The sequence below is a fragment of the Sylvia atricapilla genome, chromosome 7 (assembly GCF_009819655.1).
Source record: "Sylvia atricapilla isolate bSylAtr1 chromosome 7, bSylAtr1.pri, whole genome shotgun sequence".
NCBI classification, from domain to species: Eukaryota; Metazoa; Chordata; class Aves; order Passeriformes; family Sylviidae; genus Sylvia; species Sylvia atricapilla.
The window spans coordinates 11,887,871-12,416,524 of record NC_089146.1 but is presented as its reverse complement, the minus strand read 5'-3'; the positions used below and the strand labels follow the sequence as shown (position 1 = coordinate 12,416,524).

Here is a 528,654-nt window from a genome sequence, read left to right as displayed (position 1 = left end):
GGATGCTTAGTGGGGACCCACCAGGGAAGGCTGATTTTCAGGGGACTTTTGGATGTTGATTTTGTGTTTCTTTGCTTTGGCTTGTGCAGAGACAAGATGCCATAAACCAATCGGGGAGTATATCCATTCATACTGTAAGCATTTCACTGAATACACCTCATTTGGTATCAGTGATGTTTCAACAGCTACACTGAATTACCCACAGCTCATGATGCAATTATAAGCCCTATGGCCTCCTGCACAGTCAACAGAAGTGCTAAAGCACTTTCTCCAGCTAGGACAGGTTGGTCCAAGTGTCCAGACTACCATTTTCTTCTACCATCACATTTGCATTTAGGCTGCCAGCTGCATCTCTTCCTCTCCTCCATTTTAGACTGAGATAATACAGCTTCGCTGTGCTGAGAGCCTGTGATAGGGTCATTCAGAGGTGTTGATTCTTCAGGCTGTGTCCCTCCTGGAGGGCAAGAGGTTGTGCCTGCAGGTTGGTAGGTTTAAGGTTGCCATTAGTTGTAAAGCCTTGCAAAGATCAAAGAGGGGGGAAAGCACTGATTAATGCACGGGAGCATGCTTGGATTTGTAGTTCAGCCTCTCCAGAAGTGGATGCAGAAAGCTGCTACCAGGGAAGTGGAGGGTTTGTGGTGGTGGTTTATGGCCAGTTGGCTGTCAGAGGCACAGTGGAAGAGCTCAGAGGTGACCCTGCTGTTCAGCATTGCCACTTCCCAATACTCCAATGTCTGTGTATCTGTATCCATGTCCACATCTGTTGAGAAACAAAATTCTAACAAGCACAAAGCAGCAAAAAAGAGAGATAATTTGCTGTCCTGCAATGAAGCACTTCTCTGTAGGCCCCAGAAATTCCCCATTCCTCCTCCAGCTGGATACCTCACTTCCCAACCTCTCATGTCCCTCAGACCTCATGTTCCTGGAAAAAGGTCAATGCTGTTGGTCCCATGCCTGCACAGCAACGTTTCAGTGACATGGAGGACTGTTCAGTATTTCATGCTTCCTTCTGGCAGATGCAGCCCAAGACACAGGGAACAGAGGTTGTTTCCCTTCCCGTCTCCATGCTGAGGAGCAGTATGCCTGTAGCTTGCAGGCATCAGTGGCACTTGAGTCTGTGCCTCTGGGCGGGACACACTGAAGCAGGGTGGTGGCATCTCTGTGCTGGGCATGAGTGGGTGGAGGTGCCTTGGTGCCTCCTGGCCTCCAGTGAGTCACAAGCTGTTCCTCAGATCTTCAGCAACAAAAGGGGATAGAAGAGTATGGCCCAGCAGGTTCCTGTGCCTCCCCTCCTTCTGGAAAACATGCACCTTCTCTTTTCAAATCAGTGCCCTGTGGACATTGCAATTGGCTTAATTGCAGGGAAGATAATAAGCACTCTCCAGGATTAGAGATGGAATGGGTCTAACCCAAAATCATAGCTTAGGGCACCCAAAAGTCTCAGTGGACTTTGCAAGTTAATCACTGGCCAGACACAGAAGATGCTTGATGGGAAAACACAACATGCCATCCTGAAGCATAAACATTATCCAGCTGAGTTCTCTGGGCTGAGGAAAACAAAACAAAACAAAAAAGCCTGATGCTTCAAGGGAAGTTTAGAAATCATAATTGAATGGGTCTGATCCACATCTGTCATGGATTTTTTTGGCCCCCTGTCCTGAAAAGGCAACGAGCATGCTCAGCATGTAACAGGATTGAGTTTCCACTGTAGGGAAGGAGTCTTCATCTGCTATGGTTTGTTCACGTGCTCTAGGCTTTTTGTATTTCTTGTAATAATTTTTACCTTATGGCTGTGGCTGTTTCCATTAGAATCAGCCTCTGTTTCCTAGTTTTAGAAGCCAGGACACAAAGTCATCCTGAAGAAGAGCACTGTGGTTGTGTATGTATGATGGTGGGGCATAGATTTCAGAGGTAGAGAGGTGGAACTCCAGTGGGAAATGTGATTTCCTTTGGGTCCCATAAGAACTCAGAACCCATCTGGATCTAGCAACTCTCACTGCTGTCTTTCAAGTCCTCCCTTCTGCCCAAAGTGATCTGTATGTTTCTGAACCTCTTGGCAAGGGCAGTTATCATTGCTATTCTATTGGTGTTCAGCATCTGACATAAACAGTCTCTGATCATATTAGTAAGCTCTCAGGTGCTTCTACAGTACAAATAATAAATAATAATGAGCTGCAAGGAAGCCCTCTGAGTCTCAAGTTCAGGCTGGACTCCTACAGCTTCCACGTGAGATGTCCACTCTAGACCTTCTGGGCTGCTGTTGCACTGCAGTGCTGCTGCTGCAGTGCAGTGCTGGTGCTGAAGAGTGGCCTGGGCTGGAGGTCCCAGCACCCTTGGGAGATGCTGTGCAGCTGTCAGCAGACACCCTTGTGTGCTGCATCTCTGAGCTGGTGCCCTTTTAATGAATGGGTCGCATCACACTTTGGTAGTTTACAGGAGCTGAAATGCTTACAATAAAATATGAGAACATTGGCATGGTTCAGTGGATGGTAACTGGGGACTGGCTTGTGTTATTACACACATTACTCTGGACAAATGTTGGTTTGACTTGACTTTAGCCAGCAAGAGCCCTGTTAAGAAGAGCTGAAATCACAGCAGAGGTAGCATACACAGCAAGAGAGGCTTGTGGGAAGAAGAGGGTTCTCTGGAAACAAGCTTAGAGCAGCATCACTCAGGGTTTCTCCCTAGATTTTTTGCAGAGGAAGATGCAATGCAATTAAGAGCAAAGCCTGTCTTTGTCTGGAAGCTGCAAGACTCACGGTTCTGTTTTCACATCCTCTTGGGGTTTCCCTTTAGTCATGTTCCTTACAAGAAGCTGCTGAAGGTGTGGCTCTCACAGTCAAGTGCGGATGTGTGAATTAATAAGGAAATGCTGATGTGCAGGGAAGCAAGCCTGTGCTGCTCACCTGCTGGCCAGCTTGTCATGTTCCCCAACAGGTGCATGAAGAGCAAAGTACCTGGCTTGGCACAGCAGTGGCCAGGATTCGTACAAAGATACTGCAGTCAAACTGTGCTCTGGTTTTTGAGCTGGGCTTTGCTGGCTCTGCTGGCATGACACAGGAGCATCACCTGGGTACCACAACATTTCCCCCCCTAAAGAGCATCTCACTGGGGACTCCTGTTATGAAAAAAGATGGAAACATCTTTTCCCTTGGGCAGCCTTTCCCATCCCAACAGCAGCTGCATCATCAGGGTTTCTCCCTCTCTGCACTCCCATCCTGCTTTAAGAGGAACCTTTGAACAAGGCCTTGCAACACATAACCTGTGGAAAAAAAAAAAAAATCCTCACAAATTAACTCTTCTAAGGGCTCAGTCCTTGTCTGCTGGCCAGGTGTGAACTGCTGAAAGGAAAACAGATATTGTTCAAGAAGGATAGCCAGTCTTTGGGCTTCTCTCCCACCACAATCTTTGTTTCTTGGCTTTGATTTCCCTTGAGGGTCTACATGGTTCTGTCTATAGCATGAGCAGCACTTGGCAGATCATCTCATACTCATTCAGCCTGTGGCATACTGCATTGCTGGGTGAGACAGATACCTGTCTGCTGGAAAAAAGGCAGTAACTCCAAGAGCACTCCATTATTCCTAGGCTGTTGGTACCAGAACACAAGAGTTTGTGGGTTAAACATGAGAAAGACAAAGCTTAGTCCAAAGTGACAAATCGTCAGAACCCAGAAAGAAACTCATATCCTCTCAAATTGCAGACTAATGCACAGCAGCTATCATACCTGATTCCCTCTGAGCTCTCTCTGTCTGGAGAAGATTCCTGGCTGCCCCACTTGATTTGGTAGTTGAGGAAGCTTGTTGGCCTGTCCTTTCTTCTGGGGCAGTACTCAGCAGGGAGCCAGCAGTTTGTCATCCCTGCCCTTTGTACCCATAGCAATTCCTGCTGCCAGTGCCTAACTGTTATTACTGGTAAAGCCACAGGGAATGTTATGAGATTATTTTATAAGGAGTGGGGGAAATAATTTTATAAAGCGGAAGTTGCCTGCAGAAGCTGAGCTGAGAAGTTGTTCTGAGGAAAGAAATTAAGAGGTTATACAGGTGATAAAGTGGTAGCCAAGAAGCTCTGAGTCTTGTTCTGCAATACTCTGCCTGGTTTGGGGGTGGCCAAGCATAGGGATGCTGGGTCTCATAATTCCTGCCAAGCAGAAGACAGGTGCCTTTCATGCCAGATGGATCCCTGCTGATTTCCAAATCCAGGAATTGAGAGACAGAGATACAGAGCTTTGGATGAGCAAAGGCTGAGGGAGACATGTCTCTCCAGAAACTCTTACACATTCCTGGAAGCAGGCAAGCCGGCTCAGTGGCTGCCTCAGTCTCTGACATCACTTTTTCTCTGAGGTAACACACAAAGACATCACTGAGTTTTTGACAGGGGTGTCTCAAGCGCTTTCATGGCCTGGATGGGTGACATACAATGCTACCATGCCCTTGCTGTTAGTATCGCTCTGTTGGCAAATGACCCCTCTCCTATTCAGATAAGAAGGAAAAGGGCTGGCCACTAACTTTCCACTCTTTGGCTCCTCTACCCTCCAGTTCACCAGGGGCCACCCAAGGAGACCAACTGTAGGGGCTGAACCACTGCCCTCTTGCATTTTTCAAGCATGCAGTTCTGCTGCACAGGGTGTCCTGAGAAACCATGACAAATCCTTTTCTAGGCAAAGTCATTACAGCATACATATATACACTTTTTAATAATTTTTATTAACCTATTTGCTGAAATCTGCACAAATTCAGGAGTAGTTTTCATTAAGTTGCCATGATGAAGGTTAGCAGAGTATTCCTGAAATGACTTTCACCCAGCACTTGTGGTGTTAAGTGTGATTTTATAAGCCAGCAGGATCGCTCATGCCTTGCCAAAACTGGGGATGCACGGCCCTTCTCCTTAAGAAGGGCAACTGCTGCAGGAGCTCGCTCTGGGTCCCTTTGAAGTCAATGGCAAACTTCCCATTGGCTTAAGTGGGAACATGTGTTTCAAGAAATGAATAATGTGAAACTTGAAAAGCAAGGGGTGGTGTGATCAAGACATGGCCTGGTTTGACCTGGAGACTTAACTTGTATTTTGCTGCTATGTCTGCCTCCATCTCTCAGCAATACATTAAGCATTAAAAGTTTGATTTGTGTCAAAGAGAGCTATGTGCTATTATTAGTAACCTGTATTATTAGCATTAATGGGATTAGGACTGATAAACTATGGAGGTTTCTTTGTTTTCCACCGGTAATTTCCACTTTTAACTAGACTTGGACAGAGTGTGTGTCAGGGCTTATGGCCTCTGTATTTGTCATGCATGTTTTGTTCCTGCTTTTGACAAGCTGGTAGAAAAGCCTAAGAGTACAAATTAAAGAAGTCTTTGGAAAGAAATCCCTTAATAGAGACTTGTTGAAGCCACTGCTATTTTCTTCTACAGAGCAGAGTAAACAGTTAATAAAATTACGTTGCTGTTGCTGTGATGAGTTGATCCTTAGGGCTGACATGGTGCTTGTCCCCAGATTCAATTCTTGCTTGCTGCGGAGAAATGGGTGAAGACTCCCCATGCCCCCAGAGAAGCTGGCACTGTGGGAGGGTTTCAGTGCAACTATGATCCCCAGCCTAGCCCACATGATCACCCCGTGTGTCTTTGCAGGAGCTGGGCAGACCTTGGCTGCTGCAGCACCAGAAGGCAGTGCTGGGAGCTCTAGCCAGACCTAAATTGTTTTAGTAAAAGGCACTGGTCATAACACCAGGGATTTATAAAACAGCACAGTCTGTGGTGTGGGGCTGTGCAGGGTGTGCAGGGTGTGGGGCAGCTCAGCAGTGCTTTGCAGAGCACGTTGGTGGAGGGCTGTCCATGCAGGACTGCAGAAGGGACGTTCCCTTGGCCAGCAGCTACAGCTGCCCAGTCTCATAAGGATACCAGCCACCACGGGTCCAGCTGCATGGAAAGCCCTGCAAGGTGAGACCCACCTGTGCAACAGGCACTGGCACAGTCCTCGCTGGCCAGAGCATCCTGAGGGGCCAGGGGCTCCTGTCCCCTCAGAACCCGCTGCCCCAGAGGCCATGTCCTCTCCACCAGACCTGCAGGGAGGCTGGACAGGCATGGCCATGTGTCTTGCCATTCACTGCAGGACAAATGCTTATTGAAATAATTGCCTCTAACAGCTTGGGGGAGGCCATTAGGGTCTGCCCGGGCAGTGATCTACAGATAACGACTCCCTCCGAGATTTTCTCACTCCTGCAATCCTCATACCAGGTGCATTAAAGCTGACCTATGAAGAAAAATGTTTTTGTCTCTCGCCTTTGTCTTTTTTTATTATTTTTTAAAATCCCTTGTAGGGTTTTATGAAATACTGCTGTTATTGGTGCATTGCTCATTGCTTCTTAGAGTTGCATCAAAGGGTGAGCTTTGCTTTTTACAGAGTGGGAGACAAACTTGCTGATATTTTACCTTAGAAACAGGAGGACTGTTGAGATGAGCCTCCACTGAGCAGAGGGACTGCATGGGTCTCAGGATGGGGATGCAGACCCTTAACTGGAGGGACAAAGGTGCCAGGTGTGAGGAAAGATACCTGTTCTCCAGCTGCAAAGGTCCACAGCAGAAGGGAATTTTCATCTGAAGAACATACAGGGTTGTTGTTTTTTTTTAATTGAAGCATTTTGTGAGAATGTGCCCATCTGGATTTTCCACAGGAAAGTCAAAGTGAATTATTTGGGTTTCTGTCTTGTTTTGATAATGGTGAAATGTCTTGTTTTGATTTCCATGATGAAAAAAATGTTTTACTCCCACCTTCTCATTTTACTATGTTTTCTGCTAACTATAGACACACTGTTCAAAACAGTTAGTAATTTATTGTTATCTTTTCCTAAATATTATTTAGTATTATATCTATTTTTTTATATGTGCTGTCAAGTTTTGACATCTAAGCCAAGTGTCTTTTTATTTTAGTCAAATGAAACAAAATTAAGGTTAAATGCCAAGGCAAAACAATTCAGTGTTTTTTGAAACTAAATATTTTCTTAGGTTTTGAGGAGGGGTCAGTTTTTCTCACCTTTTGTTGTTGTTCTTGGGTTTCTTCAGAGGGGGGTTGTTTTGTAGGTTTTGGGGGTTTTTGTTCATTTGGGTTTTTTTGGTTTTACTTTGAGAGGTTTTTTTTAGTTTTCCACTTTCTGGTGGGAAACTATATTCCAGGTGTGAGGCTGTGGAAATCGCCTCTTTTCAGTCACTGTGCTCTTGGGCACTCAAATCAGAGCTAGCAATTAAAAAGCAAGCAAGCAGGTTAAAAAGTGTATGAGAAAAAAAATCATTTCCCTTTTCAGTTAATGAGGCTTCACATGGAAGAAGAAAGAGAGGATGAAAGGCTCTGGTGTGACCTGTTGTGTAGCAGTGCTTAGGAAATGACTGTAGGATGTCCGTGCTCGCAGTCACCTTCTGATCAGCTCCAGGGCTGGAGTTTATCAAGTTGTGCCCAGAAGCAATGGAGAAGGTGGTGTAGATTCCTGAGGTAGAGGGCAGTGCCTCTGCCTGGCACAGACATCTGGCTTTGGGTGCTGGGGTTTCAGTTATCAGTGTTGCTAACTTGTTGTATGATGCTTTCACATTGGGCTGTGGTAATGGCATGTATACATCACACTTCGGAGATGCTTTTTATTGACTTAATGTGAATATTATTGTCATTGTTTATTACAGGGAAGTATCTTATAGTAATTGAAATACAATATGGCGCCATTAATCACTCTGAGTATGAAATGCTAACTTTAAACTGTTCATAGTATATTAAATGCTCCTCTAACCATAAAACAATTTGACTTGCAGTCGGATAGTTTACAAATGGCCAATGTTTAGGATTCACAGTGATTGACATTTATGTGGCACTGTTCATGTGCTCGAGTTCCTGAACAAAGTACTTTCTTTGGGATTTCTGTGAAGGTATTGGGACTTGCTGCTTTCCAGTTCCCTGATGCAGAGATGTAAAGGGATGCAAACTGCAGGCATGACCATTGTGTTTTACAGCATGTCCACTGCAAACCTGAGAGATGTGTGACAGTCTGGATTGCCCAGTGGGCAGTGTGCTGTAAACATCACTGGCCTTTCCTCGAGACTCCAGGTGAAGGAAAGCAGTAAAGAAGGGACAGAAACTCAAATAGTGAGGTTTTATGCAGGCAGTGCTGAAATGAAACCCATTTGCTTTCATGGGATGCTTTTCTAAATTCTCTCTCTTGTATTAAGTAGAAAGGAAAGAAATGCTTTTAAAAATAATTTTTAATTAAAACTTAATCTACCTACCAAAAAGGAAACAATAATTTAAACTGATATCATTGTAAAACAATAACAGTGCCATCCACAGTGCCTTGGTCAGATGTGATAATTCACCTCTACATCTGCCCAGATTCTGACCTCTCCTCACCACTGGCACCTCGAGAGGTGGGAGAGGCCCTCAGGAGCAGCTCCAGCCCAGCTCCTGTCTGCCAAGGACAGCAAAGCCCTCTGTGCTCAGTGTCCTGGCATTTCAGTGAGAAGCACCAGGCGCTGGAGCCAGGCCATGCCCATTCCTGCTGCCTGTGGCACAAGCCCTGTGTGTGTGCCCAGAGCACCGGGGAGGGGTCAGGGGCTGTGTGCTGTGCAGAGGTGTGCATGATGGGCTGGCATGGCACAGCACGGCCTGGCCTGCACAAAATACAGTATTTCAGAAAGCTCAGACATTTGCTGCTGCTGCTGCGGCTGTGCGAAACACGGCCATTAAACCACTTACAGAAGCCTCACTTTTTACTGCCTGGTTTAAAAGAGGTACTTCAGTGGCATTCACAGGAGGGGAGAAGATGTGTAAGGTCATTTCACAGAGCACATGTTTAAAGATTTTCCAAGAAGAGCAGAGCAAGGTCTTTCTTCTGGGGAGGGAGGGGCTTTTTTTTTTTTTAGCCAGAGCTTTTATTGTCAATATGTATTTTTAATAGAAGGGAAGTGATAGAAGCAGTAGCAGGTGACAGAGCCCACTGCTGTTCAGCTGCTGACATTTATAAAACAATGCCAACATCTCTTCAAAACAGACGCTTGCTTTCCACTACTGTATTGATGTACACATTTATTTTATGGCCAACAGCAGCAAGATGAAAATGATAATGCATGAAGAAATCCCAGAGGCACAGCCCAGTGGTTTTGCAAGGCAACCTCTTTGCCTTTGGCATCATCTGGATCCTAACGGTCCCGGCTGAGTCAGTATGAAGCAGCACAGGCTGCTCTCTCATACACACTGAATGCTCACTCTTTTTTCCTGTTTCTGGTGACACCCGTGTATATCTTAATCATCCTGACACATTTACATTTATTTCTCAATTATGTACAAACAAACCTGGGCAGTTCAATGGCAGGTGTTGGCTGGAGAGCACTGATCAACTGTGAGGTTGTGTAACCTGGTGGGCACCAGAGAGGTGAAAAATAAGTATACTACAGGCTATAAAACAGGAGAGGGAACCTTCCAAGTAGCATACTGGAGCAGAATAAATTTAGTGTGCGGCATCAGTATAGGCTGGGGGACACAAGAATGGTGGTGCTGATCTGCAGGCTCAGCCCCTGTGAGACCAGCTCAGACCCCAGGTGTTTGCTGGGGGAGCACTGAAGTGCCATGGGACTCACACTGAAAGCCCCATGTCCAAAGGCTTCCTATATCTGGCACTGAGGTTCCTCCTGCACTGAGGAGGAGGAAGAAGGGTGGTCACACTAGATTAGAACCCAGCCTTGCAAACCAAGCATTTTTGGTCATGTAAGAACAGTCCTCATGGCAGCAGGCTGACCTTCAATCCAGGAGGAAAGCTTATCACGTCTCGTAGGATGATTCTTACCGCAAGGAAATCAATAGAGCAATAAGCTTTTATTTCTGGATGAAAAGTTAAAATAAAGAATACGCCATATTTATTGATTCTTTGAATTTACATATTTGGATATATATATATTTGATGTCTGCCTTCTGTGTGCAGCTGTTTGCCAAATGTGACAGGATTTGTTTTTTAAACCTGGGGGTGAGTTCTGCCCTGTGCATTTAAAATAAGATTTCTCTAAATTATTGAATATGTCAATAAATAAAGCAGAGGAAGCAGGCAAGGAAAAACCCAGAGGTCCTTGGTGAAAGGAAGTTGTAGATGCTGGTAATAGGCTCTTACAGCAGTAAAAGAGAAATAAAAAGGGCAACTAGAAAAAAAATGGAAGGGACAAAGAGTGGAACTGGGTATCTCTGCTCTGATTTTCTGTGGGTTTCATGGTGTTTATTTTCTTGTCCGTGGACTGCCCTTTTTCTTTTCTGTGAATTTAATTCTGCCTCATAGTGGAAGGTGAGGGATAAGAGAAATATTTAAATAAATGCTTCAGCAAAGGGAGGAGAGAAGTCTGAGATGTGTGAGTGTTGCAGATGTGCCCGGGATGGGGGAGACAGGCACCAGCATGAGGGAGCCCCAGAGGAGCTGCCAGTGCTCAGGCATAAGGAAGGACAGTGCTGGGGAAACCCGGGGCACCAGTGTGGCCAGTGGCAGGGCTGGGGGCTGCCTGCAAGTGCCTCGGCCCTGACCCCACTGCCCCACCAGCTCTTGGGGGAGCTGATGAATAAAACATCACGTTTTACAGAACATGTGTCATCCCAGCCCCAACATTATCGAGGCCCTTACTCTCCTCTCAAGAGATATTGCAAGAGCAACCATTTAAATGAGCGTTACATTATTTACAAGTTTCACTATTATTAAATTAATGTTACATTCATCAGAGCTTTTGTTTTGTTTTGTTTTCAAGGCAGAGCTGTAATTTGAGCAACATATTCATCAAGTCTGAAATGGTGGCTCCAATTATTTTAACATTCATTTGCCCATTCAGCTTCCTTTGCATCTGCTGGTTTCCTCCCCGTGACAGTATGTCGAAGCTGGGACACATTTGTGCTGCTCAGCTGCAAAGCTGCCACGAGGAATGTGATGGAGCACATCCAATCCCAACATGGTCAAGGCCAGAGGGGTTCTTCTGCAGGGGCAGAAAGATGCTGCTTTCAAAGGCAGCACGTGCCCAGGTGTGGATCTCCTTTCTCCACTGGCAAACCCTTCCTGGTGTCACACATGTAAAGATGGAGCTATCAGCTTCCTAAGGGTAACAAAAAAAGGTTCCATTGATTTGCTGGCACAGGAGCTTGAGTACAGCAGTCGTGTGCCTGTGTTGTAACAGTGCTTGTCAAGGTGAGTGTGGGCTAATTGGTCCAAATCTGAAAGGATGCTCTTCAGTGCTGGGTAAGCAACCATAAGAAAGCATCAGCCATTCAGCAAGTGCTGAAAATAAGCCAGAATAGCTAAAAAAAAAAAAAAAAAAAAAAGTTTCAATATTTATTTTAATGCTGGAAGTGTAAGCTTTCCTGTCATGATCGTAAAATCTGATCATTTATTAATGCTCCTTGCTTTGAGGCTACGTCATGTACCATCCCCAGCCTTCTGCCATTCCTAGTGTCTTCAGCCTGGTCCCACAGCTGTGCCCTGCTGTCTACCCACGCTGCTGCCCACCCCACAGCAGATGCCAGGACCCCCCTCTTCCCAGCCACAGGCTCTCGTAAGGCAGCGGTGGGGAAAGAGTGGACTTTTAGAAATAAAAATCAATAACCACGATCTGTTTTCCCTTTGTCTGCTTTCTCAGCCTGGGAGATTCACTTGAGCTTTTCCCTGCAACCACAAGAGCTAATGATATGCTTTAGGTTTTGTATTTTTTTTTTTTCTTTCCCAGATGAGACAGGCGGATCTTGTCTGATTGTTTACCCACAAAAGCTAGAGCCTCTGGGGTAGACACAACCCAAACATCAAGGGGCTCTGTGCAAGGAGATGGCCCTGATATGCAAGCACCCTTATAGGGCCACGCTGATGTCTGTGGGATTGAGCCCTGGCGGCTGTCTCGGACCCTGATTTTGTGCCTCCGCTGGCACATCCCCTGGGATCTCTCCACTGCTGTGGCGGTGCAGGAGTTGTGGGGCCACATCTCTCAGGGACCAGCTGGAGCATCAATAGGATGCACTGCTGGGGGGGCAGTGTGGGAGACAGGATAGCAACATTCAGAAAAATAATGAAATGCGACCCCAGAAAGACCCTCAGCGACAGCTCCTCGGATGTGCCTGCGCTCTGTTCATTAATCTGTGATAATTAGACTTATTTGCAGAGGTTAACAGCAGTGGCACATGGTAATTAACCACTTGTTCCTGCCGAACAACTCATGAAGCTTCTCAGATCCACAGGTCCGGCTCCGGGTAGTTTTGGTGCTGATGAGACCCAGTGCTGGGAGGTCAGGGACACTCAACTATGGGGACAGGTCTCCAAGACCTCTTGTTTGTCCCACACCTGCTTCAGGGACAAGCTGCAGGAGAGGTAGAAGGAAAACAAATTGATATGCCTCTGTTCTTTGCCCCTCTCTCCTTCTATCCTGCCTTGATGGCCAGCTGGGGGCTGTAATTTCCCCAGAGCAGAGGGAATATCACCCCAGCACCCGCAGGGCTGCTGCGGGCAGGTATTTTGGCAGGGTGGGTGGAAAGGGACCAATATACCTGCCCAGTTTTGCAGGCCACTGGATATATGGCATTAGAGCTACCGAGCGCTGCAGTGGGTCCTGATGGACAGTATTGGCAGAGCTGTGCACAGCTTGACCAGTGTAGGGGTTAGGGAAGATGGAGCAGAAGGGTGGATTTTGGACAAGACTTCCCCTCCCCTTTCATCTCTTCTCCCCCTCTCTACCCCCCCAGCCCCCGCCAGCGAAACCAAGCTAATTAGTCAAATAGATGAGGATAGGCCAGGCAGGGAGAAGCCCCGTTGCGTGTCCTATATTAGTAACTCACGTGGGAGTAGCCAGATTGGAAGGAGATTGAAAGGGAAAATTGTAGGTGTACATCGGAAGATAAGTGGGCTAAGCCTTTCCCCCGGCCCCGCGTGCCTGGCTCCCGACACCAAAATGATGTCACCCTTCTCGGTGGCCGGCCAGCCGCCCCACATCAGCCCCCCGCCGGGTGACGGCCAGCGGGACGCCGCTCGGGGGCTTCAGCCCCTGAACAGAGGATGAGCCGCGGCCGGGAGAGAGGCGGCGCGGGCGCTCTGACCGGCGTTACAGCGATTAGCCAGGAGCGGCGAGGGAGCGACGCTGGGTTTGGCCCCCAAAAACTTGCACAGGCAGTTCCAGGGAGGGGGCAGCCCGCAACGGGGCTTTCTGTAGGCACTGACTGCAGCCGTCTTTCTTGAGCTGCCTGCCGCTGCCACCCTCACCTCGGGCAGAAGGGCCCTGCTTGCCAAAATACAGCCATTGTGTCTGCACGGAGCTGCTTTGGAGATCGCAAGGCCTGAATCTTCTCTGCCTTGTGCGGGGTGTATCACAGGGAACCTGGCTTCTCAGGAAGTTGCTGTGTTCTAACACCATCCCGTCTGTCCCAGTGATTAGAAATCCTCTCTGCTGCCCTGACCCGCACAGTCCGTGCCCAGAGCCCGGTGTAGTGGGGTCCCCAAATGTTCAGAGGACCTTTGGAGTGGACATCACAGAAACACATGTGGTGATTGCAGCACACTCATTAGAAAGTGTGTTAAACAAAAAGCACACCTTCTAAAGCAGCAGGCAGCAGCGTGGTGGGTGATTTTCTGACTCACTAATGGGGCAAATTTCAGTATTGGGGGCCTCATGCAGTGATTTCTGTTCTCCTGTCAGTGACCAGCAGCAGACCCTTCCCTTGAGCAGTGACACACCAGCCTGCCGAGTGCTGTCCTGCCACTCTGAGGGAAGCAGTGGGTATTTGCAATTAGCACCTTCTGCCTGGGTTCAGGAGTTTGTTTCAATTATCAGTCAGACAAGTGCAGCACAGAGATGCTCATCCTTTGTTGGAGGCAGGTCGGCAGTGGGGCTGCATGCAGTGCCGTGCTCTGGGGCTCCCCGCTCTGCCCGGCATCCCGGGTGCTTCCTGTTCCCTCCCTGGCTGGCACTGGCACTTCTCAATTCCCACGCCAATGGCAACTGAGGTGACAAGTCCAGTTCTTGGCTCTGTCAAACCTACTTTCCTGACCTACTTTTCTTCACTCCGCAGTGGTGGAGCAATGCCCAGTGTGTGCCTTGTGCTGGTGGCACTGTTGTGTGCAGTGAGAGGGCATCTCAGCAGCAAAAGTTTCCAGGAAAAAAAAAAAAAAAAAAAGCCAAACAAACATGGAAATGCAAAAATCAAGAGGAAAGAGAACATCTCCTGCTGACACCCTGCAGCCAGCAGTGCCCATCTCACCCTGTGAGATCCCCCAGCCCTGCTGTTAAGGGCACAGCCAGCTGTGGGCCCTGCTGAGGGGACTGAGGGATGGCAGGCCCAGGAAGGGCTGTCCTGTTGTTCCTATCGCTGTATTCACTGCCACTGCTTTCATCTGCAGGGTGAAAGCCAGGCAAAGATGCTGTCACTATTACCAAGAGTTTTTTCCTTCCAGGGTTTTTTACCTTCTGGGCCAAAACCACCTTTAGTCGGGTGGTTCAGTGAACCATGGCTTCAATGAAGTCAGAGTCATTTTATGTATGCCTGCCTTTCTTTGGTGATGGTGGGGAACAGAAGAGGCAGTGCAGTGCCTGGCAAGCTCTGGGCCTTGGAAAGGGAAAACAATGGTGAGAGGAAGCACTTCTGCCATCCTCTACCTTCCCCAAAAAATATTTCTTTGCACCTGGGAAAAATCACGTGGGGAAAAATGTCTTTGCTCACAACTCCAGGGCTGGTTTTACGGGTGTGTGGTCCTGCACCTCTCCCTCTCTTCTGTCTTCAGACTCCTTTGCCAGCTTGCTCTTGCACTTCCTCGAAGTCATTCCTCACAGCTTTCCTGTCTGCCTGCTCTTCTTGCCCCAGGGCATCTTCGTAGTCACAGCCAAGCACCTTCGTTGCACCAGCTTCCACTGACTCTCTCAGGCAGCATAGGTTTTCCTGGTGTGTCTGTGCTGTGCATATTTTGCTTATTGTTTCAGCTGTTTGGGGTATCAGATGAGTTCACCAACTTCTTTATCCCAAGTGACAGGACACAGGAACCTCTACAAGATCTAATACAGAGTTTTGCTGGTACAAAAGCTTTACAGTTCACAGGATGTGCCACTGTATCCAGAAATTAAAAGCAAAAATTCTTTCTGAATTAGACAGAAACATAAAAACTAGCTAGACTACCCCCAGCTGGAAGAATGTCATAAGTGAATTTGGGAAACTCTCAAATCCTGGCTCTGGACAGGCCTACCAGGAGTGCAAGCATGTCCTTGTGAATTTTATTTTTTTTTTCAGTGACAGTTCATTGAACAGGAGATGAAACATTTCAGGCTGGCATTTGTCAGTGCATTTCTAACTAGCTGCAAAAATGAGTGCTTGCATCTGAAGGATAAAGATAGATAGGCACGTGTGCAGTAATGGCAATAATCATTTGGTCAGGGGGACAGTTCTCTCCCAGCTTGCTGGCAATGCTCGTGGTTTCTGTGGTTCAGGATCTCCTCTTACCACCCGTCTCAGCAAAAAACCAAGTGCAGATCCCAGCACATGCAGCCCAAATACAAGACCAAAATCCTGTGCTAGTGCTGGCTCGTCAGAAGGGGTCACGTGCTGACATTTTATCTGCAAGCCCCCAGCCTGTGAGCCCCCATCTGAAGGCTGGCCCTCTATGGCAGGGCTCTGTCCATGGGCTCTCAGGGGCTGTGTTGGGGCTGCAGCTCTGCTGCTGGTGCTGCACAGCTCTGCCACTGCTGTAATGCTTTAATGGTCACTCACATGGCACTGTGAGACAACCTTATAGCAGCAAGCAGTTTGCAGAAGGACTCTGGAAATTATGCCAAATGATAGAAATACAGTTTGAGGGTTAACTGGAGACCTTCCTTTAAGCCACACTTCACCCCCTTCCTGGAGCCTATCTGTGCATCCATCTGGGTGTGCTCAGCAGGCACAGGGGGCAATCTTCTTTCTGGAAATGCTACTGGTGGTCTCAGTTTTCTGAAGTCTGAACGCATAACATAATATTTGCATTTTTTTTTTCTTCTGCCTCTTGTTCCTTTTCCTTTTCGTGGTCCCCGAGTGGACCACGAGAGCAGTAATAACTACCCCAACACAGCAAAGGAAATGTCTGTTGGTGTATGTACTGACAACACAAACCCGTCTACCCGTCCACAGTTCTAAAGAGGATTTTCTGTAAAAAGATAAAAATAATGCAAAAAAACCCTGCTGCTCCTTGATGAGATCCACAGAATGAAAATTAGTCTGGTGATGCAATTTTTATTTCACTTAAAATGTTTCCCAGTTTTCTAACCAGCTATTGCAAAAGGATTTGCCATTAGTAACTGAAGAAGCTTCACATCTGGTCGGGGTTTCACCGTCAGACAAAGGGGAGGACTTTAGTGAGGCATTAAATGTAGATAATGGATTATCAACAGGGAGAACAGACCTTGGGAGGCTGGGTGTGGGGAGGGACGAGGGGACGACAGGCACCAAGGGGCACAAAGGCAGCAAAGTCAGACATCTGGGAGGGCTGCAAATAGCTCTAGGGGAGCTGCTGCTCCCTCCTTGGGTGTCTGTGCTGATCCCCTGATGCCTCCCAGACATGGCAGTCAAGAGGGGAAATCAAATATTAACTGGTTGCTGCTCCCAACCTGCATGAAGAAAAAGATGAGTGAAGCAGGAGGGAGACTGGTGGAGCCAGAAGAACAGTAGGAAGCCATGCAGAAGCCAAACACTAAATTATTAGTGAGCATGAGTAGCAAAGCTTTCAAAGGCAGCTTTGACAGAGACACTAACAAAATCCCCAGGGTAAACAAGAGCCTTTGTTAAAATTAGTGTAAGACCTATGTAGCAGCTTTGGTGGATTCAAAGAGCAGCCCTGGGATGGAAGGTGAGCAGGAAGAAGCCAGGAGAAAATGAAGTGCCTGGAAACAGCAGCAGGGCGACCTAGCAGAGCTGAACAAATCTGGGGAGGAGGAAGATTTGCAGTTAATTACACTCCATCCTGCCCAGCAACCCGCAGCCTGGAACAGGACCCCAGGCACGTGGCAGGCCCAGAGCCAAAGGCAGCAGCCAGGGCAGCAGGTGCTGGGAAGCCGTGCCCAGAGGAGCGCCAGCATTGGCAGACACCCGTTCATCCGGAGCACCTGGAGCAGCAGCAAAGGCTCTGTGCGCCTGTCTCCTGGCCATGTGGAGCCTGAAGCTCTGCGTCTGTGCTGGATGAATCCTGACAGTCCCACTGCATCCTGCTTTCCCCTTCCTTTGTGCCTTCTATGTCAGGACCGTCCCCAGACAGCCGCTGCCCCTCTGGCAGCCCAGGGAAATGCGCTGGTGGCTTTGCAGCCCCAGGAGCCTCGGGGTGTGGGAGGGCCCAGAGAGGGCCCGTATAGACCAAAAACGGGAGGGCAGGAGCCGGAGCCAGGAGCCTCCGGGCATGGGAAGGGCAAGGTGGGGAGGAGATGCCATGGGCAATAGATTGCTTTCTGTCTGCAGACCTTCCCCTTGTCTCTGACACTGTAATGAGCACTCAGAGTGGGAGAGAGACGTTTAGATATCCAGCGGGAAGGGAAGGCCCTCTGGAACAGCCTGAACTGCTGGTTATTTGGCATTTGCAGTATTGCCTTACAGACATCTTTGGGATCATGGCACCTTGCAATTTGTCTCTCCAGTGTCTCCCACAGTGTGAACACCAAGCAGAGCTGGTCCTGTAGATTCTCAGCCCACCAGATGTCAGCAGAGTTTGGTGGCAGTAACCTTGTCCCCTCAGGAAACCTTGCTGGAAAGGAAGACATGGAGGGTTGATGATGGGTGATGCTTGAGGAACTGGGTAGACGAAGCAGCATCTGCCTAAGAAACAGCAGGGGCTCTCAGGGCAGGGACTGTGCCAGGTCTGCTGCCCACACCAGAAGCCTCAGGGTCTTGGGGGCAAGTTGGTGAGAAGGGTCAGCCAGCTAAAGTGAGAGGATTTGGTCCAGCTCCATCCCTGGAGGATCCTGCCATGGCCACGGCGTGGGCCTGCGCCCCGCACTGTCCTCTCTGCTGTCAGCAGAAGCAGCACAATTTAAAAGCAGCTTTGGCTTCACCTCCTCTGAAAGACGGGCCTGGGTCCAAAACCTACTGACGTCAAGAGCAGCCTGGCCCCGGCAGAGTCTGCTCGAGATGGTTTTGGTCTGATGAGAGCTCATCAGTCATAGCACAGCTCCAGAAACGCCAAACAAAGGGTGGCTCAGCCCGAAGTGTTTGTATGGCCATGTTGCTATAGTGCCCAGGAACCTCGGCTTTTAACACAGCCATCGTTACTGCAGCCTGAGAGGGAGGGATATGCTTGTCTGGGTCCCAGGCAAGGAAATGGAGGCCCAGAGCCATAAATCACTTGCCTGTGGCTGAAGGAAAAGAGGGCTCTTGGGCTGTGAGCCTTCTGGGGTGCAGGCCAGTCCCTCCCAGCCGCCCCTGTGCTTGCAAGGGTTGACAAAAGGCCAGCCTCCCAGTCTCTGGTGTTGCTGAAGTTCTCTTTGGTGTCTGTTTGGTCCTTGCACAGATGTAGAGAAGCCCACGGTTAGGCAGTACCATGGGATGGAGCAAAAAGGCAGGAGTCATCACTGTGCTGGGGGGCAGGAGCATGGGAGGGAGAACAGCGGTCTGTAACTAAGCTATGGCAGCAGCTGACCGAGTCTGTGGGCTTTCTTTGGAGAAGACCCAAGCATGTTACTTTGAACATCAGGCACTCAGCAGACACCAGAGGCAGGATGCCTGACCTGGCCAGGACGGATGGCTGGAGGACACAGGGCAGGGAGCCATGGGCTGTAACAGGAGCTACCGCAACGATCAGGCTGTCTTATTTTGCAGCGATTGGGCTTGCAATGCTAATGCTCTTGGTACCTTTCCAGCAGGGATATGCAGGAGCGTCCGGTGGGTGTGACTCAGCAGAGGCAGAGCTGCAGCGCGTCCCCAGCCCTGCACCACTGCCCTCATCCCGCCTGCCGGCGTGCCTGGCATTGCTCCGCCCGGGGCAGGCACTCCCGGGCTGGCAGCAGCCTTGGCCCAGCAGCAAGGACTGGAAAAGGTGGGGCTGTGGCAAGGAAAACCTCAATGCATCTAAGAGCGGTGTCAGCCCCATGGGAACTGGGTTTTCTGTGAGCGATTACATTCCGTAAGTGCTTTTGCTGTAAGCTGTATAGGCGTACACCGGGGTCAGAAGTGACCCCAGCTCTATACGGTGGCTCTGGAAATAAGAGAAAGGTGAGAGGAGGGCAGTGGGGGTGTCCGTGCAGGAGTGACAGGGACACAGCTCCCAAGGACACACAAACAGATCAAGACAAAAGCCTGCATGAAGTGGTACGGGCTTCACATGAGCAGTCTCTGATGGCAGAACAGCCATAAATTCTGCCTCAAAATGAGGTGCAGGGGGTGGCTGTGCTGTGCTCATGGAAGGACAGCACTCTCCTTTGCCTGCGGCTCATGGAAGAGCAAAGAGCCCTGCACAGCCAGGGCAGCCCTGGGGGCCCTGGGGCCTGAGACTGGGTTTTTCTTATTTGGGTTTCTGTCTTGTAGGTATCTTCTCTGTATGACAAAAGTCCTGGAGGGAAAAGGTTATTAACAATGTTTCCTGTTTGCTGGTTTAGCTGATGGAACTGACAGTAAGTTTTGCTGAAGCAGATGGAGTATGAGCCCATGGAAAATGTACCATAAGAGGAGGCAGGATGCTGAGGCTTCAACAAAGGCTTTTTATCCAAAATGTCAGCTGGTCATTGAAATTAGGTGATGCTAATTACAAAACAAACAGAAACACTGGACACCAAGCAGCATGCTCTAGTCACATCACAGCAGCTCAGCTCACATCATTATAATTCTGTAACCACACCACAGGCAAGGCTTTTTGCCTCCCCAGGGTATTGAGGTAAAGCAAAGATCCACATTCCTAGTGCCGAAAAGTAGCTGTATAAAAATACCTACTTCCAGGTCTTTTTATTCAGCACAGGGAAGCAAACACTGGGCATGGGCCCAAATTGTACTTTCCTTTGTGGGTCACCTTTAAGAATTGAACAAATGGAGGATCTCAACATTAAAATAGAATATGACTGGAAACTTCATCAGGGATTGAACTCCTCCTGGCATGCCTCCGACCCTCCCTGCTGGCTCTGCTCCCTGGGACCTGGAGCTTCACGGAGCAACATTGTCTGGGAATCCACAGTGGCCACTGGGAGCAGGGTCCAGGCATCCGCTCACCGTGCCGGATGCACTGCGCTGCTGAGATACGCCCTGACCTTTACAGTGACGGCCCTTGGAGGGTTAGGAAATCCTGGCCTGGCTGGGGGAAAACCCTTGTGCACAAATAAGCCTTGCAAAGCCCCCAACCTGGTGGCAAGGTTCCTGCACCGACCAGCGCCCCTATGGTGGGCACTGTCATTGGGGGAAAGTGAGGATGGGGAGAGGGCTCTGGGGAAGGACTGTGGCAAGAGAGTAGCCTTCCCACACCACCTACCCCTTTTTCTATCAGTGATGGGGAAAAGTGTGCTGGAGACTTCTGGGGCTGCTGTGTACCTGCTGGGCACCTGTGCTTGCCAGTGGCTCAGAGAGCAGGGAGCAGGCAGCTCCCTCCTGTGCTGTCCTCTCCCTGGTAACGGGAACTCTGCTGAAACAGGTCATGATGGTGTCTCTCCGGGGACTGGAGAGTGAGCTCAGGCTGAGCAGCTGCTGGGAAACCCAAGCCACCCCCATGGGGCTGGAGGGGCTTCCTGGGCATCCTCTGGCTGGTGCCAGATGTGGTCCCTTCCTGGTGCCATGTTTTATCCCTTCGTGTCAATTACATGGTTTTTCCCTGCAATATTTCAAGACACACCATTACAAATAAGGATGGGAAGTGCTGTTTCCTGCAGCAGGAATTGTGAAGAACAGTCTTTTCCCTCCCAGGTGACAGCGGTGGGAAATGGTCTATCGGCAATGGCTCTTTAGGAACCTGTGGGAAGGGGCTTGGTGGCCTGCACCCCCAACTCAGCTTTTTCTTCATCTGTGCTGCAATAGCAACAAAAGCCCTTAGCTTAAATTCCAGCAGGTAGGACTATACCGTCCTGAAGTTGGGGAAAGCAGGGCAGTGAGAGGGGAGAGACCTGCCTGGAGCCCCAGCTCGGTTGACATCTGTCCTTCTGCCATCCCCCACTGCCATGCACTCCCACGTCCCCTTGCAGGCTGTGCAGGGATGCCTTTCCTTGATTTCCTCACCACCTTCTGCCAACACCAGCCAACTGACTTCTCACTGCCTTCTGCCAACTTCTGTACCCCCAACAGCAGCTCCTCTCCTCCTTGGCCTTCCCTCCTCCTCCCATCCTCTCTGACTCTCATTCTGGGGCTGGACAAGCCACACACCTCCTGCTCTCGCTTGCAGCTGTGGCTTCAGCGTGCTTACATCCAGAGAGCATGGTAAATAAATCCTGGACGTATCCAGATTTATAACTTAATGGTCTGGCTGTAAAAAGTTATTTCCCTTTTCAGCCCTTTTGCAATAGGCTTGCCCCTCCCCTCCTCGTTTATTTGTTACTATGAATATTTGATGGCTGACTGTAACAAGACATTTAAATACCTAAATTCATTCTCTGGTACAGGCACACTGGCTGCCCTGCAGTTGCCAGGGAGTTGTGTGACAGCCTGGGACTTGGGAGGTCTGAGGAGGCTGTGCAGGCCCTTGGAGGTTCAAGGAGAGCTCACATGCCAGCATGGGCTGTGGGGTGAGACCTCGCAAAGGCTCGGGCAGTGACTGGGCTTTAGGAAGGCTTGGTGAGGACAGGAGGTGGCACTGCTCCCACGGTCATCCCTGTTGATGCCTTCACCCCTTGGTGACTCTTCCTTTCTTTCCTCAGCTCCCCTGTCCTCCCTGTGCCCCAGCCTCTGTGGGGAGCACGCTTCACACCTATCACCCTGTGAGGGCACACGGGGCTTCATCCTTGTACCAGAGGTCAGCCGACAGAAAGAAAACGCATCCTGGCAATGTTTGCACAGAGGATATTAGTCTGTGGGAGGAAGGGAAGAGTTGCCTTATTTCTCACGCAGGCTAGCTGCCAGCTCTGCAGAGAGATGGTCAGGGCTATGGCCTTGCATTGGGGCTGGCTGGCTCTGAAACCCACTGTGAGCCATAAGAACAAAAGACCCGCAGTCCGTGTTCCTCGCTGGCTTGGCAGCTTGCGTGCCCAGGTTTGCACAGATGTTTTCTCCTAGCAGGTCTAGCCTGCTCAGGCATGGCCTGTGCAACACATTTCTCAGCAGTTCCACCACGTTTTCTCCCCCTCCTGGCCAGGCACATGGCAAGCCCAGACAGCCCCTGCAGAGCACCACGAGCCCATCCTGAATTCAGCCACGCGCTGAACATGGAGGCAGGTTTCAATGAGACCTACGAGCACCCAGCTGACTCCATCCAGATTCAGTGTCAGCACCTAGGAAAAAAAATACCACATCAGATTGGTGGGAATTCAGCTTATTTTTTTCCTCCTACATCTACCAGGGGTGTGGAGCAAAGCCACCCAGCCCGTCCTGCCCAAACAAACCTGCCCTCTCTCTTGCACCAGTCCACAAAGACTTGGTGCAGGCACGAGGAGTGTGGTGACGCTGACAACCATCCCTCACACCATTACTGGGAAAACAGAGCTCGTGGCCAAAACAAGGGAGGAAAACGCCCTCTGGAATGGCGGCTCCCGCACACCTCATAGCACCCTGCGTTGCCATAATTTGTCAGAGGTCAGGAGGATCTGCAGTAGCCCAGCCTGTCCCTCTGCAAGGGGACTTGCAGCTCGTCGCTGCTGCCTGCCCTGAGCATGGCATGGAGGCTTCCAGGGCATAAATAATTCAAGAGCAGTGAAGAGGATTTCTTCCCCCCTTCCTCCCTTGCCTGGCTTATAACAAATGTTAATTTAATCAATCGGCAGTAAATCTGGCTGGTTGCTGACTCACGACAGATGGTGCCCCTGCGGGCTGTAGCAGCAGCTTCCCTCCCTCCTTCGGAGATGAACAATGCGGGAGCCGTTTCCTTGCTTTTCACCTTTTCCCTCTTCGCCTTCAGTTGGAACCAAACAGACACGGCTGCAAAATATGTCTGAGGCTGCCGGCAGAGATGCTGAGCTGGCAACAGGAAGCCCTGGCTGCTGGACATTGGCTTGTACATGGCCCTGGGTGGACATAATTTGGGGCTAATGAGGCCACAAGGTGCGCGGGGCTCAAAGGTGCGGTGCGGTATTTGCCAGCACCAAGGGGCTGTTGCAATATTCAGAAGCCCAGCAGAAGATATTCACCAGGTGAAGAGGGGTTCACCACGCTTGTGACCTTGTGCTTCTGAGACAGTGGGAGCAGGGCCCTGACAGGGATCTACCCCCAAAGCCCCTCACCCCACTCTTCATCCCCCACAACCCCAGATGGGAAGTGAGAGCAGGGAAAGGTTTCCACAGGCACCAAGGCTTTTGGGAGTGTGGGACAGGCAGTGTTTCAGCACAGGGATTGATTTTAACAGAGAAATTAATTACTTTCTGGTCATCACGTGTGCTGGTATGCTGGTGGTGTTGGTGTCTGCTCACCTGAGTACAGGTCATACTCCATTGTCTGGTTGAGGAGGCTATTTAGAAATGGGAGAGAAACAAATCTCCTCATCATGGGCCTGGCATCAACACACAGCTACCGGAGGGTGTTATTCTCTTGGGCTGACTGAAAAAGAGGAAAGCAGCTAGACAAAACTGTCGGGAAACAAATATAAAAGTACCAATTACCGCTAAAACAAGCTCACATTTTTGCACTTTTATCAATCTCTCGTAATGTTTTGACCTGCGTAACAGCAGGACAAGGAGGATGTGACGAGACCAAATTGGAAATTGTATGTTGAAATGTTCCCCTAAATGAAAATTGGCTTACAATGAAATGGATTTTTTTTCTGCTTCAACATGTCCATTTTTGCTTACAAAAAATCAATGACAGCCTAAAAAAATTAAAACATTTCTTCGAAAGTTTAATGGGGAAGAAAAAAAAGAAAAGTCTTTCCATGATGAATGTACCATTTTCATCAGATAAAACCTATTAAGATGAGCTAGAAAGCTTTTACTTAGTGGGTTAAAGAAAAAATTACTCCAGTGGCCTTTTTTTGCTGAGATCAAGAGCAGTATGTTTAATATCTGTTACAGCCTCTGTCAGGAGACTACCTGCTGCCTTGGCAGGGGATGCAGTCAATTATCTAATAGGTCCTTCCCGCGGCGGAGTGTCAGGTTGCCTCAGTGCTGCCAGGGTTGGGGGGGACGAAAACAAGGGTTCTGGTGTAGCCTCCCCAGGTGTGATGGAAAGGGGGGGCTCTGTGGGGGTGCTGCAGGGTGCTGCTCCCCCCAGCACTGCTGTTTCCCTCAAGGAGGACCAAGATGTAGTTTTGAAAGGAGCACCGGGAGCCAGCTGCAGGCGGGAGCACCTGACATTGGGGTTTCCTGAAAAACAAGCGGCAAGCGACCAGCGACCAGCGAGGGGTTTGGCTTTGACTGGTTTTAGAGTCCTCATACAGTTTTGGTTAGAGGAAAAGACCTTTATTCTTCATCTGTTGTTCTGTGTTTCCTCTCCTCGTCGTGCCAGACACCTGCTCACCCTTTTTTGCAGACTTCTTCCTAACATGCATTTGCTGCTTCAGCCTGGGTCGGGTGTCTCCCACAGATGCGCAGCAGAAACCTCCACTCCTGGCCTTGATTTCCCTCTGCATTGGTTCTCGTCTCCCTGGGAAAATGATGGTGGCTTTCACGTCTCGAATGCCATCCAGACCAGGACCAGCAGATAATTAATAATGGAAAACAACACCACAGCCGTTCCTTGGATGTCACTTAGCCTGAAATGGGAAGCAGATGAGGGCTGTGAATCAGCAGCCCTTGCTGTGGAGAGTGCAGTTTCAATACATTGATTTTGTGTTGCACAGCTCCCTAAAGAGTGCGCGGGGTTTGCTCACAAAGCTTTGATTTGGCTAATCAGCAGGATTATCTGCTGTGGTGTGTCTCGGGGCTCTTGGAAATGAAAGGAATTATAAAAGTATATTAATATATTACAACGTCTACTTGCCAGCGGCTCCTGCCCAGCACGGGCCCTGGCACTTGCCACAGGGGGAGCTGGCAGAGCTCCCAGCACCTCCAGCATCTCCCTCCTTCCCTGAAGAGTCCCTGTCCACACTTTGCCCTGGGGTGAGATTGCTGCTGCAATCCCATTTATTATCACTCTTAGGGCTACCTGGAGTGTTTGTATTCACAGCTAAAGGAGGAGTGAATGTCCCTTCCTTGAAGAGCGCCATGTCAATGCCGGCAAACAATAGGATAATCCAGGTAATAAGAAGGAATATCCGGACTTTTTTTTTCTTTCAAATGTGACTTGAACTTCTGCAGCACCACCATAGGGCACATCAGAACACCACCATCCCAGTTTGCATAACACTGACACCAATGGGTTTTTCCTGTCCCTGTCCAGCTGATAATCACTATCAGCCAGTGTTTTGGTTTTTTTTTTTAAGGAAGCTCCAGTCAGGGCTCCAGTGCATGGTTTAATGCATTTTAAATTGCCTGGTACTTGCAGCTGGTGTCCCTGTCCTCCAGCAAGAATGTTTCCAGGGTACATGTCACCCTCTGAAGCCACGTGTCTTTTCTACCCCAATGTGTTGCCCTGGTGTTGTGGAGTAACTAATCCCTTCCCCAAGGAGTCAAATGGCTCTTGAGGCAAAACACACATGACATGGTTTCTGCATGATTTTTAAAACCTGCTTTTAAACCTGCTTGTGGAAACCTTGAATTTCTACTAGACCACGATGCTCTGGAGGGGAGCTGCATGGCAATTAAAATGCTGCCGTTGTTCTATTTCAATTAGAGGTCCTCTTAATTGCCAAGTCTTCAAGGTTTTTAAACTAGCCTCTGGTGAAAGACTGCAGCAGCGTGTGGAGATAGATTGTGTTCACATGTCATCTCACGCCAGCAGCCATCAGAACAGCTACTCCACTGCAACCACATTGGGCTATCACGGCTTGCTTCTTTATTTCTTTTGTCACTGTTGTTCATTACCAAAGAGCTCGGCTGCTGTTCAACAAAGCACTTAAGGCCTTGCTTCATTTGCAGTGAAGTCAATTCCCTTTTGCGGTGCTGCAGCTTGTCTACATCAAGGGTTTGCGTGGAAACAACTCTGGATCGCCGCTCTGTCACTCCTCCCAGTCCCGGCAAGCTGGAAGTGATGCTTTACCTCCCAAAGCACTGCAGACAGTGGGACTGCTTTAAAAAAAAGCGTGCATATTCCACACACATATTCTCCAAAATACACTTACTTATTTGAATTTGTTCCTATTCAGAATTAGGATGAGGGTTCCCAAACAGATTCTTATGTTCACTTGACTGGGTAAGGAACAGTATTGTAGTCTCTTCCCAAAATTTTGTTAAACTGTTGTCCTTCCTTTTTTGGGCATTCCTGCTGCCCTCAGTGCACTATTTCTAAAGGAGCATGAATCTTCAGGGATGCACAGTGGGATGAAAGGGAGCTGGACTGCTATGGCTGATTAAAGGAAAATTATTTCCACGTGCACAGAGGTTACTGCTTGCCTGGGAAGGGGATATGGAAAGGAATCAGTGCAAAGATCCTTAAAGCTTACGGCATGCAGAGAGAAACAGTGTGGGAGGAAGAGGAAGGAAGCTTGCAGAGATGAATCTGGGGAGGCTGATTTAAATAAATCCCACAGAAGGGTTTTCTCACAGGAAATATATTTATTGGACCAAGAAGGCAATAAACCAAGCAGATGATCCTTATCGAGGCTTCTGTGCTTGGGGGAAGCAGGGCCAAAGGCAGCCATGATGATAACACGGATGACCTCAGTGATGATTTGCTGTGAGTAACACGCTGAAGTTTTACATGCTTCTCAGAAGCCCTGTCATTCAGCCACTCTCCTTGCTATAAAAAAGGTTAATTGATGCAAACCACATTTTTTCCACCAGCATGTGCCAAAGCAGCCAGTGTATTGTATACACACAAAACAACAACCAGGCTTTCACATGGCTTGAATTAGATGGATGACAAGAGCTACCAGGGGGAGTCAATTAAGCTGCAACCTTGGAGTCAAACTTGCAGATTTTATAACAGTGCCTAGTAAATAATGGGTACTTGCACATCTCCTTTCACTAAGAGGCACTAGCATATGTCTTTGAATATGTTCTCCTGGTAATTGCACAGGGAGCATACACATTTGGTCCTGTTGTCTACCATGAATAATGCATAGTGAAGAGGGGGGAGCCGAAAGTGCCGAGCTGCTCGGTTTTAGATGGACTTTTTTATCATTGTTATTTAGATGTCACAGCCGTTCTCCTAAAGAATTGTTCGCCTCTTTTGTCACTGCAAAAGTGGGCTTATTTAGGGGAGAAACAAAAACGTGAACCATGGACTAAAGCTAATCTGAGATTATCCATGCAAATTGGCAGCTGAGATTCAGATGTGAAAAATCTACCCCCGATAAAAATGACTAAGAGGATTTCTGCTGAATTTTGTTTTTCTCCTGACTCACTAATCCATGCTGGGGGAAAATCCTCCTGTCCGGCCTTGTTTAGGTTAAACAACATTAACAATGTTGAGCTGAGGACGGCAGGCATCAGGATCCATTTTAAGCACGTGCTGCACTGCTGTTGCGCTGCTCACAAAGCACAGGCTTTGCTTCTCCCCTCAGTATTCCCCACATTTGCCTTAAATCAAAAAGGTTAGTCAGCACAGCCGGCTCCTTTGCTTTCAACCTGCTGGGGTTTTTTTTTTCTTAAAACTCCCACTCAAAAGGCAGAGTCAATTCAAAACCCAGGAAGCCTAAAGCCTAAGCAAGCTGCCCGGGTTAAATAGAAAGAGTATGTGTTTGCAGGCTGAGGTTTGAATATCTTGTAGGAGCCAGGGCTCCAGCTGTGTCTGGATTGTACCTTCACAGTATTAGCACGCAACGGGAGCTTCTTTTGGAGACGTCGCCATGCTGGCTCTGCCTGGCGCCAGCAGCCATGGCAGTGAGAAAGCAGCAATGCTCCCAGCCATGCAGGCAGTTTGGGTTGCCATTTCCAAGGAAAATTTATTTAAAATCCAGCTTGCCAGTTTGGTCTTTACTGTAAAATAGTTTCCATCGTTCACAATGCAATATGAGAGTTACCTCCCGCAGCGGTGGCTAAACCTGTGTGAATGCATTTACAGCAGCTGAGGTGCAGGCTGCACGTGCCGATGCTCCTGCATGCAGTGTGTGATTGCTTATCCCTTGTAACCACCTTTAACTGCTTTGTTACAGCACATGCCATGCAAATTGCTTGCTTCAGTTCAGCTAGGCTAAAGTAGGCTGTTATTTTTTAATATCAAGAGCTATCTTTTTTTCCCTGTGACAAACACGCTTGAAGCCCTCTGGGGATCCTGAGCAGCGTGTGCAAGGTGCAGCTCCCAGTGGGGTTTCACTCAGGGCTTAGGATAAATACACACCAGCAGCTATAACTCCTGAAATGTTGCTTAAGCCAGCTCAGCACGCAGGGGTGCTGGACCTTCCCTCGGAACACGATTGAGGATGCCATACACTTCTTGGTGTGGGCAGGACTGTCACGTTAATAGTCCTCCTCACAGGACCTGGTGGCAGAGCATGGAGGGAGAGAAAGATGCTCTCACCAAACACTGCATGATGACCCAAGCAGGGTGGGCATGCAGTGCTCCAGGACAGCTGTCCTGGTGTGGGGCTGGGAGCAAGGGCCAGAGCAGCCTCCCTAGATCACCACCAAACCTCCTTTGATATTCATCCCAATCTTGTGGTATGGGGGCTGGAGAGGAAGGAAACAGAAATTTGTGTATGGTTTGTTGTATTTTTCTAGGGAATTTGGGTCGGCTTGCTTTTAATTTCATTAAAATCCCAGATATTTGGACACGTTCCATGGCTGACTGAAAAATGAGGGGGCTGGAAAGGATTATGTGAAAAAGTTGTCAACATATTCCTCTTCCCACACTCTACGCTTCCCCAAAGTGCCCCAAAAACTCCAAAAATGTCAATCAATAATAATTAGCCCATCAGACACAAGTGAGAAAATTCAGGCCCGTGAGCCGGCACGTCCCCCTCCCCGCGGGCGCGCCGCGAAGCCGCCGGGTACCGTGCCAGCCTCGCCGGGGGCGTGGGAGGATTTGGACGCGGCAGCAGCCTCGGTGCCAGCTCTGGGCACCAGCAGCTCTGGCAATGACAGCCATTTCTTCAGATTCCCGTGGCCCGCAGGGATGCAGAGGCTGAAGGGCACACGAACTCGGCCCCAGGGACCCGGGCTCTCAGGGGACCCACAGGAGTGGCCTTGTGGCCAGATGGCTGGAGGAGGGTGACAACTCCCCACCCTGCAGCTTATTTCCCTGCCTGCCTGGGGGATCCAGGGGATGTGGCCTGGCAGCCAACGTTAGCATCCAGGCAAAGCTACAGTCAGGAACTATCTTGCTTGGGTAACCTCGAAATGTCACTGCTGTATCTCACCTGCTCCCATAAGCACAGCTATTGATGCAGCAGCATTTTTTAATCCCACAAGTGAGGTAGATTTCAGGAAAAGCATAGAAAGAGTTGCTGAGGCTTGTGCCAAAGACATTTAGGAAGAGCTTTCTATTTCCCCACATCCCCCTGCTCGGCTGACGAGCACAGACCCCACCACTTGCTATTAATCACACGTTGCAAGCACCTGGCTCCAGTACAGGGTTTTTTCCTCTAAAGAAATTCCTGTGATCTAATGAATGCCATTTAGCTGGAGTGTGTCAGAGGCCTGAATTTGCCCAGGAAGGCTCCCTGGGCAGAGGGGTTTTCTTTCAGGGCTCAAAGTCTGCTTGATATGTTTTAACGCTTAGATGCCTGGAAAAAAGGTCCATGTTTTCTGTTGGAAAACTGCCATTTTATTGTCATTATTAGATTTCTGAACACATAGAAAAGGCCCCATGTTACAAGTTCAGCAGCTAGAATGGTCACTTTTTACCTGGTAGTAAACAGGTTAAATGCCTCTGTCATGGTGGGATTTCACTTTGCACTTTCACAGTGACTCTGTTCAGGTCTGGCAGGGGGCTTCACTCAGCTGCAAGGGGACCCAGAGCTTGCAGTTTCTGGTAGATGTAAGCAGCTAAAACCACCCTGTTTCCCAAAGAAAAGCTGGCATGCACACACATGAGCACATCCCCGCACACAGGCACGCTGCAAATGATGCAACCACTGCTGGAAATGCATCAGGGCCCCGGAGGGAGACGCGGGCAACTGGGGCTCCTGGAGGCTAACAGCTCCTGCTCTCCATAGCAGCAAGAAACTGTGGTCAGATCACCATGTGAGGGGGATGTCACAAAATCAGGACAAGCAGTGTAGCTAGTGGAAACACTGATTTATTTGACTTTGAGGACCCAGAGAAGGTTTTTATGAGATTTTAATTATCCCGTGTTTTAATTATTGATTGATCGGTCCCCCAGTGAAGCGAGATTGCCAAAAAAAGAGGTTTCAGGACAGAGTAAAGCCCATCTGTGTCTCTCTGGGTGTTAGTTGCTCGAGGCACATTCAGTAGGGCTGTTCCCTGTGCACAAAAATACGGGCAGTATGGAAAGGAGCCTGGTTCTTTACTAAATACACTGCAGGCATCAGTCCCTCAGGAGCGATGCCTTTAGCCTTCATCCGATCTTACATCTTTTAGGACCACCGGTCGTGACAGAGGTTGTTGCCTCTGACCCAGGGCTGGCAGTGCCCTCTCCTTCGGGGAGCTCTCACCGAGCCCCAGCGCTGGCGCACAGACCTCTCTCTCCACGTCGCTCCCTTCCTGCTGCCGCCGCCCGCTGCTCCCCCGGTATCTCGTCCCTCCCGCCCGTGGCCCCTTCGCTGCCCCTCTGCCCTCGGAGCCCCGTCCCCCGGCCGTGCCACTGCCGCAGCCGTGCGCAGGTGCTGCTTCCCCGGGGATCATCCCGGCTTGTCCGCACGGGTGCGCCGAGGGGGAGGCAAAAAGCCCATCGCCTGCAGGAGCGCCAGTGGTACCAGCCCCGACAACGTGCCGTGGGCAGCTCTGCCCTGCCCCTGGGGACACGGCCACGGCTGTGCCGGGGGCTGCTGGAGGGGCTGGGCACCACGTGCAGCTCCACGCCTGCACTCGGGATGCTGCACAAAGCAGAGGAGCGGCACGCACCTGTGCCCGCCTTACAGTGCTCCGGACAGATGGATGCTCGGGCGCAGCATCCCAAAATCTCTTTGTGCTGCAGCAGGAGAAACAGCGGCGGGGCTGTGCTCTGGCAGGAGAAAGATTGTCCTATAACAGCCCGTTTTGGCCATCATGTGGAAAGGTGGGGGGCACTGGTTTATTTATTCCAAATCCCCTCAAATACCCGCAGCCTTCCCTCCTTTGGGGGCAGCACTGCCCGGCAGTCTGCACCGCCAGGTTCACCCCATACCCTGAGGGTGCTGGGCCACCCCCTGCCCTGCAGCTCTTCCCTACAAACAGGGAGGCATGTGCTTCATTTTAGTGGCACGAGGAGTCCCACAGGGGCTAATTATAACTCCTAGGATTTTATCAACAATTAGCTCAGCACGGATGGTCACATATCTGCACAGCGCCAGCTGTTATTATCAGCTGAGCTGGTAATAATGCTGGCTCCTAATTTTCCCAAGTATGCCCCGTCTTGAAGCCTTGCTTTTGGTTACTCACAAGGTTGCCAAACTCTTAACCATTTAGACAGACATTCTCCATCCCAAGAATCTGCCTCCAAGGAGGCAGAAAGATCTAGAAAGATTTCATTCAGGCTAAGACAAAGAAATGGCTTTGCTCATGTAAAGCACTCTGTAGTTTTAGGCAGCTCTGGGTTTTCCCTACTTTGGGAAGTGGATACTTTGCAAATGTGATTTTTAGAGTACATAACCCGATGTAACTCACTGCTGAGCAATCTCAGGAGTCAGAGGAACTTTGTGACAGGGCAGGAGGTAGTCACAGCATTGTGGCTTCTGGCTTGCTGCCTCTCTCTGAAGCCACCAGGACTGGGGGTTTGCTGCCAATAATCTCTAACGTCTGGCTGGTTTTTTTCCAGCCCACTCTCTACTGAGAGAAACGCTGCCCAGCAGTTCAGTGTTCATCTCTTGGGGGTCTAATGCAGGAGGAAATGCTGGCAAGGAAGCAGTGAGGCACATGGGCACCACAGGAGATACTCTGCAAACCCAGCACTGTTGGGACAGAGTGGCTCCAGCTGAGGGGTCTGCAGAGATCCCTGGGCATTTGGACTGGACAGACCATGAGGATGAGGGGAGCTTGGGCAGGGATGGCAGATTGAGTATCCCTAGGGAAACTGCCTCCCCTGAAAGGTGTCAGGACTGAGCAGAGATGAAGGACAGTGCATTTCTTGGCACCACATCACTGCAAGCACCTCCAGGGAGCAAAGGGCTGAAGATGCAGACAAAATTGGGAAAGAAAGGAGAAGAACTGATGGGGAGAGCTAGCAAGGAATGAAAGGACAGGGTGGAGACATAGGGCTGGCAGGATGATTAGCACCAGATGGCAGGTATCAATTATTTACCATTCATGTACAATAAAAAAATACAATTTAACGATGGGAAGAGCATGAAACAAGCTCAATAGCAATTCAAAAGCATATGGAAATAAAATGCGGCAAATTAAGGGGTTGTAATAAATGTGCATCGCTGGTTGTAATGCCCCCTGAAAGAATTATAAATGTGAAGCCTTTGTGAATTACACTTAAAAATAAATGTAACATAAAAAAGAAATTAGGTATACAAATAACTTTACATTCAGGCATTTATAAAATAAAATCTGTTTGCAGCAGCTAATTAGGAAAAGGGCTCTAATGAGCCTCACTTTTCTTTACCTTAGAGACAACGCTGAAATGCGGATAAAAATGGATATAGGTATGGTGGGTGCCATTAAAAACTCAACTTCCCTAACTTTCCAGTCATTTCAGAGATGAGATATCTCTTTTCCAAAGACGGGAGCTGAAATAGCGGTGCCGTTAAACCTCTGCTGTGTCTGGAGAGGCCATCTGTACCTCCCTGTGGATACTCTGATGCTGGCACTGCCTGCCTTTAGTATTGCCACTATTACTCAATTGCTGGATCAATAAATTAACATTGACTAGTGGGAAAAGACATGACTACGCTGAGCTTGAAATGTGCAACTCCCAGTGAAGATCCTGTGTTGCTGTAAGTGGTATTTTTTGGTTTACCACAGGATGGGTACTGCTGGAGCTGGCAGAATAATTTTAGTGCAGTGGTCGGGGCCAGTGCTACCTGAGCCACGCACTTTGTGTAAAACAGTATGTCAGAAACAAAACAAGGTGAAAGCACATTACTCCTTTCTAGTGGATTAGAAATTTTCCATCAAAATATCATTAAACCGATCACTTCCCACAGAGCATTCGCTTTTCACTAGCCGGTGCTTTCCAACAGCTGTCCAACGAAGGCAAATCAGCTGTGTTCTTTGCTTTGCTCCTCTCCCACCCCAAATTATTAGCAACCGCTTTGAAGTTCTCCACAAATGATGTTTCACTGGGCAGAAGCCTGGGAAAGGCTTGTTCAGCACTTAAATTGCATTTTCCATCTTTCTTTTCTAAAGAGCACTGGTAGCAAAAGAAGCAGCTGCCAAAAGGGGCTGACCTCATGTCCTGAAGTTTTTGGTGTGGAAAATCATTTGGAGAGGGGAGTTGTCCCACAGAGGCTGTGAGCAGCAATGCTGATGGGCAGGATGATGGGCAGAGTGGCTGCTCCCAGTCTGGAGAAGCCTTGCCAGGTGAGATGGCAGCGACCGGGCTGCAGGACAGTGGTGTGGGCCACAACTCATCCACGTGCATGGAACAGAGAGACACCACTTGCCCTAAAGTTCTTGCATTCGCCTCGCACACCAGCATCACTTCCATATTTTTAAATATTTAGTCTATTCAGCCTGGTTGCCATGGGAACCCTCATGTAGAAATCTGGACTTTGGGTTAATCAGAAGAATCCTTCCCACGGCTGGGCAGGAGCTGGGCCTCCCCCTCGTGCAGTGCCAGCCAAGGGGTTCCTTGTGATGGCATTCGCTCTGCCCTGCTTGAGGGTATGTTAGTATCATCCTCTAATACAATGTCACCTAAGCTTTGGGAAATCCTCTCCCTAACACTCAGGTAATCCCTACTGGAAGTCCTGGACTGCCCCAGAGTACTCACTGTGGAGAAAGCTCTTTTTAACACGCAGTCTAGGAAATGTCTGTGCCACCTGGTCGGACACCACAGAACACCTCTGGTTCCCACTGCACACAGTGCCAAGCAAGAGAACAGACACCATGAAGCAGCCTGCTGGGAGAAAAGGGCTCTGAATTCTCATGATGGGCTGAAGACAATCATTCCCTTGCTCATTTCAATACCTCTGTAAGCAGCAGGAACTTGGGCTGAGAACACAGAATAAAGTACACAGGTTATCAGCAGAGCTCAGCCTCTCCAATTTGGCCAATATACACTAATGTGTGAGAAAGGACAAGCCCACTTAGGAATTTCATAATCCTTTCACAGATCACCTTTTTGACTTTCTTTTTTGTCTGGTTTGTGGTGTAAAGTGCTCAGCATGCTGTGCAGCACAAGCAGCTGCACCTCCTGCACAATGGCAGTGAGATGCTGCCCTCAACGTGGGTCCCCTCCAGAAGACTCCTGCTCCCACAGGACTCCCACAATTCATCCTCCAGCCAAGCTACTGGGAACCACGGTCTGACCAAAGTACAGACTTTTCATCCCGTACTGTGGTCCCAGTTACCCCCTAAAAGGTCCATCAGTCACAGGAGGTGTGTCCAAGAGTGGAAGATGCTGGTGGAAACCCAGCACTGACCATGGCCAGAGTGCCTGGGCACAGGGATTCACAGAACAGAAACCAACGGTACAATCTGCTTTAGTCCTCATAATGACCAGGATGTGTTAGCCAGGTCATCCTTATGGCCTCATCCAAAGCTTTTCATCTGGCATGGAGGATTTTACATTACTAGCCTTTAAGTGGGAGCAATTTGGTAGCTCTTGGTCTGCCTTCCTGGCCACTTTTCCCTTGTGTCACCCAGGGAAGACAAGGTGTGACTGGTCACCCCTGTGCCCAAGCCCTGATAGTGGTAAGAAGGAGGAGAGGGGTCCCTCTACACAGTCAGCACTGGTCTTCCTTCCCTTCTATTTTTAGATGTCTCCACCCGCTCTTGTTTAAATATATTACCCAGATCCCTAACATTTGCCAGCTGGGGGTAGTAACACTGGCTCCTGAGGTGCCTGCGGCATTTACATGAAATTAGGCAATGGAGGAAAACTGTCCCAGCAATTACGTGAGACATGATGTGGAGCCAAAAAGAAAAATGTATGCAAAAGGTCTGCTCTCCTGCCAACAAATTAGGGTTAAGTTACAGAGTCCAAGGGCCTTCCAATAACTTAAATGTTGTATTACAAATTTAGTTTCGATTAACGAATTAAATAGGAAAACAAGCTTATTGCCTAGCAGCTACCATAGGAGGTAAACAGCAGTGACCTTCTCTCCTGTCACCAAATGACTCAATTAATAAAAAACCTAAATTAAGAACATTTCCTCAGTGCTTGCACTCTGCAGCCCTCCTCTGCTCTGAATGGGCCCAGGTGCTGGGGCCGGGCAGCAGCGGGTGGATGCCACACAAGCCCCTCCCAGCTCCTCTGCGACCCTGCCTGGGCTTGGCACAAGCTAATGGTTATTCTGTAACCTCTGTGCCTCCTCAACAGGGCCAAGACCCTCCTCTGCTGTGGTCACTTGCAAGCACGGTGGCTGCAGAGAACGTGGCCAGGGCCCAGAGCATCCCCCAGCGTGGGTGCTGTGACCAGAGGGAGCAGGTCTGCCCCGCCACATCCCTGATGACAGTGTTTCAGCAAACAACTCGCTGCCGACTGCCCTTTTTTATTACTTTACAGCACAGTTTTTCCTCAAATTTTATGGCATTTCATTAGAGCCGCCAGAAGGTGATACTGCCCCCTTTCCAGAAGTGAAATAAATTCCAGTTTTATCGCTTCTGGAAATGCTGGAACAGCTGTCAGGACATTTGATGGATTTTCTCAATTACAAGACTTGTGGAGCATTTTATACTTACATCCGCACCCAAGTCTAATATACTGTACTAGATGTTTGTTCCCCCCGTTATCTCTTTGCATCTGCCTCCCTAATAATGGTCAACTTGTTATCTTTCTCTTAATTCCTTTCTTTACTGTAACCTTTTCTTCTCCGCAGTAATAATCTAGCCTTTTCCTTTTTTACTTCCTAATAATATTTAACTACTCTATGCAAGCAGGCAGTGACCCCACAGCTGGCAAGTGCTCCCGTGGCAGCTTAATGAAAAGAGCACATCCCCTCAGTCCCAGCAGCTTTCGGGTTGGATGTCATGGGGACAGACTGAGCAAGGAGGAGTCGCTCCTCTGTCTGCCTGGTGCCTTCTAGGCACAATTTCCTTGGAAATAAAGCCCCTCTCTACCTCCTCACTGATTTTGGAGCTTCTCAGTGCAGGCGACATCCCACATGCAGGGACCCGTCACCATCCACAGGCCCCTCTGTCTGGGCCAGGGAGCGCAGGAGGAGGCCCACAGCCATCTCCACCCCCTGAACACATCCCTGACAGATGAATGCTCATTTCCCAGTGCTCCCAAGGGAGCCCTTCTCATCTGGGCTGCTCCCGGGACTGTTTTCCAAGTGATCCATAAGAAATAATTTCTCAGGCTCTTCTCCACCCTGTCATGTACCTGACAGGCTGTATCAGCTCACATGCCACCGTGAACAGATTCTGTACTGATGGAGGAATAGTCTCCTTGTTGCATCTTTCAGTCAACAAAGTCATCTTTCCCACCAAAGTCAAGGCATTGATGGAGATACATATTTTTGTCAGGGTAAAATTATCTCAGCTCACCAACAAAATGCACAAGGATGCCAAATTACACCTTTCCATTCTTTCTGTCCGTGATCCAAAGTGGAGTGACAGCTCAAGGTCTGCAGCTTCCTGAGGCAATGAGCAGCACAGGGGTTCAGACAGGAATGTCCCCTATGAGCATCCTCCCTCCAAAATGAGGAGAGTGCTGGGGGCACCAGAGCTAAGCACTGTGAAAAAAGGCCAGTACTGCTTTGTGTCACTTAAAATAGGCACTTTTAATCCATGCCTTCCTCTGAGGCACAGGGAGAGGAAATCCTGCAGAAATGAGTACCCCACCACTGCATATACTGCTAGAAGAAGTTGCAACAGTAAAAAAAAAAGCACGTGCGTTTTGAGGTTTGCCAAATTTAACCCAAAACTTCATCTCTTTGAGAAGATGGGGGCAGCCAGGGAGCAGGATGAGGTCTCCACTTGCTGTAGGAGCAGGAGTGAAATAGAGTTGAGATGAAGATGCAGCCCACCCTAGAGGAGCACTTGTACCTTCTCACTGCCAAGATCAGGCACTACCTGAGTTTTCCACCTTCCCCCATCCCCTGCCATCCCACCCAAGAGAGCTGACAGAAAAACATGAAGGAGTGGCTGCATGCAGAACACTGCAGATCTGCAGGAAATTTCCACTAGTCAAGGTGTGATCCCAGATTTATTCAAATTAGAACAATTAAGGCAATTAAAGGCAAAAAAGTGCTTGGGGAAGGGGGGGATCTACTACCAAACAGACTTGCTATTAGAGTCTATCAAACTGACACAAAAATATTAAAAAGCTGATTTACATTAAGAAAAAAAAAAAAAGAGAATAACAGAAAGACTAACATTCCCTAAAATAGATAACACATCCTGCTGAGAAAATCACTCCACACATAAAAGAGAAGCAAAGGTGATTACATATAACAAAACTAATCTTTTCTATTGCTTTAATCACCGCAGACCATTTCACCTGCTTATTTGGAAACTGTTAACCCAAGGAAAAAATTATTGTGAGGATGTCCTCATTTCCAGAGCTATGCTCAAATGGGCTTGTTTTCCTAGACATCCATCCCTGGTGTCTTTAACAACAGCCATTAATCTGCAAGATAAATGTTTGCTTAAGACTATTCTGTAGTTAATACATATATTCATGACTCAAGCATAATGCAGGCAGGAAAGAGGGTACCAGGAAGTCATGAATGACCCACCAGGGTCATGGCAGGAGCCTGTCTGTCCTACTGCTGCACAGCCAGCAGTAAATTTTGCCCAGATTTTACAGGTGTATAGTGTGGGGGCCTGGTGGGTGGCCTGGGCACAGGGTGCACAACAGTAGCCTTGATTGTTTCCTTCCTAAAATCCTTACTGGCAAGGTCAGGACGGTGCTTACCTGGGCTTGTTCACAGAGCTAGTGACATGAGTGTCTGTGGGATGAGCAAAGATGAGAGATGATCATCTCTCCTTTCACAGGGTGCCTTCCACCCCAGCAGCTCCAGAGCTCCTTGTGTGCCAAGACTAACATTGCTGGGACCCACAGCTGGTCAGCAGCTCATACCCACACCCTGTCACAGCACAAGAGGGAAAGCCCTGCATGTGATGAGCAGGAAGAGAGGTTTTAGACTGGCAGCACAGATTTACCCTGCCAGTGCTGGGGTCAGTTTGGAGGAGCGGTGCTTGCACACACCCGTGTACACACAAGTAGGTGTGTGCGGCACACAGCAGTGCCCAGGTGAGTGCAGAGCCCTGTGTGCCCGTGGTTGGCCCCTGCCCTGCACACCACACCAACACACAGCCTGCAAGCAGCTGTGGCACAGCTGGTGCTGACCTGGCAGCTGAGAGCCAGGGGCTCGCTGCTGCTCTCCACGGGGTGGGAAATTGCAGTTGCCAGCACGGGCACAGGGGAAGAGGTGATGTTAAAGCAAATGGATTTCACACATTGATGCTCTGGCCTCTAGTCGGGGTGAGCAGCAAAGAGCCCCAGCTTTCAGGTGCATGTGGTGTATCAAAGCTGTAGCCTCTGCACTGGCAGCGAGAACAGGAGCGCCTCAGCTGGCTGCAGGGACCTTAACACACTGTGTCCACAAAGGTGAATGTGTTGAACCTCTGCTCTATGTGCATGATTATCTCGAATTTAATTGTATTTGATACTGGGATGCAACACCTCTTGCTAAATCAGCAATGATTCTTTCTTCACCAAGTAGCAGCTTGTGAGATTTTACAGATGGTTTATTGTTGTATGTCACAGCTTTGATCCCACTGAAACCCACAGAAACTCACCGACCTGGCAGGTTTTGTCAGAGCTAAGTGAGTAAATAAACATGCAGAGGAGACTTCCAAGCAGCAGCAGCCTGAAGTGGCACCAGGCACCACTGCTGTCACTGGCACCTCTGTGTTGTGGCAGTAAATTCTTGTAGCCCAAACACCTCACTCATTTTTCTTACAAATGCAGTTTCGCCATAATCTCCAAATTCAGGGCTGGCATGAGTGATACATGTTATCCTGCCATGTCAGGAAGGACAAGTAAAAGATTCCCTCTCCCAGTTACTGCTTTAAAACTCAGTTCAGGCAGGAAATACGTGCACTACCCTTTCAGACACTCATTACTTCCAAAAGCCAGGTTATTCACAAGAGGAGAAGACATCAGGCCTGGGTGCATGGAGGGAATGGGGAACAGCAAGCATCCTCCTCTCAGCCATAAATCACAGAAATCGAATTAAATCATGTCAAATTGAGGGACAAAAAGCCAGTTATAGATCCATTTTGCAATGCCAGCCGACATGGCTTCCATTTGTGATTCGTTGAGTGACATTACTTATCCTGAGTGCTCCTCTGACAATATAAGCTCTTAATGTGAAGACGTGTGTAAAATTACAGTAAAATGAATGAAACCCAGGAAATTATGTAAAGTTCACAGGGTTGCTATCTTCTTTTCTTTTTTTTTTTTTCTTTTTTCTTCTTTTTTTTTCCCCTTCGTTTTTTGAGGCCTCCTCTCGATTTCTGCCTTCTAAATGAGGATCTGGGCAATGCGTCAGCTGACAGTGCCTGCCTGGAGCAATGGGCTCTTCTGCTTTTGATGCATCTGAGCAACTTGAAACTAATACCAGCATGCACTGTACAGTGAATAGACCTTCATGTTGATGAGGCAAATCCTGCAGCACTTAAAAGCAATCTATGCTGAAGTGTCCCATGTATCTTCGTCTTCCAAGTGCAACACACTTATGAAAATTGCAGATGCTGTGGAGCTATTTGTCTGCGAGGAGACATTACAGGTGACATATGAACCTGATTCCTCAAACAGATGAGGTCTGTGAGAGGATTAAGGAAACATCAGTAAATTAAGATGTAGAATAAAGTTCCTGCTGTTTTCCTTGGCCTCTCTCTTGTTGGCTTGAGAGTCAAGTGCTCACGCCTGCAAACTTGGCAGAGCACCAGGCATCTCTCCTTTGCCTACTGCTATTAATACAAGCAGATCTTGTGCTGTGATTCCCCCTTAGTAGAGAAAGCAAAGCCCCAATACCCCTGGCAGTGCCCCCTCCCCAGCCACCTGCTGCCAGCCCCTCAGCCATCAGCCCTGTGGGAGTGCAAGGCATCCAGCCTGCAAATGCTGATTTGTCTTGAATTGGGTTTTTTTTTTTTTTGATAGCTGTGCACTGCAAACCCAAGTGGTGGCCATTCCTGAGGTCGATCAGAAATAGGTCAGTCTGTCTGGGAGCACAGGCATGCAGGCAGCTCCTGGGTCTGGGGTTACAGCCTGTGTCCCCAGAGCAAATGCAGGATCCCTATAGAAAGCAGTCACCTTAGTTCAAGACCCACGTGGAAATTTCTGGGTTTCTTCAGTGTCCTTTGTGCATGAAATGGAGTTAAATGCAAGGGGAGAAAAGTTTCTTTCTCTGCAGTGACCTCAGGAACAATGTCATTAAACCCATATCACAGCCCCATTTGCAGCAGCCCTGCGCTGCACTGCGCTTCCCAAGGAGACAAAACACAGGAAGAGAAACCAAATTCCTGCTGCCATCTTCAGCTCTGCCCTGATAATGCATTGCAGCAGCGCTGTGCAGGAGCAGCACGCTGGGTAACCTACAGCCCCCAAAACTCTCACAGGCAGACCCCTGTCCTGGCTGCTCATAGGAAGAGTACCTGGTGATGTAGGGGGTGGGTCCTGGCTGCTGAGCCAGGGAGCTGCAGCAGATGGACACACCCCAAAATCAACACTCAAGAGATAAAGAGTTTGAAATCCCAAGTATGTCTCTCATAAAGCGTTCTCAGTGACAGAGCAAGGCATCAAAATGTTTTGCTTTCTCTTCAAAATAGAATTTTTGCTGTTGAATTGTATATAATTGGAATGTTTTAGAAGGGGTGAAATAAGTCTATGAGGGTCTGTACCAGCTAAACAATCTAGACTGATCTGAACTATATCTTTTTTCTGACTTGGTTAGAAATTGCATGACTCTACAGACTGTGTGGAGAAAAACCACACAGTAAGAAATGACTGGTTTTTTATGATGAGCACAAATCCAGGCGGAGACGGTCAAAGACAGGAAAAGGGAACAGATATGACCTAGTCTGGCCAAGGTTACAGCAGATGCTATCACCAACACCCACATTCGGTTGAAGGAGTTGGCCAGTGTTATCCCCTTGGGACAGAACTGTCCACCCAAGGAATTAGGAAGGAGCAAGGGGTGAAGGAGCTTGGCTCTGTCTTTCCTGGCTGCCATGGGAGGAGGGCAGCAGAATCCAAGCCCCAGAGAGCAGTCTGGGAACATGCAGGCTGCACTAGCAGCATGACTCCCACACTGAAGCCAGCTACCAGCCATTCTCCTTTTTGTCAGCACAGTCTGCTTCACGGGAACAAGGGAAATCTCCAAACCTGGGACATAAAAAAGGCATCAAGTAAAGACAAAGAAGTCTTTCTATTTGTTTCATTGCAGATAATAGGTGGTAGCTACCACTCTGAGATCAAGTCTTCCACTGCTGAAGACCTCCAGCTGAAATATCACCAGTCATTTACAACCTGCCATTAAACATATATGGTCATTATAGCTCCTTTCTCTGCTATTTGCAGCCTCAGGACTTTTTGCTTAGGCTGCACATAAGTTCTCGTTCAGAAGATTTAAAAGGAGGGAAAAAAATAACAATCTTGATCTCCCAGAAGCTGTCTCAGGCTGGGGAAAGAAATCATGCTGGTGTCCCAGCAGGGTGGCACACTCAAAGAGAATTATCAGAGTAACTCAAGGTACACATATAGCTTCTCATGGTAGTGTTCCATACCCCAGATATCTATGTCATCCTACACACTTCTGGGCATGGCACTCCAATATTTCTTGTATTAAGCCCATCTTAAACAGGACCCCAAGAGTTTGATTTTACTTGCAGGTAGTCGCAGGAAAATCTAATGATTAACCAAACCTTTTTCCATAGCAGTTTTTCTTCCCTGTAGCAGTAACACCTGTGTCTCTGTGGCTATTAAATATGTGATCCCAGAGGCACTACCAGCCTTTGTTGATGGGCTTAGCTTTGGCCAGAGGCACATCCATCTTGGAACCAACTGGGATTGTCTCCATGGGACATAAGGAAAACTTCTGGCAGCTTCTCAGAGGAGTCACCCTTGTAGCTCCCCACTACCAAGACTTTGCTATGCAAACCCAGTTTCCCATCTAAAAAGCAAGACCAGATCTGCAGGGAAAGGTGATATCCTCTGTTAGTCCCTCTGCTATGGCAAAAGCTGATGGAGGAGTTTTGGAACCACTGGTATCCCACAGGCCACTCAGCAGCCACCCCTGTCCCACACTGCAGGAGGGCTTCATCAAAGCCTGCCTGGTTTTTCCAACTGTATTCTTTATTCAGATCAGAAAAAACGCCTCTCCCTACAAACCTTTTATCACCTGAGGTACCTCCCCACAGAGATGACATGAGAGAAATGATGGGGAAAGGAATGATCAAAGAACACTGTTATCAGGATTTTTGGCAGCTGTGCTATCATTCCAAATGTAGGCATGGCAGACACTGCTCTGGAGCACTGATGGGCCCATGGCTGCATAGCAGCCCATGCTAAGTGAGATGTCCTTAACAAGCAGGAATCCTGCACAAAGAAATCAGTGCTGGGAAAAACCAGACTTCCTCTCCAAAGGTGTCTGACCTGGAGTTGCTCATGTGAGCTTGCCTAACAGAGCAGATATCATCACCCAAATTTTAACTTGGTTAAGTAACTGGCACCCAGCTCACTGCCCATTGCAGATGAAGCCAACCCCAAGTTATCTGGCCTGTGCTAGCTGTTTAACCTGAAGTTATTCCTTGTGGACTGTAGTTGGCACACTCTAATAGAGCTTTGGCATTGTGCTTACAGAAACAGCTTGTTTCTGTTCACTAGGAGTTAGTGCTGTGGTGTGGGGCTTTCTCTTGCATTTTCAGGTTCCTGTGTCTACCACGCTTCTGCCTTGCTGAAATGTGTCAGCCAACTCATGGAAATTTGGCACTGAAATGGTACTGTATTGCATCGTTTTCTCACTCTGCAGTTCATGATCCCTCCTGTTCCTCCCAAGTCACAGTTACAATAAGGGCTGCCAAGCCTCAAAGACAAAAGCAGCTTTGGGATATTTATCCCACCTTCTTCTTGGACATGTAGTTGATGTAGCCATGATGGAAGTGACAGTGACAACAAGTCCAGAGAATGAGAGGAGGATGAAATTCAGAGCTTAGAAACAGAAAACCTGCTGTAACTCGGGGCAGGTCTCATGTCCACCATGGAAATCAGTGGCAGGAGACATTAGGAGCAAGGTCAGACCTGACTACAGCTTTGCAAACTACAAAGCTCCTACTGCATTTCCATTTTGCAGAAATCAAGACTCATCTAGATGAGGTTCAGCAGAAACTCCAAATTGAGGCAAGAAATCTGGATAGGTAGTGTCCAATTTGTTCCTTCTCTGCTAAAAGTGTCTATGAATGAAACCAAACTGGATCTTTAAATTGGTTTTACTTGCATACTTACGCTTCCAAAAGAGCTAAATGTGTTTGGCAGATTGAGACATGTATGCTGGGCATAGGGATAGAGATTACCCATGCCCCTGAGCAAAATAAAAGTGAGGAAATGTTCTCTGCTAAGGAACATCAGCTCTCCATGTGCTGCATCCAGATACAGCAGCATCCTTCCACTGTTCTTACTCTCTTTCTACTGATAAAAATGGGCAGGAGAGTTCCTCTCCCAGAATAACTTACACTCTGTTCAGAGCAGGGTCTTTCCAAGGTGAAGCTATTCAAATTAAACCACAAATCTTCTCATCCAGGGATAACAGTCTGCTGCCTTCCCAATCCTGTTCTCATTTTCTTTTGCCATTTTGACACCATTAGCCTTCCACAAGCACTAGCACACACAGAGATAATTCTGTTAATTTTATTGTGCTTGGAAAGGCACAGAACAGCCTAAACTCAGCCAAATGCTTGGCTTTGCCTTTTCCCCATCGTATAATATCCTGTTGTATATAGCTCTGCATGGCAACTCATTTATATCAAACCTTACCAGTTAAGGGAGGGGGAAAGGGGGGCAATCAATAGTTATCTTGCCAAGGGGATCTGCAGTCAGTAGCCTCCACTTTTCCTGCACGCAGAGCCAGCTCTCACTTGCTGCTCCCCAGCCAGGCTGGTGCTGTGAATCCCATGGCTCCACACCCACAGTGGAGCAGCAGGTACAACCCATGGCTGGACATCCACGAGCACCTCACAGCCAGCCAGGTTGCGGCTGGGGCTTGGAAACACAAAACCTTTGTACCCTTGGGGTTTGGGGAAACCACAGAAGAGGAAGGAAACAAGAATTTCCACAGCTGTATGATCTGAGCAGGGGCTGTCAAAAAAAAAAAAAAAAAAAAAAAAAAAGCTTTGAATATCAGTTGAGGATGTGCTTTTCAGGTACTGATTTCTCATGCAGATTTTCACGCAGACATCCCAGGGCCATTTCCCAGCTCTCAGCAGCAGCTCACCGGGGCTGCCTGGGAGCAGCAGACAAGGCAGGTGCAGCATTCAGAGTCCCCAGGCAGTGCTGAAAATGCTGCTGACCGTGTGTCCCAGCAGTGGCATGTGAGGGTCACTTCAGTGGGACTGAGGGTCATCATCCCAAAGAGGAGACACCAGGTCAGACAGGGTCCCTGGGGAGGGCTAGAGGCCACTTCCCACCACAGCCCTCACCTATGCCCCAGGGAGATCCACCCCAGAGTGAGAGAGAGAGGGAAAAAGCAAACATTTGTACCCCAATTAACTGACTAGGATTTTCTAATTTAGTAGATTCCCCTCTACACACAGTTTTTGCTTCAAGCACAGTGTAGAAAAAAAATCGATTTGCTTCTCTCAGTCCAATTCCCTTTTGTCTAATAGGGCTGTTGTAAATGCCAATTTTACTGTCATTTACACTGTGCCCATCTGAGCTATTTTATCAGTAGTTAAATAAGAATACTTTAAAGTAATGTGATTTTTTATTTGAATTCCAATTTATGTTCAGATGCTTTGACACAAATCTTGTAAAGAAGGCTCACTATTTTCATAGAACAAATTAAATTGTATGTTATATAGCCACACAAGTAAATATGTTACATCATTGGATAAATAAATACTTGTGATTAGATACAGTATCTCATTCTTACCTACACATAATAGCAAGGCTAATGGAAGTGTTGTACAAATCACTGTACTTTAATAGTTAGCAGTCCATAAAAATCAACCTGAAAGACAATAGGCAAGAACTAGCACACACACACAAAGGCTAAACCCAGTTATCTGGACCAAGACTTCCTGCTTGCCTGTTTCCAATTCAAAGCAGCTTAGACTCATTTTCACTTAAGCCAGTGCCTCTGGGCAGAGAGGTCAAAGCGTAATTAGTTCTGCAGAAGATGTGGGAGGTGGATAAAAGGTGATGATGGACCCTTGCTGGTGGGATGGATGATGGGGATGGACAATGGTGATGGGCTGCCAGGAACAGGGCAGAGTTAAAGCTGCAGAGCCAGAATCAGTATCCGGACAATCCAATAGCCAAAACTATTGCAGGGAGTTTGGGAAGAGCACTGATGTTGGTTCATGTTGTCAGACAACGCTTTCCTTCTGACTGTGGAAGAGAGAATCAGTTCTTTTTAAGCTGATAAACACATCCCAGCTGGGACCCAATTTGTTGTTTGGATATTACAGGCTGAGAGACAGACTGGAGTCCTGGCATGTTTTAAAGAAACTGTGGCTCTCTCATCAGCTAAATTAGTAATAGATAGCACATGCCTGGTATAGAAACCAAAGAGGGCTAATGATAATCACTATTTGCTTCCACCCACCCTCTCTTTTGCCTGCATTTTGTTCCAGATCAACCTGCACTACTTTTTAAATGCTTTCACTATATATTTCTTTTTTTAAAAAGCCTCTCCGACCTTTCCCTAACTCCTGCAACCTGAGTTGGTGCTAAGCGGACTTGCTAAGAAATGGAGCTGCTGAATGTACATGGACTGACTGTGAGATAGTGATACTGAAACCAAACACCACACACAGGCTCTTCTCTTTCTTCCAGAACCACAATTTTTCACCAAATTAGTGTTTGCTAGCTTCTTGAGAGGTAAGATTTATTTTTTTAATTTTTTAAAGTTTTCTTTTTTTTAATTGTACACTTGGTCTAAATAATGCTTTCTATATTATAGGAACTGGCTCAAAACCAGCAGGCTAGCAGATAGAAATGAGGTATTAAACATCATAGTGATATAGCATTTGCCACCTTAACCATCCATGTCTGAGTTAGGATGTAGGCACACAAGACCACAGCTGAGGGTATTTCCGGGAATTATTCCCTAATTTCCCCTTCTCTTCCTTTTTCACTCTGATAGAATTTACTGTGTTTGGTTTCGTTTATCATTTTGGCTTTCACTTCCACTGTGTCTCATCCAACAGCTTTTCCCTCCATGTCCAGCAGATGAAATCCCATTCCCCTTTGAAAGGAAAAGCTCTCCTAATGGTGTGTTAGCTCTCCTAATGGTGGTGCTGAGAAGCCCCAACTCCCCCTCCCTCATGTGTAGGGCCAGTGTAGCCTCATGATAGCAATTGCTTCATGGCATGCAGGGTCCCAGGTACATTGCAGTGCCAGCTCAGTATCCCATTAATACTATTTTGCCGTGCTTAACCATGCCCACAAGCCATGAAGTATGTCATAAAAGGGCCTAATAGATAAGAAAACAGTCACCATTGTTTGGAGAGGTACCTGGTATTTACAGCATGTCTAAGCCCCTCCCTGGCCACCAATTCATTTCAATTCTCCCTTCTGTGTGACAATCTGTCACATGAAAACACAAGATGCTCTTTAAAGCTTATGTGACCTTTAGAGGTTCAGCCCAAAGCAGTTTTGCTGACATCTGGCACATGAGGGACTTGCCATAAGATGGGATAACAACAACAACCGCACTTCTGTAGAGCCAGCATCTGTCGATCCTAAGGCAGGGAAAGCAGCACAGAAGACAGAGGCCGACAGGTTGTACCTGGGCTGGCCCTGCAGTGCTGAGGCTGTCACACCTTCAGTAAGTCAGAGGGGACAGAGATAGGGGCTAAGGCTGGTGAGAAGGGGGTTTAGTGAAAACACAAGTCATCATTTATCCTTGTATAAGGAGGGGGGATCCCCGGAGGCTTGCGATAAATAAGTCTCCGCTGTATGAAGAATCTGGTCTAAATTCTCAGAACAAAGTAACCAAAATGAGAAATCGTTACACAGGCCTCAAGCAAAATGAGAAGAAATTCAGCTTAATGAGGAAGACAGAGAAAAGTGAAGCTACAATGGGAAGAAAATATTCAGGAGGCATTTTTCATGTATTGAAGGGAAAGCCTAGACTTCTTCCTAGTCTGCATGACGTTCAGACAGTGGGCTGGGCTGGGCTTTCTGCAGCATGCTCAAAAAGCCAGAAAATTTCTTTTTCTGGCTACCCTTAGAAAACACAGCACATTGTCAAACTGTCAAAAAAAAGCTGCTTGTGCTTGTCTGTTCCCACACTCCTGCCCTTGAAACATCTCCTCTGCTTTTGGGAGAGGAGATATTTGATAATTCCAAAATGGGCTGTTATTTAGCACAGAATGTAACCAAAGTACTCAGAGCTCCCTAAGTAATGGCTATACTGACAGAGCCGGCAAACCCTGCTGCAGCAGCCTGTGAGCTGGGAAGGTCCTCTGCTCCATACAAGGAGATGTGTGGTAGGAAACAGCTGAATCCTTCACTGAGGGCAGAGGGTTTCCCCTCCCCGGCTGCTCCATTGCTGGAAGAGACATGATGCTGCTCCAGCAGGATGGTGCAGCAGTGAGACTCCATATTTCAAACAGCAGGGGTTAGGCAAAGTGACCAATTTCCTTGGGCTAATTGAGCATGCAATCTGCCTGCTTGTAGAGCCTGTATTTGGCCAGGAAGATTTATTCCTATTAGCAATGATGAATGTCCAAGAGCAGTAAGGGCAGACCTGAGCTGCAGATCATTAACTTTAAGTGGGATGAATTTGAAAAACCGTTTCTATTATTGGTTACTTTGTTCCAAGTTAACTGTGAATTTAGACCTAGTTCTGTAATAAAGTGCTCAGGGAGGCCAGTGAATCTTGTTCTCTGTGTCAGATACTAAACCTGTAGGGTTTTGTTCATATCCTGATGAGTAAGCAGTTCTAGCTGATCCTGAGAGGCTATGAAATGATAGAAGACTGCTCTGTATGAGAGTTGGAAGTTAAGCCTCCATCCATCTCAGAAGCAGAGGCCAAAATGGAGGACTGGGATGCCTTTGTCATTGGATTTCAGAATAACACCTCTTTATGATCTTCATCACCCTCAGAAAGTCAGCACTAGTTCAGAGCTTTGTCTGTGCTAATGAATGGCTATGTCAGGGGTATGGATGCACCCCTGCCTTCTCTTACATCTACTTTAAAATCAGTTGCTCAGTTTGTATAGGCTGGAAATTGCAATGCGATATTCTGTACAGTGAAAAGTGCTGGATGCTTTACTGTCTAATGTATTATCTGTCACTCTCCACATTCATTTTTTGCAAATATTCTCCACTTTCTTGGGAAAATATCCATTAGTGTATGCAGCTGCAAAGCCCCGGAGCACACCCCGCCTTCGTTGCCTTCTTTCCTCCCCAGCGATGCTTGTGCTTAATGTCATATTTGTACAAAACACACTCTCTCTGTTTCTGCACTGGCAGAGCACATTGGTCCTCTAGAAACTGTCAGTGAGTGTTTGATGCTGAAAGACTATTTCGTAATAAATCATTCCCAGAGATCGCTGTGGCCTGCAAAAAATACTTTTGTGTTGCTGCCTTTAGAGTTGTACATAGACGGAAAATGCATGTGCTTCTGTGTTTCCACAATAAATATTGTCTTTCATGCTACCCAGTGCAGCAGCAGTGACTGCTCCAGACGACATCGTGTGCATTGTGACTCTGCCACAGCACACAGCCAAGTGCAAACCTTTCTTGATCTACATGTCATTCCTTAGCCCCTATGGACCCTGGGCCATAGGCAATCAATTACAATGCTGCGTGCAAGGGGTCCACTGCCCAGGGTAACCAACCTGGGTGCTGAAAATTAATGAATTTGCCTCTGAGGCTTAATTGTAAGAGAAGTAATTAATCTTGCTGGGTTTCACTCATCGTAAAGCAAACTTCTGCTGATGAAGAAGAAAACTGCTGAGCATTCCAATTCACTCTCCAAGTCAGCCTCTCCCTGTTGGACTTTGTGGGTAATTGTCACATCGTTGCTATCCTATTTTCTACAGATTCCCCAAGAGGCATCTTGGGGATGATGGAAAGGAAGGTGTTGATGTCAGTGAGAAGGAGGTTTTGCAACTCGGACTCTCAGACTTTTGCTTCCTCTCCCAAAGAAGTTCCAAGTTTGCTTAATGCCCCAGTTTTGTTCAGAAGGGAAGGAAGAATGCGTACAACAGCTTCCGCAGGTTCCACAGCAGTTGTACATGAGATGTCCATACAGTCCTGCCACTGAGCCAGTATGAGGTAAGCATGAATCCAGCTCACATCCATCCCATGGTTTAAGCCTCTGTGATGGTGCAAGAGATGGAGATACACAACACTGGGTGTGATCTCAACGCCCTTCAGGCATCTGAGCTGCCGGAGGCTTTTGTTTTAGTTTGAGATCAATTGCTCTCTTGAGCTGTCTGTTACATGGGGTGCCTACACTGGCTCACAGAGAAGTAGCCACTGCTCAAGGTGCCCTGTGCAAACTCATCAGTGGGCTGAGACTCTCAGAGAAGTGCTGAGGAGCCGCCGGGGAGCTGTGAGTGAGAGCAGGACTGGCAGAGTCAGCAGGGTGTCAGGGCATCGGCTCCAAAGGGGCAGCAGGATCAGAGCCGTGCAAGGAGCTGTAGCTGCATAAAGGCGGTCCTGCCTAGTCTGGAGGACACCAGTGGCACTCTCATCACTCAGGCTGGGAGTGTTGCCCAGGTTTCTGATGGGAGCCATACGCTGAGATCTGATTATTACAATTTATTTGCCTTTCAAGGACCAGAATTTATTCCCTTAAATTCTGATTGGGGTGATTCTTTAGGCTTGCTGCACAGGGGCAAGCAATTTAGTTCTGGGAAACATGTATGGGTGGTAAATGTATGTGATTTTTGTCACTCATGTGAGCAGAAAACCCCTGATGAAACACAAATATTAACATAAAGGGCAAAGAGAAGGATGAGAAAATAGTTAAAGAAATCCATGAGTCAAATAAGAGACTCAGATGGTTACATTTGTTCTGCTCATTGTAAATATTTTCTCACACAAAGTACTTTACTACTAAAAGGAGCACAAAGGCTGAATCTTTATATTTTGATCTTGGAATCACTTCTGGAAATGCAGGAATTCTAGCAAAATATAAAAATGTCCATGTTTTAGATAAATTAAAACATATTTTGAATTACCTAATTTGATTTACATCTGTATATGACAACAAAATGCAGAGAAGACACTTTATTAAACACACATTAAAATATTAAAACTAAGCAGTGAGGCTAGAATTCAAATGTCAAAACACTATCAGAAAAAACCCTCTACCTCAGAATCCTGTGAAATGTGAAGTATGTGATGGACAGACAGGCCTTTTGCACCTCTATTGGTGATTTGAAGTGAGAAGCATTTCCATTCACCGCCAATGAATGGACCAAATCAAGCACATTGAGTTTAGATTTCTTGCTTGTCTCAAAAACTTTAAGTGGAAGAAACATTCTGCTCCCAAAAGGAGCTATAAAAGACCTATTTAGTGCATGAAGATTTTCATACTCTAGCAGACTCTAAAAAGGAAAAAATAATTTCCAAAAGCTATGTCAGCCGTACACTGCAGACAGGAACAGGTAAGAGCCAAAGCACAGCAGAGGTCCCCAATGGCTGGGGCAAAAACGGGTGGTAGCCAAGGCTATGCTGTCCTGCAACCTTGGAGCTCCTGTCTGCAGGCAGGGCAGGGGGAAAAAGTGCAGCAGAAGCAGAAAACGAGCTGTGGCCCAAACCATAGTACACGTTGGCAACGAAACAATGTTTTCGCTGTTTAATCTGAGCTACCCTTTTTTCTTTTTAAATATAAAAGGTTTATTTTAGAATAACTGTAATCAAAAAAATCTAAGGCAAAGTACAGCTGTAATCGTTCCTTGCACCATCTCTTGCAATTTTGGGGGGAATTAGATGAAACTCAGTGTAAGTAAAATTAATTCAACCTTTTTGAGAAAACAAGACTTGAGATGAACTGAACTAAATAGCACACCAGTGCCATGTCATGCAGTGCACCTGGCAGCGGTGTCGTGTCAGGCCAGCTGCAAAAATGAACCGGCTTTGGAGCTTCAAATCTTGTTATGTAGTGCCATCTTGAGGTCTTGGGAAATGCAAAGCAGCTTTTCTGAGTACCGATGGCTTTTATCTGGTTGTAGTTGGAGCAGTCTCTTCTTCAGGGTGTATGATCGAGTGTATTCAGCTGGGTATGTGATCAGAAGACAAGGATGGACTCACCTGGCTAGGGCACCACTGGCTCTTTCCCTTCTCCCTGGTGGCACCAGCTCTTTGAAACACCTTTTCCAGAGACAGTTCACCTATCCAGCATTTAAAATCCCCAGCGACAGACGTCGTGCTGGCACTGCAGAGGAGATTGAGGACCATAGCACATGGCTGCTCCTCTTTGACAAGGCACAAACACATAGCTGGTCCTCTGCCCTGTGGTGCCAACTTTTGTCCCTCCTCAGAGATGGCAAAGCAGGGAGCTGGTGCCATGTGTGCAAACCCCCACCTTGCCCCCAGCTACTCTAAACAGGGTGGTTTGATAGCTTAGGTGCCTGGTGGCCACACCTCTGTCACCTCCAGCACTGGTGGGGGCAGTGGCTCAGGGCTGGGGTTTTCCATGGGGATATTGTCATGATGGAGCACTAGTCACTCTGTGCCTGGTTTTGGGCTGCAAGGGCTGGCCACAGGGCCAGAGAGGGCAGGCAGCAGGATGAGACCCAGGCTGGAGCAAAAACAAGGCAGCAGAGGAAAGTTTAGAGGAATAACCTGAAGGACCACGTGGGGAGGGCACAGTAGGGATACCAGGAAGCTGGGGTGCATTGAGGGGTGGCATGGCCTGGCCATGGCACTTCACCTGCCATACTGTGCCTGCAAAGGGAAGAAGTGATTGAGTATTGGGGTGACACTTGGGGCTGAGGAAGGGGATCTGGGCAGCGGCCCCAGCAGTGGGACACACAGGGAGGCAGTGCCCATGGAGGGATACAGCTCTGAACAGCTGAGGGTAGCAGGTACCCCATGGCACCAGTGTGTTTGCAGAGACATGCTGGGTCCTTTGATACCATCTCTCACTAAATACTCCTGGAATAGCTGGCAGCCCATGATGTGGACAGGTCCACTGGGCTAAGAACTGGCAGGATAGGTGGGCCCAGAGAGTGGTGGTGAATGCTGCTGCATCCAGTTGCTATCCAGTCACTAGTGGTGTCCCCCAAGGATTGCATAGGGCATAGTATGATTTAATATCCTTATTGTGATCTGGGTGAGGGGTTGAGTCTATCATTAGCAAATTAGCAGACAACACCAAGTTGGATGAGAGTGCTGATCTGCTGGAGGACAGGAAGGCTATACAGAGTAATCTGGACAGGCTGGATCAATGGTGAGACAAGTGGCAACAAGACCGAGTGCCAGGTCCTGCACTTGGATCACAACAACCCCATGCAGCTCCACACGCTGCGGCAGAGCATCTGGAAAGCAGCTCAGCAGGAGAGTACCTGGGGGTCGGCAGCTGCTGAACATGAGCCAGAGTGTGCCCAGGTGGCCAGGGAGGCCAGCGGCATCCTGGCCTGTATCTGGAACAGTGTGGCCAGCAGGATCAGGGCAGTGATTGTCCCCCTGTACTTGGCACTGATGGGGCCACTCCTTGAATGCTGGATCCAGTTCTGGACCCTTCTACTCAGGAAAGGTTTTGAGGTGCTGGAGTGTGTCCAGAGAAGGAAAATGGAACTGGAGAACAGGGTAGAGCACAAGTCCTATCTGTGAGGAGTGGCTGAGGGAGCTGGGGTCTAGCCTGGAGAAAAGGGGGCTCAGGGGGAACCTTCTGGTTCTCAACAGCCTGAAAAGGACGGTGTAGCCAGATGAGGGTCGGTTTCTTTCTCAGGCAACCAGCAACAGGACAAGAGGACAGAGTTTTAAGCCGAGCCTAGGGAGATTTAGGTTGGACATCAGGGAGTAGTTCTTCATAGAGAGTGATTAGATACTGGAATGGACTGCCCAGGGAGGCGGTGGAGCCATGGTCCCTGGAGGCGTTTAAAGAACGTAAACGTTTAGCGGTATGATCTCGTTGACATGGCGGTGTTCAGTCACAGGTGAGGCTCGATGATCTCACAGGTCTTTTCCGAGCTAATCGATTCCGTGTCTCTGTGGCGAAACAGGGGCGCGGGCGGCTGAAGGGAGCCGCGCGCTCGGGCTCCTCTCCGCCGCTTCCGTGAGCGCTCACGAGTTTCCGGCCGCCTCGGCCGCGCGCTCGGCGGGGGCGGGGGGAGCGGGGGGGCGAGCGCGCGCCCCCCTCCCCTCCGCAGCCCCGCTCGGTGCTTCCCGCGCGGGCCGCCCCGGGGCGGAAGCGCCACTCGCGCCTTCCCGCCGCCCTCTCGGCTCTTTCCGCCTCCCCCTCCGGGGCGCTTCGTTCGTTTCCGCGGCCGCTCGGCTCTTTCCGAGGGGGCCGGCGGCGCGCTCGGCCGTTCCCGCCGCCTGGCGGGCGCTCGGCGCTTTCCGTGAGCGCTCGGCGGTTTCCGTGCGGGGCCGGGCGCGCTCGGCGCTTGCTCCCTGGCTGGCGCTCCTCAGTCGGCCGCTGCCTGCCTGTCGCCGGGCTGGGAGCGCCTGTGTGTGTGAGTGACGCGGCGGAGGTGTAGTTTGACGCGGTGTGTTACGTGGGGGAGAGAATAAAACTGCGGCGAGATCCCAGGCGCGAACGAAAGCAGTGACGGAGCAGCCTGGTAACCGGTAAGAGGAGGACGGCGCCCAGCAAACAGGGGCGGGGGGGAGGGAAGGAAATGGAGCCCGGCGGGGACCAGGGGAGCCGCCGGGCGGCAGGACGCGGGGGCCCGGCCGCGCACCGCCCGCGGGAGGGGCGCCCGCCTTAAAGATGGAGCCGAGCCCTGCAACATCCCCGCCGCCGCCGCGCCGCGAACAAAGGATAATGGCGGATGGGAGCCGGCCCGGCGGCGGCCGCCACGGCCGGGCGGCGGCGGCTCTGTCGGCAGCCGGCGGCGGCGCTCAGCGCGGCGGGGAAGGGGCACCGCGCCCCCCGGCTCCCGGAGGAGGCGGCGGAGGACGACGACGAGGGGGAGCGGCGGCGGGGGGCGGCCGCGCTCCCGCCCGCGCCCCCTCCCCGCCCCGCCGTGTGCGCTCCGGCTCTCGCTCTCCCGCGGCCGCCCCCGGCCCCGCCGGGCTCCGGGGACCCTCCCGCGGGGCCGCCGCCGCCCCCCGCGCCCGCCGGAGTTCCGCTTCCCCGGCGCCCCGGGCGGCTGTACGGATAAACAAACAGACTCCCGCCGTGATGGACACGAGTGCGTGGGGCGCTCCCCGGCTCTGTATCGAGAAGCTTTTAATAAAATCTGTGCTCGGAAGCCGGGGCAGCGCTTGGTGTGGTGGCTCCCTGTTCCTCGGTCTCCGGGAGGCCGCGCCGGGCAGTGGTGCCGGTCACCCAACACCGCGCTCCGGGCGGGAGCCGCGGGCAGAGCCCGAGCCCGGGCGCAGGTCACGTAACAGGGACACGGCTCCCTCTTGCCGCGCGGCTTCTCCCCGCTAGTATTTTTAACCCAAAGCGAACTTGAGCCAGGCTGCGGCTGGTAAATCTCGGTTTGGGATTTGCTTTTGCCAGTTTTCCACAGACTTGGGTGCTGCACAGCGAGCAGGATATGACCTCTATCCCAGCTTTAATAGCAAATGTCAGCTCAGATGCCTTTTTCTGCCTTACACCAGCCTTGCCTTGCTGCAGCTGGGGGGCTTTTTTTTTTTTTTTTTCCTCTCTTCTTGCCTAGAATAGAAGACAGTGTTTTGACTTTGTTCTACTTTCAAATCCTGGATATCTGCAATTTCGTGTTACAGTAGTAAGCAAAAAACAACGTGGCAGACTTAAAAAACTTTTAAAGCAAAGATTATTACGCCTCTTAACTGTGTACAAGGATAAAAAAGTTATAAATAATGGCCATATGATTTTTCTTCATGAAACACTTCTAAAATTTTTGGATTTTCCTCCTAAATATTGGAATGCCTGCTCACAGTCTGCTTCTGGAATAACACCTGACTGGTTGTTTTTTTTTTTCCCCTGGGGTTAGAAACATGTTTCCTATTTCTTAAATAAACGACCAGAGACTTCTTAGAAATATCGTGTATCTCTGTTTAGTCCCACTCTAACCACCACTAAACACTATTTTTGAGTACAGGAATTTTGGGACTCTACTTGCATCCTTTCTTCCTTGTATCAGCAAATGTGGATTTATACAGTAAAATACGAAGTCACTGAAATAGGTTTTGTTCAAAATGGATATTTGAGTTACCTGTATACTTCCTTGTATGTGAATTTCTGTTTTCTGACACTTCCACCACTTCTTTTGAAACGAATGCCAAAGATGCTCTACATCACTTCACTGTATAATACCAGCATAAAAAGAGGGTTCTAAACTTCTAATTGATTAATAGACATACAAGGACTTGAATAAGCAATGTAGCTATTGATAGCAATTAAAGAAAGTGTGTTTGTTGGTGTATTTCATTCATTCTTGGTTTGATGGAACAGGCACTACATTTTTAAATACAAAAATGGGACAGAAAATCCTTGTTTGTTGTTTTTTGTAGTTTCAAAAAACATTTTATTTTTTCATGATAGAGTGGAAGACTCAGATCCGTATTTTCAAACACAGATACCTTCATTTCCTCACCAGCTTTCTTCCCTCACAGGTCAGGGAGAAAAGGCAGTAGAGAGGTGGTTGAGTATTGGCTAAGCATCACTTACAGGTGATCTAAAATGAAATTGTTGCATGTAGTAAAGAAGAGTGTAATCATTTTTAATGCCTTCATTTAATTGAGAGAACACCAATATTCAGATTTGTACTCTCAGTATAGTGTTTGGATCTGCACTGAACGGTCTGCCTCTAATTTATTTTTTTCTTGTAGGTTTGGTAATAGGTGTGTCTGCTACTCTGGATTAAAAAAGTAAAGAACCAAACCAAACAAAACCAACACAAAAAAAAAAAAAAAAAAAAAAAAACACACCAAAGGCCTAAAAGGGGGAGAAGGGTTTGCTGCTACAGAAAATTTAGAAACATCTCATTTAGACTGTCAAGTCATCAGTCTGGCTGTTTCTTGGAAACCTGCACCAGCACAGCTATTGCTATACAGAATCTGCTGTAGATCTTGCTCTGCAGAGTAGCTGTTCTGCTGCAGTAAGTAGCAGCCTCTTCCTGCCTAAGTGCAGCTACAGCTCTGTAGGTGCATATTTTGATAGGAGGCAAGGCCTCAGCTCAGAATTTCTGTTGGCACCATTTTGAAACAAATGGGATATTCACACTTCATCTCTATTTTTGGATCTCTGGAAGCAAGTGGAGATCAGTTACTCATGCCACACTTCTCAAGGCTTTTGTGTGGTGAGAAGGCCGTGTTAGCTTTCTCCTTCTAATCTTAACTAAAGTTAGTTTCATAGGACGTGTCAGCAGTCCTCATCTACAGAAACAACCCTACCCAGTTTAGTTTGAGCTCTCTGGTACCCTACCTCCATGCAGCTGAAGTTCACGACAAGGCAATGATTTTATTTATTTTTTACTGAATCAAAAATGGTGTTGCCTCATCTGCAGTCTGTGAGGTCGTATTTCATAGTGATTATGAAAACTCGAATAGCCTACCATTAATGATCTATGTACATCTCCCAGCATGAAGGCATTGATACTTATTTTGTTCTTCAGAGCTTTTAGATCACTTGATTGTACTGACATTAAAAAAGGTGAGTGAGAACAAATACAACACTTTCTAGCTTTCCATATTTCTAAAACAGCCTTGTCAGCTGCGCAGGAGGTGAAAATGTGCCAGGCTCTAGTTGGCCTTTCAGGTAAAAAAAGTGCTTGAAAACAGCCAAGAATTCTCTGCTGCTGCTTTTGTCTGGCAGTGCTGGATTTATAGTATTATGTGTCAAGTGGAAGGAATAGAAAACACATTGTTGGAAGAGCCACTTTAAGGTGAGAGGATGAAGAATTTGGAGGAAGCATGTTCCTGTTTGGATGCATTTATATGGTTTACCTAGCATATGTACATACACACAAGTTTAAACCAGCACTGATAGTTGTTAGTTACTTGCAGTGATTTTTGAGTAGAGTGCAGAGAGGTACAGGATATTATCCTAAGATAACAAGCATTCCTATTTGTGTCCTGAGAATATTGTGAGAGCTGATATTTGTAAAAAAGAGTTGCTGTTTTGTAAAAAAAAAATGGCCATTAGATGAAAGATGGAAAAATAGTTCTGAAGATAGAAGAGTCCTGCCAATTGCTCTTCTGGATTTTTTTACTTTTCAGTTGTTTTCTGACAGGAGACTACACTGGCTACTTGAGACACAGATGCAGAAGCCTTACAGTGAACTATTTTGAAGCTACCTTATTGCAGGAAACTGAAATAAAAATCGCTATCCTTGATGCTTTCACACTTTCTGGAAGGGAGAGTTAAAGTGATCTGTAAAAATCTCTGATCTAAGCATTCAGTGATAGCCTATTTAGTCAGTGAGGTTGTCAGGAAAACTCCTTTTCCCTGCACGTAGCAGAACTAAAGCTGAGTTGTATATTCTTCTTTAGGCAGAAACTTTTTCAGATAGATTTCAAAACTTACAAAAGAGCAGGGATCCTAAGAAATTCAGGAATTTTTGGAGCTTCTCTACTGGCTGATGAACTGAAACCGTAGTTCCTCATAGCATTTTTTGGTAGTAATAGTGGCCAAGGCATTTTGCACGTCTTTTCCATTGCACTCACACAAATGTTTGGGCTGCTGGATGAGGAAATGATCCAGCGGTTTGAGAGGTGTGGAGCTTGGTTCATTTTCGCCTGGATCATTCCCTCCCTTGATTGCTGCAGGGTTGCACAGGAGCTGTACCAGCATAATCAGGGAAGGGATGGGGCTGGAATGAGCAGGGAGATAAGGGCAGCCCAAGCAGTTACACTGCTAAATGAGAAATGCAGCCTATGTAAAAATTTTTAAATTATAGCTGTGTTTATAACTAAGCTGGATGACGTAGATCCTGCTGGGGTTCTTCTTGCCACAGAGCTGGATCATTCAGTTAAATCTAAGTTCTTACATGTGCTAACCATGAGCAAATGAGCATGAGCAACAGCTGTTCCCAAACTTCAATATCATGTATTAAACTGATTTGTTGTGCTGCTTATTTACTTGTCTTAAATGCCTTTTGTGTGGTTTTTTTAGCAAGTTCCGTGTTCGCTTCCTTTATTTCCTTTTTTTATTCCTTCACATTTTTAGTTTGCCTGTTGCTGTTCACTGCAGCTCTTTGCTTCAATATTTTAATCATCTTTTCAGAAACTGCAACCTCCTGTGACATTTAGGGTCCAATATTATATGCACTTTTCTTGTAGGTGCTACCCTAAATCTCTCATTTTCTATGCTGTTCCAATATCAATTGGATTTTAGTTTATTTTAGACCTTTCTTGGGCCTTAAATGTCAAAATCTCTTCTCATGTGTAAAATTTCTCTCATCATCTTTTATACCCCATTAAATAATGGATGGGAGGCATTATTTTCTTGCCTTTTTTTTCTGATGACACATCATCTGGCTGTGTGTAGCTGGCCTGGCCTCAAAACTCACTAGTGCCTGTCCATTGCTCCAAGTAGCATACAGTATCAGCAGGATTTGCAAATTTACACATTTCTGGATTGTAGTGAGCTCTTTCTCTTGGGGAAAAAAAAAAGCCTAGGGTGTTACTGTAGGTGTAGGAACCCTGCCCTCTTTGTGAAACTCATCCAAATTTTCCTTGTGCTGATAGGAAAATTCAGGGAGATAAAAAGGGAGGGAAGGTGTAAAAAAGGGTAATGTGCACTAATGTCACAGTAAAACCAACAAAAGTAATCTGTTGCTGGGGTTTTGTCTGAGCTGATACAATTGTATGTGGCTCTCGGGAGACAGAGGTCTTGCTTGCTCCCTCATTCTCCTGGTTATGTGGTGTTGAACCATCCCTTTACATTGTAGTGTTGATTGTATATAAAACATTATAACCCAGTTCAGATTACTAACCCAGGAGAGAACTGTGCTTTTTTAGTAGGTAATTTTCTCCTGCCTGAGTGAGTTGAATTGGTTGGTGATTGAGATGCTGTTAGCACAAACGCAGTGCAGATTTGCAGTGATGGTAGGGGAAGGAAGTAGGGGGACACAATTTTGTCCATTCAGCAACAGAGAGCTGTGTCAGCAGACCCATCTTGGGGAATGGCAGCATGTCCATGACTTGGAGTGAAAGAAGGAAGAATTGGACTGTCTCTAGTGACCAGAGCCACATGAGTTTGTCTTTGCAGCTAAGCAAGCTAAGAACACAGTAAGTCAAAAAATAAACAACAGCGAGAGAAAAAACAAGGAAAGTTTCCTTGTTTTAAAAGCCTGGTGATACCTGTGTGATTGAACTAACTGCTCCTTATCAGAGGCAGATTTCAGTCTTCTCAAGAGGTTAGATCAGTGTACCTCTTAGGTGTTTTTCATTATGAGTCAGCAGGGGAGAATTATATATAGCCTATTTTTAATGAAGCCCAAGTTGAAGTATGAAGCTCCAGAAGGGTCCCGGTCCAGCACTTGGGTGCACATCCTGTCAGTAGGCCCAAGGCACCTGGGCAGTCAGCTCACTGTACTCTCACTGTTGCTACAAACTGATAAATGCCTTGGCCTGGCTTCCAGATTGTAAAATAATTAATGGTGGCTAAAACTACTGGCCCGGAGGTCGTAGTGTAAAGTCAGTGTGGCATGTGTAACCAGTGCACATTACCCTGGACTGGGGAGAGGAAGAAGTGTGTTACCTGCTGCAAATAGCTGCTTTGTCAGCAATGTAGCTGTTTGAAAAATGCATCTCTGCCCAATCCTCAGAAAGCTAATGCTGATTGTATAAAAACCACTATTCCTCTTTCTAGCCTCCCACTCTTAAACAGAGTTATCACAACAGTAATCAAATTACAAAATAGAGATGTTTTTTTTAGGATCTTTGTTGGCTTCCCACAGTCTTGTGATACCTATACCCATGATTTGATCTACTTATTGACAGGCCTGGCTGCAGCAGGATAGACTTTCCTCCAACTTCCCTGTTCCTGCACCGGTAGCACCAGTATGACTGCCTGTGAACTGGATCAGAGAACTGGTCCAGGCTAGAAATTAGTTGTGTTTCCTTGTCTGTAGTGCAAATTGGTTGCCCAGTCCCATTTACTAGGCAGCTTCACAGACAAGTGTAAAGGTGTAAATAAGAAAGAATTTAGAGGAAACCAGAGCCTGGACTGGCAGTGCTGCCAGCAGAAATGCTTGCAAGACTGTAGTTGCAGAAAGCAAAACGGACATTTTCTTTTGTGTGCAACACATTGATGTAAAACATGGATTCTTCTTCCTGCCCTTTCTGGTTCATCAGTGGCTCCTGTTGCTTACCCTGGGTCATTGCAGACCTTCAGCATTGCCAGCAAATCACACCCCTGTTCCATGGAGACAGTCCTGTTGCTCACAGGTAATTGAGGCCTTAAACTCCAGTTAAATATTTGAGAAACATTATTCTTTCTTTGGAGATGATGCTTTTGCAGAGTAGATCTGCCTGGCAGGCATGAGTGGCCTTTCTCCTTTAAAAGGCTCTCCTGCACTGCTCAGGCAAATTTTAAAAATACATAAAAAATAAACTAGAATCCACTTGATTGTTAACGTTAGTCAGAGTTATTTTACTGCAAAGTTTGGTCACTGTTGCATTTCATTTGGTTTTTAAGAGAGAGGCTGGGTCATAGATTTAATTTTGGTGCATTAAGCAGCATAGTCAGATGATGTTTCAAAACTAGTGCTAATCGACCAAGCGATGATGTTTTCAATAAAACTAGTAAAGCCAAAGCAATTTTAGGATTTAAAAGTATTTCCAAGTCTAAGCTGTGGTTTAAGACCTAGATCTCTTGGTTTTAATATTGCAGTTAGTTTTGTGAATAGGATGCATTCAGAAATTAAACAAGGCCAAGGTTTGTAAGGAAGTGCTGTTTTTCTTGGGCATACTCTACTCTAGCGCTTCAACCTCAGGAAGAATTCAAAGGTTTTCACTTCCTGGAGGGCATTGAAGCAATAACTGTTTTACACTGCCTGTTAAAAATGAAACAAAGCTATTAAATCATAAAAAACCCCTGAAACTATGTTGCTTTTAAAGATCACAGGTTGTTTTTGGATGATTATTTTTTTTCAGAGATTGGACTTGATATTTGGGAATTGTCAGCTTTGTATGAATAATTCAGTCTTACTTTCAGGTGACCATTTCTAAAGATACTTAACAATAAAACAGTGAAAGCATTGGTCTGAAACATCCATTTTGTTGTGTTTTCTTTCTGAACTCATTAGAAGTGTTCTGGGATTTTTTTAAACAAGACTTTCCAATATTTACCAAGTTATATAACTTCATGCTTTTATACTATGGGCTGAACTCTAGAAATACCACATACGTTCCAAGCATCAATCAGAATGAGTACAGCTTGTTTAAATAGTTCATGTCTGTCAAGCTTGAAGCATAAATATCTGAAGTGACACATTTTTTATGAATTGATGCTTTAGCCACTGACATTCAGAAGTGGGTTAGAAACATTAGCCACGGAGCTGTCCCTTCTCACCAACAGACAAAATCTCAGGAGACACAAATCCTACCTAAAATTCTTATGTCAAGTTTAACTGTGCAGCTTATAAATATCTGAAACTCCATGCTTGCCCGAAATTCCGCAGCTGATTTGATAGTTCTCTGCAACAGAGGAATGATGGGAAAACACGTGTGATACATGTCACTTTGGGATTCCAGTATCTGCCCCTTTTCGGCGTACAGTATTTTGCTGAGGTGACCTACATTATTTAAACCTCAGGATTATTATTATTATTATTATTATTATTATTATTATTATTATTATTACAAATGGATTATAAAATTCAGGTCTCTAATTTAACATTTGAGACCATACAAAGATCTTAAAATACTGAGGACAGTTGCTCTCCTTCATTATAGGGTGGAGAGGGAAACATCTACTTTATTAATGGGAAAGTCCCCTGAATATCGGGGGAGATTTGAGTTTCAGAATATAAATTTACATTCAAATTACTTTAGAATGGCATGTTTAATCAGTGTGATCTCTAAGAGCCTTTGGTCCAGTCTTACAGTACTAAGTTCTGATAAATTACATGTGTCTATTTATATTTTCACACTGTAAAATTAACAAAGACTCTAAAAACATTTCTTTGGAATAAAAATATTTCAGGTAATAATAAACATGTTTATGTGGTTCTCTGGCTTTATTACATTATTCCATTAAATCATACCTAGCATGTAATTTTAATTAATACAATTAAGGAAACACCTAGATGGAGGTAATTTCTTTTTCTATTACAGGTCTGAGATTACTACGTGTTGTATTTTTAGCCATTGGGCTTGGAGCACTCAGGTTAACCACCGATGTAGGCCTTTGTAATGCTCTGGTCTTTATTTGTATCTTTTTTTTAAGTTGATTTGCTCAGAGCACCAAAAGAGAGCTAGATGATTTGTAGTTTCAAAATAGCTTTAGCTTTGGTCACATAAGCGTTTGTCACAGCCCCAGTGACTGAGCCCTAGCACATCTATGGAGTGCAGTCTGTGCGGGAGGCAGTCATATATTTACATGCCCTTGTCCTAACAACATCAGCTTAGTTCTTCCTCACTTTAGAAGAGTGACTCTGCTGAGCAGTCAGTCGTTGTTCCTGTAGTTGTTTGCTGAGAACAAGTTCCAATACTTCCCTCACCTCAGAGATAACCCTTTATTTAATAAAAATGTGTAGAGGCTCTCCCTACAGAGTTGCAGGCTGCCCCAGGGTTGGAATTGCAACAGTTCTTCCAGCTGATGCCTCAGACCTGGAATGTTTAAAGGTTGTTTGGCAAGTGGACAAAGATCCTTGCAACATATAAGAAGGTTGTCAAAATATGTCACGCAGTGTTTAGGTGGTTCTTAAAGATCTGCAAGAATGAATGGTGAGGCAGTAAAAGACCATAAAACAGAATTGCATATGGAGGAGAACAAATATAATATTCATCTGAATGACTCTGGCAGGTCAGGTGGTGGAAATCTCAAGTACCGACAGCTCTATCCAGTGGAAAAAAGGAACACATGCACCTTCTTTCAGATGGATCTTACCCTTGCTAACTTGGCATCATTTTCTGCTCTTAATACTCCATTAATTATTGTAGTGACAGTCCCCTTTTCCCCCTGTCAGTGGGAAAGGAGATGGTCTCTGACCGCTAGCAGAATTAGCTCTCCGCTCTATCACTCTGGGCAGCCTTAGATCTTCTGCTGGAACACCTTCACATGCCAGTGTTTGCTGTGAAAGGAAGTGGCTCAAAATGTTCTGCTGGTTGACCAGTACAGCAGGGTAAATTATTTATTTGGCATATCTAGATATCTGGATGATAGAAGAGAACTATTTCCAAATTGCTCACTGTGTCAGCCAGGTACAACCTGCCTCCTTATGAGGAGTTGTAGAGCAGCTTCAGTGTAGTGCTGAGCCCAAGCTGTCAGCCCGTGCTAAGAGCAGGGTGTGCCAGCTCAGGCACAGGACCTCCTTAGCAGAAAAGGTGTTAGTTTATTTTACCCACCTCTGTACTCCTGTTGCCTGGGGTCAGGCTGCATTAATAGGCTCTTAGATGGGTGCTGTTTCCATCCAGCAAGCTTTCACCCTGGACTGAGCAGAACTCCCTAACTTGTCATAGTACAGATGTAATCATATCATCCTTCTTAAATAAAAACTGCCATCAGACTGGTGTGCAGTCACAGTTCAGCACTGGAGTGAGAAGGGCAAATATGAGAAGTGGCTGGTGTCAGGTAGCTGCCCTCATTGGGCTGAGGTCAGCTTCAAATCCCATGGAATCATGGATCCCTCACTTCTCCTGCCACAGCTGTTTCAGTCAAAGGTAAAATGAGAATTTGAATAGGGACAGAAATTGATGCTTGTCACAAGTGGCTGTGCTCATTATTGACTTGCTGGGCATGTACCAATTGCAAAGAGCCTCTTTCTGGAGTTGTGGTGTGTTCAGCAGGAGCCTTAGCTCACCAACAGTGTGATAAATCATTTGATGCCTGTATTTTGTATTGCATTAAAGATGCCTACAAATGATAATGTTCAGATACAATGTTGTGCTGGATTTTATTAAGTAACCAGCTACATGTGATGAGGTGAGCCACTACTTTCAGCAGTCACAGGGAGAAAAGAGGCATGTATTTTGGCAATTTCATGTGGTATCATTTTTGAAAAAGGAAAGCTTTTACAGTTGGTAGGAATTGCAAGAGATCTGCATAGATTGAAAATTAGGTGAGTTTTCTGTCCTACAAATAATGTCAGAGAACAGATGCTAAGCTGTAGTAAAGTGCAGTCAGTTTGTAAGTAACTGAAGCATAAATATGATTTTGGCAGTGAGTGTGTTAAGAATGACAAAATGGGCAGAGTTCTTGGAAGTCTCTGTGAATACATTGAATATGTTGCCCAGGACGTTCTTAAAAATGTATTGCTTCTCTAAAATTCAGTTTGCAGATATCTTCTGGTGGGTTTGGGGTTTTTTTACTACACTAATAAAGGTGCTTATAAATAGCTATCACAATTCTGTTCTGCATGTTGAGGATCACAAACTTGAAGCATATGAATTCATCATTTAATACCCTAAGTGCCTTCAATAGGAACACGGAGCATTTATAAATAGAACATATTTATGGATTATGTTTTCAATAATAATAATAATAGTTACCTAATGACTTTGTAACCTTCCTGGGATTTGCTTTGACGTTTTGTCTAAGTGACATCTGGCAGTATTTTGGGAGCATTTCTAAACAGGGAGGGGATAAGACAGTGGAGAGTAATTTGTTTGCTTTTCACTGTTAATGCCTTAAGAAATGCTTGCTCTGGTGTCTCCTCTTGGGTGCTTCTACTGGGCTCTGCTCAAGACCTATAGACAAGATCAGTAAAAAGGGGTGGGGGGGTTATTTATTTATTTATAATTTCTATTGAAGAAAAGCATTATAGGTTAGATTTGAATTAAATTATGTGTGGGTGCCAAATACTTGCTGGATGCTTTTGTATTTATTCTTGTAATTTGTGATACAAGAACCAAATTGCTGAATAATAGTTAATAGCTGTCAGAGCCTTTTTTCCTTTTAAAAAGCTTGAAGGCAGAAACACTGGATACTAGTACAATGCCTGGAGTACAAAGTCAAATCAGGAGGATACAGCAGTGAAGAGTGTTTAAGCAACTTTCACTCATACCCCTTACCTGGGCCTACTCATTCACCATCTGCCTGGTAAATGTCAGCTTGCTTGAGTGATGCTAGCAGAGAACAAAATCTAGAGGGGATTGCTGGTTTGGGTGCTTAGCACTGTAGCTGTGAGATTACATTTTTGTTCTTCTGCCCTGGATTTAAAATCTACCACCATATTTTCTTTAGTGTAACAGAGATTGAGCATGCAACACAAATAATTTCAATACTTTTTATCATTCATGTGTCTAAATCTGGTAAGTGTGAGAAATTTTCACTGAGTTTTGAGGTGTAACAAAAGTTTTGTTAAAAAAGTCATGAGCCAGAGAAGTTTAATTCTAATTAAGAGTCCTGGTTGCATTTCTTCTATGTCCTGTATGAAAATACTACCTTGTTCACATCTCTTGCAGTGGCTGTTACAGGCTGTATTCAGTCAGCAGAGAGTTTTTAGACACTGCTCTGAGAGTCACATTGATTGAGACAGAGGGTGGGACTACAGATGTTACATTCTTTTGATAGAATGATTCTGCTTTGTGCGAGATATTTTTACAGTGAGATTAAATTTTTCTTGTATCTTCAAGATGAACTACTTTAACTTCAGTGACAAGAAGAATTTTCCCAGCTTTTTCTTCAGTTTGCCTGACTGATTGCTTTATTGCAGATTATTTGCAGAACATAGTCTGAAGACTTCTTCATTTTTGGCATTTTTAGTGGTGTTGGTTGTTGTGGCCATTCTTTTATTTTCACTTCCACTTGGTTTGCCTGGCCTTTGGGCTTCCCTGGCCCAGAAGCTGGTGTGATCATCAAATGGCTTTGTGGAGAACCCATTCTGTGGAGCAGTAAAAGGCAAATTTCAGATGAAGGAGCAAACGTAGGTTCTGTTCACATCATGACACATAGAGGCTGATCACCCAAGGGAGAGGACACAGGGAGCAAATACCCAGGAGCAGTGGCACTGTCAGATTGGGATGACAAAGAAGCTGTGGTATAAATTGCAATTCTTGTGCCAACCCACTATAGTCATTAGTGACAAAGAGAGATAATTATGGGTCTGTCTTGTCCTGTTAAGCATTTATTACTGGTTGTTTGAAGTCCCATGTGTTAGCTGTAAATAAAATTATTTTCCTCTGAACATTTTCAGTCTGGCAGCTGCAGAATGAAGTTCATAAAGTGGCTGTTGAGCTGTGGCTGAAAGGGGTGCCACTCTGCATGGTGACAGTAGAAATGTTTACAGATTGCAGGTCGATATTCTCAGTGCTTATGCTGGAAATGTGAAAACAATTGTGTACCAGAGTGGTGTTTGATGATCATCTCAGTGCTTTCATGGTGGATCTGTGGCTTTATAAAGCCACGTGCATTAGATATGGAATGAGTCAAATTCCTGAACTTTGGATACTGGAGCTGTGCTTGCTTCCTGAACAGTTGTACTGGCACTGCTGTGAATACAGGGCTTGAGAAACAGGCACTGCCTCAATTTCCCTTCCCTCAGCTGCTCTGGTCCTTCACTGCCTTGAGCAGCTGGGTGACTGTCTAATGCCCTGAATCAGGAGCCTCATGTGGCAGTAGAGTGACCTCTGAAGGTGCTGGGTGAGCAGGTGACTGGGTGTGGTACAAGTCAGGCTCAGAATGGGCATGAGCGTTGGGTTTCTGCTCTGCACTGTTTTTGGAGACAGTTGTTTTTCTTCTAAATCTGTGTGTATACTTCAATAAAATAAATCCAGAAGTCAGAGGAGGGTTCCTCACAGTGTGTCACTTGGTGAAGCTGTGCTTGCTGGGGAGCAGGTGGGATGGTTCCTCTGTGGCATAAAGCAAACTGTTTCCTGGAGGTGCAGTTACATCGTATGGGCAGTAACTGTCAGTGTAAGCTTGAACTTCTGACAGTGAATTACCACCACTATGCTAATAACGAGAGGAAAAAAAGGCTTGTGGGGAGAGGTGCTGTGTTTTACTGTGTCAGCTGTCCAGCTGAAAAACACAGAAAGCTGTGGGGTATTAAGGACTTTTGCATGTAAAAGTGGATGGAAAGTTTTATCTGTTCTAACAGCCACAGTGTGGTACTTTGGTTCTTGGATTTCACAATGATTGGGAAAGGATCTCCATCTTTTTTTCTCCAGACTGCCTTGGGAGACCAAAAGCAGCCTGTCTGCAGAGTAGGAAAGCTCCACGGCTTGTGTGGGCAAGGGGAAACCAAAGAGCAGTGCCTAATCTTTAGGAGATGTGCTAAAATTCGTGGGGGTAAATCAGGCAGGAGATAGAAAAAGATGTAAGGAAGCAAAATAGAGCAGGCAGACCACTTTAGTATCAAGGGAGGATACTAAAGAGTGAAGAAGATGGAATGAGAGCTGTTGGAAGACAATTATATTTTATTCTGACTCTAGGCAGGTGGGAGGGAAGGTAACCTACAGCTCATGCTCTGAATACACAGCATTCATGTTCACTTTAATTAACAGGGATTACAGGAGTTAGCATTACTGTAGCATCTTGTTCAGAATCCTATCTTCAAGATAGTGAAGATCAGTAGGTACCTCAAAAGACTACTGGAACCAGCAAAAGTTACATGGAATATAATCTTCCCTCCTCATAAAAGCATTTATTTGAATTTTTAAAGATTAGAAATCAGTTTAAATCCTGACTCATTAGGTTTTTATCTTCCTTTTGGTTCAACACTTTTTTGGCATGAAGATACTGTACTAATTCAACATACTCTTGGATATTCTTTTTACCCAGGTGCATGTTTAACCCATGGTTAAGTCCTAATAAATGTATTGTCATCAGTAGCATCATTGCTCTGTTTATGCAATACATGAAGCATCAACTTTAATATTTTCAATAGTTTTTTTGATTTTTCATTTTATACTCAAAAATTTGACATCTTTAAGCTTTGCTGGTTTGATAATCAGACAGTGCATGTTTCTAATTTACTTACCATGTTAATAATTTAAATATATTTTTTGAGGTTTTTAAGCATTTTTCACCTTTCTGGGATAAATAATAAAAATCTGTCTAGTCTCTTCGTAAAACAGGTTTTCTTTGCCCGAAATACTTGCTTTCTCTGAATACCCAAATTCCACAGAACCCATTTTTAATACAGGCTCCCAACCTCTGCACTATAATCCAGCTGATCTATAGCGTCCAGCTACACAAATATAGTAATTAAATATTACCCTGTTTCTTTTTATTGCAGTCTAACTCTCTAGCTTTTCTTTTCATAAATGCATGTCAAGGAGAAATCTGATCTCTCTGCAGTAGTCCTTAGCTAAGTGTCCCTTCCAGGTTTATGCAACTAAGGAGACAGGTTTATTTGGATTTTTCTGCAGTGTGTATAGTTCATTTGCATTCTGCAACTGTTTGTTTTTAGTAGCATCTGTCTTCTGTAGTCATAGTGTAAATTCAGCTGGGATACTTAGTTATCCTCTGCTGAGCTTCTTTCTCTCCATCTTGATTTAGCTAAAATAAATGCCTATCTATCAGCTGAATGTTTCACTGTTGGGCTCTTTGCTTCCAGAGTTTGAGATCATTAGTAAGTAAGTAATCAATAAAAAGCTTTAGTACATATAATAGTGCTTCCACTTTTGAACTAATGGAGAAAGCTGTGTACTACAAAAATCACAATTTAAACCATCTCTAACCGGATAGTCCCAGCTTTCTGGTGTTCAGAGTTCATACCCAGGATGCGTTAGGCAAGCAGTCTCAGGTTTTCCAGCTCTGATTGTTAATAGCTGTTGTCTTCAGTTACTTTCATTTAGAACACTTGGTTCAATACTGCAATTACTAATCTTTTCTCAAAGTGTATGTGTGTGGGTGACAAGTTGGAAAGTAGCCTGGAAGCAGGGAAAAATGAGAAGTGTGCTCCCTTGGCTCTCATATGCTGTCTGTGCCCTGGAGACTTGTTCCCCACTAGGATACTTTTCAGATCCCTGTCTTCAGTTGAGAAGTCCTGGTGTGGTGCCTGCCAGGGAAATCAGTGTCAGGGAGCAGGGTGGGTCGCTGTGGACAGGACAGGAGGAATGAAAGTAGGGGGTGGTATCCACAAGAAGAGAAAGATGCTGGGATACACATCAGCAAAGCTTGTCTAGACTAGGGGTACAAAAGCTTAGAAAGGAGATGTACAGGTTGGCATTCATTTATGTGTGTTGGGAGGTTAAGGTTTCGAACCAAACATATTTTCATCTGTTACACTGTAAATTGCGAGAATAGGAACTGACAACCTTGATTTCAGCCATTATGGCTTTACCCAAACAGGCAACTTAGTGTTCATGTTGTGCATGCATGGTCCTGTACATCTTGGCAATCTTGATCATACACAAATGTTAAACAATGTAGTTACCAGTGTCTCTGGAATATGATGCCTTGATGCTCAAAAATCTGATTCCTCTTTTTTTCTCACAAATTACTGTGAAAGGTAGTAGTGAAACTGTTTAGAGTTCAAGTACTGTGATGTATAACTGCAAGCTAAATCGAACTAGAGTCCTTAGAACCTGTAAAGACCATGAGACTGAGAGCCTGTCAAAAAACTACAGGTCATAGGAAACTCACTTAAACTGCATGTGTCAAGATGTGAATCTTGCAGGCAGTTTCCTCCATTGCGTAGTTCTTACATTATGAAATTAGCAAGTTCCTTTTAGGTGTTTGCAATTCATGTTAAGAATTTGATTTCTGAAATGTTGGTGTTGTAGAAGAGGGAGTGTCTCAAACAGTTAATCCTTTTGCTGATTACATATGCAAAAGATGATGTAAGTGTGGAAGCCATGCCTGTAAAGCCAGAGGACCTTTGCTGAATAGTGTATGAGAGGATTGGAAATTCTTCCTAGGAGAATGTTGCATTTATCAGCAGGAATTTGGCAACACATTTACCTTTGTGAACATTGCTAAATACCTGATACTTGCACATTTCATCCATTTCTAATCCAAATTGATTCCATGCTGGAGTCACGATTTCTGTCAGCAAACAAAAGCATTATCAGTTTTGCAGTTTACTTGGATTTGTAGCTGGGAAGTTGTGTTTTGAAGTTCTTTGGAGAGACTTGGCTGGGAGATGCTGCTCATGTAAAAGATCTGCTTCTGAAATGGCTCCAATGAGGTCATCTTTGAGCTGTAGTCACCATGATACATGCATAGAATTGGGAAAAAGTTGTTGATTTGCTTATCTTGGACAAATAGTAAAATGGTAATGGAAATGGTAAAAATCAGAGGGAAACCTATGGTAGTCTGGGTTGGAGTTCTCAAAATGTAGTTCTGAATACTCAGAAAAATGAGCATATAGCATGGAGGACTGAGTGTTAAAATATGACTTATGTGTTAAACTTGGTATGGAAAAACATTTAAACTCTTGTAATTAAGTATTTTAAGGCTGTTTGGTACCATGTATTGCCAATGCTTATAGTGCATGGGTTTTCTTGTGTGCTTTTTGAAATATGAAATGCAACATGGGAAAGACTTGGTTTGTAGCAGAGAAATCTTGGCTAGAGAGAGGCATAACAAAATTCCACTGCTTAGAATAATTTAATTTGCTTTAAAAAAAATTGTATGTTTTCTTTTATTGTTAATTTTCAAGGAAAATCAGGTTTAATTCTTTTCCTTCTTTACTGATGTTAGAACTAAATATTTGATACTTTACATTTCAGCTTTGACAGACACACAAGCTCATTTCAATGGTCACTTTCAATAGCAAATATACAGATTCTGATTTATATACACTGACTTGCTTTCTTTAGATGTAGGATGTAGTTACCACTGTGAAAAGCTGTTTTATATTTCTTGATTATCAATCACTTACTGTAAGACATTTCATATTCAGGGTTGAAGTGTGACTCTGCTGTTTTAGGCAGTATAAAAGGTATTCTCATTCCAGTAACACTGGGGTATAGTTTGCATTGAAATGGAAGTTTCCCTGACTCTGTGTTTAAAATGAAATGTCTGGAGTGTGGACATGGTACCACCACCTGTATTGGTGCTTCTAAGTCTTTTCCTCAGGGGGTGGGGAAGGAGAGGGCATTTCTGCTTCTTTCCACCTTTCTTCTGCTCTGAGCACCTCTGCCTCCAGGCTCCTTCCCAAAGCAGAAATGCTCTGGTGGTTGTTTTGAACCAGCTCTGATGAGAGGTGTGCTGTCTGAGGGTAACCAGAGGCCTGAATAGATTGGGCAGCACAGGGTGGCACACAGAGTAAGTGTTGTAGCTATGGAGGTAATACCCATTCTTAATATTTGTTATTTGGAGCTCTTTATAATACAGCAGCATTGCTATATAGTTTCCTTGTATTTTTGAAGTTCTTTTTTGTATCAAATACTTTCATATCAGTACTTAAAGAAGAACTGAAAAGTGATTTTCTCAGATCAGTGCAGAATTTAACAGGCATTGCACTCTGCCTACGTTCATGGGTTTGGAAGTTATGCAACCTCTTTTTATAGAGTTATGTGTTCTGGTGATCTGGGTTTGCTCAGTTACTATTTAGAAAAATCAATGTATTAGGAGCTGTATATGATAAAAAACTTAGGTCATGGCAAACTAATGTGCACCTCTAAATATAAAAACAGTTGTGGTAAAGTTCAAGTAGAAATGGCTTCCATCATTTTGTATACTGGCTTTAAAATTTACTGAATGGAACAGGCGACATTGCTCTGACATGGAGCCATACACACTGTGGTGATGGAAAGAACTTGCATGGAGATGTTGCATATTTAGTTCAGGCAAGGATGGCTGAGAACTGAGTGCCCAGCACAGAAACAATTGCTCTTGGATATCTGCAGACTGCAGCTGGGGGGAGAGGGTGAGCTGTAACAGGGCATGCTGTCACCTTGGCACTGAGGGAGTACCCTTCCTGACAGGTCTTTATTTCGAATTGCAGAGGTGCTAGGTCATCAGAGTGCAGTTGCTCAGTTTTTTTAGGATGAGCAAAAAGCATTTTTTCTGTTCTCATAGTTGGAGGAGACTGGACTTGTTTTTCAGAAACATTACACGCAGAAAAATCAACCTGAGGCAAACACCTGGCATGAAAAGAATTTGCCTGAATACTAATAGTTTGGCAACATTTAATAAGCAAATTAAAACAGTATGTAGTAATGGGAATTCAGCTGCAGTGATTACTGCCAGATCCACCAAGAGTAATGGACTTGCATACCAACCCAGACTTACGACAAATATTGTGATTGTAGGTAACTAAATGACCATGGAATCTGGAGCAGAGAACCAGCAGAGTGGAGATGCAGCCGGTACAGAGGCAGAAACCCAACAGATGACAGTACAGGCACAACCACAGATTGCAACGTTAGCCCAGGTATAAAAATCATACGGTGTAATAGTTTTACTTATGGTTAATATTTCTAAGAGGAATAATGTCTGCTGATGGGCCTGAGAGAAGATTATGTTGATACCATTCTGAAACACATGTGATGTATCGTTCTTTTAATATTTGTCTTCACATTTTTAAAGCAGCAGAGATTTTTGACTTCCCATCCCATTAGGCTGTGTTAGTTCTGAAGAACCGTATGTGTGTAAATTGTGTAATGTTAACACAGTAATGGATGAAAATATTTCTAGCATTCTTTACCACAACCATACCACTGAAAGGTATTCATTTCAATATGTGTAATCTGCTGTCTTTTCTATATTGACTGGATTGTCTTGTAACTGTGTTTTCTGTTAAAAACTTGTCTGTAGTAAGTTTAATTCTGAAGAAAACAATCTGAATATATAGATAAATATGCAGCAAATACAACATTTTATCTAATGGGATTAATATTATGAGCATTATAATCAAGTGGAACAATCTGGCACTTGACAGCTTGTGTTACCCTGTTGTCTCCAGAGTTTCACAGAATTGTTGGCGAGTTAGAGAGACAGAAGTAGATTATTTGTTGTCCCCAAATTATTTTGGAGAGACAAGAAACACAATCCCAGCTGCATCTCTGATTTTGGAACTGGGTTTCATTTTCAAATACACTGATGGTTGGCAGAAGCAACCCCATTGTATAAATGACTATTTGTTTGCCTCTCTTCTGTTTGCCTCTCTTCCATAACCATTTAATTTGAAAGCTAATTGTTTAGTTTAGTCTACAAAGAACAAACAGGTGTTTTTGATCTCATAGTTTATGGAATTGAGTGTCTTTCAAGTGGCACAAATGTTAAATCACTTAACATTTTATAAATTATTAGTGTCTTTTTAAAGTCATTGCACCTTTTGGTAGTCCAGAGACTTCCAAACAAGTCCTACACTCTGTAGTCCGTACACTTCCATTCAAGTGATAGTGTAGGGATTGGAGCTGTTTAAATGCATAGGATGATTTTGTTGGGTGAAGCTGTCTTGTGAATTTACAAGCCACCGGCTGCCCTGCACCAGCTTGCCTCTTTGGGGCAGTTTTCTCACTGTCTAATTTAGGCACAGGATGTAGGTGGTGTGAATAACACTTCATTGTGAACTGAGTGGAAGTAGTTTATTTCTCTTTCAAAACCATTTAACTGCTGCTCACTTGATGTGCTTTAAGGTTTAGTCCAGAGAATCAAGAATGTTTTACATTTTTGTGCTAACATATTAACCTCCAGGGAGCTGAACTTACAAGTCTGTAGTGTGTAGAATGCACTTTATTCAGACGTAATTACCCCAGTGCTTGAATGAGACTTTTTTCCAAGTAAGAAAACAGTATACTGGTATGGTTAAAATCCACATGAGCCACCCTGTTGTCATTCACTGTATTATTTGCACCTTGGTTTTTCCCCAGCCTGTACAGAGTTTGTGGAGGTGATAAAACAGTCCAAATGTAATTCCTTGTGTTGTTCATATCAGTGTTATGTTACTATGATACTTTCAATAAGTGAAGTGGTAGTGTTTGGCATTAGGGAGTGCCCTCAGAGGCATAGCCAAATCTATATAATAATATCAATTTAATTCTTCCATTCTCTCTTGCATTATCTCTTGTAAGGTCACCCTTCTTGCAAGCTTAGTTTAACTGCTGCGTTTTTAGTGAGCTCAGGGTAGTTTTCAGAGTCAAAAGGAAGCTCGTCCCAGTTCCACAAGGTATGAGTCAGAGACATGTGCGGAAGTTACACTCTGCTGTGGGCTTAATCCAGCCACAGTGGCCTCCAGTTGATCAGCTTTGCTGTCATTGCCAAGGACTGTTTAGTCAGACATGCATTATTAAGAAAGGTCGCTTGGTTAAGGAATATAATTTACCAGAGGAAAGTGCTCTCATGTTAATCTCAGCCCCAGTTTCTCTCAGATGTGAGTTAAGTAGCACCGTGTAGTGCTGCAGCTGCTTTCCTGAAAAAGGAAGGTGAAAGCAAATGCAAATTGGTGGATTAGGGAGAGACATCTGTGGAGGAGAGAGGTCTACATGTAATTCCCTTTAATTTTGTTGTTAAGCAAGATTTCATTGTACGTGGTGGATGTTCATGGAAATTCAGAGATCAGCTGTTGCAGCTTTTTGAGAACCACATGTTCACAGAGACAGCAGAGGATTTCCTTCTGTATCCAGTACCTGGCAGCCCTTTGAGGTTACATAGGACAGCAGTGCAGCCCTTTCTTGCACTGCAGCTCTGTGGATCAAATTTTTTTTAAATGCTGTTGAGCCCTGGAGAATTGTTAGGTTTTCCAAATTTGGGTGACTAGAAGAAAGCTGGCGAGTCAGTGACCCATGACCTGGCTGAGGTCTGCCAGAGCAGCTCGTGCTGCCTGCAGTCCTTCCCTGCGGGCCAAGCCGTGTGCGAGGGACACGCACTGCGGGCAGGGTGTGCTGCCACGGCAGCCCTGGCACCCTGCAGCCTTTCCTGAGCCCCCAGCCCCAAACTCAGGGGAGGTGTCAGCGAGCAGTTGGGAATTCTGGATGTGCACTGGGCATTGGCCCAGCCATGAAGCAGCCTTGGTACATGGCGCTTCAGGTGCCCAGAGTAGTTCCTGTGGCCGCCAGGGTGAGACTGCCCCGCGTGGCCTGAGCAGCTTTGTGTGGCTACCGCTGTCCCCAAAGCCATAATGTGCCGTGCTGAGATCATCAGCATATCCCTGTTGGCAGAGCTGCCATGCCTGCAGGTCTGTCCTGGAGAAACACAGTTGTGTTTAAAACATGGGTCATTTTTCCTCACAGAAATGACTCCTGAAACTAGGGTTTGTGTTGACCTGTTACACAATAATCACGACTGCCGACAAAATACTTACTTCCACTGCAAACTCATGGGGTTTTTCTATCTGAACACATGGTCAGTTTTCTTCATTTACATGCACTTTGCCAGCTACTCACACATGTAGCTTAATCTGTAGAAAGTGAAAGGTATGATTCCCTAAAAGTGTTAAGTTCTTACATCTGGCAAACTCTTTGCATTTTCCTGAGTGAGAGCAAAAATAGCTCCACTCCCATATGTTTCTGCCTCTGACTCAGCAGTGTCTGTAGGAGTACACCCTAGTCTGAGCAGTATCCAAGTGAAGTAAGTGAAAGGTAATGATGTGTTTTTGTATCAGGTTACCTCAAAATAGAGGCAATTGTGTTTTTCTTAGTATTGTCAGAGATTTTACAAATTATGTTTGAACCTGCAGAAATTCTGCTTTAGGTTATTTTGTGAAGTAGGTCAGGTTGGTTAGGTCTTGGGCTCATGCAGTTCAGGGGGTTTTATATTATGCTGAAACATTTGGGTCATCTGACTGGGGCCTAGAAGAGACATAGTTCTTTCACCAAAACAAATACTGAACTGAGGAGATTTTGCAATAACCTAATTTATTCTCACTGTTTCTTCTTTGCAGGTATCTATGCCAGCAGCTCATGCAACATCTTCTGCACCCACGGTGACCTTAGTTCAGCTGCCCAATGGGCAGACGGTTCAAGTGCATGGAGTAATTCAGGCTGCCCAGCCATCAGTTATTCAATCTCCACAGGTCCAGACAGTACAGGTACTGACTGAAGAAATTCCTAATATGTGAATTGGGCCTTTGAAATAGGCCCATCATTGCACTGGTTTTAATGTACTTGTGTCCTGAACTGTGTTTTTGCAAATCTGTACATTATTTGCTACTCTGGCTTCTTTTCTGTTCTGGCTTAACCACTTTTCATTTTCAAACATTGCTTAGTTTCATTTCCCTCTAGAGTTTGTTTGGTGAGTTTAACAGCTTTATGGTTTTTCTTACAGTATTATTTACTTTTTCTCTCTACTGTATTTCCATAGATTTTTGAGTAAGAGTTCATACTATTCTGAAGCAAACAAAAGGATGATTTTTTTTTAATAATGTAATTTTTAATAATTAATGAGGCTGTTATTCTAGAATGAGAGTCTTTGCTCCATAAGAAATATTTGCATTGGTTTACAAAAAAGGTCTCCGTATGTTACTGGTTCTTAGAATAAACCTATCAGTCCTTCCATAGAAATGGTTTTAAAATGTGCCAGTTGAGTGCTGTGTGCTTTGTAAAGCCTTAGCATTTTCTTTTCTGTAAAGCAAGACAGGTAATGCAATACGGTGAGGCAGCCTGAAGATGGAGGAGACAAGTAGTCTGAAATTTTTAAAAGCTTTAACTTGTTTTTTATTCACTTGAAGTTCAGTGTTACTGAATGCAGGAATTGTCTGGTGTACAGAAGCTACACGGGGCAAGGACTGTACATTATTCATTTGCTGTTAGAACAATGAGCTCAAAAATGTTTACTTTCAAAAAGCAGGTATTGTGACTTTTTGATACAGATATTCAACTGGATATTACTTTAAAAAATAAGGTATGCAAAGTTTAAAACTAGGCCATTCTGTTAATAATCTTTATTTTTTCCTTCTCAGCTTCAGTGCTGAGTTTGTGGCAGGCTGTACCATCCTCACCCATTTTAGTAAAAAGTTCAGAGTTTTCATCTGACAGAGGTGAGCAGTTTTGAGATAAGTGCACAAGTTGCTACCCTGGAGGTAGAAGATAAGAGACTGACAAGGAAGCCATGCTTGGAATTCACCTGGTTTGGTGCAGATCCATCAGGTTTTGATTTTCAGAGCCCAACAGTTCATAGTCAGCCTTGTACATGTTCAGGCCTTCTGTCTGATGATTGTGAGATGTGGGTGCCAGCAAGATTTTTGAGCCTTTAGGCATCTTCTCTACAGTGCATAAATTGTCAGGATGTGAGCTCTGTTTCTCACATAAGCATCATTAGCTTTTTTATATTTTGTCATGCACATTTTGATTTTAAAATTATCTAAATTATTTTAATATTGTTTTTATCTTAGCTTTCCTGCATAAACGTTTTGCTTTTTTTAGTGCAGATATTCAGAATTGCAGCACTACGTTATATCTTAATATCTTCATGTATCACATTTTCCTGGTAATGTCCCCCATAAAAGGCAGCCTCTCTTTATCATATCTGCCTCATTATTTATAAATTCATGTTTTTCAGTGTTTTATTCTTTGTTTCCAAATGTTTCTGCTACCTTAATTTGGTTTACTTATTCTCTCCCTATGTTTTACTAAAAAAATCTTTGTTTCTGTGCAATGGATGAAAACTAAATATCGTGGAAGGCAAAAACTATATGCCATTAATGTTTATGTTTTCTTATTGGAATATTTAAATTATAAAGAACATTCTGATGGGTAGATCACTGACCATGGTCATTCTTTCCTGGATCTATTACTAAGCAGTAACTTTCTGTTCATTGTCTAGATAGAATACTTGCATTGTGGCGTTTTTCACAGGATGTCAACATTTCCTTAAAATAAAGGCATTGGAAGTGTCTTGTTAAATTTGATTGCTGTTCTTATTACAATTCTTCTTATTATTATCTGTTCTTACAGATCTCCACTATAGCAGAAAGTGAAGATTCACAGGAATCAGTAGACAGTGTCACAGACTCACAGAAACGAAGAGAAATTCTGTCCAGACGACCCTCCTACAGGTATGGAGGTTAAAGCAAGAGCATCTTGCCTGATGGATGAGTGCATTCCCATGGAGATACAAACAATGGAATTGTATTTTTATTCTTTTCAGATTTACCTTTTAACCTTTTACCTTTAAGAGAGATTTAAGAGAAATACCTCTTCTATAATGTCTTGGAATTGGAACATGGAATATGTTTGTGGAATAGGATGTAAAGAGATAAGCAAATAGGAGGAGGAGGAAGAAACCTCAGCAGTTGCACTCACTTAAGACAAAAGTGAGCTGAGAACGTATTAATTGCTACATTTCGGAAAATTGAGGTATCATTGTGATAGATGCCCTAGAAATAGCTGTAATTAATACTTAACACACAAAACACACTGAAGCTTTGCCAAAAGCAACTTCTGTGTAATCTGTAGCCTGCAAAAAATCAACTCTACTGGTTTTCATTATTGTTGAAATGCTAGCAGCAATCTAACTTAATTCCTTTTTCCCATGAGACGTAAGGAAGTTGTGATGTTCCACAGCTCTGAGAGAATTTCTGCTTGAGCAGAATAGTTTGTGTTTAAAGTTTAAGTCAGTGTATGAGTTGAATATAGTGAAAGGCATCTAGTCTCTCTATTTCTCATGGTAAATACCTCTGGCAGTACCAGCTGAGGTTCTCCTTCACATGGTGTGTTGTGTTTTTATTAATTAAGCCTTTGTACAGCTTTTTGTGTCTGTACTAAATCCCATTTTCATTCTTAAAATATGCTAAATAGCATTCAGGAACAGCTCTGGGGTTCAGTAGGTTTTAAGTGACCTGTTAGTTCCTGCTGCTTTATAAAATTCAGATCCTCCTTTTTGCTTTATGAGCTAGCCTTGGAAATAGAAGCTGGGCTGTAGTCTTGAGCATATCTCAACTGTGATAAGTTTTTAGCACTTGGGAGATTATTGTCTGCCTTGTCCAGCAGCGTTCAAGACTGTTCTGTCAAAGATGGTGAAAATCATTGCTGGAGGTTCCTAGCCATAATAGATCTGGGAAAATATTTTTATTTGTGAGGAGCAGTGTTAATTTAAAGGCTGCCACAAATTCCCTTTAGTCTGCTTCTGCAGCAAGACACTTGATTTTACTATATATGGAAGAGTGGCTGTATATGGTGAGAAAACAGAGCTAAGTAAACAAGCAGCAAAACTGAGAAGAGAGTGCTTGTGCATGCTAACTTCTTATTGAGATGGACTTCTTTGCATGCACGGTGCCACAACACAGCCTCTGTCTTCAAACCAAATCATGTAATGCAGCAACACTTGGTAGCTGTAGAACTTCTCTATGCAGCTCAGACTCTGGGCTGGTGTTGGTTAGGTCAGAATGGTTGAGCCAGACCAGTGCTGTCTTTCGTGACTTCCCAGCTGGTGTTATTCAACCTGCTTTAACTGGCCTCAGAAACAGGATAGGTGCAGGTGTGTTCACAGAATTGAAAGCTATACACCTCTTTCACAAAAACTCCTCTGTAATTCTGCTACTAAAATACATGTCAGTTCATAGCTCCTACATTTGTAAAGTTGCCACCTTATCCTTTACCTTAAATCCATCTTTATGATGGCAAAGGTACGTTTTTACCGCGATGTCATAGTGACATGAGGTAAAAAAGGGATTTTTTTATCTCCTTGGATTTTGTTCTTCATCATCCTTGCTCTCTCCATATTTTTTCATCTCTTTCATTCACTAGTGTCTGGTCTAACACCTAGACTGCAAACTCTTTGGATGGGAATTTTTGATTTGTCCAGGTGGTTCTTCACACAGTGTTGTGCAGTGCTGGGGTTTCTTGCATGTGCACAAAGTCAAAACAGCAACAGCAAAGCTCTGTTGGTCAAGCTGCTGAGCAGAATGACTGCCCTCCCCAGATAGCTTCATGCAGGTGTTCTGGCTCCCACAGCCTTAGGAGGCTTGTATAAGTAGTGTAGTCTTGGAACTTGGGGTCTACAGCTGTGTTTGCTTCATCCCACTGAGTTCCAGTGCCAATCCACTGGAAAACATAGGAGGAGAATTACAAAAAATATTGCCCATTACCTAAGGGCATTACATTCACCCAAGGGCATTTACTGTATTTTGCAGTGACATGATAGAATATGCCAGCAGTGGAAAGGGCTTGACAGTCGTCTGAGGAAGGACAGCGTTTGATCTCAGTGATGCAAATTGCAGTGACCACTGTGGTCAGTCTACAGTCATATTCAGTGGGACCTGTAGCAGTGATGTTTTAGAAGTTTTGACTTTGGATAATTAGCTCATGGAAATAATGAAACAATCTGTTCTTTTCTTTACCCGTGAATTTTCTCAGGCAGGGCACCTGTGAACATAACTGTGAGACTGTTCTCAGACACTGGGTATTGTCTCCCAGGCAGGTGTTAAATTATGAACTGCTGCAAGCATTCCTGCTAACTCCCTTGGTACTCAGCTCCATGGCTGAGGTGTTTATAGTCTCTGAAATGGAGCAGTTCCCCCAATGTGAGGAGACAGGTTCTGACTTTTTTTTTCAAATGTTTATGCAGCTAAAAGCAGGAAACAAATAAAAATGGATAAGAGAAGCATGCTCTGAAGAAAAAGGGAAGGTTGTAATAGCTGTATCGTGGGTTTTGACAAGCACAACTGTTCTGTGCTGGCTCTCTTGCCCATCAGTGCTTGGCATTTTGAACAATCCTCTCCAATAAGAGTTTGAAGATAGTGTGTGGTTTCGTTCTCCACTCATATTTTCCTTGCTGACTTGCTGCACATCACAGTTTTCCCCAGCACTGTGTATCAGATAGACTATTTTTCTCCCCCTATTTTTATTAAAATCTCTACAACACACTGTCTTTGCCAGAAAAATTTTGAATGACTTGTCCTCAGACGCCCCAGGAGTGCCAAGGATCGAAGAAGAAAAGTCTGAAGAGGAAACAGCAGCACCTGCCATCGCCACTGTTACGGTGCCAACTCCCATTTACCAAACCAGCAGTGGGCAGTACAGTATGTAGTCTGAATTTCTCAGTGGTGCTAGTAAGTGGGGATGAGAAGATGAAGAACTATTACTTCTATAACTGTTGTTTGGATTAGGACAAAGCAGGAGGTGAAAAAAAGATGACTTTATTTTGACTGTTAACCAGGCCTTTTAAACACATTTGTATTATAAGTGTTTGAAAGGTGCAATTAACATTCTGGGACCACTTGCCATTTGGTGCAGCTAATGCATCCTGAGACAAAACCATAATGCTGTTATAATCTTCTTCACTTCAGGAGCTAGATGGGGAAATTCAGAAGTTTCTTTTTTTTCTTGGCAGATCGTTAACACTTGTTCACAAAATTGTAACCTCACCATTAGAAAAGACCATTACAGTCTGCAATTACATTTTTAGAAAGTCCTGAAAAAATTAATGACGTCAACAGCCTTAATATATGTCATAGGTATATGTTTCTATGTTTTCTTTATTGGTTAGATTTTATAGATACAGTGTTTTGACTTGAAGAATGATTGAGGATACAGCCGTAAAGATAAGACACGTGCTGTCTCACACTAACACCTACAGTAGGAAACATACACAACACATACAAGAGGGAGAAAGAACTACTTGTTTACATCTGTCTCTTAAAATCTCTTTGAAATTTTGTATCTCTCTTTAGTCCTTAATGCCTCTGCCTTTTATCCTGCTTAATTTTATTGAAATAGATGTGGTTAATTCTGATTTCTGTTATAACTGTAAAATAACTGTGTGCAGACACTTGAGATTTTGGTGTGTCTGTATATAGGAACATTGTGAAATTCTGTGAGTCACAAAAGGGGCAATGTCCCAATATACCTGCATGACAGGACTGAGGGAAAGAAAGGAAAAAAAAAAACCAAAGTTAAGACTGCCTGAACCAAACTGTACCTTTATGAATGAAAAAACAGTAGAAAGGATCTGAGGAAGTTGCAGAGAAGAGGGGACACAATCAGAAGGAAAAAAAACTGAATCAACACAAGATGGATAGCACTAGCAGCAGAGGGGACTGAAGGGCATAAAGCACAGGTCAGATAAGGAATTTCAGATAAGGAGAAAAAGTAAGGACTGAGAAACATACCTAAACCAACCAAGAAGAAAATCTTAACAAATTAAAAATATTCCCTGGGGGTGGGTTGTAGCTCTTCTGTGTGATTCTGTATTTCTTTCATGTATGTTGAAACCATGTGTTTGATTTTGGGAGTGTGTAAGGGTTCAAAGGTTTTAGCTTAGATCAGTATTCTTCCATATATAGGTTTAATACTGTAAGTTAATGAGTGAATTAGTGTCTAAAATGCTGGGTTGATTTTTTTTTTTTTGTCTGCAGTTGCCATCACCCAAGGAGGAGCAATACAGTTGTCTAACAATGGCACAGATGGAGTACAAGGTCTCCAGACGTTGACAATGACCAATGCAGCTGCAACCCAGCCTGGCACCACCATTTTACAATATGCACAGACCACAGATGGACAGCAGATACTTGTACCCAGCAACCAAGTTGTTGTACAAGGTAAGAAACTTCACAGTCAGTCATTCTGTGTCACATTTTCTCTATGCAGATACAAGTTGCCAGCCTGACTGTGTCAGGAAACAGAATTAACAGCTTTAGCACAGATAAGCTCGTAAAATAACTGAAACTCTGGACAAAGCTATTTATCATATTTTCTTGATCCTTTCCCTTTACATTGGTAAAATTCTGGATATTTGAGGTTTAATATATTTATTTTTGATTTTCCATGCTGTACTTTCTGCATTTTGTCCACACAATTTTTTTTATATGTTCTGCAAAAACTAATACCACTTTAGAGTTCTGAGTTCTCCCCTATGTGCAGCAATAGGACATTAAAAGCAGGCATTAAAGATAGGAGAGAAGGATGTTTGATTCTTTCTAAAGGCACACTTTAATTCATTAGTAATTTTTCCCCTTTTTCAATTGCAAGTCATAATTTCTTCCTGCTGTGACTTCTGTAACTAGTCATTGAGTGAGTGACTCAATCAGCGAGTCTTGGAATCATAGAACGATTTAGGAGAGTGCCTTAAGTGATCATTTCATCTAGCCCTCAACTTGGCAGAGCTGCTTTCATGTTGTGTGTTTAGAATTAGTTGTGGGCACATGTTTTGGTTTACTAAAAATTGAGGAGTATTACAAAATTGTTATTGAAAATAATGGAAGGGTACCCCTACTTCTATGACTGTAAAGTAGTTGATTTGAAAGTTAACCAGTGAAGAGTTTACCAGGCATCAGTAAAAATGCATAGCAGAGAAGAGTACTGTTGTTGCACTGATTTTGAGTTTTTGTGTTCTTACAGATTTATGATTTCTTTAGGTGGTATTGTGGTTTTTTATGAGCTGAGGCAAAATTAACACACTCCTAAGATTACAATAAATAAAATAAAGGAAAGCCAAGACTTTGCTCATCCTAGAGAAGCAATAGAGTGCGTTGTCCATCTCTTCTGGGAGTAAATGCTACATTTTTAGACCTTTTTTCCTATGCTAGATACTTACACGTGCAGTTCCTCCTTTTCTGGACAGACATTTGGATCATAGCTAGAAATAGTGACCCCATCCTTCTCTAGAAATGCTACAACTGCCCAAAAACCTGAGAAGTACAAAGAAATACAATAAGGGAGAAAGAAGCGCAACTATACCCAAGGCAAATCAAGTTACCAAGCACAAGTGAGGATTCTTCAGCAGGAATGCCCAAACCCTTGTGTATATTAATAAACTAAGCCTGAGGTAGCAGTGATGACCCAGATGATGGCCGTCCCTCCTGAGCTGTGGCCCAGGGTGCACGATTAGAGACATGACTGGGTCAGAGAGGTGACCTTGTTAGAGATGACAGGTTAGAGAGATGGGTAGGTGCTCTCCACAGCACGTGTGACAGCGCTGTCACCAGACTGATGCCATGTTCCCATGTGTCCCTGCAGCTGCCTCAGGAGACGTGCAGACCTACCAGATCCGCACCGCCCCGACCAGCACCATTGCACCAGGAGTAGTCATGGCATCCTCCCCAGCACTTCCCACCCAGCCGGCAGAAGAGGCTGCGCGGAAGAGAGAAGTGCGTCTAATGAAGAACAGGCACGTACATTCACATCTCTTATTTTCCCAGCCAGCTCTGCACAGGCCTAGAGTGTCAAGCATTAAGAGTCCTGATCTTTCCTAGTCATGTTATTAAATGCTTTCGGAAGAATTTGCCTTTGTTTAAAGATGCAAAGCAAGAATGCACATCTACTAATGCTGTGTGTTGCGAGTGTGAAACCTTGAGTAAAGTCAGACTTACTCTTGGGAGGTGTGTGAATTTGCTTATTGCAGTAAGGAGAAAAGTTATTGTGAGATACTTGTATGACTGCAGATACATTCTTACAGCAAGATGAGTTGCTTTTTTTGAGTTACTACATTCATATGGTTTACTTTCCTGGATTCTTTCCCTTAGCCTTCTGTATGCATTCTCCTTGCTGCTGGCCACGTGTTGCTCTTCATGAGTAGTTTCTTGATTGTCTGACTTGTTCTTTTAGCTGCTTTAGTTTTTCTCCTCCAAAGACAGAAAGGCTCAAGCAAAGGCTATATGAGCTGCTATTCCTTTTGATTGAAGTCCTGTGGAGCCAGTAGTGGCAGGAGAAAGTGGCTAGAAGAAAAGTAAAGACTTGGTCCTGTAGGATTCAGTGTGTGAGGAGGAACAGCTAAGTTTGGAGGTGGGAGTGGGTGGAGGTAGCAAAGGAAGGGAGCAGTAAGGAGAAGCTGAGCAGGATGCTCCTTAAGTCTGTTGCTGTGGGAGCGGGCAAAAGGGGTGGGTGTGAGCTGGCCACACCCAGCTCGAATGCTTACCCACAGGCCACAGATTGCAGCCTGTGTGTCACACTGTGACACTGAGAGCCCAGTGCTTCCAGCCCTTCTGAGCAGGGCATCCCCTGAAAGCCTTGTTAACTTCATCTGTCAGACTGAAAAAACTGATCTTTTACAGGTTCATTTATCTTCTGTAGGTTGCTGTACTGAGAACACAATAGAAACTTACTTGAGCAGACCCAGTGCTTATATGAGGGGCTTTAATGAAGTAAATAATGCTGAATAGCAGAGTTCACTTTTTTAAAAGGTTTTTGTACAGAATGTCATCCATCTCCCTTTTTATATAGTTTTCTCAATACCAGTGAATAGTAGATATCACCCTTTCAGGCTCTGCATTAGGAAAAAAAATTAATTAGAATCACAGAATACCCTATTTAGTCATCAGTCTTATTCCAGTAAAAGAAAGCTTTTGTGTGTGTGAAAGCCAAGAAAAACAATGGGGAATTACCCCACTTGAGTTAAATTGACAGCTTTTGCAACAGTATCATGTTGCATGTGGTGCTTTTAGCCTGTCTGCTTAATAGATATTTGCAAATCTAAGCTCCATAGCAAAGTGGGGAAAAAGGATAGAGAGGCAGATGGTAAGGTGGTACTTACTGGAGGATTATAGTGTAAATATTCATAGATATTATTGTGCAAATTTTCTGTATAAATTTTACATTTTTAAAGCTCCGTTGTAATTCAGCAAAACTCTGGTTGTTCATAATGAAAAACTAGCACACACAGACTTGAGGTGGCTTAATATATACAGTCTAAGCTGGAAAAAAATTACAGAAAGAAAATGTTGTTGCCCAAGGAGATATGTTAGTAGTTTGCACTGGGAGGCACTTCCTGATTCACTAGTACTTAATCTTTTGGTAACAGCCCAAAATTACTTAAATTCTAAATGTTACACATGGTTTACTAAGCACTGCAGGCATGTGAAATCGTATTAGTGGGAGTGACAAATGGATACCTGAGTCCTTTCAGGGCTTACAGACTATGTTTTCTTCATCCTGTCTCATTTGTGGAGCTGAATTTTTCAAGATTACTTAAGAGGCTTCTTATCAGTTAGGTCCTTGCATGCATTCTCTTTTTATGGCTACTATTTACCTAGTATGGGGAGAAACTGGGTTCTGATTTGTCCTCTCATTTCCCAGAACCCTGTCTCCCCAGTCTATGTAGTGTTTGCAATGGAGGGGCACACAAACTCTTATTTTTGAAGCTGTTCTGCTTTGCACCTGAAGGTTCAGGGCAAATAAGTGTTTATTTCCATGTGTCTGCATAGTGTTGCTTGGACAAGTTGCACTGCAGGAGGAGAGCCTGCTGCCTGGGCTCCCATCTGCCCGTGGCATTTAGCCTTGTGCTTGCTTTGCACGTTGGTGCCATTATATTGCTGTGCAGAGTAGTTCCTGCCTTGGTGTTTCTGCCTTCAGGATGCTCAGCAGCACATTAATACCTTCTGGTACTTTTCACTGGTTCTTGGTATGTTACCAAGTTACCTACAGGCAGTTCACTCTTTACAAGCAAGACTTAGATGTTTGACTATACTGAAGTCTGGTTTTCGTCTAGCTGACAGGGACTAAAGAATTACATGGTTCCTACTGCTTATTTAGTAATTTTTTAAAAATTATTTTTATTTGAGTCATTAATAGTATCATTGCAGTGATGCAGACATTATTAAAATGAAAGCATTGCTCAATACATGAATGCTCTAAATACAGCACCTTTTTACACCAGTTGATCATTTTGTTGGACTGCAGCAAAGGGAAAAGTTAAAGACTGTAAAAAGAATAATAGATGATAATAAAGTCACATAATTGCAGCAGCATTTGACTCAGCCTGAAGGCTCCAATGTAAATCCTGAAGCAGAATTTTATCATTGAGTAGGATCCTTTGCTTACAGAAATAATAATAACAATAACTTTATTGGTGCTGTCTTACTGGGATCTGTATACTGAAATGATGTGTGGATCTTGAGTGTGTGTGATTTGTGAGGAGCAGTTGTAATGAAGTCAGTGTTTTTTCCTCACTTGCATTTCTTAACAATAGCTCCATATTCTGAAAATGGCAGTACTAGTAAAGGTTTGATGGCCTTTTTTGCTTTGCAGAGAGGCAGCACGTGAATGTCGCAGGAAGAAAAAGGAGTATGTGAAATGTCTAGAAAATCGAGTGGCTGTGCTTGAAAACCAAAACAAGACACTGATTGAGGAGTTGAAAGCACTTAAGGACCTTTACTGCCACAAATCAGATTAATTTTGGATTCTCACTTTCACTTGTCCAGGTGGGATAAAGACTGGTTCTGGCTATACCCAGAAAGACAAAGTAAACTTTTTATTTTCTAAACATTTCTTTTTTTCTATGCGCAAAACTGCCTGAAGCAACTACAGGATATACTTCATCTGTGCTTTGCATCAAACTGTGAATGTTCAAGTACTTGCCTCCACTTCTCCCCTTACAAGATGAATTTCATCATCAATCTCAGCGTGAAGAAGAACAGGCTTCTTATTCGTCTCCCTCTTCAAGGAATAACAGTGGTCATTTGGGAAGTTACTGTGGGGAGGGTCCTTTTGTAAAGATGTCAAGAATTTGTGCTGAGCTCTTTCCATTGCCTTAGAGACAGAACCACCCCAGCCTCTAGGTCCAGAGAACTGTGGGCCTCATAGGTGGAGCATGCATGGTACAATGAAGAAGCAATGGTTGCCAAATCGGTTTCACACACTCATGCTGAACTGTACAAACACACGGCTGAGCAGCATGCCAGACGAAGGGCGCTTCACTGTCATGTTCTTGGTGTGGAGATAACAGACCTTCAAACTAGCCCAGGAGGGAGTTTGATTTGCAATCTGTATTAAGCCCTCCTGGACTAGTAAAACCTTCTCCATACTTCAGAAACAAATGCATTGAAATGAGCTTCACTGGTCAGTTGTTGCTTCTCATAGCTTATGTGTGCAAGTGCGTTCAGCATTCTGAATGCACAGAAAACAGACACCAACTTCATAGGATATACGCTAGGAAATGATATTTGGATGGGAAAGAAAATTCTAAAAAAAGATGCAATCGTGATGTTCTGAAAACAGTCACATAGTAAACAGGAGTAACACATGAAAGCACTACCTATTTGTATGCAGAACAACTAGTAGTTGAGGCATGGCCAACTCCACCTAAGTACTCCCTGATGAAGTATGGTCTGTGTCCCAAGTCCTCTCAAGCAATGAGGTTGTTTTTATTTCCCTACCACTGTCTTATGCAATGGAAATTGTTGTACTCAATTGAAATATCAGCCTGGTTGGCTAAATTATTTTTCAAACTTTGAGGCTGCCTTCTATACATAAATTAAGTTGCAGTATGACAACTACTACGACAACCTCAAATATTAAAGAGGACTTCAAACACAAATAATCCAACTCCTGCTTCATAAGGGCCAATACTGATTATTTGAGCCTGGCCAGGTTAACTAAACTCTTCATTTATTTGGGGTATTTTTTCATGGAAAGGGTCAGATTAACTGAGTAATCTATTCCTGCAACTAAAATTACTCATGTGCCTCAGATGTTTGCAAGATGAGGGTTTTTTTCTGTGCACTGAGGAACTGTGATCTTTCCCAGATTTATGGTGTTAAAAAAGGTAGTTAATATTTTTTTTAAAACTGTACTAAGCATTAGGACTTAAAAAGAATCATGCTCAAAAGGAACCAAAAAAGAAAGTCAAGAAGTTGTCAAAAAGAATGTGTCCAAAAGAATCATGAGTAGTTTGTGCACTGGCCCTCTGAAGCCAGTCTCTCACTGTGTTAACTTGGGTCATTTGATGGAGTAAGTTTACTTTGGGCTTCTGGTCAAACTTTTACATATAAAAACATATGGATAAGGCTCTGGTCTATAGTAATGCCTTGCCTAGCAGAGTATTAGCTAATATTTTTTCCCATTCACTCTGTCTCTTCTTAGAATAAATTTCACACACAAGCTTCTAAAAGGTTGTACAATCAATGTGACGTTACAAGAAAAACACTTGGAAGACGCTGGGCAGTTGAGTCTCAAACACCTAAGCAGTATTAGAAGTTCTAGATTTCTCATTTGAGAGGGCATTCAGTTTCCAAGAGACTTAATTTAAAAGGAGCAGGATTAAACTTACAGCATTATTGTTAAATCTAGAGTTATCAAGAATTTCAAATTACACTTGTATTTCAAGAAGAGAACATAAATATCAGAAATGTGAAATAATTGACAAGGTTTGTGGGTGTTTATAAATGGTCTATTTTTATCTGCCATAGAGAGTTAATTTTTGTGTTTTTATTTAATGGGAGATGAATCTATTAGTTTAGCAATGCAAATTTAAATAAGACCCTAAGTTCTCAGCAGTGCTTTTATAAAAATTATCTGATTCTTGAAATCAGCGAATACAAATACATGTAACGGTTACACTTTACAGAACAAGTACAGAAGTAGAAATGTTGACAGTACAGGAGTCATTCTTGTAAAACGTGAAGCTCATGGTGGCCTCATTTGCAATTACATGAAATGGTTTGTCCAGCTTTGAGAAACTCGGAAAAGGCTGTATATGCCCACATTAAGGCTGTTTCTTTTGTAGAACATCTGTCTGCAAAAGGTGAGGTTTTGCTGTGAACCTGAGCAAGGCGAGCAGGCGCTGAGAGCTGTGTCTAGTGGGTAATGAACACTGTCCAGAGCTTGCTGATAATCACTGGGCACAAAGCCTGGGGGCTGAATGGGCGTGGGATCCTAAAACAGTGCCCAGGCGAGGTTCTCCTTATACACAGTTTGTGCAAATTTGTGTGGCAGTGAGAGGAGAACTGTGTTACCCGTTTGTCTGTGTGTGGTCTGCAAGTGGCCTGTAGTGGTTTTAGCCTAGGCTTCATGAGCAAATAAAGTTTCACTAAGAAAAGGAATGTAATTCAAAGTACATAGGGGTCGGCAAGAATCTTTATTTTTATTTATGCTGCACTGAGGATTTAGGGACATAAATTTATTTAATGAAAATTATAGATTACAATAATAAAAATGTATTAGACCAAGTACGGGGCTGGCTAGGCTACCCATACATGCTTTACTATTCATATTGACCCAAAAAGGGAAAGAATGTGACACAGGAATCCATTCCTATGTTATTTACCAAGTAGTGAGGTTGGGGTAATAAGTTTCTATAAACTAAGGCCATTTGGAAGTAGGATGGAAATTATGCTGACGAGGGGGAGGGAGGATTAGTTTTATATCTCACGGTTGTGAGTTTTCAAGAACTGATAGACTGTTTTACCTGAAGAGAGGGTTAGAAAGGGCTAGATCCGTTATGTTCATAATAAACAAGAATTGGTTTGAAATATAATTTTTGTAATGTCATTATTTTGCAAAACAACAGCACCAATCAGGCAGTTAAGATATTGTCAAAGGTGCTCTTTTAATTTAGATATTCTTGGAAAATACATATGTATAATATATGTACATATATATATATATACACACAGTATATAATCTACAGCTCTGAGAGCTTTTAAGTCAGGAATGCTGAGTATTATAGTATATGGAGGTCAGGAAAAGAATTTTTACTTTTCTGTGTGTCTGAGTGTGTGTGGATGTGTGTGTGTGTGTGTGTGTGAAAGCTTCCCCTCACCCCAGTAGCTCTGGGCTGCGTTATTTTAGCGCTTATTATTGATTTGTTTTGTGCTGTCTCTCAGTTATCCATTTTCAAGAATTTTATTTCATCTTTCGTGGCTTTTGTGAAGTTTGTTTTTTTATTGATGAAGATTTTTGAAATTATGTAAACCGTTGTTTTACTACCACCACCACCACCCAGAGTAATTCACTTTTGTGCTTTTTCTCTTTGGCAGCTATATATCAAAGGCAAAACATTTGGAAAGGTTGTTAAGGTGTTATTTTCTAAAGGAACCACTGGTAAGATTTCTGTTTTCCTCCTGGGGTAGTGGCAATGCATTCTTCCTTAGGCAGCAATTTCACCAGGGGTAGTTGCCAGCACCGTTGCTTGTATCTGAAAGCACAATTTTAGCCTGTTGTGCTTGTCAGGACTGCTCAGACACCTGTAGTTCTGGCTAGTCTAGAGTTGGCATTTGCATTATAGATCACTGTCTTCTCTGGTACTTGTATGTTGGTCAGAAAATTTGGTGGGGTGTTTAGAATCATTAAGAGGCTCAGGAAAAAAAAAAAAAAAGATTTAATAAGGAAAAAACAGCCCTGATAGTTTCTGACCTAAATTTGTACCACAGGTTGCTTTTTTAAAATCTGGGCTTCCAGTAAACTGCAGCAGCAAGTAGTTTCATCTGTTAGTGAAAACTGGCACCTGCTTTTTCATTTTGTTTTTTTTCCATTTATGGCAGACAGTGCTTTTTGTAGTTTAAAGACAAGTCCACCCATCAAAGCAAGTTTGGTATCAGTGGTTGCAAATCTATGACAGTTCATGAAGGATATAATTGATTTTCTAAGACCTTGATTTTACTGTAATTTTTTTCACCCTGGAGCCTGGTTAGTGATGTAACATTTGCCAATGATCCTACCAAAAGGTCATGTATTTATTTTTGTTACACTATGTTCTTTGTAAATGTTTAATTAAAATGTGCACTTTTAAAATAAAATCAAAAAAAAAAAAAAGAAAACACAGAGGACAAAAAAAAATTAAGATAAATTTGATTTGCTTGAGAAGATTTCTGGCATAATCGTTGTGATCCTGCTGCCTGCACACAAATCACTCCTCCGCAGCAGTTGACTCCTTCACTAATTGAACTTGCAGATCAGCACCTGGTGCCCAGCAGGCACTGCTTCAGAAGGGCAGGAGAACTGAAGGGGCAACAATCAAGCGTGTGGTGTCTCAGAGCAGTACATAAAGGATGGATGTGAAATTATTTTTAGAGTAGAACTAGTTCAGTGATCCCATGTGGGAAAGGGAGGTTAATTTGGAAGGAAAGCTAAACCATTTGTCAGCCACTTTATTCCCCTTTTCTTAATTCGAGATTTGTCTGCGGATTTTACAATCTGCGTTCCAAGAAAATAAATGGTAAAGGCTTTCCAATAATTTGACACCAGGAAGTAAAGGTACATTGAGAATGTGTCACCCTGCTTGAAAAGAAAAGAAAAGCACAGCCATCTTTCTTTTGCAGGAATGATGATAATTTAACTATAACCCTGAAGTCTGTCACTGTGAGCAGGTTTTAAAAAGCATACAGTACATTGATGGTTCTCTGTCGGCTGCTTCAGAACTCATTTTTCTGAGCTGTGTAATTTGTTAGCTGTAAAAGACACTGATTTTACAAAAGCCTGAATGTATCCTGAAGCTCAGTTGTTCTGGAAGGAGCCAGAGTGGTGAAGAGAGGGTGCTGAAATCCACCTGCTGTGTGCTTGTGACAGGTTCAGGTCTGTGGATAGGTAGACCTTAAGTGTGTGAATCTTTGGGGAAAAGGGACCACAGATCCAGGTGGTGTAAAGAGGGTTTGCATTTCAAGTGTTTTGCCTTGGAATGTGTTCTTAAAATGTATTTGAGCTGTGGCCTGCAAAGAGATGTGCTTGGGCTAGTTGGCGTAGCACAGATTGAAGAGAGTGACCTGTTTGCTCTCAGGCACTGCAAGTGCAGGTTTGTGACTTGCTCTGTGGTGAGTTCAGGGCTCGCTTTCAGCAGGAAAGGCAGGAGCAGTCAGCTGTCCTCAGGAGCTGTGTGCTGGCAGGGAAAGGGCCAGAGACAGGCTGGACTGACCCATGGCTGGCACACTCCGTAAGCTGAGCAGTCACTGCACTATAGGACTCAGCAGTTCACTCAGCCTCGGCTGCGTATTTCTCTAAATTAGGGGATAGCTGAATGACAGCACGGGGACAGCAGGCCTTGAGTCAGTCACTTATCTGGAAATGGTCATTCTTAAGAACTGAGGATGTTTGGGTGCTCTCCACAAGTTGTGTTTTATCCAGGTGCCACTCCATTTTTTGTGTGTTTAATTGCATTTATTTATATTAAAACATTAATTTTAAAAAAGTTCTACAACTTCAAGTTTCTATGAGATTTGAAACTGTGCTGCTTACAATGGACTTCTTGGGATGGGAACAGGGCAAGAAGAGGTGCTAGTTGGCAGCCAACCCTTCCACAGACTTTTGTCCACAATTGGTTGTTCACTTCAGAAATTAGTTGTTTCTACTCTGGATTTATAATTTGAAATTGTTTTGAAACAATGTTTTTCAGGGAAGCTTCCAGAGCGAGGGTTATTATTCCCCTTTGTAGTGTAAGCTGGAAAGAGTATGTCCACCTCATCTGCATTTCTGATTCTTTACCCAAACCATGTCAGCACAGAACAGGGTATTTGAGCTTGACTCCCACATACTTGTGGAAGTTAAAAGACTAAATGAAAATCTATCACTGGGGGAAATAAATGCTTTTTTACATCTCCCAAAAAATCTAGAAACATCCCTGTTGTGTTCTGTTTTGTTTTGGTTTTGTTGTTTTTGATTTTTTGTTTTGTTTTTTTTTTTTAAGTTTGGTGTTTTTTTTCTGCTTTATCTGTGTTTTTAAAAATTGTACTGGGTTATAATGCATTTTATTAACACTATGTACATATTAGCTGCTTTGTGTTTCAGAATGGTAGTAATTGCTTTGTATATTAAAGTGATTCTTGTGAATTTGTGAATTATTGTCATAAAGAAGTGCTTTTTCTTACTGTAACCTTTGTGGTATAAACTGTCATAACTCCCTTTTTACACGAACATTTATGTGCAGTCACATAAACATGCTTTAAAAAACTCTACGAAGTCTCTTTTTTGAGCAGGGTGTTCCATTTACACTAATTTAATTTAGTGGCAAATGGTAGCTGGAGGAATATGGGAAAAGGCATATTTTGAGCAGTCTATGGTGTCCTCTCAATCTGTGCCCAGCCGTAGGTATTCTCAAAGAGAAGGTGTTTGTAATCTTAATTGAATTAGGTTAGTCAGAGGTTAAGTCCTGAAAAACAAAGTTTCTCTTCCTTCTGATATTTTTAAACCTGCTTTCTAGTATCCGTTCTGGTGGCAGTTCTGTTGTTTAATAATGTTTGAAAGGCTTATGCCTTTCACAGTTAAAATATGATGCATGTCTCACTTTCAAGCATTCTTGTAAGCCATGTACTACTGGTCTTTAGAACAGAACAGAAACAGAAGGCAGCAAACACTGCAAGGATCACAACCCTATTATATAATCTGCAAGGCTGGATCCAAACACTGGGATGGAAGCCAGGAGAACAAATTCAGCACTGGGGTAAACACACCTCCAGTGAAATCAAGGGGAAGCACTAAGGTCAGCTCATTACAGCTGGGATTTTCTAGTTTTTATAATGCCATTCACGTTCTTGCTCAGAAAAATCTACAGTAATGAGAGAGAATCCCAAACAGGGGTTAGTCCCTGAGATAAAAATGCAGTTTGGCTTGAATTTTGTACTAAAAGGAACTGGGTAACAGATCCCTGTGTTGTCAGCTCTGTATCTTGATAGCAATCAAACATTACCTTGGTTGCAATGACATTTCAGAAAAATTCTCTTGCATATGTTTCAGGGATGGTTTCTCAGTATCACAGCATGGTTGTGTCTTACCTGGTCACTTTCATGTGGCTGGGACCCACTCCCTAGAGTGAGTGAATTTCTCAGAAGACTGAGTGCGTTGCCCCACTACTCAGAGACATATACCAAACACATCCTTCCACAGATGAGCTCAGATCACCTGTTACATAACAGGATCAGTGCAATGGAACCACCCAAAGGAGAGCAGGATTCTCTAGTGCAGGGATGAACAGGGTGACAGAAAGTGCTTGGGCAGGGTGTTGGTGTAATTGCCAAACAGCTGCTGGCAACAGCTGTTGTCATGCATCATTTCCTACTAGAGCAGGAGCTCCCGTGGGACCCGTGGGTTGGGACACCCGAGTTTGCAGGTGTCACTGCAAAGGGCTGCTCCCTGTGCTCACTCCCCAGCAGTTACACCTCTGCTATTTGTCCTGCACACCTGGCATGATTCACTCAGCCTGACTCACTTCTGACCTCTCCCTGAAGGTAAGTGTGACAAAACACTTGTGGAGCCCAACCTGGGACAATGGAAGGCGGAGCTCAGTGCCTGGTGCACGTGTCAGCACTGCCCAGGGGAGATGGACTGCTGGTTTAAGCTGAGTTACTACATTCTCACTGTTGATGCCTGCCCCTAAACACTATCTTTAAATGCAACCACAGTTGACATGCATATAGTTGTGGCCTAACTGTAGTATTCCTGGATTTGGTCTCCTAAATCTAACAGGACGTGCCCCCCAGTAGCAGTCAGAGCAGAAGGTGTCCCCTTGGAGGGTGCTACTTGCCTGGGCTGGGGAGGGGCCACCAAGAGCTCCACAGGTCAGAGGCAAGACACTTACCTGAACTGCCAGTGCCATCTCATGCTCTTCTCCACAATTATTTACAGGCAGCAGCATCGCTTCAGCCTTCAGACGTCCTCCCTTGGATGTGCACAGAGCTGCTGTGTAACAGCAGCACAGTGAAAGAAGCCAAGCCTGGTCTCTGCTGGCACATTCCTGCACTGGCAGGATGGCTGTGGGCTGTAACAGCAGCAATGGGAGATCTGACACTGAAAACTTTAATAAGCAATTAGAAAGAGATGGAATTAAACTGATTTGTTTTAAAAGTACAGAACTGTTCCTATTGTCAAAGCAAGACCTAAGGTAAAAACCCCTTCTTAGAAGTGTGCAGGTTGCTGCACCAGCCTTTATTCTGTGCTTTATTCTGTGCTATTTAGGCAGGCTTTTTAGCATGTTTCTGCTATGGCAACAGTGCAAGCTGCTATGGCTGTCAGTGCTGCAAGCTCCAGCCTCTTGCGAGGGCCCAGCACTGCCAGGCTTTTCCCACAGGAAAGTTCCCTTGAGCACTCACAAGCCCAGGCATCAGCACACTGCTTTCTGCCAGCTCCAGCCCAAGGGGAGCCTGAGCTACACGAGCCTAATCCCAGATGAGCTTGGAGACAAGGAAACACCAGTGGGGAGGAAAAGGAAGAGGAAAGGTGAGAACTTAAAGCCACATTCAGAAAACTAGAGCCAGAGAGAGGGGGGAGATAATTCTTTTCAACCACTGCTCACCCAGTTGATAGGACAGAAGAAGCTACACCTGACACATGAGAGCTCGTCTCATGATCTGTTTTCAGTTAAAAGTGTTGTCTTCCCCCAAACTGACTCCAACTCCAGTTTCAGGCTGCGAATTCCAAGCCAGCTGCCTAAGTACTGTTTTAGTGACACCATGTGGCTTCTGAGGATACTGTTACAGCAAGTGTTCCAGAGCAGCAACTCTGAGACGGGGTCCGAAGCCAAGCAAGGAACTTCGCTGAAAACATGCAAGAGATGAAGCACAAACCTTAATGTCACTGCAGTCACACATTACAGTCAGCACAGCACTTCTGGACCACCCACCAGGAAGTATGATGGGAGCAAAACTGACAAAAAAGTTCCAAAATGTCCATGGTCCAAAGCAGCTGCTGCTTTGTTCTGCAAAGCTGCTTGCTGTTGCCGGTGCCAAACACATGTACATGCTCGAAGTCTGAGCCTGACCTGAGGCTTTTTGAGTTTAAAGCAAAAAATGTTCCACATCCACACAAAAACCCAAAAGGTAGTAAAGCAATTCCTGCATTTAAAGGTGTAGCTGTCTTCTGTTAGCCCATTGTTTTCATCAGTTTCACTCTTCAACTACTAGAAAGAGAAGTTTGCTCCTGGTGCGAGCTGGACTCCCAGATCTTGTGGAATAAACACACAGATGTGTTTTACAAGCTCAAGGTATGAAATCTCTTACTTAGTGTCTACCGTTGTGCACTGAAAGCACACTGAAACCTAGACACTGCCCCAAGGTCCCAAGTAATGCAAGTGTAAGTACTCCTCTGCTACAAAGACTTCACAGAGCACCCTCCTTTCCTAAATAACAGCCTCAGAGACAGAGGGAGGACAAAGGCACAAAGTAGGACATTATCTAGCGGTACTTTTGAGAGTCAAGGGCTGATTTGATGTTTTAAGACCAGCTCGAGTCTCCTTGTTGCACGTTCCCGGCAGCACATGTGCATGTGTATCTCCTCCTAGGAGCCTTGATCTGTGTGAGGCAGACTTGTTAGGGACAACTCAGAAACCACAACTGCTTCAGTACTGCAGGCATAGCCCACTCGCTTGCAAGTCAGGTAAAAATACCTCTGATTTCTAAGCTGACTTACTTGGCAATCCCTGTTTCCAGTGCCCCTCCAGTTCTTGTTCTTTATTTCACTGTGCCTCTTCAACACAGAAGTGAACAACAGTGAAGCAACAGAACAACTTCATAGCATCTGCCTTTGGTTCTTTTTGCCTTTTAAGTGGTTTCTTTTGCCACAACTTCTAAGATGTAGAAGTTCTGAAGAGTTAAAGCATTTAGAGCTACTGCATTAGTTTTTATTTCACCTACTCTTACTTTTCTAGAGTTAAAGAAGCAATAAAAGGGGGAAAACCCTGCTGTAATCTCTTTAAGTTTCCCCCAGAAGTTAAATGTGGTTTGATTTCAGACAACAAACCTTTTGCTATAACAATTTTGATACTGGAGATTTCTGCAACTTGAATGAGTTTGAAAAACTACGTTTGATAAAAGGACAGTGGAATATCCTATATAACTATTCAGAGATGAAGAAGAAGTTCAATATGCAGAACAGAAGTACAATCCTTGCTGTATCAGGCCCGGTGATAAGACCAGCAGAACAAGAAGCCAGTGAAATAACACAACTGCAACTTCATGCTTAAGAACAAGTGTATTGAGTAGAAACAAAGGCGAGAATTGAACAGCATTAGTGGCTCATTAACAAAGCAGAGAGTCAAAAGTCATCCTTGCGACTGCCCCTCTGCGCTTTGTAGATATGAACATCCTTACTGGAATCATAATGGACCTCGGATACAGAGAAACGCTCTCTCAGCATCTTCAGGAACTTGAGATCCCGCTCATAGCGGATCCGACAGGAAAGAAGGATCACCGTTCGCTCTGAGCACAGGTGCTCCAGTGTCTGAAGCAGTTCTACGAATGTTTCTTCCAGATAGACGATGTCTGCACCCAGGATGAAGTCAAATGCTCCTGGAGGGAAGTTATGCAGGTCTTTTCCCCACGTCAGCTCCTTCACCACAGCTCTGGGGCGTAGTTCAGGGGGTAAGTTCGCCTGCACATTTGACTCCAGGAACTCCAGTGCTGCCGCCCTGTCTGTGATGGTAACACGGGCACCTAAGGGGACAGCAGGACACGGCTCACACTCACAGTCCATGTCCCTCCGGACAGCACATGGAATACAATGCTCTAACTCCAGCAGGCTTCTTACTTCCCGTTAAACATCAACAGCTTCCCCTGAGCTGCCTAATTAAAAACAAACAAATACAAGAACAAAACAAGCAAAACCCCTCTGTCCACAGACATCCTACCCTTCATCAGTCACTTAAGAATATAAAGAGTATTCTACGTGAAGATTAAGTCGTGTAGGGGGAAAAACATGTTTTCTGGTGCTTTTTCTAATACATCAGACTCAAGGAGTTACTTTTGGCCTTTCCATTTGTTACAAAAGAACAAATTACAGGAGGTGTTGAAATTAACCTGCTCCAATTCCATATTTTTCTGTAGGAGAAAGGAAGGTAGACAGCCTCTTTCACAGGTTAAAAAAAAAAAAAAAAAAAAGATGCCTGTGTGGTTTTGCATGGCATGACTGTATGTTGTCAAACTGTTTTGTTTCTGTTATTTCAATAGGCACATTTCACAGCCACTACAGAGCTTTGAATTACAAAGTTAACCTGGGAAAGATAACACAAATTTAACATTGTACCCATTCCCACTTCAGCCACAGATCAGCAGCAAATCACTTCATTTCTCCATCCCCTGTCTGCAAGACAGGCTAATCAAAGGCTTACGCAAGCTCCAAGAGTAGTTTCTGTCTGTAGCTTTATCTGCATCGGAGGACAAGTGGAAGGCAGGAAGCACAGCTCTTGTTCCCTGGGGGGGAATAGCTGCAGAGCTCAGCGCTGCTGAGCTGCCTGCCATGGCAACAGGCCTCAGCCTCAACAGGGTCCCGCCACAGAGTAAACTGCAGTGGCACCACCACTACAACAAATATCGCAGCAGGCTCTCACGTCTAACAAGGAAGGAAGATGACTCAGAGAAGAACCATCACAGTTAACACATGCAGCTTTGGTGCTCACTTCTATACCAGGCATGTACATGTAAAAAAGGTCGTTTTACTACAGGTGTGAGTTGCTTTAAGGGAGACAACAAAAAATCCCTTACCTAGTAAGGTGACCACTATTCCCAGCAATCCAGTTCCAGCTCCCAGCTCAATCACAGAGCGATCCCTGAGATCAATGCCTTGCATCTCCAGATAAGCACACAGGACAACAGCCTAAGCCAAGAGACAAGGGCGATTAAGCACAGGTATTCAGTCACACTGAGAGAGAAGGTTATGGGAAGGGTCAGGTGCTTCAGGTCTGCAGCAAGACTGTGTTCAGCCCTTCTCTGCCTCCTGCGTGCACATGTAGTCTTTCTATGCTTTATGGAAATTTTTTATAAAGTTATATGGAAGACTCCTACTGGCAAAAAGAAAAAAAACACACAGATGTTACAACTTGGATGTGGTAACTGCTCCATGAATCCCCAAACATAACAGGAGATAGAAAGAGTTGTATTTGGAGGGGCTGTCAAACACTACCGAATGAACACAGTATTGCAGAAGTCCACAATAAGGTTTCGTGGTATCTTGTATGGTACTTCAAAAGGTTTCTGCACAACATTGGTATGCCCTCGGGAAGGATACAGGGAAAGTAAACTAATGACACTTCTAGCTGTTTGTATCTAGTGTGTTATATGTTATATAGATCTTGATAAAGACCTCTCCCACAGCAAGTTCTGTCAAAGTTGATCTCCAAAAAGACCAGCAGCCCTGTACACCAATTCATTTGAGAAGTTTGCTAAAAATGCCACACTTCTTTTAAACTAGAGGTGAAAGTGCAATCTGTGTGTGGACTGAGCTCCAACCCGACGGGAAGCCCTTGGATTCCTACAATGATGCTGTAAGCGACTGCCCTGTGGCCTTGGACCCACCACAAACCCCTCTGCTTTGGACAGTTCTTATCCCCAAGATAAAACCTATCAGCAGTCCTGCTTGAGGCTACAAGCAGTGGGATCCATGCTGTGCTCTGAAGGGTGCCAAGCTAATAACACCAGCCACTAAAGAAAGACGTGAGAGTTATCTGGAATACTTCCTGGCCGTGCAGGTTTTTGGTGGCGTGTCTCCCTTGTGTTCCTGCAGGATCTCTTATAGGGGAAGAGGGGAAAGTAAAGCACGGTTTAACATTTTCTTTCATAAAATAAAATAAGACAAAACAAAACAAAACAAAATAAAAGCCTTCTCTTTACAATTTTACGGTAAATATTTTTCTACGGTGAATCTGAAAGCTCGGCAGGAGCCACAGGAAGCCACCGAGTGCGGAAAAGCTGCGCCTGCCGTGAACACCTACCGCGTCCCAGACCACGGCCGCCACCCCCAGGCGCCGCCAGTCCTGCTGGAGGCGGATGGTGCGGCTGGCGAAGCGGAAGGTGGCCGAGGGGCTGTGCAGCTGTCGCGCTGCCCAGCCGCCTCCCTCCTCGTAGGGCACCAAGGCCATCCCGCCGCCGGCCACCGCAGCCCCGTTCCCGGCTCACCGCGGCCGCCGGCTGGGCCCCGCCCGAGCGCGGGCAGGGGAAGGCCCGGGGCCGCGGCGGGGACAGACCCGGCCCCCCGCCGGTGCCCGGCCCCTCGCCGCTGCCCGGCCCCTCGCCGGTGCCCGGCCCCCCGCCGCCGCCCGGCCCCCCGCCGCCGCCCGGCCCCCCGCCGCTGCCCGCTCCGCCCGCGCCGCAGCCCCGCGCCCGGCCCCCGGCGGCCTCTCCTGTCCGCGGCGCCCGGGCGGGAAGGGCGGTGTTCAGCGGCCGAGGCGGGGCCGTCACCTCCCGGGTACGCAGGGCTGGGCTGGGCCGGTCCGGAGGTGCCCGGAGCGCTCCTGCCCCTGGCCGCGGCGGGAGCGGGGGCAATGAGGCTGTGCCGGGGCGGCCCGAGGGAGAAGCGCCGCGCTGCCTCCTGCGGGAGGCCGGGCCCGGAGGGGCTCCTCGCCCTGCTCGCAGCCGCTGCCACGCCGAAAGGTACGGGGGGAAAGGTCCCAGTCCCTGTGGGACATTGTCGGCCGTCCCCGCAGCCTCCCCGTGGCGCCAGGCTCTGGCTTTTGCTTCGGGGGCTTTGAAGTCAGTGCCCGGGAAAGGCATTTGTGCAGCCCGGCAAGCCTCGTCCTCCATTGCTGGCACGGAGAGCATTTTCCCTGCAAGTATCATCACAGGCTGGAAGCGCTCCGCCAGTCGCTGGGTAAGCAGCGCAGAAACACCGCCGTTCTGCATCGCAGCGCAGCGCTGGCCAAGGCAGCACAGCCAAGGCTGCTCTCGGCTGGCGGGGTGAAACGCTCCCCGGCGCTGTTCGTGCATGGGCCTCTCTTCACCTTTGGCTCCATTTCATCTCTTGTTTGGCAAAACAACACAGTCCTCCTCTCCTGTGTTACTTGAACTAGCTCCAAAGACTGCTAAAAGCCATGGGAGAGCCGGGGAAGTCTTGTGGCAGCACTCATACTCTGGTTGGCCGGAGGCGGTGCTGCGGGTCCCCCGCAGAAGGGCGCAGTGCCCGCAGCTCCTCAGCCCCTGAGAGGCGCCTGGGGCAGCAGGGGACGCATCTTCTCTGGCCCATCTCTAGTGGCTCTGTGCCCTGACAGCTCCCGGTGACACCACCAATGGGGCTGGGCCGGCCCCTCGAAGTTGGGGACCATTACCAGCTCCAGAAAACATCCCCTCTCTTTCCCACAGGGACCAGCAAAGCTGTCTGGCAGACAAATGCAAATGTGGTTACATCTAAAAGATGTCAATATCAACAGAGTGGCTCAAGATTCATGAGAACCGCTGTGGAGGATCATTACAGCTTGCACAGGGGTAGCAGAAAGTAAAGCTTGTTTTTAGGGTTCTGCTGCTGTAAGAGAATGGAACCCAAAATTTCACTTGCCCCAAACCAGTCCATACTTGTCTTATGACAACTTCAACTTCTTCCTATAAACATGCCAGAACAAGTGTGATGATTCAGTTTTCTGTGGTTTTATGTCCTAAAGTGCTGGTCCCTTGCCACTATTCCTGCTTTTGAGAGTTTGAAATTGCTTGTGCTATTGTCTCAATTATTTTTTAAATTATTTATATAGGCAGTGTGGGAAAAGCAATGAGAGTCATTACATTTGAAATGAGAACTCTGTTTGAATGACTTTTTGAGTCACCTATACTCTGCCTAAACTACACCAGCAGGCAAATAGAGGGAAACTCCCAAGCGGCACAGAGCTTTCACCTCCACCTCCTGCCCCACATGCCAGCCCTGGGATCTCCAGCGGAATATGGAGGAGTGTGGCAGGGCTCCAGTGCTCCCAACTGCCTCCTTTCTGTCCCCAGATGAGTTTTCTTGCCCTGCAGTATTTCATAAGACCAAGTGTCTGGCTGAATAGCAACTAGACTAAAAAAAAAGGCTGCATGTGAAAATGTATTGTTCCCAAAGATGATAATGCAGTGAGTGCTTTTATCCCAATAATGTGATTTTGTTACTCAGATATCCCTGAATATCTCTGGAGCGCAGCAGGTTCTCTACCAATCCTGCCCTGCTTCCCAGACGTATTTCCATTTCTTCCCTGATAAATTTGCTCTGGCACTGACTTCCATGAGCCTTAGACAGAAGATCAGAAATTACTTTCTGGATCATAACTGGATAGTGAAGCTATTAGGAGAGAAGCAAGTCCACTAGTTTAGTAGGCCCCATATTCATTCAGAGCCCGTATTTACCTTCTCTTCACCTTTCCACATCCATTTTCTAAGGAAATGGAGTACCTGGATATTACAGTGGCAGAGAGACACCCTCGGTTCTTTCTACCTTTCCTGACACTAGAAGGATAAGGAAAACACAATAACACAGAATTATTGCTAAAACAGATGCCCAGAGCTGAAATGCTTTTCTCCCAGCAGGGCTAGAGCTCAGCACAGCAGTGAAGTGGTGAGAACATAGCCTTAGGCTTTTGAGCACTGCAGAGGGCTGTAAAGGACACCTAAGCTGCAGGTAATCTTGCAAAGTAGGCAACAGCTGATTTTAAGGTAAGCAAAAATGATTTAAAGTATGAAGAAGCACCAATTCAAGTCCATTCTTACCTCATTCAGCTGCTTGATAAAGCAGGCATAATGTAGCAATTATGAGTAAATCCCACCACCTCGGACTTGGGTAAGCTGCTCGGGGTAATTAAGAAAAAGTGTTTAAGCGTAATGGTCCTTGAAGTACTTAAAAGATCAAAGTAGATAAGATAGAAATGAGTACAAATTATTTTGAATCTATACTAATATAACTCTCTTTCTGCAGTCTTCTCTTTGCTGTTTAGTATGTAAAATCCTCTCTTAGAACTGAATGTGACAGTTCTTGCGATAGCTCTGCAGACACTGGGTGCACTGCGTGTCTGCGCATGGGTTCTGGAGACATCCATGATGGGAAAATACTGCATCCCTCACACAGTCTCTGGTTACCAAGGCAAAGGCAGGTATAAATAGAAACAATCTGATTTTTTTAAACTCTATCTAGAAACCTGTGTTGTTGATAACCCTCTGACAGCAACGCCTTATTCCAAATGGTTCTGTTCTACATTTGTATGGAAACTTCTGGTTTAATCCTTTCCTCCCGAAATAAACAGCAGCTACTTCTGGTTGTCATTCCACTGAAATAGGAAAATTGTCTTGGAAGTAAAGTTTGGACAAATATCTGTTTTGCTAAGAGCTTTCATCAACCAAATGAACAAGAGCTAACACAAAGCTTGGATGAACACCCAGAGAAGAAAGCAGTCTTTCTCCCTATGTATCACTGTAAGTGGCCATTCAAATGACTAGCACTGAAATGATTTAACAAGTTTTGCATTTTCATCTTCACCAGCAGAAGAATCTTCCAGATTCTCCCCACCAATAAAATAGATGGGGTGGTGAATCACTTGCTGTTAAATACAAAGGGAATAAAGCAGAGATTAATTTGGTTGATGACAGCTTGCAGTTGCAGAATCAAGACAGCTTGAAGTGATTTGGATCATCTTTGAAACTGATGGGATGAATTAAAAATAAAACCTTATATTTCTGCAGAAACCGGTGGTTTATCAGTACACCTTAGAACTTGCTGTTTCTACAAGATCCTTGCAAAAAAAGTGAAATATTGAAATAAATTTACAAAAAGTGAAATATTGAAATAAATGTACAATCCAATCTAGCATTTCATTTCCTTTATACACAGAGTTACATTAAACAGTGGAAGTAATGATCAAAAAAATGAAGATGTATAATTTCATAAGTGCTTGAGCTGAAATACAGGAAGTTTCTGGAACCTCTGAAGAGGGAATTGTTCCCATCAGTAATATTACATTCATGCCTTGCATCTTGATAAACTGCCACATATAATCACATTTATTAAAGTGTCTTGTTACAGAAAGATCACTTAGCTTTTAGTAGAATTATGTGAGTGAGCTCTCAAAGGCCTTGCAGGTCTGAAAGCTGACATTGTTCCTAAGTTTTAGTCAAGGAACAAAAAGCAAATTGAGTAAACTCTTCTTCACAACCAAACACTGGATTTCCAGTACTTCATTTGCTGGAAGCCTCTCTCCTCTTTCAGATGTCCACAGACCTACAGCCTTATCCACGTCTCCAGCTGCCGAACTTGCAGGCTGTGAGATGCCAGTGCTGGGTCTTGGGAGGGGAGAGTCCATGATCCAGGGAGCAAGAGTGACACGTGAGCAGATGTGGGTGCACGCAGGGAAAGGCTGCTCCAGCAGCGCTCCCGAGAGCACAGGGCTGTGGTGGGGAAGTGGAACAGACACGGGACAGGGAAAATGCTACAAAAAACTTCCTTTTGTGGAGACTGGATCTAGACACTTAACATTAGGTGGAGAAATTTATTATATGCTCTATAGGTTCAGTTTTTGCAATTGGAGAAGAAATTACAGTGTAAGTAATGCACTGTATTAATTTAAAACTAGTTAACAACAACTAATTTTAAAACCATTTAAAAACAATTATATAGACAGGCAGACAACAGCCATAGCATTCATATAGATGCAAAGGCATTTCCCTCAGTGCAGATGTGTTACCCTTTTAAAAGAAGGAATAATCCAAGCATATGAAAAATGTGGGGGATTTAGTGTTATTTCTAATGGTATTGTCAGTGCTTCTCTTCTTGAATCCTTAGGAAAAAAAATCCATCAGATGACAGAGAAGATGGAAAAATCTAAGCAATTTCACGTACCTTAAAGCTAACAGGCAAGGCCCCTTAGCACCACTGTCCAGGCTTTGGTCGCCCAGAGTTGGAATTAGAACTGCAGAAGTTACCCTAAATAAACTTGCTGCAGGACATAGACTTTCACAATTATGCTTTCCTGAAAAAACTCACTATTCATGTTAATGTTTGTGTTAAAATACTGAAAAGCATTTTCCTTTTCCACATAAGAAATCTGTATCCCTGACTGGCAGTAACAGCTATTTCTAAGACTATTTGTAAGAAGTGGTGGTTCTGGCAGCCCAAGGTACAGCTTTGCAGGCCTCTGTCCTGGCTCCAGTACATCTTGAATTTTCTTCTCAGGTACTAAGCCTCCATTAACTCTGACTTAGTCTTCGGTAATTGTCAAGCTGGTTTTATTTTACCTGAAGACAAAATGAAGGTAGGAGCAGAAGAGAGAAGCTAAGATAAAGGTTTACTCCCACATGCCTGTGCTGTTGGTATCCCTGCAGCAATCCAGATGCTCACATGCTAGCCAAGCAGCTTCTGCATTGCCTGTAATGACATCTTAGATTGCAGCAAAGGCAAAAGGAGGGATTTAATCAATGACAGCAGCACTGCAGTCTGTCCTTATGCTGTCAAACACAGGCTCCCCAGCCCTGGTCGGCTTGTATTCACTGCTAGCCAAGGTAGTACAGGAGATTTAATAGTGTGTGAAACTTAAGGGCTACTAAACATCCACCTTGGGTGTTCTGAATAACCTCCCTGGTTACTTTTCTCCCCCAAACATTGGAATATTCTATTTCCCTAACCACTGCATTGCTCAGGGATTTTTTCCCTTAAATGGCTGTAGTCTTAGATTACTTGTCAGCTTCAAAAGAGATCACACATGCAACATTTTTGTCCTGTCAGCTGGTAGTGGTTTTCAAAACAGGATGCCTATTTTTCCCCCAATTATTTCCAAGTGAGACACAGAAGTCTGAGCTTTTGTTTTCAGTTGGTTATACAGGTTCAACCTGGTGATTCATTCTTCCTGCAGTTACATTTCCAGGAAAAGACAAAGCCCTGGCTCTTCTCCAAGGTATCCAAGTAAGATCAGAAAGCACTCCTCCTCCAGCAGTGACACTTTCTAAGAAGGGAGAAACTGAACAAAACACATCCCAGAGTTGGTGTCATCACCCTGCAGAGAGGCAAGGAGGTGCATGACCTTGGAAAGGCATGTGCAGTACCAAGTCAGGGTGAAGATAACATCAGAGTTTACTCGATTTAAGATTCTTGGCCCTGTGAAGCACAACCAAGTGTGTGCAATGAGCCATTCTCCATTTCTGGGACTGATGGTGACTGTGAAGCTGGATTGCTTACACAAAATCCTGCAGTTTCATTTCAAGCCTTTTAGAAGACTCATCTTCTTGTTGCAGCTGGTGTGGGCAAGAACATATGCTTGGAGTTGGGAATTTTTCAAGAGTTATTACTCATAAAGAAGCTGGTAATTTGGGTTTCAGACATCTCCTCCTAGGGATAGTGCTGCTGGCAGATGAAGGGAAGCCTCGTTTTGCATCATGAGGCAAAGAATGACAGGATTGTGTGGCTGTGAATACAAGTGCTGAGATTTCAGAGAGGGAGTCAAATAAAAACCTGCACAACTCTGCCTACAAGGAACCATCACAGGAAACAGAAAGACTTGTCTGAGAAGTGGGGTTCCTTTGAACACAAGCAGACAGTGGCTCACATACTCAGCAAATAGGCCAAGTTGAAGAGACAGAATTACCTCCCCCTGTAAGCCCACAAGCCAAAACACAGCTGGTAGCACTAATATTAGTCCTGTCAAGCCTGGTAGTCTTAATTTATTATGCATCCTGCAAATAATTATACATATAGTTAAGTTTATAGCTCAGAAGCTGCATTTAGTGGTTGGCAGGGTGTTGCTCCTCTGTCCTCATTGGACTAACATGAGGAGCAAGTCTGGTTCTTTGTATATTCAGAATAAGCCACAGGTCTTTCTAATCTCTGCATATTAGGAGCAGAGGTCACTACTCCTTTGGCTGCCATCACAATCTGATTTAGGGTTTGTTTCAAGATGCTGTCTGGCCTTCCTTAAAGGCTGTGTGGAGTTCTCCTGAAGTTTGCAGCAACTTCCTCAGAAGGCTTAAATTAGGATTTGTTTCCCATATTTTTGAAAGTTACTTTGGTTTCCCTTTTGTGAAAATTAAAGCATAGGAGGGTTGCCGCCCACTGGGTGCCCTGCTCAGAGACCACTGGGGTGGTTATTGAGAGTCCCATGGCACACACCTCTCTTTCTGGAGCAGGAGGAAAAGAGGTTGGATCCCAACAGTCCGTAGTAAGCTATTTTCAGCTCAGGCATTCATTATTGCCACAATCCAAAATGCCTGCTTATGCAAAATGTGGAACTAGATACATGCTGCCCATTGTACATCAAAGTAATTGATTTTTTTAAATAATGGAAACTGTCTGATGATTCACTGGAGTAAATCAAGCAGAACAGCAGAAAGATGAGGCAGAAAATAGGAAAAGGACCAGGATCAGTAATAAATCATGATAGAGGGTATTCAGTGTATTGCTATAGCAGTAAGTGAATAGAATGTTAAGCTGCATAAATAAAAGATAATGTGTTTCATTTCTGCAGGGTGTTGCTCAGACTACACCTATTAACAAGATCGCCTGGTTCTGCAGAAAATACACACAGCAACAGGTTTTGTCACAATATCCAGATAAATCATATCTGAAATAAGATTTTAAGAGTTATTTTGCCAAAGTGGGGCAGGAAATGAATATTCCTCATCACTGCAGCTAAAGGAAAACATGCAGAGATATGGAAAATTACTCTTTACTGGTGTACTGAGGTATGTGGAAGCGGAAGCTTAACTTCTCCTGGAATGACAAGGAGGTGGGACAGTTTGCTGTTTCTGTGACTTCCAGGGATTGAAGTCAGCTTCTTCTTGCTTAAGACCTACATGAATAAGTCCTCACAGGAAAACAGACTACTGATTTCTTTCCTCCCTCTGAATGTCTGTATAAATCTCAATACTCTACAACAGCACTAGTGCAGGAGAAGAGCAGCCTTCATCTCTTCCCACTTTGCAGAATTACACACTGAGACCAAGTATGAAACCCATGGGAAACTTCAGGCAGAGGAACCAAAACCTTCACACCCAGATTGCAGTGAGGCATGTCACATACTCCAGCCACTCCAAGTTCCCAGCATTTTTCACCTATCGGCGCAAGCACATGGGGTTTTGGCTGTTGGCCCCGATGGCTGGGTCCTGGTGCTCAGCTGCCTGGTGAGCCACTCTTGCTCCCTTCCTCACCCTTGAACGAGGATTTTTCACTGCCCAAAACCACAGCTTTCACAAAAGATTCCCTTGAGGCTGCTCCAAAGCTGAGCTGACAGAGGTCGCAGCTAGCTGCTGGGATCCCCTGAGGCACTTGCTGCAGCTGCACCTCCCTTTGCCGAAGCCAGGCAGCCCCACAGCACACGCTGGCACGGCTGCAAGGAACAGACAGGCTTGGCTTTAGACACGGACACGGCATGGCTGCTGTCTGGCTGAGGTGTGCAGATTTGCCTGTGGCTCCTACCACTGCTCTGCATGGAGCAGCTCACCTCCTTCGGTGTGGAGCCACTGGAAGGGGCCCAGAAAGTGCAGCAGGAGTGCAGCTTGCTCAGCTGCTCCAGCTTCTGAAAATAGTCAGCCAGGTACAAAGAGTGAGGGAAGGTATTGCTTTTCTCGTGCAAGAGTAAATGATGCCAGTTTTCATATTAAATAGTGCAGATGCAAGCCAACTCTTACTCTTGCTCGAGAATTAATTACTTCAGTAAGCCACGCCAAGCCTCTAGCTTCTCTTTCACCACCATCCTCACAAAAAATCAGTGGGTGCAATGCCAGAGGGAAGAAAACTCCAATCTCTGCATGGCTGTCTTGCATGAAGCACCTTTTTCCCCTCCCTGGCTCAAGTCAGTCTCCTCTTCCACCCAATGGTTAACCCCTGGTCCTTCCTAGCACCGGGAGCAGGACCGGCTGGCCTACAGCTTTCCAAGCAGAGTGCAGAGGCTGCAGAGGGACTTCAGTTGGCCTGAAGTGGTTCAAGAAGTGCTGAAAGCAAATCTCCCACAAGGCCCTCGTGTAATCCACAGCAAGGTCAGACTCCTCTGGAGTAACAAGGCTTTGCAAACTGTCAATAGCATGTAGACAGGCTTAGCCAACACAGTTTAGAGAAACTGCTGGTAAGTGAAAAGGTATCATTCATCAGTCTAAGGGAATAATCCTCATGTAAGACTATAAATCAGTTGGTTTGTCCCTTTACTGTGTCTGGGATTAAGCTGTAGAAATTCTGGAAACACAGCATCTACGACTTCCTCTCTTCAAAGAAACGACACATGGTTTACCCAAAACCTCCATGTTTGTCATCACGTGGAGGAGCCAACATTAGGATTTTTCCTACAAAATGGAGTAAAACCCTGAGCCTGCTTATCTTTGGAATAACTGCCAGCACGATAGCAGTTTTGTAATACTTTCGTGTGTTCCTAAGTCTTCTGCAAAGCCATTCTTCTTATCAGGGGCCAGAGTTAAATTTTTGTAGCGATAGTGGGTTGTTTCATTGCAGAACAACGCGTGTTTGTGTTTATCAGGGCCGGTATCTCGCCCTCTAATCCATATTCCCTGGAGTGTATTTGAAGATTCCAGTCCTCTGAGGAGTTCTCAGGTGGCTGAAACTCAGCAAGCAAATACGCAGCTGCTGCAGACTTTCAGTGTTCCCTGGGGATGCCGGCGGCCCCGTGCAGTGTCCCTTTCCCGGAGCGCTGGCAGGTACTGCGTTGAGCAGCCAACTGAGCGAGGAGCGGGACGCGGCACTGCTCAAGTTCTGCTGCCCCTGGGGCGGGAGCCCTTCAGCCCTTTAACGGGCGAGGAGAAGCTGGCCACGAGGTGCTGCAGCCGGCAGGAGCGGCGTTGAGGCGGGCGTTGCGGCAGCGCTGGCGTTGCGGCTCGCGTTCCTGCGCGGTGCGGCGCCGGCCGCTGCGCCCCGCCTGTCCGGCATTCCCTCACGGCCGCTCCCGCAGCACGTGCGCGCCCGGCCGGCGCGAGCCCCCCGGGGGCGGGGCCGAGCGCGCGGCGCCAGGGGGCGTGGCCATGGGGGCGCGTCTGAGGCCTCGCGGCCGGCGGCGCGTGCGCGCGGGGAAGGCGAGGGGGAGGCGGGGGGACGCGGGCCAGGGGAGGGAGCGGCGGCGGCCGCGCGATGAGCCCCGCGCCCATTGGCGGAGCGGCCGTCACGCGGCGCCACGGCGGGAGGCGATTGGGCGGTGGCGGGGCGGGGCCCGGGCTCCCCCCGGCGGCCGCTCGCGCGAGGCCTGCGCTCGCCGCGCGCAGGAGGCGGCGGGGCGGTCGCGCGGCCGTGGGGGCGGGCGGGGCCGCGCGCGGCCGGGGCGGGGGCGGCGGCGTTGAGCCCGCCCCGCGCTCCGACCCGCCCTGCGCCCGCCTCCCCTCCCCCGGCCCAGCCCGGAGCCGCGCAGCCGGGGCCCGGCGGGGGAGCTCCGAGCTCCATGGGCAACACCGTCACCTGCTGCGTATCCCCGGACGCCAGCCCCAAGCTCAGCCGGGCCCGCGGCGGCGGCGGCGGGGCAGCGCCGGGGCCCGATCGCTGGGCGGACGCGTACCAGGCGGCGGCGGCGGCAGCGGCAGCGGGCGGCGGCGGCGGCTCGGGGTCGGCGGAGGCCGAGTCCGGGGACTCAGATCCCGGCGGCGGCGGCGGCCCCCACCTCCAGCACATCAGCGACCGGGAGTTCCCGGATGGTGAGCGGCGGGCGGGCGGGGAGCGCCGGGCGCCTCATCCCCGTCCCCTCGGCGCCCCCGCTCCGCCCCGGGGGGCAGCCGAGGGGCACCGGCGGCCCGAGGCGCGGCCCCTTTGTCCGGCGGCGGGGGCAGCGCGGTCCCGCCGGCCCCGCGGGGCTCGGCCCGCGCCGCGCCCCAGGCAAAGTTCCCCGTGGCTGTCACGGCGCCGGCACAGCCCCGGCGGGTCCGGGTTCGGGCCGGGACCTCCGCCCGTGGGACGAGCCGGCGGTCGCTCGGCAAGTCCCCGCCCGGGCCGGGAGCGCCTCCCCTGCCCGGCAGCGCCCGGCCCTGCCCGGGTCCCCGAGAGGGGCTCGGGGAACGAGAGCAGAACGTGGCAGAGCCCCCGGGTGCTCCTGGCTGAGGTGGAGAAGTCTGGCTGCTCTTTTCTCCTCTGCTATGGAGTCGTGACTCCGTCGCAGTGTTCGGGCAGATCGCAAAAGCTGCTGCATTTCCAGTCTCTGTTGAAAGGGAGGAAGGAAGAGGGTGTGTGGGGAATAAGAGAATTAAGAATTACAAAGATCGTATGCATATGACATCACCGTGGCTGGACGTGGGTAATTTATACGCTGGCTGTGCAGGGTTGTAACTGGGTACTCATGACACCGGCGTTCCTTGTCGCGTAGCTCTCGCTGTTCCAAATTCGCTTTCCTTGGGCTCATGGGAAAGTACGTGTGTGCTGCTCAGGTTCCTCGCAGTTACACCCGGAGCGCTGGTAGCTCACAGAGTCGCTCTGTAAGGCATCTCCTGGGTCGGGAGAGCTGCAGGGCTGTGCTGCGGGAATTCCCGAGACATGTAACAGGTTCGGGGTGCTCCTGTCTGGCCGGGCGCTCACGTGGTGCTGCTGCAGCCGCGCGGCGCAGTCTGGCACCTCATGATATTCAAAACTTAGTTTAATTAACAAACATCTTGCTATTCCTCTTTGCAGTCATAACCACACCTATGCCAAATTTATTCACTTGGAAAAAGGGAGCCTGCCAGACATCTTTCATGTATGGTACATACAATAACAATAGTCGCTGTAATCCATACTCTTCTTGAACTTAAGAAAATTCTTTTTGCTGTCAGACTCGCTGCAGAAGAGTGTGAGGAGACCTTCAGAAATGGAGTTATTAAACTTAGAGTGTTCTGCACAGCACCATATGGTGCAGCTGTTCCAGAAATGAGATGGAACAGCCAGCCCCTTGGATCTCCTCTGAGACAGCTGTGCAGTAGTAGAAATTGTGTTTGCTGCCTAGGAGAAATAAACCTTTATTTTTGCAGGAAGATTATTACAGAACTCTCTCTACTCATTAGAGGAGGAGGAGCTAAACTCTCTAAAGATTCTAATAAGCCAAGCAAAAATGCCTAAGCTGAACAAATCTCCTCAGGAATAAGGGTTATATTTGTTTGAATATTTAGTATGTGATCATGTCAGCTGTGCTAAATAACAGATTTAATTGTGAATTCATTCATGTTTCAGGACTGGCCTTGAAGTAGAGAAGTATTTAATTTTTTTGAAATTGCAAGCCTGAATAAGAGTGTATAGCCCAGGAATAAGGCAGTAACTGTCTATCACAAATTTTACTTTTGTGGCTATGGAAACTTTCGTTTTGAGGAGGAGATAATCCTAAAATTAGAACTGCATAAGTAGTGTATGTGTTTAAGATGATTTTAAAGATCGCTTTTACAGTGCTTTGTGGATCACTATTGGCCTCTGAAGTTGATCTGATGCAAGTGATAGATGATATTTGAAGTTTTCTGATTGATATAACCCTTTAGGGGTGCAGAAAGTATTGAAATTTGGTACCTTTATTAAGATAAAATTCTGGATAGTCAGTTTTAAAAGTAAAACTTCCTGTGTTGATTTTTGAATATTACAAAGCACTCCCTGGATAGAATTGAAGCATTTAACTTCAAAATGTAAAACAGTATTTGTGAAGCCTCAAATCAAGTGTTATGATACAGGCTTTATGAAGAAGTTAGAAGTGAGACATCAATTTAATTTAATACCTCCTATGAAATAATAAATCTATAATAGACCAGATAGCTATGCTTACTCGTCATAAACTCTAGGATGTAAAAGCTGTTGGCATACCCAGGCCATGCAAACAGCCTGTATGTTTCTGTGCTGTTGACTGTTAGTTTCATTTGGGAGATAAAATGTATTTCTGTAATTGATTATTGTACAGTATCATAGGCTAGCTAAGATGCAAACTTAGTCTGTAATGGGAGGCTGAGAACCTACTGACTGCCCTTTTCTTGAATCTTTTGGCAGGGAGAAAGGAGAAAGCTGCAAGGAAAAAAGTCAAGATCATTTTGGCTATTTTTGTTCCATGCTGCTCAGTTCTAGGAGTTTCTAAGAAAACAGCTAAATATATCAGAAAGCTAGCATCCAAATGGGATGGAGACGCTTCATTCCTTAAATTTCTACCTCTGTGTTGTTCGTTGTTCTAAAATCTGTCTTAAGTACTTTTGCACTTGTTTTGCTAAAATTGAATGTTTTAGTTGTATCAGGAATGCAGAAGTTACCAACTGAGCTTTGGACTTCTTGTTTTGTGTTGTTTCATAGCTTTGTCTTGCTCTTTCATAGCAAGTGGAATGTGTTCCTTGCAGGTCTGTGCTCTTACTTGAGGATTATTCTGTAGCTTCTCTAGCACTCTCCTTAACAGGCACTGCTTTCCAGTTAGCACTGCTTAGATTATCTGTATCAGATCAGAATGAAACAAGAACATTCTCACTTTCTTAAAATGGACAGATTATGATGTGGTATTTAGGTATGACAAAAAAGCAGTGATAGGTGGAATGGAGGTAAAACACGCAGTGAAACTGAAAGTTTAATTTTTCAGCAAAAGTTAATTCAAACAGGAAAGGTTTGTCAGATCCTCTCCTAAGAGAATTTAAAGCATGACCCTGTATTTTATGGCTCTCAAGATCCTGAGCCATAACCTGTTTGGTGCACACTTCTCTGAACGAGAAATAAGCCTGTATTTGTGATTTGATATGCTAACCCAAGCTGGATTAAGTAAATGGGAATAAACATAACTTTGAAAACAGTAGTTCTTCCAAATAGGTTCATGCTACTGCTAATAGTCAATATCAAAGTCTGCCATGAATCTAAAGCAGCTAGTTGACTTCTCAGCTGAGCTTTAAATGTTCCTTAAATCAGCAGTTCAACACAGTTTGAATTGATCAAAAAGGCTTTCCTATCTAGTTTTAGTAATGGTAGCTCCTTGATCTTAGTGTGCCATTTGGGCTGTGGTGATTGGTTTGATGTATGTTTGGTTGTTTGGGTTTTCTCACCCAACATGAGGGCCTGCTAATCTTTGTTTTGGGCTTCCTTTTCTTTTCCTGAGATTTTTTTTTTCTGGTTATTTGGGGGAAGAACTTCTTACGGCTGGCTGACACTTTCTTGCTAGATCCCTGTGTTTAAACACAGATCTACTTCTTCAAAGACTCCTTGATCCTTGGATAAAACTAGAACGAGACCTTCTCACTTGTACTTGAAAACATCTCCCTGCACTGCTGCTGTTCACTGAGTTTGAGCAGAGATTTGCCTGATTCCCTCGAACCAAGGGGAAGAGTTTTAGCCTACTGAAGTGGTGGGACAAAGCCACCTGGTACCCTCACCTGAATAAAACTGGGGGATGGAGAATGACGAGGGAAAAAACAGTCAGGGATAAGAGGGAACAACAAATGGCATCAGGAGAGGAGCTGAGTAGGATGTGACCATCACACGTAGGTTAGATGGGAAAGCAAATGGAAGGGGACTTTGAAGAGGAGAGTTAATAGAGATATAGTAAGTGAGGTTTACCTGGCTAGTGCCTAGAATGACTCTTGAAAGCTTCAGGTTGCCTGCATGCTGCAGTTATTAAACAGTGTTGAAGATGAACAGATACTTGGATATATTGATTGTCTGTGATCTGGTTATCTATAACAGCTTGTCTATAAACCTCCTTGAAGAAGGTCTAAATACTGTTCATTTGTTTCTCTTATATAATTTCAGCTTATTTCAGGCATGTGGGTGTAGGTTTTTTCCTGGGTTTTTTTTAGTTCAGGGTTTTTTTTCGTTGTTGGGGTTTTTTTAAATCCTAGTTAAAATGTTAGTTGAAGTTAAAACTCTTCGGTGCAAAGAATCAGCTTTTTGATGCCAGCAGTTTTCATCACAGGGAAGCTTAAACCATCTTGTGTTGGTTTTTGTGCCTCTCTATTTGAAAATCTGTAACTGCAAAGGTTGACAAATACCGCTGTATGTTTGGACAAACATGAAGCCAGAGCTAAAAACCAAATGATGCTCTAGTACCTTTTCTTAGTGTTGCCTCTCCTTTTTTCCTTGTAGTTACCGAGGTTTTCACCTAATTTAAGACTCACTCTTGATTCCCCATCACTGTCATCCCCTTTCCTGATAGGACATTGAGCAGACATTCATTACAAAGGTGTTTGTAGCAGTTGCAGATAGTCTGTGATCTTGACAAATATGAAGTACTGGACTTTCTGTATGCTTGAAACACCTTCTATGTTGTTGTCTTAAGAAGCTTGATGCCATGGCCTCTAGAAACCATCTGTGAAGTACCTGTAGTGGAAATTACTGAATCACAAAGTCATCCAGAAACAGTGATGAAATTGATCTACAAATCTGGGAATTGGAAATAAAATAATTCATCGCTGCAGTACAGTATTTGTGTTTCTGTTCTTATGCTTGGATGCTGCTGGCAACTAAAGAATCCTCTATCATTTTTTCTCTTCAGTAAGTCTTGGAGACTTTTGCAGCAAGCAAGTAAAAAGCTTTAGGTTTTTAAGAGTAGTTGTTATGGAACATACATACATAAAGCTCACGTGAAGGGAGACTGATTTGTGTTTCTCATGCATGTCTTCAGGCTTTTCAGCATAACAGGTATTGAAAGGAAATAAATAATCAGAGGGGTTTGATGAAACTTACAGAACTAAGGAAACTGAATTAATTTTAATCTTTACTTTTTTTTAAACTGGTTCTGTGTGACTTACCTCTAGCATCCTTATCTTCTGCTGGGATTCTTTAGGAGATTTGCTGTTTTCCCTCCTATCTGCAGGGTAGATGTTGTAGAACAACAGAAGTATGTATTCTCTCAAGTGTGATCATTGTGGTGAGGTCATACCAAAAAGCTGACTAACAGGGGAATGAACTCTTGCACAGCCAACAAAACACAAAAACCTACTCCTCCCAGAATTCATATTGTACATGGAATTAGCATTTCTAACAATGTTTCTTCCAAATACAGGGAGAAGGAAAGAGTTTCTGTGGGAGGCAGGAGGGAAATTCTACCAGACATTAAGAACCCAGACCTTGCATCTGTAGATCCTTGCCAGCTAGTCTTATGTTGAGATTTTTAAACCTATCTGGTTTTTTCTGCATTACATCTAGAGTTTGAATGTGCACTTCTATTTCACTCACTAGAAAAAGAATGCTTTCAGAAGAAAACTCTGAATGTTTTGATTTCAAGAGATAAGTGAAGATGGTACTGACTTTAAAAAAAACCCTTGGTGATATTTATTAAAATGTGTGGTAAAGCCAGATGAATAAAATTGAAGATCCTCCTTGTAGGTGATGTATTATGTATTTTAACTGCTTACACAAAAATCCCCCTGTCAGCCAGGTAGCATTCAGCAATGTGTGATGAGCTGTGTGTGTATAGCACAGCTTTGCTTCTGTTTGGAGTTCTGAAAAGGTCTTGAATCATTGCAGTAATCAAACACTGTTGATGTTTTTTTCCAGTGTAAAAACTAACACTGCCTTGTTATGAAAGGTGTCAGTCAGGCTCAGATAATAAGCTGCTGAATGCCAGTATATTTCAAAGACTAAAAAAAGTTTTTCTGCCAAGCTCTTGGACATGTTTTGTTACATGGATAGTTATTTTGTTTTTTTACAGAACAAACTGCAGGTAAGATCCAGTCTTCATTTGAAGTTTGCAAATGTGAGCAATTGGAAGAGGTGAAAAATGTACCATGTGCCAGCAGGTGGTATGTGACACCAGCAAACACTGCAGTGTGTCTTGCTTTGGTCACCTGCAGACACTACCTGAGACTGGAATTTCTGGTACTCACCTGTTCTGCTTTCTGAACCGTGGCTTGGAAGTAAGGCAGAGAACATGTGAGGAGTTGGTATGGGAAGGCTTTCTTCACGATTGCTGTGGTCAGCATGGATGTAAGATTCTAAAATTTGGGTACTCTTTAATGTGTTCAAGAATTTTTGGTTTGATTTGGTGTTTGTTTGGTTTTGTTTGTTGTTTTGTTTTAGCTTATCAGTTAGAAAACTGGAGCTATGGACTTTGACTTTAGCCTCTGGTGATAGTGAATTGTGTTATGTGTGAAGGTCGGTGTGGGGACTAAAAAGTGACACCATAGAACTAATTCTTTCTCTTTGTCCTTTAAATGGTCCTAAATTAAATGTGGTACAGGAACACATCCCTAACAAAATGTTAGTTACCTCCACAATCTACCTTGTGAGCTACTGTTTTCCTTCTAGTTCAAAGATAAAATCTTAGGAGCATCTTGTTTACCACTGTTTTAACTTGTCCTGCTTTTGCTGTGGAATTTGGGGCACTCCTGATACTCTGCCTTGGCTAAAAGCTGTAGAAGTGCTTATAACCCTGGCAGGTACATCAGGAAATGTGTGGAAGCCTCCTGGGCTCCATTTGGTCCCAGAAAGGATGGGTGTTGTGGTGTGTTGAACAGATCTCTTGGTAGTGTTTCCCCAGCAGGGGCTGTGAACAGGGTGCAATAGGATCATTTTGGGATGTCCTGTGGAGGCTGTAGAGAGTAGTGTGGATCCTCCTGTGCACTTTGAGAAATGAAAAAACAGTGAAAAAACACATATTAATATGGTATTGATTTTTTTTAAGACACAGAAATTAATAAATTACTTAAACCCTAGGTAGTCTCCAGTATTTAATATATATTCTGCACTTTTGCTTTCTAAATTCTTCAGATTTTAGTAGAAAATTTGAATTGTTTACTGTGTCAGTTTCTCCAGCCCAACTCTGGAGTGTAGTGTAAAAAGCAAATAATTCCTTTCTAATTATGAGAGCTTGTTGTATATTGAAGTAATTTCTACATTCTTCCAAAGCATCAGTGTGTACTTAGATATGTGCTGGGTATTGGTAATGATATTACTGTTTCTGTAGTAGTGCCATAAAGATTAACTGACACCTTTTAAATAGCTTTAAAGCATCCTTCTGTGTCTATTGTGTAAATTCACAATATTTAGAAATAATCTTTTAACAATCTTTCAACAATGAGAGTTGCAGATGGAAAGCAGCCTATGCATCCTGGGCTCTCAGGTGCATTTGCAGTGGCTGGGACAAATAAACAAAGCAGATTAAATTTAGAAACCAGAGTTGTAACTTTCCTAAAAGGTTTTGGGAAAAGAATTAGAGTAATATCATTTGAAGGAGAAATAATTTTATATGAAATTATTGTTAGGAATAACAGATTCTCTGAAATGGATTGGCAGACTTGCTCATCTAATTTGTTATAATTTTTACATCTTTACTGGGAGTGTTAAGTGGCTTGCATCTTTACAGCATAAGGTAATGAAATACAAGGGAAACTCAAGCATTAGTCACAGCTAGTAAGTCATTGAGCAAGTGACAAAATGCAATTTACAGCAAAGAGATTATTGTATCATTTAATGCTTTAAATATGCGCTGTATCAAAATGTTACTGCTGTCTACTAAAGCAAAGGATGGGGCTAAAACTCTTAAAGGAAATGCAATAGTTTATTGTTCTGAAGTAGTGAAATTATCAAAGGGCTGCTACTTAGTGACATCTTTGACTGTCAGCTTTATTCACGGGATAATACATGTAGCACGACGCAATGTGTGAAATGTTTTTGTAACAATTAGAAGTCACTCCTGGAGGTGTGTAAACCATAGATAAGTAGCTAACATTATAAATTCCTAAAACCTACACACATTCTTACATGGCATGGATAAAAGTCAAGTCTTCATGTGGATTTTGTGTTGTGGAAAGGATGTGAGCTCTTGAGCTAGGACAGAGGATTGCTTTTAAAATTGATGTGATGTGCCCTTTGGGGGACTGTGTGTGCCCAGCAGCAGCAGAGGTGGCTGAGATTGTCTGAAGTGCCAGCAAGCTGCGAGGGATTCCTCAAAGGGGAACGGTGGCAGAGGGAAGTTCAGGCTTCTCTGCTCCACTTGGAGGCAGGATTGATCTGACAAGCTTGGTAGTACACATGAATAAATGGCTCTGAGATGCAGAGAAATAAGGGAGAAGGTTCTCAGACAGGTGAAGGGCCCTTGTGTAGCAGCATTATCCTGTTCTCATTGACCTAATTTCTGGTGGGAACCTTCCCTTCTCACCTCTTTATCACTAAGCGTGAGGGTCTGATAGAAAGTGTTTTGATTTCTATTGAGTTAATAGCCTCTAAAACAAAAACGTTCTGGAGCTGTTTTCTTGCTTTTTATATCCTGTTGTTCCTCTTTATTTCTCTCATTCTTGTTTCTGCATATTTTAATTCCTATTATTCCTGTTCATCCTGTGGCATACATGCTTTCTTTTTCTGTTACCTTTCTGTGAAGCTTGAGTTTTCTGTCATACAAATTCTGATGCTGTTCTTACTCAAAACTTTCCCTTACCTTCAGGGCTAGTATCTTGGCTTTGGACTCAGAAGTGCTACCAGGATGATGTATTTGGAGTTACACTTGGTTGTGAGTCAAATTGTTTGCAGACAGATTTATTTCTTCCTCTGCCTTTTCTTTTGCTGTTTCCCATTACATTTTACCTCTGCTCATGCCCTTATCTGCTTCTTGCCTTGTGTTTCCTTCATCAGCTGTATTGCTGTTGCATTTTGGTATTTTGTGAGCAACACTGGCAGTTTAGGACAAGCAAATCACATGACTACTTTTTCCATTGCTTAGAAAAAAGCATTGTCCAGGGAAAATGGCACAGGCAGGATGGTTAAAATTCTCTGGCAGCTTACAAGTGGAAAGCTACAGGAAGGTGGTCTGTTAAATGCATCTCTTGCTAGACCAAAGCAGGTACACTGTCTCTGCTCACACCATGTTATCCTGGAATAACAAACCCAGTTACTTTTCACCCAGCTTGGTCTTGATTATTTCTGGTGGGATTTCCTAGTGGGAGCCGTGTGATGTGTCTTGGACTTCAATAGTACCTTAGCTCTGGTTGTATAATCTGTATTGTTGGTTTAATGTGCCGTGGGTGCTGATAACCTGGCGTCATCCAGCAGAAAGCTCCTTGTGTCTGGCAGAGCCATCATGGAACTGGAGCCAGTGAAGCCTATGATCCTTTCAGTTCTGTTCCTCTCCTTAAATGTGTGGGTCTGCTTTCTTCAGGGGGTTGACTCATGTGGCCTTGTCAGTTTTGTGTCACTCAGTGCATGCAGCAATGCTGTGGATCTTCTTGCCTGGAATGACAAGAAGACATGGTAGACATTTCTTGTCTGGGATGAAAGTTGGTTATATTCATTGTGCTTTTAGTCCTAGACCTGATTTCTAACTTGTAAGAGGCATGGATATAGGGACTGGCAGAGCACAAGAAGAGGCAGAAACAATGTAAGAAGTGAGCATTAACAAGTCACTTGCTTTCAAAGCAAATCAAAACCATAGGGAAGTCAAGATAGTAGTGTATTTTTTTAAGGAGGTGAGGGAGGATGGGTGTTATCCTCTGCTGTCTCTTCCCTGAGGAAAAAAAGCATCTGCCCTGTTTAACATTTATCAATGACCTGGAGGAGGTGATGGAAGATGCCCAAATTGCAGATGACAGCCAACAGTCAGTGTGCTGGAGGCTGCTTATTCAGAGGGACCTGGACAGCACTGAGCCAACACCAACCCAAAGGAGAAACATGGAGCCCTGTATTAGGAGTTACTGACTTCAGTAGCCCTTTTCCTTCAGTTTTCCTGTGCTTTTTCCTCCCCATTTTTCTTTGCTGCATTTCCCTAAATGTGACCCAAGACCTGTACAATCCTACAGACTCTTCCCTACCATTCCATAGTGAGTCTCATAGCCCTGTAGGCATTAGTTCCCCTAAAAGGAAACGTGATCTAGGCTCTGTGAACCCTCACTGCAAGTTTTCAAGGCTCAGCATGGCAAAGTCTTGAACAGCCTCATGTTCTACCAAAAGCTGATTCTGTTTTCAGGAAGAAGTTGAACTGAAGACCTCTGAGATCTGCTGTAACCTGACTTACCCAGTTATTCTAAAAGTTGCTGCTGAATTGTAAATAAATAAGTTCTGAGTTGTTTGCTCTATTTGCATCATAACTTGCTGATAATAATCTGCATTTTAAGTCTGCATATTGCAGTCTTGTTTGACCTGTTGATGATACTTCAGTTACTTGTAGGCTGGCAAAATACTTCCACTTCTGAATCACTGTTTGTGTTTGGTTTGTTTGTTAATGCAGTGCTAGCACTAGAAGCTGTACACTGTCTCTTAAAAGCGTTTTTGTTAAATCAGTGTTAGAAAACTTGCCAGACTTTCGACAGGTTTTAAACAAGTTATACAAATGGTACTTAAAATGTGGCAGTATGGTATGCCATTGCATGCTGGATTTTTTATTTTTTCAGAGAATCAACTGTGTATCAGAATATCCTTTTTGAGAGGAGGGGGGAATTCCCTTTTGAACAGTCTTGGTCTCCCTAAACAGATGTTGGCTACACTACTTAAACAGTAGAGATTCAAAATCACAGTGGTCCACATCCTGGACCAGTGCCAGAGCAACACAGTTGGACCAAGATCAGCGGTGTTGTAAAGTCCAGCACTTGGAAAACATGGAGGTGTGGACAGCAGTGTTGTGCACCAGTGGGAATCTGCAGTGAGAAGTTCTGGGGACTCTGTACTTGTGCAGTTACGTTCCCTTGCTGATGCATGGGGGCCGTGGCTGTGTTGTGGGGCGGTGCAGTAGCACAAACATTCACACAGTTCAGCAGCCAGGCAGTTTGTGGTTTGGCAGAGTTCTGTTGGTTGAGTGCATAAAAGATTATGGGGGTTTTTTAATTAAAAGTTGATGGCAATTTATAGATGGCTTTGTTTTTTAGGGGTGTGGGAGCTGTGTTGGTGTCCCACCTTGAACACTTAGAGTGCAAGTGCTCATGCCTGAGTGTGTGTGCGTGTATGGCTGGCATGGCATAAGAATGACAACTGTAAATGGATGCAAAATTGCTCTTTCCAGGATTCAGAGGATCACAGTCCTAGATTATTCTGTTCATGTGTTCACATAAGTCACTATGTCTGTGGCATGACTTCCTTGGAACAGCTGTTTCTTCAGTCAAAGCTAAGGCAGCTCAGACTTTCATCATGATGGACACAGTTTCATCGACAAACTTTTGTGATCACTTACAACTTAATCTAAGGGAGTAATATATCCTCTTCTAATGCCATCACTGCTCTGTTGTGGCAAAGGATTAAAGCAGTAATTTTGTTCTTCAATAACTCTATTTTAGCTTTACATGGTTTTATTTGAAGTTCCAAAAGAACTGAGTAGTGTAAGCTCCATGTTTTGATATTTATCAGCACTGTAAATGTTACTTATTAGGTTCTTCTGTAATACCACAGAGATTGTTTCCTGCTGCATTTGGTGCATAATGCATAGAGGGAAAAGATCACAGAGGGAAAGATCAGCAGTGATAATTTTCTGTTGTTTTGGTATTTTTTTTAATTATTCTCTTTATATAAAGTTCTAGCTTTCTGCTTACTACTGAGCACATGCCCCATACCCAGCAACCCTAGTATGCAGAGGCACAGATTGACTTCTGAAGATAAATGGGGTTTTTTGAGATCTCCCTGTTTTTCTCAGAGGGAAAAATGCAAAATTTTTATTCATTTTGGCAAAAGTACAGTTTTGTTTCAGAGAGAGAGCCCATTCTATGTGGGTTTGATCTTGTTTCCATCACTGTGCTTGAACACTTTGAGGCTGGGTGGGAATTGCTGCAGTTATCATCTTTTGTTAAAGGTATCTCCTTTTTTTTGTCCTTCCTGTTTCAGATTTGGCCTTGGAATCTAATCCATCTGATCATCCCAGAGCAAGCACAATTTTCCTGAGCAAGTCACAAACAGATGGTAAGCTAAGGCTTTTTCCAATTTAACAAAAAACAGAGGAAAATTGGAAAAAATAACAAAGGTAACAGCTCAAGAACAGTGCTTCAATTCTTTCAAGTGTTGGGATTAGTAATTTATGTATTTACACAGAAATGTATTTGTAGAGCATTTTACTTAACACTTAAAATCACTTGATCTTTAAAAGGCTTCGGTATCGGATTTCGGAGTGCAGAACCTAGTAGTCTGAAGGAGCAAGGCTCTCGTCATTAGTGTAATTCAAGTTTCAAGCAATGGTGGGTTTTTAATGACCAAGGACTGTTTGAAAAATTGTTTAGAAGTAAAAAACTTGTAGTTAAAAAATTGAAGTTTTCTGTAATAAGGAATAAGCCTAAACCATTAGTCTCTATCAGTTGCTTTTGAATATGTTGTTTTAAACTGTTAGAGTAGTTTCAGAGGGTAAATACTCTCCAATCCTGGTTTTAAGTATATAGATGTATTGGGATTTTCAATTTCTTTGCAGATCCTGTATTTACATAATAACACAAATTTGAAACAATTGCTAGCTTGTGCATTCCAAAAGACTGTTAAAAAGTGGAGGCTTTTCTATATTGCACAAATAAAAGCAAATTCTGACAACAAGACATTTTGAAGTTGCAACTAAAAAAAAGTTTAGGATAATCTTTTAAAAATGCTTTTGTTTCTTTTATAGTTGGTTCTTGTTTGAAGCACTGTTTTGCTGAGAAAGTGATGCACTTGAGGTTGGATGTGTTGATGGAAAGCTGCAGTGTGTCTTAACTTGGCACAGCTTTGTCACAGAAAAGAATTATTTTGACAGGTCTGTCAGTTGCTGTCCTGCTATTCAGTCTTGTGGCAAGTGGTAGAGTTGTCAGTTGTATCAGCTTTGCAGTGCTCAGATAGTCTGTGAGCAGTGGGAGCAAGCACTCGCCTGGCTCTCCAAAAGAGATGATACCAAGGAAAGGTAAAGCCCTTTTTTCCTGGGGCCTTTAGGGTCAGTGTTCAAACAGCCAGAGGGTCTGACCTGCTCATTTCAGACACCTCTGAGATGAGCAGTGCTGAAGGTGCAGCTCACATGCTGACAGAGGTCATGAACACTGTCACTGTGCAGCCTTGCTGCAGATAATGTTCAAACTACATGAACAGGCGTGGTGGGGTAGCATTGCTTTTAAACGTCATTTGGTTTTCTTCAAGTGAAATGTATTGAATTGTGTGACTTGTGTTTGCGGAGAAAAAGGCTCCTCTAGGTGAGATAGTAACTATTAAACTGTTCTCTGAAGTTTGTATTAAATGAATTGATTTTTATGGAGAAGTCAGGCAGAATAATTTATTTTCTAATCTCCCTTGTTCTTCTTTAGTTGACCTTCCATAGAATTAGTAGAATTAATATCCATAAGTTCTCTCTCGGTGAGATATTATCAGGATTATGAGCTCAGATTTATGCAAAAAGACTAAAAAATGTGGATATTCATTTCCAATTGTCAGTTTTTCTAAATATGTAAGAGAATGTGTCCTGCTAAAGAGTGGTACTGATCTGAGGTTAGAACTGTGGAGAGGTGCCTGTCCATGCTGGTCACATTTGGATATTTTGTGCATGTGTGCAGCTCTCAGCTCTCCCTGATGCTGTTGTGTTGGTGCTGTCACAGCTGGAAGTTTAACCTTGCAGTCTTGTTTGAAAGACTAACACAGGTGAATATGATCAAATGATATAGCTGCAGTTATATGATCAATAGGTGCACAGCTTGTGCCAGCATCTTCTGTATAGTGAAGTACCCTTTTACCTTCTGCTGTTCTAGTAGGAGGAGAGAGAACACAGAAATAATGCTGGGCACCTCCCTTCCTCCATGTGTGCCTTGGGCAGGCTCAGGGTGTGCTGGTTCTGCTTCTGTTTGCTCTTGGATATTGGACATTGTCTGGTTGAACTATCTGAAATCATCCTGGTTTTCATGATACACAGCATCTTTTCAAAGCTGAGACCTTTTTCCCCTTAGGAAAGTGATTGTTCCTAAATGTACATGTGGATAGACATGAGTATATAGCTTACTAGCTTGATAAAACTTAGTAGTTTTTCCTCAAACTACTTTTCCAGACACCTAAAGTAAAATTTGAAACTTTTAACACTCCCATACTTTAGAAAAGTAGGTTGATAGAATGACTTCATTGAATGTAAACTGGGAAACCTTTCAGTTCATATTCTTTTTCCCTCTTTCTAGTGCGAGAGAAGAGGAAGAGTAACCACATAAACCATGTAAGTAAACCGAATTCTGTGTAAATAATATTAGGTATTGGGCCAAAGACAAATTGAAGGAAACAACTGTAGTAGTTCTAGGTATATTGTCTTACACACATTCCAGATCCTCCTTAGAAAGGTGAAACTGAATTGTCTTTGCCCATCTCTAAGCAATAAACAGGCACAATACCACAGAGCAGAGAATGGCTGATGTCAAAAGAATAAATTTGTTGTTGTTGTTGTCAGTCTTAAGCTTTTCAAAACAGTAAAGAAGAAAATATAAGCCAACCTGTCTGTATATTTTTTTGAACAGAAATAAAACTCCATTAATTTCTCAGTCAAGATGGCAAGTCTTGAATGACTTGCTGATGGAGTATTGCTACAGGACTTATTTTAAGAAGTGTATCCAGTATGAAAAGAGAATAATGAACAAGTGTCATCAGTATGATAAACAATTGATAGTCCATTCTTTTTAAAATCTGAATATATGCTCTGAGCTTCTTCCACAAATATTAGTTGTTTTGGACACTTTATTTACCAAAACAACAAAGATGCAATGTCATTAATAAGTGGAAAAAAATCATCTACTATTAAAAGTAAGAAGGGAAGTTAGTAACATAAAACTTAAAAACATCAAAAGTGTTTACTGATAAAATACTGGTAAGATAATGGTATTTCAGGTCTCTTATTTTGCATGATTATGCAAGGAGTGGGAGTGATTCTGATTCTTTTCCCTTTTTTCCTCTCTTTTTTTTTTTTGTTACAATTCCAGCTTTGGTCTGCCAGTACCTAGGTGAAGTGTGATTGGAGTGTTTTTGCAGGCAAACTTTGTATTCCCAGGCAGCTGTTGAGTTTTGCAGGGTGTCAACATTTTCATATGGAAGACTTTCAAGTTTTAGACAAGGCATTTTAAAAAATTCTGGTGAAAACAAATGAATCTTGAATTGTCTGATTAAAATTTCTCCCTCAATTATGATGTCCTATCTCTAGTGCAAGGCATTCTCTGAGAGTGCTCCGGGAAGCCTGGGTAGGGTTATATTGGAAGATTTACAGTACAGAATGGCCAGGATTGGGATGGATGATGGAGCATATTGCTAGCTCTAAATAAGAATAGTAAAAGCAAGGGTAATAGCAGTACTCTGTTTCCAAATTCCAGATGCTAAACGGGACACGTGCGAAGGGAGCCATGTAAGGAAAAGGTTTATTTCGTTATGAAACTGTATCATGACAAAAACCCAAATGTTAAACTGGATAACCAGAAACTGTAAAGGTGTAGGATGTAGAAGAAGGGAGATGGTGATTATAGAGTCACAGGGGAATCTTATAGAGTACATCACAGAGAAGGAAGACTGCGACACAAACTGACAAGAATGGAATGGGAGAGAACTGAGAAAATCAGGACTTGCTGTTTTAGCTCAGCTATTTCTGCTGTAAATTATCTAAAATTATGTTGTGTATTACAAGGGATGGTTTATAAATGTATCTTACACAAGGGAACTAGATGGCTACAGGGTAGCTTACATTGCAGCAGCAACCATCCACAGTCATCTCCTGTGCAGTAACCACTTGAGGTGTAAAGCCAGTATTCAGTGTGCTAAACAAACTTACAGAATCCCTCTTCTTGAATGTATTTCAGTTCTTTTCTTCTTCTTTTTTTTTCTTTTTTTCCCCAAGGTTTCTCCTGGGCAGCTTACGAAAAAATACAGCTCATGCTCAACAATATTTATAGATGACAGCACCGTCAGTCAGCCTAACCTCAGAAGCACAATAAAGTGGTAAGGACCCTTGTCATTAACAAGGGCTTGAGTGGCATTGTAAGGGTTATTTGGGATTTTCTGGGAGTCTTGTCTGTTCCAAAGCCAACTGCACCCTGGAATGAGAAGCACAGCCCTGTTTCTGAGGTTGGTGATGGAAGGGGTGTGGAGGTCTGGCTAACAGACTGCTGGAAGGAGCTCTTGTTTCAGGCACAGAGCTCACGGACTGTCCTAGTTCAAAGCCGTTCTCATTGGCAGTGCAGAAGTGTGTCAGCATTGTGGGTTTGAAAGTATGTGTTGAGCTGGGGAGTTCAGTTCACACTGAAAGCCAAAGCACGAAATTCTTGACCTGGGAAAACTTGAAATGGATTTAGCATGGAGTTGCAGGAAAAGTTACAGGACTGTGTTTGGTACTTTCCAGTGATATTAGTCTGCCCTCTAGTTGTGGAAAACCACCATGTTGCTGACTTGGGGTTTAGTTCAGGCATTTCTGCCTTTTCTTCACGTAGTTGTTATTTTAGGTAGTGATAATTATGTTCTCCAGTGTAAATGGCTGCTGGAGCTAGTTTTCTGGGTGCCACAAAGGCAGTTAGATGATACCAGCTGACAACTGAGAAGAAAGTTTTATTGTGCTTGAGGGGAAAGAAAGGCTGAGTAGATCGAGTCCGAGAAGGCTTTACTGATTTGATAGTGTTGTAGAGTTTGGAAATGTCTAAGTTCATTTGTTACTTTAAAATTTGGTTTCAGACAAAAGTATGCAGCATGTTGCTTCTCCTTTTCTAGAGAAACAAAAACCTATAACGCATGCTTGTGCTATTTTGAAGTGCTGTACCACTGACAGCAGATCAGAACTTTCCATGATAGGTTCCTGTGATGGCAGCAGTCCAGTTATCACCATGAGTAAAGAATCTGAAATTTGGCCACAGTAGATGAGCATTAATATATGAAACCTATTGCCTCACTTAGCAGAGACTGAAATCTCTTCTTGTCCACTTCTTGGATTATGCTGGCATAACCATCTTTATTATTCTCTTTTTTAGACAGTTCCTAAATTAGACAACCAGACAGGATTAAAGCATCTGCAGAATTTCTGCAATGGTATATGTAACATCAAGGAGAACTTACATTTTAGTTGGGAATAGTCCACATTTTCACTAAATACCACTTAATCAGGAAATGAAGGGAGATATTGAAAATGTTACTTAACACCTATTTTGTTGCACGAATGTCTGTACAATGAACATAAAAGTTTGGCTGGCAGATTTGATTTGGCCAATTTCTGTCCAGTTAAACATCAGAAATGAGATGTGTAGTACTTGGGGATGTGAGAGGAGGTCACTGCAAAATGGATCTGTAACATTTTGCACTGAATGACAGCTTTTACAGTGGAATAGTGAATATGCTTTGTTAAATCTTTTTTCCCTTTCTGTTTTTTAGTGTAACATTAGCAATATTCTACCATATAAAGAACAGGTGAGTGAACTCTTCCTTTGCTGGAATATGACCTTCTTTTTAGCCAGGGATATAAAATCATAGAATCATTAAGACTGGGGAAAAAACTTAAGATCACAGAGTCAAATATGGTCTTGGTCACTTCAGTGACAGCTGGGGAAACTCAAAGGAAGTGAAAAATCTGGCACTTCATGCTGTATCTGTTTTCTCTTTATACCCTCTCTTGAGCAGCTGTGGAAGGGTCAGTATGCACCCATCCAATGGCACATGAAACTCCAAAACAGGGAGAGAGGAAAACACAATTAACTCACCACAAATCAGCCCTTGGACTTTGTTTAGCTTTTCCTGAATACAGAGGTACAGATTAGTTTTGATGGGTGAAGGAACACTCTGTCCATGTACAAATCATTCTTGTCATTACAGCAAGTTCCAACATATGCTTCTGAATTACAGCTGACTTTTTGAAGTAAATGCTATTAATGAATTTTATCTAGTTTCACATTTTGAGGGAGAACTTCAGTAAGCATAATACAAGAACATGGAAAGCTATTCATTGTTTAGCATCTTAAATATTTAATTGTAAGGACTCATCATCAAATGCTCTGCAAAAATACGAGTTAGCTCCATACCATATTCTAGGAAAAGCTTAACAATAATATATGTCTCTTGATCCTCTTTAATGAACATTGACTTTTATTAGAGCATAGCATTACCAACTAACTCTTATTGCTAAACCAGATACTTTTGTTTTGTAGAGATTCTGACAGATCATTGGATATTTTTGATGAAAAATCTCATCCTCTCACAGTAAGTGTAATTTTTTTATCCCCTGACTGTGTATCAATAGCATCTTGATTTATATGGTATAAGTCATAAAAATGTATTAGCACCAGGCCACAGTCAAACTGATCTTAAATTGCCTCTTTATATCTAATACAAAGGGCAAACAGAGACTTTTGAGATCAGCTAGATCATTAACAGAGCTCAGTCTTTCTGAATGTTAGAAACTATGTTTGATTTTCATGCTTTGACTCTAGAAACAAGCATGTGCCCAATTCTTTTGTATTCCATGTCTGAAGTTTCTTGTCTGTCTCTTTTCTTCCCCCCCCCGCCCCTGCCCTTTAATACTGCTTTATTAGAAGTTTTTCCTGTTTCTTTAGAAAGACATGGTTAGTAGGTGTGTGCCTAACCTTTTAAATGACTGCAGATAGGAGAATATAGTACATGAAGCATCACACAAAGTAGGTAACAGTGAGTTTGGACTTCAGGAAACAGTAAAGGCAATATAAAGCAAATAAGCTTAAGACTGCCTGCAGTAACAGCAAGGAGCATTCAGTGTGATTTTAACGTGACTTGTCCTGGTACACCTTATTAGACACTTGAAGATGCAAAACCCCATAGTACAGGGAAGCTCAAGAGTGGAGCGTGTGTTTTTCACATCCGGTTTGTGCTCTCCTATCCTAATGCCTGTCCTGCAGAAACACTTCCTTTGTTTTTCATGTGAAATTAACTTAGCAAAGATTGAGTGGCTTTAAAATTGGAATTTGCTCTGGGACTTACCTGAGTGAATGCAGTACAACCTATTTCACAGATTTTGCTTGTTAACAAACCGATTTCAATAAACAAATTAATATTTATGTTTGAGTTTTATCCCTAAATATGACCCATTGTGCTAGGAATTGTACAATACAATATAAACAAATACAACCCTTTACTCAATTAAAAAAAAAAAGAACTTCAGGACAAGAGCGATATTAGCCAAGATTTCTTGTATTAACTGTAGCATTTCAGAGCAAAAAGTGTGGATCAAAACTATTCTAAATGCCTGAATCTGTTGTTTCGCATTCAAAATTATTTATGTAAGACTCCATCAGACAATTTCTTTATTTAACAACCTGACATCCTTTGATCCTTTCAGATAGCCTACCTCCTGTTTAATGAGAAGAAAGTCATTGTGTCCTCTGGGGAACACTTAAACGTCTCTTCTCTCTTACTGCAGCATACAGACAGAAATAGAGTTATGGCTGATTGTCACACTTCTAAGGGAAAGGCACACACAGCTTGTCAGTTTCTATAGCAATGGTGTTTTGCCTGGGTACCTAGTGTTCCTTCAGAAAGGTTAATTAGCAGGAAGAAATCTCTGAACACCTTGTCTTCTAAAGATGCAGTCACAAGGAGTCCACACCAGGCTCTGTTGACCCTAATGGGACCCTGTTACTGATACCATGGATTTAGTCACAAATACCAGTCTTGGTGCTTCCTTTCACAGTTCCAGTGTCTTGGTTTAAGACAATGTAAAAGGAGAATGCTCTGGAATAAGTGGCTCCCCTGTATAGGTTCAGCCAATCCCTGTCCACCAATAAGGAATGAGTGCAAGTAGATGTAAGTGAAAAAATAAGTTTACTAACAAAACGAGCAACAGGCAAAAGCTAACAGTAAATAACTGCTACATACCCAACTGCTGAATCTCACCACCCTGTGGGAACAAGGAGAGACCCAAAATGCCAGAAATACTCTTCCCAAGATGAGAAAGCCACTAACTACAGTCTCTCTGAGACCAGGAAAAAAACCCACTAAAAAGAGAACCAAAAAGGGCAAAGCCTATGCTTAAGGCAAGACCAAGCAGCGAGCAAAACCAGGACTCCTCAGCAGCAGGGCCCAGCTGCCTTCCAGAGCCGAGTTTAAAAGCACCTGGCATAGCACCCACCCATCCCCAGCTTCCTGCAGCAGCATCCTAAAGGGACCATGACAGTTTTTGGGCAGAGCTAGATGGGGAATACAATACAACTTTGGGTTGCCTCAGGACATCCAGTCAGCAAAAACATACTGCCAGATGTGCTTTTGTACCATGTGTAGCACAGGAATGATGAGTGCTCCTGCTCCTGCTATTCCTAATGTTGCATATCCCCCTTGCAGAGATAACTTACCTCTGATGGTTAGTGGTGTATTAGAAGGCTGTGTGGGCAAAGTTAACTTACCTCTCTGCATTTTACTTGACAGTCTCCTCGGCTATTTTAAACTACGAAACCACAGGAAAATGCTGCTTTGCTTAACCTTACACCTGCTAACTTAGTATCAAGCAGGTATGCTCTTCTTAGCTGCTGTCCTGACCATTCTGTAGGTCTGACTTGGACTGTAGACAGAAATCTATTCAGTATCAGTCTTGCAGTACCAGTGTGCGGAGTTGGAGCTCTTGAAGTTTCATTCCTCCAGCAAAAGTGCTGAATATCAGAATGTATCTCAAACACTTACTTTTACAGGATTGCTTTCACAGACTGTTTATTTCTGAGCTTTTCTTATCCCCTGTGTTTCGAAACAGTTTAGTTAAATCTAGTTGTTCATTAGCTTTGTTGTCTTTCTGGAGTCTCTCAAGAATGAGTCCTATGAAGACAGTGTAAATTACCTTCTAGTTCTACCTGTGACAGAATTATTGCCACATGTTCTTCAGCACTTCCTCAGCTGGAAGAAGAATCTCAAGAAGTCTGTTAATTCTGCCTTTTGAGGGGCCATTGTTTCCCTGGTGTGTAATATACCTGTGATTTTCTTGCAGGGAAAAGCATTTCTTTTCACATCTCTTTCAGTCTGAAAAATGTTCCCTCGACAATAGTTAGCATCTGCAGTGATGATGGTAGTTCGTGCTCTTTCCTGTTGGCCCCACAGCTCAAACAAGTTTTCTGAAGAGAGATACCAGCTAAAGCTACTGTGTTTTGTTTGGAATGTTTGCAATATTGCAAGGCTGCTTCTTTCAGTGTATAATTCTGTTCTGCCTCTGTGACAGGAAATGAGTGTATACACCTCAGTGAGAAGAAAGAACCTGTTCTTTAGAGTCAGTGTTAAGTGAGACAGATTTTCAGTAACCCCAAGAACTCTCTTTCAGCGGGAAGAAGTCCCAGATGACTACTACAAGCATGACCCTGACCACAAGCACATCTACCGGTTTGTCCGGACGCTCTTCAGCGCCGCACAGCTGACAGCAGAGTGTGCAATAGTCACACTGGTAAGAGGTGCCCCAGGGCTGCAGCTCAGGCTTTTGGGGAGACCTTCCCCTCTCCTCTTTAACTGACATGTAAATAGTTAAGAGTATCTCATGAAACCCTGTTAATGAAGGCACAGTACAAGTGAGTTCAGTAGAGACTTCTAAGTGGTCACAGAAGTGATTAAATAAAAGGGCAATTTCCTTTTCTGTATATAAATATGTAATGCTTAATTACTTGTTTAATTACTTGTAAAACCCTGTTTGTTTCATAATACATAACTGGCTGAAGAATCTTGAGAAGAGCAGAACAGTGGGATGCTGTAAACAGTGGGGTGTGATGAGAACATACACAAAGATGTTTTTTATTTCAGCTATGTGGAGGGGAAGGTGTGAGTTTAGAGTTCATATTAACCAGAACAAGTAAAACTGCCTCAAGGGATCAAGAGTCAATCCTATAGGAACTCTAGGAGAGGATCTTTCTCATTTAAGTCCTTCAATCATTGCCACCTTTCTACCAAACGTTTTTTTTCTAATTAAGGCAAAGAGGCTATAACTTTTTTCCCCAGGTGACATGGAGGTACTTAGAATATAAGAACAATATTGAGATAATAATCTCATTACAATTTGTTGTTTGATTTCAGAAAGCATGATGGATTTAAAAATTTATCAGTGACAATGATTTTTTATTTATATATATGTGTGTGTGCATATATATATGAAAGGAAATTTATGTATATGAAAACCACAACAGGTATAATTGCTACTTTAGACTGTCTCTCAAACTGCACTTTGTTGCACACTAAACTTCAGTTTTCATTGTGTCTTTTTTCTGAAAAATGGCGTGAAAGGAGAACAGAACCATCACCAAAAGACAATATAGCAATTAAGCAAACTTAGCTTGGAGGACTCTCTTTAATAAGGAAATGAGTAATTAAAAGGCTGAATATTTAAGAGGTATTGAAACACTGAAAGTAGTTGGAGGTTTTTGCTTTTTCAGACAGGGAAGCAATTTTGACAGAACAAGATGACAGCTAACCCTGGACAAACTATGTGAAGTGTTTACAAAACATGGAGTTGGCTTTTAAAATTAATTTTACCACTAGATGGCCCTGTTTTTATAGGAACATCTTTAGACTATTTGAAGGCTACAAGCCAAGGACGGGAAGAAGGCATGGGGAGACCTCAGTGACAAAGATTACTCCCCCCTTATGCCTTAATAGATGGAACTTCCTTACCCACTAATTTATCTGGAGCTACATTAGAAACTTAGATTTAGATGAGAGAATAGAAAATTAAAAACAATTTATATTCAGATTTGAAAGTGCATATTACTTAGTACAATGGATCATTAAAGGAGTGTGAATAGTAGAGAACTTTCAAGGAAGAGATAGATTCAGCATCCTAGAGCTGGTTTGAGATCTCACAGGAGGAAAAGACCAAGGCACATCTTTGGAGTAGAGTATATCTCACTGCCTAAGCAGTTGGTGGTGGACATGAAGGGATTGAAGTCTGTTCTGTACAGGGTAAAACAAAAATAACACTAAAGGCCTTTCATTGTGGAAAGACAGCAATTAACACATCTTTGTCCCATCACTAGGGGTGGAAATGCAGGTTTTAGTACTTCCTGTTAAGCTACAAGTGCTGAACCTTAACCATGACAGGCTAATGTGATGTTGAGTGATTTGCTATCCAGGTAGGCCCTAATGAGAACCTGCCAGTGAAGTGTGACTTGGTGACAGAGCTGTAGCAGTGTCTCCCTGAAGGAGCAGTGCTCATTGCTCACAACTCACACCTCACTAGCTGTTGTGTACCCTGGTGGTCCAGCTCTTGTGGGATAATAAAAAATGGAACCTGTAACCCCAGAAAATTTTGTTTCTTAAGTGTGAGTAGTAATCACTGATACTTATGTTGACCCACTTAACAGTAATAGTCATACTGGACTGGCATATTTGCTGCTCAGCTCTGCTCCCAGCCTTAATTACACACAAACAATTGCAGGGTTTTGTTGTTTGGTTTTTTTCCTTCTTTCTATAGGTTTATTTGGAAAGGCTTTTAACCTATGCAGAGATTGACATATGCCCTAGTAACTGGAAGAGGATAGTCCTAGGAGCTATTCTGCTGGCTTCTAAAGTTTGGGATGATCAAGCTGTGTGGAATGTGGATTATTGCCAAATACTCAAGGACATTACTGTTGAGGACATGTAAGTTGCAAGGTTTGGGTAATCTACAGTGGTGGGGTTTTTGGTTTTTCTTTGTGTGTGATGCTTTAGCTTGTTTGTGGTTTTTTAAATAGCAATTTTTGTGATCATGATGAAAAAATATCTCTCTATTGCTATGATGTATATATAAGGTGTATATTTAGTGTCTGGCCTCAATTCTCCTTTTTACCTCAAGAAACTTTGGATAATTACCCTACTTTGAGACAAATCTGTAATAATAATTTTAATGACTTGTGTGAGACTTCGAAGTTAGTGACTTTACCTTCTTTATCTCAGTGATGAGCCATGGAACAAAACTGTCCAATTTCTAGTCTTATCAAAAAGGTTTTTAGAAGGGGGAAAAAAAAAAGTGAACTAAATTTGTACCATGCCTTTTCTGTTTTAGAATTTGAAGAATTGCAAGGTGAACCATAACTTGTGACTTTCATGTGTGCTTGTGTATCCAGTTAAGGCCTAAACATCTCAAGGTCTGAACTCCAGTGCTGCTGCTGGCAGCTGTTTGTGTGGGTAGCTATGGTTGCCTGTGTTACACAGAGCTATTGCTACAGCTTTTCCTCCCTGGGTAGGTTCTCACATGTGCCTCCAGTGCTGGAAACAAAGTCCTCAGTCTTACTACTGCTTGTTTTTGTAAGGCTGTTCCTTAGATGTATTTTTGTCTTAGATGTCAATTTCAGTTTTTCAGAATTTTTGAATCTGCTGTCTTTTTTTGGCTGCACTCAGCTTTAAGCCAGATTCTGCAGTATGGGAAGATATTCATCCTCATGCTATGGGCTGGAGGTGTGTTTATGTAGATTGTAGTTGGCCCGTTAGGTTTTCTGTTAAATTCCTCCTCACAAAGTTCTATTTCAGAGCTTTGAAACATCAACATTTTTGTTTTAATTCTATTTGCCAGCTTGTTCTCCTTTTTCTCTTGTTATCACAGGTAGAAAAGTCCAGCTTAAAACACCAGGCTTTCTGGCCTTGCTTTCATGGCATGCTTTGTGTGTGTTGGAGTTCAATCACAGTGCTGTGCCCTGAGCATGTGTCCACGCCTATGCAGTGACAGCAGTCTTAGCACAGGAGCAGACTGAGCTGGCAGAGCTCTGCACTGGGAGGCTGCCTGTGTCATGGGGCAGTGTTCTTGCCCCAAGCTCTCTTCCCTGGATTCAGCCCAAACTAATGTTTAAAATACAGTAATTATTAACTTGGGACTCTCTAGGAAGAGGGATATCTAGTTTTCTTCCTTTTAGGTGGGGGGCTGTATTTCTAAAAATGAGGGAGTTTTCTGCACCAAACATTTTTATTATTCAAATGATTTCACATCTCAAACAGCAACCACTGTTACTTGTTTTATACATACCCCTTGCCTGGGAGTTCTTTGTCTCAAAATGCAGGACTGTGCCAGCCCTGCTTTCGGGAAAGCATAATTAGTGATTTTATACAATGTGCATCTTCACTCAGCCTGGCCCTGAGTGCTCCTCTATCTGAGGAACGTACTTGAAGTGTTGCTGCAGATAATTCTGAGATGGCTGAAGTGGGGTCAGCCAAGCCAGGAGTGCTGGAGTGTACATCTTGCTCTTTTTGATGTCTCTTCTTCTAGCCCTATTTGGGACAAATCAAATTGATAGCACTGAAAATATCAGTAACAAGCAGGATATTTATGCTCCATTGCCGATGCTGGGTCTCCTGAAATTGTCAGTACTTGTATTTTCAAAGCAGTGGTAGTGGTAAGGAAAATAGATGGAATTTAGGCATATTTTTTTCCTCCAATTTGAGGATGGGATTTTTGTAATCCCATCTCATCTGAGATGGTCTGGACCTTTGAATTTAGGTATGGGCAGACACTGTACTGCTCCCTTCCCGATAGTGGCACAGGATGTTCATCCCGGGCACTGCACCTGGGCAGACTTCACCACTCCTTGGCTGGATAACATCACCATTATAGGGGCCTTGGAAAAAAATGGTTTTAAGCTTACAAGTCTACTTGCAATTCATGGTTGGTACTATAGTTATTGTCAGTTTTAGTAGTTGCAGTATTTTTTAAACCAGTCATTTGATAGTGAGTATTCCAAATACAAGAGTTAGTGAGAGAAAATAATTGGCAAAGGATTTCAGTCGCAGTTGGATTCTGATGTTGGAGATGGCTGGTGATGCTGCCGAAAAACCCACCCAAAATCCCAGCGGCTCCCCAGCTAAAGACTGCTTGGCAGGACTCAGCCAGGTATGGCTCCCTGGGTGGGCCATTCCTGTGCAGGAACAGCCTATCTATAAGAACTGGTGGCAAGTTTTGTTTGTGAACTCTATTCTAGATACAGAGACCCAAGAGAATTCAATCTCAGTAATCTGACAGATACTCTTATTGAACCAGTGCAAGCCAAGCACAGGGGCTGCACCACTCTGGAACTGGCAAAAGGTATTATATCTGGTTTAGTTCACCCAGTTTGCAAATCTGTGTGTGTGTGTGCTTACAAGCCAGGCACCCCTTGTGAAGGCAGCACAGGGGCACCTCCTGCCCACCAAAGTCTGGCTGGCAGTGCCCCCAGCAGCTTTGTTAGGGCAGGAGCTGGGAGCTCTCAGGTTCTGGAGGGATACAAGATTCAGGCCTGGCTACTGCCACATGTGATCATTTGTGAGCCTTTGCCTCATTGTACTCAACATAGCTGAAGTGTTCATCTTAGCTTTTCTGTCACAAGCCCTTTTCTATTTGACCAAGGCAAAGGTGGGGTTTTTTAATGAAAAACGTTTTTCTTTTGGGTTTTGGGAGATAGATTGTTTTGTTTTGTTTTACTTATTTCTGATGGGGGAAAAATGAAAGGAAATTCAGTTGGCATTTGGAAGTCATCCTTTGTCAGAACTTGCTAGCTTTGATGAGACCAAATCTATAATTGCTGAAAAATTAACAGTACAGCTGCTAATCTTGCCATCATTGTTTGTAAGGGGACACATGCTGTTCATTCTTTAGGCTACATATATTTGTAAAAAAGGCACAGAAAAAACATGGGCATTATCCTTTCCCAGGTTTTAAACCACTCTTAATAGACTTGTTAATCCAATGAAGAATTGTATTTTTACAGAATTAAAATGTATTAGCCTAGTGAATACAAAAGGGGCAGTGAAGAGCATTTACTCACAGGGTAAATCAAGCTCTGATCAGCTGATCATCAAAACATTATCTGATTTACATTTCTATAGGCTTATGACCATATGAACAGGAAATTAATTTTGGCACTAGGTTCAATGATACTCAAGTCTGCTATGCTAGAAAGAAGCACAAAGCTGCTATTCATATTGAGACCCACCACCCAATACAGGACAATATGGATGATTCCTTGATTTATTTGCCCCTACACTGATAGGTAAAGCATCCATTTTAAAAGCTCTCAAAAAAGCAGTAACAACCTTGGCACTGACTTGGTGTAACTCACCTTCTGGTGTATTCACAGTTGGCCTATACAGCTGCTAAATTCTGTTGGAACAGATCTGCTGCCTGTAGGAACTGTTAAGTTGTCGTTGAACTGCTCAGTTTGGGTACCACCAATTTCTTTCTAGATTAATTTGTAAAACATTGTTTTTCCTCTGTGGAATATCTCTGCTTTAGCTGAAACCACATTACAGTAGCTGAAGCAGTTTATTTCATGTCATGGCACTCTCCACACTTTCCTCCAAGTATTCTGCCCGGTGAAAACAGACAAGAGAGTAAAAACTGGACAGTGCCCTTTGACATAGTACTTTGTTATCCTGCCTAATGCTATTGAGGAGAAAATTCCTTCTCCCACCTAATGCTGCTTATTTATTTATTTATTGGAGATGAATCCATGTTGCTTCAAGAGGCTTTTTTCTGTGAGATAATAGCAGCAGCTCTTCATAGATCCATTTGTTGCCGTGGTGATCTGCCTACTCCTTTTGTTAGTCCGCCTCTACTTCAATAAACCCCCTTCCTGTTATCAGCCTGGTGAAAATGTCTGCAAGTTCTTCAGAGCTAATAAACAGCATACATCATTCCTTTCATCTGATCACTATAGTGTGGGGCCGTATGAGAGTGAGAATGGCGCATGAATTGTACAGCTGCACTAATGGAACTCCGAAGAATGAACCTCCCGGCTCAGCCGAGCGAGTGCACGACAGGGCACTGCCTTCCGAGCCGAGCCGGAGGTGCCAGGACTCAAAAGCTGCACCTTGTTTGGAGCACCAGGGAATGACCTGTCTCTCGAAACTAATAATGCAGAGCTCTCGGTGACCTGTTTCAAAGCTGCTGGGTTTAAAACAAGCTTGAGGTCTCTTCAGTGTTTTCAGCCAGCTAAAACAATCTTTTTTCTCCTTTGTCTCCTGTCCCTTACGCCTCCTAGGAACGAGATGGAAAGACACTTCTTGGAGCTACTGCAGTTTAATATCAATGTTCCTGCCAGTGTTTACGCCAAATACTACTTTGATCTTCGCTCCCTAGCAGATGACAATAACCTGAGCTTTCTGCTGGAGCCTCTCAGTAAAGAGAGAGCACAGAAGCTGGAGGTAAATGGTCTGAGAGTGGCTGATTAGGGAACTCCTCTGTCTTGGATGAGTAGTAAGAGCATCTGTTGCTAGTCATGTTAAGTGGCAGTTAGAAAAACTAAAAAGCTTTTAAATTAGTGTATTACAGGGTAATTTAACCCCTTTATAAATACAGTTGGCACTTCTAAAACCATGCCTAGGTTAAGCTAGAATTCTGAGGAAAGGAAGGGTTTTGGAAGAGATTACAAAAGTCTAGCAGATAGCAAAATAAAATGGATATTATTTTGGAACCATAGTTCAGCTAGCCTACTTAAAATTGAAAGGATTAGTGTCATATGTAATGGATTGTCTGTCCCTCCCTAGTCACAGTCTGTATTCCAAGCACCTAGAGACAGTCACACTCAGACCCATCTAAATACTACCAGCTGAAGGTTTCCCACTGCCTCCCACTGCACAGCTGCTTTTAGATTTAGAGGGAGCACTCTTAATGCTCTCACGGTTTGATAAACAGTTTGTCTGAGGGCAGCTGCAGAAATAAGTTGTGGCTTCTCACCTTTCCAGAGAAATGTTGCCTGAAGATAAACTTTCAGAATAGCCTCTTCTTGGGAATCCTTCAGAATGCCCAGAGGAGTGTAAATGCAGATTACTGTCCCCTTCTGCTCCATGGAAAAGGCTGCCCTTGTGGGAAGGCCCTGCAGCCTTCTTGGTGTGAAGGCTCATGTTAAAAAGCTTTAACTTTTGCAGAGTCAGTCTTCCTAGTTGCTGGAGATACGTACGACATCTTGAAAATACACAATTACCTGGGTTCCCAGGGAAATTTCTTGTTGGATCAATGCAACCTTTCATCTGTCCAGGTTTAATTGATGACTCTGCATGTTGTTTTGTTGACCTTTCAACAAAAGCATTACCACAGGCCCTGTGTACACTGATACCATGGTCCCTTTCAGAGAGGGGTGTGCTGCGGATTCTTGGCTTATATTGTTCCGTCGTCCACCCCCAATAATTCTGCCAAGGACTAGGGATTTTATTTTGTCCCATAAGTACCTGAATTTCAGGACCAAGTGTGATCCCTCCTGGTCCTTTGGAATGATAAGTATGATACGCCTATGAATTCCTGTATTTAAAGTTAAGCAGTGCAGCTCTTCTGCTTTGTCTCACCCTTGTTACTTGCACTTTAAGCTAACACTGTCACTAATTGTAAATGTGGTTGTAGGGCAGTTCATAGTCCACAGGAAATTGTTTACTGAACTGCTCAGTGCCAGGGCATAAGTGGATGATTTACAGATTGTGAGCCTGTTTTGTTTCTTCTTTCTTAATATTTGGGGGCTTGGCATTTAAAACCAGAGTAATTTTCAGTATTGTATGTAATTTGCTATCATGCACTTACTAATGCATGTACATTGGACATTTTGGGGTTTAATTCTAAAATGTGATAAATATTTAGACTATTTGGTAAAATTTTTAATTCTACCTTTTGGTTAGAAGCACATAAACAGCTGATAGGAGCGTGTATAAAGGAGTGAATTAGTGAATTCCAGAAACTGAAAACTGATTTACACCATATGGGCAACTGGGGCTAAATATGTCAACACAGGTTGCTGTGTGATTGATGTGCTAGCATTAAAGCAGGATGGAGAGTCTGTCTGGTCTTGCACCAGGAGCTCATACCGCCAGTGTCTCAAAGAATGCCACTCTTGAGCCAAATGCATGCCTCCAGAAGGTCGGCAGAAATAAATGTAAATAATTATTTTAAAATACACTTAGAACTTTATTCATGCTCAGAGTGCTTTTCACCTTTTGAACTTGCAGAACACTGGGCTGTGCTGAATGGCTGCTGCCTTAAAGGGAAGGTGTAGGCTTGTAGCTGATCACAGGACTCTGAAAGTTCATCTGGTGATAGGTGGTAAATTATTAATGGAAGTAAATGTTCAGGGCTGAAATTCAGTTCGACTTTTTTATTACAAGTATCCTTATTAATTTGCATTGATAATGCCTGAAAGCTCCAATCAGAAACAGGCCTTGCAGGGGAGGAGACACAGCATTTTTTTTACAATTGTGTTATTAGGATTTAAATAATTAGGGTTGTTACTAGAACAGCCAGATAAAGCAGGGCAGAGGCAAGCCAATAAATGGATGAAAAAGCAATTCAACACTAGATTGTCTACACATGCTAGTATTTAATTGCCATAATAAAGTACCATGGCTGCCCTCCCTTCTCAGATCATGGGCGTGATCCTGGTAAGAAAGAATATGTTGGGAGTGAGAGGGCGTAGAGAAGGTAAAGGCAAACCAGACACCCTAGTAGAAATCCATTTGCTTGCCCTGAGAGGCCAAGGGTAAGATGTCCAAGGGAGTGCAGAAACCTTTTCAGTTTGAACCTGTTCTCTCAAAGAAATGCCTGTGTGAGTTTCAACACTGTTAAAATAAATTTTTTTGCTGCCATGGGCACCAGACCCAGCTACTGGGGGTGATTTTCAATATAACTTCCACAAACTCAAGTCTGAAATGGATCCAAGTTTTTCATTAGATAGTGAGACTAGAAATTAAAAAAAATACTTGCATATGGAAACTATTCACCTTTTTTAGGTCTGCCTTTCTGAGGGCTAGGGTTCATGTTGCCCTGGGGACAGACCCCATTACTATTTTCCCTCCTGAGTAGTCCTTATTTATTGTCATTCTGGGTAAAAGCCAGGAGTGTCACTGCTGCAGAGCACCTGTGCTGCTGGTATTGCTCTTGTAAAACCTGCCTTGGAATATTCCAGCTTCCCTAATGCGCACTTTTCACTTTGTGTCTGTCTGTGGTGCCCAGGCAATCTCCCGGCTGTGTGAAGACAAATACAAAGACTTGTCAAAAGCTGCTATGAGACGATCGTTCAGTGCTGATAACTTAGTTGGTATCCGCCGTTCTAATGCCATCCTCTCCTGAGGAGAGAGCAAGGTGCAGCACCAGGAACCAGCATCCACAGCAAGCGGAGGAATCCACCACTCCATGCACACAGGCCAGCGGTGATGGTGTCTTCCAGCGAGAGGAAGCGAGGAGAGTCCATCAGCCAAGGGAGCCCAGAGCTTGAGGAACATACTTGGTGCAAAAGACAAGGCCTTTGTCAAATCAACTCTCTCCTCCTCCTAATGTATCCAGAGGTGCAAAAACAAACTTATCTCCTTCTCTCCCCCACAGATGTTTGCTTACTATGTAGGCCTATAGCTGTGAACTCTTGAGGTTTTTAATAATAAGTAGTTTTAAATTTTAGAGTTTAAACACTAACCACATGACTATAGTTACTATGTTCTTCCCTCTTCTCCTCTGTCATCCAGAGTCTCACTGCATTTGTATTTCAGGTCAATGCAGTGTTAACAAAAACAACACATGGGACTCTTAAAGTATAAAGCCGCTCTGGAGCTGAAAACAGTAGCATAGACACGTGTTGATGGCTTTTCCCTGGTTTGGCTACTAAAAGCTGCTATTATTGGTGATGTGTTCATACCAAGAAGCTGCCCAGCAGGAAGGAATTCCATCTCTGCACCCACAACTTCACTCCAGTAAAGATTGTCAAAAGACTTTGAATGTTTTGACTGGGGGCAGAGATATGGTTTTATGTATTGTTAAAATGTATAGGGTCCATGCTGCATTTCTTGTGAATTATGGTGCTTCTCTCATTTTCTAATACTTATATTGCTCTGGAAGAGATGTAATCTGTGTATTTTTCTGAGGCATTGAATGAAAAAGTTGGTCTGGAAACATCATCACCATCCCAAACAGTGTAGCAATCCAGTGGTGAATGGCGTGTGTGCAACACTGCTTCTCTGAGTTCTACTGCAGATCTCTTGTGCTGTATACAGTGAGCTCCTAAAGCTGACATTGTGCATCCATCTGGCTCTCCCTGGGTTTCAGTTTCCTGGGAGGAAGTTACATTCATAATGAGACAATAATGAGTTTGAGAATCCTGGACTACCTGTCAAGGTAGATGGAAAAATACTGTGTTCATCTGAGAATTATCAAAAAGCTTTCTATAAACCTTTTTTTCCCCCAAACTGAATTTTATCTTGTGCAACCGCTCTAGAGGCTTGGGGTTTGCTCTTTCTAAGATTTTGAAACAGAGCTTACTTTCAAGCTCTGAAACTGAACTCTAAACAGGATAAGTATTATTAGACTCTTCCTGTTACAAGTCTTTGTAGTATTTTCCCTTCTTGGATCCAAATAGATTCTAGGCAGTGTCCTAGGAGCAGATCTCCCTCTGAATGACACGGGTTTTGTGCACTTCCTCTTACAGCCAAGGCCCAGAAACTTACACTGAACAACAAGTCCATCTGCCTTTGGGAGTGGGGCTGTGTGAGTGCCATCAGCAGTGTGGCTGCACTCAGCTGTTCAAATGATGCATACAGCCTTTTGCAGTATGCAAACGTGCCAGCCCCTGGCTCCCAAACCCACGGAACTTGGCACTTCAGGTATTGATCACAATTCAATATTGAAAATAACACTACATCTTCAGGTGGTTTTCCTTTCTCATGTTTGTATTAAAAGAAAAGCTAATAAACTCTATTTTAATTAAAGGTGAAGGGTGTGTTCTGTACAGCTACAGGAATCCACTGCCCCTCAAAAAAGGAAAAAAAAACCACAAGACCCAGAAACCCCAGTGGTGTGTGTGTGTTAAGGCCTCTCCATTCCCCACACCAGGCTCTCACCTTCATTTGGTCCCCATGGGCTGGCAATGTCTGGCAGCAAGCAGCAGAGTCCTGGGGGGATGCAGCCCTACATGGCTGCCCAGATCTTCCCACATGGTCTTTGGGTTTAGAACTTGACCTGGGCTGCTCAAATAAACCATTCACTGACAGTTTCTTTGCACCTTATTGGTCTTTTAAGTAGGGCCAGTCTCTGGAGGCAATTTGATGGTTTTCAAGTCCTCCCTTGAGGAGCACTAAATTGGAAGGTACAAGTGACCAGCTCCTGGACTGACTTGTGACCTAATTTCTAACGAGCTTTACTTCCCTCAGCACCACCAGGTGCTGTGTGGGATGGGCCTGGTGCACTCTGCTGTGGGGCTGCTCCAAAAGCAGCCACTCACTGTGAGCTGCTCAGCAGAGACTGGGAGCACTCCTTTCTTTCTTGCCAGATGAGATGGAGACTCTTCCTGCTGATCTGGATGGCAGGTGAACGACATCTCAAGCTGATGATGGCTGCTTCTGCAATACATCCTGCAGGAGACAGCTGCTATGAACCTCGTTTTGCTTTGAATATTACCTGGTTTTAGTTTTACTGTAGCCCAGAGCACATCATCAATGGGATTTTGATCTGTTCAGCAGATACTAAGCAGGCCTGAACTCCAACTCGGCTTCTTAAGAGGGAAAAAATAGCAATTCCATTTACCATTCTGGTACTCCTAAAAGAGTTAAATTCTGGAAAACACAGCTAGCGTATTTCTTAGCTAAACAATAACATGTAAACCATAAAGCTCCCTTTTGAGGTGCTGGGCAGTAATAGTGTTTCAGAAGGGAATTTGCATTTCGGTGGTTCTGCTGGACAATGAACTGTGAAGGGGAAATACCCTCCAATTTGCACTATTCTATATGCTGGCAACACTTTTCTCAAAGAGACAGAAGAAAAATTACAATCATGGTCAGAATACTGGAATTACAGAGACTGTCACCTACCTCTGCTCCCAGGGAAGAGCAACTGCCTATAGGATCAATGTACCTTGTTTTTCTTAATCCAACAGCTGAATAATATTTAATCTATGTTGAGGAGATCTGCTTTCAGTTCCAGGGTAGCACTCCCCATTTGGCAGTAAATGCTGTTTGCAGAGACAACAGCTGTGTTACGGCCCAGCAACAGTGATGTGAGCTATAGCAGGAGCAGTGTGTGTTAGCAGTCAGCAGGGGCAGGAGGCCACGGAGGTGCTTGTGGGCTCCAGGATGCCCTTGGGCTCCAGCAGCCCCTTCCCTTTGTGTACAGGGACTGTGTATTCTGTTTCCAAGGGAATTTTACGAGAACTACTTCAGTTTGGGTTTGGCAGTTAAGAGGACAGGCACTTGAGGGATGGAATAAATGTCAAGACCACTGCTCCTGGATAAGAGTATAGGTGTCAAGCATACCCTGAGCAAGCAGAATTGGACAGAAGGGCCATTGAGGCAAGAGCTTGCACAGGAGGTTGGCAAGAGTGCTCAGGGCAGGGTGAGCCACTCCATTCAGAGCTCAGCACTGGGCAGGCAGCCCCCATCCTGTCCTGGGATTTCCCATAGTGCAGGACAATGACCTAGAACAGTTACCTGGAAAAACTATCCTTGCACCAGTTAAGCTGTTTTCCAACTCAGAGTGAATTTCAGGGTGCTGCCAAAGTGACTGTAGTTGCCCTTACCAACACCCACCCCTCAATGGACTGGCAAAAGAGCACTTAAATAGCAGAGCATGGGCCTGTTTGTCTTAGGATTGGGAAAGTCTCAGGCCGCCTTCACAGACAAGGCATTTTCTAGGTGAAATAACCACTTTGGCTTCTGATCTATTATATTAAAACCTATTTGAAGAGTGACACGGTCCCCATGCCATCAGACACTGTCATTCCCCACACCACCCCGCCTGAACTTGTGCTGCACTTGCACCGTTCAGCCCCAGGGAAGCCGGTGACCGCCTCGAGGGTGGCTGAAGTTGACCAAGTGGAACGTGGAGAGCGCAGGAGCACGAGCATTGGGCCAGCTGTGCAGAGCACGTGTGTGCTCACGGGGACGGAATCCTGCAGTTGATTCATCACTGCCTTCAGGAAAGGCCCTTCCCTCGCTCAGAAACGGTGGCTTGAGGTAGGCGGTGGATGGCAGTGCTGCCAAACTCCTGTTTACTGAGGAGCTGAGGACACATCAGCTTCCTGGCAGCCAAGAATGACAAGAAGGCTGCCAGCAAGGTGCTGGAGTTACTTCCGGGAGCAGGCAGTGAGTGTCCACAGCTCCTTGAGAAGAACCTGTTGCTGAAATGGTTCATGTCCCCTCCACACCCCAGAACTGCTGCCCTTCAAGCAACAGGATCAGCTCCAGTGGTGTGTTTTGTCTGTACTTGAGCATGGTGGAGGCAGATCCCTGCAGAATCAGGTGAGTCAGGCTGTGGGACTGTCAGGTTTATCACTGGGTGCTGGAATGCTGTTTCCAGGTAAGAGATCCTATCTGGTGGGACCTGGTGTGTGCCTACACACCTAACTAGATAGCAGAGTCCTGCACCATTAGTCACCACCGAGCCAGCCTTAACCCCTTGCTGTCCCTCCCCAAGCGCTCCTCGCATCAGGAGAGGTCGCACAGCAGATGGCAACACAGCCACCCGAATGGGCCGGCGTGCAGCAACCTGCTGGGTACGGAGCTGTCATCTGCTTGGCCTCAGGAGTATCAAAGGGCACCTCTTCAGGGCCTGATCTCGGCACAGGGCAAGGGACACGTACTGTGCAAACTGCAGAAAGCCAATAAAAGTTGATAGTTAACCTTCTTTTAGCAGCGAGGCGTGACCTTGGCCCGTCACGGAGAGCGCTGTCAGCGCGGTCACGGCCACAGCCGGCACGGCCGCCCCCGAGCACAGAACCCAGCTCGGGGCAGAGCCCGGCTGCACCACCCAGCCCGGGCACGCTGGCGCTGAGGGCACGGATGTGTGGCATCCTCTGTGCCAAGGGCAGCTCTGCGTGGGGTTTGTGCACATGGAACATGCTATTCCTGTGCCACACAATGTAGTTGCCTCACCCGTTCCCCACCATCCCCAGCACACGCCTCCCCCTGACAGGTAAGCTTTTAAGGCAATAAACACTCCAACAGAAGCAGAAGTAAAGAAAACAATACACACTATTTTTTTTTATCCTCATAAATAACTAATGTTCATACTTCTCTTTGAATAAAATTTCTTCAGCTTTTCACATAATATAGTACAGTTATTTAAGCAACATTGAACAGCATCGGTAACGGAGGAGGCAAAACCCAACACGTAAATGGCTACAGCAGACAGGGCACACGGCAACGGCTCCTTCCCCCCTCCTGCCACTTGTTGCTGAGAAGCCAGGCTCAAACACGAGTTGATTGTATTACCCTACCATCAGATCAAAGCTGAAAACGCTCTTGCATTTTTCAATAGGCAACGGTTTGTAGCTAATCTTGGATTTCTTTGCACAGTCAGTTGCACTTTGGAAAAAAACAAAAACAGCAAAATACTACCCTTGACATGGTTTTGTTCATTGTATTGCATGATGTATGTTTAGCTGTATCTACAAAAGGCACTATAGAGAGAGAGGAGTCCAGCAAGGTGCAGACTGAAGGAGGTTGGAATCATTTAATGCCCTGGATTACAGCACGAGACTACCCACAGTGTCTCTGCGCTGACCTGCCTCACTGCTGAGAACACACCTGTCCCTAACCTGTATCAAAGGTCACTACGGCTCTTGTATGTACAAATTAGGCTATAATACAACTATTTACAGTTTGTAACACAATATGGTGCAATTCTGTCCACAATTAAGCACTCCAAAATGCTGGAGGGGGTGAGCCCTATTGCAAGAGTGTGGATGGGTGCAGCTGAACAGCCCCTGGTGAGCCCTTCATCCTTGCACCTCTGTCTCCTCTATCCAGGACACCCCAGAGACACTCATGCAGTACCGTTATCCGGAGACGTGCCACTGGAGTGTTCCCTCACTTCCCAGGTTTTCATTTTAAAATGAGGTGGAAACCTTTTGACTGAAGTGGTCCACAGGTGTCAAGAACAACCTCAGATCCTTGCAGTCCTGCAGGAGCAAAGCCAGCAGTTGTTCTCCAGTGCTTGAGCAGCTGGGTCACAGTGCCATGTTTGAAGAAGGGCAAAAAGGACTCCAGGAATGGCTGGGTAGTTACATACATCACCACTGCTTAAGGCAGGAAAAAAACATTAAAACACAGGTGCTTTCACAAGTGGCCTGAAGCCAGAGGCAGCCAACCTCATCCTGTGCCACAGCTTGGAGCCCCTTGCCCTGGCTGCATTTAGTGACTTTGACAACAGAGCCCCTCACCATTATTCTGCTCACTGAAACCCAGCTGTCACCACTGCTTAATGCCAGGCAATGGTTCTGTCAGTGCTCAGCTGCTGTCTGAACCAGGGAAGTGAAAAAGGCCTGGGAAGCTGGAGGAAAAGAGATACGACCACTCTGCTAAGTTTTCCTCAACTAACTGCTCCTTCTCAAACCTGGTACTCTCTCTAGGAGAGGCACAGCTTTGAAAAAAGCAGCAACAATATTGAAGCTGACTGACTGCAAAACCCAGCTGCTGCTCCAGAGAGACAGCGTGCCGCCTGGCTGGGACATTGCCGTGCAGTCACTGCTCACTGCAGGGGTACAACCACCCTTTTAGGGCTGGTTGTGCCATGCTCAGCTGCTGTGCCACATGCCACAGCTGGCAGGCAGGACACAGGGCCTGCCTCCCTCGCCCCAGGTAATTCACATGGGACAGGGGAGGAGGAGGAACTCACCCTGCTGCAGAGGCGAGAGGCACGAGCAGCACCGACCCTTCCAAGGGCAGCCCAGGAGAGCCCCATTCCCAGTCCAGAGCCAGCAGTGCCAGGGCTCCTTGCAAACCCCGTGCTGGGCCGGCAGCCTCAGCACCCACACGGCCCCTTGTGCAGCCCCTCAGCTCCCCGGGCTGTGGCTCCATTGGCAGTGGAGCTGGCTGCCCATCGCAGAGCAAGGAGTCAGTGCAACCCAGCTGAGCCTCCCCGAGCCAGCTCCTGCCCGGTCCTGAGCCCCTGGCTGAAGGGGGCCAGATGTGCTTGCCCAGGGCAGAAGGGACCACCACAGACAGATGGGACCCTGCTCCCTGTGGCAGATGCTCTCCACGGCCCCTTCCTCCGGCACTGCCACCACGCGTGAAGCCCCCGGCCCGTCCTGCTCCAGCCCTCCTGCTCGGTGTGCTGCTGCCTGAGCAGGGCCGGTGGCTGCCTCACACCAGGGCCCCCAGCCTTCTCCTCCTCAATATGCAGCTGTGCCTGGTGGCCTGGGGGCACTGAGGGCAGTCTTCAGCTCTGCCCAGGGCACCCAGGGAAGCAGCACCCCCTGCCAGCTCTCCCTGACCGGCTCTCTGGGCTTTAGTGAGGGGCTCAGTGCCAGCCCTCACCTGGGGTGGGGGCCACCAACTGCCCTGTCTGCTACAGCTCTGCCTTTCACTCCAGCACCAGCAAGACCTGCCCAGAGGCTTGCTGTGGGACACAAATCAGTGCTTGAGGGCTACTGCCACCTTACTGGCCCACAGGCAGCAGCATCCCAGGTTGCCAGCCAGGATGTGGGATCCTAAATGGGGCATACATGGCAGTGCCAGGCTCCAGGCCTCCCTGTCCCTCTGCCCCCACACAGCTGGCAGCACCTCCCCCTGCCCTGCCCGGGGCTGCAGCTGCTTCATGCCCGTGGTCCCAGACAGCACCACCATGGTGGGGCTGAAGATGCCAGGGGTGGCCCAGCCGTCACCCCCTCTTCTGTGGCCCAGGGTCTTCGCAACCCTCTTCTCCCTGTGGCTGGGGTCACCGAGGCTCCCTCTGGTCACACATGGGACAGTGGGACCTGCTTGTGGTAGGAGGCCATACTGGGCAGTACCGTCCTGCCCACCAGCGCCGGGCTGGCCTCACCGTACACAGAGGCGCCCGCAGGCTTCCTGGCCCGGCAGCAGCGGGTGCTGAAGCGCCTCCAGGACTCGAGTGTCTTGCCAGACCAGATCCAAACGCCAGAGGTGATCCCCACCACAAGGCACATGAAGTACTTGAGCATGAAGACAGCATAGTCGGGCTTGGGGCGGTGAGGGTCCCCTGGGCAGGAGCAGTTCTGTGCCTGCTCCCAGGCCTCCCGGTTGTGCTGCTCGTAGATGTAGCAGGCAATGACAATGGTGGCAGGCACAGTGTAAAGCACGGTGAAGATGCCGATGCGGATCATCAGCTTCTCCAGCTTGTCAGTTTTGGTGCCGCCCTGCTTGATCACGCTGCGGATGCGAAACAGCGAGACGAAGCCAGCGAGCAGGAAGAGGCTGCCGGTGAAGAGATAAACCACTAGTGGTGCCAGCACAAAGCCACGCAGATTCTCCAGGCTCTGGTTGCCCACATAGCAAACCCCGGCCACTGGGTCACCGTCCACAGAGCTCAGTGCCAGTACAGCGATGGATTTGGCACTGGGGATAAGCCAGGCAGCCAGGTGGAAGTACTGCGAGTAGCTAGCGATGGCCTCATTGCCCCACTTCATGCCAGCCGCCAGGAACCAAGTGAGGGACAGGATGACCCACCAGATGGAGCTGGCCATGCCAAAGAAGTAGAGGAGAAGGAAAACCACGGTGCAGAGAGCAGGGCCTGTGGTCTCGTAATGGATGTGGTGGTGCTCCGGGTTGCAAGCCACATTGGCATGCCCTGCCACCAGGCGCACAATGTAGCCCATGGAGACGAAGAGGTAGCAGGCAGACAGGAAGATGATGGGGCGCTCGGGGTACTTGAAGCGCTCCATGTCAATGAGAAAGGTGGCCACGGTGGTTGAGGTGGAGAGGAAGCAGAGGATGGACCAGAGGCCGATCCAGAAGGTAGCGAAGGTCTTCTCATCCTGGGTAAAGTAGGGCTGGTAGCACGGGATGGCACAGTTGAGCACCTTCCCTGTCCTGATGCGGTTGTACAGCGGGTGGGACTCCTTGGAGATGGGGACCAGGGGCGCTTTGCACTTGCAAGTCTGACCACAGTCCAGCCCTGAGAGGCGCTGCCCATCGAGTGGCGTCAGGTTTTTGGCCATGTCCTTGGCAGGGCGCGTGGGCTTCCCAAAGAAAGGCGGCAGGGTGGTGGCTTCCGTGTGGTTGTATCCCATGCAAAGCACCTCGGTGTCCCCCAGCACCGGCAGTCTGTCGCAGCTCATCCTCTCTGGCCAGGCAAAGCCGTACTGCTGCATGATGGGCGAGCAGCCGGCTTTGGCCCGCTCGCAGACGGAGCGGCAGGGGGGCAGCGGCTTCGTGTAGTCGGACAGGCAGATGGGGGTGTACATGCTGCAGAGGAAGAAGCGCAGGTCCGGGGAGCACTGGATCTCCACCAGCGGCCAGAACTGGTGCACCTCCAGCCCGGCCTCGTCCTGCGTGTCGTGGTTGAACTGGTTGGGCATGTAGGTGAGGTTGTAGCCGATGCCCTTGCACATCGGCACCGTGATCTCCTGGCACACCAGCGCCTTGGAGGCGGCGCGCCCCGCCGCCGGCAGCCCCAGCAGCAGCGGCAGCCCCAGCAGCGGCAGCCCCAGCAGCAGCGGCACCGGCAGCCCCCGGCCGCCCATCGCCGCCGCGCGTCCTACCGCCGCCGCATGTCCTGGGCACCTGCCGCCTCCGCTCCGGGAGCGGGGCCCCGCCGGGAGCGAGAGCGGGATCCGGACCGCCGCCGCCGCCGCCGCCACCTGCGCTCTGGGGCGGGCGGGCGCCCCCGCTCCGCGCCGCGCCCTGGCCCCGCCCCGGCCCCGCCCCCGCCATGGCCCCGCCCCCGGGGCTCCCCGCGGCCCCGCCCCCGCCGTGGCCCCGCCCCCCGGGGCTCCCCGCGGCCGCCCCCGCGCCGGGCACCGAGCCCCGAGCCCCGCGCTGCGTGTCCCCGTCCGCCGGCGCTCGGGGTCCTGCCGCGGCCCCGGGGCAGGCGGCGAAGTGAGCACATGACGGTGCTGCCAAACCGCTGCTGCTCCACATCTGTGCATCCCACTCCCCTCTTACCCGCCGGGCCCCTCCCGAGACCTGGGACCCCCCGCCCCCGCAGTGCCGCCCGGCTTCCTCGGCACGGCGCGGAGAGCCGAGCGGCTGGAGGAGAGCAGGCGGTGCCCGCGGCGCTGCCGCCGCTTCGCCCCTTCCTCCTCGGGCCCTTCAGCCCCTCTTCGCGGGAAGGGCCCGGGGCCTCGCCCGCCGTCAGGGGATTAACGAGGCGGAAGGACAAACGAGGCGAAACCCTGGATAGGAGAAGGGAAGACGTGAAAGGGTCCTGGCCGGATTTGCCTTGCTCCGGCCATGGCACATCAGCCCCGGTACAAGGCGCCCTGTAGCATCTACCGGCGCTGCCCGCGCCCAACCTGCCCGGCGGGGCAGCGCTCCCGACCCCCGGAACGCTGAACCTCGGCCGCAAGGGAAACCGCTCCTGCCCGGGTGCAGGCAGCGGCGCTACCACATTTCTGCCCGGATTCCGGTGGCCATCCGCCCTGGCAGCCCCCTTCTCCCCTCCCAGGCGGGTGGCCGGCGCTGGAGCGCAGCGCGAACCGACGAGACCGCACCGGGGAAGAGGGCTCTGCCCAGCGCCCTGGGACCGCAGGCTCCTGCCAGGGCCACCGAGCTGGTCTCGCTCAGCTGCCAGGAATTCCAGTCCTCCAGTCCATGCATTCGTAAACACCGAAATTGCCAGCCTGATTTTCAAGCGCTTCCCTGAAGCCCACTAAATGTTCGGGGCACACAGGCGATCAGACCTGCTTCAGAAGCCAGATTCGGGGTCACAGACTGCAGCTGCTATGGCACAAGGCTGCTCCCAAGCCCTTACACAGGAGCTACTCACTCCACCTCAGTGGATGCAGAGGGAAGGGCAATTTGGACCAGAGCACACTTGCATCCAGCCCTGGATCTAACTAGTTAAGACATACCCACAGCACATCACAGGCAGCTTGCATTCAAGGCCTGGTGCCGGGGAACACCAGCACCCAAAATACCCCTAATTGCACCCAGAGCTGGCAAAGCAAAGACTCAAAGCATGGCTTAGCTCCTGCTTTCCTCCCAGAAGTAAAACCTGGCTTGTTTATTGCTCTGAGACCAGTGGCTGATGTACCCACAGGCAGAGCACTGACTGCTGGTGACCAAAGTCATTGGGGATTTTAAGGCCGGAGACCGCACAACCACCCCTGAGATCCACATTCACCCAGCCTAGGCATGCATATTACTTGGCACTGTCAACTTTGATACTTAACAACATTTTGTTTAAAAAATGAAAAAAAAAAAAAATCTGACATCCCAATACCTCTTTGCTTTATGCTCGATGTATTCCCAATAATAGCTATACAGAAGAAAATTACAAATCATATATTCCTTTGGAAGACAGTGGCATATCCTTGTAGCAGGAGTCATAACTTTTAATTCTCCCCAACAATGAGTTTCTGTGAACTAGCAGCCCAGCAGAAAGCAATCACAGACAGTTTCATTATGGCTGTCAGTTGATTATCCAAATTATAGCTGAGAGCAGAGGGCAGCCTTTTTATTATCATCATTGCTGTACAATTAGAAAATGCTGATGAAGCTCCATAAGAGCACAAATTCTCTTTTTTGTTGGCATTTTTCATTTTTATAAGCATTCTCTTGGGCAATATCTTAGTTTGATTTGACACACAATGGGGAGCGGGTACATAAGTGGGAAGGGAGAAGATAAGAAGGGGAAAATAGGGCAGCTCTTCATTTCAGTTAATCTATCAACTCTTGTAGCCTGGTTCAGGTTTTGCCACTCCTCCAGATATATCTAATTCTTAGAGCCTGGCTGTAAATAATGCTATATTTGCTACACTGGGGACACATAAAATCCAATTAAGAGCCAGGTAGACATCTGTTGGCTTGCTCTGTGCTTCTGTTTCCCTTTTGTTTTTTATGAATATGTAGCAGAACAACCAGAGCAGGATTAAATATGGTGTAAGTGCAAGTGCAGTTGATAGTTTGTTACTCATCTCTTCAGTACAAGAGTACAGTGCTTTATGTGCATCCAGCACTATTGGTAACAGAAGATGTGTCTGCACAAAATTTACTGTGTCAAACCCTCCAGACAAAAAAGGAAGTGTTTCCTGGCCCAAAGAAAATGCTTTTGTAGTTAAATAAACTCTTAAATTATTAAAAATTGCTTTACCTTTTATCCATGTGCAGGAGGGTCCATGAAGCTCCACCATGCTAAACAGGTCTGCTTGGGAGTTCATCTAATGCCTGCTCCTGGCTCCAGCCCAGAGGACACAGGCATGGACTGACAATATGTGCCCTCACAGACATGCTTTCCACCCACTGAGGCATTTTCATCTGGGATGCAATGGTTCCTAGTAGAAGCAGAAAGTAAAAAGGTGATGAATATTTCTGTGTGTGGTTCTTGCACTGTTGATTGTCAGCGTACACAGTTCACCTGGACAAATTGCTTTTGTGAAGGTTACCATGACTTTTAAAAGACTTTAGAAAAGCACTAAGCGAGTTTCCTTTGTAAAGACTGGCTACTGCCCTTGCCCTTGTTAGAGGACTCAGCAGACTTTCGCAAAGAGCTTTTCAGCTCAGGCTTTGGGCAGGGACAAAGCCAGAGAGCACTGATCTCACTCTTGGCTTTGCTGGTACCAAAGCAGGGCAGGAACCTCCTGCCCCTCTTGTCATAGGATCAGCACACCACCTCTTGGCCCTCGACCCTTCTTGCTTGAAGCAGCAAATCCTGGTTTTGTCTGCACTGCTGACAAGACTGCAGCTCCCAGGAAGGGAGCGGCGGGGGCCCAGCGCAGGTGACTCCGGTCTCCCGGGGCTGGTGGGCAGCCTGCCAGTCACCCCAGCTGGAGGCTCTGCTGCCTCAGGCATTGCTCGAATTAGCAGTGACCCCTGCCAACAAACTGCTTGAGTGAGGGGGTGCTGGGGACCATAAGGTGGTTTGCAGCAGCACAAGACTGTGCCTTACTGCCTGTCACAAAGTGCAGGAACAGACATCCCTTTTGGCCTCCCGGTGCAGCCCCCAGGCAGCTCCAGCACAGCAGACCACTGTGTACTGGTACAAAAGGGTATCAGTGTTTGTCCCACACTGAGGACACGGCTGCATGCTGCACTGAGGCGTGCTTCTGCTTCCACCTGTGGCAAGTGTTTGCCTTCCCACCTGGGAGCTGCAGCTCCAGGCTGCCTGTGCTGCAACCACCAAGACTGACCTCGTGTAACAGCACCTGCAGCAGGGGGCTCCTAAATAAGACCAAGGTTCTTGCTGCACTGCAGGCAGGAGGGACCTGACAGGCAGGGAGACACAGGGACTCTTGGCCCTTTGCAAGCAGGCAGAGCAGAGTGAGAATCACTGCTGGCATTTGCACAGGGACCCTGGCACCCAAATCCTACTGAAGTGCAACAGCAGCAGAGGTGAGCATTTCTCATGTGCCCAGATGAATTGAAGGCTGTGTCATGGGAACAGGAATTCAGATTTAAATCATTTGAATGCTTTTCACCATGCCTTGCCGAAATTCTCTTAAAAATCCTAGCTTACATCAATACAGTTTGTTTTTATGTACACCTGTGCAATCACACACCTTAACTTATTGCAGGAAAACAAAACCATGCCAACCTGTAGCCATATCCAAAAAGTTACATGGAACTTAAAACTTCTAATTGTATTAATCCAAAACTTGATTTCTAACAATGACACAGACTTTAGCAACACCTAACACAAGTGCTGCAGTTTGTAAAATGCCCCCAAAAGTTCAGGTGAGTAAGACCAAAGTAAAATCAGAAAGAGTGGCTGCACATAAAACTAATTTTGCAAAACTCATCACTTATTAATTAACTATACTTATACGTATAAGTGCTCATAAAATGTATGTAATAAGTTTTCTTTGGTCTCCCCAGGCACTGGAAACCTTCCCATGAGCCACTGTTGGAATACTGAAGGGATGTTCCTGTCCTGAGATGCCACGACCACAGCATGCAGAGGCAGGATCAGGCCCTGGCCCAGAGGGGCAGGAGGGTTGGTGGTGAATGAGGTTGGGCCTCTGCCATGCCACAGCCATGACTGGTCTTCAAATCTCCTTGCTGTGACTCACACAGCACTGAGATAAAGAGGAAGTGAAGTTCCTTACATCTAATTTTTTTGGGGGGATATAGTGCAGCCTGAAACATCTGAAACTTTTCAGATATGTAGTTTTTGAAACACATCATGTTATGCTTTTTTTTTTTTTTTTCTTTTCTTTTTCTCTCATGGGCCCTTGAAAAGAAAACAGTCCCCATAGTGAAGTTGACATGATAAATTAGTATGGCCCTGGCAAAGCCCTCACTCTTCATTTGGCAAATACTTATTTATGGACTTTCAATTTGTGGCTTATGTAACAACAGGGTGAGTGACTTTCAAAAAAGCTCCGCCATGTATTGACCTGATACAGCCTAATGGGTCCTTCAGAGCAATTAGGATTTATTGTGTTAGCGTCTATTGTGTATTGAGACCATTCTAAAAACATGTGTTATTTACCCAGAAAGCAGTAATGACTGTTTAAATACAGCGAGATTGTTTTTTTAACTCTTGCTGCTCTATACATTGCAAAGAAGTTGCTCCAAATATTTTTCAGCGTTAAATACTTTGCTCCAGTCCGGATTATTGTGTGGCACATATATTTGTATGCCTATAGCTGTAAGTGAACCAAGCTCTCAGGAAAGCTGCAAAATCAGCAGCTGCGACTTTTTTTCTCAACCAAGGGGCCAGTGCTTGCCACTCCAGTGGTCTGAGCAGCTCAGGCCTCTTCCCAACTTAGAGCACTGGGCATTCCCCATGAACCACCTGAGTTTTGCCCTGTCTGATCTGAAAGTCCAGCAAAAGTGACCTTAAGAGCCACGAAGCTGTGGTTTGCATCACAGCACCTCTAACCCTCTACATGCACATGAGGTGGGGCCATCACCACTTCCCTGTAACCAAGAACACCAGTGTTGGCTTCTGAAGACCAGTGCAGTGTGAGAAGCCAAAGCCCTGGGCAGGCTCCTCAGCAGGCCTGAAGGAGCACAGCTTTGCAGCCCAGCAAAGATGAGCACGGGCTTACACCAGCCCTGACTCTGACCACAGAGTAAAACAAACTCATGCATGGGAGCCATCAAGTGCCTCTACGAAACAATAACAATATAGACTAATTACTGCTTGACTTACCTTCAGACCAATGCTGGTTTGATCAGCGCTATCCCAAAAATACTTCTGTCCTTTTCTGCCTTTTTCCTGCCCTCTCCTTTGCTGTGTGAGACCTTCAGGGTGAAACTGCTCAAAGCAATTCTCCTTTGGCAAAATGCTTTTCCTGCCCTGCTTCAGATCACAGCCTTTGGAGACTCATTTCTATCTGCTTGTTTTACACCAAAATTTAAATATTATTTGCTATAGATGCAGAGACAGAAGTACTAAGCAATTTTTTATTCCAGCAAAAAGAGGGACAGGTTAGAGGACCCTCTGGCTGAAAAATTTGTGGCAAGTATTTCAGAGATAGGAATGCAAGTTTGTAATGGCCAATCCTCTGGAGAGCAGTCAGGCAGCCTAGACTGAAGCTGGCTATAACTTACAATTTCTGTTTTCTGGAAAATTCTAACATTAAAAAACAATGTAAAACACATCAGTTTGTTCCAAACAGGGCAAGCTGCCCATACTTCTGAGCAATCCTGCAGCATCAGGAAAAGCTAGGTTTCCTCTCAAAACACGGAGAATTCCTAGAAGCCCCCTGTCCAGGAAGGCCTTAGGAGCACAGGAATGGGGAGGACTTGGAGCAGGACCTGGAAATCCTGGAGTGATGGATCTTGCTGGCAAACTCGGCAGACTTCAGGCAGGAATCTGCCTGGTGAGCAGTTGTCTCTTAGGTCCTGCCTAATTTTCAGAGAAAGTTGGTCATTCAAAACAAACATTTCCAAAAAATTTTCTGTCTCTGCTGAACTGACACTTTACAAAGAAACTGCTCTCAGTATGAACATTTGCAGTTATGGGTGGTCTCTCCTGGCCTTAAAATTCTATGAATTGGTGTAAAACATATGATAACAACTGTTGCTGTTAAAAGCAAGTTCAGTCTGTGTTCAGAATTGTTTGAGTTCAGTCTGTCTTTTCCTGAAAATACTGAGTGTATTTAAAATAGGTTTCAAACAAGTAAGCCAGTTTGACTACATTTCTTCACTAGCCTCTCAAGATGCTGTGACCAAGACCTTCCAGATGCAGTGATTCCAGACTCTCTTGAGGCAACCTTAAGGGAACTTTATTTCCAGAAACTGGACTTCTTTGCAACATGCCATATTGCTCACTTAAGATCAGAAGTAATCAAAAATAATGCATTTGAAAGCTTTATCCTGTATGTGTACTTATGTACCTTACCCTAGAAGGAGAACATTCACATAACAATACACACATGCCATGTTTTCGTGTTCCTATGAACCAGAAAGTATCAAAGCCAGAGACCTCCTGAAACAATGTCCTCTACCTGACCTTTTAGGCATTCTTGCTAAGATCAGGCACTTCAGATTTTCCCTATCTGCTTCTGACATCCTTGAAGTGCTTGACACAGAGCTAGAGGAATATTTGGAACTAAGATTTAGTGAATCATGTCATTCAAATCACGTGAATGAAACTATGTTGAAATACAGATTTAAATCCCTGCATAATCAACATTTATTGGACACAATAAAAAGAGCCAGAAACAGATGAAAAGGCAATTAGCACTAGCGAGAACTATACACATTTTGATTACTTCCTTCTGCAGGTCATTCACGGTATAATAGAATACACAGGTCAAAGTGATTTTTGGAAAGGATGTTGCTAGCAACCTTTCCATTCAGGTACTAGTCAGATGTGAAGGATTAACACGTGCAAGTGACCCTTATGTGCTGCAGTGGAATGGAAACAAGGAGCAGAGTCTGCAGAAGGAGGCAGAATGGTCTTTTTCCAGCTCAAGGCTGACTGGTTGATTTCCTGGCTCTCTGTGGCCATAAGGGCAGGGACTAATGTTAACAGAATTGGAGCAAATCAGGAAATTTGCAGGGCAAAAGAAGGAATCTGTTCTCTAAATCTTGTACCTCACTGCCACGTACAGCAACACTGAGCACACAATTATGGTAACCTGCTTGGGATATGACCTGGTGATGCAAGAAAGTGCTCCAAAATACTCCACAAGTGCTAGCATAGAGTTGCCAAAAATACTGATGACAAGGTCATGTACTTACTCTTACGGTATATTTTTTACCAAACTGATACAATCAAACTGATTTTGTATAAGCAAGAAGCTGACACAAAAGGCAGCACAATTTCTGCAAAGATGGGGCTCACGTAGGTCACCATCCTAATGGCATGAAAATGCTGAAGTAGTTTGTTTCAGCTTTTTGCTCAGAAAAGTCTGTCCAACTACAGGAAAATTCATGCTGGATACAAATTTTCCTTATGCTGGTGAATTAACTGTCCCACTATTTGGGACAAAGGAGAAGTTGAGCCCTTCTCCATGTCTCCCAGAGACTAGCACTGCCAGATCCCCAACCATTACACCACCTCGAGGCAGACAGGATTCTAATGGGTGCACTCACAGAAATTCCTGTGCAAGCTTCCACCTGTGCCAGGTGCTGAATGTACCTGCAGTTCAAACTGCTCTTGAGCTGAGCAGACAGGGAACACAAAAAAACAGGAGAAAAAAAAAAAAGGTAATTCTCCTTGTTTCTGCAGATACAAAAGGTCTGTGGTTTGTCTCTATGGCCAGACAGAGCTGTGAAATCAACCCCACAGTCCTAAAGCTGGAAAAATACTATTCTGGCTCCTGCTGCAGATGCTGTTCCCTGTCTCTGTTCCACTAGAGCACACGAGACTGACAACCTCTGGCTCTAATGCAGGAAGGCAAGGCTGCACGTCCCTTCAGTCAGGGCCAGACTTACTGTCCTGAAGACAAAATCCATCTTCTGGTAGATGAGCAGTCTGGAAGGAAACAAGGCAGTTTCCCTACCTGGGCCAGCCAGGCTGCATCCTGACAGGACTAAACATCCCTCTTTGGGGGAGGAAGGGATAGAGCAAGGTGAGAAGACAGTGTAATCCTTTCAGCTGAGACTTTGCCAAGGATGTTGCTAATTAGCAGATAGAGGATGTACTGTGGCTGGTGAGAGACAGACACGTTCTGTGTTGTGAGACAGTGCCTTCAACCAGCTCTATCTGTGAGACACTGTGAGCTCCCTGATTGTGTTTGTATTGCAGGAGCCATCCCAGCAACACCAGCTGAGCCCTTGATGCCCGCTGTGCTGCCCACAGCCTCATATGAAACCCTTGATGGGATTCCAGACAGACAAAATTCTTGGTTGTAAATCTTATTTTCACTGTTCTAATACAACCAAACCTATTTTGTATAGACACACAGAGTGGCTGTGGATTCCAGGTAATGGAAAAAGACTGGTATTGGAACAACATCTGTATTTCCTAGGCTTGCTTGGATATCTAGGAGATAGAGTGTTGTACTTGTAGCTACCAGAGGAAACAGGGAGGCATTTTCAACTTCTGCCAGCAGTGAGATGGTGGTCCAGAACCGTGTGTGTGTATCTCATATGCTGCAATTTAGAAACATTTCCAGCTGAGACTACTAAATCTGGTCAGTTGGTGTCTGATCTAACCACAGTGTCTAACCATGCTGAGCTTAATCTGCAAGAGCCCAGTTTAAATTTGTGGGACTATGAGTGGTTGTGCTTGAGACGAGCACCTGTTCCAGGAGCCTTGTATTCAAGGATAGCTAAAACATACATCCATTAGCTAAGAAAAGCCAACAAACTAACCATCAGACCCCACAACTTTCTTCCAGAGAGTTTATGTAGGTTCCCTGACAACATAAAAGGAATGATTCTTAATTTTGTGTCCCTGTGTACTTTCCATCAGGGCTAAGATGCCCTGAATTTCTCCTCAGTACTTAACCACCTTTATGTAAGGTCAAACCTGCCTCGTGGCTCTTTAAACTTGGCACATTACCAAGACACAGCTACCTCTGTTGGACACAGGCTCCTGACTAAACCTAGTGCAAGAAGTTCAGGAGATGAGCTGACACTGATAACAGCAGCAACCTGATCTCTACAGAAGTAGGGATTAAACATACTGCACCCGAATGCAGCTGCCTAAGACACTCCCAAGGTGTGCTGGGCCAAAATGTTCTTTAAGAGCTTCTGTATGTACCGATGAAGGCCTTAGTGTGACTGAGAGCCAGCAGAGATATGAGAGATATGAGGGGAGAGAGGTGGAGGCAAGTGCTGCTTGCACTGTGCAGACTTTTGGAAGGATGGGCAAGATTGGGTCTTCGGCCTGAGCGGATTCCTCACCTTTACTAAGCTGACTGAGGTGCCGTCAGGCCTTTCCCTAAATAAATCATAAAACTCGTGCAGGTGATTATTTTATGAACAAAGGGGGAAACAGAAGCAAAACAACAGCAGTGGCCTCCAAGTCTCTGCTGGGGAAAGAGGGACACAGACAAACAGCCCAGCCTCGGGGTGTGCCGTGCCAGGCTGCAAGAAGGGACGGGGCTCTTTAAAGGTCCTTGAGGCGGACATGGTGCTGACTCTGACACCATCCCCCTGCCCTGGCTGCAGAGTGCCTCCTGTAACTGGCTACGAGCTTTCGAGAACGAAATCCAGTTTACCTGGCACAAAGAAGGGGCGGTGGGTGGAGGAGGGCTGCCCGTTCCCACCGGAGCCGCTCCGGTCGCAGCCGGCCGCGGGGAGGGGGAAGGGGAGCCGCGGCAGTAAGTGCAGGCACAATTCACTGGAGAGCCGCGGTGCGCTTTGCAGTTTGCCCACTAATTACTATTAAGCCCCGGTTCCTTTTTGTGTTCCAAGGGGCGTCTTCGATGTGGCACTGCTTCTTGGGCCTTTCATGCGGCTGGGCTAACCTCTGAATAGCGGGCTCCCCCCTCCCGCTCCTCGCTACCTCTCCCTTTTTCTTTCCCCTCTTTTGCTTTTCTGATAGTATTTTCTGTCCATGTTGTGTAAGGCCCTAAATGAATCTTGACTGCCCCTACAGCCGACTGGAGACGCACAAAAGCGGCCCATTCCAGTGGCCACAGCGCCATTGTGTGCCCTAACAATGCACTAATTGGCGGTGACAATTGTGCGGCTGGGGAAGAAGCGGGGGCCGGGCGGGGGTGGGGGTGGAACACGGGACATGGGTCCTTTCCAATCGCTGAGGCGGGTCAATGGAAAAAGAAAAGTGTGAGGAGCGAGAAACACGTTCTGCTCGGCGTCTCTCCCGCGGGCACGTCCGTGCCCGTCCCAGGCAGCTTCCTGCAAGCCCCCCCTATTCCTGCATGGAAGTGTAATGCGAAAAAATTCAACGCGTGGCTGTGCAGAGCAAGAGCTGTGCAAGCCAAAAGGGTCACCTCAATCTCCCAGGCTGTCTCACCACGCCAGAGGCTGAAGAGCTCCTGTGACGAGGACACCACTGACATATTCATGGGAAAAGGTCACACCCAGAGCCAAGAAGATGCTGGTGCTGGGGCACTCTGCTCTGGGTACACATGGGAGACTGCTCACCTCTTTCTAAACTGAGGTTAACATATCTGTATTTTGTACCAGGACAGTGGGATGCAAGGACAGCACTCTGCTGGGGTAGCTGCCTGTCCTGTGGAGTAGGAGCCTCTGGTGCTGTTGGGAGTAGGGGAATGAATCTGGGCCACATTTCCAGCACCAGCAAAGCTGAGGGCTGCAGGGATGAAAGGGACAAACAGGTGCCACGGGACTGAAGCTGTTTGTTGCCACTGTGACACCACCCAGGACTCAGGGAGGTGGTGAGGAGGGGGGGACTATCTCACACTGAAATACGGCAGGAATGAACCTATGGCCTTTGAAAGCTGTCCCAATATGAAGTTAACCCTGGAGTTTGAAAGCTGATGTAGCTGACAGGTGAGGGACAGAGTTCAGCTCAGTTCATTACCTTTTAAGATAAAATATGGGACAGGAAATAGCATGGACAATGCTTTTGAGAAAGAACTATGGAAGGCTCATCCAGTTGCTTTAGTTCAAAATTAATTCAGACTAATTAATTGATGCTGAAATGCTCAACACTTACCCATCTCTTTTCCAAACAGCTCCTATCAGCTCCCTCAGAGAACAGTGAAGACTAGCGAGTGTGGAGCACTCTGGTTCCTGACTGAGAAAGCAATGCAAGCCAGGCTGGCAGCAATACTCAAGTTTATGAAGGGCTCTGAAATGTCCTCTGGACAAAGATGTTTCTCTTATTTGAAGCTGACTGATCTTTGACAAGCATTGTCCAGAGCAGGGTCAGGAAGCAGATAATTCTCCTACTCCTCTCAGGACAGCTGTGGGGCTGCTGTGGTGGGGAGGACTTCTACTAAATGTTTTGATAAAGAAGAATTATCTCCTGCATCTGGAAAGAAAACACCTTCCCATACAATGGCACCTAAACAAGGAACTACATAGGAACCATCTCTAGTGGAAGAGCAATACTTTTCTAGTAAGTCCCATGTGCCTCATGAAGGGCAGACACAACAGGCAGGGAGGACAAACTGGAGCTACAGACCCATGGACAGGCAGGCACCATGCCTGGATCTAAACTCCCTGGTGCTCTGACTGATTGGGACTGGCATTTTAGTTTGGTCCACTACATATAAACACTAAACTCAGCTGAGAAGTCTGGTCCTGCAGCCAAAATGCTGAGGCGAAGCCTACTGTGAGCCCAGTGTGAGTGGCAGAGTTGCAACAGCCTAGAGCTGGAAGTGTGCAGAGTCCAGGGTACACTGTGCAGAAACCCCAGGATACTGGACTCTCTCCCTTTTCACCTCATGGCCACCCGGAGCACAGTAGTTCTCTTATTGTAATCTCTCTGAGTTTATCGGTCCTTGTCTATGAAACACTAAAGGACATCCCTGCTGCCAGGAGGAACCCTAATCTCTCCACTTATTGCAAGGTGGACTTATCAGCAGTGTTAGCTCCTAGAATTTGGTGGTGGCAATATCCTCCCTGAGACAAAATCATTAGTTACTTGCTCTAAACATAGTAAATGTGCTTCTGCTGGCCCTCCCCAGCAGGCCTCCACACAACTCCTGCTGACAACTATGGAAACATTCCCACAGATTACTATAAATGCAGGAGGAGGGCCTTATACAGTGAGACTTCTCTGCCTTCCCTTTGCCCTAAGCCCTTCACAGAAGTACTTTATTGTTTTATGACAGTGCAGTTAACACTTGACATAAATCTCTAAGCACAGCTAACAATGTCGATACTGTGTAAATACCTACAGTAGAGACATGTATTTTATTATGGTTTTGCCCTCTTTTACCTGTTATCACCCAGGGTTAACTCTGTGCTAGATGCACTTGTATTTCACAAGGAATCTGCCAATTTTACACACTGCTACAGCTCCTGTCTTTAAAATACTGAGAGCCCAGCTCTGGTTCTTTGACAAACTACAGCTTTCACTGGAGCCAGCAGATCTTGGATCTGCTTAAAGGATCGAACATGCTGTCTGTAAAATCCAAAGCAAGTGTCCTTCAGAAGTGCAGAGTCCAAGCCAGAACAGGACATTTTGCAATATGTACACAACAAAGTATCCACCAATGTCACAAGCCATTTCGTGACAATGTCTGATGACAGGATGGTGCTCGCATTTGTTTTCCACCCTAGCCTTGCTTTCATGGGCATTTGTATCCCTGTTCTCCCTTCTCATTGCAGGGGAAGGTACAAACTGAGGGAGAGACACAGAATCACAGAATAAGCTGAGTTAGAAGAGATCCACAAGAACTAGGGAGCTGAACTCCTGGCCCTGAACAGCACTATTCCCAAGAGTCACACCCTGTGCCCGACAGCATTGTCCAAATGCTTCCTGAACTCTGCCAGGCTTGGTGCTGTGACCACTTCCCTGGGGAGCCTGTTCCAGTGCCCACCCACCCCTGGGTGAAGAACCGTTCCCTAATATCCAACTTAAATCTCCCCTGACAGAATTTCAGGCCATTTCCTCAGGTCCTGTTGCTGGCCACCACAGAGATCAGTGCCTACCCCTCCTCCTCCCCTCATAAGGAAATTGTGACTGCAGTGAGGTCTCCCCTCAGTGTCCTCTCCTGCAGACTGAACAGATCAAGTGACCTCAGCTGCTCCTCATGTGGCTTCCCCTCAAGGCCCTTCACCATGTTTGTTGCCCCCTCTTGGATGCTCTCTAATGGCCTAACATCTTACTTATATTGTGGTGCCCAAACCTGCACACTCCTTGTGTTTCATTACTGTGTTGGTGCACTTCAGATGTTTGCCTACAGTGTCAGTCAGAAATGAGATTAATTTATAATCTTAAATGCTAGGGAAGCACTCTGGACTGAACTGCTCCATGCATGCTGATTACATCTATTACTTTCTTACACCAATATGGTAATTTGCACTTTATTTTTAAACAGTACCTAACTTTACTAATAATTCCTTCTTACTTACCTCCAAATGCATCATGATAAACACCTGAGAATTTTCAAGGGAATGCTCTTAACATAGGCTCTTATCTGACTTGTCTTGCTTTCCAGATGAGCTTTACAACTTCATTTTTAATATCTAAATGAATGGTAATGCCTTGAACTAAATTGTAGAAAATTGAAAGTCACTTACTATAAACAATGGACTGACTTTTTAAAAGCATGTTTAAAGCTGCAATGCCAAGTTTTATATTTGACTATGCTTAAAATGGATGGAATTTGCTCCTGCTTGTCTTGGAGACTTTGTCTGGTTTTAATTGTAACACTTGATTATCTGAGATGCTTTTCATCACCTTCTCATAGTGGTAATACTCAGGCTTCTAGATGGGACCACTATTTTGGAGCATATTTAGTTAAACAAGAACTCTTTTAACAAGACAGTCCAGAGCTGTGTACACACACTCCCAGAATATTTTCATTTGCCCTCAGTGTGCTTTCACTGAAAAGGTATGGTTAGTCTCACACCTGGAAGGTCCCCCTCAGTCCCTAAGGAAAGAAGGATGTTGCTAGCTCCACTCTTTCAGAATGGACTAGCATCTTCAGTTGACTTCACGTATTAACCCAAATATCACTAAGTTTGGTCTGAGAGCTAGAAGGGTATTTTTAAAAATAAATTATCCTGGCTGTAAAAGAAGAGCTAGAGCTTGGATTGGCATGCTCTTCCCAGGGCTCTACAGACCCCATAGTGTCTGCTCTGCATGGATGATTTTTCACACCATCTCTTACAGGGTGAAGTGAGGAGTGGAGGTGGCAGTGAAAGGAGAAGATGTCATAAGAGAATTTGCTCCCCTTGGAAAGCAAATAAAGAGTAAGAGAAGGTCTTGCACATGGTTTCCTTGTGCAGCTTCTGTGGTCCGGGTCAAACATTAACTCATTGCTTGTAGCTGATTTCATCACAGGGATGAAGTCCAAAGGTTCCTGCAGGAGTGAAGATTGACATTCCTGATGGACTTCTGGTCTTTCTGAGGAACAGTGAAGGAGGGGATATATCCTTCTCTTTGAAAGCTGCCAGAGCGTAGGGCTGGGTGTGGAATGCTCTGGGGAGTCTCAAGCAGTGGGTTTAGGCCCATGAGCTCCCCCACAGCTCTGTGCTACAATCTTTAGTCATCAAATCCAGATTCAAGGAGCTGCAGAACTTCCTTAGCTGGTGCACTGGAATAAACAAGTAGAACAAGAGTCTTGCCTGCTCCTACATCCACAGGTGTGAGAACCCCTATAACATGGGCAAAATCCTGCCCTTCCAGGCTCTCAATCCACCTGGGAGATGCCTCCCTTAGTTAGAATTCAAGGCCCTGACCTTGGACTCCTCTGGCAGAGGTCCACGTGGCAGCCACACAGTAAGCAGCTGCCTCCTGCAAGCCTCCCAGGAGCTCTGTATCCAAGGGTGCCTCAAAGCCACGGTAAGCTGCCCTAGGAGCTTGTGGCAGGGGTCAGCACCATTAAAATCTAGGAATTTGTGGCTTTCAAAAAAACCCAAGATTTAACTGGGAATCCAAACCCCCCAGAGCCTGATGCAGACATTGACAGTACTTCCAGAGGCCCTCCTGGCTGATTTCAGGGAATAGTATCACATATTCTGAGTTTCAGAAGTCTTTAACCAGCAGAAAAGCATTTTTAAGAAAACAATCACTCTTTCAAAGCTTGCCCTACCCATGATCCAGTACCCACCAGAAGGCAAATTAAAAAGGACAAGTAAGATTTTTAGTGTTTATTGAGAGTTGCCTTTATACAGGAGGGACTAGTGCTCTGATGCAGTCACAAGTGAACCCAAACAAACCCTGCTCAAGTGTCAACAAGCAATTCAACTCAATGGATTTAAATTATAACATCATTACACATCAATAATAAATTAAGACTACTGCCCAGTAATTGCAGATAATTTTAAAAAAAATCCTTGTCAAAAGTAAAAAAACCAAACCAAAAATGCAAACACAAGAACAATGAAACACACTAACAATGTTGCAAATAAGTTAACAGAGTAGCACACACACATTACCCTATTCCAAAAACTCAGGGTGCACTGCCAGCAATGCTTAATTTCATTGTAAGTGGTGCAGGTGAGCTGGTGCTCTGGCAGGAAGGAAAGCCCAGGCTGTCAGGGACCACATCAGCCACTGTGCTCTGCTGCTCACACCTGCTTTCCTGGTTTTTAACTGCCTTGACAGAACTAAAGTTGACTTGGAAGCTGCCTTTATCACTTAATACCTATGAAACACACATTTTGTTCATGAATTTACTTTTTCTTACCTAAAGTATAGCAGGGACTTATATAAGGTAACTTGGTATCACAGGTATTAATTAAAAATCAGCCTGAAAGCACAGTTTAGTTTAAGCAAAATCAACTTGGTAGACAAGTGCATAAGCAAAATTGAAACAAATCCTTTTACCACCAAAACAATGCTGTGTATTCAAGGATTAATAATGGTTTAACACGTGGATTAGACAGGTATAAATAAATAACTGAGCCACTGACACTTGTGCACGAAGTCTAATACACTTTGGTCCTGCTGATAGCTCTCCAGACCTAGATATCTGATACTGACCACAAGTGGTATCTTTGCAATTTGGATTAATGGCCACCCCAAGGAATTTGGGTGAAATTGGCATTTTAAGGTATGACCCAAGCCATCGTGGCCACTCCAGGGTTTTCAAGTAAAGAAGGACTTTGCACGTTATTATCCAGGCTGTCTCCTCACTGTACTGCTAAAATGCAGTAACAGCACTGCTGCTGTCAAATGGGATTCCTGCTACTGGTGTCAAATGTGGACTTATAAACTCACAGTTAGTACGGACATGTGCCCCACGCTGACACATGCCACATACTTTAGCAAATAATGCTGAAATTTCAACCAGTTAACCCTCTCTTTAAGGTAAGGCTGACCAAACCCCCACTGGGTCAGCCTTCAGGGAGCCAGGCTGCATTGTAACTGAGCTTTGAGGAAACACCTTCGCTCCACAGCACTGGATCCAGCTGTGCAAGTGAGCAGGGAGCTCTGTATGGGAGCTCCTGGCCACGTTGTGTGGACTGGCCAGGGGTTCTGGGAGGAGCAAAACTGCATGTGATCTGACCCTGTTTTATTTCTCTATACTTGACATTATTATACATATGCAGCTTCTGAAGGTCTTGAACAACTGCATCTCAGGCTAAGCAGCCCAGCTAGTCTCAAAAACACACATAATAAGAACCAATACCACCTCCACGCTATCCTCTCTCATAATGCCTTCACAAAGCATAGACAGTAAAGAAATTTTGTAGTTACCATTCCAAGTAAGATGGAAAACTGTCATGAGCAAGGGTTTTAAGCTCCAATGCCAAACATATTGCATCATGGCAGAGCATTTCTAAAAAAATTATTCCCTTCTCAAAGTTTAAGGCACCAAATGAGCAAAAGTGAGGAGTTCCCACACAGCTTGGTGTCTTCAGAGCTGGTATATGAAACCTGTAGAGCTCACTTCATGAGGGCAGAACAAGCAAACTGATTTACTCAGCTGCTCCTGCAAAAGAGCAGGGACAGCACGGGAGAGTTTAAGTCTATGAGTTAATAAAACAGCAGATGCAATCAGGAAATCCAAAACAGGAAGAGAGATGCTAATATACAGTACTGTAAGGCACTCCTACTGGGAAGGGAAAATTGGAAGGCAAATCACAAAGGAGAGAATGACTGGACTCAACTGGTTCAAAAGCAACACAATGAGCTCTGAAGCTCCAAGTCTGGCTATAGGCTCAGTCCTGTGAGTAAGGACATGGACAGAGACAGTGGAGGGAGAGGGGAGACTGGCTTGCAACTGAGTGGCAGAAAAAAAATTAGAAGATTATAATGATTATTCAATTAATTTCTTTTATACAGACCAACAGTCAGCTGCAATCCAGGCAGTGACCTTTAGGAAGTTTAGGAAACTTGGTGGCTTCTGTTGCTACAGGGAAAAAAGCAAAATTCAACTGGGCAGCTTCCCCATTTCATTGTAAACAGACAGCTTCTGCTCTTTTTAAAAATCTTTCACGACATTATCATCAATCTATTATAATATCCACTATCCTAATAATAAGAGAAGCCTTGACAAGAGGAGCTCTAGACATACCCTGATGATTCACTCCTAACAGGGCCAGCAACTAGAGCCTAACTAACTAGAGCCAGACTAACTAGAGCCTGTGCAGTACTGCAAAAAACTTAAGTTCCTCTCAAAAAAGTATCTTCGTTCCCACCTGCCAATTCCTGTCAATCCCAGCAGTGAGCTCATATTGGTATGTGCCAGCCAGGATATTTTGTCACATCACGAACCCATCATTTTCCACCACATAAGACAGATAAAAAACAAGAAAAGCAATAAGAGGCTTCCTACACAAGAAATCCAAATTTCTCTTTTTATATATTGATAATACAAAAAGAGGTGCATTTTGCATCCCCTAGGTAGGCCCATCTTCCCATTAAAGGAAAGGCAGATGGTTAGGGTAAAGAGGAAAAGAGACTTGAATAAGGATCTCAATAGTGTCCTAGATTAAAATAATATCAGACTAACAACTATAAGTACCTGCAAAGAGTGAAGCTATGGTCCACTGCAGTTAGGCATCCCATTTTTACACTGATAACAAGTTCTATACAAAGCAAAAGCAGTAACTGGATTACAGATTAATTCCTTCTCAGTCAGCTATGAAAGCATCTTCTCTTTGAGGAAGACAAACTGGTTTTTTTTTTTTTTTGATTCACAATGAAATGGGATCGTTCAAATTCATTTCATGCATGGGTAGGACAAGACTTAAGTACTAACACATAATTTCACCTGGGGTGGCGGGGAGGGTGTGGGCAGAGCTGTGCAATCTGCAAAGCCCCCAGGAACTTTACCAGCTGATGCTCATCAGAAGTCTGCAGAGCAGAGCCACGTGCAGGCTGTGGGCTGCAGAATGGGCAACCAGTAGCAGAGGGGACCAGCACGGAGCACTGACAGTACAGCAGAGACAACCATGCAAGAGTACAGCGCTGTCTGAAACCCAAACCACATGCAGAACCCCTGCCTGAGGCTCCTGCTTGCAGATGGCTCCTGCAAGAAAATTGACTGAGGGCAGGATTAAGCCTTTCATTATGCTTACAAAAATTGGTGACAGAATACTTTATCTAACCCATTCAGAAGGAATAATTATTTTTGGATAGGAACTAGGCATCCCTGAGACGACATCATCTTCCACATTACAGCCTGCTCATAGAGCCACTGTGAAGCCACTTTTTCCAAAGTAGAAATTAATGTCTATTCATTTTAGGAACTAGCTGGTTTACAACACTGGATTTTAAAGCAAGTAACATGATCTGTATTTTACAGTATCCTTTTATGTAAAGCTCTGGGCACTGACAGAATATTGTAACATGCTCTTGCTCTATGTCATTGGTAATGGCAGTGGTTTCAGACCCATAGCTAATTTCAGCAGTTTTGCCAACATCCTACTCTTTATATCCTTTCAATCTCTGTTAGCAAAGAAACTGTTCTGTAATACCTGTACAAACCCAGAGCAACTTCAATGCTCTCTATGTTGTTATTCCAGAATTCAATTCCAATATCTAACCACCCACATGAATGGTACTTTGGAGACAGGACATTTGTCAAAGTAACTAATATTGTGCAATGCCTCAACTTTGATTCCTTGACTCCGTACGAGTTTTGACAGTGCAGTCAAGAAGCCCTCTCTAAATTGAGCTGGACATGAAACAGCACTGTGAGGTATCATAAATACCAGAGCATGATGATATGAAAAACACCACCATTTTTCTTTAATGACCTAACATTATGTCTACAGATAATTCAAAATACTACCTGCCAGATGCTGACAGTTTCAGAGCTACTGACTTTGCCACAGGAGTAACTGTAGTGACACAAGCTGAAAAACATGGGAGCGTTCTGTTTATTCAGCCAGTACCAGTGCAGTTCCTGTTTGCCTGACTAATTCCACAGTACTTCCCCAGTGTTTGCATTTCTGAACACACAGGGAATTCTTGCATGGGAATGGATTTGCAAGGAACATTATACCTTTAAGGGTGATAGCCAAAAGCAACTCATTTCACATGAGGAACAGTGAGCTGAGACAGAGACACCATTGTGTATAGGAAGTATTAATTTTAGTGACAAAGGTGCATGATTCACCAGGTTTATTAAGTATGGGAATCCCTACAGCTCTTTGCCAAGAACATGGAAAAACCCTCACTTCCTTCTAAAGAATACTAATGAAAGAAGGACTTCTGGAAAAGAAAGGCACTGGTTGTCTAATGTATACAGATATAAACATGCTTCTATATATATAGTAGTTGCATTCAAATTTGAGAAAGCTACTTTTTTCTTTGACTGGAAGCTGGAAAAGGTAACCACTTATATTCCAGTACAAGACAACTCATTGTAGCATTTTACCTTTTAATCCAAGTATGATGTATCCTGTTCTTTTATTTAACATACTTCAGCCATTAGTAAGACGCTTCAACAATCAAAACTGCTTTCTGCCTTGAATACAACAGTCTGTAGATTATATAGGAAGCAAAAATCAGTATTCCATATTTTCATAAATCTATGTGAGAGGAGAGGAAAATACACATGCAACTGGCATTATTCTCCTGAAACCATATTTGCTTTCTGTATACAGATGTGTGCGTGTGTGTGTGTGTATATATATATATATATATGAATGCTTTCACAGGTATGTAATATACATATCACTGCAGGGTGTGGAAAAGAGTCAGGAATGTGAGACGGGGGAAAGACAATCTAACTGCTCATTGGAAGTGAACTCGCCATGAATTAAACATACTGCCAGTAATGACACACACCTCCCCAGTTAAATCGATCCCTTTACAAAATAATTCACTGTTGTTAATACTTCCCTATGTTCCAGGTGTGTGGAGCAGAATCGTACCTCGAGGAACTCCACTGTCCACCATGGAAGTCATTACAGAACTATAGATGCCTTGGAGCTAAAAAAGAATGCAGGACACAAGTTGCATATGAAAACAGCGAACTAGTGTTTTACAGTTTCGGAGGTATTTGCTAACTTAAATGGGCAAGACCACTTTCCTGACTATCAGTTCAATAGGTTTAGATCAGAAAAACATTTGAAGAAAACTTCATGAAATAAAATGAAAACCAATGTGAACACTTAAAATGCCCTGAAATTTCAGAGTGGAAGGAGGAGAACCAACCTCATGTTACTACAGACAAGGACATAGCCTCCCATAAATCAAGAGTAACCAGCACAAATCTCAAAAGAGTTCAGGAACAGAGCTTAACTGATATTCCCAGCCTGAACAAAAATAGTAACAAGTCCCATGCTTATCTGAATATGGGGTGGTTATAAATATGTAAACATAACTGAAGGAATTATTCTGCATTTTATGTTTGTAAGCACCCCAAATAAGGTTTAATGGGAGATCCTCTTCTTTCCTTAGCAAGGAGATCCTTTAAAATCTAAATGAACTAATCATTTAAGATGGTTCTCTGAAAACATGAGGAAATGGAACCACATGTCAATATCAGGAGGAGACAGTGGATTTAAAATAATTTCTGCTCTACTGGGTTCTTTGAAACTTCTCACCGGAGCCCCTGCTAAGGCTACTAATAAATAATCAATACACATAAATAAGTAGATAATTCATCAATTCTAAATTAACAACATAAAAAATAATGCAGTCATGGCAGCAAATATTTTCTGCCTTGAGATAAAGTCTTCTCCAGAGGTGGAAAAGAAAGTTGGGTACTTAATTAGCTAGACCTAAAGCATTTCTCGTAAACCACACTTTGTATGAGAGCTAATGGCCTGGACTTCAATGCAGTTTAGCCATTGGTATTTCAAGGCCAACAAGGCTTTATGGCCACTTTGGCAGCTCTTATTCACAGATGAAGGAGGTCAGGTAATATTTTTCAAAAAAATTTCTGCCTGTCTAAGCCGAGAATTTGCTTGAGCTGGCAGCTGGGAGAGGGATTCTCTTCAGGCTGGCCACTGCCTTAAGGACCTCATGTGTTCTGATAGGACAATTCAAACATGTTGCAAGACTCTTCGAAGTTCTCGTCCATATTCAGTTGCCTCCAAAAGGATTTCTGCTTCTTCTGCAACTCTTTACGCACACACCTGGGGCATGGTACAGCCTTCACTTTGCACTCAGAGTGGAAGACAGCACCACAGCTTTCACACCTGCAAACACAAATTAGTGTCAAAATTGAGTCACAAAATAGGACCAGAGCATGCAAAGGGCTTCACGTGGGCTGTGGGCAGTAGACATTCCTTGACATCATTCTGGGAGCTCAAAGAGCATAATGCCTCATTAGAGTGGCGCTGTAAAAGACACTGGTATGGCCACACCTCTGCTGGTATAAAGCTACTCATGAGCACTAAAATAAACTGACTTGCATTCATTTTGCAGTTGCTGAGAATCTGTCCCAGCACTTCTGCTTCACAGACAAGATTTTAGAAGGATTAATACTTATCTTCTTAGTAACTACTGTTCAGATTATGTCACTGAAAAGACATCAACTTTGTTTTACGAAAGACAAGTCTTGCTTTGTTTGTATCTGAGGAGTGACTATATTGTTTTCCAGTAAGATATATTTCAGCATTTGCAGAAACAGATTCTGTGATTTGCAACAGCCATGATATGACATATTTCTCATTGAAGCTCCAGTGGTCAGCTGTTCTGGAAAGAGTAAAGAACAGTCCACTTCAACAGCAGAAGAAGTTGTCATTTCAAAAGTAAAAAATGAAACATAGGTAAGTGATATTGTCTGCCTTGTGTCCTGTGGAAGACTAGACTAGATGAACACAACTGACCTATGTTGATCAATTGATCAATATACTGAGCTATGCTTCTGGCATTCAAAGCTGTGTTACTCTGTTCTCAGTTGTGACATTAAGACTTCAAACAAATCAGCTAGTCAGACAAATGACAGGTTTACTTTTGGGGCATTGTGAGGCAATGATCTTAATGTCACAGCAGATCAAGCCCCAGTTGCAGATGGCTGTTGAGCAATGAAACATCTGGTGATCGTGAGTGGACTACAACTGAACAGTTGGACATTCTCAGCCTTTCAATGCAAATAACTATCTGTAGTGATGAGTTGTCACTACAGCTTTGTAACCAAAGAAAAAAGTTAAAGGAGGACTGTCAGAGGTAAAAAGTCTTAGATTTCAGTTGGATAATCGAATAATAAAAGCAACAAAACATGAAACTTTAGAGTAATCCTGAAATACAAACAACAAGTGTTGGTCACCCTTGGTGATTCTGTAGGACATCTTGAAATGCCTTGCACTTTTTTCCCTTTCTTGTAGCTATGTAGTCAAATGACTATATAAGAATCCAAGTGCCCATTGTTATAACTTTAGTGGGGTTTTTTTGTTGGTTTGCTTTGAACCTGTTTTTCATATAAAGTTCTTGTCTTCAAGACTGTTAAGAAAAATCAAAAACATGAAGAAAGAATCCCCCCAAAAGTGAGAAGCCATAAGGCATGTGGTCTGACAATACTGAGAGAAGTCCATAAGCTAACACAACCTGTTAGCTGTATCAGCTGCATCTCACCTGTAACTTTTATAAAAACTGTTTCTAGTCTGGCTGCACTTGAAGTTTTATGCATGGGTTCAAACATGGCCTAAATCTTAATAATTGCAGAGCTTTGAGAAGTCTGTGCAGAGATTTAAGGAGGCACATTACTAACTAGCATAAACTGATAAAACTCAAATATGAGTAAGAAAAGGCAGGTGAACAAGGCTAAGTATAAAGCAGTATATCTACTGGCTTCCATGCTCTCTTGCAGTAGAACTTGGCTGCTGGATTTCTCAGTCCAGATACAGTCTAAATTTGGTTTTGAATCAAGAACCTGGCTCACACAGAGATATTTACAATTTCTGTACTCAAGAGAGTGTGTTATTGCCCTTATCCACTGAAGCACATGCACACATGCTTAGGACTCATATGCCACTGATTTCTTTGGGATTACTGATCTGCCTTCCATTAAGCATGCTTACGGGCTTTGCTGGGTTGGGATCTCCACACACAGACACACTAATGGGCAAAGAAGAGACAGAAGACAGCAGTGTCTTTAAAATTTTACACCACTCTGAACTGACACTAACAGTGATTTTATCAAGCTAATTCTCCCTTGTTAGTCAGCAGTTTACAGTGCCCTGGAAGTTGCTAGAGGGTAATGATTGATGAGGAGTGTAATTTTGTGCTCTCACATTGCCACTCCCTATGCTAGCCCAATATTTCTCCACAGCATGCATGGAAATGACAAAACCTATCAGAAATTGCTGCTGAAATGGATTGAGCAGGATGAGAGAGAAGCCAGCACACCTGCTCTCTCAAGTCAAAGGCCATCAGCAGAGTAAACAAAGACTTACGGTTCAAATTAATACAAATTCATTTTTCAGAAATAAGGTCAGTGGAAAGGATTAACAAACTTTTTTCCCATTGCTCAGAATCAAAACACAGAGAAAAACTGTCTGAACTGTTATTCATTAGAGCCAGTGCAGTAGCTGAAGCTCTGCCCAGGACCCCACAATGTCAGGCACTAAGCAGAGGCTGAGCAAACAGCCGGCCCTGATCTCACAGTCACTGCACTGGCACCCACTGCTGTCACTGTTAGTCCATTCTGGTGCCCTCACCCCTCACTGCTGCTTTGAAGACCTATTTTCTGCCTTCTCTGGTGAAGGCTGAGCCCAACCAAGGAGTGCAGATGACAACAAAGCAGCAGCCTGGTGGAAGGGTGCTCTGAGTTGGAAAACAAAGCTGCCTCTAGCTCTGCACAGGAGCAAGTAGAGAGGACACCCATATCAGCCTTCACTGCATGCCTATGTCCCCGTCACTGACAAAGAAAGTCACCAGGGCTGGGGGGCAATGCTGATCTTGCTCTGCCTTCATGCAACTGGCACGTTACTCCTTTTGAAGTGGTGGAGGAGCTACACTACCCCAAGCTACCTACACAGCTTTGCTTTTCCTCATATCAAATACAGCCAGTTTTAACTGGCCCTGGAATGCCAAATGGTTGACCATTTCTAGCCTCACTGCAAGAGATTCTCCAGTGATACCGAAAACTCCACCAACATTATATTCCATTTTAGAATATTACAAACAGATTGCTTCCTAGTTAATCCTGAGATCTAATTTTATCTCCACGTGTGAAATTCGTAGGTTTTTTTGTTGTTTTCAAGCCTCAATATATCAAAATTATTTTATTTCTCTGGAGAAATAAAATATATTTTGTAGCCTATAAAAGGCTCACTTAATAGTTCACTACACTTACTTATCTTTCCCTTAACCCTTGTTGTTGTCATAGGTAATTCACAGTTCAGGTTCTATTTCTGAATCCTGACTTATTCTTTGTCTAGAGGCCAAAAAGTCCCTACATCCTTTGTGAGAATGCTATTCACCACTGATAATAAGCTGATGAGCCCATAGCCATTCAGGTCTTTCATGTTTCCTTCTTTAATGAATGATATTGTGACATTGCACATTAATAGCATCTTGCTATTTTTCAAACAGTATTTGAAGATTTAGTGAGCATTGCATGTTGTTTTCACATAGACTCGCAGTCTTCTAAGAAGGCAGCTGAAATAGCTTCCTCTCTATTTTGGTGTTTTCTCTTTTTTTTTTTTTTTTTTTTTCATCTTTCCTGACCTAACTCAATTTCTGTTGAGATTTTAGAGGGTGTTTTATGCTTTAAGGATTTTACTTGTATGGAGTAAAAAAATGCAGAGAATTATTCAGTCCTCTAAATAATTTCTATTGCACTGAAAAGTGTAAGAGAAAGGGCAAAGCTCTCCACAGCCAGACAGGCATTATAATGCTCTTATTATTATCATTACTCGTTACAAAAGAAAAGCCTTTCTACATTAAAAGCATATAATCATTCCTTGTATGCTGAGGAAATGCCGATGTTAGTATCTCCCATTAAGTCTGGGCATTTGAAATACATCAATATTTAGTAAATTGTAAATTCTGGCATGTTCTTTTCATGCTTCCCATCTATTTTTCACAGGATTATAACTCAAGTAATTCTAGACGCTGCACAACCAATTGATTATGCCCATATTTCTCCCCTGTACTGCACCACCATTAAGTGCCCCTGAGCAGAATCACGTGCCCAAAGTGGGGAGTACGACACAAAGAGGCCTCAAAGACCTTTCACCTTAAACAGACAAAATGAAGCAGGGATGATCAACAGGTGGCCCAGGAAGTCATCTGAAAGAGAGGTTTTTTGTCTTGCAGGAACCTTACTGGTTGACAGACTTGCCAGTGTGATGGGTATAAAGGTGGGATGAAGCTGCTGGAACCAACAACATTTATTAGGATACCTTCAGTCCCATGCACATGGGCTGGCTGAACCAGATATACCATCATTCAGATACACCTCACAACAGCAAGTGAGAGGTAAACTGGCTTGCTCAAGATCAGCCAGGGCTCCTAGCAAAACTGAGAAGGGCAAAGAGCTCCCATCTCACTGCAGTGCCATATTCACCCACCACCCCTTCTTTTGTAATTTTATATATTAGCTTCCATTTTTTCATTTAGAAAACTTACTTCCTTTGTGGCAGACCTTGCACACATTTGGTCAAGTGAGTAATCCCTTGAAACAAATTTCAGCAAGGATTTGATTTATGGCTGAACCTTTCACTGACTAAACTCTTTAGTTTCTTCTTTCCTTCCATGAGGAGTAGAAGCAGAATTAAATGGGTTAACTCAATTATGTTTTCCTTAGAAGATGCTAAACATTCACCAAGCATCCAAAACACTAAACCACCTGTAACGTGGCTATTAAAAAAACCCAAACAGCAAACCACACTGAAGTAAGCCTTGCCTGGGGATTCCAGCATGACCACCATCCCACAGTATGCACATGTGCCTGTCTGCAAGCATTTCTGAATTGCTCAGCTGTGAATATCACAGACAGGTCCTTCAAACTCTGAGCCTTTAGCAGAACACAAAGAAAAGGAAAAAGGACTAGCCTGTGTTCACCTACAACACAAAAAAAGCCCCAAAGGCAATCAATGCCTGACACACACGTGCAGCAATATTATTCCAGTTGCCTAGGAACCAATGCAAGTAGCCTGCCTAGTGAGGGATGCCCACATAGTAAATGAATGGAAGAAAGTTGGCACTAATATGACATTGATTGAACATTCTAGTTAAAAACCACTATGACATGAGGCTAGTAAAACCAACCTCTAAAGCTAATTCAGTTGCAAAAGACAATATTCGATGAAAAAGCTTTATTGTTTATTGTATACTTTATTGTTTTCTGTTTACATATTCCAGATAATATTACTGTGGTACCCTGCACAAACAAAAATAAGACAATGTGGGCCGGAAGATTTTGATCAGTTTTGACAGATTCAGGTGAAATTAAATTACCTAGAGAACTTAACATCTACTTAGGTGCCTACATTTCCTCAAAGAAGTGCTGAGCAGATCACTTCAGAATACTTTGAACTAGCTATCAGCATCTGATAAGCTAAGCTCTTTGAAAAATTAGGTACTAAACTACTGGCACCACTCAGGTGAGTCGGGCCGGGGAAAGGCTTTCTAGCATAAGACAAACCAATCTAAGCAAGAGGAAAATTATGTACTTTGAATGATACCTTTGACCTGTGCCAAGGTATTTCCTGAAAATGCTGAATACTACATATTTCACTCTCCCCCTTAATGTCTATCTTTCAGATTCTCCCAAATGCTTGAAGTTGCATTTGTCCAGTGACACAATGCCCATAATACAGTAAGCTGTAACTCTGCAAAGACTTCGGCATGCACAGCTCCAGAGCCTTCAGTAAGACTTGTCACTATGTGCAAAGTACATTCACGGGTCTTATCAGGATGGTGGCCAAAGATTATGGAGGCATCCAAGCTGGTTGATATAGTCAAGCCTGCTCTGTGGCACGTCTATTTTAAACTTGGGCCTTCTGGTTTGTATCTTAAAAGGTCTACATGTCTTAACTGATCAGCAGAACAAATTAACTTAGCAAAGTGAAAACAGTTTAGTCTTGATAAATGAATATGAACACAAAAGAGCAACTCTCCGTGGCTCACATACATCTACAGTCAGCACATAAAAGGAAAGGAATGGACTAAATTGTTCTTAACAAGCAAGTAACTTTACCAGCAAAACACAACAAATTTAATTGCCTGTGAAAGTAATCACTAGGATGATGACAGGCAAGACCAAAACTTTATTAACTGGGTAACATAAAATAATCTTAATCGTAACCATGATTGCTTAATTATCTGATAGGACAGAAAACACATTTTAATGCATTCTATTCTCATTCCAAAAGTAATTTTCTCAGTATTCCTTAAGATGTAAAAATTGTTAAAAATTGTTCTAAGTTATAAAACAAATACAGCCACTACTATAGACAATGTGCACTACACAGACTGCGCTTCTGTTGTTTGGTTGTTGGGTCTTTTTTTAATTTTAGGAGAAAGAAACAAAAGCCTTTCCTCACATTAGTGAAGAACAAGCAAAATCAGAGCAATTTGAGGGGAAGTGCCTGCTTGCTAAGAGGCAAAGATAGCTCTAGCAAGCCAATCTACAGCCAAGGATTTTTAAAGTCATTGCACAACACCTGTAAATGTAAAATAAATGATATAATATGATATTTTTTTATGTTTACTCACTAAATTTAAGCCTGGGGCAAATTTAGTCCAAGAAATAAAATAGGAGGCAGAGCCTCAGTTCATTTCAGTTGCCAGAACTCAAGCTAAAGCAGAGCTCTGAGAGTTTACATTAGCTGGAAATTTGGTCCATGAAATGTGCAATTAATTCAAGAGGCTTTAAATAGTTCTCATGATTTAAAGGCCTTCAAAAACAAGGTGAAACTGTGAAAAACTGAAAGAACCCTGATTAAGTATTACATAAATATGGCTAAGACAGAAAAGAGGGAAATAAGGGACAGAAGAATCAAACTGATTGGAAGAAGCATCAAAAGGATGAGACAATTTTAAAGAAATTGTTCAGCTACTGAATCACAGCTTTCATTATGATCTGTGCAGAATGGCCACCTCCCAAGAAAAGCCAGAGAAAGAATGTATCATTAGAAAGCTTATGACTTCGTGAGCCCACCCTTACATTCAAGGCAGCAAACTGTTGCGCTGTATTGTTGAGCAGGATGTAAAGAGCCTGCCAAGCACAGCCCACAGACCCGCTAATTAAGTGAACTGATTGTGTTTGTTTTGGAACCGTTGGCCAACAAAGGAATGTGTCACACTGATTAGTGAGAGAAGGGTATGTAATATATGTGTATTCAAACCCTGAGGAGTGCATAACCCAGGTATTCACTCTGTTTGCCCAAGGACTGACAAAAATGACTCTCAAGCAAATAACCAGACCAAAGAGAAACTCCAGCCCTCAAGAGGGGCCCTCTTTTTCTCTCAGCTGTATCTATCTAAAGAATACCCATCCTTCATAAATTCCTGCTGTACACTGTGCCAGAAACTGCTGAGAATATTTCGGAGAGAAACAATCTCTTCACCTCAAAGCTGACCTAAGAGACCAGGAGGATGGGAAGTTAACAGCCAACTGAGAGCCACCTTGGAATTGTAATGGCCACTCTGACAGCTGTCACTCTTCTCTCCAAAGGGCAAGACAGGTCAGGGAGGTAGCCAAAGAAACCAAATGCCAGCTCAACACAGACATACATATATATATATATATATACACACAAACAAAAGCCAGCTTCAGTTTCAAACATGCAGAAAAGTGCTGAAGACTGCAAAAGATGTCATGCACCCACTTTTGAATATTTCTAACCTAACAGCCCAGTTTGCTGGTAGAATTAATAGTTCAAAAGTGAACAAACATTCAAATGTAAAAAGAAAAACACGGTCTTCAGAGTTCCGCAGCTCTTTCCTCCTCAATCCACCAGCTTCAGCGGGGGTACCTGGCAGTCCAGTATTGTGTGAAATACGAATACTATGCTGTAGACAGCAATTGAGAAAACCAGGATGGAGAAAAGGGAGTTGTAGTCAATTATCTCTGTACACTGTGGACTCAGAATAGTACAGCTAAATCACAAATCTGAGCTGTTTACTCATTGTTCTGTATGACAATTGACAAGGAAAGCTGAACACAGAATCAGAATTTTCAGGTATAATCACAAGTCTTCACGTGGACCTTTTAGGACTTGCCATTCCATTTGCAACAGGTTACTCCGTACATCTCCCTGTTTCTGTGTAGCCTCCTCACCTTACACTTGTCTTTGTAGTGGTCAGTACATCTACTTCAGAAACTTCTCTCATCTTCAAGAGATGTAAACAAATACAAAATCTATCCACCTGGCCTTCTCCCTCACTGCTTTGGAGCTGATGGAGCTGCACAGTAAAGCATACAAGCTCCTCTGTTGGCATAACTTGCCTCCAGAGCAAAAATATGGAACTGAAATACTCTGGTTAGTTCCACATAGGTGCACGTGTAGTAATGAGATGAGAAAACTGACTAGGAAGGGAAACAGAAAATGCTGGGGATAAAAACAAGGTTTAGTTATAAGGAATACAAAAGGAGTAAGCAGAATGATGAAATAAGAAATATCAGAGAAACTTTCATGCTGATTGTGTTTTAATTAAAGCCATTAACAAGGACTGCTGTCTTTGGCATTACATCAACCATAACTCCACATTTGTGAAACATGAACACAAGTCCTTTCTGGCTTCTAACTCACATAAACACAGGAGCTAGAGCAGCTTCTGTTGGCTTGAACTGCTGACAAATTCTATTTGATTCCAGAGGGTTTTGAACTCTGTAATTGCAACGTATGTCTGATCTCAGCTGAAGGGCAGGGAAACAATATTACCCTATAATGTTTTTGTGACCAAAAATCCCCCAGACAAATAAAATTTTAATGTAAACTTGTATTCCCAAATGTTCCTTCATATTCCCATTAATCTTTTGGGAATATCTTCAATCACCTTTTATGCAGTCTCAACAGACATCTTATGTTTTATGCCATCTTTATCTTTCTTTTTAACTCAGCCTATCTTATCATGCATCCTAGATGCATTCTTTCTTAAAAACTTTATAAAACTCAGCCCTACACTTTGTTTAGCTTTTATCCACTGCTTTATCAATACATTTTTTAGAATAAAACTCTGGAAAAATAATGTGCAAACAACATTTGAAACTCAGATGAGAAAATCCCTTAAGAGTAGTCCTTACTTACTTGTAATTTAACATCTTTGTGCACACAAGGCAACCAGATTCTTAACAAACCCTTTTAACAGGCTAGTCCTGATTGTTTTGAAAGGTGGGTCCTTGATTTTTTGCCCTTTCAGATGAACACTCTGGAGAACAAACTACAATGTCTGTATTTGAAACAGCAAAAAAACCCACTTATCTGTAGAGGAATGCTATACTGTCAGATATACTGTCTTTCTGTTAAGGGCAGAAAAGAAATTATCTCCTTTATCCAAAATCCAAGACACTACTGAAAGAAGGGTAGTAACACTGCTGTGTTGCCAAGTCTGCTTTGGTTTCCTGCATTTTGCTACTAGGTTTTTTATGTGACTCCTGTCCCTAACCTGGCATCCAGTACTGTACATGACCTGAAATAAAGGGGTTTTTGTTTAGTTTAGGACTCGCATACACTTAAACTTACTTTGTTGCCACTTGAGAATAGCAATATAATTAAAAAAAAAATCTTGTGTACACAGGCACAGATGAATAAGCAGACAAAGAGCAGAGAACTAGCCATAACATTTCATGGGGAAACACTTCAGAATGGATAGTTATTGTTTTACAATGGATGATCCCTATACATTATGGGTCCAGGGATACCAGAGAACAGAAAGATGTCTGTGATCATTCCAGAAAAGTCACTTTGCAAACTCAGAAGAGCTTTGGATAAATCACACTACGTGCTGATAGTGGGGGCTCTTCCCTTTTTGAACAGCTATTCTGAGACTTCCAGTGCTTTCAGAAGTAGCTTTTCTCATTTGTTTCCACATTTGTTCATGGTGGCCTCCCTGGAGCAGTGATCTACTGCAGCTGCCCAGAAATGTGCATTAGTTGAATCCAGTCCCTAATTATTTAAAGATAAGGTCATGAGGCTGAGAATCCTCAAGACTTTAACACTCAAATCAGATGTATGACTGACATTACCACATTGGAGTACCTGCTTGTAGAAATGTCCTCAAAGGGGTAAAGGATTTCTCCGTTGTTGCAAATCTCACAGATGAAACCCTTTTGACTACAAAGGCTGCAGCTGTACACATGAGAGGTGGCAAACTTGATCACCTTTCCCAAGAAAGGTGCCAGCTTTCCTTCAATAACCTGGAATGAGAAGATAATATTGAATGAATCCCCAGAAATAACCAGAATGCCCTGAAGGAGTGAGACAATATTTATTACTACAGAAATGCAGCTACATGCTGTTGGTTAAAACAGTAAGAAAGTTACTTCCCAACAATTACAGCTCCATGAAAACACAAGTGATAATAGTAGTCAATGAGGCAGCAATTATCTGAACATGAAAACGAACCTACTATCTCTTTGAAAGTCTCTACATGGCAATAACAAAATATTAGTAGTCATTTAAAGTACAACAATGCATTCATAAAATAAGGCACAAAGAAGAAAATAGGAAACGAGTTTAAGGCTTCCACATTATCTCTGGCAGCTATGAATACTGCCTTACAATTTTTACTTCTTACTTTTTATGCACATATCACAGTTTTGGTTTTGTTTCTTTTCCTCCAAAGTACAAGATTTTTGCATGTATTTTGTGAACAGAGTCCTGGCTTTAGTCCTTTAGTAGGACTGTTTTTCCCACTGAAAACCATTCAAATATAATGTTCTTCTGCTTGCCAAAATGAGTAACTTCTTAGGTAAAGTCTTAAAGAGGAACTTGTTTGTTTTTTTTTTTTTCCTTTCGAGTCCAGCTCTCAAATCAAGAAGTCCCAGAGAATCCAGCTAGACCATTAGAAGTGATTAGCACTCCTCATGTTGGTGTGGAAAAAACCACCAAGCCTTAAACTGCTAATCACAACACTCATCTAAATTTGTGACTTGGAGACAATGCCCCAATAAGGGGTGCTATTCAGGCAAAATACTTTCCATTCAGATCAAACTTCTAGAGACTTAAAGGAATTCTGCTGCTGTAGGGAATAATGAAGATGGAATAAGGCCCTAAGTATATATTCTTCTTCTGGGCTTCCTGTGGTCTGAATGGCAGCTTGCCAGATTAGTGATAGAAATGTGTCATGGGATTTGATAGCAACCTCCTGTAAAAAGGAAAAAGAATGCAGTAATTGCTGACTGAAGACTTGCACAGGACTGTGCCCTGGAACCCAAAAGTGGGGAGTTTTACACTTAAATGAGTGTCAGACTCAGTTCAGGCACCCCTTCACTAAATGTGGTAACTTGTAATTTGCGTTTAGTGTAAACAAATCTAGAGAAAGCAGAGATATCGAGGAAAAGAAGAACAACAGAGAGTCTGGAACCAGATGCCAGGTAGTGGCAAGGAAATCGTGTTCCAGGGCAACTTCCTGCCCACTATCCAAGAAATCCACTACCAACAAGTACACTTGGAAAAGGAGGTGCATGGGGAGTGCTGGTGTTGATGGCAGGGAATGGCACAGGCTGAAATGTGCCCCTTCTTTGCCTTCAGCTCTAGCCTGCTAACAACACCTGCAACAACAGGAAGCAGCAATGTTATTGCTACTACTGCAGATAGGACATCTGCTCATGTCAGAGGAAAAATGACGTTCCTATTGCATCCTGGTATAGGAAGATCCCCTTCAACCACAATATAAACAATGCAGAGAAGCTGCTGCATGAAATACAAAAATGAAGCCATAGTTCAAGGTAGTGCTACTGCTAACCTTCTAATAGATGGATCAAAAGCTAATTTAGCTCCCCTAGGCTGGAGTTTGTTTTTCATTTTGAAGGAAGAAATATTTGGCTTGCAGTCTCCACAGATACAGAGGGGGTCTGAAAGCCAAACAAGCTGGGAGTAGGGGAAAGACACAGAAGTTGACAATATTCAATAAACAGGAAAAAAAAAAAAAAAAAAAAGGTGAAGCTATCCAGCTAGTGAAAAGGCTGCAATTCCCTCCAAAAACCTACTTAGGCACTAACAGACAAAATACACATACAAAGACAATAAATAAACCACAATGCAAATAAATTTTCCAGAGAATTTTCATTCTATAGCTGTCACCTCGGGCCACAAGTGCTCAGCTTAAAATGCCAGGCTAAAGACACACTGCAGACAAACTCTCTAAATGTGAACTAAATGTCACTGTCAGCAATAATGTAAAAGCAAAATCTCTGAATTGAAGTAACGTTTTTTCTAATGTAATAAACATAATTATCATACTCTGTTACCTTCCTAAGCACTGAGGGTGAATTTAAAACTACAAGAAACAAAAGCTTTTCTGTGGTGAAGAGTTCACAACCTAAGCAGGACACATGGAGTGGGCAGCTGCCCTGAGGAGATGGTGTTATTTGTCCCTCTTTATTTATTTATTTGTATGGCTTGCTGTAGCACTGTAGTGGGTGGGCTTGTTCTCTGGCCACTGCAGACATACAAGGAAGATGGTATCTTCAAAGAGCCATGCATGCCAATTTTGCAATGTGAATTATAGGCCATTTCACTGTAATATAGAAGGAAGACAAAGTGCAGCATCAAATCGATGTTATCACTGGTTTTAGCATCTGTACATTTTGTGTTATTTTGTTTCATCAGAGACCTCAAGGCTGTGCACAGGATGATTTTTCCTTGCAGCTTTCTCTCATTCTTGTTTGTGGCTAATAAGAATAAAATCCTCATCTTCATTTATGCTAGGCAAGCAGAAAGGAAAATTTCTACTTGCTGTCCCAAGTCTGCTCGCTGTCTACTCACTGTTTTGTGGTAACAGTTTCACAGTGAATGTTTTATGACTTGGGAAAAGGAGCACAGAACATGTCATCAAAGGTTTTAAAACCTCTCCTGTGACTGCCAGAGGTCCAGAGTCGGTCACTTTAGACATCCCAGAACCATGATGGAGGAGTCCCAGGATCTTCTCCCAGTTTTTGCTAAAATCTGATTTTGAGTTTCAAGAAAACACAAGTGATTAAAGAATAGAAGTATGATATTCAAATGCAATGCATTATCCAGATATCATGGAAATTAGGGGAGAAAAAGAAAGACCTCAAGAGGCTGTGTTGGCAGAGCCACTAATATTTATATCTCTCTTTACAGCTGTATCTATTCCTAAAGCCTTTCAGTGATGAAGACTTCACAGCCCCCATGCAGTCTAATCCAGCACACTGCTTCTCACTGCACTGCTTCTAATCCACACACTGTTCTCACTGCTGGAGTCACTCCTAAGCTTTGACCTGAACCTTTCCTAAGAACATTTCAGTTTACAAAATAAGTTTACAAAACAGAGAAACTGTGAAATCATTCACTACAAGCTGCAGGAAAGTACATCGCATTTCAGAAGTGTGGCAATTTAGCACAAAACTAAGTTAAGAGTATATCAAAGGAAAAGAAACCAAAATATTCACCCTTGACTTATCTCTTTAACATAGGGGATGTCTCAGCATACACCTGGCAAAAAAAATTTAAAATATATGCCCATCTCTTAAAAAGAAAAAAGTATCAAGCTTAAATGAAAATTTTGCTGAGTTCAGATTCCCTTCTACTTAGAGCATACATAAAGAGGTCTGTTTCTAATCCAAACTCTTTGTAGAGCAAGCAATTGTTTAATTGGCCAAAACTACAGGTGATAGGTGATTAATGATGGCATCCCAGTGAGCAATTGACAGATGGTACAGTGCAGCTTATTCTTCCTTAACTAGTCAAGCAATCCATCCCAACATCATTTTGGAGACAGGGCCATGCTTATCACTGCTGTACCTGGAATACACTGGGGTACACTACTTGGTGGCAACAGAAGGAAAACAATTGTGTCCAGAGGTCCAAAGCAAGCTGTGTCTCTGAACAGCCCCAGTGTTCAGATCAGAATCACTGTTCATCTCTATGGATCAGGAAAATCATTTCTCTAAGCTTCCACAAGACAAAGCCATGGCTTTGTACACAGCAGCTCCTGTGTGTGTCACATTAAGAACTGTATAAAAATACACACCCACATGTACATACATAAAAGCCAGGCCCTGCCCTCAAAGCACTTACAATTTAAACCAGCAAAGCAAACATTACTTTTTACAGTAACTGCCACATATCTCCCACCTGAAATGGGACAAGCTGTGTTTTGGAGGAGCCTCCCATACAGGATTCCTTCCCACAGTGTAGAGCATCTCTCAGGCCAGAGTTTGGCTGCACCTGCCAGGGCAGCCAGGAAGAGAGGAAAAACCAGGAAACTTAGAAGGAGCAGATACCTGTCCCACTGCCCAGCCTCCTGCACCCAGCTTGGGAAAGCTCAAGCTGTACTGAAGAACAAAAGGGGAAGGCAGAGACTTGTCTGCAGCAATGGGAGAAACAGAAAGGGTACAAGTATCTGATCGTGTGCTGAAAAGGTGAGGACACAATTATTTTAGATGACTTCTCATCTAAATATAAATAAATAAATAAATAAATAAAAATAAATAAAAATAAATAAATAAATAAATAAATATATGACTTTAGATGGCTTCTCATACAAGTCAATGTTATGAACAAAGGTAAATCAAACTTTCTTGGTATGTCTTTATGTCCAGCTGGGGAGCAGCGTAATTCTGAAGAAACAATTGCTGAGAATAAATGAGGTAAGGGGAAAATACAGGGACTGCCAAACACCAGCAGACAAGCCAATGTTGGCAAAGGCTGCGAGAGTTGTGCAGTGGGAAGACAGGACACATGCACTGGGTTATGTGTTTCCTGATTCACCAGGAAGACAGAAGATAAAAGGCAGCAGTAGCTATGGTACAAGTTGAAGTCCCTTTGGATACATCACATTAATATGATTATGAGAGCAATGTGTGATCAGTCAAAGTTTAACTATTTGTCAGGAGGGCTGCTTAACCCCAGAGGTTTCCTGATCCTTCTATTCAAAGACTCATAGTTACTCATAGTTCCCTTGCTCTATCAAGGTGATGTTTTCACAAACAAACAGGCAGCCAGCTGGCCCCAGAGAACAAGAACTGCAAAGGCCACAGACCAGAGCATCCACCAAGCCAGAGAAATCCCCCACTATGTGCACAACAGGGCTCTTGTTCCCAGACAACTTTGAGAAGCAGCAGGCGTTGCCCAAGGGCCTGTGACTAGTGTCCCTGTGTCTGAGCTTCACAAGGCATTTCTGAGCCCACGACACTGCCCTGCACTGGACAAGAGGCAGTCCCCTCATCTCTGCCATACGCTGAGTTCCAGCTCTGTCCTGACTCCACTGCTCATCCCGGCTCCCTGGGCCGAGCACAGTGCTGGCAGACACCCACCTCTGAAGGCCCCACTGCCCAGACCCAGCTGTGCCTTGTGCAGCACAAACCCCCAGCCCCCACTGGGGGGGAGTGGAGAAGTCACGTCACTTCATCTTCCCTGTTCAGTCAACAAAAACTTGTATGAGAACCTACTTACCAGCATGAAGGAGGGTTGCACAAACCAGTCCCATGGGAGAGCAATATAGTGAATATGGTGTTGCAATACATGTTTTCATATTAAAAATCAAACTAGAAGAGTGGCCAAGGGAACAGTGGCAGAACTTCTCAAGTCTGTTGAGAGTTTTAGCCCAGAAAGATGGTAACCTAAACTCATGACTCTTAATAACTTTCTGTTTGGAAAACAGAGCAAGACCAAAAACTAGTAATAAAAAAAAACTATTAGGGAATTAGAGTTTGTTCCAGTTCCTGAGAGTTGTACAAATTACAAAAGACATTAATAGATGCCTCTGCCTGAGACTAACTGAAAAGCAATCAAATATTGGTTAGAAATGGCAAGCATGGGAGACCCCTCCTAACTCAGACTGTGTCATTTCCATAGATGTAATACCCGAGCAAATTTAGCAGGAACTAGGGGAGAGACGTGTAGAAACAGAAGGACAGATGAGTTAGCTGTAATTCACTAGTGCTCCAAGCAACACCTGCAATAGCCTTCCACCCACCTACTACATCAGGGCCACAGAAATACCCACACTTTGCACCATGGCCACATAAATCAGTACCCAAGTCCATCAGATATGATGAACTCTCTGGACAGGAAAGAAAAAACAGCACAGTTTTCAGACATTTCTGAGGGCAGTGAGTGTTTGTTTTGAGGGCAGGGCTCCTGTCAGCAATGCTAGATAAGAAGAAAAGGTACTGAGTAAGACCTCCATCCCTGCAGGAGTCTATGTTGTGAATGGAGTGAAAGTCATCAAAACTCCTAGCCTGTCTGTGCACTTTTAGCAACTTCTAAAAGTGCAGTAGATGTTTACATAGCATAGAGATCATAAATACCTTTGATCACCTACATTAGGATTGTCAGAACAGACAGTAAAAGGAATACAGCTTGCTGAGCTTTCAGATACACTGTTCTGCTCAATGTGAGAAACTGCCAAGTTTAAGAAGTCTAGATTCTCAACAGTGTCACGATATATTACAACCACATAAAATGTTTCTGGATTAAAATAATTTTAAAATTAAATTTGCTACTCTGAATAATTCCTACCATATGATAATAAAAGCAAAATCTGACACAGTCTAGAGAAAAAAATCCTTTATTAAGGTCCAAGACAATGGAGAATGAACAGATGAAGGATATTTTAACAGAAGCTATCCAGAATCTAAGAGCAGGAAGATAAACCTACACACATCTTTGGGTAGATATTCTGCCAGCTTTGGCACAAGGGGTAATCAACCAGGGGCATCATGTAACAGTGTGTCTGTAAACACTGTCACTTCATTGTGGCTAAGCAATCAGGGAATAAACACTGAGATGAGAACTCGTGAAACATCTTCAGCATTTCTGAATCCTCAGATTGAGACCTGCAATTTCCTCAGGTATCAGAAGCACTGGAGGAAACTCTGGTTATTATCCTCATAAAGGAGAACCTGCTGCTACTGCTCTGCCTAAGTCTGACCAACAGGGTTAAGTATTCCAGGTAAAGTGGTAAACTGTAAAACTCAGGTTCTGTACTCCTGCCACTGTGAGATAAGCTAAATTTGCCAAATGGCTTTGTGACCCCACCCTTGTAAATCAGCTTGTTAATCATTATCATCTTAGAGGCGATAAAGTTGTTTTATGAGCCAACATTGAAGCAGTAACTTTAAGTATTTATGCAGGGGCTGGTGTATTTCTCTGCAGATAATTTTTATTAGAAGACACTCTCTTTAAAGACACAGATTTGCTTCATAACCTTCTTTTGGAGCACTGAGCATTCTGTTCCTCTTATTCCTCCAGTCTAATCTACATGTCAGACACAAGAGATGCCTGGAGGGTATGGGTTAACTGATATGAAATCCCTAAAACACCTTGAACTACAGGTTCAAATCTAAACTGGATTGTCCTGGCCTCTCCTCCTGACAACAAAATTTATGATTATTTCTCAAGGCCAGACGCATGCTTGGTTCTATCTGAGAGACAGACATAGACAGAAATTGCCAGGAGGCACTGACGCAATGCAGAAGAGACATGAAAGGCCAAGAGGCACTTAGAAAATAGAAGGGGTGATGGACATGAAACTCATTCATGATGCCAAATTATTGAAGAGATTGAAAGTAAATTGAAGAGATAGAAAGTACTTTAATTCATAGGAATAATATCACAGGCATGTCTGGCAGAAGGAAGCTACCTGAAGGAGCAGTCAACAATTGTGCACCATCCTCTACAGAAAAGGTTTCTGCCCCCATTGGTTGGGTTTTTTCCTACCTCTCCAGAAACAGCTAGTCTGAATCATGCCTTTTCCTAATAAATTCAGAAGTAAACTCCAGCTTTGCCTAGACTTTAAAGCACCACAGAGAATATGCTTCCTGGACTGAGTGAAAAAGCAGATAAAATATCCTGAACTGACTGTCTTCAATTCACCACTTGGATGCTCACTACCCTCCAAATCCCACCAGTGGAAGCTTTGTGGAGGATGACTAAACATTCAATAATCTTTCTTCACTTCCAGGACAGATGAGAAATACGCTTTTAGAGGAACTACCAATGATACAAGAAAACAGGTGTAGAAAAAACACCTTTAGACACATCCAGTTTGTTCCTCACTCTCCAGCACAAAATGACTGTGTGATTTGCTTAGAAACTTCTCACCAGAGAGATACCACAACAGTCCCATGCTCAGAACAACTGGAAAGTTGTTCCTAACGCCTGCCTCAGATCTCTTTTGCTGCAGTCAGCTGTCTTTAACACTCTACCTCCTATCCTTGCATTGCAACATCTATTTCAGAAACCATTTTCTGACAAATTCTCTTGTCTGTCACAGGTAATCTTTGTCACAATCAAAAGTAGACTGGGGTGCAGGAACAATACAATGGTTGCCTTTACCTATTGGTTTACTGTATTCATTAAATATGGAAGTTGGGCATTAAAGATGAAATGGTAAATGCAGTCTCTGCCCCACAAAGATTTCAGTGGGGTTAGGACTTCTGTGATAAAAACACTGACTTGGAAACAAGCGTGCTACAATATGCTTAGCTAAGGATAATGCAATTGCAGAGAAAATAAAGGGAAAACATTCCCTAGCTGGGAAGTTTCCAGTCATTTATATCTAGGAAACAGACAATGCTTGTGGATTGCTAATTTCCTTGAGGATTTTTTCTCTTCCGTTGGCTAGATTCTTAACACCACAAATTCTTGTTATGATTTCAATGCACAATTAATCTTTAGTTCAGAGGAAAAGGAAATGGAGAGAGGAAGGATGATCATGAAGTAAAAACCACAGAGAGGTAGATATCAGATCTTAGGCCCCATCTTTTGTGCAATATACTAAAGTCAGCTGGCTTTCCTTGCTCCATTTTGACTCCCAGTCATCTCTTTCAGATTGCCATTGTGTTTACTTAAATTACAGGTTAAATTAAGGGAAGAATGATCTCTTACTATTGGTGTGCATGCACACTAGAATCAGTCACTGTGCACTGCTATAAAACAAAAAAGAACATAGCGGTAACTTTAGAAGAGCCCTATCTTTGGTTGTGACAGGCATGCTGTGGGCCATAATCCCAGCTCCCAACAGCAAGAGTGATACCACTCCACCCTCTCCCTCCTCTTTACACCCCCCACAGGTCCCTTGCTGTCCCCAAGAGCCTGTTCAGCCTGTGGTACAGGTGTCAGCAGGGTTGGCAGGAGCAGGGCAGGCCTGGGACTCTGTTCACCCACTGCTGACACTAGCACACATTGTGGTGCGCTAACTCATCACCCACACAGGGCAGAAAGCAACCCAAAAGGAAACCTTGCAATAAACACTGCAAAGAACAAAAAGAACCCCACAGAACCAACTGCCAAATAAATCAAACTAAAGCAGAGCAAACTAAATGACTGAGATTTGAATAAACAGAAATCAGAAGTCCCCTTTGACTTGTTTGCAGTCAGCGCTGATGGCAGAACCATTTGCTGTTCACAGTCCTTCCGGAGTAAACTACTGAATATGTTTCACCTTAATTTGGTATTAAACAGATACTCCACAAATTTGCCCCTAACTAAAACAGGCACTGGGAAGAGGAAGAAACACAAGGTCAAGAGCAAACACTGCTAATCTCTGATGAGCACACATAGGCAGGGGGCAAGGTGAAGATGGAGTTTCACATTGGCTGGGGGAGAGGAAAAACAAACTGGTGACAGTTCAAGTCAATTTATAGCAGGAGACAGAGAGGATGACAAGGTTCCTCCAAGCCCTCCCCCCCTCTTCTCATTGAAAGGAAGAAATGCCAGAAATTTCAGCAAGTCTCTGGATGCAAGCTGACACAAGTAAAGAGGAGATGGAATTGTCTCAGTATAAACAACATGCTTGGAAATCACCTGTGCCAACTCCCCCACCAGCTCTGCAACAGGACTCACACTCACTGTGTTTCGTCTTTCCTCCTTTCTCCTTCCCTCAAGGGCAGCTACGGATTCCAGGCAGCTACATGTCAATTTTGTCACACCCCAAGTTCTCCTGATCTTGTTGCAGAGATGAATTATAGGTTGTTTTAAGAAAAAGGTATTCAAGCAAAGGTTAAAGGCTGTTTTAATCAAACAAGGTTGAAAGAGTACCAGGAATTTGGCTGGTAGAAAACAGAAAGCACTTTACTTAGCTTAAAACCATACATGACTCTAAATACAGAAGCAAATATGCATTCAGGCAGAGAGTATATATATGCTTTCTTTTTAAGATTAAGCAGGCAATTGCATGCAGAGCTATTAACTGACTCTACATGCCCACTGAGCAAGATGATATTTCATGAATGATAGCACAAAATTAGAAACTTTCCTGCTTGCACAGGACTGGATCTGGGCATTTTCAGAAGAGTCCTCTGAAGGATTTTAGAACAAGAAAGCAACATACCAAGAAAATGGCTAGGGCTACTCTGAAAAAAAAAACTCTGTGAGTACAAAGTATATTTAAAAAAAAAAAAAAAGTTCTTTCATCCAAGCAGGTAGCCCTGAGACAGTATTCTATTTCTTGGGAAATCTGGTTTCTTGGGATGTTAGTCCTGAAGGAACACCCAGCTGGCTCTCCCAAATCATCATTTTATGTCAAGTAGAGCAACAAGTTCAGAGCCAGATCTTTCACACTGCTAATCCGCATCTCCAGTACTGGGCTTTTCATTCTGCACAGCAGAAAATAACAGAAGAAACCTGTTTAGCACAAGGCAGCAAAAAAGGGGTAACTTATATTACTGCTGCTGCTTCTATGGGCTGAAAAAAAATTAAAATATCCCAGGAGATCTCAACTCAAAAACTCCTGTGAATAACTGGCACCACTGCTGAGACATTTTAAACAGAGTTTCATTTTAAAAAGCTACACTTGCCCCAAGTGGCCTAGATTACATATTCACATGGAAAAAGACTACAAGTATTTAATAGACCCTGTTAAAAATTCTGGTTTCACGCAGCGCTGGAACCAGTCCTACTATTAAAAGTATCTACTAATAATCTTGCTAGATCTCTAGATTTTGTCTGCAATACCTAATTCAGATGAACTTGTCATCCTGACAGCCACCTGCCAAAATGCTCCTAACCAGTTCTTCATCCCCGAGCCTGGCGGGTTCTGCCATGCTCTCTGCCTGACCATGAGCCACTCTGAATGACAGCAACTCCCTTCCCCAGAAGAGCTGAGGTAAAAAGGAAACACCAGTAAGATCACTGCCATTACCACTAATTGTAACCAGAGCTGTCAGCACTTTGGGGAATTACACACACACCGGGAATATCAGCTAACCTGAAGCTTCCTGTTCTGCTGAAAGGCAGCTCAGTGCTGGCAAACTCCAGGGAGTGACAGAAATAAATTATGTGCCAGGTGCTTTAGGATGACCCTGCTTGAGCAGGGAGGTTGAACCAGATGACACACTGTGGTGCTTCCAACCTCACCCATTCTGTGATTCTGTGATAATGGAGCCACAGCCACAGGAAAGTAGACAAGCTGTTTAACTGCTGCTTTGCAATCAGATCATTTAGTATTTATGAAGATGTATATTGTAATTTTTTCCCATTCTAGGACTATTTTCATATTCCTCTGCTAATGTACTTACTTTAGAATGCTGTCAATCAGGCACAGGTCATAAAGGATGTCATAAAGACAGCTATTAACATTATGCCATTGTGGTCCAAGATGCATCTTAACATAGTTTGTGTAGAGAACTATGTGGTATTATTACACTGGTAGTGACACACTGCAGGGCTTGCCCCTCTGTCCCACATGCTGTGTCAGCCCTTGCTTGGGAGGCTGGGGATGTGAATCAATGTTTTCTCACCAGTGCCAAACTCTGAACTGTGGCAGCTATGGCATGTGCCTGGCATTTTGCTGCCCTTGTTGAGCACAGTCAGCTCCCACAGAGAACTGTGACAGACAAATCTTCAATCATCTCAGAATAGCCAGGCCTGCCCAAAACCTAATTCTCCTTCTCATTTTCCACCTCCTCTCCCTCAACCAGAATAAAGGCTTGCCTATAATGAAAAGAATCTGCTGGTACAGCTACATGGGTAAACCTCTTTGGTAAATAGAAGTTTAAGATGATGCAGCTTATATGGAATCACTGAATGACACAAATTAAAGACCTTCTCATTGATATAACTGACTTTGCACTCATGATTTCACAAGCTCAGCTACATACACTAAGAGCAGGAGGGCGTTTGTCATATACCCAATCCAGTAATACTTCCAAAACTAGAGCAAGCCCAAAGTATCTTAGCCAAACCCCATTTCTTGCAATCAATACATCCACATGCACAGGCTCTATGTGGGTCAGATGCTACATCCCATCCTTTTACTGCATGAATAAAAACAAACTGCTGGGCAGGGACACCACCACTGATGGATTTGGAACTCATCAGGCTGTATGTTACAAATCTATAGTAAGCATCTGTCAGCAATTGCATGAGGACTGAGTTATCAGAAAAGAAGTTTTACTTCTGAAAAAAGCAGCAAGTAAAAGGAAAAAGAAGTCCACATCTTGCATTCTTTGCTATTGTTGGGATTGATGAAACAACTTGTCTAAACCAACTAAAGTTTTGTATATATAAGAACAGTAGAAAGAGCATCTCCAATCTCCTACACTGCTGTCTAGGAGGTGCAATGAAAGCACAGCGTGGGTTAAAAGCCTGGAGGTGTGAAGGAGACCTAATGGTTTCTTTGCTCTTCTAAAACTTTCTAATCCTAATCTGACAAGGTATCAGGCTCAAATTGGGTAGAACTTTTGTTTCATTTAAGTTCATTTTTATTCCCCACACTCTTGTTAGGGAGCCTTATATGCAGAAAAGCTTGACCACAAACATTAAGATTTCCCAGTGAGGAATGCTTCTCTGAGACCAACAGTCCAGCAAGCCCAAAATGCTCCCAGGAGCTGTAATCAGTGCTGTATATAATCAGTGTTACAAATGCCAGAGAAGATGAAATCATTGATCTGTCTGTCAGTAGGGGAGACATCTTCCTAATCCTTTCAGTATAGTATGTCTAGTCTGAAATCTTATAATCCCTTTATTTTATGTACTGTAACTGCGGATATTCTCATTATGGATACTTAATCTTCTCAAAGATGATACATTTCTGGCCTCACTGACACTATTGTGGCATTAAACTCCTCATACTTGCTGTGTTCTGCAAAGAAGCACTTCCATTAAGGATTTTTATGCATCCCTAATACTCACTGTGCCATATTATTGTGAGAACAGGGCTTTCCTGTTCATCCTTTCTCTGCACTGTTCTTCACATTATTTGTTGCTTCATCTACAGGTACTCAGGAGAGTTGATCTGTAGTCCATAATGTTTTAACTAAATTTCAACAGATTAGCTTATCTACAATGTTAAAATGGATAAATTATACTACATTAAATCCCTGCACGGACATACACATTCAGAATGTAAATGGCCTTAACACAATTTATGTCACTTTGCTTCCAAAGTAAATGGAGATAAACCAAATGAAAACCACTTATATTTTGAATAACAATATTTACATAGTGATTCAAAGTAATTCAACTCATCATTTTAAATTCCCATATTTTGTCACTTCATTATTTTTTCCTGAGTGTTCCTGTATAAACAAGTCTTCAAATTATCCTCTTTTTCAATCTCCCATCTTGCTCACAATTTCTGTCCTTCACATCCAGTAATTTTTGCCCTTATGTGGATCCTTTTCATTTTACTGTGTCTTTTGGACTTGGTATAACCAGGATGAAATAATTGCCAAGATTAAGAGAGTTTCTACAGTAAGGACCATCACACAATGGGTAAGGCTGAAAGGGCCTGTAGTGGGTTATCTGCCCCAACCTCTCTGCTCATGTAGGGTTGTAACAGAGCATGTGGCACACAACTGTGTCCAGGTAGTTCTTGAGTATCTCCAGAGAGGAAAAACTTCACAACCTCTGGGCAACTGGTTCCCATGCATGGTCACTGCACAGTAAAGTTCTTCCTCATGTTCAGGTGGAACTTCCTGTGCATCACAGCACAATAATCTCTGTACACTTGTGTATCATGCTATTTAATATGAAAAAGAGGCAAGACATTAGTTAACTCTCTGTGGATGAACCGTTTGAATTTGGAAATCACCACAATAGCCCCTTCTAATCTTTTATGCCAAAAGCTCCTATTAACATGTTATATAGTGTAAGTAGCAAGAATTACTTTTCATAAGAAATACAAGACTCTTGTCTAAGTCAACTTTAGTCCAAACCAACATTTAACAGTGTAAAAATTGTCAGTTTTAATAAAAGCTGCCTCATAATCACATCTGTAAAATCTTAATAGATAGCTTTTAACTCCTGTTGCATGAACTTTGTCCATATATGCACAAAAGCATTGATATGCCCATCAGTAATGTCAGCAGAGAACAGAGTTCACATCTCCAGCAGGTTTAGGATGAAGCAACCTTGGACTGTAACAGCACATCATGGTCTATAAGACTAAGCCATTTTTCCAGTGTACTATGCCTGCCAAAGCCAGCAAATTCAGGAGTGAATGAATACTTGCTTCCTAACAAGTGGAGATCTCCCTCTTGAAAGCTTTAATTGACTGGAATAACCCTGGATAAACTGCCTATCAGAGATGCAGAGGGTTATGGGTGATGCAGGGCAGATGACAGGAGGTTGCAAAGACAAGCAAGTGTAGCCAATGAGGCAGAACAAGCAAGCTGTGGTGTTTGTGCCTGTTAAATCACACTTGGTGTTTCTGCCTATTCAGTCTGAACACACCTAATCAGTTATCTCGTCTGCTGACACCTCCTGTGACACCAGGGTTCTAAGAAGATACACCTCACAGGAATGCCCACAGACTTCTGTAAACTTTAATGTAGTCCCTGGGGGCTTGGTCTGCAGCAAAACCTTCTGGAGTCCATGTATGCATTTGTGTGCACATACAAATAAAGAGAATCACTTGCTGCCTCTTTGGTTACTCACATCTGCACTACAAGCATTTGACCCAAGTACTAGGAAAAACCACTGCCTCACCAGGATTTGGGAAATTTCCAGAATTAAGGCCATTTTGTTCCAATTTTTTTTTTTTGTTACTCTGCTTATAACCTCACAGTAAAATCTTTCCCACCAGAGCCCTATCCAAATGGATCCAAGCGACAACCATCCCCAGACCACCAGATAACCCAAGTACATACTCTGCTAGATTCATAATATCTACGCCCTGCTAAGCTTGGAAAGATATTTATATTGGATTTTATTTTAGAATAATTATTACAAGCTGCTTCATCTACTGAAAAACAGACATTTCAACCTTTTTGCAACTAAGAACAGACCCTCAAACCCCATTTTTGAAACTCAGCTGCTTGGTAGGAAGCAACCTTGTTTTCTAGGATCTTTAAAGGTAACTTGGGCAGGAAACAAATCAGAACTGAGTTGGGACTAACCAGGGTAAAGGTTTCTTATATCTCCAGATTACCCCTCTCTGCTTTTCTAATTCACTCACCATGCCTTATCTTTCCATTAATCTTTAATAAACCTTTTAGTTAATTCCCCAAATACATGCAATCTACATGACAGCAGGATACAGTGCAAAAGCAGCCCATGGATATGAGGAAACAGGCAGCAGAGGAATTAAAAGGAGGAAAAACTTCCAAGATTAAAACTACCAAACTGCAGGTCAGTGGAAAATTATGAGCAGCTGGGAGAAAGCAGCAGTAAGGGGCAAAGCATACAGGAGGGAAGGGCTGTTAAGGGTATTAATATTTATTCGACTACTGGATCCATTCTCTCAACGGGGCCCTCTTCTCTTTTCCACTCTGGATCCACTTTGACAAAAACAGGCAATCCAATTTCAAACTTGGAGCCTCTGAAACGTGGAAAACCCTCTCCATGCTGACAACAAGGAAATAGCTAGATTAAAAGGTAAATGTAATTTAACCCACCCCAGCAGAAATGGTAATCAAATTATATTGCCTCTAAATATGATAAGTTTGGGACTAGAGCCCTCAGGGGAAGAGAAGGTGTCTTGCAAACACAAACACTACAAAACATGTTAAAGAAAAGTGCTAAATCAATGCATGATTTATGACTTCTACCCTCCTTCTTTCCCCCAGGGTGCTTGATAAGCTGCTGATTGCTTCTAAAATATCTACTACCAATGTTAGGAACTGATTAAGCAGCTTACAAAGCACTGGGGGCTAATAGACAGGCCCACCAGGGAGACTGCAGCTCTGGAGTTAAGTAGCTCGCTTTTTCATGGCTTGATTATTAAAGATGAGATAGCAGAACATGCTGAAAAGATGTGGAAACAGTTTCAGACCTCAGGCAACCAGCCTTTTTATTTTATATATGGAATCATTTCTACCCTGTGATTTCACCAGCCAACAAAAGCCACGTTTCCTGTTGTTCTGTAGTCTCCAGCTCTGAGGGGCATCTGAACTACCTCAACTTAATGTGTCAACTGAATATCCAGAACTGACTATGCTACCCTTATCCTGCCAAAAAGGCACCAACAGAGACGGGAAACGTTGGTGAAAGAAGCTTAAATTACTGTGTTTTACACACCACTGCCAACAGCATTAGTGTGAACACAGAAGTGCCCCAGTCAGCCAACACACCTCACCTCACTGCTTCCTCCATCTGAGCATCACAGCACATTCACCTTAGATTCCTTATCCTCCCTTTTCAGCTCTTTTTTCCAAATTCTTCTCATTTAATCTGCTACATAATAAAACTCTACTGTTCAGCTAAATGTACTTCAAGGTTCTTGCTTAGTTGAATCATTATCAACACAAATTCTGCTGGCACATTACCTCTTCCATGGTCACATCTGTCATGATAACAGTGCATGTTTGTGTAGTGGGCGGGCTGAGGTTTGGGGAGAAGTGGGGGTGGGGTTAGGTTCCCCCCCACCCCTCCTTGTGGTAATGCTCAGAAAACTTTGTAAATAATCATACTGCACATGGGACTTTACGAACCTCAAAATTCCTGAACAACTCTTTCAAGCAAAGAAATAAATACTACTTGTCACCTGTAGTCTGAGACGTTAATGAGAATTTATTGAGCAGATGAAAAACTTCTCATAGCAAAGTTCTCTTTGCAAACTACAGTTTTCTTTCACAGTCTCTTTCCACCCCTGTCTGAACACTAATGCTCTAGGCTTTCATCCCTAACCAATGCCACTGCTAACCCATTTTTATACTAAACTACAAACCACAGATACAACTCGGAATGCAGGTATTTATGCAAAGAATAGCTAGAAGGGAAATGTACAGTCAGCTGTGAAGGCTCGACGTAACAGGTAGAATTAACCAAATACACTCACCTGCTGAAGGTCTGCCAGAGAATAAAGATGGATTTGCTGAAGAAGATACTCTCTGGGAAAGATCCTGAAAACAGAAAAATGGATATGTGTCACACCTTTTTGACTGGGAAACTAGAGTTTCCTCTCCCCACCAAATAACGGCAGGACAGTTAGAGAGAAAGAAACTAGAATTATATCACCCTCTAAGCACCAGCTATTTTTACAGCTTTCTGCACAGACACAACAGTCCCACAATAAGAATAATTTCTGTGCAAGTATCATTCTCTAATTGTCAGGTCGTATACTGTGACATCAACAGTCATTGAAAGCTTTCTGACGACACACAATGTTTCTTTAAACAATTAATGCAGCAATAAAAACAAAAAATGCAAACTACACATCTTGTCTCAGACCATAGAAGTATTTCTTATGGTCTGAGACAAGATTCCTGGTCTGCTGCAAAGCTGCAACACTTAAGTTTCAGATGTGATTTATGGTTTTGTAACTGATATAACCATATTGGGAAGAAGGCCATGCAGATACTGTTCTTCCAACATAAAGTTGACTGATATCAATTCCGCTTTCCATACAGAAATATATGTATTGGTATAGACTCTATAATGACTTACTTAAGAAAGCAGTATTTATCTTACATAAGCCAAGGTTTCAGGCAAGACCATTGCTTATGTACTGACAGACGTAATAAGTAAAGCTCAATTACAGGAAACTGAACAGAGAAGAGATGCCTTTGTTAGACTGACTGGCAGTAAAATGAAAAACTGGGTTAATATCACAGAGGAAAAAAAAGGACATTGGAACATTAAGTGGATATTAACTAAGAAAGCTTATGAAAGTCTATGTATCTGCTATAAAGATGTCAAGAACAGAAAAAGTACATCTATCTTTGTGTGCATGCACAGAGAAACAACAATCTGACCAGCTCTACTTTCCATCCACACAGAACAAATACACCACCATACTCAGGTCTCCTGGGCAGGGGAGTGCACTCTTGCACATTACTCTTGCAGAAAAAGCAACCAAGGATCTTAAGAAGTGAAACTAGCTTCCACTATATGTTTTCTTTCAGAGTAGAACTTGTAAATCCTGTTCCTAAATATTAATCACACAATATTAATCACACAAGGCAATACAGAAACAAAACTCTTTATATTATTAAATGCACGAACAAAGCTCTGCCAAAGACTGGTTTATAATGGTAGAGCTGAATGGCAGTGAACAGAGAGACCACTGCACATGTTCCAAAACACACCAAAGATAGTGAAAGGCCAATATGAACTTACAAAATATCTTGATATGAGACTATTGAGAAAGCACACAGTAGCTGAAAGAAGAGATTCTAGAAGCTGCAACAACATAACCAGCTAAACCACAGACCAAGAGAACAAGACTACCAAGTGCAATCTTTCCACAGAACATGGATACTAAGAAATAATGAAAATGCCTCTGTTTCTGGTATTCCATTAACTGTCTTAAACAACAGCAGTACACTGATAGTTTTCAAAGCCGTACATACTGAAGGGACTAGGACTTCTCACTGCTGCTAAGGTAGACAGTACAAATAATTCATAATTCCTTTTGTACTTTTGGAAAAAAAAAATTAAGATTTATTGGGGTAGAAAAGAGTTTTGCAAGCAAGGCACTGACAACTGCACACCATCTATCTTATGGCATGCTTCTGGAGCTGGACTGTGCCACTGCTCCTTCTCACTCGCCATATGTATCCACTCTACGCACCCAGCTCTCAGCTGCAATCTCACTAGGGCATTGCCATTTTTCCCTTTCAGCTCTGTAGGCTATACTATGGCTCCTTTGTCAGGGGACTGTGTTGCAGTGGCTCTGCTGCATCACATCTTCATAATACATTTGGCACAATATCAAAGACCACTGGAAAACAGTAAAAATCAGACATCAGACAACATATGACACTGGAATTGCTCATTTGCACATAGCATACTTATTAAAAGGAATCAACTCTGAACAGCATTTTGAAGCACTAGTATTTTTTCAGCTCAGATAGAATTTCTTTCATTAAAATTTACCCATCATTCTCCCCTGATCACACAGGCAGGCACTAAACAGCTTTGCCAGGAACTGTTTTGTTTGCTGATGCCCTTACAGCACTGCTGAGGAAAACAATTAGCTAATGAAACATTTCCTTTTTCAGGAAATAGCCTGAATAGCCCATAATGTAAAAACTGTAAATGACTAGTATTGATGAGTAACATCACATTCCTCTGCCTTCAAGGATGGTGTTTTATTTCCTGCAAGCTCTAACTCCTAGTAAAAAGTGTGCAGGTGAAAAGCAAACTCATGATAGGATTCCTTTGTCAGGCGAGTCTCAGCCAGCACAGGCCCTGGTGACAAGTCTTATCACTGTACCTGTCCCCTTTTTTAAAACACGCTAATTTGCAGCAACAGCTCTGCAGGGTTGGTATCCAACTCACCTCCTCCCTTCCAGGGAAATAAAGTAGGCACTGCCCTCCCAGTTTTATGCAAAACATGTTTACGTGCGTGTGAATATATATATATATATATATATATATATACACTCAGTACTCAAGTGAGGGGAGTGATTATTTCCATTGCTAGAGAACCTGAGGCATAAAAAAACCCCTCAGTAAGTAAGGCTGGTCCAGCTTCAGATTTGCAGTCCTTCTATTGACTTGAAAATTTAAAACTGGTTCTCTGTGGTCAGCCAAAATTCACAAATGCAATAGCATTTACAGAACTCATGAAGCAACCGGGCCAGACCCTGCACAATTCCCAATAAATGCAGAGGTGCAAAACACTCCTTCAACATTTGCTTTTTCTACCAAAGGTGGAAACCATACAGTCCCATGGCTGTGAAACCCTGAAATTGCCTAAAAGGAGGCAGTTCAGCCCCCAACTCATATAAATGAAGGGCTTTCACCAGACACGTCACAAGCCGAGCTTCAGAAACAGGTCTTGCTGGGCTGCATGTCTGCAATTTAGTTCTCCTCCAGAAAATTTCTATTAGTTCCATTTGGAAAGAGAAACCCAAAGCTCAGCAGCTACCTGAATGTAAGTGGTGAAGCCACCTCCCAAAAATGCATCTGTTTGTTGCCAGTTTTTGTCAGCCTCTAGTAGGTGGGGAACAAGAGTATAACAGGCACCAAAATACCAAACCCAAACACAGTTTCAAAAAAAAACCCTCATTCATAAAATGCAAGCAGATCAATTGGGGCAGGAAATCCATACAGACCAAGTACTCCAGTGAGCAAGAAAATGACTGATAGCCAGTTTCCAACAGTCTGCTTGCCTGCACAGGTTCTCTGAGCATAATGAGGTCATGGCTTATATAAAGCCATTTTCAGTAGGAGGCACGCAGAACTAATTCAGAGCCTCCTGCTTCCCAACACAGATGCCTCCTCCCATGTAAGTAGTAGGAAAGTAGTCTCTATGCTATCTCTGTCCCTCTGTCATCTACAACTGAAATTGTTCAAAGGAAATCAAAGTCAGTAGAGAACAGCAGGTGAGATGGGGCTCACACAAACACCATGCCATGGCATTAGCATCTAGACAAAGTACTACAAGGCATCCGGATCAACCTAAAATCACACTCATCTCCAAAAATCTCACAGAGACCCAGAGCAGGCTAAGATAATGACACTTAGGAACACTTTATTAGAAAATATGCATTTATTTCTGCATGAGGTTGCATCTGGAGCTTTGAGCATGCGTGGATTAACACAAGACCTTGATACAAAAAGACCAAAATGTGCTTGAATTTTACTTCTCCCTTAATATAAAGATCCTTTATAAACACCAAATGGGAAATCTCTGATTAGTCATTTGAAGGCAAAATAAAAGATGTCAGTTTTGTAAATCTTTTGACTGATGTGCTACAACTAACTAGATTTTTTTTAAGTTGGTCAATTAAAAGCATTCAATAAACAGTGGCCTTTCAGTCAAATCTTGACACAGAAAAGAAACTGGAGTGAACTAGACAGAGGTCAAACACAAGACGTTAAGACTCATCACAATAAAAATTCAAACCTCTGCAGCTTCAGAATGTGACCTGTGACCCCTGAGAGGCAAATAGCATCAAGTGTACCTCCCACTAAAAGCACCTCCTAAGCTTTCACAGTTTGGAAACTCCCGGACCAGTTTCACCATTGATGAGTCACAGGGCTGCTGTGCTGTAAATCCTGGCTACCAGGGTTTAGCCTGCAATGAACAAACCAAGTTCAATGTTACCCAGCCTCTAGCTTTGCCAGTTGCTGTGAACAATGAAATCCAAAGTCCTATTGGTTAAAGGTCTCTAAATTGCTTTATTGTTGTGTCCTAGATATAAACACAATCAATGCAAGCAGAAAAGAAACATATCATCCAAGACTTTCAATCCAACTAAAATAAGTGAGCATTCTCAGCTTCCAATTATTTTTCTTTTTTGCTTGATACTTTGTAATCTGAAGTATAACTTTCAGACAAGACAGAAATTTCATCTGTTCCTTCTCGGATGATCTTATCAGGTAAGTATTTGAACAAACAAAGGTTATCTTTTAGTGTCCTCCTGCAAACAGAATCACTGATAAGAGTTTGCTTTTTGCATTTGGATAAAGTGTGTAGTCATGGTGCTTTTTCAGCACTAAGTAATTGCTCTGCATTTAAAGCCTGTTTATCACCAGCATAGGTAATTTTTCTTCAATGGGTTAAATACCCTGACAGCTCTGCTAAAGCTACAACCAATTAATCTGCCTATGCCTGACACTATAACCAAGGTACAAACGCGATAAGGAGAGGAACTCTTCTTTTTACAGTGCAATCAAAAGAAATCAAGTTAGCTGGCAGGTGGGAACAACCGAGTCTCCTTTATACCAAAAAGACTCTTAAAACCTAACATTGGAGGGGGGAAGGGTGGGGAAGCTGGCACCACGGTTTCATGTGCCAGCCAGGAGTGTCTGGTTTGACCAGGCTGAGAAGTGTTTGACTGAGCTGTGACTCACCAGGGACGCAGATGACCCGGTCCAGCACAGCGCTGCCTTCAGCCTCCTCCCCACCCCTCTGCAGGAAGCTGCTACACCCACAGCTGGCACAGCACCAGGGTGCCAAGTCTGCTTCCTCCTCCAGCACAGTTCAACCCTGGCACTGCAACTTACACCTCTGGAGCCACTCCACTATGCTGCACGCTAAAGCTGCAGAAGGCCAGCACATGCTGGTTACTGCTCTTCCCATGGTTTTTTGGCCCTGAACAAGAGGCAAGAGCCCTCTCTGGTCGTGTCCCTGCAGCCATGCACCAGCATCAGCTGCAGCCACGTGTGGAGCAGATGGGCAGGACCTGTGTGCACTCTGATCTCAGAGAGTGGCTCCAATTTTTCGGGAGTTACTGTTCAGTCCTCAAAGTACAGAGGGGTATCAGTGACTTGCCAGTTATCCCTAATATACACAGCAAGGTAAATAACATTTCTTGCTGAGTTTTCTCTTGTAATTCATTTGATACGGACATTGTCAATTTAAGGAAGAGAATGGTATCAGAGGTGAGGGGAAAAGGTAGGATTTTTTCCAGTGTTGCTAATTCTAATAATTTTCTTCAGGCTTTTGATTTTGTATTTTCCTGGAAATCTTAGCTCCTGGAATTTTGCTGGGAGAGAAGAACCCAAACTTTCCAGCCAACAAAAGTTGTTCAGAAAAGTAGGGGCTTGGGAAAATTAGTGATTTTGAAGACAAAAGGTAAAAATAAATGAATGAATTTAAACCAAACCAAAACACTACTTGTTCATTTAATTCTTGTGGCATTATACAGGATTAATTTATTTTTTCTAATTCTATGAGTTTATGCAAAAAAGCATTTGTGAATCATTTCACATTCATGAGGTATAAACACTTCTGGTCATGTTCCGGGAACAGTCACTCCCACATATCTTCAGCCCACACTAAGTGCTAGATTTATTAGCAAGCATGTCCAGGTAAGGTATTATTTCATGTTGTTATGAAATTCCCCACGAGCATCCCTATGTTGAAACAGTTACTCTCATCACCCATCAGCAATCCTGAACCAGTTTATAAACTTCTTACTAAAATGCAGTACACCAACTCTCTCACCCTTGTGGTTCCTTGAGCAAGGTTACGGTAACATTGTGAAAGACAAAAATTACTACAGATTTAACTCATTAATCAAGTACCACTGTTACTAAAAGCAGAACAGAGAATTAGAGACAGTTTCATTTTGAAATCAAAAGAGTTTAGATCCCCCAGTTAACTTGAAATTAGGAATAAGAAAATGGTCTTTGCTTTTGTCAGGCACTCTTGAACCTTTGCACTTTGCTGCTGGAAGTTCTGATATAAAAACACAGGGATAAAAATGGCACAAGTAATATTTACTTGTGGTGTCCACCTCTAACAGGAACTTGTTTCTAAATCCCTGGGTTTTTTTTGAAAGCAACCTGCTCTCAAAAGGTGAATGGATATTACCATTGTGAAAGAGGTGTAATACTGTTCATCTCCTTGACAAGGAGATACAGGTGTGCCCCCTAGATGATAAAATGCTAACATGAACTGAGAGACTCACCTGTCTTCTAGAAAACTTACCATGGAAAACTCTGGCAGGTTCCTCAGCTGGATGTTTACCATGCTAGAGCATTAGCTTGTGCTTTTGACCTTCCCATGACATGAATAGACAGCAGCACTGCCTCCACCCTGGCTGCTCTGGCACACATCTCAATGTTTCAGCTGTTTGTTACCTCTAGTTGAAATGAAAGCTCAAATTACACCTTAACACCATACCCTCAGTTTTAGACAAACACTTTTTAAGATGCTGATTTGCAAAGATCCTCCATGCATGGTTACTTCTTCCAGAAGGGAGAAGAACTGAAGCAAAGAGATGAGGGTAGTCTACTTGTATGAGTTCCATCAACAGGCAACTTCAGTTCAGCTACTGCAATGACTACAGGTACGCAGGACCTAAATAAAACAACAAATGGCTTGGGCATATTTCTCTGCATTTATTTTCTCACCTTTCCTCACTCTGGGTTGTTGTTTGGTCTTAACACTGGATCCTCTCATAATATGCAGAGATACATATAACTCTTTGAATGAGTTACTCTCTCACCCTCTTTCCAACCACTCATGCAACATTTTTTCTTCTTCTGTCAGTCTTGCCAACATCTAAGAGCCCCAAACCCACATCCTTCTGTTTCTTCTCTGCTCAAACTTTCTTTTTGCAGTTTACTGCTTTCAGAACCTGTATCTTTGTTCTCCTGCTTTGGAATTTTCCACTCCCCAAATGGCCTAAACAGTGCAAAGAAAATGGAGACTCTCCTTTGACAGTCTGGAGATGACTTAATGACCTTCTGTTGTCCTTGGTCTGAAAGATGACATAGCCCCAGCTTCACATACATGAGGTATTTGGAGGTATAGTGATTGCATTAGATCAATCAGGATTCCTGCAATGTGTTTAGACAGGTTTCCCAATTGCCACACAAATATTTTGAAAGTAATCTATTCCTGTGTCAGAAGTGGTATGTCTAAGGCCTCACTGTAGGAAGTGACAGGACTCTATTGTTCACCATAACCGAATCTGGGCTTGTTTCACCTTGTGCTGACAGACCAGCAGGCTCAGCCAGGACCACACGTCTGCAGCAGTGGAAGTGTACCTTTAACCTCCTGCTTCTATACAGGAAACCAAACCAGAGCCTGCTAAGTGATGTATCTAGCCCTGGCATTTTGCTGGGGTAAAACTGATGTATTGCTGTTCTGGAGCTGACAGACAAATGGTATCAGACAGAGATCAGTAACAAGAGGGAAGTCTTCCCACACAGTTTCTCACTACCATTCAGATTTACTTACAGAACAAGGGCACTACAACAAGCATTACTGCATAGGGAAATGTGCTGCAAAACATTTACTTTATGCCACTGACATCTGTCTAAAGTATCTGGGCTAGCAGCACCAGAATTGCAAGTTTAGATGTACAGCTGAGAGAAGAGAGAGCCTGAAGGGTTCCTCAGATGGAGCTCCAAGGTTGCCCTAGGTTACCCTATCCTACAGTAGATATGCAGGATTCTGAACACTACCCCAAAAATCATTCCGACAGTTCCATGAGCTAAAGAATCTTCAATCATGACAACAAAAAACCAAACCCAGAACAGAACATGCATCATTCAGCATGGTTTTATAGAATGCCCTCATTATTTAATGGACTCAGAGATTCTGTTTCCTTCCCAGCCATCAGTTTTGATGACTCCATCTTCGTTTATCTGGGCCATTGATTCACCATCTGCAGGTAGTAGTGGGATCTGTACAGCTCCACTTGCACTAATTCTGTGTTGGCCCTAGATTTCATTCCAGTATGCCTCTGCCTGAACAGCATCCACACGAGTAAGGCAACAAAAACAAGCGAGAACTTGTTCAGTAAAGACATTTGAAGCAAATGATGTGTTGCAATACTGAGGTGACAGTTACAGCTAACTAGGCATAACAAACATCCCTTGTAAAACAGGGAGCTCAGCAATAGGCTGGGAATGTCATCTGGCTAATATCAGAGGAACACTGCTGATATGTGCCGGTGGAGGGCCTTATTTCACCTCCCAGCCAAGTCGTTGTTTCTTATTTTTCCTCCTGCAAATATAAAAGTGTAGAATCCAGTGGAGCAATAGGTAAGAATAAATCACTGTAACTGACAAAGACCATTTTTATTGTGAGCCTTTTGGCTACTTTAAGGATTTCTTCTGTCTTTTCCTTCCTTCTTTTTTTTCTTCCTTTCTTTCTACTTTGTCACTTTTGCCTTCAAGGTTCACAATGTCAGTTTCACTCCTCAGTTCCCTGCTAGATGCCAGGTTTCAAAGTTCTCAGAGTACCTATCTAGGAACACCAAACATTATTATAAATAACATTTCCAAATTTAAGCTGACTAGATCCTGAGCTAACCTGTTTTATAGCCATCTGGGATTCTTCAGAAAAAGTGACTATAAGCATTGTAAATGGTTTTGTCTTCACAGAGGACACCAAGAGTTTCCAACTTCATTGCCATCTTCGTTTTGTGATCTGGGTTGAAGAGCCAGGTATAGATTTAAAGTAGATGATAATGCAAATAGTATTAATAAAAGAAACCTCAGAGTGATCTGCTTTTCCCTAATAAGGTAGGCTCTATCAGTGCCCCAGAGGCAGCAAGGTGCCAATACAATTAATCAGTCTGTTTTTAGTTCTCTGTAGACAGCAATATTAACAGTTTGTTTCAGTCTGTTTATATGGGTCTGACAGGTCTTCAAGATGCTGTGTTCACTCTCTTGTGATTAATAGTTATTCACATACTAAGGTGAAGACCAAGCAGAAAAAGAATGTTTTTAGAGCAGGACAGATAACTGGATTCTCTCTCTCCCCACCTTTCACTTTTAAATAGGAAACAGTACTACATTTAGGAATGCTGTCTCACCATACTGTTTAAACTCCTCCTTTTCTTGCAACTTGCCCCTGTGATGAGCAAAAGGAAAATTTAAATCACATATTTTCTTTATTTGCAGTTGTGCTTTAGAAAGTCATCTCACTGGTAGTGAACATCTGCACACTGGGATACTAGATGAAGGCAGCAAAGCCATTGGGAGCATTTTGAGCAAGGAATAAATCCTCACAGGTAAAGAGCTTCCTTCTTCTCATCTCTGCACACCTCTTAGGGGACATCTAAGGGAACAACTGAACACCTAAGTCACCTCAACGGAGATGTTACAAAGCAAGAAGGAGCTGGACTCTAAGGTGTGTATTGTACATTCCTTCAGTGGCTTTTACACTTGATACAAGTCCTATCAAACTGGAGCTGCTTCCCTAGTATAAAACCAAGCCCTTCTAGGGCTTCTTTCCACCACACAGCTTTAATTGGAAGTCATATGAAAGAAACTCTAAAAAAATAAAAAGGAGCATTAGGAGCACTGTTGCCCAGTTTCTTCTGGGTGTTTCATTTTAACACAGGGATGTTTTTTCCCGCCTCTCTGTTCCAAGGAAATAGCGTGCTCCCATTTCTGTGCTAATTTTTGTCCATTCTCTCTTCTATCTCCTCAGCAATTATCATCTCTCCATTTTGGAGGCAGATTTTCAGTTGTTCCTCTTTTGTCCTGGTTTCTTCATTAACTCAATTTCCTGAGATTTCTTCCTTACTTGAAACTCCTCCTGGCTTTCCCTCATCCTTTTTTTTAACTCTAGTCAATTGATAGCTATGCTAAGCTTCCTTTGAACTCCCTTCTTTTACTCTCTTAGCCAAGTCCATTGAGTTCCTTGCCTCGTCCTGTCTATTTTAATAGACAATTATTTTTTTCAATACTAATCAGAAAGCATAATTTCCTTTCTGCTACTTTTTCTGAACAACCTTCAAAAATCTTATTTTCCTTTTAGTTTTATTTAAGAGGATGGCATAGAAAACCAGCTCTGCAAGAAAATACCATCCTCTGGAATAAAAGAAAACCATCATAATTTTTAAAATGCTGTAAGCTGCCCTAGCAAATAACAGGAATTGAGTAGTAACACACAAACATATATTAACCCGTAGTACATATGACACAAGAACTCAGCAATGCTCTCCACAAACCTGTTGGTTATCCTTCTACTTGTTCTGGGTAGTTCATCAAAGCAATGGCATAAGTTATGTACCAAACAGCTGACCAGCTCTCCTTACCTCAGATAAAGACACAGGTGCAGCCTCCTCTCCCTTCCAAAGAATTCAGGTCCCTAGAACACCACGTTCAAAATACAGCCACTGATGTCACCTGCTTCCTTCCCTTTGGAAGCTCGCAATTTCGAAGCAGTCTTTGAAAGTCAAAGCATTTCCTACTTGCAGTCTTGGCTTAAAACCTCGGGTATACAAATGCTTACAGCTGCATTAGGTCAGCTGCATGTGCCCAGAGCCACTCACCTCACAGTATGGCATGGGCAAAGACATCTCCCCATCTCTTTTAGAGATCCACACCAAAACTATTTGACCTTTTAAAGACTGCAACTGTGGCTTGACAGTTATAAGAAAATTGTTCTTTTTTAACTTGTTAGAAAAATGCAGCAGCAGCTGAATGGACTGAGATACAGCACTTCTAAAATGAAGTTCACTTTTTATAAAACTCTTGTTTTCACCACAGCAAACTCAACACGAAACACCTTTTGCTGTGTTGTGACCATGTATTTGCCAAAAAACAAAACTTCAAGTGCAGCCATGTCATGGCTACTGGATGAGCAAGAGACCAGCATAAATCATATGCTGGGTCACGTGCCAGGGGACTACATCTGACCTCTGGGAATACATATGACCTCTATGCCTTTGGCTGAGGTCATATCACAGAGGAGAGCAGAGGTGCTGGAAAGGTGGTTGACTCTGGCCCCCCTCTTGCTTTGCCACACTGTGAGGTGTTTCAAAGGTCCCAGCAACTGGCTACCTCACTGTGATGCCATGGCAGGGGGCATGAGGTAGCAGATCTGCCTCAAAATACTCACAGCCAGAAAGCCTGAGGAGGAGTAAAAGATGCTCATCACAACGTGATACCCCGGGACTAATAGCTGTCAAGAACAACTTCAGATATTCAGACTATAAAATCATTTTCTTTGGCAGGGGATAACCCAGCTTCCCAGGGAAATATGATACATGCACAACATCTTTCTAAATGGGTAATGCCTTCAGAACCAGAGTGTGAGAAAAAACAAAACAGGCAGCAGGAGGGGCAGCATGCCAAGGAAGTTCCATCCTTGTGCTGTAGGTTGGCTGTGGTTCTCACCTTCTACGCAGATCTTCAGCCACTGCTGCTCTGCAGCTGAACAAGTAGGCTCGCAGAGATTTTAGCTGCTGTCTCAGGCGGACAACAGTAGCCAGAGGTTCAACATGATTGTACAACATGGGATTTTCCTGCTGGATATCAATTAATGGCTCCTCATAAACATATTCCAGGAACTCTTTGGCTTGCTTTGATACCTAAAAAATAAAGCAGTTTAGTTAGGCTTTTCTCCCAACTCTTTTTAAGCAGAGCTCCCCTCTGTAATCTGTCAGCTATTCTATGCATCTGAAAACGTACCGTTACCAATTACAAATGGAGACAGAGTTGAGAGAGATCCAACTCTATCTGCTTATAGCCAAATCAAACTTCATCAAGCCCTTCAAAACTTCACGTATGAGATAGGTATTTACCCAAAGTACAGTGATATCTGCAGTGACATAAGCTTTTGCTGCAGAGTAACATAGCTTACTAGATTTTTTTTTAAGTCTAAAATCCAAATAAGCAGTTTCTTCCCTGTTAATACTCTTCTGTTTGTTCACTGCTTTCTTTTTGGCAAAAAGCAAGTTGTCGTGCTTTTTAAAATATAGATAAATAAAGTTGAATCTTATTGGTATTACTCCCACAGTTCCATCCGCAAGAAGTTTTTCATGCATTTTTCATGATACTGGCCTGTTTTATCTCCACCTGCAAAAAGCTACTGTAATCTCAAAAAATTAATGGGGCTCTCGTTCCATTAGAAAAGATACTCCTGTTCCTTAAGTAAAAAGGCCAAAATCCCTCTCATTCCTGATTTCTGCATTTTATCAGAGCTGGAAAAGAGAAGATGGGATTACATGAAATGAGCTGCAAATCACCTGAAACTCTGCTACAGAAATACTACTGGTTCCACAATTCAATTAGTCCTCCAGGACCTCTAAGTCAATGTTTACACTGAGACAAGGGAGGGATGAGTTAGGCTAACAAAAGTAGAAAGGGCACATTTGCTACAGCCTCTTGAAATTTAGGAAGCTATTTCCCTTCTGGAGTTGTAGGTAAGAACAATACACATCCTTATAAATAGCACCAATTCCTTACCATCCACTAGCCCCATATCAGGTCTACTTATATTACCATGTGCTAGCAAGTTTAGTCCTTGGTAAAAGCATCCAACAAGAGAACTTTTAAATATTCCTAACTTCTAGGCATGGGAGGGCTTTTTGTCTCCACACATTGGAGCTTTGCAACTTTGAAGAATCTTGCATTTCACAGAGCAAGACTATCATTTTCCTGATGGCAGGCTCTGGCTACCTTTTAATAATCTCCCCATCTGACAAATTTTCTTCAAGAGACCTGCTTTTCCTCTAATAGGGCATTTACTGGCTATTTTTTTCCTTTACAAATAGCACATAATAATAATATTTGCAGACACAAAACATCAAACAGCCTCTCCTAACAGTGGCTGCTAGGTCTGAAGCTCTAGCATGGTCTGGATTCCTTATGAGTTTGTTATTCTTTCAGCATATATTGCCTGAGATGGCAAAACAACACTGTTACTGTGTTTACTGGTATAATGCTTTCAGGCATGTAATCAGTGCCCCTATCTAGCAACCAGCCACCAAGGCAGCAGCAAATAGCAGATTATAAAAGTTTTAGACAAGCCCTTGTGCGGCAAGTGAACAACTATAGAATTTCCTCATTATGTTACTTTCATCTGTCTGGTTCAATCAAGTGCTACAGTACTATCCTTCTAGTGTCCTAAAAATGCTCATGCCAAGACACAGGACATACTGGGCCTCACAAACACTGCATTTGGTGAGCCAGTTTCCTATAGGCATTTCCACAATTTAGCATCCACCACCAAGCAGTGCCAATCCTTAGTCCCTGGTGGTCATGGAACAGGTACTCTGCAAAGGCCCAGTGACTGCAAGGATTAGAGCTAAAAGAGAGCTTGCTGTGTGCTACCTCTCCCTGTCCCTTGAACAGCCACATAAACAATGATGAAAAAGATGCCACCAAGAAGGAGGAGCATGGCTGCTCCTGTGGAGGAACACCTTAGATCTGGCCAAGGAAACTGTGATGAAGACATGTCTTGTCGAGAGAGCATGGTTCATTTTGTCAAGAGGGACGAAGAAGACAGTAACAGCAGTCAATACCTGCAACCTTTGGGCTGTTGTGTTTCTATCAGCAATTCAATTCACTTCCTAGCACTCCAGCCTGTAGGGAGATTACCTTGTATTTGGAAGTGTCCCAGTTATGAACCAGCCGTGCAGGGATAAGGAAGCTGTCATCCACATGGCAGGTGCTGCAGTAGTACCATCCACTGTAGCTGCACACCTTGGCTTTCCCATTGGACAAACCTATGGAGCGCTGACAGCCTAGAGAAGAGAGAAGAGCAAAAGTCTGGGTTTGTACACCAAGCCAGAGATACGCATTCAGGATGGAGTCAGGAAAGTATTCCTCCATTTGAGATCCTTTTAATATTTCCTTTATTTTACTCAAGAGATATTTCTCATTCCATAAAAAAAAGATAAATAAATATCAGTATTCTTGGTCTGATTATCTGTGACAATTAGCTCTGACAGAAGCAAGAAGATACTTAGCACTTCTCAAGAAACAAAAGCAGAAGACTTGCTTGTGAGACACTGGGCGTTTAAAAGCCATGGCCATCTGAAAACCATGGCCTGAAGCTTAGACAGACCACATTCTACTGTATGCTTGCTCCAGAGAGTTCCCATTTTCCCCATAACAGAACGGGCCAGCATTGCCTGCCTGAAGAAGTGCAAGCCAGCTCCCGCTGACAGCCAGAAGGGGTGCTGACTTGGCAGGTAAGACTCAGTCACAGAATTAGCACAGCCAAGGCAAACCACAGTCAGATCATGAATAATAACTGAGCAGCAGTCACACTGAGAATGAGTAGTTCTTGACTAGCAGCAGTGACACAGCTCAGTTTTCAGCAGGGTTTTTTTTTCCTTACAATTGCATTACTCTGTGTCTTACAAGGTCTGAAATCTGCCTGACACTTTCTTCACAGCTAGATCCCTTGCTTCTTCCCATGCCCTCTTGTGTGGAGTCCCTGGGGTAAAACAATGTATTCAAAAACTGCTGCTTTAGTTGGAAAGAACTAATGCAGACATCTCCTTCACCTGACCACCTGTTTTCACAAAACATAAAAACTCAATGTACTTGATACTTCTGTCTTTCAAGAGTGACTAAAATGAGCCAAAAATTCATATAATATTAGAGTGAATGGCTGAAGACAGACAGCACAATCACATTAAACAACCTGCTCAGGAAGTGAGGCTAAAAATGTTTGGGTAAGATACATCAACATGGCTGTTAATAACACCTCCAGACACAGTACACATGACAGTATTTCTGCTTTTCCTTCAAATGCCAGCGTCCCCATATGACATTTACAGTTTCAGCCAGAGTACCAGAGCTCCACCCTGGCATGTGCTGTATGCTCAGATGGTCTCTGCTGCAGCTGGTTAGAAATACTGAGCAACAGAATCCTTGTACATCACTTTTACTGCAAAAGCATTGGTGAAACAGAGTTTTTCAGGTAGAAGTCCACTGACCGATTGCTTTTGCCAATATAATTAATTTCATTTAGTGTAATTATGTGACTTCTCCAGCTGAAAGCGTCTTTTCTCCCCAGTAGAAGTTCCACTGATTTGAGGAAAGATTGCAGGCCAGCTACTCTGAGCATAAATTGAGCTCCTCCTTCCCCACATCAAATGATGCCACCATGTCCCCCTCTGCTCTAATAAATATCATTAGAACAACCTAACCAACACAATTAGCTCACTTCCTCCTCTTTCACACTTTGGAGCCATTTGGCCACTGATTCTCTACAATACACACTACCAAGTGAATCAGTATGGGACATATTCCATTTCCATCTCCCTCTTCCCCTGCCCATGTTTTTTAAAGAAAGGACATGCAGTTTCTTGGAAAAAGTAGATATATAAACAGGTCAGTTGATAAAAAATTATGTTAAAGTCTTCTCCTTTACCATTCATAAGATCAGAGCATAAGTATTAATGAAGTTCTAGTGAAAAAGTTGTGTCTGAATGCAAACAGTCTCCCAACTCAATGTCATTGAAACCTTATAAACATTCCTCACTAGCCAACACTTACTTGTCTGGGGATGAGGATAGGACAGGACACACTGATTTCACCTAACTAGCACCAAGCATCCCCTGCCACTCCACTGGGTGCTACCCTGTCTTAATGTCCTACCTCCTGTCTGTTAGACTGAAGGTAGGAATAAGCTAGAGTCCAATTTGAACTGTCAAAATTCTAAATTAAAACATTTACAGTTGAGAATTCACCACTTTAAGGCCTAATTTCTTGCAGCCTCCTGGAGCCAGAAATTCAGTCCACTCCATGGAGGGAGTTTTCTCAGGAGAGAAATGACAAAGCACAGAAATGCTGGGGGGCTTCTCTTCTCCTCCCTATGTTCAATCCATAAGAACTGAAGTTCTCTGGGGTGAGGAGAGTCTCAGCAAGCAATCTGGGATGCCCTTCATCTTCAGGAAGGGTGGTTTTATGAACATGAGAAAATGGAAGAAATTTGTACTCAAACAGCATGCGCTGCTTTCTCCCTTGTTACAACTCTTTTCTGAGCCCACATTTGTTTCCTTGTTCCTCTTCAAAACTAGTATTTTTCATTCCTCTTCACATCCTCAGGAAAATATGTTCTGCAAAGCTACATAACAGTTGTGTGGTTGGGATTTGTTAGACGATAATGTGGTGCTGGCATCCATCTTACATTTTCCCCTATTTTACAAGCTGTGCTGTTTGAAAATCACCATCTTTTCCTTTCCTCTCTGTTGTGATTCATAATGATGGCTATTTCTACAACCCTTTCAAATCAAGTTATCAAAGCATTGATTTTCTTTGATGTTATGCAGTTCAAAGTGGTGAAGCGTGACAAATATATTTCTGTGGCATAGACCACTTATGCTACTTTGTTTTTTTAAGATGGAAAAAAATAGATCAAGAATGAGAGAGAAAGAAGATGAAGAAGGACTGGCCGTTGGCTTAATGACCTTGGAAAACTTGCACCTGGGCATTCAGCTGCATCAGCTTGCCATGAAGTGTAGCAGAAGCAAAGCCAGTACTGATTCCCAGCTTGAAACTCTTGAGCAGCTCTCCCAGCAGAACAATCAGACGTAGCTGACCACCTCTGAGATTGATTCAACACAATTCAACAAATAGTTCAGGGTTTGGGAAGGGACCATGTTTCCGGAGAAAACACTTAATTGCCTACATAACTAGAGAAAGCACCTTGCACATGATGGGAGAAAAAAGCAGCACAACTATTACCAAACCTCTCTCACCTATTCCTAACACTCACACAGAATATTATCTATATAACACCTGTACAAGTCTGGCAAGCCGGGAGACTAATGCAAAGAGAATACCACAGCATTTGCTAGCATCTAAAATCATCCCTCCCTAAAGAATGTTACAGAGCAAGCTACAGAGGGAAGAAGTGTAGCTGTAAGGTATATTGTTAGCAAAGAGAGGGAAGGAATCATCCCAAACCTTTCATCACAGAAAATACAATAAAACAACCTTGGAATCAAGGAAAGAAAATAGGGGTTAGAAAAAATAGCACTAAGGAAGTGCTGTTGGGCACAGATGAATCTCTCTCAACACTATTTCTGTGAGCAGAGCGGGAGTATCAACATCAAGAGGCTCATGTCCAAGTGTGAAGACTTCAGGAAGAAAGTAGTACAGAAGGTGAGGCTAAAAAGTTGTAGCAAAAGTCTCCCCTTAACTTAAGATGGTGGTGTAGTATGGGGGAGGAATCCAAGATATCTGAACACAATTCCTCTTGTGTGAAGCACAGAAAACACCACTTTCAGGTTGCAGCATATTCTTGTGGTCAAGGAAGACACATACAACTATCCTTTTTATTCAGATAGCTTTCTCTTTAATCTTTTAACAAGAAAAGACTGGAGTAGCTCCACAGTGAAACAGAGAAAGCAAAAGACCAAATGAGAATCAAGTACACAACTGTTTTCCTTATTCGATAAAGTTCCTTGCTCAGTAACAGGAAAAAGCAGGTCCCTTGTGATTGTGTGTCATAATTAAATCTGTGACAGATTAGCTTAGAAGCTAATTCATTTAGAAACAACATACAATACAAAGAAAAGAAAATGATCCACAGACTTCAAAAGGCTTTCAGCCTGATAAAGGCATAAAGCAGACTAAGCAGAAGGAGCACCGCAACAAATTTTCAGTGTTAGATCAGACATTCAACATTGCTCTATCAGCTCAGCACAAACAGAAATAAGGTGAGAATTACTTCAGTTGCTTACCTTTATTTCTGTGCATCTATTCCAATTCACTCCACCATGGGAAAATTTCACAAGGAAGATACATGAACAATGTAACTCGGTTCTCTCTTATGCCTAACCAGGTTTGCATTACACTTTGTCCTCTTCCCACCATTATTTTCCAGAGCAATTTTATTTTAAATAAATAATTAAAAACTTAGAAACCTCCAAGCAAAGTCTGACACATTACTCACCTTGCCTACATTTTCTGTGAGCTTCTTATAAACTTTAAAAAAGACAACAAAGCCTTAATACATGAAAGTAGAAAAAAATCTGTGTTGAAACCACATTTTTATCCTATCATGTTATAATTACCTAAGCAAAACATAAAACTCGTATCATGTCAGAAATGTACACATCCCACTTTAATTATAAACTAGATCAGCTTCTCCAGAAATAAGGAAGGGTTCACACATCCCCAGTTGGCTCCAAAGAATGGCCCAGCTGTTCCAAATCAATGGAAACCTTGACTATCAGCTATAGCTCAGGACTAAGTGCTAAAGTAACAGACCTTCCACCTTTCTTAGCATCATTTCAGGGTACCATGCATAGGCCTGTCTTATACATTCCAGCTCAGCTGAATTCCAGCTTAGCTGTGTATGATTGCTGGCTCTGGACTGGGGAGACTGGACACTCCAGGCAGTGACCCATCCCACCCTACTGGAGATGTCTCACAGCGACCCAGCTTCAGAGCAGCTCTCCAAGGCACATGAGATGAGTTATTCCCTAGGCACCTCGTCTTTCTTCCAATCAGCAAAGATTGGATTGGTGCAGACATCAAATATTTAGATGGCTGGGGGCAGGTGAAGTGAATAAAACCCTTCATATCAGTCATGCTGAACACAAGAGCTGTGACTTTCTCTGCAAAGATCAACAATCAAGAAAAAAAACCCTGATGTTGGAAACAAGTCAGGTGATAGCACATATGGGTGTATACACATTTTGCATTGTACATATCCTTTGTAGAAGACAAGCATGCTGCAGCTTACACAGCTAAATTCTGCCTTCCCAGTAAAACTAACAGTAGTTAAGCCTTCAAATATAATACCAAAGCTTAAAAGTCATGTAAGCTTGCTCTTCACATGCATAAGTCAAGAGTAACATTTCATCACTAAATGAGAACTAAAAATCCTAGCTGTGTCAAATGACAAGCAACAAAACTATACATTTGGAAACTAGATTTTATGTGCCTGGATTTCCCCCTACTTGAGTGTCCTCAGAAGATAGGTTCATTTACCTTCAGTGTCAAATTCTAAGAGGTGGCAAAGTTATATTCTTCCCAGAGAACATGCTCTGAGGAAATTACAAACAGCTTTGAAGACATGCTTTACACATAAGCTGCTGTTTGTGATCCTTGTAACACATGGCCAGTCTGCATTCTCCCATTGTACATTTTCAAATCCTTTCCCTGTCATAGGACAGCAGTGCTGAGGAATAACACCCTACACCTCAAACTAATCTGGTGTTCTTTTCCCCATGCCCTTATATTCTCTGCAGTATCAGGTGCTCTCCTGAGACTCTGAAGTGCTCCCTCACAGACGGAAATGGGATCTACCACAGAGTGACTTATTGGTAGGATTCAGTAATTCACCAGCTTTTTGGCCAGGAATGGGAACTTAACACACTCTCCGGGCCAGCTCTTGAAGCCTGCCTGCCAGCTAGAATTAAGGAGATAATGTAAGCATAATAAATAATGGCATATCTATTTTACAGTCAATTTCGTTCATGCTTGGTTCTACATACTGAGAAGGTAGACCAGAGAACAGAGCAAAGAGCAGGCCAGCCATTTGTGTATCTGAACAAACACTGGTGCCAGCACCCTCAGCCAGGTCATTTAGCAAAATGAGTCTCTACTCTAACCCAGTTTTCATTTCTGCTCTGCAGTTAGTCTGAAGAGCACTTACTCCTGCACTGCTCACTCCCTGACTTACAGTGAAGGCTACCTTCAGAAGGTTTGCCAAGTTTCATTTATTTGGTATAGCATTAGCATACCTGGAAATAACCACCTCTTTCTTTTTGAATACACAACTGGTTTTGTATCTCCTTTTAACAGAAGGAACAACTATGCAACCTCGTGTTTTGAAGCATGTAGGTCCACTGCAAATAAAGTTCTCCCAGCTACACAAATTCCTTTTTTTCACCCCTGTTTGGAAACACTCCCCCCACTCCTCCCAACAAGTCAGTGACCTTGTTTAAACATGATGTATCTTCCAAATACTAACTTAGACCATGTTTTTTTCTGCTCAGCTGGTTTAGAAATCCCACTGCTAGCAGTGGAAGTTTTAAATGAATAGAAATAGGGCCTGAAAGTCACATACAAGACTAGAAGACTAAAGCCTAAAGTGAAGAAACCTAAACAATAAAGCCTTTACAGTGCAAAACATTCCTAGGGGATTTTACAGAGTCTCAAATACAGGGAAGGTAAAAGGCTGCTGAAGCCTTGGAAGAAAGAGATCAACTGAAATGAAACCAAGCACAAAACAAATACAGCACTTAGAAAAAGCACAATCCTAAAAGCCCTGGACAGGTGAGAACAATGGTTATTCAGAACTGACTGTGACAAGAGTGCTGAAAACCTTCCAAAGGACCTTATGGTATTTCATTATTGGGCTGCTTTTTCTAGAGTTTATCCTCTAGCATTTTTATTTCAGTGACATGCTACAAATGAGTGTTGGGTGCAATGACAGTTCACTAAGTATTGCTAAATTCAGGGATGCTTCTCAACTATCTGTATTTGAGAAATTTCAACTGTAAGACTTTTTGATGATACCTTGGGAAGTTGAACAAAGTTGACATCACACATGACTATTTGTTTTGTTTTTAAATCACATTTGCTGGCTTGCAAGCTATTAGGAAATTCTTTTCATTAAGAGGGAGGGGAAAGGAACTTTATTTCTTCTACAGAAGGGACTGATTCCAGACCAAGGGGCTGAGATAGAGCAGAGGTTGCAGACCCACGCATGTTGCACTGGGCTGTCCCCATGCTACGCACATGATCACAGCATTAGGTGCAGAATGATTCCTTGAAAGACAACAGCTCTCCACCTGCTGCTTCATTTGACAGGGCTGTAAGATCAGGAAATAGCACATTTACTAACCCTGGCTTCTCTGCACCTAGTGCTCAGCTCAGCCAGCCAAGTCATTCAAGCCCTAATAGCAGTATTTATCACTTCGGCAAGTGAGGAGACATGGAGAAAGCAGGGAGAAAAAGACAGAAGGCATCCCAGAAGAGGAGCAAGGAAAGCCACAGAAATGAAAGGGTGCAGAGCACATTTTCCAGAAGGCAGAAATTCCCACATCTATTAGGACTTGCTGTCTAACTAAGAAGAATTCCTGGCAGACACAACTGACTTCTCTAGAAAAAAATATGTCTGTTTTAATAAAGGACGGGGAAAAGAAAACAAAAGGTGAAACAGAAGAGAGCTATCAAAAGAACAGGAGCTATGCAAAAACAGGAGGCAAGGACAAAGGCCATTTGTCTTCCCCATCTATGGAAAAGCGGTGCCACATGACAAAGAAATAACGATAGTGAAGGGCACCTGGGGATATTTGCTCCTTACAGACCTCGAGGAGAACTCCTCCAGGAGAAATGCCTACCTTTCCCCAGAAGCCTTTGTCTAAGCCAAAAATATAAATAATGGCCACGAAATTAATAGGGTTCATAAACTCCTTGCCCTTCCACTCCTAATCAGTGGCCTGTTCATTCAGTTTTTTCAAATTACAACAAATAATGCCCTGCCCTCTGCGGTAAAACAGAGCTAGAAATGTGGAGAAAAGCTTTTGTATCTGCTGGTCAAGCAAAGACAACTTTTTTCAAGCTGCCCTTCTGACGCCAGGGTATCAACAATTTGTCCTCCCTGCCCTATGAGTACATCTGACACCACTGCCCTGGCTTATATCGAGAGTTGAAAAGTGCTAGTCAGACTCCAAGATAAACCTGTCAATAACGAGGCACAGACACTCACATTCTTCCCTAGCTGCTTGTGAATATCAGCTGTTTGTCTGGGACCAATTCCTTGAAAAGCTTTTACTGACGGAGAAAAGGAAAGGGTTTGGAGGAGAGCATTTCAAACAGGGGGGAAAAAAACCCAAAAACACTCCCCCCCCCCAAAAAAAAAAAAAAAAAAAAGAAAAAATCAAACAAAAAAACGGAGAGGGGAACCCCACAAAGACTGCAAAGAGAAAATAAATTTTAAAAAGCCTGTCTCCATCAGGTCCTCCCAGCAACCTTCTTTATCAGAGGTTCATTGTCAATCAATTAGCCAAGGCAGCAGGGGTCTGTAGGAAGGGGGGTAGCTCGAGAGACAATGGTCTGCCCTGTTGTATTACTATTTAATCGCTTTTCCTAAATAAATAAAGCAGCCCTGAGGTGCTGTCATGTCAAGGGAATTTATAACAAAAACCCCATCATTTTTCATTGGTCATTACTTTTCCTTCCCTCCCACCCCTGCAGGACTAGAGAGGGTTATTACTGTAGCCGTAAGTTCCATCTTTGTGTTGCTTGCCTTTGATTCCCACTCGGACCTTGCCGCTTTCTGGCACTAATTTGTCAGGCTGAACAAAGGAGGGATTTGTACCTCCTGTAAGGTCTCAATTAGGAAAAGCTTCTGCTGTATTATGTGCCATTGGGACAGGACACAAAGACGGTAATTACAGGAATTTGCACTAAATGGCTGAAGAATTCACAGCAAAACTTTTCTTCCTCCCCCCCTCCTCCTCATCTTTCTCCAAGCTCACCCCTCCCAGCAGCCCTGGGGAAAACCGCTCTCAATGCCTGCAAGCTGTAATTACCAACAGCAGGCCCCTCAGGTTAAACAGCAGCCCATGCCCGGAACGGCACAACTGCCCGCAGGGAGCAAGGAACAAGGAGAGAGGCTCAGCTTGCCCGTGTGCCTCCTCAGCACAAACTTTTCTGGGCCAAACAAGTCTCCCCCAGTTTCTCCCAGTTATAACTACATTTATTTCTTTCTTTGCACCATAGTAACAGCTCCAAGTTCCGGCCAGCTCTAAGGGTCTCAGGAATGGCAAAGGACCTACTCCTGCAGAAAGTGCTGAGAATCCCCATCCTCGGGGACAGAGAATCCCACTGAACCAGCTTCCCACAGACCCTCCACAACTCAAGAGGAGTTTCTCTGTGCAAGAACATTTGTTCGGTTTGGCAGACTAAAAGGAGACCGCTGGAGAATTGGGAATGCCTCAGGTGTATCATGCAACCCTGCTCAGAGCACCTGATTTTCTGCAGGGAATACATGAGTAAGCGGAAATTAATCATCCCATGTTTGGGAGAGGGAATCCACCCTTTCCCAGAGCAAAGTCTGCTCCCATACTACATAAAACAAGATTAAAACCTGTTTCACATTGGAGACATGTATTTAATCACTTTTCCACATCACATTAGAGACATGGATTTTGTTGCCATACCAGGGCCTGATCCTATTTTAGAAGAGGTCATTGAAAATATTCACTTGAAACTCTCCTGAACCTCAGAGGATGAAGCAAAATATAAAACAAATTACATTAAATCATAAAAATATCATAAAAATGTGGCCAAGAACAGAGCTGACTTCAGGCAGAAGCCCAAATACTGTGAACAAATCATTAACTACAATGATGTCAACCTTCCTGATGCTCCAGCTCCTAGCGGGGTGCCATGCACTGTGCAGAGACCAGCAGGAACATGACCTGCAAGTGACTAGCAGAAATGGACAAACCCAACTGCACCCATAGTCAATTTTGAGGGCAGTCCAGTACTTCTAGGGCGTGGGTGTCCCCTGGAAGGGGTTCAGGCCAGCCAGCAGGTCCTGGGCCCACACAGATACTCCCCAGAGTCATGTGTGGTTCCAGAGCAACATATGAAGCACACAGCAAAGCAGCATGGGGAGGAGCCAGGACCATCACAGCTCCCATAGTAAAAGAGAAAAAGTCTCCAAAAGAGCTGCTTCTGCCTGAGCCGACAATTTCTAAGTGAGTGTAACTAAAGCAAGTCAGAGACTATAGTTTAGGCATAAGGTGCCCAAATTTAGGCATACAGTGCCCTTGCTAAAGTAAAATGACAATGAACTGCATTCATACAGGTCCTCTCTATTTTCATTTCATTCCCAACTGGATAAAAACATCATCTTGCCTATAGGACTAGAGTCAGACAACAAATGAATTCAAATCCTTTTGATTCTGGACAACCTTTACAGTGTCCTGAATCAAGAAAAGAGCTCAGCCACCCTGCAGGGCAGCCCTGGTCCATGTAGTGCTGTATGTGTAGGATCTAATGTTTCAGCACTGCTCATCAAAAGCAGATGAATCTCTGAATATCCTATAGGTTTTTCTCCACATTTGACAGAGAGAAAGGGTAACTACAGCCACAGTGAGGGGCAGGTAAGAGCTGTGCTGCTAAAACACACACATGCTCTTTCAAGTGATTTTCTTTTCCTGCAGAGGGGGTGTAGGTGCAGATGCTGCAACCTGGCTGCTCACCTGCACACCTGAAGCTCTGCACTGTGAGCCCTCTCTCCAGAGACAGTGTGGTCAGGATGCTCAGGAAGCTGGTGGTCACAGACTGGCGCTTGGTCTTTCTAAGATCATTTCCGAAGGGCCGATCTGCAGGTTTGTTTCTAAGTGTGACCTGTGGGTTTTGAGTTAAACTTCGAGTAGCATTGGCTGCTGCTTTCAGTGCCTCCATCCACTCCTGGGCCCTCTGACGGGTCTCTGCACGCAGGCGCAGCACATCTTGGGGAAAAATGACCTGAAAGCAAGAGTCACAGCCATCCTGAGTGTCTGTCTGGACTGACAGGCACACATCCACATTGTAGCTCAGCAGGGGATCTTCATCAAGCCTACCAGGTTGGAATGCCATGAGATAAGACCTGTTCAAGACAAAAGTAAATGCCTTCCAATTATTCTGGACAGTTAACCTGTAAAGAGTTCCTGATTTCAGAATATTTTGGTACTCTTTAGTGTTTTCACTCAAATTCACGGATGGGAAGAGCTCCATAGGCTTCTCTAATAATCCATTAGTTTGAGAAAGGTCACTGTTATTTTCAGGCTTTGGCACATTCTCCAGTTTCTCCTGCTGTCTCGTAAAAGCAGGCACAGAAGCACGCACCGCTTCCCAAAGTTTCTGTCCCCAGTTCAAAGTCTCCCACGAGGACTCTGCCTTCAGCTGTAGCTGTGAGCTGTCTGACAGGACAGTGTCCACCACCTTGGTTTCAATGCCACCTGTAACAGTGACCCTTTGAAAACGTAGGAGTGGATACATGGTGGGAAGAGTCTGGTTGCCACTGCTGTCCAAGCAATACAGGTACAGTTTGTACTGGGAGAGCTCAGCGTAGCAGGTTTGCCAGTAGCTGTCATTGTCTCTTCTAACTTCCAAGTATCCCTTCTTCAGAAGATTTGGGAACACTGTCTTGTGTTCTGGAAGAAAAAAAAAATAGAGCATTACAATTATGTTTTTTAAGTTGTCTTAAATTACTACATAATTCAGGCTTCCACATCTCTCCTACCCATACACAGCATATCTGAGGATAGGATCACAGAGAGAATCTTCATCTAACAGGTTGTAATTATCAAACACAAGCACTGAATCTACATTTGAGCCACTGAGAACACAGCACTTTTTTACCCAGAAGTACTAAAACACCATACAAAAAGGGAACAAAGAAACAGAGGGACAGAGAAACAAAGCAATTTTCCTGAGATATCCAAGACAATGGCACAGCAACAAAACACTAGAGGTCTCCCAGAACCTAGTCCAGAAGTGGACAATGCTATCAAGCAATCTACTGCCAGCTAAAATAGATTTTGACAGTGAGAAACACATACAAATTAAAATACCTTGCCTTCTCTTCCCTGTTCTTTCCCAGGCTCAACTTCATGTTTTCACACACACCACCTCTGCCTATCCCAACTTAAGCAGCTCAGAGGGAAACGGAATAGTGATATCTGGTCAGTTCCTCTCTGCTGCTCCTTCCTTCTCACACCTTTCCCCTGCTCCTGCATGGTCCTCTCCAGGGGCTGCAGTGCTTCAGGTGAAATGTATCCCTGCATGAGCTCTCCGTGGCCATAGTTCCTTCAGGAAATCTCCACATTCTCCAGCATGAGAGTCCATGTGGGCCTGTAGGGAGATCCTGCTCTGCCCGGTTCTCCCCAGGGGCTGGAGCACATTCTCATCCTCTGACCCTCAGCTACTCTTGACACAGCTGGCAGTGCTGTGCCCTTCCGGAGATGTGTTCTGGCAAAGAGGCCCCACCTGTGGCTGACGGGCAGGGCTGTGTCCTGTGGAGGGGCTGCTGGAACAGCCCTGCTGCCAGCACTGGGTACAGCACCTGGCGCCTGGACTGACCCAGCGGATGCGTAACTGAGCCTAACATAGCAGTCTCTTACCACATTTCAGCACCACCTGGGACCTGAACATTTTGTGCAGCTCTGTTTACTCCAGAATTTTGCTGATTTATGAGAATCAGGCTCAGGAGTAGCAGACACAACCAAAAATGAAAAGTTAGAGGCTGCCCAGAGGGATTCAAACACGTACACGTGAGCATCTCCGCACTTCAGGTGCTTTGGAGCAGACCATTTCACAAACCCAAGCCCAAGGCAAAGTCGAGGGGAATTTTCTTCATCCACAGAAAATCAGCCATACGCAAGTCACTCCAAGCACTAAAATTATGTAACTTTAAAAGGAATTATCTAAAGCATTTCTGAGTTTTAAAAGAAGGTTTCCATACAAAATTTGTTCCAATCTCATTTGCACCACTTCAGTCACCGCAGGCAAGATTTATATTTTCACCTTGGGCTCCGCATGTGGCTCTAGGCAATTTTTGTTGGTCCCTGTACAAACTCAGAGGCATTCATTCACTGTTACACTGTAATACCAACTGTAACACTTGGCACCTCAAAACAACCCAGGCCTGAGGAACAAACTCCTACTCCCATCTGAGTTCTACTTCACCCTTCCAGTAAGGGTACCTGTGCTGGGTCTTGATTTACAAACAGTGACAGAATTAGCAGACACAAGAAAAGGTTTCTGCCTCTGATTGTCTGTCTCCCTTGGAGTCTGCTATTCCTGGCACAAGAGCAAGGTAGCCACCTGGAAATAGCTCCTCATCCACTGCCCAGCATAATTAGGTCACAACAAAATCAGCATCAATTGACCTTAACACAAGCATTACAGACCACAGCAATACAAGAGCTGGTCTACTCCAGATTTCTACCCTGGGGCTGACAGCCTTTGAAATAGGGATAGCTGGAGGCATGAAACATTTTCAGCATCTCAAGCGTAACCCGTTACACTCATGTTAACAGGCCACACTCTAATAAGCTTTAGACATCATTCATCTCTGAGTGTACTGAGGATATCTGCAACCCAGAGCTAAGAGAACAGAAACATCTAGACTGGATGAAGCTTGGAAACAAAACCAGGCCTGTACAGAAACTACATCCCCATCTGTACTGGGCTTCCCAGCTAATATGGCCCAGACTGTTGGCCGAACAGCTCTCACCACTGCTGGCTATGGGTGAGTCTGTCCTTCTGGAGCACAAGGAGAGTCAGGGACTCTTGAGTATTCGAGGAACTTCATTACTGTCCAGGGGCTTCTGATACCAGCTGAGGCAACCTTGGGCTGTAACCTTCATTCTAAGATGCTTCTGCCTTTGGCTGGAAGTAATCCTGTAGCTAATTTTCAGTTTCTTCTAGGGGCAGGAGAAAGAAGCAGAATAGCAGCAGTGTAAAAGCTTTTGCCAGCTCTTCATCAAAGACCAACTTTTAAGGATTTATAAGTATTAAGTAGACAAGCTCCAGTTAAACTTAATGAACATACATGAAGATTAATTGTTTGATATACTTTATGTTGGTATGGAGATCTCATGGGGGTTAAAAATGGGGGAAGGATGCTACCTTGCAGCCCCCCTAAGAAAAAAGGAGGCACTTAGGTTTTGCCTTGATGGCTCAGCTTCCCCATTCACCCACATACTCAGAAAGGAGCCTGCCTTTAACACCATGCTCAAAGCACTCTATCTGCAGAGATTTCCTGCAGATATGGCTAAAACCATAACAACAATTTAAAAAATTGCTATTTTGGCACTAGGTCTAAAAAGGTCAGTATAACTACACCTTGCATATCAATAAACTACTCAAGACTATTTCAGCTAAATATGAGAACTGAAAGCCTAATCTATAACCCAAAATGGTAGAGAAAAAGCACACTTTGATAGCCCAAATGGATAGATGTGCACACACAGGAACATACTAAAAGAGAACCAATTTTGTTCACCGTACATCTCTGGCCCTGACATTCATTAGTATTTCTGCACTAACTCAAAAGCCATTAATTTCTCTGAAACCCACACTAATCCCTTTGTAGTGCAGATAATGGACAGCCATTCTAGAGTCATCTTCCCTTTCTATTAATCCAATCAGGGAGGCAGCGCTTCTGCAGCTCCAACTGCAATCTCTCTCGCTTCCATCAAGTACAGATGACCGTTCAAGCTTCTCCATAATAAGACAACTCATAACCTTCCCCCAGCCACCCCTCCTTCATCTGCACACAGGTTTGTTTGTCTTTTGTTGAGTTAGAGAAAGGCTATCTCTCCCTGTCTTTCACAGAGGCACCCCCCTCTCCCTCCTTCACCCCACTCCTTCCCTTCAAGCTCAGTGAAATTGGCTCCAATGGCTCTCGCTCAAACTGGGACAGAACCAGCAGCCACCTTGATTAACATTCAAATGCCTCGTATTGTTTAGGTCAGGGCAATAGCTGCTGGCAGAGACAGGCTGAATCCATATGCTGTACATACATACACATCTTACAGCTCTGCTCCTTTATCTCCTCGACAGGCACTGTGCCAGATAATACCTTTTTACTCAGAGAGCAAATGGTACCATCTCTTTATCCACCTTCCAAACAGAAACTGCATCTCTTTTCCGCCTTATGGAGACAAGCAGAGTAAATTGAAGAAGAGTAAAAAAAAAAAAAAAAAAAGGAAATAATCACAGTAAATGGCCCACATCTGAGCCATTTGGAGTTATAATTTCAAGGAAAGAGGCGGAAGAAGGCAGTAGAAAACAAAGAGAGACTCAGCAGCTGGGGACAGAATATCTTCCACAACACCTCTCCTCTCTCTTGGGAACTGCCCACTCGTCCCAGCTGGAACCCTGCACACAGCCCTGAAAGCAGGACAGCCTAGCACCCACCTGCCACTCACCACACTTGGGGAAGTTGGGGCAACCCACACCCCTGGAGAAAGAGACCAAATGTTGTATCAGCATGTCCAGATGATACACACCCTGGAACAGCTGACTGTACTTGCATCTCAGCCGGGAAGGCAGGAAAGCTTACTCTGTTTTCCAGTACTGAAGCATTTCTGACGACAGTCATTCCAAGTAACTTGCAAAAGAGCAGAAGCAGAGATGCCTAATTTATGAGGAGTTTGCATCTTGAGGGGGCACTCCTCTCTGAATTCTCTAATGCTTAGCAAGTGATAAGTGTAAGTTGCAGAGTTTTTGTCAGTAGTTTCCCTCTTGGATTTTTACAAAATTGAGCATTTTTACAAAACATATTTGGGACTTAAAATGCTCTCAAACTGGGTTGGCCTAGTCACCTTCTTGGCAGGATTTTCTAGATCAGGGACAAACTGTGCCTCAGATCCACAATGTCCACTATCTTCCTACTTAAAAATATAGTCTTTTCTTCACACGTGTTTTCTCACCTGGGTCTGCAGATATGTATCTTTCAGTTTGTCAGTGTACAGGTGCTCAACACCAGTGACTGCTCTAGAGTTCCCCAGGCTCACAGGCACAGCAGGCAAACAAAACAAATACCTAGAAAAAGTACTGTAGCACCCACACTGTCAGGAGTGGCAGTGTTTGAATGATAACATCCACATGACCATCAAACCATGCTGTGTTTAAAACACTGTGTTTTAAAAATCCAAGCTAAGCTTCACTGTATATTACAGAAGCAGTATTCTCTCTTTGTTTGCCAGGCCACATGCCCAGAAATACAAGAGCCTGCCTTGAATTTGCTTACAACTTCTGTCTTTGATAGCTCGGCTTCCTGCTTGTGCCCCATAGCACAAACAAGGTTTATTTCTAGCACATGAGCTTTTTTACCAGCAGGCCTAAGATCCTGCCCCAAAAGGCATGGCTTCTTTTCAGGTCCTTTTCTTTCTCAGCACATGGAAACAATTCAGAGTCATTTCATTTGTATTATGGTTTAGTGGTAGAATTGGCAGTGCTGGGTTAACAGCTGGAGTAGATAATCTTAAAGGTTTTTTCCAACCTAAATGATTCTATGATTCTATAAAAGAGCAAGCAGCAAGAACAGATAAGCCCCCAGTAATGGGTATACTACGATGGTAAGGAAAAAAAAAAGTGAAGAGTTCATCTGTGCAGTAACTGGGACAGCTTTGGAGGACTGGGAGACCTCTGCAGGCTCCAGAGGGAAGTCTTTCACAGCAGTGAGGACTGACAGTTGCTGAAGGTCCTCTCAGCATCTCACAGCATTCATTTAATTTGGATTAAAACCCTGAAAAGGGATGTCTTCTAAGGATGCAACCACTATGACCCCTTCAACAACTGCAGCAGGTTTTATCCAACCTCCAAACACATTCTTGAATCTTTTCTGGAGAATAATTAGTAGCCACAGATACACATCTGCAAAACCTACTTCCTTGCTTTTGCACTTCTCTTTTCAGCTCAGCTCACAGTAGCAGCAAACTTTTCGTGAGGCTCTCTCATAAACATAGAGGGAAGAAATTGCATGGCTACCTTGTAAAACCTGCACAGCAGCTGAACAGAACAGGTAAAGGAAACAGGTTAAAAAGCATATTTTCAGAGCACAGAAGCTCTCCTTCCACAAAGAAGGTACCCCGCCTTCCAACATTCCACACAGAAAGGCTCTTGGAGGGCACACAGCAAGCACTGAAAACCTCAAGAAGTGGGTCCATGGCAACCTCATATCACAGAATCACAGACAAAGCTTAAAACAGTATCAGGGACATGTATGGATTTTCAACGGCTACATTTTAATGGAGTTTCTGTGGGCATATGAAGTTGTTACACATCAAGTCAAACCCAGGATACAGCTGACAAAATTGCAGAGGTCTGTCTCCAGACTTGTGCATGCATTTCTGTTCTGCATCCTTTCCACAGAAAAGATACAGAACAGAGACCCCAGTCTACAAGAAGCAATGTATCTCTCTAAACAAAAATAACAGCTGGTAGACTTGCCTTTGTCAACCAAGAATACCATTCTTGGGGATACAGCAACAATGTCACAAAAAACACAATACCTACATGTCTGTAGGTTAATACTGACAATTTGAGTGCTTTAGTTTCTATTAATTGTTTATGGACTGAAGAGTCAGCATTATTTAAAGAAAGAGAGCAGAGATCTCAGGCCTTGCAGTAAAGCTCTGTACACTCTCTTTTTAATGGCCACTCCTTCACTTTATGAAAACTGCTTTTGTTTGGATTTGTCATTCTCCCAATAGCTTTAGCATTCAAAGCTTTTTCTGAGTTTGGGAAAATCATTCAAGGAAATTATCAGAAATGCAGAGCAAATAAATTATTTTCTCCTGAGTCAAACTAAATATGATAGAAGTAAAAAAGTAAAACAAGCTTAATTTTTAAAACCATAAAAAGAACAGAAATCAAGGTAAGTTTAAACAACGATCCTTAGGCAGGCAAATGCACAGAGCCACATCAAAGACAAAAGAGCCATACTGATTTTTCTTCTTCCAAAAACAGCTGGGTTTTGAGTAGGTTGTGTTTTTTAACATTCAGCTCCTCTTTCAAATATTGAAACCAAATAACAAACTTCTCACATAAACATAACCCAAAGCACCGGCACAAACCTGTGTTTCCTTGGATGTCCTCTCCCTTGGTTAATGCCAGGTAGGAAAGCAGAGCACAGTTACTGTCCTGACCAGGTGCAGGTGGCTGCTGCAGGGAGGTCCCTGTGAAGACCACTCTCCAGTTGACGTGGCTGATATCAGAGCGTGACCTGTTGTGACCTGGTTTGAACATGGAGGCTTCCTCATTCTGCACCAGGATGTCATTCACTGAGCGAGGCCTATCTCTCCGCCGCTGGCAGATCCTGAAGATGTTAAAAGCCGTGGTCTCCCCTTCCCCTGCCCAAGCAAGGTTGTCAGCAGCTGTTCCCCTCTGCACCATGCGTTGGTCTTTGGCAGAGAACGCTGTCTGAGCTTTGGTTTCCAAGAGGCCATTTTTACAGTGATCCCAGATGAGGCTATTCTTGGCTAAGGAGGTGACATTCCTCAGGTTCCTGCTCTCTGTTATCTGATCAAATACCTCACGCCCAACCAGTTCGGGGACCTCCTGTACACCATATACCTCAGAGGGCTGCCCAATCTTTTCAAGCTTAGTATCAAAACTATTGAAAAAGTCTTCAGTCACTTCCAAGGCAGGGCTAATGTCATCCACTTCAAGAGCCTCCATATCCTGTGCTGCTGTGGGCTCAAGGCGTTGCGATGTGTCAAGAAGATACCACATCAATACAGAGCTGAAGACCTGCTTTGCATCTGTCCTTGGCACACCACTAGCTTAGATGTGGTGGGCAGAGTCACCAACCCCAACCCATAGTGGTAGGAAGTAACCAACTCAATTTGTCTTCAGAGGGAAGATCTTCCACCCACTGACCAAGTGGGCTATGGTCCCTGTATGGGACAAGCTCATAGTGATGAAGAGTACCTGTAAAGAAAAGCGAAACATCACGTCAGTAAGAGTCTATTCCCAGGTAAATATGTTTAATCACATCACTCCTTTCACAGTCATAATCCCCTTCATTTAACTTTCTCCTTCAATTTCCACCAATACTATTGTATATGAAGAAAACCTTTGTGGCTTCTGTTGTTCACTCTGTATGAATTCTGTGTATAATCACTTTTTGAACTGAAAGCTGCAGAGAGCAGGATGGGGCACCAGATGATGGGAAACCAAAGGGATACCATTTTTTAATCAAGCTTTAGAAAGCTACATTGAGAGGTAGTCACCTAAGGAATGCTTCACAGAGTTTCCGTTACGGCTCTAAGAAAAAGTTGATAAACTACAGGGTCATAAAATAGGCCAACCAGACTCAAACAGTTTGCCTTTTCTGTCCAAAATTACTTGAACTCACAATTTTATGGAGACCAACATGAGTTTTACAGTGGCTACTTTGCCTACCTGTCTGCATGAACAGAACTATGACATCTGCCAAATAAATCAATGCTACGAGGCTGCTGCACTGCATACAGTTAGTTTCTTTCTAGAATACCACTGTGAACCTAAGTGAAACCATGAAGCAACCTAAGCCCCAGAGATAATGCATCCTACCACCACAACAAATGTACCACATCCTGCGCTGTCACAAATCTGCACATCTTTACTTACAAACTGTTGGCTAACTGGGCAAAACATAGGACCAGCAAGGAGCTTTAAAGCTAGAACTACTGAGAGCTGTATTGACCACCTGAGCTTACAGCTGTGAGGAGGAAGGAAGGGGAGTTTCTGCTCCCTATGGTGCAGTAGTGGGGTGTCCCATTGCTGGCTCCTGCCACACCAAGTCTGCTGCTGTCTAACTTCTCAGTCTTGAAGCTCCATCCACACTGCTGCCATGCTAAAGGGAAATACATGAGAGGTATGTTTAAATTGGGGTAACCTGTCAAATGTCTGTGAGTTCTTGAGACCTGGAGACTGGGCATTTGTATTGGCAGGAGAACAGCCCTCAAGTCTCCTAAGACAAATCACAGTACCAAGAGCCTGTACGTGCAGAATAGCTTAAAGTCAGAGTTTTGAACAGATCAGCTCAAGTCCTAGAAGCAGGAAAGCTGCATTAGCTCAGAGCTCTGCCCAGATTAATACACTCTTAACAAAACTAATTAGCTGGGCTGGGCCGATAATTAGCAGCTTATTAGCTTGTAAATGCTGCTGAAGTGCTACCAGGACCCATGAAGATTTACACTTAGCAGGAAAAAACATCTATTAAACAGCATCAAAACCACATAATACTTCTATTAAAGGCGGGAGTTTTTTTAATCCAGAACAGTCTATTAGCCTAACCTCTATTAGGAAAGCCGCTTCAATAGGCACCCTTTACTACAGCAAGCCAGACAGAGAGAGGCATGTGGCCAGCAACCCCCCAAGAAGGGGGCCCAGAATTCTGTAGCACCGACCAATCTCCTCCACAATCCTCCAGTGGCTTCCTCCCACACCTGCACCAGTTGTAGCCAGCCATGACACAGTTGTGCTCAAAAGCAGCAGCTCACCCTCCCTCCTAACAGATCTGCAGTTCAGACTCTGATGTTCACAAACACACTCCAACTAAATAACTTTCAAAAGCAATAACTAATCACATACACAATTCTGGAACATCAAGCCTTTACACTGAGATCTTTCTCCCCTTAACTCTTTGCAATGATTCACTTTGCTAGTCTCATAGTGAACCACGACAGGATCCCCTTCAATTATGTGAACACAGAGTAAGACACTGAAGACAGAGAGAAGACCACAACCAGAGGGCTGAACAAAGCAGACCTGGAGTTATTTCAAAGCAGAACAGTATGGGAGCAGACTCTTTGCAAAGCTACATTTTACAGCAGTGGGAAATTAAGTCATCCTGAGCACATCTGCACTGTCAGCTTAATGCAGCATGGAGTTTACTCTTGAAGCTCATTCCTGCCAGCAGCCCCAGAACAGTGTTTTGCTCCCAGGTACCACCGAGCTTGGGAGCTCAAGGAACAGCCTAAGGGACATAATGTGGTGCAACCTGTCCACTCATTCTACATCCTTCTGTAGCATATTTTTACAGCAAGAACGGTATTTTGAAGTTGCAAACTGCAAGAGGCATTCACTTCAACCAAACTAGCATCAGCATAACCACAGGCCTGCAGTGAAGGCTACAGCTTGGTCCATTCAAAGATGCTGCCTCATGGGGATTGGCAGAGAATGCAGCACTGCACTCCCTCCCTCATGCAACTGGAGTGGCAATCACTTCAGAAGGACTTGTGACATGCCACTGCAGCATTCTAGTGATAGCAGATACAATGTTGGTCTGTTCTTTATTTTAAATCACTAGGAAAGGTGGAAAGCAAGGGATAAAAATTGACACTTACGTTTAACAAGTTCATTTTTAAATGCTGGAGGCCTCAAGCAGCTGAACGTTTCTCTGGATCCTGTGAGACTGGAGCTATCCAGTACCACCCAGCCAAGTGTGGTGATGCCAAACTACAAATTGACCTCATATCCAGTAGGATGCTGAATCACATGGTCATGAGGAGATGACAGGCCCCTGTATCACATGGCTCACAAACTGCAGCACTCATGCCTTCCCAACTAGTCTATTTGCCCTGCTCAATAAAGATGTGAAAGGTGACATCAGTGGTGGCAGGCTCATCCTTTCCTATACCACCAACGGAGTCGTGCCAGTAATTCCCACCAGCACTGGGATCCTGCAATTACATATCCTCCATAAATCCAATTAGGCAGTTTCTAATAGTGGCACTCAACAAAAATTTAATACAGATGTCTGCATGGATTTGGTGCCAAATGAAAGCAGACTCTGACATGGCAGTAAACAGTTTCATCAGAATCTCCTCCAGGAGGGAAAGCAGTGAAAATCACTTCTTTCATGAGAAGGGTAAAAAAAGGCAAACAGTAGGATAAGTTAAACTCCTTTTAAGTTACTGTAAAATGTATTGCTTTATGTACTGTTTCTTGAAACACCCTAAATTTTCCAAGACATTCAGTCTAAGCCAGTGAATATGAGAGGAAGGAAGAAGCATCAGCCCAAACAATTATAGATTGATGAAGCTATGGGCAACAGTAAGCTTGGATTTGTGTTCATCCAGGCCCTGGGAACTAGTCCTAGCGAAAAAAGGATGAAGAAACATGCTGCACTGTACTCAGCAAAAACTGCTGGACACAGTGACTGCAGCAGCTGAAAAACAGCTTTCTGTATATCTGCCCAGCATGAACATGCAGCAGAAAGACAATTAATGTGCACTTACAACATGAGCAGTCTTTACTATCACAAGTTTATAGTGGCCCCATCACTCACATGGCCGAGATAAACAGCAAGGATTACTGGTCATAGCATATGAGACACTGAAGTTCAGCTTTAGTAAACATTAACTCCGTTGGAAAAGCCACATGGATTTAACTTGGATGACAGCATGGTCTGACACCAGAGAAAAATGAATGACAAACACCAAGGAACATACACTGGGAAAGATCATTTAACTTCCTGATAATGTTTTCTGTATCCTCATGGGTCATGCCAAGCATTGCATGGCAAAGTTTAAAAAGCACAGAAAATGCTGTGTAGCAGAGAGGAAAAGCAGAAAGAAAGGAGACCTCACACAACTTGACAAGCAATTGTTTTGGTTTTGGTGCTCAGTGGACTTCCTAGCTCTATTCCAGATAACAGAGATGTTCAGCACAAGTGATACATAACAGATAAATAGAGACTTCCCCTTTCCTCTGGTATTTGGAGAGAGAATTAGAAAGGAACTATCAATGATGCTCATGAGGAAATGAATAAATTACAGGAGCTCTCAGTCAGTGAAAGGTAGCAAAAGGCAGGTAATACTATAAGTCCCTCAAGTCTCATTGATTCTTAATGACTCTTGGGGCTCAAATTCCTGGCAAAGATTTGAGTTTCTGAGAATTTTATCTCAAGAGCACAAGAGGAGTTTTACAAGCTACCTGTACACAAATAGAGAGCAGAGGTGCCTCAGGCACTGAGGAGCTTGCCTTATTCCCTTCTCAGCACACTGGAACCTTCTGTGGGAACCAGCTCTGCTTATCTCACACTGCATTACAACTGTGGGCTGAAACTCCAAGGCCAAGAAGGAAAAGAGAGAGATTCTTTCAGCTGGGTAACAATTTGGTAGCAGAGCAAATTCAAGCAGCCTAGGGACTTTTATTTCTGTTATGCTGTAGGCCTGTACCACTACAGTCCAGTTTATGGGCTATGTGTTGTTCAGACAAACCTGGTCTGAACAACAGGTCATCTGAAGAAGAGGTGGTTGCACTGTCTCATTGAATACAATCCACTGGGGCTGGCACAGCTAAGGACCTACTGAGCTTTTCTACTTGTCAACCTCAGACTGTGACCTGAATGTCTTCCAGTGGTACCCCAAACAAGCACAACCTACAGGTTTTGTTGCTACAAGGATTTCTGACCTGCTCTGCAGGTCACATCAGACAAGTATTGCCCTGAATCTAAACAGGACACACTTAGGTCAATGATAGTCCTTGAAATGATAGCACCTTGACTTAGGTGCTGCCTAATAGTTGATAAATTGAGCTGTATTTATCAGGTAGGCACACCCGAGTGGACAGAAGAGAGAACAAGAATGCACAGAGGGCTGTCACACACACAGCTTTTACCATTGCCTATGCAGTTCTGCACATCACTGGCAAAAAGGGCTTGCATAAGGAGCAAGAGTCCTGGTTCGTGACACTTCCCCTCCGAGTGGTTCTGAACCCCAGGCAAGGCAGTGAGCAGCTCTCTGAGCAGCAATTGAAGGCTGCACTCCAGCTTGCCTGCCACACTCATCTTGGAGAGGCAACTGATAAGGAGGAATTTCACAAGGGACAACTGCAGAGAGTGAGCATCAGCTGGGACATTGTCCCTGTGCAAACTATCACATTCTCTTGGATCCCATGGCACAAGGCAAGCCTTTTCCCAAGTGATTCCAAAACCCTAGATGACTTACTGCTGTGTATATCAAGTGAGACAGAGCACAAAAGCTTGTTAGATTCACCATTTCAATGGCAGGAGGAAATTTACAGTGCCTCACAAAGAAGAGAACACTACAAGAAACTTTTCATATACAGGGAACCACAGCTTCAAAAGGTTGCCATATGACAGTCAACGGTTGATCCAGCATCACCTGGGCAATTCTCTTTAGATCACATTTTTAAAAGCCCTCTCCAAAGGCCTCTTTCCTCAACAGACAAACAGAGAAATTATTGCTTAAATTTTTCAGACTATCCCAACTTTAAACCATCTCTCAAAAATATCCTTTGACTGGCATTCCTGCACAAACCCACTGGAAATAATCAGGAAAAACTCACAAAAACAGGAGAAAGAGACTTCCAGGTCAGGAATGCTTGGCTATAGGGTCAAAAGAGGGTAGCTGAATGTACGCATAACCATTTCCATGTTGCAAACCCACCTGTTTGCTACTCTCATTGCCCTTAAGGGTGAAATTAACTGCCAACAGTTATCAATGAAGAAGAGCTCCCACATCCTGTCTGCTAAACCCAGGGAGAGGCAAACAGCAGGTACAGCTGCAATTAACTTGGGGCCTAATTACAGTTAAGTTAAAAGACAGTGGTGATCTCTTCTACTCTACAGAAAACAGAACAAAAATAAACAACTGCAAAAAGATGAAGTGAAGAAACAAATGAAACCAGGTAGGAAGAAAGCCACATTCTGTGAGGAGAAGCAGACCCTTAGCAAGGAAACACGAGTATGAAGCACAGATTTACCCCAGCTGTTGAGCTCACCCAGTGCCTCTAACAAGGAAGTTCCCAAGCCATCCTCCCTGTGTGGAGAACTAACACATCACAAGCTCCAGAACAGCTCATCCAGTGATGATGCACAATAAACACTGCTTACAGTATAGATTATCTTTAATTTTAACTGTCATTTAGAAACAGTGATTAAAACACAAGAAACACTAAGTTGCAAAGAGCACAACAGCCTGCACTAGAACAAAGTGGGGCCGGAGGCTGAGGAGCACCCAAGAGTGGAGGATGACAGACCACCAGAAGGATTTATTTTCCAGAAACTGACTGCTGGACAGCTCTCCCAAGATCTTTATGGGTGACTCGTTTGCCTTGCAGCCACCTGACACACATCCCTCCTGGCTGGGGAGCACCACCAAGTAATGAAGGGCTGTGTCACTTCCTGGGGATGAGTAACCATTTAAAATCGCATCAGCTGGACTGGGATGAAGGATGGACTTTAACAAGGAAAGGAACAAAAAGGCAAGCAGACTGACCACAGCAGAGCAGCTGGTGGTGACAAACAGCCCAGGCTGCAGGCAGCCAAAGCCAGCAGCACATGGGCACTTTCTTAGGTGACATCATACTGAAACCCAGACCTCCCCTCTGCACGCTGCCTGGTGGCTGCCTGACCTCGCAAAATCCACAGAGACAAAAAGAACAAAGCAGTGCAGTGATTTAGCCCAAGATGTGGATCTGTGGTCTTAAACACACCTGTAGCCTCAAATAACTACCCAGGAGAGAGAATAATTTCTGTGCTTATATTCCAGTTTTGTCTAAAGTTGTATAACTTGGATTTTATATGCTGTCCTTGTCCCTAAGAACACTGCCTGTTCTGCCAGACACACAGACACCACAGAACAGCCTGTCACCTGCCTGTCACCTGTGAATTCAGCAGAGAGTATAGAAATTGTCAGGGAACAGGGTACCCAAGAGGGGTGATACAAACTCCTCCAGTACAAGAGGAAACATGATTGAACTAAACAAGCTGGAAACAACAAGCAAGGTGACTCAGTCTAATACTTCCAACTGTATCTGGCTCTATGGAGCAGCTTGGCTCCTGCTAGGATGTGGAGCAACTTTGAATATGTCAGGTGAAATTAAACTCCTCTTTAAAAAAAAATAACATTTCTACTTAATGCAAACTGAAATTTTGTATCTCCTCACTCCAGATTTTCTAGGACTAGGCTGAAGAGTAAAGACAGATGCTTGACTTCTTTTTTTAAGTTCAGAAATTAAGACTTTTTCAAATTGCCCTTGATGAGCTGTAAACAGAAGTAAAAAGCACAGCTGGGAATAACAGCTTGCACTGCCCCTGAGGCCCAAAAGAAGATAAGAAACACACAATCTCCCACAAGAACACAGGAGACCATTTCTTCCCTGAGATCCCAGCACAGCTGTAAGAAAACACACTTGACATCCAAATCTGTACTGTACAGCTTTCTGAGTAGCCGTGATCTGCAGCTGGAGCCAACTCCTCTCTCCAGCTGCGGTACCCAAAGGATCAACTGGGACAGTACAAGCCATTCTACAGTGAGACCTGGATTTCCTCTAACTGTTAGAGGCTGCATGCTGACACTGAAGGAAATACAGTGCTTAATCACTGCCTCATTTCAGACCTCAAACTAAGCTCTTCTCTTGTTTTTCAAACAGCCAGGACCACAGTGCTTTGTCACATAAATTGGCAGGAGAAGGAAAAGAAGCAATGATCCAAATAGTTCAGCAACTTACCACGGCAACCCAAATGCTCAGGTCCTGGCAGTCCTGCCACAACAGCTGATGGTTGTAACCACAGGCATCACTACAGAGTTCTGTGACTACCCAGCACAAATGCTTGCTCTTTTCCAAACGGAACCAAATCTCCATTACAGAAAATCTTAGCAGAAGCCCTGTAGAAATCTCAAGGCATCTGATGATCCTGAAATACTAACAATAACCTGAGTTCAATCTGACAAGGTCATCCAGGAACAACGTATCTAGCTACTGTAGACTGATAAGAACTTTCATTCCGATGTACAGTGCTCTGTTTCACATTTTAGATTTCTGATTTAAGTCCCAAATTTAATTCATTACTTTTGAATAAATAAGACATAAAAATGGCAAGATGAAAATTACTGCTGTTTAAAGTGTATGGGCATTAGAACAACTAAGATTCAGATGCTTTCTTATTCTCACTGTGACTTTTTAAAGTCAGTAGGGTATGCAGCGCTGAAAGCGAGATTTGTCTGTAAAGCTTTGCAGAATGAGGGCCATTTGTGCATTTTTGCAGAACAGATCAGGAGCGAGTCATGATGCCCTACACAAACGTACACTCGAGTTTCTTCCCTTACCTCACCTCGCACTGCCAGTGACCCCAGCATTTCTGCTGACACTCCAGCTAGCACACATTCATTCCCATAGAACACACTCTCTTGTCAGGCCTATTTAATTCCGGAAGGTATAATTCTACTGGCTGTGTCTGAGTGCCTGCTCCTTAAAAGAAGCAATTTTACTGCAAGGTAAGGCGACCACGGCATTATGTCACACTCCGGGCTATTAAAACAGAGACGGATTGTCAGCGCCCTGTGCCTACACGTACTGGAGTCTGACTCGAGGAGCACCCAAATTCCTGCTGAGACCGTGAGCCGGATGAGGGAAACGAAAGCACGAGGCCTTTTTATGCAGAGGGGACATGTCCTTCCAGACGAGCACATGACTACGGGCGTGTTTGTGCTACAGATGCAAACGCGGCCGCGCCCGGGCCCTCGCCCACAGCCCCGTACGCTCGGGCGGGCAGGCAGCGCGGCGAAGGCTGCGGGAAGCCCGGCCCGGCCGCCCCGGAGGGCCCGGGAGCCTGGCAGCCCCCTCCGGCCCCGCCCCGCCCGCGGACCGAAGGGAGGATTCATTTACCTGCGCCCGGGCCGCGCCGCGCCCGCGCTCCGGGAGGGGCCCGCGCTGGCCCTGCCCGGCGCCGAGCGGCCCCTCCTGCCGCCGCGTCCTGCCGCAAAGCCGTCCCGGCCGCCGCGGGAAACGGCTCCGCCGCACCAAGGTTCCTGCCAGCGCCGCGCCCGCCGAGCGCCCGCCGAGCCGCCGCGGGCCCGGCCCCGCGCCAGCCCGCGGAGCGCCGGCTGCCGCCCGGCCCCACAGCCCGCCAGTCTCACTTCCCTTAAAAACACAGCACTGGAAAAACCACAGGTTTTCCGGTATAAACATCAAGGGGAAAGTTGCGCTTTTCCAAGTTTAACGCAGCCGAGATTCTCAGCTGGCACTTGACTTCGGGAAAGATGGGAAACGCAAAATCCTAAAACAGTCCCAAGTGCGAGCTCGCTTACCTAGGCGCGAAGGCTGCAGGGAGCAGCGTGGCGCATGAATCCATATCGCCACAGGGCAGCAAAAGCAGAACCTGTTACCCAAGGAAAACAAAGAGTTACAAGACAATTACAAATGGCTTGTTTCAGGCAGCTTGGCAACCCACCCATCAATACTAGTCCTGTAAAAATAACCGCACGGCAACAAATAGCCATGTCTGGATTAGGGACGCACCTGAATCTTGACATCTCGTGTGCAGACGACCTCTCACTAGCACCATGCACAGGTCTAAGCTCACGGGCACGGTGGTGTCTCACTGCCTGTGCCACAGGCGAGTTGGTGGTGCTGTGCTGAGCAGAGAGGTCAGGTTAGTGCTGAAGCGGAACCACAAGATGTGGTGCTGAATTGAATCCATAAAGTGGATTCACAACCCACAGCAAAAGGCCGGTCAGCTTCCACCAGTAGTTTTTTCATCTCCTCACACATCAACCATTTAGTGTATAGTGCAAAATTCAACTGACACAATTAACGAAGTAGTAGTTGTATGGGTTATCTCACTTCAGTGACTGAAAGGATAAATGAGTGCCTTTGGCACACAAAATACCAGTTAAACTGACTGAAAATGAATTAGTCTCAGCCTTCAAAAATAGCATATTACTAGACCACCATGCGTTCCAAGTCCTGCTCCCAAAGACAAATGGCTTCTTCACTGGGTAACAATCAAGGGTTCATCTTTTCTATTCCAATTCAGATGTATCCACCTAGGTCCCACAAAGGACAAGGCAGTATCATTACCTGCCATTTTATTTATCACCATCCAGCCTTTTCTCAAAGGGTACTTAGACATTTATCTCTTGAGCTCCTCAGAAGGAAAGAGACTGTCTAGGACTCCAGTGTCTGACTGTTTCAGAACTTTGCCTCTCTTCCAGTAACAAATTGAAAGTTTCCTTTCAGGCCCAACCAAATTGTGCACAGAGCGTGCTGGTCCATTACCTGTGAGGACACAGTTATCAGGGGAGAAAAGCAGGCAGTGTGCACTATAAAAACATCTATCTCTTCTTTGCTTCTGATTCCCCCAGTCAATTTCTCTGCTAGAGATTTTTCTTCCTGCAGTCTGTCTGCTAATGGAGAGAGGGAAAAAAACCCCCACCAAATCCAAAATTATCAACATTATCTTTCAAAGCTGCAGAAAAACACTCTCAGTTCTGAAGAAATAGGAACCTTTGAAATTTTTTTGTTGTTATTACTATATATATCTTTCAGAATGCAAGCTTCAGATTTTGCAATTTTCATTGTTTAAGCATATCATTGTCCCCCAACATGAAATCACAAGCTGTTTCCAGTAAGATACACTGGTTAAAGACATGGCTATCTATCAGAACCTTTCACACAGCTTGACTTCCAGCTTTGTCCTCATTGCTCACCAGCCATCAGCACATGGCCCAACACTGACTTGTGCATGGAGCCATATGGTGGTTACTTGTACGAGTAAAAAAAATGTGCGTCATTTGTCCATATGACAAAGACATAAAGGAATTAATCTTCCTGCTACTTGGAATATGTCAAATGTAATATTTTTCCTTAGTTTCAACACTGTGTTGAAAGAGGGAAAATTGTCTCTCTTTAGTAATACTAGAAAATTAACTTAGCTGCTTTCCTTGTAGGACAGTTTACAGGACCAAGTTCTCCTTCAATCTGAACATCTTCCATGAGTACTTCAGAATCATCTTTCAAAGACCAGATCATTGCACCATGTGTTCCTAAGTTTGGCTCCTGTTGACAAGCATCCAAACCTCCTTCTCAAACTGGGAAACTCTCAACAACCCTCTCGGCACATCCTTTGCTGGCATAAGGTGGAAGGAGCAGTGCCCGTTTGTTGTGGCCACTGACCGACTTGACAGCTCATACCAGCTGAGCATTAGACCCACCAGTCTTCCACTGCCTCTGAAAAAGTGGCCTTTTTTCACACGTTTTAATTACTGACTCCCTACATAGAAGCTATTTCCTCACAGAAAGGCCATTAACTGGAGCGTTCAGCACAAGATGAAGCCTTTCTGATAATTGTTGCTTGAGTTCATGTTTGTGAAAATAAATATCATCAGATGATTAAATTAAACACCACAGCCAGCCTGGCTATACACTATTTTCACTTATCACGCAAAAGGGGAGATCAAAGAGAAAGACTCAGGTAGAATTATCCCAACTCTTCCAAGTTTGGCTGATAGCTACCCATTGAACACACTAATTAGCTTCCTGCTTGGGGTGTGCAGCACAAAATTAACCCTCCCAAAATTGGGTAGTATAGCCATTTTCATGCTCTGTAATCAGCTGCATGCAGAGAGATGAGTTGTCTCATCTCCTCTGTATGGTAAAGCAGCAGCTCTGCCTGATTCTGATTTTGGGGGCTATTAGGCCTCTGTCCTCTTAGGAATTTTGTGTGGGTGCAAGGAGAGATGTGCCTGGGGAACATGAGGAAAGGCTGGAGGCACCCCAGTCCTGCGGGGTTTCTGCCTCCCAACTCTTCCCCTCCCTTCTGCATGGTGAGCAGCCATGCCCGTCTCTGCGCTCCTGCAGCGAGTAGCAGCACTTCTCTCACGGGGCTGGCACGGGGGCCGCTTAAATAGGGAGATGGTTTCCGAGATGGAGTTTCGCCCAGCGCTTGCCTGCTTTGCTTGCTTGGGCCCTGGAGGGCAGGAGAGGAGAGCGAAGCAGTGGGCTGCGTAGTCTGTTCCCACTGCGAACCGCTGTCCTCCCGTGAGCACACACACCCACACAACCAGAAAGCTCTGCTATTCTTCTGCTAATGGGATTGGCACCGCTTAAAGCAGTCTGCGAGGGTATTGTCTGCAACCACAGCAAGAGAAACATTATTCAAAAGCTATTCAGCCCCCAAAAGAAGCGGCAGAGCAGAGTAATTATCGAAGACTCTCCATTAACGAGGGCATCTTTGCTCTTTGTCTGTGTTGGTTTAATAAGGGCCACTAATGGGGCCGGGGGAGGGGCGCACTAATGCTTCTAAACAAACCTCCTTCCCTTTCCCCACCCCCGCACTGTGAGGAGAGCTGCCTTTATGGGCACTGACAGCCGGGCTGGGAGTTACCATATTGCAGAGTGACCTTCGGGAAAACTTAGTGTGAACCCAGCCGCACTCAGCCCCATCCCCACCGAGCCGCTTGGAGCATCATTTGGGTAGCTGTTCTCTTTTTAGCCTTTCCATATTTCTCGATGCTTGCCAGACCCTTTTGTACACCCCCTGCCCGACCTCTCTCATGTCATCTTGTGACCTTTCATGGCTGGACACGACAGCACTGAGTGGCAGTAATAAGGAACGACAGTGCAGATTAAGTTCTCGCAGCAAAACCTGGGGCTGCTGTCCACAGCAGCTGTGACTGGGAGATGCTGCTAGGAAGGCACGACTGTAGCAGCCTCCCCTTCCCACACTGCCAGAGAAGGCAGGCTGGGATTTAGCATGGGCCAGTGTCCCTTACCTTATAGCTGTAGGCAGTTCTCTGATGATGAAGAGATGGACTGAGGCAAAAGCACGCATGAACCTCTATCCCAACATTCTTCAGAGCCACTTTCAGGAGCATGCAGCTAAAATTCTTCTGAGGGCTCCTAAACTTCCCTCATCTTAAACCACCAGCTGTAAGGGGGCAGTTTTTGCAGAAATTTGCAATATTACAGAGTCAGATGCATGCTGGTCACTAAAACAGTGAAATGGGGCCAAGAGATCTCAGGAGGTCTCTGCAAAAGACCGCACTGAAAGAGTGAACTGTAATGGTACACACAGATACAAATAATGAATGATACAGCCTTTCCCAAGATGTTGTGGATAGAAGGTTGAGAACTGCTAGACTAATTTTTAGCCAACTAGGAATCTCAAGAACAATAACAGGAAATTATTCTCCCATGAGAAGGTCTTTTACTGAAGCCAAGCTATGGACACTGTGCTACTCTATCTCACCTTCAAGTAGGTGGTTGTACTGTACAACCAGTCCATGCACTACAGAGACAAAGCAGTGCCTTTGTGCCTGTACATGTGCAGGGCAGCAGTCTTGGGAACTTCACTGCTGAGCCTCTTTTATTCTGATAAATTATTTCATTCAGCCAAGGTGTGGAATGACAAAATTCTCTGCACAGGCACCCACCCAGTCCTCTCTGCTTAGGCAAATATCCTGGTGCTAAAGGTTTATCACAAGCAGAGGAAGAAAGATATGTGGAGACAGACTCCTCACTTAAACCACATGACTCCAGATTGAAGAAAGAGCCTCCACAAAGGATTTTACCCTTGTTTCCTCAGGGTGTGGTAGTTTTGAGATGTTCATGATGTTCATGGCCTTTTCAACATTTCACCACAAACCACATCTCTTCTAACAAAAGAAACTTCTCAGGAGTGCTGCTCTGAACACCATCTCTGTAGGATCAAAACATCTCAGAACAATCTTGCAAGTCAAAGAAACAGCAATCATCCTTTATACACAGAGAGCTAAGCCTCAGTGAAATTAAATAATACCTGAGGTAATTCTTGCCAGGCAGAGCTAGGAAGTCAATACAGTTCTTTCTCCAGAGTCTTATTGCAGTGTATCAAGATCACTTGTATTCCTTCACCCTCTTTTGAATCACACTTCAGGATCATACTCCTGATACAGAAAATCCATCCTGTTTTCAGCATTTCAATCTTCATGTTCATCAGTTTCTGTTTATATTGGATTTTTTTCTTCTTAAAAAAATAATCATTAAGCATGCATAAAGCAATGATTACTAGCAGCACAGGACCTGGCCTCTTGCATGGGTTTTGCTTTATAACTGTCTTTAAAAGTCCTACTTCTTTGCCACTAGCAGATAATACTGCCAGCTTTGTTGCAAATTAAGACAATATTTGAGCAAAAACAAAGCAGTGACTCAGAAGGAAGAATCAAAATCTCATTGATAACCAAAGCAAGGGGAAATTAACAGAGAGGTGAAAAAAAAAAGTTGGTTTATGGCTTAGAAGATATGGATACCACAACACAGTAGATGCAGCATATAAAGGAGGGATGGTCAAGGCAGAGATTTGTCATGAGAACGGGGAGTCTTGAGACCCTGCATGAAGGAAAACTCAGTGAGCAGCTTGTGCACGGCAGGCTGAAATGAGATGGTCCTTTAGAAAGGAGGAGAGCTCACAGTATCCTTTCTCTCAGTGACAGAGATAGGATGGGCAATGAGAGACTGGTGGATCTGCTCTTGGACCTTCAGCTAGACTAGGACAGCTGAAGGTAAGGCATCAGGTATAAAAGAGATGGAAACTCAGCAAGTAAGGTCTTGGAAGCAAAGCTTCAGTCTGAGAGCCACCATCTTGTCTGCAAGTCTCTATCCAATTTATTCTCCTCCAGGTCTACTTCCTGCAGTGAGCAGGGAATGGCTACATCAGATCTCATCAAGCCAGTTCTATTTAGACTTGCTCATTAACACCTGTAGTTTAGTACAGAAATATTCTCTCACCACCCTCCCCCTTTATTTATTTTTATTATTAATTCTATTAGCATTTGAAGCTAACAGACAATGAGTAAGTGGATTGCTCCAACTGGTTTTGCTTCACTCTACTGCTGTTATCCTGTTACACTTTAAATAAACTATCTATCTGGGATCTGATCTGAATACTACTAAAACAATGAAAAAGCCTTCATTGGCTGTACAGTTTTGGATTGTGCCTCGAATTGTGTTTGATATCATTTAATATAGACTTAAGCCATTTATTCAATTGCATCTGTGTTTTGAAACCCAGGGGAAACTGGACTGGCGTAAGGAGGAGTAAAGAATGCATTTCCAGAAAATCCTTTGTATATGTTTGCAAGGAGAAGACATATTATATGGGGCAGGAAACAGCTATTAATCCCTGCAAGTGCCATCCTGGTTTAGTTCAATGCAACTTCCCTGCTTTGTCTTTGTATCCTTAGAGCTCTTCTTTCTCTACTAAACAGGTCTTGTTCTGCCAGCTTAGCAAAATCCTGTCCATCTAATGCCCTCCACTGGTGTTTCCTGCACCTCTTTTTATTTCTGCAGGCAATTCTCCTGGATAACAGGAGTGGTACAGAGAAGCACTCACTCACACAGCAGCCTGGTAGATCAAGGGTCCACTAGAATAGCGGGGACAGTAGAGACTGTGTGACATTTTGACATTTTTGTCTGTCCATGCAGCCCCATTTGGAAAGGTTTTCAGGCAGGAATGCCAGATTAGGATGGTGACTTTTTTCCTTTACTTCTCTGGTATGCCATGGGCTTCCGGTGTGAGTTTAAGCAAGCTGCCTCAGTTTCCACATCTCCATTTCCCTGTCCAGAAAGGGGAATGCTGCTGCAAGGGTACATTTGAGAACACTTAAACTCTACACTGATAGGGACTGAGAAATCAAGTTTTCATGAACTCCTGTTCTGACCAGGAGTGGCTTCTGTATCCCTGCATCATGTTTAACCTCCCTATCATATGGGAGTGTAGGCAGCCTTAAGGGATGCAGCTGAATGTTCAGTACTCTCATTTCCTAACATGTTTTCTGCTCTACTCTACCTGCCTACCTTTGCTCCAAGCCCATCTCTCTCCTTGTCCTGGCCCCACCCAGCATCTTGGCCTTTTGTGGCCCATTTTGGTGCAGTCTGTGGTTTCTCCAGCTTCCCAGTCATAGGCACTGACCTTACTCTGCTGTCAGGACATTGCTCACTTGCCCTGTGAGGTCTTTAATACAGCAGAAGAGAGGGATATCTATACCATGGGAGGCAGCTCAGTGCAGATTCCCCTATCCAGCACCAATCCTGCCAGCTTTGGGGCCAGCACCTCAGTGCTGTGCAACACATCACTCACCTACCTGTGGGGCCCTGTGAGCAGCCATCCTGCACCCAGAGCCTGGGCCAGTCCCTCTGCACAGCAGCACAACCATGTGGAGCCTCCAGCGAATTTAGGGATGTCTCACAAGACACTGTTTGCATTCAATGCAGATATAGCCTACATGAGCTCTTAGCTGGGATGGAAATGCTGTGGGAAGGAAATACTGAAGCTGGAGTGAGATGAGTGAACAGATGTTATACAGCAATAACTTCCACCCCAATTCCCCTGGAAAGGTTTGGATAGAGAGCCCTGACCCAGATCTCATCAAGAAGAAGTCTGAGATGCCAAAGCTTTTGCAAACATAATCTGTTGACTCCACTTAAAAAAAAAAAGTCTGCAACAACTGACCGCATATAATTGTTGCTGCTAGCAAGTTGCTTTTATTTTCTCCTATGAAGTTACAGCCAGACTTTCAGCGTCTGCTGCTGTGCTTCTCTACAGTGACTCTTCATCTTAATGCTAATTTAATTAGCAAGTAGCAGAGCAAGGAACTCTGGTTGTTGTTTTAGCCTTTCAGATGCAGCTGCCGTTCTATGGAAGTTAGAGCAGCCTCAGGGCTCTTTTTCTTTCTGGTATAAGGACCAGAGTTCTCAAAACCATAAATGTGGCCCACAGGTATAATTTTCCCACAGCTACAATTGCTATACAAAGACTATCCTGAGACTTAAAATCCTCTTTACTCCATCTATCCATCATGGTACTCATGTTCAAAGTACATCCAAGAATATGGCCAGCCTCAATATTATGTTATAATAGTTTCAGCCTTTTTCATTTTAGCTTTTAAAGCTAGGACACAAATAAAAAGAAGGGGAAAAGGCTGATAGAATTAACAGGGAATCCAAGTAAATAAAAATGATGTGTTGATGCTCATGCAGATAAACCTCTTAGATGACAAAGGAACATAAGTTTGCCTCGGGCAGAGGAGTCTCTAGAGTGTCACCTATAAGAGAGTAACACTTCCTAGTACTTACTGCATCCTGTAAGAGTAAAGCAATCAAGCTATAGACCACTGTGTCACAAGTTACCAAGGTGAAAAGCTTTGGCACTCTGTATCTGAGTATATCCTGAAGAGGGCTGAAGTATCTTTTATTCCACAAATCAGACTGAGCTGTAAATAAAACCTGTAGTATTTATGCATAGGTATCTGTGAAGTCAATGCCATTGTAATGCCTTCCCGTCTTCAGCCCTTTGCAAGAGCCGCCTTGTCTGGCTTCCTTAAGCGGCCAGCAGGACAGCACGTTTCTGGCAGCAATATGCCACTGAAATACTGTGACTTGCATGTGAGTGATTATTTTGAGTCATAGCTCATATCCACCTGTCTATATGCACCTTCCTGCCCGATATATTACATTTTCCCCACCACGGCTGCTCTGCCGGAGCACGTGGCCGGGCATCACTGCCCTCTCCCGGGCAGAGCTGCCCCGGCACGAACACCAAGCCCGGCTTGCCAAAGCTCTGCACAGCAAGGAAGCTTGCTTTGCCTCAGGCACTGGAGCAGTATGATTGTCCATTTGCTGTTCCCTGACACTCAAAGTAATCTCACCGAGCACTAAAGTGACAGCTGAACTTCTTCCGAAGGAGTAAGGATTTGTTGAAATATAACTAAATAGACTAGAGGTGGTGCTCAACAGGATTAGAGGTCTACATGTCAAGAACTTTAAATTATGAAATGGATGTCAGGTAAATTAAAATTTGTTTTGATTATGGAAAGTTATTTTAGCTAATATATTTAAGCTAGGCCAGTTCAAGTGTGGCTGCATTTCAGCCTCCAAAGACCCTAAATTCTGGGTGCTAATGTGCTGTCAACTGCACTGTTACAGTGACAGATCCCTAGTGAGGAACAACAGGAGATGGCAAAAGAGCCAGCCAATATGCTTCACGATGTTACCTTGTGTTTTCAAGTTTTCTCCTGGAGGATTTTGGCTTTGGGGAATCCTGGCTTTGGTGAATTTTGCTTGGACTACTACTTTGTGCATATATGCACACACACATAGTAACACGAGTGCTCCTGGTGTTACAGTTCCCGTGTATTCATAGGGATACAAAGGATAACTTATTTCCTCAGAGAAAGTTGGGAAGATAAATCCAGTCACAACAGGGAGGTGCTCAGATATAGAAGAAATTGCAGCTGCAGCATTTGATGATCTGAGTGTCTCTGAAAGGCATGTGTAATTTCCTAAGCAGATGCATTCAGCCCTTCTAATTTTGCCAGTGATGGAAAAAAGGTGCATTATAGTCATCAATAGCACTTTACTTCCCATCTGTGTTTCCTCAAGAATTGTACAAGGTACCAGGATTCACTCTGACTGCTCAAGCCATGAGCTCCCTCTAGCATCAAAAAGGATTAATGCAGTTAGTACCTTTGTCATCCTAAAGGGACAGAGTGCAAACATAAGGAAATTTCAGTAAGACGAAGGAAGTCTGACCCTTTTCTTCTTTTTTTGCCAAAAAAACCAAAACCAGCCAACCAACCACAAAACAAACAAAAACCAACAACAACAAAACCTCCAAAATCCTTTAAGCTAGTTATGTGCACATAGCTAACATTGTTACCCTAAGAATGATTAGGCAAACACACTCACAGGACAGGAAAAGGCAGGATCTTAGTTTACATCCTAATCCATGAAATACAGGTACAGATTGTACAAGTCCACTCTGGTTATCATCTTTCACAGGAGACCAATATAAACTGGCAAGATAATGATTCTGGCCTTGAAGTTGTACTCATTGTTTAGATGAGCATTGTCACCGGAAAAGAAATAAAAAGAGAAAACAGAATTGGATAATAAGCGGGTGAAATAATCCTTTAGAATACCTCAGACCACAACATTCAAGTTGGGCATTTAGAGATTCTCTAGTTGTTCCTTCTATTTTACAGCATTTGGGAGCAAAACAGGATTGTTTCTGTGGTGTTAGAGCTCCCCTTCCCCAGGGTACCCAAATGATGTTACTTGAGTAAATCATGTGAGTGAGAAAGGCATCTATGGGCTACAGTTTAAATCTTCCAGAGTGTGTTGGCAAGTTTCCTTTCCCAGACCCAGGGAAAGAAGACCACATGTAGCCAAGATCTTTCTTGGTGGCATTTGGGAGTGGTTTTAGAGGTGACAAGTACAAACATGCTAAAGCCTGTATGTCTCTGCTCCACTGACTACAGTATTTCTGTTGTGCCTGGGGCCCAGGAAGCCTCTCTCTATGGCACAGGAATTCTCTCAAAACACAGAGAGCAAAGAATGTCAGAGTGAGGCAAAACTCCTGACAAGATAGGAAAGGTCAAATGAATTTGCTGCTACACACAGTTGCTGGCCAAAACTGCAAGGCAAACTAGCACACAGAAGCAACACCAACCTTTACACCAGTGCTCAGTAGTCTAGAGAGCTTCTTCTATGCTCAGAAGAAAGGCACAACTCTGTAGTGCAGGCAGGCATTGCAGATTTCAGTTGTTTGTGACATTCCCAATGACTCCACATTAGTGTCTGCTGTCCTGTCTTTGACATCCAAGTCTTGTCTTTCATATATATCACGTGTCCATCAGAGCTACCAATATTCCAGGAAGATCAAGCACCTAATTAAACTTCCTATGAGGCTTCAGTTTTGAAGAGGCTGTTAATGTAAGAAGAATCTATCTCTGTGTTAAATCCAAACTGGTCCAGTCTTGCTCAGAGGATCACAGACTTAATTCCATGTTGCAAGTTGCAGAATAAGTAGCACTGGAAGTCCAGGAACCTCTCTTTCTCCCTTCATGCAGTCTGAGATGCTTTAACTTCATGCACTGATGTTGTGGCTAGAGTGTCCCAGTGACCCACACACAAAACAGATCTATTGTGGCTTTTCTTAGGAAAAGAACAGCACTGTGCTGAGCAGGGACACTGCACCTTCTGCCATACCTCCCTACTGCCAGGGTAGGGGGAAAAGACACAAAGGGTGAAGTGCAGGGAAATCAGCTGATGTGGAAAACCAGGTCAGGACAGGCTGAGATAACCACGTACCTATCAGTGCTGATGCTCCAGAAGTGGTGCCTATTAATGCTGGTAATTGCTTAGTGCTCATCTACATTTAGAACTTTGGCACGGCCTCTCCCTTCATTCAGTGCTACTTTTTCTGATGTCTTACACGCACCACCTCCTGTCTATGACTGCATGGGCCACCCCATTGCAATCCCTCTCTTTCCACCTGTCTGCAGAACAAAGGAATCCCTGGATACTGGCTGACAGAAGCTGGAAATGAATTCTTGATGTTAGCTGAAGAAAGCAGAGTCACTAATGATTCACAAACCATCCAGACCCTTCCCAAGAGTTTGGCTTTACAATTCACTGAAGACCGTCACTGATTACAGCTGCTAGTGATTTTATTACATTTTTTAAATTTCAATATCTAACTAGTATAAACCCTCTAATTCGTCTATAATGCCAGCTTGAAAACAGCTTGGAGACTGCATTCTCTAATCAAAGGTAAAAAAATCAAATTTCCGAGTGTGTAATTATAATGCAGACTTCAGTGACTGCTCAGCACAGAAGCAGCAATACATGGTAAAAGCCATGCTAAATGCTTAAAATTCTTTTAACACACAAGTAAACCACCTAACACTTCAGAAAATAAGAATTTTCTAATCACTGTCTTTGTCAAACTGCTGTACATTCTATAAACAGTTTCTAAGGTTCTTGCCTTATTGAGATGTCACATGAAAACAAGCTCTTTGCTTTCCATAGGATGACTGAAAGCTTCCTGCCAAGTTGTTTGTAGCAATTACTATTAGCAATTTATTACATAGTTACACGTGTATGTGCACTGTATGAGGCTGCACACACACACACAAGTCCCAGAGGGTTTGCAGCCTCTAGTAGTTACTTCCTATATTTGCCATCTCTTGATGTGTACAGAGCACCTGCTGCAGAAAGAACTGGCAACATTTACAAGAACCTCTACTAATGTTTGTTGTCTCAGCAGGGTCCATTTAGCCAACATCCATCTCTTCTCATAACCTGCTGGCATCATGCTTCCCAAAGTCATGAACTAGGGAATGGATAGCCTGGGATAGGATATACTCCTTCCAGTCTGAAGGAGGATTGGGAAAGTATCCTCTCACTTCCAATGCCACAGAAGTAGCTGGAAGACTTAGTGGAGTTCCACCAGATGCCATCACCAAGCTCCCACCTCTGCTTTCTCCTGCAGTGCTGTTCATTAATTCCCCCAGAAATCTTTTGATCTAACATGGTAACACAAGAAGAAAAGCAGGGCTCACATCTATCTTCTATTTCATTCCTTGTTCTCTCATTTCCTGGATATAGAGATGGTGGCTGTGTCCCCTGCCCACGCTCAATAACTCTGCAGCCATTGTTTTCCAAACAGCAGAACCCTCAGCCTATCTCTTCTGCCTGATCCTGTAGATGACAAAAAAATTTACAGCAGGGCACAGACTTTCCAAGGAAAGAGTGGGCTCTAATTATTATCATCGGTTATCTACTGCCACTCAAACCAAACAAAAATCTGATAAAAGCCAGCAGAAGTAGTTTTGGATGCCCCATTCTGTGCTAATTCTCTACTGTGTGACACTGCTTGTCCCTGTATAAGTGATAATGTTATAAATATGGATTAGAATGTCAAGATGTGCATTAGCAATGAGAACCAACTATCAAAAAATCTAAAAAATGCCTTCTTTCCTCATACCATATATTAAAACATCAGTTCACATAAATATAGAGAGAAAAATTAAAGATACAACTAATTAAAAATTACAAGAGTTTTTTTGTCCCAGTGCTTTAAGGCATTGTGAGCACTCCTTTCTGCCACAAATTAATCAGACTATTACCTATTATGCTACCCAGCAATAGTCAGATAAATATTATTTCCCCACTGTCTCCCTTCTAATGGAAAACAGGAATTACAGATTTGAACACAGATTCATTTTTTCACCTTCTACTTTTGAAAAATGGAGCTTCAGTTTTTGGCTGCATCATTGTTTTTAGACTGCTTTCTCAAGCAACCCATTTAAACTGAGATGAGATAAAATGACACTAAAAATTAACTTTAACTTAGTATGTGGCCTAAGTAGAGACTTCTTTTCTGGCTTAGGGTGAATGGGAACAAATTTGCATGTGTGCTGCTGAGAGGGTTTTGGAGGTTTGCAGTTGCTTGTGCTGAGGTCCACAATGCCAGCTTGGCTCATTCTCCAGGATTTCAGAACATATTCTATGGGCTTCTTAAAAGCAAGAGTTTGTTTTGGTGCACATTTTCTTTGTGATACAGACTTTTCTAGATCTTTCTTCAGTGTTTTCCACCACTTCTCTTTCAGAAATTTCTGACACAGCTCATTGTCACCTAGAAGACAGCTAAAGTACTTGGTTGTGAAACTGCACTTGTCAAGTAGCCAAAAGTTAACCATTCATTCTAAAACAGTGAGAAGGAGCTGGAGTAAGTGCTGGTCAAGTAGTCAATAACCTAGTTCAGTTCTTACTCTGTGGGCAAGGATGGTAAACTCTGGCTGATATGTGCAAAAGAATTTCCGCTTCAGGTATCAGCCCTGGTGAATGCTATGCTCCAACAATGGTAACATCAAAAAACGGTACCCCTGGTTCTTCAAAATCTCAGTACTCACCATATTCTGCCAGTTTTGCCATCTCAGCAGCCTTAAATAATTCCATCTCCAGAAGACTATGTTTTATCTAGACAGCCAACTCAACTAACCTTCCTGTAAATCACCTCAGTAATGGGAAAGAAAATTTTTTCTAAGTTAGTAAACAATACTACTTCAACATAGTGGAGACAGCGTGCCACTGGAATGTACTGATAAAAATTCCCTGGAGAAATTAAGTGACAGCAACTAGAAATCTGAAAAAAGCACCTAAACAGCACTGTTACCAATCTGTAATATTATTAGCAATACCTGATCCTGGATCCTAGGAAACTCTCCAAATAAACTTAACATATTATCTTTTGTTACCAGACACTGCTAGATAGAGAGGGAGAAAAAACCCAACAATTTTTCACTCCTCAAATATCTCAAGACACTCATTTGTGTAAAATTTTTAAGTACACCAGCTGTTTCTCTGTTTCTGGGTTTAAATGAAACATTTATCATGGACTCATCTTTTTATCATCTCACTGGTATGTCAGCAGCAAGACACTGAATAATGGGCACAGAGGATTCCAGGCATCTCAGAGCAGGCAGCATCACTGCCTCACACGAGGCTATCCTGGGCTGTGATTACAGTCAAACCTTGTTGATCTTCGTAACATTATGCCCAAAAAGTAATGTTTCTCTGAGCACAAAGGTGGCTCCAATGTCTCTTCTTTCTGGAAATCCTGGCCATTCAAAATTAAATACAAACTTGCTTTCCCTACTTGAAACAATTTTAACTGCAGTCAGGAACGTATAGTTGATTCCAAAATAGTAATTTCATTGCTAAAAATCTCCTGACAACTCTCAGAGAAATGAGAATTGATCAATTCCAAAACACAGACAAAAAGAATGAATACAGCATGTGAAGTCTCTCAAATGTTTTCTGATAATTATCAAGAATATTCAGCTTTTACTATTCATTAGAAAATATATGAAATATCATAAATTGCAATGAAGTACTTGTGTCTTATGCTCTAAGTAATAACTATTAACTTTTTTTAACTTACTCTACATAAGAGATCAGATAAAACAGACCCTACAATGGATACACAAAGGAATGAACACCAAGTAAAAGCTTGACAAAGCCAACAGAAACCAAAACCACCAGACTGGCATTTTACAAAGTGCTTTATTTCCCAGTTCTTTCTGCAATGGCTCATAAACATTATTTTTGTTTGCACGATCAGAATAAATATCAGTGTACCACCAAAAGTGTTAGCCTGTAGTTAATCTCTGAAAGATCTTACCTTACTACTGTTAATTATGCCGGCTGACTTTATGGCACATTTTGTTAGCACCTGTCCCCAGTGAAACTTTTCCATTTTTTCAGTTATTAGCTAATCTCGCTAGCAATCTCTCATTTTGCAAAGGAGTTCAGAAGTCTGAAATAAGAGGAATGGAGACACTTTTGTTCATAGATTAAACCAGATGAATAAAAACATTTCACTAAGAAAACATCAATCTTTTTACAATTGCAACTGATGAAACCTAGGTCACAGTTCCTGAAGATGCTAAATTTGGTTCCAGTGTAGTCTGTTTTATTTTTTTAAAGATGTCAAATTCATTTTGCCTGATCCAAGGAAAAAATCACAAGTTTAAGGAATACTTCAACACAGAAGATTTTTTTGGTAGCTATGGAACACGGATAATCATAAAGAGCAGCTGGTGGCTAAATGCAAAATGAAAGATTCTTTTCCCTTTTATAAAACTTTAAGAGAAAAGAGAATTGCCATATGTAATATTTCTATGGCCCTGACATGGCAGAAAAGCTTACAGCAAATAAACAACAAGAAAATAATCAACAGCGAGTGATATCATTGGAAAAAAATACCTGAAGTTACAATGGCTATGCAATTCTTTCTGAAACTCATCTAATTCATTATCAAAGATATCCTTTTCATCCAACTGTTCATAAACAGTTTTATGGACAAATATCAATTCACCATGTTCCCTTTAACAGTTACTCTTCTTTTTATAGTGAAACATGAAGAGAGAGGACAAAAAAAAAAAAAAGAAAGACTAATTTAGCTAATGTTAGGAAGCTATCCATCACTTTTATATTCCAGTGCCCCCATTATAAACCAGTAAGTGTGCCATGTCACCTAGTACCCTGTCTAGATACCCTTGGTGTTCAGTATCAGGTATTTTCCAAAGGTGGTGTAAGAACATACATATAAAGCTTCCTCTAAAGGAAGTTCCCTTCTTATTCAGGAAAATAATCTCTGAAAAGCACAATAATATAAATCTCCTTCCCAAACTCTGTTTATTTCTTTTCCTGAAGTTAACAGCACTTTCACAAAGATGCCACTCATCAGAAACTCTGCCCCATTCTGAAGCACAGCTAGACATTAACACTGGGAACATGCAACATCCTTAACACCTGTAAGAACAGCTTTACCAAAGTAGATAAAGCAGAATCTACTGCTGCAGCATCCTCTCCTCAGAATGACTTTCCCATGCTCAAGCCTGTAAAAATATGGCTGGAACTCTTTTCCAGCTGAAATGTAATGGATTGGACATGTTCCTGAGTTAATTCTCCACCTGAGATCTACTCTAGTGAAGAAGTGAAAGGTGAATACACTGAACTTAAAAGACCTAACCAGAATACATTCAAAAATGCAATTCCTGATTCAGACAAGGTACACTATTTCCTTCACACAAAATAAATTCTTAAAACTTAAAATTTGATTACTTAAAAAATTAAAGGCAACAGTGACTTGCAGTGATCAAACAGAAATCAGGATTTTCCACTGTGACTTGCGTCCAGATGTAAATTTCAATATTTGAATCAATATGAGGAAAGTATAATTTACTTTATTGCCAGTTAAAATAGATTAAATCACTGAGAAACAAAAGCAAATTAAAACAGCACATTCCCTTCCTATTGCCTTGTTTCCTCGGACTCAACTTCACACTTTGAACCCCCAACTTATCTGTCTCCCCTTGCTGAAGGTAGCACAGGGCAAAGTGGAACATGGATGTTGCAGTCAGTCTGTAACAGCTTCTTCCTGTTGCTCCATCGTGGGTCCTCTCCACAGGCTGCATCCTTCAGCAGAAGCCTGCTCTGGCATGGCTCCTCTCCATGGACTGCAGTTCCTTCAGAAAAATCTGCACCTGCTCTAGCATGTGATCCTCTGTGGCCTGCAGGGAAAATACCTGCTCCAGCACCTGAAGGAAATCCTTCCCCCCCTTCTTCTCTGACCTGGGTGCTCACAGGACTGTTTAACCTTCTTCCTCATTCCTCTCTGCCATGCAGCATTTTGCCCTCTCTTACAGACACCTCCACAGAGGTGCCCCACTTCACTGATGTGCTCAGCTGTGTCCCATGGTAGGTCCATTGGAATAGAGGTAGAGAAGAATTGGAATAGGATAGAGAAGTTTTTTAAAATGAGAAATTTATTTCTCTGCTGCTCTGGATATGAGAAAGAGGCAATAGGAGAAAGGCAGAAAAGTGGAAAAAGAGAACATGTTAAAATGATTTCCCTACTCCCAAAAAGCAATGAGTACAGTGGTAGGAGACTACAAAAAATATGGCTAAGCCAGTGAGAGGTCATTTTATGGCTTGTATTATGTACAAAGTTAGACATGCACTAGCACTTGACATGAAAAACCTCTACACCCACCAAATTATTGTGAGGATATTGATATTAAACTAGTAAAGCTCTCTTTCCACAGATCATCTCAGTAGAAGTAAGGTCGAGAAGGTTCCCACTTCCTCCATCTCCTTCCATGTACAGAACACCTCAGACGTGATAACAGCTTTGTCAACAGCCAAAAACATGGACTTACCAGACCAGTTTGCATTCAGAAGATAACTAGTGCACTGAAGATAAAAACAAAATACATAATTACAATTCCAGCTTTTATTAGATATGAGCTCAGAGCATAAATAGTAACAAAACCAACAGTTAGAAAGTAGTATATTAAAAAAACATTTACCATCTACAGTGAGCCATTTCAGCCATAAGAAATTGCAATCTTCAGCTGTAACTCTGAGAGCTTTCTATCTCCTGCAAGCAGCTTTTTGAAAACTTCTCTTCCTCTTCTGTTCTCTGTTCTGGTTTCTTGACAGTTATCTGGAGTACTCTCAGAGGTAAGTGATCCTGAGAAAACAGCCAATACATAGTGACCTAAGAGATAAAAGTGGAAGACAAGGGGGAAACACCTGTACACTTCAGAGAACTGAAGTGTCCTCTATAAGAAACAAAACATCCAATTCTCTTCACATTTAATTTTAGCTTTAAAATAAACAGCTATGCAAAAAGTTAAATTTTATAACTTAACAGTGACCTGACAAAGAAAAACTGAACTTTGATCTAGAATAGATTTTTAGCCCCAACTTGTGATTAATTTGCAGAAGCACTGTTGAACTGTACACTGGCAGTGGGGAGAAATTGAGGTTTGTTTTCTTTTCATTGCTGACCAGTGTTTGTCAAGAAATATATTTAAGAAAAAGTATTGTGTAAGGGCAATGGTATTAACGAGCAAGAATGCCTACTTTTACCATGATATTCTTCAATTGCTTATTCCTTCTACCTAGCTCCTATTCCTAAACTAAGTACACTTGAGGCTGACTGTTCTACGTGCTTTCAACTCTCCGAACATTTTCCACCAAGTTTTTGTACACTGAGATTTTATCCTCCCTTAAGTGGAAAACAGAATTCCATGAGCTATCCTTCAAGAGATTAAGGAGCAGCTTTGCATCAGGCAGAAACACAAATGCAGCTGTTCTTGAGAGCTGGAAGATTTTTCTTCTGCTCAACAAGCACTGCAGAACACAGGGGCATAGCCTCAGAATTTGGCCCTAGCTCAGATTAAGATCAAATTCACAACAGAAGGCTCTCAGTTCACGACAACAGACCATTTTTGACACCACTGATTTCACTAAACCAATGCAAATTCCATGCACAAATAAAATCCACCACATCTACAACTGATGTGACAGATGATAACGAACAAACTGTGGTTTGCAGATATTGTTACTGACGTGATGTCAAATGACCAGGTAGATAATGAAAACGAAAAAGTGCTCTCATGTGACAGGATAGGTGTTAACTATGGATTCTGGTGTTATACACAAAACACTGAACACAGCACAGATGGAAGATCACCTACAGTGGAAGAAAAGTGCCAAACCTTTCAGGCTCTGAGCATGGTGGTTTAGAGGGGTAGTTTGGAATGCTTCATGTTCTGGATAAAAAGAAAAAAAAAAGAAAAAAAAAGAAGAAAAGGCTTTGGTTATTTAGGTTATTAAAGGGTTAGAAATATACAACATTATTAAGTTAAAGCTTAAAAAAGTAAAAATTATATATCTGAAAGGACTCTGGATAAAAACTCTCTGCTGTTTCTTTATAAAACAAGCTTTCATTTACTTTAATAAAATGTACAGAGAAAATAAAAAGATCAGGAGGTCACTGGCCTACAGTTTGAGCAGGACATGCAAAGATGGCAATGCATGAATGAGTATTCATTAAAATTTTGGCATGCACTCATAGAAACACTGAGATCTGTCCAAACACCAGGCATCTTGTTGAGCAGACCAGAGAGAGTTAGCAATACTACTAATATTCTGAAAAGGAAGATTTACTTTTATTCTCTAGTGGGAAATCCTCTTCCTCCCACCAAAGAAAGTGCATTACACAGAAGTCATCAAACTTTAATCTCCTCTGTTTCATTCCTGCAGATCCTCTCATGAGATCTTACACACCTTCATGCTCTCCACGTCCCTGGAAGGTTTGTAGAACTTCTTGACTGGGCAAGCAGAAAGAACAGCCATATCAGCACATGAAGACAGCCACTGTTTCTGAAGGGTGCTTTCAGGACTAGTACAGAGAATGTTATTCTGGCACAAGGACACTGGGACTGAACTTCTCCCTCCCTCACTGATCTGCCAACACACACCACTCTGTTTCTGGGTCTCCTACTACCATTTGATTACCACACCTAATTATGTTTCAAATAGTACCTACAGACTGTTCTCCAAAGAGCAGAAGTATTCCTAGGACCTTTCCTGGAGCCACTGAACTGTCAACACTTGACCAAGGGAGAGAGTTGAATTTTTTACAGTATTTTAGTGGCAGTTTGCTGTATTGACACTGTCTTGCTATAGAAAACCAAGTACATTAGACACATGTCCACGTGGCAGATTCAATAGTATGTAAGTTTTTGCTCTCTAGTTCCTTCCTAGTGAGGACCCAGAAATTAAGTCTTATGAAAGAACTACATCATAAACAGATTTTCATGATGAGCCTTATCAATCCCTATTAGAAAAAAGATCAGGAAGAGTGAGAAATTTAATTTACTTAGAACAGCATGCTCTTGTTTAAACAGGCAGAATGTCATTAACAGAAGCCAGTACATGCCAAATGACCAACTGAGCTGTGCTGCAGAGAGCAAAGGATGGTTGTAGTAAAAACATGAATTCCAATTATCCACATTAAAAGATCTGATTACATGTGCCCTAAAATATCTGCATCATTTAACCACAGATAAGTGTAATTAAAATGGTATTAAAGAACTATGTGCAAGCAGCTAAAGTCATGTCTCCATTTTATTTTGAGGTACATACATCTATATATGTGGGCCTACGTATTTTAAAACTATTAGTATCCAAAGGTAACCTGCATAAGAACCTATCATATACTTGCTTTTTGCAAGGTTTCTTCTACCTATCAGAGGCTAACAGACTACTGATGAGAATTACTCCCACAGCTCCTATTTTCCTGTCCAGGGAAGACTCCTTAAGACAAGGACACTCAATACTTGTCCTTGTAAAGCTTTCCAGGCTTTTAAAACACCTTTGTACCAGAGCAGGATGGAGTCCTAGTTGACAACCATGTACTAGTAGTTTGTATGATACAGCAGTACTATTTATGATCACTCCTTTGAAGACACTTCAGAAAACACTTCAAATCCCTCCAGAAAATAAACATGTCATTTATCATGTGCATCAGAAATGGAATGGGATACTAAGATGTAAGACTTTATATGGGGGGAAAAAAAAAAAAAAAAAAAAAAAAAAAAAAAAAAAAAAGCAAGCATGCACACACACTCCTGTTATTTGGTCTCCCCTCCTTCCCCCAAAATCATACCTTAGCTGCTGTTGTTGGATAGACCAGCTGGATAGCTTTTGACCTAAAAAATCAACACCACCAGTTTTACACAAGGCTTTTTTCATTCATTAATGAAGTGCATTGTTGCTGAGAGAAGAGAATTGTTACTGATGGGATAGGCTCTGAAGTCTATTCCTAGGAAAGCTTTGTTCAGAAAGGCAAGGCTGATCAAAGACGATTTTCTCATCAGAGACCCATAAAGAGCAGTAACTTTTCCCAGCACCATCCTCAGCTATATCACATTTTCTATCCCTAATGGAACAGGCTCTTCCTACCTAAACATCTGAGAATGTATCTGCTTGAACAGGCTTAAGGGAGAAAATTGCACTTTTGCCAACAGACAGACAACTTAACAGGCAGCTACTATCCACAGCCAGAATCAGAATTCAAGTGGTATGAGAGAGGCCATCCTGTCCTCCTTGTTTTATCAAATCTTTTCAGTTGCTACAAATTTAAATGAATGGTCTGTGAAATGGAGCTCCTTCATATTTATCCCAGTAATGATGATAAACCCCTAAGCAAGCAAGTAAAAAAACTTAATGAAATTTAAAGGAACATATGTACTTATGATCATGGGGAAGGAGGGAGAAAAACTGATGGGGCAAAGCTCACCAGTGTTTACCTGTGCAGTGAACTCAGCAGCTCCTTCAACAGTCCAACAGTGAAACACTGAGAATTGGAGGACCTGAGGGCATGAGATATCTGTGGAAGCCTTAGTAAGTGTGAAGAGAGAGACATTTGGGCAGATACTGAGCTGCAGTCAGTGGGATGAGGAAAGCAGCAGGTGAATGTAGTCGGGAAGAAAAGGTTTGTTTTCCCTGGTAAGAGGTAAAGAAAAAAAGTCTACAGCCCTGGGCTGGAGCTCCAAGAGGAGTTTCTTCTTCATATTAGAAGCTAAAAATGGGCACCTCAGACTATGGGCAGTCATTTATCTGCCCTTGGTGCTCACCAAAACTCAAGCAGCTTTTCTGTCTCTAAGAGCAGGGCATGCTTCCCTTTACTTCCATACCTTTAAATTCCTACCATGAACTCACACTATCCACTACTGGTATAGAGAGGACTATGGATAGATTCAGGAACTGCACTAAGCCCCCCAAGCACAGCCTCCATCAGCCCTCCCAGCAGGATCCCTGCTTTTCAGCAACTTCTTCCATCTGGTCTCCCTGGAGCTGTCCTACTTGTTCTCCATCATCCCTAAAATCCACTGCCCTGAAAGAGCTCTTGCATTTCTCCCCATGAGCCTCCATAGCCACAAAATAGACCATTACTTTGAAAGAACAAGTAGTTTACATTTGAATTGGAATATTATACATTAAGTTACTATAGAAAAAAATATATTCACATACATATACAGACATTGAACCTCTAAATTCTGTAGAAACTGCAGTAATTTTGTACCATCAAAAGCACCCATTACCAGTACTGGTTTCCATTCAAGAGGCCTCCAGCCTTGGAGGACAGCTATGGATGTGTACCTTTTTACACCTTCTCTACATTTTACCAAAACATTATTTTTGCATGCACATACAGAAAGACATCTCTTCTTATAAAGCAACCAATCACTCTTACAGACAACCAACAACAAGGATAACTGGAGAATCAGTTGTTCATCTACAGTATTGGAAGGTCAGGAATTCTAGGTTTGCAAAGTAAGTGCTTGCACACAACAACCACAAGAAAACAAAGTAAACATCAGAAAAACATCTGCAATTCCAACACAAAGTAATAACCAACTACAAGCTACACAGATTACTCTGAAAATCAGCCTTGAGTATTCTATTTAAACAACTTTAACCATTGAAAGTGGTAGCATTTACCTCTGATTTTTTTTCAGATGCATAACAGTCTCCTCTAAAATTTAGGTGGATGTTAGTGAACAGAGGCATTAAATCAAATACAGAGACTGCAAATGGGGGATGAGTTCATGTTCCTCCTTTAGCAACACGCACAAAACAAATGTAAAACACATACTTTGAAAAAGAAAGATTACATTAAATTGAAAAAAAAACCCAACACAGTAATAAACAGAAATATGTATTTGGAAGACAAAGAACTGAAATCCTGTGAAAATGAAGGAAACTGAAGACAAAAGTATGAGTATTGGCTGAAGAGTCATTTAAAATAATTTTTTCAATAAACAGAATTGCAAGTCTAATCTTCAGCTTTTAAAAACAACTAATCATTTACTGCTTCTTTAAAATTCCTCCAGCTTTTTCTTCTGTTTTCAGAGTACCGTGCAAATCAGGATAGAATACAAAACTGATTTCAGTGCCTGCAACTCAAGATGGACTAAAGGGACGTTTCCTCCAGCTGTGAGCAGTAGGTCAAAACCAGAAACACCACCCAAAATACTGTGCAGCACAGGATGAGACTGTAGCTCATAGTGGAAAGAACAGTGTTAAAACCAGAACTGTTATTGAGGGAATTAAGGAAGTACTGATGGAAATAAAACTTGTCTTTCCTTAGGCTTTTACTCCAACCACAAATGTATTGTTTCCTTTGAAGAGAATTGAAACTGAAATAACCTCTTGCTGATAATCTTTAACTGTAATTTACTCTTTTGAAAAGAAAGATTCTCAACAATGAGGAAGAATTCTCAAAAAAACCCCAAAAAACGGTGGGGGGAAATATAGGGAAAGAGTATATAGTTTGGAATGCACTAGTTTAAACTTTAAGAAAAACTGATGGTGCTGGATTATTGAATACAGCAGCATGGAAGGAAGTACCAATTCTGGTATGCAATTTTTGAGTGGGAAAGGAGAAGGGGACTGCTGGCTGAGTGCTCCAGAACTAAAACGGCAGCAGAGAACAACCAGTTGGGAGATATTTTGACAATTAGCAAAACAACCTACCAAAAAACCAACCAATCAACAAAACAAAATAAAAAACCCCACACATGAGTCTTGGGGGATTTTTCCTGGCCAGGAAAGCACACCATAAAACTAGTCAGTGTAGACACTAAACATGAGAGGCTCCAAAAAACTGGAGATTTTTTAATGCACTTGCATGATAAGATTCTGGCTCTTATTTAATAAGAGCATGATCCTGTTGGAAAATTCTAATGGGAGCTAACCCATAAGCATTACCTTTAAACAAATAGTGTTTACAATGCTAGGTAATCTCAGACAAGTGAATATATATTAAGACTAAGATATAGCATCTAACAGATTTTGCACATAAAGGCATTTGTAACACAAGTTCAATGTAAGGCTTTAGAAAGTTTTAAATACTCGAAAGAAAATGAAAAAAGTATTTTTAAATGGCCACTATTTAGAAAATGTTTGTGAATGCTTGAATGTAAGGTAAAGGAACAATTTTTAAATATTAATATTTTGGTTCATTTAATATTTGCAACACTTTCTTCTCCATATAAAAAACTTAATTATTTTCCTGGGGTTCTATGTTTGTTTTGAAGTCTGAAAAAGAGAAAAGTCTTCACACTGAATTCTTCCACGGCATGCAGAAAAAACCCCTCTATTTTATGATCAAGCTCTCAACTACTTACTGGGGACTAATAACAGAAAGGCTTCTGTTGCTGTATACAAACTACTCTAAATGTTGCTCTAGGAATTCAACATCTGAAGCAAACAATGCAATGCTTGATATCTATGTTGGCACCAGTTTCATTTCATTTACAGCTTTAAACTGAATCCAAGCTATTTGTAGGTGTGATTTTTTTTCTTAAGGAAACGTCTGCCACACATTACACAGCTCAGTGCTTGTCACTTACTATGGCTTTAACTCAAATATTACTAAACAGTAACTTAACATTCAATTTTCTAAAGATTCCTGGTAATTATTTTAATTGCATGGACCACATAAGTCTTAGAATATGTTACTTTTGAAAAAGATGAGTCCGTTTTCTGAAAATTGAGGTGACAGCACACTTGGACATATTGCTTTGATTACTTCTTTTGTTTTCTTGGTCTTCTCTTTGTTAGGAATGTATCCACAAGCCCTACATCACAAACAGCAGCAGGCTAAATCGCATTTGTCTGAGCTGATAACTATAAGTGTACAAAGCAAGAGGTAGATAAACTCAAATGGCAGCATCAAAATTTTTCCATGAGAAAGACTCCTGCATTTAGTTGTTATGACCAACTGCAAATACAACAGCACTGTGAATAAAGGCTGCATGCATCAATGAACCCCATTAGAAAGGCAGAACTTAGGTTCAAAGTCAAAAACATTCACCATTACAATTCACACACTTTTCTTCATCACGCAACTTTACATTCACCTGGCAACCTCACCTTTCTCCTCTCCTTGATCTTCACACCAGGAATATTATGATCAGGTCAAAGTTGTGTTTTCTTAAGCATCCATGTCCTTTATCACTTTGAAGTTTAGCATCCTGGACCTTCCTTTTGTCACAAAACTATTGCCACACTGATCACTTTGCTGTTGGATTCTGTGATCTTGGAACTGACAGATTCTATGGTCTCTGTAGTGCAATAAGAGTCAAGAGTCTCAAGGGGAAAACGCAAACCCACATTGTGATCCACATTCTAAAGCTAAGGAATTAAATTGTGGAAGACCTTCAGAAACAATGAACAAAATGGGCCATTTGGATAGAATCCAAATTACTCAAAACTTGAAACAGAAGAGAGAGGTGGTGTTCCACAGGGCAACTGAATGACATGGAGTTGGCAGTGAGCCACATCAGACAAACCAAAACAGCTTTCTGTCAGAACTACTCTAAAATATGCTCAGTCTGAATGTCATAATACAATTTAAAAAGAATGGCAGTACTTTGAGAGCACCTGCCTTTCCTTCCAAGACATTTAGAGTTCTCCAATTTGAAAAATCCTTCCAGGCTTCACAGGTAAAGGTGAAGAACTATGGTGAGGAACTGTGGCAGTCTCTGATTTTATCTGTCTCCATACACAATGCTTTTTCTCTTGGTTCTTGTTTAAATTGGCTCACACAGGTAACAACACCCTCTGTATTTTCTTCAGCTTAAAAACAAAACAAAAATCAAACATTGAAGTTCAAGCTCCATTGTTAATGCTTCAGCCTCAATAATTGTGCATTTAAAAGAAAAATATCTTTGGAACTCAAGCTAAAAGTTAAGGCATATATGAAGGTTACTGTTTTTTAGCTTGACAGCCAATTATGTCATCTACTGTGCTCTTAAACATTTCAAGTTGACATGAACTTACTGCAGTAAGGCTCCCCTCAAGTAACAATATTTAAACCAATTAATAAAAAAATAAAATGCTTGGAGATATCACTTTTACAAAAAACTTTTTTCCACTTTCCCATGGAAAAATAAAAAAAATAATTAGAATTGGCTGAAAGAAGTCTTGAAGTTCCCCACTATCAACACATTTGTCTCCTTTCTTCAAGACACACAGAATAAAATCCACTGCATTTTCTGTATTCACTTATTCTTGAGAAAACCACAACTTACTAAGAGCTGGCTGGCTGTCCACAATCCGTACTGGAATAGTCTGTATATCTTCCAAGAGAACCTGATGCACTCCTCCTTCCAGGCTTCTGGAGTCATCCACCCCTTCAGCTGGTACCAGCTGGCCCATGGCAACCGGATCAGAGCCAGGCAGACTCCCAAAAGCAGGTGGAGCAGCACTGTCCTGTGTTAGGCCAGCACCTGCTTGTAGATTGTGCCCCTGACTCAGGGCTAGAGAATGGCTGCTTATTGCACTCCCCATGGAATCCAGGAGACTTGCAGGGCTGGGAGGGGAATGGTTATTTACAGCTAGCAGGGCTGTTGATCCGTTTGTCGAGGTAAATGTTGACTGCAGCTGTAATCCCTGTGAAAGAGAAGGCAGAAGTACCAACATAGCAGTATTAACAGCAGAAGGAGTTTGTATTTAACAGCATGTATTGTCTAGATAGCTTCTGACTTCCTACTCATTAACTCTTCTGAACACTGAATCCCAGCAACTCTAGGCTCAAAATGTACTTGCAAACAATTAGGACAATGGAATCCAGCAGCATTTAGAAGACTGCTTATGACCACAAAGCTCTTATTTTGGATTGATACTCAGTTTCAGATCATTCCCCAGTATGCCCATTCGCACAAGAGGTGGGTACTACAAGCTGAGCACACTGCTTTAAATAAAATGATGTGAGGTGGAGCCAGGCTGTCCTCAGAAAGAGAAGAAACAGCAAGTAGAACAGAATCTTACTCCAGATTGTATTTCTAGGGAAAAGATCACACATTTCATTGGGGTTCAGGAAATATGAAGGCAGATTTTCAAAGTAGTTAAGGAAGAAGGATAAGAGAGCCAGCTTTGAAGGGAGATGAGCTTTGAAAGAAGCTCTTTTAGCATGACATTCTTATCTCTCCCTCTTCAGCCTTTCAACTTATAAGTTTCAGGATTTTAAGATATTTTCTTAAGAGGTTGGAGAATATTTAAAAGAAATAAACAAGACTGTCTTATCTCCCTGCAGTTTTGCAGCATTTTCATTATGAAATTACTGGAGCATGTGGAAAATGAATAGGTACTTGGTTAGAAATCCACAGCCTTCATCCTCTTGGTTTTGCCTTTACAAGAGACCTTAACTTCAACGTGTCAATAGATGGTAGTGGGATTCCCTGCACCACAGCTACATGCTAAATGTGATGTGCAAGAGCAACCAGAGTAAGAGCTGACAGCTACTTCAAAGTCTGTGTTACCCAGCTACATTTGGGATCAGCTGAGAGGGAATTTACTGTTCTCAGCTCACTTTCAGCAGTTCCAGCACAGCATGTTTGATGTTCTGTAAATGACTTGACTGTACCTGAAGTTGTGCAAATATTTTGGGCTGAAGTGAAGAGAGTGAAGACAACAGCTGAGCAGTTTCTGGTGTCAAGGACTCCCCACTCTGGTTGGATTCTGCTTTGGTGATGACTGACTCCACTCCTGAGCTCCCTACGGTGCCAAAGTGAGGAAACAGACAGTTATGGCAAATCTTTCTGTTTAATAAAAGCCTCCCCTGTGAACCAAACAAACTCCCTTCAATCTCAACACAGATATAACGAAGACATATATATACATACATATATGCTGTTCTCTTTGCAGAACTTGGAGGCTAAAGAAAGAAGACTGGGTATGAAAAAAAGACAATACTGCAGGAAGTTTGTATGTATCTGTACAGAGCAAAATCAAGAGGCACCAATTAATCTGTTCCTGAGAGCAAAGTAATTGCACCTTACACTGTGCTTTGAATTTGCACTTATAGCATAAAAGCTGAAACATTTCTAGCAAAGCAGCAAATAATTTGACAATATCTATACCTCAGTATGGGGTCAAAACACAAAAGTATCAAAAGAAAGGGTTATTTTTCAAAATAAAATCTGCACAGAAAATTTTCTATGTCTCACCACTCCCTTCCCATCTTTGTGAAATTCGCCTAACTTCTATGCCATATCATCCAAAGTCCATTTATCTGGAGGTCTTCCAGCCTACAGATTACATCATATCCTTGAAATTCTTATTTAATGCAAGAATGATGGACTTAATTTCCAGAAGTTTTGTGAAAACTTAGATGTGCTTATAACAATTTCTGCAAGAAAACTTCTCATGAGATTATTCCATTTCCTGTTTGAGCCACCCAGAACATTCTGGTTAAGCTTTATGCAGACACAAACAGACGTTGCTCAGCTTCTTATTTCTCAGTTCCACTGTAATGGAGGTAAAAGAAGAACTTGCCCTGTGAATGCAGATTAGTCTGGCGAATGCAAAAAATTGAGAATGGTCAATTGCAAAACATTTTCTATCAGAAAATCATAGGAAAAGTTTCCAGCAATCTGAGTGGAGGTAGATTTTTCAACATACATAATGATCTGCAGACTCTTAACTATCGTAACTGACCAGAAGATACGTACAAATCTATAAATCTTCTTGAACACAAGTACTTCAGATATTTAGACTCTTTTGAATAATTTAAGAGATCCCATATGCATATGTGAATATTCACATGCAGGAAGAGATAGTAGTTCTATAGAGATACTACTCTCCCTGGGTAGTATTCTATGGCCACACCCCTGGGAAAAAAGGGTAATAGTTCAACTCCTCCTCTACTCACTACAAAGAAAGTTGTATCACATGGAGACAGGAAATTCTGCACAAACAAACTCTGTTGCTGCCTGATTTCTTAAATGTACAGTTGTCTCCATTTAGCACAAGTAGAAATTAAAAAAAAATAAATGTATACAAAGAGTAGCCTGAAAAGTCAATGCTATTTTCCTTTGCTACTGCTTCACAAATATGAATGAAAGCTCATTTTCAGGAAGTTAGGCTTCTTTTTTTAATACAATTATAAACGTGTTGAAGTGTGTACAAACACATACCCACACATATAAGGAGAGATGAGACATGCTGCAATTAAGAGTTTCTGCTTATATTTACTGAGCTGGTTCACATGTGCAGAAAACTAAACAAATCCCATACTTTTGCTTCCTGTAAAATTCATTATGTCACTGCATGGGTGTTTACACATTTGATAGGCTACTTTGTCTTAGAAAATTATCTGTGTAAAACAAAGAAAGCAAGAATTGGTCTCTTTCTGAGTGTTCTCCAGCACTCAGTTCATATAAAAGTAATCCCTGCTGAGCTCTACCACAGATGTTGAAGGCACAACTATCCTGTGTCTCCCCATAAAAACACAGTAATGGCAACATCAACACAGGCTCGCAAGCTTAAGAGAAGTAAGTCTGTTCACATTGCACATTTCTTTTCTTCCTAAAAACCAATTATCCCTTAAAAAAGAGGGACACTGTTCAAGCTGAGTCTAAAAATTAACCTCTTGTTCTCTCACAGCTGTAAACACTGGAATTCTTCCCTAAAAGCACCAAGCAGTAATGCTACTCAGTTCAAATTAATCCATTGCAGCATCAGCCAAAATGAGTTTAAAAATCCCAAATGAAACAGAGCCCAACCTTTGCCTTTTTTTAACAGTAAATGCACTCGTGTACATGGAACTGCTTCACATAAATCAAGTTCATCAAGTCACTGAGGAGAACTCATGAAGTGAGGCAAACCTCTGGGGGTTTATATTTCCTGCTACAACAAATAAGAAATTGGTCCATGTCACTCCTGACCTAAGGGGAAAGGGACACAAACACATCAGAACTTGTTCAGGCAAGAACCACAGGATAACTGTTGACACTAGTAATTCCTAAACCTGACAACTGTGGCAGTGCCCCTTTGGTCCCTGTAGACTTCTCTATCAGCTGTCTAGAACAAAATGTACCCACCACCATGTTTCAGTTAAATGGGGAAACCAGCTGGCTCTGCTACTGAGATTAAAAACATCTGCAAAGTCTGCAGCATGATCTGAACACGTGCAAACAATTAGGCTCTTCCACCTCCAATCATATCCCTGCTAAAAGCCAGGGATAGTCCTGATGAGTTTCACATTAAACTTAATAAACAGAGGATGGGGAAAGCATCCACAAACACGAGGAAAAGTTCTTTTGGTGTCACAGTAGAAAAAATATTCTTGAAACAAGGGCGAGAAGGGCAGAACAATCCAATTTTAAATTTATTATCAACCACCATAATCCAACAGAACATCTTAGCCTATGTGTAATTCTAACTATGTGGGTAGAAAGTAGATCTACTTACAAACACCTGTATTTTGTCTTAGTACATGTTTTGAAGTTGAAATAACAGTAGTAGGAACCCACTTTTAACGAAGGAAAAACAGCATAAGATCTTCAAAAAACAGTCCTTCGACCAAGAATGCATAAAAGTTTATATAAAAATCTACCATATCTACACTTCAGTTTTGCAACAGACTGGGAAGAAGTTTAACACTTTGTGACTCAATAATCAGTGGGAAAAGATGATACTTGGGTGACACATTAATAAAGAAGTAACATCACAAAGAATTGAAGAAACACATCTCTCAGTCCTGCTGCCACTTAACACCCATATTCCTATTTCTGTTCTAAGCATCAAGGAAAAATGGAAAAGATTGTTCTCAATTTCAACAGCAGAAATACAATGCTTGTTGTTCAGTGCCTGAGCCTAGCACTGGAACTCATCAGGCCAATGACTTCTGAGAAGCAAGAGTCTCAATGTGCATTGAAGTCCCTTTCAGCAAGACATTTAAACATATGTGAAGGACAAACCATCTGGAAACTCAAGTACCCTGATGGATCCTGAGCACTGTGTCCCCTGACAGAAATGTCTGTCCAGTAGTAACTTAATACTCTCTAAACAGGTATCATTAGCACCTTCATCCAAGGTAAAATGTTCTTTCCAGGCAACCATCCCAGTAAAATTTTTGTTTGCTTGAAGATGCTAAATAGCAGCAGCCAAATTCATAATTTTAATACTTCTGCCAACAACATCATGACTACGCATATTTTTTCCACACATGCAGTCAAATAGAAAAAAAAAAAAAGTAAACCAAAATAGTTGTAGCAAAATAATCCTTCTTAAATTCACCTGAGTGACAGGACATGACTGCAACATGACAGGAAGGAAACTGAACTTCTGTGACACAGCTAATAAAACCCATTTGGAGACAGACAGGTTATACATGCAGTCCTACCATCTGAAGGTGGTGAGGCAAACGCAACAGTCACTGTTTCTGTGAGGACATTCCCACTGTCTGTGGTCCACTGCAGCTGAAAGGAAAAAGAACTCAGTTTTCAGAAACAGTGCAGGCTTGTCTACAGGAACACAGACTCAATACAGGACTGATAAGAAAACAGTGTCTAAAACTAAATTTTCTTATTTTTTTATAATTATGTATTTTAGGACCTCTTGAATCATGAAAAAAAGTACTGTAAAAGACTTTTAAACATGCACTGTGTATCAGGAAGGTTATCTGCTTTATGTGCTCATGGAAGTTTAATGAATTTAAAATAGAAAATAGTCAAACCATTTGGCTAACTAACAAGCACACTCACCCACCTGGGCTCCACCAGTGTAGGGAGAGGGAAAAGACTGATGACACCGATTTAAGCATGATTTAACAGCACTGTTTGTCAAAGCTGATTTTAATTCAACCATTTCTTAGCAGTTAGTCTCTAACTGGGAAAACTAGGATCACTGTGTACCTATTATTACTCAATACATTGAAGAAAATTAAGGAACAAGATTTAAGAGTTACCGAGAATTTGGAAGATTCAACTCCAAGCTTACTGCACTTACAATAAAGTGCATTTATTACTATTTACACATTCAAAATGTTTATTAAGTCCTAATTTGGACTGGACCTGAGACACTTTATCCCCATTTTTTCAGCTACTGAAAAGTAATAGTAACATCTTCAAAATACAGTGACAAAGCTGTGAATAAAATTTTATGTCACATGTCAATTTTTCTACACCAATGCCTTCCAGTTCATGCAGTCATCAAGAAGTGCTAATACTGTGTCATTTGTCAACCAACTAACAGCAATCTAATGCTGACAAGATAAATACCAAATAAGGTCATAAGGTTTTATTCAAATTTAATCCAATCTTGCTCAGCCAGAGATTCCACTGAAAATACTGCTGCTGGAAACATAAAGTCACAGAGAATTTTGGATGAAATACAACTAAGTGGTAAAAATTAAGATTTCCAGTATTTAACTCCAAAATGAAAAAGATACACAAAGGCCAACATACCGTTGCTGGGATACTTTCTGAATTATACACCATCCCTCCATTCCTTAGGGACTTCTGCACTTCATGAATGTGGTTCTTGATGTCATTCACAGTGGGGAAGAAGGACAGGTTATGTCTTTCTGGCACTTCGTCAGGCGTGAACAATTCCCTTTCCACATACTTTCTGTCATATGTTAAAGGACATTTATTACCATACTTAAATATATTCCACTATTTCTGACTGTTAAGAGACACTGCTACCTTTTCCCTCCCCTTGTTGCAATGACTAGACAAAAGCAAGCTAGCTGATCTTCTGAGTCAGTTCTTTGTGCATCTGCTACAGAGTTTGGAATTTAAAACCTCCATTTATTCAAGTAACTTTAAAGAGTACAGCAGCTCTTAGTGGCTATCTACAATGATATGAAAAGATACCAAAAGTTGAGAAAAACAGACTCATTATATCTGGGAATTAGACTCAGTAATGCACCAATACTGCCCTTTAGCTGCAAACCAAATGAATCAAATACAGAAGTAGATATAGCACTATAGACTGAGACACTGCAGACAGTTCTGTACCTTAGTTGCTTCCTCACTGCATAGACCTGCTCTATTCCCTGAGACACCAGCTCTCGGATCTTGTCCGCCACTTGAGGATGAAGTCGAGAAGGCAGAGTACTGTTCTCATCTCTAATGACTTCCTCCTCCTCCTCAGGAGAAGACATAGAAAGGTGGGACGGTGAAGGAGGGAGGCAGGAAGTTTCCACTTCATGATATTGGTGGGCTTGCTGAGTAGGTAACTGTACATACCACCTAGCAGGAAGGAGAGAGCTTATATGCAATTCTCAAACAAAGGCAAAAACTTAGTGTCTTGGGGGAACAGTCTAAGAACTACCAACAACCTAGTCAGTGTGACAAGATTTTACAGCCCCTGAGCAAGAAGATGTCTTTCAGAACTCAGGACCCTCTCACACCTTTCAATGCAAAACAAACTAGAGCAAATCCAAAACAATACAACTATTTCTATTGATACCCTGCACAGAAACACCTGCTGAAGTCCCATAGCTTAGTGCTTAACACGTTTACCAAATTAATACTTCAGTGCCATATAAGTCTTACTGACATTGTGGATTTTTTTACTATTAATAAGTGACTAAGTAAAAAAAAAAAAAAAATCCAAAAAAAACCACCACACACAAGTAAAATACTGCTCTTTTCTGCTTCATTTGTGAAAATAAAGAAAAAAGTGGAAGCTTCACCTGAGGACACCACCAGCATCTATCAAGTTCTTCTTCAGCATGTTGAATGCTTTCTCCTGCTCCATTCTTATGATTTTCTTGTCAATTTTAGGGTCAGTAGGAACTCTGTATTCTGGAAACTTTTGAACCTTTTTAATATAGATCCTTCCAAGGAGGAATAAAAAAAATTCTCCATCAGTATACTTCGTCCTTGGGAAGCGAAAGGCAAAAATCCCACTTATTTCATATCAGGAAATACAGAAAAAGTTCAAGCAGAGTGATGTAGGGTGTGAGGAGTCTCTAAAAGAACTGTAAAATTCTTAAGGATACATTAATAGTTATGGATGCACACTTCCATTCTGGGCTGGAAGCCACTCAGCCAGAGTGATTTTAGTCCTTAGCAAAAGCCCTTGTCCCTCAGTATAGTAAAGGACAACACCAATTGTGAACAGGCTGCATTCACCCAGCTATGCAGAATAGAGCACATACAGACCTAGCTGGAACTGTTCATCAAACACACTCTTAGCTCAGTAAAAACTGAACAAGCACCCAGGAGAATGCTCAAGGGTGAGGAAAAAAAACATTAGTATTGAAGAAGGAGAAAAAATCCTCAGTGAACAGGAAGAACTGTAACTCCTTCAGTACACAGGACATGTACTAAACTAGGATGTCTGATATCAGTGCAATTAAAAGCCTGAAGAAGAAACAACAAATAGGTTGAGTTTTAGGAGCAGAAATAGTCACTAAAGTACACCACAATAATTTGTGAATGCCCTAGTACATAATGAATCCCACTTGTATTTCACAGAGTGATGTACTGCTACTTTGCATTCAGGGAACCTATCAAATTTCAGCCTTATTCAGTCAAACAGGACAGCATTTCCTCCTTACCCTAAATGAGTATCAACCTCGACTTATCAAGGAGATAAAGCTGAGAGCTACAGTAAGTATCAGCTATCACCCCAAACCAGTGCTCTGTCATGGCCCAGAGAAAATGCTTTCTTAGGATGCTCAGTCACTCTTACAGCTTTACAGATAATTCTTACCTTGCTGGGCAAGTGGCTTTGTACAGCTGGCCAGAGCTGCTTTCCTGCTCACCAGCTCTTTTGGGCTGAAATCCTTTCCTCCTTGGCCCATACTGGCACTCCATTACAATGGCTCTGCTTCCTGGAAACAGAAAGTATTGCACTCTGTTCAAGCAATCACTAAATTCATTACAGTAAAATACCAACTACAGGAGACAAGAGTTCTGAAGCAGTTATTTCTGTTTGCCATCAGACTCTTCAGAAGGCAGAACCCTCAGGTACAGCAAGCAAATACAATGCAAATGCTCTCTCCCAGTATGTAAGAACACTGAGCACTTTAAACCATTTCTCAAACTTATTACACTTCACAGCACTCCTCACCATATGTGAAGGTGAAATATTGGACTTTGCCCTGCTGAGCAACAATACTTTACAAGATGAGAACTCTTTCAAGCTACCAAAGGAGCACAGTATTGGTAATAAACATAAAAAGCAGAATCCTCAAAACAACAGAGAAAATCTGCTGAAATCAAAGGTGTGATGACTTTGGCTGGGATAGAGTTAACGTTCTTCACAGTAGTCTGTGTGAGTCTGTGGTTTGGATTTGTGCTGGAAACAGTGCTGATAACACAGGGATGTTTAGTTACTGCAGAGAAGGGCTTACACAGAGTCAAGGTCTTTTCTGCCTCTCACCCCACACCACCAATGAGGAGGCTGAGGGACACAAGAAACTGGGAGGGGACACAGCTGGGACAGCTGACCCAAAATGACCTAAGTCCTATTCCATGTCATATGACATCACGTGCAGCACACAGAGCTGAGGGAAGCAGGAGGAAGTGGGAGAGGGGGGGACATTCAAAGTTAGAGTGTTTGCCCTCTCAAGTAACTGTTACAAATGACGGTGTCCTGCTGTCCTGGGGATGGGAATCTGTGAATGAATTCCTTACTTTGCTTGTGTGTGTGAACTTCCCTTTACCTTTTAAATAGTCCCTATCTCAGCCCATGAGTTTTCTCATAGGCTTTTACCTTTCTGATTCTCTCCCCTATCCCACTGGGGGAATGAGTGAGCAGCTCTATGGTGATTTCCAGCTGGGGTGAAACCATGACACAAGGCCAGCAGCCATTTCCAGTCTTCTGGCTTAATCCAACACTTCAGACCTTGCTGTCCCATAAAAGCCCAGCCTTGCAGTTGAGAAATCTTAACTGCTAAATAACAGAGCTTCAGCACAGCACACCCACACAAAATCAGACAGGCTCAAACAAATACTTCTTTGCTCTAAACTCAAATTAAGTGACTTCTTCCAGTCAGACCTCTAACAAAAGGGATCAACAAGCAAAGCATTAAAGTGGTCAAGAAAGGAGTATCTTCCAAATTTCTTCCACATCATGTTTAGCTGTCTTTTATTAATAGTTTGTGTACCCTGGTACACAGGCAAGGAGCTGCTTATGCCTCAAGTGACATACCCAGAAACTTCTGAAGTATTATAACAGCAACATAATGTGTTTCCATAAGATACCAAACTATCCAGATGAAACTAAAGATGTCTCATATATGCTGGGGGAAAAAAAGGTTAAGTTGCTTTGATTTTATTCTTAGTTTTCTTTTATCTTGTAGTTTATGGCTGAAGCTTTAAAACTGGTGCTAACATTTCCCTTTTTCAGTAACTTATAGGGAAAAAAAGAAGAAAAACCCCAAACATAACATATATTCCTGTCACTCATTTTCTCTATGTAAACTAAACTCTTGGTAATTTCATGAGCTAAATATATAATTACCAAGCTGTGAAGTCTGCATGTACATTTCAAAAAGAACCCCAAACATCAAAAGTCTCTCTGCTGAGGTCTGTTGATGTTTATCTTGCTTGTTTGTTTGGCATTTTGAATTTATTTACTTATTACTTTAATGTTTGCAATTTAAATAGTTTATTGACTCCTGTGGAAGTAACTCTTCTAAATATCTTTAAGTTAGGCAAGAATAATTGAACGAGCTCTTACCCTTATGAGAACTTTCACATCCTAATAGAGCAGATGGGACCTCCACCTAAAGACCTCATCACAAGAACCCAAATCAAATGGTACCTAGCTAATCTCTAAAGGACAAAAGGAAATCATCACAGCAAAACATAAAAAAGGAACCAAGCTCCTTCAGACTCACAGCAGTGTGCAAGCTGCTCCTTTTTTTACATTTGTGTCTTGACCTTATCAAAACTAAGGAACAACATAAAGGTTCTTCTTCTTTACGGCCAGCTGGGAGCTGACATAGAACTTTTGAAAGCAGTTATTAAAATAAAAGTGAGTTACCTGCATTGACAAAGGGGATCCCATCATATGGGACATACTGAGATTTCCACATCAGCCGTGTGGCGGGTTTGGCTGGGCTTGGAGACTGGCGTGTGCCCCACACACTCTGTGTCTGCTGCTTGTGTAGCGTGAGAACGCTCTCCAGCTCTGTCTCACTCACACAATAGCCACGGTAGGAGTCTCCAATTCTCTGCGTGGAAAGGACGGGAAATAACAGGATCATTCACCCATCTACTGCTCAACATTACACAAGGAAACAAAAGCAGCAGGGGACTCCGGCAGGTGAGAACATAGGCCCAGATTTTTGGCATTCCGTGTTTTTTTGTCCCCGTAGTAATATCCTCATAAAGAGATTTATCATAGGATCTAACAGAAGAGCAGTCCCCACTTGTCAGCCATTCAAGACACTAAGAACACCAAGAACCCCTGAAAAGGTTACAGTCACTGCTAACCTTAATCAGCCAACTCTGATTTCCAGAGGCCAACTTCATTCCTGTGGTTTACCTCCAACACGCACTTCATTTGCAGTCAATGACTAGATAGATTAGTATTAGATTAAGTTTTTCACTTGACTGCCACAGAGAATCTCTGAATCACTAATTGTCTCTGCACTTATGCAACACACGCCCTGCACTGAGCTGGAGCAGAATACACCTGCCCATGGCACCAGTAGCTGTCTCAGCTACTTAGTGCACTAACTTTGAACTGAATGTCTCACACAGCATCCCTTCCAACCTTCGAGGCACTCCTTGATTCTCAGCCTTACACAGAAACATACTATACCAGATTTACCATGCGCAAACTGATGATGGTTTCAATGAACTCTGCCAATGTCTGGGCAACTCCATAAAAACTGCATCTAACTTGACTCAAAGGAGTTATCTAGCTACTCAGTGCCATCGCAGCTGATTCAGTGCTGGTCTGCAAAGGCCAGCCAGCAAGCAACAGAGTTACTGGGACAGAGAAGAACTTTTCATCCAAACTCAGAATGCAATGCTTGCTTCTGTTCATATGCAGCTCAGGGTTAGGCTGGCCAACCAGCTGTAACCACCAGAGTAGTTTGCCAGCTCAGTCTTGAAGTGTACATCTGTGGGACAAACACACGGTGAATGAGTACTAAGGTTTGATAGACTTGTTTTGCCACATTCAGTGACAGAATAGCCATAGGTTTAAATGATACTGACGGCAAAAGAGCAACAGTGTCTGCCTCTCCAAGATTATCACACAGATACCTTAGTGACAACTGCTTAAAGCTTGCCTCACACTCATCTAAGCAAAACAGAATGTCTGTGGTTAGCAAGACCTAAAGTCAACAATGAACCAATGAAGATCTTGTGAACCAACTGGGCCAGCACAGCACTGCTGCTAGTGCAAGGCCAGACACAGAGGCTTGTGTGTGCACTGGGTGTGAGTCACTGAGACATGAGCTGTTCACACCTCAGAGCTCACTGCTCTGCAGGCACTGCTGCAGCAGCTAACCAAGGCTGCACAGGCTGCACTCACATGCTGTGGGGAGGAGGATGAGAAGAAAACCATACAGCACATAAAATCCCTGATTTCTACAGGCTTCACTAGTAGGAAAAAATGGACAGATGAGACTACCTTCTTCAGACAAATAAATTAACTTAATTTTGTATAGTTTATTAATGCAGTTTTCAATTACGTTTTATTTCAGTAGGCTGATACATGTAGGAAATGCATTCTGATCAGACCACTGAAAACTAAATATAAGTTATTAAAAGGAACCGGTTTTGAATTAACTCTGTAACAATGTAATTACCTTGAAGTAATCACATACTCTCCAGCCCTTTAACTCCACGGTTCAAGCCAAAAAAATTGAGCAATTCCTTTTTTCTCCCCGGCCTTGTCTCAGCAAAGTACATAAAAGGTTACCCTAAAGTACACGCACCAAGATTGCAGTTTTCCTTGAGGGAACTCACAGCAGCCGGGCACCAGAGGTACTTTGCAGTCCAGACACAGCAAGTGTAAGCTGAACACTTCAAGGCAGTCAGCTTTTACTGCTCTGTGTGTGCCCACAGTACTGCCAAAGGAGTCACTGCCCTTTGGAGTGCAGTGGCTTCACCTGCTGACATCTTGAGTGGGTCACAGACACCACAACGCTGTTTTAAGTTTGTTTCAATTCTGGCAGACAACTGAAAGAGTGGAGTTGTGAGCTGCCATATTTACCAGCATCTCTCCAAATGGAATCTCCAAATTTCAATAGAACCCTTCAATTCTGTTGCTACTAACAGAACATTTTGACACCTGAAAGATAAATGACACCTCAGAATCCCAGTGTCTCTAGTCTGTGCACAAAAAAAGGCACAATACATCCCAGCACTCTCTGGTGGACCAGGGAGGATTAATACATACAGACAACAGTTCTGCTGAACAGCAGAGGGAGATGTTTGTGTCCTCAGAACATATTCAAATAGGCATTATTTCTATCACCTTTTCTTTAAAAAGAAAAACTTTTCTATAATGCTGCTGTGAATTTTAAACACAGCAGGTGAAATGTGTTGTAATAGAGAGACAAAGCAGATCATAAGTCCTCTGATAATATGATACTAATAATAAATTATTCAGATAAACCAAACAGATGTTAAGACAGGAAAGAATGTACCACAGAGTGCTCAAAACACAGTGAACTTTATGAACTAACTGGCCAACTGATTCTATAAAAATGGTATCTCCAGCATGGAAGAACTCATGCTATTAATATTCTTAACATTTACGTGGATGTAAGAGTGGACAGTACCATTTGTATTAAATAAATAGCATAACACAAAAGGAATAGATTAATATACTTACTTTAAAAACTGTATCCAAGCAGATACAGAAAGAAATTCAATTTCTAAGTCCCTCAAACTGCAAGTTCTAGTTATCAGTGGTCAAGTCAATAAGAAAAAAAAAAAAAAAAAAAAAGAAGTGGTAGATATATCTAAAGAGATTAGGCAGCTAGAGAGTATGAGCTTTCCTTTTAAAAGGTATTAAGAGAAAGTAAAATAAAGATCTATCAGAAAGAGTCTGGCAGCAGGAAGAAGAGGTAGTTGATCTCTCAAGAAACTTCCCATCTCCCCTCCCTTCCTGTTAAGAGACTTACAATGCATTCTAGCTGCTGATAGCATCCTAGTTATCAGGACAGTTCTGCAAACATCTAAAAATATGCAAAAAAGGAAGAGTTCTGTTTAGGTCAAAAACCATCACAGAACATAAAGACAGAGCATTTTTTAACAAAAGAGAAAACAAGCACAAGTAACTTAACTTGCTGTGACAAAAAAAAGGAATCAGCAGGAATATCTAAAGTAGGACTCTTCAGTGAAATATTGATATTAGGGTGCGTTTAGTCTCAGACTTGACACTGGCCAATCACATGCATTTTCGTTTCTATGTAACGAAACACAAACCACATAAACAGTTACAGAAGTCAGCAAAGTTTGCACTGTTGTTCAACAGCAAACTCTAACACAGCACACAATGGCTCTTCCCAGCACTGCAAGGTAGCAGGTTTTCAGCAGCACATCTTTTACTTCACGAGCTGTTGATGGTCAGTTATTCTACAGTTCTCAAAAGAGAAAGGGATTTCACAGCATTTTATGTGTTTAACTGTGCTAGGAGTACTAGTGCTATATACCAGGAAACTTGAACACTTCTATAGCTATGAATTATTCCTTTCAAGGAACAGGACCACTATCTCAGAGCCAGATGATAAAACATTAAGTCAGAATTCTTTGTGGCCCACCTCACAGCTCCTGAGATGGCGTGCCCATGCAGGTGTATTTAGTGGCAATGGCTGAAGAGGGATGGAAAAAGAATCTTCCACTACCCTAAAAAAAAAAAAAAAAAAAAAAAAAAAAAGGAGAAGTCGATATAGACATTCAGAAAAGTAACAACTTAGTCTAAACTATAGGTAAGATCAAATCAGTGTATTATGCATAACCCTAAGGCATACGATCAAACAGTGAATACTGTATCAACATGCCTTAAAAATCTGTGGTTAATTTTCTTAATATTCTATTTAATTGTTAAAATAATTCACAGTGAATAAAAGTATTTTAAAACCCTGCTGGTTTATACATTCAAGTCCTCCAAACATTCAGTACACTGTGGGTTCATAACCTCTGTTCTATAGTAATTTTGTGAAAACCACTGAAAAAAAAAAAAAACAAAAAACTACAAGAAAAAAGGCAGTGCTAACAGTGGATCAAAGTGATTGTTCATGCCTTTAAACCCTGACCCACCTGGTGGTTGTTTTTTTCGATATAGTGAGAGATGCCTGTGGATGCAGAATGTAACTGCTTGCACTGTCTGCTATAGAAGCCACCACCACAGTCTGCAGGTTCCCATCACCATACTTCTCTTCCAAAATATCTTTACAAAATAAAAAACAAAGCAACTTCTTGGTTAATAACTGAATGTAGAATGCAAAAAAAACAAGCTATGATTAAACTTTGTGTGTTGTTAAAGGAAGCCTTTTGACATAGGAAAGAAGTTTTATAGATGATTAAGCAGTCTAATAGTTGTGAATCAGTGGTCTAACTCCTGGCTTGAGTTGTATGAAGGTACACTCGACAAGGCTGCTTATATTTAAGGACTTTGGTAATTGTGCTACTGCTTATGAATCCCTCCATAACTAGGCAAATAATCAGAACTACTTGCAAATTATTCTGCTTCCAGGAATCCATATAGGATTGCACAAGTATTTTGTTCAGCTGCAAGTCACATACTGGTTGCTTTTAAAACAAGAAAAAATGAGGCAGGGATATTGCTTTGTACTTAAAAAGAACACTTAAACAAGAAAAACAAGCTTCTTGTAATTGAATCTGACATGCTGTTAGAACAAATGTTTTAGCCTTTCTTGGTAATAGGGAGCAATCCACAAGCCAAAAATTGCTCTTAGATTGAAGCCTGTGTGTACAGTTAAACAAAAACATAATGGAAAACTGTGAAAGCGGACGTTCAATGTTTTGGTCTGAACATAAACACACAAAGTCTCTTTAGATGAGAGATTTTTGCCCTTCAGTTATGAAAGCTTCTTTCCCTCCTCCAGAGAGAGTGGTAAGCTATTGACACAGTACAGAAATGGATCCACACAAGGCTCCATAAGAAGATTCGCAAGTGTGCACTGGGATTAACACCACTCTGGCTCAAAGCACTGGCTCCTCCTACAGAGATGTGCCCTTAAGACACTGCAGGCTACTTTGAAGTCCGCACCATTCCACGCATTACCACCATGTGCAGACAAGTGAAACTCAGGAGCTGGCAGGCCATTCTCCTTTCTCTTTCACCTCCACAGTAAACTGCTGACAAGTCTCCCCAACTGCCTTCTAAAGATCAAATCACTACAAAGTCTTTTACACAGTAAGTCTCTAGAAAAAAACCAAAACAAACAAAAAAATGCCCACAAATGACACCTGGAGCACTGTTGTAGAACATGTATTCAAATACTATGACACCAAGCCCCAAGTTAAATGAAAAATGGAAATGCAAACCTACTATTTAGTATTTCAACTTAATGCTCACGAAGAATAGCAGCAATTATTTTGTAACTAAAGGCTCCCAGCTGGCTCTGAAGTAATGTAAGACTCTGCTGTAACCAAACCTGATTTTACCCCTGCAAGAGCTAGAGAGGGAGGGAAGGTTGAGCATTAGGGTACGAACAAGTCTTTCAACACCAGGTCAGGAAATCATATTGCAACTCTAAGTTAAAAGGGCTAGATCATGACTTGAATTTTTCCTCTATCCACCCAGCACCAGGACTCTATTCTTGCTCTGAGCTATCATTTCACAGGAACTCAAACTGAGAATTTTATAGAGAGAATGAAAAAAAAGTTTAAAAACCATTTGAGAGTTTAACAAAATGTGACCACCTCGTTCTCAGTCTCACTCTGTGAATGCAAACTAGTACAGAGCATTTTGCCATCCAGCAAGGATTGCAGATAAATAATCAATGCTTTCAGATTTCAGTATGTCCATTTTCTACAGAAAACCTTAAAATTCGCACTTCTAGTTGTGTATCTTACCACATCTTAAAACGTGACAACTAACACATTCCAACAAATGGAAAGTTACATCTTATTTTCCTTGACTGGGAACTGAATTTCTAGGTAAGTGATTCATTCCTGGCTTCACAGAAGATGCATCATCACCAGTGATCTCTGGAACAGAAGATTTAATGTTCTTCTGGCCTGCCTGCACTACAAGAATTAATTACTTCATTCACAATGAAGTAAACAAATACTGAAAATCTGAAGCTGATAGTACAGCTGATGGCACAAATATCCTTATTAAAGGTAAATAAGGCATGAAACAATTCTGTGCTTGACATGTCAATCTACCCATCACATATCCTTCAGAAACAGGACATAATAGCTCCCATAAGCTTTCATAAGGCTTTTGCCCAACAGAAAATGTGGTGTGTGAGGTGCCAGACTCACAATCAGAAGGCAAGATTTAGTGTGTATTTTGTCTTATAACTGACTAAGGAAAGGAGACAAGGTGCTTAACAAAGACCATGGAGGATGAGCTTAGCCACAGGAGCACAAACCCTCAAGTCCCACAGGTTAAACTCACCCTGCGGGCTGGTCACATCCAGAAGGTGACCTGGAGGAATAATCACTTGGGTCACTCCTGGCTGGGCAGAAGGAATGACATGCAGCACTTGTCCATTTTCTGACTGGCTGGCAACAATCATCTGTAAGGCAGTCACACAGAGGCATAAATGGCTCTAGTTTGTATTGTGATCATACAGCACAACTGGGCTTGATTATTACCAGAACAGGAAATCTTTTGCTTAGAGTTAGGGCCTGTATATTTATTTGACTTTACATAATAAGAAAACTGTCTCTTTATTGTCAATTTCTTAAAATTAATTCCCCCTTTTAAAATAGGCCTTTAATCAAGGAAAGAAAAAACTGCACTACTTTACCTGATTCTACAATGGATGACACATTTATTTGAAAGTGGCAGCTCTATTATTAAAGCTATCAAACACCTGAAAGCAATTCACAGTTGGATTTGCTGTAACTCCATTCACAGACTAGCAGAACTAGTAACATAAAAATTGTGACCTTTATTTCCAAGAATCTGACCTCTATGGGCAGCATGTCATGCAGAAGCAGAGAGAAGAAAAGCTCCAGGGCTTAAAAAAAACAATACAAATTAAATCACCTGGGATTCTGAAAAACTTGAACAACTCCTTAGAGTATATTTACCCATAATTACAAAGGACTCTGGGTGAGAGAGTAACCTTTTTTACAAAATAGATATTACAAATTACAAAGCAACATTTTAAAAAAATTAATTGAGGGCTGGGAGAAAGGTGAAATGTAATGACTTAGCTTATTGGTAATGTTTTGATTCCCTCCAAAAAACACAGAGAGATTGGTCCAGGGAATATAGAGAAAGCAGCAGCAACAGAAATACAAGATCTTATCACACTACAGCATCCAGGCTCAATACTGACAAAAGACATCAGTTGTTTAATAAAATTAGTAATGGCTGCAGACAGGATTTGCCTACCTGAAGAAGGGCAACTGGAACATGAACTGTACCACTGAAAAGTTTCCACCTTGTCGCTAGAGATAAAGTCTGAATCAGGCTGTTGCTACAACAAACCACCACGTAAGAGAGTTCTTCAAAGAGCTCCCTCATCTGTGAACACAGCCCCAGCCCCGTGCGCAGACACACTCACCATGGGTGCACTGGGCCCTCCCAGGGGCTGCAGCTCACACAGGGGCTGCCTGGGCTGCTCGGCCAGCTGGAATTCCTCTGCAGAGTGGGACCGCGGCTGGGGCGGCCGCGCCGGCACAGCCGATGCTGGAGGACTGCCCGGGAGGGGGACAGCGACGGGCAGGGCTGCGGGAGAGTCGCTCTGGCCAAACAGTGGATCTCTGGAATCCATGCACGTTAGTTGCTTCACAGCGGGAAAACAGTAAAATGTACTTTGAGTAGCAACTTCTACGAAGAAAAAAAAAAAAAAAAAAGAATAGTTAAAACCAGTGTAGTGTGTGCTATACCGTATACTCAGAGAAGCTCTTGTCCTTCTGGATCAAGAGGCAAACAATAGCAGTTCTACTTTTGTTTTCTATTTCCATGCTGAAAAGTACTCATTTTCGTGCTTCCTAGAACAAAGTCTCTCTATTATGGCAAAAGACAAATACCTTTTGCTCAAAATGTCCTCCCCAAAACCACTTACCACTTTAAAACATCTCATACCAAAAAAAAACCCCAAAAACTGTAAAATAGTCACCAACTTGATTTGACTTCATAAGAAATCCTAGCTACTATTCCACCTGGCCTTTCCAGATATGCATTTAGCTATGAAGAAAAGCTCTCTACACACTTTTAAAATTCTTTATCACAGAAGAAACACAAGCAACACAAGGGCCTGTAATTCAAGACCAAGAATTATACAGCACAAGGCCAAAAAAGAGATTTTCAAAATCTTAAAAAAAATAGAGCATATCTTTATCAAGTTTGCAGAACTGAAGTCTTACAGTACATCCCATTTTCAATAAATTTAAGTGCATAGGCACAAATACTTGTCTTGTTGAAACTCTGACAGCACGAACATTAAGCATGTAAAAATAAAGGGAAAATAAACAGTCCTTGGGTACAATAACATGTCAAGCTGTCATTTGACCAATGCAAGAAGGGCTGCAATTTGTTGTATCTCTTGCAGCAACTGCACAAAGAACTTCAACTTTTTGCGACAAAAATTAATACAAGTAAAAAAAAAAAAAAACCTACAAATCAAAGAATGAGGAAAAATGTTTCTAAATTTTATATATAAGTCAGAATTAATCTAAATAACCTCACAAAAAATTCTGCAGGTATACACCTTCTGTGCTGCAACTGTCTACTTTGACCTACACCAGAAAAGCAGCAACAAATGGCACTTGTGTTAAAGACATTGTGCAGAGATCATACACACACAAGTAAGTCACTACCTGAATGACATTTTATGTTAGAAGAACATTCTGCAGGAGAGCATTCATGCACAGAAATCTCCCCAGATAAGAAGATCTGGCAATATCTGATAAAAAATACATTAAAGACTCCTCTCCCTCAATACATACACAGGTGTCCTGTGTCCCTGGACTCTTCATTTGTCACATCTGGTCACTAAGCAATGCCACTTCATTTTCACCTGTTCTGAACCTCTCCTACTCCAGTGCATGTCATATTCTTTTTTGAAAGGGTTAACAAAATAAAACATGCATTTCTTCAGAACTATAGCAGGACATAATTACTGAAGGTTGTCATTACATGTAACATCTGGATATTCATCAGTTCAAAACTGAATGGCACAGGGATCCAGGGGAAGGATGTACATTCTTAAAAGACACAATGTATTACTCTAAAGGCAGGAAAAAAAAAAAACCCTGCATTGATGAAATAGCATACTTTTAACTCAGAGTGGATGTAAAGGAAGCATCTACCAGGACAGAGCATTCATACATCACCTGAAAAACCTGACCATTTGTTTCTGACTCTTCTGTACCATTACAGCAGCTGCCTATGAACAAATGGTTAGATCCTTCCATAGCAATATCATGGCCAGCTCCACTTTCTTCCATTACAAGGTGACCTGCAAAAGTTATAAAAATTCATTCTAGCCTTCTGCCAGGAGACTGCTGCAGATGTTGTCTTTAAGTCTCACAAATTTAGTGTTGTGAGTTCTAATGCTGTTGCAAGATAACAGCAAAGTTCTCAAGAAATCCTTGCCTCCTCGTCACTTTATTACTCACTCCAGAGAAATGTCAGTGTGTTGCTCCAGGAGTACAGCTTAGCCTTTTAGATGAGACAACTTGCTTGATTTGTCATTGCATACACAGATACAAAACACACATACACCCTCCCACCATTTTCATCTGAATACGTCCAAGAGCACCGAACTAACAACCACACACATCTAGAGAACACTTGATATTTAAGCACATGCCAGCAGTGCTTTATAAATACATTAGTCACCTTCTTCCATAATCACCAGACAAAATTTGCATTATGCAACTCTGTCATGCAGGCATCTTGAAGTAAATCTATTTGTTTTAAAGATTTATAAGACAGCACATAAATGAAATAAAATTACTATTGTTAGTCTATGGTGGTATGTTTTGGGCAGAAAAAACCACCAGATATGTTAAAAAAAAAATGGCATTAATCACATGGTGAAAGACAAAAAGACAGAGCTCCCAGCACTTCAGAGATATACCTTCTATCCCAAAGAAAGCTTCAAGATACTCAGTTGCTCATTACAAACCTTCAAATAGACAGATAATACTGGAGAATGAATTGCCACATCCACAGGGTAATGCTCTCATGCACACAGCACACCCTTTAAAGCAGCAACCAATCCCAAACATTCCAAGCAACAGGACAAAATGACAATTAGCTTGGCCCTTACCTAACAAGACTATACAAATATAAGACTACACACATAACATACCCAACTGAATAGAAGAGAACTCCTGTATTTTGGGGTGAAGGAGGGGGAATGGTGGTCACGATTTTTCCCTTCAGCACTTATTTTAAAGACAGGCTGCATTATATTAGCACATGACTCCTACCAGCTGTATCTTCTTCACCACACCACGAAAGCAAATTCCTCAGAATGGACCTTCTTGGCTGTGGTATTTCAACAGTTTACAGCTTTTGTAAGGAGACTGTAACAGGCTAGAGAGTAACTTCAAAAGAATTGTACAACTCTTAAAGCACAGATTTATTCTGCTTTGCAAAGGTATAAAGGACACAGGCAAAGTAAATCCACGTCTCCTTGGCTTTTGAAGCTGAATAAAGCATCCTGCTGATACAAACAACATTGAGAAGTTAAGCTGCTCATATGCTCAATATATTAATACTTTAATCTAAAGCAGATTTATTTTTCCATTCAATTTTCAAGCGATGACACTCCAGACCAAGTTCCAAATGAAGTTACCTCATGTTTACCAAATATTTTTCAGCTTTGAATCTGAGAACAATTATAAGATGTTTCAGTTACAATGTCTGAAGCATCTTAGCAGCAAATGGAAAACAAACCCCAGAAAACTAGGTTTCATAATCACTCAACCATTTCCTCTCGGTTCAAAGATGTAAAGAAGACAGGGCAGTTTTGCAAAAGCAGCACATTTAGTCCTTTGAGATAAACCGAGTTTGTTCCAGAGATACTGATGACACGTACTCTGAGCATGCTGGAACCCAACCACAGAACACAGGGACAGACAGCTCTATGGGGGCAGACCAATGACCCAGGCAGCCCAACATCCTGTATCTAACAACAGTTAATAACAAAGCTCAGGGGAAAAAAATCCAGCAGTAGGGTATGTACACGGTGATATTGATCCAGCTTCCTTTCATAAGCAGCCCAGAAATACTTGAAGTTCTATATTTGTTTAAAATAATTCCTGTGGTACAATTTTGTCCCATGATTTTGTCTAATCACTGTTGTAACCCAGGCAAACCACTGGCACACACAACACTTGGAAAATCAACTTCATGGTTTAACTATCCAGGTTTCATTAACCTAAGTGCTTGTGTGCAACCACAAACAAAGATTTTTATTTTCTGTCTTAAAGAAATATCCTTCTACAGAGGTGTACGGGTACAGACACAGTTAATAGACCTTATAGTCATATAAATACTGCTGACCAGTTCCCCAAACAGGAGAGTTAAATGCTGTATATTTATGTATACCTAGGGATATTTTGTCATGAATGTGTAAATAACACATCACTATCTCTTCACAAACATCAAGTGAGCACCACAAAAATTCCCACTGTAACACCACTGTATCACACATTTAACAGTCAGCTGAAGGCGAAATGTGGAAGTTTAATGGCAGTGTACAGTGGGAACAAGAGCTGCATCCTCAAAGCACACAGGCAGTTCTCTATGTCTCAGCTTTAGCCTTAACACAACTCCACCCCCACCACTTTATAGGCTGCTTCCCCAGCCCAGCGCTCCAGGGCCATTTCCAACACATGGGTTAGCGTATTTTAATGCCACAGGTCTATTTCCTTCACCCTGCTTCCATTTGGGAAGCACTTTTCTCAAATAAAGGGAAATCTATGGCCATTGTTGTCCTTGGTTCACCTCTACAAAGAGCAAGCAACCACAGAAACTGCTAGCACAGGCAAACATGATAAGTATGATGGGTGCTGGTTATACTTAACAGAAAATACCTACAGTTGGATGCTTCACCATCAATATCTTTTTGGTTTTCTGCAATATGTTGCAGAGGTTTTATAAGAAGACTTCAGATAACTGCACAGCTTACAGCAATCAAAATACACTGTCTGAAAAAGCTCCCTCTGAGGGCATTTCCCTACAACCATTCACAGTCACACAAATTCTCAAGGGCATAAATTACAGTAAAACAGTAAAAAAAAAATATCAGGGAGGAAATCAGGACATAGTGATACTCCCCAGTACACGAATTACAATTAACTTTGTCAACTTGTACCAGGTTTGAAATTTAGCATTATCTCTATCGTGGAACAGGAGGCAGATGCTGTTAGGACTACAGAGAAGATCTGAGCCCGACATTTAAAAGGTTTCTCAAGTCGGTTTTTTGTAGACAACACCAATAACTGCAAGATGCGCCCGTGTCAATTTGGCAGACAAAGGACGTTAGGTCTCTAAAGCACGCTTAAGAAACAGCCGAGATGTCAGAGTTTCACGAAAGGGCAAACACTCAACCCCCGCCCGCTCCAACAAGCGGAGCCACCAGAACCTGAGGCACCACTCAGGGAAACGCCAGCGGATCCCCGGAGGCCACGAAGGACTGTCAAAAAGGTGGAGGAAAAGAAATTCACGCCCAACGCAAGCACACAGCACGTCCTCACACAAGCACAGCCTTCTCCCAAACACCAAACACACTTACAGCTTCTTTTTAAGTCCACCGCGCGTTGGATTTATTACTTCTAGTAGGCAGTTTATTGTGGGTGTGTCGCTTGACATGCAGAGAAACACAACCCGAGTGACTGCAAGCAGAGACCAGCACTCCAGCGACCCTGGGCGCCACACGGGGCACTGCCCCGCCCGGGCACAGCGCTGAGGGGCGGCCACAGGAGCCGCTCCCGCACCCGCCGGCGGCTGCGGAACGCGCCCCCCGCGCCCGAGCCCTGAGGAGCGCGGAGGGCGCCTCAGCCCGCGGCCGACGCGACCCCCGGCACCTCGGCCCCGCGGCGGGGGCGGCGGCCCGAGGGGAGATGCCGGAGGTGCCTTACTCCACCTGGGCTCGGCTCCCGCAGCCCCGCCGCCATGCGCGCCTCCGCTCCGCGCACGCGCGCCCGCCCTCAGCGCGGAGCGGGGCGGGGGCGCGCGGGGGGCGCCGGGAAGGCGGCGGCGCGCGGCCTCTCGGGAGCGCGGCGGGCGCGCGGCACGCGGGCGGTGCGCGGTCCCGCGGGGGGCTCGGCAGGGGCGCGCCGCGACACGTGGTCCGTGCCGCTATCGGCGACAGCAGCGATGGCGCAGCTCACGGCGCGGTTCCGCACCGAGAACCGCAGGTGAGCGGCCTCCCCTCCCGCGCCGGGGGTGGGTTCGGGAGCGGGTGACGCGGGGGCGGTAACGGAGCGCTGTGCCCGCAGGTTCGCCGTGGAGGATGTGCCCTTCTCGGTGCCCGCGACCTCCGAGACCACCGACCTCAGCCAGCTCATCAACAAGCTGCTGGCGGCGGCGCACGGTAGGTGCCGCGGGGCGGCCGCTGGGAGCCCGGCATCCCTCGTGTCCCGGGCCCGTGCGGGCTGTCACAGCCCGGCTCCCGCAGGCCCTCGGCGGGGACGGCGACAGCCCGGGCCGCTCCGCCCCGCTGCTTTGGCCTGCCTGCTGCAGTGAGGCGCTCCTGGAACTTGGTGAAACGCTGCGGGTACCGGGGCTGCTGGGCATGCCCTGGAGAGATGGACCAAAGGCTGGAATACTGCGTGTGCCCGGCGCCACAGGCCGGGCTGCCACAGCAGATGGCAGGGGAAGTGTTGCCCAAAACCCGGCACAAAAACTAATGAAAGCAGAGGTTTGGTCTTTATAACAGCCTATAAGAAAACCTCAGCTATTCTGTCAGCGCTGAAATGGGCCCACTGACTTGAAAGCTTATCTAAGGAAAGACAGTTGTCTAATGTTGTTGGAAAATCCCTTTTTACCCATGACATTGCAAACAATCTTGAACAGAAAACTAGTGCACAGTGCAGTGCTTCTGCCAAAATGCAAAGTCTTTGTCATTTATGCCATTACAAAGGGAGAAATATGAACCAAAAGTTCTTAGTATTTTCCTACTGCTGCCACAAATACAGGGCTCTAGCTGGTGGTTACAAGCCGCAAGATCCATACAGAACAGTCAGAAAGCACCACTAGGATTGATTACATATAGCTACAGAGAAAATACAATAACAGGCAAACAACTCTTTGAACCCCAACAACAAATTTTCCTTCCTCTTAACTTAAATAATCCTGTGGAAGTAATGGGCTGCCCACTTAAGACTGGCAGAAGAAACTATTTGGTGGGTGGTTTTGTTCTTGTCATTTGTTTGGGAGTTTTGGTTTGGTGGGGTTGTTTATGTTTGGGTATTTTTTTTAACTCTCCTTGGCTCCATTTTCCTGAACCAGTCACAAAATGCCATTCTTGATGGTATTAAATAAATAGTGACACGTGAACATTGATTTTTCCCAATTTGTTTCAGAGGATCACAAGTATGTGGAATTTGACTTCCTTATCAATGGCCAGTTCTTGCGATTGCCACTGGTCACGCACATGGAAATGGAAAATATTTCTACAGTAAGTCATACTCAATGTCTCCCCTTCTTAGACAGTAAAACAGACTTAGCCAGTTTACTTCCATCTGATTTAGATATTACACTGTCAGCTAGGTAGATTTCAGAGGGGAAACTCTTCTCTTACTCAGTTCATCATTAATACTTTTTTGTCTCTTATGGCAGGAGATAATGGGGATGTTTAATATTACTTCTAGAAAATGTTGCACAGTGTTTTAGACACTGGTTTTGTATTAGTAAATATAGAAGAAGAGGAATGTAAGAAGAGTGAAATCACTTGCTTTTGCTTCCAGCTTGCTATTAATAGTAATTTGATAAAAATATGAAAAACAATGTAATTCACACTTTTTTTTTTTCTAAATACTTTAGTTCTACTGTTGTGGTGAAGGACTTGGATACCAAGACCTTTGCTAAATGAATTTATATATTTGTGCCATTCTACAGTTAAATTTTACTGTTAGTGCTTAAAAAACCCCAAAACCATGCTATATGAGTAAAGAAGTATTTTGTCTGTGAGCTCAGGAAGAAGTGGTGGAAATAGAGTATGTGGAGAAATACATGGCCCCTCAGCCAGAAGAATGCATCTTCCATGATGACTGGATCAGTTCTGTTCAAGCCACTGAAGAATGGTACCACATTCAGCCAGTTCTAAGTTTTGTCTTACTTATTCATGTTCCTCCATGGTATCAAATAGAGCAGTATTTTCTCTTTAGTAAACGCTTGGGTGGGGTTTTTTCTCCTCTTTGCTTTATTTTTCTTTTTTTTTTTAGCCTGTCAAGTCAGTCAGCTGCTTGCTTTTGTAAGCAGTTCACTGGTTACACTGTCACATGACAGTGACTTTAACGAGGCAGAAAACAGCTAGAGACGCTGAACTTGATATTCTGCTTATACAAATGAACACAACAAGTGCTGTTTAGTATCCTTTTCCTTAAAGGAAAGCAAGTTTTCCTCATTACTCTTTTTTACTTAAAACCTTGACTTCCAACGTGACACTCAATAACATCAAATAGAACATACCTTTTTGCAGAGATTTTCCTAGAAAAAAGCCAGAGGCATCATTGCCTTTTTCTACTGTATTTTCACATTCATTTTCCAATCAGCTAGGTAATGTTCATATATTAAGTAGAGATTTGAAAACCTCTGGCAAGATACTAGTTTTACTGACAAATTAAGTTTTGAATGATGTAAATTGTATAAGGGATCTATAGTCCCACCAACCAAAACATGCAGTACTCTCACTGCTTGTCTTTCTAGCCTGTACTCTCGGGCTGCTATTCACAAGGCTTTAGTGAAGCTTGGCCCTGTAGCAAAACGCATATTTTTTTCCTCTTTCAAGCTATTTCTTTTAAACCACTTACCTCGCTAAGAGTTTCCCGAGTTTCTGGTTGAGGCTTTATTTCATAAAAACATTCGTTGGTGTTAAAGACAGTGATGTTTCCAATGCTGTACCCTGTAGGATATTAACTGGCTGCTATGATCAGACTGCTCGGATCTGGTCTGTGGAAGGAAAATCCATCACGACAATAGCTGGGCACACAGAAGTAGTGAAGGATGTGGCGTGGGTGAAGCAAGGTCAGTATATGTAGCAGGGGAATAGTAGTAGTTTGATTTACTGGGGGAGAAATGCTAGCGTGCCTTAACTGTGAGTATTTAATTATCTAAATGCAATTATTTCAATCTCTGTCAGTGGTGTAAGAAATTAAGTCATGGTGTGCATAAAATAGTCCTTTGACAATAATAAATGAATGAATACTTAGAGATGATTGCTGTCTATCCACCCTGCAGTCTCCATTAGCAAATACTGGTGTATATGTAGTTATATTAACTGTGCTTGCAGGGTAACATGACGTAAACTGAAACACATATGAGTTTTTGTTTATCTTATATTTCTTCTAGGATTAGAAGGATTATTTATAAAGACTTTGGAAAGCTGAGTTGGGTGTAACTTTTTTCTTCCTCAGATAGTTTATCATGCCTGTTACTCAGTGCTTCCATGGACCAAACTGTCCTGCTCTGGGAGTGGAACGTGGAGAAAAACAAAGTGAAAGCCCTTCACTGCTGCAGGGGACACGCTGGCAGTGTCGAGTCTGTAGCTGTTGATTGTACAAGAACCAAAGTGAGTGACTTCTGGAAAGAAATCTTTGTGTTTGGGCATTTAGTAGCCTGTATCTCAAAAATCCTGGTTTTGTCCTTGCATGGGTATTCATGATCATCATTTTATGACAGTAATAATTTTCCAGTCTTGTTATAAGTGGTAGTTATTGAGAATTAGGAGTGTTACATCAATGCTAAGCCATAGAATCACAAAATCATTTTATTTAGAAAACAAGTTAAATTTTAAAGTGAATTTTACTTTAAATGCATGAGAATTTTGTGCTATAATGAACTATTTTGAAATTTAACCTAAATTTTTGCAGTGGTTTTGGTAGGAAAAAAAATTCCAGAGTTCTTGGAAAAAGCAGGTGATAAAGAGGTTCCTTCCCTTCATCCAGGAATTCAACAGAGCACTCCCACCAAAGGTGGAGTCATTGCTCCCAGCTTGACTCAATATCAAACAGGTTAAAGTAAAACTTTTTGGTGCTGAAGGAAATAGGTATTTTGTAGATATTTTTACTACAAAGGAAGTAAAAAGAATAATTTGATCTATGCCAAACATTTTTGGGGGGTTTTTAGGGTATGTTATAACCCATTGGTTCGTTTCTCAAGCAGGTCTCTCTTCCATGGTCTATCTGGATCAACATTTAACAAAATGTTTCTGTTCATACAGTTCTGCAGTGGATCCTGGGATAAGATGTTAAAGATCTGGTCTGCAGGTAAGATGTAAGTTAGTAGTGCTATGCATCACTATGCTGAGTTATTGGTTTGCTTAATTACACAATTTCAGATCTTGTTCTCACCTGCATGATGGTTGTAGGCACCATGAAATATGGGGATTTGCTTAATTACTTACATGGAGATGGAATTCAAAAACCTGTAGCTGAAGTCTGCCTGTTTTCTGTCCCAGTACCTACAGATGAAGAGGATGAAATGGAAGAAGCAACTAACAGACCACGCAAAAAGCAGAAAACTGAACAGCTGGGACTAACAAGGGTAAGATTAGCTCTGGGTTTGTCTGGATTTTTTTTTTTAGAAGTGTAGCCACAACAAATAATTTCTCTTTGCTAAAGGTGACTTTAAAACTTCTGCTGGTATGTCTCAGGATAATCAGACTTTTTTTATTTATTGAAATAGTAGATTTTTTTTTATAACTTACTCAAATCTGTCACCATTAAATTCTAGACTCCCCTGGCAACCCTCTCTGGCCACACAGAAGCCATCTCCTCTGTGCTGTGGTCAGATGCTGAAGAAATCTGCAGCGCATCCTGGGACCACACCATTAAACTGTGGGATGCTGAGACTGGAGATCTCAAATCAACTTTGGTGAGATCATTATACTCTGCCTGTAGGTTCAGCTGAAGTCCAGCTCAGAGAAAAAGAAAAAAACCTGTGTAAAATAGTAGCTCCTGTCTTAGAGTTTTTGTTTTCTTTACTGGCAGACAGGAAACAAAGTGTTTAACTCTGTCTCCTACTCACCCCTGTGTCGACGACTTGCATCAGGGAGCACTGACAGACATATCAGACTATGGGATCCTCGCAGCAAAGGTGAGCTTAAATACACATGGTCTCAAAGATATTTTTCAAATCAGAACTTTGTCCTGTCAAGAGACATCTCACAAACTTTTCTGGTCCCTCTCCTTGAAACCAGCCATTTGAGGGGTTCATTAAATACAAAGCTTACATCTGTTCTCTGTATTCTTGTGCAAGACATTTTTAAATTTCTTACCTAATAATTTAGAAATTACTATTTTTTTAAACTGGCTAATGAGTGTTCAACTGTGCAATTGCAGAAGAGGGGTTTGGTTTTTTTTTTGTAAAGATCAGACTGAGGCTGATCTGATAATCATTAAAGTGAAACAGTAATCACTTGGACATTGTACTGTATTTCATGTACAGGTGGAATTACAGATATTATGACTGAGCCTGCCAGATTTATTTTCATAGACATATTTCATAGAATGGTCTGGGTTAGAAGGGACCTTAAAGATGATCTAGTTCCAACCCTCCTGCCCTGGCAGGGACTCCTTCCACCAGAGCAGATTGCTCAGAGCCCCACCCAGCCTGGCCTTGAACTCACCTGTTTTGTAGGCTCTGTTCAGGTTTTGGAAGGCCACAAATAGTAAATAACATTTATCTGTTTAGCTTCTGTAGATCTAATCCAAAGTTCACTAGCGTATTACATGTTGTTAATAAAAGCTTTTTTGTTTGTTTGCTTAAAAAAAAATCTTTGAAAAGGAAGTTTAGTGACAAGAAAATACATTTTGAAGAGTTTTGGGTTGATTTCGTTTTTGTTTAATTTGGTTTGTTTCTTTGGGTTTTTTTTCTTCCCCAGAACTTGTGTGGCTTACATTTTTACTGACTTTATTTAAAGTTCGCTTAACAGTTAACTTGAACTGCAACCACACTGGATTTTGTACGCACCTTCAAAGTGCTGGTTTCAGCATCTGCTGATGTCTGTGGTTTTTCCTTTCTCTGTTCAGATGGCTCCTTGGTTCTCCTGTCTCTGACTTCCCACACGGGCTGGGTGACATCTGTGAAGTGGTCGCCTACCCACGAGCATCAGCTGATCTCTGGTTCTTTGGACAACATTGTGAAGCTTTGGGACACAAGGAGGTAAAATAAACCTGTGTTTGTTGTTGTTCAAAGGCATGTAAGCTTACAGGGTGAGCTACTCCTCATGAAACAGCAAAAGCAGGCAGAGACCTTCAGTGGGAATATATGTGGCATTTGTGAAAACCCTTTAGGTTTTGGAAGTCAACCATAAAATAAAATGAAAGGGAGAAAAATATTTGTAGTCTGCCACAGGGCTGGAAAGCATACACTGTTGAGCAGCATCTACACATGGAAGAAGGAAGCTAAAATAAATTCTTCCTAACAACTGATTGAATTCCAGTCTTGAAGTTGTTTGCAAGCAGATGAAAAATGTTGCTGCTTTTCTCTTTGGGGATGTAGGAGAGGATAATACTAATGTGATTGGCTCTGGGGAAAGCAGAGGAAGCATCACAGATGGTCAATGTCTGTACTCTCTCAAAGTGTTTATAACTGCTTGATCACATCTGTTTGATAGCATTGGGATAGCATTTCTCCCTGGGGCCAGTTGTTGTCTGTGATTGCTCACGTAGCTTCAAACCTGTTTTTCACTAGTTGCAAAGCTCCTCTGTATGACTTGGCTGCTCACGAAGACAAGGTTCTGTGTGTGGACTGGACAGAAGCAGGGGTAAGAATCTGAAAAACAAGTTACTTGATTTACATTCATGGTGTTTAAGAAGAAAGCTAAAAGAAGTCATGGGTTGTTACTTCCTTATGCTTTGAACTAGGAAAGAACAGGCAGTTGTAATTGTGCTACGTTTGATGTCTGGGTGGTGGTGTCACAGGCACTGCAGCATGTCCCCACGCTGCAAAGGGGAAGGGTGAGAGCAGAAGCTCTGTGGATTTTGCTGAGCATTATAATGATATTCCAAACAAGGAGAGACAAGAACAGCACTGCACCTTACTCAGAAAACACGTGTTCCAAGGTAGTCTTCTGCCACTGGGACTAAAGCAGCATGAAGTAAAGCTGGGGTATGGAGTCAGTACATGTGGAATCCTCTACAGCAAGCTGTTCTGCTACTGTAGTGGTACACATGTATTTAAAATTACCAAAAACTCCCATTTTGAGAATGTTCAAGAGTCTCAGGGTGGCTCCTGTTCACTGTAAAAGTCAGGAAAAGCTTTAGCAACTTTCCTACACAAGTTTTACTTCTAATTTTAAGAGGAGAGTAAGAGACAAAGTTGCTTCTGCACTTTGATTACAGGTTTGAGTCATGCATTAACAGTTCATTATTCACTACTACATTTTATAAAGGAAAAGAAAAATGGAGTCCTTAACTTTTGTGTACTTACTTTGCTTAGTTCTGATATTAATCAGTTTCCTTTTCTCCTCAGTTGTTACTGAGTGGAGGAGCAGACAACAAACTGTATTGCTACAGATACCCAGCTACAGCCTCTGATGTTGGGGCGTGAAGGTCAACAGCAAGAAGACTTTTTTTATAAAATGAAGATTTTTGCAGCAGTTGCTCTCTATTAGCATCTCTACACAGTCAACTTCTGAAGAAAAGAGTTTGTTGCTCAGAGAGCTATTTCTGGTTTTGTATTGGTAACCTATATCCATATTTCTCACAGAAAAATAGCAAAGCCCAAATGGGATTAATGTGGAACAAAGCAAAGGTAATTTCCTCCCTTTTTGATGGCTTTGAATTAACATCTTTTAAATTACTATTTGTATAGCCCTTTTAATAAGAAGTAAACTGTTAGCTGATACTTACAGAAAAACTACTCACTAACTAAATTATTTTTTGAGTTTACCTGCTTTCAGTTGGGAAAAAAAAATAAAGCTTTTATCAACAGCTCATTGGTTTAGAGTGTCATTTCAGATAAAATGACATTTCAGCTCTCCATCTGGCTGTTAGAAGTTCTTATGATTGGTCCTTATTTAAAAACCCAGGCTTCTTTCTAGGATGAAGACTTGGTATGTGTGCACTGGAAATAGCATGATATAGAGGAACTTGACAGATCTACTGGCAGATGAAATAGTCCATATTTTAGTAGCTTATAAATTAGGGCTGTAGATAAAAGAATGCCAGCCTTGCACCACAGTACTACTTGTGTTGCAGTACCAGTAATGTGGTGTCTTGGTCCTAAAAGCAGATGTGTAGAAACAATGGTGGATCAAGAAGGCAGAAGTAGAAGTAATTTGTTCTTGGAAAGAACAGATGCAAAAAGTTGCAATAGCTTTTAAGTTGATAGAGGATAAGCACTATTCAAACATGCTTAATTTCTCTGTTGGTGGCTTTGCTTTGAGTTCAGCACTCAAATAAAAAAGCTATTACTGCAGCTTGTTAGATTACATATCTGTGATGTTAAACCAGCGCACTGTTAAACTGTGTGGAGACCACACTTGGATATCCAAACCAATGTCTTGGCTTTCAATCAGCGTAACACCTGTACAACACAAACAGCTCAAATGCTTAAATTAATAATTTTTCTTTAAACAGTGAGACTGACCTTCAAGTTTGTAATGCAGACACATATATTTATCTTATATGTTGACTGTATATATACTACATATATAGTTCTGAGTGAGGAGTTTAAAGAAATATCAAAGACCAAAACTGATTAAAATGGCAAAGGACAGGAAGGATCTGATCCCTTTGCTCTGCAAGTGAGGTACTGCAACTAACAACTTACATGCCTATGTCTAAAGACTCATGAATGCAAGGTGAGTAACCTTAATAGGGTTTTCTTGCCATCCCAGAAAGGTTTATAAAACACTTTGGAAAAAGATCATGTTGCCTGAAGTGTCAGCTTATCTTAGACTAATATTATTTAGACTCAAGAAAAACCAGCTGGCATTAGTTGTTTCAGTGAATTTGTCAGATCTACTATCACCTGTAAAAAAATTGACAGAATGTCTCTAAAAAGGTTGGTTCTGATAGACCACAGTGAAAAGCAGAAGCATTTTTATACCCTCCTCTTGTCTGGAATAGTACTGTAGCAAAGGAACAGACAAAGGAATTAAGTAAACCATATTAACATGCAGTGATACCAGTGTAAGTACAACATATTTTTGAAATATATGTACATTACCACTGTCCATAAATTATCCTGAAACCAATACTTTTTTGTATTTGGCTGACAGTTCTTTGGATAGTCTGTGATCTTGAATGTTTTAATAAGACTTTCCTTTCAAACATGCTGTCCTTCCATTTAAAATAATCATGTGAAATGACAATGGTCAACATGAGTTGATTTTGAAACTGCAGAAGAACTGAGTCAAAAAAATGGTAATCCAGAATCAAGGTGTTGGTAGTGACTCTACTCCCCAAAAAATACTTTCTTCCTCCCCTAAAACCATTTCTGCATATTCCTAGTGTCCCAGTAGCACAAAAAAAAAAAAACCTAAAGAATTTTTATTCATTAATTGCTAATTTTTCTTAAATATAGAAGTGATTCTACAAGTGAGGGGAATAAAGACAATAATCAGCTACTACAAGATTGACCTATGTTTGTTTTTATCTCGATAGGAGGTGGGAGTTGGTTTGGTTTCGAGGCTGTGCAATACACACTGTTCTATTTCTGTCTTTTCATTCTGCACCTGGCATAAACTGTCCACCAGCAGGTGTGCTGCCTCTAAACACAGTTCAAACAGCACCATGCATTAGGACACACATTAAAAGCATTAATCCAAGACAAGAGTTCACCTGCTTGGTCCTTGGCTTAGTGTCACATTTGCATTTTCTGTTCATGTGTTTCCTTTTACCCAGCTGGTTCTTTCAGCTTTCTTCTTGCTTTGAGAATTTCATCTTTGCTTCTGGATGGTGGCCACCGTATTCCTACAGCCAGCCCTGGCAGAGCACTGGTTTTCTCTTGTTGGCATTTAGTTAATTTTTTTAATCTGTCTTCTCTCACTAGGAGATCAAATTTAAAACAAGGGAAGGGGGAAGGAAACAGTAAATATTCCAATGACACACAACCTGAATGAGTGTGGATAATGGGGATGTAAGGATATATAAGTTTGGGCCAACAATGCAGATCTCCAGCCAGTGCTGCTCTGCCTGTCCCTCTCAACCTACAGTCCAGAGCCTGGGGTGAGGTTTGTCCTTAGTGAAGGTAAACTTACTGAGGTTTTAATTGGTTTTGTATAGGCTGATAAATTTCCACAATAAACTCAACATACTCCTCTAGATTTTAGCATGCATACCCTTGGGAAACAGATCTAACCACATATGCTTCAAGTGACTTCTACAATTTAAACAAAAGTGTTTCACCAAGATCAGAAGGAAACACAGAGATAAAGGAATACACTTCTGATGAAAACTCCTGAGATAGGAGGTTTTTCTCCCGAATTTTCTGACATTTCTGCAACAGAAAGCACTAGCCTGGTACATGCACAGATTCCCCAAAGGAAAAATACACTTCTGTTACACTCGTAAGTTGATTTAAGTCTTGTTAATTATCAACTTGTTACTTAAATGTGGATATGACTTGAAGAATTCTAGAATTTTTAAGGTTATTATCATTACTGAATTAACAGAAGGTACAAATTATCTCCCAAATTGTGTGATGACAAACATGATTCTTAAAAAAAGCAAACAACCCCTCCAAACAACAACATACCAAAGTCCCAAACAAGCAGTGGATGTGATTTAGGCTCCATGACCTCTGAAATTTCAGCATGTGCTCTTTTCTCTTGCTGTGGGGAAGGCAAAAGATTTTATTAAAACAAAACTTAATGAGAACTAGGTCAACACCCTTCAGATTTCTACTCTGTCAGAATGGGGCTGCCAATCTGGCCCTGACACACCCCAGTCCAGGGGTAAATGCAGTTTATGGATCAACACCCTGCTTGAATTTGAGAAGCACAAAGCTACAGTGACGTGCACAGGTACTTCATTGGCTAATGACAAAGTGTAGTACTTACATTGCAATTTATAAGCCAAAAAAAGTCCAGTCAAGTTTGAATCACCAATTTTGTTGATGTAAGCTTATTGGCAGAGATCTCAAATTACAGGTAAAAGTTGCATTGATATTAATTGTCAAGAAAATCAATTTAAATTGTCCTGTAAATTGTATGAAGTAAGTGTCTTTTCAGCTGCCAGTGAGAAGCTGGCTAAGTCCAGTCTAGGAAAGACAGCTGCTCAGTCTGGATGAGTCTATGAAGCCATCCAAATCAAGATATGTACTGGAGGGAATGCTGAAAATGTAACTCAAACCACAGAAATGTAAATTTCTGTGGCAATTTCAATGTTCATACTTGAAACTTCAAAATGCTGATTTTCCATGTCTTTGCAATCTATTCCATTGGACAACTAGCAGCCTGTAACCAACAGGAGACCTCAGTAGAAAAATTCTGTAAAACTAAATAAACACTGAAATAAATGCTCTCTGATTAGTACTTACAGTTCCAGCCTATAATGTATAATTTAAGCAAAGAAATTTCTTTATATGTTTGAAATTACCTCTGGATGCAAACCAGAACTCACAAAAAGCTGTATGGAGAAACACGATAAGCCAGTTATAGCAAAACATCCCAATAATCTATATTGCTTATGCAAAAGAGTCCCCCCATCACACTTCCTACTGTCTATGGTCTATAAATTTAGAATAGGGAAGTACAGATCTTCAGTCAGACCACAGCTGTTCTAAACTTCATGTGAAAGACAGCTGAAATCCCTTGGAAGAGCCTTCAGGAAATGCTCAGTGAATTCATTCCTCTCCTTTAACTCTCTCTCCATCCCAGTTCTTGAAAACTATTCAAGTCACACATGCACAAGCCAGAAGTCTCTCATGGATTTCTGCTCCCAAGACAAGACAAAAAAAAAAAAAAAAAACAGCTGACAAAGCACAGAAGAAATACTGGAAACTGAAACATTCACCCAAGACTGAAGATGACTATGTGGTAATGTCTGATACAGAGCTAGATGCCAAGTTAGTGATAAATCTGTGCACCATGAGGAGAATCAGTATGAATGGATAGAATATGAATACAAGTACTAGCTACTTTCATCAGGGCACCCTCAGTTGCCTGTACCATTTGAAAAGCCCCCAAAATGGTATCAAGTGTTAGAATGACATGATTGTTTTCTGAAGCTGTTCAGCACCAGAGAGGAAGACAACCTTAAGCTATTTTCCCCTCTCAGTGGTGTCACCCTTGTATTTGTGCACACACTTAGATTTGGTGGAACAGCTTAGCAGGTTTGAGTTTGCTGCAGTGACCAAAGTGTTGCCACAGAGTCTGGCAGCCAGGCTGAGGATTTAAGTCATGTGGACTTGTTTGGGGATCAGGAGGATGACAACAACAAATAAGCTACACTCTCCTTTTTTAAAATACTTGCAGCATTGGAGGCTACCGAGTGACATAAATTCCTTATTTGTGTGATTCCAAGCCTTAGGCACACTGCTGATTGAATAGTGGATGTGGACACCCAGAGCCCCTGCTCAAAACACAGGCTGAACCAAAGTCTGAAAGGTGTGGCATGGGTGTGCATTAATGGGAAGTGTTGTTCATACCATGATGCTTGGGATTCACAACAAACAAGTTTTCTAATGTCCCCTGTGAAAGCCAGTAATTAGTTTTCTAATTTAAAGAGCATAAATTCCCATCTCTCTCCCATCCTTTTCCTCTCAGGTTTTGCATAAGCTTTAGCCCAAGTGTGCAAAGGTTTGTGCAAATTTGAAAAACTCTTTGACCTTAAAAAAAAAAAAAAAAAAAAAATTGATAGAATTTCCCTGTGTTCCATTGGAGAGATCGTATCTCTCAGGTCCTGGACTGGTGGTTTGTTGTTTTGGTGGATTGTGAGCATAGGATGTGGTGTTAGAATTTGCTGGGAGTAGGTTTTTAATAGTTGGAGTAGAAATCAAGAATACTTTTGATGTTACACAAAAGATCTTGTTTCTATCTTACATCAACATGCAAATGGTCCTCCTGATATAAGCATAGGATATGAAAGAATAATGAATTTAACAATCATAGTGTTTTGCCTTCAGGTTTAAGAGTATGCAGAGACCTTCAATGGATATTCTCTGTTGCTTCTCAGAAAACAGTACTTATCTCCTGCAGCTATAAAGTGTTTCCTAGATCTAAAACTCACAGATTTAACCAGATCCTGGTTTCAGTTAACCTGCTCTAATGACAGAGCATGTCAGTTAATGCAGTGAAGCCTACCCAGATCAATGGCATTAATACAGATTTACAGAGGAGCTTACATGAAGCCTACCTGCATGCAATTGACAATAATTAGATCTTCTCTCTTAACTTAGCTGAAAACTGAGTCAGAACCAATCTCCAAAAAATCAAATACTCCATGTCAGTGAAGCCTTTTCTGACAGGAAATAAATAAGATTGGTCCTCATAGCAACTAAGCTTTGGACAGAATGGTGAGGGGGAGGAGATGATGGTTTTTTCTCCCCTTCTAATCCAATCTATTTAAACAGAGGAATCAAAACAACAGATGTTTAGTATGGTACTGGCGCCACAGAATCCAGCATGAACTCACTCAAGATGAGAAGATGAGAAGACTACAGTTCCCCTAGTTCAGCTTTCCAGCCTCTAGGCTGCTGTGCTTTAAATGTGCAAGTCCAAATGGTCCTGTTAAAAAGCAGCCATGACTTTTGCCAGAAGAGCAGTTTCCAAGCTGTGCACCATCCCACCACGCACCACTCTGAACCTTTGCAGCATCTGCAGGCATTGCTTGCTACGTGGAAACAGAGGATTATGAGACAAATCTGACCCCATTATTGTTGAGAACAATAATATATTACATACCAGAGAAGACTGTCTTAATGAAAGAAATCTCTATTTCTAATATTTTCTCAGCCTGCTGCAGCATAGTGCAGCAACTGAAAAATATTTTCACTTTTGGGATGTCTGAACCATAATCTCTTATATCTTTTCTGACATATTTGAAGGTAATAATTTTGCTTAGGTAGCTCAAGTACAGCTTCCGCCATTTCCTACCATCCTTCTATATTTATTTTTTACGATTTGTGATACAGCAGTTTGTAGGGCTGCTATCTAAAAAAAGTTGGAGAAAATCAATTTTTTTTTGTTTCCCTCTGCAGCAGTATCTTCTTGCCATTTGGTCTCCTTATTGTGCTACATACTCCCTGTTTTATAAGCAAAGAATCTAGTTTACAGGTGCATCAAGATCAAGAAGGTAAAATCTTCCTCTTTTTAAATAGACCTTTAGGCTAACACTCAAATACAGCAGACTGTCTGGGTTCCCAATGTCATGTCACCATATTTCTCTTCCTACACACATTTCTAACTCCCCTGTGACAGCAGAGCCATGGCACCAGGCAGTAGGCAGCATTTAACTTTGTCACACCTTTTTGTCACTGATATTAACTCTGCGCGCCTGGGCTGTTAATTTCTGCCCCTACCCTGAGAGGAATTCCCGAGCACCTGAAGGCCAGGGCTGAGTGAAAAGGGAGAGGTGATGCTCTGATGCAGCCCTGGCTGCTGACATCACTCCTACAGCAGCAGCAGGGCCCTGGGAGGAAGCACTGCCCACAGCCAGATGTCTGCACAGCCTCGGCTGAAACCACCACCCATTCCCCAGGAGCTAATCCTCCCTCCTGTCTGTGCTCATCCTTGCTCTTGGTGAAAGGCACAAGGAGCTTGGATCACCACCCTTCTACAACTTCTGTCTTGGTTGCACTTCATAAACTGTCTACAAGTAGCACTTGTCAGTGGTTAAGCCCCACTCTTGTTTCTGTTCTTCCTGTTGCTGGGAAGCTGGATTGCTATGAGATAAAATAATGCTTCTATATTTTAGATCTCCTAGTTTTACATTCATACTGTTCATTTACATGATTACATAATTAATAGTTGAACTGCTTATGTCCCCAAAACAATGAATCAACAATTTCCCTTGAAAAAGTGTTATTCTTTTCATGTTATTCCATTCAAATGGCCTGTACAGATATCTACTACTGAGTAATAGAATACTGATACAAATTTTATGGCACAATATACAGCAAACAGCTTCTCCTAGTTTCAAGTTGTTCTTTCTTTTTTCTTTTTTAGCATTCTTGTTATTTAAATAAGTACTGAATATGTAGCATTAGGGATATACAATCTCTCTCTCTCTCTGGATATATATTTATATAGTATATAATATCAGGGTACATTAAAACATTTATGGTCTCCTGAGAGAGTCACTGCTTGGGATTGACCACAGAGATTAGGTTTGAGACTTCATTAAAAAATACATTAATGCTGCATTTTCACAACTAAAAGAATAAAAAGCCCTCTGTTAAATACTCAATCTAATTATACTTTGCAGGGCCTACTACCAAAGCTGTAATTGTTATGACGAAAGAATTTTATAGTGCTTGAAAACTTCAATATCACATTATCCTGAAAAACAGCAATTAGAGATTACAAAATATTTTGTATCTTTCCAATTTAAAAATTGAATATCAACATAATAATATGTAATTGCTCATGTGCTATTCTTTATAAGTCACACAGTGCAAAATGACAACTAACATGGAAAGATTGTGGAAAAGAAATTCCCCCTCCACTACACTTTTACCTCTTAATCTTTAAAAAAAATCATCACCAAAACCACCTTGGGATAGTAAAACCAATTTTTACATAAATATTAAAAATATCAATGGGAAATGGGTTGAAAACTAATATTTAAAATTACATAACAACTGCATAGCGTTTTAAACTGCTGTTTGCATTAAGCATTTCAAAAACGTTAATCAAAATGCTCTTTAAATGCTTAATAATATACATAAAATCATATACACAACTGGTTTCTCATTTATTTTTAACTTTTTGCATTTTGTGTTATTTTGAGAATTATTTAGATATAATCATAATTTACATACAAATTTATTTAGATATTACTATTTTTTTTCTAAGCTTCTGTAAGTCTCAAGAAGAAGAACAGAAAATTTACCTCATAAAATTCCTGGAAACATTACTGGGAATATCTTAAATCCCACAGTTGGGTTAAAGACATTTTAGCAGAAACCCAGCAAACCCCACTATGTTTAATAACATGGTACAATATTTACATTTACCTTCCTTTGTAGCATGCCTATATATCCCTTACACATTTTTTCTTCCCAATGCCTATCATTGTTCCATATGAAGTCTGACATAAACAGTAGTGACTTTTTAAATTCACTCTTCCCCCACCTCAGGTACCTCACATCTAACTGCAAAGGTTGTCAGACTCTGAAGGTTGTCTTATGCACCTTAGTTTGGAAAACATGCTGGTTCTCCCACCCTCAGATAAAACTTGTCAGCCAATTGGAATTGCCACACATTTTATTTTTCAATTACTTTTTTCTATAGCCATACTGGAGAAAGAAAATAAGCTAGGGCTCTTATCAATGTCTCAGGCAGATTACAATGCGAGCAAATCTGGAAAAAAGGACAGATGTCAAGGGCAAGGTTTTCAATTTTATTTTTTAGTAGTGCCCATTCATTCAGCTGACTGCACGGCTGCTAATTTGTATGAAGGTATCATTGCAGTATTTGGAGGGACATGTGTCAAAAGCAGAAGCCATTTCATACTTGAAGAGAAAACCACTTTGCTAAACTCTGCTGTCTGCCAAATATGAGCACACAGGTGCTGAAGACCTGGTGATAAAGGGGAGCCTGCCCCTCTCCTCCCCAGCTCAGGCTGTCTGTCTGCTCTGTGTCCTTCCCACATCCCCTTCTCCTGTTCACACTGGGCTACACAAGCACCTCAGAACTATTGCTCATATCAACCCACCCAGAGACACACCAAGTGCCAAACTCCAGCCCCACGGGCTGACACTTGGCGAAGCCCTGAGCAGTTCTGTGAGAGGATCTCACTGCGCCGGGGCCCAGGCAGCAATAGCAGCAGCTGTTGTTACACACTCCAGCTGCTCTTGGATATTTTCATCTACAGATTGAGGGGAAGGGAAGTTCAATGCAACTGCTGGGCAGATAGACACACACCTTCCTATCAAACACAGATCCTTCCCTCACTTGTCTACTGTGAGTTGGCAAGAGCAGAGGAGTCGTTAGTACTGGACTATATTTTAGTTCTATTTGTATTCAGAACGCTGGGAATTCCAGTTTAAAGAAGTGGCATTGCCCAAGCTGGCAGTGTTTTGATGCAAAGCTGTCCACAAGCAGGCAACACATTGCTGTTATTGCTGTAAATTTCGAGCTGCATTTATGGAGCATGTATCTCTCGTACTTTTACACTTTGGGGCATAGAATGGCAGAAAATCAACTTTATAGTTGATTCTATAGTCGATTCCACCTTCTAGATTTAGCATTTATTAATTTCTTGTTGTTCTTATGTGTTAAAAAGGCAGTGAGGGGCAGCCTGTGTGTGGAAGCTGAAAAACATGAAGACTAAAATCTTAATTTTTACTATTTTGTAGTTACACTCAGTCCATTTCTCCCACATTTCCTCAAAACATTCTGCTCACTTGTGCTCTTGCATGTTTTTATATTTTTTCTCCTTCAGCATTTACATTGGCCTTTGTTTCACCTTTGGCAGGAACCACCAACACTTTGCCATAAAACTACAATACTGGGTGCCCTCTGGCACAAAGTAGAAAGAAGCAATGATGTGGATGAAAGATGAATCCCACAAGTTGCATTCCTGACAACAGCAAGCAAAATGGGGAATTCCAAAAGGTAAACATTCACTCCTCCCTACAAGTACCATCTACACTGGAGGAAGTATTGGTGGCCAGCAAGTTCACCGTGAGTTAAGTGGATGCAAAGACATGTCATCAGCAGCTAAAGTACATACTAAGGTTTTACTGGATCTCAAGAGTGAGCTCAGCAAGCAAAATAGAGCTAAACAAATCCCCTCCACAGCTGGAGGACAAACCCCTGCTGTTGTCTGTATTTGTTATTAAAACTGAAGAATGTGCTTATCACCACGAACAAATCACCGTAAGAGAAACCTAGCAACAATTTTCTTACTCATTTAGACAATTGTCTTCCAAAAGCCTCTCCTCCATCTTCTGTCCCTCCAGCATAACTGCAAACAAAAGGGTGAAGAAGAACTTCTTTCTCTTTTCAGCCTGAAACACTCTCCTCCAGGATGACGCAAAGTGCACAGTAAAGATTCTGCAAAATAAAATGGATCTAAGCCAAAACTGCACATCTACTGCTAGGTTACTGTAAAAGATTACCTTCACTCCTCAGTTTTCACTTTAAGAAAGTGAAGAGGTTTTAATTACTATCCAGTATTTCTACATTTTTCTGCAACAGATGGTCAGTGTCTGTGGAATAGACATGATTACATCACATAAGCACAAAAAAACTCATAGCAATAAAAATATGTAGGAGTGGGACTTATTCTAAGTTGTTTTAGATTCACAGATTCTCAAATCAGAAACTGTTGCAGGTAGTATACTGTACAGTAAGAGTTAAAGACTGATCTTCTTTTGCCTTTGCATGTTCCAGCTTGCAGAGGTTTAGATGCAGATGGAAAGGAGGGTTACCAGATCTGAGTTTGAGAAGCTGAAGGGGCACAGGCTGGAATGTGAACCTGCTTTAAGGCAGTCACTGTACCTGTTGTCACATTCCCTGTCAGTCTGGCAGATATCTGCTCTATCCAGACCCCTCCTGCTCACCTGCCTTTGCCAGTTCCCCACAATTTGAGTGTGCATCTTCCTGTGGTAGGTATGGACCTGATGGCTTTGTCCGCCTGCCTGTGGAAATGACCTCTCCTGAACTGCAGTCTTGCACAGTTTATTCATCCTTTTCAATAAAAGAGAGAAAATGTAATCTTGGTGCTTAAAAATTTATCTTCAACTTAAAACAATACAGAGAATTCTGCAGAGCCTTCTGGGAAGCAACACAAGGAAAGGCTAAGCCCTAATTCCTTGTTTTTCTCCAAGCAAATAGTTTCTGTGCTCATTCACCCCTGAATATTCCAATTATCCTCCTATCTAAACACTACCTGCACAAGTACCTGGACATGAGAGCTGCATGCTCAGCAATGAGTTTTCCAAATTTAGAATTTGTGAAGCTTAATGAAGAAGTGGCTATAAGACTGGATTGTATTTTTCAAGCTTGGGATGAAGTTTTTTTTAAGTTAATCAAACAGAAAACAACTGCTCGAGATCCACATACTATAGAACCAGACAGTTAAAAAATGCAAATAGCAGCCAGCTTAAACTAGTTGAATGAATTCTTCGCCTGTGATTCTGTAAACTAGTTCAGCTCATGTCCAAAGCCCTTGAACAGCCAGTAGACTCCCATTTCTATCATTCTGTTGCAAGGAAACAAATTTGTTTTATACTAAGAGAGTGACTTTGTTACAGATGCAAAGTTTCAGAAAACGAGACTGATGAATTCAGCACTGACTGAATTCATCTGACTGAATGACTCAAGGTCATTCCCCACGGTCATTTGCCAATGTATACAGAAATGCAGAACATTTATTCTCCTTTACCCTCACTTTTTCCTCTTTTAAATCTTTCTGGCTATATTGCTTATTAAAATTCCATCTATTAAAGTATCTTTATGGAATTAAGAAATCTGATTAAATTAATACATAGCTGTGCAGCACTGTAACTTAGAAAATGGAATCTTCTCAAGTGTGACCAAAATTTTGGCATGCCATCATCTTCCTGAGGAAATACAAACAGTCCCAGTGTTATGAAGTATAACCAGAATTTCCGTAACAGTTTCTAAACACATTATTGAAACTATTTTTACAAGCAGAAACTTGAGAGAACATCATCATTACACATCTTGCACTGGAAGAATCAATCAGTTGGAGAGATGGAACAAGAGGTCAATGTGTTCTTTTCTTTCTCAAGAAAGACTTTTTCCTAACCATTACAGAAGTCTCCCTTAAGCAACCCCAGTGAAGAATGTGGAGAGGAGAAAGATGACATTTCCAGAAATATCAGTAAGCAACAAGCACAAAAAAATAAACTGCACTCTAGAAGAATCATAAACATTCTGTACATGTTTCATTAGAAAGGAAATAGCTGCTTCCCAGAATTCTCGGAAAAAAACCCTTCAACTAAAAAAAGACTGATTTCTAATCTTCTTCAACTTGCAGTCTTTCATTCTATTTCTTTTCCCTGTTCTAAACACATACTTTACAGTATGTCTAATATTTTACCCAGCTAACTGAATTACCAGGGTAAGGAAAGTTAACATTTAGCTTATTAAAGCCTTAAAACACCTAAGATAGTTTCCCTGTAGATTGAATGTTGAGTTTAAAGCTCCAGGACCATGGTGATGGGGTCACAAAGGATTGCTCTTTATCTTGGGCCACCTCACCCACAGGGCCAAGCAGGTCCCTCTGTACACCGGGCTCACATCTCCAGCCCTTAGGACTTCTTGTTTGTCCCCTCTAAGTGCAAGCCCAACTCTCAGTCTGGTCTTTGAAGCATCCCAGAGGTGACCACCCCAGCACGGGCAACACAGCACTGGGGTAGAGTTGGCACACACAAGAAATTGGCTCTGTTTTCACCTGATTCCCATTTGGGAGGAAGGCAAAGAAAACAGTTTTGTTCTTATTCAGATTTCAATAGCAGCTGTCGGAAAGCTGCTCAGCTGTTTGGAATGTCAGAAGTAGTCCCTTTGGAGCTGGATTAGAGGGAGATGGAGACAGCCAAGAGCACTGAGCAGATAGCTGTGTAACCATGGAGTAAAACTTACTGCATATTCACAGACAGAGAGAACTCATCCTCTGTCACATACAGCTCACGCTCAAATCTTGCAAGCAAGGCCCAAACAAAACCTATCCTTTAGGCTTGACTAATCTACTTTCACTAAATAACGACCTAAGATGTATTGGGACAAGAACTCTAAAAATAAATCTGCCAGTTTTATTGGAGGGGAAGCTACAATGTCTGCAAGCCAACAAAAATAACAATTTTTCATTCTACTCACAGTTCAGGAAAAATATTCATGTTTGCCAAATAAAAAAAAAAAAAACAAAAAAACACGACAAAACTGATGGGAACGGAAAATATTTTCATACTGAAAGAGGATATTACAAACAATGGAGACTCAAAGTGAAATGTCTCTTTAGGCTTTTGAAAGGAACTTTCTGAAATACAACACCCAGTTTTTGCAAGAATGATGTAACCTTTAAACAATACTACTCCAAATACTTTGTCATCTAACTTTTATATAATTATTTAGCAAATTATGATGGGGCTGACCCACCCATGCCTACACATTTGAGAATTTCTTCTGGCCTCCTGGCTTTAATTTTCAGCCCTTCTGGCAGTATTGAAAAAACTGAAAAAGAGCTGAAAGTCTCGGGCCTACTTTTATTTCAGGAGTTATTCCAGAAGTCCACAATATAGAAGCTCAGTGAAAAAAGTGTGCAGATATGCAAGCCTGATGATTCTCAGATTTAAGCCCAGAAAATGGTTTAAAAAAAAAAAATCAAGAAAAATTGCCTGAAACAGCTGTACTCAAAGCTACTTTTTGACATTTCTTACTTCAGATGAGAGGGTAGGTGGAACAGCTTTTCCATGAGATCAGCCCAAATAGATACCCCAGGGCTGATCTAGACAGCACCTGGAAGTACCTGCAGAAGTATCACTGCTTTGTGGTCACTCGATCTGTTCAGCTGGAGAAGAGGAGGCTGAGAGAACTCACTGCAGTCACAGCTTCCCTGTGAGGGGAAGAGGAGGGGCAGGCACTGATCTCTGCTCTCTGGTGACCAGTGACAGGAGCAGAGGGAATGGCCTGAAGGTCTGCCAGGGGAGGGTTAGGCTGGATATTAGAAAAAGGTTCTTTACCCAGAGGGTGTTTGAAAAAGGCTCCCCAGGGAAGTGGTTACAGCACCAAGCCTGGCAGAGTTCAGGAAGAGTTTGGACAATGCTCTCAGGCAGTGGGTATGACTCTTGGGGATGGTGCTGTGCAGGGCCAGGAGTGGGGCACAGTGACCCCTGTGGTCCCTTCCAACTCAGCTTATTCTGTGATTCTGTATCAACCATCATTCCTCTCCTCTAGCTGAGATGGTTTGGAAAACCCAACCATTCTGTACTGAAACGTGATAACAACAACATTAATATTTTCCACACAAAATGTTGCAAGAGGAAAAGGAGGGGGGAGTGTTTCAGCCTGCAAGGGCAGGAGTCTAAGCCTAGGACAGTAGCACACATCTTCAAATGCTTCCCAGTCAGAGGCACGTGCATGATAATCTCCTGCAAAAGAGAGGAACAGCTGGCTAATTAATACATTAGCCACACACAATGATAGGATGTATCAATCCAGCTACAGCACCAGAAGTCCCAACACATCTACAGAGAGGAAAAGCTTTGTTCTACCCTGTTATAACAGCCAACAAACTTCTAGGCCACCCGCAGAATCAGTTGCCCCAAAGCATGAAAAAAATTTCTCCAGACCCTGGACATTCAAATGAGAACATGCACTCATTTGAGAAATGCCAACTGAAATCGAGCAGCAACCAAATGAAAACTTGACTACTTGAAGAAATTAATTTTTCATCTTGAAAGTAGGTTATGATACAGTTATCTGAATAAGTTTACACATAAAGACATTACATTCCACTGTCCTACTTTACACATTGCTAAGTTTTGCAGGCGAGAAGACAATTAGAAAACTGAAGAAATTAAAATTCTGTTGTGTCTTGGCAACTAGAAAATGGAAAGAATGCAATTAATCAATTCTCAATATATCAGGATAATATTCTGGGAATCTGGATCCCTTACTAAGTCCTGATTCTTTCGGCACTGGAGAGATCAGCCAGCAAAGTAAAAATACATGGATATTAGGTTCAGAATTTTATAATTTGAATGCACACTCTTCAAACACATTCTTAAATACTCAGCTGAGTTGCTTTTCTAGACAAAGAAAATAGAGAGTCAGAAATAGGCTTGAACTGAGTAGATTAAACTGAATTATTGTAGACTTTCCAGTAAATCCACTAAAAGTGTCTTCATTTTAAAATTTAAGTGCAATTCTTGTATGTACTTATGCTTCTAGTGTTCCACAAATCTGTATCAGTACTTCAGCCAAAAAAAAAAAAAACAAAACCCAAACCAAAAAAACCCAACCATCTTTAAATCTTACAATAATCATAGGTCTCGTAAAGCAACTTTTGTAATGTAAAATATGTACTGTTCAGCACTACAATAAAATCAGAAAAGGATAATAGCTGATGCAGTTAATAGTATCTACTGGGACATAATTTCCTTAAGCTCTCAAAGGAAAGACAAAATTCAAACAACTGGAATAAATACTAATTTATAATAACTGAGTCACCACAGGGTAGCCTGTGCCTTGTACTGAATCTAATAGCCCATATTTTACAGCATCTCAGTCTCGTAGTTGACATCCAATTCACTACTTCCCAAAAAGTTATTAGCAAAACATCTGAATTTTCAATGGAAAAATGAATCAATATATGACCTCTTGTCCTACAGATCTTTTAGGCTCCCACAAATTCCTTTTTCTCTCTTTCAGAGGTCAACCACATTTGCACTTCCCACTGCCAGCACTACACTACGATGTTAGCCAGCAGTAGCACACTCTTGGCTCAGGGAGACAATTTGTTCTTTACTTTGCCTGCTCTAAGTCCCACTACTGCCAGAAAATGTGCCAGTAAGAGAAGGGGGAAAAACTAACATAAACACTCCTATCAAACAGCATTTGACAATGGCTGCACCCAGTCTCATGTAATGGAACTCAGGCTGAAGGATGGATAAAACATTCAAGCAGATTGCCTTCTATTGGATTATGAAATACTTCTTATAAGAAACATCAAGTTTGTACTTTATTAAGACCCCAATTCTAGGTGATCTGAAACATTCTTTGAGTGGCATTCAGCATGTAAAGTAGCTCAATCTACCACCTCGTAGCATGGACCAATCAATTCAAGTTAAGCCAGCACTTCTAGTTTGTTGAGACAAGAACATCCTTCAGTTACTTTTTTTTTGTCTACAGATATATCCTGAGGTCAATATAAATATTTTATTATTTAAAAAGGTCTTATGGTATTTAACAACAAACATTACTTTATCTTTTTTTTCTAGCTGTCTAGAATAGTACCAAAACGGTATCAACACAGCTCAGTAGTTTTGCAGGTCTGGTTCTTCTTTCAAACCCAGATGCCACTGGAAATTCAGCAGATGAACTGCTTCATGCTTAGATTGTTATCCCTATGGGCAGATATCAACAGTATTTTATTACAGTGGTCTTTAAAACAGACTAATTTCATTTTACTATTATAAAAGGATTTAACATCCTGCTACAGACACATACCACCATCTGGTATGGTGGTGAACGTGTAAGTTCCAAGAAGAACAGCAATAAAGGATCCTACTGTGAGTTTTAAGAGAAAAATCGTCTCTAACACCTTGGGTTTGGGACACTTTGGAGCTGTTTGAAAGCCTGTTAGGCTGGTATGGTTCAATCCATATAAGATTTGATTTGGGATGCATCACAGAGGAGGAAAAGAGGGGGAACCAGATCTAGCTAATTATTTTTTTATGCCATGGCCCTCTAAAAATAAAATCACTGGGGTTACCAGGCAAATAGTAGTTCCAGGAAAATACTCCAGGGCATACAAAGGATTCTTTTAAATTGTTCTATCTTCAAGGAAACCACATGCTTACGACTCACACCTGAGACAGCAAAACTGTATTTGGGACATAAAAGCGGATGGTATAATTTCCCAACCCATAATAAAATGATGGTATCATTGCCCAACCCTGAGAAAGCTGAGAATTTTGGTTTTTCCTAGAATCATGTAACAGCTGTGGCTGGAAGGCTGTAGTTGGAGGATCTTAAAGCTCATCTTGTACAAACCCCCCTACAGTGGGCAGGGACAGCTTTCACTAGACAAGGCTGCTCAAAGCCCATCCAATCAGACCTCCAGGAATGGAGCATCCACAACTTCTCTGGGGACTTTGAAAGCTTTAGAAGTGTTCTGCTGTCAGCAATTTCACAGGACCTTCTTTGGCAACAAAGGTGAGACTGAGCACAGGTTCTGTGTTATTTCTCCAGCAGTTAGAACACAGATGTGATATGCCAAAAATGAGGCATGGTTGAAATGTTAACATTCTCAAAGAAACACATGAAACACCCATCCAGACTAGGCCAGGATGTAGCCCTTTTATGAATTTACCCAAGAAACGCCTCTGCCTTAACTTGTAATTCACTTCCTGCAGCACCAAAACCAGCATCAACCCTCTGTGGGTTCCAGTAAGCCCAAGGCCATGGAGAATTACACTGCAGGATAGAGATTTTTAAAATTTTTTTTAGTTTATGCAGATTCTAGCTGCTCTTGCATTTCTGACATTTCTGATCCTGTCATTTCCGACTGCACAGCAGACAGCTTTAAAAGCTGTTTTGACTGGGGTTGTGGCTCTACAAAGAGATTTATGGAACCACTGAAAGTGGAAGAAAAGAACAGATATGCAGGCAATGCAGCTTTAAACAAGCAATGCAATTGAACACACATTTGTGAAACTATGCTTTTTAAGTGGCTGCATTTGATGCTGTCCAGAGATCACAACTTAAGACCAGAATTCACCCTCTGACTCCTGAGCTCAGGGACCTGCTGCTTCCCATGGGTTTGCCTTACTGTGGGTGGATGGATGTGGGTGATTTGGGATGGCAGCTGTCACACACCTGCAGGAGAACGCTGCCATCCATCCTACTCATGGAGCAAGGCCAGTTTCTGGAGTTCTATTGTAAGAACTCTTTGGAATTTGGCAAACATCTCCCGAAATCTGAAGATAACTTTATGGGCCGAAGACATTGTTTACAACTTGGATCAAAAGTCATCACAACAAGATAATTTTCTGTGTGAGGAAAGGAAATTGTTCCACTGAAACTGCAGAAACATGCTATAAAACAACCTCTTAATGAGGAATTAAGTAGCTACAATTCACAAAAGGTTGAGAATGTCTAAAAAAATACCCCAGAACAACCCTAGACCAAACTGCTCTATTTAAACAGGAAATAGAAACAAAAATTTCATCTCAAGAGAGAAGTAACTCAATTATCTGACTGCTCAGCCTAGTTTGTGGTGTCCCAGCTGATGTTAACTGTATTCATTACAGCAAATACAGGTAAACTTGCAAAACTACAAATCATAAACCGAATTCTGCTGTAGCCCTTAACCTATTCTACATAGCACCTGACCAGCACTTTAATGAATATAGAAAAATATTTTTCAGACACGATTAAAATCTTGCAAAAGCCACACAAAAGATTTGGGCTAGGCCAGAATGTACCTTCTTTGTTAATTTGTCCAGTACAAGACATTGTAGGTCAAGTTTCATCCCAACTTGTAATTAACTTCAGAGATTTGGAAAGATGAAGGGCAAAGAGAACACATTCTTACCTTAGCCAGATTAGTTCTGGCAGTGCTCACTGTTCAGCTGCTTGCAGTGGACACCCACCGGCAGGAAACAGACCTCCCTAAGCACTACTTCCATCAACAGCCAAATCAGTGTTCACAGTGGTCAGCTACACATCTGTAGTTGGAAAAGGCATCCACAACAAATTGTGCAAACAGTTTCTTAATCAACAGCTTCATCAAAGCAGTTACATCCTCATGCTCATAAGTGTAGGAATTAATGAACTGTGTTCTACTTGCAGTAATGAGGTTTTTAATCGACTACTGAATCTTCTGTTTACTACAAGCACTGTCACCACAGTGTGAAATTGCTACTGACCACAGACAGGCTCCTGGGCCAATACAAGCATCAGTTACAGCAGCACGGCCCAGGTTAGGTGAAACAGGAGTTCTGTAAACAGACAGTGCAGGAGGAGAGGAATCAGGCTTGTTTGGCAGGAGCAAGACTTGAAAAAAGGGTATATGCAGTGGTGATGAATCCAGCCTATTCCAAGTGTGGGGGAACTTCACCTAAATTATCTCCTCCATCCTATTCTAACTTGTGTCTGCAGTACACAGCACTTCACCAGGACATGTCTGGCAGTGAACAGTACTTCTGTAAATGCTGTGCACATATGAAATAGTGTTAGCAGCACTCCAAAAATTTTCGGGTCTGGGTGGGACAACTATATTGTACAATTTCCAAATGCTGAGTGAAGAGCCAGGAAAAGGACAGCAAGTGAGTATGCTAAAACACAAGAAGTCTTGGCTTACAACTTCTACAGTAATTTGCTATGCAGTCAGACCTAACACCAAGAAAACACTGAGATACCTGACCAATCCTCCTACCAGTCTCCTGCCTGATTATCTCTCACAATCTGAAGAAAAAAAAATGAGTAGCTATTTAACTGAGGAACATAACTGTTTATAATGAAAACCTTGACTCAAGAATTGAAAGACTGTCATTGCTCATCACAGAGATATGCTCTTTCTATTCTCTTTGTCTTTAAAGGTGATCTTCATCAGCATCTTAACATCTCTGCCAGTTTTCCTATATGTAATGCGAGGTGTGAAGGTATTTTGAACACCTGACATATTTACAGTAAAATCATACTTACACGCACAAAACCATAAATATTAGATTTGTAATCAGTGGTGAAGAAATAGTTTAATGGAGAATGAGGTCACAGTCTATTTAATTTAATTTAAGAACCAGATCCTGTTTATCTAGAGACAGGCAAACATCCACAGACAACTGAACAGGTAAAAAAGACTAAAATGTGAGAAAGCATCAATTACTCCAGACTTCATTGGCTGTGAATTCCTCTTTCACTTTTCAGCCAAGCAGTCTCCTATTTAGGTGCAAATTGACCCATGTTCTCTTGCTGTGAAATGCACAATATTAGGAACTTGATGCTGATGTCATATTTATTGGCCCAAACTTTTCAACCACTAGAAAATCACAAGCTAGCCCTGCCTTGAGGGACACACATTAGTAGTCCTTCGATTCTTCAGGATTCCAAGGAAATCTACCTCTCCATTCTGAAATATGGTTGACAATGAGCTTCCAGAAGGGTAATCATCCCAAATGCTTGTTGCTTTTAGACAAATTAGACCAAAATTTAATCTAAGAGCTAGCAAAAAAAAAAAATCCCAAACCAAATAATTTATCTAGCTTACCACTTCTAGTTTAAAGAAGTTTTGGCTCCAAATTCTGCTTATAAAGAAAGATGCTTGTTTTGAGTAAACAGACAAATGTAGAACATGAGACTACTTCAACAATCAGCCTAAGTTCCTCCTCAGGTAGGCTTCAGCAGTTGCATTCTACTGAACACCACAATGAACCCACCAGCAGGAATCCAGGGCTTGTCCTCAGTCTGCTCTCATACCTTCACTCCCAGGAGAACACATGCTGAATCCTTCTGTTTCCAAAATCCAGGACTTTATGCATCTTCCCCTAATGGTAGAATTGCAGTGTCCTCAGGAAGTGAATAAACTTACTGAAGATGAAGACAGGGAAAGGCAGAATTTTCAGGACTGTTTTCCAGGATGCAGTGGAAGAATGAGGGTATGACTTAAAGATTTCCATCCTGATGATTTTTTTCCAAAAAGGTTTAAAAAGTGCTTATTTTATTTGTAGTAAATGTCCACTACCCTCAGGGTAAATGCTCAGGCAAGTCTCCAGACTGTGAGAACACAACAACCCCTTGCGACTAAAAATAAATCCAAGATTAGCCCATAGCTTGAAGTGACAATTTTTTATTTTAGGCAAAAACAAAAAAATAGGCCAAAAACATTCCGCTATTGCAGTTTGTAAAATTTTCACTGTTTTCAGTAGAAACAGTTCACAAATCAGAACGCAATATTCAAATAACATTGTGCAAAATTGTACTGGCATAACTACACATAGCAAAAAGACTAGTGTAAATCAAGAATTCCATTGAAATTAGTTGAGCTGCTCCAGTTTTACAACAGTGTACATCACCTCAGAATAGGCCCTTTTTTGCAGAACATCCCTGGAATTCCTCTTGCTTACAAAAATTGCTTTACATGCAACAAGTAACCTATCAGTACAACATAAGCAAGAACATCTCCACAAGTTATCACAGTGTAACAGAGGAAAACATGTCAGCCAATTTCATACAAAGGCAAATCTAATGGCAGTTTTGAACATTCCTTGACTGCTACCCTCAAAAATTGCACATTTCAACATACAAAATAATTTAGAATGAAGCCAAGTTATGTTCTTAACTACATTGACAATTAGGATGGATGATGTGTTCAGAAAGGGTTTGTTTTCTTTTTTAACTTGACAGATTTTCCAAAGAGAGTTCTTTCAAAAGTTTTTGTAATAAATGTTAATTTGCAGTGTTATCAGGCCAAGTCCTCTTCTGCTATTCAGACAGACCTGTCAACACTACAGAAGTCTCTGTAGTCAAATATAGTCAAATCCCAATGAAGAGCTATTAATCAAAGACCATACCTTAAGTATTTACTGATGACATGCAATGAAACCAAGCAAGCAGTAACAGGACTCCATTGACGTTTGGAGCATTCAGAAAGAGACTTGTGGTTCAGCTGGGGTACAGGACTGCAATTGCACAGAACACTTGGGAATAGTTAACATTCTCTCCCCACTTGATGTGCAAAGTAACAGCTTCCAAACAGTGCATCCAAGCCATTCTTTGTATAAACAGGCCACTGAGAGCAGAACCCATTTTCAGAGTTGCCGAATGCTCACATCAAAAAAATACGCAGGTACATCTTGCAGTGATTGGTCACTTTCGTTTTCCTGTGTACCCATATTCAGAAAAACAATTCTACAAGACCTCTTTGATCACAGTAAAACCAATTGCTCCCCAGTGCTTTTCACCTCCCTAGGTTATGAAGAGCTTACCTTCTACTGCCCTTCCTAAGAGCAAACATTTTTGGTGTAACACATATCAGCCTGGCTCGGGTCTACGTCATCTGATGAAGGGCACACACCTGAGCTATGGAATTCTATGGAGAAAGCACCGTCTTGATGTTCTCAAGTGCTTGGGTGCTTTTATTTCCTTTTTGCAGGTTATATTAATCTCATGAGGACAAGTAAGAACACACAAGCTTTGCTTTGAAGATGCATGTAAGTGTGCATCAGTTCTGGACGAGAACAGCTCTGCAAGTCTGTACATAGGAAAAAAATAATAAAGGGCTCTCAAAAATACCAGCTCTGCTTCCAACCACACAGATAAAAGCAGCAGACCTATCCAGACTGTATGTGTGCATGCACACAATAAATCAAATGGAAATCAAGATACCCAAGAAGGCACCCTGCAGGAACAATCTCTGTAACTGCAATTCTCTGGTGATTTCTTACACATCCTCCTTTGCCCTCTCAGCTTGATGAAGAAGCTGTCAAGTACTCAGCAAGGAAATATTTAGCAAGGAAATATGGATATCACTGGCACTGAGTTTCTGTGAAGACACCAGTCAGCATTTTAGAGATGGCAGGGAGAAAGAACATGCAATACTTTAGCAAGGAATTACTGTGGTACCACTGAATTCTCTTAAAAAGCAGTAAGTTTGGCCTGAGGCAGAGGAAAGGTTAATGGATATGACTTTGTTTCCTTCTTCCCAAAAAACTCAGCCTCAGTGTTTTTCAACAGTCTCAGACTCTGAATTCCAGGAAATTGTATTTTAGAACAAATCAAAAAATAGCCCTGAGACTAAACATACTTCATAAGAGCTGCTATTGCTTTACATAAATCAAACACAGCAATCATTTACTTCCACAGTAAGCAATATTTAATTTTCACTCCCTTTTTTTCCTCACTTAAGACATGTACCTGAAACCAAGAATTTCTTTCCAAGATATATGTACTTAAGCACTCTCTGTTACTTTTCCAAGTACTTAAATGGTACAGGATTGTGGCACCAAGGAAGGAAAGAATAGCTGATGAAGGTCAGTCTTGACCAAAGGAACTCTCTTCCCTTGTGCCTCGAGTTTTTGAAAAAACAATTCCAATAATCACAATTGTCACCATGGACTTCATTGTAATGAACTCCTTCCTTGTGATTTAAATAGAATTTACAACCAGAGTAACATCATTTAGTATATCTCAAAATCAACTGCTGGTGTTATTGAACACAACCACCGGCCTTTAAGTGTGGCTAGAAGTGTAGAACACCAAGAAAACAAGAATATCAAATGTGTCAAGTTATGCATAAAAATAGACCTTTACTTTTTCTTCAGCTACAAAGTAGGCAATCAAGGAACTGACTAGGTCTATGCATAGTTAGGATTTTAAGTAAACCTAAAGAATTTGAACTTTTTCAGTAAAACCGTGCTTGTGTAATGCACAGGTCAGCTCCCCCACAAAAATGAACATCCCACTCTATACACAAAAAAATTTTTAGAAAGCTCCATGCACTCTCAAAGTTATTTGCAAATCGATTCAAATACTTTAGCTAACAGCTATGCTATGGCACAAGACAGCACATAAAAAATTTAAGGCTAATTTTTGTCTGCACACATCAAAGCTGGTTTCAGAACAAGAGCTGTCATATTTTCTTAACTCTGAGTCTTCAGTGTGGATTCATAATAATCTTGAGCTGCCACAGCAATAGTAGAGTTGTCCTGCATATAAAAAAGACTGAATGTTGTCCTGAATGCAGTTTTTTCATAAAAAGCAAAAACTTCACACATTTACATTTGGTTTTTGTCAGAGCAGCTCACTAATTTGTACAGTACATTGTCCGATAACATACAAGGTAAACTACCAGAGAGATACTTAAAGTACTACAACAACAGGTGCAAAAGAAACTCCTACAGTAAAAGCCCATTGCTGTTTGGGAGAGTCACACTGTGATGAAAACAAACATCAGAATGCATTTTGGTGAAGACAGTGAAGTGTCAAGGCTGTAATAAAGGCTTTTTGTCAACTTTAGCCCTTCTTCACGGCTCTTAACTGTTCAGTTAAGATCTCCTAATAAAGCACTAGGCAGTTTGGCAACAATGAAGTTCTTTACATGCTACTGTTACAGAAATAGAAAACAGACTTAAAAAGCACTTCCTTCACCTGAATGTGATCTGGATTCAGTCACACCAGGTTTAAATGAACCTATCTAAAGCAGTAAATTTTAGACTTCAAATTGCACTGTAGTGTTTCAGAAGAAACAAATTAATATCCACAAAGCCTAGAAAACAACTATTAACTGGCGAAATTACACAAGTTTGATGCACAAAGCTGCTTATTTTAAAATAACTCTGTTCCTCAACCACTCCAGGTGACTGACAATGTCAGTGCAAATCAAAACTGTTACTTCAAAGCAATCCTGTCCATTTTTGTGGGAAGATAGATAGTAAACCAAATTATCCTTGTTTGCCAATTTAACAGGTGAAATACTTTCATATTTCCTGGTACAACTTTAATTGACTGATTTTTTGGCATAACATTTTGAAAATAGTATAAATAGAGAGCTTGCAAATTCTAGTATGATTTACACTTAATTGCTGAATAAAGTACACAGCAATCATGGTTGCTAATAAAGGATTGAAAAGAACAGCAAATATGCATCAAAATTATGATCATTCTCTGCCCACATATGCAGGGTTTGTTATTTTTCTCTCAAACAAAATGTTTGCAAGCAAATTCATCATATTAAGCACTGAACAAGACTGCTATATTTGCAGTGTCATCTTTAAATAGTTGCCATTATGAGGAGACCTGAGAATACAACTGATCCACGGAGGCTGTATAGATGGAAGTTGTGTGTATGCAAGCCAGTGAGACCTGCCTGTGTGTAACAGAACAATATTCAGACCCAGACAGTGCCCACAATGACACCTACTTTGAAATTACTGACTCAAACTCTGTTGACGAGGTACAAGATCAACTTGTTTTGTAAGTGACTATGACACTGGTCTTTAGGTCATTGCAGTTTTCTGCATATCTATAATTATATTAATTCAAACCCAAGTAATGCACTCCAGGAACACATGAGAAACCTCAGTGAAGTTCCTGAACAGTTTCTGTTTGCAGTTGCCTTCCCCCCCCATTTTTGCCTTTTATTGTAATTTCAAAGCAACCATTAACTGCCACGTTACCAGGACAAACCAAGTATCAAAAAAAAAAATCCTCTGTTTTACATGCCAGCCTAAGCTGCTAGTCAAAAAGAGAGAACATATCTGCTGCTGTAAACTTCTGCATAACAGATATCATGCCTGACAAACCATCACCTTCAACGGACACACAAACACCACTACAACAAAAGGGAGGAAACCATGCACAGGTATTTCAGTATTATGTGGCCAGGGTCTATAATACAGTGATGAGTCACGTCAGAGCAAATTTGTACCAAGAGTGATTAATGATTCAGGCTGACTCTTAAGGATCTAAGCAAGCCTGTAAGAGCCAAGTATTTTCTGAAGAAAGAATACTGAGTAAGAGGATAGTACGTTTTTTCCCTACATCTGCACAAAAATTCTATGGACAAATAGAACAATACCAGGGCAAGTGCTTTAAAATGTAAATTTCCAGCCAATAAACCAACACTAGCAGGAATTCTGTGAAGGAAGGAGTTTTAAGAATGTGACTTACCAGAAGCACAAATTTTTGATATTAAAAAAACTTACACTATATACTAACACTGTTTTTGCATACTCTTTTGTTTTAAAAGTTTCAAATATTAACTTGTCTTGCTTTGTTTAGGTCTGAGGCTGTTCAGCAAGGTCACATAATTTGAGACTGCTGTAATAGTTCAGCAATCCTTTGGTCCCATCAGCTGTAAGCCAGCCAAGTACAAAAGAACCTTCCCTACCAAAGGAAAAAAAAAAAAGAAAAAAAAAAGGTAGGGGATCATCACCAGGAAACACCATCTGCTACAAACCAGAAAAGGCAAAATTTTGTTACAAAATACACATTTTCATACAAAAGACATCTTGCAAAACCATCTGATTGCCCCTCCCTCTGAAGATTACAATGGTAAATGGGATCGGCTGGCTGGTCTTGAGATTTGTTTTCATGGGGAAAGAAAAGTCAGAGGACACACACCATCACAACAACTGGTCCTTTAAATGGCAAAGGAATATGACAGACTGTTTTCACCAGTGTTTAAAAAAAGCAGGAGAGAAACAGAACCAGAGTCTTCAACAGCAGAAAGTACAACAGCATATCAGCTGCTGCATCCTCCTGAACTTCTCAATGTGCTACCAAACTGTCAATTATACAAACAGTTCGATCATGGCAGTGCCATAAATTGTTAAAACAATGCGTGTGTGTGATCAGAAAGGTCCAGTCAACTGGTTCCATTTGTTTCCCAGTAGTTGCCCAGAAAAATGTCAAGACAATCTAAATTATTCTTCAGCTTCCTCAATACATCCTGGCTGCTGGAGCAGAGAGGTCTGTGGTAGTACGGTACTTGTTCCACGAGAGATCCTGTCTTGATCTGTGCTTGCAGTCAAGGAGGCCATAGAAATGGGCTGTAACAAACCAGGCGTCATGCTGGAGGAGACAGTCAGGCTGTGTGTAGTGCCCTTAAGTGTGAGATCCTGTGTGGGAAGAAGTGGCTTGAGGATGCTGACAAGACAGAAAGCAGAGCCACTTTTCGGAATGAAATTCACTTTGTTCTTGTCAGGGCAATAGAAGGCTGGAATTTCGTGCAATGGCTTTGGCCTAGAAATAAAATACACACAATAGTTTCATGGAACAATCAAATTCTGCCAATGGCAGGGATGTATTGCTGAACACATCACCAGAAACAAGCCAAGGTTTCAATGTGAAGTATTTCAGCTACTCAACAATGCCTTAGTGACATTCACAGCACACAGCAAATGACAAGATGGCTTAAACCACTTGTTTACACGTGCTGCAAGACAACAGCATATTCTTAGGGCAGGCTGTTTCCAAACCTAAGGAACCTAACCAACTTCATGCTTGATCACAAAGCCTATCCATGAATTAGCACATTCATCATATGAGAAAGTATTTTCAATTGTGTTCTTCAGAAACTTTCACAACCCAATCAATTCTGCCCCACATACCGACACTGTTTATACAGCAAGCCATGTGAAAGAAAGCTGGCATAGCAATGATCCTAATACTGCATATCTCAAAGGGGCTCACCATCATCAGGGGATCCCCTTTTCTATACTTTTGCCTGCTTTGCTTGTTCACATGAGAATGCCCTGACTCTCCGCAGAAGATGACCCCAATCTTACTAAAAAGCTCAATGCAGAGAGTAAAGTGTAGTTTTCATTATCAAGTACCTACAACGTGGGAAGGAAGTGTGGAACACATATTAAGATCTTGACTTGCAGTTTTGCCATCTCAGCAAAGATCTCAGCCCAAGACATGCTTTAATAAAAATAGAGCTGGAATGGAAATCACGGATAGTTTAGGAATGCTTTCTGTGTTCACTTCTGCGTTCTAACGCCGCAATGTAAATCTGCTTACAGTAGACAAAGTCTACTTCAAGACAGAACTACAGAGATCTGCTTTAAAGTCTCCCTGTACTGCTTGAAAATAGTCATCAGAAGTTTTTATTCACTTTTTGTTGTTGCCAGCATTGTCCTTTAGCCTATAAACTCTCCCTCCCCTCCTTGTGTTTGTAAAAGAGCCATGTTCACTTCTATCTTTGTTTTACTAAGCCAAGCAAGCCAATCTTCCAGCATATTCTTGAGAGATAGTTAATTCTGAAAAGTCATTCTGTTGATGAAATAGGGGACATTTCCATGCCAGCTGATTTCCCCAAATGTCCAGAAAATTCACCCCACTTGCAAATTTTCTTCCCCAAAGAAGAAATCCTATACAGGATTTTCAAATAGAAATTCATCAACAAAGGTAGAGCTTTAAACACGTATACTCATGTATTCCACAGACACATGGAATTCAAGTAATAGACATGAAAAGATGTTTTTCTTTTTACGAGACTGCAGTGTCTAAGGACTGCAATAGCAAGGTAGAAACTTCTGTAGAAGCCTGTTTCACTCTACAGCAGAACAGTCCTACAGTTAGGCAGAGAGGACTTCCAAAAAGAAATGCAAATACAAGTCAAACTCCACTAGATTATGCTCCTCTAGCAAGTGAATACTATCTGTTGGCAACATGGTTTACACAGGCTAAAAGAGAGACAGGAAACTTCAGTTACTGTAATCCTTCCCACATTGCTATGGGACAGGCTGTAGAAACTTCCCAAAATCCATTTGCACAGATCAGTCGAGCTCATTTTTTTTAAAACTAACATTTATACAAGATGGAATTCTTGAGATAACAGTGGCATAAGAGAGTTGTAATCAATCTATACTCCTTGTGTGACAAGATGCAATTTTTAACTTTAGGTTAAGATTCTTGCATACAAGTGACACAAGGTTATAAAAACTCCTCTGAAATAATAGTAAAACAATCTCCCAGAATATTCCCAAATGACAAAAGTTGGCTTTTTCAGCATAATCAAAGCATCAAATACGCAGGGTCAAGTTCACTCCTCTGTCACTAGAAGTTTCACAACTACATTGATTTAGCTGAGAAGAATATGGTCTTCAGAGTCTAGATTAGTGGATGTGCCTGTCGAGCCATGACATACATTAGCTGATGCATCTGCACTACAGTCTGTTATCACCTCTCTCCCTATTTGATTATTTGAGCTCTTCTCCCACTATCTGCCAGGTAAGAGACTCTCAAATTATGCTGGTTTTTAAAAAACACCACTCAAAATTTTAACACTCAATTCCAGCAGTAAAATACATACAGATATGCCAGTATAAAGTCACACCAAGAAATAGAGATCAGGCTATTAGCATGGCTTCAACAACGGGACTAATAACTTCTATCTGACACAAAATCAAGAAAGCAATAATTAATCTGATCTTTAGATGTTATTTCTTATGTAGCAAAAATCAACTTACAAGTTTTCCTCAAAGACTTTCACCTTTTCACAGCCCTCAGGAGGTTCACGCTTGAACATGTAGCTGTTGTTGGGTTTTGGTGAGGTAGCATATTTTGGCAAGGGAGAATTATTCCCATTTTCTGCAGGAACAGAGTTTCTCATTACTGAAATGTGACACACAATAAAAAAACCACAAAAGCTACCTTGAAACGCCCCCTGAATTTAAAGCCACTTCATTACGAAATTCAGTGTTACGAAATTCAAAAACATTTTCAGTTGCCTTGAAAGCCTTCATTTGCAAATAAGCTTTCTTATCTCAATTCCTTTCCTTCTTTCTATTTCTCCTTACAACATTTTCAGGCTGCTGCAATCTCCATGATTCCTGGATACTTTCAATTTGTAACTGCAAATCTAAATCAATGGTTCTATGCTGCCATCACTTACCCAAAAGAAATGGGAAGAAGCCATATTCTTAGAAAAATACAACAGATTTACATTGAATTATAAAATTCTCCTAGGATCTCTCAAAAGATTTCAGATAAAGAAAGAATAATTAAATAAACCCTAAACACTTTATGAGTGTGTGTATATGAAACTCTATAAGGTTGCAGATTTTAAGATCATAAAAAACACCCATCACAAGCAACAGGACTAGTGTGCTGTTTCACCTGATACTGTACATTCTGGCTTCTTCAACCTGCTTAAAACACTCAAATAATCTATTATCTAAAAGAAAAGCTGGAAGGCACATTCCTCAGTCACATCAATCCAGCTTTAATTAATGTATGTACATACAATATTTAGAGCAATTTGGAAAAAAACAGATCACATACAACCCCCCCCCCCCACCTTTCTACCCTCTCTGCAGGGAACAAACCCCCTCTTTTACCTATGGAGTTACATGCACCACCTAAGTTCATCATTGTTGAACTTTCCAAGTGACACGGTACCTTTATCTCTGGAATCACCAAGGAGATCATCTGCAGAACATGGACTTTCCTCGCTGCCTTCATTACAGATGGTAAGAAAAGAGGTTGGAGACACGGACTGGGAGCGGCTGCTGTTGTTACTGCCCTTGTCTGCTCCACCGGGTGTTTGGGTGTCAATGCTGCGAGTGCTGCTGCTGCGCTGCACCAACGGAGGCGGGGCACGGTGCCCGTCTGGAATATCTTGAGGCTGTTAAAAATTAAAAGTATCAGACAGCTGCTCTTGTCTGGGTAGCAATTTCTTTGCATTCAGTAATGGTGAGGGTCTTTTGAGGTCAAAAATTCTATTTGTTACATGCAACTCTAAAAGAAACTAAAACCTCAGGTTCAGAAACTAAGGACAACAGTTTTGAAGATTTCACATCATCACAGAATTGCTGTGGCTAGAAGGAACCGCTTAAGATTATCAAGTCTAACATCTCTGCTCAAGCAGACTCAGGTAGAACAGTGTGTCCAGGACTCTGGTCAAGTTCTTAATATCTCCACAGACAACGTTTCCACAGCTTCTCTGAGTAACTTCTGAGCTCCGGGTTCTGCACACCCTCACACAAAAAACCTAACATTTTTAGATTTATGCCCACTGCCCCTTGCCCCAGCACAGGGCACCACTGAGAAGACACCAGCTCCCTCCATTTCTGCACATGAGATATTTATGCACATTGATTCTGCAGAGCTGTCCCTCCTCAAGGCTGAACACTTTTACCTCTCTCAGCTTCTCTTCTTATCAAAGACATTCTGGTTCCTTAATCACCTTCACAGTCTGTATTTCTGAGACCATATTACTAAATTCACCTCTAAATGCCATTAAAATAAAATGAACATTAAAAATGGGCAAATTATGGCTCACCTAGGATGGGGACAGTTCAGCATGGGCAAAAAAGAGTTACTACAGAAACCCTAAAAACAGACATTCTGCTTTTCCTGTTTCACTGAGATTTCTTATTTAGGAAAAAAGGTTCCGATTCAAGCTTTAACTCTTCCATTCCTTTTGCTTTCCAAGAGTCTTTTCAACTAATCTTATTAAAGAAAACAATAAATATAAAAATAAATTTAAAAAATCCAGACAAATTTAATTCAAAAATGGTGCAAAATAAGATTTATGACTCGATCTCAAAGCAAAACCAAAATAATTATATAGAGCAACTGGTGACAGATACATACAACAAGTTGTTCCTCTTTGTCTCCTGTCTCCTTAATTATTATCTCAATCTCTTGATTCAATCCTTCTACGCTGTTTCGGAATCGTGACCCCGTTGATTTGGTAATAGGTATCACAGGAACGAGAGCACTCTTTGGGATGGGAGCCTAAAGAACCAGAGACAATAAGAAAACAATGTAGATTTATTTATAAAACAAAGTTACTATTTCTACCCAAAAGTGACACTTGAAACAGAACACATATACACTTCACTATCAAGGATTTACAAGAAACCATAGTGACTGTGTTCAAATGGATGCTTGAACTGAAGAAAGACATCCTTGTTTCAAGTACGATTTCTAGCAGGAGAAGTTGTATTAACTAGTCTCAAAATCTCCCCTGATATAGTCTGCCTCTAGCTTGACACAGTTTTACATGTGAAAATAAAACAGTAAACATTTAAATGCAAGTAATTTTGAAGCCTTTAAAATGCAGTCACATTTCTCCTAGAGTGAGCTGTACCACAATGTCACATCACCCATTGTTGGATTGTAACCACATTAAAATTGTATTTTAATGGAAATCTGTGGTCACCTGGAATAATATAACACGTGCAGAAGGAAAATTATTCCACAAATGCAAGATTGTACTACGTTAAAAATTAAGACCAATGTATTAACAGAATTAAGACAGAATAAAAGGTTGACAAGCCAGCTTAGGGAGACTTCCACAGAAAGAATAAAATCCCAAACCCAAATGTCAATCCCTAGTTGCTTTGGAATGAAGATTAACAGTTGAAAAATCCAGTGTTTCAAAATATGCACAAAAACTTCATTCTAAGAAAACACATTACTGAAATTTTGCAAAGCTCCCTTTGGCACACCACAACTTCTTGAGATTTCCCAGTGTCTCCATTGGCATCTGCCCTCCTGTTAAAAAAGCCTCCCTACCAGAATATTAGAAGATTCTGCACTCGTTAAGCAGGAGTATACTACAGTTAATATAATACTTCCTGCAAACATTTAGTTCAACTCACAGAACAGCACAACACACTTAAGTCACAGTAGAATTCCCATGGAAAATTCCTGGAGTCTCTGGCCTAGTGTGCCATGATGGAGAGCAACTCCTCTACTGACTGAAGCACCAGCATTATCTGGTCTTCAAAGTGCATTTTTCTGAGGGGGTTTTATTTTAATTCTTACTTTAAGTAACAAGACTACATAGACAGACACCAAAGCATTTTAATTTCCTGTGTACATTCTCTAAAACCACACAAAGCCTATCTGGCAGAAAATCTACCTCAAAAAAATTAATGTAAACAAGATATTTTAAGCACAGATGATAACGGAGACTTCTTGTCACAATCACAAGTCTCTACGGCAGCAAAACTCATGAATTATATTGGTTCTGCTTTCCTGAAACATTAGGTTAGCCATAAAAAAACCCCAAAAACCAAACATCTCAAAAAAGACTTGCACAAGAACTACAAAAGCTTCTGTTCAGGAAATGCTCATCACTCTGTTTCTGTCAACAAAAACTAAACATTCTCATAGTGGCCAAACTTAAAAGAGTTCCTGAAGTTTTGCCTGAAGATGAAAATAAAAAACACTGGAGAAGAGCACAAAAAAGTCTGAGAAAGCAACCCTGCTAATTCTGTTCCAAGCAAGGCCTTGGCTCAACAATCCAATAAACTAATACAGGTTGATATTCAGTCACAATGTAGATATATCAGCACAACTTCAGGCACTAAAGGCTGTTTATGCACCCATTATTCAGTACACACACTCCTGGGAAAAACTGAGCTTGTTAAAAAGTAGGATACAAGTACGCTTTAAGATTTCACCAGCCATTAGCAAAAAGGGGAAATTCACCTTTAAATGTGATTGCCTAGCACAAAAATTCCTAGGTTCATGCTGCTATTTGAAGAGCTCAGAGTAGATTCAGTAGAGCTCAATATAGTGAAGTACAGCATGTTTCACTTCCAAGACAAATACATTCTGTACATGACTGGAGATGATTCCTTAGCCCAGGGTGCCAGAGGGTGGAAAAGGAAGGCGGTATCATGACACAGGTAGAACACTCAGCCTCAAACCAAGAAACTTTTTATTAGAAATACTGCCTTCACAGCCTTCCCAGAGGTCTGCATGGACATGCAGGAATAGGCTACCAACCTTTGACTACTCTGAATACCTGAGAACTATCACCACGAGGCAAGGTGCCAAGCACAGGATAATAATTACTGTGCTCACACAGTAATACATTGGCACAGAGTTTTCAGTTCTGAAGCTTACAGGTATGTAATAAACTCATGAGGTAGGATAAAGGGCTGATGACAAATCAAAATTGTTCACAGGCATTTCAGGAAAAATGCTCTAAGCTCCTTCAATCTGGGAATGTGAAAAAAAATTCTGAATATTCCAATTTACTCGATTCTGGTTTCTACACAGTCCTTCCCACAAATCCTGAAGGAGCACAGCTGCTGCCAGAAATTCTAATTTAGCAGTTCTCAAAAAAAAAAAAAGAAAGAAAATCCAGGAACTTTGCCCTTACTGACTACAGTTACAGATTTTCACTCTTGAGTTAAAAAACAGCTGCTAAATCCCATTAATCTAAACTCTTTACTTACTCTTTGAATCCTTTAACTTCTTCCCTTCACAAGTAGCTTGACACAGCTGGCATAAAATTCACCAAGAAAAACAATGTTTTGTTTTGTAACAGTCCTGGAAAAGCTGCTTTGCTTCAATTTATATTTTATAGTTTGTTTCATAAGCCCAAAAACTAATTATTCATTGCACAATATTTTATTCACAAACTATAAAATTTGGCAGAATGTAAAGACATCCATACTAGGAGCAAAATAACCAAATAATTATGATTTTTAAAAGGCTATATACATAATTTGGGGAGGCATTTTTCAGAATAGCAGCATCGTTGTTCATTTTTGAAATTAAAACTCACTAAGATGATCTGTACTAAAGTGGCAATACCTTAGCATTCAGAAAGCCACAGGTTCATAGAATGCCAAGCAAAAATGTTGAAATGCATGTAATTCTCCAGTGTACTAAAGGGCCTACATCAGAAGTTCCTCAGTATACTTTTTGGTTGAAAACGTCCACAAGTTCTACAAATTCAGATAAAACCCCTTAATCAAGTATGTTGATCAGTCTTCTGTTTTGGTTTGGTTTTTTTAACCAACATATGACACATTTTGTGTGTTTATTTTCATGAACTTTCTCTAAGCCCCCTAGAAAGGGATTGGGTAATTTGTCTTTCTTCATTCATAAATTTGGACTGTTCTGACTCGACCAGACAGTAAAATCAGCAGCGCAGTACACTGCACCCACACTTCAGTAATCCCTAAATTGCTATGTCAAAAAAAGTAGCTCTAAAAAAAATTCCTAAATATTTCCATCAGCAGAGAATTCAAACTGAATTCAAGATGCACACATGAAAAGTCATGACTCCTAATTAAATGCCATACAGGAGGGATAAGAACTAAGGGTCTGAGAAAAAAGGTGCTAACGACTTTCATACAAAGTAGGAGTTAAGAACAAAGCAGAAGAAATACAAAATACTCTATTTTATTATTTTCATTCTTGAAGTAGAACACATTCACTCAGATATCTGACTTTGAAAGAAAGAATGAAAGAATTTGGCCTAAATTATTTCTAGAAGGATGGAATGACATAATGAAATTTTTCATTAACTGTTGTCAGACTATGATATTTATTGGAACAATTAATGGCGTTTCAGGAGAAATCAGGAATATATTTTCAGAGAAGCTTCACAGCTGAAGTGCTTTCTCAATTCACAACACTGACAGCTTCCCAGTTTCTTTCAACTTCATTGCCTTGCCAAGGCTATTGTGAGGGATTTGAGGTTTTGTAACTGTTAAAGAAATTGTGCATTTGTTACACACATTCATGAGATATCAGTAGGGAGAGAAAAAAAAAAATGTTTCCTTCTGAAAAAATGACCAAACTTTTCTACTGGTTTTCTCAACATTACTCAACAAAAACACACTTGAAAAGGATCTGTGTTTCTAAAACCCAATAATTTTTTTTATACCTGTTACCAATTGAGCTAAAAATACTACACCTCTGTCAACCTGACCTCATTAGAAGCCTTGAAACAAAACTTAAACTGCACCCAGAACATGTGGTGGCCTAACCATGACAATTTTTGTAGAAGTGATTATCACTTTAAGCCTCAAGGCATGATAAATGACAGGGAAAAAAAAAAAAAAAAGATAAAATGTTAAAAAGGCTGAATGAAGTTAGGAAGTGTGTAAACAAATAAATAATTCCAAGGAGCAGCCTTTTGTCAGGTAAGCTCTCTAAACCTCATCACAGTATTAGATGAGTGTTTGGCAAGACAACAAAACGTGCTCAGAAGAACTCTTTTATTTGAGTATACAGTTTTACCAGCAGTTTGCTCCATGCCATATTCTACATACAATGTCCTAATTGTTACAGCAACACGCAATGAAGATGATCTACATGGTCTACAGTTTTGCATTAAATTTATCTGTCATCCTTTTGTGGAAGGATTCAAACATACAAAATGCACTTTAAAATCCATGCTTTAAGGATGTATTTAACTACCTGAAGTTATTTGAAAATGGGAGTTCAAAGCCAGCTCATCCAAGAAACAAAAATATCCAGGCCCCCATTCATTCAAGTAGCCAAAAGAAAGAGCTCTATTTCACAGAACTCACCTCAAGCTACAACATATTTAGCAGTCTGTGGTATTTCTTAGTTCCCTCTAAGAAAAATCACAACCCTAAAAGAACCTAAAAGTAGTATTAGCTACCCAACACAGCCAAAAAGCACACACATAGCCTTACCTGACTGTGGTTAATGGCTGCATGGTTGCCATGAAAAGGAGACTGTCTCTCCTTGTCCCGATGATGCCTGCTGCTGTGTTTGCTTCTCTGCAGCTGTTGACGCAATTTTGCAATCTAACAAAGGAAAAAAAATCACATCAGATTACAACAGGTGTATTCAGGTACACAGGTAATTTCATCCATTTGTTCCACCTTTTAGTTAAAATTATTTTCTACCATAACATTCATTATTATTGCCAGCACTAGATTATACTCAAGTTCTTGCAAACCTAGTATGTTAGCTACCAGTTCAGCTGACGCTCAGAAGACACCTCTGGAGGTTTAGTGAAAAAACTTGAAATACATAAAGTTTGAAAGTAGTGAAATCACTGCTGTTATTTTCATCTTTGATGAAAAAAATGTTACCTGCATTTAACACTTTTTCTCACACATCCAGATTGAAAATATTAATTGACCTCCATTGCTATATTAAATCAATATCAAATGAACAGTCATTTTATATTTTTTACCAAGCCCACCATCTGTATCTGTATAATTAAGCAAAGTAGCAAAAAGGAACTTGCCTTCCTGAAGCATCATGGTATCAGCACATAACAAAAAACCATTTAATCCAAAGTTATCTAAAGTTATGGCATTTCTGACCTCCTTGAGTTGTTCATTGCTGCCCCATGATGATGAACGTTTGTGTGAGCTTCTCTTCTTTTCTAAATATTCTTCAGCCCAGGCACTTTCTGTCTGTAAAAAGAAGATTACAGGATTAATTAAAAAAGGTAATTGCTAATTTCTGGCAGAATATTTTGAGACAAATTAGAAAAGAGAACATTTAAGATATGCTAGATTCAGAACTGAAAGTGAACAGTAACCAACTAGAAGCCTGTCTCACACGTAAAGTACAAAAAAGCAGAGTGAAACTATATAAATAAAAAAACCCCCAAACCCACAACTTTCAGACCTAGTGTAATATAGGGATGTGCTAGTTTCCCTTCCAAATGACTGAGCATAAGGCAGTATTCACAGCCAGATGCACCACAGGCTGCTACAGAGCTCCAAAGAACCAGTGTGAGGGTGCTGAACTGGGGGGAGATGGTATATTTAATTTCCAGCACAGATGCTGACCTTGTTATTTCTGAAGCATTAGCAAAAGTGGTTTGGAGTAAGCACTGTGAAAGCCTGCACCAGCACAGCTTCAAAATCATGTTCTTGCTCTCAAGAATAAGAGAAAGGAAAGCAAGACATACAAGCACCACTATTGCAAAGCAGGGAATAAATTTATTAATGCCTCAAAGGGTTCCAGGTTCACAGTTGTTCCAGGCCAAGCCAAAAGCAACACAGATAATACTAAGCTGGTTTCACTAAACCAACAGAGCCATTTGTGTTTAATCAAAAATGTCACAAACATATTGTGTGAAGTAGTTCTGAGAAATGCAAAGTATCATTAAGACACACTGTATTTCAGTTCAGAAAATGCACAGGCAAGACTGTGATAATACTGCATGCTCTACGGGCAGTTTGTAATCACAAACCTCCAGAAATGTCTTCAAAAGCCATGAACTCTAAAGGCTCTAAGAAGACAGATAGATGCAACTATCAGGAAATACACCTAATGAAGCAAGGGGAAGAATTTCTGGAAGCATTTTACACACTGAAAGAGACAGCAAATTCCTTGAAATTCACTTTTGCCACCATGCAGTTCCTAGCACAGTGGTGATCTATCTAGCTAACCTCATTTTTTGGACATCTCACTTTCTCCTATAGAGAAGAACTTTGATTGCCTCCAAGTCTTCACATCTACAGTGTGCCATGGTTGTTCTTACATGTGAGACTAACAGCGTGCAGAGGCCACATGCTGACCTTTCTTACCCCAGCTGCACTTGTATCACAGAAACTCAAATCTTTTGTGGTATTAATCCCTATTTCACAGGGAATGTGGAGCCTTAACTCCAAATATAAAGGTTGCCACCCCACCAGTTCCAGTTACAGACACAAGTTCCATATAAATGAAACCTTCCTTCATTATCGGTATTTTTTAATCTTCATCATTCCAAATCAAAAACTAACTAGGACAAATCTGAATAATAAAGTTAATAGGGTTGCTTTGAAATTCCTATTTCATAACACAATCAATCCACCACTATCTGTTTTTCTAGAAAAGCACTCACTGATCTTTATCATAAAATAGAATAATTGATAAACCCCATTCCCAACTACCAATCTTTGTCTAGTCAATCCTCAAATGTCAGACAGGATTATCATCCTATCCTCTAGCTCCTGAAACTGTAAGTTTTAACTACTAATTCTAGCTTCCTAACTCAGCACAGCCATTACACTTGCCTACAGGAGAATAATTAACATACTAATTAGTCTTTGCCTTTAATTTATATTCAAGGCTTTGACTCAAGGTTCAAGAATTATTTAATAAATTAATATCTGATTCATTTTCAAGCATTAAAGTTGCTTTGATGCTCATCCTCAAAACAAATAGTTAAAAATCTTTTCAGATTCAACTATAGGAAATGCGTACATCAAATTGCAATACTATTTCAGCAAATCTCCTCCTATTTATTTCCCAAATTTTATTTATAATACTTTTTATCAAGAAATAGCCCAAATAACCAATAGGTGAAGTGGGATTTATATTTCTCTAGGTTCTTAAAGTACTACTACTTGCTTATAGGTTGTTACCATGCACATCCTCCCCCTTTCTAGAATGACAATGAAATTAGTTTAAGGCTAAATTTATTACAGACAGTAGAATGCTTCAGAAAAAGTCTTAAGAGGCAAAAACTTCCCAGTCAAAATAAATTATTTAAGAATTAAAAAAATGTGAACTAATTGTCTCATTTTAACTTGTAAGACATGTTTCATTCAAAGCAAGAAAGATGAGATTATTAACACCGGTTTTATGAGCACGTAAAACATGTGCAGGTAACAATTCCAGCCAGACCCTTGGATGCTCAATAATATACCTATTCATCATCCAGCTAATATTCTTCATGTACATAATTCAGTCTAGTTCTATAGACAGGTTTCATCAAAACACTCAGATGCAGGAGGAATCTGATAGAGGGACAGTCTGCATGACCTGGGGTCTCTCACACAGCTCTCAGCTCTGACCCATGGGCATCTCTAGAATGGTCTGCAAGCTGAAGTGTGCCACTAATTGCTGCCTTTTCCCAGTCTGCTTCTTGAATGACTCTGCTCTCTGTGCCATAACTCCACACAACCAAGATACCCCGCTTACTCAACTTGAAAACCCTTTATAACTTTGCAAATGCAATTCCTGTTCACTAAAGGCTTGGAATCAGAACACATACATTTCATGTCAGGCTTTGTGAAATCTGAAATTAGACACTGGAACCAGAGTATCTCACAAGTGAAATTTCATCCAAATTTGACATTTTCAGAAAAGCTGAACAATACGAATGGGCAGCCTGTATTATCTTGGGAAACTAACCATTGTAAGTCACATTTTAAACTTGTCCCTAGCTCCAGTGGCTGCTCTCAGGCTCACCAGAAGATTAAAAGCAGTAATATCTCATCAGTGTCATATCAACATGAGCTTTGGACATATGGATGTATGTCTGTAGCCCTAAATTTTCTACTGGTATGATAAAATTTAAATTAGGAAGTACAAACAAATCATTTTAGTTCTCTCAGAAATACACTACCATAAATCACCACAAAATGTACTCATTCTGCAGAAATATCTAATGCCCTTTAGAGTCTTGCCATTAACCTTTCAAACACATTTTCTCTCCAAAAGCCCCACTACCACAGCAGTTATACGTGCCAGAATTGGAAGAAAAAGCCAAAAGCAAAATGCAAGCCAAAAAGGATGACATCTGGCAAATACAGATGACAAAAGCCCAACCATGATTCAAATTCTCTTGAAACTAGCCTGAATGAGATCAACTGAACATAGCAAATACTTTGGTGGCAGTACAGAAATACAATTTTTTTGAAAAGAGTATTGTCATAAGAAATCAAATATGAAAATAAATTGTTAGGACATCCATACGGCTTTAGTTCTGCCCTTTAATGATGTCTTTTAATAGCTAGGCATGAAAAGCCACTCCTTTGTACATCACATACCTTGCTTCATCCCCTTTCTCCTCTTACTTCAATTTGCTTACTTTTTTCACCCTGTCTTCTAACCATTTTTCCAATTCATTTTCCTGCACAGAAAACTTGTTCCTCAGCTGTCCTTTTTCACCAGCTCCTAATTCCATTTTATCCACATGAGCATATTTCCCTACTAAACACCTTCCTTCTCTACTGATCTACTCTTTGAATTGTGGCCCTTCCCACAAAAAGCTGTGGATCTCAAAAAGGCCCCACAGGAACACTGCAGACCTCATCTGCTCAACGCCCTACACATCCTTACGCACTGAAAACTGTGTTGGACGCATCTTTTCTACTGTTACCAAACCTAACAGAGGTTCAAACACAAGGATGTCTCACACACTGTGAGTCCTCTTCCAACTGCATTCTGCTTATGTTCTTTGGGATTAGTGGAGACTTGCTGAAACCACATTCCAGGAATAGATTTAAAATCTGATACATTTGCCTCTTTCTTTCACTCTATAGGTTAGAGAAGGCCACTACCAGACTGCACCCACAGAAGGTGAAATGAAACGATGGGATATTTTAAGGAATAATCCATCTTGAACCATTTCTGCATATAGAAGGGATGCCATGTAACAACATTCCCTTTCAAAGGGAACGCCACAAAAACAGGTAATGCCAGCTTCATTCAATTGTTGGTTCTGTTTTTACAGATGGCACAGAACTGAATCTTTAAAGCTTGTGAAATTTTGTTAAGCAGTTGATGTTTATTGCCAAATCATGTATTTTTTTAATACTTTCCAGTTGAGCCAGATTTCAACATCATTCATGGTTTAACAAGGAAGTCCTCCAATGCATATAATTCTATACTTGGCGCATAAAACCCAAGAGAACATTACGGGGCCTTATGAATTTAAACTAAACTGTATGAATTTAAACTAAATAGTACTCAATTCCTGTGCTATCTAGTGTACTGCACCCTGTAAGAACAATAAGAATACAGATGTACAATGCACTAGGTGTTCTCCTGAGGCAAGAAGGAAGTGGAACACCTAGAAGATACTACAGTACTACAGTTCTCAGCCTTTACTTAAAGAATGCAAATAATTCACACATGCAATAGCAAAGCTAGGATTCCTGCAATTTGAAAGTGAATAGGAACTTGTGAGTAAGAAAGCTAAAGCGAATGTTTTCAAGGGAAAAGCTTCTTACATTGAAATCCTGTCTTCACACTTCTATACTCCCAAGACAAAAATCTCTGCCCTACCTGTGTGGCTTTGTCTCTCATACAGGGAGCAGCTTGTCCATGATTATCCCGAGGCCACTGTCCAGCAAGGTATGGAGCAGCGAGAGTATCCAGTGAGGATGTGCGGCGAACAATACTGGAAGGGCTTGAGGAAGGTGGTCTTGATTTGTCTGTTAGAGCAAGAACATTTGATTACAAAGAGATCAAGAGAGAGAGCTTATCCATTTTAATGGTCTACAAGAAATCATATCAAATTAGAACTATGTTATTAAGCACACAACGAGATACTTTTAATACGGAAATTAAGTCTGCTTTTCCAGGCTCTGTTCTGTTGGAATAAGCTTGAAATCTGTTTGTATGGTTTCCTTAAAAACATCCTTATGTCACAAATGTTGCATTAGTGCTTATGCACCATTATTTACTCCTTTAGAAGTCTAACAGCCATTTTGTATCTTAAATAATACAGGTGTAGAAGAAATAAAAATAGATATGTTTACACATAAATAAGGGTTAATGAAGAAAAACTGGGTTGAACATTTTCAGTTTAATGCTGAGCTTACAGTTCATCCTACTTTACTTCAGGGGACACTAAACCTGCATGTTTTAACCACCCAGCACACGACATATGGCATAACCCTTAGATTCAGAAGTCAACTTTGATACGGTAATGATTTACACTTCACAAGCTAACTGAGACATCTCCTCCATTTACATGCTACTTGGTAACTACATTCATATTTGCTTGGTGCTGTATCTTCTGCAATACCTCATTTGTAGTGTGTATACTGGCATCCAATTTCAGAACAATTTAGATACTAAGAGGAATCCTTACTAAAAAAGGCTACATGCAACAATCATTGGAACTAATATGAGAAGGAAAACTAGTGTTAAAAATAAAAATATTTTTATCTATCCCATCTGCCAATGATGTCTTAAGTAAAGTCGCAGTAAAAGACTACACCACAAGCTCTGAAGAATAAACATTGAAGAAAGTCTCCTCAAAACAGTAACTGAGGTTGGTAAATTTAAGAGATTGATAAGCAGCAAAGATCCAGGGTCTAGATATACATACACACTCACACTATTTGAGATGAAAAATGCAAATCCTGAGATCACAATGATCTAAGCTTACTATCATCTCATCTACTCCCAACAAAAAGAATTTCAATTATACTTGAAAGAATTGTGCATTAATCTTACCTATAATGAATAGAAAGTCCTAAAATACATGGCTACAACACAGCAAGCATGATTCAGATATCAGATGGCAGCTTTATAAAAGGGCACTGGAAAAACTCAGTCATGTGTCCTCTCTTGCTGTGCCTTAGGATGAATTCTGCACTCACAGTATCAATAACATAGCAGTTTGTATTATACATAAACTCATTTACAGGCCAAGGAAATTCTGCCTGATTAGTGTCTGACTGCTAGTCAGAAAATAAAACCACTGATACCAAAAGTCCAAAATTCAATTTCTAAGCTGTTGTAATCTACTAAAAACACATATGATAAATACTAATAAAACCTGTTAGGTATAGATTTCAGTGGAGTAGACAGAACCTAAGTCTAGTGACATTCTACACTAAATAGCCTCATGCAAATTTATTAGAAAGGTACACACTGAAAATGTGGGAAATATTTCAATTCAACTATAAGGAAACAATTAGCACTATAATCAGCCACACTCCCACAAAGCAGTCAGGAAACCTCATCTGCTTTATTATTTCTACAAGTACCAACAATGATACAACCTTAAAACTGAGCTCAGCAGATTTGCTCTCAGGGCGTAGCAGCAAATATGTTTTGGAGTTTGCACTTAAGACTCCTGTGTCAAAGAAATTCTCTTACTACTACTACAATCACACAGCACACTGAAGGGTCTGTTTGTATCAGATGCTTTCAAAACAATTCCCTTTGTGTGTACAATAGGACAATGTGGCATACTAATACAATGTGTCTTTCCTTAAAAATTATGTTGGCTTCCAAAATGAAATCAAACATGTTATTTGCCTTAGAATTAGCTGCCATATCCTCCCTGTTTGTTTTTCTTCTCAGTTATTATTCTTCCTCTTCAAGAAGCTTCTCTCTTCTTACCAAGGGGAAACAGAAAGGATATGAAAAAAAAATTATAAATCAGGAAGTGTATGTAGTCAGCCACATCATCTGCAAAACCACTGCAGCAGACAGCTTCAACTGGAGAAGCAGAATCTCTCTGCTCTCCACTACAAACAAAACAAAACACAACTGGAAAGACTATTTTGCTGAACAGAGAGGATGAGAACTGAAGAGCCTGTTCACTATTTAAGTTCAAGGGAAGCTGCTCATTTCAAGGCACAAAGCCTGAAAATACTCTTTTCCTCTGATTTAAAAACTCATTTAAGAAATTCTGTTTTCAAATTACTTATATTTAGATGGAGGAATGATGTTTGGATATCTTTTACTTTTTCCACCTTCGCAACCTGTCTTTATTCAAATTGGCAAAGTCTACTACACAATTCTTACTGTTTCAAAACATTTCAATGGGAACATATACAATGTTTTCATTGCACTTTCCCCTACAATACTTGAAGCAAGGGTTCAGCTGCTATTTTTCCTTGATGTGACCTACATAACAAGAGATCTGCCTCCACAGAGATAACAGTTACAACAGCTGTGGCTGATGAAAAACAATGGAGCTGTTTCATCAAACAGACGCTTCTTAAATATTAGATCTCTTTTAATTGGCCTGATTATCTCTCTAAACCAGTATTTGTGATAAATATCAACCCCCCTATCCATCCACCACTAGTACGAATTTATTTAGAAAGTCTTTCTGCAATTTGGTCTCAAACAAAGCAAAGTAACAGAACAAAACCAAAGAGAACGTACACAACACAAATCAACAAAGTCCATAATGTGGGGAAGTAACAAGTTGCCACATCTTTGCCAGTCACTGCTGCACAGGTGACCAACAGAACTTGCTACAGGCAACCTGGTATCACACAATTCTTGCACAGTAAAGGCACTTCCAAAGGCAGCGTAAGTTCAGGCACTGTAACAGTGGGACTGAAGAGCAAAAATGAACAAATACAGATGCTTACCAATAACTAACTGAAATGTATGAAAGAAACCAAAGAAACATCCTCTAACACGTACTGTGAGAAAACAAGCAGCAGAAGAGCCTAGGATGCCACTGAACTCACAGAATTCCCTGACAGTTCCACTTGAGCCTTTTTTAATACAAGTGGGCTTACCCAAAGTAGTGAGAAGTGGCGAGATCCAACTAGCTCCTCTGGCATCAAAGCATACAGCTGACCTTGTTGTTCTGTTTTGGTCAGGCTTTTCCCCAGAAAGAACATTCATGGGATCTCTCCCATACACAGCTGGCACAGCCACCTTTTCCAAAACTACAATTGATCTCTGGGGCATTGCCCACTTTTCATGTTTCATTAGAAGAACTGAACAGACTGCACTAAGAACAGACACACCACCCAACTCTGTATACTCCCTTTGGAAGATAATCCTGCCTATATCCTCACATAAATTTAAAGAGAGCTATTCACTAGTAATTCAAAGTTGTTCCACTGTAGAAGAATGACTGAATTAGTGGTGTTTTACAAAACCCAACCTCAGAAAGTCCAGGATGTTCAAGCTACTTAACTCTAGTAAATGAAAATATTTTTAATCCAAATAAATTTCTCTGAACTGCTGGCCACAAGAAATGTACAGTATGATGCTGCAAAAATGAATCCACTTTCTTTACACCTGCCATTTGTTAAACAGCTGAGATAAGCAGAGCAGGAATGTAATGGTACACAAAGCCTTCTCTCTTATCTTAGAGTAGTATCTTTCAAAACTACTGCAAAACCTTGGTCATTGAGGTTGACAGGTCTGCAGCTATTATTGTGTCACTCACCAGATTATTAAAATAAATGAATGCTATGCTGAAATTTAAGAATGTAATGGAGTGCCATTTCTTCCTCTCTACCTCCAAGGAAAGGTTCACATCTGGCTTCTTTTAGACTTCATATAATATTTCCATCATTTCAATTCACACAAGTAGGCTTTAATATTACCCTTCCCTAGACAAAACAATTAACTTTTCTTCGAAATAAAAACTAGCCAAATTTTCTCCTTAATTTTCAGAATTAGTTCAGATGTCCATTACACCCAGCAGAGAACTCTCTCAGTGCCTCAAGGCACCTGAAGGTAAACAGCTGCTCTGGCTCTGGTCTGGACCTCCTTGTTTACTCAGCCTGGTACACTATAACATTCTTGCAGCTGAGCGATTCAACTCCTCTAAGACATGCTTTATATAACAAGGTCCCATTAGACCTTAACTCAGTGAATAAAGCAAGGCAAAACCGATGAAGATAAAGAATACACGTTTCTCTATCTCATCTTGCAACAGTGTACTAGTAGGTCAAAACAATGGCCCCTAATGGGTGGTTTGCAGGCAGGTGAAGAGGATTATAGGAACACTGAGCCAAAACTGGATATTGCGGTGGAGAAATGGGGCCCCACCAGTGACGGGAAGGACAGAACACATTAATGGAAGATGAATTCTGGGAATTAAGCGCTAGAGACTGCAGAAAGGGAAAGTAGAAGATGACAAACAAATAGCAGCGAGATCTAGGTTCCTGGTCATATCTCCCTCCCAGGAGAGTGGCAAGAAAAGCATGGAAAATTAGAAGTGGTATGAAAGAATTTTCCATCTGTAATTATCCCACAGTCAACAGAAAATTCACTTGAGTATTTCCAACATTTAACTGCAATTCAGATCAGAAAACAGGTGCTAAAAAACCCCTCCAAAAACCACACCCAAAACCCACAAAAGTCACATTTGTAAATTCACAAGTTAGGGTTCTCAAGTGTAAAGCAGGTTCATGAAAACTAAGTTCGAAACTATCCAACTCTTTCCCAGGAAAGAAAATCTGAAAAATATGAAACTGAGCCTGAAGTATACAACTTATATTTAGATACAGCTTAAACTTAGATAGAACCAGTATCTAAACTCAGAAAAAGCTATCATTTGTCTAACCTCAAGGTTCATTTTTATCTACAAAAATACATCTGCAGCTGTAGGAATGAACAAAAGCCATCATTAACTGAAAGCAAGAAACAGAAAAACCCAAGTTATTCTGCAGCAGATCCTGACCAATACCCTCAAGTGTCCTGTGTGTCTGCACAACCATTGCCTCATTAGCAAAAAAAGTTCCACCTCCCTGCTCTCAGCTTAGCCTGTTTGCTCGTTTAGATGAAGAAAAAAACCTGAAGTTAACTCAGCCTCCATCAAGCAGTGGACTACACAACACAAATGTGAAGCAATATTAAAGAGGTTTAGCTTGCATTTGGGGCCAGTACAAGTAGTGCTCAGAAACTGGAACACGTGGAAGCAATTAAATGGACACTACTTCCCTGTTCTCACACATCTTGGAAAAAGCTAGTGGAGTTATCCTAACACAGTAGAGTGATCAAATGACTTGCTTCCTTCTATATGCTAATTCTTCAAAGTAGTAAAGAGGCCAGCATGGTTTCAGCAGGCTTCTCCACAGTGACTCAAAGACAGTGCAATTTTTCCACCCTAAGCTGTGTGACGCACGCCTTTACAAACAGTTTTTGAACCTGGACCTCAAGGCTAACCATGCTCTTCCTCATTCTGCAGGCCAGCAGATTGCACCTTAGGCAAGAGTTCCGTGAAGTTCACAGAAAGAAGACAGGATTTTGTGATATGTATAAAGTCTCTCAGATTACTGATTAACAAGAATCCCAGATGAAGAATACACCCATTCCTCAATCCAAAGCCTTTAATAAAATACAGCCTTAATAAAACCCTCATTACTCTTATCTGAAAAGTGGAAAATCTAACTCAGAACCTTATCAGTTCTCGCTTACACTAGCAGACCAGGAGGCACATAATCATCTTGTAAAAACTGGTTATGACTGTCTCATTTGGCAGTACCATTCCTCAAGAGCCAGGATAGGAAAAAAGAAAAAAACCAACGTGGTAGTCTGGTTACAATCATTATTTTGGAAAGGGGGAGGAGTATTAGGAGAAGCAGAAGTGTTAAAGGGAGGGCTAGTGCTAGATTTCTGCCTGTACACTTCTGCATATTAGTCAACTTTACTCTTTAGATTACCACAGGCAATTTCACGGAAATGAGAAGCTGCAAGCTTTGGTATCTTAAAAGTAACATTTTTTTTCCTAGATTTGAGGACATGAACACAAAGCCTCAGTGATGCATTTTTGAGTAAACTTCTAACCCAAGAAGAAAAAGGACTTACATACGTCATCCTCTATTATCCTCAACCTGATGCCATATATTACTTACATACCAGCCTTCCCAGTAAGATTCAATTATTTAAAAAGTTAAAAAGCAGTTTGTTACAAAACGTAGGCTTATCATTATGCTATTTTCTAGCTCCACTGTAGCACAAGCTTGTCATCACTCTCAAGCACACACAACCTTCTGCAGGGTTCACGCTGAAAGCAGCTACTAAGAGAGAGAATGAATACTTTCATTTTACAGCTATGTGCCATGCCTACAGCACTAGTTAGTTCTTTAATTACAAGCTTAGGGACACTGTTTGGATCACAACCACATACACCATCTGGCACGAGGTGTGCAGAAAGGGGAGATGTGAAGGCTTCACAACAGCCCCCAAACATCGAATTCATCTTAAGTTTGTGCCCAAGCACCTTGAAGTCCATCTACCCCCCGGAATCCCTTTCATCTGCCAACCCAAGGCAGTACTCGCGGTACTACAGAAGCGGTCACAACCCCCACATGGCACGCTTGGCTCTCTATTCCTCTTCTGAAAGCCAGGGCGCAAGAGAGCAGCAACAAAAGCAACGAGCCCTTCCACGCACACACAGCCGGCAAGCCCTGCCGCCGGCCAGAGAAAGGGCAGGGCGAGCACCAGCCCGGGCACAGCCCTGTCCCCACCTCTACCTCGGGGCACGGCGCGCTCCAAGGCACCGCGGGCCCCAGCCCCGCACCCCGCGCCGGGCCCGGCCGCCCGGGACGTGCCTTTTGCCGCCGGCCCGGACCCCCCGGCGCTCACCTTTGCAGACGGGCGAGCTGGGACTCTTCCTCTCCGGGGAGCTCCTGCCCGGCTCCGGCGACTGCCGCCGGTGGTGGTGCCGGACCCTGCCCTCCGGCAGCGGGGACACCGGCGAGGAGCAGGGCGAGGGCCCGCAGCCCGGCGGCGGCGGCGGCGGAGGCGGCGGCAGGTGGTGGTGCCGCGGGGGGCTGCCCCGCGCCCCGCCATGGCCACGCGTGGGGCTGCCCCGCGAGGAAGCGGCGCTGCCGCCGCTCCCCGCTCCCCCCGGCGGGGCCGTGGCGGGGCCGCCGCGCCCGCTGCTGCCGGGGGGCGCCGCGCGTGGGAGCCCCGCTCCCGGGCCGCCACCGCTCCTCGTGGGGCTGCCATGTTGTTGCTGCTGCTGCTGCTTGAGCTGGAAGGGCACCGTGGCCCGCATGGGCTGGAGGCGGCTGCTCGCTCCCGCTGCTCCGCCGCCCGCCGCCACCGCGCCGCCTCCCCCCGCCACGGAGGTGGCGGGGGTCGGGGAGCCGCCGCGCCTTACGCGCTGGTGGGACATTGTCCGTCGGGAGCCGGGGCTCGCGGAAGGCGGCCTGAGGCAGGGAAGGAAGGGAAAGGTGCGAGGCGCGGGCCTCGCGGGGTCCGACGCCTCGGGCGGTGGCGGCGGCAAGGGCCGCCGCAGCCCCGTCCGGGTTCACCGTCCCGGTCCCGTCCCCTCCGCACCGCTGCGCCCGCAGCCTCCGTGCGCCTCATCAACAATAGTGCCCCGGCCGCGCGCCCCGCCCACCGCGCCCTCCCATTGGGCGCGGCGCCGCTCGCCTCGCGCAGCTACGGCGCGCCCATTGGTTGCGGGGCGCGCGCCTGAGTGGCCGAGCCCGCGCGGGGGGCGCGGGGAGGCGCGGGGCGGGGGCAGCGCTTAAAGAGCCGCACGCGGGCGGCGGCGGGGCCGCGCGCTGCCCCCGGCACGTGCGGTGGGCAACCCGGGCGGGAACGGCGCGCGCTCACGGCTCCCCCTCACGGCTCCCCCTCCCGGCTCCCCCTCACGCCGCCGCCGCCGCCACGGGCAGAGCTTCGAGCCGCTGGTGGCTCACCCGCCTCTCGGTCCCCTTCTAAGGGACCATTATCCCTATTCCATCATTCCTAACCCAAGGTGCTCTCCGGGGGTGGGGACGGAGCTCCACAGTGGTTTATCCAATCACTTTGCCACCAGCTCGGTGTTACCGATGATGGCACCGGAGACGTGGGCAATATCCAGGCAGACTTGACCCCTTTTTCCTTTAACTGCTGTGTTTACTCTCCTCTGTTAGGTCAGATTAGTTGCATCTTCATTGTAATCTTTTAACAGTATTTGTTAACTGCTAGTATCCTCTTAACAAATTTAAACATGAGAGCAGTGATACGCACATGGAACAGGCCTTAGTTCATGTGTTTGGTTATTTAGATGCAAGGTAAACACGTGTTAGTACCCTCAACACAAGAAAGACTCAATAAACCCTTTCGCTGTCTTTGTTTTTATTATAAATAAAGCTGAACTACCAGAACTTACACAAATTCTCTTCACTATTGCTCTACAAGTTGCATGTTGCAATTGAGAAGCATCCCTATGATACAAATGGTGTGCCAGCAATTTACACACTGCTCTCAGGTCATCTTGGTTGTGCTTGGGTTTGTTTTTTCCCTCTCTCCTTTGCTGTTTCTGATTTAACCTCACTTCACTTAAATATCCCTAATTCTCCTTTGAAGAGCTTCATCCTTGTGGCTGACAAGTTACACAAACCTGAAAAGAAAGACTATGTGCACAGGCCCTTCTTGAAGATGCCCGGATACTGGCCCACTTAAAGCCTTGAAGAGTAAAGCTTTTGTCAGAGTTGAGAACTTTTTGTGAGGAATCAGACTGGCGAAAGAGAACAGTACACATGGAGTGATGAGGTTGTTGTGAAGCTCTTGCATTCTGGATTAATTACACTTATTTTGAAAGGCATTATGCTCTCTCACAGGTACTACTGTAAAGGCTAGTAATATGGCCTGAAGGAGAGCTGCATGGGTCAATCAAAACCTACTGCAAGAGGCTGTGCCCAGTCTCAAGAATTACCCTGTGCTACCCCTGAAACTGGCCGCCAAGAGAAGGCTCCAGAAGCCTGGCAGATCACCATCAGCACTGTTGTATTCCCTTCCTTCAACCCTGCAATTTACTTGTTACCTTGTAAATTACACATGGGGGACACTTCCCAGTTATTTTTCTGTAGCCATGACAAGCGCTGCTGGTACAATGTGGCAAGGCATCAAAATCCCAGTTAACCCATAATTAATGGACTATCTGGGAGACAGTGCTCTCCTCAGGGGGAATGGCTGAGAGGCAGAGAACAGTGTAAAGCTGTGCACTGCTGTCACTGGGGATGAAGAGATCTTTTAATTCCCTCAGTGACTCCACATATATGGAAAAAGAGAACCTCAGCTTAAAAGCTCTCCACAGGTGAACACCCAGGAATTAGAAAACCAGCGCCCAGCACGTCCAGAGAAATGGAACCTGTCTGCTGCTTTGTCCTTCAGCTGTTTCTGTGACTCATCTGTGGGGCAACACAGCAAAAGAAATTTTTGAGAAGGGGAAGAAAATAGTCTGAATGCTTCTGAAAGCCAGTTTGCCGTAACACAAAGTAAGGTCAAGGGACGAGGAGAACAAGTTTTTAGGAACTAAATGGCAAGATGACATTGTCAGAACCCAAGGGATGTAATCAACAAATAACAGCTATGTTTTCACCAACTAGCAAAACACCACAGCTAGAGAACAGCCCTACCTGGAGCTGCTGGCAGAAAGCACCAGGGGAAACATGGACTTTTCAGCTTTACACCCAGTCCCACCATCAAGGAGGCTGTGGAGCACAAGAAGCTGGGGGGACACGGGCAGGACAGCTGACCCCAGTGGGCCAAAGGATGTCCTGCATCACACAGCAGCAAGCCCAGTATGTGAACAAGGGGGAAAGCTGGCTGGGGACTGCTGCTCAGGGACTGGCTGGGCTTTCCTTGGCAGCTGGTGAGAAATCCCAGTGCCTCACCTTCTTTCTCTACTCTTCCATTATTGTTATCAATATTATAAATATATGTATACATACTATATTACATTAATATCTATTATGATCATCATATGCCCTATTGAACTGTCTGTATCTCAACCCACAAATTTTACCTTTTTGCCCCCCAGTTCACTTCCCTCACCCACTGGGAAAGAGCAAGTGAGAGAGCAGCTGTGTGGGGTTACCTTGTCAGCTGCCTGACAGGTTAAACCAAAACAGCAGCCTAGAACAGTGCAGTTATCCCAAAGGAAGTTAATTTATGCAGCATTTGTTTCAATTCTCTGCTGCAATTTTCAGCCAAGAGCAGAATATGCAGTTCTTCCTGCTGTGACAGCACCCACTCCCAGCACCTGTACAGTTGTGCAGCAGACCATCATCCCAGTTTATCCTCACTAGAAATATTTCCCAATACTTGCTAACACTGTGCCATAAAGATACTTCTAAGGCGCAAAATATTCTGAAAGCATTCTTATTCCTGTTACTGCTTTGAAGAGGCCAAAAATGACAGGTACTGATTCATATTTATTTTCATGCTGCGTACTATGGAGCCAAGTCACGACTTCGATTGCAGAAGATACCTGTGACAATTACAGTACTTCCCACATTATTGTCACACTGCAGAGATGGCACTGCTCCACAGAGTAGCTGTGAGAATATAAAGCAAAGCATTTGTGTGCACTGCTCATCATCAGTTGTGTTGCTTTGCACGCAGCAGACGTGAGAGCTCGACATGTAAAGTCATGTACTCAGACCTACTCAAACACCGTGTACTTCTTTCGTTCATTTGTTTAAATCATAACAAATGTGTTACAACAGGATCTTACTCCTACACCTTATGGAAATAATGGAAGGAGCTAAAGCAGGATTATGAGCTTGAAATTAGTTTTGAAACTCTTTTTCAATTACAAAATAACCCAAACCCTCAAAACAAACCCCAGCCCCAAATAACTTGGATTCAGATCCCCAGACTCTCCTTGCAATTCTTACCTCTCAGGCTCTCGGTTTTTTTCATCTGTCACCTTCCCTTCTGCCTGCACACTTTGCCAAATGCTGCCCAGGCCACTTCTGAGAAACACGTTTCATATGGTTTCTTGTGTAACCTCTAGGCTGGGGTTCCCTCAAATCTGTGATGTTCTTACTCTGGCCATAACACCTAAATGGTGCCAACAGTAATCCAAAAAATAGGAATGAAACTCATTACCACAGAGGCTGTGAGCCTTCTCCCAGCAACGTGTGAATCTGCCTTTTAGTGACCACAGCCACTTTAGTGACTCCAAATGCCCTGGAGTCACATGTGATCCCACGTACACAGAGCTCATCTCCATGTCACCAGCTCCTCTCTGCTTGGAATTTTTATCAACCCATTGGCCCTGGGAGCTCAGTAGATACTGCTGTGCTCACAAACCAGGCTGAAGTGCCACCCCAGGAGGTGGTAAGCTCCCACGTCCCTTGGAGGCCCCTCGGCACCCATCCAGAGTCCTGCCAAAATGTGCTGCTCTGTACTCAGTGCTGAGAGATGAAACCTAGGTATGGCAGCCCCTTATGTGCAAGCTGTTGGCTCTTTCTTAAAATATAGTGTGTGGTAAATGCTGCAGATACAAACAAATCAATCCAAAGGCTGAAGCATATTGAATGCCCTCAAGGGCAGACTGATCAAACACACAGAGCTGCATGAACAAATCTAGAACCTGCTGAAAGCAGGGATGTAAACAAGTCAGGGAACTGGTCAACTGCTAACACCAAATGAAAAGCAGAGAAACAAGGGTCAGAAAGGTTTAACTAAACTGAGAGGCCCAAATCCCACTGTACAGCTAATAAAACAGATAATACCTAGGGAGTTTTCTGGTACCACAGGCTGAAAATGTGTGAGTAGTACTGCTCACTCCTTATAATAATATATATGAAAAACGTACTGTTAAAATAATAGTAATAATAGTAAACCTTACAGAAAATGACTGTACTTCAAGCAGCTTCAAATACGCTATTGTCTTATTCTAAAATTGAATAAATGCAAAGCAGTGCATGTAGAGGAGCAATCTACTGCCTGAAATTGTTTTTTTTTTTTACCTGCAGTTAATGTAAGCAATATTGAAGGTTGAAAGACTACAGATTCTGGGAGTCTAATCTAAACATTAGATTATGCCTCAGGATATTTCATTGCATTTCTCATCTCTCCCCTGCAGAGTGAGCTTGTTTTGCTTGTTTATGTGGGTGTTAAACATCAATAGGAGAAAAAGACATTTAAAAAATAGGACAAATACAATAGAATTTGCTTCACACAAAACCTGTAAGAGCCTAGTTAATATTCCAGAATATCTGTGGGGATTTGAGAAGGCAAACAGATTGAAATAAGGTATTAAGATTAAAACAATAAAAAACAACAGATGGGACCTTGGACAAATAAATAAAACTCCATAAATCAAACTCCATGCAATAAGAGGAATGCAAAATGTACTTACGTGACATTTTATAAGGTACAATCTTTAAGAAAAGCTATCAGAGAAATAACATTCAGAGGCTTCAGTGCCTCACTGACATGAAGATAACATATTTTTGACAAAGAACCTCAGTTCTCAATGCAACACTTACACGCAGGCCTGAGTGGTGCTCCCACTGCACATTCCTGGCACATAATTACCTGGGAGAAGCATGAGGGTAATTTCTTTAGAAGGCAGTGCTAAGTTCACCTACATGTGACACGTTTTTCCATGTATACAGATCTGTTTTCGTAGCATGTGTTCAACATCAGCAGCAACACTAAGCAATAACCCTGTGGTGAGTGTCCAGCTGCCCAAGGAGCAACGGGACTCACACTTTCTTCAGTGACAGCAGCTGAAACTGTTCTCAGCTTGGGAAGAGGGAAGTGAATGACCAGCAGGAAAAGCATGTTGTCCACCACATTCCAGAATCTTTTCTTTCAGTAAAACTAAGAGAAGTGGCCTAGTTCACTTTAACAGGAGACAGTATAATCTCCCCCAGCTATCCTACAAGAGGCTGAATGATAATTTGTACATTATTCCTCCTATTCAATAATAAATCTTTTCTACCTTTTGAAAAGCAAGGAATTTTTCTTTCTCTTTCAAAAACTTAGCATTTTAGCTCATATTTAAAGAGCTTGCAAACATAATAGATTTTTCTATATTTGTGTTGTGTTTAGACATGCATTTCTGTATTTCTAGTCTTATGTTAGAAGAATATGTGCAAATTACAGAAGGAAATTGTTCATTTACAAACATTAAACACTGATTGCTCCAGCAAGGCACCAGCACAATTTCTGTACTGAGAGTACAATGAAATTACATACTATAAAATATTTGTTTCAAATGTTGACGTTATAAATTAATTTGGTAAGTGACAATATTTCAATAATGTAGGTTTTATGACTATGTTGTAGGATGATAAACATCCTGTGTAAGTGATGAATAGGCATGTAATTACAGACACTTAAGAGAACAGAAGAGAGTTTACTCTTTCTGATTCAGGCCTAAAATCTTGTTTTGCTTCTACTTGTTCATATAACATTTAGAAAAGGCAAAGAGTTGGTGGAAAGCATGTTGGCATGGCTTATTCATGCACTGAGAGGCAGTGACAAAATAATTTCTTTTCCCTCTCCACAGACATATACTAGCTCTGTAGTTAAACTAATTAACTTGAGCAGAGCATGTGATGAAGCACGAGCGTGTGATTCTCCAGTTTGGGAAAACACTTACTGGGAAAGAATGGATCAAGCAGAGTTCTGAATCTTCCCTTGCACTGAGCCATGGGTGGCAGGGACTCTTTTAACTTCTTTGGTCACACCTGAACCAGACACCAATTTGTCTCTGTGGTCCCATCCTGACCTCATGCACTGCAACTCCCATTCAGCCTGACTACCTCCAGGAGAGCCACAGAGCCATCGCTGAGAGAGAGGATGACATCTTAGAGAGGAAAAAAGCAAAGGTGGGCAAAGCCCTAAGCCCTGCTGCTGTTCACAGCCAAGTGCTCAGACAAGGTGTCAGGCTGATCCTGCTCAGCAGGAGCAGGCAGACATCTCCAGCAGTTGTGGCTGGCACAGCTAAGCTGTGCTTCATCACGCAGAGCTTAGAGGGTGTCTCCTCTCCTTGAGGTCCACCCGAGCTGCGTGCTGGGCTGAGCAAGAGCTCAGCCTACAAGAGCTGTTCTCAGCTCTGCCACATGCCAGCACGGAGCCGCAGCTCTTCCAGCTGGCATCCCACCAGGGGCTCATCCTGAAACAACCCTGCCCTTCCTCCTGCTTCTGTCCCCCGCCTCCCTAGCAAAGTCCAGTTCCTCTGCCTGCCTCCTGCACCTCAACCCAGGACAAGGGAAAGATTCCCGAGGCTGTTGTTGGTTTGCCACAGGAAAACTTGTGAGCCCTTTCTGTGGCTGGCTGCTGAGCTGGGGTTAACACAGTGCCCAGATTAAGTCTTCTTGATCCTGCTGCTTGCTTCTGCCTGGCTGCAAATACTGCTTGTGTCACTTTCAGTCTCAGTTCACAGTGCATGTAAATAGATGGGAACTCCTGCTTGTCTGTGCCTTAAAAGCACATTTCCATCCCTCATGATCCAGGATGAAGCTCAAACACATGATTTAGGTTCATTCTGGTTTTCCAGAAGGAAACAATAAATAAAGTTAATCTGCTAAATAGTGATTTTCAGCCAGTCATTTCTGAAGCCTGATTCAGAATTGTTAGTGGTCCTGCAAGAAAATTCTTGGTATGGCAACAGAAATACAGGTTCTCAAAATAGTATTTCCACCTCAGCAGAGATCAATCCTGCAGGAAATTCTCTGGTCACCCATACACACATTGGCTGCACCAGGACAGCTGATGTGTGCTTCAGCAATGCCTACCTCCTGGGCTAGTCAGACCTATACCCTGCCAGATCTGATTCTTAACTAATCCAGAGACCTAGAGATGCTAGAAGTTACTCTTCACAACGCATCTGCAGGGATCAATTATTATCTTTCCAATAAGAGGAAAGCGGGAGAGGAACAAAGGGAAAGAAAGGGAAGGAGATGGAGAAAACAGGTGTAATTTCAATTTTACAGCAGACTGGCAAAACACCAGTCACTGCAAAGCACACAAACTGTCAGGAACAAAACCAGGAACAGAGTACAAGCCAATGCTTGTACTCCCATGCACACAGTCCCATGTGCACAAAAGTACCTTATGAAAATGGTTTTTCTAGTCATTCTGATTAAGAAATCTGATAGCTTGTGGCAAGAACTTCTCCCAAACAAAGGCTGCAAAAGATGTCAGGGGAAAGTAAACAGGCCTGTACCTTTCCTAGGAGCTGCTTGCAAGCCTGTTACAAGCAGTGGCACGGGTAAAACGAGCTGTACAACCTCTGTACCCTCTTTATCGCAACACCCTACACTATCCTTTCCTGTTAGCACTTGGCAGCAACAACAAAGAAATTGGGCCAAAGACAAATGCTGAGTTCTACAGTGTTGCTGAAACAAGTCTCCCTAGCCTCCCTTTCATGCTTTCTCCTTCCTCAAATCCACCTCATGTGCTTGAGGTGCTGCCCACTGGCTTTTGTCCATTATCTGCTGAAACCACCTGCCTGCTCTCTTACTTGTTCTCAAAAGGACTTGATGGACTGTGATAGAGGGTGCTGGAAAGCTCCTGTCCTGTGAATTGAAGTGCACCTGGAGCAGTTGTTTCCAACATTTCTCAATATTTGCATCCGTAACATTTTTCCAGTGCTCATGTGAGCCCTGTCTAGAAATGCCATTAGCTCAGACACTGCATAGTAAATACAGACTTTCCTTCCTTAATCACCTCCCACAGACCAGCTGTCCTCAGGCAGCCTTATTTGTTGTCTTTGTAAAAGGCATCAGTGATCCCCAAAGCATGACTTCAGCTCAGATCACCATTTGTGAATTTCTCACAGACTTTCCCTGTGGTACTGAGAGCTAAAAGAAGATTCCCTGATGTAAAAGCACAATATCCAAGTGTGCCATTTAAATTTCAGGAATCAAAAAGTTTCATCCAGAGTTTCTTCTCTGGATGGAGAATGACAATGCTTCAGGTTAACATGAAAAGCTGAATTTATACAAATATTTTGGCAGTTGAGTTTTCCTGCCTGTGCAAAATTAACCTTCTTATCCAAGAGAATGTGTTCTGGGTCATGGCAGTGAGCAGATGTCTATAATCTCCTGCACGTGGAGAATTTCCATAACATCAGAATTAGCAAGAAGTAAATAGGGGAAAAAAACCCTGAATGGAAACAAATGGAAGACTGACATGGCTGTGTTCCACAAAGTACGTTCTGCAGCTGCACCACTGCTCTGGAACAAAGGGGAGTATAATTATCCTTGTTTTACTTGCATTTCCCATTAGCAAAGCAAAAGCAAATAAACGTGGTTGTTATTTCTGCAGGGGAGAGCTGGCAGAGGTGAGTGTATGAGGTCACACAGGGAAATTATGAGGAGCCTTTCTTAAGCCCGAGTAGCTCATGCACCCAAAGAAAAAATCTATCAGTACAATTCACCATTCACACTGTTCCCGTAGGGCTGAGTCAGGCTTCTCAGATAGCCTCAGGATAAGGCTCAGCCACACCTGCTGGGGTAGGGCAGGACTTGGCTGCTCCTACTGTCAGGCAAGTCAAGAGTGAGAACTGCTCTTGGGGACAGCTACTTTTGTCACGCTGGCCCCCACTCCCAGTGTGCTTCTGCTTCCAGGGAAAGCAAGGCCTACCATGCTCCCTTCCTGTAGCTAAAGGTTTCTAGGTTTGCTTGTGGGGCTGAGATGAGCTGCCATACGGGCAGATACTCAACCATACACTACTTGCCTCAGTTTGTTGCTTCCTCCTTATTTATGACAGTAAGAAATGAAGCTCCTCATTCTGTCTCCCTTCTTTCTTTGAATTTTGGAGTTAGTTCTTTGGCCAGAGACTTGAACCACTTACTTGCTTGCAAAAATCATCACTGTGGATAGAGAAAAATACATTAACAATAACTGAGGAGGGGAGACAAAACCAACAAAGGAAGTGAACTGCAGGATGGATGCCACCAATCTGTGCACAGTGGAAAGTATCAATCAGTGGAAATTCACAGCATCCTTCTCCTGTAACTAAATCCATCTTTTTCAGTTCTGCTGGATAGGACAGTAGCTCTGGGCTGAGAAAACAACTGCTTCTAAGAATGCCAGGATATTCTCTCTTCATGGAGAGAGAGAAGTGCAATAGTTTGTGTGGGAAGGGCAAGGGGTTGCTCTTTTAATTCCTGTCCCAGCTGCAGAGGTCGTTGCTTGCTGTGTTCCTCCACATGCCTGGTTGCCATCAATCCTGTGCTCTTCCCAAGTACCAACCAAAACTGAAGGAGAAAAGTATTTAATACCTCTTTTTCCTGTTTTCTTTTTTTCTGCATTTAGACTTAGCAAGCAGACAGAGTGTGACAAGAGGTTATGCAAGGCCTGCTGCTGTGAAACGTCTGCAAAACTGTGTTCAGTTCCAACACAAGCACCTGACCTGGCTGGCCAGTGAGGAAGGGGGCAGATGGGAGCAGAGGCACCGATACTCCAGCAAATGCAAGCCCCAGTGATTCCTAATGCACAGGAGCACCTGGGAACAAGGCAGGGTGGGACCTGCTCATGCCAAAGGTGTCTGGAATCCTATTCAGCCCTTAGTAATCAAGGAATTCCTTATCTCCCAACCAACCAACACAGAGAAGCATGTTAGTACTCGTGGCCAGTAATGACATGAACCACCAACAAAAGAGCATGCTTTTTGTCATTAATATGATCTTTAATAAATGGAATAATGCACCATTTTTACAGCAAGCCTTTTCTCTCAGGCCTAAAGAATAGCCTTTTAAATGTTCTTATCCAATGTCTCTGTATCAATACAATCTCTTTATTTAGGTTTATATATAACAAAGCAATTCTTACAAGTATTCATAGAAAACTCTGTAGTGGCTTTAACAATGTCAGCTTTCATAGTGGCATCCACAGATGATTAAAAACCAAAAATTAGCTTTTTATTTCATACTCACACTGTTCCATGAAACACAACTTATACAGCATAGCAAGGGTATTGGGCAGCTTATACAAAAGAAATAACTGAAAGCAATTATTTATAAATTCATACATGATATTTCCTCATTCGTTTGAGAGGAAAACCAAAAATACCCGTTAAGAAAAGGGTTCTGATGAGACTCCGTATTCTAGGATTTCTCCCCCTCTTCCCCCAGAAAAGCTCGCTCAGAAAATAATGCTCTCTTTACAGTCTTTCATAAGGAAAATGGCAGTTTCACATCTTCTTATTTCAGCCTTTACAGAAGACCAAACCCTAGAAATTCATTCTTGCCATGTTTATTTTCCTCTTATACGGCATTTGGGGGGGAAAATAACCAACAGCGATTGTAAAATATGATTCCAGCTTATATAAATGTGAATAGAGCACGCTTTCCTCTAGAGACAAAAAGCAGACAAGAAACATATACATACAAACCATTTTAAATACATTTCAACAGTGTGAGAGAGAAGAGTCACCAATCAGGAAATTCAAAAGTGACAAAAGAGTCAGCTGTAACTCGGACTTGCCTGTTTGTTCTTGTGACTTCTTACAAACTACAAAGACTGGAAACATGAACTATTTTCTGAATAAACATGACTGAAGTGTGAAACTTCATGATACAGTTCTGAAGCACAAAAAAGAAAGTGAATCAAGTGCTCTAGAAATAAACCTCAGACACATTTGCTATCTTAAAAACAAGTGAACGGGGCCACCAAAGTGGAGGTTTGGGAGACCTTGGAACTAGGAAGTTATAAAGGCTAATTATTTCTGCTTTAAAGTAGTTACCAGGTGAGATGGTGTGCCCTGATGGACACACTCCAGTGATACATCTGCAGAAGCCTGCAAGGACTGAGAAGAAATCCTTCCTTCCTGTGCTGCGGAAGCAAGGTGTATGCATTGAAGTTAACCAACTGAAAGACTTGCAAATTCAAACATATTGCTGATGAAAACAGCAACAGGCTTTGAAAAATAGCTGATGATTGCACTACGAATTAGCATAACTCCAACTAGTTCCTGCTTATTACGCACATGTGTATATTAAACCACAGTGAAATAAACAGAAATGGCCATAAGAAGTAATTTGTATTAATAATGCACTGCTAACACAGACCTGTATGGAGCCTAGATCAACATTAAAGGGCCTTGGTGCAAATGAGGATTTATCTTGAACCTTTCCACTCCCCCTATGCAGCTCCACTTCTTGACAAAGCCACAGCCACCCTGTCCTGACCCAGCTCCACAGCCTGAATCCATCAGCAACACCCAGCAAGGCTCAAGAGCCAGGGCTGCCCCTGCACTCCCACATCCCACATCAGCTTTCCTAGGGCTAATCCTCCCCAGAAAGGTTGCAACACCACGGCCAGCAGAACCCACCCCTCCTTGGCCCACAGTCAAAGACAAACTCCCGCTGGATTCCAAGAGCACTGAGGTGCCCATTCCCTCAGAAACACAGGTGCTGAACATCCATTTGGATTTGCAGGAGCACCCACACCTGTTATCGCAGAAATGGAAGTTCTGCCTCCAAATCTACTCAGTACAGAAGAAACCCTAAATGAGAAATCTGATTTGTTACTCTCTCATGTCAAAACTGAACCTATTTGGGAGGTGGGTGAGACCAAAAAGGGATGTATTTCTATAGCTACAGTTTCATATGACAATAGAGAAGCCTAAAATGTAATCGGATTTAATGGACTAAAATACTATGTTTAAATGGCAACCACACATATAACTATAGCTACTACATAAGAAAGCCTTGTAAAAATTATCATGTGTTAAGTGTTTTGGGTTATTTTTTGATCTTTGAGAGAGGTATCTTAAATTACTCAGCTTCAGATAAAGCTTGTCATGTGCATTCCCAGGTTTCTCTCTGTCTCTCTCATAAATCCATTCCACCCAAACAATCAGTGACAAGTCTGTCAGGGGAGATCTTGAACTGCTGGACTGTGTGTCACAGTCTGATCCCAGCTTTACTGTGATGCACTACAGACAATTTTAAACTGGCATATGAACCCCTCCTCCCCCCCATTATACTTTCTACCAGTGCTACCATCTGATGCTGTAACTCACAGAATTTAATCCTGCAATTTACACACAACATACATATGCATCTAAATACATACAGAGTTTACATAAAAATATATATCTGGCTTCACTGCAATATGTATAGATTTTTCACTGAAAAAAGGCTTGAGGTTGAACAAAAAATAGTAAGCACGCTTTAAAAAGAAGGTTAATCTATTTATGTGTTAAAATGGATACTGGGAGACCAGACAGAAAAGTTCAAATAATCCAAACATACAAAATACTAAGTTGTCCAGTCTATGATCCAACTTTCAAAGACTGATCAATCCAATTTCAATTTACTTTGATGAGTTGCTACAAATCTTCCAATTAGACATTAGGTCATTTATATGCTACTGTGCTTGGCAATTATTATTTTTATGGCTTAAACCCAGCCTATTTCAGCAATGGGACCAGCCATCATTTTTATACAGGTAAAAATTACAATATTATTAATTTCTAATGTATAGATTAAATATGTCAATTTTAAAATTCTCCCTAATTAGGCGAGAAATGTCAACAGTAACATTTCAATGGCAGAACGACTACAAACTTTTGTATTTTGCATTAAAGAAAATTATTATCAGAACATAGACACAGTAATGTTATATTAGTGGATACTTTTTAACATTTAAAAAAGGAATAGCATTAGAGCAAAATGCACTGAACACTGGAACTAGGGCATATACAATGTATACATGTATATTTTTAAGTAAGAATTCATCACTATTTAGTTTGGGCTAATAATTTATTCCATACAATTAAAGAACTTCCTTATTCTCCTCTCTGAGGCAGGCAGGATTCCAGATTTCTTTTAGAGAAAGCTGACAGGTAGGAGGATATGAACTTTCTGAACATATTTATGAGGTGGGTGGGTTTGTTTTGCTTGTTTGCTGAAAATTGCCAGCATCTATCTTGCATTGTTTTGTGCCCAGTGCACTGAAAAAAAATCAAAATGTGTTGCCTTTGAAAATTAGGTAATTTTCTATATGAAAATAAGAGACAAACAACTGGTACCAAGAAAGCAAAACAAGAATGCAAACGTTGTTTCTGAAAATATTCTAATTATGATACTATCAGATGGTTTTCTTTCAAATTAGGAACATCTTTACTTTAGCTGTGCAGTGTAAGTGCATTTTGGAGTTTCAAGAAACTCCAAAATGGTAATACTAACGTTGGTAATACTAACGGCTAGCAAATGAAGCTGTAAAGCACTATGAACAAATTCAGGGAAGTGTTGCAGATGATCTGACCTGTAAACACCAAAATTTGAAAGCTATGAGGCATGTCTGTTCAAAGGGTTAGAATTCATATTCTAAAAACCACGTTATGTTGGTATATCTATTACAGGAAACAACAAGAGACAATGCATTAACCTAAGCAACTCTCCTGCTTCTACTAGTAAGCCATTTTCTATAGCTAGCAAGATTTTGGATTTTGTCTTATACAAACATCAGAACTGTTTGCTCAATCATTTTACTTGAATTATACATTATAAATTACCGTAACAAATATTTTGCTATTGCCTATTTGACAGTGGCACAATTAACAGGTATTTACACTACTGTTCCATTTTAATTTTGTTATATTTATCTTGTGTGTAAAATACATGAGAAATTGATAGAAAATTATCAACTTTCATAATTTTCCTTAAAAAAAAAAAAAAAAGAAAATAAGCAAAATTGTAATGCACAAGGAAATAAATCACATTTGTCTTCCTTGTTTATTGTACAATATCAACTATCCCCGTGTTTGATTCGTAGAATTCTTTCTCTTACATGTATTTTGTTTGGTTAAGGATGATTCCCTGTGGCACATGATAAAATTCAGTATCATTTAATTTACACAGAAAGTGTTCTATGGACACTGGATTATGTGCTGTGAGGAAAAAAAAATGGCATTACTAAATTAAACATTAAAACCAAACTGCTAATCTAATTTCATCTAGCTGTGCAGAATTACAGTATTTTGGTGCCTACTTAAGAGTTTGCTTTGACTGACCTTTCAAAAAGAATAGATTTTTATCTATTTAATCTATAGGGTATTCTGTGATAAAGAACATTTTTCTATCATGTTACAAATTCTATTTATCCATGGTAGATTGCACAGCCAATCCTGCTACTAATTGTAATTCATTCCAAAGGCCCTCCAGCAAGTAACAGAAATAGACAAAGGAAAGGGAAAAAAGTATCATTTAAGAATGTTGAAGGAGAACTGTAGAACAACATTTTCATCTGGTATTAAAATTATTTTGATTGCATTGATCACAAAAGGTTGGATTTCTTACAAAGGCATGGCCTGCAAAGAAAGGCTAAAAGACTGGCGCAATTCTGTCTCAGCAGAAAGAAGCAGCAGTCAGAGAAGTAATTTTTCTCTCCCCAGAGTAGTCTGAGTTAGTAAGAGTCCTAAATACTGTTTTCAGCCCACATTCTGAAATGCTGATGGATGATACATGCAAGGCAAAGCAAAAGTCATTGGGAAAGGAGTGAAGGATCCTCAACACCACAATACGGTGCTCACCAGAAAACAACACTGCACACTCCACACGGAGACTCACAGGAGGCCAGGAGAGAAGAGAGCCACAGTGAGCAATGTGAACAGAATGCCAGAAATTCTGATTCAGGTCTTGAAACCCAGCTGAGCAACTGGCAGGTTTTCAACATCTGGGATGTGAGACTGCAGCAGATGGGAAGCCAGAGAGTGAATTAAAAGTCAAACCAGAAGAAGGCTGTATTTTTAAAAAGGGGAGATATAACTGTATTATACAGGGGGAAAACATAATTATGCCTCAGAGATGAGAGGTACTATTTCAACTGGTGCTTAAAGAACATAGGGAGCTCAAAATGTGCCTTGTGGCTTGTATTTCTACAACTACACTTAATCAAAGTCTGGATTTTTAGTGCTATCTCTTGGAGATATCCAGGAGAATCTAAGAAATGGTAAGAAGCATTACAAGAGAAAATCATAGGAATCAAGCATAAGCAAGGGATTTTGGGGAACAGCAAGAATCAGATGTAAGCAAGGCATGTATTAGGTTAGTTCTATCAACAGACAGAGAAGAACAGGGTTGGCGAAGTTTACCTCAGGGGGAAAAAGGGTAAAACGGCAAGGAAACGAATGAGCTTAAATGCAGAGAGCATCTGCTTCAGTCAGCTGAAAGGAGACAGGCTGGGGGAGGCAATTGTTTGCTGCCAGTATCCTGCCACAGGAGTCTGGCAGGCTGACTGAATTGATTTTCCTTCTTTGAACATCGCCAGTTTTCAGATGAAGTGATAAATCTTTGCTTGTTACCAAAGACTAATGTGTTACAACTTTTTATATCCGAATAGTTTTTACTGAAGTGTTTTCAACTGGAAAGAATGTTTCTCAGGTGGAAGGCTATTTCTTAGGTGGAAGGAGGTTCTAACTAATAAGAAAATTAATTTTCTTTCAGTAGACAGTAAAACCAATCATTCCAAAACCAGGAAAGGTTTACTTGAGATAGTGAAAAAACAATTTATCTCAATACATATTACATTCACATTCACTGACAGCTAAATCAATGTGCATACAAACTGAAAGAAGGGACTAAGCAGAGGGAAAAAAAAATCCCCAACCCTCCCCCATAAACACCCATGAATTTTAAAAGCATGCAATAAATTTTAACAAGATGAATGAGGGCCTCTAAGAACTCTGAAAGGAGGATGAGTTTCAACTCAACTTGGCAACAACAATCAATTAGGATGCACCTACCTGCATTAAGTAATCAGCCTGATTTTTACCCCACACTGTCTGTAAGGAGGTAAATCAGGAAAAATTGTGACTCATCACAAAACCGTTCTGTGCCAAGTAAGATTCATCATTTTTTTCTCTGTGTAAACAAAATACGTTCACAACCTATCTTCACACAAGCTTTTAAGTATGACAATTATTAATATTTCTGAATAAAATGTCTTTTTCAATGTACATCATAAGTGACTAAATAAGGTTTTACATAAATACAGGGGGTGAAACTGCACACAAAATAAAATAGAAAAAATGGCTGACACTGTTTCCTTACATTTGTTCAACATTTTGTTACTCAGCTTCACAGGCTGGCATCTACTACTACAAAGGAAACACATTTTGATTTGGGAGGATCAAAGGAAAGGTACGGAGCTCAGACTTTTTTTGTTCCTCTTTTAAAGCCCTTTCAAGTTGGGGGAAAATTCATGCATTGTCACCTCTGAGCACAATATGATATTGGCAGCTGCTTCAAGCTGGCTACGATGTGCAAAGTTTACTGTCATGACCGGCTGACTGCTCAACTGTCAAGGAAAAATTAACAAATACGAAAATGGGAACACGTGGCAGTTTTAGAAACACACTTTTCAATAAAGCCTACTGTGAACTATAGACTATTGCACATTTCAACATGACACAAGGAAAATAAGGGGTTCAAAAGAGAATACACTTTGTAACATAGAAATATACAGACTAGCTTGTGCACAGAAATCAAAACATGGTTACAAGACACCACTGCAGTCAAACCTGTCTTAGAGTCTGCTTATGATCTTAGTGACCTTAAGAAACTGGTCCAAACTGATTATCAGCAATACTTTTTTTTGTTACTTTTTTTTTAAAAAAATATTTTGAGACCACATCTTTGATACACATATATATATTCCGTGGTCAAAACAGACAGACTTAACTTTAGCGATACTAAATAAAAGTGCAAAAACATTCAAAAAATAAAACAAAATAAAAAAATATGGAAGCATAAGCTAAAAATTTTCTGCATAGCTGAAATCTATTTAAAGCGAGTCCTTGGTAGGGGTTGCTGACAGGAGGAGAAAGCAGTTTTTTAAAATGTCTTCTGCATGTTTGTTTCAAATAATGCAAAAAAAAGGTCATTTGTCGGCTTTTGAAGCATTCACAGGCAGTTCACCCCTGCGTCCTTGGAGACCATGGTGGTGGCAGTGCCCCCCTCTGCAAGGTACACTGCAGTGCTGGATTTGGGGGGCACTGCCTGCTCACTGCCGTTGTTGTTGACCTCGCAGTGCAGCGGCTCCGTGGAGATGACCCACGTGGACGGACGCCATCGCTTCAGAGAGTACGGAGTTTTCACACGTTTCTTGATCTTCTCTCCTGAGCCTGATTTGCCATCCTGTGAGGAGTCACCTACTGAAGGAAAAAGAACCAAACCAAACCAACAACAACAACAAAAAAAAAGAACAGAAAATAGTATTATGAGGAAGGTAAGATTAAACTGGAGTCCAGGGTTGTTACTGGGTGAAACAGAACAAAAGAACAAAATCTTTAAACACAGAGGCATGACAGGTGTATCAACTACAACAGCCGCCACTAAAACAAACGGTTAGATTCTGTTCTCTGTCAGAAATTACTTCACTGAAGTAATTTGTGTTACCTGGAATGCACATTGGCATCGAACAGGAGAATCAGCATTTGACATTTGAGGGGCTTTTGCAATCATAGTATCTTATATTACCTGTAATGGGAGGTACAAAAGAACATTGCTACTACAGGATAGCAAAGGCTAAAATTTAAATAGTGCAATGTTAGGTCCCCTAACCCTACTCCAACTGGCAAAGCGTTTCACCTGAAAATGAAATACTTCATTCTCTGTTAAGTCAGTATCTGGATTCTTGAAAGATATGTTCTCGTTTGCTTTTCAGCCTTTGATTTCCAAGATGCCTGGCATCCCAGTTTACTCAACTAGTATCACAGCATCTTCCTAAACACAGTCGTGAGATTTGCAAACACCTTTCAAGACTACAGTGACTTCTGGAAATATATTTTCTTTAAAATGCACACCAGGAGGCGTCTCCAATAGCTCAAACAGCCTCAAATCTAGGGGATGTACCTAATTTAACTATAACTATATGATTACATTCTTACTGTAAAAAGGAGAACCGTACTGTAACCTCATAGACTTCCGGTCATAAAACTCTCAAGGAAGTTATTCTGAAATAAACTATTAAAATCAATTCCTTCTCTAATTACTTGGATTAATTTTTATGTACATGGCAAATTGATGACAAATTGCTCTAATTGTTGGAGCTAGGACAGCAAAATAGTAAATACCTGACCCTCCATTTAGGCTGAGCTAATACAGTAAAATCAGTTGCTTTAAAATCATGAAACATATAAGTAGTTACTATAATAAATTATTTTAATCAATGAATCTTAGAGACAGCTACTCTCGAGAGGATGAGGAAAAATAAGGAAAAGAAGGTATAATGTGCCCCTGCAGAAAAAAATAAGCCACTTTTTCAATATGCTTTGCAGCTACCAAAGTAGCCTTGCAAGGAAAAATGAAAGTTAACCTAGAGTCAGAGTGGATGCGTTAGAAAGAGACAGATTTATTCTGTGTATGTAGAAGGATGATAGTGATCTAATATACTGGAAATTATGGAGACAGGACCTTATCAAAAAGACTGAAATTGTGCTGAGAGAAATTACATTTATATGAGATTTAATAAGTATGGTTTGAGGAGAGACAGGAGAGACGGAAATAACTTCTATTCAAGCAGATGTATGCAGATATTAGGTAAAGAAGTGTTAGGGACTGTTCAGTCCTGCAGGCACTTACACGGCATACTGCTGCTATCCAAACTACTTGTGGCTGACAGATCCAGCGAATTAGGCCTCTGTGCTCTTCTGGTCTGGGTCTGCCCAGGATTTCTCACTACATTCTGGACACTGGCTGCAGCTGTGTCAGGACACGGATTGCTGTTGTTGTTGTTGGCGTTTGTTCGGCCGTTTTCCAGCGGTCGCTCCCTCCTGTCTACCAGGCGGTCCAGAACACCTTCATCGTGGCCCACCTGCTGCTCCCGCCTCAGCAAGGGCTCGTGCTCATCCGGACTGGAATTGATATTCAGCCGACTGTCCTCCCCACTGAACTGGTTCTGAAGCATTTCCTGGGCCCTCTGTGCTACCGAACTGCTGCTCTGGCCAGAGGGCACCATGCCATTGGCGTATTGGGTTGTGCCAGCATGAGAGTTTATGCCGTGGCTCCTTCCAGCCACTCCGTTCATGGTAACTGTCACCACGTGAGGTTCTGCAGCATTGATTGTGTTCATCTTGGCAACGCCCGTTTCCACTTGCTTCAAATTTGATTTGTGCTTGCCACCAAATTTTAACCGTGGCTCCTTTGTTGAATTTTTGGTGTTTAGAGGGAGGCTAGTAGGCCTCTTTGGAAGGTTCTGCTGCTTGGGTAGAGGATAGACCTGAGCAGATGGGACATCTGGAATCAAACAGGCCTGACCATTGGTAGCTTGTGTGAAGTCCTGTTGTCCTGTCACCTCTACTGCAAGTTTTATCAGTGGATAAAGCAAGCTGGAACTAGTGCTGCTGAGTGGATCTGGCCCACTAAACTGCTTAAGTGAATGTTCCATCAGATTCTCATCAGAGCTTTCTTTCAGGTTCTTATCCACTTCTTTTGGATCCAATTTATTTGTCTCCAAGTCCTCCTCTGTTAGCTGCAGACAAACAGGGGTGGGCCCACCCGGCTGCATGACATTTGTAGTGTGTAAGTTTGTTTCATCCGAATAAGGCATTTCGGATATGGTGGTCATGCCCGTGCTAGGAGTGAGGCCAGTTGTGTTGGTGGTGGACAAACTGGTGACACTTGTCTCAGGACTAGGGATGCGAGCTTGGGCCTGTTGCCGCTCGTAGTTAATGGAATTCCTGTTCTTTTCCCCTGAAGTCAATGGTGTAGTGGACATTGAATGTTCAGAAGAAATGTTCTTCACTATGCTGTCAGTGTGGTGGATTGAATCCTCAATGTAGGAAGAGGAAGAATAATCTGGATATGGCCTTATCTTTGATACACGTCTATGATGTGACAGATTCCTTTAAGAAAAAATAAGTGGTATTAAGATCATAGACATGAAAAATCGCCTCGTACTGTAACACCTCTCATTTAAGACAGCTGGGTGTCTTTCTGTTTCTTATCATGCATAAACTAAGGATAGATAGAGTACAAACTGAGGTATTTCAGTAACTTCCTTGAAAAGTGCTGGGGATAAGAAAATTGGTTTTATGAGGGCAAAATTTCATCATGGATGTTATTTCCTAAGAGAGCAGTAATCTTCTATTTGTTCAATATGCTGTTTGTCCAGCATATTGGCAAAGTACTGATAAGGTTCTGTTCTAGATGCAGAGAAGTGATGCTGAAAAAGGTAAACAAAAACCCAACAGACAAGATCCAGAAAGTGATGCTGGGAAAATGTCACAAGATCCTAAACCATGAAAACTCTGCTATTGTGACAATTTAGGTATTCTATGAATTGAACATAATATTTTTCCATGACAATAAACACTGTCATATACAGCAACATTATTCTTTTCTCAAATCTGGATTTCTAGAGAGTATTATTAAGCACTGAAGTCAGTTCTGCAAATTCTCATTCCCTCTGGATCATATATAAGCAGAGAACAGGCAGCAATTCTCTTGCTGGGGTCAGAATAACGCTGACTTCAACAATGGCCCCGCAGTTTGTTAACTGAAAAACTATAGGTTTGAGATTTGGTAATTTCCTGAACTCATACTTACTGCAATTTAGAGTTGTTAACTTTAAACAGAAGCTTTATTCATCATTTAGCAAGTGTACTTAAAGACAACTCACTTTGTCACTTCCTATCACGATGAGACAGTTTGCCTAAGCTCAGGTTAAAAGGCCCCTCTCTCTGTGAGAAACACAGTTGTGTACAGAAAAAGGTGCCTGAATTCTGGGGACGCACAGGAGATCTTAAGAACACAAGCAATTAGGAATATATCATGCAATACCCATATGCAGACTAGGTCATGTAACACACACCACTGAATGGGTGCAGCAAGCTGTAGCTTCTGTCCTGGAGTGAGCCGAGTGCTGCATTGGGCATTTCCTGCTGCCTAAGCCCAAATGTGTTCTCTTCTTACCTCTCATTTTGCATGGCAGTTGACATGGGGTTGACTGTTGGACTAACTGACTTATTTCTCTCCCAAATCATCATGAGTTCTGCCATTCTCTCCTCAGCACACTGTGCTGTAAGTCGAGCTTCTGCATCTTGATCCCAGCAGTCTTCAATTGTTTCTTTAAGTGACCTCACAGCCTGCCAGGAGACAAAACCCCTTTCAATTATTTTACCTTTATATTGTGCTTCTAAGTTTACTGCTTTATGACAGCATTCTGTATGCCTGAAAACAGTTACAAGCTGGTGAAACAGACAAATGGAAGATACACAATTTCATTCAAAGCTACTTTAACCTAGTAATAGCAATTTGCAAGTCTAATATTATCACACCTCACATACACACATCAACTGGAAAGGCACTTAAGAAAAGCTCCATTCACCAATGTCCACACAACCTTCAGCTAGCCCTCTGATGGATGCATGCTCTGCTCACTCTCCTTGCCTTATGAGAGCTGTGTACTAAGGATTGCTGATATTCTGGAAATGCTGCCACAGTTATGCTCACAGTTCTGCTAATGGTCACTGCCTCGCCCCCCTGCACTGTATGCAAATAACAGTGAAGTGCTTACTTCATCATCCTTGTCTTCCTCTGTTTACCACAGCTACATCCAAATGCCTCATAAGTATCAATGAATTTGCCTGCTTCATGGGAGGAGATTTTTGTTGCACTTATGTTGTTTTACAGGTGCAGAAACAGAAACACACACATGTTCCTGGCATCACACTGTGGGATGAACTGTACAGTCAGGATTAGAGCTCAAGACCTCCAAAACACACTGCCATATGTTCAGGGAACTGGAGAGGAAACAACTGAAATGACAAGCACTGAACACTTCTTCTACTCCATCTGGAGTACAAAAGCCAGGCAGACATTTATGGGCCCCTGCTGCCAGCCTGTGGCCCATGGAGAGGATCTGGTTTGCCAGCACAGCTCACATGTACAGCCCAGCTTTAACCTCTCCAGCACTGTGCATAATCCCAGCTGGGCACTAAGACATTCAGAGGGTCCTGCTGACTGTCTCTGTGCCAGAACAGCATTGTGCCCTTCTGGCACTGGAAGCCAGGACTAGCTCTGAGCATGAGCCAAGGGCTGCTCACCCACAGAGTGGGCTCCTGGCATCACCTGCATGTGGCAATCACTGCTCGGGGACGCAGCTCTGGCTGCACAGGTGGGAACAAGCTCCCCCACAAGCAAACATTTCATCTCCCTTCCCACAGGAGATCACAGAGGGGAGAAGCCACTCCTTAGCTGAGTGTGGAGTCCCTGGAGCCACCGGGGGTATTACCCAGGGTCTGGCCTTGGAAAGATTTACCATAAGACTCCCACCTAGACTGAAAGAGAAAACTTCCCCATGGTGTTTTGGGACACTCAGTAACACTGTCCCAGTCTCACTCTCACTGATGCCCAAATTCTCATGGTCTCTCCTTGCCCTGTGTTCCCTATAGGTCACTGGCCTTGCCTGTCCCTTGTTCCACCCCCATGCCCCCAGGTCACTGGCTGCTGTACCCCACACTTTTAAGCTGGTACTCAGCACATGCCTTCGTCTTTTGTTCCTGATACCCTTTAGCACCTGAGATAAACCTGGCTGGAACTTTATCATACACAAGGCCCTTCTGCCTCTCCTTGCTGAGCTAGCCTGCTCAGCGTGTGTGGATGGATGTGTGAGCTTGGCTGCTTTGCCTGAACTTCCCCCAAGAGGCTTTTTGGGATCTAGGCTTTAGCTCCACACCTAAAAGACACACTGCTACAGCTGAGGACATACATGAGTCCAAAAGCAACCTCAGGGGCAAGGGCAAGAGAGGCTACTGGATCCATTTTCTCTCCCACAGCAAAATGCCTTCATTCAGCTTTTAGGACTTGATTTCATCACAGGTTAGACTAAGTCAGTGGACACCCTAATCCCCTGCCTTGCCTCTTTGCGAGACTCTCTCCCACAGGTTTCACCAGCAGCAAATTCAGTGTTCAACTGAATACTGTCTGTTCTTTAGCAGACCCTTTCCTTTTGATGTGTTAAGGATCATTAAAGGAACACAGCAGTCACTGTATAGATAGTTATCAAAATCAAGTTCCTTACTGTCACATTTACCACAATTACATGTGTTCTATCAATTTCAGGTTCAAAGACAACTATGCTAAAATGAACTATTTACAAGTACTAGACTCATCGAAAAGATGAAAGGGACCAGAAGCTTGCATTATTCTATTATTCTGTTAGTATCCATCAGTGCTGACCTCTGAAGTCAAGCATGGCCCTACTTTGGCAAGAGAGACAAGAATACGGTAACATCTCAACAGTTTATAGCCCCTGAATTATTTTATGTACATCCTGTGCTCAGGCTGTTGCTTTATACTGTGAAAAACAATACTGCTGATCAAGGTCTGTAACGTAACATAGGTGGTTCCAGAAGCAGACTGAGACTGCATAGGTAACCACAAATCAGGATTCCACATCTTTTGAGCACCTTAATTATGTGATTAAAAAATAAAGCAGTTGTTTTTATTTTATTTCTCAAATGAAAAGGACAGATGCATTTCCTTCATAGGTGAATTTGTATGAAGATGTTATAACCCAACATGTCAGCAGAACTTTAAATAATGGGGAAAAGTCTTTCATTCCATGTATTAGATACAGGAGGTTAGGACCTGGGCCCAGAGTGAGGTCATCTGGAGCTTAATTTTCTACACTATCTGCCCTAGAGTGCTCATTCAGATATTGTCCTAGACTGGCATAGGGTGGAGGAAGTTGTTTGACACCTGTGATTATTTTTCTTTTCTCTTAAAGCAATGGTGTAGATCAATTCTTAGAGCTGGAGTTATCATCATTTTGATTATTTGGAAAAAAAACTTAGTAACAACACAAAGAATGTGTTCGGCATTTTAAATATGGGGATCATCTAATAATGCTGGAGTTTATCAGCTTGCTAGAACATAATTAGAACATAATTAACATTTAAAATGGTAGTCTGTAAAACAAAACACACCTTGAACTGTTTCAGTTTTAACTGTCTCCAGAAACAGCTGTCAAGCTTGGTGTTTCCAGTGCTGCACTCACCAACACAGCTATAGTTAAGACAGCTGTTGTTTGATTCCGTGTATACTGTGGGCACTGATTTCTCTTTTTTCCTCTTCTCCCCTTTGCCCCCGAGACTGGCTGGTGAAAAGCGTGTAATGAAAGCAGCTCTCTTGGAAGCTCTCAGCTTGGTCACAACATGTTTTAGTGCAGTGTACCACTGCAGGCTATGCTCCTCTCTCAAAGCAGGCTCCTATGTATTTACAAGCACCAGCACAGGTGAGGCCTTGGGCTCCTCCTTGTCTGCACAGTAGCTACAGACTTATCGACCACCAAAGTCTCTGAAGATTGAAGGGCATCACTTCCATAAGGGGATAACAGGAAGTATCTTTTTAAATAACAGTCAAATATGCCATTTTCATACTCACGATTAAGCTGTATTGCCTTCTATCAGGTGGAACCCAGTGTCTGCATTGCATTTTGCTTGTAATAAAAGACAAACAGCCCCCTCCAAGCCAAGGGGATTCACATTACCTGACCTTTGCTGCAGATGAAAGCAAGCACAGACTCACACCAGAGTTCAGCTGACTTGCTCCAACTTGTTGGCCTGCAGCAGCAAGGCTCTAAGCTACAGCTACACTCATTCAAAACAACAAACAATATTACGATGTTTATAGTCTTGAAAATAAAAATTGCAGATCAAATGAAGCCATATAAATTTTTTTATGTAGTTATAATGAAATGATTGCTAGAAGCTTTAGCATCTGCAAGTCCTGAGGACTATACAAGTACAAAAAAGTTTATTACAATGTTTACCAATTTTCATTTTGGAACAGTATATTGGTATTTTTGCCAGTTATTTTAGTTGGCATTTTAGTTCAGTTCTATTAGTTTATAGCATGTCAAAAGGCACAAAATGGCTTTGTGTTTCTCATTCAGCACACAGAGGACACATGGGCACTTCACAATACTACACATAGAATCTAAAATTAATGTAACAAGTATAACTGTATATCACACTGCAGCATGCAACAACAACAGTAACAGTATTTTTCCTTAAAAGAAATTCAGTTTTCACACCAATAACTTTTAAAAACTGAATTCAATATTTAAGAAGTCCAGGCAGAAACAGCTCCGAGTCTTAAATACTAACAAAGAGGGAAAAAAACCCAAAACCTAAAAAATTGCTTTTAAGAAATGAGCACACCCTGAAGCTGGTTAAATCACTGTTTCTTTGAAAATATTCTCTCTCACCAGGCTGTTCTCCTTCCATGCTTCTGGGAATTTTGGTCTTTGCTTCTCTCTAGACACCAAGACTTGCATATCTTCAAAAGTGGGATGGTTTCCGACTTCAGTCTGGAAAGCCATCTGGTACTCTGGCACAGATTCCCCTGTTAGCAAAAGAAAGAAAGGAAAAAAAAAATCAGTCAGATTAAAAGACAGAGCAAAGGCTTTCAGTTGATGAAAGGCATTATCAAAGTTGCTGTCTATCGAGATGTTCCCCACTTTCCCCACAGTCTAACTTCCAAAGAAAGCTGAATTAACTGCAAATGAATTAAGTGCTGTTCAGCAACCTTTCAAAGGATAGCATCCTCAGACTTCGCAGGTTCAGTGGCACATTTGGAATGTCTTGGAGTCTGAAGATAACACCTACTTTCCGTGAAATGCCACTGACTGATTATATTCATGTACTTCATTCAGGAGGAAGCCCAGCAAGATTACAAGCCTCTGCACATAAAGTACAGCTGTTGGACTGTAGAGAGCATATACTGCGTTATAGATTCATTCTCTATGCTGTAGCTTGGGAAAAAGATGTGGCACAATCTCATGTGTAAATTTGAAGTCTACTTCCTTCTGGTTTATGTTACAGGTAGGGAAGATTTCCCTGAATTTTCTATATCCTATCATAAATAAAACTACAACTGACTAAAGGCTACTTTAAGTCATAGCATTTTTCTCACAATGAAAAGTCTTAAAGACACTTCAGGCACTTGTATCAGTTCTCAGAACTGGAAACACTGCCTTTGCCATCAGCCTAACTCTCAGTGTTTTTGCACTCTGGACAATAACAACAACAATAACAACGTTCAGACGGCACCTGGCAAGAGGCCGGCACACCGCCCGAACGGGTAACACCGAGCCTGGCAGCAGGAACCCGCCTCGCCCTCAGATGCACCGTCCTGACAGACACCACCTCGAACACTAGATGGCACCGACTTAATGGCAGAAGCAATTCAGGGAACGACTTCCCTTCTGCACTCCCAAAAGCTCGGGAGGAGCTTTGGTTGCTGCTGCCACTTCCTACTCTTACGATTTTCCTCCGTTCTTTTCGTTACCTGGGAAGAGGTCTGTACATCTCATGAATATCTCCCAGTAGATAAGGCCAAGTGCATACATATCTACTTGTTTCAAAGCAGATTCACAGTCCCTCAAGTTCACTGCCCCTTCAAGCACTTCTGGGGCCATATAGCGGATCGTACCGACCTGGGAAAACAGCAAATCAAAGCTTCACATCAGGAAGTCATTTCCAAATTCAATTAAGTTTAATGCCCTATTCTGGTTGATATTTTCTATAGTTAAAGAAAACACAGCTCATTCCTAATCAATGTCCTCAGCTTCCAGATTCTTACCAGTCTAGTCATAACAAACTCCTTCCTCTACTCTTTGTATGTATGAATCAAAACAAAATTATTTTGTCCCTTACTTAATGTTCTCATATGAAGTATGACATAGTAGAAATATTTCTTTTTCTAAATTACTCTGTTAAACACCAAGGTATGCGTCATAATGGAAGAGGATCCCACTGAATACGAAACTTGTTCTCTATTCCTCGACCACCAGCAAGGTTCCATCCTACATCTTCCATAGTCAAAGGTTATTAACAGTTTGGAAGATACCTATTCATTTTCACTAGGACATATATTAGATTAGAGCACTTATTCATCAGTACTTGTAGGACAATATTCTGTCAAAGGACTATTCCACATCCCTGCATTTTAACCAGCAATTTCCCTGTTTCCTTGTTCAGTAGGGGAAGATCTAGATGGAGCTCTTCTGCACTAGGTATTTTCAGTTTAGCATTTTCTTTCTAAGGGAGGGTGATTAGCACTGTGCAGCATGTTCTTTGAATGACATATGAAGTTTTTCTGTAAAAGCACAGACAATTACACTGAACCATTAGGCACTCTTTGTTTGAAACAGTCTCACTGTATTCCAGTAGCGTGTATTAGACATCAAGCAGAAGATGCAGAATGTGTTATGTCACAATTTCAGAAAAATTAACACCAAAACCAAAGATTAAAACCAAAACCAAAGAATGTTTGATCTTCAGTCAACAATTGCAGTACAAGACTGAAGGGACCAATACCACAATCACAGAGAACATGGCAACCAAACCTTCCTTGTGTCTTCTCATATCTCACACAGAAACTTCAGTCTGCCAACCTACTGCCTTTCAGAACAGCAGGTTTGTGATGAGTATTTTGAGAATAAAACCAGTTTCTTCCTATGGAGGCTTCAGTCACTTCTCACTCATACTGCAGTCATTCCCCATGACAGAAATTGTACCACCTGAACATTCATCCAACCATTTGTACTTACCTCACTAATGGCTGCGTTGTCCTCCTCACCTGGTCGTACCAGTCTGTTCCCAGTTAACTTCATGGAGAGCCCAAAATCACTGATTACACACATTCCGTCATTCTTCACCAGAACGTTGCGGCTGTTCAAGTCACGATGGGATATTGCAGGTTTGTAATGGTCTGCGTGGACACACCAAAGGGCTTGTTAGTATTTGAGCAATTCCACTGTTTGCCAAAATGTGAGAACCTCATTATGTCTGCTCAGCTATTAAAACAGAATGTTTGATTAGTTGATAAGTTGATGTTTGAGAATCAACTTATTTTTTAGAAAGCTAATGTTTTTGCTTCTTTACAGTGAGCTCCAGAGGAACCTACCTAGACAAAAGTGACTGGCATCCAGAATTTCACTGCATCTATATGATGTATTAGGCTACTGCTGTATACAGTTCTAATGCTCACCAACAGTCTTCTCGCCAAGGGATATTTCAGCATGGCTTTGGCGGTGGAGACATTGTGTACTTAAACAGAGACCTGCTGCTACAGGCCTAAAAGCCATTCCAAATACTCTGTCATTTCCACACTCCTGTGTCAAATGCAGCACCAATTATTTGCATTATAATTGGAATTACCATTGGCTCTTATTCAGAAGATATGCAGAAGTATTATTCCAGAGAGCCTGAACATACTCATCTTGCAAGGGATCTGATCTTTTCGAAAGAATAATCTCAATTGTTCCTAGTTTTTATTTTGTTAGTAAAGCAGCCAGCATTACAGAAATCATTTTACTGTGGAATTTATTTTGCACCATGAGTTTCTTCCTAGCATTCACAGACTGTGGCCGTCTCTCATTTACGATGGGAAGCCTACAGATTTGCTGACTGCTAATGGACACACCTGTCTGCACATCTCAAAAGGATGAAGTTAAGATGATAGTTGCAGTTTCAATGGCACATAGGAACACTGATTTGGGTATTTTCAGCACTTTTAATAGCATCTTTAGTTGTCATTCTTTGCTAGCATTCATGCTTAACATTTGAGATATTTAGCTTGAAATTTTAATCCAAACATTAGCACCTTAATGTAGATATGATGAAACTAGCCTTTTATTTAGTGCCAAAAACCTAATGTTTCAGTGCCAGGCCATATTCTGCAGCCTGATACATCACAGAATATCTACTTTATAGTCATGATATTTTAGCTGCTGAAAGACTGGCTGAAGCATGCACTCAGAGATGGAAAGGTCCAAATCAATACATTGTCACAGCCAGTACTCTAATAAAGTACCAGAAGTCCAGCAGTATTGTTTGTACACACCAAAGACTAAACCCTCAGCCAAAAATCCAGAGACATGATAAATAAAACTACAGTGGGGTTAGAAGATTTAGTTTTATACTACACAGTTCACACATAAACTAAAAATTGCTTTGGTGATTTGTTTCTGAACTGCAAAAACAGACACAACACCTCATCTGTTTGCCCTCTGCCAGAGAGGCAGCCAGTGCTTCAGGTCTTCAGTAATGTGTTGCCATGACACAGCAACACTGCACAACTCTGCCTGCTCCTGCCTCTCTCTGGGGCTCTCCCACCTCAGACTTAGTGCTTTCACACAAGGGTCACAGAGCCCACAGCACGGGGCTCTTCACAAGGAGAGAATACACCAGAAGTTCTGAGTAATCTCTATCTGCATTCATCATTTCCTACTCACAGGAGAATATAGCAAAGGCTGGAATCTACTACCTAGAAATAGAATATACTGGAGAAATAGACAGAAATAAGATAGAAATAAGACAGAAATAAGAACATACTGGAGATCCTTGCACCCCCTCCTGGCCTTACCTCCTCGAGGCAGCTCCGTGTGCAGGTACGCCAAGCCGCGAGTTATAGAGTGAGCCAAACGACAAGAGCTCACCCAGTCACTTGTGTGGAGACTCAAATATTTGCACAAAGAACCCTAAAAAAGAATCCCCCCAGAAAAGACAAAACAAAAAATACGGATTAAAATAATTGTCCAGTAGAGTAACTCAAAATCTGTTGGAGACTCAGTTTTATCCACTGCTTCTAAAAGGTATAAACCTGCAACTGCTTATGTGTTTACCCACATTTTAAAACACAAGATTTGACTGAAGTTTCATTAAATTCCATTGCTGCCATTTCGTTTCTCTAAAGTGTAATAGAAATTTTATCACAGAATAACAGGGATTGCCTCTAGAAAAAGTTATATTAATTATAAAAGTCTCGTTGCAGAACAGAATAAAGGTAACTATAGAAGTAACAGCCTGGGTTTCTAAAAAAGTGGGCTTTAGACCATTATCACTTACAGAATACTCAGCATCTCTCACAGGTCTTGGTATAATCTATTCATGTATCAAAACAAAAACACCCCAAAGGCAATTCCAAATAGGAGTGAGTTGACATGCACTGAAGAAAGATGGAAAAAAGAATGTCATGTTCCCCTTTCCTTGAAAGCAAAGTTAGATGTGTAAAATGGGGATTCTTCTAGTGATTTGTCATGAAATCTCTAAGAAAATCAGAAGGAAGTGCATCAGTTATGAAATTGAGATATTCTAGAAACTGAGACTGTTATCCAAAACAATAGCCAAACACTGCAAACTGTGACACCTTTGATGTACAATCCCCAAGGATAATATCCTTAGTTCAAACAAACTAAATCATCAAACATAAAGTACAAGTAATCTGCCTAACTCTACATGCTTATTATATTTTTAGGACTACAAACTACCCTGGTTTTGCCTATTTAAGTCCATAATCTTAAATATGTACCAATGTGTAACATCTGATCAGATGCAAATAAATACAAAGTAAGTTCTATAATGTTCGGTTCACAAAAATTTGGAATTAGTTTCTTTCACCTTTTTCCTTGTTGTTTACAGCTTTTTAAGAAATTCAAGCCCTCTTATTAGCCTCCAAATATCATCAGCTTGTTTTTTTTTCTTGGCTCAGTGGGTTGAGGTTCCAGCCCATTCTAATAGAGGCTACAGGACTGTTGTCATGATGTGACTAGGAAATATTCACTGTATTAAATCAGCTTCAAGATCTTTCTGCTGCAGAGCCCGCCCACCACTAGATGTTTTCTAAGCCAGCTGAAGGCTGTGATTTTATGCTTTTAGTGAAGTTAAAATGATAACCAGGAAACGTTTTAGTCAAGATGTACAGAGAAATATATATTTGTAATTAAGACTATCTTGTCAGAGCCATGAGTTACATGTAAAATTGAGGATATTTAGTTCTGACTATAACTTTTGATAGAACTGGTATTTTTAACAACCAGAGATTCCATTTTTGTTTTAGAACAATTTTTCTGTTCTAAAGGGACAAGAGTGTCTGGCTAACCCTAACCCTAACCCTAGGGTGGGGCGATAGTTCTGTGGCTATTACTGTATTTCCTATTATGCCATCCCTCACAACTGACTCCCTTACTGACCTACCACACCTCAGAGTCTCATCAGCATGTGGATTGATAAATGCACGTATCATTCCTTTCACTTGCCTATTTCCTTCAGTCTGAAGGCATGTTTGGATAAAACCACAACCTGGGTCAAACCTATCTGTCTTGCTTTCACCGAGGTAACACCAAGAACAATTTTCTGTGTAAAAATGCCCTGGTTTGTGTGCTCTTATTCTCAGGAAGGAAAGTATTTTGAGGGAGAATGATGTTTTGGATGTGGAATATTTCACCTGCACATCCTGTATTGGTTAGTCCTTATTGAAATCAGATTTATGGCTCCAGTTTGAACAGTGCAATTCCCTTCTAGCAGGGCTGCCACAGCAGGCTTCCTTTTCTGCTGTTAACTCCACATACAGCAGAACATCTGCTCACTGAATTACAGATCACACTGTGCATTAATTACACCTGCTGTGCACTTTTTCCAATGACTTCCAAACAACCAGTGGATTGATTTTAGACTAATCTTGCTGTTCTTAATACCACATTGGGAAGGAATCTGATAATATGATGTCATAAGCTTCATCTGTACATTTAATCAGGTCATTAACAGCCTGTTTACATAAGCAACAAGACACAATTTTCAATCAAATTACATTTCAACCAAAAATCCTTTCATTCAAGAAAACAGCAAAACCAGATCACCTGTGAAGACAGCTAGGCTATGCCCTCCCAGGAGTAGAATACTCCCTTTATTTTATTTCACTTAACTACATGAAAATACGCCAGTTTTGTCAGTATCACATGCTTTGCCACTGTCCATCTGGTATGGGCACAACTGACCTTTTTCATGGTCACTTCTAGTTTCTGCAATCTCTTCTTAGATGCCTGTCTTATAAGCTGACATGATCATGTGTGTTCTCACTTAAAACTTTCAGTTAAGACCCTCTTTTTATATTTGGCTTTGTTGCCTTAAGTTTGTATATAGTGTAGATGTGTGTAATTTTTAGGGTTTTTAGTGTAATTTTAGTGTAGATGTGTGTAAAATTTAAAGTATGTATTTACACGGGTGCATTTAACTTTCAATATAAGCATATACACAGAGCCTAAAAACCCCTAAGACAGGCCATCATTACTGCGACTTAGCACTGTTCTGCTCCTTTTTGCATTCAAATAAGCAGCTTTTGTCCTACTGCCTCCATAATAGATCAGGCTTCAGCCAACCCCTTCACACCCTGCAGGAAATACGAGTTTGCTTACTTGAGACCAAAAAGCTTGTTAAAAAATTATTTAACTGCACAACTAAATATTCTTTCCTATACACAGGCAAAAAAACCCACCAAAACCCCAAACAAAAAAACAAACCCAAGATAAATTGTGACACCAGTTTTTGCATTTTCCTACATATAACCCCCAAGTACATTTTATGATTTTTCAGGAAAGCTATTCACATTCATACTGCATATTTTTAAATTTTGCTTCTATGTATGTGTGTACACACTCAGAACTTTATGTACCCTAATCCATGAATTTGAGAAATACAAGCATCCAGTTAGCTGAAGAAGTTCGAAGACATGGATCTGGAAAAGTAATGCTGCCTTCCTAAGACATGTCCTACATCACCAGTATATGCCATGGAAAGCTTTAAAGAAGATAATAGAATAAAAAAGCACCTTGATTTACAGTACCACAAACTAGTTTGATAACAATCTTGTATCTATTACATTTCACTGTAAAAACCTCCACTGTTTACAGCTATTGAGTGAGGTCATAAGACAGAGATAATGTCTTAATATTAAGAAGTTTAAAATTAGATTATTTTTAAGCAAAAACAACTCTTCAAATTCTGTCATTGAATAAGGACAGAATTGACTAAAAAACCTTGCACCAAAAGCAAGAGCAAATACTCCAGAGCTAGGAATTTGTATGACTACATTTGGTAGCACTAACTAGGAAATCTAAAAGGATATTACAGTAACCCACAATCAGGCCCATTAAAAATGTCATTTATATGGATTTTTTTTTACATTACTGTGCAAGTAGCATCACCAAAACCTAAAGTACATCCTTTTCACGTGGCTATTCTTAGGATTCTTAACCAATCCAATTGATTTCTTAGAAGCACTTACATTGGGGTAATATTCCATCACCAATAAATATTCCATCCGGCCGTCTGCAGTGAATCTCTCATCCCCCACGATGAAGCGGGCGATGTTCTCGTGTTCCATCAGTGGAATCCTGTAAATGTTCCTCTCATTCACAAAGTTCTGACGATTGGCAAAAGAAAATACTTTCACAGCAACTGGACGTTCATCCAGGGAACCTTTATACACTGCTCCGTATCGTCCCCGGCCAATCAACTGCAAAAACCAGAAACAATTAGTTCACAAAGTAATAGATGAAGATACACCCCAAGTTTTCACTCTACAAGAATTGTATGCCAACTTTTATCCTGACTTATAGTATAACAGTGAAGATAGCAAGTATTTTGTAATGAAAACCAGAATTAGAATGCTTTCACAGAAGCTACTTTGGAGCTGGAAACCTCAGCATGAGCCAACATAGGTCTTACTAAATCGATTTACAGTCTGAATATCCAGTAAATATATCATAAATAATCTATTCAGTACTTTTATATACAGAATCAATAAAACACATGTGTTTTGTGCTGCTAATTCTCTTACTAACTTTTGCCTACTAAGAATTTATAGATTTTATGTGATCAATTTCATTTCAGCCCAGAAATCACAGACATTAAGTGAAACATTTTAGGTTTAGGACAGTTTATAAGCTATACCTTTCAGGTTAGTTATAACAAAATATGCATTTGTAGTGCCAAATAGATGCCAAGAGAGATAAACAGATTTTAACAGAAGGAAGTAATTAATTCCTGACTACCTGTGAATCTTTATTCTAGCCCCCACTATGTTAGACAGTCTTCAAGAATGGCCTTTCACATCTCCATGGTAACTGCAGAAGAAAGATGCAATCTCTATACCAAAATGCAGGACCACCTTCAGCAACAGCCCTGATTTCAAGAGCTCAAAAAATTCCAACTATATAAGAATTTAACACCTATTAAAAAAATTTCAGGAAGACCCATACATGATGAAACTATAAGGATTTCATGAGCCATTTTTTAAACTTTTTAAAATACTTAGAAATGGAGGAGGAAGAAAAAACAGAAGGGATAACAAAAGTAATGTTTCTAAAGACGATAAAATTGTCTTACAGGAAAGTTTTCAAAGATAAAGTATCATTTAATGGAGAGACTTTCTGTTTCTCAGTCCTTTTGTATCACTGGGTTGCAAAGCAGCACCAAGCCAGTTCAAGGTACAAACCTGGAATGTAATCTACCCACAGAGATGTCAAAAGGCAAGCACAGGTAAAAACATTTGTCCTGCAACACCCTGTGACTGGGGTAAGGGGTCAGCTCCTTAGGATACAAGAAGCAGGACAGAAGACACCACAGCAGATCTCTCTGCCAACTTTCAGACTTGGAGAAAGTCACTGCTTTCTCCAAGACTGCATTATCAGTACAACCGCTTTCATCCGGGGCTTTGCCCCCTTCTACAGTACACATGGGTAGACTCATAAACTCTGCCTCAGGTACTTTCTTGGTGGCAGAAGACACCTGAGGTTCTTTGCCCATCAGTCTGCTGTCACCATTAGAGCAACTCACACTGCATATCTGCAGTCTGCATCTCTAGGTGGGGTTTCTACTCGGAAAAAGAAGAAAAGTACTCTGCATCTCAGTCATTCCACTATTTTTTTCCTGTTAAAAGGTTTTAAAAATTCCATATGTTCCATCGAGCATACCAACTGGAAGCATAACATTTTGCAGTTTCGTGATGATACATCTAACACCAAGCTGAGCAGAAAGTTCTGGTTGGCCTCTAGTTGCCATGGAGCTAGATAGTGCCCCACACTGAAGAATGACTACACATAAATGCACCACTACTGAAATGTACTGCCCTATCTGCAGTGCATTATCTTTTCCAAGAGTGTTACTAAATTTCATATTCCTACTGCAGGTCACTGTACTATAAGCAAGCAGTTTCAAGCAAAAAAGATGGATCCTTTAATGCAATGCTGAAATACAGCAACTCTAATTTCCCCCAGTACCTCCCAGGGTTTCTTTTTCTGTTCTCAAGGTAAAACATATTCTAGCTAATACCAACAATACTACCAACAAAATTAGACAAAACGTACCTGCAGTAACCCCTTTTTAATTTTAGTTTCTTCTTGAAACTATGATTTAGTAGAAAACATTACAGGAAAACTGATACATTAACTCCTGTAACTATGCCTGGGATATGACCACAATCATTGTATTGAATAAAAATGAAGATTAATAACTGAGTTGAATATTTACCTCCAATAACTTTAGATTGTCCAGATCCAATGAGGGCTCTGATGCTGCTGCCTCCATCATGTTCATACTGTGCAAACCTTGTTTACGGTCTCCTGGGGAAGAGGGTGAGAAGGAAATCAGCCAGTTTCCTTTCTGGACATGCTCCAAGTGAAAAAAAATGCAACTTACCTGGGAGTTGGCAGAATAACATATTTTAGGCAAGGATGTAACAAGTAAAAAGGAGTCTTGTAAAACCTTCTCAAAGTGGGCAAAACGAGCAGTGAAGGTGCTGATAAGCTACAAACTACAGATACCTGCTACACAACTATTTCGATAATTCGAGGTCACTGGCAGTAACTATAAAGCAAGTTCATCACCTCACTTAAGCTGTGCTGAGCAGAGGATTTGTGGAAGAAAAATGGGTCCCAAAATGCCAGTTTAGAGAAGTCATAACTCTCTCCAAACTGTTATGAAAGTAACAGCACCATAAAATGTCAGAGAGGAGAAAGGGAAGACTGAAGTGTAATTTCAAGCAATAGCCAACTGAGCAATTGAAAAAGCAAAGCCAAAAAGGTCATCAATCCCTACCTGCAAGCATCCTGTACCCAAAGAACAGAGCAGCTATCAGAACAGCCAGTACAGACACAGATGCCAGGGCAATAACGATGGTCTCATCTCGATGAAAAGAATGAGAAGAATCTGAAAGCAAACAACATGAGGACTCTCAAATTGCAAATTTGAAAGAATCAACATTATGAAACATGTAATTGTTACAACAACAATGAGAAGAAAAATATCCTCTGGCTTTTCAAACATCCCACTAAACTCCTTTTCCTCTCAAAATCTAGGGATGGCAGAAGAGTCAATCGGCTCCAACCCAGCTGGGCACACATTCATCAGCAGCTTTTCCCAGTCTGCCCTTGCCCTGTAGCGAGAGGCACTGACAGCAGAAAGTGACTCTTCTTTCCATTTGGGAAAGGTCAGCACAGCCATACAGGGCCAAGTTGATGCAGTGCTCATCTGTTATCTGTGCCTTAATCCGGTTTCCTGGTATGAATGAGGTTTGTCACCTTTACAAGGTTCTTTTGTTGTTTTTCCCAGGACAAAAATCTCATGAGCTTGCAAACTGGGCTGCAAATACTATGAAAATTGAATATTTTCACACCCAAATTCCTAAAACATACATTAGTCCACTTAAGCAAATATTTCAAAATACTTTGGAGTTTTGATTTGTTTTGTGTCATTGCTCAGATAATTTTTGGCACAATTCTCTACTTATTAATACACTAAAAGACAGAAGTATCTCTACATACTGAAGCAGGAAACCTGGAACAAAAATAAAACACTAAACAAAATTAAATAAAACTAGGTTTTTTTTGAGTCTGTTGTAAAATAGCATTTGACTTTTTGTCAAAATTAATATCTTGCTTTTCTTGGTTATCAGGTTTTATCAGTTTTTTTTGGTTGAGTTTTTAACTTCCTCAGAGAGGAAAAAAGATTTCATGAAAACATTTGTTAACGCCTTGAAATGTTTCTCCATGTCAGACTCCAGTCTTGCTTCTTGCAGGGATATAAAAATCCAGCCACTTTAATACAAAAAAACTATTAGTGCAGATGCTCTTCTGATGTCAGAATCACTGGAATGTGGCGCTACAAGACCTCATTTACTTTGGCTTCAAAACCAAGTTTGGGAACTATGTTTAAACATGTCTTATATACAGCAAAAATTACTCCTTAAAAGACTGTAATGAGACCTAGCTACACTAAAACCACAAAATATAAAACGCACACAAGACTTACACATTGGATAAACTTTTAGGTGAGACTGAAATACAACTTATCACAGTCTATACTAGCTGAATAAACTGACAAATTAACTTTTCTTGAATTGTATTTAAAAGAAATTCAATGTGATTCACCACTTCAAATTCCCTGTATGAACAGACACAAGAGAACCAGATAAGAAGGAAAAGCAAATTTAAAAGACAACAACTGTAATTTTTACATAACCATAATGGTAAGGGGAAATAATGAAAAGTTGGTAAAACAGAATGCCTGAGAGAATTTCAGCTGTGACACAAGTACATGAAAAATCACATTTCAAAATCAACACACAGCTCATATCTGATACACCCTTTAAATAAAAGGCAGCTTGTGATAATCACAATACTATCAAATTTAAATTTGTTCTGTCAAAAGAAATACCATCACTAATAGTTTTGGTAAAATAACTTTCACTATGAAAATAAGTTATTGCCATAGAATAGTAATGTGGAATATGAGCTCTGACTTCTACAGTGAGGAGATGAAAAGATGCACATTACAATTGTCTTCTAAATTATGAATTTAAAACACAGACATACATATATATTGAAATCCACAACATCATAAAGAAAACGTTTACATCATACAAAGCTACATGAAACATGACACAAGTGTAAGCAGATGAGTAACTGCTGGCAGGGAAATGGTAGTTTTGACTTTCATATTTTTATGAATGGAATTTACATTTTATTGAGTTATCTTTTAAGATATATATTAAATGTGGCAGGTTTTGCATCAGTTCAAGACTGTGCCTAGCATGTACTAAGGAGTAGCAGGTTTTGAAAGACTGACCCTTTGGTTATAATCCCAGCAGTATTTTCCTTGACTGCACAACTAGACTTGACTGCACAGCCATTTTCTACCCTCCCACTGCCAAATAACCACCAACCATTTCCACCACCATTTGCCAAATGATATCTGATGCCCGAGTTTGATTGTTCTTCTCTAATTTTCTGTATAGTCAACGGCTTAACAACATGCCTCCATCAGGAGGGCTCTCCTCTACCCTGGAATGGGATTTTGCTGTTCAAGGGCATCCTGAGCAACACGCTCCTCCACAGCTCTGGCTGTCTTGGCACACATGCCTCTTAGAAGCCTGTGAATGGTGACATTCTGCAGGCTGAAGAGATACCAGAAATCTCAAGATAACATTTTGCTCCCATCAGCAGCTGAAAAACATGCAGAGAAAAAGGATGATTTCTCTCTCTTTCCTTGATGGACTATCCCCTCTGGGGGCTTTTTCTGTTTAGTGAGTAGCTGTGCAGTCACCAGGGAAACTCACAGATGTCCCTTGCCTTCAAGAGGAAAAAATGTTTTAATTTTTTTTTTAAAGCAGAGTCATTTCATAAGAATTTTAGACTGGCTTATCTTGAACTAATTTTCAATTCTTATAAATATTTTAAAATAGCACTGTCAACATTCCAACAGCCAAATCAGTTCTACAGTGCAAGTTACTACTGTCAGGGTGATGAGCAATATTTATAAGTTTAGGAATAAATAAAATTTCTTAGGAAGAGTAAGTGAGCATCTCAATGGAGCGATAACATGCAGCTCCAAACAGCATGAGTGAGTAAAATGCTGCGTGTGACAGCCAGTCACTTCCCAGCAAGGACAACTTTTCTATCTTTTGCTTGTAAATCTACACTAAAAGGAGAGCACAAAACCCCCCGCAATGACAAAAGGCCCAGACCAGCTCCTATCCTTCCCTCCCCTGCAAAAGTGTTATTTCTATCAACCCTCTATCTGCTTTGTAGAACAATAACTTTGGATGTTGTCAGATTATCAATCTTTCTTATACAGAACAAAAAGGATATGCCATTTATCAACCCAGTTTTAAAATCTTCCAAAACTTAACAGAACTCTTATTAATTCATTAATTTTATTAATCATTCTCTGGATATATTTCATCTTTAGTCTTTTATATCATACTCACCTTTAAATGCCCAGCTAAAAACCATATAGGACCTCTCAAGGCATATGCAGAGGTTCATATTTGCTATTTTGTCTACTTCTAAGTAATTAATAGCAGCTTTTTATATACCTATGCACAAAAGTCACAGTTCCCTTGGTATTATTTGGAGATGTGTTTTAAGTAACTCACCAACAGACACATCACTGCAGGTCAATAAAAGTAATCACTAACAAGGCAATTAAGCAAGGCACTTTTAAAAGAAGGATGTAAAATGCACATGTATAGAAGTTTCTTTTCATGCTTTCTTCTGTGAACTTATGGTCTGGGCCAAAACAACCATGACTCATCGTGATTAGGACATTCATTATGAAAGCTATGATTTGGTATTACGTTTTCTGAACTAAGACTTGGTTGGTCTTCAGCTGTTTCCAACCTCTCCCTCAAATCAGCAGACTCTGCTTTTCAAGCTTATTTGCGAGGACCAGACAAGTGCCCTATACCTTCAGTAGTTTTTCATCATGTCATTGTACAAACTGACTTTAAACACGCCTAACAATCACTCAACAATCTCTTCTGAAATTCTGGAATCATTATAATATTTGGGCATTTAGTGACAAATACCAACTGACTTAAAAACACTGTTTTCAAGTCTCAGACTGGGAACGCTAGTATCTCAATATTATTCCCAAACCAATGTATTGCATAAAAAAAGCAATACCATAAAGAGCAGAATTAGCTGCAGACTAGAAAAGTCAATGATTAAGGAGTTGGCTGCTGAGCTAAATTCTACGTACAGCTGTACATAGAAGATCTTGTCAGAGCTTCCTCTGATTTATGTTACTGTAACTGAAAAGAAGGCTGGTGAAGGTACTTGTTTCACTGCTATTTGTAAGTGAGGCTTTTATTTCCAGCTTCAGCTTAGGCTCCCTGATCTACAACAAAATGTGCCACAACAAACAATTAAAACCAATGGAAATTGCTGTAAGGCTCAAATAACCTTAAAAGCCAATTTCTTATCCCACTTGAACTGGAAGGGAAGCAGTGCTCACAGGTTTCCTGACTACAAGCAGCAGTGCAAGGATGCCATGTGGAAGACACCCTGTATGTACCCACTTCTGTCTTGAGACATTTTGCCAATAATCTGATAGTCGTCAGCAGTTTACTCAAGTCTACCAATCCCATCACAAAGAACTATCAAAGCAAACAGTGTAAATATTTTTTTTTTTTAAGAAAGAAAAAGAAACAAAGCACAACTCATTAAAACAGAAGGACAGCCTCCTTCTGGCTGGGGAGCAGCTGGTAACCAACAAGTCACCATTCCCAGAAGTGTTCTGACCTCATCATCAATAAAGGGCTTGTTTTCAGGTTCCAAAAGCCTGAGTACAACAGCTCCTGTGTATGGAGAAGGTACACACAAATAACCGGGAGTGTATTTCAGAGCAAACCGTGAAGAGGAATGATTCTAGTATTCAATTAGAAGTGAGTCATCTGGCTGAACCCAGCCCTGCACTTGGGACACGCCCTGCAGGCACTTCTACCACATCAGGCACTTCTCTCCCTTTTCTCAGGCATTACTGCCATCACAGTTTCCATGCACTTATACAATATCTTTGATGAATTAAAGGTTTTGGATTAAGCTTCCATACTGCCACACATGGAAGCTGTCAAACTGCTGCTTTCCTAACCTTCCCCGGGAATGACAGAATGAAGAATACTGCCAGCGCTAATGGCATCAGGAAGAAGAATGTTTTTTCTTCAAAGTAACTTTTCCACTATAAACATAAACTTGCAATATTAATTAATGCAAAAGTATTCCTATCTGTGCCTATGCTTGAAAATACATTTAATTTCTCTCTAATTTAACTTTCAAAAATTAAAGCCTATTTTGTAGGCTTCCTGTTTCCATACTTCAAAATCAGCATTTATCCTATGACCAAAGAACGTTGTGATAAATCAGAGAAAACTGAGACAAAGCCAGGTAACAACAGCCAATGACAAATGAGCCTGTAAACATACAGAACTCCTTCCTGGGAGCCAGAAAGGGGATGCACCATTCTTCTATTTTTTTTTTTTCCCTTCTGCAAATACTGTGAGGCATGCAGACAGGAGGAGGCTGCTCTGAATAAAGCACCAACTAACCCACCACTGCCAACATCATGGCACTGCCGTTCAAGCACCCTCGTCTGTGCTCTTGGAGGTAAAATATTCCAGCCTGGATGATGAACTGTGAGGAAACCAGGCAGAGTACTTGTATTTCCTACTTCACCATTCAACACATTGCTTCCCCAATACTATTACTGAAATGAGAGGGTATGAAGCAAATGGAATGAGAAATGAGGAGATGGAAGGATAGTCTCGTCCCCATGGCAGCTGAAAGCTGTCCAAAAAACTTCTCTCTATCCCTACACCAAAGGTGCTACACCACCATGGCCAGAGAGCCCCCTGGGACACCAGAGGGGTCACTATTACGATGAGACATCTTAAGACAGCCGTGAGAAAAGGCACTAAGTGTTAAGCAAGCTGAAAAACTAGGAATCCCAAGGGGGAAAATCTGCTTGCGTAATTAAAGGCTGTATCCCAACACTAACACACAAAAGGATATGGCCTTGAAACTGTGCAAGAAATTACATTGTTTCCTTCGAATATTTGAATATGAAGCCTTGGGCTTTGGAATGCTGTTTCAATGCTATATATTTACATGGTGGTGGATCATATAATAAAGGACATTTGCACATAAATTTCCACCAGATCTCTGTATTGCTGTTAAAGCTTTTCATTCCATTTTCAGAAATCTGCCTGCTCTTCATGTAAATGATTCACAGCTGTGTATCTGCCACACAGTAGTAAATAACTCTAGAAAATATATGTGTGTGTTTAAGTTTAGAGAAGCATTGTATAAAAACATTTTAGACAAACACACAATTATTCTATATAATCAAAATCAGTTTTAAAAGTAATTACCTATGTTCCCACATAATTTCTGGTAGCTATGTATCAAATGTCGAGTGATCTTAAAGCTGATTGGTAAAATAGTGACACTTATTTAATTGGCCATATCACACATAAGTAGCAACATTAGTCTTGAACAAATAAGGAAAACATCATCCTTTAACCTTCACAGCACAAGAGTAACATCTGATTCTTCAAAACAATTACAGCTGTATGAACTCTGATCAAAGTCAGTAAAGTTACACAGGGATTCAAAAGATCTGCCCATAGAGATCACTTTAAAAAGAAGCAGAGTCTTCACGCCATCCTACAACTATTTCTTTGATGTGATAGATTCAATATGTTCATAGCCAATCTGGTGCAGAATTTGCTCTTCCATGAAGGAATCTCGGTGATATCGAGGATGAGATCAGAAGGGAGAGGGAAAGCCTTTGGTTCTGTCACCAATGCAGTGTGAGATGGAAGGCTGCAGCGTGGGGGCAATGTGGCCTTCAGCTGCAGATAACTGCAAATATGCTCTGCAGATCAGAAAGAGGCCTTTCAAGTGTATTTAATTCAACTTGCCTTTAAAGTCACATTTCTTTTCACAGTAGCCCTGCACAATTTTCATGACAGTGATAAGATCTCAGTCCTTTGAAAAAAACACACAATTAGCAATATTTTCCAAAGCCCACAGACCTCAGTCGTAATCTGTTTATCTGTTTTGTCTACACAAAGCTTGTATCAAACATGTCTTCGGAATTCTCCACAACTAGTAAAATATGCATCCCTGACTGCATTCTAGCAGCACATGCCAACCAAACCAAAAAACCTCAAAAGGTCTTTTTTCCTCTCCTCCTTTCTGGACAGTAATCAACATTTCTTTCCGGCCAAGTGACCACTGCTTCATTCCTGATCCACTGTCCTGCAGCAAGAGAGTACAGTCCTCATCACATTAGAGCAAACGACAAGAAAGCCTCTGATATAAACATTATGCCAGAACAACCCAACTATTTTAAGTAAATAATAAATTAATTCAGTGTAGGGAACAAAACAAGTAAGGAAAAAAAATAAGTAGAGTATTTTAACAAAAAAAAATGTTAGGAGAGTTTTAGCTACAACATTTATAGGTCAGATTCTCACATAAAGAAAACGAGAATCCCATCTACACTGATTTAATTAAAAGCATTTAAACCTATATTTTTAGTTAAGTTGGAGCTAGAAGGTTGGAATACCTTTAAATTATGGTCTACAGACATCTACAAGGAACTCCAACAGGAGCTGCTCCCAATTTTCTATTAAATCTATGTATAGCTGAGAATGATGAAAGGAAAAAATAGCATTTCCTAACAACTTCAGCTACTGACCTAAGCTTTCATAGGTGCATGTTTTAAAACAACTATTACCCTAATTCTGTTTTATGAACCCGTGTAAGATGTAAGGTTGTGTCTTTCTGCAAGCACTTGACAAATTATTATTAAAATTAATATCCATGTCCAAATTCTGTAGTAGGACTACAAAATGTTATCAACATGACCATCTTCAAAAGTTAAACCAAAGTTAAGGTAAGGAACCATTGTTTCACATAAAATTTTTGGAGGCACTGGAAGGTACAATGAAGTTAGCAAGATAACTTCTATGGCAGAGCACAGTGCACACACAGATGGAAAACACAATGGGAACTGTATTTTTTGTGGGAGATGGTGCAACATTCCTTAACAGAATAATCCTGCCAATCCGTAACCCTAAGGCAGTTTTCTTTCATAACTGAAAATGGATGTTTTCCCTGGACTTAAGAGCAAGTCTCTGGTTTCCAGTCTATTGGCTTAGATGAAACAGATAATTTGCACTTGCTTCCAATCATTCCAGTGTTTGAAGAAAAGATTTAAACAGTCACCAATATGTTTCTACTTTGCACTTAGCAGAACATTTGACTGATTTTAACTTATTATATAAAATTTTATATACTTATTGTCATATGGTGCCCTTCATGACACATCTTTTCATATTTTTCTCCACATCAGGAGAGCTAAAATTTTAATGCACTTTCCACATAATCACATCACTGTATGGAACCTGGGCCGTCAGAAAGCACCAGTCTCTCATGAGACTTGCAGTAACATCAAAACCTGGCACTCATGCATCACAGATCCCATCTGCCTCCTCAATGAACGCCTCAAAACATCATATAGCTTGGACTGTAAAATTTATTTCCCATAATGTACTCCAGAGGAATCCTGCTGTAGCTAGAAGTCAGCCACCCGTGATGGCAGAGTTTCAATGGGCAGATCTCTCTTCAAAAATCTGCTGCTGGAAAATGCAATTTGGATTTGAGCTTTGTCTGCAAGAGGAGGAGTCCCTTGCTATCCTTGCAGCCAGGCAGTCCCAGGGATAGAATCCCTTCAACAGAACTGCCCTCCTGTGTCCCTCTCTGGTGCACTGGAGCCAGGCTGGGGCATTCAGATTGGTCTTTTTTGTTCATTTTGAATGCTGAAGGTTGTAGTGATACATGAAACTCAAAAATGAAGCATGAGTGGTAATGTTTTTGGCAGGAGAGTGTTATGAAATCCCTAACTGCTCTATCTTTGATGACTAGATACAGAGAGGTGAATTAGCAGCTTGTCCCATGTGTGCAGAAGAAATTAATGAGTTCATAAAAACACAACTAAACTTCTCTTTCTGCCTTTTCTTCTGGGAGTTCTGGCATCTTCAGTAAAATTTTTAACACTACTGAATAGAACCTTATAATCATGATGCATGTAAAATAAATAGCAATCCTAACAAAACTAAATTCAGGTCATTCTTTCTCAATTTCCCTATATATTTGATTACTAGAGAGGTAAAAGAAGTATCTTGCTTCTGTAGTCAAACTGGTTTTGAGTACACATCAACCTCACCTTCAAGCTAAATGGAAAGCTAATTTATGCACTAAACAACATACTGGGGCACCTTCCATATTGAAATAAAAGTCAGGAAAATGCTTTTTAATAAAAAAGCTGAAAACAACATTTACATTATCCCCTTACATTCATCTTGGACCAACAGGACTTCCTGCTTATCAAACCAAACCGTAACACCAGCTCTAACATAACGGCACGCTTCCAGCCTCTGTAATGCACTGGATCAAAAACTACATGTGCTGCAATGGAAAAAAAAATGAGTGCTTCAGAAAGCCTCTTTAAAGATATTTGAAGTTATTTTAATTCCAACAGGCTCAATAGCTACATATTCCATGTCTGCAACGTTCCCAGGCACTAAAAATAGAGCCCAAAAAATTACATCAAAACACTGAAATGCCTGGTTTTTTATATGGGTGAGCTAACAAGCAACCCCTCAGATCCTTCAGAAAAAGCAGCTCTGATCCCACGTGCTGCATTTTTCCTGTCTTCAAGAGTGCTGGAGCCTAGGAATGCTGCCCAGCAGTCAGTCACACTCCCCTATGGTACAGCCTTGGCAGGCGTTCCCGCGGTGGGGAGGGAGGCGAGCCCCAGTGTGGGATGTGTGGGCCTGTCCCAGCAGGCTCCTGCAGGGCACACCTGAAGGAGTGGCGGTGCCTCACTTCACAGCATGGCACAGAGCTGCTCCTGCGTGGGCAGGAACACACAGCACTCGTGTCCTGCCAGGAGAGCTGCACACCTCTCACTGACTTTCAGGAACAGGGTTTTTTTTGCGTTAACCTTAGCAACAGGCAATGAAGAATGAACTGATTTAAAGGCCGTGATTGTACTGGGTGTTTATTCCAAAACATTTCCCTAAGCATGCAATGAAATCTGAATTATAGCACAATTTTGAGCAGCCAACCTGTTTCAAGCAGATACCCAAGATCAATACAAACAGGGTAAGAATGAGTTCTGATGAATCCTTTCATCACACATTTGATTTATGTCCTAGTATTTCAGATGTAATACCCTAAATCAGCTTAATATTGTAATCCTCAAGTGTAATCCTCAAGTATAGCAAGTATTCTGGTACTAAAATTTAACTTCCCCTACTCTCTTTAATTCAAGAACATCTATACTTGTAGTACAACTCTGTATAGCATACATTCTTGTACATAACAGGTTAGGTGATTTTAAATTTGAAGGCCTATACCACAGAGCTGTGAGTTAAACCTGTCTGATACTTTAGAAAGATTCATAGTTAGTAAAAGATTGCGTTTCTCTGGCTAATGCAAATTTAGACAATGCCTGCAGTATTCCAAAAGGTACACATCTGCTCTAAGTCTTGCTATCATGGTTTAGGAGAGAGTAAAATGAATGTACATGTCCCATTTCCCATTAAATTCCCTACTCTCTTATTTTCCCCAATCATCTTCTTTACATGGTCATACAACTTCTAACTTTAGCAAATGTTTTTTCTAGGCCTTCAAAAATATTTTAGAAGTCTTCCGTAATTTTAAGATGAAAATAATCATTACCTTTCTCTGTGCTCTAATATCGTACTGGTTGGCCTTACCAGGTATTGCCAGATGAAATGGTATATTAGGGGGAACTGAGCGATGAAGCAGAAAGTTGGGACCAGACAGAATTCCCCCTCCTATCTCGCTCCAGGGTGCCTGAGGAATGCAGGGAACAGCATCTCCCCTTCCCTTCCTCAGGGCCATCAGCAGTCTCATTCAGTCTGGGCCAGTGTCTCAGGTCTCACCCCTGTTCCTCACTTGGCCCATCCAGCACAGGATCACTGAGGACACTGCTCACCACCGTGTCCACGGCAGTGTGCGGAGAAGGGTGGTGGGGCAGCTGAACCTCTGTGGCTCCTGCTGAAAGCTGCCTCTCCTTCCCACCTAAGAGGCCTTAGCAAGGGCTACTTCTCTCTAATGTCCTTGTTAAATGGACAGTCAGATGGTTTCCGGGCAGGAAGAATGTCCCTCTCAAAGACAGTGCACAGACAGGAGATGCAGCTGTCTGGGGACATCCTCAAGCAGAAGGAAATAAAGGACAGAACAGGCAATGGGAACCTGACAAGGCCTGTGAGGAGGAGAGGCAGCGACGCTCAGCTGGGCAGGAGCTGACACAGTGAGAGGCCCAGGGACGAGAGAGGCTTTAACCTCCCGAGGACCCCAGCAAAATCAATAGTCTCCTGTGACACACAGCTTCTGTTTCCAAGGCACCAGCTGGAGTGACCTTCTTCAAACAGAAAATGCATCTTGTATGAGGGCACACAAGTGCACGTTAGGTATGTGTAAATGCATTGTCTTTTCCTAAAGGAAAAAAGAAAATTTCCAAAACATGAAATATAAAACAAAGAGAAACTCAGATTGTGTTTCTGGCTCTGACACAAAACAGCCTGATCTTAGGTAGGTTACTTTGCTTCTTAGTGCTTTATGTCTGCTAGTTATATAATGGGAAAAACAGTACCTCCCCTAACTTCAAAGGTTATTCTGATTACTTTAAAATAGCATGAAGATGAAAAAGGCAATAATGATAAATAGTAATCCTTAGTTTGCACTTATGCAAAACCCCAGTACAGATCTAAGTACTTGATTTCAGATGAAATACAGACGTCGTTTGATGTTCAGCTCTTGCAGCACGAGTGCCAGCTCAGGCATCCCTTGCCTCGTACTCCCAGGTGCTGCTCCAGCCCAGCGGTGCCCGGCAGCTGTGCTGCACAACCACGGCTGTGCTGAGCTGGGAGCAGCCTACAGAAGCCAACGGGGAGACCATGGGAGGGGAGGAAGGACCATATCTAAGGCAACATCCTTGCCAAAATAAATATACATCAATCAAGTACAAAGGCTGGCATCAAAGCTATCAATTCGTGTTACAGCTGACTTCACTTGTATAACATGTTCTGTCTGCCCTACAGTAACAAACTTGTTTCAAACCAGGAATAAATATTTCAACACAAATCTGAATAGGTCATGAGGAGACATTTCATAATCCTATGGAAATTACTTGCAAATGATGTTGGAATCTGCATGATTACTAGATGAATTTCACAGACTGAATAAAACTTATATATTGAATGATATGGCTTCTGTAACTCTTCTACTTTAAATATATTTTCCATGTAATAAAAACTTCCTTAAATCAATCCCTGAACTGGTCACAGCCCTGGGTATTTGTTTCAGCTGCTTTCATGATGCTGTACAATTAAACTGTAAGTCTAAAACTGGTATCTTCAGAAGGCACTTATTTACACAGATACTGTAGCAATTAGAATGGAAAAAGGAGCCTTTAAAAAAATGAATATAAAGAAGTCTTCTGTCAATCTAATTTTCTCAAATCCTGACCATACTGTGAAATCCTATTAAATGAAAGGCAAAACCCTCAAGTCCCATTAAGCAAGTAGAAATCTTTTTTTTGCAAAACAAAACCACCAAGACTAAACTTGAGTCAGACTCCTCTCTGACAGGTGTTCCCGCTTTAACATGTCACAAAATATATGCAGTCACAGGCGAGGTTTTCAAATGGTTCTTCTGGTTCCCAGCTGGTCACCATCAAAGCACTTCTACACTTCACTGAAGACACTTTTAACACATCCTTGTTTGGTCACTCAAAATTTAAGACATCCTCAATCACTAGTCTAGATTTAGAAATATGCAACTCTATAAGCTTCATCAAAGTGAAAATGCATAACGAGGACAAAAATAAGGATTTATGATTGCAAATCAACTTCGTGCTTTCAGCCTTAACTATGGTTTCGTAGTTGAGGTTTTCTTTTTCCTTGTCTTCCTTGCTGATTCCTTCTAACAACTCACAGGTAATCACACCAGTTAGGCCTCTGAGCAGATATTGTCCTATTACCATTTTAGACAAGAGTTCTGGTTCCCAATCTATCCTTTAAAAAAGGAAATCCAAGTGTTCTGTGAGCTCCATGACGCTTACACAACACACTTGCTATTTTTCTTTCTAAACTGCCATTTCATGAAAGGTTTCAAGGCTTTGGAAAGGTCCGTCAGGAGCCCAGTTCACTGCAAAAATATATGAAGTTATCAACTACTTGACCACATTTCCACCAAAGAATTGAAACACAGCTCCATAATAGGTGCAAGCTGATAGCATTGGCCAAGAACATATTTGCTTCTCAGAAAAATCTGCACCTACCTGGTAACTGTTTAATTCCATAACCATCTAGAGAGAACGGAAAAGCCTGCTTTCCAATCTCATTCCAAGGGCTCTATCATAACATAGGCTGGCATTGTGCCAAGGGCACTCTTGGGAATAAGACATAACCCATTACAACAATTACAAAGACATTAAGGCAGTGGAAGAAATTCATGTCATGCTTCTGGCATCAGATGTGTTAGGCTACTCATCAGGTTCAGCTTAAGCACTACATATGCCTACAAAGTGATAATTTCAATTCTTTCACATGTAGAAAAAACTAGGAAAAGCTCTAAATTTACCTGTTTATGTCCACCTACCAACTCACTCATGAACTCACATGTAAGTGTGCAGGCCTGAAATGAACACGTCCTTGACGAACATTTAGGTGACACATGATCTCAGCTAATCAATTACTTAGTGCTGTGTCCCATTATACAACAGGAAACTTCTGTTCCACAGCAATCATGGCACAGTGACCACACAGCCAGAGTCTTCTTAAACATAAGGACTGTGCTCACCTCCACTCCCTGCTCTGAGTAGTCCACTACAGATTACAATATTACTGGGATATCTAGTGAAATCAAGGATTCACAATTTATGAGTTTCTCCTTCCATTAGCAAGATTTAATTATTATTTGTCTTCATCACAGGTATCTAACACTACGAGACCATTATGAAAATTTTCCCCCCACAAAAGAGCTTGATGCTTTCAGCTTTAATTGAAATAATAAAAACAAAACTACATTAAAAAAAAAAAAAGCACCTCCCCAAAAAACCCAAACCAACTGACCTTCCTGAAAATAATATTATAACATTTACCTGCAGAAAAAAAAAAAGGAAAAGTAATGTCAATGCACCTGAGCTATACACTGAAATCCCAAATTAGTTTCAAACCCTTTCCTTGATGCACTCACTCCCACTGCCCTTCCTGACTAACTATCCTCTTAGTGGCAGAGAGAAGTGTCCCATTTTCCCCTCCAAAGCTGGGCAGGGCAGCCTCCACCTGCCTTGGCTCTGTCTCCCTGTGCCAGCCCGGGCAGTGCTGGCAGGGCTTGGGGACAGCAGTGCCTGGCACAGCACTCAGAGGTGTGTGATGCTCCTGGGCTGCGGGCTGGACTCACTTCACCCACACACAGCTCTAGTTTGCTCCAGAGATGCTGGGCATGGCTCTGCAGCTGGGAGTGTCTCAGACAGGGCGAGCAGTGCTCTGCCCACCCAAACCCACGGTGGGGGCACGGCCCAGCCTCAGCTGCAGGTAACAAGTGCAGGATTGATCTGCTGGCAGTGCTGATAAAGGCACAGAAACTCAAGTTACTCTTCAGACTCATCAAAAAAACTTCTCAAAAAAAAAGAGTTATATTTAATAGATGTTCATCTGTCACTGATTTCTCTGGCTTTCCAAGCCTTAATTTGCAGTAAGCTTTCAGCAAGTTCTCTCTGCTTTCCCATAGCACTGTGGAACAGCAGTGCCTGGACCTGCATCCAAAGGAAGAGCACTGCTCAGTGCAATTCACTGTGGCTCAGCATCATCCATTTTGTCTTAGTCACTGCAATTATATCCTCAGAGAACAGAAATGGAGAAAAACAGAACCACAGTGCGAATATAACCAATTTGTATTTGCTGCAGCTTGAATGTCTACCCTGTCAGGAATTCATGTTGGTGTGAATGTGGGCGTTTCCTCCATGCTTGGGGGTTATTTTGTCTGGTTTTTCTATTGAGGAGGAGGGAATGGATTTGGGTTTTGCTTCTTTTTGAAGTTTTTATGTGTGCATCATTTTGGTTTTAGTTTTTTTAAAGAGTAAAACCCCCCAGGTCAAAAGAATACATACATAAAAACTGTGCTTCTGTTTTTTAACACTAGTACTAATTTATTGGGGTTTAAAGTTCTATTTCTACATGCATCACTACTTTTAGAGCAGGTTGCTGCTTTAATAGGGGAAACAGAACTACAACGAAGCAAAAATGATGGCAGTTGCTCCACACAGTTGGTTCTGCCGTCTAGAGCACATATCACATAGACACATCCAGTGTATTCCTTCAGACAGACACATTCAGTTTGTGAACAAATTGATAGACAGGGCACTGAACCACAACTCAAAAATAAAAATAAATATTTTTATTTGGCACAGGGAAAAAAAAATCACTTTCACTGCCACAGCTCCAACACCTGTATTTGCCCTTCTCGCATTATGAAAGTGAGAAGTGTTTTCACACAGGATGCAAGGATACCTTACACCCTTGCTCAGACTATACATAGTTTTAAGTCAATATGAATGTCTGAAACAGGGAATTCTTTTGCTTATCTGAGAAAATACTTACAATCCCAATACTTATTTACAATCTGCAAGCAGATTCTAAATGAGAGTCATGCCACCAGTCCAAGGGAAGGCAAAAATCCAGGCCAAAGTCAAAAGCTGTATAATATCATTCACAGGTACTCCAGAAATTTTTAGGAAATAATAATGCCAAGAAACATCTATGTAGTATTTTGTAGGCTCAGACTTTCAAATAAATAGATAAAACTGTAGTGATTAAACACTTGAGTCCACCTCACTGGAATCTTCAAAGGAATTTAGAAGAACTGGATCACAAACTCCTATCTCACTGCAACTTGATATTAATGTCTTAGAAAAAGAAGTCCTTCTGCAGATCTCTCAGAAAATTACAAATCTATCTTTCTACTTGAAAATAAGAGAAAAAAGCTAAAGCACAATTTTAAAAAAAGCTTAGGTAATAGAAAATCTTCACATTTCTCTCTTTCAGTACGTTCTGTTCCCTTAAAACTGAATTCCCAACTTCTTCCCCCTAGACATATCTATACACCAAATGTTTTTCCATTAATTGATTCTGCATGGAAGTATACTGCACAAATAAACTGAAACAAGGTGAAATTCAGTTGTATTTTAAGGCTAATTAATATACTGACTTATTTCAAATTAAGAAATGTGTTACAGAATAAAACATCTCAGTATCCCAAAAATGAAACACTGATAAATAAACCAGGACTTCTGAGAGAGAAATGTATGGATTGTCTAAATAAATCTAATGTTTGGTTTTTCAAAAGATTAATGCCTATTCTTATATGGAAAACAAGGAAGCTAAAAAACAAAAAGAGAAGTCTGCAGACTTCTAACAACTGAGATGAAAAATCAGACTGCCTACCAGAAAATTCAGTCCTAATGAGAATTGCAACAAGGGAAAAAAGGTCTCTGTCACACACAAAAATAGACACAACACTTGGTGTACCAATTCTAATGCTCATGTATTAGTGTCCATAGCAACACCTCACCATTCATTTTATTTATTCATACAAGCCAGCAAAAATAATAATAGTGAATGGTATACATTAGCAACAGCTAATTCAACACATAAGGAAGGAACATTCCCAAAACAAATACAAAGATAAAATAAAAAGACACAAAGGAATACTCAGTATGGGTGTACAAAAGTAGTTATGGATTGAGTAGTTATGGACAGCAACAAGAGTCATTCCATCTTGAGAATTACAGCTTTGAAAAAACCTGCAATTGGTGTACATTCAGGGGTAACATGACCAGGAGCACACCGATGTGATGCTTCCTGGGTTGTACTGTCTCCCCTGGATGCTCTATGAACTTTGCTTTTCAAGCACGTGTGTTCTGTTAGCCAGGAAGCCAAAAGACCACCTCAGGCAACTTCAAAACAACCCTGACATTTCAGTTTTTCAGAAATAATGGAGATATCTATAGCCAGGATGACATATGTCAGGAGCTAGATGCCCAGTTACGAAACTTCACATTCAGAATTCCAGAGCTAGTCACAAGTTCACGATCCAAACACTTGAGGCACATAGCTGAATTTGCCATTCACTCTTTTAGTAAGGAGGACATGAGCCTCTCCTTGTAAGGAAAACTAATTTAAAACACTGATCCCCAATATCCATCCACATTCAAAGATTTTGTCTGATATGATGAAAAGATGAAGCGAAGAGACAATCCATAGCTTCTATCCAGTACAGCTCCTAACCCTTTTTATACTCCTGACGGAAGATGCTCCACCAGCACAGTTGTGAAAGCAATCGATCACACAAAGAAGAGTCACTTAGTGCATATATACAAAGATAAGCACAGTCTCAGGTTCAGGCTTTGGCTGCAGCACCACAAGCCAGATCCCAGCCGGCACAGTGCTGCCTGCAGCCTCTGCGCTCTGGTTTGGGGACAATGCTGCCATCGCCACTCACAGCCTGCTCTGCACCAGCCTCTGGCTCTACAGGAGCCACCTGGCAGCTAACCTACATTACTCCAGCTCTTTTGTCTAAAAGTAATTCAAAAGTGTCCTCAGAAACAACACCACACTGTTAAAAACTAAATGCTTTAATTACCTAGAGCTCCAAGGATTGTACTTGATTGATTAGCATTTAGATAACACCCTGTCTGAAGATACACTGAATGCTACATCATAAGGAAAGGAGCCAGAAATCAATGTTAAGTAATGTATTGGATTTTCTGGACCACATTATTTTTCAGATGAAGAAAAAAAAGTTATCAAAAACTGATCAGTAAGAAAACATAATTAATGACCAGCTTTGAAGTGCCAATATATTTTAAGTGTCTGACTGGACTTTCAGTCTGCTCTGAGGCATTGTGCTGAGCTATAGCTGCAACTCAGATAAGACTGCAAAGCAGCTGGGCTAACAGGCTATTCTAAGAGTAAGTCAAATGCCAAGAACCTAAAGCTTTCTTTATGAATTGTATCAATCTCAAAATCATGATAGGGAATCAGATTTTTGCTAGCAACTAGCACACAGGACAGAAACAAGTGAGGCTTACTGAAAATGTCTAATTAAGGAGCAAGAAAAAGACATGAAAGGTTTTCCATGATCTAAACACTGTTCTACACAGATGAGCCTAATAGCACTGAACAGCAAATAGCCCAGTATTTATAAGTGATCTTCTGTTTTGCACTTAACAGCTCCAGTCCCAAGTCTGCCTCTCACTATGCCAGTAGTCTGAGGACAAAGACGTTTACTGTGCTGGGCATAGGGTAGGAATTTATTAGTAGTAGCTGGCAGCACCTAGCAGTGCTTTATAACCAAACTTCACAGAGCTCTTGCACCTTTTAATCTTAACTCCATTCATTGCAAAATTGTTCAAGAAAACCAGAGCAGAGCCATGCTAAAGATCCTGAGGAACGCTCTGTGGGTAACAGGGCAGGACAAAGGGGGTTACGGGAAACAGCGTTCTCAGCAAGCCCAGCAGCTCCAGGCTGCCCAGGGAGACACAACTGCAGTCTTTTGAAGCTAATGCCCTCTGTCAGGAGCTGGAGCCGCTGAGCAGCCTGTGCACAGCCATTTCTGCCATTCCGGCTCACTGCAAGGAGCCTTTAGCATGACAAGACAGGGAAAGCAGGAGATCAACATCACCAATGTGAAAATAAACATCTGAAAAAGCACAGGGACATAGACAAGCAGAAGGACCACAAAACATAAACAGTGTTTCCATTTTGCTTGGCAGTGACTTCAATGTACACTATCTTGACTAATTCAGTCAGTATACTTTGCTGAGCAGAGTTACCTAAACAAAATTCACGAGTCTTTAAAGGAGAAATGCTTCCACAGAGGTGTGGTCTTAACTCCCACTGGAATGTTAAAATTTACAGCACCCAGCCTTAAAATATTTGAGGAATACTTACTGAAGCCTATCTCCATCAGAAAGCCTGTTAGATCAATAATGTCACCCAAAAGTGCACAGGTAAATCAATCTGCCTTCCAGAGAGCTCCTACCTGTTTCTCAAATTATCTGTACTAAGTAGCAGTGTAGGGTTTGTTTAGAATAATGACGATATTGCATACATGTATTACACTGCATGTTGCAGCATGTGAATAAAGACATGAAAAGTATAGCACCCTTGTCTATTCCCCACTTTCCTTTGAGATGAGGCAAAACAATTCCTCATCTGCTCCCTTTATTATTTACAGTCCAGTTTTCCACCAATACATGCTGAAAGACTATCACTCTCAGGAGCCTTATCTACCTTTACCTTGTGTCTGTAAGACATTCACAATAAAGCCCCAACACACACTGTCACAAAAGATATCAGCTAATGATGGCATTGAATGTATTACACAGCATGAAAGTCTGACAGTACTGAGCATTCCCAGTAAATGGAAACAGTATCTTTACTATATTTGTATTACCCAAAGATATTTGCAGATCTTTAAACACTTAGAAGTGCATAAAACATAAGCAAGTAATTTCCAGCTGAGATGCAAATTAGTGCCTCAGGAACCACACATGATACAAGACTGTGAATCACTTATTTACAGATATTGGTTAACTTAAAATGCACATTTTCACTACTACTGAAGGTGGCAAAACCAGTGATTACATTACAAAAAAACCTGTGTTCCCTTTCTTAATGTTAGATCTTAAATGTGAATAAGATAGTTGCTGTGGAGTACTAGAAACAAGCAGGCTACCTCAAGGATGACAAAGATGCAGATCAGACAATTGTATCAAACAAATAAGCTAAAAGTTATGCTCACTTGAGGAACTGCAATCTCAAAGGACTCAAGAAAAGTATGCTTAGCCCCCTGAAACAAAGTGCAAATATACCTCTAGCACTTCATAAACACACTATACTGCAATGTCAAGATACAGAAAAAATCCCATCTTGAATCCAAAAAAGCCCTTTTTAGATTCCAGCATATTTTTAAGAGAACTTTGTGAAGATCCTTGCTCTTGGCCCTCCAGGTCACAATGCACTAATAATTCCTGCATTACCTTTCCTGTCAAGTGTGTTCCAACAGGAGACTGACCAAGCAATAAAGAATGTACTTGTAAAAGAAAAAAAAAAAAAAAAAAAAGGGTTTGGATTTTGGGTTATTGGTGTTTTTGTAAAAATAATATTTGAAATGCTTCTGCTTTTTCAAACAAACATGTTTACTCTTTTAACATGGTTTTCAGCATTTTGTGGGTTTGGTGCATAGCAGAAATTTAAAAACATTTCCAAAACATTTTAATGTCAGTGCAAGTAAAACACTTCAATTTCATCTTCCTGATTAAATGTTTCTGTAAGAGAAAAAATTTACACATACAGTTTTCTGCCTACGGAGGTTTTGCTTTCCCAGCTAACATTTCATATGCAAGACTCCAATTTCACATCAAAGCTTTACTTTTAAATTCAGTAAAGATTTAAATTTAATCTCAGGAGACTATGATGTCTTAGAAGTTAAAACAGTAAGTGCAGCTACCAACAATCTTTAAGAGATTCTGCTTTTGATAGATTCAGTTTTAATGGGAAACTGAAGTTACTTGACAAGCATTTCTAGTTATCTTGAGAGACTTGCAAAGCGTTCCACTGGTTATACAGAAGTTAAGGCTTTCACTTGAATTTCTAAATAACCTTCTATTGCAATTGCTTTAATACTGTGCTGCCTGCAATACCTTTGACTTCTACTCTTTCTCCTGTACACTAATCCACACCACCATCACTTTTCCCTCAGTTGCAATGACACTAGACACAGCCTTAATTAGCACACGTTTTGGAAATCTTATCACTAAGCATTTGTAGCAATGTGTACCCAGTGTCACCGCCCCCTCCGCAGTTAATTAACTTCCTGTAACCAAATAAACAGCACTAAAGGCCCCACTAAGCACTAAATTTCAGGCAGACAGGCAACTGAAGCTTCAAGAAAATACATACTTGTCAACAGCTGGCTAAAAATCCAAATATTTAAGAATGAAACCAGTATAATAAAGAATTGCTTTAAAAAAGCCCTATATTTCATTTTCCCTCTCTATCAGCTGCTCCACATACAATCTCTTTTAAAAGAGACACATACTAAGAAATCCCCATGCACGTTCACCTGTAGCTCCTTCAGCAGCTCAGCAAGTTCATTTTCTACAGTGCCCAAAAGCAACTTCCTCAGAGGCACAGCATTGTCCTCTCGCATCAAATGCTTAGCTGTCTCAAAGTAAACTTTTTTTAGGCGATATTAAGGTCCTTAATTACTTTCTTATCATTTTCGCCCTGCCTTATGACACAGTGAATGTACATTAATGACACAGAATGCCTCATCTCTTCACTAAAGGTGCCTGACTGACTCCTAGTCATTTCAAGGGTACAAGTTTTAATCCTTGTGTAGATCACTCCCACCTTCCTCTTTAAAAACCTCAGTTCTGCCACCTTGCAAAGGTTTGTAACTTACATCTAAATCACCTGAAAACAGGAAGAATAATGCTCATGAAGGAAAAAGCTTATTTACAGAGTGGTTTTTTAGCTCAGGCAGATCAGAAATTGAAGACCAGCTTAAACATCAGCTACAAACATTGCTCATCAGGGGCTGCAACCCAGCTCAAGTAAATGCATTTCAATTATAAATTAATATTGGATGCTGTTCTCCAGAAAAAGCAGTTCAGGACAACTGAGAGTGAGCAGGGTTACAGCTTTCCAAAATTAGCTTGACATGATCTAATTCAGCTTCAGTGGGAGTTAGATTGGGCCATATGCCCACAGCTACATGAGTCTAACTGCTACCTCTCAAAAACAATAGTTAAATGGAAACTGTCTCATTACTACCCTAATTAACCTGTCCCAGCCACATACATTAGTAATTACTTCTTTTTCTTTAATGGTAGCTTTTGTCAAAGTTTCCACACAATTCCATGAGCGCTTTAAGTCAGACTTTTACATACCTATTTTGTATACATAGCAAGAAGGCTGGCAAAGAGAGGCAAGAATATCCCACTGGAAAGATAAGCCTGTTATCACTGTTTCAGAGTGAAGAGTAACTTCCTTGTCTGTGTGAGGTGGTCTCTTTCTATCCACAACTCAGTGCTCTTATTCAAGAGGTTTCCTAAATCCTCTAAAAATTGCAGCCACCATTTGCTGTTATGAGATGAAAACCCTATATAATTTTCAACTGCATATACCAGTAACTGCTCAACTTTTGCTGCCAGGGATTTTTTCCATATCACACAAATACATCACCTGTCATAGAAAAATACATTCTTAACACTCAGTTGCTGTTACATTACTTTATTTGCAGCACCAGGAAATGGCCTTGAGGGAAAAAAAATTAAAAACTGCTCTTTCATCTTGATGTTATTTTAACATGAATGTTTCATTACAGCAATATATCTATGACCAACAAGGGAGATAGTTTAAGTCTTTAGCTACATAATTTCTATTTAACTGGCTATTATGAATGATTGAGGAACTAATGAATTTGTCTTCAAAACAGTCTCAGAATTTAGGAAGCATTCTGTAGTCGTAACTGGCAGATACTTAGCAAGTTAAATTAAGTATTTGACAAAGCCAACAAAATAAACACATCTCAAAACACTGACCCAGGAAGCCACAGTTAGCCCTTTTTAGATAGGGCTAAGGGGTATATGAGTATAGTAGCTGAAGTTCAGATAGAATATTTTTGGTCTATTTTTTGTGAACATATAAGGTGGAGGAACAGTGAATCTATCCACGAGTGATTTATGACAGAAGACAAAAGCATATCTTTCCCCCAAAAGTGCAAGTCAGAGGATGAGTGGTTGTTTCTGAACTTCTGCATTTGAGTAGCTTCGAACTCCACAGCCAAATCTTGAAATCAGAAATGAACACCATTCTCCAACCACTATTTCTCCTGGCATCAGGAAACAGCTACCATAATCTCTGCCTTTTTAATACATCCACACTGTGGGTTCTAGACTCTCACCCATCCTACAGCATTTGCAAAATTCTAGCTGGAGGGATTAGCAACCAACAGCTACTCAAATCTGCCTGGATTATCTTTTAAGATAGAGGAGATGAATATTATGACTACTCAGATGTATGATTGCTTTAAATGACCAGCTGCACATTAAGAAACAGTAAGGATTAAACTTCAGGCTTCAAGAACCTGTTTGTCCACAATCTTATTTTGAATTTTTATAAAAATTTTGTTACAAGACAGGTAGGATTACATGTATTTATACCCTAATCAAACATGAATTTTAAAAAAGCTCAACTTGTTCTGTTCTACACAGATACAGTTGTGAGATAAATGTTTTGACATCCTAAAAACAACATTGACATTATCTTAAACATTACACTTAATTTTTCTAATTGCTATATGTTATGACAATGATAACTCGATATATCTAACAAGTATTAAGATCTTAACTTCATTTTGTCTTCTTGAATAATTCATAGTCTAGCTTTTCAACACACCACTGTTAAGTATAGTAGAAAAACTGCAACCAAAAGACCAAAATAAAGTAATTGTTATATTCCTCCATTATTTTTCTGGGCAGATTTAGCCCAAGGGCCCAACATTATTCTGCTGTTTCCACAGATCCTTCATACAGCTGCAATGAAACAGCTTTCAAAGAACAACTGCGATTTTCCTTAAAAATGAAGCTTTAAATTGATTAGAGTCATGAGCAAGGTCCTCAGGCTCCATTAGTTTTAAAACTACAGCTGAATTTCTACTTATCATTCCAGGAACTTTTTATTCGGTATGATTTTACTGAAAATGAGAAGAAAAACATTTACAAATACTTAATTAACTGTTGGCTGAATTCAGGCTTCACATAATTTTACACCAGTCACCTCCACTTGGACATTTCCAGGGTCCTAAGTACAGTACTAGGAGGTCTCTTACCTTACTTTGGGCCATTCAAGAACCCTTTATCAAAAATATAGATGAAAAATAGTACTTTTACAGTTCACAGCTGTAGTGAAATAACTTTCTGCAGAAGATTTCCCATGTGACTGTGACCTGTTCAATTTAATAATCTAAAAGGTATGGTAACACAGATTGCCACAGCCTGTGCAGCTAACCTTGCTAATGTCCTTATAGCTTCTGTCAACTATAACAGAAAGGCTGGAAGAGTGCCCAAGAAAGGTATCCAGTAGCTAATACAAAGCTTCCCAACAACTCTCTGAAAACTCAACCTTGCCAAAGCAAGAATTCTGTACTTAATGTGCCAAAATATAATCTTCCAACACTACAATGGGTTCTGGAAGGATCCATGAACACTCCACCACTTGGAGTGGGGGGTCAGTAGCATTGCAGGGGTCTGTGTGCTACAGCCTCCCTGCTTTTTCACCCCTCCAGCTTTCTCACGTATCCTGTACCTCCACAGTGCTACCAGAGTGCTGGATATGACCAGCCAGGAGCAGCCCCACCTCTGCTGGATGCAGCAATGGTAGAGCTTTACAAATAAAACACCAGAGTGGCAAACGAGGCCATCCTTGCTGCCGGGATGGCCCAGCTCCATCTCTTAACCCAGTCAAAGCAGACAGACAACTGCTCCAAAGCAACCTACTTTGCTTGTGCTTATGCCCAAAGCCAAATTTGCCTATTATGAAAATTGAAGGTGACACAATAACACAAAACAGTTTGAGTCAGTAGGAATGAATGCTGCAGCACTCAATTACAGCTGGGTGAATTAAGGCCTGTGTTACAGATTTAATTCCTGCCGCCCTTAGCAAGTCAAGATAGATCTTTCAGTACCAAAAATTCCATTTAAAATTATTTGAAGATCTTATCGCTCAACAACTGAATTAATTCAGCTTGTAATTTCATCATTTGAGAAGACCAGGCACAAGTCATTTTGTAAGAACGTGGTCTTTCTGTTTTGGGGGGACAGAAAGGGACAAGGAATTACCTTTACACCTGGTTTTCCTCCTGTCTAATTTCCCTCCACAGCACTACCTCCAGTCACATTTGAAGAGCCCAATCTGATGCTCTTACCAAAGTCAAGCAGAATCTGTTCTGCACTGCACAGTGACACTGATTCTAAATGGTGATTGTTTACTGGTTCTACCAACAGTACTCTCAACCAAAAGGCAGCATGTTTTACCAACTTTCTCTACTCATTCATATTGTACACACTTCCCAAGTTAAAGACTTCTAGTTTTTAGCATGCCAAACCCTCATTTTGATCAAACTTCCTTACAAATACTAGACCCTACAGCCATTTTTGAAAGCACCAGTGATAAGTATCAGTATCTTCACACTGATGTTAATTCAAGTACTATCATTCCTAAACACAAACTATTCTTTTTGCACTCTACAGCTGTAAATGCTATCCAGTTATACACCTTCATTTCACAAAATACTTTCCACTGATAAAGAACTCTTGACATACAGAACAGTTATGCCTTGATTTACACACCTAACTTTATTCAACTTCCCTTTCACAATTCTTATTTAGCAAAGGCTATCCAAATGTTTAGAATAGGCCACTAACTCCACTCCTTAAACAGGTTCTTAACTTTTGGAACAAAGCGTAACAGTGTGCCTGCTAGCTATGATCTTGCTTCTGCCATACCAGGTTAAGGGGTCTGATCCCTTGATTTGGATCTGTATGTCAGGCTGATTTTATAATAAATAACTGAACAGAAAATTACATTGCTTAAACTAGTATTCTTTGAACATCATGTCAAAGTTAGCGCTTACCACAGATACGCAAAAGAAAGAAGTCAGATTTCAGAGACTGTTGTAGAGAACTTCACTTCAGCAGTCTGATACAAGACCAGTTCTACCACTCAAAGCTACCTGGGATTCTTGACTGAACAGACAAGCCAAACTTTCCAAAGGTACCATAGTGTTAATGAAACCACTGGTCTGTTCTCAACAGAAGTCATGAATCTTCTGAATACCTTCTTAGGCTTATGAGGTTGGGCATCCAAATATGAAAACACACAAGATTAGAGACCATTAAAAAAATATAATCTGCATTCAGCAGTTGCCTATACAAACAATCCTCTTGTAAGCATTTAGCTCGTTCTTTATGGAGCAATGTGGAATATGAGTGTGACAAACTTCCTAAGGGAAAGCTCTGTTCTGTTTGTAATCTCTGTTACACAGAAAGGTCACAAGTTTCACATTTAACAGTACCACAAAAGAAGGCTCTTTCCCTAAAATCTTTATACCATGAAATGACAGGGACACAAACTTACTGTAAGGTGTTGTATCAGTAGGGTCAGGAGGTGGGAAGTTTTCGGTGAAGTTGACATTACACAAGTCTGTACTACAGCAGCAGAAGCGGTATGTTCCATTCTGAATCAAGGAAGGGGTGGTTGTAACTATACACTCTTCAAAGTGACACTCCTGTGGGTCTCCTATATGAGACCAGCAACCTGTAAAAAGAAACAAATGACAGGGGTTTTTTAAGTAAGCATTAAATTAGTTCTACTGACTGGATAAACACTCCTACAGAAATCCATACATTATCCAATTAAACATTAGAGTGGGGTGAAAACAGTTATCATAATTTGCTTGTCTGACTTGACTACCACCTTTTAAACCAAAACCTGAAGAATTTTGGAACTCCCCATAGCCAAGGAGAAGAAAACATGGGCAGGGATGAATGCCAACATCAGAGGTGTCCAGTTGTTGCCTTAATATGATAAAACCTGAATTTCTGAGCCTTCTAAGCAGAAGTATGCCATTTCTCATCTCTCTGATACCACAGACCATATCATCACTCTGTGGTCCACAGTCTAAAGGAACTGTGACCTAGTCCTTTCCTCAGACCACAAGACTGCATCTACAGCTTGGTGCTTCTTGCATAATTTCAAAAATTCTCCCCTTCCTCATTGTCAGCATCAATGGACTTTTCTACAGGATCACAACTTATTGCCTGGTTAATACCAGGTCCTTTGTCCCTGCAGCAACTGTTAGTTTCCAAGTAGGGTCAAAATCAGTTAAATGCCATTTATCCACAAATACCTGGAAGGGAAAGAGACAGCAGAGGGGCAGAGGTGAGCAGCCAGGCTGCTCCCTTCCCCAGATTGCCAGATCAAACAAGAATCATGGACTACAACTCCACAGGCTGTTTGTAAATACCAGCTGCATTTTCATTCAGCCTCATACTACATTAACTTGCATCCAAGTAAAAAAGAGCAGAGTCCCTGAAAATGGTAACCAAAATAAGTCTCCAGAAACTGCAGAGTCCTTCACCCCTCCTACCTTCATTCTCCCCACAGAACAGCACTGAATTACAGTACTGATATGTGAACTATAGCTGCAATTTCCTTTGTAAACAAACATCCAATCAATATGAATATACACTTTTTACTTAATAAGACACTTAAATTTATCATTGCACCAATATGTATATTGAAATTCAAGAAAGCCATCTTCCTCTGGACTTCCTATGTAACAAGAAATTTGAATGCTTCTTTCAACTGTACATTGATGTCTTTGGTCTCTTTTAGAAGTCATTCATTTCAAACAAATTTTCCGTTCACATTAAAAATTGTTAAATGAGAAGTTTAAAATTATGCATTTCGAAAATGTGCAAGAAGTCTGTGCAGCTTTGTATCAGCTGGTTGGATCACAAAGAAGTGACTTAACAAACAAAACTACTGCACTCAACCTGAACTGTTACATACCTTGTTTTACGAGATGTATGTCTCCTTCTCGTGTTTTTTCCCAAAGTCCATAGCAGGTACTACCTTTCATGCACAGAATTGTGCCATTCTCCTGGGAGATTCGGCTCTCACTGATTCCATGGTCCTGCTGATACGGGTCTTTAAATGCACACAGCCGCTCCTCACTCTGTGTAGCTTTAGCCAAAGAAAGAAAAATACTTTTTGTCAGTGATTTCATGCATAAAATATTAACTTTAATAAAAAAGATCATTAAGGTCTTCTGAAAAGTTACATTCAAAAAAAGCTACACGTGCAATTACAAGGCACTTAGATACTACTTAGAAGGACAGCTTAGCAGACATCTGATCGCAGTAAGAATTTGTACTGCATATTTCAACAACTAGATTTCATCCAGTTCCTTATCTCCCATCAAAGCATTGACAGCAAAAAGATGCAAGATGAAGTAGATTGGTCTTTTGGGAAAAACAGATTTTTAACTTAAAGTAAAATTATAGCATATGTAATCGTAAATTATTAAAGGTACTATATAAAATATCTCCTCGCAGATGCTTTATTTCTTTGATCATTCTTCAGCACTGGCCCCAAAGAAGCCATGTTTCAGCAAGGCAGACAGTGCAAAAGCACTGCTTCACTCTGTCACCAGCACAGCGAGTGGGTATGAAAAACCAAGAGACTCGGATACATGTGTCTCACTTCTAAGGCTGTTACTATTCATTTTACTATTCATTAAGAGTCAAAATTTGTAATTCTTTTATGCTGAGACAATCATAAATTGCTGCACTTTTCAGGCCAGCATTCTGTCAGTGCTTCCCCATTTATTCTGTAGCAGCAGCCACTAAAATAGCCCAACTTGGCTGATTTTTCGAATGGTCTGGTAGAGCATGTGTGATCAGTTGAGCTGCGTGTCAGCTCAGTGGGGGTAAAACTCTCAGCTGAGGAGAAGGAACTTCTTAAACCAGTGTAATTCAATCACTTGCAGCTCCACACACTCCAAGAACCTGGCTGGCAGTCCATGCTGCTCACCCACCTCTCTGAACTCTGGTCAGTGCACTGTTAACACTTTACACCTGGTACTGCAGTTCTGCACTGATAAACACATTTACTATGAAGCAGTGACTTACTTGATATTCAGAAAGTCAGCCGCCTAAATTTCATATCCAACTTTTTTTAAAATCACTCTGAGCAGAGTTAGTCAAGTTACTGAGTACAAAAAGGTCACACATTAACAGCCAGCACATGCTGCCTGCAGCAGAACTTGCCAGTTGCACGCTGTAGTTTTATTCTCAGAACAGCTGAGTATGCCAGGCGTGAAGCATCTGTCCTGCATTCTCTGCTCCATGACACGGCACTGGCCAAGAAACAGTGTATGAAACGACAGCACCCCACTGCCATAAGGGAACTGGATCTGACTAACTTCTTGAAAATTCAAAGAAAAAACTGCCACAGAATTACAATTTTCAAGACACAATAGGACAAAAGTATACAGCCCTGTGAAACAGGACATACCTGCTCTGAGGGACACTAGGAAGGTTTTAAAACCTGTTGCATATGATAGCTGAGTGGGGCTAAGGCCATCCAAGATCTGGTTGTTTACAAAATGCTCAAATTGCTGCAAGATAAGCCCTTTCATAACTTGCCTTTGTGAAAAATTAATTTAAAAGAATAGAATTTCTGAAATAGCTACATAAATCTAGTTTCCTTATTTAAAAAGAAAAGTAATTCCAGAAAAATCCACTTCGATAATACCTCAATATGTTAAAAAACCCCCAAACAAACCAACCAACAAACCAAACCTTTGAACCCATGAACTAAAAGAAGAAAAAGGACCAAAACAAAACAAAAACTTTTGAATTTGCCTTGGACTCAGAAAAAAAAAATAATGACACGTATCATGTCTGTGCTCCACTGACTGAGACAGCTTTAATTGCTTACTTTTCAGGTCTCTCAGTCTTTCTATAAAACTCCTAGGATCAAGGTTGAGAGGCAAGAATATGAGAAGATACTCAAAAAAAGAGAAGCTATCTAGAAGAGTCATTCTAGATGCTGTCCAACCATACATGTACTATGGAAAATACAAGTAACTACCAAGGCTTTTCTGATTTAAAAAGACTGCACTGCCCTATAAGAATACCTGCAGAGGGGAGGATGGGGCAAGCATGGGAAAATACAACACAGAGCTAGCAACCTGAGTGTCTATCCATTTTCTTGCAAAGTAATAAAAATACGAGCTAACTTGACACAATTTAATGTCAGATGATCTCAGTGGGAAACTTTTCCAACAAAAATAAAGGTTACTCATCCAACAACTAGAGTTTTCATGCTGATCACTGCACATTCCTGCTTCGATTATAACTTGGAGAAGCATGGCCCCTGTGGGAGCAGTACCCACTGCAATACTCGGCTGACCCCTGCCCCTTCCCTGATGGCACAGAACATCTGGAGAACAGGGGACACGGAACAAAAGCAACTTTATTTTTCTCTATGTTCATTGTTGAAGCTGAAGTGCCGAAGAAAATTGGGTAGTACAGAAATCATCTTGCAGAACAACAGAATAGATGAGATGCTTCCTGCTCTGGGATTTTTTTCTTCCTGGCAGTGGAAACTAGTCAGATTCAAAAACTTTTAGTACTGGAATACTTCTAGGTCAGGTCTTGAAAGCAGCCTTTAGCCTAGGTGAGTATGCTTGTATGCCTTAAACTTTGCCCAAAAGAAGTACTACAAAATACTACTACAAAAATCACAAAAAAGTGCTGGAGTCCCTCTTTATAAGCTGATCTATTTCAACAGAAATCTTACTCTTCAAGGTAAGATACCACTGCTCATTTGGATTTCCACATGGATGATGTTGTTTGTCAGTTTTCAGTCATCATGGGAACGGACAGGTATGCAGGGTGCATTCAGAGCTGAAACACATCTCCCTATCCCTTGGCAGCTGTGCACCTGCAATGTTTGAGAGCAGCCACTAACACTCTGTAGCAGCTTAGCTGGAAACAATTCCAGAGCTGATTCTCCTTTATTTGAGATATCAGAAAACCATCTAGATATGGCCTCAGGCACCTCTAGGTGACCCTGCCTCAGCAAGGAGTTGGACAAGATGACCCTCAGAGATCCCTCTCAACCTCAACCATTCTGCAATCCTTGCATGTCTCCAAGTACTCAATGTGCAGCAAACAAGGTACAAAAATTATTTCTCAGCTAAGCTACTTGCTCTTTTTTGTCTCCAAGGCAGATGAGATGGTAGGGTAAGACCAGAACTACTGGATTCTCTTGTTTGTCTTCAGTTCAAATAGATCCAAATAGACCCAAGGAAATACCCTAATGTTAAGATCTTCATTAAACAGCAAGAGCAATTAAAAGAAATAACTTATCCTTTGAAGACTGAGGCTCCTGAACTGCTCTATTTGATACATCCAGTGCACTTGTAATCTGTCAGAAACATGAAGGGCAAAGTCCCTGCAGACATGTGTGCTCACCAGATCTTAGGGAGCCACGAGCAGTTCACTGTACAGTGCTTATGGATTTTTCCTTACAGATTTCACAGACCCAGGCTGCACCAGCAGTGTATCCTCAAACCAGCAAAATGCAGAAGCCATTTACAGTTCAAGCTATGCAGGGTATCTGCCCAGACATGAAATGTCCCAGCATGCAAACATAACCAAGACCTAGCAGCAAAGTAAGCAGCAGCATAGGTTTCACAGGACACACAGGTCATGGCTGAAGTCATCCTTTAAAACCCCACATTTACCTTTATAAGACAAATTTCATAGAAAACTCTGTTTGTTCATCACATGGAACGCATTAAACATTCAGATCTTTTCTAATTGACCCTTGAATGAAATTTCATGAGAGATTTTGAAATAAATAAATGGCAACTGAATGCCTACATGTCATAGGCCACCGAAAAATTTGTTAGTGGAGAAACTGTAGAAGCAACAGATAGGCTGACACTGAAGAGGACAAAAAATAAAACTTAAACAACAAATTATGAAGGATTTATAATGAAATGTCAATTTTCCATTCCTCTTGTATTTGCATACCAGACAAACTATGTCAAAATAATTCAACAGAAATAATAAAATGAATTCAAGCTTCTGTTCTCTCATCCTGCAGAGACTTCTAACAAAGACAAGAGGGGAAGGCACCATTCCCAGAAGTTTTACCAAGGGAAAAACCAACAAGAGCATGGCAAGCTCTTCAATTCCCTATCATAAACCAGAAAAAAGCCCACCAAACCTCAAAATGAGTTTTGCTGCTCTGCAGCATTTTACACTTCTGTGTACACAAAAACACACTTTTATATACAGTTTCAGAAACAAACATGAGTGGCATTCGAATGAAATAAGGGTGCTCCAAGCAGTCATGTAAAAAACAGTAAATGTCCTCAGCTTTCCTGCTTGGCTGCCACTGCTGGTGAGTCTGATCACCACACACACTTGTAACAGACTTCCCTCGAATCAGACTGCGAATTGTTGTTATATTCCAGGAGGAGAATGGGTAAACAGCCTACAATAAATGACTTTCCTGGAATCACAAAGGAACTGGGAATTGTCCGTTGTTTTCCAAGTCCATCCTATGGCTCATACATACTGTCCCAGTGGTCTGGGGGCATAGAGTTCATCCCCATACCACTACACAGTCCCAAGAAAAAGGATCAGGGCTTCAAGAATTTCCTTCTGGCATACTGCTCAGGGGATTTACCATCTTAGAATTAGTTCTAAGATGGTAAATCTTAAAAAGATCTGAACATTATCATGGAAAAAACACAATATAGAATTTTTTTTTCAGTATTTTCTCCCTGTAATCATGATGTTATTTCCACCTGCTCAGAAACAGAGAACTGATTCACACTGATAAGTGAATTCTGTCTGTTCACTAAAAAAACACTGTGAGATGTTTACTATTTGAGTATTTGACTTTCTTCCTCCACTAGAGATATTTCTGAACAGCAAAGATCAGAAGAAAATTACAAATGCATCCTACTATGGCAGAAATTGTGTATGCGACTAGCACACAATTCACCCATACTAGGATGAGTTTAAACAAATGAATTCGCCGCTGCTGGTTTTAATATAGCAAGTCTTTCACGATCACTGCATGTTCTAGGAAAACAACTACTGAAAACAATGAAAGAGAAACACCAAAAGTTACAGGAATCCAACTGCAAATCCTTAGAACGTGAGTCATGTTTTCACTAATAGCATCGGAAGTCACTTCCATTAATACTTAACTGATGCTTCCTGACCTTGCATCTATTCAGTGCAGTACATAGAATTCACTTCAAGTGCAAAACGAGGGGGAAAGGAACAAAAAAAAAGACTTAAATGTTACTCGAATGTTACTCCATGATCTAACCATTTGGAATACAGATAAATAAATACAACACTTGCCACTCTATGATTAATGCCAGGCAAAACATTTTGTGACTCAATAGTCACAAGTAAAATAATGTGAGAACAGTCTGACTGAAGACAAACCTGCACGCAATCTACAAGAACAGACCTGCTGCCATCACAGACCTCACACAGGGGCACCATGTTGGTAATTACATCAACTGCCTTTAAGTCCATATAGGTAATGACTTTACAAAAGTTTTCTGAGCATTTGTTTGCTTGTAATAGGATTTCTTTAAATACCGGCCACCACACATTTAACTGGGAATCTCAGTAGGCTGCAACAGATTTGTTTTGAAAGACTGACGTTTTTTCTGTAACTTGCCCTTTCAATTAGTGAGATTTTCATCAGAACAGCCATAGACACAAAACCTGTTTTATTTTGGCCCTGTCAGCTTTCTGTGGAGCTCTTTTATTTACACAATAGGAGGAAACATCATTGCCCTCGAGACAGGGTTATGAGATAGGTTGCATTATGAAGACACATGCTATTACAAGGAAGGTATCTATCAGGAAGATCCTCTGAGTGTATCTTTTCAAATACTGATAGCTGAATTCTGGTTTGATGCACAGAGAAACAGAATCTTGAAGAAATCATCACTCTGCAAAAACTCTAACATTGGTTTTTTTTATCTTTTTCTCCTCAGAGGCTTTAATTACAAATATTTCTGAATGTGCATCCTCTTATATTAAAATATATCATAAGCAGATGTCTTTTGAAGGAAGTCATGCTTCTTCAGACAGACCACCCTCAATACCAACTTAGAGTGGGAGGGGAAAAAAGCTAAACTACTGGTAATCTTCCATATTATTTATACTTCCAGTATTCTGTTTTGTAGCATGTTTGACCAACTGAACAGCAGGGCTCTGCACTGACTGGTCAGAAAAACAAATAAATTGTCTGCCTGAGGATTAGGCATGAGGACATGAAGGCCTAAACCAACCTGAAATGGGCTGGAGACTTTCTGAGCAGGAAGTCAGGGGCAGCACAGCGCAACACAAAGCCAGGGAATGTTTGGTCAGGCAGGCTGCACAGCCTAATGCTTTACAACAAACTCCCATACCAGAAGTCCTCCAGAGGGGCTCCAAAACACAACCACTGGACTAATATTTTGAAGACGTGAAGATGAAATAATGGAAATTTGCACAAGAGAATACAGCAGAACTTCAAGAAAGGAGGAAGGAACATAAAATATGCCTCAAAATTTACATCTGTGGTAAATTTACATATTTTCCTTCCCTCCTAAGAAAATGAGGGGAAATAAAAACCATCATAATCACTAACTATTTTACAGAACATAAGATGTACCTCAAGATATACTGTAACATATATTTTGACAATAAATCCTTTACAGTTTATACTCAGTGTTAAAATCTGGAATAATCTGTTCACAGTACTACATGTCCTTAGCCTTCACTGATGAAAATTATTTTGGTTTTGTCTGCTTTTGCTGACTAACATCACAGTTTCAAATGCTGGCAATCACACAGAGCCAGGCTTTGATTGAGAACTAGTGCCAAAACTAAAATGAATGTTAGTACTGATACCCATTTCAAAGTGATTGACTGCACATGCAGATGACAAAATAACTTATGTTCACTACAAGGTCCTTTGCCCTCAAAACAGACTAGAAAATTCAAGTCTCTTTTTCCTGTACATTGATATACATGTCTTTCCTTCTCAATTTACCCTTCAAGCAAGCAAGTAAATTTGAAATCCGTTTTCTGCTCTTGCTCACTTTCTAACACAGTGTTGTTGGCTGATCAAGGCTGATCAGCGGAGCCTTTTTCTGTTGAGTTTTCTTTAGCAGTCCTTGGGTATCTTGGTGTTTCAGCCCCATTCTGAGGAACCAGTGGTCTGCTAGCACTAAATAAGTGCAACAGAGCCAGATCATGTGGCAGCTGTTATTGAGTCATGCTGTGCAAAAGGTTCACATTTTGCTTTCCACTCAGGCACTGCTGTCTCAGACTGCTTTGGTACACAGTCCATGGGGGACTGTGGTACACATCCTCTGGGACCAGCTGATCCCCTTCCACAACCTCACTGGCTCCTGGCTACCAACATGTGCCCCATTGCAGCCTTACATTAGTATTGTATACCTCCAACCAGACACATCCGCCACAGCGGGAATTTCACTAATTGGAATTAATGGAAATAGCGACATATGGAGAGGCCAAAAAGTAAATCCTCAGCTCAAATTCTGTACTGAAGGCCTTGTTCTCCTTTTACCCAAATTTACTCTCAAAGGAAGTGTTGCCTTAGAAGAACCCAGCTTATGCAAGAGAAGCCACGCAGCAAAGAACCAGGATGGCAGAGATTTATTGCTAGCAGCTGACAAATTATGTAGTTCCCAAGCGCTGCCAGATTTTATGAAAAAATACCTGAGTTTATTGCCAATAAACCATGTCACTGTCTTATTTCTACAACTTTCTAAATGTTTCTGAGGACCACCAAACCAGTCTGCTGTGCAAACTTCATGCAAACCAGACATGACCACAGATGCCAAATTTTATCCATCTAGTAAGAGTACAAGACATGGTGGCAAGAAAGCTAGCAACACCTGTGTTCTGGGTCAAAATTAAAGAATATCAAGTGAATTGGAACAGTTAATACTGCTTTACATCAAGAGGCTGAGCATTTTTCAGCTGATATGGGAAGAGATTCGAGCTGAATCTGTAATGAGGATATTGACTCAGCCAGGGCTGGAGAAGGACAAACTGCAGAATCAAACCCAAGTGTCCTGAAGTCTCAACTACAGCCATAACAAGTTGACCTTTGACTACTTGGGCCACTTAATCAGAGCTTCCCCCACCTTAAAATATCTCCTCCCTAATGCATACAACTAAACAAGAAAAAGAATCTATCTCTCACAGAGATTCAGCATTTTCCTAAACACTGTTGTATAGCTGGGTTCAGCAGGTACACACTTAGGACATTTGTTTTCATTGTAAAAGTCTGTCTACTTCAGCAGGTTTCTTTCTTCCATCTTTTCTCCCTCTGCTAAACTCCCATTGATTTTTAATGAGACAGAATTTAAAACAAAAAGCACATACCAAAAAGGCAGTGGGAAAAGGTTATCAATCTGAACCAATATGGAATTCCTAAATAACCTGCTAGGTGTGAAAAAAACCCCTCTGGTATGTTAAAAAAACTGTAACAGTATCTTAGTTCACTGATTACACAGGACTGACGACATTTTATCACACAACTTGGCACTTAAGAAACAATTAAAGGCTTTATGGCAAGAGACCTCAGCAGGTTTCTGGGTGTTGTAAAAACAGTAAATTGTCATGGCATTTTAGATTCACTTGATTAAGTTTTAAAATACTCATCTTTGTCATCAGACTTCAACTTAGAGCCACTTCCAAAAACTTTTCATTTCCTATTAAAGCAAAATCCAGTCAGTGTTCTATATGGAAACACAAGGGTCCAAGCACATTAAAAAAGTCTTCTGGAAAAGCTGTTAGGCTCAAATACTCAAAAGTAGATGCAAAGTAGTATAAAATGTGATGAAACCATTAAATAACGTAAAAGTGTCAAATCATAGAATATGTTTAACACTCACTTAAGGGGGAATCTAATCTACTAATCTAAACACATTAGTGGAGGACAAAGCATAAAAAAACTACCCTCAACTCCAAATGCTTGTCTTATTTTAAAAAAATCTTAGCGCTTCCATGAAATTAATGAAGTTGAAGATGATGATTTTCCGTGAGGATTCACATTGCAAAAAGGATCCTTGTGGCTTCAAATCACATTGATTGGTTTGCACTGTCTTCTTGTCTCAAGATGAAACTATTTTTGCTTATTTTACACTGTGAGCCAACAGGAATTCCAGTCTTTACACAGCGTTGAATCACCTCAGATACAATCTACTCACAACGTAGAGCAAAAAAAAAAATTTCAATGAAAAGTATTTTGCAAGCCAGCTTTAAGTATATCTTCCACTTTTTTTAAGAATTAGTCCAACACACACTAAAGGTCGTTTAAACCCAGATTTCTAGAAAAGTACAGAGAAGGGAGTAGCTGGCCTTCACTGACTCAATAGAATTTTACACATGCAACTTTTCAAGGTCTCCTGGAAAAATACCAGTCTACTTAATCTGAAAGAGTGACTAAATTATAAGATTAAAACAAGTCTAGCATTTTCCCAATAATTTTTTAATATATTTTTCACTTCCTAAATGACCCTGTCTCCATTGAAAGAAAAAATAAGTAAGTTCATGTTACTGTTTAGCAATTATGTCAGAACAGAAATCACCACAGCCTTAGTCACACATAATCTTTTCCAGTGGCCAGTGTCTATTCATGGAACTGAAAAAGCCTGAATTCTTTATCTTTGCCCTAGACTGGAGTTCAGGGATTTTTTTCTGGGTATGAGTGTCTGGCTTCTGTTTATCTGGGCTGTCAAAGTAAAGTATCTGCATGGAATAACACAGGAAACTCTGCAGTAAAAGCAACAGTAAAGCAAATTAATGATGTGGTATTTATCCCCCAAATTCAGATATAACAGACTTCCCACAGCAAAATTGCTTATTTCAGACTCTGCTTTACATTCTCTCTGAAAAAGATCTGCTACTTGATAATCCCCTAACACATGCAATGTGCCCCCTTTTCTACCTAGCAGGGATGCCATTTCTACTGCAGGTATTACTGAAACAGTTCTGGAGAACTTTTCAGTACTTTGAATCTGGGAAAATACAGAACCCATAGAGCCTGTCTCTTACAGCACATTACAACCATTTTTTCCCTATAAACATTTTCAGGATGCTTAGACTACTGTGAATATACTGAAACATTAGAAAACTGGCACACATTGTTCAACCTGAAGCTACAAGGAAATTGAGCTCTGGAATCATTAACAATATTTTGCCCTCAGACAGAAACATAATTTATTTGGCTTTGAAATCTTAAACCCTGAAGAAAGCGACAAGAGCAACAAAAGGCAGAAACTAGCTTCTACCCTGACATGCTTCACGAGGGTTTGAAGCTTCTCACCTTTCCAGAATTCCTCACAGAACATATGTTTAAGTTCAAAAACATCTCAAGTCTTTTTCTTCAAGACATTTATTAGTATGCCAGAGAACAGCCCACAAACCACTGCTATCTTGAGTCAAGAGCACGGTCAACATGAGAGCTCCCCAGGCACCTTAACGCAGCCAGCACAAGGTGAAAGCACCTTGCAGTGAAAGCACCAGCTCACGCAGAGGACGGACTATCAAGGACCTGTAAGAGATTGTGGGCTGCTACAGGAACTTGGGACTTACTTCAAACACTCCTACTTTGTGTTCCTTAACTGAGAGCAGGAATGGAAAGAATTGTCAGCTAAAGGTATTTATGGTGTTTGTTGAACTGGTCAAAACCAGAAAATATTGACTTTTGCTTCTGTTAGATTCAAGGTTATCAGCCCATTGAACAGAGGTCACTGTTCATATATTTCTTGATGCTACAGTGCTTAAATTGTTAGAAATTTATGGGCACAGCACTGAAGTATTTAAAATAAACTCATAAATTTTCTTTATGCGTTTATTCTTTTCCATTTAAATCTTTATTGTACCAAAACCAACTTCGCTGGCTAAGAAGGCGATATAGGCAAACTTTTACAGCCTTTGTATAGGCAGAAAAAAAAAATCAGTGTCCAGTCAAGACAAGCTCCTCATTAACTTCTGATTTCTAAACTTATGCAGGTAAAAAGGGCATGGTGGGTACACGCAGACAAGCCCAGGTTACTGAACACCCTTGTTTCAAGGACTGGCTTTCATGTACTGAAGTACGGTATGTCACACCAAGGAATCAAACTGCTGGGGACAAGGAAACGTAAAAAAAAAAATTAAACAGAAGAAGATTGTTTTTAATTATGTTTGTTGATGCTAATGACAGGAAACATGGAAAAGGGCACTCCCAAAATAGACACTCAAGGAAAAGACTGCAATCAACTTGCTTAACATTTTGCATTGCACACTTGAGGATGATGGCTAGAGCTATGCTCAAAAGACCATCTGAACTCCTCACCCTGTACATATACCTCAGGTAGCACAGGTTAAAACATCTCACAAGACCCAGCAGAAGTGTGAGCAGAAAACATCAGGTTCTTCAGGTCCCAAGCCAGCCTAATCCAGCAACCAGCTGCTGCAGGGGCGTGCACAGAGCCAGGCTGTGCGGGGGCTCCCCCACACACACTGCAGCTCTCTACCGCAGACACAGACAAGAGCAGCATTTCAGTCCAGGAGTTTCAACTTCTTCTGATTCAGACCTACTTAAAGGGCAGGAAATAAGCACAAACAGCATCTTGGCATTTGGAACTAGTAAGGAAGGAACAACACCAAATCTCATTATGACAACCAAAAAACCCACAACAGCACAGAGGCTTTACAGTGGCAGAATTTACCAGTAAAGAGGTGGTTTCCTCCGTTTTCACTTTTTTTTTTTTTTTAAAGACATCAGTCTTTCAAATCCACAGAGTGTTATATACATTTATTACAGGGACATTGAACAAATATTACTCAGTCGATTTGGTGTCTTTCGAAACAAAACTGTGATCAAATACTTTGTTAGCCTCTACTGAGAACATTTTCACTTATGACTGGGTTCACAGTTTAGTGGTGAACACGGAGGTGCTGGGTTAATGCTTAGACTCGTTAATCTTAGAGGCCTTTTCCAACCTGAATGATCCTATGAACGGATAAATTTTTCACTTTAATTTGAACTAGAAATGTTAGAAAGCAATATAACTTGCAACAAATATTTAAATAGCATCTTTAGATAAATTCAGATCACATTTATTAACTCATGTCCTTATTTCCTAACAAACTGGCTCTAATTTATGAAAATTAAAGTGTAACAATAAAAAATACTCATGTTTGCACATGCATTATTTATGGTTTTTTATAAAACATACATAGTTGTACAGATTACTACATATTTTAAGTAATCCATATGTACCTACAAAGTAGGTTTTCTATTCTTTTTAACAGATTTGTATAAAGGAAAACTTACTTGCAATCTCTCTGTAAATAAGAGATCCTCATCTGAGCCTGAATTACTTGACAGGGTGATAAGCCAGATAAAGACAATTTCTGGTGATTAAAATACAAATCCCTTCAGTGTTAAATGAATTTAAGTTCAGTATTTTGCTAAGCAGTTTTAAGACAGACATGCTTTTTATTTTTTTCCCTTTAAACATAAACATAGGTATCCAAAAAGGGAAAAACCCAGAAAATACAAAACTCATAACCTGAATATGTGTTTTGGAGTCTTAAGGCAAGATATAATTTATTCTACAATATTCACTAAACACATTTACAGGATCAGACAGGTTTTCAGAACCTCTGAGACAAACTAAGACTGCAATCAAAGGATTAGCAAACCAGCTGCCTATGTGCCATTACAGCTGATTATCATAGACTGTAGACAGCTCGCTTACTTGGAAAGTGCTTTCAGGAATACTGCATTGTTGCCATAGAGAAGGGTATAGAAGGATATGTGATAATAACTCGTTATTTTATTTATTATACATAAAAAGGGAACTTATGTGTTAGGAATTGCATGAGGTTTTAGAAGATCTTGTTATAAACTACATTTACAGTAAAACCTGACAAAATGAAGAACTGGAGGCTTACTAAACACTACCATCCAGAGCTGATGATGCCATGCAGTGAAGATTTGACTTTTCAGCCTTCTCCTCCAATATCACTAAAAACTAAACCAATGCCAAAATTCATCTTATCAGGATGAATATTACCTTACACATGCTAGAATAAAATCATGGAAAGAGAAAAAAACCGAACAATTTGGAAGTTACAGGCTTATCTTCAAAATGTTTTCAAGTATCTTTTCAGTTCATGTGTAGAAAAAACTGCGAAAGAGAAACTTCCAAGAGCCCTCAATAAAAAACTGTCTCTGTTATTAAATAGTCCTCTAATAGCTTGCTATGCCCAAATACTTTTCCCTCCCTAAGGCTATGAGAAAGAAGTATTGTTCTTAGTGGAGACTGAGCTTCTACTAAACAGGAAAGCAGCAGAACTCAGCATATTTAAAAAGATACTGATGTGTTTAAAGCATTGCTTACAAAAAAAAAGGAAGTGTCTTTAGTTTTCTGGTGACACTAGTAACCAACTTACTTCATCCCTCAGGCTGGTGGTAAAAAAAAATAATGTTAGCAGAGTAGAGCAGTGTATATGAGAAGTATGGACACGGCATTCTTGCTGCATATGGTTTACTTGGACTAATACTGGTTTTAGTCTATTTAATTTGAAATTATATATTAAATTCTAAGATTCCTGTACAGGGAGAAAAACAGGATCATCTTGCTGACAGTATCTAGCTATTGATATGGCTTCTCTATCTTAGAAGAGGAAGCCAAAGTCAAAATTTCACAGCCAGTCAAAAGAGGACAGACTGCCTAGGGGGAACTAGAGAAGTATAAATATGCACCAGTTATTCAAAGCACAGCCCTCCAGAAAGCTTTTAGATTAAACAGATTATTCCTTCCTACTTGCTTCTTCTCTAGTTTGTCTTTTCTCCCTCACCTTCTGGGGATTTAAAGGTCTTTGAACATCCTGTGTCGGAGATAAGATGAAACAACAGCCATTCACAGTTTTTAAATGCTCTGTCTGAACGAGGCAGAGTAGTTAAGGAAAAGCAGCTTACCACAGTTTTATCCTCAGCTTCTTTGTTTACAACATGGTTACTCTCCACCAGATCTTGCTTGCTGTCTCTATCCCATAATACTGAAAGGTAAACCTCTCCGGTTTGCAAGCTTTTTCACTCCTACATAAAACCTCTTGAAATTCACCTCCCTATCTATTCATCCACATGTCTAAGAAGGTCTAAACACAAGTTCATTCACACTGCCTTTGTCGTCTTTATTTTTAAAAGCTGTATTTTTCATTACACCTTTTTTTCTAAATCACAGTTGCACATCACTGAGGACAATGAGGATGAGAAAACAGGAAATACTTTGATTGATGTGGGGTTTTATGTTACCCAGTCACTGTATTATTCAGGGACCAGAAAACACTAACAGAAATTAAATGAAGAAGATCCCAACAACAGAATCTGTTGGATCTCACAGAGGAAATATAAAAGGAGCTCATGCTCAGCTTCATTAATCCTTTCCCCCTGGCCCCCTGCCTCTAATTAGTATGCTGTAAGTGCTCTCTGAGAACACTGGACCATAAGGATGTACAACACAGGTATCAATGCTAAATTGAAAGTAAAATAATGAAAATGTTGGCAAATAAATAAGTGTCTTCTTTGTGAAGAGGAGAACAGAACACAAAACACAAACACAAAAATTCAGGCTGGGTCATCTTTGTAGAGTAATAGCAAAGGAAAACGAAGACAGTCCTACAAAAGAAATGTGCAATTGTTATCATCTGACAATAAACCAGTGACCACCAGTTACAGAGGAAAAGGAGCATTGCATGGATCAGAAAAAGAGGAATGAATTCAGTCATGTCTGATCTTTCTCTACCTACCTAATAAGCAGAAAAACACCATTCCCTTCAGCTGCAGCTCTCTTGGTTTAATGCAAACCCAAATGAGGAAGAACAGGACAAATGTAAATAAAGTTCTAAACAAAAATAATTGATTTTTTTTCTGTACATGAAAATCAAGTTTCAGGGTATTTTCAACATTACGGAAAAATGTTAACAGGACCCGACAATTCTCAAGCTTTGCAAAAATACTAACTTGTAACTGAAAACAGACAAGGTAAATACAATGAAATTCAGCAATCTCTGAACATACAGAGCCTACTCATAAAACACCACTATAATAGTAGTATTTGGACTTAAAAAGCTACTGAAACAGTGAGTGCAGAATCTGCCCCATGACATTTAAAGTTCCAGGTAGGTTTTACACCAGCACAGAAGTGATTATTATGTACCTTTCCACCTCTCTGTTGCACCCCTAAAGCAGTAAGGTTCTCTCTTCTATTCCTCCCCTTGATGCTTAACCTCGTTGTACATTACCTTTCAAAGTCCCACCACATTCAGTTCCCCATCATTTTTTTTTTTCAATCTGCTAATCATCTCCGTGCCTGCTCCTGCCCTGGTGCATTTGATAGCAGCTGCCAGTTTCTCTCTTAAGCACCGCTACACCTTTTCTAGGTCACTCTATACATACAGCACAGTTCCTGTGAGCAGCTGCCAAGTCAGCGTCACTCTCACCTGATTTTATCCAAGCTTGTGCAGATATTAATTTCCACCACAATGTAAGTCCACAATGAAGAAATTAGTTCCTCTTTTTTAAGCCATTAAAAAACTACCAGCAAAACCCCCAAACTAACAGAGGCATTGAGACGACACATGGCTCCATTGTGACTGTCTTTGGCACTCTTCAGCCTGTGACCTGGCATCCACATTTCAGGTTTTTTTGCCCTGAGTCATTTCACTGTGTCTTTATCCTGATTATTAATAAACTGAGACAGGATCCAACTCAGGCTTTCATCCAAATACATATCAAAAACATTAAAATAAGAGAGATAAAATCCATCCCGGTTACTATCGTGTTGCCTGTTATCACAAAGTTGTTATCAAAGTCCCTATTCAGGAGAAGCAATTACTTCTCTCATTTAATGGGATAACACATGTAACTCCAGAATCTGAGGGAGGGAAGGTGAGGACTTCCCAGAGATCCCTGTGGGCCCCAGTAAACTGACTGGCACAAGCACCCACTGTGTGAGATTCTCTTGGTGACCCCAGGTGAGCCTGCCAGCCAAACCCACAAACTGCCCCTGACAGGCATTCACCAGCGGATGGGCACAGCACTGCACTAAGAACAACAGCAGAGGGGATTTACCCCACTGCTTTGTTTCTACCCACACAAAACCAGTCCCTTTCTTAACTCTTGTGTCTGCTCCATAACCTAGACACACCAAATGCTAAAACAAAATAAGTTTTTTTTTTTTACAACTCTGTCCTCCTCTCCCACCAATCATAAAACATTGCTCACTTACAATTTCCGATCAAATTTTACAGAAAAGTAAAGGCCTTATGGATGCTCATTGCTCCAGAGTTCAAAGAAAGCATGTTGGGTAGAGGCAAGGGACACCAGAACCATGCCAATGGAAAGAAAAGGTGCACAAGAGATTTACAGCCAAAGGAAAGATTACTTAGAAGTGCTTCCTACATAATCTCAGCACAGCAGCTCTCAGAGGACCTCTGGCAAACACAGCGCTCTCAGTGTGGTCAGAACTTTTCCCATCATCAGATCTGACCCACATTTCTCACTTCCATAACTTTTTTAGCATACATATGTAACCATTTACACTTTACTTAAATTGTACTTAAAGTTAAGTTCTGGTCGAGTGCCAAATGGCAGTGCTAGAGGCAAATACTACGTCAGGGTGGAAGCTGAGAAACGCTGCAGAGGTCTCTGTGCTCCTTCTCAGCAGAGCAAACAGCTTCCCAACCAAGATCAGTTGCAATGGAACAGGGAGGTCATGGAAGAAGAGCCCCATGCAATGTCTTGTTGTGTTTTAATCTGAGCTCAGCCATACGCTCCTCACAGCAGTGTCTGTTTTTAAAGCACGACAAACAATTGAATCCTATGGGATCAATGCACACACATCCCCATCACCTTCTGCTGAAGCACATACATTAATCCTACACTGGCTCAAGCAGCATCTTTAGAGAATCAAGATTTTTTTTCTATTAAAACCCAAAACTTACATTTGGCAGTAGGATGAACAGAGCAGGTATTCTTCTCATTTCATACAATTTTCTTGACATGCATAGATTGATTTAAAAGATTACACTCCAGACCTCATTTAAAGCTAAATGAATCTGAGGCTGACAATTTTTATTTTCTTAAGCTTTACTTTTTATATGGGTTCAAAGAAAATAAGTATTGAAAAACATCACTGCAAGCATCACTATAGCAACTGCAGCTCTTGAATCTTCCTTGATGCAACACACTCAGATTCCAGATGGAACAAAATGCCATGTCTATCTTGCTTTTCTATGGAGCCTCTCTTTCCTATACAGCCTCCAAAGACTAGCAGGGACATCTGCTGCAGAAGTTGCTCTTGCAAAGACCACACAGACTTGGATAAATTCACCTACTTTCACAGTTCTGAAAAGAAATAAAGCAATCAATATCCACACCCAAATGCCCGCAGGAAACGTCACTAGAACAAGAAAAGAGTTATGCAAGGTATTTATTTGAGTCCCTTTACAACCCAAGGGTTGACCTCATTAAAGTCAGAGGCAGTTTTGCCACATATTTCAGCAGAGCCAGAATTCCACATTTACAGGAGATTTCTCTGGTAGCCTAGCTCTTTTACTCATCATGCTGCATCCAGGGCATTTTGTAACATTTCATTACATCTGCTGCAAACCAAATCTGCCTGACTACCTGGATGCAATTTGCAGAAAAGACTGTGTATCCTTGAATCAAAATCTTAGAAAAGACTAATAGCAATAATATTTTTTAAAAAGTACTATGGAGACTGTAAACAGATCCAGGGTTGTTTTACCTCCAGGAAAAGACAAAAGACTGGAGTAAAGGTACTATTGGCTTATCTTTTTTATGCTGCCATCCAGGGGTAAATAACAGACAACTGTGTATTTTGTTCATTGGTTCCACTGTTCTGCATGAAATTCAATCTTATGGAAGCAAGAAAAACCAAAAGATCCTTCCAGGTGCCAGTCCAAACTATAACTGCCATTATAATATTCAAATAAGAATTAGAACACCATCAGAATGCATCAGTTCTCCACTGTATTCCTGTTGCCAAAACCACGTGGAATTAATGAAAATTCTGACAGATTCTCTGGTTTGGCTCCTATTCTGAAAAGTAATTATCAAGACATTCGCCAGGCTCTGGTCTATCCCTTTTTTGAGTTTGAAGTCACCCCTCAGCTGCAAGGTGAAGTTCTGATAGTTATTGCTTGCCAAATGAAGGCCTGGGCAGGACTGTGGTGTTGGGAAGACGAGCAATTCACCAGCGCTAACGGCAGGCACAGATGCCAGCATTTATAGGGGCGTGCAAACCACCACTTCCAAATGGCAATATGGTCATGTACCAGTAACGTCATTATGCCCTGGAGATTGAGCCCTTTGTCCTCTGGTTCACATAAACGAAAACAAGTGTTAATACATCAAAGAATACTGTCTGTAGTTCTTATCACAAGTTTCTGCTATAGCTGACAGATGGCTCCGTTCTTATGAGTGGAAGAAAAAACATTTCCTAGCAGACACCAAATATTTGTGCTTCCTTGGCACACCTCTCAAAGAACTCAAGTGGAGGAAAAATGGGGACAGTAAGAATTCTCCTTCTGAAAGGAAAATAAATAACGGAAGGAAAAATACAGGGCATGAAATTAATTAATATTGTGCAGGCATCTATACTTCCCTTCTAGAGCCCTGGGCATAACAGTCATGACAACCTCAGCTGCCAATTAACTGGAGTCCCTATAAAATGCATCTATTGCAGCAGTGAAGGATCTGACAGTCACTAGTGGGGGAAATAAAATAAAAAGGTTTAAGTTACCACTGTCATTTGACAATTGTGTAAGTAGTAACTTAAAATTCTTTTTCTTCAATAATTACTTTTCATTTTTAAAATCATAAATGAGGGAGAGTCTACAATTTCTGATGGATATCTTACGTGTGGAGTTCAGGTCTGAGAAAAAGTTCAAGTAGCATCAGTATCTAACCTGCAAGCAATGATGAGAAACTACCATCAACAGCAGTAAAAACTGAAAACATTTCTTAAATGATTCTCTAAATTCTTAATCCAAGTATCTAACCAAAAAATATTTTCTAAATAACATACATGGGGCTTTAGATACTAAATGCAAACCCAGACATGCAAATTTGATTACACATTTCTGGCATGCTATCAAGGCACAGAAAAACACCACATATACTTGTCTGCTTAACTTTAACTAGAGATGGTTCTGCTCATAATTATTCAGAATCTTCAAAACATTTTTTTTTGTGACCTATCCAAGTTCAAGGAGATCACCTCTCACTTGTGCATATTTTGTGGGGAAAAAAGGTAAAACTTCAATGAAATTACTTCCTTCTAACTATCTCAGCTACTTTCAAGCACAAAGACTGCATGCAGGGTCTATGGCTGTAGACTTCCCACATCTCAAAATATGGCTCTAAGAAGATGCAGCATTATTCAGACTGTGTCAAGGAAAGCTACAACCTTCTAAATTTGCAAATAGATCCATCTTTCACATCTGTGTCAAAATATGTCATTGTCAAGCTTGGGGGGAAAAAAAGCCAACAATAAATGCTTCTATGAGGATTTTTAAGTTTGTTTTTCACCCATTCTAGCATTACTAAACGAATAAGCTGCAGCGGTCAGTTACACTTTTCTTACACACTATTATCAATAGCTGTGTACTATTAACATAGTAAATGTTCAAATCAACTTATCTTTTCCAACTGGGGGCAGGGGGAGGAAATCTGAGTTTTCTGCTTGGTCAGCAGTATTTCCATTTTATTTTTTTGCTTTTGACAGTGTTGTTTTCAATACTTGCAGAACGGCCATTTCTTGAAAAAGAAATCTACAGAAAGTAATAGCCACTGGTAAGTCCTACTCCCTCTTATGCTACACCCCCTAAAATTAAACCAGTATTTTATGAGGAATTGCAAATCAACTCACTCTAAGCTCAAGTACCAACTGTATGTCAATACTTGTGTATGAACTCAGTGCACACTCCTCTCTACACACATAAGGTTTACTAGCAGAAGACAACCACTACACTGACTTAACATCAGTTTGTGGAATCCTTACAGTAATTCTAAATCCCTGTGAAAAAGCAAGCAAGCAAACAAAGCAAGCACATTTTCTTTCAGACAACTTATCTGCATTGTAAAACAAATGTTGGTTTAAAGCTAACTGTTACCACTCAGCAGCACTGCCCCTTGCACTACCCTGCTCGCAGAAAACGATTAACACCACCGTATGGAACAGGCTGCTTTCCTCCTTCATAATCAACCCTGCTAAGTTTTCAGACAATATAGGACTATTGAGATCCCCATCCTGGCCTGCTTCTTTATGTCTCTATTAACTGACCTGCAGCTGTACAAACAGCCGTGTTTCACCAGCATACAGTCTCCTTTACTACAATTTGTCTCCTTCAATAGCATTTCCTTAAGCTCAAGTAAGTCCAATGTCTGAAAAACAGTAACAAATACTTTCAAGTCTACCTCCCTGGTCTACAAAACGATACATACAGGTCCCAAACAGTAAACTGCATGACAGCCTGTCTACCGCATCTCCACAAAGGGGTTTTGCTGAAATCACAAGTCCTGTGGAGTCTGAGGGGCCATGTGTTAGTTTTATGAATATTCTGACTCATTATCAGGTTCTGTTCCCAAAACAGAAAACAGCACTGTATAAGCTCTGCCGGTACAACCATCAACAAAAGCCACCATTTATTTCTTTAGGTAGAGGAGGTTTCTCCAGCTGTGCTAAGAATGCCATCATCTTCCTAAATTAACTATTAAACTGATGAGGGGACTGTGATTTCTAAAGAAAAGTCTGGAAGGAGCTATTTATTCAAATTTGCAAAACAGGTCAGCTAACACGAGCAAACAGTCTCTCTCACAGCTGACAGCCCTGGCTGGCAGCAGGTTGTAACTCATTTTCATGCTTCCCCCTGCTCCCCCTGCAATCTTTTTGGGCAATCTTTTTTACTTTTTTTACTTCTGGGTAAAAGAGAAAGACAGAAGAGAGATCCAGATACATCCATGTAACACACATCCAATCCACTGCTAAAAGTAATCCACATTACAATGGCTCAGCTACACTAAATTATTCTGGATTGTCTTCGCACAGACATCTCAGGGCACAGTTTTTCATGTTAGTTGTTCAAAACATTCAGCAGGGGAGCAGTTAAATGAAAAGCTCTTTATATTGGTGCTGCTCAGAGCTACAGTGTTTTTTTAGAAAGTCTTAAATCTTATCCAGATCAAAATCATAGGTTCAATACAGAAGGAAAAACTTGGCATCAGAGTTGAAAATCCTTCTGTCAGGCAGAACTTCTCAGAACGTGTTCTTTCTTGATCTCTTACAACAGTTCCCTCAGTTACTTGGTATTTCAGAAAAATTACAAATTACCTGAAGTTCTCACCATAACTGATACAAAGAATATACTTTTAATATTAGCCAAAAAAAAAAAAAGTTTATGCCTCATAGAAATTATTTTAATCATTTACAGTTTAAGAAAATTGATTTAAATACTTTTTAAAAAAATAATTTACAGATTGCAAAGAATGGAACACATGAAAACAAGACTGGATTTTTCTAAGGTGGCGATGCTTACATCTTTAACATATTATTTCTCATTTGATTTGGAGCACAGAGCAAGAGCAGTACCGAGAGTAGGGGAAAACCTTTGACTGTCCTGTTACAGCTACTGTGTCTCACTAACGCCAAGGAAAAAGGCAAGGAACAGGAGGGGCCACATTCAACTTTTACAAGAGCCAGCAGAAGTTATGGCCTGCAGTTTATTTCCAAGAACTCAGCTAACCCCTTCAGCACAATAAACCACAGCAGTTGATGGTGAAGCAGCCTTTTCTTTCTCCCCCTCTCTCTCGCAGGGAGAGAAAGCGCTGAGGCTCCCCTGCCCTGAATGCCTGGCTGTGCTCCAAGCGGCGCTTAATGAGTCCTGGCAACTCCCTGGCACTGCAGACGCCTCTAGAGCCACAAACAGCCTTCATCAAACAGACAAGGACCGCGGGCAAAGCCGCGCCTGACAGCACGGCTTCTACTTCCAAAATAAAGAGACAAACGGACATGCTAGAATATCGCATACCCCCGACTTTATCGGAGCTAATCTGGTGTCACTTCAGCTCTCCTCCAAGAAAAGCGGGCGCTAATACCTTATAACAATTAACGAAGTTTACATATAGCGCTGTTCAAGTCAGCTAACATTTGATGCAAAAGAAACCCTTAACTCTTCTAATTTCAATTGCTGGAAACACAGTTATATATTCAATATTTGAGGGGGAAAAATCACTAGTAGAGAAGTCCGATTTCTTTTCTAAGCATCACTCATAGGGTAACTGACTACAACAGGAACCAAATTCTGTAAAGCAGGAGATTAATTCTTTTACAAGTATCAACTAAAGAAACACCTCAGTAACATATTAGTGACACCACTTACGCAAGCTGCTGAACAGTGTAATGCTCACTCATACTTCCCCATTTTTAAAATGACAGTAATTTTTATGTTTCATATACATATTTTCGATTATGTCCTTTTCTGACTGACCACAAGCTTGGTTTAAAACAAAAAAGATTACAATACAACCTAAGTATACCACAGAGAGCCGTTTCTCTGGTTCCAAGTTTCAAGTTAAAAAAAAAATAAATAGCCAGAATACAATGAATTGTGCACAGAAAGTGCTGTCTCTTACCCATTTATGGAGTAGGATTTTCTTGTTTGGCTTAGGGGCTTATTTACTTGGAAAGAAACGTCACTTTTCTCTACAATAATTTGCAAACTTTATTAAAACTGTAATTTGAATTTGACTGACTATCATATTACAAGGTATGACCCAAACGCTTGCTAACAAAACCCAAAACACATCCTTTCAAAAAGATCACTCATGCACAGGAGGGACACCCTTTGAGAAACCACACATTCAGATCCTACTGGTAGCCAAGTTCCATCTGTAAATGGTAACTTTTGTAAATTACCAGGAGTGAACCAACAAAGAATCCCATCTCCTCGGGCTCAATGCCAGCACTGCCCAAGCTCAAAACAAACATATAGGAAGTTTACTCCCATTATCTTCTTGTGCTGAGAGCAGTTCTCAGACCTAGCCTTTTGTTTTAAACATAAAAATTACATACACACTATAAATATACAGTATTTAGCAAGGGCATTTACTCTGCAAATCTTACATTATAGACATTATATTACATTATAGTCTGTAGTATCTAATGAACACACCAAGTAAATCCCAGGTTAGGACCAGCACCAGCCCTCTCCACCCATGCCAGAGATTGTACCCAATAAAATATGGGGATGAGCTTTAATGAGCACAAAGTGAAGTTGTCATAAATGCTACAGATACAACCTAATGCCTCCCCACTGCTGAGAGGAAGGAGGGGCTGCAGGTCTCTCCAGATGACACCTGGCAATGAGACATCGTTTCCTACAAAAGGCGTTTCCTAGCACGTTGCTCAGTAAAGCACGGACGGCATTGGGATAATTTTGCCAAGGCGAACCATTTAATTAAATACAGTAGTAACAGAACACACAGGGTGTGGGAAATGCAAACAGAAAGTACAGATAAGGAAGGTTAGGGTACAAGAGAAAAGATCCTAGAAGACAGCAGGTAAGTTCATCTGCCCAAGATGGGCAAAGCACTGGCTGGGTTACCATTGCCGAGACAATCTGTTCCCTCATTAATCACAAATTATATATCCACTGATCATAACACTGCTATCAGCTGAAACGTAAAATCATTTATATACCTAAAGAATGATTTAGTGTATTAGATATCACTTAATTTTCAAATGAATTAGCAATCCACTATATGATATTGAAGGAAAGGGTTGCAACTAACATCATCCTCTCATCCTCAAAAACCTTCAGATTATGAAATACATACAAATGAATGCCTGAGAAATGCAAAAAAGAGAATTTATATGTAAGGATATTTGAGAGGAGACACTGATTCTGCATAATTAAAAAGATGGAAATGTTTGCTCTTCTTAACAATATTCAGGAACCTGTAATTTAGCAAACTGCTATCATGAAAAGCCTGTTATTCCTTTTGCCATTTTCTCACCAAACTGGACGGAAATTTCAGTCTAGATTCCATTTAAATCTTTGTAACAGTGCAGTTGAACATAGTTCCATCATCACACCACCGAGTATTTGCTAAGTAGGCTATATTTTGAGGGAGAAGGAGGTGAAAGACCTTTTCCTTTAGATACACTAAAGTAGCCTTTGAATCAGACTGAGGGACAGAGTGAAAAGGCATCAACAATGCCCACATCAGGGTAATGAAGCAGAAAAGCAGCAGGATCAGCAGCAGCAGAGCGAAGGAGCTGCGAGGACACCGGACCTCCCCCACTGCCGGCAGGATGGCACCAGTGCCTACGTGACAACACGGTGACAAAGCACACACACCGCACCACGGGAAGGCTGGAGCTTCAGATGAAGGCCATTCACCTTCCACCTCCTTCAGGAGGCAGCTATGCGCTCTGGGAAACCACACTTCTTCATTTGTACCACCACCGGCGGGCAGCACAAATCACCTGCGTGATGCTTAACAAGGAGGAGACGGGGGAAAAGGCACAAGACTGGCCTTTTGTCATTCTTAATGTACGGGCAAAATGATCAGAAGGCCTTTATGTTCAGTACGAGAGAAAAGGGTTTTTCCCAGTGACCCAGTGCACATCATTTACAAGGACTATCCTGCTGGTTAAAAGGCACTTCAGCAAGCTCACTGCTCAGGGTGTGAAAAGGTTTTAGGGTGTTAGGTTAGTCTCCCTCCAGCTATTCACTTGGTGCCAGTAACAGAGTACGGTATTTTTGAAATCCAGCACTTACATTGCATATGTTTTTTGGATGATTTCCAATTCTGACCGGTTTCAGATGTCAGACACACAAACATAATATTTTCCAGTACACTTTTCTGGTTTTTAAGCAGCAGCAGCTTAGGATTCTCTAAGTCAGAGATTATAGCATTTTGTGTAAAAAAAAACCCCAAACCTCTAGAAAATTTTCTTCCACAGATATGAAATGAGTATTTCTCTTTTGCATCATCCTGTTCTATCTTGCACATGTGCCAATAGTCTTTAGAAAGAAACCAACTGTATGAAATCACAGCTTCCACAGAAAAGCAACAATGGGCTTTACCCAACTAAAATGCAAATATGGATGTTAAGCAATTCGAATTTTTAAATGCAATTCAATGCCCTTTAATGTCATTAATCAATATTCTTTTCAGGAAGGTAATGGCATGTAACAGCTTGCATTAAAAACAGCAACAAAACATTTTGCTAGCAACGACCTCCTTCAATTCTGGTAAGATTGACATCTTTCTCTAGAGTTAGAATAGACAATTACAGCCTTAGAACGCGTCAGCTGACATTTAAAATGTCCATAATTGACTACCAAAACCATTTGTTTACCAGATCACATGAAAAAATGAATTATCCAATTGTGTAAAAGTCCATTATAAAGTATTACTTTACTAAAAAAGCAAAAAAGCAAGAAAAATCTGACTTTATGCAAACCCAATCTGTTAATTATGAACATGAGATAAATGTCTTTGTTCAGCTTATCATTCAAGACCAGTACTCAGCAGAACATAAGTGTATCCTTAACTTTGTGCTTATCATTAAAGATTTGTTAATTTTCTGTTAAGAAAATCATTAAAGATTTTCTGTCAAGAAAATCAAGAAATCATTATTCTGAATCTGGTATTTAGCAAGTTTGCAATAGACCATAAATGCCATTATAAAATCGACAGTCTTCATGCCCTTCTTTTTTTGCTCATGCTAGCATACCTAAAAATCATAGAACTGTCTAACACCAAGTATCAGTCCCATATTTTCTTCAAAAATGAACGCTACTTTCTCAAAATCTTCAGGCAATATACACATTGCACATTTTTCTGCATGTAATGTTTACACCTTATCCAAACATGATGCAGAACCCCGTAGTAACAGCTTGTGTCCATAATGCAGCTATCACTTTACCAAATAATCTAAAATGGAGCAACAGATGAAATGGGAGAAGAAAAAAAAAACAAACCCAGTCATAATCAACTCTTCAGTATGAAATATTTAAGTTATAAATAGGTTAGGTATGAGCTTATGAAAAATTGTACTGATGATTTATTTAAACAAGTAGCTTTTCAGGACAGCAACAGTATTTTAAAAGACATCAAATAGATATGGTAGCAGAGCTAGAAACAGTTCCTCAGAGCTCTGCAAGTTTTCTGTTTCAATGTCACTCTTCTCTTACTATCTCTCCCACTACAGAAGTCTCTTAAAAGCCAGCTGTGTCTACGGTATACTTTTTAGACAATAATACCACATCATTTACATATCTTTATTATTTACATTTTCTTATTATCTTAAGTAACCAAAGGCTCACAAACCCAAAAAGTTTATAAAGCCTTTACCCTCCTTCTGCCAGGGATTAGCATATTTAGGCATTCTAGGGAGGCCTTCATGAAACAAAAGATAAGGGCTGGGAAGTACCACAAAGAAATGCTTCTCAAGTAGAAATGGGTGCTTTAAAATAAAAGAAAAAAAAAAAAAAAAAAAAAGGAAAAACTCCAACACTCAAGCATTCACACCACTTGCTATTTACCCAGGGACAGAAAAGAAACAGAGGTTAAAAAAAATCACTGCAGAAATTCAAAAGATGGTAACAAAAGTCGGAGTATCACACACAACCAGCTCAAAGTTATTCAGTTCCTTTTTCCTTGCAGCAAAGGTCTGCTCCAGAGATCACGAAAAAGCACAATATAATCAAGCCCCAAAACAAGACTCCTTCTCCTATAAATCAAGTAAACTATCAAAGGGAATAGTAAAAGAAAAAGAAGACCTCTCTCTCTCCTCAGGCAAGAAGTTTCCAAAACATCAACACTTAAGCTAATGCAGTTTTAAGTGGTTTTATGTGTTTTTTTACACACCAGTAGTGAAATACTGGGTCTCTTGTGCTCCGTGGCACAATTGTGGTGAGACAGATTTTTCTCCTAATCGGCTGCTCACTAACTCTAGACAACCCTGTTATTCAGTAATCCCGGAATAATTCTCTCTTTCTCTCCCGGGGCCATTACACTGCCTCTCAACCCAAACTGAAGTAGGATTAGCACCATTTTGCCCCTTCCCCTCCCCTCCTTGCTGTTTCTCTTGAGACAGAGCTGACACTCATGGAACTGCACAGAGAACCAGGCTGGAGAGATGCTCTGGGAAAAGAACAACTGGGAGCAGGGGGAGGTTAGCCTTGAGAAGCCCACTCTTGCAAGGGTTTCACTGAAGCCCTGGGGCTGGCAGGGAAGAGAAGCAAGGCCAGCTGATGTCAGTGCATACTGGAGGTGGGTGGAAGTCCACAAAGACAGTCCCTGCCAGTCAAGGTTCAGACCAACTTCAATCGCTACAGGACTGCACCCCAGGCTTCATCACTGTCTTCAAAAGTGAACCAAACATCTAACAATTCTACAAATGCAAAGAAACCACCAATTTTTGAGTCAATGGTCAAATCACTGAAATAGAAATTTGTACTCATCAAATGCTGGCTGAAGGCCTGTTAGAAAACTGCCATTGTTGTCTGATTGTTCCAGTATTCCACTGTGTGATTCCATCCACACAGCCATGAATTAAACCCCAGAACTTTTTCATGGGGAAATTATTCTTTAAATCATTGAATTGTCATGGTGCCTTTATGGGAATTTTACAGAAGTTTAAGCTGCAACCTCATCCTGCACTGAGTAACTAACAGTATAGAATTGTACAAAGAACAGTAAAATACTAAACCTTTGAGCACTAAATGCCACTGCACTTCATTCTTTGACCTCTGTGGAGCTAAAATGTAACATCATCTATTTCACAGCAACCTACTACCAAGTACATCAAGTCAATTACCAAGAAATTTGAAATTTGTTCAAAAAATGAGAAATGTGAAGAATCTGCTGTTACTGATAACACTTCAGGATTGCTTGGTTCAATTTTTTTGAAGCGCTTTAATATGTTTTTGATAGCTCAGTTAACGGACTTCTGAGTAGTCATTTTGAATATTTTGACAGAAAATGCAAAGACAGTCTCTGAACATCCCTTTAAATAAACTATAGAGAAAACATTCATTGTTTCAGCAACAAATGATCGATTTCTCTGTCCCAGAGAAACCAGACACCCATACATTCTCTGCATTAAAATTTAATTGGATTATTTACCAACAATGTGATTTCCTTCCTGAAAACCATTTTATACTCATCTCTGATACTCATCTCTGACAAGCCTCTAGAAACCTTTACAAACCAAGCGAAAACTTGAAAATTTTACCATAATTATATGTTTAAAAGCAGATTTTTTTTTTAACAAGAATAAACAAATCCACATTCAGAAACTCAAAATCAAAAGCAGACTGTTGGGCAACCATCACTCAAGTTAAAGAGAAAAATCAGTGACAAGCCTGGATTCTCCCAAACGTTGTAACTTGCCAATTTTGGCCTTTTAAGACCTCCTATTCCCATACAGCTTCCTGTGAGTAATTACTCCACACAGACATTTCCCAACCATCTCTGAGCAGAAAATCTGGTACTTCCTTCTTTGTGCTGACCCTGAGTAACTTCACTCCTGGACAAATACTGGTGGAGTTTGGAATTTCAAGTTGCAAATAATCAGACTTGCCTTTCCTTACGCACAAGTATTCATTAAATTCAAGACTACTTGTCCAATGCAAACATCTCAGGTTTTCCTCTAGGATAAGGCAAAGGCACTGGGAAGAGAGAATGTTTCACAGAGAGATGATGTATAAGGACACATCAACCACGCAAGACAACTTCACTGTATCAACAAAAATGACCTTAAATTAGTTTTATGAGAATGACCTTTGATAATAATGGAAGATAAAAGGTGTTTGATTACTCAGAACATCTTTTCAATCCCCTTAACAGAAACAGTTACTAAAATAAGGAAAGATAAGCAGGCAAATAGCTTCCAAGCCTTTGGAAAGCAGGTGAATCTATCTGTAGGTGAAAAAATTTCCAAGATTTGCTGTTAGAAGAAAAATACACAGCAACAGTCTGAAAAATTTGTATCTTTACTAGTTAATCACCCAGATCTTTCATAATGAAGCCTTTCTTTGAACTGCTTACACCTTGTACATTTTGTACAGCACACTAATACTGCATTACTCTACAGAATTCTACAGCAAATTTCACATTTGAAGTGTTGTAGTGGCATTATAATATTTCGTGCAGTTACAATCCATCTCCTATGCAGAAGAGTCCTGCTTCACCAACAGACATGAATTATGTTAGCAGTCTGATACATGCTAAAAGGGTAAGTTTAGACAGCTAGCTATGAAACCTTGCTCCAATAACATAAAAGAAGAAATACAGACCATTCTGTACCAGAAGGAAGTGCCACAGGCTCTTCAAATTTATGTTTACAACAGGATATAGATGTGTGTTGTTAAGAAACTCAGCCACTCACATAACCTAAGTACATACATAGATTGTGTTTCACCATCTAACAGCCCGAAGTTCCTGAATAAATAGTGAGCGGGCAGAGATAAATTTCTTTCTCAGAATAATTGCCAGAAACATTGAAAATTTCAAAGCAGGGCACAAAAGCACTGCACAATCCCACTATTTAACAAGTGTTGGAGCTGACCCACAGCAGGAGCCCCACGAGCTGCTGTAACTCACCAGTCTGGCAGAAAACTAGGTCAGTAGCCCCACAAAAACATTGCTTAAATTTCTGCCAGTTAGAGACTTAAAGCTGCTTAATGAGGGGTTCCAGATGAGTACAAGGGAGAGGAAGAACTACATTGCTAGGAGCAGGAGAGAAGCTGGGAGAGATTTCCTAATGGTTTGCTGCTGTAGAAGGATGACTAAATCATCAGCTCCAGAAGCCACAGCCTCCTGCCTAGTTCCTGAAGGCTCTTGCCAGAATGAGACAACCGGGACACGAGTAAGCCAAGAACTCCAAGTACCCCTCTGCCTCTCCTTACCTCAAAGGGCACTCACCAAACCTCAACTACTGTTAATTGCAGACACTTCTTCAAAAACAATGCCATGCAGCCCCCAAATTCAGTATTCATAGGTTCAAATTTATACATCATCTTTAAAAATGCACTAAGCACCATCCCCACAGAGAAATTATTTCTGTTTGCCCTGAAATGAAAAAGAAGAAAAGAAGGGTGACAGAGTAAGGCAGAGAGAAATGTATTTCTTGATAAAACTATCTACATAAAAGAAGTGCAGCTAGAATTTTGTATTAATAAGTTATTCTATTCTAAAATATTTATCTCATGGGTTACTTATTTTCAATGTAACAAACTGCTCACTAAACCAAAAAGTGTATGAATGAATTGTAACATCATTTGCAAATCCCAATGCACTGACCCTGGCAAGCACCCTTCTGCATCAAATTAATGCAGTGAATATTACCCTTTAATTAATTAAGTGAATATTACCCTTTGCTTCCAGCTGCCTAGCTTACATACCAGTGCTGAAGTTTTCCCTTTGTCCTGCCTGCTCCAAGACCTCAGTAACACAGATTACATTTCCAAACCACTGAAACGCAGAGTCCGTCCCACCACATGACTACCTGCAGCTGAAAGGATTTGAAGTATCTTCTAGCTATGGTGCACTACTTCTGTGTATGTTCAATGAATAATACTCCACTGCAGCTGTTAAAAAAAACAGATAATTCATTCATAAAAAGGTAAGTTACTCAGAATTCTTCTAAGATTGACTATCTGCTCTTACCTAAAACAGGAACCATGAGAAGTCCAAAAAAAAAATTTTTTCTTACAGTGGTATTTATCAGCTCTAAAACTGTTTCCTGTGGGATAATGGCTTGCTTCTAATGAAATAATAAATCACAGGGCACAGTTAAGATTCAGAAAAACAAATGAGACATCTATTACTGTTAAGAACAACATTTAGAAAGGTTCAGAGAATTTGTCTGCAAGCTTCAGTGGCCATCGGGGGTGTCTATGGGGTGGAATCTACCTTCAAAACTAATTTTTCTCAGTTCCACACATCTTTTGAAAATGTATTCTACCCATAATCATTGTAAACCCTGTAAAATTATGCAAGTAAGTTACAGCACTAAATATCATAATGTTAGTTAATTTTTGATCTTGGAGTTAACATCAAATAGACACCTAAAAACTTCCACAGACTGCTTTTAAAGATGTGCTGACATAACCTAAAGCCTGTAATGATAGTACTAGGTGATAAATTCAAGTTTGTGGTAACAATATTTGAAAGCAGCAAGAATCCATGAGACGTAAGGTTTTCTGAAACTTCCCTTAAAATCCAGTTGCTTATTTCTGCTGAATTCCTCCCTGATATCCATCCAAGACAGCCAGCTACCCCTGTCCCATGCTCTGTTGAGACAAGGCTATGGACATGGGAGGCCTGTGTAGTCCATGCTGGATGGCCACAACAGGAGTTCACCATCTGCTCACAAGTCTGTTCTCAGTCAGGTTTTCACCTGGGATGTGGAGGGTGGGAGGAAATATGGAGGTGGAGAGAAAGAAGTGTAGTTTTGTCGCTGTTGTTTTAAATATACTGTTTCTGCCATACCAAGAGTGGTCGGCATGCTCTTCTCAGCAAGCCTGAACTGAAGCAACCTTCTCCCCAGCCTTGCTCATAATACCTGAGAAGAGGATCTGTGAACCCCTTACAGATTCTAGATAAGCAAAGCCATAGTAGCTTATTAGAAGATGCTATGACAAACAGACATTTTAGTCACCTTATAAACAAAACAAGCTCTACAAACTTCCAGGGCTGTGGTATCAGATTGCAGAGACAAACCCAGCCAGTACTTCAGAAAACCTGATCTGACCTTCTGACTGGCTGCCACAAAATCTTTACTTCATTTAAATTCTGCTCCAATTCTACTCTCTATTGTTTCATTGCTGTAGCGAGCTTTCACTTCACAATGAGGGTACCTCTGCCAATGCAGCCCTGCCTCTCTAAATAATTTACTGGTGACATGATTTCATCATGAGCAGTGACTGGAACTGCAGCATTGGGGAATTTAAAACATGAGTATCAAAACATGCACTTAGCAGAATCCCCCAACAGCCAGTGCCCTATCAACTGCAATGCCTGGCAGACCTGGAGCAGGTCTCTCCTTGCTGCAGGAACCACCAAATATGCTACATCAAGATGGGGATGAAAAAGTCCCTCCAAGAAGGGCACTTCAGCACAGCCACTGTAAGCTTCACCTGACGTACACAAAAGGAGGGGGTACTCTACACTGATTCCCCCCATGCCTTTCAGCCAGTCTCTCATATTCCTTTTAAGATTCAACACGTCTCATGGCCACAGAAAAGAGTCTTGAGCCAATTAAGAAATATCAAGCCTGTTGCTGGCCCCATTAGAATACTACACTGCCTCATGCAGGCTCTCAAAAATATGGAGGGTGTGATAAGGTACCTCAAGCACATCAGCCAACTGCACACCTACACCTGCACAGCCACTACAACACTGTCTTCAAAAGAGGGACCACAACAAACATTTACTTCTCCTGTAAAGGCTTTTAAAACAATCTTGCACACATAAAACTGATTGTCATTCACACAGTTAATGCCACTGGGACTGTCCAAGAGACAGAACAAAAAAATTTTTCTCAACTAGGATACAAGGCTTTGTTATTCCAAAGCCTGATTGTAAAAACTGGAGCATGTGCACCTCTGAGGAGTTTTACACTCTTGTGAATAGGTCCATTAAAAATACTCACCTGAATACACATTCTTCTGCTTACAGAGCAGAAAACAAGCTTGAGCAGTCACTAGAATAGCCCTTCACAGATGGTAGCTTGTTTGAGAAGCATCAGGAGTGGAGACGCTGCAGAACAGCAGTGATGTCAACTCCCCGCCATTAGATAATGGAGTGTGTGCCTGTCTTCTTCAAAATCTTTGCCAGTAGTTACAGATTTCTCTAAGCAAACTCCATGAAATTACTGAGTACTGAATTGATTTTTTTAAAAAATTTGTTAACAATGTCACATGGCAAATTCAAGCATAAGGGAAGTTTTCATCCAAATTGCAAATCAGTGGAAGACAATGGCAATTCAAGTCAAATAGGTTAAAATATTAACACACTGGGTCTGTTTTGTCATTGGCTTTTTATCATGATTCGGTTTTGTTAAACTGACCACCACAACAAGTAAACCTATTCTCATTTATCTTCACATTATTTCACTTCAGTATGTTCATATACATAACCTGAAATTCAAGTTTTAGGATCTTTTCTAAAAACTAATTGCACTGTTAACCACCTTTTCAATGTCAGCCAATTGAGGACAGCATTGAGGGACAGTTGGGTTGACATTACTTATATCTACTTACTTTTAATTTAAATTGAGATGGGAGGGAGTAATTACATTTATTATAACCCAGCCTGGAATTCTGCCTGTAATTAAGGATCTGACACATCTTAGAAGAACTCCATTTTCAGTTGCTTAAGACATTTGTTGAACTATCAGTGAGGTCACAGATTTCACACAGCAAGCACTTTCCTACTTTTTTACTTGGACGTTAAAAAAAGACTCTGTTAAAATGATGTTGTCATGCCTGCAGTAAGACTAGAAAAAATAGGTTGTGAAGTCCACATTAAAATACTTTTTTTAAAGTATTCTGTTGACGAATTCTAAAAGTGGAAGAAGCTGAATTTAAGCTGTGGCAGACGGGCTGCCTCATACCAAGGGTGTGGCTGCTGGTTGGTTTGCGGCGAGCTTTTTTTTTTTCTTGTGGGGAAGTAGAAGGGGAACAGAGAGAGGATTGCTCATTTTCTTGACAAAGTACCAGAATTACAGGCCTCTGAAAGACTTCAGAAGAGGTTGTTAGTTTGGAAACTCAATTTTTCACAGAGCAGCAGCACTGGACATGCTCTACAGTCTCTCTAGGACATGGGATTGTTGCACACGCTGCTTCCATAGGCAGGGAAAAGTCGGCTGCTTTTCGAATAAGCTGAGGTGAACTTCAGCTCCTCATCCAGCAGCCAAGCACGTACTCTGGTAAAGCTGGAACTAAAAGCATGACCCTGTCTTTTAATCTTGCTTTTACCAAGGAAAGACACAAAATAGAAAAAAACCCCAAAAATATGAAGAAAGCTGGTATGAGAAAAGCAGTGAAAAGGAAAAAACACAGGTCAGTGGAAAAAGCAGCAGCGATGCCACTGCTCAGGAAAGCAGACAAAAGCAAAGGAGGTCAAAACCAAATGAAAAGACCAACAGCCAGTGAGAAGATGCAGCTGCAACAGAGAAAAGAAAGACTGGAAATGCTTGTGGTCACCGATAAAGGGCAACTCTGCTTTGTAGAAGCAGTTTTTTATTCTTGCCGTTCCTCTGCTCACCCTTTAGGTCCCTGGCATTTATTCTATGATTCTGGTCACAATGTTGTGCTTAGGAGAAAAATATTATTGTAGCAAACAGTAGGAAATAAACTGCTTACTTCAAAGCATACAACAAGAGATCTTTTTAATAACATCTTGTTTTCACTATATGAAATTTTGAGTTTGTGGCTGGGTTTTTTTTCTGTTTTTAAATTAATTTCTTCCATAACCTTACAGCAAAGCTCTCACTGGGGTATGTGGATGCAAGACTGCATATTTGTATTCCATAGTATTTAGAGAATCACATCAACAAATAAAAACTGTAAGATACCATGTATTTTTAATTGGTTCATTGCAGATTCCTGCTCAGTACCAGCAAGACTACATACTACAGACCTGAAAGAAGGAACATGTTCATACTGTGGCAAAGACAGATAATTATGCACAAACTGTGTGCATGTGTCATCATCAAAAATCTACTCCTTAGTTTATTTACTAAGAAATCTACAAAGGCTTTAAGCAAAGAACAATTCCTCTCTGTCCAGTCTTTTCTGGTGACTAACTCAAATATGGGGTTTTTTTCCACATGCTTAAACAGATCTTTATTCCATGGCCCCTGTGAAGAGGATTCATTCTTCACACTAGCTTAGTGCCTACCTGGTACTTCAGCCATTCAGTCACAGGGGAAAATCAGGACAGAAAAAAATTAATCTCCAGTTATGTTATCAGCATTCTTGCATCTCACTGAATTTTCATGTGCTTCCAAGTAGTAAGTCACTGAAATAACCTTTTCTGTCAGAGATCTTATCTTCCCATCTGTGAACCAATACTCTACCACATATTCATCTGTATGCCACAACAGACTATGATACTTTTAATTCTACCGTACTTTTTCAGTAATAGTTTGAAATCTGTACCTAGTTAGAATGTTTCTCCCACAGTAAAAACACCCTATAGCTCAGTGTCCATGTCCACTTTCATGATGGTTTTCATGTGGCCATAAGGTAAGGTTTGGCAACTAGAGCATTTTAATTCAAGAATCTAATAACACTACGTTGTCCATTTGGGAATTTGGATGCTCAAAGTTCCAACTGTCCAAAGATGACTTAAAAGGTTGTCCCCTAATTCCAAAGCCAATAATTTTAATTAAGACCACAATCATCCTGAGCTTGCTCTCTCTCCTATACAAAAAGCCTTAAGAAAAATTACAAAGCTCACCATTAGCAAAAATAAGGGCTGTTACAAATAGGAAGGAATTAGAAGTCAAATTACTACAAGAAAAAAAAATAGCCACAACTACATTAAAGTTTTACCAGAATAAGTCTACCTTAAAACTCAACCAAACTGAACTGAGACCTGGGCAATATCTGAGTAAATCCATATAATCTGCTTTTATTGATTCTCAGACAGTAGCCCAATGGACTCCCTCACACTAAACTTACTACTTGAGATGCAAAAAATTAATAGCTTCAGAAGGGGTTAAATGAAAACACTCTTAGGGTTTCATGTGTTCATTTAAATGTCCTTTGGGTCTAGAAGTTTCTTGGTATCTTCAGAGAAAGCAGGACTTAGAATAATTCTGCAAGTACTAGTATTAAGACACCAAAGCATTCCAGCAACATAACTGGATAATGCTAAGGCTCAAATTACGTCTTCTCTCTTCTACACAGGCAGAACAGGCACTTGAAGAACACTGGGCAGAAGACAGAAACAAAAGTGAAAAAAAAAAAACCAAAGGAAACACACAAATATGAAAAAAAGGAAATAAAAGTAATGAAATTCTAGCCATGTGTTCACGTTTCTACAATTTGTTTTTTCTTGCAATATAAAACCCCAACTAGATTCACTGTGAGAAGACAAGGAAGAAAATAAGTTACACAGGGAACATTCTAGTTTCCTGCTGCTTCTAAGAAAAGCAGTGAAAGCATGTCAGAGTACAGACACTTGGAACTGCTAATTTAGATGCAGCTTAAGATTAGAAATTCACTTTCATCTAAAATAAGGAACATTCACCATGCGTCTACCAAATAAACACTTTTTGCTGAGTCATTAAAATAAATTTAAGTAGTTGGGCAATTGTACACACTACCTCTTTAGTCATCTGTTTCCTAGCTGTTTTATTAAGCATCCCATAAGCAGCTCAATCAAAGAGACAAAGAGCATGAGTGGATGATATGAAACTACAGATATTTGGAATCTGTGGCCTGCCTGGCAAAACAAGTTGAAGAAATGTAGTGGTTAGGAATGATTATTAAAAAAAATCAGTGTAACTAATCAGAATCCAAACAGCAATAGGGTAAGACACAAAGTAAAACACTCCAAAATATATTTGAAATTACTTTTGAAATTTTTGTATAGAACTGAAACAGAGCAGTTAGCATTGGCGAAAAAGTAATAAATCAATTCCTAAACCTTCCAAAACCAAAATTTCCTTTTAAAATTGGCATCTCTAATAGTTTATGTTTTGCAATAAAGCTGCCACTTTTCCTAGCTTTTCTCTCTGAGAGCACCTTTACTTAGTACAAAGCTATCACAACCAGCTTTCTACCAATCTCAAAAAATCCATCAGTTTGGGATCATAATGAATGGATGGTGAGGTGGATGACAAGGCACTCGGAGGCAGCAAACCAGGTACCTGTTCCTCTTTGCTGGTGACACACTAAGCAACAGCAAGATACTTCATCTCACTGTGCTCCTCCTCCCATCCACAGTCTATGTATTTTTTAAGTACTGTCATGCTTTTGCTCATTACAATCACGGTTGGGCCTCAGTGGTTTTTTTTCATTTTCCTTTAAACATCTGTACTGCAATAACCAATGTGCGCAGAGCAAGTTCTCAAAACACAACTGGTGTTTCAGAACAGAACACCCAGGGAATGAGGCTTGTCTCCATGTCCCAAGAAAAAACAAGATTTATGGTAACTTAGACAATTGTTTAGAGGGGAAAAGCAGCTATTTTTAACTATCCTTCTTAGTGGCTGCACTTAAGGGAGGCTCCCATTTCCTTTCTTCATCTTACACAGAAGCTGTAACTACTATTTCCTTTTCTCTCAGCTGTTTTTACAAAATATCAGGGTTTGCAGCTTGCAACTATGCACTGTCTTCAATATTGTCACAGGTTCAAAGCAAAAGCCAAATACTGCTTCCAAACCAACTTCTGCCCTGAAGAGCAGCAGGCAACTTTACCTTTGAGTGCATCTATTTCTGTTCCACACAGAAATAGCAAGCCTGAATTAGGTAGGGCCCTGAGGCCAGCCAGGGGATCCAGATTTAAGCTGCTGGTGTAAAAGGGAATTCAGACCTCACACAAACAGATTCTGATTGTGCTGCTCAAGCACTGCTGCTTGGTGTGATCATCTGCACTTGGAACAATTAAACTCAAGTACAGGAATCTGTAGAGACAGAGAGGACTGCATGAACTGTCAGCTCCTGATGGCCAAAAGCAAGTATTTGGTGGATCACCGAAGAGGAATTTAAGAGCTTTTCTCTTGGAGTACCATTGCCGAAATCACAGTTAACTCTGAGCCTCATTTAATTCTGTTCATTTTGAAGCTGTGAGAGGTTTATTTTCATATGCTAGAACAAGTCTTCTGCAGTCCTTAAGAGAACTAGACAAACGCTACCATATGCCAAGTGTGGGACATGAGAAAGGAACTCTATCTTTGTCCTCAGATGGAGACATTTGAGACGAAGACAGTATTTGTGTTCACATCTGTATACATTTGGTGAATAAAAACCGGAAGGATAGGAAGGGCAGAGCAAGCAAAGGCTACAGCAGTTCCAAGCTAACTTCCAAAGACTGATCTCATCAGTCTTGCACAATACAATTCTAAACACAAAGATGAGAATACAAAATAAATCTAGCAGAACTACAAGGTACCCGCTATCACGCTAATGACTAGACACAGATCTCCAAGAAAGCATGATCATTTTCTTTTTGAACTGTCACACCCACCTTCTCCTGCCACGCAGGAGTTGATAGGGCTGAGAATAATTTTGAGTTTTGTCTACACAGTTATGAATTATATTACCAGCAATTAAGATTCTCAGGGTTTGTGTTCTGCAAGACAATAAAAGTAGAAAAATAAAGGAGCCTTACTTTTTGAAAGCATACCAGAAGAGTCAGAGAAGCTAAGAATTCCTCTAGGGAAGAATAAACTTCAGTCTCTTGCACTTCCTTTATGCAACCCAGTTCATCTGAGCACTTATCAAAGATCTCTTTTTAGTAACATGATAGAACTCGTTTCTTTTCATTAAAGACAAGAAATGCATAAAACAGCAATATTCAAGTGGAAATAAAAATGTCTTTCTACAAAAACTGAAATAATGGCAGTAAGTGAAATTTAAGAAGAGACAGTATCAAGAAAGAAGCACACATGAAGAACCACTTCTGAACTGGGGGATATAACATCCATGGGGAAGAGAGAAGCAGGAGAGTGTGGAACTGTGAAAGTCTATTCCCTGCAAGGCCTTGAAATTACCCCATTTTCACCAAAAGAGGCAAATACCCTGCAGAGAAAAACACCTCATAAAATCCATTACAGTTATGCATAAAGCATTCGAATTAAGGTCAGATAGTTGCTATAATGATAATTTATGGGTTTACATGACTAATTTCATGTTCATTTATAATGCTCTGTTTTTAGGTAATTTTGATTTTGTGAGTGAAAACAAAATTACAGAACTGCACTCATTCTCTGCTAAGAACATTTGCATCTTCCCTTTTTTAAATGCTCCACTTGGATCTTAATCTGCAGGATTATGATCTCCTGCTCAAGCAGAACAATTAACAAGGGAGAAGGAAGGATGTCCACAAAGCCAGATAACATAAAATATGAAATGACAGTGTTAATTTACTTAATTTATTCTACAGTGGCTAGGCATCTGCATACTCAAAACTCCTTTCCAAGAGCTATCTTAGCACTTACCGAAGGCTAGGAACATGCACAGAGTCAACCAAAGCACAGCAGTTGGCAAACTAGTCTCCATCTGAACTCACCCTCTTCCTTTACATCTCTTTGTTAAGAGTTCTTAACAATTATCCTCAAGCTGTCATGGTACTTCTCACTCTTTGTGCCTCCTGTGCTATTAGGGGCATCTGCTATTAACTGTCCTCACATAACCAAGGAAACTTGAAAACACCTTTCCACACTTTCCTCAATAGCTCCCACATTTTTCCACTCCTAAGTCCTCTCCAACTAATTCTGGTAGTGTCTGTGTAGAGATTAGGCTACCAAATCCAGCAGAAATATTTAAACAGGGCTTACTTTGTGCTACATGACACTTACCTCTTAATTTTGCTATGCCTTAGAAGTCGCCACCATCCACTTTCATAAATAAAATACAATAAAAAAGCCTTTTTCCTGTCAATGCTGTTTGAAAAAGTCAAAGCTCACTCTGTTACTCTTCAGTTGAAGGAAGTTGAGTTTCTACTAGTGCTTCCTAATACTTACTGCTATCAAAGTGCATTTCGAACTTCCTCCCACCTCAACTAGATAATAAGCTTTTCCTTCAATCAAACATAATTAACTGCACAGCAATTCATTAAACCATTTCTTTCAAAAACCATCTCCCCTATAAAACGAGGAGGAAGCAGCATTCTGCAATTCCGATCGCATCCTTCCAGGTGAGACCCTTAATTCCGGGCCCTGTGCTGCTGGGGACGGCACTGAGCTCTCTACTCGCCTCACTGTGTGCCCACCACAGCACATTCTTCAGCTGCAAGGTCACTTTTAAGAAGGTGATTAGCCTGCCTTGTTTGCTACAGGATGAATGATGCTCTCCTGCCTGTCTAGACTGAGACTTGATGGAATGCAGTTACCTCTGCACCTCGTATTCCCACACCTCGCGGAAGTGAAGCAAGCTCCAGTGTTACCAATTAAGCACTGAAACTAACTGCTTTGTGTAATTGCCACAAAGGAATTTACTATCGCATTCCATCGCATACGTCATCCTCCTGTGCTATTAAATATTTCAGCTAAATGTAATAACTGTTTGTTTGTGGTATTCCTAGATTTTAAACTAGTCGGTTGCAGTTACATGTCGAAAGCACACGTCGGTAACATAAAGGTAAAGTCATGACATGCTTATTCTAACCATCCTAAAAAGAATAACAAAACCCAGGGTGGAGAAGGATGGACAAATCTAGGAAAGAATCAAGACACAAATATCTCCTTCTGTAATAACACTGGTAAACATCCAGCCAGGATGTCTAGTTTTATCTGGGGAAGCCAGGATATTGCAATAGGCTTACTTCTCAGTGTTTCCTGGCAGTCTCACTAAAATGTCTGATCTCCAAAACCTCTGTCAAGCTCAAAGAACTAACCATAAATGTGTATAAATTAATAAAGTATTCAGAACACAGGAATACTAAAAAGGCTTGTGGGATTACACCAGCATCTTGTATAATAAGCATATGGAAATAGAATATAACTGTACTGGACTTCATTGTCCCAAAGTGATTCCGGGCTTAAGCTTATAGCATGAACACAAAAACATGAAAAAAAAAGCAACACTGAGACGCCCAGAACTGGCATCACATCATCACAGAAAGGAAAAAGGGACTTATTTAAATTTCCATTTAAATACAGAACATTCACACAAATGTTCATTTTCCCCTCAGCAATCAGATACAGAAGACAAGTTAGTTGATACAGTAAAAAAAGTTTAGTGTGTAGAATTATCTTGATTTATCTTCAATAAGAAGCCTGTCTAATGGCTGTTGATGTCTTTGGGGTTTTCTTTTGCATTATATGCATGAACAAATTGCAGGAAGATGGGAATGATATACAACAGTGCTGTTAAATGCATGTTGAATTTTGATGTCTGAAAACTATGGATTTAACTGCATTTTAAGATTTGAACTTGGCAGAAAAGATACCATATGCACAACAAATACATGAAACCAGCACCAAAGAGAAGCCATACCTCATCTTGCTGCAGTAAAGCAACACTAAAACATCAGCACTGTGTGTAAAACTCCATAGTCATTCAATCACTTAAATTAAGCACTGGTTTTCATGACTATATAAGAACAATTTATGGAAGATTCATCATAACCCAAAAGACAGTCATAAAAAAGGTTGAGATTTTAAGCAAATTCTTATTTCACTTAGTAGAACTGTGGACTATTCAGGCCCTCTGTAAAAAGGCTCTGCAAAGTTTAACATATACCACATAAAAACTTAAAAAAATTATTTCTAAAAATTAAAATCTTGTTTTTGACCTGTTCCTTTACAGTTCAAACAAAAACCTGTTGCTGCTATTATCATGAGCATTGGCTACACACAGGGCAGTTCAGATAGAATTCTAGGGCACATTCTGGATTTACTGGCAATTTCAGATGCTGTTCTGAAACAGGGCAGTCAGGAGTAAAAGGACAATACATATTGCCCTGGTGCTACACACAATTCACTCTTCACAATAGCTCTCCCGGTGTTTAATGAGAACCTTAATTGACTGCAGAGCTTTTTTTTTCACCTATCTTCTTCCCTCCTTACTGGATCACCAAGCCTGTTCCCAGTTTTGTTTATATCACATTAAAAGCCCATTCTTTATTTTTCTGCATGCCCTATTATGCCCTCAGCTCTTTTGTTACTAACTCTTCTCTCACTCTTCCCAAACCAGTCCAGAAAATCAAGTTCCTGGTCATGATATCACTTTGACAATATTTGTTTTGCTTCCTTTTGCAGACCATCACTTCTTCAAGATAAAAGACTTTGTTTTGATGACTACTTCAAAGTACATAACATCTGAATAGTCGTTTCCACATTTAACTCTTCCATTCCTCAACAGAACTCAATTCAGCATCCTTTTCAGCACACTCCCTCTAAAATGCATCTAGATTTCCTCAGTGAAGTGATTCCTGCTCACAGCATTCTTACCAGTCTCATATATTATGGCACTGCTTATTATTCAAGTGTCTTAGGACCTCACTGATTTTTTCTCCCCAGCATATTGCAAAATGAGAAGAAAATAGTCTTATATTCTCAAAGTGAAACCACAAAGTTGTTTGAGTTATTATATTACTGTATCACTAGTCTTCCTCACATTAAACAAACCCCCCTTCTGCCCATTTTTAATTTACTATGTGATGTCATATTTGGACTGTGTATTCCTGAGCCCAAAGGCCACATCTCTTCAGTTTTAAGTAGTTATGCAGTCTACATACAGATTGGTAAAATAATAATTAGGGGTAATATTTGTTTTGCACACAAGCATTTTATTCCAGTATTCCTTAAAATAAGAGAAGCTAAATTTGCTGACAGCTTCCTTAATGGTATTACTTCTCTGACAGGAAACAATAAGAGCAAAGAAAGTCTCCCTATTTGCCACTTCAGATATTTCTAAGTCTATATGAAAAAAAAAAAATCAGGAAAGATATTTACTAGATTTAAAATTCTTGGCTAAAGCAATGAGAAACAACTGTGACCAAATAATTGTTGTGTTCTGCTGCAACAGCATTAACTACTATGGATTAAATAACTAAAATTTAATTAGGTCAGATTCATCTTAGCATAACTAAAAGAGAAATTATTTAACAGGTCCTGATAGAATCTGGATGTAATTAATAAGTGTAAGGTTTACCCATACTGCAAAATAAGCCATTTATGAGGACTTCTTGGAAATTAAGAACACCATGCAAACAGTAGACTTGTTAATATTAAAGTATTAGGTTTTAGCAGAAGAGCATGCTGTTAGGCTGGAATTTTGCTAACATACTAAGTACAATCCTTATATATGTATAAGGATACATATAGATACACACACAGCCATATATACACATATGTTTTACAATTCATCTTCAATGTATCTATGTCATACACATTTAGAATAGAAAATTTGCGTATTTTCTATATAAAAAAGTTTACAGAGATCCAAATACTGCCGCAGTGGGCATGAGGAATGATTTATCCTACTGTTTCCACATCTTTTTTCACTCATTTAAATTCACTGAGTCATTGATGCCTGCCTGCAGAGCCGAGTAAGAATAGCACCGAAGGCTGGAACGAGTTCTTCCAGTTGTCAGCGGAGTGGCTGTCCAGGGCAGAGGCGGCCCGGGTATTTCGGTGGTGGCAGCTGCTCCTCCCGGCCCTGGCCACTACGGCCAGAAATAAAGGACAAGAACTTCAAACATGCAAACATAAGAAACCGACACTGCGCTGGCATCCAGACCAACTTCATTACGGGGTTCCTTTTATCCTTCTCTGATTGCAAGTGAAATTATTTTAATACAGAAAGCTTCTTCTCGGGCTAAGTGCCTGCTTTGCATATGTATGGCAGTGCCACTGTCTAACTAAAAAGACGGGCTACAACTTTCCTACTACAATCTTAGGTTTTACATACCATTCATATCTCAGGTAAATATAATAAAAAATTATATTTAAGAACTGAAAATCATTTTAAAACATCTTAATTTTCAGCTAAGTCCCTTCTCTATAAATAAATATAGGAGAACAGTTTCTAGTGTTTAGGTTTTAAACAAATAAAAAGATTCACAAAAATTCAAAGCATACAGCACGTTATCTTCTCAAAAAAAAAAAAATATGTCCACACCAAGATTTACAGCTTGGAAGGTATAGGAACACTAATCCTCCCAAAGAAATCAGCTGTACTGACTTCTCTCTAAAGGACAGCATCAGAAGGAAGGACTAATTTTCAAGTACATTCTGAAACAAACTAACTACAACAGAATCACTCCATCATTAACAAAAGCAGGCATTTTTTACAGTGGATAACTAAGTACACCGCTGTGAGATCATTTATTCAATACAATCATTACTAGAGAAAATAACTTCAATGGTATCACAACCCACTATTTTTCCTGATACAAGTTTGTGAAGCCCAATAAAGGATTGTGGATTAACTTTAATTCTTGGAAAAATCTAATTAAGGTTCTTTAACATGGATGGTCTAAGAGTCTTGTATCAAGTAGCTGCATTAATTGTAGAAATACAATGTTTTATTTTTAACAGAAACCAAACCTTACTGAGGAAATCTCATGAGGTAAAAGCAAGAGCAGTAGAGCATGTTTAGTCAGTTGTTCTTGTCCCTGAACTACATTAAAGCTTCTCACACCAGGTAAACCTGACCTTTGTGACTTATGCAGAGGGAAGTGCACTTCATGCCAGGAATGATGAGCCTGAGATGACACTGCGAACACCCAACACTTTGATATTAATTAAGTGCTGCATTCTCTAATGTGTAAATTAAGGATCCCAATTAACACACGTGACCTATGATCACATTTACAGCCATCTCACCACCACAAAAACCCCAAAAAGCCTTTTACCCATCTCTTCTTACACCCATCCTGCTTACAACTCAAAACAGTCAAAGGATATATAGTAGAACAAGCAGCATAAATGTCAGCTTTTGGCTGGACATAATAGTAAGAGCTTCAGGACTGATTTGTTAGTGGCAGGTGGGCAAGGTAATGTGAGGTTCCCTGCACCACTACCTGTGTCATTATCTGCTATTTACTCCAGCCCAGAAGGTGACAGTACATACCTTCCCTTTACTTCTGCTTAAACAAATAGTAAAGCTATTTTTCATGAACTTCACAGATTGAAGCAAGTATAATAAATTACAAAAACTTCCAAAGGGACCATGGGAAAAGCCTGAGTTACAGCACTGTTGTAAAGAAGATCAGAAGGAAGCTTGGTGTGTGGGATATCTGAACTACAGTGTGTACACAGGACAATCAGCTAAATGCAGCTTTCAAAGTGTGAAAAACATTGCATACCATTTAAGTTACTCATACACACTGGGAAGTTCATAAATGGATGATAGTCATTCAGTAAAGTGATTTGGGCACTGTTTTGCAAGTTCAGCCAAAAAATTGGCTACTACATTGTCTCAGAAACACCATTTGACCCACAGGCAGCGAGCTAATTGCCTAGAAATGTGACTCTTCTCCCACACTCTTTGGCCAACTCCCTCATCTCCCACAGAAGGGATCCCTCATTCTCCCCCACATCTCCTACAGCATGCCAAGTGAACAGGAAACAAAATATTCTGTGCATAGTCCAGAACAGTGTAAGCACCAACACTTACATCCTTGCACTGACTGGGCAGCCAGTTTTAAGCAAAGAGAAATACCTGGGCTAAGTTATGCTCCTCTTTTCCCTTGAGAAACCTCTACCTTGGAACTGTTTCCTCTATTCAGTTCCTAATTTTTCATGAAAACGGTAGCAAATTAATCTCTTGAGACTTTTCTCATCTCTCACATATGGTTGAAATTGGCTAGCAGATTACAGAGATAGAGGTGGAGACAGAAGGGTTCACAGATGTCAAAGACAGTCTTCTGGGTCCATAGTGCCTGTTTTTCCTTCCTTCTCTCACAGAAATGATAAACCAAAGGGAAAATACAGAGTACTGAGAGATGCAAAAGGTAGACACATTTACAGCTCAGAACAAAACATGATTTGATGCAAAACTCAAGGAGGCAACTGACAAAACTGAAACATCCCAGTGACTTGGAACAAAATGCCATCGCCATCCAAAGGCTTGTGGTTTCCAAATTTACAAGACTGAGGGAAAAAGAGAAGGGTAAAAGCATCATCTAAATGGCTGTGTGTCTCATTCATTCTCACAAGAAAGAACAAAAATCTTCAAAACTGCTATCTACAACTATGCTTTCTCTCTCTTCCCAGTGTAAAAGGTTCATTCCACTCATTCTCCAAGCAAATGTTCAGACACTATCTCTGTCTGCCTGTCTAAACCCCCTTGGTTCTCATCCCACAGCAATCCAGACTGAATCCTTCATCCTTTCAAATCTCTCCTGTCCTAGCCTTTCTCCCCGCTCACCACACGCCCTGACTGACCTCTCCTATCAGAGTCTCAGCTGCTCAGCCCAGCTCCCAGCTCTGCAATTAACAGATTAACAGACGGCTCGAGCCAGAAATCGAAATCTTGGGAAGAGCAGAGTTTTCAAAGTTTTTTTTAAACTCTAAAATTGCATTTTAAAACACTGATGGTCAATTCAAGGTTTTTATCACTCATTACTTTAGCCAAAGTCAAGACACTAAGCTTCAACATAGGAACTAATCCAAACTGGTATTCCCTGGCAATTGCCTGTGTGTGTACTCCACACTACATTTTCAGGTGGATTGCCACATATTAATTAAAGCATATCTTAAACAATCTTGCATTATAAAAGAGACAAAAAAAATCTACTCCTGTTGCATTATGAAAAACATGATAATTAAGCACTGTAACAGGCCAGACTACCTAGACAGGCTGTGAAATCCCTCTTCACTGGAGATTTTAGAGATGTTAGACAGACATTATTATCTGTACTTACACAACCAGATCATGGAGGAAACAGAGAAATCACTTCTAGCCTTATGCTTCTCTGAACTTATGCTTCAGAAAAAAAAAAAAAAAAAAAAAAAATCCCCAAAACCTCCACACCACCAAACCCCACAAACAAGTAAAAAAACAACCAACAAAAAAACCCACAAAAAAAATCCAAAACTAAACACCATAAAACCCACACTGCAGGAAATCAGTTTGCATACAGAAATGTTAGTCTTCTGGGGAACAGTTCCTGTATTTCACTTATTCTTAAATTCAAAATCAAGCAGTGAGTAGCTCCACTAAGTCTACAATCGCAATAAAATTAATAGTTACTGCCTGTAAGTTGTGCACAGATTCCAGTCCTACCCAAGCTAAATCATCACCCAGCCTGTTTTATCCAGGGCATAAACATTTTGTTCCATGTGAAATTTTACTCTCAGCTCACAGCTCTGGCTATAAAGTTATATTCTGCCCAGAAAATGACAGCACATATTCATAGCACAGCCAGACTGAGTCCAAACACAATGCAGCTCCAGTACCAGGCACTCTGTTGTTAGCAATAAAACATTTCTGAAGAACCCAATGTAACTTTCTTGTCTCTCTGGTGAGAAAGGCAAAGGAAGATGGTATCTGCCAAGGAAACAATGCCACTGACTATACAAACTACTGATAAATACTCAATGAAATATAAAAAGCAAGGGGAACAACAACAACATAAAAGTCAACAATTATTTTTTTTAACAGAAATTTGTCATAAGTGCTAGGGAGATGCCATCAAAATGACCACTTCAACAAACTTTACCATAAGAATAGTTTTAAGAAATACAGCTATGCTTCCCTCTTTGTCCTGGATGAAGTGAGGCTGGCCTGCCTTCATCAGAGAAGGATAGGCAGACAATTGAGCCAACTTTTTATACATGGTTCCTTGGAGGGTAAAACCATTCATACTGGAGCAAGGTATCTGCGTAATGTCTCAGGGCTCGAAATTTTGGCTCCTTGACCCCCCAAATGAGCACAGCTTCCTCACAGGCTGTGCCTACACAGGACAGTGCACTACCCAAATACTGAAGTTTGCTGGGAAATTGGAAGCACCTTAGTTGAAATATCAGAGAGGTCCACACAGGCTGATTTGCCTAATAGAAAAAAGGTAAATTTTTTTTCACCCCAGCAGGGTGAATGGCTCAGTGCAGAACTCTGGGCTTCCACAGCTACATAATTTCTTTACACAGGCAGACAGCCCACGAAGCCCCAGTCTGGCATTTAGGCCGTGCTGAGATTATCCATCAGGCATACCAGTGTGCTCCTCAAGCCAACAGCCTGGTTTCCATCTCCCAGGCTAAGATTTCTGCGACGGCTCCAAACACAAACAGAAAAAGAAACTGAATTTTTAGGTTACATTTGAAAAAGCCATAAACGATGGCTGTAGCACTAGTAAATAAGTGGAAATTGGGGTGCAGATAAGTTTAAAAAAAACCCCACTGTTTAATATGCAAGATACAGAGAGTCAGTTACTAATTCGAAACACTGAATTAGAAGAATTGACTAGAATATCCAAAGGAGATTTTTACTCGTGTCACCCAATTCACATTTTAAACAAAATATGTTGAGATACTAAAGTAACTTTAACCAGCAAGACAGAATTAGATAAAGAAGCTTCAGCTCACTCATTTTAATTAACACCTAAAATTATCATTTAAAAAAATAGTTCAATCTCTATCCAATTCCTTTCATGCTTTAACTTTTGCAGCCCTCTTAAACACAGAATTATGAAAATACTCCCAAAGATAAAAGGATATTCTGTTTGCTTTAATTTTTACCTTATACTTTCTGCAAATCATTTACACATTAGACAATGGAATGCTGGACCCTGGAGATGTATGCAGAAGGAAAAGTGGTTCAGTATTGCATATCAAAGAACGTAAGCAAGTGAAATGAGGAAAGATTGTATCTTTAATATCTGGTCCATTCGAACACCCAAACAAAATCTTTCACAATACTGGGGAACAGCTCAAAGGTTCACCATCCACCTCTTCAGGCACAAACCCTCATGATTAACACACCAGAATCCTCTACAATATAAAGTCATGTTTATATATGTCTCCTAGTTCTAAACAAAATATTTAGAAATAGATATTTCAAATAACTTGAGAAATAAAGAACTAAGTGTTGCAAATAATTTTTGTTCAATACTGCATTTAAGCCTCTACCCAAGAGTGTTGTCAGTAAAACGTCCTCACTGAAGCATTTCTCTTTACAAGGACTAATACATTATTTAAATGCAGACTTACTGAATAGCCGATAAGATCTGTATTTTATGGAGGAAGCCAGTAATATTTTCCTCCTAATAATCAGCAAATATTTCTGAATCTAGAGCTAGTTCTTTATTACACCTTCAATTACCAAGGGGAAGGAAGAACCACATTCTTTCTTCATTCATATTCCAGATTATGAGTGGAACTATCACCTACAGCCCCAAGGTAAGATTTTTTTGGTCATCTTCATATCTTCCCTATCCTGTCCATACTAAGGCCAGGTCTTTGTGGAGCTGTCCCCAGAGAGGTCCAGATATTCTCCTCCAGACAGAAACTTAAAAACCTGTTATCAAAATGCTTTCCCTCTGATGTCATGATTTTGCATTTATAGGCACTCAATTCTATACACTGCTGAGATATAGTATCTGTTCACTAATCAGAAGAAAGAATTAATAGGGGTTTCAAAGCTACAAAGGCAGCATTTTCACTCTGATGGCGGCATACAGTTCATACTTTGGGGGAGGGGAAGAGAAGAAAGAGTGTTGGCTCTTTCATGAACATAAAAGGGCAGAATTACACATTAGTGTAGCTTCCCCATGTATAGACATTTTTCTCTGAAATGCAGGGTAAACTTAAAATCACCCATTAGCTTCAAATCATCCACGTAATTACTTTTACAGAGGATGATGACCAATTTTTTATGCGAATTGTTAAAATTTCACAATTAAGAAATAAATCACAATGGGAAAATAGGTTCCTATTCAAAAAACAACCAAGCAAGCTGGCATCATTAATACCCTTTTAACAAGGCAGAACTGAAATACTGGGAATGCTGTTGCCAGGTCAGAATGGAAGTGAATTGGGTAAACTGTGCAAAATGGGCTCTTACAGCACCTGCCCAGCCCTTGGCCCGGTACAAATCTGTACTTGCTCCTTCAGTAACCCTTCTTCATCAGGGCACAGAAATTGCCAACTCACCGAAGTTTTCACAAAGGAAAAAAAAAAAAAAAAAAAAAAAAAAAAAAAAAAAAAAAAAAAAAAAAAAAGCCTATTTAACTTTTAAAAAAAATACATTTGAAAGAAAAGTTGAGAACCTGAGCATTCTTAATTCATATGTGCTTTAATACCAAGGTTTTTGACCTTCAGAAGTCCCTTCCCCCAGGAAAAAAAAAAGAGGGGAAAAAACCAAAAACACTCCTCAGAAACGACCACAGAGAGACGCTGCAGACATCCATCTAAAATAATGGCAGTCAAAGGTCAGGATGGTACAGGGAACATCAAGCTTTTCATTTATGAATCCTCCTGAAAGAGATCTCTTAGACCTCTTAGTAAGCAGAAACAAGAAAATCAGGGACTATCCAGTCAGAGCAACATAGAAACTGCCTAAATATGTGTCATTTACAGGATTTTGCTAATAATGATGCCAAGTATCTTCAACTTGGACAAATTAATTGTAAGACCTCACTGAAAAATAACACGGAAACTACCATCAGCTTGTTGGGTCATCTTAGCAAGATTCGGCAATTTTCCTATGCAGATTCGCTTATGAACTATACCCAGCAGATTACAAAATAACACAAAAAAAGCAAGCACTGCAGATTGGATCCCGATCAGTAAAACGACAGAAAAGTCGTAGGAGTCTTCCAAAAGTGCTGGAAAATGCATACTGCAAGAACAATTGGTATTCCTGCCTAACAAAGCTGGGTTACACTCGAAGGCTTCAACATGTTAATCTGTCACCGTGACAGAAAAGCAAAGGATGCCAGACCAACACACATTTCTCTTCCAACACCCTGCATATCTAACAATGAGCTTCCGAACACAATTAAAAATAGGCTGGAGTGTCCAAATATATGAGTAAGGATGCTCTCAGCATTTCTGCTTCCAACTTTTTGTTATAAAAAAAGAGTACCCTTCAAGACCTTTCAGCATTCCTTAACAGTGCTTTTTTTTGTGTGTTCTATAAGCACAAGTGATGAGAGAAATAGTTCCATATTTGCTTCAGATCTCTCCAAGGGGAAAAATATACACATTACAGTAATTCTGTTACAAAACTACAGCACATGTGTAAGGCCCCGAGAAGCACCGATGCTGATAAAATTAAAAATGGCTGTGCCCGAAGATCCCACAGCAAAACAGGCACAGCTCTGCTGCCGATTAAAATATATATTAAAAATTCCTGCATTACCTTACAAAGGGCGAGGTATGCAAAACAAAAAGATCATATATATTTCCAAAACTGAAGTAAGTTATTAGACAAGAGATGCAGATCTAAGCAAAGCATTCTCATTGAGAGCAGGTCGAGCTCATTTACACAATAAAGCAGATTTTATTCCCCGAGACACTTAACGTATCAGGATTTCAAAACTTTTATCAGGCTTCGCCTCTGAAATAGATGCACAGCAGTTTGCAAGGAGGCACAGATGTGCCCAAATACCAGCGGACCCCACCCCCCTCCCGCTGCCAAAATGGCCAGTTCGTTACACCCAGTGGCTACTCACCAGCCGCAGTGCCGAGCAGCAGGGTGGCACTGGAGAGCAGGAGCACCAGCACAAGGTGCTGCAGTGAGGCAGGCATACCTGGGCAAGCCACGGTTCGAGCCGGCAGGAGAAAAAAAATAGGGGTTAAAAAAAAAAAACAACCCAAACCCCGAAGAGAGGAAATTCCTCCTGCTTTCGCACAGCCTTCCTTTAACGCTCTCGGTTTACAATCCCGTCTGGAAGGGCAAATGGCAGATGAGAGGAGCCGTCTCCGCTCTTACTCCATTACAGCCGCCTGCCTTCATGCCTCGGGAGCCGGCAGCGCTCAGCGGACACGGGGGAAGCGCCTGGCTCTGCCTCGCAGCCCCGAGGCATCTCCCCCGCCGGGGAGGACGGCGGCACGCTCCGACCCCGCTGGGAACCGGGCTATTTCCCACGCAGCTTCACGACATCGAAGAAAGCGCCCGGTCGGGAAGGGAACATATCCAGACGCGCCCACAGCGGTGTCAGTCAGCGCGGGCCCTGCGGGCCGGCCGGGGCTCGGAGAGCGAGCTAGGGGCTCACGGCGGCGGCGCGTCCCATGCCGGCAAAGGGCTCTGTCCTCCGGCCGCCCCTCCTCGCTGCCTCACGCTCCGGGGAAGGCGGCGGCGAGGCCCCCTGCTCTCACGGGGAGGGCTGCGGCTGCATCCCGGCCCATCTGCCTCCCGCGCCGGGCGGGCTCCTCCGCGCTGCCCCGGCCCCCGCCGCAGCACCGACGCCACCCGCGGCCACCCCGACAAAGGTGGGGCCCGGGGCGGCGAGGCCCCTCCTCGGCGGCTCCGGCTGCGAGCGCGCCCGGCCGCTCTCCGCGGGCGAAGGCCCTTCCCCTCCTCCGCCTCCCGCCCCGAGTTTCCACGGCGCCGGGCAGCCCGGCCCGGCCTCCTCACGCCGGTCTCCGCTCAGCCGCTCCGCGCTGCCAGCGCCTTCCTCCCCCCGCGCCGGGCTCGCCGGCGAGGGGCCGCTCCGCCTCCTTCCCCTGCCCGCCGCCGGCTGCGGGCGGGAGCCGAGCGAGGGCCGGAGCTCCGCCGCCCGCGCCCCCTCTCGCCCGCCCGCCCCAACAGCACGGGCGGCTCCAGACACAAAGGGGAGTCGCTGCAGCCGCCGGCCCGGGCGCCCGTCCCGCCGCGCCGCCCCCGCCGCCGGCCCCGCCCCGCACCATAGAGGTGGCCGCAGGTAGGCAGAGCGGGGCGCCGGGCGGAGCGCCGCCGCCTGAGGGAGGGCCGCGGGCCCCGGGGCTCCGCCGCGGGAAGGGGAGCCGAGGGCCGCGGCGGCTCCGGGGGAAGCGGGGGGCGCCTCTAGACCTTCTCGGGAAGGCCGCGGGGAGGCGGCGAGCGGCTCCCCACACGCAGCGTGTCTGTGAGAGAGGCTGTCAGCAGGGAGGCGTGAGCTCAGGATTCAGAAAAAACGCCTGTAACAACAAGAAAAAAAAAAAAAATGTTCAGCAGTCTCTGAGATTGCGTCATGTTTCAACTCCGTGGCCTGCGTGTCAGACACCCCGCAGCTTCTGCCTCGTCCCCGGGTTCAAGCCCCCGTTATCTCTGTCCCTGTGAGCTCCCCTAGGAGCACTGGCCTAGGAGAGCCTGCTGCTCTCCCCCAGCGAGCCCGGGCAAGTCACAGAACACACAGATCAGTCGGGTTGGAAAAGACCCCTGAGACCATCGAATCCAGCCTGTGACCGATCACCACCACCCTGCAGCTAGACCGTGGCACTAAGTACCGTGTCCAGTCTTTCCTTAAACACCTCCAGGTGACTCCACCACCTCCCCGGGCAGTCCATTCCAATAGCTCATCACCCTTTCTCCGAAGGATTTCTTCCTGATGTCCAATCTGAAATCCACTCAGCTCGTATGGCTTCAGCCACCTGACTCTCCCGAGCAAAATCATTATCTACCTCTTAAATTAAAGAGATTTTATGATTTCAAATCAAAGTGAGCCCACTCAGCTGTTCGTATGCTTTAACCTTTGCTATGTTGCACAGGACCAAAGAAAGAAATTGAGGGCAGCAGCTGATGGAAGAACTGTGACTGGAACATAGTTTCTGATGTTCTGGCCTAGCAAGGCTCTCTCAAACAAGTTTTACTGGCTGTAGCATAGAATAAAAGCTTCTTAAGTACACTCTGCGCACTGAAGGCACCTTCGTATCTGGGCATCACCAAAGGTTTGATTTTCATTTTTTGAAATGCTTCCCTGTGCCAAATTCCTATACCAGTTTCAAGGGTGGAATACAACTTCAGAAATCCAATTCCACACCTCAAAATATTGAATGCTACTACATAAAATGGTGTCGTTTCAAGTCAGAGTTACAGTTTTAGTGATAATAACATTTTTCTGCGTAATTCCATTCCTCTTCACAAGCCATAGCAGATGAAATTGATGTAATCTGACACTGTGATCATCAAGAGAATTATTAAATAAATTGTGCTAGGATTTTCATCATTGTCATGCTTTGGCCAGGGTCATAGTTTGACATTCCTAGGCTCAAGGTGAATTTACACTGATAGTTATAAAATGTTTTTAAAGTGTCCTACAATATTTTTACTTCCAATCTATGCAGATCTAACATGAACATTGGTGAGACAATAAAATATAGAATCACAGATTGTAATTTGTATTGCCACTTTCCAGAACTGCAACCACATGTTAACCACGGTATCCTTCCTGTTATTTGTGGAATGTGAATGTCAAGAAATAACCTTTAGAAGCAACACCAACACCAACTCTTCCCCCCAGACAGCTAGAACAGTTTTACCTCCCTGAGAGGAAAGAAAAAAAAAAAACCCAACACTGAATATTTTTTCTGCAGCACCAAAATCCAATGTTTTTTTCTGGTTCCACAGACACCAAACTATGCAACACACCCTGCCCAGCTTTACCTACCAGTAAAAGAAGCGAGATCTACTTTGTTCTGAGAAAACAAGAACCTTGCCATGTGGGTTGCAGAGCACTTTCACTGTTTAGATGGTAAAAGAAAATTACTGTAATTGTTTATGATGTGTATGAAAACCTGCTCAGCCTGAAGTAAATGGCAGAGGTCTCAGTTGTTTCAATGGTTCTAGTTATGGCTCATTAATTAATACTAGGAGTTCTTCTCCACGAGAAATTGTACAAAAAACATATATTCTGCCTTAAAATACTTTTCTTTTTTTTCTTTCCACAAAATGGATTGGATTTTTTTTCAGTGTTTTCTTAAAATGAAGGGAAAAAATGCCAGTTTCCTTTTAATTTCGCAAAACCCGATTGAGAAAACACCCTACTGAAGGACATGGGGGCTGTGCATCTGCTTTGCCCGAGTTTATATCAGGCCCTTGGACTAATCTCACACACTTGCAATCACAGCAGTTTGCAAGAATTTCCCCTCCTTCTGTAAGCTCCTTTGAGCCCTGTAGATGCTCTCTGAGGGGCCGGGTCCCTCCTGGCTGTGGAGGCCCCGGTCACACAGCGATGCCGGCGGCAGAGCAGGAGCTGCTGTCCCCGGTGTCCCTGGAGCCGGCAGGGCTGAGGAGGGGCTGAGCCCCCTGCACCACACAGATGTGGAAAGCAATCGCTGCTGTCTAAGCACAGAGGCTGCTTCCTTTTCCCACGGTGGTGGGAGGAAACCAGAGATCCAAACTGTCACAGGCTCGCTCGTTGTTATGTGCTTGGACAAGAGCATATTTATAATTCTTCTTGTGATGTTCTTTTATCTGTAAGCTGGGATTTCACTCTCCTAATATTCAGCTACACCAAGACCTACAGAAAAGTAGTCAGGGTAATGAAAACTTGCAGACAGTTAATCTGGGCTACAGATTCAGGTAAAGATGGATGGAGATAAGAGAAAACACATTGGATTTACCAAGATTTAAAAGCGAATATTCTGACTGAAGCACTAAAGTATTTCCACCAGGAAGAACTCTGACCAATGAAACAACACTATTGAGCTTACTGGGGATAAGACTCTTAAAAAATATGAGGAGGAAAGACCTTAGAAAGTAGATGGTCTTTTGCAGCTGTGTTCACTGTTCTCACAGCCCTAGGCAGAGGCAAGGCTGCCCCAGCAGCACAGTCATGGGGCAGGGACAAGGAGGACAGTGGCAGAGGAGCCAGGGTCTGGTGGCTGGAAGCTCCCCAAGATGCGGGTCAGATACTGCAGGGGACGTGTATCTTGCCCTTGGGTGAGGGAGCTCTGAACAGCACAGGCACAAACAGCACGTGGGGGTTGCCCTTTGCTTCAGTGAGACGCAGAGAGGAGAAATACAGCTGATAGGAGGCTCAGGAGTGTCCCTCTCTGGCTCAGACTGATGCAGACACAAACATGTTGATATCACTGGCAAATTCAACACTGCGTGTAAGAGAAATTAAACATGTCCTTGTTAGCAGCATCTCCTTTAAACAACACACATCTTTATTTTTAACTAACTGGAATAAGGGAAACTGTGTTCATGCTACCAGGAAAGAATTCCAAACAGTGGAAAATAAGATGAACAAAGAATGAAGAAAACTGAAATGAACTATGAAACAATAGCTTGAGTTTAATTTTTTTTTTCAGAAAATCCAATGTTCAGGCACTTTAAAAAGATTTCTCAGGGTAGGTTCACTGTTCTCCAAGAGTTTTTCAGCACTGATGCAATATAACTGTTATCATTGTTAGGACTCAGGGGACTGTTCTCTTTGACAGGACCTTTCATGAAGTCAACAAATCAGTTTAAAACAAGCCATAAATTATATTTGGCTGCCCATCAGCTTGGCTGGGGTGTTCTCCCAGTGCTGCCGTAAGTGTTGGGAAAAGAATATAACAACATATCCAGATATTTCGTTTTTAGGGGATATTTTGTTCCTAAGTTAAAAAGAAAGCATCCCTCTAGCATTGACTCTGATGCATAAACATTATGTTAGAACAGCCATCAAGATTTTTACAAACTTCCCTACAAATAAATACACCCGTTCTAGATCTTAAGTGATAGCTTAATAAATAATGGACTCAGTACGGATCTCCCCAAAAAATGCCTGCCACTCATTGCTAAATTAGGGAACTGTCAGCAAGATCATCTCCCCAGTCTTGCTCCTGTAATTGTATGTGGAGGGAGAGGTGGTTCCTGATAGATGGGATCCAAGTCTCCTGTAGCTCTCTAGATATTATTAACATCCTGAATTGCAGCCAGAACTCACTGAAAAGACAATAGTGTCTACTTACAGTCTGCTGAGTTAGCAGCTACAGCTTCAGCCAGTGCAGCCAAACAAGTAATCACATGCAGACGTCATTACCTTTGAAAGGGTTCGGTTACTTGCTTTATATAGATTTTCCCATCAGTGTCCAATCCTGGTGCTGCAGAGTGGCATTAACACACCCCCATAAGTCCCTTTGGAGTCAGGGTAGGGAAGGTGGCTGTGGGAAGACCAGTTCCAGGGAGGCAGGCACATATGCATAAGGAAAAACGATGAAATCTCTGAAGACTTCAGAAGCAATCTGAATGCAAAAGTACCTTCCTCAGTCAGGGACGTTTCCTTGGGAATAGGGAAAGGCATCCTCTCCTTCAGAGCCTTTTTAAAAACTTCCAGCAGCATTTACATCTCGTCTGAATTATTGTTGGGTTTTGCTGCTTTTCCGCGGCTTGATATTATCTCGGGAAAATGGATTGGATTCTACAAAGGAGGGACAGAGGGACACCAAAGCCACAGTCAAAATCCCATAGAAGTCCTTTGTGGAGTAAAGTCCATTGCTTTCTGTTCTTTCTGACAGGCAGGAAAAGCCCTGTCCACAATTGTCAGCCTGTCCTGCGGAGATGTGAGAATGGCAAAACCTCCTGTGGCACCACATACCAGACCAGGCTCTCATGCTCCCAGTTCTACCAAAAGCCTTAAGGAAACGGTAAATCAAATTCCCTGCCTCAGAGGGAATTAATTTCCCCTTTAGTCCAGTTAAATAATCTGTGCCAGACATTACTTTTGGCCTTTAGTCTCATAAAAATCTGTCTGAGGGCTGTTATGACTTCATTTTTCTTTGTCTCTGAGGCACAGAGAAGAGCACCTACTGTTGAGCTTTTGAAAAAAAAACCCCAAAATAATTATGAGTATGAACTAGTAAAAGTTTTCAGACCTGAGTCTTTCTAACTCTACCAGGCTGTTGTGTAATCTACTACAAGGTGAACCACACTGAGCAATGAAGTCATGATAGTCTGATATCAACATCCTAAGTCAGAAGAGAAGTTTTGGCAGCTTTGTTTACTTTTTGATGGCAAACTTTTAAGAAATGTAATGCAAAAATTAATTTCACCACTTTTGTGGCAGTCCCCAGAAAGATTTATTTTGACATTTCCTTTTTTTTTTTTAATGCTGTTCTCACATTCCCTGATTTTGGCGTAGCAAGCGGTTTCCTAAGGGGAGCCCATAACTGCATGATCAAAGGTGTGAGGATCAAGCCTGGAAACATAAGCAGGTGGGTTGGGACAGGTTTGGCCTTGGGTATGGAGGGAGAAGGAGGAGGAAGATGCACACTGTGGGATAAACAAAGGGAGTATTTTGTCTCTAAAAGGAATAGCAGTGAAGTAGTTAATAATTTTGACATTTCATAATACATTGTATTTCCCTGTGATAATGAACTACCAATAGTGTTGGTAGCGGTTGCTATCTTGTTTTAGAGATAACACTGCTTAGTCTGTGGAAATCTTATGTCCACTCTGGGGGTGGAGGTGAGAGAAACTTTCAAGTTAGCTTTGAGAAGCACCTCCCACTTCGAATTAAGTCTGAAATCATATGTTAAAGGCCTTTCACAGCTTGTCTGAATCTCTTGGCTTGTTCATCACAACATAAAATGGGAAATTTGCTGCAGGGTTTTTATCAGTTCAAAACATCACTTATTCATTAAATCCAACAATGGACGTAGTCAGAAATAGAAACGTAATGAGCTGTGTCAGAATCATCTCTGGTCTGTAGCAGATGGGTATGTCATCACCACAGACCTGCAAGGTTTCATTCCTGAGCTTTCTCAGACTCATGACAGGCGGCTGGGAACGGAGCTCATGGAATCTCCAACACTCTCTCCTGCTATTGTTACCTTCCTTTTGCCTTCTGATTCTGGGTTGTTGTGGGTTTTTTCTTTTTCTGTTGTTGGTTGGTGGTTTTATAATCACTTATTACACAAGATAGTTAGCAGTGCAAGCCAGGTTGATTTTCAAAAGCCACCTTTTCCTTTTTGGTCTTTAATTTCTCACAGACAGTTAGGATTGGACCTAAAAATATTTCTCCAGTCAGCTCAATACTTCTCTCAGGAACATAATAAAAATGCCCTCTGAGAACAAAATTAAAGCCTCTGATAAAGCCGTGATAGAACTGCACCCAGTTTTCCATGGTGGACGTCCAGAGGAAGCCTGTTTGTGCTCAATGCTGGCCATCCTTGAACCCCACATCAGCTTGACAAGAGTCAGGGATTCATCTAAAGGACAGAAGTGGTGTCTAGAATGTGCATTTGTTCCTTGTTATTTTAAATGAGAGTGTGGAAGGAACAGTTTTTGCTCAGACTTCTTACAACAGTTCCCCTTGGCAATAAGAAGGGAGGCATCAACTACAAGCCCAACAGCAGATCTCCTTCAGTTTTGTCTTCTCTTGCAAATGTGAGAAGGAGTGAAAACAGAGTTGAATTGAAGCCCTTTTTCACTCAGATGTTGTTGCCACTGCACGGACGATGTCAGAGGTCTGACCACTCTCAGAGCCATAGCTTCCAGAGAAAGGTGCTGCTGAGTGTTACTGCCCAGCGTTCCTCTCCTGCATGCAGCCAGCTCTGGGAACATCACCTGGAGGAAGATAAAAGCAAAATTATTACCTTTTACTAAACCAAACAGGAGATTTCTATCCCTTCTGCTTCTGCCTGTAACATGACATCTGTTGCCTGACAATTTTGAGACATTTTTATCTGAGAAGAGTGTTCCTTCAGATCAAGAAATGAGTCAGTACCTTTGCACACCCTACTTGCTTCTCACAGATTGATTTGGAAACATGAACCCAGCTAACTGCTTCCCCAAAGCATCCATCAGGAACCCTCTCCTTGAAGTGATACAGGCCAGGACACCAACTCCAGCCAACAGCATCAGTCCTGCTTGCTGGGGCCTGCAGGAAACATTGAGGGCACAGTTGCTCCCTGCACTATCTACAATCATTTAAAAGTGGAGACATTAAAAGCTTTAATTCACAAACAAGAGCCAGGCCTCCAGAGGCTATTTCCACAACACAGCATGGGCTGTGCAAGCCTTGGATGTGTGGTTTAAGGGGCACAGGCAGCACTCGGACTCTGTGAAACCTCTGCCTCTGCTTACGATTTCAGATTAAAAGGCAAACACATAAAGGAGGATGCAGGGATAAGTGGGACGAGACTTCTAAAGGAAAAATTGCCCTTTATCTCCATTGGAAAGAGTTTGTAGCTTTCTACAGATGAAAGCTCACCGAAAGTGGAGAGGACCATCTCACAGAGATGCTACCTGAGATGCTCAAACAAATTCCATGAACTTTGAAGGCACTTTTCCTTCTTTTCTTTCCCCCCATATTTGCCACAAAATGATGTTGTGGTGTTGTGATGTTTTGCATATTTCTTCTCCTCCTCCCATTTCTTCATGCTCCTCCAAGTTGGATAAAATCAATGTCTGAGCAGGCCTTCCCCTCTATTATTTTTGTCAGTTTCACTTTTGTATTTATTTACTTTCAACGCTGGAGAAGTTGCATTTAGCAAAAGGAGAAACTACCACCCCTATAGCTCTGCTCTCATAGCTGCTGAAGCTTTCACAATCCCAGCAACAGAAGGGTGGACTGGATGTGAAATGAAGGCAAAGAGAAGCATGGACCCTGAACTACATGTTGAACAGAAAAAGGGAGGAGGTTGTAGGCAGGAAAGAGAGGATCTGAGGCGTGGAAGAAGGAGAGAAAAAGTTACAGGAGAAGGTTTATGTTTGAATGTGGATTTAAATGAAAATGCACTTTGATTTAACAAAAAGGAGAGTGCTAAACTGAGATCTCTGATATGAGCCACACTCACAGGGACACTGGCCTGGAAGTTTTACAATGCTCATCTGCAGGAGTAGTCCCTGGCACAGGCTGGCAGATAGTCCTTGACTCCAAAGGAACCAGCAAGGCTCAAGTTTCTCTTGGCTTAACCAAAAGCTGTAAAACACATTCTTCCTGCCCTCCAGTCGTATTCAGAGCCCCCTGTGTACTGTGTTGATGAAATCTCTCACCCCAGTTCGGGAGATAGCAGCGTTTGCTAAACATGCTCTGCCTTGCTTCCAGAAGAGCTTCTGACCTTGTCCTGTCTTCTCCTCAGCATTTGGCAAATACTTATCTGTACTCACTGTGACCTCCAGCCAGCTGGGTAAAAAGCTTTGGAGCCAAACATGTGCACAAATAATTCCAGGGGCAGCTGTTACTACTGGATTATCTCTTCCTGTGGTTTCTACAGATAGAAATAGTTAATACATGTTGCAGTTTACAGCCCCTTTCCCTTTAGCAGACCAAGGACCATCTTCCTTCCACTCAGGGTCATTAAGCCCATCTCAACAATGAGGGCCTTCAATCTGGTACTCCCCTGTGTTGCCAGATGTATCCTATCGGATGAAATGAAGCCCACAACAGCCCAAATCACAAATCACAGCCCTGCCATCTTTAGCCAAGAAGGTCACTATTTAATCACTTCTCAAGTTATGCGTAACAGAGGCCATTCTGTGTGTATCCAAATGTAGCACCCCCTCTCTCCAACCCCTCCAGCCTCCCACAGCCCAGACATGAGGTGTTTTTTCACCCTGACGCATTGAGATCCACGCCTGATCAGAGTTCATTCAACCCAAAGAGCAGCAATGACTCGCTTCCAAAAAATGAGACTATTATGGCTAGAGACCATTATGAAAGCCTGCGTGAAGCTGAGACCAGATGTGTGTTCAGCTCACTCCAAATATTGCTTAGAGCAAAGCCCTGGATTGTTTTGGTTTTGCTTTTTAAACAAAACAGGATTGACAGAATCTCCTCTGTAACAAGAAAGATTTTTCTGATGTTTTTCTGCACTGCTGTTACAGATGTGTGGCTGGGCTGGGAGCTCACAGCCACTGACAGTGACCACAGCAGCTCTCAGAGATGGATGAAGACATGGAAGGAGCCCTTATGTGATAGGATGCAAGTGATGGGAATGCCAGCCCATTTAAATTCAGCTCCAAGAATCAGCTTGTGGTCATTGGGACCATGTTATTCTTTCAGTAGGATGTTCTGTATGAGCCCCTGGAAGCGAGAGCGATAACATGGCTCTGATCACTTTTTGCCTTTACAGCAAACCTTTCATCAGAGGAACCTCAAAGCAACTTGCCAGCAAGAACGGGCGCAACCTCACACTGTGCCTGTGAGATAAGCGAAGGATGGAATAGATTAAATGCTTAAAAGCACACAGCAGCTCTGTGGGATGAAGGAAAAATAAGAAAAAACCCTTATATATATATACATACATATTTGAAACCATACAGGGTTTTATGGAGAGGCAGCCTGGAAGGCTGCCAGGATACTGAAATTGCCACCCCTACACAACCACGAATACCATGGAAACCAGTGGGGCACTGGCAGGCAGGAAAGGAAATAAGCTGAAAAATGGCTTTCCATGAAATGCAGCCAGGCTGGGACAGTGCTCCCCTCCTGACTGAGGGAGGCCTACGTGCCTAACCACCAGTGTTGCTGAGGGTGGGAGCCGGGCTCCAGGAGGGAGTCAGTCCCAGTAATTTCCCAGCCTGGGGTAACGCTTTCCTGGCGGCGGCCAGTGGATGACAGCAAAAAGAGGGATGGCTGAAAACTGCTACATCATGTCAGCTGTGGTATGGGGGTAATGGAAACCCTGAGTGCCAAGTAAAGCTTCAGCACATGCTGGGAGGTATAGGAAGATCAAAGCTAGTTCACATCTGAATGAGGACAGCGAAGGAACATGTGTGTGCAAGCTCCTGCCTGCCCTGTCTGGTGAGGTACGATTAAAAGGCACAAAACACTCATCAGTTTTCCTTCAAAATACTGAGAAAGCTCAAAAAATGATTCCTTTAACCTGAACGAAAGTAAGCAAGGGAGAGAGGCCTGGAAAACAAAGCCAAAAATAACACATGAAACTGAATATAACAGGAATAACAGAAATAAACAAACCCAGACAAGCAGTGGAGGAGGAATGAACACACTGTTAATCTGTCAAGTACACTGTGCCCACATCAAACTACAGAGTAGGCCCAGAGAAATACCCAGCCTCCCAGCAGAGCAAGGGCACCTCATTGTTACCAAACAGCACACATCCCTTAAAAGTCACACTCCTGGTAAGCCAGGGGAGGAGGAATTCAAGCACAGAACAGCTGTACTCATTCAAAATACTGCTAGGAGGAACAGTGGCATCTTATTAGTACGCTGGATATGGCGCAACCAGCACCAGGCTTGAACAGAAATAGCCCAGTGGAGATGAGAGGCAAGGAGAGACACCAGTACACAGCCCTGGCTCTGGCTCTCAGCAACTGAAGGATGCAGAGGTGATCTCCTACAGAGCCTAGATTGAATAGAGGCAGGGGGACATTCCTGCAGAAAAGCAAAAGAGGACTGGAAAACCAGAGAAGCAGCAGAGCAGCATTTTGGCTATGCTAAAATGCACAGAGCTAATGGACCTTGCAGTACCACAGGGGAGGGCTGGAAGGGGATGGGAGCGTTGCCTTGGCTGGCCCTGATAAGGCTCTATCTAGGAAAAGGCAAGGGCTGTGCTCACGGCCCGGCCGAGAAACGGGTCTGGAGGAGTGCAAGAATAACAGGATAACATCAGGCACTTCTCACACAGCTGAAGGACTGCCACTGGTCATCAGGAGACAAGTGCAGATGGGAGACTTTAAAGTGGTGCCAGAAAAAACAAGCTACAGCCAGGGTCGAGGAACATGGGATCCAACTCCTAGTTGTCAGCAGTTGTGGTGTATACATTGCTGCAAACAGATGCAGTGCCAGGAAAATCCAACTCCCAGCATGAAAAGAATAACTTAGGAATGATAATGAGAGAAGCCAAAGCAACTGTGACTGTGAATTAGTGATTGCATAAAAGTTTTTATCTTAAAGTTATGTTAGGCCAAATTGTGAAGTAATTTTTTTCGGCCAAGAATGTTCCCTTGAGACCCTGTGATTAGGCCACAAATTGCTACATCTTAAAAAAGAATTAACGAATAAAAAACCAAATCAAACCAAACCAACAAAAAACCACCCAAAAAACCAACAAACCCAACAAAAAACCAAAACCCAAAAGAACCTCAACACAACAAAACAAAGAGTTCCTTTTTATGCTGGCTAGAAATGCATAGCAGTCAATAGCTTTGACTGGCATCAAACACTTCTCCAGCAGGTAGCTGAAGTTCTCTGCTTTATGCCACCATCCAGCATCACCATGAGGGAGAGGCCAGTCTTCAGGATTTGCTCCCTTATGTGGCTGCTACCCAGGGAAGTGGGAACTGTGGCTGTTTGGTATGAAGACAAGTACATGTTATTCAAGCTCCCTGAAACAAGTGAGGTATAATCCACATCACAGTTCCTCCCACTTGGACCTATCAAAGCTACTCCTGAAAAACTGAACATACAGTAGCCTCGGTACTGCCATAAGGAAATGTAGCAATCATTGCTGCCCACCATGTGCTTAAAAGCAATAAAAAATAGTCTTTTCAAAATAGCTGATCTGGGTAAAAAAACTACCGATGTCTCAGTGGCAGGCTCACAAGAGCAGCAAAAGGATTCTCTCTATCCCATTCCCTGGGTAGTACTGAGCTCAGCAGCAGCTCTGGCCTTCGCACCTGGAGGTCTCTGTGTAGTTTCAAATGGGGCATCTGCAAATCCCAGAGCCCAGTAAGTCCCAAAGAGATGCAGCCACAATGAGACACCTCTCACCTCCCAGAACCTCTCCCCGTTCCAGCTGGAGATTCATCACACACACAAAACTTCCCTGCTCATTCTTTGGACTTGGCTTACCAGAAGTAATATGCTGCCAACGTGCAATTGCTAAGGAGGTATCAAAAATAACGTGAGAAAGCGAATATTTGGAGCAGGAGACACACCCTTCCCATGACAGATGACCTGCTGTAAAAGCCCTTAAAAAGCAAGGGAATGTGCTCAAATACCTGTTGTAAAATCTGAATCTTGAATGCTGTGCAGCCAAAAATCCTGGAAATAGTTCTTTCAGATCATGCAAACACTTTGGAGATTCTGAGAAAAAAAATAGCTGGAAATAGTTTTAGATAAAAGAACCTTTCTTGCCAGCTGGCAAAAGCCAAACAGATGGATCAGATAGATGGATAGACGGGGCTTAAAGCCACTTTTGTCTCAGCAGTGGGCTGGGCTTGTGTATGCAATGTCTGAAGGCAGCATATCTCATTATCTGACCCTTAAATGTTAGCTTTATGAAATGGTATCAGATGAAGCTGCAGCCTGCAAAAGCATCTCTCAGACTGGCAGGACTGTTGCCTTCCTCCCAGCAGCACCTTCAGCAGGCCTTGGGCTGGCTGGGTGCTCATGCTGGCCCCTCACGTTTTCCTCTGCTCAGAGCATCAGTCCAGGCTCTGTCAGAGCTCAAGAAGGTGCAGAAGTTTCACAAATACTTGGTCAAAACTCTTATGTTCCCATAGAACAACAGCAGCAGGATGACCTCAGAGGGCGAGAAATGAAGGATGCTGTGAAGGCTGAAGGAAAATTCCCCAAACTGCGTTTGATATGTTTAACAGAAAATCACTGAAAGCAGGATGTGACCCACACAAAACAAACCAGGGGAAGCATTCTGTATTTTCTGTAGCCTGTGCAGCTTGAGTAAAGGTGACGCTTTGTTTTAGCTGTGCTTTTGATGAATCTAAAGAGGCCAGAATGAGCCACCTCAGAAGGGGCATTACACCTTGTTTGATGGGGATGGGCCTCAGCCCCAGGTTTGTGTGAGCCCTTGCAGTTTGTGTAGAGGCAGACACCCCCTCCTCACCCCTTACGTGCTCACTGCCTCTCATGTTTCTAACAAATTGCAAGGACCACGGGCCCCGCAGGCTCCCTCCAGCACCTCATCTCCTGGGACTTCAGTGGGTCACTGCCAGTGTGACACCCCAGTTCCGCTGGGTTGCCAGCCAAAGCAATCCAGGGTCTCTCCACAGCATCTCAACTGGTGTGAACAGATTACAGAAACCTGGAAAGACTAAAATAAATACATGGACTAGGAACAGTTTAACTTTCTTTTAGAAACGTGGGTTTTGCTGTATTTGAACTATGCATCTCTGAAGATTTCATGTCAAAATGGAATTGTGTAACAAATATTAAATGTTTATCAAGTAATTCACACTTGAAAGTGGTCTGCAACGACAGATCAAAAAAGAAAATCCCCTCTGTGCAATTTCTATTCTCATTTTTTATGACACATTAATTCATCCAGGAGGACTTTAATACTCGCCTTCATAGGTATTTTTGCTTTTCACATCAGACATTAAACTTTGCCATCTTGTTCAAGAAGACTCTGAGTTACCAAAGACAGGGCAGGATTACACCATCAAAGTTGCAACATCGAATCCCTGGCATGACTAATTCCCATGCAAATGGAAAAAGACCAAAGATGGGCAGTCTGTGCAGTGGGTAGGTGCAGAGCCAGACAGTCTCCTCCAGCCCACAGGTGTATGGGAAGCATGTCCCATCCACACAGGAATAGCCTTGAGTCTCTGCCACCCTCTTCCTTGGGTGCCCTTCATAAGGACAGTGGCACACGTGGCCCTGTGGGCACAGCAGGGTTGTCCCCCTGTGATTGTTGCCTCGTGGTGGTCCCCCTCACATCAGGGCAGTGGCTTAGGATGAGGGAGTTGTTCCCAGGAAGAATGTTGGATTGTTTATTTGCTTTCATAAGCATGTACATGGGGAAAATCCAGCTTTGCATAAAGCATAAAATCACTTTTTAACTGTGGTCTTTGAAAGACATGCAAAAGTGTCTTCCCTGTATAAGTGGCATCTGAGAGAGCACACAGACTTTGTGGTCCATCTTAGAGAAGTAGTAGAGAAGAAGACATCACCAAGCTGGCTTCTCCTTCCTGTAGGCATCATCTTCTGATGATTCAGAGAGTCCAGCTGAAGGGCACTGATGATGTGTCTGGATGATGCAATGGCAGAGCTGTGTCAGACCCAACACCAGAGCACTGCTTTTCAGTGTAAGGACACTCTTTTTTTTTTTGGCTTGGCAAAACCAGTCTAGCCAAAAACTTGTATGAAGTTGGCCCAAATCCTTCCCCAGCAGAGAGCAGGGGTGGCTGATACAAGTTCCCACAAGGGTCACTGTGGGCCCCTGATTCTCTCCATCTGAATTAAGGGGAAGATGAGGGCAGGACTTGATGTTTCAAGGGATTTGCCCTCACAGGGCAGCATTTCCTGTGGTTTCTGCCATTGATCTGACAGCACAGAGACCAGAAACAAGAGATGTGAATTAAAAACAGGAAAGAAGAAAGACCTGCCTCTTTTGAGGCATGAAACTCGACTATGGGTAGGCAAAACAGTTCATTGCAGCAATTCCTGAAGGTCAGGGCATCATGAGGGGATGGCAATCAACAGCTGACAGCCAAAGGAAACCCAGATGTTTAAGCTGCATTTTGAGCAAATTTGATTGAGAAATCAGAAAAAGCACAGATTCTGTTACTCTACATCCAGATTTTTTTTAGGTTAAAAATGCACTTAAAGCTCTTTTTTGCAGCTTTGACCTCAGCAAATGGCAGTTGTTCAACTGTCAGTGTCAGAGTTGTGAGCTCCAGTGATTTATTCAAGTCTCATGCTAGCTGATATTCCTGACAGCTTGGAGACTCACGTGAATAGATCAGCACTTCAGCTATTATCAGCCTAAATTTCTACACATTCTGCTAAAACAAAGAAAAATAAACTAGTCCTACAGACGTGTGTACCAGGAGTCAGCCAAACCCCGGAGGTTGCTACCTGAAAAAAGTCTCTCTCTCTCTCTCCTTTTTTTTTTTTTTTTTTTTCTCCCCAGTTGACGATATGATGTGGGACATAACAAGTCTTGTTTCTTAATGCCTGGAGTTACTTTTAGATGATACCCTAGATTGTACCTTCAGATTGCACAGGTCCATTTGGACTGTGCTGTTACACTGTCACAGGCTCCGGTGCCCACAGTACCTGCACTCGTGACTCACTGCAGCACCACGGGGCGTTGGAGGATCATCCACCACCGCTGCCATCCAATCAGGCCTTGTGCAAAACCTTCCAGGACCGGCAGGAGATGTGCCTGCTCTCACTGCCTGTTGTGGGAAACCACCAGGAGTCTCCAGTAAATGCTAGTCAGAAAGGGCTGGAGGTAGCAGCAAAGTAAAAATAAATCCCAGCCTAGCGTATGGGAAGGTATTAAGTATAAAGGAATATTTACAAGTCCTGCTTCGTGCTTTAGGCACAGCATTTAATAAAAGTGGTCTTCTCAGCCTTTTTCATCAGCAAAATGATGCACATCAGTTGGACTTTGGAAACAAAAGGTGAGCAGCCTGATAAAACAGAGGCCTGGTTCCTGAAGAAGGCTCTGACCCTCACCCCAGAACAAATGCCTGTAAGACTGAGGCTGTTTACCAGTGCCTTTCAAAGCAAACAGAAAGGACACCACTGGCCCCAGTATGAGTTGGATCCAGATGAAATGCTGCACCCAGCAGCTCAATTTTCTACTGATTTTTCAAGAGATAATAAGCTTTTACAAACCTTTAGAGAATGAAGACTTTCACTTGCAGCTCCACTGACTTCACCATCCTGCCCCAACAACATAAAAAACCCAAATTACCTGAGACTTGCAGACTACCCCAGCTAGGACAGCACAGTCTTCCTGTTTCTACATAAGAGGAAGTATTTCCTGGTTTGCAAAGTGTGGTCAGGCAAAAGGAACAGCTCCTTCTCTTTAATTAATTTTGTTGCTATTTGTATTTGTACTTTCTTTCATGGTTTCAGCTGCCCTAGTTATCAGGAATATCTGTTTCAAGGCATAGGCAGTGACAGTTCCCATTCTGCCTTCCCCTGCCTTCTCTCCCAAAGTAAGTGTGAGGCCCTTTCCCACAGATGCTCTAGAGGAGACCTATTTTGATCACCAAAATATTAAACCCACAAATTCAGGAGAGGAAAAACAAGGCCTTTCAAATCAAGTGAATAGGCCAAGGGGGAAAAATAGCCTGTCATTTCTCCTCCCCATTTAAATAATAGCATTGCACTTCAGAAGCGGCACGTGCAGAGCAAACCTCTCCAAGCGCCTGCTGACAGCCCAGCTCCTGCAGCTGCCCTCTCCTGCCCTCCCTCTGCCAGGGGCCAGAGCTGGCCGTGCCACAGGCAGGGCTCCCCACCCTTGGCTCCAGCCAAGTGTTTGAGCAGGCACATACCCTAGTGAAAGGAGCAGGACTTGTTGTGCTTCGAGATAAGATTGTATGCCAAGGCTTTGTTGGAGGCAGCCTTGCAGATGCAGGAAGGAAAACAAAGAAAACACGCTGTAAAGATGGCAAAAGGAGAAGGGAAAAAGCGCCCCAAGGGAAGCAGCACTGGCAGGAGACAAAGAGCTCCTCGTCAGTGAAGGGCACAGTAAGACTGAGACAAACTTGCACAGCACCAGTCATGTCCTGCATTAAGAACCCCCCTTGCCCTGTGTCCCTTGTGCGTTCTGCACCTCACAGGGCAGCCAGCGCTGGGGCAGGGTGCCAGGGACCTTGGCAGGACATGGGACAGTCTGCCCACAGCCCGCGATGCCTGCCAGCTGTCCTGAACCAACAGCTGGGACACCGCCTGTGAGAGGACACCGGCTGCAGCAGGGGCTGCTTTGCTCACGGTGACTAAACCTACCTTGGAAACAAGTTGGGGGGCTACTGACCCAGTAAGTATTTCAGTGGCAGCAGGAGAAGCATTTGTCAGCACAATATGGAAGAGGATGATCAAATGCTGCTCCCACAGGAGAGGCGACCAGGTGAAGAACAGCAAGAGCAGCAGAGCCAGCCCAGCAGTCCTACTGCTCACACACTGAGCACAGCACTCAGGCACTCATGTCATGTTTGCTTGTTTGGGTTGCTTGGCTGTTTTTCCAGATTTAGTCTCCTAACTTACATCCATGGGTAAGACCCTGCATTCAGTCTGTCCCATGGCTGTACAAAGAGAACAAGGACCTTCACAGAGGGTTCATGGAGACCCACTACTGCCTTATAGATGAAGGTTTTACTGCTTGAATATCTTGCTTCAAGCAAGGCAAGGATTTCAGGGGAAATCCTAGTTCCAGTTTGGCTCAAGCTAGTCCTGTACAGCCCAGCCTTTTGCATCCACTTGTCCCACAGGTATTTTATTTGGCAGTTTCCTGGTTTGCACATCTCCACTCCCTTATGGCCCTTTCTCCATTGCTCCAATCCACAACAACAGGAGGGTGGAATCTCCAGCTGGACAGTGAGGATGGTGCGAGGGCAGAGAGGCCAGGCGCAGCTGAGTTTTGCATGTCGAGGTGGGAAACAGCAGTGCACATGTGGTTTTGGTTCTCCTCAGTCTGGAGATTAAAACCAGCACCTGCAGCCCCACAGGAGCCCTGCTGAGAGCACAGGGAGGAGCTGTGGGGTTGGGACCGGCTCAGTCCTGTTGGAATTCAACTGACTGGTGATAAACTCAGTGAGCCAGACAAGACCTGAGACAAGATAATCCCCACAGCTTCCTGCTGCATCTCCGAGTTAAATCAGCACCTTGTCCTCACAAGCGGCTGAGCCATGGTTCCTGGCACACACTGGACCTTGAGCACAGGAGCAACACAACCGAGCCAGAGGGTCCACAGCTGTGCCAGAGCACCGTGGGCAGTTGCACAGCCCCAGGGAATGGCAGGGTACTTACAGGGAAAGCCAAGGCTGCTGCTTTGTGCCCTGAGGCTCAAGGTCTTTTCTTTTTGCAGAACAAGGAAAAGAGACTTGTGCTAAGTACCTCAGTTTGTTTAATCCACCACGCAGAAACAAAAGCCTGAGAGGTTCAAAGCTCCAGTGTTTATTCTATCAGGCTTATTTCTGGGCTAAATAAACCATCAAAATCTAAGTCTCAGCTGAAAACATCTAAACATGCTAGCTGAAGCTAATGAATAGTTAGTATTTGGCAAAGAAAAAGCCTGAATCCGTAATTATTGCGAGTCACCTGGAGAAACCAGAGCAGTAGCCAACAAAAGAAACCAAACATCTCTGAATAACTCAGTGGGAATGAAGATGCCTAGAAACGTGCACATCAACACCACATCCTCAGCCCTGGTGAGGCCAGAGGGGGGCAGTTCTGTAGAGGATATTTCAGATCCCCCTTGGTCACTGACCAACGACCCCATGCCAGTCTCACCAGAAGCCCATCCCTGCATGCAAGGGCAGTCTGACATCCACGTTCCCTCCGTGACTCATAGGATTGGACAAGTCGGGCTTTTGCAGACAACAAAAAAGATAAAAATCATATTGCTTGGGGGAGTGCCAAGCTATTATTTCACCCAATTAGAGTCTTGAACTGCTGAAAGTTAAAAGGATTTCCTCTGGAAAGAGAACATTCCCCAGCCAGAAAGTCTCCAGAAAGGTACAGGCGCAATAACTCCTGGCATTTGGTGTCAGGAAACAAGCGTCTAGACAAAGCCGCCTTCTTTTGATTTGTTTTTGATGACATTTTTAAAAGATGCTACAGTACAGATCCTAGGACTTGAATTTCTGTTTTTACACTCTGGATACCTGTGACAGCTTCACACATGCAGAACATGCTGGAAATTATTTCCACATCTTTGGTTGTTGTATTTAACCACTGCAGTCCAGAAGTACTATACCCCCTGGGGTTCTAATGGATGGATATCACTATTTGCATGGATGCGCTGTCAGGCAGGAACAAGAGCTGCCTGCACCGATCCCGCAGCTGAAACTGCCTCCTGGGGAGACCATGAGTGGGTCTGGCCCCTTGTCAGTCCTGCTTGAGAAGCCTCAGCTGATCTGAGGAGCACAAGGGGCTCTTGCACAGGGGTCTCACAGGAAAGCACCTGACACAGAGGTTCAAACACCCCCTCCTCATGCACTGCATGTGGCACACCTGGGTCTGGGCACAGGAGCTCTCTGCTGGCATTCCTCATCCAACTTGGCACCTCCTTTCCCACATCTCCTTGCCGTGAACCAAGCAAAGCCATGGAGAATTGTACTAAGGGGAAGGTTTGTGCCTTGTCTGGCTGTTCCCAGGTGGGCACGGGCAGGCTGCCCACGGGGAGGAAGCAGCTTCCCCTGCCACAGCAGTGCTCATGATTGCTTCAGCATGTTGCAATACATTGATTGAGCAACTGGCAATTATATTGCATTTATCTCTATCTGCAGTTCTGGTGTTACATTTAGCTGTCTAAACAGGAGACTGCTTCCCATCCACAGTAACTTCCATTTTGTGTAGCCTTGCTGATCCTGCAGCAGGGAGCAACACTAAAGACTGAGCTCAGGTTTTGGTGCTGCCCCCTCACCCAATCAGTGCCACACCAGTTTTTAAAAAGTCATTTTTAAATGTGCTTCTGCATTGCTACAAAAGTAACCTTATTGCCACCCTGCAAAAGGAAATGTCTTGTATTTTGGCACAACGAGCTTTAGTTCCTTTTCAAGAAGAGGGAATTTAGTGTGGCTGCCCTGAGACTGGCTGTAGCTTTATCAAGAGAGATTTCATCGTGGACTTAGACAACTTCACTCGCAGCCATTGTGCTGTCAAACAGGTTTCCTTCCTCTTCTTCCCAACACTTCTACATCACATCCTATTTAGAGCTCTTATAGTGCTTCATAAATAATGTGATAATGAGAGCCCTGTACACTTGTGGGATTTGGGAGGCATTATCTCAGTTTTTAAGAGGTGGAATATGAACATCAGAGATTAAAGGTGGCAAGTCCAATGGGCTGTAATCCAAACAAGAGTTCTTCTAATTCATTCCCCTTACATTTGGAGCCCTTTCCTGGCTTACACAGTCAGCCCAGCTTTCCCACTTCATCCTAGCCCTTCAGTCCTGCCCCATCCTTTCTGTCCGGGGTACCTCACAGATTTTGTACAAGAACATCACTGTCTGCCACGCACTGTATTTTGCATGAGGTCGGTAGAGACAAAAATTGGTGTTTCCATTGGATGGTAACTGGGATGAGAAATTAAATGTAGAAATCTGTTGTAGAATAATACTGCTGAAAACTTGGGAGTCATAAAACATAGGGAGGCTCACCACTGTAAGAGGAATAACCTTTTGCTTAAGAAACACAACAGAGTGCAAAAGACATGAAAAGAAAACGAAAGCTCAGAGCTAGGGCTCACCCTTGGAGGACAAGCACTCACTGCAGAAGCTCCTGGATTTCCAGCAGGGGCTAATTAAGCATAAGGAAGTGTAAGCATGGATGGAGCATTTGGCAGCACTCCATGTTAGCCAGAAGAGGCAGCCTCCATGTCAGCATCTCACCAGCTCTGTGGGGGCAAGCCTGATGCTGGGGGCTGCACATCCCACCCTGTGGCTGGAGAGGCACAGAGGCTGAACCTGACAACTCAGACTAAATTTCTATTCAAAATTTTAAGCTGCTCCAAAAGACAACATGCTGCTGTGCTTCTCCCTGAGAAACAGGAAGCTACTGCTGAGCTGTCTATAGTTTATAATAAAATTATTATTTTTTCCAGCAAAAGTGAAGCCTTGCTGAAGGACCACACAGGCACCAGGATGCAGCACAGACGGCAGGAAGTCGACTTGTGGGATTTTCCATGTTAAGAAATAGCTTGAGAGGGATGGGTGAGCTGAAGGTTTTACCTGAAAAACACCAGTGGTTCTGTCCCTCCACAGCAGGCAGGCTTTGTGACTGCTGAGCAGTTACCTGTCTCCACACCAGTCTCAGCAGGCACCTCTCACTGCAGGAACACACAAAATCCCAGCATAGCTCTGGAGAACTCCACTCCAGAGCAGAAAGGCTACTGCCTGGAGCAGTACACAGTGCCTGCCCATCTCATTCTGTGACAGGGAAAACCAGGGTGCTCTTGTTCATCAACCATTTTCCACTGCTAGCCTTGGCTTAGAGTAGCCCCTATTGGTAAAATGCTCTAAAGATTGTATTGTCATTTTGGATCCTTCTGTTCCACATGTCTTGCCGTTTTGCTTTAAATGCCATCATCTGACTAACTCTTCTTTCTGCATTCAAAAGCCTCAAAGCCTCTATCATTAGTCTACCTTTAGTTCTGGGATTTTGGTTTTGCTTTAAAGTAAAAGATCCATTTTTGGATGCATTACCTCCCTTACAAAAGCTAGTGACCCATAGTTCAGGCTCTACATACATGCCTTTGATGCACAATTACTCCTTACAGGAGAGGCTGTACAAGCCTCAAATCTACTGTAAAAAGATAAGAGGTTTGGGCCTCAATTAAAGGCCTGTCACACTTCTTAGGTAAGAATCACCACTTACTTCTCTGTGCAAAGAGGTTGTAGTAGTTCCCAGCTATTATTGTAGGCTTTATTATTATTTAAAAATGCAAGACTGTACACAAATGCCCAAACCATCCTTTGTGGAAAACCATGCGTGAGAAAACCAATCTTATCTGCTTGAACTGATAAGCAACTTGAAAAGCAGTGACCTGGCTTACAGTGACTGCAGTCTATCACCACTGTTTATTTTCACTGATCATATTTAGCACTTGAGCTGAACACATTTACCAGTTTCAGCAGTGGCGCTTGCAGATATGCGGCTCATTGTTTTGAAGATGAGGAGTTTAACAGTTCAAACTAGAACCCAGAGTACTCATTTCTTTACCTTCTTCAAAGAGGTGATGGCAGATGAGTGTATGGTCTATCCAGCACTGAAGAGCTTCAGATTTGCTTCCTCTTCTCCACCCAATATTTCTGGGTCACAGACATTTTGAAAGAGAATAAAGTAGAAGCTCTGGTTAATAGGGTATTAAAATCAACATTCCCAGCACGGGAGCAGGAGAGGGAAAGACATGCTCTTCATGACTGAGCTCCAATGGGCTGCCTTGTGAGATGGAAGATGCCCTGCACTGGACACTGGCTTGCAATGATAAGCCACTAAAATGTGCTACATAAGGAAAGAGGTAAATCTTATTCCTTTGTTATCAAAAATATAAGCAAAAGGAAGGAAAAGGTGGCCATGCAAAAATAACTTCTCTCCATTTCAATACCACTGATTAGACCTACTAGCTACTGATGTTCATATAAAATCTCTGATTAGGGTGAATTATACAGGACAGTTTCTGAACAGCACATACATAATTTATCTGATATGTTTGAAGAAACTACATTAATAGTTCAGAGGAAATTGAACTTTATGTCTGGTAAGGACTCCAGTTTGAAAATGCATTTGCAATGAAAAACCCTAAAGGCACTAACAGTCAACTCTTCTATTTCATTATGAATACTTTTTAATACCTTTGCTGCCCATTTAAACATTTCAGCTTGGATTCATCTTGTCTAGCAAAAAGCAGATGAACTGGAATGGTCTCAGTACACCCAGGCAATCTCAATTAGAGCAGTTAAACTCACTGCAACCTTCCTAAGGGGGGGAAAAACCAGGCAGTTCATATTCCTGATACTGGTAGAACAGTGCATTAGTAACTTGTTGGCAATATTATCAGGGATCCACTTGCACTAACAGGCCATGGGCAGTTCAGTACCAAGGAGCTGCTCAATAAACAAACAAGAAAGGAGCTGTATTCCAGAGAAAAATGCCAGTTACACTGGCTGCAGTTACCAAATGTTACTCAGCTAAAGAAACTAATTTTTGTTTAGGTAATACTCTACTACTACACATAAGGAAAAAAAAAAACCCTTCATGATAATTAATAAACTGAGTGCTAAGCATAGTTAAAAAAAAATGTTTCCTTTTCCACCATAAGAGCTTTAGAGTCTTGATCACATGATGCTACTTCAGAGCATCTGTATTCCCACAAGAATGGCAGAATTAGCAAATGGCTGATTTCTGCTACTAATAAAACACTTGTCTCTTCTGCTTCATTATCAGATAGCTGAAGAAGTAATTTTGCCTTAAGTTTGGTTTGGTTGGGGTTTGGGGGCTTTTTTCCTGGATTTTTTTTTAAGTTTGTTTTTTAATCAAGTGAGGGAAGTTGCTACAATCACCATAAAGCAATTTGAAAGCTACCTCACATTTGTTCAAAACATGCATCTGAATTTTGTTAGCCAGTGCAGCAAAACCAAAACATTTGGAAGACACTTAAAAAAGTCTTTATGAAGAGAACTAGAGTGCAGACTTGGTAACATACCTCAACTGTTCAAAACATCTTTGATATCATCTACAGATATTTGTATTAATTTTATGGAAAATTTAAGGATATTACAACCTTTGAAATCTTTAGAGAATAAACTGCAACAGAACATTTACACATTTAGAACTTTAAAACTGATCAGTCATCTAAAACAATACATCTTAGAAATAGTCCTAATAATGGCTAAAAAAACTAGCAACAAGTTAAAAGACAGAGGCAGGAAATCTCCATAAAAACGTTTTTATTCCTTATCAGTGGAGACTGGTTATGAAAAGAGGATTATTGTGAGCTTTTAAACAAAAGAAACCAGTAATCCTCTTAATTATCAGAGACACCAGGGTATCCTGTTCCAGGGAGAAGACAGCTATCAAACCCATCTCCCTGCCCTCTTGCAACACAGGGAAGTTAGTTTTCAGCAAGAAGCTAAACAAATTATGCTGACAAATGCTACTCCGAAGCAGCTGTCCAAGGCCCAGTGTTTTCCTGTTCCACATCAGTCTTCAGCCTCATCTTTAATTTTCTTTTTTTTCTTCTTCTTTTTCTCTGTATTCTGCAAACAAACAAATGTTGCCATGAACAAAACATAATGGAAGAGCAAAACAACACGAGTAGCTAAGCAACAGGGCTCACACTCAGAGCATCACCCCAGCTGCCATGCTCAGCAGAGCACAACCCAAGCCATGTCCTCGCCCAGTTGCTGAATGCCCTGGCTGCTGACAGGGGCAGGGAGGCTGTGCCACTGTCACAGCTCAGCACTGTCCTCAGGCCCTGCAGCTGACACACACAAAGGGCACAAAATTAAACCCTGTGCTAAGAACAGGACTTCAGAACTGAGCAAAAGTTGGGTCTGGTCCCATCTGCTCCACTGTTGCTAGAAGGTATCAAATCAGCAGGTACAACCTGCTCCCTACAAGTCCCAAAGCGGAGACAGATGCCTGTGGATTGGCACCAAGGGACACTCTTCCCACTAGAAAAAATGCAATGAGGGGGAAGACTAGAGCTGGAGGTGGCAGAGGACAGGAGGGAAATGGAGGCACTGCAGTCAAACTTTCCAGATCTTATTTTGTAATGCAAATCTTCTTGGACACGACAGTGATGGACATCACAAAATAAAGTAACTAGAGCAAAACTATTTACATGCCATGGATTATACATGTAAAAAAATTCCCCCCACCTCACACTCTATGTTTTGGAGAGAACACATTCCCAAAAAGAACCAGGCAGCTGTGCCATTCTGCCTCACCTCAGTTATGGGACTGGTGGTGAGTTCTTCACTCAGTACCATCTCTTCTTCAGCTTGCTTTTCCTTATCCTTTTTCTTTTTCTTCTTTTTGACAGGTTCACCATCTTCTAAAGCTGTCCCTTCTGTACCACAGAAAGGACAAAAATGAAAGGCAGGTTGTCAGTTATTAAGACTGCAAAAGGAAAAGCTATGAGATGTCAGAGGATGTAGTGACCCCTACTTACCCTCTGCCTTGCCCTTACCTGCAGAACTACTACTCCCTGATACAACGAAAATATACAACTACTTAAGACATGAGTGACAGTGTTCAGACAGCACTATTTTCTTATCTCCTGGTGAATTCTCATCACACTATTCCTACATGCTGCTCCCAGAGTTTAAAACAAGCTTGCATGTTTTTATTTGTTTGCCAAATTACCTTCATGTACTCTATCAAAAAAGACACTGTCCACAGTTTGCCAAGTATTTTTACACAGGAACAGTAAAAGGACTCTAAATCCCCCTTAAAAACACATTTAGCAGTAGGTTGTTCACAACTGATTTCTCTGTCTTGACGCTGGAATTTGTTAATAAGCAGACCAGTTTTCTTTACTGTTTAGACTGGCAAACACAAAGATCTCAATGCAACTTCAGGCATTGAATGCAGAAACACTCTCCTATCCTGGATGACAGGACTTATTTATAATATTATTTATTTAAGATGAGAGGAATGTCACCCCAGGGAGAGATTTACTAATGACCTTAGTTACTTTTCAGAACTATTCATCAACAGCTGCCCTATCTAATCACAGTGGTAATAGAACTGTGATTTACCACTCACTTCCTAGAATACATCCCACAGTCTCAGGAATCTCAAGGTAAAGAAACCAAGTAGAAATCATTACCAAGCTGACAGCCTATGCAGCAGCCAGGCTCTTACTGGATCATACCCAAGTTAAATTTATTTGCACAGCTGAGTCGGATACCAAGTTTCACACAGTACTCATGACTAAGTTCATGAGGTAGCAACCACTGTCCTTCAGCAGCCACAAAAGTGATGCTGAACCCAGTGGTGTTTGTGGTATGTATGGTTGCTACTGGAGGTATGACTCAAGACATCATTTTCTCACCATATGTCCCCCAGGAAAGAATCAATTTCATTTTCAAGAACACTCACTCACCACTTACAAAAAGAACAAGCTGAATTACAAAAAAAAGACCAAACCACATAACCTCCTAACATCTTGAATGTACTTTGTCACAAGTTTAGTTCCTCAAGCCAGGAGAAGGACTGTATGAGTCAAAAAATACACTTCAAACCTGCCTTTAACACTAGCTTCAGATAAAAAAAATTGGCTTCAGGGTAAAAAATTTCTAGACATGTCTACAGAAGAATACAGCCAGCTAACACATGCAGTTTTCTGATATTAGAAAACATACCAGAAGCAAAACAGGAAAAGATTCTAGATAAAAAACCGTGGTAAATACAACTTTGAGTGGATTCCGGCATACACAAAATTCACAGAGAACACTGTACTAGCATAAGGCATTCAAACCAGGTATAAAAGTAAGTGTCCTCACCTCCCTATGGGTGACATGGGGAGATAAAAAGTAGCTGAAAAATAAGTATAAACTATATTAAAGCCACACAGTATGTAACAGGAGTATACACATCATATTTTGCTATGCTACATGCTTTCACTCAGCTGGATTGGCAAGATATACACTTCCAAGAAAAATGTTGAGTGTTAGGTAACCTTGAAGAAATAATTTCTTGTTATTACCCTACATGTCATCAAGTCTGACACAGCAGGCAGTGGAACCTGTCACAATTTACAGTGCAGATGATGCACTGGGCACTCACAGACACTGTGACTTCTCAGAGCAAGCAGCAGACCCCTCCCTGAAGATTTCAGCTGCTGCCTTCCAGCAAATCTCATCAGAAGACTTCATGTATTTGTACCTAGCCAGAATGAAGATAAAGGCTCCAGGGGTGCTGGCCTTTTCCCTCTAGGTGCAATAGTTCTAAGTCAATCAAGGCCAGTGGGGGTTTCTTTGTGATGCACAGCAGCTGACAAGGAAACCAACAGTTCTGACTCAGGCAGGAGGCACAGAAAGCAGCACCCTGAAGAGCAGTTTGACTGATGGCCCTGAGTGCTGAACACCACCAGCAGTGCTCCACTCACCCATTTTCCACCATTTTTGTCCAAGCTTTCACACACAAGCCTGATGTCCTGGTGTACCCTCCCTTCTCCAGACAGTGCTCCACATGTACAGAATGAAGTCACACTGTCTGTCAGTAACGACACCCTGTCAAGCTGTTATTGTATCTTGCTGGGTTCACTGGTCCATTAACGCCATTAATTTAAGATATTTCTCTTTTCAAGAGATACCTTCCCAAGTCACTAACTGCTACTATATCCTGATGCTAAACGCAAGCTGAAGGTTTCTCTGGGGACTCTGGCTAGCCCTGCTGGTGGTATGCATTCTGTTTGGCCACATCCAATTTCTGAGACCACAGTCACAAAAATAATACCTGCCCTGTTTCCCTTCACCAACATGAAAACAGGTTTTAACAGACAGCTCCTGAAGTGGATTATAACCTGTTTCAGGCACTAATCCTTCCACCTGGTTTCTTGACAGGTATAAAAGGTGAATGTGGTTTGAAGTCACATCTCAACCCCCAACCCCTGGCCAGTTCCCACTCAAAGTACTGCCATTCATGCACCCCAAACAGAGAGAGAGAAAACACCACACATCTCATCTTGCAGTAACATTTACACTTCAGGCTGGCATACAAAATACTGTCTCCCTTTACAACAGATATTAAATGCAATGGTTAGACCAAAACTTTTCAGTGGCAGCTTCCCAGCTCCTTCCTGTCCTTTACCCTCCTCTGGTAATACACACCAAACAAAAATTTCTGACTGAAGAATGCCCTTTTTTTTGGGGACTACTTTTCCATCACCCCCATTTTTATGCAGCTGCACAATCAGCATGGGGAAGGAGAGGGCAGGGACTTCTTTCACAAAACACTGCCAGGATGTGTTATCTCTGACCAGGCAAAAGCTGAATAAAGCACTGCAACAAAAACCAATAAAGCCAAGAACAGCAGTCATTAAAGGCTTACAAGCATATTCAAGTAGACATGCAACATAAATCTTAATGCTGGGACCTCTGCACTCTTCTGTGGGTTATGTGACTTGCTGAACTCCTCAATCCTCTAGGACCACCAAGGCCACACGAGCACACCATGCAATCAGAGAAATCATGCTCGAAAACAGCAAGGCTATGGTCTGTCTAGCAGATGTCAGGGAAATCCATGTCATACCCATGCTGGATGCTCAAATATAATTTGCAAGCATGAGGCAATGCTGTTTTCAAGGGTACAAGAGGACAGGCTGAAGGGATTAATTCTGTATAGAGGTGACATAAGATAAATAAACTCTCTGGAAACATTTATTTTAAAGTCTGAAGCAATTGGCATAGTTAGCACTAATGCCTAGGCAGTCAAATAAGATGACCCAGCTGACACAAAGAACTGGGAAAAAGCAGGAGCTATTAACCATACATTTGAAGAATAACCCATCTTTTAAGGAAGAAAAGCAACACATCTGAAACCTGTACTTCAGGTTTGGGAAAATTTGAAAAACAACCAGCCAAACAGCACAGACTTCAGTTGTCCACAAGTATTCTGGACACTACCTCCAGCTCAAGGACACCTGCTAATCTCCACTCAATCCCCAAATCTGGAAATAAAGTAAATGAAGCAAACACAAGCAGATTTGTGTATAAAAGCATCAACCACTGAATAATACAATTACAAATGGAAATATCCTCCTCAAACTACAAAAGAGCAGGCCAGAAGTCAATGTAATATTTCACCTGCAATGAGCTCTTGCCTGTGAGATGTCAACACTTGCTTTGATAATGCAAGGGAAGCCCCAAGGGAACAATTCTGGCTATAGCAAGGGAAGTTAGTTCAAAAGCAGTGGCTGTGAGAACACTCATTCTCCAAAAGCAAATGGGCAAAGTTCAAGCCTCCAAAGTACTCATGTCCTTTTCCCATTATGTTAAGAGAACAAGCTGGGGCACAGATCTCAGCTTTACAGCACAAAGGATTCTCCTTCCCTCCAGTCTAACTACTTCTCAGCTACGTTTAGGCTCCTGCAAGTTGCTCCCTCCATGCACACAGACACCATGAACTAAGTGGTGTCTGGAATGATCACGCCTCCCATCACCTGAGCATGAAGAGGTGTTGAACCGTATATCTGCACTCTGATCCCCTAGAACAGAGCAGCAGAGAAGGCAGAAAGGAAAGGCTCTGACAGCCCTCACCTGCTGCAGGCATGGGTAGCTGGCAAAACACATGAGTAGTTCATGTCCAGATCTGCTCTGGATCTCACAGAAGTGACTGACTTTAAGTCATCTTCTTTCTCCCCAATTTTCCCCTCCCAAGTTACACACTGATGAGGTGAGAACAGAATGAATGTTTCTTAAAATGAACCATAGTGTTAAACTAGATTATTTTGCAGTCACAGTTCAAAATCTTTCTTCACACAGTAACTTACCAGAGAAGGAAAGAACAACTGTGGCCATAGTTCAGTTTTAGCTCTCCAGAGAATAACAATTGTTCATGTATTACGTAAATTCAGATGGAAATTTCCAAGTGTCATTTCACATCAAATTCTAATCTTTTATATGTTGAAACATACCAGAAAACACTTCTAGACAGAATAAAATAGTAATCTTGAAAGAAAATAGGGTGAGTTCTGGTTTTACAGAGCAGCTTTTCTGTTCTCAAGATACTAAATACAAACCTGCTGAGCAAGAAATTCTGCAAGAATACGAGTAGAGTTTTGTTTTTTAAATGTTCTTCTGTATTTACAACTGCTTCTAAATTGACTGCAGTCTGGTGTCAGTACTCTTTTAAATACACTGTCAATCCCAAGGAGAATACCCAGGTACTGTGGCTGGCTCTAAATGCTAAGCCCAGCTGCATGATGCAGCGACACGGCAGCAGCACAGGTACAGCAACCAACCTTTCATCTCTGCTTTGAACTTCTTTGCTTTCACTGCAACCTCTGTGTCTTGTTCATCCACCTCCTGAATTTTGCGCTTCTTGGAAACCACAGGAAGTGTAGAGTCACCAGAGGGGTCAAAAACTTTTACTTCACTGTAATGAAGAAAAAAAGGCAGTTTATGTATTAAGAAGAGCAAACCTTCAGATAAGACCCTGCAGTTGAACTTAAACTTTCCAACACAACCTACGAAGAATATTTAAAAATCAATCTTGCTCAGTTAACAAGGCATCTACAGGTAGTGAGGCCCCCCCTCCAATACACAGTGCCTTTATCAGTAATCATGACTAGGGAAGAGATTCCCCACAAAGTACAACTGTCTGATCTGAAAAGAAAATACCAGTTAACTAAGGGTTTGATCCTGGTTTTTACCTGTTCAAGGCTCTACAGAGCACTTGAATTTATTACCCATTACATTGATTTCTCTGATGCTGAAAGCCTATCCAGCATAGCCATATGGTCACAAGCACACAGCTCCCTACCATTTGGTCTATTATTGTGTAGTATTGGGTATATTACCGTATAATTGTACCCTGGGGGTAATAATACACATACACACACACACAAAGCATCAGAAGCAACTTTGCTTCTGCTTTTTCTACACTGCCTCTCCACCATTACACTGAGAGGGCAAACTCACAAGGCAGGGTAATGTTATGGCTCATTGCTGTACCACCTGTATCACTGAATTTATGTGACATTCAAATATCTAATCTGTGTCTGAAATTGCCTCTTCTCAATTACTGCACGCTCGTTTGTTCAGTCCTAAACCCCTCTACAGCCTGTAGAGAACCAGCCATCCTGAAATCCAGTGCTCTTTAACTGGAACTTGTAAGGGGCGACTGAATCACCAAACAGCAATGAAGCAGTTCTTTTCTTATTCGGAACAGAATTCCTACTGAAGAAAAAAAGAGGTTTAAAACACTAAGTCTGAAATATTTCCTCCCCAGCCACATAATGAACACCTGAACTTTTCTAAAATAGGAATCTGAAGTAGGTACTCACACAGGTTATAAAAGCAACTGAGGCTGAGTGACTGGGCTGGGGATCATGTGGTAATGCCAGCAGACAGTACCATCAACTCATCCTCTAAACATGGGAAATTATTCTTATAGGTATTAACACTACATATTGGTTTAAAGAAATTGGTTATGCAGCCTTTTCCAAAAGGTGGACTCTGCTCCTGCTCAACCCAAGTGAGAGCTCACTGGCTCCCTTATCATTGTCATAATACTGCTAATTAAAAACAGAACCAAAAACCGAAACCAAAACCATAAAACCATGAATAACACAAATACAGCATTTCTTGCATATTTTTTGGAAAGCATACAGTAACGTTTCACTTGAACCTCATCTCTAAAAATTTAACTTTGATACGTTACTTTGATTTAGCTAATTCCATACAAGACTAAGATTTTTGCCCATCTCCTGTTTTAGCCCTTCTCACATGCCCATACAGCAGTACTGCCATTTTTGTACTACAAGGACAATCTGACAAGTACTGAGTTTCCCTTTTAGGCAGCCAGACTTTGCCAAACAGCCAGGAACTGTCTGCAGATTCTCCCCAAGCCTAGACATGTTTGCAAAGCATGTCTAAGCAGAAACATGTCCTGGCAAGAGTTCATGATTCCTCATTTCAAGAGGTCAAACCCCAGCATCTATGTTGTCTCTTTAACAACCTCCTCCCTCAGCTCCTGCCTCCTGACACGTCCTGATGCTTCATTTATTGACTGACACTGTCTGCAAAAGCTGCTCCAGGAATCACAGCCATCACTAAACTTGGAAATGCCTGGCATATGGAAATAAAAATTACAGCTAGACTCAAGAAAGATGTTTGGGGGCTACAGATGGGTGCAACAGTGCTAATTTTTCCTCACACAATGAGCACTGAACCCTGGTTTTGCTGAGCTCTTGCCCTCTCTACACCAAAGGCTCAGCAAAATAAGCAGGCCAAGCTAAGCAAGAAGCCTGCAACCAAATTAAGCAATAAACCCAGATGTCACAGCACAGACTAATAATACCTTGTTCAAATCCTCAGATGTTCAGCTGCCCCAGTTGCAATTTACAGTGTCACTCTGGACACCAGAAACTGTTCTAAACAGTGTCCAGAGCACATAAAGACCTTATCTATTGCTTAAGACATGTTATTTCTTACATACAAGACCTAAACAAGGAGAAGAAGCATTGCTCAGAACATGTGGTACCTGTTTTTCCTTTTTTTAAGAATAAGATGGCTAAGTAGGTCTCTAGGACAGCTTCCATGTCAAAGAAATGAGTTCAAACTCTGATTTTCTCCAATTTATTTAATTCGGAATTGTAATAAATAAAGCTGCTATATATTAACAGCCTGCTTTTTCGGGTGCTGCTGGTAGCAGCTAAAGTACTTGCTATCTGATGATGTCAGTAATTTACTATTAGAAAATCTGGAAAAAGGAAATTCTTATTAGTGACAGAACTTATTATCAATGTTTAAAAAGCATAGAAAATGTTTTCAAGTCAACTCAGCCCACAACCAGAAAGCTTTTCAGAAATAAAAGCATGGAGTTATTTTTACTCAGCCCAGCAGAGAGGAAAAACTATTCACCTCTTATTTTGATACTTGTCTGTCTTGGCCAAGGCTTTTCCAGTGCCACTTATTCTTCTTATCTACAAGAAAAATTTAGACATGAAAAACAAATTACTCATAATGAAAAGAATTCACAACACAAGTTATTCAGCTCTTGAATTAAAAATGGAAAGACAGACATGTATTATGGGTCAAGCTCTTGTCTACCTGCACCAGTTTTACACCTGAGTGTAGAGTAGTGGGAGTGCAACTGAGGTGAGGAAGGCTGAGTGAGATGAGAATGGCCTTCCTAATGCTGCCCTTCAAGAGCCCAATTCAAGTAAAAGGCATCTACTACTGCATCAAATACACAACAGTCACCTGATAGCACATCATACCTCCAAATTCCAAAAAGCAGCTCAAATTTGTGCACTTTTTTCCTTTGGCAAGAATAACTGCATGTCAGGGCAGGTCTCACCCTATAGCTGGCATAAAGCCAACCTTAAAGCCACAATACAGGCCCCAAACTAAATTAGATGTGTACTTGTCAGGTGACTGGTTTGTCTTTTGGTGTTAACGTGTCTCCCAGCCTTTGTTCCGATGGGAAGTTTCACCTCCCATGAAGAGAGTGGGCAGGTTTTTCTGGACTTTTCTGTTCCACTGATGCCAGTACTACAGCACTGGCATCAGATCTACCTTGGAAGGCTGAACCTAGCTGTCATTCACAAGATCACATGCAGCAGGCATGCCACCTAAAAGAGGAAATGGTCCCTATGCTCTCCAGCACACTGTGCTGATGGCACCATGGAACAGCAGGTGTGGAGAGCCAGGATACACATCCGGTGGTAGGAGGGCAATGCAGCAATTTGCAGAATAACGTCTTGCTTTAGCTACAGAGAAAGCTCTCTAAGACTAAGCACCCCCAGAGTCTGTCCAGATTCTGGGGATCCAGGGTGGGAACTGTGAGGCAGGGAGAAAGCACAAATACTCCTCTGGTAAAGAGAAAAACTATGAAGTAATATGCCTATTCTTGCAATTCATAGAGATGTTGGGAATGTAAAGGTATACCCTTATTCATTTTGCACACTAAGATTTTCAGTATGATGCAAATAAAGAGCCCTGTAAACAAGAACAGGTGACACACGAATGCCTGCAGCCAACTTACAGATCTGACCACTCCAGTCAAAGCTGGGAGGAACAACAGGGTGAGAGTGACACGCTACTGAGTGAGAAGAGTCAAAAGCAGTGTCAGAAAATCATACCCTGAACTAGCTTCCTGCAGCTCTCTGCAAGACTTACCCCTCTCTCCTCCAAAAGCCTCAGTCTCGTCTCTACTTTTAGTCTGTTCTCAGCTCCCATTTCAGCACTGGTGTTCTCTCCAAGGGCATCATAACGAATAGTCAAGGCAGTCTTTGCTGCCAGCATTCGAGAAATCTGGAAAAGCCAAAAATAATATTAAATGCTAAGACTTAACATAAGGCAATGATTCACTCTGATCTGGAAACCATACCCACATACAAAAGAACAAAGTAACCATTTACTAGCAGTGTTTAGTCCAAAAAAATCATTAGTGTCTCACTCTTCCAACACTGAAATACTGTTAATGTAACACCTTACTTCCTTGATAAATAGAGGGAAACATCTGAGACAGCAAGTCAGTTGTACATTCCCTACTCTACCCCAGCCTTTACATCAGGTTAGTCTGAGGTGTAATTTCCAGCTCTCTCCACAATTCAAACATATATTCATCCACCTGCATTATGAAAGACTAAGCTTTAAGACCAAGCTATAAGTTACTTTAGCACAAAAAGAGTCCAATTTTTAAGCAAGACTAAAGCCTTTAACACCGTAGTTTACTATCACATAGAAGTAGAAACATACCCCTTGTGAAAGCCAGCATTACATTCTAACTCAGCAGGAATACACCTGCTATTGCTCAGATATGTCAAATGGACAATCCCATTCACATTTTTGAACAGAAATGAATGATATTCAAAGATTTGGGTATCTTGGATACCACTTGAAGGACAGTGGTATTTTCCATGTAATCACAAAGCAATACATGGAAAGAGCCTCACTGCAAAGCTCAAGCCATCATGAAGCTCAAGATATCCTGGAAAAAGCCAAGCTTGTGAAGAACTATGCAACTTACCTTTCCTTTATTTTTGGCATTGCTTTGTCCCACCAGGGAGGCATGATAGATAAGGCCAAACTTAGGTGTGTCCCTTTTAGTCTTCAGTGCTCTGAAGAGTGCCTTCTCAGCACCCAACAACTGAACCGTTGAGGCTGGATGTTTTGCCAGATTCAGGAGGGAACCTACAAAGAGGTGACACAGCAAGAGTAATTTGTCAGAGGAGCAGCTAGGCTAGATTCCTGCTTTTGAATAGGGTAAGAAGTTCAGATCCACCTATTTTCATGAGGGCTGTTTCCCATTTGTTTCCTGAAGGACAGGTAAACTGACTTAGTTTGATTTGAGCACCAGGAAAAGGCTGACTCAATAAAGCATACTCCACTGGAATAATGCCTACTCCTGACAGTACAACAGCAAGAACATTTCAGCACACGACTGCAGCACAGATAACTGAAATAAGGCTGCTACCTTGAGCCAGTCTGACTAAAAACACCCAATGCTGGTTTTTTACCTCAGAAGTGAGTGAACTATCAGCAGGAGGCTCAGTAAGTGTCTCAGAAGAGGTAGTGACTTAAGTTGCCCTCATATTCCAAAAAGAATTCAGGCCAACTGAGAAGTTTGTCATCACAGACTACTACCAAGCCCATGCTGGTATTCTCAAGATTCCTGAAGTGCTGCCTTCGCCCCATTTACCACAGTATGTGCATCAGGCTATACATAATGCTTTTAGCTCTTTTAGAAAACCTCTGATGAGGTCACCTAAGATTTATTTATGTTGATCACTGTAACCCACCTGCATGAGCAATGAGCCTTGCTCCCACCAGTTCTCCCACCATGACAGTGAGATTGGGAGCAATGGCCATCATTCTGTTCTTCAGGTAGTCATAGAGCTGTGTCCGATACTCAGAGATTTCGATCACCTGGCACAGACAGAGTTTGGTTATAGGGGTCAGCACCAACCCACCAAAAAATAGTAAGAGATAAACACACTGACACGAGGAAGTGCTGAGAATTCCCATGTAGGTGACTAACAAATTGCAAAATGCAAACAGCCAAGAGCCAGAGTTGCAGGAAGCTTTATATAGGGCATTTTCCCAGAGCAGAGTTACATCCACAGAGTATATTGGATATGTTCTGCTTATTTCCTTATGCAACTTATTTTCTCTGCAAAACTCCTGCTAAAGGAGCTGACAGCATGCCAGAGCCATTGAAGCAGAACAAAAATACTTAGTAAGGTCATTTTCTTTAGGACAAAACCCTGGAATATTCAGCTTTTACATAAATCTTTGCCACCATTCTCTTGAAATGAGATACATGCTCTTTACTTGTTCCATACAAATATACACAATTAGAATGCACATAAAAAAGCAGCCTGGTCTAGATCAAGAACAGGAACTCATAATCCTGCCACTCCCTGGTAAAGTCACAAAGGGATCCAACTGGCACAATGGAAGTCAGAGGGTGTTTGTTCACTCACAGCCCAGCCAAGAGCAGGGTAGAACTCCTAATTCTTTTAGGGCTTCAGCAGTCCATTTTTAACCCAGGGTTTATCACCCAGCTTCCACAGTAACAGATTAAAAAGAGGCTATACAATACTATTATCTCAAATACTCAAAAGTACAATGATGGCAAAATCCCAACCAAAAGTAAGACTGCCACTTTCAGAAGGCCTTGTGCAGACATCAACAGAGATGGCTCAGATGAGGTAGTGACTGTGCACCCTCATGTCTGAACATCAGGAGAGCAACAATACAGGAATCATCACTGCCATCACAGGAGTGCCAGCACGGCCCTGGGAAAAGCTCTCCTTGGCAGAAGTGGCTCTGAAACAGCTAAAATAGAGTCCTACTCCTATCCATCCATGTGTACATACCTGATCACAGAGATGGATTATGTTGTTTATGTCTTCTTCTGATACTTCTGTCCCCATGGAAATCTCTGCAGCAGCCTTCACATCCTCCTCAATCTCCTCTGGTAGGATGTCAGAAACATCAGACGAAGCAAAATTGCTTCTGTCTCCTGTGGGGGACAGATGAAAGCATGTTTGTGCTGGGGGCGAGATGAACTAGTAAAAAAAGCACAGAAACAGATGAAGATAAAAGGCCAAAATAAAAACAGTGAGTCAAGTCTGCCATCACACTATTCCAAATTCCTAAAATATATGTCAGTGTTCTGACTTTATGTTTATACCGGCTAGGAATGGTTAGAAATATTAAATTTGAAACTAGAAAAATACCCAGAAAGCCCATGCTGCATACTTCACCTTTTCAATAGCTGGTTGCTGCAAAATTTTCTGTGACAATATTACAAGAAAAGAATTCCAGGAAGCAGTCAATTACCACTATCTATTTAATTGTTTCTACAACTGGGGGAAAAAAGCTCCCTTAAATCCACAAGTCTCTCTTTGGACTGAAAACTTCACTATTACAAAAAACCAACCACACAAAAAAAAACCCAAAAAACCAAAAGAAACCCCAAAACATCAATACAATGCACATGAGCCCAAGAGGTGAGGCAAGGGTCCAAAATATAGCAGTCACTCTTTCAGCTCTCATGAGCAATTCTAGTAGCTGCTGTCTTCAAGAACATCCAGAGACAGGCAACACTTCTCTTTACATCAGTGTTTTAGGAGCTGATTTCCAAGCTGGTCTGCTGACTGTGATTCTAAGATGTGCTGGTGGGTCCACGAAGGACTGGTTGGTGATGTGGCATTAGCTTTCACTTAAGCTTCCAAATGGCAAATTGCACCAACATCCAGATGCAAACATAGGCTCCTTTTCTGCTGGCTGAAGGCAGCCTTGCTCAGGGTGATGAGCAGCTGGATGAGTGTCTCACAGCAGTGCCATGGCTCCGCTGTGCTCCCTACTCACCAACTTTCCGCACGCACTTGCAGTAGGCGAGGTTGTCTGTGATGATTTTGCCCAGCTCAGGGAAGTGCCAACCGTACCATTCCCGACAGCGCATGATGTAGTTATTCAGTTCTTTATCCAAGTCGTCAAGAAGTGCTAAAAGAAAGAAAGACGGAGGTTTTTTTTTAGAAAGGCAACCTAAAATCTGGTACTCTCAAACTGACCAATTTAAGTAGTGTAAAGAGGGATTACCTGAAGGATTTCACTCTATAAATCCTGGAATAAACCAAACTGCAGTACACTAGAAGTCTTCACTTTTCAGACAACCGCATAATACCAGGCACAGTACTACAGAAATGTTAGAATTCCCATGAGTGTGGCCTCAAAGTTTTATCACTGGGAGCGTCTTGGACAAACTCCCTAAGAGCTGTAAAGCACATTGCCCTAGAAGGAGCACAGCAGCCAGTTATCCTTCCTCTTAGCCAAAGTGCTACAGACAAGGTTGATGTAAAATGTAGCCATCCAATTAACTTCGAGGGAAAAATGCTTTAATGGTAACAAACTGATCTTGTATTCCATTACTTGATTTAAAAGAGCAAGCCTTTTCGTTGCTGCTATAATATAAATATACCAAATACAAAGCCAATGGGCTCACTTTTACTAGACATGACAAATAACCAGATTTATAGTTTATTAGAGTAGAGCACCTACAGCATATACTGCTAGAGGGCCCCGAGGCTAAAGTATTTCCTGCTAATGCAATACCAACATTCCCATCTGTTGTCTCAGTGGTAGTGACGAAGAAACTGAATTACATCATTAATTTCAGTTTAACTATGTTTCATCATTGGCAACAGTCTGGGAATTAATATTCCAAACAGGATTCCTCACCACTGCTTCACAGCAAGCGTGCAGATTATGATGTGTGTATCTTCAAGGCAAAATGAGGAATGGGCTTTCCTAGCTGCTTTAACAATTTCAGTCTGTTTTCCATTTAGGAAACAAGGAGACAAAATGCAGCATTACACACTGCTGTGTGTTTTACACACCTAACATTGGAGTCAATTTCTATCTTGCCCTCTATGCAGGACACCACCTAAATGAAGGGCCAGAAAACACCATCCTGTGGGGCCCATTCTCCCAGCACCACTCAGAAGGGAGGCATGTTGGGAAGGAAAGCCCTTAGAGGACTGAACACACTGCCTGTAGTTCAGCTGACTTCCATGCTAAGAAAAAGTGCACACCAGCTTATTGTATCATCCAAAAAATGTTCCTGCTTGTGATAAACCCTACTGAGAAAACACACTTTATGCCTAGCTAAACATTGGTGCCCAATTTACCAAGATTTCCTAGGAGGAATCTGACAGCAATACTTTTCTTTAGCCAATGTAAAGAAGTCAGATATCCTACGTCAAATGCATTAATAATTTAAGCTCTAAATATACTTACAAATTGCCTGGATAATCATGGTATCTACTTTGTCTGGGCTGAATTTCAGCTTGTATCGGGAAAGGCTGAGGAGATACAAATACAGTTATATCAGCATCCTGACATCCTGTTACAGAATATGCCCCACTTGTTCCTTCTTAAAACCAACACAGTTGTCCTCAGGTTCATTGAAACCAAGCTCAGTTCTGTGCCACTGACTGCTCTCAGCTGTGGCTAGAAGCCACACTGACACAAGCTTCACAACAACTCTGACATGTGTCCCTCCCATACCCTGTGACCAGGGTGAAAGGGAAAGTTCAGGTGATTTGTACCACCTGCAGCAGACTGAACACGAGTGCTGTGGCAGGAAATTAATTTGCTCTTCGTTTTTCTGCATGGTTCCCCACAAAATGTATTTGTCAACAGCACTTCCAGTTGGGCAGCAGCTTGGAGGCAATCCAGAAAACTGCACCTCCCCAGCAGAAAATACCAGCAAGGCTAATGTGAGGCAACAAAAGAAACTTCCTGGAACAGATTCTCACTGTCTGAGAAAGCCAATTACCATCTGGCTTTAATGTTATGTTAGCAATTTCTCAGTATGCTACAGTGAAAGACACTTGGTATCAATGAGCATTTGCAACTTACAAGTCCTTTTTCAATATTAATGCCTTTTTTCTAAGCAAACGCACTTTTAAGGAATTAGCTACAGCAAAGCATTTCTCTAACTTGCCAATGGCTTGTGACAGGACAAGGTCATGTTAGAATATGGATTAAAAAGTTACTCACTAATGGATGTTTGATCCCATGGTGATCCAACAACTTTGTATTTAACTACTACACCACTAAACCTAAAAAGCAGCAAGAACAAGGTGGGGAAAACAACCTTGCCTCTAATATTTGCATTATCTATTATATGGGTATTTATTCTGGCACAAATCATCAAATTGTGGTCTCCACCTTGTCTCTTAGTGGCAATGGAGCTTTAAATAACTCCCTTGACTGCTCCAGATACATTCCAGACGAAATCCTGCAGTATATTACATGAAAAGGAAACTACCAGCTTCCACTCTGGGTGAAGATGAAGCCTTTCTCTAAAGGGTGGGTGCAAACTGGAAAGGGAAAGCCCTTCCTTTGTAAAACAAAATTTCAGTTACAAAAGTATCTTGACTTAAAGAGTGTTAAGACCATGCTACATACTCAGAGACACTTCAAGCAGCCCAGCCAGGGACACAGGAGTGGGGCAGACAGAGGATGAGACAGAGCTGTTGCAGGAACTCACCTGTGTGCCAGACCCAGGCACATAGCTGTCATCTCTCGAGAAGGGAGGCCTGTTATGAGCCCTTCGATCTGTGAGCGAATTCCTCTCATCAGCTCTGTAACCATTGGGCTGTGTATACAGCTCAAATTCAGCTTCTCCTGTAGTGTGGAGATCAACGGTCTGAAGTCAGGCACAACACAACATTCCTCTGAAGTCCTTCTTCCAGAAGCCTTACGTCATTTTAACTTGTTTTCCCACTGCAATCCCATATCACACAAGTTTCACCCATTTTTGATACTCAAGGTAGGGACACTCACAGTTCCCATGAAGAGCAGATTTATAATTAATGCTCTATCTGCTGTGTTGAACATTCAATTTAAGATTCAAGACTTTGAAGTCTACTAGAAACAGTTTGGCCACAGAAAGAAAATACAGAGGTAGAAGGTTGGGGGCTTTGTGTCTTTTCCAGAGAACAAGACAATAATTAGTTCCAAGTCCTTGCTATTACTCACTCTGACATTAAACACTCATTTTGCAGCCTACACAGTCTCCTAAGACAGCATGAGGAGGTTGTCAGAATAAAGTTCAGTGGAACAGGGAGCAGTCAGAATGACATGGGAAACTGACACCAAGGAGACACTGGAAAAGGCAGCCCACTTCCAGTGGACCTCCTTCTTCCTCTGGCAGGCAAGGACCAAGGGCTGTGCACAGCTGCCTGCCCATTGAGGAAGGCAACAATGTCCCCTCCCAACAAGACAATAAATTATCACCCTACTACTGCTGAATCTGTTAGTGAGGATTACTTGTCTGCCTGGCTCAGGTTTTTTGGTTGGTTCCTACCCCTACTCTTTCTGGATTGGATCCTTAGGAAAATTAATTTTTTAATTGTGACTGGGTTTCTAACCAATATTCAAAAGAGAAAGCAAGCAAACCTGAACATCTCACTGCATTCTTACCATATCACTCACCTGTGCACTCAAGACAACATCTTCCCTGTACACAAACTAAGATTAACTGTCCTCTGTGCTGCTAACACAGCATTGGCAGTGTAATCCATTGCCAGTAACAGCAAAATCTCTGGATCTGACTATAGCATTTCAGTAGCATGAGACAAAAAGATAAAACAGCAAAATCAGTTTTCACCTTTATGACACCTCCAAGTTTGGCATCTGCCACAGCCAACTGCTCATGGGCATCTTTTGCCACTATCTTCTTGAGAATTTTCTTCAAGTTCTTGCTGAGCTTCCCTTCTACAAGAGCTGTGGATGCTGTATAAAACAAAAAGACCAAAGACAGTTTTCTTTCCCCTGCTAAAACCTGTAAAGATATTACTCCTAACTTAATGTATTTATTTTAACTGCCCACAGTAGCTCTAGTCTGAGCTGCAATACTAGCTCACCATGCAATAGCTAAAAATCAAAACAGAAGAAAATTACATATTTCTGTCTCTAAAGGCCTAAATCAGGAACCCTTTTCCCAGTTGCCTCTCCTTTCTCCATATGTTTTCAGTTCTATTTTTGCTAATTTTGTTTAAGGATCTCTACAAACAGTACGCCATATGCTTTAGATACATGTTTAACATTTCCAACGGCAAGGTTATATGGGAATATTTTGTGTATCATTTAATTAACCAACCATTTGCCAGGTCCCTTAGGCAACAACCATGATATCCTAAATTGAGTAATGGCTTTTTTGCATTCTCTGGTGATGATAATGTACTATCTCAAGCCCCAGGAATGATGCCAAACTGGACAGTCAGACAGACCCATTTAATACAGCATACAGACAGGAGAATCTTTAAAGGATGTTCTTCATTCTCAAATATTAACAGATCTGTAAAGGCTTTACAATCCCACACAATATATTTTAAGCAAGCACTTAGACAACTCTCTTTGAGGGTCAGCTCTGTGCTCAGCTGAACTTCTGTAATTGATACATATTCATGACAGTAACAGAGCAGCAGCCAGTGATTTTTGGTTTCCAGAACCTATTAACATGTATGAGTAAAATCAAAATGCTGTGCTGGGTTTCCTCTCAACCCTTCTGCAATGCAGATAATTTCCCACCCTGCAAGCTGGCCAATAGCATCTACCCCCCTTGAAACAGTCACATACATAGCCTTCCCTTCAAAATAAATGAGCCATAAGTAGTCTGAATGTCTCCATTTCACAGATAAGTCAACTTAAAGCAAATTATTAAGTTTTGGATGTTTTTGGCTTTTTATTATCAGCCTAACTATCCATGAACTGAATCCAAACCTATGCAAAAACAACATAATCAAAATAATATGCCATGGAGAAGAACATACAACAGCTTCAATCTCAGCTCTTCTACTTGCATCTCATGTTTGATGGTTGTCTCCATTCTTGGTTCTTTGCTTCCTCTGTAAGCTATCCCTACCACATCAGAATATGAAGAATTGCTCTTTAATTATAAATGTGACCTAGAACATTCACCTACTCGCGTCATAAAGCACATGCAGCACTAAACGTCACTCCATTCCTGAATTACTGCCTAGAATTCCTATAATGTCTGTTCAAACCAGGCCACACATCAAGCATTTAAGTGTATAATTAGTAAAAAATATTGAATATAAGGCTTTCCATTTTGCTTAAACTCCAAAATTTAAGGAGAACACAGACCTTTTTTAGGCTGAAAACCACAGGCATAATGTATGTCCATAAACCCCAGGTGAGTGCAATAATGAATGTTTTCTAATAGCTGTCTGCTGTCTCAGTGGTAGTGACGAATTGTTGACTCAAATCAGTGATAGTCAGCTTCAACAAGAATCCATCATTGACAACAGACAGGCTACATGTATCAGCCACGACTTACACAGCGCTCATTTGTAAGCTGCTTAAAAATACGCACTGAAGAAAAAAACCTGACTTTATTACATATCTTTACTACAATACAGACCGGATAGGTCACCTTATAACCATCAAAATCAGCTCACTTAAAAAAAACCTGGAATTTAAAAGCTTAGAAAAGGAAAAGAATATGGACACAGGTAAGTAATGAATGCATTAGTGCATGATAGTGATTTGATTTTTTTGCAATAATAGTGTGAACTCTCTTACCAGCAAGTGCTTCTGTTGTGTCCTGAAATTTTTCGAAGTGTTTCAGCTTTACTCTACAGAAATAAAATGAAAGTGTGAAAACAAGTGTATATAAACCACATGCTAGAACCATTTCATCTTTTTTCTGCCTCTGCTACTACAGCTCCTCTCTTTTCCCTAAGGCTTCAGGAGAGCAGAGATCAATACGTAGACCCTCAAAAAGGACTGAGAACACTAAACTGGCCAATTGAGTCTGGTGTGACTTTTAAGCTGGGTCCCACAATAACTATATAAAGAACGGGAAAAAAAAGGAATTTTGATTTGGTATTTCTTGGACCAACACCACCAGAAAACCTAACCCCTCTTTTTGCTTTGTAGTTCATATTTAAAGACAGACATTATCCATTTAAATTTCAACACTGCACCCTGATTGACTGATGATAACATCTTCCCACTCATCTTCAAAAGGAATTGTTCTGCCTCCGTGGAATGCAGAGCCTGGACAGCTCAGATTTAACATGCTTTTCAACCAAATGCATCTTCAAAGACTTTAAATTTGAACTGATTCACTGCACATGAATTCTTAAGTCCTTCCCTGTAATTAGATGTTAGAATACAAGTTCTGAGCTGAGCTTAAGACAAACAACAAAAATTTCTTTCATGCCCTAAGTGCTGACCAGAGCCAAGAATCATACGAACAGTGTTTAACCACACTGTGTCAGATCCTTAGGCACAGCTTCCCTCTACCTCTCACACAGTCTGTGGAGCTGATATATAGTTACAGTTAAGAAGCTATCTCAATCCAGTAAATTCCTTGTCAGGGACAGGCATTTAACTAATCCAGCCCTGATTAACCAGTGCTCTTTGTGAGTCAAGTATCTGCAAAGAAAGCAAGGTCACAGATAAAGCTGAATACTTGAGTTAAGCATTTGCAGATCCCAACAAAAGCTTCAGGCTTCCACTGATGCCTTTTCAGAAAGGCAAAAGAGGAATTATTTTTATCAGAGTAGAGATCCCATTAAGAGCCACATCCTGTATAACAAATCGTCAAGATGATGTATCCAGGACAAGATTAACCACACTACAAACAGGCAGATGTGGAATATTCTGGCCTCTGCTCTAAGTACTGTTACAGAGCAGGATAAATATGAAAGGCATAGCTCATTCAGATGCATCCATTACAATCTCAGCAGGTTAGAAATCTTCCAATAAAAACACCAGACTTGGAAGGAATCCACCACTGTCCCCAACTTCCAGGCAATTTGCTAGAAAGGCCAGTTTGATCAGCGGACACTGCAAAACCCCTGTGCAACCCTGCAGTGGTGCTAACTCTCACTGATGGCACAGGAAACAACACTAGCTCTCAATTCACAGTGATTTACATAGTTCCATTTGGATTAAGCTTTATTTTTCCCAAAAAGAATTTCCTGTAAACACAAAACCCTGTCATTTCACTGACACTTCCAGCATTACAAGCTTGGATGTTCTTGTCAAAGCACCCACATCACCACCTCAAAATATTGTTAAATTTTTTGCTTTGGTGACACTGCTGCTTAATTACACTGTAAGGTATTTCTTTCATTTTGACATTCCATTATAAGTGTCTCAGAGTATCTAACTTCACATTATCATTGCTCACAGCTTTTACAAAACTGAAACCCCAAAATCAATACTTCATTCTGAACCTTAGCTGTGTGTAACTACAGGCAGCCATGTCCTTCCACAAGCCACACTGCTATCCCCACATAAAGCTGCTTACATTTTGTTTGCTCTTTCGGGAGTTTCAAATTCTTTCCACAGACTGTCAACTTCTTGAAGCTTTTTCTCATTCAGAACCTGCAGGGAAAAAACCACATTTAGTTCAGTTTGGAACACTCTTCAACCCAGGAGACCTGAAACATTTACAATGTATCCAACCACTTTGCAGCAGTTAACACTGATGGTATCAACAAACACAACTTCAGTGATCTCGGATGTCACCATTCTCCCTCAGCAGCTTTACCCTACCCTACCCTAATAAACAACAGTGCAACATTTTTACTTTCACCTGAATCACAGAAATTCTTCAATAATGGCTGTATCCTCCCGGACCTGCCCGCACATTAAAGCAAAACCCTCCTCTTTATCAAAACTGGGCTTGCTCCACCTCCTCTACAGGACTCACTCATAACCAGGGACCCAAACCCAAATTTGCCACTGCTCTGGAAAAATAAAACATCTGGGAAGCCTAACAGAAAACAGTGATCCCCCAGTTATTTTCGTTAATCAGAACTAACCCAAACAAGAAAGAAAACATCCCTGTAAAGAGTCATCACCACAGCTTGGTCATCAACCCAGCCAAGGATTACCCAAGAGGCAGCAATGGCTTAATCCCATCTCTGTACACAGGGAGCCCTCTCAGCTTTTAAACAGCACAAGAATAACACGTACACACTTGGAGCCTATACACATTTCACAAAATGCAGAGTGCACAGCAAATTCCCAGAAAACTACTCATGGGAATAGTCAAGATCTTTACAACATTGTTCTTTACTTCTCACTCAAAAATCACGTGGTATTGTCCCCACAACGCAAATGCAACACAATTGCAATTTAACTCAGTGCAGAAATCATTCCTGGTATTATGAATTTTACTCCCTGGCAGATTTTTAAACCTGATAGAAGGAGATTCTCTTTTAACTCAATTAGTAGCTGAGTAAATAAATGTTGTAATTAACTTCCCACAGGACTGTGAGGCACAGAAAAACCTTGAAGCAACTCTTCCTTTCCTCAGCCAGACAATTCTTTCCTGCAGTTCATCTTTCCTACACCAAGGCCTACAGAATTTTCAGGACATGGGCACACAGAGAAAAGTAGGACATTGAAACTGCTAAAGTCTAAATGCTAAGACTGTTGACATATAAAAATGATATGCCTATGGATAATTTGTCCTTCCAGACAGTAAGATTCATTGGAAGGTCTTCCAAGACCGAGAACATGTCTATATCTCATTTGCCTTTATTGTTTACTCGTCTGATGGGATCAACACCTGCAAGGGAACACACAAGAGCTACACAGCTTCCAGAAGACAGTTCTTTTTCACCAAGGCCTAAACACAGAATACAGTTATGCTGGCAATAAATATTTGTGGCCACTGCTGGAAAGGGAAAGGGGTGATCAAAATTGTCCCCAGGATTCAGAAATACAAAATCTGTCCAGCTCTCAAGTAACTAAAAATCAAAGAACGTCCCAAACTCCCAGCAGTGTCAGTCTTCAGCAACTGCCTTAGAAAGGAAATAAAAAGTAGCTAAACTCTGTGGGGAGCATTTCAATGCAGAATGAACACACAAGTGTAAGAGTGACACACGGCTGCAGGTGAACAGCTGCTCTATCCAAGGAGGGAATGCTGGGTGATTGAGAGTAGATGGGCACTGTGGCTTGAGGCTTTGGCATTTTCAGCCTTGGCAGCTGCAGTCAAAAATCAGCACGGAAAACCAGCTTGTCTCAAAACACATACTTTAATAAAATACTACTTCTGTTCATTTCCAGCAGAGAGCTTTCAGCTCCCTGCCAGCCACACTGCACAGCCCTGAGAGGCAGCTGCTGACACCTGCAGCAAACACTGCAGCCCCTCTGCAGAGACCTCCCTGCAGCTCTCTCTGCATGTCCCTCCTCCTCCTACCTCTGCTTTATGCCTACTCTACTTTCAGAAATTAAAATATTCGCTGTTTTCAGCCCTTCTGGCTGCCATGAAAGGTTGAAAGGGCTTGGCACACGGCACCAGAGGTTTCAACCTACTCAAAAGATTCTTTTATTACTTTTAGTAACTTTGAAGTTGCAGGATACTATTCTGTCTTAACAGCCCGTAAGCAAAACTTTCAGGGAGACTGCTGTCTGTGCATCAGTTCCCCAGGTGTAAGGGTTGAGAGGGGGGCATAGAACAAAAGCTATCTGCTTTTAGAAGTATTTCTGGCTTCTTCCCAAGACGTACATCTTGAAATCCTCCTTGCCTGAACTGCACGGCTTCACCCCAATGAAGAGGAAAGATTTCAGGGCAGAGGAACGAAATCTAGTGCTCCACAGAGCAGCGAGGGTGCAGTTCTGCTGCAGGCAAAAGCAAAAGCAACCAGAGCCTTGCTCTTTTTGTACCTGCACTCACGTTCACACAAGCTAAACCCTAAGACTAAGTCGGAGGGGGGGAAAAAAAGATGCTACGATCAAACTATGACCAAACTAGTAAAATGTACAGGAATTCACACTCGAGCAAGAGAAAAGCCAGAGAGCAGCACGACACTGTAGCAGCTCTAGTTTAGGCTTGTTCAAAGCCCCAGGAAGCTGCAGCCCTGGGCCACCCGGTGAGGAGGCTGGCAAAGGCCCGGGCAGGTGTCTGCTCCCCCCTCGGGGAGAGCAGGGTCGGGACACGAGAGCGCTGCAGGGACCGTCACCGCGCCGCGACTCCCGCTGCGGGGCGCGGCCGGGAACGCGCTGCCCGGCGCCCCCTCAGGCTCCGCGGGGCCCTGCTGCACAGAAAGGGCTCAACACCCCCAACCCCGGGTGCCCCACACACGCCGAAAGCGGCACTTCCCTCCCAAACCCAGGCCGGCAGACGGGAGGAAGCGACGGCCACGAGTGATGCTCGGCAGGCACCGAGGCGCTCAGCTCCCCTTCTGCCCGCCGAGCGCCTTCAGCCTCCTCCGGCAGCCTCTTCCCCGAGGCCTCGCTCACAACGCGGCCTCTCTGCCCCCACCCCCGGCCCTGCTCGCCCCCCGAGGCGCCGCACGGGATGCGAGGGCACTCATTCCCTCCCTCACTCTCATCCCCGCCCGTGATCCCCCGTAATTCCCACCGCAGGCCCGACGCGCTCCCCTTCGCCCTCCCTTGCCGCGACCCGCCGGGCGAGAGGCACCGCGCCCCCGAGCCCCCGCCCCGGGCTCACCTTGAAGATGGCGTAGCCGGCGGCGGTCTCGAACAGCACCAGCATCGCTGCGGCGGGCGGGGGGCGCCACGTGCGCCGCCGGATCGGACCCCGCTCAAGCACGCGCGCGCCGCACAGCGGAACCGGAAAAGGAAGCGGCGGCCACGGCGGAAGCGAGCGCGCGCGGAGAGCGGAAGCGGAGGGGCCGCCTTCCGCCCCCGGCCACGTGGCGGGGCCGCGCCCGTCCGCGACTCCGCTGCGGGTTCGAGCCTGGCCGCGCATAAACACGCGGGTCCTCAGGAGGGTCCCGTGTGCCCCTATGGCACTCGCCCGAGCTGCCCTCGCTTCCCCGGGTGCCGCAGTTGGCGGCAGGGCCAGCCACCGTAGGCGGGAAGCGGGTGTGTTCCCCGGGAGGCGGGTGGCCGTGCTGGAGACTTTGTTTCCCGAGCGGATCCCGAAGCCGGTGTGAACGGGTGGCCCCAGGGCGAGCCCGAGCCGGACCGGCCGCGGTGTCGGGGTTCAGCCGGTGCTCTCGGCTCTCCGCACACGGCGGGGCGCGTTCTCTGACCGCTCTCGCTCCCATGGCCTGACCTGCAGTTCATCGCACAGAAAACAGTTCCTTTACGTAAAGAACTGTTGACAGAGTGCGATTGTGTGTGTTTAAAAGCTTGGCTTCGCCGACAGACACGCACCGAATTCTGCTCATACGACACCCGCCTTTCCCCGCGCCGCTGTGCTCTCCCCGGGGCAGGGGCCGGTCTGTCCGGGGAGGGCAGGGGCCGCGGGGCGGCCACGGCTGCCACCTCCTGCTTTGGTGCCACCTCCTGCCTTGTCCTTGGCACAGCCCGGGTGTGCACAGCGCGGTGCCTGGCTGACCTACTTCTGTGCCGCGGCCCCGCTGGGGAACCGAGCAGCTGCGTGCCGGTAGGAGGCAGGCGGAAAGCGCCGGTCCTTACCCTTAGAAATCCCCGCTTATTTCACAGGCAGGCTTATCTGTACTGAAAACAGGCAGAGATTTTCCTACCCGCAGGAAGAGAGGCTCCAAGAAACGCTTGGGTTTTGATTTAGATCAGACATTCATTGCTGCATTTTATGCAACCATCGTGTATGAGTCAGCACGCCTTTGTTTCCTCCCTGTAAGGAGTATGCTGGAAAGCCAATAGAGAAATCTGTGAACTTGCATAATTCTGAAGATTTATTTTTTTCCCTCAAAGGACTTTGGTGCTTTATATAACATAATAATTAAAAAAAAAAATAAATCCCACAACCAGTAGTATTGCCAAAGAAATTAGGTTCAAGGAGGTAGTGAATTTCCAGATTCCACCTAGTTTTAAAGTACTGGTTCTGGCCGTGCTGGCAGGGGCAAGAGTGTTATTATGTAAGATCTACTGTTACTTAGCTGGCTGCCCTAGAACGCTGCATTCATCCTGTTTGCTAGCACTAACCCCTCTCAGACAAGCAAATTGGCATTATGAGATTACAGATTGTTCTTAGGGTAAAGTCTGCTTTTTGGAGAAATCTGTTTCTGATGGACTGAAGAAGCTTTGCACAGACTATACATGTGGGCCAAGAGCTTTGAGAAAACCTTTTACAGCTATTGGCTCCTAAACGATACAGCAGCTTTGGAGAAATTAGTCAACAGAGGTGAACTTTATTGGCTTCATGTGACAGATTAAGTGGAGGTAGGGAAATAGGAGACATTTTAAAACACCTGAAATTTCAGTGAGGTTATTAGAGCAAGTACCATTGGCAGTGCATGCAAATGCAAGGGGTTTTGTTGGAAGAAGCTTGTGTAAGTATATTTGGTATTTTTAAAACAGGTTTTGTTGTTTACTCTTTAAATGTGTTCTATGTTGAATTTGACCTGTCAAAAAAGGAAAGTGGGAGCTTTACTGCTGTATGTCCACAGTTTGCACAGGCTCAGCAGAAATTAATTTTGAAGGTCCTGTACAAATCTAGCTTGTGTCTTGAACTAATGCATCCACAACTGATAGAGTAGGAAGTGTGTCAGGAAAGGTGGTGCTACTGTTAGTGTGCATGCTGATAAGCACATTCTAACCCTCTATCTTTACGGCTCTTTATGTGGATAGGTAGCTGCATTCTGACTCATGTAAGTGTTAGCTTTTCTTATGGGATTACATGAAAAAATTGGGTTTGTGCCAGAGTCTGAGACTTTGGCCTTAGCACTGTAAGACTCTGTTTTAAAAAAATCCATTTAAAATTTATAAAAAGCAGTAACGTTCAGGATAGAATATTTGTCATTTTCCATTCTGTTAGTATTTTGTGTTGCTGTGGAGCCTTTGCATGGATTATTTTGGTGCTTTGTGTGTGTTATTAAGCTCATAATGAGCTCTTACTGTGAGCTTGGCATAGCATGAACATATTTGGCTTTTCTGCCTGCTTGGCCTTGCCTAAGAAAGATCATCTTCATTCTGTAGCTGTGTATAGCATTTGTTTTGGTTCTCTTCATTTATTTTTCCCTTGTTAGTTCTGAATTATTTTAACAGTTGTGGTTAAAACTAATTCCCATGAGTGTAGATACTGATTGTTCCACTGGCTGGTAAAAGTGCACCTCTTGGTGTAGCTGTGTTTGTAACTTGGCATTCAGTGACATACAAAAATGCAGGCACAGAGTGCAGCCGCTTTGGTGTTTGTTGTTATTACAAGGGAACATGGCACACAGAGCATTGAGCTGTTTGTGTTAATGAATGCCCTGAGCCCAGAGCTAATGAATGTACTCTGCCCTTTCCCAGGTAGCTGGTAAAGTTAAACGTTTGTTTAGTAGTATGGGGATAATAATCTCCTACTTCATTTGAGATACTTTCTGTTGATTCATTGATTTTACATTAATGTTATTTTATAGTTCTCTTGTGTGATTTTTTTTTTTCTACCTGCTGGCCACTTAGATCTAAGCATATGCCTATGCCAGCAAAGCTGCCATGCAAGAGGGTATGTTAGGACTCCATGCTATAGTCCAAACAGCTTGCAGCCTAAATGTAATCTTTTAGAAAAGTGTTGCTTCTTGCACAGACCTCTGAATAGCCATGCTGTGCCAATGTAAAGCAGGGCACCTGTTCTGTTTTAATGATATATCTTTGCAAATTTGTTCAAATGCGACTGCCTGGGTGCAGATTTGCTTAATACATCCCATTGCTTGCATGGTTGCAATGACTTAAAAATGCAAATTGTGCCTAAGTAGAAAAGAGAGTTTTGTTGTGACATATTATCTTAGTAAAAACCGTAGCAAGATATTAGAGGTAGGCATAATGAAAGCGACTTTTGCTCCAAGATCTGCTGTTGCGGGAAGGATTATGTCACTTCACAGGATTGTCAGGGTTGGAAGGGATCTCTGGAGACCACAGAGTCCAATCCCTGCCACGTCAGGGTCACCTGGAGCAGGTGACACAGGAACACGTCCAGGTGGGCTTTGAATGTCTCCGGAGAGGGAGACTCCGTGACTTCCCTGCAGCCTGTTCCAGCGCTCGGCCACCCTCCACGGAAAGCTGTTCTTTCTCAAGCTGAGGTGGAACTGACTGTGGTTTAGTTTATGGCCATTACTCCTTGTCCCGTTAGTGAGCCCCACTGAGAAGTGTCTGGTACCATCCTCTGGGCACTGGCTTAAGAGGGATTTATATGCACTCGTGAGATCCCCTCGCAATCTTCTCCGGACTGAACAGGCCCAGCTCCCGCAGTCTCTCCGCATGAAGAGAGATGCTCCAGGCCGTTGATCATCTTGGTGGCCTCCGCTGGACTCCCCCGAGCTGCTCCGGTCGCCACGGTGCCCTCAACGTTCGGCGCTGCTTCCAACGGCCGTTCCCGTCTCCGCCGTGTCCCTGCCGGCAGCCGGCGCCGCGGCAGCTCCGTGCGAGGCCCGGGAGCGGCGGCGGGCGGAGCCGGGGCGGGAAGTGAGCTCAGGCGCACAGGAAATCCCGCCCGTGCCGCGGCCCTGTGTTTGCGCTGCGGGCAGAGAAAGGAGCGGAGCGCCTGCAGCGGCCCAGCCGAGCCTGCCGCACGACACGGGGCCGAGCCATGTCTGACCAGGTACGGGCGGCTGTCCCGGCCGCGGGGGGACGGCGCGGCGGGCGCGGCGGCCCCGGGGCCGCGGGAGGAGCTGCCTGCGCCCCCCGCCCGCACTCTCCGCGGCCGCGGGGCAGCCCCGGCCCGGGGCGAGCAGAGTCGCGGCCGCCCGAAAGGCGCCGGGGGGAACGTTCCCCATGGGAAGTGTGTGTGGATGTGTGGATGCCGATCTCCGACCTCGGCCGGCTTCGGGCCTCTCTCTCCTTGCGTTTTAATCTTTTTTCCCCCTTCCCCCGGGGTGTTTGGCGAGGAGCGCGGGCGGGCTCCAGGCAGGGATAGTCGGGGGCCGGGGCGGCGTCCGGACGGAGCGGGATCGCCGCCGGGGCAGCTCCGGCCCTGGGAACCCGGGAGTGCAGCGAGGGGTGAGCCGTATTGCACAACAGTTGTTTGCTTTCTTTTTCCATTTCCCCCGTGTGTGGTAGGATGCTTTCTCCCCGGAGCGCGCTTTGTGTGGGTTAGGCTAGGCTTGTCGGGTCCTCTGTTCGCCCTAGGAATGGGAAAGCCTGGTTTTCTCCCCCTCCTTTCTCAACTGAGCGTTGCTTGCCTGTATTAAACACCTCGTCCTTTATCAAGGCTCCGTCCTGCCTTCGCCCCAAGTAATATTCTCGTTATGCCCCCATCATTTCTGTCTTCTGGGCCGGGAACTTAAATAGTTGCTTGTACCGCAAGTTCCTGTGTTGCTCGGCCTGGCATGTATACAGTGCTTTGCTTACAACTATTGCTTTAGGCTATGTGACGTGCTGGTGGAAAGTTAAAACAGCGTTCTCGTTTTGATTTCTATCCTTTTTTGCTTTATTTTTTATATTTTCGTCATAGGGCACTGTTTTCTAACTTTGATTTTCCCCAAAGTGTAACCATCGCGCTAATGTCAGTACCTACAAATGTTTCTTGTAGTGCGGTGAAGTCAAGAACAGTGCTGGTGCCGGCCAGGAAATTAAAAGTCCCCAGAGACAAGGCTCAGCTTAGTGCATACCGTGTGTGCTGTGGGGAGTAGCCTTGGTGCAGTATGAGTGGAGAAAAGAAGGCAGTGCTGTGTGCGCTGGTGGTCTCGCTCCCCGCCCCCGGCTTTCCAGCACAATGCAGCTGACGGTGGTGCTGCTGCCTCGCCGTGCCTGCGAGAGGGACAGCTGGGAGCACAGCGATTGCTGCCTTCTCGCAGGACACATTGCCCCCGCAGTAAAATACGTGAAAGTGACTGCGTTTCAAAAAAACAACAAACCCACCAACAATTTCTGAACTAGATTTTATCGAAAAATGTTCACGTGACCTGCTCTGTAGTTGTCTGCATACGTGAACCACGGCGTGTTTTAACAATTAGCAGCTTTCATTAGTTAAGTAAATCCTTCTCCAGGCAAGTTCTGCTAAAACACGTGTGTATTTTGTCTTTGGGACTGCTTGAAGGATGTAAAATTCCACATATGTGATAACCTGTTGTGGCTATATATCTTAAAAGTCTGTGAATAAGGAGCCTGCTGTTTATTTTTGATAGATAAGCAAAACACTGTTAGACGTTGTGTCATTCATTTCTGGGGAATGTGCAACAAGAGCTAAACAGATGTTTAGGTAGAAGGATAATGTAAGTTTATGCAGTGCTGTAAATCTCATTCCTCTGTTTATCAATCCTAGAAGAATGACTGGATTACCTAAAATTGTGAATTGCTTAGAGTATCATTTTTTTGGCCCTCGAATTAAGTTAAGAGTGGGATCATTTATCAGCAGTAAAAAAAGGGGTTACTTTATCTTCAATGGGAAATTGACTTTTATGATAAATAAGAATGCTTGAAAGAAGGGCAGACTTCAAAAAAAAACATGGTTGCTTAGTGGGACCTAAGCAAAAAAAAAAAAACAAAAAACAAACAAACAAAAAAAAACCACCACAAATTGCTTTCCCCTCCCTTCAAGTGTCTTGGGCTATTTTTGCTTTATTTGAATCTAAATGTTATCTGTTCATGTACTGCTAATAAAGAATGCTGTAGTTTGTATGTATATTTTCCACTCCTATAAAAAATGTAAGAGTTTATTTGCTTTGTTAGGAAGTACATTGTACTTCTGTTTCCCTAGTAATTTTGGTTTTGTCGATTTTTCTTTAAAATGCTGAGTATAGGGTTTGGTTTTTTAAGGTTAGACATTGAAGTATGAGCCCTTCTGAAAACTGGAGGAGGAAACTTGCCATATGTGGCCTCAACATGTTTGTTTTGTGTGTGTTTTGTTTTTGTTAGTTGCAATAGCAATACCAGTGTGTTTCATCCAAGAAACTTTGTGTACTTTTTAGGGTCGTTATCTAAGTGTGAGACAGTGCTAAGAGCCTTATTTTATGCTCTTTAGGAAAACTGCAATAAAGCCCTTAAAACCTTAGACGTCTTATGAAAAGTTAGTGTTGTGGTGTTTCTGTTCTCTTTGTATGGTTGGTCTTTTTCATGTCCTGTTTCATGAGGTACCCTAAAGCACCTGTTCTTTTCACAGGGCAAGAAGTCTGGAGGCTTGCTTGCTAATTGCTGTTCCAGGATTTTGTTAATGAATGCTAGCAGTTTTAACAACTTTGCAGTCACTTTCCTTTCTTTATTAAGTGTTTTTGCGTTGCCTTAACCATTTGGCATTGAATGGCAGTAGTAGTTCACTGACAAACTGCAGAGAGCATTTTCAGACTTGCTGCGTCTTGTATCCTGATGTAAAATATTTTGCTTGTATTTTAAGCTTTGATTATTGGCACTTCTATTATTTGATATTATTTCTCTCTTCCTGAAACTACAGCTTTTCCTCTTACTTTGTGGGTGAGAGGCTGTGCGGCTTTAAATGAGCATCTTTATGGTTTGAAGACTCCAATTCCCTCTGCTTATTCTACTGTTTGCTGCTTTCCCTATTTGTTTTTAATACTAGAGCCCTCTTTCCTTGAGGGTAGGAATCAAGTGTGAATCATAGTTTTATCACTCATATTGGCCAGAGGCACTGTCATAGTAGCAATGATCATTAGTAATACCTTGTACAGGATGATTTGGTTTGGATCTGTCTAAGGTCGGTCTGTTACAACGTACAGAACTATATACTGCTACAAATACCTCTACTGCTGGGATAATATGCTGTCATGCAATTTGTAAAGTAAATTTAGACAATGACTGACCTGAAATGCCATGTAAAGGGACAGAGTGTTCTTAGAAATTCTTTCAGTAATAGTGAAACAGAAGCTAGTTTTGAAGCTACAGGCTTCAGATCAGTGGAGATCTGAATCTTGCTCTGATTCCTGGAGGTTAGTAATCCTGCATAAAGATGTTAAAGCTGTTGTTTTAAAAAAACTTGCTGTTTGTGCCAGTTATTGGAAGAAGCTGCAGGTTCTTGTTTTTCTTTCCGGTCAGGAGTGAATACCAGCATGTTTCTATTCCTGTAGAATTTCTGTAGTCCCAGAAGCTTAGAGTCCAAATATGTTAGGGGAGATTTTGGTGGGGAGCACAGGTGATCTGACTGTGTTACCGTGAAGAACTCCTTTCATGCTTATAAAATGACTTGAAGGCCTGTGTGTGTCAGGCTTCTTGAAAGCCTGGGCTGAGTTTTTGGATTTGAGCTTGAAGGGTGATGAATCAGTCCCTGCAGTTTAGGTTGTGCCTGGACGGGTATTGAAAAAATAAAAGGTATTCAAACCAGGTGGAGTCTCTGGCTCATACTTCTTTCCATTGTAGGAACTGAATTGATCTGAGTTGAGGCAGTGAGTCAAACTGATAGAAAGAACACTTCCTCTCTTTCTTTACTCCAGATTGAGACTGGTACAGATGGGAAGGGTGTTTGCTGACTTGCCCTATGCCCTTCCCTGATCTTTTACTGTTCAAAAGAAGCTGTGTGTGTTTAACGTCTTTAAGGAGAAGGGGGGGAATCTTAAAAAGGTTTTAATCTGGAGACAGAGACCTATCTGGATGGACTTAATAGAGAAGGGTAGTATTTTGTGTGGGTTTGGAACTTGATCCTAAATTTCAAGTTCAACCATACAAAGGGTATTTCTGTACATTTTGCAAAAAGTCCATTTTGGGATGGGAGCCTGTGGTAGGCAACTGTATATATTTTGTTTGCTTTGTCTACAGTATTAAGCAGTAAAATATAAAAAAAAGATTTCAAACATGATCAGCAGGGTACCTGTGGTTATGACTGCTCGGGAACAATTCTTCACTGAGCACCATGCAGACCTGATGTCTGTGTACAATCCCTTTGTCCTGCAGTGGAACATAGCTAAAGGCCTGATGCAGGATATGTAGTGACAGGCAAGGAATGGGGTTAATAGTGCCTGATTTTCACTTGTTTCATCTATCAACCAGTAACATGAAAACTCTGATGTCCTTAATTAATGTCTTAGAGTGTATAACGCTTAAACCCTTTTGATGAGCTTTAGTGCTCAAGTTGTTGAATCAAACTTGTCTGTACAGTGAATTCTTATCCTGGAAAGATATCAAAACAGTATAGTGCTTGGGACGGCACCTTTTAAAACTTTGAAGTATTGTAGTCTTAAAAGAAACGTGTTAGAAGGAAGCTCTTTTGTTGTCATAGAAAAGAAAGTAGCTGACCAGCCTTTTGAAAATAAGGTCTACCTTTGATGCAATGGGTTGAAAAATGTTTGCATGGTTCACTCTCTTTAAGTTGATAGGGTGTTACAAGTGCTTTCTGTTTACTCTCCTCACAATTTTCCTTTTTTCTGTCAAATATCTGAGCTTCTTAGTACACTTCTTGTGGGTTTTTTACAGTTTATTTGTTGTCTAGGAGTTAGAGGTATAAAATCATACTTACTACTTTTGTATGTCATCTATTTCCAAATGATTCTTCTCTCATCTTTTATGTTCTTTATGGTGTTTCTTTTCTCTCATTAAATGAACTTCTCACAGGTAGACGGACAACCTTTTGTAGTTTGCTATGTTGCTGTTATTTTTGTGCACACACACACACACACAGAAAGAAAGAAAGACGACACCTTGAGTGGTCTGATTTCACTCAATAAAGAGGATGACAGCTGCCATACTGTCCGGTGAAAATAATGAAGTGTTGGACTGATGAGGTTTTTTTATTTTTTTTTCTTGCAGGAAGCAAAACCTTCAGCTGAGGATTTAGGAGATAAGAAAGAAGGAGAGTACATTAAACTCAAAGTCATTGGACAGGTGAGTTTTTTACATAATTGCTTGCTGACATTTGATGGAGGTGTGACTTCTTGTATTGTAGAAATGACTAAATGCAAGTTGATACTTTCAGTTCTTGCGTGGATCCTCCCCTGCCATAAACTCCTTCCACTTGCCAGAAATGTGTGTTAGAATACTCTCTGCTTTTTTTTGATGTCTTGAGGCATTAATTTATCCAAGGTTATGAATGAAATAAGTGGCAAACCTGATAAAGTCAGGTCCTCAAAGTTTGTGTAGTACCCTAGGCCTGAGGTCAGCTTTCTTTTTCAGGGCTAGGAGAAGGATTGTTGGCTGCCTGTTGGTAGATGTAGCAGCCAGATGCATGGTGGATTAGAAGTCTGTATTCTGGCTGTGCTGGAATGAGAGTGTTGGAATCTTCTGTGCAAAGAACCCCTAGCTCAGATGACTTAACTAGGATTGTTTGTTGGAGTTGTATTGTTTGCTGCAGTTGGGTGGAGACAGATGACTTTCAAGCAGGACTAACAGAAACTAGCTTACCTCTTGCTGGCCTAATGAGAAATAACAAGAACACATTGAAAAGCTGAAAGTGGCCCACACGCCTTTTGCACAGAACCTCTTGCAATCTGTTTTATCTGTAGCCATTTTGACAGTTGCAGCTGCTTGCATCTTATGGCTGGTGGGAAGGACTACAGAATCATAAGACCTGAGATTTCTCCTTAGGTTAGTCTTGTGTTGCCAAGTCTGCCTGTATCCTAACTTCTAGATAATTACTCTAATTGAACGAGGTTTCATATATATTTTGAAGTGCAAGCTTTAACTTGTCCCTTTAAGAATCTTAGAGCAGAAATCCCCTGCATATGTATGTTTGTATTTCATAAGTGTGTCATCTGGGTAAAGATGGCAGCACAGACTGAACCGTGTATAGGTTTTAGTAATTTTAAGTCCAAAACTCCCCATGTTGAGCCTAAGGCTATACTATGCCATCTGGTTTTTTAAAAAGCACTTCCTGTGGAGGTACATAGCGAATTTAGTGACTGATAAATCATCCTGGAGGTTCATGTTATGATGCACCAAAGTATGCATGGTGATAGTTAAATTGCATTCCCTGTTTCGTGTAAGTTTTTTCTTAATGAAATGTTTAAAAATAAAATAGGTAAAGTTAGCAGTTTCTACAAGGAGAGTAAATTTTTTTCTTTTCTGTCCTTAGGACAGCAGTGAAATTCACTTCAAGGTGAAAATGACAACACACCTCAAGAAACTCAAAGAATCATACTGTCAAAGACAGGTTTGTGAAACAATGACATTCTTTAAAAAGCAAATAAATATCCAAACCACTTCTCTCACTGTGCTTTCAAATAAAGACTTTTGAGGTATCTGATGGTACAAATATAATGGATTTCCTCATTTCTTTTGACAAGTAAAAGTATTCCTATGTAAGACAATTGTGAAGTTATACCCTAAGTTAAAGAAATCTGCAATATTAATTGTGGATGTAGGTAAATAGTAACAATTGTTACAGGAAAAAGCATTATCTTCACTTCCAGATTCTGTGGGAGATATTGTGGATTCACAGCTGCTATTTCCAGAAGCCTTGGCCTAGTTTGCCCTCAGCCTTGGGGATAGATGCCTTGTGTGGCCTTCTCTTGGATAAGTGTGTTGGAGTTCACTTCAGGAGATATAATCATAAGTAATAATACTTTGGGGGCTTTTTCCTAATACTTTGAGACAAGTTGAACTTGTCATTGAAGTGTTCCTTCACAAAATGCGTTCTTTTTTGCTGTCTTTCTGAAGTAGGAAGAAAGATCAAGCACCAGATACATTTGTAGCCAAATCCAAATGTTACATGTATGATTCATTTTATAAAGATCTGAATTTTTATTAAAAAAAAATCTTGGAAATAATTCATGCAGCAGTATTACTGACTAATGAACATGCATGTGTGAAATTCTTTCTTAAAGAAAGAAATAATTGTTTGAATGAGCACACCTGTATCTCCTGAGCTGGATTCTAGAGGGTCTGTGATTTCCTTTGCAGCAGTCAGTGCCGTTTTTGGTGTTAAGTAGCTTTTCTCTGGTAAAGGGACTATGAACATTTCTTCCACATTGGCCAGAGGGATTGTTGAAACAGTGTGAAGATCTTCCCTTACCTGAGAAAGTTTTCTGCCTGGTTATTTGCAAGCAGTATTTGAGAGCTAAGTAATAAAATTATGTCATCTTTCACATGCGTTTGTTTTCCTCATAACTTGAAAAAGAAGGAAAGGATGAGGTGTTTGCCTTATCTATTGATGTGAAGTATGACGTTCTGCCAGAACATGGGCACGTTGTGCAACAGACGTACTTTAACTTAACTTTGTTTACCTTTGGGATGTTTGTTTCTCCTTGTTTGAATGCTGTTCGTTTTTCTCCCCCTCAGCTCTGCTCTTTCTTGTTCCCAGTGCTGAGCATTTGCAGAATTGGTAATGGTAAAGGTTGCAATTGCTTCCTGTAGCCATAGAAGATTTGTAAAGCAAGGATAGGAGTTCATGAAGTAAACATCATGTTCCTCCTGTTGTCTTAGGATCCTCAAATAAGGCTGATATGCAGTTCAGAAAATATATGTGTAATTATATCTTGGGAGAGAGGGTATTCATAAATAAAGACAAGTTTAAAAAGCTAAGCAAACTTCCAAGTTGTTGAGTTGGAACTCCAGTGAGACACTGGAATAAACATGCATTTTGCACTATCATACTTTTTGAGTCACTTCTTTGTAGTCTGCATGAGTGCAGCAGAATATCTGAGCTCCCTGTGTAACAGGAACTAACACTCTTTTATTACTTTTACGTGTTGTTTTTATTTAAAATGGTTTTTTTTGTAAACCCATATAAGATTCAGTAAGTTGGAGTTTTTTTTCTTATACATCTGTTTCTTTTTTTAGGGTGTTCCAATGAATTCACTCAGGTTTCTCTTTGAGGGTCAGAGAATTACTGATAATCATACCCCCAAGGAGGTGAGTTTCTAGAAATATAGTTTGGCTATATTTCTTTAACTAGGATATTTTAGTAAGGCAGATGGGTAGTTTGGAAAGAGCCGGGTTGGACCTCCATGGGTAATGCCTCGGAAGGGAGGGTGTAGTCATTGCTTACTAGAGGAGGGAAAAGCACAAAGGGAATCTTCCCATTGTTGAGCTTGAACTTCAGTATGACTTTGGAATAAACATGTATTTAGTTCACATTTAGTAGATCAAAGTGTAAATAAACAGAAAACAGTTACTTCTGTCCAGTGACTTCCACTAATTGTTACAAAAAAGCAGGAAGAAACTCATAATAATGACCTTCTGAAAATAACCAAACAAACGTGTTGACTGTGAAATTGAACAAGTTGCTCTCTGTGAGAGAATAGTTGTAAACAGGCTTTGAGTTGCAGGGTGTAGGTGTTAAGCTGTATTGTGAGCTAGTAGTGCACTGTAGTATATGTAATTCATGTGGCTCTACAGCTCGTGCATTCACTGTCATGTTGGTGATATCCTTGTTCCCCCTAAACAAGGGGTTTAGAGAAAGGTAAAGCCAGCAACTTCCAGGCTGATGTGTACTGCTCCTCAAGTGGGTCTTTGCTGTAAGACTTTTGCTTTGACTCAAATACCTGTGTCTGAAGAAAAAGGGCTAAAAATTGTTAATGGTGTCTAGTGAGATGGCAACTGAAACTTTCTTCACCCCTTTAATGAATTATAATGGGACGGAGGAACAAAGCATTGTATAATTTGTCTAGGACCTGTTCTAATTTCATCACATCAGATTTAACACAATTATTTGCTGTTTTTTTCTCTGTTCTCACAGCTGGGGATGGAGGAGGAAGACGTGATTGAAGTTTATCAGGAACAGACGGGGGGTCACTCAACAGTTTAGATCCTTCTGATTTTCTTCCCCCTTAATCCTTTTTTATTTTTAAATAATAGTTCTTTTGTAATGTGGTGTTCAACACTGAAACTGGCACCCCATCTCTGGGAGTTTACTTTCAAGCGTCTGGTATTTTGAATTCTCGTGCTCATTATACACTATTGTTTCTGTTTTCATTGTGCTGAACTTCTGTGATCCAGCTGCAACCTTGCTCCCCTCTCCCCTTCTGCCCTCCCCTTTAGGAATACATGTACTCACATGCATTTGTATGTTCGCTGGGTTCGTGCATTTCAGGCACGAAGGCTGTAAGATCTGCCAGGTGGGCGAGTGTTCTTAATGACTTCCATATCTGCCCTGAAGTTTTGATGTGTGACTGTCTCACTCCTGGACTATAACTTTCAGTGCGAGATGAAGTTTTTCAGAGAACTAAACTGTGGAGAAGTTGTGTATCCATAACTCAGAGCTATTTTACTTAAATTGTGCTGATGGCCCAAGGAAGAAGATTGCCGAGTTGGAAATGGAAAAGGTAGAACTGTTGTCATCTGTTCCTTGCTCCAAAGATGGCTTTGCTGAAGATATGAAATTGAAAACCCTAATGATTTTTAAATATTACCAGAAGAGCCCAGAAGCATTTTAACCTCATATAGCAATTAGTACCTGCAGGTATCCATGCAAGAATGTTCACAGCAGCCAACTGGTGTTACTTTGACACTCTTGTTTGTACCTTTTGGCCTGGGACGTGGGTTTTGAATGGACATTGTCTGTACCAGCTTCATTTAAAATAAACAAGAAAACCAATTTTATAAACAACTTGCATTTTCTTTTCAAACGTTTGGAAATGAGCAAAACCATTAGAAGTTATAATTAGGGTATGCTTTTCCAGTGACTATAAGTTGAAGCCAGAAAAAAATTGTGCTCTGTAAATATACCTCATAGGTTTTTTTTTTCTACTTGCCCTAGTAAAATACTTGATCTGCTTGTTTTGCAGGTGACTCTTAGAGACTACTAGCTGTTTCTTTTCTTGGAAGAGAATATTCACATACAGTTACCTAAATGTTCACTTCATGCACAGATTTTAAACTGAAAATGCAATTTGGAAATAAAGATGGCTTTTAATGTCTACATTTCATATGATATGGTACCATTAAATAATCTATGATGGATGACATGGAAGTGTCATGACAGTTCATTGGGCATCATTATCAGGGTCTACATGTTCCACCTACCTACAGATTATAAATGGTCAGTTTGAGAACTTGTTTCTGGATCTGAAAGCTGAGGTGGGAGATTATGGGCAGAGTAGTGTGAAGAGAAGATTTCAGTGTTCTCCCTACTTCACCTCTTTTGCAGATGAATAGGACTTGTTTGGGAAATCAAGTTCCATCCATATAAATGCCAGCTTCAGTTAAAGACACATGCTGCCATACTTGGAAAAAATAGCAGGTTTTGAGTACTCTTTAATGGCATTTGCTGTAAAGGTAGACATACATTTTCTTTCATGCTTGTGGTTGTCCTGTTCCTGATTTAGTAATACTTTTGTATGCATAGTTGCACTAAGCAATTTTTTAAAGATTAAAATTTTTGTTTACAAAATTTCAGAATATGGGGTTTTCTTGAAGTATTTTATGTAATCCAGTTCTTAAGGAAAGAGGGATTGCTATGATGATGTAGAACAACACAGCTTCTCTGCACTTACTTTTTAAAAATACTAAATACGTTTGCTCAGAATACCAGGAATAAAACAGCCTTGTGACTATTACCAGGTCATCTTTTAAATTAAAATTTGTATCATGCTCTTTTTTGTAGGCAAGTTCCTATTATCTCTATTGTGCAAACTAGGAACTGAGGTGCAGCTTACTGGGGTCACTGTGGAAGCTGAAAGCAGAGCTGAGAACTGAATCCACATCCCTGGGGTTTGATGCTAGTACTCTAGTGGC

At 42.3% G+C, this 528,654-nt stretch overlaps 11 protein-coding genes, 1 long non-coding RNA gene and 4 other non-coding genes across 19 annotated transcripts; 5 read left to right on the top strand and 11 right to left on the bottom strand.

The window, feature by feature from the left end:
* Window positions 1-53,923: 53,923 nt before the first annotated feature.
* CREB1 (cAMP responsive element binding protein 1) lies at window positions 53,924-94,139 on the top strand. Of its 2 annotated transcripts, XM_066322633.1 has the most exons (8): window positions 53,924-54,257; window positions 72,918-73,039; window positions 76,490-76,636; window positions 78,501-78,601; window positions 81,423-81,565; window positions 82,901-83,083; window positions 84,501-84,651; window positions 87,507-94,139. In XM_066322633.1, the coding sequence occupies exons 2-8, from the start codon at window positions 72,926-72,928 to the stop codon at window positions 87,649-87,651; spliced, it is 984 nt and encodes a 327-aa protein (XP_066178730.1). In that variant the 5' UTR covers window positions 53,924-54,257; window positions 72,918-72,925; the 3' UTR covers window positions 87,652-94,139. The 2 variants fall into 2 exon arrangements, with proteins under 2 accessions (XP_066178730.1, XP_066178731.1); XM_066322634.1 differs by lacking the exon at window positions 72,918-73,039.
* Window positions 94,140-98,128: 3,989 nt separating this feature from the next.
* Window positions 98,129-101,066, bottom strand: METTL21A (methyltransferase 21A, HSPA lysine). The gene is made up of 3 exons (XM_066322632.1): window positions 100,882-101,066; window positions 99,656-99,767; window positions 98,129-98,608 (listed from the first exon to the last, which is right to left on the bottom strand). Exons 1-3 carry the CDS (start codon window positions 101,026-101,028, stop codon window positions 98,211-98,213), a joined length of 657 nt encoding a protein of 218 aa, XP_066178729.1. The 5' UTR covers window positions 101,029-101,066; the 3' UTR covers window positions 98,129-98,210.
* Window positions 101,067-101,448: 382 nt separating this feature from the next.
* On the top strand, window positions 101,449-107,442 carry LOC136363422 (uncharacterized). Of its 2 annotated transcripts, none has more exons than XR_010743987.1 (4): window positions 101,449-101,539; window positions 103,433-103,523; window positions 103,837-103,992; window positions 106,711-107,442. It is a non-coding gene; the product is annotated as an uncharacterized lncRNA (long non-coding RNA). The 2 variants fall into 2 exon arrangements; XR_010743986.1 differs by having other exon boundaries at window positions 103,433-103,558.
* Window positions 107,443-111,150: 3,708 nt separating this feature from the next.
* On the top strand, window positions 111,151-144,230 carry CCNYL1 (cyclin Y like 1). The gene is made up of 10 exons (XM_066322631.1): window positions 111,151-111,505; window positions 123,513-123,587; window positions 125,795-125,829; window positions 127,486-127,586; window positions 129,003-129,038; window positions 129,773-129,824; window positions 132,895-133,014; window positions 135,028-135,194; window positions 139,538-139,700; window positions 142,489-144,230. The coding sequence occupies exons 1-10, from the start codon at window positions 111,256-111,258 to the stop codon at window positions 142,603-142,605; spliced, it is 1,116 nt and encodes a 371-aa protein (XP_066178728.1). The 5' UTR covers window positions 111,151-111,255; the 3' UTR covers window positions 142,606-144,230.
* Window positions 144,231-147,467: 3,237 nt separating this feature from the next.
* On the bottom strand, window positions 147,468-151,936 carry FZD5 (frizzled class receptor 5). The gene has a single exon (XM_066322630.1). It carries the CDS (start codon window positions 151,934-151,936, stop codon window positions 150,191-150,193), a length of 1,746 nt encoding a protein of 581 aa, XP_066178727.1. The 3' UTR covers window positions 147,468-150,190.
* Window positions 151,937-167,498: 15,562 nt separating this feature from the next.
* PLEKHM3 (pleckstrin homology domain containing M3) lies at window positions 167,499-242,574 on the bottom strand. Its single transcript, XM_066322629.1, has 8 exons — window positions 242,499-242,574; window positions 232,949-233,804; window positions 225,578-226,513; window positions 214,986-215,131; window positions 212,781-212,974; window positions 201,076-201,139; window positions 183,924-184,081; window positions 167,499-173,966 (listed from the first exon to the last, which is right to left on the bottom strand). Exons 2-8 carry the CDS (start codon window positions 233,604-233,606, stop codon window positions 173,789-173,791), a joined length of 2,334 nt encoding a protein of 777 aa, XP_066178726.1. The 5' UTR covers window positions 233,607-233,804; window positions 242,499-242,574; the 3' UTR covers window positions 167,499-173,788.
* Window positions 242,575-260,439: 17,865 nt separating this feature from the next.
* Window positions 260,440-287,569, bottom strand: CARF (calcium responsive transcription factor). Its single transcript, XM_066322627.1, has 15 exons — window positions 287,287-287,569; window positions 286,167-286,287; window positions 283,835-283,964; window positions 283,336-283,420; window positions 279,594-279,783; window positions 277,314-277,434; window positions 276,289-276,432; window positions 275,609-275,842; window positions 275,054-275,216; window positions 273,991-274,066; window positions 270,229-270,359; window positions 268,895-269,255; window positions 267,735-268,439; window positions 261,506-261,559; window positions 260,440-260,472 (listed from the first exon to the last, which is right to left on the bottom strand). Exons 1-13 carry the CDS (start codon window positions 287,494-287,496, stop codon window positions 268,321-268,323), a joined length of 2,085 nt encoding a protein of 694 aa, XP_066178724.1. The 5' UTR covers window positions 287,497-287,569; the 3' UTR covers window positions 260,440-260,472; window positions 261,506-261,559; window positions 267,735-268,320.
* A 5,373-nt stretch (window positions 287,570-292,942) lies between these two features.
* Window positions 292,943-300,841, top strand: WDR12 (WD repeat domain 12). Its single transcript, XM_066322628.1, has 13 exons — window positions 292,943-293,101; window positions 293,183-293,277; window positions 294,269-294,363; window positions 294,882-294,988; window positions 295,816-295,931; window positions 296,321-296,475; window positions 297,127-297,172; window positions 297,364-297,449; window positions 297,639-297,779; window positions 297,896-298,001; window positions 298,937-299,069; window positions 299,601-299,673; window positions 300,381-300,841. The coding sequence occupies exons 1-13, from the start codon at window positions 293,061-293,063 to the stop codon at window positions 300,456-300,458; spliced, it is 1,272 nt and encodes a 423-aa protein (XP_066178725.1). The 5' UTR covers window positions 292,943-293,060; the 3' UTR covers window positions 300,459-300,841.
* Window positions 300,842-321,543: 20,702 nt separating this feature from the next.
* FAM117B (family with sequence similarity 117 member B) lies at window positions 321,544-349,674 on the bottom strand. The gene is made up of 8 exons (XM_066322625.1): window positions 348,991-349,674; window positions 341,968-342,116; window positions 337,278-337,370; window positions 336,636-336,749; window positions 331,813-331,956; window positions 330,616-330,841; window positions 329,685-329,805; window positions 321,544-327,453 (listed from the first exon to the last, which is right to left on the bottom strand). The coding sequence occupies exons 1-8, from the start codon at window positions 349,523-349,525 to the stop codon at window positions 327,135-327,137; spliced, it is 1,701 nt and encodes a 566-aa protein (XP_066178722.1). The 5' UTR covers window positions 349,526-349,674; the 3' UTR covers window positions 321,544-327,134.
* A 10,089-nt stretch (window positions 349,675-359,763) lies between these two features.
* BMPR2 (bone morphogenetic protein receptor type 2) lies at window positions 359,764-466,040 on the bottom strand. 2 transcript variants are annotated; one of them, XM_066322623.1, is made up of 13 exons: window positions 464,943-466,040; window positions 413,478-413,651; window positions 412,041-412,220; window positions 385,991-386,101; window positions 385,424-385,515; window positions 383,178-383,408; window positions 379,482-379,596; window positions 377,665-377,825; window positions 376,401-376,548; window positions 375,319-375,455; window positions 371,019-371,191; window positions 368,688-369,949; window positions 359,764-367,258 (listed from the first exon to the last, which is right to left on the bottom strand). In XM_066322623.1, exons 1-13 carry the CDS (start codon window positions 465,016-465,018, stop codon window positions 367,008-367,010), a joined length of 3,111 nt encoding a protein of 1,036 aa, XP_066178720.1. In that variant the 5' UTR covers window positions 465,019-466,040; the 3' UTR covers window positions 359,764-367,007. The 2 variants fall into 2 exon arrangements, with proteins under 2 accessions (XP_066178720.1, XP_066178721.1); XM_066322624.1 differs by lacking the exon at window positions 464,943-466,040 and adding an exon at window positions 422,498-422,763.
* A 23,378-nt stretch (window positions 466,041-489,418) lies between these two features.
* NOP58 (NOP58 ribonucleoprotein) lies at window positions 489,419-513,818 on the bottom strand. The gene is made up of 15 exons (XM_066322622.1): window positions 513,683-513,818; window positions 510,527-510,603; window positions 508,789-508,841; window positions 506,852-506,976; window positions 505,730-505,866; window positions 504,472-504,536; window positions 503,044-503,178; window positions 502,047-502,192; window positions 500,967-501,093; window positions 500,195-500,358; window positions 499,342-499,476; window positions 498,082-498,143; window positions 495,459-495,592; window positions 490,438-490,559; window positions 489,419-489,744 (listed from the first exon to the last, which is right to left on the bottom strand). The coding sequence occupies exons 1-15, from the start codon at window positions 513,725-513,727 to the stop codon at window positions 489,688-489,690; spliced, it is 1,584 nt and encodes a 527-aa protein (XP_066178719.1). The 5' UTR covers window positions 513,728-513,818; the 3' UTR covers window positions 489,419-489,687.
* On the bottom strand, window positions 500,723-500,808 carry LOC136363890 (small nucleolar RNA SNORD11). The gene has a single exon (XR_010744079.1). It is a non-coding gene; the product is annotated as a small nucleolar RNA SNORD11 (small nucleolar RNA).
* On the bottom strand, window positions 501,863-501,946 carry LOC136363891 (small nucleolar RNA SNORD11B). Its single transcript, XR_010744080.1, has one exon. It is a non-coding gene; the product is annotated as a small nucleolar RNA SNORD11B (small nucleolar RNA).
* LOC136363894 (small nucleolar RNA SNORD70) lies at window positions 503,796-503,883 on the bottom strand. The gene has a single exon (XR_010744083.1). It is a non-coding gene; the product is annotated as a small nucleolar RNA SNORD70 (small nucleolar RNA).
* LOC136363893 (small nucleolar RNA SNORD70) lies at window positions 508,430-508,518 on the bottom strand. Its single transcript, XR_010744082.1, has one exon. It is a non-coding gene; the product is annotated as a small nucleolar RNA SNORD70 (small nucleolar RNA).
* Window positions 513,819-517,544: 3,726 nt separating the features above from the next.
* Window positions 517,545-527,527, top strand: SUMO1 (small ubiquitin like modifier 1). Its single transcript, XM_066322618.1, has 5 exons — window positions 517,545-517,702; window positions 522,793-522,867; window positions 524,054-524,131; window positions 525,760-525,831; window positions 526,658-527,527. The coding sequence occupies exons 1-5, from the start codon at window positions 517,691-517,693 to the stop codon at window positions 526,724-526,726; spliced, it is 306 nt and encodes a 101-aa protein (XP_066178715.1). The 5' UTR covers window positions 517,545-517,690; the 3' UTR covers window positions 526,727-527,527.
* Window positions 527,528-528,654: the final 1,127 nt, after the last annotated feature.

Coding starts and splice junctions, on each gene's coding strand:
- CREB1 (XM_066322633.1), top strand. CDS start 72,926: ATGACCATGGAATCTGGAGCAGAGAACCAGCAGAGTGGAGATGCAGCC. Junction 73,040..76,489: donor AGATTGCAACGTTAGCCCAG/GTATAAAAATCA, acceptor TCTTCTTTGCAG/GTATCTATGCCAGCAGCTCA. Junction 83,084..84,500: donor CAACCAAGTTGTTGTACAAG/GTAAGAAACTTC, acceptor GTGTCCCTGCAG/CTGCCTCAGGAGACGTGCAG.
- METTL21A (XM_066322632.1), bottom strand. CDS start 101,028: ATGGCCTTGGTGCCCTACGAGGAGGGAGGCGGCTGGGCAGCGCGACAG. Junction 99,768..100,881: donor CGGCCGTGGTCTGGGACGCG/GTAGGTGTTCAC, acceptor CTCTTGGCTTAG/GCTGTTGTCCTGTGTGCTTA. Junction 98,609..99,655: donor AATAGTGGTCACCTTACTAG/GTAAGGGATTTT, acceptor CTGTCCCCTTAG/GTGCCCGTGTTACCATCACA.
- CCNYL1 (XM_066322631.1), top strand. CDS start 111,256: ATGGGCAACACCGTCACCTGCTGCGTATCCCCGGACGCCAGCCCCAAG. Junction 125,830..127,485: donor AGAGTAACCACATAAACCAT/GTAAGTAAACCG, acceptor TTTTTCCCCAAG/GTTTCTCCTGGGCAGCTTAC. Junction 133,015..135,027: donor AGTGTGCAATAGTCACACTG/GTAAGAGGTGCC, acceptor TTCTTTCTATAG/GTTTATTTGGAAAGGCTTTT.
- FZD5 (XM_066322630.1), bottom strand. CDS start 151,936: ATGGGCGGCCGGGGGCTGCCGGTGCCGCTGCTGCTGGGGCTGCCGCTG.
- PLEKHM3 (XM_066322629.1), bottom strand. CDS start 233,606: ATGTGGTATCTTCTTGACACATCGCAACGCCTTGAGCCCACAGCAGCA. Junction 226,514..232,948: donor GGACATCCAAGGAAACACAG/GTTTGTGCCGGT, acceptor TTTTTCTTCCAG/AACACAAGACAGTGTTCCCA. Junction 173,967..183,923: donor GAGGACATTTCTACAAGCAG/GTACTCCAATGT, acceptor TTGTGTTTGCAG/GTGTGAAAGCTGTGGTGCTG.
- CARF (XM_066322627.1), bottom strand. CDS start 287,496: ATGGATTCCAGAGATCCACTGTTTGGCCAGAGCGACTCTCCCGCAGCC. Junction 276,433..277,313: donor AAAGCCACTTGCCCAGCAAG/GTAAGAATTATC, acceptor CCTCCTTGGAAG/GATCTATATTAAAAAGGTTC. Junction 270,360..273,990: donor TGCCTCACCACCTTCAGATG/GTAGGACTGCAT, acceptor TTGGCACCGTAG/GGAGCTCAGGAGTGGAGTCA.
- WDR12 (XM_066322628.1), top strand. CDS start 293,061: ATGGCGCAGCTCACGGCGCGGTTCCGCACCGAGAACCGCAG. Junction 297,780..297,895: donor GAGATCTCAAATCAACTTTG/GTGAGATCATTA, acceptor CTTTACTGGCAG/ACAGGAAACAAAGTGTTTAA. Junction 299,674..300,380: donor TGGACTGGACAGAAGCAGGG/GTAAGAATCTGA, acceptor TTTTCTCCTCAG/TTGTTACTGAGTGGAGGAGC.
- FAM117B (XM_066322625.1), bottom strand. CDS start 349,525: ATGTCCCACCAGCGCGTAAGGCGCGGCGGCTCCCCGACCCCCGCCACC. Junction 336,750..337,277: donor GCAATGAACAACTCAAGGAG/GTCAGAAATGCC, acceptor TTCCTTTGTTAG/ATTGCAAAATTGCGTCAACA. Junction 327,454..329,684: donor AAAGTCTTTGAGGAAAACTT/GTAAGTTGATTT, acceptor TTTTATTTCTAG/GCCAAAGCCATTGCACGAAA.
- BMPR2 (XM_066322623.1), bottom strand. CDS start 465,018: ATGCCTGCCTCACTGCAGCACCTTGTGCTGGTGCTCCTGCTCTCCAGT. Junction 383,409..385,423: donor ACAATCTAAAGTTATTGGAG/GTAAATATTCAA, acceptor TGGTTTTTGCAG/TTGATTGGCCGGGGACGATA. Junction 379,597..383,177: donor TGATGGAATATTACCCCAAT/GTAAGTGCTTCT, acceptor ATTCTTTTTTAG/GGTTCTTTGTGCAAATATTT.
- NOP58 (XM_066322622.1), bottom strand. CDS start 513,727: ATGCTGGTGCTGTTCGAGACCGCCGCCGGCTACGCCATCTTCAAG. Junction 506,977..508,788: donor CACAACAGAAGCACTTGCTG/GTAAGAGAGTTC, acceptor TGTTTTATACAG/CATCCACAGCTCTTGTAGAA. Junction 489,745..490,437: donor CCACCAGTCCCATAACTGAG/GTGAGGCAGAAT, acceptor GTTTGTTTGCAG/AATACAGAGAAAAAGAAGAA.
- SUMO1 (XM_066322618.1), top strand. Junction 524,132..525,759: donor AATCATACTGTCAAAGACAG/GTTTGTGAAACA, acceptor TTCTTTTTTTAG/GGTGTTCCAATGAATTCACT. Junction 525,832..526,657: donor ATAATCATACCCCCAAGGAG/GTGAGTTTCTAG, acceptor CTGTTCTCACAG/CTGGGGATGGAGGAGGAAGA.